Source organism: Platichthys flesus, chromosome 10 (assembly GCF_949316205.1).
Source record: "Platichthys flesus chromosome 10, fPlaFle2.1, whole genome shotgun sequence".
Classification (NCBI taxonomy): Eukaryota; Metazoa; Chordata; class Actinopteri; order Pleuronectiformes; family Pleuronectidae; genus Platichthys; species Platichthys flesus.
Window position 1 is genome coordinate 11,737,796 of NC_084954.1, and position 576,716 is coordinate 12,314,511.

Genomic DNA, 576,716 nt, shown 5'->3' on the forward strand with positions numbered 1-576,716 from the left:
GTTACAGTTATCTTTGACCACTTTCTTATTCATATTTTAATTAGGTCATCCTCAAGTTCAAGTGAGTGTTTGCGCTTGATGTAATGAAATTCCCTATATTTCATTCACAAGAACATGAGCTCCTTGTGACCTTGACCAGCAAAATGTAATCAGTTAATCTTGGATCCAAATGACCATTTGTTCCAAATTTTAAAAGTAACTCTGAGGGTGTTCCCAAGTTATTGTGTTCCCAAGTTAAAAAATGATGTTATGTGAGACCACACAGACCTTGACCACCGAATAAAATCATCTCATCTCTAGGTGCAATTGAATATTTGAACCAAATTTCAAGAAATTCCCTCAAGGCATTATTGAGATTCTTGTACTCGAGAATGGATTGGACAAAATGCCTGTGACCACTGGAATATTTTTACGCAGTCATCAATTATCCTTTTGCTTTGGTTTACAACACTAGTACAATACAGAGGCTACTTTATTTCCAAACTGGTCTTCCAGACATGTCCGCAAATGAAAGCTTTATCTGCTTGTCAAGGTGGTCAAGGTTTGTTTGTAAAGTGCACCAACCACACCAAGGCAATTTCCTGTATGTGCAAATATGCAATAAAAAGAATTCTGATTCTGATTCTGATTGAGAAGATAGAGATCAGAACAGACATGCGCTGCTAAAATAAGCAACGAACTGTTATCACGAAGCTTTTACAATCAATGGATCAGACTTAACAATACATTTTTGCCTTTATTGAAATTATGTAGTTAATGAATTAAATAAAATTCATACATAAACAAAATGACAACAATAACACAGGGAACCTTAACCAGGAAAAATAAAGTAAACCACCAAAGTCAATGCAGGTTTATAAATTAACATACAGGGGTAGAGGACTACATGTTTTGTTTATTCAGTTATGAATCAAGGTTGATTCATGAGGTTTGATGACACGCTGACAAAACAAGTCCTGAAGATCCTGAACATTTCAGTTGAACCGGCCTGAAGAATCTACTGTGATTCAAAGCTGTCACATAATAAAACATTAAAGATCCACAAGGATGAGTGAATAGAGGCAGAGTACAGAAGCCTGAATAATGAGTTTGATACATTTTGACATTATATTCCCTTAAATGAAATATGTGCTTTTAAACATGGATGAATGCTGAGTGCAAAAATAGTTTTCCCATTGGAGGAAAAAAAATAAAAAATAAGATTGTCACCTTGTTCTCATACATTGATCAAACACACACTCTTTGATCGAAACATACACACAGGTTATTTTTAAAGCTTTAGACGCCTTGAAGCACATAGGTAGTAACTTTTAACTGTGATGCACAACAATAGATGTGGCCGTCACCAGTGAGTTTTAGCTTCTAGTTCGGTAACATTTCAACATCTGTATGTAAATAAAACATCTAGACCCTTGTTGACCTTTAACTCACTTAATGACCTGTTACACACTCTGCTCCTTGTAAGTCTCATACCTGTTGGTACATTTATAACAGCACACACGTTCACACTCTGTGCACTATGTACACAAGCCCATATTATAAACACATTACAAACAGTGAATGGGTAAACAGACACAAAGGGTAATAACACACAGGCTGTAACAAACATTAAATAACTGCATGTTCTTTTTCCATAGAAAATGGAGAAATTGGTTTGTATTGCTTTGGCCTGTTCTGTGAGCAGCCTGCTCATGTTCTCCTCCTCAGTCCGCTTGTGTGCAGTAGCATCAGCCACTAAACTGCACCACTGAGAGGACTTGGCAGCAAGGACAAGGATGGGAACCCTTCCTAATGTCCCGTTTTGTTAGTCATCTTCTTTTTAACCACCGTCTTGCCAAGTCTTTCCCTGTTGCTTCCTTTTCTCAGGGGAGGCTTCATATTAGCACCCAAACAAATCTTTTTGTGCAGTGAAGTCTGAGTCGTCTTGGTCCCATTTGCCTGGGGACAGGCACTCTTCAGTGTTGAAGTCCTGAGGGTTTACCCCAATGTCCAGGACCTGGGGGTTAGTGCGAGACTCAGCGAGTCTAGAAGAGCAGAGGGAGAGAGATATTTCATCAGTAACAGTCATGATGAAACCAGGGTACTGTCGCTACATTAGGTTTAAAAGCTTGTGAACACAAAATATGGACATGAACATGAAGTCTGAAAGTGGAATTCCAGTTTTTCATGAAGGACAATCTCAAAAAAAGAAAAAATATTCTCCTTTATGAACTAATAATGAATAGTTAATGAAGTAGATGACACCATGCTTTTACAGCACATACAGAAACCACAACAATTTAATTCATGACATCTATCACTCAGAGACAAATCTGATGAGGGTGAGGCAGACACACAAAACATTTGTGATGAAGACACTGAGGGGAATTTAAGTTCTTCGAAGGAAGCAGGATCCTATGGCTCATTGTTCTTTGTTTTAAGGGGGCGGGGTCACTATGTGTTATGCCTTTAATAATAACCAGGATAACACTGATTTCTATTTGCATGTGTGCACTACATCTAACAGCACTAAATTTGTTTGGCAGGATTACTCAAAATCAACATATCTGATTACCATGACATTTTTAGGAAGGGCGAAGCATGACTCAAGGAAGAACGCATTAGTATTGGAGTGGACGGGGCACATCCAGGGAATCTTTATCCCACTTTTTTTAAACATAGCGAGCTAGGGCAATAGCCTTGTTGGAGGTACGCACTCTCCGAGTGCCAATCTAGTTTCTTAGTTAGCAGGATTTGGCAAAACCTATTAAACGGATTAGAATTAACAAACATGGTGGAAGGATGTGGTATGGGTCAGGGAAGATCCCATTTCATTGTTAGTGTGGATCCGGATCAGATCCAGGAATTATTCACATTGTGAAATAAGGTATTTTTGACATTTTCACAATTTTCCTTGGGAATATTTCATGGATCTTGGTGGGAAAAAGGTTTCAAATGTTTAGGGAACTGACATCTACGAGTTTTTTAATTTTGGTGCAGCTTGACTGTTCGGCCTTGTTAGAGGTATGCGCTCAACTGAATGCTATTTCTCCTGTAATAGGGAGTGATGTGGTTTTAGGGCAGCGAAAGTTGGGTAGAATTTAAAAAAAGGACCTCAAGTACAATGCAACTCAGTCTCCTTCATTCTTACCAAAGAGCAATTGAAAACAAACACCACATCACAAACGGAGGACTAATCAGGTTCTGTGGCAGAGACCCTCGTCTTTCAGGAGTGGATCCAACAATGGAATGAAGTCAAACAAAAGGTCTGAGCTACAGCATGTTAATGGTAAATGGCCTTAAAATGATACTGTGAAAGCACCTGTGTCTCCACTAATCAGGTGGTAAACTGACATTAAGGCAGATGAGAAGACTTGAATGTTGGGTCGACTGATGGGCAATGAGGTGGAAGTCACTAGATCCATATATGATGTGGTTACCTGAGTAGGATTCAAAGCTATCCAGACTGCGGCTGAGGGTGCAGAGGAAACATCACAAGTCAAGGAAATTTTTTACTCAGAATTGTTCTGAACTACCTCTTTAAAATAAAAAAGTCAATGGAGGGTTTGACCTACAGAGGGCGACAACCTTGATTATGAAAAAAGGTATATTTCCTCTGTGCGGGACAGAAAACATGCATAATACTGGTGATCTTTATGATCAACAGGCACGTCAGAGGATTTCACATCTAGAGCTGTGGCCAGTGCTCAGCCAGCAGGTGGCAGTGCAGTCTCACAAAGAAGCAACAAGATGAACAGCATTTGAATTAATCTGCAGTTAACAACAGGAGATACGGGGGTTAGACTGCTCATTTAAGAGAATTAAATGTCACTCATAAAACAATAATAACAGACTCTTTGACTCAAAAGATTCAAAGTAAGGCATTGCAGTGAGCGAGCAGTTGCTTTTGTGATGCTGCGTGTTACAATCTCCAGGCTGTTTACATAGAGGTGATCAAATGTAGGACAGAATAATTTGGGACCAGAAAAAAATTTTGGATGAGGAAAATAGAATTTCCCAATCTCAATGTATACTGTCTGTGATTTACTCGTTTTTCAAGATCAATAGAGATATATAGAATTACACCCTATAGCCACATATCTGCTGTTAATGGTCTTTTTTATCATCTAAAATGATATGGGTGACGACAAGGCCAATTTAGGTTACTCGGCTATAAACAGTAAATTTATCCGAAGCTTAATATGTCATGTTGAAGTGTGTGTGTGTCACACACACCAACCTCAGGTACAGTGATAATACAAACACTGTCATGGTCTCATTCACAGAATCTTTAATTGTCTCCAATTGTCTTGTACCACACCAGCTTCATCTCAAAGACATCGACCAGGCCTGGCTCTCGAGGGGCCCCTGAACTTTCTTCACCTCCATAAATCTGCATGTGGATGAGTCTCTGCTCATGCTGGGAGCATCCTCATTAATCACAGCACAGGAGATTAATGGCATTAAGGTGTAATTAAAGTGTGAGCAGACAAATATCCATCCGATAACCGCCAAAATGGCCTCTTCACACCTGATAACACAGAATGTAGAATTCATCCTTCCTCTTTCGCTAAACAGAAGCATGATAAATAGAAGGCAGAGCCCAAGCAGAGCCGAAGAAAATACATATCTACTAATATAAGGTTGAATCTGTCGACCACAACAGCTTCTCTGAGTGCTGATGATATGCACTAAACGAAAACATTAACCACACTGGACTCCAGCTCCATTCTCGATAGTTTGTTGTTACGTCGGCAGAGTTGAAAAAGAAATTCTGCTCAGACACAGAATATCCCTTCAACCTAAGACATGAAACTTAGAGTTACTCCACTGTGTTTTTGTGGTGTAAATACCAAGCAACGTGTCCCTCTGATAATCACATGCTTCCCGAGCTCATGTGAAATCAGGGTGTTGGTCCGAGACCATGGTAAACGGAGCCCTATACAAAAATCCGCGTGAATCAGGAAGGCTGGTCGGCAGTGCCAGGGCCTGTAAACTGAGCCCGTCTGTCTGTCTGTGGGAGAGCACTGGGCTGAGGCGAGTGCAGGGGAGAGGCAGTGTTTATTATGAGAGCAGGCCAAACCGCAGGTGGCTATTTCCAGAGCAGTGGCTTGTGTGGCAGAGAATGGGCTTTCAGGAAAGAAAAAATAATCTACATCCTGGTTCAATGTGTCTCACCTTGAGAAAGCCTCGTCCAGACCGTCCTCCAACTCCTGCCATAGAGAACACACACAAGCTGGTTAAAGTTTGATTTCTTGAGAGATGATCAGTACACAGTGATTAATAATGTTAAGCTAACACACACACTAACATACTTTTCTCTAAGCTGCAATGATCTCGGGAGGCTACTTGCAGCCCCACACCCACTCCAGCTATGTGACCATTTGATAAGGCCACTTCTCTTCAATAGGCTATCGTCTGACTCTGAGCAGCAGCACTGCAGCTCCCGTGAATACAACAGGTACCCGAACATCACCAGGCACTTAATCAGTGTTTCCTTCATGGTATCCTTCTTTTCCTTTCTTATCAAGCCCGAACAGCTGAAACCGACTGAGCGGTTTCCTCTGTCTTACCCAGACAGTATTGTTGTTCTCCGTTGTGTGGTTATGCTCCATTGAGGAATCCGATTCCGTCTGTTTGGTCCCTGAGTGGACCTGTGCCACGTTGGCTCCCTCAGCCAGGTCCAGAAGTTTCCCTGTGGCCACCTCTGCAACATGAAACAGGCGAAGGAGAAAAACATATAAATAAACCTTTCAAATCTCATATTACTTACCTTACCTCATTTACTTCCCTTCGCAGTTCTAAGAATTCACTAACAGTTGCGGTTATAATAATGACAACTCATTTGCTCCAAATTACATATTGATCGGCTCCTGTGATTATCATACAGTCACGCAGCAGTAAACAGCAGCATGCGTGCACAAAGTATAATGCCATGGTAGTCATTATGGTTTTCTTATTGAGGCTCTAATGGTCTCATTAAAGCAGCCGTGTGTGGATTGTCACTCTGTGATAAGCGAGCCTGGAGTACCCCCTGACTCGCACGTCTCTGTAAGGCCTCATCCGATGATAAATGTGTGTCAATAAGACTTGTCAACACTAATTTCTGTCAACTCTTTAGGCAAATGTTGTCTGCTGGGAACATTAAAACCTTGTTTCCTCTTCTGAGACTTTGTTGTGCACACACTTCAGTCCTGAATCTAATGATCCTTATCTGACCTCCTCAGCCTCTCTGTCAACAGTGGCTCAAGGCATTTATAGTTCTCTGCTTTTATGAAAAAGGTAATATTGTCGGACTGATTGTGGTTCATGGGGGAAAAGAGGGAGGGACGGCTTAAGGTTGGTAAGGCCTAACATACAGCTACAAAGCTCTGCTGTCCCCAATCACTGCTTTAGGGCAGACAGGAGAAAACCTCTGCCAGCAGAGAAATGCTCGGCCCATTTCATAAGGCACTCACATGCTTCTACCGCTCCGTGCATTAATCTGCTGTATTATTGTGCCACTTTGCTGTACAGAAGTCCAGCTAAAATGATCCACAGAATGGTCGTTGGGATAATGGTAAAAAAATAAAATAAAAATGCACACCAAGCCACTCCGTTACCAGAATCTGTTTCCAGCTTTGTTGAGCCTCATCATCCTTAAAGCCTGTGTTGGTCATAAAAAGCTCCACGTCCAGGGCCAGAGCCCCAAATAAAGCATCAGCACAGATTTGCAGAGATCCCTCTCTGGCTGGAAGCCACCTGGCTACCAGACAAAGGAGTAAGCTCCATGCACAGCTGATGTTTGCAGATGTTGTTGGAGACTTTAAAGCCGGTTTCAGACATGAACTCTGGAAAATTGGGTCCAGACAAGTTTCTTTTTCACAAATGAATCATGTGGGAGGAGATTCCCGAAGTCAGATGCTTTCCCAACTACAGGAAAAACAGAACATCCAGCCAAGGGGTGGCATCTGATTACAAGCAGGATATGACTTCCGGCATCGTCTCTTATCACCAAACGATCTTGAATCTCATATTTCCAAGTTGACATCTTTGTCAGCGTCTTCTACCTTGTCATTCGGAGATATTTATATTCAAACCCATCATGTGAAATGTCATCAATGCGCCCATTGCTCCCTCTGAATCTTCTGTACAGTTTGCAGTTTTATTCACCTATTCCAACATGGACTCAGTCTGACATTTTAATAGGTTGGTTTGCCTTCTCATCAAAACCTAAAACAAAAAACAAAGAGGGAAGAGGGAAGCATGATAAGAAATAAGTGAACAGCCTTTGAGCCACTGGTGATAAGATGCCCCTGATCTTCGGCCTCGGACAATATGTGGAGCTAATCATGCCTGAAGGTTTCCTGGCACAGTGGATGCCAGAATCATGTTTAGAAGACATGACCCTTGAACTGATGTCCTGGAAACAAAGGAAATCTGATGGAACAACTGGGTCACAAGAAAATGTGAGCCTCTTTACACTCTGCTTTACACACACGCATCATCGGGCAGAATATGAATGTGCATCCATGGATAGTTCTCTGTTGTCATTAAATGTCATGGGGATCGAAGATTTCTTTTAGAGGAATCCACGACAAGGCGAGGGGGCTTTAATATTTCCAACTTAAAGAGAGCATCATCTTTACGTTTAACATCAGACAAACCACTAAAAAATGTCATTGACAGCTCATTGTGTCGATGTCAGTGAGAAAGAATAACCAATAGAATGCAGATTGTTTTCCGCTGGCCTGCAGCCTTAATATAGGCCAACCTCTGACAAGGGGCTGAATACTCAACTTCAACTCCCCCCCCCCCTGAGGCTGAAGTTGCAGTGACAGATAGGGTGTGAAAGAGAGAGATGTGATGACTCACCTCCTCCCTTCAGGCTGCCCAGGCTGGTCGAGCTCTCTGACTGAGAGTTGCTGGCTCCTTCCCCGTCTGAGCCCAACTTCACTCGTTTCTCTTTCTCTGTGTGCCGAGGATAACGAGAAATAAAAATAGAGAGCAGGCAGTTAAGCAAGTGGTGGTGTGATTAAGGAACTTGTAACCAGTGTTTAAATGCCCTAGCAGTACAACACTGAAGGAAGGGAACCGTTTTCTAGCAACTGAATGTTTCGCTAACCAGGCGTATAATGTGTGCAAACAAATTAGCAGCAGTAAATTGGCAGATAAGGTTAAGGCCATTACTCAAGCCATCTGTCGACTGAAACTCAGAGGGCCTGCCTGGGCTGTAAAGATTGTAACAGACTTCATACTTCACACAGCTTTAAATACAGTGAGAGCAGACTTTAAACGGAGAAGAGAGAGCATCTGGGTCAGACAGATAATTGGCTCAGCTCACTCCAAAACATTTGTACCTGCTAAGAAAGTGGTTTAAACGCCAGTGCAGGTCAGTAAGTGCAAATGAGAACAGCGATTATTGCATTTTAAACTGTAGAGAAGCTACAATGCCTGTGTTTATCAGCAAAACTTGGCCGCATATGAAGGACAGACTGCTTCTCGGTGACTATAAATTGATTTGATTGTAGCCACTGCCACTATATCAACACTGATCAGCACATAATAATTTATACTTTTCTCAAATTGGTTAATTCTTTCTTCACTGCGTTGTGGATTCTTTCATTCAGCCCCTCCTGACTCAGCTTGCTCTACTTCTCTCTCTCTCTCTCTGGCGCGGATACACACAATCATTGTCATAGGACACATCTCTAAACTCAGGCTAGGTAGAAACACAATTTGTTTGTAGCAAACACGAATGACGCATTTGGATATAGAGCGAGGGAGTAAGATCTGATCACAAGTGGTCACAGGAGGATAACGGATGTTAGTAACAGGTGTGAACAGGGCTAGAGTGGGACTAAATTATGAATCATGCTATGCTTATTTTCAGCAAAAACCAGAATGACTTCTAGGACAGAGTGAAACGTCACGCTCAGATCTACAAATCAATCTTACATATTGTGGTATCTGACAGTAAAAATCTGACTGTAAACAAAGCAGTAGCCTTGGAAGTAAATTTACAACAACAGATTATTTGATCATCTGCATGAAAACAAAGGGATAGGAAAAAGGGTAAGGGTGACACGCAAAGAAAAGTCCACAGCCAGAAGTGAGGAGCTGAGGTTACAGTTGTGCAACATCAACGTCCAACAGTGCCACGTCCTGCACTCGTTGCACAGGAACATGTTGCAAGCCCCTGTGTGTATGTTGTGGTACACCACTCCATGAAGAACGTTCAATCTCCTTTTCCACTTTTCAATTCAACTTTCAGCTACACCCCTTTGTTTACTTGCCCCATATGGGAGATATAGTAATTTCTGTAAGGTCACAGTTTGGGGAAATGCACTGTAGCAAAATAAACATACAGTATATTGTCACTGTGCGTCCTCTTCTTTCACGCAAAGCTACATTCCAGCTATGTTGCATGTCATACCATTCTGTCTCTCCTCTTGTTTCCTTTCTGTGTGATCATTGTTTTATGTGTAACTAATAAAACACTTGGCTTTCATTAGTTCAGGGTTTTAAGACCTTTATAAAAATACCTTTTTAAGACCATAATGAATAAAATTCAAGACGTGAATATCCCAGAATTACTTAGACTTTCTCATAACAGAACATGAGATGAAGTAGCCTAGAAAACGCCACGTTATGTCTCATACTACAGACAGAGACAGGAGTTATCCATAGTCTATCCCACAGCTCAGCGGAAGTTACCGAGATAAACAGGCAGGGGTGTTTGTAGACTCAGTTATCAGTTCCTTGTTGGTCGTGTAAGAATTACAACACATGGAGGATTTACAGTAATGCATTAACATTTCTCTTAGATAAAACTCAGCTTAAAAGTGCAACAGGAGAATCATTAATTGAACATTAACCTAATAAAGACCTACCTAATTGTATTTTAGACCTAGTATATATTATTTAAATTTTTGGCAAACCATCCTTTAATAAGATCAATTAACATGTCTCCTCTCAAATTATACATGTCTTGGTCTGAATATCCTGTCCTGGCAATTTTAAACATAATTCCTCTGGAGCGTCAATATCAACAGAGATAAAACTAAATTGATACAATTATTTTACTGGTTGTCCGAAAAGTAAAAAAGACTCTACTCGCGAACATACAAATATTTATTATTGCCTTACCTAAAATATCCCTATGGCCCATTATGTGAAAGTGAAGCAGATGCTCAAACAGATCAAGAAGACACACAGGACCTTCTGCTCTACTGTGATGATCCCTATGAGGCACAGAGATGCTGACGAACTGTAACTCGATGGCTGTAGATCGAATGTCCATTACTGTCTGTCCAAAAGAGACCTTCTCAAAGCAAGGAGGAGTTTATATCTCATCAAAATCCTTGGTGTAACAAAAGAAGGCAGCAAAAGAAAACATCTCATTTCCCCTGAGTACAGGTAGCTTAGTGACAGCAGCGTTATTCCCCAAGAAACAATTTTCTCCCCATGGCCTTTCCAGTGTGAGCTTTCAGTCTGAGTCGAGAAACAAACTCCTGCCAAACATGTAACCGACTTAAAGATATGCAAGTTCAAAGCCCACTGTTGTGTTATCAGTGAATTTTCTATGAACACAGATTTCTGAACAGAGATGTGGAGCTGTAATAATCCCATTCTATAACCCCTTCCAGTGTCGCATCACTTCTCATTCATCAGTAACCTCGTACTGAATCCGGAGAAAGCAGATTTGCTAATTAAAAGACTCGGCTAGAAAATGAAGCCATGCATAGGTGAAGAATAGTAGGAAAAGGGAAAATAACATGGGGTGGGATGAAGTGTGCTCAAAAAATAGTGAGGTTAAAAGACAGTACGCTCTCTTAAGCAGATTTAATATGCAGCTCAAAAAATAACAGCCAAATAAAGAGGCGTGAGGTGGGAGCCTGTGGCCTTGATCCTGGGAAAACTAATCCATCCGCAAATGGAAATGTGCACACATAAAAACATTCTTAAAGAACACAGAAGAAGAAGGTGAAGATGAAGAAAAAGAAGTTGAGAAAGAAGAAGAGGAAAAAGAAGAAGACAGAGCAGTGCAGACGACACGGAAGAGGAGAAAGAATATGATGTTGAAGACAAAGTAGAAGATGATGGCGACAAGGCGACAGAGAAGATAATGAAGACGATAACAAATATAAAGACAAAGAAGATCAAGACAGTGATGAAGACGACAAAAACAACTAAGACCATCACACAGATGACGAAGGCAACGAAGAAGTAGAAGAAGAAGAAGAAGGGGTAGAAATGTGTACTGAATGAAAGAGGCAGTAAGAATGTTCATACAGTGAGCATGTGTCTCTAAAGTCCTGAATTAACCAGCACATGAGACAAGATCAATGGCGCTGACACTGAATCTGACAGGGAGTTGAGCTCGCACTGACACACGTACACAATCATTTTCCTTTCTCTCTGTCTCACACACACACACACACTCGCCATCCCTCCCACCCCCCCCCTCCTTTGATCATCTCCTGCCCTCTCTCACTATCAGAGTCCCCATCCCCCCTTCCTTCTTTCCTTCGCTTGCTACCTCTTCGCTCCTCATAATAAACAGAAGCAAGTGCTGGAATAGGGGGAGGAGAGGAAAGAGAAAATGCCTCAATGGGTGTGGGCCGAGTGGGATTAAGGGTGCCAGGTGCAATAGCGAGACGGACGGCAACAATGGATAATCCAAAAATTCAAAGAGCACCGACAAGTCAACGTGTAGAGGGTTGATGGTGCTGAAACCATATCATGTGGCGAGAACTGCTCATTTACATGGAGTCATACATGCGGTTAATTACATACATGTTCGGCTGAGCTGTGTGTGACACTGTCCTTTACACAGCACTTTGACTGCGTGCTGTTGCCTGCTAATCTCCTCACTGTACACTGCTATTAAGGGCACTCACAATTTCAAAGCGGTTCAATGCTTTATAGCTTGACATTAACAAGAAAATCTAAATATATTATGAGGAAAAAAACAGAGGGAAAATCCTAGCGCTGGTACATCTGAGTCCTGTGATCAAAGCTGATCTTCTCCACTCAGCCCACCTCTGTCCCGGGCTATACCTATATGAGATTTTAACCATGACAGAGTTTTCTGTAATAGAGAGGCGTCTCTGACCAAAGCAGGTCTGTTTGATCTCTGATGATTTAACAACTGGGTTGGGAGCTGGTCCAATCAATGGAAGCGGACAAAAAGTTCTCCATTAGTTGACATGACCCCTCAAAAAGAAGTCAAGGTAAAACAAATGATAAGCGTTTCCAAGCTTTCCGCAAAACCTAAGGACGACTGAATGACTGTGTACAGTAAGAGGAAGAGAATAACAATATATGGGGGTGGAGAGGGAAAACTCATCCATAACGTTCTGGACGTCAGGGGGCGACCATGCGTACCTTCCTTGGCAGCCTGCCAGAATTCAAAAGCCACTCTGAACGCCTGAGCCACTGTGAGGGTTACAGCCTGGGCCTGTTGGTGGGAAGCACAGAGACAAACACGGGTCAGACACTGCAGAAGAATGAAATGAAAGATGAATAATCAGCTTTCTCAACCAAGGGAAGGAAACACTCCAGGAAGTAGACGGAACTGTGACCCCAATAAAAACAGGAACCGAGCACAAACACAAGGAGGACTCCCCTTTCACAGACACTGGAGGAGGAAGATAAACCCGTGCGGCTCCAAGACGAGTTGTTTATGAAAGTGGGAGGATACATGGCCTTCTGGCCAGAACTAAATTAGTGAGGGGAAGGAAGAGGAGGGAGTGGTTCCCTCGTTCCGAAAAACCTCCAGGGATGGAGAGAATGCCAAGAGAAGGATGACAGCCTCCCCCGCCCTACATGTTCTCACCCTGGTCTGTCTCCTGATTTAATGCTTGGACTCAAAGTGGCAATGTCTTTTTTCTTAAGTTCTCTTTTCAAGACATCTGCATTAACTGCTTTGCACAGGAGAAAAGGTGAACGTAAAGACCGTGTCACCTTTCTTTAAACAATACGTTTATTTATACGTCACTAATTGCAGTGAAGGGTTATTTTGACACTTAGCCAATTAGTTGATTTGCTTTCTTGCCGAGAGTTAAATGAGAAGATCAATAGCGCTCTCACGCCAGTAGCCAAATAATTACGATTACCAACAAGGGGAAACAACATTGTATAACAACAGTGTATATTGTTGCACCTGTCCTGGTGCAACAATATACACCTACTAGCATCTCTAAACCTAATTACTCAACACGTTGTTTTTTCTTTCCAAAAACATTAAGTGAAAAAAAAACAGGTCATGGTTTAACATGGGGTATCTGTAAGGGACTGTTTATTGGCTGGGAGCAGGCTAGTTGCCTGGCAACCTCACAATGACAAAAAAAAAGACTTCTTGGAGTCACAGTGACCAAGACTAAATTAGTTATAACGATAGACTATATATAAAGATGGACGACATTTTTTCCACCTCCACTATACAGAAATGAAGGCTGAGATTAAAAAAAATCCAGATACAAAAACACTTTCATCTTGCTCTAATGACATCAGTTGGAGCCAGAGTCTGCGCATTAGCGATTTGGGGATGAACCCGGTCTCAAGGTTACACAGTGTCCAATCAGGAGTCAGTCTAAGCCGTCTATCAATTTCATTGCACCTGCAAGTAAGGTTCTCCAAAAGTAGCTTCACCATCATGTCATCCATCTTCATATGTAGTCTATGGAAATAATACACTAATTACTGAGCTTAAGAGATTTTCAGATAACTGTAAACTACGTTTCCCCGTTTCCACTCTAAGCTAACCAGCTGCTCGACGTAACCTCAAAATAAATGCACAGATATGAGAGTACTGAACTAAATTAATAATATTTCTCAGCACCGTAAAATATTTGTATTTTGCACTGTTCTGCCTGTACAAGACTATCACACTACTTATCTTGTATTTTATTTAACTGTCTCAGGGCTGCTGTATTTTCTTTAAGTGTGAATTTTTATTCTTGCATTTCTTTACTGGTTGCTGCTGTGACAAACACATTCTATAATAAGGTCATCTATTTATATAAGTGTTCAATAATAAAAAAACCAAACAGGAACTGAATTGAGCCATAAAGATAACTAATATTTATATCCTAAGGAAGTTACTGGACTATGTTGGACACACACACATTTGTTGTCTCACTTGACACTCAACAGGAAAAATCTATCTACTCACCGTTTTTTTCTTAGTGCAGAGGAAGGCATGACACTCGAGGGTCTCATTGTGTTGGCTCTGGACAATGTAGGCAAACACTTTGTCGTGCATCTTGTCTGCCGTGCAATATGATATTCTGAAAGGAAAAAAAAAGACTGAGACTTAAGAGATTCTTCACAGATCAAGCGGAGCCATCATGCAACTTCATCTGCATTAAGCCCTTAAGCTCGCCCCAGCAATCAGATTTTTTCTTTCAAACGTGTTACAGGAAAAAAAAAACAGATGCACACACACACTCTCATTGCTCTGCACGTGATCAAACAACCCCCCAGCTGTGTACAGGTACTGAGCCGAACATTGTCATGTGGACATCTGTGCTGTTGCGCTAAACGGATACCATCCCTTTCTGCTTTTTAAACAAGTCACTACACTCCCACTGAGTGCACATGTTAAACAACCTTGACTAACATGCAAGTTTTAAATTATAGCTTGTAGAGTGGGCCTGGTCCTTGTGACATACATGAAAACACCCAAAACAACGCTTCTTGGCTTGTTCTGGTGTCAAAGGTCCCCTGTTGATGTGAGATTTGTCTGTGTCACATATTTATGAGGTATCCATCTCGCTTATCGGTCTCAGGTGCATAGCAGGGTTTTACATTATGCTGTAATGCTTCACAAACAGCTTTGCTCCATGTTTTGATCATGTCCTCTTCACCCTGCTACCAAGGTGATGGGATCAGCGGCCAGCTTGAGAGGGAGACTTCCAATTATGGAGGAAGGTTATAAGAAATGTCTTCCACCTGTCCTTCTTTTCCGACTATGTGCGGCATGTCGCTGTGTCAATTATGAAAGTATGGCAGGAAAAGTTTGAGGAGGTCTTAGAATCACAGCTGCGCCCTGCACAACAAAATCATGATTTAGAGGCGAGCGTTTTGGGTGGGAGCGTCAGGGAAATAGGGTGTCTCTTCAAATCCATTTATTTTATTGGTCATTCGTCTTCTCAGCAGATGTCTGGGGAGGAGAGCTCCAATGGGCTGCAACACCCAACCAGCTGCTTTATGTCTTCACAGCATCCTGAGGTTACAGCTGGACCCACTCACCCAGTCAGCCTTTTAATTACTCCTTTATTTACATACTTTTTATTCATCAAATGAGAGAATCCATTATCAGTGCTGCGTTTAACGGGCATTGCATAAAATGGGGGCTGGACGAATCGGGTAATTTTATACTCAGGCACCACGACAGTGTGCTCCACAAAAAATATGAAATTAGGACTATTATCTTTATATTTCTTATTCGCAAACAATAATAAAAACAATAATCATTAAATTATTTGATGATGGAATTAATAATCCATTGCAGCCTTAATTATCTGTGACTGCATTTAACAGCAACATACACATTTTATCAATTCAATTGAATCCTCTGTTTTATCTATCTTCTTTGAAAGGGTTACTCAAGTTCAAAGCTCAGTGATTTAGATACTAGAGTTTAATATATATATATATTGCTCAGCCAGGAAATTTGATGACAGGTGATGCAAAGATTAGCAGGTGGGAGGACTGAGGCTTTTCTCTGAATTGGCTCAGATTGACCAAGGTCAGCCTGGAAGACAACTTGTTAATAAAATGGTTCTAGGATAACTTCAGAAAACTGTTGTTCAATCGGCCTAGTTTTAGACAAAATTATTCAATATGAGGCTATTCAATCCTAGACAAATGACAGAAAGTCCCAGCTTGCATTGATATGAAGATTCATAAATGTGGGAGTTTAAAAAAAGTGACTCAAGCTTTGAGGTTAGACAGCTTTAATGGACCAGGCGGCAGCCGGCAAGTGAGATCTGTAGATATTTAGTAGAGGACAAGAGAGAAAAAGTGTTTGTGAGTGTGTGTGTGTGTCAGTCAGTCACACCTAAGGTGAAAGCTCAGGCGTACAGCTGTGAGGGAGTCCTGTGGTAGTTGAGATTGATGAGACGTACAGTTTATTGACTGTCTACATTTCTCCCTCTCACACACCAAAGACACCCAGATACAGACACACACACCCAGACAGAGACACAGACGCATACACACCTGCTTTGTAGTACCACACATCCTTATACTCACATTCTTTAAGTGATGGATGAGAACAAGACAGGAAAAACAACTTTTGGTTTTAAATTCAGGGTGAGGGTATTTAATCAGAGCAGCCCAGTTCAATCCAGGACATGGAGTGTGTGAGAAACATTGACAAGGCGCCTGAGGAGTCGGGAAAAAAACTGACCTGTATATGGAGATGTTTTCTATCAGCTGGTTAGAGGCACTGTCGTAAAGGATGATTCCTCGGGGGGAGACCGATAACGTGACTTTCTGAAGTTTTTTTCCACTTGCTTTGGCCTGGAAGATGGGGTGGCGAAGGATGAGAAAGAAAGGGCAGAGGCCACAAGGAGATCATATGTTAAAGAGAGACAAAAAGGAAAAACAATCAAAACCACCTTGAATTTATGTTTACAATTTTGTTTACAGTTTTATTCAAATCACAAACAACAATTCCTACAATCAATTGTCAATCTAATTCTAGAAAACTCTGACTGTCTGTATGTCGATACAATATATTCAATATCTGTAAACTTTGAATAAACAGGTGACCAATTCACTGTAGCAGCTGCTGTAAGGACTAATCACCAAAAACAAACAACCACAGCGCATTCACTAGAACTGCAACTACAAGCGATTCTCCGGTCTGCTTCGAGCTTCTCGGAACTTAAACAGATGAACAGTCAGCAGTCGGTCTCTACTTGCCACGGACCAGTTACAACAGGTCACTTGCACCGCTTCAGAACGAAAGCTGCAACCATCATTGCGAAAGGCCTGGCAAACCGACAATTCCTAACAGACATGTTGAGAACTGGAACTGCACAAGTGTTTCAAACGAAAAATGTATTTTTAAACTGAACTTCTAACTAAGTCCACGAAATGAAAAGTTAAATTCTCTCTGCCTCCCTCCCCATACATCACTGTGTCCCAAGTCCACTATTCTGCCACCACTAACTTTGTTATCCATTGAGCTGCCAGATCCAATAACATTAAGCAATTTCCTGCAATGATAGAGCTGGCTGAGCCATGCAATGAGCGACAATGTTCCAACTAATTGCATTCTCCTCTAAATGTCAATCTGGACCTTGGATGGGATGAGGTTGAGTGGGGGGTGTTGATTTACAAGTGGCTGAGGTGATGATGGGGAGAATATAATACGGCTGCTTCAGAGAAACTGAGTTTTCTTAAACCAGGCATGATGATGAGAAGATTTTAGAAGCTCTGTGTATTAAATCTAATTAAGTTATGACTGTGTGTGAGTGTTTGCGGCTGAAAATGTGTCTCTTACCGTAGCCACTATTCTCTTGACGGCAGCCGCAGACAGCTCCTCTCCTTTGGGCTGCTCGACCATCGTGACCCCCAGATACTTGAGTTGGAACACCATGCCCTCCAGTAGGGTCTCCCTTGTGTCACTCCAGTTCTCCGGAAGCTCTGCGAGAAGAGAGACATGCATGACAGCTCATCAACAACACTGCTGCTCTTATCGTTAAGCAGGCCGAGAGATACTCTGTGTGTCATATGTCAACAAAGCTCAGCGCTATCTCTGTGTGTCCACTAGCAAGATGTTAAACTCAGTTGGATTAGATACGACAGCAGCCGAACTATGTGCTGATGGCTGTGTCTAATTAGCACATGCTGTAGCTATACTTTCTTGAAGTGTGAGGTTAACTCAAGTGTTTTATTAAGTTAATATTTCAATGGCAAAAATAAATTATGTCTAATTTCACAGAAATATAAATATAAGTTATTGGATATTAAAATGAGAGGGCACCACGTTCTTTAAAACCTAAATAAAAAGGTAAATCATCTTCTTTTGGCGGCCAGATCCGAGGTCCTGCCAAATGTGAACTTCATAGGTAAGTGAGTGTTAAGTATCAGAAAAAAGTAGCAGTTCTCCAAAAAGATACCCTGAAATCTCTGAAATACCAAGAAGGTCTCAAAAGATTCTTACAACAATGAAAATAAAAAAGATTTTGGACTCAAACTCAAAATTGTAACCATATTAATAGGATAGGAATATTCTGAAAAAAAAAACTAATAACAAGAAGCAATACTGATATAGACAAACATTACTGTTAATAAACACCTTTTGATGAGCAACTGTAAATTGGGTTTAGTAGCTTCTATCGTGGTTTTGTTATTTTTTTACATTTTCAAAGTTACTTATTTAAGCATCTGTTCTGTACCACTGTAGCTGTGACACTTTTATTACCCTGCATGGGGTCAATAAAGTTTATCTTATCCACTCTGGCCCTGTTAGTACTCTGCACTGTATCCCTCGCATTTATCACACAGACTAATCGAGCATAAATGCAATGAAAACTAAATTAATGTTTAATACGAAATGTCAGTGGTGGTCGCTGGCATCTATATGTTTTCAACTGAGTGCCAAGTACAAGTAATAAAACTGGTTCCTCCTCACTACAATCCTGCCAGCAAAGTATCATTAATAAAGGACCATCTCCTTAAGCTTCTGTGGCATGACTCTGACACACAATATTGTTCTTTTCTTATTTTTTGTTCTCTTTTGGTCGGTTTGTTAAGAAATTTAAAAAAAAATTCAGAGGGAACATGAGTCACGTGCTAAAGGCAACGTATTTTTCTCCATGTTATGTCAGTATCATAACCAAAATAGAAAAATAGATGACAAATCAACCACTTTTTTCCACCATCAAGAAGCCCAAATTTCCTGGATACAAGCGCCGCCATATTGTGCATTGGAGCCAGAGTCTGCCATGAAGCACTCTGAGGATGGAGCCATGGTAGCAAGGTTTAAGTGACAGTTTTTTTGCACTTATATAATTAAAATCAAACTTACTAGAAAAATAAAGAGTTTGATAGGAACAGCCAACGTGAAATAAAACTTCTTTGAGAAAAGATGTTTCACTAACATGGCAAAAAAAAGTACTAATATAGAGGAGCTGGGATTTATGATCTATACTGCACCAAGCCACCCAGTGGTAATTGAGACAATTTGGCTTAACTTTAGTGGAACTGTCCTGTCGACCATCTTTATCTACAGATTATGGTCGCTCTGTAGAGAGCGTGGTTCAAAGAACAAAGGACACAGAGAGAACAAAACCACTTGTGTGACATGACCTTCCTTCCATTTAACACCAAACCATTAAGACCCATATATTCAAATTATGGAGCAGCTTTCAAACTTGCCACACTCAAGTCTTTAATAAACGGAACCAGTTGCAGAAAAAGAGGAAACAATATCTCAGACCGGATGTTCACACGCACAGACAACCAACTAAAAAAGCTCCTTCTGTATTCTGCCATTTGCTCCTGCAATAAACATGCTAACTTCTCCTTGAGGCTCATTAAAGTTTATGGACTTGCCATTATGTGGTGTGATAGTGAGTGGAGGCCATTTGTCTCTTCAAACGTGATCCAGCAAGAAACACAGTGAACAACAACACCCCTCCCACCTTGCAGGTCTCATGTCACTCAGTATCTTCAGGGCAATTTCAGTAGACTCCTGTTGTTGCTGTAACTATGTTTGCGTAGCCATTTACACATCTTTAATACAGATTCAATTGAATTGAGTCAATTGAAGAAAAAAAAAACGTATTGGACGCAATCTTCATAATTGTTTGCTTGATTGAAAACTGAAATAAATCGATTGTTCAAATACTTATCTGTAATAGCAGTGCAAAGCCTATCTTTGGATTTTGGACCATTAGTGAGAAAAAGACAAACTTGGACTCTGAGTAATTGTGATGGACATTTTCATCTTATTCTATTGAGAAAGGAAGATTCACTGATTAACTGAGGAAATAATTGGTGATTAATTGAAATGAAAAATGACTTATCTGATGGTATTCACACAAATCATCTATTCGTTGTCCCCATTGTAGCCTGAGCGCTGTAATTTCCTTCAGCAGCGCATGATTTTTGTGCAGATTTGATTGAAACAGGCTCCGTCTCAGCAGCTTCCTAACATCAGCTGTTTCAGCCTTTCTTGAATGAATACATTTTGGATTTTTAAGCTTTAATGATAAATTGACAATTATTCTTACCAATGATGGAATAAAGTTAAGTTCATTTTAACTAAGCATTTCATTTAAAGTAAATTTACAATTTATTATTTCATTCCACCATTATCCATCTTCTAATTAATGTAACCACAAAAGAGAAGTGAACAATGTATTTAGTATTTTAAAACGTGTGAATGTATTCGTCCGTTGTGAACATTATAAACAGTTTCAGACATGCACTGAACTCTCCACTGAACTGCAGACATTTTCCTGACATTTTCTGAAGGGGCTGACCCAACATCTTACGGAACTTTTCCTGCCATTCCCCTGGTTCAATATATTGGAAATGTCCTAGTAAGCTCCTGTGAGAATGCAGCAGGAAAAATGTCTGGAAACTACACTGCGAGTGTGCGATCAGTTGTGACGATGGTGTTTCTAACGTGAGACATGAAACTGGAAGAATACAGATTTCGCAGGTTGATAAAGACACATGGAAGATGCCTACAAAGAGGTCATCTTGGAAAGACAAATGAGATTCAAGAGCCTTTGGTAAGAAGGGCTGATGCCAGTGTCATTGGGCTACGAACAAAAACACTGTTTTCCGCATCCAAAGTTAAGCCCCATGTCCTCCCTCCTGTTGAAGTTGTAAATGCATCTGATGCAGACAATGTCCTGCTGCATTCCGTATACGTGAAAGACAAACTCCAGGAAATATCTGGACCCAATTTTTCTGACTTATCCCGTGGTTAATCGCTAAAAAATAGCATAAGACTTGTTTTAAGAAACCATATCACATGAAGCATTTAAAAAAAGCTGCAGAGGTTAACATGTAACATTCCTTACCTCTCCACCAAGACCAAGCCAACTATGAGTGGTTATGGAGAATGGTTGGTAATGGTCTAAATGCAGCTCTAACCAAACCCATACTTAAGTAATGGGTGGGTCTTAACAGTGAACACCCACTCTAAGGTCAAGGTCTTTGCGCTCCTAAGTATGGTGAACAGATGAGCCCCCCTCTGCTGGTTCATTAGTCCCTGGATAAGTAGCACTCTCACTGTTATATAATCTGTGGCGAGGAATCACTCGCTGCCATGAGTGACATAAATCAAGTTACCGACTGGTCCAAGTGGACTATAAACGTCCATTACTAGGTGTAGTCACTTGAAACATTTGCAAATAGTTACACAAACACAATTGAATGATTGCCACCGCTGCTGTGACATATCTCCCCTTTAGTGTTTGCTCGCTTATGTAAAGACAACAGTGAACTTTCAGTCCAGAGTTTTTGCGGTTTACAAAAAGGAAGCATTGCCGACCGGTCTACATTTTTCACAGTGTCAGATTTGCTTTGAAAATGGTCAGAGTGATTCAAGGCTTAGGAGAGATGCCATTCACATGATACACACAATTGTCGCAGCAGGATTGTTCAGGTCCAGCAGAGAGGGATCAGATTCAAGCCTGTGCACTTCAACTAATGACTGCAGAAGGCAAGTCTCTAGGGATGATGAGCAGTTCAGCATGAATGCATAGTCTACACAATACTCCATCCCTAGAGATGAGAAGCTACTGTAAGACTAGGGCCATGGCCATACTTAAATTTATTGCACAGGTGGTTTATCTCTGCATCAGTAATAATCTCCATCAATTCGAACACACCTGAAAATATATTTCACGTTCATTTACACTAGGAATGTGCATGCCAGTGTAAACAGGAAGCAGATGGTTAGGTGTAACTATGAACAAGGATCAACAGTGGTGAAAGGTAAGATGAGGGATTTCTTTCGTAGGACTTATGATGAGGTGGAACGGTTACTGACATTGGGTATTAAGGGAATGCGGAAGACTGTCAGTTTCTACACGTATACGTTTTTATCCCATACTACAATGCAGATTGATAAAATTCTAACTAAAATAATCGAAGCAATTCCAATAGGGTCCTCGCACTTTTAATTCTCCGTACTAACAAGGCCAGCAGTTGTTTCAAACTTCTCAGTGGGCGCTCAAAAATAGTCAGCAACCTTTAACATAAGAGCATTTTGTTAAAGGTTGATGATGCATTTTAAAACTTAAATTGAGTAGCAGTTGATGTAGCCTCGACTATATACAGATGATGGGGAATCTGAATCTTGCCTAAAAAGGCAAACAAATGAATAATGAAACAACCTTTCTTAAAAAACAATTGCAGGTCAAATGAGCCGATCGTGATTGGAGGCTATTTTTAGACTGGTGCATAAACCCAGAGTACTGCTACGTATGGAATAATAATCCATTTTCATATTAGTTACATTTGCATTCACACAACCAACACCCCCCACCCCACACAGTATCAGCCCCCACCAAGCCAGCTCTCTGCAGCTGCGGTGCTGATTGAACAAAACTTCAAACGCTTTTCGGCTCCGCTGGAGCTCCGGCTGGTCAGAGAGCAGCACTCGCCTGTACGTATGCCATAGAGAGGGCAGGCATCTGATGTTCGTCTGAGTAGTGGAGAATAGGATCATGGGGGAGACTGCTCCTAACATCAGCAAGCTCAGGAAGTGTGAGGGTTTGATTAGCCAATCATCTTCAAAGAATGACGTGGATAATGAACCAGTGTGGTTCATTCGGTCGTGATCTAGCTCTAGCTTTGCAAGTTTTTACAGGGCCTGGTGCCTGCACCTTGAACTTATGGAATACTGATCACACAAATCTACACACTCACGCAAAATCCCATTAACCATTACATACATATTAAAAAACCTTCAATGAAAATGTTCATGCCACACAAGGGAAATTGTTTTGGTCAGTCAATGTGTGGTAGCAGACATATTCACGTTGCTCTCTGTGATAGAGTAATTCGATGAGAAGACATGCTGTTTGCAAAAGGTACAGGCACCTATGGATCAGGACATAGGGTGAGTCTGAGTGAGATGTAGAGAAGAGAGGCCTTGCCCAGTCAGACTCTGAAATTCCATATCAACAATTGGCAAAATATCCATTATGATAGCATCTGTCCCCATAAACGTAAAAAACTATATATATATATTTCAATCCAAGAAATAAATACATATATATATATCTCCTCATTCATCTCATTTTCATCCGCTTATCCGGGGTCGGGTCGCGGGGGGAGCAGCTCAAGCAGGGGGCCCCAGACTTCCCTTTCCCGGGCCACATTGACCAACTCTGACGGGGGGATCCCGAGGCGTTCCCAGGCCAGTGTTGAGATATAATCTCTCCACCTAGTCCTGGGTCTTCCCCGAGGTCTCCTCCCCACTGGACGTGCCTGAAACACCTCCCAAGGAAGGCGCCCAGTGGGCATCCTTACCAGATGCCCGAACCACCTCAGCTGACTCCTTTCTAAGTGAAGGAGCAGCGGCTCTAATCCGAGTTCCTCACGGATGGCTGAGCTTCTCACCCTATCCCTAAGGGAGACGCCAGCCACCCTTCTGAGAAAACTCATCTCGGCCGCTTGTACCCGTGATCTCGTCCTTTCGGTCATCACCCAGCCCTCATGACCATAGGTGAGGATAGGAACGAAGATCGACCGGTAGATCGAGAGCTTTGCCTTGCGGCTCAGCTCTCTTTTCGTTACAACGGTGCGGTAAAGCGAACGCAATACCGCCCCCGCTGCTCCGATTCTCCGGCCAATCTCACGCTCCATAGTACCCTCACTCGCGAACAAGACCCCAAGGTACTTGAACTCCTTCACTTGGGCTAAGGACTCATTTCCTACCCGGAGTAAGCAATCCATCGGTTTCCTGCTAAGAGTCATGGCCTCAGATTTAGAGGTGCTGATCCTCATCCCAGCCGCTTCACACTCGGCCACCAGCCGATCCAGTGAGTGCTGAAGGTCACAGGCCGATGATCCAATGAGGACCACGTCATCTGCAAAAAGCAGTGACGAGATCCTCAGACCACCGAACTGCAACCCCTCCCCACCCCGACTACGCCTCGATATCCTGTCCATGTATATCACAAACAGGATTGGTGACAAGGCGCAGCCCTGGCGGAGACCAGCATCCACTGAGAACGAAACTGACTGGCTGCCGAGGACGCGAACACAGCTCTCGCTTTGGGAGTACAGGGATTGGATGGCCCTGAGGATAGACCCCCTTACCCCATACTCCCGCAGCACCTCCCACAGTTTCTCCCGGGGGACCCGGTCATACGCCTTCTCCAGATCCACAAAACACATGTAGACCGGATGGGCATACTCCCAGGCCCCCTCCAGGATCCTTGCGAGAGTGAAGAGCTGGTCTGTAGTTCCACGTCCGGGGCGAAAACCGCATTGTTCCTCTTCAATCTGAGGTTCGACGATCGGCCGAACCCTCCTTTCCAGCACCTTGGAGTAGACCTTACCAGGGAGGCTGAGAAGTGTGATGCCCCGGTAATTGGCACACACTCTCTGGTCCCCCTTTTTGAACAGGGGAACCACCACCCCAGTTTGCCACTCCTTTGGCACTGTACCCGACTCCCACGCGATGTTGAATAGGCGTGTCAACCATGACAGCCCCTCAACACCCAGAGCCTTTAGCATTTCTGGCCGGATCTCATCAATCCCTGGGGCCTTGCCACTGCGGAGATGTTTGACCACCTCAGTGACCTCCACCAGGGAAATTGACGATGAAACACCATCAACCTCGAGCTCTGCCTCCAACATAGAGGGCGTGTTATTCGGATTCAGGAGTTCCTCAAAGTGTTCCTTCCAACGTCCGACAACCTCCTCAGTTGAGGTCAACAGAGTCCCATCCTTACTGTACACAGCTTGGATGGTTCCCCGTTTCCCCCTCCTGAGGTGCCGGATAGTCTTCCAGAAACACTTTGGTGCCGACCGAAAGTCCTTCTCCATGACCTCTCCGAACTTCTCCCACACCCGCTGCTTAGCCTCCGACACGGCAGCAGCTGCAGCCCTTCGGGCCTGTCGGTACCCTGCAACCGAGTCAGGAGTCCTCCAGGATATCATATCCCGGAAGGCCTCCTTCTTCAATCGGACGGCTTCCCTGACCACCGGTGTCCACCACGGTGTCCGAGGGTTACCGCCCCTTGAGGAGCCTAAGACCCTGAGGCCACAGCTAGCCGCCGCAGCTTCAGCAATGGAGGCTTTGAACACCGCCCACTCCGGCTCAATGCCCCCAACCTCCACAGGAATGCCAGAAAAACTCCGCCGGAGGTGTGAGTTGAAGATACCTAGGACGGGGGCCTCCTCCAGACGTTCCCAGTTCACCCGCACTACTCGTTTGGGCTTACCAGGTCTATCCGGAAATTTCCCCCACTCCCTGATCCAACTCACAACCAGATGGTGGTCGGTTGACAGTTCCGCCCCTCTCTTTACCCGAGTGTCCAAAACATGCGGCCTCAGATCAGATGACACGATCACAAAATCGATCATTGATCTTCGGCCTAGGGTACTCTGGTACCAGGTACACTTATGAGCACCCTTATGTTCGAACATGGTGTTTGTTATGGACAATCCATGGCTAGCACAGAAGTCCAATAACAAACGACCGCTCGGGTTCAGATCAGGGAGGCCGTTCCTCCCCACCACGCCTCTCCAGGTGTCTCCATCGTTGCCCACGTGGGCGTTGAAGTCACCCAGCAGAACTACGGAGTCCCCTACTGGAGCCCCATACAGGACTCCATTCAGGGTCTCCAAGAAGGCCGAGTACTCTGAACTGCTGTTTGGTGCATACGCACAAACAACAGTCAGAGTTTTCCCCCCTACAACCCTTAGGCGCAGGGAGGCGACCCTCTCGTCTACCGGGGTAAACTCCAACACCGCGGCGCTCAGCCGGGGATTTATGAGTATCCCCACACCCGCCCGACGCCTCACGCCCTTGGCAACTCCGGAGAAGAATAAAGTCCAACCCTTATCCAGGAGTATGGTACCAGAGCTGAGACTGTGCGTGGAGGTAAGCCCCACCAGATCTAACTGATAGCGCTCCACCTCCCTCACAAGCTCCGGTTCCTTTCCCCACAGCGAGGTGACGTTCCACGTCCCCAGAGCCAGCTTCTGCCGCCCGGGTCTGGTCCGTCGAGACCCCCTACCTTCGCTGCCACCCATGTGGCTGCGCACCCGACCCCAACGGGTCTTCCCACAGGTGGTGGGCCCATGAGATGAAAAGAGGGGGGGTGCCACGTAGTTTGTTCGGGCTATGCCCGACCGGGCTCCGTGGCAAACCCGGCCACCAGACGCTCGCCATCGAGCCCTCCGTCTGGGCCTAGCTCCAGACGGGGGCCCCGGGCTTCCTCCGGGCTGGGTCCCATCTCCTCTTTCGTCGATATTCATTGAGGATATATATATATATATATATATCAAAAGAAAGCATCCTGAAACTTTAAATAGTGTCAAATTATTATTTTTCAGCTTGGACATCTAAATTCTACAATGGCACTAAAGCACCAGCCTCCACACTACAGTGCTTCCCATCTCACAATGTTAAAATAGGGCTAAATAAACAGACATCTAGATCTGCCCATTTCTATGAATTGTTCGAATTGTAATTAATTGCTTATTTCATGTGTAATTTGTGATGTGATAACAGTTCATGTGCTAGTGAACTCCTAAACCTCAACTAACACCTTCTAGGAAGCCAGTAACTGAAGAATGATCTGCCTGAAGTCCTCCAGCCAGTTGTCCACTCTGCCCATCAAGATGGAAATTTGCTTCCATCACCTCTGTCTCCTCCTGCTTCAGACAAGTCTCAACACTACACCATACTACTTGGCAAAGAGAAGAGCAATGGAACAAAGAAAAGACACATAACTACTTCCTCACTGAGCACTTCACCTACACCACAGTGTAACACTTCAGATCTTTAAAATATCTATGCGTCACTGTCAGCCGAGTAGCAGATAGGTTTACTGGGACATTAGACTTCTGGATAAACAAACAACCCAAGGTCTCAAAGTCCCGCCGCTGCATAATTATTGCAGCTGCTGATCCAGGATCATGGCAGAGTCACATTAGAGTCCCGGTATCCTTGTATTGTGGTGCATAACCAGGCTGCATGTTCTCTTTCCTCACTCTCCCGCTGATCTGCACTTTAAACGTTAACAATAAACACCAACAACAACCAAAGTTATAAGGACATGTACAGAAAGTAGCTGAAGTTTACTTTGTGTGTTTGATTTGCCCGTTATTTCCCTGACTTCTCTGATATGGAAAGAGATATTCCGTATTAACACTTATTTCTGGTTAAACTGTGTTTTTTACGAAAATGGCCAGTATGATTTCAGGCAGGTTATTGAAGCTGTGGGGTTCAGTGAATATCTCGGCAGGATTCCTAACAGTCTCTCTGTTGTCAGTGTGAGTATACAATCTGCTCTCATCTGCCGACTGTAGTTTTTACACAAGATTGTCTTAGAGGACAACGTACTGAAGAGGTCTTAGCCTCTTTTTTATTTTATTTTTTATTCAAGTATATGCATAAGCTGGGACTTTTCATTAAGTTTTAATGAAGCTAATACTACAGAGGCAGTTGGTCTCTTTTGATGCAACAAGAGATCTAGAGTGGCAAGACAGCACAGAGGTCTCTGGAATTATAATCAAAGGGATTTGAAGGCTTTTTCAGTCTTTCAGCTGTAGAACATGGATGGATGGAGAATGTGGTTGTGGTGGGTACTTGGTCAAAAGCCAATAGAGGATATGAACCAGGCAATTTGGATCAGGGTGGGTCAGAGAGGATCCCTATCACTTTCTCTGTCAACAGCCAGCGTCAGTGACTGAAGATAGTCTCTTCTTTGAAAGAAGGGCAGTTGAAAGACAGCAAGAGGGGACAGCCAAATAAACCTTTGTCATAAATGAAGTACAAGCTGATAAGAGAAAAGGGGAAGTGAGGTATAATCATACACACACATTTCTTCACATAATAAATGTAATGGACAATTAGGGAGATGAAACCGTTTAATCACCGTGGAAACAGAAGGTACGCTCTGCTACTGTGAGTGCAGGCTAAAAAACGTAGTTAATACTCTGGGGATGGTAGAGAGGGATATGCATCCAGCAAGAAGGGGATGAAAACACACTGTTCACAGGGCCGTCCTGACAATTCAATCATTTTATCAGTGCCATCAAGAACGTGCTTCAAGACAACATTTAGAGAGTTTGTCTACAGAGATGAGTTGAACATGAACATTCCCCCTCGTACACATTCAGTGACACATTTCTCAAACGAAAACAAACTCAAGGGTTACTAAGTTGAGCACTTGGCGTGACTGAGCTCGTCCACTGTGACTTCACACCATGATTAACTATCACATCAAATTGTAGGAGTTAATGCTCAAGCTGTATCTGGGAAAATCTTTTAACATCCTTGTTGTTGACATCAAGGATGATTATTCTGAAGTTCTTGAAGGGGGAGCAAAGTGGCAGCTCGGCAGCAAAGTGGCCGAGCTTGGATTGACATACAAACACGAATAAGATCCTTCAGTTCATTAGTCAAAGCCCTGCCACCTCTCCACAGCTCCAGCAGGCTCCACAAGTCCGGCCTGCTGCATCAACATTTTCCCCTTTGTTGAGTTTTGAAAGGAGCTTCAGAGCACCGAGAGCTCTCTGTGTGGTGTATCGTGGGCTTCGGTGAATGAGTAAGAGGAGGGGAGTCCAAGAACATTTATATGGGCCCTTTGGATACTACACTGTGAATGACTTGTTGTTTTGGTACTATCTCCTGAATGAGATTGGTCTCCTCTGAGGATTTTGTGTTTCTAGAACACATTGGTGATTGCACAGTGAATCAAGCACTGATGCCAGGCAAATAACAGGATCCCACGTCTTTCTCTGGTTGAAATCACTCTGGTTAGGGGAAATCATACCCAAGGATGCTATAAAATGATCTCCTCTTTTGGATATGATCCACTTGTTTATTCTTGGGCTGTCAGAGTCCTCCTGTCACTAACGGGCAACAGACGCAAAAATGAAAAAGAAACAAACATCTCCCAGGGAAAAAGCTGACATATTTGTGGGGAGAGTGGTGTCTAGAAATAGACAACGCCAAAGATGTCAAGAGAGTCAATGGTGATAAGAGCCGACACCGAGGTCTGTATGTTGTCGAGAAAAAACCACACGATCTCCACAGCAGTATAAGACACTTCCTGTCTCTGCCTGCTGCATCCGGCTGCTACACCTGCTGCATCCGGCTGCTACACCTCTCCCGAATAATGCGGAGGATTTGATGCACTGGCGAAAACATGTCTGTATAGAAAACATCTGCTGTGCTGTGCATCTGTAAAACGCAGAATGCAGGTGAACTTCGTAGTTAATTCTCTGAATTTTACCCGCAGGTTACGTCTGAAAACAGCGGATGATACAGCCTAAAGTGCAAAAGATGACAAAAGCAGAATTGCTCGTGTCTTCCTGACCTAAGCCTGTAGTGAGATGACCTCCTCTTATCTCCCAACGACAAGACACGTGCAAAAACCAACCTATTCCAGCATTATAAGATTCCAATCAGGACACTTTGGGGTAATTTAGAAACTGCCGACTCAGATGAGGAAAGATGCCTGCGGGGGGGAATGCATAAAGATGAAGAACAAGGCTTGTTAAGTCTTATATAACCTTTCACTGTGCCACAAAAAAATGTTGTCTTAGGTTTCCTTTGCCGACTATTGACAATTGTTCTCATGTGACCATGTTTTGTACTGTACACTGTGTCTGTAAGCTTATATACTCTGTTCAGGCTGTGCAGGTCAGAGACACGCACCATCATCACTAACTCCCAAAAACAGACAGTCATTTTTCGAAAAGGCTGAGACGGAGGATTGTTCAGTGGAGAAGGACTGAGTGTTAGTCAAAGGGATAAAAGTGTGTTAGTACACATGGGACAATAGCCACTGTCTGTGCCATCCTAATCCAGTGCCATTGTTCCCCCTCTTAATTTTAGCTTCAGTGTGAAAAATACAGGAAATGTTTCACATATTAACGATAACCCAGGTCAGAGTCTCTCCGAGTTTGACATACACAAATAACATTGGACAAAAATGGCCATGGACATAAACTACAGGCCTGTTGATGAGAGGAGAAATCAATATTAAGTAAGATGAACATTCAATGGGGATCATTTCTGCTCAGCAGCCTGTGACCCCTTTTATCATCGTCCTTGAGCACCAGGATCCCTCTCTGGTTTCGGCTCCCAACAACAGGCTTACGATATTCTTAAATATCAGAGTTGGAGCATTTTCAAAGACACAGAGGGAGGTTCACATGACTATGCAGCTATCACTGTCTGATTTGATAACCATCCAAAACAAATTCAGTTGGGTGAGGGGAAAGGATTTGCAAAGGATAAGAGTCTTATGGTCATGATTTAAGTCCTGGCATTGAGACACGTGTCTTTCACTATTGGCTAAATCCACTCAAAGAAGGAAAGTGAGGAGAGGGGGAGAGAGGAGAGAAATGACTGGTCATGCCAGTCAGGGATTACAAGCTCATGATCAGCTGAGGCCAGAATGTGCTCTCAGCAAGAATCAGGGTTATGAAACTGATCCTGACGGTGCCCTGTGCACAGCAACGTTTAGCAGAAAGGATAATGTTCAAGTTCAAATAATACTAGTCAGTAGGCTGGCATTTTTATCAAATAGCTGAGTGCAGCTTTGCATCCAAGGGTCCATGTTTGCAATCTCTGTGTTGACCTCGGTGTCTCCTCCAATTTGTTGGGTCTGTATTCGCTTCAAAGGCAAAAAAGGCAAAAATTATAATAAGAACAACTACAAGTTATGTTGCTCAGACAACTGATGATTATTACACACCAGAGAAACCACAAGGTCCCATAAGGACCTCTACACCAAACCAGTGGGAGAGAAACCGCATTAAAAGAAGGATAAATGAGCCATTTGTTTGCTTTGACTGAATTCTTGTTTTAGTCAAATATTGCCCCACAGGCCTGATAAATATTCCTCTTGTTCAGTGTTTGACACACAAAACCACAGATCTGCAAAATGTATCCCTGAGATTGAAAGACAGGCTCCTCCGTAAGGGTCTTCTTTCCATCTTAAAACTGAAGTTTTTTCCTCCTCAGAGACATTTCAAGTTCTTTATTGCTGCACTTGCCGACCCACAGGCGGTGAGGAGAGTGACAAGCCAGCGAGAGGTAGATGAATTCTCCTTTAATGAAAATAATCCCACTTGAATTCCCAGGAGCTTAAAATACAACATGAGTTTACAGGAAAGGGTGTGTCATTGTCATGTAAGGTTTCCTAGGATTTCAATAACAAAACAAAACAGAGATTTTTCCTTCCCAAGAAATACCCGTGGGTATATCTGGACCTTGAAGAAATAAAAGACACATTTTGAAACAAAACAGAGCAGCTCCTTACAACTACCGGGTCAAATAGAGTTCAACTTTGGTGAACTCAGACTGTTGATGTCACAGGCTCAACCAAAAGCAAAAGGTGTGTGGTTGACTCTCCTTGGCCATCATTGTGAACCAGAACAGAATTATGATATTCTTAAATATTTGTGTTGGAGTATCTCCAAAGACACATGGGGAAGAACACATAACTGTATAGCAATCAAGCTCTGATTTGATGACCATCCAAAGAAGATCCAGTTGGGTGAGGGGAGAGGATTTGGAGGGGATAAGAGTCTTATGCTCATGATTTGAGACACATGGAGATGATGTTATCTATAGAAGAGCTGGAATTAGTAGGTGATTACTTGATCACTTGATTTCACCAACACATTTCGGATAATACAAATATTATTCATCTAATATACACACTATACACATATAGTAGATGCCTTCACAGAACCAAATCCCTGGACTTTTGTTTTGAAACAAAAAGTATTGGTTTTAGACCAGGTCCTTCAAACTAGCAGGTCTTACCTGAATTACAAGCTCACAAGAAAGGGGGCAGGGGAGATGTTGCCTTATCTACTACCTGAGTTTCAGTCGTGTTTACGGGTAAAAAAAACAAAAGACATCCCACAAACCTCACAGCCCGAGGGCAGTGTCAAACCCTCACCTCCTGTACACCTCCATTCTCTGCGAGAGAGGTGGCGAATAAAGCTTCCAATGGCAAAGCAAATACGCAACATTGCTTTGTATGGAGTTCAACTCTGACCAGCCATGTCACAGCCTCAACCAAAAGCAATGACATTCGTGTGGTTGATATTACTTGGCCCTCATTGGCTATAATAGGCCCTGATATTAGCTTCTGCCGGATATGGAAATTATGAAGTGTCCGGAAAAAGACAGACTGCCTCTCTGTCAGGAGAACAGCATTGAACATAAGTAAATGGAATGTACAGACGATACAACTAATTTCCTAGTCTGTCACATCCTGCACTGCCAAATTCACCAAGCGACGATATACAAGTTGCATCGGTGCTTATCATTTGCCTACTTTTGCATATGTGACCGTCCCCTGTTAAGTCAAGAGGAAAGGGCACTATGCTAAGCTGAGTTAAATGTCAGTAATGTCTTGCCCAGACTTTGGTTGCTGTGGGCTCATATTCTTATTGTGTCTGTAGGTGCATTTGCAACAATAACCCATTCGCTAGCTGGTTAAAGCTGAGCAAGCCAACAAGCAGCTGATTATACCAAGACAACATTCCAAATATACTTAATTGTGATATTTGGAGGCTTTCTTTTCACTGTCAAAGTCTGATGGCCCATATTTTGTCGCTAAGATCTCCAACTGACAGACCTCTTTACTGTCACACTGACCATATGTACCAGACATATGGCTGGGGGAGATTACATCAATTTCTTAACAGGAAGGCTAGCTGGTTATCCACTGTGCTTGCCAGTTCAACTTCTTCACTATTTTTTCAGAATGAAGTCTTTCTGTACTTTCCAAGCACTGTAGATAAAAAAAAAACTCTGTCTGAATAGAAAATCAAATCTGTTTTAGGCGGGCCTTGTTTTTTTAATTTAGCTTTTAATCTAGTTTCCACCATTAATTGTTTGTTTTTTTATTATAAAAATACATTCTGGAGCAATAGATTTTTTTCTAATCACAGATAAACAAATGCAATATAGCAGAGTGAATAACAGAAGCAAATAAATCAGCTTTTGCTTCACAAATTCAAAAAACTGCAATTTAGAGTCTGTGCCAGTTAGTGGTTAAAAAAAACAATTATGATGTTAAGAGTATCATATTTTTCCTGCTGTGTCTGCACAAACAAGAGGAAGTCAAACATCCATTTCCCCATGGGATAAAAAATTGTCCTCATGGAGAAGTGGCGCCAGAACATGATGGTGCAATCCTTTTCCCACAAACACACATAACTCCACACAGTGACTCCACACGGAAGCAGCTTACAGATACTGAAGATCTAACAGGCCTATAAATCATTGAGGACTTTACAGCTCAATAAAGGATTCCTGTAGGAAGCAATCTCCATTACCGCCTTTGCTTGACTTTGTGTGGGGGACAAAGCACTGTCTGTGGCCAGTGCAGAGCACATTCGCTATGTTGTTGAATGAATGGTTATTTTAACACCTGTTAGTATTATGCATGGCCGTAGCCTGTATATAAATGAAGCAAAAACATTCCCGGATACTGACACTGCCATCTTACCCGACAGTCGGGTATGCACACTCTAAAAAAGGGATGAAGATGTGGGATCAAGGTCCCATCGTAACAAACGCTCAACCAATGGAATAATGTATAAAAAGCTAACAAGTCAGTAGCTGCCCCAACTATTATTAGCCATCTGCATGCGTAAACTCGACTGACACACTTATATGTTGCTATTCCAATATTGATCAGCCCGCATAAGATAGCTCCTTGACAAGGGGCACATTGGAGGGAATTGTCTCTGCACATTGCAGACAGGGATTTTCTATCTCCTACACGTTTCAGAAAAAGAAATAACAAACAGTGCCTTCATAACCTAAAAAGATAGTGGATGTAACATACCAATTCTCTCCCTGTGAGAAATAGCAACTGTAGTACATATTGAGAGGGCAGTGCAGAGTGACATTCTGTCAGCTCAGCAGACTGCCAAAAGACAACTGCGCTAAACCATACAGGAAATGACAGAGCTGACACGTTTGTGCCGGTGTAGAAAAACAAAACTGCGAAAGTAGGGTAACGGGGCACTGCAGGCACAATTGAGAGCATACTCTAAATGTTGACGCGAGGAGATCGTTAAAGTGACGCAGATAGGTCTAGTAAAACAATACTGGAATCTATTATGATTGATCACTGACAGTGGGAGAGGAGGAATGCAGAGCTGATAGATGCCAAAGAAGTGAATAGGCTGCTTTGACAAGACCAAGCCCAGCTCACGGGGCGTGCGAGACAGTCTCACTGTAGACATGTTGCAATACTGCCTCAAATTATGGTCTTAGGCGTTCTCAAAAATTACAACCCATGTCAGATGGCAAACTATCAACAGCGTAAACTACTCAGAAGAGCGAACAGGCCCTTTTAATTCAATCAAACAGCACCAAATTTCACAAACTCATAGATATAAGGTGACTAAATGTGTCTGATCTTTTTTAAAAAGATCTGTTAATTGTTCCTTGGGAAAATGGTGAAAATGTTGAATGTTTAAGAAAGAAAGAAATTCTCGATCCACCTTCTAGTCCAGATCTGCACCAAAATTTACAGGGCTCTTCCTGGCAAATACAGAATCCTTCCACCAAGTTTCGTGGATGTCTGTTCAGTCATTTTGAGTAATCTTGATTATAAACAAATAAAACAAACAAAGCAGCCAACAATTGGAAAGGGATGAAAACATAACCTCCTTGGTGGAGTTAGTTGAAAATGGAAGGAAAAAAAGGCGTGTCCACCTTGTACCAGAAGATTGCCTACTCTGCAAGATGAAACAAGTTGCTGTTCACTGGTGCTGCTGAAACTCAGTTCACTCTGTAATTATCGGAGCAGTCTGGGGCGGGTGGGGGCAAACAGTTAACCCCGGACAATACTATACCCTCTGAATGAGAAAATAATGTAGATGAAGAAATAGTGTGACAGAGATCAGTTCGCCTTCGACAGACAGAGGATGTGACTTTTGCCACAGTCTGAACATGGGCTTGTGGCAAAGTTCAACATCAGTTATTGATCTGCCATTAGTCCTCCGCATGTGGCCCCTGCCTGCAGAGGACTGACCATGCTGCTTATTCTGCATTACCACCCCCCACAGAGGAGTGGACAGAAACAAAGCATCGATTGCACTGGTCCGGCACGTGTGACATCTTGCTGCCAAATGCTCTATCGTCCATGGCCAGGACACCCTCTCCCTCTCGCTCTCTCCCTCTCTTTGTAAATGCAAGCATGAGAAGGGTGGAAAAGCTTCTGAAAGCCAGCCCAGCACAGTGAGTGTGGTCATGCTGGTTGTGGTTGTACACACTGGAGAGACAAGGTGGAAAAACCGATCAAAACCCGAGTTAGAGATTAAATTAAAACCCGTATCGTGTATATAGGCGCCTTGCTGAGGTGGATATTAAAAGGTGACCGACACGGCTCTTCACAACAGCCTCACATTTTGTGTGTTTCCTGTGGTGTATCGCCTAGCAACAGCGCGTTGCTAGGATGGCACAGGCTCGCCGGGAAGACGACCACTCTCCTCCTCGCGCAGCTGTCAGCCGAGTGACGTGGCACACAACCACGGGGTTTCGACGGGAGTCTCAAACTTTTCACCCCCCCCCCCCCCCCCCCCTGTTGTTCTCTGTGTCAGTGAGCGACTCGTCGGACCCGTCAGACGTGTGCACGCAGAAGCATCCCCACCACCGGCGGCACCACGGGCTGCTGAGCTCACACACGCCTCAACAGGAGTCAGTTTACGCGGCGCTGGCTGCTGTCACTCCGAGCGTCAAGTTCACATTTGCGACTGAAGCACACGGACGCGTTCTTTGTGAAAACCTGTTGTTTCAGTGGTTCCTGTGCCCACCACTCTGACAGCTGTTCGATTCCCAGCATCTGTAGCTACCGTCCACACGCGCACACACACACACGCGCACGCACGCACGCACGCACACACGAGTTGTAAAGTAGCGCCAAGTAAACGCTGCTTGTCAATGTTAGCTACTAGCTTGGTTTAGCCAGATTAGCAGTGGCTAACGCCTCCGCAGGAGATGTATCAAACAGACCGAATACTTACTTTTATGTCTCCCCGAACCCCACGACTGTTTGGCGATGCTGGGGCTCCGGATAATTGCCCTTCCGGCGGATTTCAAAGCGTCCATGTCCGTAAACTCCCCCCTAAAAAAGTCTGCTGGGCAAAGAGCTCCGACGAGCGCCCCTGGTTCCTCCGCTGTGGAAACACTCGGCTCGATCTAAAACACCGCGCTCCCGTCCAAACTTTGTTTCGGCGTTTCTTTCCTCCCCTCCTCCTCCACACGGTTCGCTTTCAGGCGACGGCTGCGGATCATGCTCGTCCCCCTGGGCGGTGTCATGTATGTAAATGAGGCGGATAATGTGCGTGACGCCCGTTTGAGGGATCACGCGAGTGGAGAGGAAGAGGGTTGTTGCAGCAGCGGAGGTAGCGGTGCCGCCTCTCCCCATGCAGCTTCTCTGCTTCCTGTTTCGCTCCCCCAACACACACACACACACACACACAATCACACAAACACACACACACACACAAACACACACACACAGCTCTACTAGTGACAGATTGTTTCGGCAGTCGTGTCACTGCCACTGATTGGACCTCATGTTTAATTCCACATGGCCTCTTCTGTTCAAAGCTTCTAAAACCACTGCTCTTTGGAGGTGCGTGTAATGTCACGAGTGGGTTGGAGGACGGGACCAATTCCATTCACCTCCCCAGGTTGATGTAAAGGTGCTAAACTCACATTTATACATATGACCTCTTTACAATGTAAGAAAATTATCCGGAGTATGCCTGAAGGCACGTTTAGTGACATGTAACTCAGCATTATAGTCATTTTGATTTATGTAGTGATTTTGATTTATGTAGATTTATGAAGTTCTTCTGATTGAATCACAGCAGAAGATAAATCTTCATATTATTCACTGCAGTAAATTGAGAAATTCCAACAATGCAGAGCTGTTGTGGCCCACATTCGGCCCCAACATGGAATGGTGTGTCACTTGGGCGGTTTGCTCCTGTTTGCCAGATCTGTGCCACAAGTAAGCCATGGCAATACACACGTGTCAACCAAGGGTGGTCCAAATGCGGTTTGTTCTATTTGGGCCATATTCACCATTTACCACATGGGCCACTTAAGATTCATATCCACATCTCACATTGTTAAGAGCGCTGATTGCCAAAAAGGCTCCAAAACATATACATTCATCAGATATAGAGAACAAATCAAGACCTGCTACAGACAAGAAGACTGTGTCTAGGGTTCTTTTATTATGGATAATAAAACCAGAAACACATTTCTTTTTAAACCTCTCCCAGATCACACAGTTGACCCTTTATGCCTTATAGTTCCTCTAGAGTTGAGTGGAAGGATGTGGTTTCTACTGCCAGACACAAGGTACATCTCAACTGAGCACAGACACACCTCACGATTAATTAAGTACAATAAATCATCTTCTGACCATTTATTTTGGTAGTGTTCGAATTATCTTGTTTTAATTTTATTATATAATTTATTCATACATTTTAATGTATTGAGACCCTACCAAATATTTTTGCAGGCTCCCTTGTCCAAGAATAATTATTTGATGAATTCCAATTAAAAGTTTGTTAAGTCTGTAATCAAACATGTTACCTCACACTTCTATAATTGTGAATACTTTCCTTAAGGCAAAATACTGAAATTCTAACTTAACTCACATTTTATTGTCTCAGCAATGTCCTTTCAATGCACTTTTTCCAATACAATATGATATGGTGCACATACTGAATATAATACCATTATTTTCTGAATAAGCTCTGCGTAACCCTGATGAAACCCTACCCTCCTCATTCCGCCCCTGGCCAATATCATCCAGTAGAACAGCTGGCAGACGCTCTGTATCAGTGAGTCATTGTTCACAATCGAAGACCATAGAGTCAGAGCTGAACATCTGCAGTCGAGGGTTTAGTGTTGATGACCAATCAAAGTGCTCTGCAGTCTAGTTTTCCCATTCACAAATTCACACACACACATTCACACTGTGCATCTCTACCTTCTGGTTAGTGGATGACCTGCTCTCCCTCACAAAGTACCATCTGTTGAGTCTATTTAGTGATTCTTTGATAAGATCATAGTGTTATCACAGTGTTGTTGTTTGGGTGGGGTTGAAAAATGTCAAACGATTCGAAGTAGAGCCCCGTCTGATTTCGATTTTTGGAGGCCAAGGCCGATACCTATACTTTGGAGTAAAACAAAAATTTCTGATACAGATAAATCACCCATTATGTTTTTTCAGTGAACCCTAAGATGTTTTTTTTATGAAACCCTTATTTGACAGTATAAACATTCATTTTATTAGATTTATAACAGTATAAAATGAAAACACAAATAAATGTAAAAAGCAAACATTAACAGTTTTCATATTGTCTGATTTTTAATCGGCCAACTGATTAATCACTTGTGCTCATACGGAGCCGGATTTCTACTCAAAACTTCAATGATCTTCCTCCGTCACACTGGCAGTGAACCATGAGAGAGAATGGCTTTCGAAAAATCCTGCAGCACCGGATTTCACTGGAAGCTCAGAGATACAAGCTCAACAGGCTAATACGTCCCAGGGGACATATTATAGTCAACTCCACCACAAATACAGAATTTAAAGCCCAGGCAGCACTGCTTAAAGTACTGGTTGTACTCTGCACAATAATAATAATAACAATGGATTTTGTTTAGAACGATCATCACATCAATGTGGACCTGTAAACTAAACAACCCCTCAGTGTACAGGCAGGTGCATTCCTTACAAGTCAGTGTCTTTGCCGGCAGCCATGCCTCACTGAAAGGCTTGAGACAAAAGAGTGCACACTCCACTGGTAAATCTGCCCGATACTGAAGTGTGCAAGACATATGTGGGCTTTTAAAGCATCACCATGGGGAAATACAGGTGTGTTTGGCGAGAAAAATCAATGAGTTTCTGCCGATGGGTAGAGAGAAAGAGAGGTGGGGACTGTGAGAAGGTTGCTCAAAATTCAGCAGAGATGATTCTTCTCTCTGAAGGTGAGTATAAAAGACCAAAGACGGGTGATTTATTCTCTAACACAAGTTAGCAGCCTCACAGTGAATATATCTCTACACATCTGTTCACACCTGTGCTGAAAATTCACTATATCTCTCATAATCAGCTGAGAAGACCATTTCAGTTTTAATCTGTTTCAACGTGTTCCTGGTTTTCCGCAGGGATGGGTACAGGGACAGGGGGGATGGAAAGTGTATTTCCACCAAGAAAACTGCTTGCAGACTTTATGTTAATTGAGCAGGTCGAGAGAATCACCTAGGATTGGCTCTTTCTCCTCAAACAGCCTATTTTGCGAAGCCTAAAGGCAAAACTGTGCCAGACATCAGCGGCTAGAAAAGACGCATATAATCTCTTAATTCCACATGCTCCATTCTGCCAAAATAGTCAAATCATGTGGTTCCAAATTGAACCTCAGAGAGCAATATACTGACTGTAAAACAAATGCAGGCCTAACTCTACTGGAGTGAGGAGCATTGCTTACTGCACAGGTTTATCAGGTGTATTTTTGGGAAGACTGGCAGAGCTTCTGACATGTACCAGCATTCTGCGTCCTTTGGCAGACAGATTCTTTATCTCACTCCAAAATACTCTCAGTGCATGAACAGGGTTATCACTCTAAATTCAAATGTGACAGACCAGAATTTAATCTTTTTTATGGCTCCATCGCTGGAATCTCAAGACAAGTCAAGACCCCTGATTGTGATTACAAATTAATTAGAAATATACAATTATCTTTATAGCAGTTTTTCCAATGGTGCACAACCTAATTTACCAGAGAGCCCAATGCTGCTGGATAGCATTTGAAGCACCACTGATTCACATGTTTAGACAAGCTGTGATTAGCCTCTAGCACGAACACATTTCTCATAAATTCCTTTTGTCTGAGCTGAATGGGATTTTCTGGTTTTGAAAAGAGGGATTTAGTGGTTCTTGACAGCCAGTAACCAGAGTGTGTGGACAGAGATTATCTCTTTTAACCTACATTATGCAGAGGGACACTGCATCCTAGTGGTAAAGAGAGGACAATGCATCTTGGTGATCTTCAGACTGGAGTGTGTCAACAAATTATTCTCAAATACTTTTTAAAGCTTATTGGGGGGGAATTTATGTCAGATCTGTCATATTAAAATCTCCACATGTAATATGTAAATTAACTTAAACTTTGAGTATTTAGCAATGCATTTAATTTGAGTGAAGTAATAAAATGATTTAGGAAAGATGACATTAGAATAAAATGAAACTGATGGGCTTACAGTGTTTGATATGTAATACAGGAATGGTTGAGATGGCTCAGAGGTGAACTTAAACATATATACCATTCAATTTAGGGAATCACATGAGAAACATGATTTTTAGTTAGTTTCATTTCCGACAACATCAGTGATATCTTGTATTAGATCACCTTAATAACAAACTATAAATACATAACGATGTTGAGGTGTAAACATCTGTAGTAATACAAACTCTTATTCAAAGCTGAAGAAGTGTTTAAAGTCAAGACACGTGGTTCGAGGGGAGGAGCAACAAACCGATAGAAGTCAATTTGCAAGAAAAAAGAAAAGTTTATTCCTTGCAAACCTCACAGAGCGAGAGCACAGCCAAGGTCAGACCTGGGGAGAAACAGAGCAGTGACTGTGGGCATAGAAAACAAAAAACAAACCAAAACACTTCCTATCAGTTGACCAAACAAGTGATTAAACTGTACTTTTCGCAACTTCTTTTTTTCATCCCAGGAGCTAATGTCAGCATTCTGGGTGAAAAAAGGATTCTCCATATACGATATGCGAAAACCACACGCACAATGGTCATTTCAGATGACAGCGAAACCACATCAGACTTAAGCGATTTTTCTCCCTGCAGGAAAATAACGATAATACCAGAAACGGGAGTAAAGAAAGCTGCTTTAAAACAAAAAAAACAGCCACTTGCCCGACAGTTGCAAATACTGTAACATTCACAAAAGGAAATGTTTGACTTTCTAGTCCCTTACTTTTAACTACATGGTCTACTACAAGCAGGTGACCACTGTTCTCTACCTGCTAAACAGATAATTCCATTAAGTGATATCCAACTGGATAATTGACAGAAAAAAAACAAATGTCAGCCAATTGATTTGCGGTACATTCTTGAACACATTACTAGAAGAAACAAGCATTCCAGTCTTGGCACACAAACGGAAGTGGAAGATTAATAAATAATAATATTTAACTGTTAATATTCAAGTTGGCGTTTTCCGATGCTGTGTGTACATTGCACAATCCATCTTTATAAATTTCCCTTTCAAACAGCTTGTGTTTTCTACAGTGCAACTTTTAGTTGAAACTCAAAAAAAGAAAAGAGGGAGCGATGGCTTCAACTGAGGGAGTTGGGGTTTAACAGCCGTATGGATGAGCTTCTTTAGAGACTTGTGTGCAGTAGACTCTTTGGTAGATAACATCATGCCAATATACTGACAACAGGCAAACAGGAGTACAATGAAATCTATTGGTTTTGGTGCTTAACACTTTATCTGTTAACTGCGATGTCTATAACAAAATGGACAGAGCTGCCCTCCAGGAAATTGGCTGGAAAAAACAAATCGGCTTCTGAAGTTAACTTTGTCCGTCTTGATTGAGCAAGGGCAAATTCTTATCCATTCCACCTTAAGCCAGATGCTTCACAACTAATTTTGGCGGGTCAATGTCGCATTATCTCTCAGTTTATGTCCTCTACTCAAGGCACTGTGATCATGACAACTGGAGAAAGACGATGCAGAGTACTGAGAAGCTGTGAACTTGCAGTCTTCTCTTCCTGCACTTCTTCAACTCAAGAACTCAAGAGCTCCTGGGGTTTGTTTCTTTTCAAAGTCTGTTTCTGTTTCCAACATCAGATATTTTCCAGCTTGTTCAAATCGTCACTTAAAACAGAGAAACAAAAAACAAACAGTTTACCACCAAACCCCAAAGCAGCCGAGGGCCGGTTTAATTTGACGTCTGATTGTGGATTGAAAGAATAAATAAAACATAACAGGGGAGAGAGTCTGTGCCAACTTTGCACTACATTCTTCTGGTTGTACAGATGTTGCCTTACTACCTTGTGAGAAAAAAAAAACTGTCCAAAAAACAGGATACAAGTCAAGCTGTATGACAATGGAGAACTCGCCTTCATGATTGTAGGAAAAAAATAAAATAAATCAACCTAAAACAATAAATAAGAAGCTATTACCCAGGACCAAAGAGCAGGTAACAGGCTGCAGTGTGGGGAAGGGAGAGAAACAACCTTCAGATGAAGGTACATACCCGATTCTGTGAGGTTTCACTAGACACTTAAGAGAAAACATATCTGGGACTACCTAGTTGTCCATTGTAAGTTTTTTTTTGTCTTTTGTTTTAACTACAACAAATACAGTCACACAATACCAACATCCTTCTGACCTGGCGTGGAGAAAACAAAAAACCCCAAGAAAAAACAATGTTCTCAGCCACAGACATGCCGAGCAGATTGGAAGGTGGTGGGCCTGCAGGTGAAATAAAAACTGCAGAGAGTATGGATGAAGGGGAGGAAAGGATGAGGGGCAGGACCAAGCGTTCACTTTTTCATTGGCTGGTAAACAGAGGCGTTGGGGTCGAGGCCAGAAGGATTGGTGTCCATGAACTTGGAGGAGTAGTGGGGGCCCACGGTGTTCATGCTGCTGGTGTCAGCTGTGTAGGAGATGCTGGGCATGACGGCCATCACTTCAGCTATCTTCTGCTTCAGGTCTTTAATCTCCTGGTCCTTTTGCAGGATTTGACCTGGAAGAAGACATTAACAAAAACAAGAACTTAAATATATGATTACAACCCAAATATTAGTTGTACTAGTCCTCACACTCTAAAAGCTGTTTTCAGACATGAACTCCATTCAGTTTCCAAACCTCTCCATCCAGTGCCCATCCAGACTAAAAAGCTGCCCAGCAGTCTACAAACAAAAACAGGGCTAGTAGCCTTTCCAAACTTCTCCCTTCAGTGCTAAAACTCTCTAGTAGTGTGGACGCCAGACGTTTTCATTACAGTGATGATGGATTGTCAAACAAATCATTTGTATGGATGTAGCCTCAGTTGTCTTTCATTAATGAAGAACACAACAGGGAGATTGTCCACATTCACAGCAGGAACATTCAAGCGAGGGTGGGCGTCTATTTGTATTCTTCCAGTGTTCATGTCCATCTAGTGTTCATCGGTACAGCTTCCTGCTGCATCCTCACTTGAGCTCACTCTGACACTTTCCAGACATTTTACTAGGCAGCTGGCAGGGAAAGTTCCAGAAAACATCCATGTCTGAAAGCAGCATCAGTATCATGTGTGAATAAACATTTAGTCAATCAGCCGACCTTGTGCTATCTCCAGTTGTCTCTTGGCATCTCCCAGTGCAGAGAAGAGGTCCAGTTTGATCCTTGTCTCTGCACTCAGGCTGTTCTCCAGGTGCTGGGTCTTGTCCTGCATGGCTGACAGCGCAGACATCAACACCTCTGTGTCTTTTTCATTCTCCTTATATTTATGAAGCTCCTGAGGAAGAGAAGAGAGAAGTCTGGAGGTTATTGTCTGTGACTGGTTAATTTAAAACTGGGCTAGGGTTATGGTAGGCTGGCGACTGAAGGTTGTGTTGTTGGTTTCTTTAGCAGACATGTTGGTAGCACTGTGTAAATACCGTCTGACAAAAAAGGCTGTTAATCATTGACTGACTATTCTTAGAAAGTGTATTGACTGCTTGTTAGGACTCTACTGTGCTGCTTTCTGTGTGAGCACTATTGTTTATTGATAAAACAAAGTTAAAATAGGTTAAGAAGCTTAACATTTTCTCTACATTACCACAAAAAATGTACACCGTTTACTTGACACAGGCTGACACAGGCAGAAAATCTAAAAATAAATCAACTCCCCTTACAAAAAATTACACAAAACCAAAAAATAAAAAAAGATAACTACATGCAAGTAAAACATTTGTTGAGAATGTTAATAATCTTTTACAAGTGCTTTAATTTAAAATTATAAATCCTCACCTGCACCTTCAATTCAAGCTCTCGGATCTGGTCCTCCTTTAGCTTGATATCCAGTGTTACTTTCTTACACTCCGTTTCTAATTCAGTAATTCGTCGCCGCAGCGTGTCTGTGCACTCCCCTCTGTAAAAAAGTATGAAATAAAGTATTGAATTACATTAAAGCTAAAAAACAACACACCTTGAAAGAAAGAAGTGACAAGTTAAGAGTAAAATGGTTGAAAACCTAATTTGTAACATCAGGTGTGCACGAACCTGGATGCTGCTGCTAGTGCTACTGCTCTGGCTGCTGTGGCTTCCTCTAACTTCTTTCGCTTCTTTTCCTCTGCAAGTTGTTTCTCAGCAGTGGCTCGAGCTTCCTGCTCTGCTTTGAGCCTCTTCTCTAGTTGGCCTACAGCCTGTTTGTCCTTTTGCTTTGCCTGGACAGCATTATGAAGCCTGCAAGTGCAGAGGCAAACAAGTACATAGCATGAAAAGTCTTCACCAAACTGTAAGAATCTTCTAGAAGATATTTCCCCAATCAGAAACTCATTTGTGAATTTAAAGCATTTCCACAGTAGATTATGTAATGATTCTTCTGATAAAGACTGCTGTTTTCTTACAGTGACAATGAGCACAACTCACTTGTTCTGAAGCAGCTCATTCTCCTGGCGCAGTTGACCCAGCTCAGTCCGTATGGAGCGCTCTGCGCTGCCCAGTGAGCCAAGCTGGCTGCGCAGATCCTGCTCTACTTGCCGGCTGGCTTGCAGGTCGGCCTTCAACTTTTTAACATCCTGCTCTAATCTGTCAGTGGTGGGAGAGTTAAAAGAGGCAAAGCATTGATGTGCTGCTTACATGACATTAGCATGATCTTAAGAAAATACATAACACTGCTGCTGTAAGCACAGATCAAGTTAAATTCCAAGAAATATTACACTCTAGTATCAATACATGTATATGTATGTAGCCAGGGATACAAGACTCTTCATGTTTTGGTCTGTACAGCCCAACCCTTCGTTGTGCAAAAGTTTAGATCACAGATGAGTCTCTCAAAAGCAAAGCTTTGCCTGAATTATTATTGTTGCCAAGGCCATCTCATATTTAATATAAGCAGATTTATGAATTACATTTAAATTCTTAATTAAAATGTTAATGAGTTAGATACACAGCCTGATACACACTCAAACTAGAATGTGATGCTACAGATATTGTTATATGTGGTATGTTTTTCCTATCTGCTGTCAACTCTGGCAGTCACCAAAAAAAATGCACAAAAATCCACTTTGATTTTTCAAATAAGTAACACTTTAATTCATAAAGCTGTGTCTATGAACTTTCTGTCATAATGTGGAGCCCCAGGAGAAATCCTGCCACATCGGTGTCCAGTTGCACCCTAAAAGATTCTATAAAGCTTTTACCGGATGTCTTTACCCTCTCATGATGTTTGACACAACGTGAAGCAACTGAGCTGTACATATTGTTCAATTATTTATTAGTCACCAAGTACTTGGCATTAAGAACCATCAGTTACAGCCACAAATAGAATCAAATTCTGTGGGAAACACTGATGACCATCTGTTTGCTTTGTGCAGGTTCTCTTACATCATCAATGGCCTCAACTTGGGAGGTCAATCAGAGCAGATTTCCGTATTTTAAATGGATTTGTTTTAGCTGCATAAAAGCAAAATCTATTTCTGAGCCTATGTTTGTCTGCTCCAGGTACACAAGAGGTCAAAATGTAAATGGTGCGGTCAATAAAAACACAGCAGTGACGCATAGAATAAAGAAGCACAAAATAAACAGCAGGCAACAAAAACATTTCAGTCAATTATAAGGGTAATTGACTGACCAAACCAAAGCAATGATGCAGGTTTCCATGTTCATGTATTCATTTGCCAAACTTTAGTATATTGACTAGTAAATTAGTCTTAATGAATTTGTATGCTCTTCTTACCTAACAAGTGCTTCTGGCTTGCTCAGCTGGTTGTTGGGGATACAGTTGTCTGTGGGATCCCTGTGGGGGCCACCCGCCAACCCCTTCCCTACTGATAGCTTGTGCTTCTTCTCGTTCTTCCCTGAGGAAGAAGAAGATGGTGGTGCAGAGGAGGGCACACTGCCGTTGGTAGCACTATGGCCACGGGGCGAGGAGTTGAGCGTTGCGGCATTGCTGCTAGCGTTTTTGTAGTTTTTAGAGGAGGAGGACGAAGAGGAGGAGCAGGAAGAATTGTTGTCCTCTTTAAGCAACAGGTTCTCTGTACTGCCCAGCTCTGTGGCCAGTCTCTTGTTGTTCATATGGTTCTCCATATACTCCATCTCCTGGAGTTTAGAGTCCACTGATGATGGCAGGATGCTGTTGTGCTGCTTTTTAGTCTCCCCGCCGCCCCTTCCCTCTTTCCCTTTTTCTTTATACTCTAGTTCTGGCAGTGGCGCAGATATCTTTTTATTGGCTGGGGCGCCGTTCTGTGATACTGGAGGTGTGTCCACTTCAGATATTCCTTTTGCTGCTGCTGCAAGAAAACAAGAAATGAAAAGGGGACATTTATGAAATAGATATGACAACTGACTTGAGACTTCATCTCCTGGTATATCTGATGTGTGTAAATCTACATCTTTCATATTTTGCAAATGACTTTATATAAGCAGTGAGAGCAAGGGCACCGGATTCACATGTCTGAGATGGACATAGTTACAACAAATGCAAATACTACCACACCGTCACATTTCAGTGATCTTTGCCTTTTACATACTGGTTGTCTAGTCACAACTCATATGCTGGCGACAATTTTCCTACTTACTTCCCAACATATTGTGGTCGATCAATCTATTTTACTTATGAAGGTTCGTAAATGAGCGAATTTACCTGGGAGTATTTAAGTGGCAGCCATAATAAGCACTATTTAAATTATCTAAATGATAAAGAAAGCAGTTTCAATACTTCCTCACCTATCTGTTTTAGTACAGGTTATTCTTTCTTTTAAAGGAAAGGACCTCATTAACACATTGGGCAGCAACAGTTAAAATGATGGGAAATCATGTATGCATGGCAGTTGTGAATCCAGACAGATCCATGTAAAAAAAACTGAATAGCCGTTTTATTCTCCTGACACTAACCAGAACTGATGTAAATCCTCACATGATCATCTGAGCTCCTGATTTCTTCATGACACATTAGTTCAGTCAGGAGTCATTTTGAACAATAAGCTTATTGAAATTTTGGTTGACAGTATCATCATCATGTCAATCCCCCAGTTGTGGAATGCACAAAATGTTTCACTTATCAAATATATAAAAAAGGTAAAAAAGCACTACCAGGAAACTCAATATTGTCTCTGAACATCTTTTACTCTGGTCCCTTGCCAAATTAAAAAAAAATGTTAATTCAATTATTATTACAAGGGCTCAACTTACTTAACTTGTTTATATAATGTCATTTATTATTTCGACATTACAGTCCAGTTTCTTCCTCCAAGTAAATATTGTTAAAATTGTCCCTCTGTATAAATTGAGAATATCGACTATTATGTCATTCGGTTTTAACTTTTTTAAGAATTGTAGATGTAAAGCACAGTTTGTCACTAGGTAATTCCAGTCTGTTTGTAGCTCAATGTAAATTTCTTGACCTATGACGTTTTCCACCTTGGGTCAAGGAAAAGAGACTATTTAGAGAATAGTTTGACTTTTCAACATAAGTGTAGGATTCTTTTCAAATCTTTGCCTGATAACATACAAAGAACAGAGCCTCTTGGGATGAACATGTTTATGTGTACCTGTTAAACTCACAGACTTTGAATAGACTGGGAATTGCTTCACATGCTGCAAGTCTAAGGTGGAGTAATATTGGAGTAACGTCAATAGAGAACTTGAATATGTATAGTTATGATGAATAGTTTGCTTTTAGGGCCCACATTTGTCATCATCCATTAAATCACTCGAGCAGGACCAAAATCTGTCGAGAAGAGCCATTCCCAGAAAAATTTAACTTCACATATATCAAACACTGTTTTTTCTCAACCTTCATGTTGCACAATAGCTGTAAAAACGTTATGACTTTTTTTCTGTAGCATACAATACTGTATATTTTTACAGAATAATGGGGGAATAAAGTACCTGCTATAGATTTTACAACAGTATTCAATGACTGATGCAAAGATAACTGGCAGACCTTACGGCCCGTGGATGAGTCATAACTGACTCCCTGACAGTGAACTCTCCAGGCACCCTACATACCTATTTCACAACATGTCTGTTTTGTGATTTTTTACATGTCTAATAAAACTGTGATTTTATTATCCAGATCTCATTTGAACCTGAACTGTGTGCACACAGTATGAAACGCACATGGGTTTGAAGCCTACCTTCTTCTGCTTCTCGCTCTTGCCTCTGAAGCATCTGTTGCTCTGGAGGCAGAGCCTGCTGCAGGAGCTGCATGTAAAACTCATTCTCCTTCTGCACCTCCTTCTGCTTTCGAAGACGCATCTTATAGCTCACGTAACTCTTGAAGCCGAAGCCAAGCGTGACCACTGGGTATCCAATGCTACAAAAGAAGGTCATAAAAAAAAGACACTTACAATTCGAACCCTTTGATTATAGTTTGAAGAAAAAAAACTGTAGATTCAGTCAAGGAAACCTTTCTGCAGAAATTGACTCATCCTTGGAGTAAAATTATTTAGCCCTCTTAGCCTTATACAATACTGTGTATGAATATCAATGTTCACTGTAGAGTACTCATTTAAGCCTCCTTCAGATCACATGAAAGTGCAGACAGACCAATACCCAGGATACAGCAGTTCCTACTTGCATAATAAATTATGTTTGAGTGCTTAATTCTTTAAGATTTTCAGGAAAAAAAACTTAAGAGGCAAGTAGCCCACAACAATGTGACATCACTGACCTCATGAAGTCAGAAACGAATGAAAGAATCTCTGTGTTTAGATAAAACAGTATTTCCTTCACATCATTCCTCAGCACCATGGTGACAAATTCACAGTCGACGCTACACTCAGACATGCCTTTTCAATCAAAACGGGAACTTCAAGAACAGTGTTCTGCCACCCCTTGTTAAAACAAAACAGTGGCTCACCAGTGTGCAGCAAACGGACGACACAAGTCCACGTGGAAGTTCTTCAGGTCTTTGAATCTGATGGCTGCCTCTATGTACACAAACAGTATCCAAAGAGACACTGTGGGCAGACAGACACCTCTCTCTGAAAAGAAAAGAAGGATGAAAAGGTTAGAACTGGGCATTAAATTGTGTTCATAACAAAGAGCAACAACTAGCAAAGCAGGCACAGAATACCTGGCCATAATAAAAAAATAAAATAATCATAAGACGCTTCCTAAAATCCTAATTTTATAATATTTTAGCTTGAGAAAGGCTTTAATTATATTCTCAGTGACAGTTAAAGAATTTGGCATAAAATATATTGGTTCTTTCATTTAACTGTAGTTTATAACCCATACTAAAACCACAGGTGCAATACTGGTTGTAAAGACACCGATAACTTAAGATGGCCATAAGATTATGTTGCAACCACTTCAACTGTCCCAAGAGACGGTGGCAGGGTCATTCGCCTTGATTAACATTGGTCTGCCTTGGTTTACCTTTTCTTACCCTGCACACTTGCAGATACAGAAAAGGTTAACAACTGGTAAACACTTGATGTGATCGCTTCATTGCAGCATTGCCTCTGACCCCTTATGACAGTGTGGTCACGATAGACATTAACCAATGTCTCCTTTGCTTTAAGACACTCGCACACCTTAACCTCAGGTCTGTGTTAAGGTCAGAAATGTGAATACTTCTATGGTTGTGAATGTGTTGTCAGTTATGTTGAAAGACTCGGAAAGTCACTGGTGACCATTCTGTGTTTCTCCCTCCCCCCAGCTGGCATGAGGATTTCAATCTGACACCTGGCCTTTGGTCAACACAGGGGGTTACCACTAAATCAGAGTGACAACTAATCTGTGGAGTGCAGCTCACTTACACACACCATGCAAAATTCTAAGAAGCAAAATGTGAATGTGAAGCAAACTACTTTTCACACCTGCTTTCCCAAGAAGTATGAAGTAGAAGCTGTAGAAATTACATAGGAGGCTTTATGTTAAATGTCTTTTTGAGAAAATATAACGAAAGCTTGGGTCAACGGAACATCTGTAGACACAAAGGTCAACTTTTGTTCCTTAATTACAAACAAGCCCGCGTAAAGTCAAATTATCACTGGCATTTGACCACTTCTCCTATGCGGCATTAGAATAAAATAACAAATGTCAAGACATCTGAAACGAAAAGGGTCGTACCTGTGTGCCAAACATACTGCACCCACACATAGGTACTGGCAGCGAAGAATAGCCATTGCACTGGGATGAAGAGGAGGCAAATAATGTCCGAGGTAAACGCCACACACACAAAGAATACTGAGAAGGCCTGTAAGTGAGAGGAGAGGTAGTTACAATTAACAAAAAAAATAAGCAGGGAAATGAGATATAGATAGTATCTCTGTTAGTATTTCAAACTAAAAATGACAATGTCAACACATGAAGTACCAAAATTTAAACCAAAAAGAAAATGGTTTCCAGGCTGACAACTAGTGTTTAATTGTTGGACATCGGTTCAATGAATGATCATAGCCCTATCTGTATCATTTGTAATGGGAGTGATCTCTTCCTGGGTGATAACTCCATATTGAAATTATGACCAATTCTACAGTGACTAAAGAAATATTAGGTGTTCTTTTCTCTCCTGCTACATCTATGTGAGACAGACGCACCAACACACGCACAACTACACAATGCATTTCAATGAGAACAAGAAATCCAGCATCTGTAGTGAACCTATAGATAAATAAAGTTATGATATATAAACATTTGTAATTGTTTTTAAAGATTAACAGCGAGAGTAATTAACTGCATGCCTGATCAGATCTATAGATATATCAATATGAATGTCCTGTCAGATGAGGACGATCCAAATAAGCAGCTACAAGGTAAAAACAGTTTGTTGTTTTTGAGATTGTTCATTTCTAGCAATAAACTACTGATATGATCTGATTTGTGACATCATTGTATACCTGCTGCAGCACCTTCTGCCTGCTACATTTCTAGATGCTTTCTCTCACTATTCTGACTTCCAGATTCTCATAAAGTGTCTCCTTCATCTGCTTGGATTTTGGTATGTCAGAATGAATGCTCTGTGTGTTATTCTATGATTATATGATGATTATCATCTGACATTTTACTCCACAAAATCTCTTTTCCTCTTGTAGGATGAGGTAAATCCCTGATAATCTTTACAAGTACATAAGAATTCCGATCATTTGGAGCAGTCAGGTAAGGCATGGATTCACTGCTTTGACTCATAGCAGACACAATTTAAGCTTACTTATAATAACAATATGGCATATTATAGAACCACGTTGTATGCACATTTGATTCATGTGTACAGGCATTTGGACTTATGGTGGAATGATAAGTCATGTTTTATAGCATGTGAGACAATTGTCTACAATGTGATACTGTCTGTCTGTGATTTTAGACATAACACAATGCTGAAAAGGCGGTCCATGTCTAAAGTTGGTATCCTTGTTCAAGCTCCGCATTTCTTAAACTGCTTACAACGACTTAGATATGTAGTCAGACATTTGTTAAAGTGAATAGTGTGCTCCAGTATCTTATTTTGTTTCTGTCTATGAGAATTAGTCCTATTTTTAGCACATTGTTTAATACTAAGACAACCAGCCTCTATTTGCTGAGGGGCTGAAGCACAAAAAATTCCTTCTACACCTTAGCATTAACGTTTGTTTGGAGCTCTGATTCAAACCGGCCTCCTAGCAGGAAATTAATACACCAATAATTTTAGTCGACACTCAGGTACACCATACAGTTTATAGATGAAAGATGTGTGTGCCCTCCACTCTGTGACAAACTTTAATTCATAACATACTTCTTTGCTTTTTTTTTTTTTTTATAAAGATGACAAACGATTCTTGAGAAGGCATAATTTCCGGTCTAACACTTTATACTATACTCACCAGCCCCTGGTATCTAAAGGAGTCGTAGACACTCCGGATGAAGAGCCAGAACGGCCAGAGGTATTCGAACCTGAACTCTAGTACAAAGTCTGCCAATAGCACCAGTGCCCACACCACCAGGAACTTCAAGTACAGGAAGGTACTGAAAAAATGAGCAGAAAACTTGATGACATGAAATGCTTGAAAATGCAAAAACACCACATCCTTCAAAAGTGTGTATTTTCATATTGGCCATGTGATTTGTCCTGATAAAAAGGTGCTCATCTATACCCTCATGAGTCATTAAGTTTATATATAAAGAGATTGCGCTTGATGTGGGTGTGCGTTGAGTAGAGTGTAAGATGCATGTCTCTGGAGCTGCTGTTAGACAGATTAGTTGCTTGTGTGTGCTGCACTTAGTCTAAGCAGCTTATGTTAAAAACTGCAACTGGGTACAAGTATATGGAAATGTAAAAGACTTCTGCAGGAATTCTGTAAGAGGCCCATGTCTTTACTAAGGTATGATCTTTTGTGATGCTGCTTTAAACATTAGGACATGACAATAGTTCAGATACATTATTTATTCATGACTATTTCTTAAGAGTTGTTGAGGTAGCACATGCCCAGAGAGTGATGATGCAAATTGCTGCTGGCTCTTTCCTGGTGTCACAGTTAATACGATAAATTAATTTGATCTCAGTTGACATGTTTCTGTTGGAACAGTAAGACCCAGAAAGTAACACAGTGGGGGTGTTCTTTGAGATCCAACGCATGATGGTTGTGTGATTAAGGGGGTGGGGGGGGCGTCTACTCAATAATGCAAGGACTTCCCTGCAACTCTGAGTCTAGATGACATGTGTAACAAGTGGCTTCTAACGCTTGGTTTATCAGACACATATGAAGTCATAAAGCTGTAGCACCTGTCAGGTGAATATATAAAAGACAGTCAAGCCAGTTTAGTGTCCAGACTGACTAGTTGTAACGCAAGCTCAACAGAAGTCAGTTTAACTGGCTGCAGTCTTATCGTGTTTACGGTTAATAATAACATGGGTTTGAGTATTACTGGGCGAGCAAGGTGTGTGTGGTGAAGTTGGCAATGAGCACAACAAGCTGCTGTGGAGCTAGCCAACAAAAGTTACACTGGCTGACAGGGGGCAGCTAATTCGGACAGAGCTAGCTGATGACAACTGACGACACATGGGAGGCTGTTTGCTGAGTATCATAAAAACCTTATTTCATACAGTAACGCTGCTGTTACAGAGACTGTGTGACAAGGCTCAAACTGTAGTGTGGCCTAACGACGCAGCTAGCTTAACAGCTAACGGTGGCTTCCAAGTGAATGTACAACCATAACATACAGCTAGCATACACTTGGCTAATACTAGCGGCTAACCAGGTTAATAAAGAGTGCTAGCGGCTGCAGTTAATTAACACACGAGTGTTAATGCCAGTAAACCCCACTCTCTACAGAGACCAAGCCGCGGGCATCTCCATTCAGTGGCCCTCGTTTGAGTCGTGAGGAGGACCCTCCGCCAGGCTCCATAGAAGTTACCTGCCGTATATACCCTCGGTGATTCGGTTCCGTTTCAACGGCCGTCGGAGTTTGCTGCAGTCCGCATTGCGCCGCTTCATCCTCCTCCTCTTGGCTTTGGCCTTTGAGCAACCACTGTAGTCTTATCCAGTTTTCTTGCGTACGCGGACAAAAACAAATGTAAAAATTAAGTCGCTATGGTTGTGCGTCGCTGTTGTTATTTTTCTCTCCCTGTTGGAAACAAAGAAATAAATAAAGCACTCTATTCGGGAACCTCCTCTTTTTCTCTCGGCGCAGGCTCAATAAACCTCGAGCCGCCGCGCTGTATTGTACTTTACGTGCAGTTGTCAGACGGCTGGACCGTCCAATTAATGTCTCCGCCGAGGCCGCTCCGTGTGACGGATCCGGGGATGAGCCACTCAGGTCGCACCGCGGCCGCTCGGTCACTTCCTGTCTCCGCCAAATGCAGCGGGACAGAGCGAGGAGCGCAGGGCCGCTCAAAGAGGAGCGTCTCCCCCCTGAACCAATCAGGTGTCTGTTGACCAATCCGGCACCAACGATGGACCAATCACCCGCTTGGGAGGGCGGGCTCAGTCGTAGAGGTTCCTGCTTTTGGTTTATTATTGTGGGCAGGAAAACAATTTTCGTTTCAGGGACAAAATACCCTTTGTGCCAAACAGAAACATTCAAACATTATAACAAACTGGAGTTGATGATATTTGGCCCACGGCCATGTGCGCACTCTGTGTTTTGCAACCAGATTAAAATGTGTATGCATTGTCTCTATAAGCGTGCGTTTGACACAAATCATTAAAATTATAATTTATTTTACCCGTAGATTTACATCATTATAAAACTAAAATATCACTCAGCGAAATTCTGTTGCTGATATTGAACCGATAATTTACTGAATACTTTTCCTCTTGGTTGATCTCTTCAGTGTTACTTTTCAAATAGTTGAGCTGAAATTTGGTTCAGATATTCATTGTGCCAAGGGGACAAATCCTAATAACTTATCCTCAGTTACCAGGTACAGGTAAATGTTTTCACACATGCACTAGTGACTAGTCCATCTAGTGGCAAGAAGCAAAGATCAGTGACGGAGTCAACAAATACAAAAGAATATGGCCTAATAAAACACAAACCAAAATAGCAACACTGGTATCGATACAAAATAAATGTTTGTGAAAGTATTCTGTCCCACTGCACCTTACTTTATTTATGTCTGTGTGTATTCTCTCCATATTATTAGATTCATTTTCTATTGCCGTTTTTATTCATTTGTCTACCTCATTTTGTCTACCTGCTGCTCTAACAAGTGGATTTCCCCACTGTGGGATCAATAAAGTTTGATCTCATCTTATTGTATTTATCATGGCCCAAACTTTCTTTCTAATATATAGTCTTAGTGTTCTTAGTTCAAATAAAAGACAGGTTTCAATGAGCTACAAAATCAAACTTTAATATGCAGGACCAGTCCCTTTTCACTCTGCTTGCCCAGAGCTGATAAAACAGCTGTGTTTAGGGTTGTGCCCTTATTCAGACCCTTCCACTTGCGTCAGTTGGAATAGAGAAGTGTGCAGAGAACATCTCTAATGGCTCCTCGGTACGCGCCAAGTCTGCGCTCCCGTCTGGCTCCTGTGCTGCTCCTACTGCAGCTGAGCTTCATTGTCATTTATGCCTTTTACACTGAGATCCAGTACCATGGAAAGCCACATGGGGACACCTTCAGTAACATCTACCCACGTGAGTAGTGAATTTGGAAGAGAGTAGAATTGTATACACCTCATGATTCATTCAAGAAAAGGGCATTTTAAGCTGCAGCTTGTCACTTCTATAAAAAGCTAAATAAAGTCACATTATATGTCAGGGATCTAGGGAGGGGCTGCAGTTATTGCTGTTGCTTGATGATAAGCTCCTACAGTTACTGGTTGTTTTTGGGGCAGATGATGTGGGTTGTCTCCTGAAAACTTAGCAGAAATATGCTAGAATTGACTGTATTAACACATTTGTTATTCAGATATGTGACAAATGTGTTTAAAAACATGCTATATGTCTCTCTTACTGCAGAGTTCCAGGATGTGAACGTAATGGGGATTTTAGGCTTTGGCTTCTTGGGCACTTTCCTCGTGCGATATGGTTTCAGTGCCTCTGCCTTCAACCTCCTTGTTGCCGTCATGGCCACACAGTGGGCACTCATACTCAACGGTATTGAAGCCTACAGTGGAAAGATACGGCTGGATATGAGGAGGTAGCACATCACATTTCATTTTCAATTATTATGAACAATCTCTTCTAGTTCCTGTACCTCCGTCTTCATCCTTGACAGGCTGAGCCAGCAGAGTTTCAGATTAACCAAAACACAGCAGTCAGACCTTTCACCAAATCCAAGGTCTCCAATTCTAACTTCTCTTCATTGATACATTTGAGAATCAATTTAAACATAATCCTCTCTTAACTCTTCTTCTTCTAAATGTTCCAATTGCTTAAAATTGAATATCAAAATTAAAATGGCTTAATTTTTTTGAATCCGGTGATTGCAAATACCCAAATGTTAAGTGCCTTAATGTGCCAGAGACAACCAACAGAAGAGAAGATGAGTGGTGTGAGGATGCAACAATCCTGAGGGAATTGAGGAGGAAGTGTGCTTTCAATGGATTTTTGGTCTGAATTCACCTTCATGGCTTTGTTTAAACCTTCATTTATTTAAACCAATTTTCTAATAATTCCATAGATGTTTTGTCTTTATTGGTTTTCTCTTTCTCAACCATCACATTTTTATTCTGTTATTTGTCCATTGTTTATTCTCATGTTCTCTAATGCTGTGTGATCTTCAAATTGTTTTTCTATTAAACTCATAAAGCATCTTGTAAACGTGTGTGTTTTGAAAGATTCTATATAAAGAAAGTTTATTGTTAGTATTATCATTTTAGAGTTGTATTGTTTTAATACAGCTTGGTAGAAGCAGAAATGTGCACAGCATCTGTCCTCATTTCGATTGGAGCTGTACTGGGGAAGACCAACCCTGTTCAGCTCATCCTCATCTCCCTGCTGGAGGTGTCAGGGTTCATCTTCAATAAATGGGTCCTGCAGAATCTGCTGAAGGTAAATAATATTTTATCCTGTGTTACAGCCTTCCATCAGATTTTCATACCAGTGTATTGGTTTGTCCTGATTTTGATAGCACTGAATACCGCTGCTTCTGCTCCTGCTGATGTTCCCTTCCTGCAGGTGCGGCTGGTGGACAGCCTCATGATGCTACACAACTTTGGGGCTTTCTTTGGACTCATGCTGACTTGGATCCTGTATCGGAAAGGATCAGAAGAGCCATTTGAAAAAGAGAGATTGCACCACATATCTGGATTATTCTCCATGTTGGGTGTGTAATACTCATAGTATTTTTGGTGTAACTGCTAGGGTTTGTTGTGCAGCAGGTGGGAATGATGTCCTTCAACAGGAGAACAAAATAGAAACCCTGTTCTCTGTTCTGCAGGGACTGTGTTCCTCTGGATGTTTTGGCCCAGTTTTAACTCGGTGCTTGTGGATGATCGTAGTCCCGGGAGGAAGCTCGAAGCCGTGTGCAGCACCTACCTGGCCCTGGCTGTCAGTTCTGTAACAGCAGCTGCCGTGTCTGTGCTCTCCAGTCCCAAGGGAAAACTCAACCTGGTACAATCTGACACCTGATATCTTTAACATGTGGGAAGGTGCCTGCCTTGAGACCAGGAAATCTTCCCTAAAATTAAATCAGTCAATATGCTTGGTGTCGGCATGATCTGATTCTTTATGCCTTCGCTCCTCTGTCAGATCCATATGCAGCGGTGCACTCTTGCTGGTGGTGTCGCTGTTGGTGTCGCCATGTCTGTGGTTCATCAGCCATGGGAGGCCATGATGATTGGATTCACTGCTGCTGTTGTATCAACCATTGGACACAGATACCTCAAGGTTTTTTTTATCAACAATAAAATAATAATTTTAGTCCATAATCAAATAATGTACATCCCGGATTCCTGATAATCTATTATTTTCCAGACTCAGATGCTACTTGCATTTCAATGCCACGACACCTGTGCTGTTCTCAGTACACACGGACTCCCTGGTCTACTGGGATGGACAGCACATCTTGTCCTGCAGATTAAAGACTGTGAAAACCACACAATGTAAGAAGGCATCAGTCATAGGAAAGGCGTCAAAGCACAGACTGCCTCAGAAAAGCTGTGATACCTTGTGTCCTTCATTTGCAGAGCAATCCGGTTTGCTGTGTTTCACATTTGTACTCTCCTCCTCACCGTCACTATAAGTCTTTCCATGGGAATCATCACAGGTAAGTATCCATTTTTAACAGCCTCAAATAACAGAGGACAGAACATTGAATAAGGAGGTTCTCAATAAAATGCGTTAAAGTTATGTTTTCAGTATTTTAATAAAATTCCCTTACAACGCCTCTTTTAGTGTTCTACAATTCAAAGGATGAAAACACCAGCTGTATATCGATTGTGTTTTTATTTTCACCATTCATAAGCTTGTTTTATTAGGGACTTTTCTGTTTCTCTAAGGACTTATACTCAAGTGGGACTTCTGGAGACCAACCCAGGACAAGAAATGTTTCGATGACCAGGCTTTCTGGGAGGTATGTATTCAACATTATATTCCCCTTTCTCCAATGAAAATAACGTTTTCCAGTGACATTCAAAGAATAATTATTTCTATATTTTGCAGTTTCCTAATCTAGCAGTAAAAAAGTGAGCTGGAGAAAGACAGGCCAAGTCTGGAATCCTGGAAGTGAAACATATTTTCACCTCAATGTATATAACAATATGTAAATGTTTTTTGTAAGAATGAAGGTTTAACCAGACAAACATGAATGTAGGTCATTTATTGTTCAGAAGGTTTTTGTTTAATTTTGTCATATTTGTCACGAAATAACCTTGGATGTTACACAAGCAAAATGTATATGAGTAAGTATAGCAGTGAAATAAAACAATAAATTTGGATGATGTTCAGAGCTGACAGTGTTTACAAACAACCCAATATGGTTACATTCGGTATGTGTGTATGTGTACAGTATTTTGAAACATGGCTCTTGATATATTTTGTATCATAATAACTTATGTTATTTCCACTCAATAAACAGTTCTAATTAAATGACATCGTAGCGGTCAGTGTACCCAAAGGAAACATAGACAACTCAGAGCAGTTAATCTTCCAAAACACACATTTTGTTATACACAACTTGTAAACCATTCTAACTAGGCTACATTTAACAATTTGCCACATTTGAAATTACTTAAACTTACAATGATTCTATTACAATTTGTGCTTAGTTATGATTTAGCTATTATACAGCAAATGGTTTAAATTAAACATGTCAATTTTAATGCTAAAAAAGTTTTTGATATATATATAAAGGGAAGCATATTGTCTCATACAATATAGATAGCAACGTGTAGAACGGTTGGCATAAAGACACGCAGTCCATTACTGCCACAGATCCTCTGTGCGTCCAAACTTGAAGACCAAACCCCTGCATGGAGAGACAGGAGGGTGGTATGAGAAAGTGAAGGAAGAGCATGGGTTGAAAGTACGATGCCACTGAGGACTATTGACTTACCCAAAGAAAATGAATGCATTCTGGAAGAAGACGGCAATACCCGGGTACACGACAGGCTTCTCTGCAAAAGACAACAGGTTCAGAGAAGTTATAAAGTGGGTCAGTTTGTACAATTTGGTACAGTATCACACTTAAGTTGGATCATATTTTTTTCCTATGGTATGGATCCTTAGTTACTCCTGTTTATTCAGTCTCTCTTTTGAAAACACAGCTCATTTATGTTGCCTTTATGTATGAAAACCAATATAATGGTTTCAAACAATGTACGTCGCCGCCAACAACTTCCATGCATCATTCATGTTGACATGGTTGTAAAGCGTTACATCCACTAGAGGGCAGGGTGGAGTCAAGAGTTTCTGACGAACACTGGGATCGTGGAGAAAGTCTTAATAACGTAAAGACACAAAAGTGGCCGTGTTGTAAATCCGTTGCGGTCTGTGACTCCATTTGAAAACACGTTGTGGTCAGGGACTCGTGGACGGTAGATCAATTGTTGAAATATCTTGCTCATGTCCTGTTAACACTACCCCCGTTATATCCAGTGGCACTGCTCTGTTCAGTCCTTATCTCCAAGCTTTCACAAAAAGTACACAAATAAGGAGAAAATTAAAGCAATGCACGGACAGGAGGGTCGTCCATTTCCAACTAGTCAGTGTGACTTGCGATGTGCCAAATTGACAAACTTACGAGGCACCACAAATCCTCCAAACAGAATCCACATGGAGGCGATGAGAGAACCAAAAGCCAGCATGAAGCCAATGAAGAGCCACACTCGTGCACCTGCAGACAGAGATATAGGAGGTGGATTAATGTGGGACTCAACCCGGTGCTTCTTTATGGGTGTGTGTTTTACTGCACATGTGTTGCAATGGTTGTAGAAGGAAACAAAACAGAAATTAGGGCAAGGTAAGATAGAAGCTACGTGTGACCTGCAGAATAATTTAATGATAAGAGAGGAAACCCTCAGCACAAACGGGAAATTAACTGTATATGGAGAAATATGCCCATAATATAGAGAGAAAGCTAAGTCATCGTGTATTTTAAACCACACTCACCCGTCTGTCCAATGCAGCCTTCACTGTAGCTGTCTCCTCTCACTTGTCCATTTGAAACGGCATTTATCCTAAATGGGTCAAAGGGGGGAGGACATATCAGAAGCTAATTAATAAGTTACATTTACCAGATTGCTTACATGGATTTATATGCTGTATACATGTCTCCACTTAAGATGGGCTCAGACTAAAGGAATTTCAGGGCCTATTTAACCCTGATTTGATCCTACCCCCAAAAAATTGACCCAGATTGTTTGGTAGTGTGAGGGGTTGCAGAGCGATTCTTACACTATATCATTTTAGAATTTGTTTGATTGATTTAGGATTCAAAATTGGGTTGATTACGTCAGTACTTTCTGAGCAGAACCAGGGCAGAGAGAGACCGGAGCAGCTGATGGTGCACAACAAAAAATTAATTCTGCTTTTGTCTATTACCATTATAGAAAGTTGTCGCTACACGCTTCCCCATGAGGTCACAGGAGACATGAGATGGTTTCTCGCTGCGTCTGGAGCAATAATCATAATAATATCTTGAAGTGCGTGATGTGCCATTACTTTCTTATCTTAAAGTGTGGGTTAGGGTTGGGGTTAGATTCTCCTTATGTTAGTAGTGGAACCAAATTTCAAAATTCGTAAAGTTTGTACAACTCCAGTGTCGTCTGACCCCAGCTTAACTTGGTACTACTGAGGCTTGTGGATGTAGAAGCTGATTTGCCATGGAGATGGTTTAGCCGCTATAACATGTATACCACAGTATGGAATTTCAGTCATGTGATGTCAGCAGCAAGTGGAAAAGAGCTACAGTCACCAACCAGTAGTCAGTAGACTGTAATGGGAAGACTAAGGAAACTAACCCCCCTATCATACGTCCACCTGTTATCTTGTGACCGAAACGCTGTACTTATTTCATGTAATAACAAATGTTCTATTTCAGTTGCAACTTAACAACTCTATCAGCTGAGAGAGAGGCCTCATGATGGGGCCACATCACAATTTTGCCAAACTGAACGTGATTATATTGCCTACGAGAGAAATAGTCCACAAAGCCCAACTTACATGAGGAAAGCCACTGTAGCAATGACTCCACAAGTGTGGTAGGCGTGATGAAACTCTCCTTGATCAGGATATTTCACTGCCGCGTCGATGATGATCCACCAACCAGTGAAGAACTGCAACAACACGATTCATAGTTAGTCAGAGGATTCACTGAGGCTGCTTTTAGACTTGCACTGAAGACCAAACATTTTCCATTTTCCTGAAATGTGAGTATGTGAGAACGCAAATGTCTCAGTCAGATATTGTTTTGCCAGCCCCCTTGTAAAATGTCAGAGTGAGTCCAAGTGAGAATACTGCAGGAAAAATGTGAAAAGCTAGTGGATGTATTGATGCGTATTTCTAAAGCATGACGGACACAATGCAGTTAATTGGAGACTCTAAATTGACTATATGGATGAATGTGAGTGGGAATGGTTGTCTCTAAATGATGGTCCTGCCAAACGCTGGTGACCGTCGTTCAGGATGTACCCCTCACCAAATGTCCGCTGGGATTGGCTCACTCGTTCCTAAAAACAATAAGCGTTATAGATAATGGATGGAGAGAAGTTTCTGTTTACTATTTACAAACAGGAATCCCCAATTTGATTCATTCTGTACAGATTGTTGCACAGGACGACATATTAAACATTATTATAACATAACCTTATTGAAGCTTCTGGAATAAACTGGAACACCGGCGTAGCGAAGCTCACAGTACAGTGTTTCTCGTTTGTGTCGTCTCCTTAGGGTTGTTGCAAATATCACAAGACCACTGAAATTGGCCGGAGGTCTGCTTTTTTATGTGAGACATTCGACAGATTTTCCCTGGTATCCCAGGCGTTTTATAATCATTTTTGTAAACAGAAATTTAGGAGTTGAATTTTGGCAACTGAATTATTGGGAATTAATTTTAGCAGTCCGTTGAAAGTTGAATTTCTTATTCTGGATTTGTGAACAATAAAGTGAAAATTACTTTTTGAAATTTAAAGACTGAAAAAACACATTCAGTGGCTAAAAATACAATTGCATAACTTCAATGTAAAACAAATATCAGTGTTCATACCAGCACTCCAGCTGCTACAGATGCGATGGTGTTCCTCCTCTCGCCCCAGTCCACATTACACTCGCAGTCTCCGCACCGGATTCCGTCCAGAAAACCTGACATGGCTCCAACTGTTGAGTGTGAAAGTGAAAGCAACCTCATTACCTTCAGACCAATACTTTAATCTAAATCGACGACACGATAATCTGTGATCAACAGTGGATTATAAATATATTTATAATATCAGATGGATGTCTGGAAGTGTATGAAATCAACGTGTAGCCTACTTCCGGACGCAGCAGCTGAGCAGTAAAGATGATGCTCAGCTCCCTCAGTCACACACTGAACACCAACAACACAAACTCCATCTGTATCCACTAGACCAGCAGCAGACTAACACATCTTTAACCACCAGTGTGTCGACATATCACGTTAACACGCAGCAGAAGCACGCAGTGTCCACACCGCACACACAAACACGGCCGTGTCGAGGCTTTTGTTCATCGCTTTGATACCAGCGAACATTTCCTTCAAGGTTTCTTCCTCCTGCGTAAGAGGCGGAAAATAACGTCGTAGCTCGAAGGACAGCGTCTGAACCAAGCGACCACCCGCGACTGAATGTCCTCATATCACGCCAAAGTGGTTTAGAGAAGGATTGGTTACCTTTTAGTCGCTGTTATGGTTCGGATCCCCCCGGTTCAACCAGACTCTGCTTCAGAAGAGGCTCGGGTCACGCACATGCGCAGATAGTCCACATCCTGTACCCGAGAGAGACGCTGCGTTCAGGAACCGTGGGACATGACGGGACTTGTTCTCAAAAGTAGATGAACAAACTACGCAACTACTCGATTTGTCGTAAACCTGACAAGTAGGCAGGCACGTGCACAGACATTTTAGGTGGTGCTCAAACCAAGAAAAGGGCACCCATCGTCAAAATTGTTTATGAAATTAAAAATAATAATAATAATAATTAAATAAAAAACACAGTAGGATATTGTCAACTTATATATTTATTTTTGTTAACAAAGTAACTCAAATTATCAATTTGAATAAATAAATGAATGACAGGCAAAAACAAGGCCATATTGCATTACCAAATAATATGTTAATGTTAGGGTTAGCGATGTGATGGGCTCCTCTGGACCAGGTAGGGTTACTGATTCTCCCTCATCTGTTTTATAAGTTTATGGCCTGATCCAAGATAAAATAGAGCTGCTACCCTGAGCACTGCCTGATGATTGTTCGGCGGAATTAAGCAGATTAATAACACTGACAAATTATGACTAAAACTTCAGAGAAAATATTTTCTACTTTACTACATATATTGCCTTACTTAAAAGTTACTTTTATAATTTTGGCTTTTTGATACTGGATGATTTAACATACTTTCAAAACCTATTGTTAGAATAACCCATAGACTGGAATAACCCAGTACTTTTCCAACCTTGTCTTCGTACGCCTTACAAGAATCACAGTCTGCTGTGATGTCCTGAGGCTGCCCCCTGCTGGCTGCTGGGTTCCTCTGCTGCTCTAGATTAGTTTGTGCAGCTTGTGATTTGCCAAAGTTGTCCATTAATCTTTAATATACTTCAAGGACAATTTGATGTACAACCAGCAGTTATAAATTGATGACAGAGAGAGTAATTTTTATTCTTAAATATTGATGAATGAAGAAAAAAATGGGCTCCAGCAGAAGGGCCCTTTTCTCATCCAGGGCAAAAGGGCCAGTGCTTGAGCACCACTAGGGGTCTATCTTTGCACGTGCCTGCAAGTAGGGATAGTAATTTGTTCTGAAACTTATATTTCACTCAATATGAAACACAGTAGAAGAGCATTTTGTAGAGATCCATTGACATTGGCCTTAACTTGTACAACTGCTACTGATAATACTAATAACACTTTGAAAGTTTAATATTTATGATATTATGATGATTGTGAAAGTAAATTTATCAAAATGATAATAATGATGGTGATGATTATAATAATAAAAACAATAAGATGAAGAAGAAGAAGAAAAAGAAAACTTAGAAAAGGTATCTATCTATCTATATAACCCATTTCAAAACATAGCTACAAGGTCCTTCACAAGTTAAAAAAAAGTCTTGTGGGCAGACATTCAAAAAATAAAATGGTGCTCACCTCCGCCAAGGCCCAATAGTCAACAATAACTAAAGTAAAAAATAAATAAATCTTGGAATTTCCAATTTGAAGTAAAATTTAAAACATTTGACTTCATCTAAAATTGTTTGTAGATCTTCAGTCATTCGCTCTATCCCCAACCACATAGGACATTTGTGCATGGTTGGGACATCGTGTGTGAGTCACATGGAGCCGTAATGCCTCCTGCTAACCCCTTCATTAGTCACACTCTCACACTTTGCTTTCAACTGGAAACTTCTTGATGCTATCCTCCTTTCGGTGAGAATTTATTTAATTTTTTTTGCATTAAGGTCAGTCCACATTACGATTTTATTTTCTTGTATTATAGATTAAAGCATCATGAAAGAAAGATATTACCCTAAGAGGAAACTGAAGTGGAATCCACTACAGAATGAACTAAGCTCTTACAAAGGTGCACCTCGTCTTATATCAGTACAATGGAGGGAATAGAGGCAGCTCTCAAAACTAAAATTTGTATAATGTTGGCCTATACAAAGAGCCAGAAGTAGCACTGAACAAACAGGAAGAGAAAGTAGGATAGAAGAAGTAATCTAGAGAAATACACTTTGTGGAGCGAAGTTTTCATTTTGCTCAACAAGATGAACACTTTTGTTCATTCACTTTCACAGATAAAAATATAAATGTCAAAAAATTAATCTGTATTTACTAAGCATATGTCGCAATAAAATGTCCACCTTCTACTATTAGTGCTATTTACCTTCCTACCAATTTGATCAAAGTTGGGTTAAAACCTTTCTTCCATTGATGAAATTCAAGAAAACAGTTGTAAGGAACAGGGTGATTTAATGGATTATAAATTAACTAGAATCTCCATTTCTGCTTTGGCTGGTTGAACAATGACCACAAAAATGTTTTTGCAGAATATGTTGATCTCACAATAAATTGACCCTGTACCTTGTTGCTCCTTGAATGTTCGGCAGATGTAAGAAAGTATGTGATACATAATGTTCACAAGAATCCTCTTTATTGTCAGTGATTACACAAAGCAGACATTCATAACAAATACTGGAAAACAAAGATATCATGCATTGATTTAGAGGTCTATAAAAGTTTGTTTCACGTATATTTTGAAAAAAAAGCATTTTAAGAACTGTAATGTTACTTTATTGTCGATACATTTGAAAATGCTATGTAAACTAATAAAGATGAGCAAACTCATCTGACAGAAGAAAGGACAACCTTAAAAGAGACCGAGCAATTGCAAGGCGACAGATATGGACAGAAAGATGACTCCAAAGTATCCAATGTAACCATAAGCACCATTCATCCTCTTGGATGGATCTGGAATAAAACACGAAAAAAGACAATTCAAATGGTCACTGAAGCAGAATCATAGGAAACACATAACTACTGTTTATCATGAACAATGAAAATACATTTTGAGAGAGTTTTTTCCAGGTGCGATTTTGATACTTTAGAAATTTAGCAAATAGGATATTGAATGACAACTACTTAACCAATTCATTTAAACCATTCACACAATTTAGACCAAATAGATGTACATATGTTTTCGTCGTTAACTATTGCTGATATGTGAGACGCAATATAAAGGCTCAAACAATCACTGTGCTGTCATCTCTGTTACACTCGGACTGCAGCCTTTACACTTGTGAAACTACAATTTTATTTACAGTATTTAATGTAAATTACAAATCCTGGCAGTGAAGTTGAAGAAAAAAATCGATGAGTTTTGATCTTATAGCAAATTATCTACTTTGTGTTTTAATCTTTAAAAGGCCCCTTAACACATAGAGCTCATGTCAACACTGAACACATTATTATTAGTGAAACTTTATCTAAAATATAAGAGGTCAGCCTAGAATTGTGTGTAAAAATTAATTGACAGATGCTAAATAGGATTTATGTGCATTTGTACATTGGCCCATAGGGACGACATTTCCAGAAAACGTTACAACATTTCACAGAACAGATTTTAACTTGTTGTATGTTTATTTCTAGTATAACAAGGTAATGAACAAGAAGTACTGTCACTCCCTTTCTGTGTTCGGCAAGTGTCATTGTGCTTTGACCCTCAGGGACCCGGTACTTTTGACCTTGATGTTACATCCTTTCACAAACCATTACCCTTTAAAGTCATTCTTACCTCCTGTGTAGTAGCCCCAGGCATAGGACAACCTGCTGGTCACCCAAATAGCCCCCAGCACAGATGCTGACAACTGAGATTACAAACAAAGAATAAGAAACAAAGGGAAGACACAAGGGTTAGTTTAATCACAATATGCTTTATCAGAATGACACTGCTTTTTTGCCTTGACTGTTATCTGAAGAATTTATGCCAAAGATCACAAGGAGTGGTGGCACCTCCCACAAACCTGACATAACATGTTACACCAACTTATGGAGCCCATAGTATCCTCCTCTGAGTAGCGATAGCCAAAATGAATATGCATACGATTTTTCCAAAAAGCATACCTATGTTACTTCAATTATGATCACGATTAACTAGAAATGACACATACCGGATAGACAAGAGCCGCGAGGGTCTGGAACACCAGCCACTGGGGGTAAACCTCCAGGGTGTTCTGGTGTGCTCTTTGGATACAGTTGAACACTGGCTCCTTGTCACTGTACATGGTGGGATACTGCAAAGATCATACATGTTAGAAATGCAGCCATGACACATTTAGAACAGGAACTAAATCAAATAAACCACAGCACAGTGGTTCTTCTTCACATTCCACCGTCAAGATAATTATCTTAAAGTCGAACTTCGCCTACCTTGACGCCGTACTTCTTCCTGCCAGCCCCAACCTTGATTGCTAAATACCCCAGCATCACCCAGCTGTACAGGTAGGTAAATATAGCGTAACCAAAGTTGGAGGGTAACACGGTGAGGACGTCCATGCCTGATCGATGTGCTGTTCGGGTTTCAGCTGCAGGAGCACACGGTGCTGTGGAGACTTTAACCGCTCTGGCTCAGAGGAGGGAGTCGCCAAGTAAACAAAACTGCAGTTACGTAAAACATCGCGAGATTTCATGCCCCGCGTATTCACGCTTATATCATTCAAAATCCTGTCTTTGTTGTATCCTGTAAACCAGCTGCTTGCTAGACCCACACATTTGACTTGAATCGCTTTTCCTGCCACAACAAACCTGAGATTATTTGTCATTAATTTATTTGTTTTTATGTATTCAATGATTTTGTTCATATATCACAATTGACTCACTTAATATTTTAGAAAACAACTATACACATTTTCATTGTATATTCTACCCAAAATAGAACACACAACGATTAAAAAAGCCACTAAATTTGTATTAAATCAGTAAAGCCTTAAAATGTGTTGTATATGGAAGCATCATGTGCAAAGTTTTGTCTTGTCGTTATTGATTGAATTGTATACCATATTTTGTTCATAGGGACAGTTTGATATCACATGGTAATTTAGGGGAAGCTTATTATATTACATTACATTTCATTTAGCTGACGCTTTTATCCAAAGCGACCTTAAAATAACTGCATTCAACCATGAGAGTACAAACTCAGAAAAACAAGACTCCAGAAAGTACCATTTCTACAAAGTGCTATAAGTAAGTGTCATTTAGGCTTATATTGTATTATGTTATGTAAGGTTGTATTGTATTCTCTGTGATTCTATTTTGTTATGTTATATTATATCGTATTCGCTATGATTCTATTCTGTCATGTTATGCTGTATTTCTCTATTCTATAATGTTATGTTGTGCTGTACTATATTCTATTTTATTCAGTTCTGTTTTGTTGTATTATATTGTGTTGTATCTGTTATGTTGTGCTTATTGTATTGTAATCTCTTCTATTTAATGATAAGGGCACACATGTAAGTTTAGGAGAGCTCATATCGTTTTAATAAAGAATCACTACTTCCTCCCACAGTGAACGGACTCGCTCTGTTTGCCATGACGACGGTGCGCCGTTCAAAAGGGTCCGACCTTCCCGTGTACCACGTGACTGGAATTTTCCAGAGTCAGTTTAAACTGTGGCCCCGCCTTCTTTACTGCATTGCATGACGACGCCATCAGCTCGAACGTCGACGAAGAGGATCTCCGGAGCCTTTGGACAACATTTCGCTACAACCCAACAAAACAAAGATCAAAACTGCAGATTCCTTCTCGCGGAATTTTTAATCAGTGATTCGTTTATCAAAGCGACGTTCTCTTAACCGTGTTTTTACCGACTACGTCCGAACAAAGGTTTTGATCTTCGACCGGCCTGGTAAGTAGCACTGCGGCAGCTAACGTTAGCATAGCTCTGTTTAACCATTTTAGAGTTATAGTTTAAACTATTTTAATCGCCTATAAAGGAGTTTTTTAAATATAAATGAAAGTTTCATGTAATTAATAATATACAGAGCGACAGATATAAATTACGATGTTATTTGTTTTGCTATAGCAGGCGGTAGCTTGTGCTAGTCGAGGCTATTTTAGCTTGAGTCAGACTGGAAATTTCCAGTCTGTGCAGTCACGTGTCTCTACTTCGCTCGCTAGGGGCAGCATTGAGATATCAGCTGTTATGTAACAGTTATAGCCCCTCCCACACACACACACGCATGCAGGCTGGTATTACTTAAGGATTAAATCTAACTGAAACTGTTATTGTATTTTTTCATACAATGACATTTTTTATGTCTTATTTCAGCTTGTTGCAGAATACAGAACAATGGCGAAGGGAGAAGGCTCACACTCAGAAATGGCCACCGCTCGTCAGAGTGACGGCATCAGTGTCATCTTCGACCACAAAAGCCCTGCTTCGTCTCGTTCACGCTCCCGAAGCAGCGGGGACTCTCCTGGCCACCACAGGGTGCGCAGCAGCCATAAGACACGTCAAAGGTCGTCATCATCTTCTTCAGTGTCATCCTCATCCAGCTGCAAGTTGTCATCCCGCCCCAGGTCCCGCTCTCATCCTCGCTGCCACAGATGTTCCTCCCGCTGTCGCTGCGACAGCCGCCCCAGACATGGCCGTCATAGAGGCTCCCTGCCACGCCACATCAGAGCCGACTCTAAATCTTACAAGCCGTCATCCTCGCAGGACAGGTACTCTAGTAGAAGTAATTACAGGTCCCATTCCAAGTCTACTAGCCACAGGCATAGAAACAGGAAAACTGAGGGCCAGGATAGAAATAAAATTTCCAGATCCCCAGACAGAAGCCACAGGAACCAATCCAGAACTTCAAGACACTCTGTCAGTCAGACTATGGATGGTAAGTTTAGATGGAGAAATTGCCCTTTAAAGTGAAACCATTTTTTTTACTGTCTATTGTTTTCAAGTGATTCAATTCTCTCTCAATACTTCTATGTTGCCCAGATAAGAGGGAACTCAGCACTGAAAAGACCAACACAATGCAGATCCTCGCAGTGGAGAAGGCAGATCTTCCAGAAAGTGTGAAACCAGACCTGTCAGAGCAGTTGGTGGAGTCCGAAGAATCATCAGATTCAGAAACTTGGGTGAGACAACACCCCAAAAAGACTGTGTCCCAGGTGGGTGCCAGAAAGTGAATGTAGTCTTCATAGTGACCACATCACACGCTATAGAAGCAGCATTGTCACAGATTCCAAACAGTTTTACAAATAGTTTCTATCAACTTGGACTGAATGTAAGTACAAATCAAGTGGTCTGGACAATTGAGGGTAGTTAATCATCTTTTAACCACTTGTTCATAATGGTGTAGTGACCACGTATTACATTTTTAGATCTAGACGAGAAAAACATTTTTGCACCATTTTATCAAAGTTGCTACTGACTTGTAGTTGGTCAAACACCGTGTAACATACATGTCTATTGATAATCATTAGTTCTGTGCTGTGTTGAATTCCTGTCTTGTGTTGACCTTTGGACCTGAGGGAACACACATACTCTCTCTGTATTTATTCCTGTCTTCATAGATAACATGACAGTGGTCTCCTTCACTCATCGGCACCTGGGATTAAAAGGCTGTCATGTGACTTGGGTGAAGACTAATTGTGTTTGCCTGAAAGGTTAAATTGATAATTCTTGTGATGTTGGTCTGCAAAGAAACCCACACATATCTGTAAATATGCTCACATTTTGACACAATGCTAATCACACACATTGATACCTGAATGTTTTACACAAACTTCTTGAAATTTTGATGACACTTTAAACACTTCATATAGAAAAGCAATATCAATTCTGACATTACAAATGTATAAATGCTTGCCGTTGAAATGGGTCATTGTTATTTAGCAGACTCCTCCTCTCACTGATGGAGCGCAGGCGCGTGGACTGCGTTATAGTGACTATTCCTGTCAAGAGAGCTAAAACAGAAGAAGAACTCCTCTCCGTATGCCAAAGATAAGTTGGTACACGAGGCGTGTGCTGAGGGGCTGGGAAACCTGCGTCACCATCATTCTGCCACTCTAGTCAGAGAAGACATCCTTTTTACTTGTTCTTTTTGTATGCAATGTTTTAGTTTTTGTCTTTCAAGGTCTGTTATCGAAGCATTCATTCGATGTTTGAGTTTAATCTTTGACAGCAGTTGGGGGGTTGTGCATGATAGCTGCAGTTTGTTGAAGCTAATGCTTATCTATGCGATAGTAGTGCTTTAAAATATAAGTAATATCATTTTTAACCCATCTGTAAATAGACCTCACAAACTGTCAAAGCTCACTCCATTAGATTTGCCTACATCTAACTAGGTGTATCTTTCTTGTCTTTTTGAAACAGAGCAGTGATGAAGAGCCTGATGACATTTCCAACCCAAAGCTGTCCCCTTTAAGAAAAAGCATCTCTTTCAGCATTAATGTAAGTTATAATAATTTTATCTTGTCCATGTTTTTACTGATCTATTATAGATATAGTTCATATTCAAGACCATATTCTGTTAACATCACCCTCAACATATGATGATGTATTGATTTTTTTTTTTCTTTATCTTCTTAAGAATTCTGTGGCCAAACCAACAGCAGCAGCTCTATCCTGTGCTAAGGTGACTCCCAGAGTCGACAGCTATGAAAGCAGGAAGCCCTACGGCCACTGGATTCCAGTCAGAGCGGGCAAATTCACCAAAGCAAGCAAACACAAACTCACTAAGTCGCACTAGTGTGACAAGATTATATGGACCCTGTAAATACTGTAAATGTGTTGTACATACGCTCATTTCATCGTCGACTTTTTTTCAGATGAGTTAAATGGGAAGAAGTGAGGAGTACGGTACAGGTGGGATTATCTTTTGCCCTTTGTCGTGTATTAAGCTGTGAACAGACTTAATAAAGATGTGTATTTGATCATAAAATACTGATTTGTCTTTTTTTTTTATAACCAAAGAGTGTCTGCGTAGAAGTAAGGTTTTATTTTTAACTGGTTCACTGTAGAGGGGTATGTTTTTCAGAAATATTTGTATGATAAAAGTAATTTCAAGGTTAATCATACAGAATATTACTTTTATATGTAACTTGTAAAACGCGGTGCATACAGATGTTTTAGACTGATATTTAAAAATTAGTTGTGGTGGGATATGCCTGTATTAAGTTGAAAATATAAACATGACATGGGTTAGTTATTAGTTTGAGTACACACAAAGAGTTGGTAGTGAGGAACTAGGTGGCACAAATGCCTAATTTCAAAAATATAAAGTAAATTAGCATTCTGTAGGTTTACCCTATTTTATAATTTAAGCGCATTGTATGTTAAGATTGATTATGCAGGATTTGGGTTAATCGGGTGTGGAAAAATAATGCAAGTTAGTTGCATTTCCAATGATGACCACATGGAGTCAGTGTCTGCCCCAGTGTTTCTACTAAAAGGGATGGTGGTACAGTTAATGTTTTAATATATCTAAATATATACATACAGTAATGCCTCCATCTATTCCACAGTTAGCAAGCTCCTACATGATTGGCTGTTCATTTTAATCAGATTTTACGATGAACCCGTTTCACAGACATCAATCGCTGCATCAGTCTCAGGACTCTGGTTCCGAGTGTGATTGTTTCCTGTCATGTGACAACTATGTTCTGTTAACAGAACCATTGTTAATGTTAGTACCACCTGTACTTTCCAACTATGACAAGTGAAAAAAACTCAACAATTAATCAAACATTTTCATGGGAAAACATTTTGTCTCTTTTTGTCTGATGGGATGATCTCCAACCATCCATCAGCGTCACTGATACATGTCTGCTTATGCAGGACTCCAACATGTTCCATCTTGGGTAACCTGATAAAATCTTCTGTTGTGGCTGCTGTGCTTCTTACATTAAAGCTTGTGTGTATTAAGCGTGACAAGTTTTTGGCATTTGTTGGAAACGCTGGTGAATTATTGCAAGAAGGTTACATATCTGTCGGGTTTAGATAACCATCTCCTGAGTAAGTAATACGTTTTCGATGCTTATGAGATTTGAAAGGCTGATATATGGATGCATGTCAAAATCTGTTGTCATAATAAAATCACATTTTTTTGAATATCTTTACTGCCAGACTCCGCGTCTCCTGCTGTAAACCGACCTGTTAATTCTGATTCATTACCGAGATTAGGATGCAAATGCATTTACAGTATATTCAATTGTATTTTTTGAGTTTTACCAAGCGAATAAGACAAGACACGTCTGTCAAATTATTCTTGTATGACTCATGAATATGTAGTTTATGTTTATTTCTTTTTAGATTTTTTGCATGATTTGGTGCCACTCACTTTTGTGCCTGTAGGAAAACTTGCTTATTGGGCCTAAAACAAAGCCCTTTCACTTTAGAGGGAACACTTAACTGGCAGTTGGCCTTGAAAGAATCAAAGGTGTCAGACTATCTGAGACACAGTGGTGAATTAGTGCTCTGCTTTTACTTACAAAATTCCCAGCCAACATCCTCCGGTGAATCAGATAAAAAGGACAAAAATATCCCAACCATAAACCAGAACACTTAATCCAGACCCCCATGCCCCCCCCCCCCCCCCCCCAACAGATCTGGAGCAGAGTCACATGTGAAAAGACCTCCCCGAAACTTTCATCAGCAAAAACAAACTGTGTGTGCCAGGAAACGTCCCATAAATTCACTCTGAGAGGTGACTAATCAAGGTAAAATATAACTATTGGAGTGGAGCCCGGAGTGTTTGATTCATTTCCATGCTAGTTTGACTTTCACTGACACAAACCTGTCACTGTTTGTCCAGTAGAGGGTGCAAAGCCACCATGCTCCGACACTGGCAAACTCGCATGGGAACCTGTTTTCATGTCTTATCTCGTCTCCAGTCACAAGACTTTCCTGCTCATGTCACAGCTTCGGGGCAAGTTGGTTAAACTTGAGATGTGGGTGATAATGAATAAATTGAATTGCTCAATTGTTGCTCCCTATCTTCTGTGCGGGCACCTATACTAAGAAGATTCTTTTGGCTGGCATCTGGCTGCTAAACATGCCCCCAGGGCGCGATGGTAGTTCATTCTCACGCTCAAAATGTCTCTTGTCATGAGACCACACGCATGAGAAACCCACAGTTAAACCAAAAAGTGTGCAAGATAACTGGATAATTGCAAGTGGTTTATTTAAAAACAAGGATAGGAACATGCACATGTGTTGTTTAAACCTCTAATACTGTACAAAGGAACACCAAACATTACATATCATAGCGATGACTGAATTGTCTTCCAGTTTAAAAGATGTTTGAGACAACACGCCGTCTCTTTAGCAAGTACAGAGAAGAAAAAGAAAAAAGGGAACCAGCGAACATCTTCTCAGGTGACTAGACAGCCGTGCCTCTCTCCAAGTTTTGTTTGATCTCCGCTGTGTATTTGCCGTAGAAACGCTCCGCCTTCTTGTTGAACTTGGCGTTCCTCTCGTTGATGTAGTCGATGTCTGCGTCGTCGTTGTACGCCCTGCGCCGGCTGTACTTGGCCCGCTTCTCGATCCTGACAATCACAAATAAAAGTGGCTTAGAGAGGATTTCACAAACCAGTATGACCGCTCACCATGAAACATTCAGTAACATAATTGTCTACAGGCAATAATTTGGCTGTGTGCGTTGAAATTTGGCTGACGAGAGTGGTGATGGAAAACGAAACGCACACACACACACACACACACACTCGAGAGGAAAATACAGTCAATTTGTGAGCTCCCAGACTTGATTCACTGTGTCTTCAAAGCATTGTTGTGCGTCATACTCTGGAAACTCAATCCTTGTCTAATGCCCCACAGTCGCATCTCTAACACAAGCCTTGGACTGTCTCAAATATAGAACAGCTCAGGGAAAGAGCAGGGTAATAAAACGTGAAAGGAAAGTCTGTAGCAAAGACAAAATACTTAACAAAGAACCAGTGGAAGACCTGAATGGTTTGAGGCAACAGATAAATGTGAGGGACACCAGAGGTATGTACGATCTCTGTGTTGGGACTTATGTGGACAACCATAGACCCATGCCCACATTCCAAAATTCTTGTAACTGTGTGCAGATGAGAATTTCAGCTGCATATCATGATCTCAGTCTATAATAACACATCGTATGACCACTAACATGCTGCCTGTGCAGGTGTGAAAAGGAGGCAGATTGTCTAAATGCTGTTGGTTGCAGAAAATACTACAAATTAGGAGCAGCAAGGGCAACCACCTCTCACCATGTGTGTCCTTGCTTGGACTGATGACAAGGTGGAAGTGTTTCTGGGAGCGAGAGCAACTCTTTGCAAACCCAATGAGGAAGAAAATGTGGGCGTCCGCGTCATCGGCTCCAAATGTCTCCCTTTCTGCCCGTCCAGACGAAAAATGCAGCCCCCAGGGTTTTCAAACTAAAACAGAGCCAGGAGCGTTTAATAAAGTTTTTTTTTCAAAAATGCAAAAAAAGATGGTCTTTGAAACTGAGGGATACTATTGTGGACGTAGTTGTCCGTATTCCAACCTGAGGCCACATTCAAGATTCTGAGAATATTTTAAGAAAGCCCCTAACATTAATAACCGTAAAAACAGGGAATTCAATGGGTATAAAAATAGATCTTAGTCACTATTAAGACATGGTGTATTTATAAATAGTCTATTTTATGGAATTGACATCTCTGGTGAATACACAGTGACGAGAAACTCTTAGAAGACAAACTAATTCTAAGAATTTGTTTTCATTATGTCACTAAGACCGACCCTTTGTAGTGGGGAGCTTCATGAATATGGCACCAGGAGAGTGAAACGTTTGAAATGGTCCACCACACTGTTCCGATGATGATAAATGGCCTCCAATCAGCTGCCTGCATCAGGGATTTCTGCAGCTTAATTTGTCTCTGGTTCACACATCACACCACTCTCCTTCCAAATTGGCAAAGACGTCATAAACTCACGCTCTTCACACATAATTGATTACAATTGAGATAGTCTCATATTCCAGCTTCACACTACATTTGTGGTATGACAGTTTCAGAAGAAGGTCTGGCTGATCCAATCCAATCATAATGAGCAAAGTTTCCCAAACCGTTCTCACACACACACTTTTCTTTTATTAAGTAAAGGAAGGAGGAGGGTTTTACATGACTGTTGACCTACCCTTGTGTTCATTACTTTGGCAAAGGTTCCCATTATTAGTCCATGAATGACTTACGACTATATGAAGTATGAAATGGAAAAATCCCAGTTGTTTTCTGTGGAATACCACATGATAAAACTAAATTTGTGATTACAAAAATGTTAGCGTGAATTTTTTTTTTTAAAGATTTTAAAACATAACAAAATCACAAAAGTTAAATCATTTGATATACAAAATATCAGCAGTGCACTGGATCAAATCACATTAATAAAAACTACGGTTGTTTAGATATAATTCCCCCAAATTTTTTAAGATGCAGCTATTTCTGTATTGTACTCTATTCTGTCGTTAGTCACAAGCTGTGCCCTTTCATTGAGAGACAATGATCTCCATGAGTTTCATTTTGAGTGTTAACATTTTTAAATGAAACTGAGGTCATTAGAATACGACCCCATACATATTATAGAAATACATAGAAACTCATTGTTATGGATATAGATTTCTCATCATTCATTTCCTAATAACTAATTTGTACTTGTCTATCTGGCCACTAACGAATTATAGGATTATTAAAGCCTGTATTCTTAATAATGTTTTTGGATGACGATGATGAGATTCATGATGTTTTTGTGAATTCCCTCAGTTCCTGTTTTTGCTCATTGGTTTTTCTTCCCTTAGTTATTAAGCCCTTGATTTGTATGTGTGCTTGCTTGTGTGTGTGTGTGTGTGTGTGAGTTGATTTTATGTGAAGCTCTTTGTATTACTTTTTTTGTATGAAAATTGCAATACAAATAAAGTCTGACTGTTGATAAAATGAGTAATCCCTTATGACCAATGATTTAAAAAAGGGGGGGGGGGACTTGTGCTGTATGTCACACTTTGATTGGTTTTGAATTTTCCAATGGATTTGGATTTATCCTGTGCTTTAGGTGCGGTTTTTATTTTATTTGTCTGTTTAGTAACCCTGTATGTCATTTCTCACTGGTAAAAATTCACATAGGACAGAAATGAAAGAAGTTAGGTGGTACTGAGAAATGTTTTAGGTGGACACAGAGACTAAATGAAATTGGCCAGGAGATGATATGGCAGAATGTGGATTCTACCATCCGTCTGAGTGAGACTTACTGTTTTTCGACATCTTCCACCATGCGCTCAATTCCGTCCTTTGAGGGGACGTGTGTGCCGTGGATCAGGGTGTTGGACGTTGGGTAAAAGTCTGCACCACTGTGAAGCACCAGCAAATAAATTAGAGATCCATTACCACAGTTAATCAACATTTAACATACTTTAGCAGACTTCTCTATTCCATCATTGTGATTATGGCCATTCTAATGAGGGGAAATGCTCTGGCTGCAGGGCAAAATGTGTTGGTGCATCATTCACGGTTCTGCATGTGGCAGCCTTTAAGGGTGGAGAACCTGCAGGCACTGATCTTATCTCTGACCTTAGCATGTGTGCCCTTCCTGAACACTTCTACATCTTAAGACTACTTTGGGTGTGTGCAGATATATCAACAATAACCCCAGGGCAGATGAGTTGGTAACTTATTTAACATATACAAAATGCTTTGTGCACATGTGATGGCTGAATGCTAAGATGATTACGCAAAGCGAATTGTTTCAATTCATTTTACTTGACTAGAAATTTCACAGTTATGGTCTTAATACCAGAGATGTCTTCATGCATCATTGTTATGGCCCTGTTGGGACTGCAAATGAATCTTTTCAGGCCAGAGGGCGTCTCATCCCATGTTGAGGTATGTGTGTATCGGGATGAACTAATAAAAGACACAGATGGAGTACTGTCAAAGTGCAGGAAGAGGGGACAGAGGCTTCACTCACCTCTCAACTCGCTGTTTCTCGTAGCTTTTCATGTCTGGTTTGATCTGCTTGGTGAGCCTCTGGTACTGGCGGAACTGGGCCTCAGCATAACCTGCAGTCCATTGTGTGAGAGGGAGAGAGAACAATTTGACAGAGTTATAATTACCGGAACTAACAGAAAGCAGGCGCAGAGCTCAGCGACAACCTGTGGCTGGTTGAGGAGAGACAAAGAGGCGGTTCTCTTTCCTTCCTCTCTATAAAGACCCTCTTGTGGTATCTTTTCCCCCAGAGGTTTTGATGCAATGCTACATATGGCAGCCATATTCAGGAGACACATTTCTCCTTTCTTTTACAGTAGATTAAATTGGAGGCAATTTCGGAAGATAAATATTCCATGGAATCCTTACAACCTCAGCGAAGGAGGTTAGGTCTTCACCCCATCTCTTGGTTTGAGTGGAGTTCCATGAAAATTGGTGGAAGGATAAGACATGGACTAAAAAGAAACCTATACGTTGGATAAAAAGGTCAAGACAGGAATCCCCCCCCCCCGCCCCCCCATTTCCTTTAACATTGCGAGAGAATGTTCAACATTTAAAATTATAATAAATAAATCTTATGAAAAGATGTATTTAGAGATCTGATATCTATAACTATAAACTCACACATATACATTGCACACGCCAACCAAAACACGGCTCTTTCAAATTCACCAGGGTGACGTCGTGCGTTTGCCGAACTGCAAATTAGTTCTGTAACATCGCGTTGCTCACACACGGCGCACGGCAGAATTTACCAGATCTAAACCTTCCATGTAGCAGCGAAAGCAGCAGCCAATCAAATTATGTTCAAACAAACACGAAAGTGCAGGTGCTCGTCAATCAAATCACAAAATGGTGAAGGCGAAGGCAGCTTGACAACCTGGTGTGTTTTCATCTGGTTGTTGATTTTATTTCGAGTGCATTGTTCTTAGCATTGTATTGCAAGCTAGAATGACACAGTAACTTGGAAGCCGGCTATGTGTGTCCCAGGCATGAAATGCCGGCGCCAAGCTTTGGCAACACCCACACCAAGCGTTAACGCAACGCATACACGCAAGTCCAGTTTTAACCTTGGCGGAGTTATGTACTTTACGGATTGCCATTCTAGTTTGCAACTGATACTACAGATGTGTAGGACTTAATCAGAACCATCTTCATTTTCAACCCTTCTCCGTTTGATAAAACGGTGGAAAACTACAAGACTGCTGATCACATGCAACTGTGGTTCTGTATTTTATCTCACTAATAGAATTCCAAAGTCATTAAGTTACAATATACCGCAGTGTGTTGAACAATGAATGCCAATCATATTTTGTGTGAAAGGGACAGAATTGCATCATTAGCTTAGATTTCCGTTAAATTAGTTTTTCGCCTCTACTTTGGAGCTTTAACTGATTCAAAAAGCTTTGAGGATCTGTTACAATTCAACATCAAATTTCTAGATGTTGTTCAGCTTAAAGATAATATGTTGAGTGTAGAGTATATAAGAAATATGAAACGAAAAACCGCATGGTAAACCAGGATGGGGGGACTTTTAATATCTCCCACAAGCTACTACATAGGTATATTACTGATATTTTAAATTACGTGACCACTAACAAAACTGTTGAGGTATTGACAGCTCAGACAAACTCACCTGAGAATAACATGTGATTTTCTTATAACAAACAGACTAACTGAACGTGGTTCATTACATTACATTTAGTTGACGCTAATCCAGAGCAATTTACAATAAGATCATAATTACCCTACTTGCTAATAATTGTATTTATTTCACTATATGAAGTATTTCATTAGTTATGAAACTAAGGGTCTGCAACAGGTGAACGTTAAACTAAGTCCAAGTCTGTGTCCTCCCTAACCACCAACCTGCAAATCCTGTGTCGGGGTTCTTCTTCTTCTTCTTCCGCTCCCAGCGCTCTGCATCATCAGCAGTGATCTCCAGCAGTTTCACTCGGTGATAGTCCTCCCCATTCTCAGCACATTCCTGAGAGCCATAAAGAATACGAAAAACTCAGAGTAGGACTAAATGTCTATGAACTGAAAAGGAGCATTGAAAATTTATCTAAAATCTTCTGACTAAACTAAATATATATGATATGATAACTCTGGGTCTATAACCTGGCCTTTGGTTCCTATTGTTTTTCAAGATGATCCACATGAAAAAATCCTGAGAGCTTTTTAAACAATGCTTGTCATCTTTCTGAATATCCAGAGCACCATCAACTAGTACATTATACACCCAAATACCTTTTTCTTAAGATCTACAGCGAGCTCCCACTCGTGTCGAGCTTTCTTAGCTTCCCAGTTGGAAGGGAGTTTCTGTCTCTTGTCCTCCTCCACCACCTCCTGATGGTTCAGTTTCCGTGCTTCGTTCTACAGAGGAAAACAACACTTAAAGCACCCGGACATGATTTGTTTATGTCGTCACCTTATTTCTGGAGGTGACACTAAATTACCACCAGCTCTTTAACGACCATACACATGTTAACAACTTACCCGTTTGAAATGCAACTCCCGAAATTTCCGCAGCCTGTCTTCCCTCTTCTGAGTCGCAGGAGTATCGGTCTGTTCCTCTTCGGTAGCTGTGGCGGTTTCCTTAACACAAACAGAGTTACAATTATGTTTGGAAAATAGATTTAATTTGACGTAAAATAATGTTTACCTATTGCAACCGAGGTACTCGAAAATATCAGGCTGAAGTAGCGTTTAACAGCGACAGTAAGGAAAGAGCTGCGACGAGCTAACGAAGCTAACTAGCACTGGCTAAGCTTGGTTAGCTTGGGAGAAGTAAACAACAAGTTTGGCACAGAAACACAACCTCGGCTGGTGGGATTAATTTATCCCGCGCTACAGTGAATTATATTAGTCGGTTAAACTCTGTGACACCATTAAAACAAGGGAGTAATTTGAAATGAAAAGGAAACTACGAACCCCACTGCAGGACGCCATTGCTGTGCTACAGAAGCTAAACGGTAGGAGCTGATGAAGGAAGTGTGACGTCCTGACCGGATATTGTATAGACGGTAAACATTGCCGGTTATATTTTATCGTTCCGTCAGAAAATATTTAAATAAACCTTAATCCCTGTACAGACTAATCGTGTAGAAAAATGTAACTTAAGTATTTGTATTATCTTAAGTATTTGTGAGTTTTAACATAATTTAAATGATGTGACAGTGTTTCTTTCACATTAAATAAATATTTTATTTTCACATGATATAGCGTGATAAGACTGCTGTTTGCTTAGATTACAACATATCTACATTTAATCTTTGTAGAATTATTATGATTATATGTCATTGATCATATATTAATCAAGTCATTTTATACGTAAGGTCTAAAGTCATGAACAGTCTATAGTTCAGAAAGAAAGAACAAAATAAATTTCAAATAACAGTAGTTATATGTCTGATAGACTCAGATGTTATTTGCTTATTTTACATCTTGAAGCTCCAGCTCTTAACCTTTGACATGCCTTGGTGAAGATGATAGAAGTGACAGAGTGAATCATAGATGAATAAAGGTAAGAAAAACTATATTTTTGTAAATGACAAATTAAATAGGAATATTTATCAGCAATGGATGCAGAGGAATGTCGAGTTAAGTGTGTGTCTGTGTGTATGTGTGTGAGAGAGAGGTGAAGCCATTAAATGTGCTAAGGTTCAGTTCACTCAGGTGTTTCCTGAGACATGAAACTAAACCGAGCTGCAGGCGGAGGAGAAGAGACTTACAGAGCACAGGAGTGAGCTCCAAGGCAACAAACACGTATGAACCTTTTTGTTCAGCATTAACACTAGACAATCATTTCCTGACCTACAATTTATCTACACAAATTTAGAACCAATGTACCAAGTGTCGAACCAAGAGGTTTGCAGCAAGACAAAGCCTCAATCTTATAAAGTGTTCTCTTTAAAATTATAAAATTACATTCAAGATTAAGATACTGAACCTCAGAAAGCAAAACATATAATCTTAATAAAAGCATAAACACTTATTAGCCACAAAAAAGGACTTTAAAATAACATAATTCAAACACAAAAACATGACCAAAGCTGCTAAAAACTTGCAGCACTCAACGCTGAATGATAACTGACTCAGTGTAAAATAGATTCCAGTTCCCCGCTTCTAATCAGAGTTCAACCCAAGACTATGTACCAAAAATGCCTTATTCGGCTTCTCAAGAACAAGCAATATGAATGAATTTAATGAAAAATCTCGATCTGGATAAGCAGTAGGCAAAGAGGACGTCATAAAACTGAATGTGTATAAAACTCATTATTCTCTTATTATATATAGTATGTCTATTATATTCTACTATTCTTAACGATATGATGACCTAAAAATACACATTCTGCATGAGGCAGGCAGAGAGTGGAACATTACAATCCTAATTCAAAGGCAACTGAACATCTGAGCATCTGAGAGTGCACAGGAAGTGGTGTTTAAACAATCTAGTCGGAGTTATTTGTTCTGTCACCTGTCTTATATTCAATATAATAACATGACAAACATGGCATAGTACCACAAACAATATTAAATGATTTGCTGTAATCTTGCATCAGTTGTGTGCCTGTTTTTATCATAGCACCGCGGCTAAAGGGATTGCCCAGCCTCTTGTATTTTACAGTTGAGTCTTTGTGTATGATTTTCTACCAAGCCATCTCGCCTTTTGAAGTCTAAATTCATTGAAAAATACTTCTGGACTAATGGAAACTGGCATGACGTACAGAGACAGCAATCATGAAAATGACTGCAGGTCATACGGTGAGAGGCATGAAAGGTCAAGCATAAAGTCATCAGTGAGCCACACAGAGAGTCTGTTTAGAATCCCCTAAACTCAATTGTTATGGTCCTTTCTGCCGTAGAGAAATGGACTCTCATATCTTTTACCAATGCATCATTTACCCACAATAACAAAAACATCAATAAGGGAAAGATATCCTCGCACCTCCAACTAGGATTCTGTGATCCGATCAGGAGTAAATACTGTACGGAGCTGTTCGAGCATGTTTGATTCGTCCTCCCTTTTTGATTGCATAATGCCAATAGAGCTCTTTTGTAGGATGTAATTAAGTGGAGTTTATAGTTGTAGATTAAAGCCTCCTCTAGATCACAGGCGGTGGTAATGGAGTGATACATTTTCACTTGAAACCAGATGGGAACACATCACAACAGAACAAAACATCCCTGGAAACAGTAATGGGCATGGTTTTTCTTTTACCATGCAAAAGAGAAAACATCTTCATGATATATGACTCTCAAATAAGAAAGAGAGAACAACAGCAAAGAACCCCAACATAAGAAATTAAGCAAAATAGCAATGTCTCTGCATTTAATATCAGAATTCAGAACTGCAAAACAACAAGAATAGAGCATGGTATTTTAGCAATATATATCAGAAACAAAACTTTATTGGCCTTGTATGTGTACACTTACTAGGAACTAACTCCGGTTTTACATTACTCTCAGTGTACATACATAGAAATAGACACACAGTCTGGGCATCGACAAAAAATAATCTGAATCAATAATCACAGAATGGTAGAAGAATACTTAAATTATAGTGGTGTATAGTCTGGACGGTAATATAGTAGGGTTAGGGTTAGGAAAGTATGCAGTGTACTGCAAACACAAATTACCTACACCTGAAAGTACATGAGTATGTATACAAGTGAACTGGTTCTGTTTGTTGCAAGTTACGCAAATAAGCAAATAAATGTGCTATTTCTCTCTCTTTCTCTTTCCTTCTCTCTGATCTATCGCTCCATCCACCTATCCCTTCATCCATCTATCTGTATAGAGTATTAACAGCGTGCAGGATATGTACAAGTTATGTACAAGATGTATATACAGAAATTACACCATTCATGTTAGAAAACTGTGCATATGCTGTCGTCCATAGTGGAAGTTAGACGTTTGGTGTCAGAGAGGTATCGACACTGTATGACTTGATTGATGTATTTACTTGTCTATTTTCATGTTGTTCACATGTTCACACACCTTTCAACAGTACTCCTGTTTATCTGGATACATTCAGCTGCTGCTGTGGAGGCTCTAACATGTTTGTTTTGTAGGAATATACAACAAATGCTGGTTGGTAAGAACTTCTAGTCATAATTGTAACCTCATAGTGCTCATGCCATTTACAAAGCCCAGGTCCATGGCCTTAGGTTCCATTATAAGCAAAAGTTGACAAATATTTTGGGACCTTTCACACAGAACCTACATTATAAAAAAATCCGTCAAGAGAATGTTCAATTTGCACGATAGGAACATTGGTAAGTGCGAGTATTACTGCAGGTTCACTGTGGGTACAGACTGTAACAATACTCTAGCTGCAGTGGGGTTAAGGCAAAGGAAAATAAGTCTTTCTACTCATTCCTTTGCCAGTTCTCGTCATGGGCCCTGACAACAGCTTCATAAGTTTCAGAAGAGATCGGTCTGATCTAAATGTGAAATACAAATTGGCTTTGTGACAGGTAATGTGATCTCCGCAACGCTGTCACTGCCATTTAAAGGATACTGTACGTTAGCGCAGTACGACGTGTATCTCACACGCATCGGGGCCACCCAAAAATGCTGAACAGCCACTCCTCAATATTAACTTTTCCAGTCAGGCAAATCGGGCCTGAAATAGAGTAACATTATATCTGCAAATAAATTGCACTTTAGGGGCACCTTTACAAAAACAGCCCGGACCTCATGCTACTTCATAACAGTTTTCCATTAATCAATCTGTACAGGGTATAAGTCCAGTTTTTGACATGCTGTGAATGAGATACTATATGTTTTAGTACATACAGAAATACATTTGAACAGGACTGTTATCTTGCTCTTAATAAGAGTTCCTCCAGATAGCATATGTGGGTGGGGGGGGGGGGGGGGGGGGGGGGCAGGGCCTCTCGCTGCGCAGGCAGCTGCTTCACATCTGGAACTTAATATAAACATCATGGCCAATAAAATCATTCCATTTCCTTAATTACTATTCCTGTCATTTCCGCACTAAATGAAAAGTTATTAATTCAGGGCCAACACAAACATGCTTCTCCAATACAAGGAGCTACTCCTGAAGAGTCGCCACCCTGACTACAGGCCGCTGTCACTGGACTGGAACCACAAGCTCCTGCCTTGCTCTACCAGTGTGTGTTTGGATGTGTGAGTGTGTCTGTATGCATGTATGTACGGGGGGAGCAGAGAGGCCAAGGAGCTGCAGACATGAATGGAACACAAGATGGCGTCTTGTTTTCCATCTCATCCAAATGTTACCACTGGTGCCAGTATAATCATGACAGGCACCGTTTCATCTTCGTCCTGCTCATTTCCTTCCTCCTCCCCTCCACACTCCTCCTCTTGTTCCTCTGCTTTTCTCAGCGTGTTCGACACATGCCCGGCAGCCAGTTTCTCCACCCCATATACACCCCTCTTCCCTTTCATCCATTCTCCATCCATGTTGGCGTTTTAAGCGTATTAGTCTGATGATAAGAGTTTGGAGATGGTCATAGAGGATCCGTCTTTAATGCTGCCACAAATAACTATGAACACTGCAGCTATACACAAGAAAGAAAATGCTATCTCTCACAGGGTCATATGTCATCGAGCTGATTTTCAGCTGAAACATTCCTCACAGCACATCATTATCAGCCGCTCCTAACAGTCAAAATGCTCCCCATTGATTTCCAAGCTGCTGCTGCTGTTCGACATGTCCAAAGGGCATGCATGAATGGAATGAATATAGAGCTATTTGGAGTAGGGGGCTAAGGAAAACGCCCCCACACCCAATGCATCTCTGTGTCAACACAAACGGCAGTGTATGTGGGTCCATATGGAGCTCGACTCACCAATTACCATGCCCCCCCCCCCCCCCCCCCCCCCAAGACATAATAATGCCAAAAATTAAGATTGAGATGAATGTGATTCGACATACTTTGACTCCAGCTGCAGCCAATCACAGACCGATGGAGAGGAAGAGGATTTGGTGAGCGACACATATACTTACACAAAAGACGCATGTATGCACTCAAATACCACCAGTTTTGCAGTCAGTGCTTTTGCTCCACCACACACAATTAAAGTCCCAATTAAAGGCCATTATGGGTTTTCCACTAGAAGCAACCGCAGGGAGAGCAGCTCCACGGCCCGTACATTGCGGGCACACAGATGTCTCCTCTGTTGTCATCCAAAGGAACTCAGACTCATCCGCAAACTTTATGATCATAATTACCGATCAGAATTAAAGTGCAACAACAATATAAAGTCCGAGGACGGCAATAGAAAAGTTTGAGCAATTCCGGTAAGTGAGGACAAGTGGGACTATCAGAAGGGAAGTATTCATCCTGAGCAGAGAAGTGCAATGAGGTGATCGTCAACAGGGACTCGAGAATTTGTTCTCCCACAACTGCACCACAAGGGGGAGGCATTTCCCTGATATTTGCCTCTATGAAATTTGTTTGAGAATATCAAATAAAAAATGCCAAATCTCCATGCTTATCCTTACTTAAGCGAGTTTATCTCTGATTCCCACAGCCACAGTCATCAAAAGATCTGAGTTCTCACCACAGATGAAAGCGCCGGGATCCATATCTGCCGTGAAGCATCCGTTCACCACCATACCCACACACAAGTTCAACATGAGTGTGTTTCCCTTGAGCGGGGCCCAAAATTGTCATGGGTTTCCGCCTCTGAGTTCCCATCCTCTTACCCAGTGACCTTAATGAGAGAGTGAAGTTCTCACTTGGCCAAACAATACACTGCTGTAGAGGGCTGTGATAAGAGGTGGCCAGGTCAACAGCCTCTGGACATGAAGCCGTATATAGATCAACAGTGTTCCCCATCTGTCCCCAGCCTGACACCCGAAATCAGCTGCCAGATCCAATAGCCTCACACGTGTCAGAATGCATGTGGCTATGCACAGTCACACACTCAAGAAAGAGTGAATCCCATTCCCACCCAATATTGTGCTCCGAGAACTAACAATCCGTTTAGTACAAAAAACTGCAGGGCTCCTTTCATCTTGAGTTCAAGGCACAAATGATCTAATTGCAAATCTGATGATGAACAAACCGGTGCCAAGTCTCTAAAAACAAGTGTCAACAACAACACCACTGTGAACTGCTGAGTGATAAATGAGCCCTTTCTTCCTGGTCACTATGGTTTATTCACTGAACTATTTTGGGCTTAAAAAGATCTTTTATATTCATGAACAAACTTTTTTTTGTGAGGCAGAAAATGTTAATTTAGCCTTTTTCAAGGTGGAGAGCATTTTCCCCTGGGAATATCGAAAGCTGAATTTGGGATGTGAGAAAATTTAATAAGATACAGGTCAGGCTTCTGTTTATAGAATATAGGTTATTCATCATTTTTTTTAGTCCATTCATTTTGGATTAAGTAAATTTTTGACCCTGGGAACTGCAGTTGAGCATACAAACTCAGCACAACCTCCATGAATCCCTCTAAATGAAGCATTTGATATGCACAATGAAAGGCATCAGAAGGGGTGATGTATACCCCATGAGTGTATATACACAGGCAGGGTCAACTTTTTAGACTGTAATGCAATTTCACAATGGCATCCTTGGTTCTATAAAAGAAAATACATATGTTAAATCATATGATGCAGAATAATATACTGATAAATATCTACTTCAGATTGTCTCTCTAGGTCTAGTACTCCCAGAGATATCTTGGAAAAGGTATTTCTGGATCATATTTCATTTCAAAAAGTGAATCATCTAGAGATACCCTCCCAGGTAAATTCCCCAGCAAGTCTAGCGACAATCTGACCTTTGTACATACACACACATTTATACATAGACAGGGGTGAGAGGAATATAAACCTGTCAGATTTGCTTGTGTGCAGGGTAATAACACTGATCTGTCAATTTATAGCTGATTAAAGCTGTATCTCCTGACCTCTTGTCAATCATGTTTGAAGTACTGAAAAGTAAGTGCAAATTAAATCCTATACCTGCTCCAGACAAGAAACCATGGTTAGCAGCAAAGAAAATAAACGATAGAAATAGAAGCAAAACAAGAATAACATTGGTGGAATGGCAGAGGTTACTACTGTGTGCATTCAACAATGATAACTCCAACCAGGGGCCAAGAGGATGAAAGACACATGGCATTGACCAAACGATGACAGCCATTTAAAAGTAACGACAAAAGCTATTGTTGATGTTAAAAGACACCGACAAAAGTGTAACAGAGTTTGGTCCATCCAGTTAAAGTGGGCATGTGAGCGTCTTATTATGTCATTAAACCCAGACACACAGGCTGACCTGATAATGTGTTGGTCAGATAGCAGATGGCCACAAATGACCCCGAGTAGCAAGTACCTGAATCTACTGCATGTTTCTCTCCCTGCAATTCCAGTCTATCTACATGTCCTTATTAAATAAAGGCACAAAAACGCCCCGAGCAATACTGGATAAAAACAAACGCGCACATGGGAGTGCTGAACAGGATCACCGGACTGCCTCAGTCAGACAATCTTCAGTGATGTAGGGTTATGTGTGTGAATGAATGAGGTGTTTCCCCTGATGTGGGCTATAATCTGACACTCTAGGGAGCAGCAGACGGAGTGCTGTGGAAAATATCAAGCTCACATTCGGACTGGAGGGCCGTTTTTAATTTTTGTATATGAAGGGGAAAAGAGAATTATTATCGACCGGGAAAAAACTAAAAGACAGTAACGTGGAGAAAGAGTAAAAAGGAGCATTTACAGGAATGGGGAAATGAAAAGGAAAGAAAAGGAGCACATAAGCTGGTACAAGCTTGAGCCATGTGTAAACAGAGCATATAGAAACCAGATAGGGGCCAATCCTAAAGGTAATATACCGCCAGAATGCGTTTAGCAGAGTCCATTAAAGCCAAAAGCCTCTGAGGGAACGTTTCTAGCCAGACATGGGACTCTGATGGAGGTAGCTTAGACACTCTAACTCCAGGTTATCCTCTCACTCTGAGTAATGGACCAGGGTGTTTTCAGACTCCCATCGCCCGAAGGAAGCCCCTCAGTGCCCCTATGATGAAGTTAGAGAGGCAGCAAGAGCGCTATGACCGAGAGAATGAGCTGTGCACGTCTCCTGTTGCTGTTGAATGTAATTTCGGATCGTATTGCAGCGGAAGCACAACTGACAGAGGAGGAATCTATCGAATTCAGCTCAGACATCACAATAATATTGAGTCTTGTTTATAAACACACATTCAGGATGCTGCGGGAGTATCATCCGTTTGAAGGCCCCAGTGCTGAGCACAGAGGGTCAGTGTCACTGAGAGCGAAGCCTGGAACAGGTGTGGGATTATGGAACCTGATAAGGCTTCTGCAAATTTGTATTGAACAAATAAAAACATAACTTAGCTAGAATGAATGTAGTCGATTAGACATTGCAGAATTATGATCTTAAGGATCTGGATGGAGATGTGGGTGTGTCTCGGAATCCAGCTTTCCTATATGAAATGAAAATCAAAGATGACATCAAAGGAGCCGTCTCCTAAATGAATAAGGAAGAATAAGCTATAAAAGAATATAGCAAAGAAACCCCCAGCCATGCATGAAATACCGCATGAAGTGAAAATGGATAATTTTTGACCCATGTTAAAAAGTTATCTGGCTGCACATTTTTAAATTTATTTCAGGGATGGTAATTAATTATGACACAGAATGCCTGCTCTAGAGCATTTTTTGAACTTCATAGGCAAACAACCAGAGCCATGTTTCGTGCTGTAAAAATGTATTCAGTTTAAGCCCAATGCTAATTTCAGATTGCTTACATGCTAATAACAAAGCTTACATTCTGGTATTTGGTATACTGTAACAAATAAATAACAATATATATATATACACATATTGTTGAATACAATTTTTTTCAAAATATTGTATTGTATGTTCCATAGACTGTATTTAAAGATGGACAACACGTCTACATTTCTTCTCATTGTACAAAACATAGCCAAATTATTCCAGATGTGTGTGCCGCCATCTTGCACTTTAAACGTAAATTGGAGCTAATCATATTTCAACGCAATTTTTTTACCATCAGATAACAATGTATAACCAATCTTATGGTAAAAGTAAGCTAATTGTCAGTGTGATAAAAAATACCTTAAATGACAGAGACCATCTTTATTTAACTTAACATCTGCTTGGATGAAGCCAGCCACTAGAGGCAAACATTTGGCTTCACTTTTCAAGAGCTGTTACGTCGTCCATACAATCTATTGTATGTTCACTATCGTTGTTTCTACTTTCACAGTAGACAGTAGACACTGAAGGTGATGGGAATGTCACTGTTTTAGGGCTACATAATTACAAAACTAAAATGCTTGAAAAATGAAGGGATCATAGAATTTATTAATGACAAATGTCTGTACTAAATTTGTTGACAATCCATCCAGCTGTTGTTGAGACATTTCTCCTCAAACCATAACCTCTTGCTGGCATTAGTGGAAAAATATTGGAATCAGAATTAGTATCAATCTGCTGATAACCATAAATGTCTGTGGAAAGTTATGTGCCAATCCATTCTGTAGATGTTTTAGTGAAAAGTTTGACCTTTGAGGATCACTACAGGTAAGGTCAGGACTACATATGTACTAATTGTCATGTCCATCCATGAAATAATATTAGTATATTTCAGAACACTAAAGCTTTGCATACAGACTGACTGACCAACATTTTCATTCATAAAGCCATGTTTTGAGCAGGTCTAAAAAAAGAAGAACTAACTGTCACCTGTCAAATTTTCCCTTTGCTTTCTGTCATTCATTGCGACTCAGCGGTCGAGCGATTCTTGGCTCCTTTCTCCAGTGCGACGGCATCACTATTATAATGCCATCACTCCAGACTGCCAAGCCATAGAGAATGATGTCACTTCCACTCTTGGTCATGGTGGTTTGGTTTTGGCCACTGGTGCATGTGACAATTTGTGCCCTACCAGGAAGCCCTGAAACTTCCAACTTGGCAACCGGCCATGACCCCCACACCCTCCCCCAGTTTCACTGCGAGGCACCCATTGATGCAGCTGAAAGTTTTAAATCACTAGAGAGCTTCTGACAAGGACCCTGATTTATGCTTTTGATGTTTTTAATACTTCCATGTTAAATATCGCCCCCCCCCCCCCCCACTCTGTCTCTCCTTTCTCCATCTTGCTGTGCATATTCTCCACCCCTGTCATTTAGCCTGTGGCTTTGTAGTAATGTTGCCAGGCGTAAAGGAGCAGGGCGAGGCGCGGGCCCAGCCGTGGCTGATGTATGGCTTCTGAAGAGGAAACGAATCACAGGCGATGAGAGAATGTGGAAATGTACGTATGGCACGATGCCCGCTGGGCCCAGCCCACTCTGCACTGTGTTTAGAGGTGGCCTTTCTTCTCATGCCAGGTGGGTAGGGGATGAAAGAGGGCACCGGGGGGCTGGTGGGTGGACAGGCCTGGGATCAAACACCAGAGAGGCACTGGAGGGTGCCGGGGTGGTTGTGGGGGTTGGCAGCTATGTGTTGAGTGCGAGTGGTCAATTGAGGGGACAGTTTTAATTCATATGTGATAAATAATAGCGCAAATTGTGCAAGCATTTATTTGACTGGCTTTATTCCCCCCTAGGTTAATGTTTATGAGGCTTCCCCGTCTGGCTTTGGAATATTTCTGAGGCCATTACTGCCCCTACTCATTAACATACTGTGTTTCATTTCCTTTTCTGATACCACACAAAATGACACACAGCATTAAAGTGAAAATACATCCGGTACTATATTCTATAAAGGAAAGGCTCCATTAAAGGATTAGAACAGTTAATGTGAGGTATTTATAGTTTTCTGTCATGTTTTAAATTGCTACTTCATGTATATTCAATGAGCTACACCACTTTTTCACCATGACCATGTCTGTAATTTGCTACTTAGCAGCGTCACTGTCCAAATTCTGATTCTGCATACTGTATTTGAGGTTGGGAATTTCACATACATACTTGCAATGTGACTAAGAGCAGGGCCGAGGCCTTGTTTGTTGTCCTCATATACAGCGTCTTATTATCTCAGCCCTACCAGGGTTGGTGTGTGGGTTCTCAGGGGGGATCCCCAGCCCGGTGCGGCGAGCGCGGTGGGGACGATGGGACAAACCAACCACTGCTCGTAGGCTCCGGCCGGATGGGGAGGGAGGAAGACGACACTTCATTTGGAGGTTTGGGTCTGATGGCTTCCCCTGGTGAGGGACTTAACTGTCCCCATTGGGAATGTGGTCCCTTTTTACACCCACGCTTAAAGACAGAGGGAGACCTTTGTCTCTGTATTGACACATGACAATGAAAAATGGTGAAATGATGTGGTAACAGTTCAGAAAGGAGCTGAATATTTTGACGTGTATCACTATCAGGGTGCGGATTCAGGATTCTTTTTGCACTTTCTTTAACATTGTGATGTAGGGCATTTTCAATTTTTTGTTGATTTCACATTTAAGAGACATATCTTCTTGAGTGTTTACATTGTGGTACAGATCCCCAAAATCTGGATCTAGTGAATTTAAATGTGGTTTCATAAGGGGACTATTTGCCTTGATGGAAGTATGCTAATAGTTTATCTTAATTTGATTACACTATGTATTTCTATTATACTTTCATGTGATTCCTTGTCTATCTTGCCTGCTGTTGCTGTAACAAGTGAATTTCATGGCGTGCATGGGATCAATAAAGTTTAACTCATGTTATCATATCTTATCTTATGTCTGTACAAAGATACCTACGAATTTTCAAGTCACACTTTTTATAGTCTTTTGTCTCTCTGTTTTCCAGCCTGCGTGTTTACAGTTTTTGGTTTGCCCTCACCTTGTCATGTTTGTGGCCACAGCAGGCGACTGTTAGCCTGCTAAAGAAGCCAGATGTTTGAGTTAGTGTAGACAGACCTGAAAGCAGAGTGACTATTGGACTTATCTTCACCAGGTGGCCAGAAACAAGACTCCAAATGAATCCCAAAGTTACTCAAAGACTAAGGGATGTGTAAAAACAAAACAGCAATATCAACTTAAAAAGGTCATGATACATCGGTGTTGTGTTCACAGCTTGCCTCCACTGCCACAAGTGGCTAGAACTTAGTTATTCCAGATTTAACACATACACGCTCCAAAAACACTCGTGCGAAAGTGGTGATGTGGTAGAAATTACATACTTGCGTGGCAAAAATGTCCGGGTCTGTCACTAATGGAGACCAGACATTGTTTGGGGGATTTTCTGACGATACCTCTGAAATTCAACCATGTTTGAAAGCCGAGTGAATTTCATAGAGCAATCCACGGGTTGGGATTCATAATCAATGTTGCCGTTAGCCGTTCCTGTCCTGAGGCAGCCGGGTGCTCGCCAGTCGTTGTGGTTACTGTAAAAACGAATCATTCAAATTTCCTTGTATCTTATTTCATTCATTTACTTTAATCACGGCCTATGGGAGGCGCCAACGTTTCCCCATGAGTGGCGTCTGCTAAAGGGAGCAGAAATCTAGAGGGGGCCGTTTTCAGCTGGCACTGGGGCATTGACATCCATACTACTGAATTGAATTTACACTTCTTTGAATGATGGCTTAATGATGGCTGAGGAGTTCAAGCGATTAGAGCTCACCTCGGACAAGGCGCACGCCCTTTTGATCTTGGAGTCCTGCAAATGAAGTCAAGGGGAGAGACAGAGACGAATCACATGCGGTTTTGGTGATCGTTTAGAAAGGACTGGTTTTCCAAACTGATAGGGGGTGAAAACTGCTTGATCTTTCTTAGATCTACTGTTTCAGATTCCCTATCTCTCCCCTTCTGCCTGTGTGAGGTAAAATACAAAGAGGCAGAGAGGCTTGGGTTTCCCCTGAAGACTAATAGACATGAATTCTTTCAAATAGAGAAAAAAATGCACTGCCCTGAAACAAGGTACGCTTGAGGCCAGCAGCATGTGGATGATTGTGATCGCTGAACTGCCTGGCACTGTGGAAGTCTCGGGCCAGTGAAGAATTATGACCTTCGTCTGCTCCATTAATTAACAGCCATTCAGACAGGAAACCAGAGCCAGTGCTACAGTCCGCTTTCATGTCTCATCCCATTTGCCTGCAGAAACCTCATTTTTCATTATTTACTGTATCACTTCCAGACTGATGATCATCAATAGTGCGTAAATGAAAGGGAGGGGGGGAAGACATTTCTGTTTTGGGGGGCGGGTAAAGGTTTGAAGTGTGTAATAGCTTGCTGTTGAAATATTGGCCTGTGGTACGTGTTGTTAGTGAAACCCTCAGTGGGCTGTCACAGTGTGACATTTGAAAGGCGGCCTTGTACAGCCACACGTCCAGGCGTAACAATAATGAACCTCGGGGACTTTGAGAGCAGGGGGAAAGTGGACACAAGTGTTTTATGATCTGGCAGCGCCGCGAACAAAGCAAATAATCGCAAGGCACAGAGGAGCAGGTAGTTTCACTTAACCTCTGCTCAGGGCTGAGCGCCAACTTAACTGGAAGCACATGGCTGCAGAGCACATTAGATAAAGTGTGTGTGTGTGTGTGTGTGGGGGGGGGGGGGGGGCAGGGAAGGAGTGATTATTCCCACAGAATGACCTCCAAATGAAATGTCCATCACGGCGCAGGTGTAAGAGAGCGACCAGCCTAATGACGGTGTTATCACACAGTAGCCGGCTCTGTGCTGGTTTACACTGGTTGACCGTAGACAGTTACTCAAGTTATCAATGCAAGCGGTTACACGCAAAAGAAAAAGTCACAACTCTGCTCAGTGCCTCGTCTACCTGAGCGGTGAAGTGGAAGAGAGAGCATACATCTCGTGGACTGTGGTCTGCTGTTTACTGGATGTCTGTGGCCTGTGGCTTTGTCTCCCTCCCATTAGTGTGTTCAGCGTTGTTGGCATGTCGACAGTGGCCCTACAGTAAATGCTCCTTATCGGTCGGCCACTCCTGAGGGCACCGCAGCCGCAGAAACCCCTGAGAGGGTGTAGGATGAATGAGGTGTGTACATGAGGGCAAGTGAGAGTAAAGTGGGAGTCCGCGCTATGACTGTGAGACCTAGGCAGGGTAAGATGACATTAAGCGATGATATTGTGTTGGCTATGTCTGAGGGTAAGCAGCAGTGACCATCCATCTTGCAGGGCCTGGGGCTGCCTGTCGCACTGCCTGGGTTAATGTCTCCTCTGGCCAAGCGTCACTATCAGGTTCCCCCATGTGGTTCCACTTAGACCGCTAGGGGCTCCAGCTCCATTCGGCAGACAGCCTCTCGGGCCACAGGGCAGGACCGCTGCGGGGGAAAGGCCCCTCCGAACTGGCTCGATAACCCACATCGTGGCACACACCTCATCGCTGGCAGCTGGTGCCTCATGGTGCGTTCGGTGCCTGACTGCTCTGAGCTAATGTGTTGCTGTTCACTGATCATCACTGGGCTTCTTTGCTTTCTCGGGATGATAAGACAGGTCAGGTTAGAGGTGACACTGCAAAGTAAAACAATCTGGTCATTTTAAGAGGTAATATATCAATAAATCATCAGAAACTGCTGATTGGCTTATTTAACATTTGTCCTGTACTGTACATTGACTGTAGTGTGGTTATGATCTATGGCACCAACGCACAGTCTGGTGGTGAAAATACACCTTCTAGTGACACACCCTGCTGCATATGAACCCAGCACAGAGCAAAAGCCCGTCCTCTCTCTCCACCCGCCCTGTCCCCCCTCCACCACTTACAGTCTATCACTGTATATTTTTATTGATGAGGCCTGACAGCGCCCCAATTCCAATATAGCCTCTGACATTTGATATGCACACCCCACCCTTAAAGACAGAAAAAAGGGAAGAAAAATGTACCTCGGCCTCCCTCTCTCTGGCCAGAGACTCCGCTCCATAACAGCGGGCCCTAATTTCTCCTTCCAGTCATGGAATATGATAATTTTCTTATTTGCAAGAAATATCAATTGCTCAAGGCGGACACATAATCATTGGGGAGGAAAGAAGAAGCTACCTGTGTAATGTGCTTAACAGGCTAACCCATTTAGCCGCAGGCGCTGTTTGAAAATGAGAAAGTGCTGATGGTCAAAATCAATTTTCCCTGTGTCCAAATTACTCCCTGACCGGCTTAGAATTTCACCTAAATGGCCAAACCTTAAAACACTGATACTAATTCTATCATATTAGAGCCTGGTTTTATAGTTGAAGTTATTGCTAATGTCATTTTGTTGTATTTATTGATGCAGCTAGATGACTCGAAGGCCAGGGATCATAGAGTTCTGTTACTGCCTTTGTGTTTGTGTGTACAGATGCATTCAGCGGAGCTCAGTGTACGCACTGTACATATAGCCACCGGGCTTTAACTACACATTGGATACAGTATATGATGCTAATGGTTTCATAAATGTCCTATATCATCGCAGAGAACATATACAGGGTGTAATTTCAATATGAAAAAACAGTGAAGGCCTTTGATAGAGCAATAACCCAATCTGTCTGTAAACGACAGATAAGCATCTGTATGTTCCGAGTTCCTCTACAGACTATAGCTCTCACTGTAATATCTTTTGAAACTTCCTGGTATAAGGATTTAAGTACAGAGAAGGAACAAAAACTACAACAAGCACATTCTGTTTCTACTAAAGTACCATTTAGAAACACAGACTAGTTTCAAAGAAAGTGGAAGAGTTGTGATCAGAAGAGGTCAGGGGAAGCGACAGCAAGATAACACATCAGGAAATTGTACTGGAAGCGGCGCAATAGTTATTTAGAAGAATAAGACTTGAAACTTAATCTGAAGTGTTAGGTCTCTGCCAAGGAGGCTCTTAGTACCTGCAGGTCGATCTGTGTTGAGACCTTTTACCAGTGGCCATAAGGTTAGATCGTCAAACAAGGAAACTGGTCCTGTCATGTCGTTATAATCTGTACAGTTGAAACACTAACTGCAGGTTTTTAAATTTCATTGTAGAATTTACTCAGAACTGTTGGGGATTGTCTGACATTTTGGGACTTCTTGCTGAGAGTTGGATGAGGACTGATGTGACTCCTGCGTTTGCCTGGTGTGACGTTACAGTCAGCAGCTGGTTAGTTAGGTTCAGAATAAAGACCAGGGCAGCATGGGAAACAGTCCAGCTCCCAAATTAACACCTTTGATCTCATTGGTGCAATCTACTATTCTATCAACACTTTATTGTACTGCAGACGCTGAACCAGTCCCTTACTCTGACACTAAACAGTCACGGGGCAATGCAGCTCAGAAACTGGCACAGTCTTTCTTTAGACTCTGCCCAGCAGTTTGAACTGTATTCAAAAACAGCGTCTGAAAACCAGACTGGCCTGTCGTTCATGTTTCTGCATCTAAAAACTGTCAATCAAAGCATATATCAAACTGTCACTCATTTGCTTTGTTTGTTTTAATGACGTGGCGCTCCCAGGAGAGATGTGCTACACAGTTTAAATGTTTCGTGGGCAACTCAGATTTTCCAATTATAAATCATACTGTCACTTCTTCCCAAGAAAATACTTTAAGACATTAACAGCTTTGTACGAGGCCAATTAAATTGACTCTTCTATTTTTATATAGCTACTATATAATTACTGGACTTTTCCTTAGAAAGATAAATAAACCGGTATGCCTTTACCGACCATGCCGATTGTGCACTTTTCCTCCGTTTACAATAAATATATGATGACAGTTCCAGGAAACTTCTCAGTAAATTACAGGTTACATTTATTAAGAAACAGAACCTGGAAAGTTAATGGCTTTTTAATTTTGTCATGCACAGTGTGAGGTTTGGTATGCATGAGAGATTGTATTCAAGAGATACAGAAGATGGTCCGGTAACCAGAAGATCGGTGGTTCGATCCCCGACTCCTCCAGTCTGCATTCTGACGTGTCCTTGGACCAGACACTGAACCACAGGTTGCCGCTGACGGCTGTGCAGACATGGTGTGTGATAGAAAAAGCAAATAGAAGTGCTGAATGAATGTTTTTGTGAATCGCTGAATACGATGGTCGATACTACTGGAAATGTGCTGTATAAATACAGTACATTTACTTTGCACACACAAAATAATCTGGATTTGCTTGTAGAATAGAAGTCACCACAGTCAGGACACATTATTGAAACCATCTGTGAGAGTAAAGGGTGTAACATCAGTGTCGATGAAGGCTTTTGAGGGACTTGATCTAAACCTTAGAAACTATTCAAAAGAGCTTTACGACCCACATTATGATTTGTGATTCCTTAGGATAAGAATTGTCCTGAACTTGTTTTAAAGGAGCTCATACTTTGCTCGAGACGTTGCTGGAACAGATCTGATTTGTCTCCCCCCCCTTATACTTCAAAAAAACAAAAAAACAAAACAGCTCTGGTCAGGACTATGGATCTGTGGAATCAGGGTTAGGTTGGCTTGTGGCCATGTCCCGTCCACCTGGGCTAGCCACATCATAAACAACAGCTGTGTGTCAGGTCTGCTGCTGTATCAACATCACCACACTGGCCGCGGGCTGGAGCCGCACATAGGTATTATATCCATGAGGCTTCCTGCTGGAGGACAGCGCTCTAAACACCCAGGCCACTGTCCAGGAAGTCAGGTAACGCATCTAAGACCTCAAAGGTTACCTGCAGGAGAAAGAACTATGTCATGTTAAATTGGTTCCAGATGTTGAGGTTGTTTTCACTTGCAGCTTTGAAATAATTAAAGGAGATCAACATGCCCCTGCTCCCTCACACGTACACTCTCTGAGTTCGAGATCACGTATCTGTTACAGCTCTGGTTTATCTCTTTGGACCTGTCCACTGCTCCAAGCGCAGGTCAGCCTAATAACCTTTGTCAGCTATTTAGGCGTGAAGAAGGTATATTGTAACCATTTTGGCAGAAACGGGCCTGCTTTCCCGATATTGACTCAAACACGCAGAGGGGAGAAGGAGGGGAGGCGCGGAATAAAGTGACACTAATGGAACATTGATGACAAAACAAGGCGCGCACAGGGACCACTTTCTAGCGTTTTTAATTCTTAATGTTGCTGCCTCGGGTTTCAGCATGTCTTGGGCCGAGGCAGCTGCTCGCGCCCCGGACGGATCTGGTGCGAGGATTAGGATATCTCTGAGAGGAAATGGTCACGTGATTTACTGTTGCTAGAGGGGCGCTACAGGTGCCAGCGCGTAAGGAGGGACGGATAAGGTGACCAAAAACCCGTCTCTTTGGAACCACACTGCGCTCGTCTCCCTGCTCCGGAATCAGCTCTATCGTGACTGGGCCGTGAGATCCGAGCGTCACCCTATACTTTGAAAACACACTTTGATGGCAATTAAATATTAATATGGGGAATCATAGCCGGAGAGCTGTATCCACATTACATGGAGCATGTAAATCGTTCCAATCAGTGAGCCAACTGAAATAGCATCTGGAGAGCTGTGTAAATAGGACTATGGTTATCTTTAATATCATTAATATGGACTAAACCAACCACGGAGGGATAAAACAATATAAAGCTGGAAAGCAATTGCTGCAATTATTATTATTTTGTTTTAAAATGCACGTGAATATGTGGTGTAAAGTTAAATTCAGCTTGTGTGAGTGTGACACTACATCTGCCACTAACAATGAACAAATAAATTGCTAATTTAATGAGGAAAGATGCCCGCTGTGTTCCTCCTTTGACTCAAATGTCAAATTGAAAGCATTTCAAATGTGTGGAATGCAAAGAGGAAGGGTGTGGAAATCATAAAAATTCTCTCCTCATCTCTGCTCCACACAAACACACAGTCATCTGCCCTTTCTCTTGGTTTCCCTCTCTCCCTCCATAATCACGCCTGGTTTCCTCCCAATAGGAAAACATCCCTCTTTCCTCCTCGCCTGCGTCTGTCAGGGATTCTGTGTGGGCCTGGACTCAACTCAGGCTGTGGCCAAAAATATCCCCCCATGGCTCCTCTGAATGGGACTGGCCACATAGACCACAGGCGCACAGCCCTAAAAATACAACGCAAGCTCAGCCACAGCTCCCCCTCGTTCATTCATTAGCAGTGTCAGCTAACAGAGGGGAGAGCAGGGAGACGACCATGCTCACGAGGTGATGCAATGTCTAAACATCTCTAACAGTAGGATTGGAAAGGACACCTACCTGTCCTTTATGAGACAATTATCTCGTCCATGCCCCGAGAAAAAGCCAATCCTCAGTTAAGTGCCAGGTTCATGCCTTCACATTTCTGCCTGGAGACAAAAACTTTTCTCGGCCATGATTGAGCAGTGGCGGTGGTGGCGTGGGAGGAATTCATTAAAAGTCATGAAGCTATCTCACGAAAATGACTGCCTGCCTTCGGGCCGGCTCTCACAGATAACCATCGTCTCGTCACACAGTGCCACCCATTATCGGCTTGATCTGATGAAAGAGGGCGACGCGCGAGGTGAGAAAGATTGTGTTTAATTACGGCAGCATTGTTTATCAAAGCAAGCTTATTTGTCTGCATTCCTCTCCTGCTGTTTGATCTGTACATTTCGCCGCCGTGTGCGATGCCAGCTCGGGAGTTGGGTGGCTGCTCGAGGTGTGGGCACCGTTACTTACACATTCCGTTCCTCTAACTCGCCAACAGACGGGACAGGCCCGGGCCAAATCACATGATGTGTGTGTTTGTGTACAGAGTGGAAGGGTCTATTTGTGGGCCTACATTTGCTGGAATATGAATATGTTTTCATGGAGGCCGAGTTTATATAGTTGTGTTTTGTTTGTCTGTGTGTGTGGAAGAGAAAGCCTACTGCATATTTGTGTTTTTTGAATAAGTGTGTGTGTCTGTGTATGTGTGTGCATGTGCAAACAGCTGGCAAGCCTGCATGTGGTGCTGTACACACAGAAGTGAAGGTATTCTGGCTGAGGTTACGAGGTGGGTGGGGGGGTATGCTCTGGCTGAATGAGGCATTTAGTGCTGACAGTTAAAAATACCTCGAGAAGGACTAGCGCTGCTGCTGCTGCCGCTAAATGCCGACCTGTGCCACTCCCGCCCCACACACAATCTTCACACTAACCACCTATTTCAGGCCTGGTCTGCGGCCTTGCAAGCCAAACCTGATGTAAGATAATGGTTAACCAGCGGTATGAGCGCAGGCCTGGGAGTCCTACCACACATGAAGGGCGTGTGGGTTCTTTATTGACACAAATCAACTTGTTTGATATTCAAAAGTAAAAACAGTGCCTTATCATGCAGTGTGATAATGGAGCGGTGTTGTGTCTCAGCATTATTAGCAGCAGTCGAGAGATTTATGGGCGCATAGGCAAAGTGGTGATAAAACCCGTGCTCCATAAAGTAGGTCTCATGTCACGTCCCATGACCATGGAGCTGCGATGCTGACAAAATGGTTTGTCAGGTCATCAGACAAGTAAAAAAACAGATTATGTAAAGAAACATTTTGTTCATCTTCTACCAACAAGTTTTCAAATGTTCCTAACATTCCTACATGATAATGAGATGCAGGAACTAGTCCAGTGTGCGGAAAAGGCTTTATATGGCTTGTTATATTCCATCAGGGGTGGATCCATGGGGTGGGCCGGGGGGGGACATCGGCCCTAGCAGAAAGCTGAATGGCCACTGATGTGCCACTGTCCTATCGGTAGTCTTTTAAAAATAGTCACTTACTAGCAATGAAAAAATGAATGACAATTTATATATTTATATATAAATATATATTTTCTAAGCTTTTTTGAAGAACAAAATTTGCTTGAACAAGGAACATTTTTCTAAATATTATTTAATAATGGGTGGCATCGCTAAAAGCTATAGAGCTATTTCCCAGTTTGAGATCAATAAAGTAGACCCATCCACTCCATCTACTCCAGTATTCCTTATATTTTTCCATTGCTAAAATTCCCTGGAGTTGGAGGAATATACTGTCATTTCCCATTGGCTCAGGCTCGGCTGCTTATGTATGGCAACTGAAACAACAACTTAATTTCCCCGATTGAATCTAGCCATTAAATCATTTTAGTCAGAGACAAATGGAGAGCTGTTTGCTATTTATCAGGCTGAAAGGATTCATCTGGCTCATTTATTGATAGCATTACAGTAATATAGGTGTTTACGATAGGTGTGGGGCTTATTTAGAGTTAATAAAACATTCTCTTTCCTATGTAATGAAGGATGCTGTTTGACATAAGTGCTTTTTGTTTGTTCTGTTTGGTCTCAAGTGTGAGGAGAGGACCATTAACTTGAGACAAACATTTTTACCAGTGGTTTGTGAAAGCCCTCTTTGAAATGTACCGGAGAAAAGCCACGGATAAAGAGTTTCTCTCACATCTCAGCTCAACTCAAAACAGAGACTGTAATGATTTTCAATATTAAATCGGATTTCCTGAAAACTGAGGTGATGTTAATATTGAAGTAAAACGTTACAAATAAAGTAGCTTGTGCAAGAATGTGCTAACACAGTAAAGGTCAGGTAATTAAGATGCTATGATTCATCACCATGAAATGCAGCAACACCTTTCCTGGGAATTGCTCAAGATGCTTCAGTAGAAAAAAGGCCCTTGTGCCTTTTAAGCTGGGGTGGGTTAGCAGAGGGGATACGGTTGACAAAATATGAAAGGGAATGTGTGTTTTTGTGTTAAATTTGATAATGTTTCCCTCGGGTTTCCAGGAGCCAGTAGATGGGGCCGAGTGCAGAGCGCACGGCCGAGCTTCAAAAAAGCAGCTATTTAAAAAGTCTCAGTCAACAGGACCCTCCAAACAGCCTAACTGCTTGAAACGTCAGCCAAACAAGATCCACATTGTTCAATGGCATGCCCAAAGTGGCCATAACCCAACGCACGGGCCCATAAACAACTTCAAATTGGTTTAATTATCATATAATTTTAAAAATATGTTTTAATATAGGGTCTATCCTTTTATTTACCCGGAGCGAAGTGGAAATAAGACTTGGGCCCAGTAACAAATTCAATATGTTCATTATGTAAACACCTTAAAGAGCCCGGGGGAGAGCGGGAAAAAGTCAAAATGTAAAGATTAAATAAAAGAAAAGTGGAGTTTTCACTTAAGTGCTGCACACATGTGAAAAAAAACAGAAAAAACAAATGTCTGGTGTTTTGCAAGAAACCCAAATGTAACCCAAACAAGCCCCCTCCTTTTTCTTTGTTGCTGTTTTTCCAAGAGAGCTGACAAATGATGCACATAAGAAAACCACCCAAGTGTTTCACAACAACTATTACCTAGCTGCACAGTGCTGTGTGCGGCAGAGAGGGTTAAGAGAGGAGGAAAGGTCAAAGTTGACGAAGAGGCTTTTCAAGAAAATTGGTCGGCAACGAGGTGTGAGCTGCAGAGTAGAGCAAATAAACCACGTGCACACCTCCACCACCCTTATCAATACTTTATCTCTTGACCCCAACTGTTGAGGGTTGACACGTGGGGGGTGCCACATGCCTCAAACAGTGCCCCAGAATCATGCGAGAACACACTGTACCACAATCACAACACACAGGAATGTTCAGCATGTTTACTTTAAACGCTCGATTACTGTCAGCTTGATGTGTATTGCCACAAATTTCTGCTTGGCGCAACAACAATGAAAAAAATGTAAATGAGATGGCGAAGCCCGTCCCTGGACATGTCTGCTCGTGTCTCACGGGGAGGGAGCTGTGGTTTCAACAGAACACCTATTAAAAAAACACTACACAGTTCAAACTGGAGTTTGTGGCATGTTTTCTATTGAGGAGCTGGAGGGAAGTAAATTTCACCTTTGGAGGGACGTGTTTTCAGATGAACAGGGAATTTATTTAATTGTGTCTGAGCGTATAATTTTTACAACTCCATTAATCATTAAAACTATTTAATACTGGCGGATTCTGTTGTAAAATCAATAGTGCCATACATGTGTTTGACCTTTGCATTCTACTGGATTATATTAATTATATGTAGAACAAATACTACAAAATACTCCTTTACTTTGGCTTTACATTTTCTTTATCTATAATAGACAACAGATATTGAGAAATCATCAGTACTTAAAGGAAACTTGTGTAGGGCCATGTAATCAACACTTTGTGCGTTTATATGCGTATGCACAGAAGCATGTTGTTGATGTAAAACACATTCCTGCTGTTTTATTGCTCCTCCAATGATCGACAATTGGCAGTGGTGGCGGGCCAAGAAATGCAGCTATGTGCCAACACAATGTATATCAATAACTCTGAACCTTTGGCCGAGTTCAGTGAACTCACATGTGGCATTCACAGAATAATGGTAATTTCTAAAAGTAAAAAACAAGCAGTGTGACAATCAAGCCACCAGCAACAGCACTGAGTATTGTATCTGCCATGTTCCTCGCGTGGTCCATGCTCCCTCAAAAACACAATCATCAGAATTTCAGCAGCTGCTTATAAGTGGACATATTTTTTCAGTGCCGCAATGTCTCCTGCAATTAATGTTTTCATTTTCAGAATTTGGCTGTGTGATATGAGTTAGTTATGGGATTCAGTTCATGTGCAAGGTGTCACTGGCTACTGGCTGATGGCATGCATGCTATATGGGTCCAAAAACATGGAGGCAGGAGGAAGCCTTCTCACCCTGTGATTAGCTTTTATAGGCATGAATGCGGCATCACCTTTGAGCAGGGTGTCTAATTCCAATTAATACACCCATGAAACCATCAATCTCACTGATGTCAGTGGTGTAGAATTATGTAAATCTTCAATGTGCTAACACATGCCACCAAAAGCTATAATCATACAAGACTTAAAAAGCTTGTCCGTACTAAGTTCACCAAGGTCTACTTTTATTACCTCCAGGTGAGAGGTTGAGTTGTGTGAGCGTTTGTTTGCTTTTTGTGTGTTCGTCTGTTTCTCAGCAGGATCACTCCAAAACTACAGAACTGATTTTTGTAAAGTTGTGTGGCAGGTTGAGGCTTGACTCAAGATAGATCCCATCAAATCTGCCGCAGATCTGGAAAAATTGGTGGATCCAGGATTTGTTTCAGTGTCTTCAACATGGTGCTCTCCAATTGCCCTTATAGCTCATGGCAATCTCAACTGTTCATGTGTGAGCCAGAAAAAACATGTTACTTCTTTTTTCATATATTAAAGTTTACAGTTTAGTGTTGTTGCAGAATATGTAATTGAGGGAGTTTCCCCACCTGAGAGTCTGGAGCATGGCCAGAAAGGCTCATGTCTCTGCTATACTGTTTACATTGGATTTTTAGTTGTCTGTGTAATATGATTATGGTATTGTTCGATCCTGTGTAAACTCCAGTTCAAACTATCCAAAGAAATGTTCCAACTCCCTTTGATCTGGACTAAGAACCCTTCTTTTGTTCGAACAAAATTTTGGTCTATGGATCCAGACTGTGGAATCAGTCACGTTTCACACAAGACTAATCTGAAAAAGTGCGAAGGTTCGGATTGAACAAGGTAGTCGTGAAAGAACCCTAAAGTATGGAAAATGTAAAGTAAGTGTACTTGTTCTGTATATACTATTTACAAACGACAATCCTCTGAAAGAGAATATTTGACGTTCAGTGTTACACCACTGTGAGACAGTATAGACCAATAACAAGAATAGCAAAGAGATGCTATTGCATCTCCTTTAATACTGAATGTTATCATTCCACATTTGTGGCCTCACAAAATGGACAGCAGTGCCAGAATGAGGGATGAATTGCCTTGAGTCATCGGATTCCTATTAGGGAAAATGTTGGCGGAATGATTGGCAGCGATACCAGAACCGCTTTTAAACGGTCAGTGAAGATGAAGGAGGAAAAAGCAATTGACGCATCGTGGCTGTTCCAAGACTAAATCTGACTGTCAACAATGTTCGCCTGTGATCGGGCCCTCCAGAAGGAAAACCACTGCAGGCCAAGCTTTTAGTTGAGGAAATAAAGTAATAGCAGGAACCTGATAGTGTTTAAACGGTCAATTCAGCCATGCAGCAGATCCAGACATTTTCTGCCTAACTGCTGAGGATGACGACGTTGTTCTTACTCTTTTGTCTTATGCAAGTGACTTGAGGAATGAGGTAGGCATGAAATTCATTTCTTGTGGACAAAAAGACCAGTAGCTTCTGTAAGGTCTTCTAAAGAACAGACACTAGTGTAATGGTGTAAAAAGGACCCTCCTACTCATCTTAAGAGAATTCAACAATTGACATTTTAATATTTTACAGTGACAAACCAAACAAACAGAATTAATGTTTGTGTAGTATAACTGATAGTGACACCTTGGAAGGAACACAAACTGCAGCAGCTTTATTTTGGAAGGCCCTCCACATCCTCTCTGTTTGCTTTGTTTCGGCTGAGCGCCAAAACCTGCATTTCATTTGCAGTTCGGACTTCGAGGATCACATCATAATTTTCAGAACGAGATTACTCCTCATTAGAAGTGAAAAAAGTGATGGAGCGACAGGGGGGCGGAGAGGGAGAAACTGAGGAATAAAGATAAATGGGACATGAAGAAGAGAATGAGAGAAAGCTCAGAATGAAAGAGTGTTTTCGGCTGATGTGAGCCAAATGACAGGCGTCGGGACATGAATGTGAAAACTTAATGGGTCTGGCCTCTGAAGTGGGCCTCCACAGTAAAATGAAAAGCCTGTGGAGCTGGCTCCCGTGATGGATGAAGCGTTGTGCTTCCCGGGCCCTGACAGATTCTGGGAAAGCGCTCGAGTCGTCTCCGGTCCTGATAAAGAAATAAGAGGAGAGCCAGCGCTGCTTGTCTTGCTCCTGAGGTGACAGAGGAGCTTTAAAATGTGGTAGATTTTACCAGCCAGACAGCCATTATCTGCAACCCCGAGCAGCCATAATGCGATTTGCACCCTTCTTTTATGACAAGGGCAGGATCAATACTTTTGTGTGTGGAAATATCAACAATCATAACTAGAAACATATATGGTGCGAGCCTTTGCCTTGATGATGATCTCCCTCTAAGCCTCTGACCCAGTGACTCCGCAGCAGACTCGACACAAAGACTTGGGACGGAGCCAATATGTCCGTGTTCAAGAGGCGTCTTCAGTCATGGTCTCTAATTGGTACCATCTCCTCTCAGGGTGACATCACTGGAGTAATGGCAGAGGTGATGGGGACCAGATGGTGAAGAGATGGTAATGAGCCACTCCTGAACCTCTCGTATCCTCACCTCTCGTCCAAGTACTTTTCATTTTGTCGCAGCTTATCTCATCTGTCAGATCGTCATGGTTCACCCCCCTTATATTTATATATTTTTTTGTTTTCACTATCAAAATTACCTTTAGTTTCCAATACAATTGCAATAGATTAAATCAATGTGAATGGACTTCACTGCACACATCCCTCAAATCTACTGAGATTGATCCTACAGGATCTGTTGCTCCTCCATACTGTAGATAAGATTGATTTGGCCACAAAATGATTGTGCTCTGATTTTCATAAAGTGGCTTGTGGTGGCTGGCTCCTCGTGCAGACCTTCGACCTCTAATTAACACCCCTCCTGTCCTTCTGTTCCTCCCTCCTTCTCTATCACTTCCCAAAAGTGATCCAACACGCTGTCCTGGCGAAGGTCGAACATTTTCAGGCCCTTGCACTCAGATATAAACACACGCAGACAAAGAAACACATTGATCCTGGAGGCTGGTGTTCGTTTCAGATTCCTGTTAGGATCCATAAACCCCATTGATTTCACCATCTCCTCTGATTAGGCAATTGAGGAGAACATAACAGCGCGCCGACGGGCCTGATCAGGAGGACTTGTCCCAGAGGACAGCTGATAACAAGAGGAGGAAAAAGCGTGTAATAGACAGGGACACAAAAAGTGTTGAGGCTGGTATCGACCATTCACTACTATTAATACGTTTACATCAAACATTTTGTTCTTGCCCATACATCCTAAGGTCCTTGATTACTCACCGAAATTTGCTGAAATCACAGTCAAACTGGAAGGGCACTCTGAGAGCCCACATCTCAACCAAGGCTAGTGCCCTATCTCGCAATGTCATAGCAGCGCTTCCCCTCAATTACTTAGATTATGGCGGCCCACCATATCCTTATTTGTCTTTCATAATGAACCACATTTTTCTTTACACTTCATGTAATGACACGATAGATCTCTAACTTGGTGTTTTATTGCGTTGCTGCATTTTATAGCTATGTGATACTAGCTGCTAGTTTGCTTGGGGGCTCGAAATATCATCCAAAAAGTTGTCAGATATCATAGTTTCAGCTGCATTCACCTGTCAGTGGTATTCAATGCAGTTCTCTCCCAGTTTGCATCTAGTCGCACACCTCTGTAGATCTGGTTAGTTAAAATATTATAAATACTGTGCATTGAGGAAAAAATATAATATCGTATACAGATTACACAAAACAGTTTAGCTGAGTAGGTTGCTTGTTTTCATTTTTTATCAAAACAAAAGAAAAGATGGGATTTCAGATGTGTTTGGCACTCGTAATGCTATATGTGGGGGAGAATTGACTGGAGTGTAAACCTACCCAAATCCAATAAACAGCCGGACAGGCCAGCTAACGTTGGCCTTCATGGATGCTCTGTGAGTGTAGGCCAATGGCTTTGAGAGTAGTGAACAATGGAGGAGCCATTTTTCTTCAAACCTGTAAGCCAACAAAGTTACCTAATAATTCTCTCCATGGCCTTGGAAGTAATTTTTTGCAGTTCAGAGTTCGCTTGTCAGTAGGAGTGAATTGATCGACCTGCATTGTTTTAAGGCTGCAGGCAGTTTGTGTGGTCCGTTGGTTGCTTGTTTCCTCCATCAAGTTATGTTCACATCATTTTGCTTCACATCAAGCAACATAATACAAACAGTGTTTGACACTTTTCTAAGAAAATCCAAAAATGTTTACAGTTGACACTGCAGGTCCCCGAATCCCTTATCTAACTGCCAAGTTTGGAGTTGATTGGAAAAGTGGTTGTGGAGAAAACCTAAATAAAGTTTGACAGACGAACAGCAAGAGATTCCTCAATTTATAATAAGATGTTAGGTGCGGCTTATGTTAAAGAGATTGTATGGAAGCACCCTCCGAACATAAGGATGCTGAGTGTCTCTTTTCTTTTAGACCACACCACATCAACATGTAGTTCGAGAGAAAAAGGGTTGGCAGACTTGCCAGTCCTAGTTAAGATTGCTAAACTGTGATTGGACAATGGCTGCTCAGGGGAGAAATTAAGCGAGCAGTAACTGCTTGTGTAGCCTCAGTGGCATCAGTGGGCTTGTGGTGTGTACAAAGCAGTGGAACATGTTCTGCTCAATGATTTCAGACCTACAGGACAGAGAGCAGACACAAAGCTCGTCTGAGCCCATGAGACAGATCTCATGCAATGACCTGGAACTGCGTCTAAACAAACAGGCCAGACCATAGAAGTGGATCTAGTCTCAGCGACAGAGGAAAATGGTCCAGGCATTCTACCCTGTCTGTGTCAACAATGACACACCTCTGCTCCAGTCTGTCCACCTCCCTCCTCCTGCTGCCTTCAAAGCTCTGACAGAGTGAAAGAGAGAAAACAGGCCTGTGTCACACTGAAAAGCCAAAACGCTTACTCCCCAGAATGCTTTTATTCATGGCGCTTCACTGTCTTGTGCAGGACTTAATCCAAGCCTCGCTTGGGCTCTGTGTGTGTCTCTTTCTCTCCGTCTCTCTGGTCCCTCTTGCTCTCCCTCTTCAGAGGGATAAAGCAGCAGTTGAAGAAGTAGCCCACCCTAGGGGTTGAAAGCTTGTATCCAATCCAACCCTGAAAGCTGTTTTCACTCAAAACATTGTCAGCGTGCCCAAACATGTCATAGGAAGTTATTTGTAACAAGGGGGATAGGGAACTATCCTTAGATCTGTCATCGGACTCTGAAGGGGAAGCTCACAGCTCACTGGCCGCACACCTCCGCTGGCCAATCAGAAAGCAAGAAAGAAAAATAAATAGGGGACGCTGGCCCTGAATGGACAGCTCACACTGGTGGTTTCATAATGCTCCTGGCGCGCCGGGTGCAATGGCGACAGTGTTTCTGAGGATGTTTGTGCTTTGTGCTTTTCTTCCTCTTTTCCTCCACTCTCGTCTTTCCCATTTGGGACCTGTTTCAAACATGGTGCATGAAACGTCATTGCGCTGTGGTAAATGGAAATAACAGTGTCTCATATAATTAACAGAATTCAACCAAAAGAGCTTTCACTTAGAAAACCTATATACCTATAAATATTACCTCATCACAACCAGAAGTCCTCTTTATGAATGTGACCTATGACACTGCATAGCATTAGAATAAAAGAAAACATAAATCCAGCTTGTTACAGAGGAATTAATAGCTAGTTATAGTTAAAGCTAGAGTTATAATCATAATAAGATTATTATTAAAGCAATGACAGAATAGCTGTTAAATACCCACTTCTTTTGTAGTTCACACCTCCAGTTTGGAACACATATATATATTCTCTAATTGCAGATATCTCTCTGTCTATGTGGCTAACATATTTCCAGAACGGTTCATCTTATCGACGTCATGCTTTGTGTGTCCTTTAGGGCCTAAGGAAGTACAGTGTTTGTGTGCGATATTGAAACAAGGATCTGTAGCAGCTCGGGCTGGGACTCATCAATGATAGGGATCATGACAACAGCTTGTTTATGTCAATGGCAACAGCAACTGATTATCCAGTTCAGGGCTCTGCTTACCGAGTTGAGCTTGACTGACCATTGAATAAACAGGTGAACAGCTCTTTGTGCAGCAGCGTAGGTGCAGCTCTAGAGTTATGTGGACTGAATTCTGCAGCAGGTCTTTTTGGAAAGAAAGCTACAAGTTGCATTACGAAAGCACTTCACTAGTGTTACGAATTTGAAGCCTCAGGCTCATGCAGAATCAAAATATTGGAAAACTTCTCCAATGCCAAAAAAGACATTAAAAACGTTGGTGCACGCTGAGTGTGAACTGTTAACAGAATTTAGTGTTTGAAGTAAGTTGTCACTTTCGTGTTTTACCATATTTTACCAAAAATACAAGCAGCTCCAGAACAGAACATATAAATGTATTGCTTTGTTTGCCTCAGTTGTACTCTGCCTGTTGTGCTACTTCTGATAAAACTCACACTGTGAGTCACTGAGTCTTACCAGCTCTCTGGGCATAAACCAACTTCACGACAAGATCACAGACACAAAGGCCGACAATAGATTGAGTCATTAATCACAGGTGGAACAGCTGCCATGCCGTGCGTAGCATGGTAGGAGGCTCATTTGGAAAAGTATCACAAAAAATGACTCACAGGCTTTTCCAGATTGGTCGGTGCCATTCCCTCGCATCTCCTCCTCCCTCATCAGGAATGTCACAGCAATCAGAGCCAGTGCCAGTGGCTGATATTGGATCAGCAACAAAGCATTGATTCGAGGATGAACCAGGCAGATGAAAATCTTTTGGCTGAAACACGCAGTGACACACCTGTCGGCACGCATGCAAGCTCAATTCATTAGTGCAGTCATCCAGAAATCAACCGGTACACATGCACACGCTCAATTAAACACACATACAAACACATACAGACACACTCTGCAAGCTGTGCCCAATCAATTGTTGTTCAGCATATGTGTTTAATTTGTCCCTGGCAATTTCCATCATGGCTGGGAGATGTTCTACAGAGAGAGATAGAACAAGGGCGTGGCGCTCACATGACAAGTTCTGACCAAATCAACGCAACCACAAACACACAGGATAAATGTCAGCACTTTGACCGATCCAGCCTCTTGCTCTGCTTCTAACAAGCACAATAAATGTTAGTGAAGATAGTGATTAAGCTATAGCAGTGGAGTAATGACTGTGGCTGAACTTGATGCTGTAACAAATAGACTAGAGGGTTTGCCAGGTAACAAATCTGAAGCGTCTGATGTTGCACTGGACTCATTCAACCAGTTCTGGAGCCTGTGGTTTTCAGAATATAAAGAGAAGAGTCACTACCTCTTCCACACACATTTGTCAGTGCAGGAGGGCAGACTGGCTGCACGTGCAAACACACATGCACACCGGCTCTGTGGGTAATAGTGGCTGCACGGGTGTTAGAGGGGCGCCACTGTGGTCGAACTGGACTGTCTGGGAGCATAAAGTGGCCTTCTCATGGTTCCACATTTGACTGGGTGGTCTGAATCTGGTATTGGTGTGTGTGTGTGTGTGTTTGTGTGTATGTGTGTGTGTGTTTGTGTGTGTGTGCGTGTGTGTGTGTGTGTGTGTATGTGTGTGTATGCGTGCGTGCCTGGTGCGTGCGTGTGTGTGTACGTGCGGACAGGGACGGACATACATTCATCCTGCAAAGGTGAGATGAGTGGCTGTGTGTGGTGGCAAATGGTGGCAAGACAGCCGGGTAGTGCCCACACATGAAGCGCCACAAGTCCCACTGACCATCCTATTAAACACACACTTACCACACACAGACACACACTCACACACACACACACAAACACACACACACACACACCAGCACACACACACACACACACACACACTAACACAACATCATCCACGCGGAACAAATATTTTGACATAGACGGGCAGACGACGGGGCGTCTCCTCTGTGTAGCTGGGTAACTTCCAGTGTCGGGCTGTGCTCAGCACAGGATGGTCTCGGTTTGCCCAAACAGGAGCTGAGGAAACCTCAGCCGCTTTTAGAGTCATCAGCTCTCCGCCAGCCCCCTACCCCGCCCTGACTACTCTGGAGGCAAATGTTAACACAGAGCCATCAGACGGTGGAGCGAGCAGGACAGAAGATTCCTTGGGTTTCTAAGATGTGGTGTGAAGGAAAAAAATGAACTTGACCAATGAGATTTCAACTGGCAGATATATTGCCTGTCGCCTTTCCAGTTACATTGAAAAAAAATGTCATTCCCTGTTGCTCTCTTTCCATCGCGCTCTCTCTCTCTCTCTCATAAGTGCCAGGCTATTTTGGTTTCCGAAAATATTTTCTAAGGTCTGAAGAGCCGCTTTTCTGTCGCCGTTGCTGTTTGAAAGTGAGAATGTGGCTGAAAAGGACCTTTCACTGGCCAGAATCAAAGTGCTCTGACCATGTGAAATGGTCCTCTATTGAGAGGGAAGGCCACCTCAGTGCACACAGCAAATTTATGGATCCACAACATTTAGTGTTCATAACCTGAGACATCAATGTTCGCGTATAAAAGCAGGATATTTGAAAAGCTTTGTGAAGAAGTATAACAAGGCTGCTAGCGCTTTAAACAGCTCTCTGCCCCTCTAACTTTTCTCTCTGAGACTCACTCTGCTTCAATCAGTTATTTCAATTTGTTGCTACTTCATTTTTTTCATTACCCTTCAGAAGAACTGATGGCACTTTTTCATTCCACCACATGTATTTGACATACAAAAGATATGATTAACTTACTGTGTAGATCATATCACATAAAAAGCTCAAACTAGCTTTTTCGACCATTGAAACGTTAAATCCTGCTCCCATATCTACACGTTTGGTGTTACTACTGTACTTAAACTGGCATTCATTATTTTTTTTGGCTGCTTCAATGCAATTTCTGTCCACCTGATGAATGTAAGTCTAACATCCGCTCTTGTTTTAGAGCTGTTTTGCTTTCCATTAACTCTGGCTCTTTAGCAGCAAAACACTGCACAACGTTAGTTAGCCGCTAAATTGTCTGTCACCATTTGGGCCAATGTACAGCAGTACGTCTTAGCTGCTAATCATTTCACCACATAAAGCATCAATTAACTAATTAAAACCAAACACACTAGTTATGTAAGTACCTGATCCTCCCTGAAATGACAGAATTCATTAATTTTCATGTTTGGTCCATGTCCCTTTAGTTTACATGGTGGAGGCAGGATTTATGATGTATACTGCAGCCGGCCACCAGGAGGCGATCAAAACGCCTGGCTCCACTTTTAAGGAACAGTCATGTTGTCCATCTTATACAGTCTATGCGGGGAATCAAAACATTAAAGTGGTGAACCCCCAGGCATCAACACTATTAAAAACTATTTGCCATTTAATACATAATAATTTTAGACATCGTTCACAAATACTGGTTGGTGCAGCTGTGAGTAGGTGATTGATTCCGTGACTATAGTGACAGCTTAAAAAAATGACTGATGCTAGTTTGATTAAAAGCACAGACCATTCAAACAAGTAACTTCACCAGTTTTTGTAAAAACTCTCTCGACAAGACTCTTTGTTGTTTACATGTTGTTTTCTCTGCCTCCTCCGTGCATGCAGGCAGAGTTAAAGGCGCAGCATTCATTATTGATTTTTGCAAATGTCCTTATTGAGTAATAAACAGCCGTACATAGACAGTCGGTGCATTAGTGTCAGCAGTAGCGCCAGGCGGACAGCAAAGGCCTATCAGTCACCATCACTCCCAATGTGACGAGACTGATTATAGGTTATTATTAAGCTGTATTGATTACTGCCAGGGGGAGCTAAGTGTGCTAGAGAGAGAGACTGTTGATCTGTATAGGGGGAGACTTTTACAGCTCCCTGCACTACCGTATGCTGCACTGTAGTAAAGCACACGATTGGACAGTTTAAAGCATTTTGACAATGAGCAGATGCTCCATTTAGCCTTATTCAATAAAACACAGTTTTGCTGAGCATGTTTTCGCCGGGTTATGTTGGGGAAGTCATATACCATCAAATTCCATCAGTGGTTTTGCGCTTTTATCGTCACAATAATTATGGCTGTCCATTTATTGAATAAACTTTTGAGGTGGTAGCACTTTGAGATGCCAGAGCCACCCCAAACACACCACTTTTAGGGGCAGAGGGAACAGCTGACAGGCTTTGGAGACCGTGTGGGTAACCTACCCTGTACCACTGTGTCCACACACATGCTCACAAACACACACATATACACACACCATTCTTTGCTCCAAACCAATCATTATACCCATCCTGCCCACAGCTTGAGAGTCCTCAGGTCCACAGAAAGATACTTAGTTGTGGTTGAAGAAGCACTTACATCCACTCAGCATTCTGCCATTCCCTGCCCAAGATGATGCCGTTCCAGTAGGAAGAGAGAGAGGGGGGGGCTTTTACTTTTTATGAACTTCCTGCGATCATCCATCAGCCCGGCTAAAAAGAAATAGATGGATATGGTGGCCACAGTCTGTAACCTCAAGAAAAGCTTAATGCAGAGAAGGGGGCTTCTCTAGGCCAGCTCCTCGGCCACCGTGGCAGAAGAAGTGATACCATCAATTATTAAAACTCCATTGGGTTTAATATTTAATGCTAGCGACATGTAATTTACACTTACACTCGAGAAATCACGGGGTGCAGACCAAAATAATCAAGTGCATTTGTTCCAGGGAGTGCATGGGGTGTTATATGAATCCCATCCGGTGGGCTCTGATATCACTAATTATCTGCAGAGTAAAGCAGCAACTATGCATTTGATTTGATTCATATTGGAAAAGTTTGGAACCACCAGAAATGAATGCATATTTATCAATGTGAAGCAAATCAATGAAATTAGAAAGAATAAAAAGATTTTCCTTGCAGTAAATTGGAAACCCAAGTGAGAGGAATATTCATCCTGTGTACAATACTGCCTTTGATGAAACCTTTATGCATGCGTTACTATTTTATTACCATATAGCCCAAAGCAAAGTGTACTTCTGGGCTAAAAATATTTTAATATATACAAAATATCAACCGGTGACGTGTGGCATATCACCAAAATAAAGAAACCGACCAGAATTCCCTCACATCTCTACATCCACTGCATCCACATAAAACTGGCCAGCTATTGCATGACTGCATAATACCAAACTTCCCTGTATTGTATATCCAGCTATCCTAAGGTCCTATTTATCCAGTCCAAAGAAAAACAGCTGTCTGTCACAAAGCAGCAGCATCAGCCAACAAGGTTTCAGCGCGCTGCAGAAACTCCAGTCTGCTTCTTTTCTGTTTGCCAGTGACTCAGCTGGACTCAGCCGTGGCAGTATAAGCAGGATTTTAAATGAGGTGGTGAACTTTGAGTTAACACCTTTTAGGGTTGCAATGATGTGAACATGTGCTGTGAATTTGGGGTAAAGGGGGCACTGCATATTGCCATTAGAGCTGTAGATTGACCCCTGACACGTGTAACACCTCCTAATTTGTCCTAAGGAGAAGTTAACGAGACCAACTGGGGAGAAGGTCATTAAAGTATAGCGCAGTGGAAGCCTCGCTGACAGAGACAAGGAGCCTGTGTGTGTGTGTGTGTGTGTGTGTGTGTGTGTGAAGTGAAATTGTAGTTAAGAGTCTTTTTGAAAGAAAGTCATCGGATAATTTATGTTATTTCAAATTCTGGGTAATTCTGTCAGTAAAATGTGACATATGTGGTAGGGGGTGAAAAGGTTCATATAAATCGCGATTTGCTGCGCTGGCTCCTGTGATACTGTGTAATGCAATCCAATACTATACCCATATAATATAATCTCGACATGGAATAGCATGCACTCTGTAGAGCGCACAACTCCACCAAGGCCTAAGAGTCCCATTAATTCTATCAAGCACAAGTACCAAACTGTTCTTACGGTAAGTATGTTGTCCGTTGAGCAAACAAACTTATATACCTTCTCTACCACATTTGGGCTGCATTGTGTAGAAAAAAAAAACAATCACTATAATCATATAATGACAACACCAAAGTGTCAAAGGAAGTGCCACAAAGATAACGTGCCAATTTGTATCCCATTATGCTCAGGGAGTGCCCTCTGCAAATTGAGTCCCAGAAAAGGTCTAGGTTGAGTGTGGCTGTTTGTGGTGACCAAATGCCCTACTTGCCACCTTCTGTCTTATCGTGCAGTTACCTACAAGACACACCCAAGTGTCCTTGATTTTGTTGCCTCTTTAGGAGCTTTTCCAGAATAAAAACTACTTGTCAGGACCAGTAGACCTCATTGGGACCAAGCTTAGTCCCAATATTCATGGTTAAGATTAAGGATAAGGATAGGCTGTCTATAATGAATGGTGTGTGTGTGTGTGTGTGTCTGTCATGTATCACTCTTGTGGTGGGAACCTAAATCTGTTTACACACATTTTAACATGAAGACGCATTTTAGGGTTACAGGTTTAGGTTCATGTTCAGATTAGACAAGTGTTAATTTTGGTTAAGGCTAAAGTAAGTAGGAAATCAATGTAAATAATTGTAATATCCTCTGAAATCACAGAGACACGACTGTGTGTGTGTGTGTGTGTGCATTCATGAGAAATTGTGTGAGTGAAACCCACTTAAAAGGGAGGCGTGGAAATAAAACATTATAAAGTAATTCTTTCTTTCCAAGGATTTGCTCTGATAAAAAGGTTAAAAATGGAGCTAAGCAGCATTTACTACTCGAAACTCACATGTTCAACCATCGGTTAGTTCTTCTGTGATCATACGACTTTTCCTTAAGTTCACCTCTTGTGCACCCAAAGCAGTGAAACCACACCATATGCTTCCAGGGCAGTGTGCTTACCACTGATAAACATTCCTTAGACTGTGGTGGAAACAGATTTTTTTTTTTAAACTGCTGTGTGTGCCTTTGTCAGCCAGGAGCCCTTGACTAAAACCCAGGCGGAATGCATGTAAAGCTGTGCGGCTCCGAAGGGCCCTTTTTCCCCACTGCTAACCACCACTGGAGGGCACTGCCGCTGTCTGCCTTCACACAGGAGGCCCTTTGTTGGGAGATACTGTCTTCAGCAAACACAAAGCACAGTATTATTAGAGCGTTATCACCCCATGGTAAATGGTCTGTATTTATCTGGTGCTTTTCTAGTCTTACATTTCAGTTTTTACCATTCACATACACATTCATAGAGTACATGTGCAGCACTTTCTCTATCATATGTCACTCATATACTGATGGCACAGCCGTTAGGGGCAATTTGGGGTTTAGTGTCTTGCCCAAGGACACTTCGGCACACAGAATGGGAGAGACGAGGATCAAAACGCCAACCCTCTGGTTAGTGGAGGACCCGCTCTATCTCCTGAGCAGAGGCCAATACAGGCTCATCTCTCAAAACTTCATTCTTAATGTGTTTTGAAAGACGTCTACTTTTTATACTGTATACAACAGTATAAACAGTGATCTGGTGATTGTTGATTGTTATCAGTGTTTCAGGTACAGGCTGTTTCTATGGTTTGAAGTACTTTGCTCACCAAAACAAAAAAACAAAAAACACAAATGCCACACAGCATGAAGCCTTCTCAACCGCAGAGCTCGCAGCCATGTTTTTCTATTTCCTATTTTTTTCTCCTCTTTTGGAGCAAACTGCAGGAGGGTTGGCTACATTGGAATGCTACCAGGTTTGAGTTGTTTCAAATGAAATAGTTTGGCCTCAACACCTCCACCCCCTCTAGCCACAATGTCACAAACACTTACATCCTTGATGGTGGAAAAAATAAAAATAAGCACAGTGTGCAACGATGGTTGGCAGTGATAAAGTGCAAAAAGAAAAAAAAAATGGGGCAGCTGCATTGCCAGATCACATCTGCTGACTCAGGGGTTTTGGGCTGCTAGCACTAACGCTACAAGTGCTACTGCAGGATGGGCTTTGTTTGCTGGGAAAAGAATTGTGGAGTGGCTAAGATTGTAAAGAAGCGGTGGCTAATAATTACAGAAAATGACAGGACGGATGTGGAAATCATGTGTTAGAAATGTGCCTAACGTAGGTTGAGAGGCAGTGGGGAAAATTGGAGAAGAGCTGGAGTGAGGGCGGGGGGGGGGGGGGGGGATGAATAAAACGAGAGTACACAAAAAAAGCAAGAGGGAAAGTTGGAAAATCTGTCGGAGACACTGTAGTATTCTGCATGACTGATAGCCCTTAATGAGAGGATATGATACAACGACGAAGCGCCAAACCACCGGCAGCACCGTGCGCGGCGCTGGAACGGACGCCTGCAGAAGCTCTGGCTTTATTGGAGGTGGGCAGACGTTCAAGTTTTCCTTTAACGCTCCACCCCGCAAGCCGCTTTTATGGGGCTGTTTACTAGCACGGGCTTCCAGAGATCTTTATCCCGTGCGCCTTTGATTTGCCAGAGCTCTCATCCCACATCCCATATGCAGCGGCAGAGACATGGGCCTTTCAAGACGCAAAAATAGAAATCTGGCAGTCATTTCACAGTCAGAGCATTTTTTTGGTGTGTGCCCCCCCCCCCCCCTCTTTTCACCCCCTTCATTTTATTCCTTTATACCCCCCCCCCCCCCCCCCCTTCTTTTTCTCCACATCTTCAGATATAATTATGGGGGCTCTCTCTCTCTGCAGATGTGCCTCCTCGTCGCTCGTCTCATCTTCCAGATTTGAGGGGATGAGTTGAAATGTGATGTTGCGCCAACAGAGGGGACAAATGCATTGCTTCTGGACTGTAGCCACAGTGTTAACAAAACACGCTCCTCTCTGATAAACTACAAATGAATAGCAAATAATAAATGGAAACGTCAACAGTCTCAGCGCATGTGTGCAGGCAGCAACAAGCTATGACGGCAGCTACAGCGCGATGTTAATTTCATTTATTTCCTATGACAACTGCTGAATTACAAAGGCTCCAGCAAACACAGAGCAGCTGCAGTGGCTGCCGGGGAGTCTACTGAACGATGTAGGTGGTCACCATCCAACTGTTCCCTCTACAACACACACAAACACTAATGAACGTGTTCTCGATAATTCAGCATTAATGAGAAGTATCTGTGCGCTGTTAAAGTTTTCATAGCAAGTAGAAAACCACTTCTGTCAGGCCACACCAAAACGACAAGCCATCACCAGCCAGTGGAATAGAAGAAAACACACCAAATAAGAAAAACATAGGGTAGAAAAAAGTAAAGTCAATACACATAACTGCATATAGCTGTGGTCCAGGGATGACCATGGGACAGGGTGCAATTATCCTGCGCTGACACAAAAAACACACGAGCCGTAACATTTAGCCATTGTTAACACCAGCCGCAGTGGGCAGTCGAGTAGAGCGAGCGAGTCAAGGCCAAACACAACTCACGCAAAAACAGACCTGACCGGATGAGGCCGCAACCGCCCCGTCACGTGACCAAGGTCATCAGGAAATGTCGGCACGGGAGAAATAACACAGCACTCAGCAGCCGCAGCTCCCCACCGAGTGAGCCTTCCTCTTGTTGTGCCCGAAGCAACTGTTAATGTCCCGGGTTGTTTGACGGGCAATTGTCAGGTGCGCCAACTCCGTTTGTCAATGACAGCTGATTTCAAAGTTGCCAGGTTAGAGCAACAGATTGTAGAAAAACTGAAAATAGAGGCTCTCCAGCTGTAAGTGTGGGAAGCAAGGGAGTGAGTCTGGGCAAGAAGACCTCTCTGTGGAGTAATTCATGAACGGCCACAGGCTGCCTGAGAAGTGTGATTTGGCTCGGGGCAGGTGAGTGGTTCTGCATGGCGGACAGGGGCAGGAAGTTCTGCACGCAGGAGAAAGGGTCAGCAAGTCTATGTAACGGTTTCCGAGAGAGAGGGAGAAGTTTAACTGAAACACAGAGGCCCTCGCTCATAATCCTCCTGTGGTTTCCTTCTTCAGCTCGTTGGCCCCAAACCCCCGTGCAGACAGCCTCCTTTTTTTTAAACTGCCGCACTCAAGACCCCCCCCCCCCCCCCGCCCAGCCCGTCTCCCTCTCTCCTTCAATCTCATTTTCTTTCTTTTTCTTTTGTGGTGTAAAAAAAGATGACGCTTATTCGGGTCTGGCTGTTGCCCTGGCTCTGCTCCATGGGAGGAGATGTGGTTTCCCCAGCTGCTGTGAATCCTGCAATGAAGGTCTGCGTTAGAAGCCATGCTTAATTTGCGTGGTCGAGGCCTCGCTACCCCCCCACCCCCACCACCACTTCACTCCAATATCCATCTCGGTATTCTCTGCAACCTCTCTGGAACAATACTCACTGATGCTGCACACAATTACTGTTGGGTCACAAATTTAGGACAATCTGCTTTTTGTGGATATTACGTTTGAATACTTAAGGGGTCATTTTATGTTCAAGGACTAAACATTTTAATACTCACAACTGCTCTTTTTGCTTGATCTTGAATGTTTTTTTCAAATGTAAAATGTAATATTAATAATTTATTTTAGATGAAATGCATTCATGTGAACATCATTAGTAGATTATGTCACAGATTTTGCTTCACCTTGTTTCAAATGTTAAAAAAAGTTTAGAAATTCATAATTATTATTACAACAATAACAACAACAACAGTGATAATCAAGAGGGTACTTTATCTCTATCACTCTCATTAATACGAAATTAAGCAGATAATAGAAGATCTGGAGTACAGTTGTGAATTTAATAGAGCCAACAGCCAGGTCAACATCGGTAAATAAGACTTGCTTTGTCTAATTGCTAACAAAATATCTTCAACTCTTCAAAGTCACAAATTAACACCTTATCTTTCATTTGATTAACATGAACAATAACTTGAGCATTAAAAGTGAGCATTCCTTTTTACTGAGTGATAATCCTGAATTATCAGAGACTGAGGTGTTTCGTTGGGCAAGTTTCTCCTTAAAGGTGATTTGTTTTACAGGCACAGTTTAAATAAGCCTCTGTCAACTGAAAGTGAATGGAAAATGTCTCAAAGACTCAATATTTCCACGATGAGGAGGTCAAAAGGAGAAACGTGATGAAGAAATGTCTCTCTGATAAACAGAGGGATTTAGCTGCAGTTTTAAAACACTAATGGAAAATGTATCTAATTTCTATTTTACCAGAGAAAGGATTTTATCAGCGATGAGGATTATCTTATCCTTGTGTTAAGGCCTACCTGAATTAAATGACACTAAAATCCCAGGATGCTTTGGTCTCAACTTGTGAGTTAACAACACAGTTGCCCTTGACAGATACGAGTCACATTTACATCTCCCGCACTGAAGGCTGCCGACTGTGCTGATCAAAACATTACATAAGACTGGTGTGGCGGGAGGAGGTTAGGGAGTCTGGCTGGGATCCAGAGGCTTTCTAGAGGCCCTGGCTTCTCTCTGTACATTAGCCAGGATATTAAAGGAAATGCAGGCCACCACAGGCTCCACTGCTGTGGTTTGCCATCAGCCGGAGCAAATCTGTGTGTTCCAGTGGCACACTCTGAGCCCAGCCTTGACATGACGACTGTGTGTGAGTTTGAGTCTGTGTGTGTGTGTGTGTGTGTGTGTGTGTGTGTGCGCACGTGTATGTTGTTGGGGAGTCGGTAGGACAACTGCATGACCACTGTGTTCCATACTGTGTGGCCTGTCAGCAGCCGGTCACTATAGTAATACTCACTCATTACCCATAATAGCCACAGAGACAAAGAGACAGGCAGATGTGAAGGACCCCTACACACAGAAACACACACGCACACACTCACACACACACACACACACACATTGTCATGAACAGACATTCCACATGGGCCCCTGTGTGTGTTCACGGGTCATTAGCATAGCTGTAGTGTTAGCTAATCGGCTGTGGCAGTGTTTTTTGCCGGGGACTGGCTGGGTGGGTGGGACAGGTAACGTTCAATTACAGCCCCGCCTGGTCGGGCCGGGAGAGGATAAAAAAGACAGCGGCTTCCCGCTACCGAGCAAACACACAACACACTTTCTCTGCAGGAGGATGGAGAGTGAGTGAAACTGTGAGGAGCCACCCTTTCCTCTGAGCCTGAACAGAAACGCTTCCCACCTCATCACCACGCTGGTTTATTTCAATGAATACCACCCAGTGTGTGAGCGAGACATGTGCCAGGGAGACGCTCATTCACACATGACTCGATGTATATGCATGTGCATTCATATTTAATAGCTGAATATGTATGTGTGTACCATGTGTGTGTGTGTGTGTGTTTGTGTGTGTTTGTGTGTGTCTGTGGGGGATTGTCTCCTAATATAGTTAAGCTGTGAAAAACCCCAAAGTCTTTGGCGAGGTCTCACACACACTTTTTCTCCTTCCTCCCTCTCACCAGAACCATTTATCAGAGCAGAACAGGGGCAGCTTGCGTGTCATAAGCCTCTTTGGAGCCACAAACAAATCAGGCCGGGCTCTCCATCAAATGAACTCCCCACTCGACTGGCGGTTACATAAAGGTTTACTCACTCGCTGTGTAAGAGCATGTTTCAGTGGGAATGGCTTCTGATTGAATACATCCATACGTACCAGCACAGGGAGGAAAAATGACCGAGACTCGCGGGGGGGGGGCTCGAGGGGTAATTGTCAAACTTTTATTATTTTTGTTGGTATTTAAAGGTTATTCTTTACGATTATGGCTGGGTCTTTTATTTCAGCTCAGGTGTAGGAAACCTGCCAGCTTGAAAATAAAGATGCATATTGACCCTTCGTGGTTGTGATGTTTTAAAGGTGTAATAAATAAAACTCCACATCATGCACTATGCACTTGTTTCACTTCCTCAAATAAATCTGGATGATGCATTAACAGACTTTTATACGGTAAAAGAATGGATGCAAATTTTGATATAATTGTTGAGTAGCTCAGAAGTTCTTTTAGGTGTCAATGATATGTTCTTTGGATACCTCCCTTTTCTTGACTGAGCCATATGTGTGCTAGTGAAAGTTCTGCTAAGTTACAGAGGCCAAAGTCCATAACAAACAGAGTCCATTTCTCCTACAGAATAATATTGCTCCTGAATTGCCTTGTTTTTTCAACGGGAGACGTTTTCCGTCATGGACCATCCTGAAAACTCTGGAAGACTTTTCTTGAAACAGCGGTAGATTGTTTGAGTCAGACGTCAGGAAAGAAAAAAGGTGCAGTGTCTGGACTAACAAAATAGAGAAGTAAAAGAAATGTTCATCCAGGTGTCACGTTTCCATCACTGCCGATCGGAGCTGCAGACGATAAAATCCTGTGTCTACTGCAGAGTCATTTGACCCGGGAGTAAATGCCGACTGAAACCATTCCCATTGCAGACAAAAGCCAGATGCTAGTGGGTGTTAGTGGGTTTTTTGACCAGTGCAAAAAGGGCTTAATAGTTCCACTGATCAATCACTGTCCAGATACAGCGAGGCCTTGGGCTTTAACACAGTCAAGACTGATGTGTTTTTTTCCTTTGAACTAGAAAAATAACTAATCAATACAATCATCATTCACCCTGCTCTCTCCCCACACTGACCCATCTCCTCCCTGCAGCTAACAGGAGAGGTCTTTGTCGTCCCGTGACCTCCTCTCTCTCCAACAGCATGGTCATTGCTGACCGCGACCACAAGGGCCACTAGGAGGGACCATTGACAATCTGGGGTTCCGCAGCCTTGACAAAAGCCCAGGTCGGGGAAAATTGCACAAACAGACGGAGCCCAGGACGAAGCCTTCTGCTCTGTGGTTGAGCTGCAGCTGGGGCAGTCACTCCGGAAACTTGACCTTCACCTCTGAACCTGAACATGGCTTTGGTGGATAAGAGAGGGGGTCGTGCCCTGCCCTGACTCCTGTGACTCTATTGGTAATGGCATTGATTAATGCTCTGTGACACCTTGATTGTGTGTGTATTAGCGCGGGTGTGACTGTGTGTGAGCGTTGCTAATAGGCGAAAACGGACTGATGGCCTTGAATTACAGGGGAGAAAAGATGGGTGTTGTATGGCTCTGTAGAGTATTTTGAATGATTCATGGAGATGACGAACACTTGCTACCTCCAGGCGAAAACGACACAGCATATACAGTCCCTTTGGTCCCTGCACCATCTCCCCTCCAGCTCACACCCCTCCCTTGTGGAGGACAAAGGGGCTTTTAGGACCCTGATGAGGATGCAGTCAGAGTCACGAGGTGAGGAGTTTTCGCTATATCTCAGTAACTGCTGTCATTAGAGGACTCTGAAGAGGAGGTAGCCCAGAGTGACTCTTAAAGCTCACTCAACCAATGGGAATGGAAATGTTTCTCCTGCCACTGAAATATAAAGAGATGCCTCCAAATAAACAAAATAAATGTTGTCATCTCTACACTAATCTCCGTCATCATTAGCTGATACTACGTTCTAACACGAATTGCTCAGGACTCATTGATGTTCATCAACACTGGATGGCGCGACTATAAAGCAGCGATCTATAAGTGTTTGTCTAAACGATAGGCTGTAATTTGAAATGAAGTGTATACTCATACATAGAGGGTCCGGTCTCCTAGGGCCACTAGTGAACATTAGAGAGGCCTGCAACTCACACTACACATGAATATTTAAGGACACACTGGGACTCTTCCATTTAGCATCCCAGAGGGGGGTGAGGGAGGCCCCCCATATCCTCACTCCGGTCTCATTGCACTTTCTCCTAACGCTGACCTGTAACCTTCTTGCACTCTCATTTATCTGCCATCTCTCTCTTTGTTGTTCTTTCTTCCACATCTCCTAGCCGTTTTTAGACATGAACTCCGGAGAATGTCCGCACAGTGGGGTCCGGGCTGCAGCATTGGGCATTCTCCGCTGACACGCGTTCACAACAACACACAGATCTTAGAAGCAGTCAGGTGAGGGATGGTGCAGTATGCAGGAGGCAGGACGTAACACATTAACTCTGCTGCGGAGATCATGGTTTTGATTACAGCTCGACACCGGAATCAGCTCTCGACACCAAAAGCTCTCTTGACACCTACATTGGTGTTTTCTAAGTGTATGGCACCACAGTGAATGGCCGTAGCCTCTCACTCTGACTTTCACGTTCTCACGTACAGAACCACTGGAGAATGTCAGGAGATTATCCGTAGTTCAGTCCATGTCCGAAAGCAGCTTATCAAAGTACTGTTTTTCCCTCTCCACACGTCTAACATTTGCGGACTGTCTCCTCTTTCAGTGGTTCCCCAGAGCTCAGGAGCCACTGGGACAGATGAAGGGATGAGCACTTGTTTCCCCCCCTCTCTCCCTCTGCCCTGCCCAGCCAGCAGGCTGCCAGTGCACGGACGAGATTGAGATGCGGCTGACGACGCAGCAGCTGGTTCTTCTTTGGGCTAATCACTCCCAGAGAGCCGACCGTGGTTTGATTTGGTTTTTTACAGCCTGGCCTTATTTTTCACATCAGCGACGTGAATGGCCCCTCAATTCCTCCCCCCTACACTTTTGATCAAATTTGCACCATATGCCTTTGAAGGGAGATGAACCGACTGGCGGGTGTGCTTCTCTTTAACTCCCCTTTCCTGGTGCAAGTGGTTTGATCAGGCCCCAGCCCTGATGGGGGCAAGCTCTCCAATCCAGAGACAGTATTATGTTCCCAAAATTGCCTGACTGAAGATAATGAAGGCCTATGATTTTTTGGAGCAGCGCTTGCATCCAGAAAGAGGAGGAGACAGGGACTTGACTGAGGACGCGCTCACCAGACCGTTACTACCAAATCAGCTTCCTGAGGTAAAAATAGGCAGATATGGGCATCAAAAGAAAAGACATAATTCACGTAATCACCTCTGGTTTGATGTCTGTCCTCAAACCATTACAGATTTTTTCCCAATGTTGCAGTCAATAGGATTAGAGGACTTTTATTTCACCTTGAATTACCACTCCGTACCATGCAGTGTAATCCATATTGAAGGACTTCTGGGAAGAGTTTGGTCAAATGGGGAAAGGACTGATTGCTGAAATGAATGCCGCGTTGCCCCCATATCTTTGTCCCAATGAAATCCTTCCCTCCTTCAGAAGGAGAGCCAATCAATGCCCTTATCAACTGTCTCATCAGGCCGACTGGCCAAATTAGCCTCTGGCAGTTTCTAGAGTGACGCACAGTTGGTGTAATCAAGGAGAAATCAACATCTAAGAAATGAGAGTATCCACTGGAAAAACTGTGAGTAGAACGGCTAACTAATGGCCAGTGACAGAAACAGATGAGGAAGATGATAAAAGACCCGAAACACAACACATCATTTAAGCAAACATAGGTACTGAAACCCGTCTTTTACCCAAGGTGCCCCTGACATTGATATGAGGAGCAGGAAAACAGAAAGCAGATGCATTTATTAGATGAGCTTGTAAAGGCTGGTAAGACAGAAATAATCCTCCAGCTCATCCAGTTGAGTTTAACTTCATGTCTGGATAATATCAGTTTCACATTGGAAAATTATACTGGGATGCACATTGTGACATTCGTTCGATGATAAATGCTAAATATGTGCGTTTTCACGATTATGACACAGGCCAAAAGAATGATGGGGCAAAGTGAGCATATGGAAGCTACTTCACAAGCATTCACACATTGTAAAAATAATCGTGAAATTGAGTTAGCGTCTGGAGAAAGTCCTGTGTATACGTCACTTCAAGTCAGAGCAACAACTTGGAAAGGCAGCGGAAATTTTGCTGACGTCATCCCCTCAACCAATCACATAATTGTACAATCAGATCTCAAATACTCATGTCAACTTATGAAATGTCACTTTCGTCATTTGCATTTACTTTTACCCATTTCTCACAAGCACCTAACACCAGACTTTTTAACATCCATACATTTTCAAATTATTTATATGTCTGTCTCACCTGATCCTTTATCTTTGAACTTGGTATTTCGGCAAATATTGGTAAGAGGTCTCAAAGAGTTTAAACGCTGGACACACTTGAAAATTACACTTTTTTACATCGTCCATGTTTTTTCTACATTTCAACTTCAAAGCAAAGTATATACACACCAAAGTCAGAACAACAACGTCTCAACTTTGGAAATGGGACCTTCCAACTAGCATGTGAAAGCACAGTTCATTCCAACCATCTGACATTTTTGCTAATGCCAAAAACTGCTTACAAAGGTCAACTGAAATAGCATGTATTTCCTCCTCCTCCTCCTCCTTCTCTTCCTCCTCTCCCTCATTGTCAGTGGCACTCTAGATCTGGTTTCGCTTCTCCACTGGCTGTCACAGAGGTTTCCAAACAGCTGTGGAGATTTAAAGGCTGGAAAACAATAGCTTGTGTCTTTTTCTTCTGCTCACAGGCACAAGCGTATGTTGGCCCGAGTCCCTGCTGGAACCGTAAGTGAAGAGTTAAAGAGACTTGAGGGAAAAATCAGCGCCTAATTACGCAGTCGAACAGCAGCAGCAACATAAACGATGGTAAATAGCTCTGTGAAGTTGTTCTTTCTCATATTCCTCAAGGTGATATCAATAGCTTTGTGTTGTTAGTGTGTTTTGGAATCTGAACATGTCCCATCCTGCCATGTGGAAGTTTACTTAAACTTCAGCTAACATGCTAACTGGCTGCTCTGACTGCTGCAGGACTGGGATTCATTAATGAACAGTAATGAACAGTGCAGAGACATACTGTAACAGATGAGTTTGTGTGTATGCATGTGCACAGAGAGCATCTCCAACATGCTGCATGCAGCACGCCTATCAGCAGGCCATCACTATTGATTTATTAATGCTAGAGAATGCTGCTGCGCTAATTGAATTGAGATCCAGGAAGTCAGTTAATGTAGCTGACAGCGATACAGGAATTTAATCTCCCCAGTGCACAGAATTATGACTCTTCCCTATCTGCGCTGTCAGAGGGATAAATAGTAAATCAATCTTTTCTACGATGGGCTCCACTCAGAGGTTGTGCAGAATGGATTGTAACAACCTCCCTCTTCGTCTTTAACCATCAACAATCACGACTGGTGCTCTTCATTGTCTCATCCCTTAACAAAAGATACATCAAAGCTCTGGAAGAAAACAGTGCAGATGTCGAATTCAGACCCCATAATCATAAAACCTGTCATTAGAAAAAGACAATGTGCTCCCCATCGCCAAATCGCTTGTAACCCAATAGTTTAAAGTCACCTCCATTGTCCGAGTCAAGGCAATCACTCTTATGCTACACACAAAATCCACTTCCTGACGTCTAGCCCGGTCCAGCTGGTACCACGCCATTTACTCCCCACCACCAGTGAGTACCCTTAAAGGTGTCCGCCGACATCAGCATTTCTATGCATAAGACCACCATCATTACAACAACCGCTACAAATTTGTAGAATATCAGACCCGCTGCTGCAGAGGGGCTCCAACATAAAGTCATTAATACAGGCCTGGTTTAATGTATATGTGTTTGTACAGCTGCTATTGAGCTGCTGTGTGGAGGTAGAGGAAAGCTGTAGAGTCAGGTCCCTGACAGCACTGCGAGGCAGACCGTCCAGAGGAGCGAAAATCACAGAGGAGCGAAAGCACAGATGCTGGCAGTCGAGCCAGGCAGGGGCCCGGGGCCAAACCACTACAGTGTACTCAAAGGCCCCACCACCCTGCCGGCCAAGGTGTGTGGGCTTGCTGGCTGGGAAACGATGACCCTGGACAGTTCGGCGTGTAAATGTACACGCACTACATAAACTGTGTGTATGAGTGAAGCAAGTCCACCATTCTGATCATATAGCACATGCATCACAAAAATTCATAACCCAGAGAGGACACAAATAGCCTCCCAATGAGAAGGTGCAATCGAGCAAAGAGAAACAGAGAGGGGACAGAGAGAGATGAGAATGAATATATTATACGTTCATAATATAGACTAACTGGCCAGGCAGGGCTTGAAAAGAAACAATTTTTTTTGCCCTCTCTGTTTCTCCTCTCAGTGGTTAATGGATACATGACTTATATACAGTACTTATTTTAGTCCCTTTAATCATGAGCTTTTATCGCATGTTCTGCCAAGACCTTCCACCAGTTACTGGTCGTGCCTGCCAAGAGAAATGAATGAAAATGTAGAGAAACCAAATATTGTGGAGCCATGGCTCAGAAGTCAAAACCCATCTTTTTTTTCTTCCCTTTGACGAGTGAGAGCCATGAAAGAAACACCTAACTGGGACCAGGTATTGTGTTCGCAGTGTGTCTGGATGAGAGACACTTAAGTCAGGTTCAGTGATATGAGAAGAAAACGTGTGGTTAATATTACCTGGCCAATGCTTGTGCAATATAAGCTTGTATAAGCTATGCAAAGACAAAACAAATGCCTGTGTCAGCATTTTTTACTTACGTGGCTTAAGAACATAAGAAACAACATCATTAATCATTTTAGGACATGCCTTGAGCTGCAAGAAAAACATACAAAAGTATTTCTCGCTCTAGACACAACAACTATGAATCACAGAGCAGCGCTGCTGGGCAAAGTCTTTATAAACTGTTTCAGCATGCAAATAAATATGAAAACACCCAGTTGAAGACAGTAAATATCCCCAGGGATCGAATAATCAGAGGTGTCCACCATTACCCTGGTGTGTCCTTAATGGATGGAATGAGTGGATGAGTGTGTCTGGTCAGGTCAGATCCGTAGGCCGCTGCATTAGATGGGTCCAGGGCTGTGACCACTGGAGCTCTCAGGCCTGGAGAGTATAGTACTTAATGCTCGGGAAGAGTGGAGGACCTTCCTGCCCACAACGTCCTACCCTGTGCCCCCTGGAAAACCACAGCTGACCACCGGGGCACTGGGAAATGAAACCGAGGAAACCACGGGCCAGGCAAGAGCGGCGCGGCAGCCGACACCGAGGCGGAAAAAACAAAAGAGTCCAGGCCTTTTGGCGGCTTGGTGGTTGGCGCTGATGGAGGTATTAAGATATTAATTGCTTTTTGACATGATTTTGTTAAGGGAGGAGGGCAGGCCTGCGGCTTCTCACACAACAGCCATTGTAGTGGTGGAGAGGCCTGACACGGCATAAAAGATCTGGCTTGAGGCTCCGTGCTATGAGGGAGAAACCTTTCAAGACAGACCTGTTTCCATACACATGTATGGCGGTGTGAACAGTATTTAATCAAATTCTCAAAGATGGTTTCTTTCACTTTAAGTAGTTCTTTTATTTAGTTATTTTAAAAAATAAAAACGAGATGAAACATCATGATTGGCAGCTGAGACTGACTCATAATTGGTCGAGCGTGGGTATCCATAAATATCCTCCAATTTGCTTTTGTGTAGACTCTGGCACTTAATATGCAAGATGTCTGTGTTTGTATGCAGGGTACTTTATCTTTGTTTCTGGATACTGGGAGGAAGTGGACATGCATATTTGTATAACCTACAGTCAAGGCATGGTCCCAATAACCTATAGCTCCAGTCCTTATGCAATCTGAGGCACTTATCTCCACTGCTTCATATAAAGCTATGGGAGTATTATCAATTGTATGATCTAGCTGTTGGCAAGAAATCAATTAATCAAAGAAAATGTATAACTACTACAATCAGTTTATTTCATGGCCTACATATCCTGCTTTACAATATAAGTAGAAATACACATTTTGGCTGCTCTCAATGTTAAGATATTAGCCTGCAATGTAACAATGAATGAGCAGACAGTGTTCTGAGGGCCAAAAGCGTCTCCCATTGTTGACTGGGTTAACCCCACTGAGGTGGTAGTGCGTCAGCTGGGGGCGCAGCCTGCGCACATGGCGGCAGACATAAACAGCAGCGCAGCAGCCCTGACGTAAGGGCCCCGGCCTCACACACACTCGGAGAGCAAGGCTAAGGTTGCACAGGGAGAAGTGAATCACCAGCCCTGGTGATTCAGCACACAGAACCTATACTTATGGGCTGCTGTGTTCGTGAAACTGTACTCCGCTGCATGTGTGCATGGGAGTGGCATTGCTGCTGATGCATATATGCGTATATGGTGCCGGCAGCTGCGTGGGGTTGGTATGGGCAGGGAGCATTACCATCAGCATCTCTGTGGATCAAGGAGAAGCCCCCAGTAATCCTGGCTCCTCTCCAGGCTCCCACACACTGCAATTAGGATTAACCCTCCCCTCCTCCCTCCGACCATCATAACAACAGAGAATACTTGTGTGTCTGTGTGTGTGTGTGTTTGTGTGTGTTTGTGTGTGTGTGTATGTGTGTGTGTGGTGTGGCCGTTGGGGGCAATTAGCCAACTTTGTACTTGAGGTGGAGATTCTCCCCCGAAAACCGCCAGACGACCACTGGGCTGTGGGCCTGTGGGATGGCGCACACACGCTCACAACACACACACATGCACTTGAAATATGGAGGGAGGGTAACAAATCGACCAAAGTGGTGGCGATATAAACAACTGTTTGACCAATGGCAGCATCGCCGTCTCCAAAGCTGGAGGTTTCCAAAGTCTGCAGGGCTTTTTCTACACTGCATTGTTCCCTATGTGCAAATACGATATTTTTTCAATGTTTTCGACCCTCAAAAATGTTTCATTGGTACATTGCTCTATTTTCAAATCAATTTTTTTGTAATCCAGTCAGTAACCAGGGATTGCACTCCAGAGCACAAGAGTGTGAAACTTGATGTCTGTGTGTCTGGCCTCTCTCCGAAGGTTAATTATGGTTTTCACTTAGTTTGACAGATTACCAGCAAACAGCTTAGGTGCTGCCGCTGAGTGCAGATTAAACATCTGAAGGGCAAACAACACAACCCGCAGGGTCACTGAACACTGACAGGAAATATGCCCAGGTGTATTTGAGGTAGAGCAGGCAAGAGACTGCACAACCAGTCTTCCAAAATAAATTACAAAGTATGCTGTCCGGCAATCTTCCTGATTTCGGATCTGATGAGAGTTTCAGGAAAAGGTTCATGGTTTGCTGTTGCACTTTAAATTCTGCTCCTCAAAATCACAAAAGGGAAAAATTCTAAATAGAAGATTGTGCAGACATTGACACAAATTTGTATTTCTCATAAGGGTCATGTCATGCAAGCTTTTCAGTCTTGAACCCAATCCAAGTAAACCTTGATGACATGATTCTTCATCCAGAAGCACAGGAGATGCTATATAATTGAGTCCTCCTAGTGATGAGTAAGCTAAACTTAATAAGTTAAACTGGTGACAAGTGAAGAAGGTCAGACTACTTTCTTTTTTTCTTCAACATTGTGAAATTAGAAGTTTTTTCTAGGACAATTTCCGTCAACTTCTCGTCATGGGTGAATCTTGATAAAAAAAATCGGACATATTTAGGAGAGAGATATCTATGCATCTGTTAAATTTGGTGCAGTTTCCTATAATTTTAGAAGACTGTTGGGCCAAGTGAGAATAAAGTTTACTGACACAGTGACACATTTATCGGAGAGAAGTAAAGTAAAAGTCTCTGCTGCAAACGAATTTACCAAAAATGTTGAGACTGTTTTAAAGCCACATACACAATGTGTCATGGAATGTGCAATTAAATAGGTTTAATTATTATCATTTATAAAAACATATGACGATAGTAATGCAATTTTTAAATCGTACATTAAAATAACAGACCATTTTCTTTTAAACAGCATGGGGTTTGTTTCTTAAGATATTAGACACATGGCTTCGATCTGACACAAGCATAATTATTCAGAAAAAACGATGATGTGGAGATCTGCTATATTATCTTTGACCTGTGGTTATCGTTTCTTCAGAGGTGCCAGAAGAGATTTGCCTGCTCAGCTGAATATTGGCAGCAGTCGCGAGGGTCAGTGTGTGTTTTGGTAGAAGTGCCAGCGGGAGATGAGCAGGGTGGGGAGAAGTGTCAGGGTGGAGGGCCTGTAACACAGTAAAACCTCAGAGCTCACGCCTAAACAGCTTCGCAGCTTCCTTAACCGACCACTTCCGCATCATAGGAAGCAAAAACATACATTTCTGCATTATTCGTTTGGATTTTCCCACTACCTGATTATAGCGTCGATTAAGACAAATAAACAGAGCAATATTTCCTTTCCAAGCAGCTGCTGCGTTTACAACGGCACTGCTTACAAGCTTTGCAGTTGTAGAAAAAGAAATCCTTTTGCAATTTACTTCCAAACGATCCTTCCCTCACAACCTATTATAGCATTTCCCTTGTAATAAAAAGTCAGGGAGTGCAAAATGTCCCCAATAGGCAGCTGCACGCTACAACTAAAGCGTCAAAATCACTTCCAGACCGCTCCACTCTGGATCAAGGGGAAGGAGAGGCACGGCTAGAGGAAGCCAAGGCAAAATAAATTAATTGCAAATGTGTCGTAGAGGGGGGCAAAGGGGAAAGATTGGGCCGATTTATCTGCGCTGACGGACAGGGGACGGAACCGGTAAGCTGACAGGGGGAGAATGGGGAACAGCATGAGGCAAGTGAAGAGCAACACAAGTGATGAGGTGCACAGATTCAAGCAAGTGAAAGATGGGCATAGGAAAAATAGAAAGCAGGGAGCAGTGGGGTGTGACACGGGCCGCTACGTTTGAGTGTGTCTGAAAGCTGAGGCAGATCTGTTAATCTTTAAGAGAGAAGCTGGCTGCTGGAGGCTGAGAGACTGGGGTGGGGGGGAGTTTGATTCGGGGCAGTGGTCATGACAGTGATAAACGGCCTGGGGAAATAAGCTATGGAGATCAGTCAAACACCTGCCATGCCCCGCATGAGCTGCACTCAAACTCAAACAAGATGCGGGAGCAGGAAGAGCCGTGTGCCAGCTCAGGAAGGAGGAGGCTGCCCACTGCCACTTTCTCCCTTTGTTCTTCCACAGCCATGAATGCACAGGTTAATCAGCACCTAGAGAGGAGCTGTGTGTTTTAGTGGAACACGCTACATGGTACATCTCTAAGAAAAAACTGACAGAACGTATTAAACTATGGCGTAAAAAACAATATAAAACAGACACACAAAACACCAACGGAGGCCATTATTAATACTTTTAAACTAATAATGTAAAATCACTGTTTAGTTACTGTATGCAAGAGAAGTATAAGTATAATATAAGCTAAAACAAAAAAATATAAAATATGCTTTCTCTTAATAATTATATTCATTAATTCAAAGGCTAATGAAGCTTGATTCTAATAAATATTATATATAATAAACATCTGTAAATATGAATTATATCAAGAATATTGCTTAATTCAAATATGTAATATAAACATATTTGTAACTTAAATATTATATTACTGTTAACTGTGGTGCATCAAGAGAAAATAAATTCTACATTTGTCTTCAGTTCTTTTTTGTTCCATGAAGTCTTATACCCCCCCCCACAATAAAATTAATAATTGATTTTTTTTGCGCAAACAAGAAAATGCTGATCTTTATAAAAAACAATAAATCACCTCCCATGAGTGTGTGTGACACTAATGGTTCTGACATTATGGTTTGTGTGACATTTACACAGATTCCACAGGATTTATATGTCTCAGTGGAGCAAAATGTTTTTGATCAAGTTTGTGTTAGAATAATGAAGAACATGAAGGATACGTTCTTACTGATATGGATGAATAACACTGGTTATACTGATACTCTGTATCTGAACAATAATTGTTTTATCTGTAAGCAGCCGAAAACATTTGAGTAACACAGTGAGTGAAGTGAATCCTGTAAACAAAGATAAGTCCTTCTGGGGCCTACACACCCTCCTTTTTTCCCACTCTGCTGGCATAATTTAATAAAAGCTTGACAGCAAATATTATTCTGTTTTAGAGAAAGTTTCATAAGCTTTAAATGGAATCAGGCCTGATGCACACTGGTTCCTCCCATGGGAAAAAGACAGGAAGAGGAGAAGGGAACATTCACAGTGATGACTTGAGAACAGCAACACTCTTCGCTCTCTGTTTGTTTGCAGTTTTTGTGAGTTGTGATTTGAACAACAACTAAAATTAAATAAAGGAATAATTTAAAAGAAGAGTTTAAAAGCCGTGCATCCCCTGTCCTCCAACATCCTCTGCGGCAAACAGATGCAGCAGACCTGCCATAGTGAATTTACCTAGTAAAGTGAATTACAGGCTGATAAACGATACTTTGGCAGCAAGGTAGTAAACTGCTGAGAGAAGCTAAATACTGATTTGATTTGTCAAGGAGTTTATAGGCTGTAAGTGCTGTGATGAAATGCCCAGCCCCAATGGAAGAGATAAACACGAGGGGAAAGTCTTTGTTTTGCAGCCTGTGCTCCATTGTGGCCGGTAGAGAGGAGCTGGAGTTGTGCACAGCAATGAAGCACAGCGTTCTCTAAAGTATATGTTCAAGTAATGTACTGTACTCTTTAGTTGAGCCAGAACATCTTAAGATAGATACTAGACTGCTGATGTGCGGACTTCTCATGAATAAACATTTTCTGGTTTAACCTCTTCATTTCCATATGGGAGGTCTCTCATAACTCGGGGAAACTAGATCCTAAAAATATCTCCCTAACTTGCCCCAGACTCTACCCGACCTACATGGACGGACGTACAAACACACACCCACACACACACACACACACACTCCCTATCACTGTGGCTCTGCTGTGGGAGGCTGAAGTGGCCTTTGTGGGCACAGCTGAATATCTCCGTCCACTCTGGCAGGGCCTCAGAGTGCCTGCTGCCGCCTGCTGCCTCAGCCTCGGGTACGGGCTGCCAGCCGGCCCGCCGACCAACCTCCCTGAACCCCTGCCAAGCTCCTGACGCCACCCTGGGTGGTCCTGCTTCATGCGGCTCTGGCAGGGCCCTGCTCGAATCACCCCTCCCTCCCTCAACTCCCCCTCGTCTTTGGCTCCATTGGCGGCCGCAAACAACCTCACTGTGTTCCCAACGTGGAGCTCCACTGAGATTCAGTCAATGTTGCAAGTTATATTTTTATCATAAGGGAGGATGTGGATGTACTGTTATTTTGAGGGTTTTGGGAGAAGTGAAAAGTGAAAGAAGAATGTCTGTAGGCAGGGATGAGTATATTTAGTTATTTTTTTTTGTATTTTTTGGGATGAAGGTGTTACTGATGGTTCACAGACAGAAGCAAATAAGTCTTCTTGCTTCATTTAAATCTGCAGACCACAAACTCAGCCTCCTTCTGTTTCTATCTCCAACCTCTATCTCTCCCTCTGTCAACGAACCCTGGCCCAAACCTTGAAATCATCATCAAGGCAGTGAAATCCTCACCAGTCCCCACGCAGGGTTACAGCGATGAGTTGGAAACTGGCTGTCAAATTACACCATGAAGACTGAAGATTCTCCTCTTACAGATGCTGTAGCAGTCAGCCAACAAATCAAGCCCACTTGAGCCAGAATGGCGCTCCCATTCTGCGTCTCCCTGCTTTCGAGTATGGAGTCATGTTCCCGTGGACTCTGGAGGTAATTGTGCCAGGCTCCTACACTCCACATGACCATCCTTCTGTTGCTCCACCGCCCCGCCAAAGAAAACTCTTCTCCCTTTCTGTCTGTCTTGTCTCTCGTCCACAGATTCATGACTCCATGTGCCTGATTGCGACGATTAAAATCATTAGAGGTCGTTAGCGGCAGTCGCTTACCGCTGAGCTCGCTGTGAAGGTTGGGAGAAGAAACAGGGGGGATGCTGCAGGAGCCTGCGGAGGCCGGTGAGGGAGGGGGGTGTCAAAGGAGAGGCGAGCATCCCTCCCTCTCTTCTCTGACCACAACGAAAAGCATTACGAGCTGCCAGACCCCAAGTGCACAAACACGCACAAATATCCATCTGCCACACCCTTCCACCTCTAGCAGTCACACACGCACACACCAAACCCACCCAAGCTGCCATGGATACCATCAGCAAAACTCTCTAAAGAAAAGCACCAATGTGTGTATTAGCCGTGTTTGCAATCACAGGGCCTTTGGGGGCCCTAATGGATTAGTACACTAACACACTGTCAACTCTGGGCCAAGTCGGGCCCACACAAAACTACTAAAGATCGTCAAATGACACAATCACTGTGCAGGAAAAGTCTTAATTGCCCTGTTAGTTATCAACAGAGGACTTCACAATACTCAAATGACTCATTTTTTGTGACCAATGTTTTGAGCCAGTTGATTAGAAAACGGCAACAGTACAAACAGTGTATTTACAAGAAGTGATGATCATCAGCTCTATGAAAATGTACTCCCTGACAGGAGCGTGGAGGACTGCCTCGTATTGAACACAGATGCAAGGCAGATGTGTTTATCTCAGTGAGCTGAAGCGATAACTGCAGTTGGTTAAAAGCAGCCATATATTAACTTGAATGTACTTGTGAACATGTTGCCTTCAGACTGATCCGATCTGTTTGTCAGCGACCAGAGTGGCTGGACAGCTGCTGTAGCCAGTGCGTGCTGTGAGTGGATCGCTGAGGCTGTAAGGCATGAATAATAGATGCTGTTTATGAGTGTATGTTTTCCATCTGACCCCTGGGTCTACAGCGAAAACGGCAGCGGGCCTCTTAAGGGGCTGAAGAAGGAGAAGAAGAGGGAACACGGGAGTGAACGAGAGAGAGAGAGACAGATGAAGCTCACCCGGGGAGGTGATGGGTCATTTGGTGCCCGGGGACCCCCCATCAGCCATCAGTGACACGTCCAATCAGGGCTTATAGTGTTATACACAGAAAACTAAACTTCCCCACTGCTTCGGCTGCTGATACTGAACAGTGAGGGCTGCCTCAACACAGACAGCACTGTAGGGAGACAATGCTGCATCTATGCTACAGTGAGCTGCGTCATGAAAGCAGCCTTATACTTAAAACCATGCAGAGTAGACTCAAGGCTTTACCGCACATAATTAACCTGCGAGATATGTGAGTTATGAAACTCTGAAACATATGGTTTCATATATATATTGTGTTGGTGTAGCTGGAAACACGCTGAGTGATAGAGAGAGAGAGAGAGAGAGAGAGAGAGTGAGAGATTCGGGGCTCTCAACATCCCGACAGCTTGCTCATTAAAAATAATGGTGGGTCACCTCTCTGGTGAGCACGGCAGAATTAGCAGCTGTGAGTCCACTGCGGCCTGACTAATAAAGGTCAGGCATCTGGTGCAGGTTGTGAGGCCCAGACAATGGGGATAACCTGCGTCCCCATACTGTCCACAGTTAACTCAGGTAGTCCAGCGCCGCATAAGAAGCTGCAATGCTACATCCATACTACTACGCTAAGTAGGAAATGTTTGGAAATGGTGCTGGCGACGTTTTAGTTTGAAAATAGGGTTTTCAACATAAAAAAATAGAAAGTTTTGGCTCCGTATCAATTTTAATCCAGATCCACACTAAAAGGCCTGAAACACATACCATGTGATCACTCGTGTACACTGGGCATGTGTATGCCGATGTAAAAAGGAAGGCATGAGTGTCTGCTACACATGTAAACACATGTATCATTGTAAAGTGCAACAGGGACAGCAACGCTTGTTATTGATTATCCATGTTGCAGACAGGGTTCATGTGGAATGAGCCTAACGAATCAGCGAGGTCACAACCAAAAAGTCCAAAGTAGTCTTGACTGTCTGCTTCATACTAAAGCGCAGGCCTGGAGTGTTCAAACTGTGCTTTTTACAAGGGGGGTTATGGTCCGTGAGTCCCAACAGTGTTTTCATATGTGTGAGACGTTTTGTTTTGGGGATCAAGGGCAGAGGAGGAAACAAGCGGGATCGTCACAGCTCTGATTGCTCACGTTGTAAACTTTGCTCAAGCATTGAAACGCCTGCTATCAACTCTGAGGCCTGTCAGAGGACTTTACCTTCATCTATACTGAATGTTGTGCCGTTTGTTAGGGACTTTGTGTGAAGGGTGAGTGTAAGCATATCCCATGATAAGATAGACCTGTGGCTGCAGCACCACTAGATGGCATGGTCACTTTGAACACACATGCACACACACGTGTAGTAAACCACTGAAAAACAATGTGACAAACTGTGACACTTCATCATGTTCATATCTTATGAAAAGGTTTTTCGAAGTGATGACGGCTGACAACATGTTGCTTTCAAAACAGCCTTAGATATGGACACACACTATATTTTAATCATCCCTTTTACATTTGGCTCCAGTCTATATTACCGATACATGGAGAATGAGGATCATACAACTCTTCAGTGTACTCCACTTCTCCACTTCAATTATTAATTGAATGAACATAATTTTACAATCTAGCTTCTAATATGAACTGATGAAATGTCTTTTTACTCGCAAACTGTATGATTCATGTTTCACGTGCATGATTAACGTAAGTACATTTAAAATAATTTATAATCCTGTCCCACCTGATCCCCATGTTTTTATGAATATATTCTAAAGAGCCATCACAGTGTTGTTTAACTGATCTTAACACATTACTACATTTCATTCAAGTAACAGAGTACATGTTGTATTAACATTCCGACTTCAAGGCACATGAACACACAAAAGTCGAAACAACAGCTTGGTAAATGGGACTTTCCGAGGATCATGTGACTGCACAGTGTATCTGCATTTGATGCACTGCGTTGCTTCTACCTGATTGGCTGATTAGATAATTGATGAATGCATGGTTCAGTTTCCAGGTGACACTGATGTGTACACAAGTGCACTCTTGTAAATTCTTTGTGTGCGTGTGTGAGCATGTCTCTGTGTGATCACAGTTTTAGGCTACTGAATCATTCAGTGTCCCCCTGGTGCGAACACTAACACTAACGGAGCGGAGCCATTAAAGATCCATGAGGAGATCATTACAATCCGCCGCCCAGCCTTCTCTCCTGCACAGCCACGCGCACACACACACACACACACACACACACACACACACACACAAACACACACACACAAACACACACACACAAACACACACTTCCCCTCTCTAAACACTGGGGCCTTACCCCTCAACATGAGCTCACTCTCCCGCTTGGAGCTGCTGGAGAGGCTGGGGGTCAGAGGTTAGCCAAGCAAAGGCGTGACCCACGGCACTAATGCACTTGTAACACTTTAAACCCTTTGGTGAGAGTTAAACAGAACACGCTCACAAGGAGGACCACACAGAGGGCCTGCTGGCTACTTTCTCCTTTTTTTTTCTTCCCTTTTCCCCTCACTCACTACTTGGTCTGCTCATGCTGCGTCTTTGGCTGCTACTCAGGCCAGGGCTAGAGGAAAAGTGAGGTGTTCTGTTGCCGTCTTCCTTCCTTCTCTATTCGCTCTGTTTTATTTCCAGTAAAATTACTCTTATTCTGTTTATTTGGTTCCCTTTTCTTGGAATCATACTTCATACAACAGCATATATGATGTAAAATGCTGTTTTCAGAATTAAGCAGGAAATCTAGTGTATCTACACAACTGTACAGCTCTGTGCATAGAAACAACGGAGCATTCAAAACATTAAGCTATTTCTGAGGCCTATCGGTGATAAGCATCATTTCACATGTACACTGCACCCACCGCACCTGGGGCCCCAGGGGACCCCTGACGGTTATAGTGTCATGTGAAACCATCAGAGTGGTCTGAGGGCATCTAGCACACTCCCAATCAACAATTAGCTCCCACTGGAAGTCCCACTGGGTGGAAAATCCATCAGCCAAGAGTTATCACTGGCTGTCCTGTCTGTTCGCAGCATCACACAGGCCGATATTGTACGATGCAACCACGCGCAACAGATTTGATTTGCCTCTGCTTTAATCATGTCGGCTTGACAAGCTGAATTTTCTACAAATTGAGGAATTACTGTATGTCCAGATTTTATTTGCTGCTGTCGTGCAAAGGTCGGCGGTAGTGGTTGGTGGCTAAGGTAACCTCAAATCAACCTTTATTTGGGTGTGAAGAAAACCCAAGAGAAAAAGGTCACGTGTCCCCAGCCTCCTGATTGCCATTTTATTGGAATTCATACGAATTCTGGTGCATTACTTTTAGTAGCATTTCCTACGAAATTGTGATGAGACCAGCCTGATCCTTTTGTGCAGGTAGGTGTGTGTGAGATGCGATAGAGCATAGAGTTTCTTAGCTGATGTAGGGTGTCTTCCGGTTTCTGGTCCGCTTATTTACAAAGTCTCTGTCGTCTCTGTTAACCTTGGTTCAATGGTGAGTGTTACTCAGCGACTTGTGTTGGAGTCGGAGCTGATGTTGAAGAGCAATTACTCTTCTCAAAGAACTGCAACGAAGCAAAGAAAGACATCGTCCGTGTTCGTTCCTTCAACTTAATAAAAAAATGGAGTATGCCAGAGATGTAACGCTACCAAGTGGAACAATCACAGCTCTTGCGGTCTGCGTCGCCTCGGCCTGTAGTTAAACGTTTAGGGAAGTGCACGTCAAGGTACGGCGTGGAGCTCTGTGAAGGGTACACGTCTACGTGAAGGGTACGGCATGGCTTCGAAGGAGAAGCATGAATTTGGCTTTAATGTCTGAAAACGCTTCTGCTTATCTATACTGTACAAGGTCTCATAAATAGGTCAGGCATGGGTCTTTGCTGTACTGATGGTCGGGGTCAGAGGTTCAGCCTAGCCACCAGAGTGGCAACTGTCGTTTGATTGATGACGAGAGTCCCTCCTCCAGCAGGAAGTGGAGGTGTGTTTGCTGTAGGCTGTGGAGTGTGTGGTTAGTTGGCAGGTCAGTGGTGGGCGTAGAGTGGTCTGGCTCCAGCCACCAGGCAGCTCTCAGGCAGCAGTGGCAGCCCAGAGCACTGATAGATAGTGGGCATCATCATTTGTTAAGTGCCCCTTTCGCCTCTGGTCAGGATCACTTAACACTGCCTGTGGTCACTAAATGCTGCTGGACTGCCGGTAGTAAGGTAAAATATTCATTGTCGAGGAGTGGTGGTTTTCCTCTGCAGCAACCCTAAAAGCCTGGCTTGGTTTTGTGTTTTTAACCAGGGCCCTAAAACCAGGCCGCACAGGAGAAGTCTTTTACTGGACAATGTAATGGATCTCAATAGGATCGGTCACCACAAAATCACAGGTATTGAAAAGATTCAGGCGCAATGTGTAAGAAGAATTCTATGTAATATATGAGAAATAAGGAACTGTAGTTAAGAAGTAGCAAAAGTAAGATCTTTCAAAACAAACAGTTTCACTTAATTTAAATCTGCGAGCGTCAGTTAAAGCTAGAGCTGACGACAGGCGTTTGTCTGGTGCAGAACCGTTGCACTTTTCAAGGGAATTTTCAAACTCCAAAAGTCCAAGAAAAAAATTATCGCTTATTTAGGTCAGCAACCTTGGTTTTCCCTTTAAATGCGAATAAGTGAGTCACCTGTAATATATAAGGTTGTAAGTTGTCCCTGCAAGTAACCTTCATGAGCACATTCACATCTCTTACAGAAGGGGACTTTCCAGAAGACCCTGTGCAGCCTGTCCCCCTCTAACCAAACCGCGTGGCATTTACAACTGTGTCAACACATTGAAAGGAAACCGATGAAGTGTACTTTCTCATTGCACACATCTTGTTCCCTGCCTGTTGTGGCCACTGCCTGCAACATTGTTGGACATCAAGTCACACAGAGTGAACAGACCCTCCATGTTGCTTGGTTTTAATGGCGTCGACAGAGGAGCTCCCACCTGTGGTGACTCTGGCATTTAGCAGCCCATAAACCCCCCTCCGGTCTCTCCTTCTCCACTCCTTTCTCTCTTTTGCTCTTGCTCAGCCATGCACACACACACACACCAACACACACACAAACGCACGGCAGTTAGCGTCAGGTGCTTGTTACCACGTGGCCTGTTTCCAGTTTCGTCCTCGTTCCGGCACGGCTCTCAGCCACTAGTGTCTTAGCACCACAGAAAATCGAGTTAGAGGCAAGGGTGGTTTTCCCCCCAGTTGCCTCAAACCGACTGCTTCTTCGGCTCTTTAGGAGGCTGAGGCCTGGGGGGGTGTTAGGGTTAGGGTTAGGGTTATGGGGTTCTGGCTGTGGGGAGCCATGCCTCCAAGTGTGCTTGGTGGCATGCCTGGTCAACCTAGGCACAGTTCACAAGAGGCTTGAGGCCAAGCAGAAGCCAGGCTGTGGCAGGTGTGGCTGTGGGATATGGGAGGAAACAGCAACATGCACAGCCACACTGCCGCTGCAAGTTGCAATGCCTCCTATGCAATGCAAGATAAAACATTGATACAATTACAACATATAAACTGCTTTCAGACATGCACTGAACTGCTGATAATCTCCTGACATTCTCCAGAGGGGCTGTATGTGAGGATGCAAAATGTCCAGGCGAGGGGCTCAGGACTTTCTGCAGAGTGTCTTCTGACAGCCCCCAGGTAAAAACTCTGCAGAATATCCAAATGAGCCCATGTGAGAACACAGCAGGAGATCTTCTGGATGATTCATCGCGAGTGAGTGGGCGTGTTGATGACTTTTCAAATGTGTGAAAGACGGAAAAAAGAATACATATATTTCCAGATGGTTAAGCGTATCCATACATGTAGAAGACACTGACAAAGATGTCAAGACGATAAGAGCCAACGCCGGGATCAATGTGCTGTAAACAAAAACATGTGATCTCTACAGCAGAGTCTGTCTCACCACCCCGCAGAGATGTCTTTGTTGTTGTGAACGTGTCTGAGAGGAGAATCACCTGCTCCAGAAAAAGTCTCCACCAGATTGTTTGGAGTTCTGTCTGAAAACGACTATATAGAAATGGACAGAATGTCGGGATGCTGCTGTTGACTCATGAAATGACATGACAACAAGAGTGGCATTCAACACTCAAAAACTATACCAAGTAGCTTACCTCAGGAGTACAAGACCACAATCTGAAACAGAAAGGGTCTTTAATATCTAAAGAAAAGTGAAACAAGGGAAAATGCAGATCTGGAGATGAATTTTCATCCGTGTTGTAAATTCTTCTGTCACAGTCAAACAGCCAGACAACCATGAGAACTCACAGGAGTTGCCCAATAACTGATAATCATCTGGCATTAGGCAACCTTGTATTGAGCAAGGGAAAGGTGATGGTCAAAACCTCATCGAAGGTCTGAGTAACAGGAGATAAGGAGTCATTGCAGCATGACATAAACCACTCCGGGAGGCCTCTCGGGGAGAGTTAAAGCTTTAGTGGTTGTGAGAGTTTCTTCCTGGCTGAGGAGAGTTCTGTAGAATTCATCAAAGAAACACGACTTCTTCTCAATATGTGTGGTTGTAAACGCCTACCCCTGCAATCCTAACCTCAACACACACACAAAACTACAGGGTGACAACCTGAGAGTAAAAGACAGGGTGATGACGCTGGGTTTTGTTAAGACCAGGTGAGCCCTACGTCACCGTTTCCATGGCGGCAGACGGACACAGTGACGGGAGCGCTGTTGGCTGGATTGCCTAACGTCACGGAGAGCGACGGGGAAAATTTGGTGTCAGGGATAATTTCACACGATGTAGGAAGGCTTAGCAGTTTGCAGCATTAATGTTTTAATGTACGACACAGAGGGAAAACCTCCAGAGATCCATCAAGTATGTCTTTGATGTGAACTGATAAACCTACACTTTAAGCTGATGTCATTTCTGATGCTGATTTCATTTTCTGTCTCACATGCTTGAGGACAATCAGTCAGGCAGACGTCTGGTCATAGGTGTCTTCTCTGTCATAATTAGAAAAAGCCTACATTCCCACGCCGGCTGTCCGTCGGCGCAGCACAAGGGCAGAGTCACAGAATTTCTCATGAAACCGCTGTCATGGCCATTGAAAAACCAATAACTTCCTCAGCGTGCCGGCTCACTTCCGTTTTTCTCTGTGTGGGGACCTGCCGTTGCCATGGCTCTCGGGACGGCGTTTGCGTGCGAGCAACCTAGACAGACGTCTGGGGTTTCACGCACACATAACAGGAAGACGCAGGCCCAATTTTTTTTTTCTTTTCAGCCGTTTCTCACTTCTGCCTTCTCGATTTAGGGAAGGCTGTGGGGAGTCGCGCAGACACAACACACAGACACACACTCACACACAACAAAGCGACCGTGAACAGCAAAAAAAAAAAGGTTAGTCTAGAAAATATGATATTATGCTGATACAGGCCAGTGTGATGTGTAATAGTGACGGTTCACTCCTGACCAAACTGAAACAAACAACTTTCAGTTAACTCAAGACAGGGAACTTTCACAGTTTGAAAAACCCTGTTTCAAACACAATCCAAATATATTAATTTGTAAATTATGTAAATATCATATAAAACAGTATCACATACTTTTGTGATACCACTCAAATTGCTCCTTGTGTGGGTGCAGGGGAGCTTGCTGCTTAGCTTGAAGTGGTTTTGGAAGCAGGTATAAATTCATAGCATAATGGAAACATCCAACAAACGAGTGAGACGTTGTGACAACCACAAGTGATTCATATCTGCTTCTCATCTCCAGGCTGTTGACCATTGGCTTACGTAAGTCCTGACTCAACCAACTATTCCTGTGCTGCCTGAAAGATCCAAACAAAAAAAAAAACATTGGGTCCGATTTCTTTTCGAATCATTTCAAGGGCCACAGGTTCCAAGAGGAGGGAGCTTATATGTTGAATATGAAAAGGGCTCTGCAGGATAAAACCATCTCAAATACTGTTCTACTTTGACCTTGAAGTGTCAAAAGTGGTTGACAAATAGATGAGAGGGCTTCAGCACATTCATGATAAGGGTTCTGCTCCTCGTAAGTGAAGGAGGAAATACAAAGTTGCTACAATACCAGCCAAGGCAGCCAAATGTAAATGTTAAGCAACCATAAAAGTGGCCTTAGCTTCTCAGTGGCTGTGGGAAAGTGCATGGCATGTCTGTCACAAGGTTTAGTCTCTCTCAGAGCACAGAGTTGTCAAGCCACAGAGAAGCAAACTATACTGTAAACTCATACCGGAACCCGTCTGCGGCCTGCGCTGTGCCAAGGCAAGTCTTCCCCATGCCAACCTGTCTCTAATTTCACTCAGCTACAGCCGGCAGGTCGGCACTCTCCACATAACAAACAAACCCAAAACACATTCGCACACACCGAAAACCAAACTTTAAAATCACTTCTGAACAGAAACAATATCCTTCAGCACAATATTTGGGAAGAGGATTCGGGTTTCAAATGATGAATGTCTCCAGTCAAACAGGAACATTTAAATTCAAGAAATCCTTCCAGCCATGATGTCTCCTTATCTAGAAATATCAAGATATGGACACGTATAGCATCTTATCCTTATCCATCATCAATGTGGCAGATAATAATAATTTCTTTTAAAATTACTAAGATACTAGAATGGTGATGCCTACACAGCAGATACCTGTCAGATTGATTCACAATGCAGATTGTGTGCCTCATTTCATTGCCTAAGCTTTGTATTGAACTATTTCATCTTTTACAGGAAACATAACCATTTACCGCATGTGTCTGGTTAACATAACACTTAACTTTTACACACCCTCAAGGTGGCTGTTGCACCAAGTAACATTGGCCAACAGTTAGCTAGACGCTACTTCCAACTCAGGTCGACATGACAACAAAAGGCCTAAATAAGGTTGGAAGTGTAGTTGTTTTTCACGTGAAAGGATTCCGAAATCAGAAAACAATTCTGTGTAGTGGGAACAATAAAAAAAGCTATTCATTTTGTCGAATGTCCTATTGTGCTTTTTTTTGTTCTGGCACCATTAAGACACCAGAAGTTATGGAAAAATATTTTTTTGTTGAATGTTGAAGAAAGTGATACAACAGAAAAAAACTGAACTTTGTCTGTATCTAAATACTTTTTTTTATTATGCTAACAAACAAACAAAAACAAAAACATTGCATCCTTGGCACATGCCTCCTTAGTGGAGGCAAATACTTTTAATTGCATACTAGTAATAATGAGAAGGCGATCTCTTGACTACATTGGCTTTATTTATTAAACTATACTCATTGCTTTACTGGCTAAAGCACAACAACTAAGAAATGATTTATATCTGTCCACAGGCAAGGAAGTCCTGTTTCTTAAAAAAGATCAAACACTGCAGATTTTTTGAAGATAGCTTTAATGTTTATCTTTTCTGTGAAGAACACACGCTGCCAATGGTGCAACAGGGAATGTCATGTCCATGCGCATATGAATCATTACAGCAGCGCCTCAATGAGATATCATGTGATGTCAAACAGGTTGACGCTGCAGTGGAAAAGTGTATATGTGTGGGGGGGTTTGTTGAAGCAGTGGTAGTAATGGTTTTTAACTGAACAGGAAGATGACATTTTCCAATCAACATATGAGCAACTGCGTGAGGTCAAATCAGGACCTTTACAATGGCTAAATCTGTGTATTGAGTGTGTGTGTCTGAGAGAGTGTGCGTGTGTGTTCGTGTGTATATGTGTGTGCAGGTTTTAGGGCTTCATCTCTTTGACTCAGATAGTGCGAGGTGGTTTGTGTGTGGGTGAAGCTGAAGCTTTCAGCTGTGATGAGATGACTCAACTTAGAAGAACCATAGCCAAGAGTTCTGGGTAAAGAGGTTTGGCTAACCAACACCGTGAGAATGTGGGAACTCATGTGGCGACATCAGCCTCGTTCTAGGTCTCTCTCTGTACACAAAGGTGTTACACTGCTGTATAAATAATTTATGAACATATAAGGATCAAAGTTGTTTATGCAAAACTCATATAAAACAAGCCTCGTATTAAATCAAAGGATTCGGGTGAGATGTAATTACATGTTGTCCTGGGTGTGGTCGTGCATCACTCATGAGTAGAAACCCTATATTTACCAAAGGACGAAGAAAGAGGGAAATCCAAATCGGAGGCGGAGCCACTTATCAAACATATGTGACTCAAAGTATTTCCAGATTTGTCAAATCAATATTTTCTAGTGAAGTAAGTTCCACCACATGATAGAAGCAGCTCTTTACCCTTTAGAGCGTGAGTTTGGTTAGCCCAAGTTTTACCATATCACACTCGTGTCATGTGCCCACAGACCTGGGCTGCTGCCTTCAAGCCCTTGAGGCCACAATCACACTAGACCCAGGGCATCATGTGACGCGGTGCAACCATGAGTGCTGAGCCGAGGCTGCGGCGGCGGCAAAGCGCTCTCTACCCCCGCTCCAACCATTGTCTCTCACTACAAAAAGAAAGGACCTTTGATTACGCTAAATGTTACAATGTTGCTGATCTATAACCTGCTGCCAAACCTCCTGCTGCTTCAGTTTAATTTGATAAACTCCCTGAGGAGGGAGACAGATAATGTTGTCTTGTGTCTGTTGTGTTGCATCGGACACATTCACGGTTCAACATGTATCAAAAATATCTACAAACAAAGAGTCACATTAACAAAATTGCAAACACAAAGTGGCAGACTGCACCAAACTAACATGCAGTCAAGTAGCACTGCAGCGGAAACCAAAACCCCCAACGTTGTCACGGATCACTAAATGATACGGAATTCACATTAAGGTTATATTCTCACACATGCACACAGACACACACAGAAATACAAAGAAAGGAGACAGTTCCTTTTCGGTTGTCTGCACAGCAAGCAAGCCACCGACCACAACCACAAAGCCCCAGTATGTCAGCAAGCACCTGGCTATACACCCGCTCCCAGACAGACAGACAGACACGCATGCATGGCAAAAAAAAAATCTATATGTGAGCAGCAAAATATGCACACAGGCTTTTAATGTGTCTTCTGAGGAAGAAGGTGTAAAAAAAAGCATGCATCTTTCAACACTGCGCCATAAGATGTATAAAGAGGGAATAGTGCATGGATTACAGACAGAGTCACATATTTTCTGTGTAGAGTTGTTTTGTGTGTCAGTGTTTGTGTTTGTGTGTGTGTGTATGTGTGTTAATGATGAACGCAACTCTAGACCTATTTTCAGCAACAAGCGTGGGAAACAACTTCAGAAGTGTTGTCTTCCAAACGAAGAGCCTGAACTAAAGCACTACCACGTGTTAGCACTACATGTACTGCATATAAAACACAAACATACATATATATGTGAGTTTATATTTATATATAATCTTTCTCTTGCCATCTTCCTCTATGTATGTCTTAGGATACATTGAGATATGTATACACCTTTAGCCTACATAATGGGGCAGATAGAGATGTGGCGCGCACGTGTGCGTGGGTGTGTGCCATAACAAGTCACAGTAATACATGGTGTTTAATTGTCCAGTAATTTGCCAAATACAAATTACAGTATTAATATATAATTAACATATAATAACAATAACAAAAACTATATATATATATTGAATCTGTTTCGTAGTGTCTAAGTTCTAGATATTAACAGGGACAGTATTTCAAACTTCTGTTTTGTCCTTTAAAGATTAAACTGGCAATATGCAGTATTTGTCAATGAATCCCATGAAAACCAACAACTACTTAGGTAAAACATGGTGTTGCATAATGGGTTGTTTGCACATTTATTCTTGCTACAATAGCGAGTAGCACATGTATATAAAACCCTGATAGTGATTCTACAGGAAAGTTAGAATTAAGACTGAAAACTAAATCATTGTGTCTGCTGATGTCTTTTACAGAAACGAACCAGGGTGTAAATCTGTCAAACAGCCAAGAATTAAGGTCGTCACAGATGAAGTGCTCAAAACTACAGTCTGGAATCTGTCAGAGGAAATAATTCTGACTCCTTCCACATCCTGACAGGAGAGAGTGCAAGTCTGTGACAACATGCATACATTTTTATGTAGTTTTACCGCATTTCATGTTTTACATATGTGAGAGAACGAGCTTCAATGAAGACATTCTTCATTTTAGATAAATATTATCTCAGGGATACTTTCAACAGAACAAGTGCACGTGTGTTTCATGTCCTCAAAAAGTATTTGTCTTAAAAACAGCTGTTGGAAAAAGGGGAAGTTGTCTTGCAATCAAGCTCCTATATATTCTGGCCATACGGTACTTCACAAAAACATCTGGGCCCTCTGCTCATATTATGACTTACTCAAACAGGAGTGAAGTGAATTAGTTTAGGACAATCGTCAGCTGTGGATTAAGAGAGTAAACAGTTAGTTATCTAGAAATAAATTACAGCCGCATTTTCATTGTAATGAAGGAACACTGACGTGTTTTTTTTATCTGCAGCTAAAGAATAAGATATGTAGGATTTTAGCACTAAGAGTATTTTTTGAATTATAAAGAATCATTTAAGCCTGTATTAACATTTGTCAGATGTGTGAATCTCTTAAGTACAGTGACATTCCTTAAAGTGTTATTAGGTGATGTTTCCACATGCCCGGTGTGTAGTGAAGGCAACGGCATAACTTTGGGTTAAACAATGGGGGGGGGATGGCATGGTCTTATAATGTTAGACTTGATATTATGAGTTAACAACACACCCATCCGCCCGGTCTATTTGGCAATTCCATATTTAAAAAATAACTATTTTCTTATATAACTAACCTTTCTTAATATCTTTTGAGAAAGAGTGGACTTGGCCCAGACCTGTCACCATTCAGTCTGCATATCCTTTTATGTTCGATGAAGTCTCTTCCAAATCAAACCTCGGTTTGAGCAGGAGATTCATTGGAGGTGGTCTCAAGGTGCTCATTGACACCCCAGCCACTGTATAGCATAAAGGCTGGTGCATGGTTCTGCAACTGCGGATTTTCCCGCAGTTGTGGCGACGGACTCGTTTTAATTTATGGTTCTCCAAGGGTTGCACGTGTTGCAAAGCAATTCAACGCCAGAACACAAGGTGGAGTAACGTTTTTTGTCGAAGACGATCTTAGAGACGCCTTCTTTGTGTTTGGCAGTCGTCGTCAACTGTTTATTTACATCGCCACTGCTGCTCCTCATAGCCTTTTCTGGCGGACAAATTTGTCCCTGACCTTTCTCCACAGCTCCGTACACTTGTCGACCTGTAAACCGACGTTAGCCGAGATCTCCTTCCAGGAATCGCAGGCCATTTGTGCGTCCTTGTATTCTGTCAATGACGGGTTATAAAAGTGGTCATACTTTCGAACCTCTTCTGCCAAACGCTCTTCTATTTGGTCCATATTCGTCCTCCAAAACTTCCTTGGTTTCCTTGGAACAGAGGTGTGTGAGGGGGCTGAGGAGAGAGGCAAGGTTATCAAGATTATACCTGCTCCTCTGGTCTGCTCCATCGAGCCCCAACAGTCACTGCCAGCCAGTCCGGGGGGCCTGGGATGCATTAGACGCCAGGGGAGAGGCCGCCTGAGTGGCCTTCATTAGGAACCCACGTACACGTACACACACACGCACACACACACAAATGTACACTCTCCAGCCACAAAGGAAACACTGTACGTCTCCCACAGAATAAAAGCCAGCCCTGGATCATAGATCAGACATGTGTAGCGCCTGCTGAGCCTGGTTTTCGACCGAGGAGGGGTGGCCAGAGCTGAGTGATTCTTACACACACATACACACACACACGCACACACACATAGAGCAGAGACAGTGCAGGCATGCGTTGCAATGGATGACAAAGAGCAATGAGCTCTGATATTAAAGCGCACAGAGGATGAACGGGGAGGCAGCGAGAGAGAGGGAGACTTCAGAGCTGTGTGTTTGGAGTTGAGACCGTGTAAGGGGCCTTCAGGAGTGCCCTGTGTCACCATCACCTCATAAAGCATCCTAATGAACGCCGCTCCTATTTGTCAAAGAGGGAGACAAATGAAAGAGAGGCAACACGAGGGACAGGAGAAAGAGAAAGTGAGAACGACATTCTGAAGAAAAATGGTGTGGGCTATTATGTTACTGGTTTTCAAAAGACTATAAAAGGCTTATGCACATATGCCTGCATTTACAGTAACATGGGGACACACACACACTAACACAGCCATGGATTTCCTGAGCCCCCATCACTCATTCTAGGTCAGTAAAACCCACCGAGGTACTGAAATGTGAGAACTGTTATATGAAAGCAGGTCAGACACAGACACACTCACACAGACACACACACACAAACACACAAACACAGAGTGATGCGAGTCAAACGGTTGTGATGCCCTTTTAGATTTTTTTTTTCCATCTGCCATTAATCAAGTGGACAATGTCTTGATGCATCAATTCACTTGTTTACTTCACATGATGGATGTTTATTTTATTAAATTTTTTGAAAGGTAGCAGTGGTTATTTTGCCTTAATGGATTACTGCACACTTGAATTGGATAAAAAATAAATGATCTGTTCCTGTTTATGATGCAGATTAAGTAAAAAATTAGTCTTTGGCTTTTTCTTACAATTTTATCATGTTGCATCATGTCAAGATCGCGTGAACTTTGCCACAAAATAACAAACTTTTCAGTTCACTGTCTGTCGTCTTAAAAATTTACTAGACAGCTCAAACAATACAAACATTGAAGATCATTCGTTTTTTGTTTTGAATGCAAGCAGATGATAAACCTAGTTTAAATGTTTAAATCAGCTGGATTTAGTTGTCTCCCTATTACAAGCACACACACACACACGCACGCACGCACACAAACACACACACACACACACACACACACACAGTCATGTGTTATCATGCTGCTAACACTCACGTTATCTCTTACATGCTAAAGACTAGATAACAAACATCACATAAGATACAAATTATCAAACTCTTTATGATACAGATATTTGAAAAAAATGTTTCTGTGGTTTTACAAATTTTGTAAAGTTGAAAAGATTTGATCAGCTCACATTTAAACCCTATATATTGTTAGGGTTTACATTGTATACAGCTACAACAATAAAATTATGCCTATACATACAACCATCAGTAATAACAATTATATTTAATTATATAAAAAAACTTAAAAATTAAAGTGGTAGTCCTGCCTGCATAATGACAATTTTGTTCTGATACACTGACTAAATTTCTTTTCAAAATAATTTATTTTAGGTGAGATTATATATAAATATGCGTCACTTTTCCAAACACTGTAACTTTTCTTTAACAATGTGTCAGACTGCACTCACTGTTTCACGCAGCAGTGTAGTGACACAAGCTCACACGTACACGGCGTCTAAATAAACCACTCTGCAACTGCTATAGAGTAACATCCTGCCTCACACAAATTAGCATATCTGCAAGCTCGTCTGTCACATCTAAAAAAACAATGTCTGGACCACAGGAAATATGTATGCACATGCATAAACACATGCACAAGTGCAAGCACAGGTAATGATCAGAATAAGCATCGGAATCAGAATACTTTATTGATCACAGGGAGAAATTGTGTTTGTCACGATAGCTCCATGCAAGAACGAGTACGCGTTGACGTACTCGCTGCATCTCTGAGAAGCGAAACCTCGGGCTACGTAGGAGATGCGCATTTCTGTGTGTGTTCTAAAGATCAAATATGACGAAAAGAAAAACCATACAAAAGACTCTACAACATTGCAGCATTCCACCTGTGTTAGCTCAGAAGATCCTGATGATGCACTGAAGTCAATGGGATCTGTTGGTGTTTGTGGCAAGACCATGGTCTGCTCTATTCTGGTCTGGCTGGGGCTGAGCTCTGTGTGTGTGTGTGTGTGTGTTGTGCATTGGGGCATTTGGGGTAACTGAGGTCTCGGGTTTACGGGTGCTTTTATGTGAGGCTGCAGCACTTCAGCCTCCAGCTGCTCTGTTGCCGTGATGTGGTGCCTGTGCGTACCTCAAAGCCGAGTGTAAATTTACCACTCTGGTGAAGACGGGAGGTTCGCAAAACACACAGGCACGACGTGATAAGAATTGTGAACCAAAACAGGATGAAGGCGCTCAGTGGAGTGCTGAGTTTTTTTCAAAGTATAAAAGCCTGTGTTTTAAACTTTGTGTTGTGTTTTGTGTGTGTGTTTTTTTTTTCTTGTCTGTTTTGGGATGAGCTCACTAAGATGAATTTCAATCAGCTTTGTTGCTAAACCTATAAAGAATTGAATTTCTAATCTATGATCGTGATGTGTTTCTTTCAGTGTTTCACTCAGCTATGTCACCCTGACTACTTTAAGATGCAAATATATTGCTTTGTAATAAAACCACATTTAAATCTTTTAGATCGAAATTGTTACGTGGATCTGCAGCAATATGCACACACTCATGGATATCAAGTCCATTAAATATGCCTGACTTCTTTCAATATCAAGATTCATGCATTTTACCCTGGGATATTGGTGAAAACGTAAAAAGGAAAAAGAAAAAAAGGGATACAATTAATTATTCAACATCCTACCACCAAGTTTCATGAAAATCTTTTCAGCTGTTTTACGGGGGTGAAAACATTTTGTTGGACGGTAATGTTGTTGGTAATCATCATAATCAGTTTATATGGTTTTAGTGGGTGACACACTATGGTGGCATATAGAGCCTTGCAAAGCTTCTTCTCTTTTAAAAGGCTTTTAGGAAACTTACTTCTTATGCACCAATGTTATCCCCATTAAAGCTAGGGTTGGTAATCCTGGAGTCCTCCTAAACATTTCTGCTTTGGCTGATGAAGACTTTGGTCTTGAATGTCAGCCAATACTTTCATACACTTCCAATTAAATGTTTGTTCCTGTTTATTCCAGTCTTGCGAGGGCCACACACGATGGCCTTTTTTGTTATTATTATAAACAAAAATTGGAAATTGGATAAAAAAACAAAACGTGTTTCTGAAACAAATGACCACCCTAACCTTTAATGGAGAAATGTTCACAGTATATCCATCAGTGGCGGCTGGTTAATAGTGGGCAGTGGGGCGCCGCCCCCTCCTACATCCTGAGACAAAAAAGCCTGTGTAGAAATGTTTAACCTAACATAATTATATAATAATAGTTTACTCATACAATGCTCCTGGAAGACCATAACACTTGTGACCATTCAATAGAAGTTGTTTTCAAATTGTATTTGGTTCTTTTCTGTCTAAATACATATACCTACTACTGTGGAGCGCGGGCCAAATGGATGTGAATGTGGGTCCTTATACTTTTGTCAACCATGGGACCTCAGGCTGCTCTCTCATAGGTTGTTGCAGATTTCCCAGGGGAGGCAGCTCTAATGTGATAGGTCGACCCCTGACCCCGTCTCAAGTCCAACGTCACTGAGTTACTTCCGCTGTATGGGGACTGGTTTCAGGTGGAACTGTGGTTAATATGGTGATTTCTAACAACGTGGGTGCGAGACCTAAAACATCTCTATGAAAAATGCAAACAGCATGACAGTTTCCGCAATTGCATACACAGTGAGGCTACAGTTTTGCAGCAGGCTGAGCATACCATTAACCTATATATAGCATTGGCCTATTGTGTGTTGTGTTGTTTTTGTTGAGTCTTTCTTTAGTTGGTTTGACACCCAAAATAAAAGAACTTAAAAAAAACTTACAATTTTTTTTTCATCTGCCATATCACTTTCAAAAACCTAATCCAGAAAGCACAGGTTTCAACATCACACTTAACTTCCCTTATTCCTCTTTAATATGAACATGTCAAAATGACCACTGAGGATGTGACGTGACAGTATTTATTTTGTGTTGTATTTCACCAGGTAAACAGGAAGGCAGCAATATATTATAGAATTAGTCTACACCGCTCCCTGCCAGGGGGGTTTTGAATCAACCTGCTGTGAAGGACGCTGGATGCTGGGGTCTTTGTGTTGGCACAGTTTCAGAATAACAGGAAGAGCTGGACTGAAGAGGGGAGGTGGAATGGAGGGTTTACTACCTGTAAACATTCAAACATTAAACTGACAGCGCCGCAGCAGGTGCCACACCAACAAAACTGCACTGAAGGAACACAACTATCTGCATTTCCACAACATGCACAACACCACAGTGACTTTCTCCATAAATATCGAAGTTGCAGCTTTTGCCCTCCCCTTCTGCCATGTCCCATCGTCGACTTTCCATTGTCTAAGTCCTGCCGCAGGTTACTGTATACACGCATCGCTCCCCAGGAACTGTGGGATACGGTCTGCTCGGTGTGTGGCGACACGGCGCCCCCCCCTCCTCACTATCCTGCTTTTTCTGTGGTTACCAGAGTCTCCATGTCTGCTGGAGCCAATAAATAAATAATGGGCCCGGTGATCACTTCCAACCGTGATACTGCACGCTAAAACCACTGCATCTGGGAGTGCCTCTTTTACAATGACAACAACACAAGACGCGCACGTGCAGAGACACACACACGCACACACGCACAGATTAATGCTGAGCTGGTATCGTAACAGTGAACTAATTTCTCATACAACTGCAACTTTCTTAGAACTCTGCTCTCCGTTGCTTCCACTGTTTGGCTGCTGTTGCGCTTTAACAGCAGTTTCTTTAAAATGTGACAATTAAGAACTTTCACACATCTTTTATATTTGGGTTTTTATGCTCTCTTGTGCCACTTTTCCCTCTCTAAAAATACTTTGAATTAGCGTGAGAACTTTCAGAGGAACCTTCTTTGTTAAAAGGTTCCTGCTCTACTTTGTGATACAAATAAAAGAACCATGTAAAGTGGTTGAGGACTCTTTTAATATGTTTGTATATCAAATCTGTGCCGCACATGATATGAATATGCCTAAGGTATTCTGACAGGGATATCGAAAGAAAATGCCCAGTATGGTGTGAATGAGCAGTCAAGACACTGGACCTGTGTATGCAGACCTAAAACGGGCTCCTGTGGCCGATCCCAGGGGAAAGCAGGACCATGGTGTTTGATGCAATGACGGCCACTTCATTATAAAAGCCTCCTCAAGTCCCACGCTGCATTCCACGTTTATGGGGAACATATGGGGAAGCCTGCAATTTTTAGACCACAAAATAAGCCCCTTTGCAGCTGGACGCACGACCGCACTGGGTCCTTTTTGCCTCGCGAGCCACACCCGAGAGGCGTAGGACCACTGACAGTGATTAAACCACCACAGTTTTCTCAGCAAAACAGGAGTTATATTAAGCTTAAATACAGGGGCTTGATAAACAAGGCCTGGGCAGGAGAAAAAAAGAATTGAGTGAAAGACAGCCACAACGATCCTCAGACTATTTTTCCCCTCATGGTCATGGCCAGTGCATAGCCATGAGATAGATTTCAAAACATGAAGCAGATGTTTACCTAGACAAAGAAGAAAAAACACAGTGCGGCCCGAGGACTAAAGAAAAGACTTCTGAGCTTTATTCAAATGTCAAGTTTGGACTGCACTACAATAGAGCCAGTTCCCGCTCTTGCACAATGCAGTGGGACGACTTCTATATTTGTTTTGCTTTTCCTCCATTGCTCATTGAAAATCCAGATGCAATACAAAAATAGGGAAATTGACAATAATGTGAAACAGTCCTCCTTGTGAAAACAAACAGAGGAAAAAATGTATTTCTCACTTAAACGGAAAAAACAAAAATAAGACAACATGAATTATTACCAGCAACATGTCTCACTTGCACAAGTACGCGCACGTAAAATGATTATAAACTGAAACAACCACAAAGCCCTGTGCTATGAAGCCAGTGCTCTGCACTCTTGAGCATCCCCCTTTTTCTAAACAAACACAGATGAGACCAGACACTGCAGAGACTTTCCACCTCAAATGCACCAGACCTGAAGAAAAGCAAGAAAAAACAAAGCTTCAAATGTTAACAGCTTCCTATTTTTTTTCTTAAACTGAAGAATTATTCTTAAGCTGAAGAATTATTCAGCTACCCTGGCTCTGGCCTTGCAGAGAGTGGAGTTTCCCTGTGGGCCTGTACGACAGCAGTACCTCTTGTTCAGCAGCGACACACACAGCTGTAATCTGTCCCTGGGCTGGCAGGCCGGAGCCCGGGCCATGTCGGGAGGCAGCAGAGGTGTTAGAAGAGGAAGCTTTGCTGTGTGTGAGGTTAAGTCAGAGGCCTGCAGTGGCCGCGTGGACGGACTGATAAAAGCCCTTGGGCCGCGGCTGTGGCCTCAGCTTTCGGCCACACTTGCCGACACGCCGTGTTATTTAGCCCGCGCTGCCGCCTAACTCAACGGCAACTGCTCATTTACAGGGCAGTGCGGGCTACCAGGAAGACCGGCAAGCTCTCTCTCTCTCTCTCTCTCTCTCTCTCTCTCTCTCTCTCTCTCTCTCTCTCTCTCTCTCTCTCTCTCTCTCTCTCTCTCTCTCTCTCTCTCTCTCTCTCTCTCTCTCTCTCTCTCTCTCTCTCTCTCTCTCTCTCTCTCTCTCATATAAACATACACACAGGTAACATGGTATTATATACACATACAAACATATATCATGTGGTCCATGCATCAGTTTTCGTCCAACAATTAGCAGAGGACAACATGGGCTTCCACACACAACACACACACACACACACACACACAAACACCCACACACACGCACACAAAGGTCTCCAGGGAAAGCGATGGGGTCACATGAGTGACCAGACGGTGGTTTTGGTCCGTTGTCCCTTGGCCAGACATGGTCAGTGTGTCATCGACACACAGGAGAAAGGAGAGAGGAAGTGTGGATACCACAGGTTTGCAAATGCCAGTGATTTATTCAATCACAGACACACACAAACAGGCAGAAACATGCATGTACACATGAAGTCCTACAAGATTGTCAGGTGGACAGCACCACAGTCTCTCTCTCTGTATGCCAGTTGTCACTCTGCTCTGCACTTCATTTCTGCACTAACTCCAGGCAACATGAATCATTTCCTGTTTTTCACACAACTGCTGCAGCAACTTTAAAATAAACCATAAACAAAAAGAAACATAAAAACTATATTGGATACTGGCCTCAAATCACTTCTGAGGCTGATACTGTACAAATAGCACAGGTGGCCACATCACTGGCAACTTTTCCGTTCTTTAAATCAACCTAGAAAATGAAAAAAGTGTGAAAACCACAATCAGGTTAAAACGCTTCTGCAGTTTCAGAGCAGGAAAGAGGCGACACCGCTCAATGAGCCCACAAACACTCTCTTTTCAGTAGAAACACTCAGTAGAGAGGTGAACTAAAATTACATGCCTTAGTGTTTATGCTCATGTGGCATAATGTAGCATAAAAAAAGAATGAAAAGAAAAACAGATAAGTTGAGTGAGGGATGGATGAGGAAAGATAAGAACCAGTGGAGGACTCGAGCGGAGCCGAGCAACTGGCCGCGCTGCCTCTAATGAGGCTAAGATTATGATACTATCAAGTGGTAAGTGAGGGTGGGGGGTTCGCAGGCCCAAAACCACCGGTTCTTACAAACACAGATGTGCTGTGAGTCAGACAAACATAGAACGAGCACAGAACATACACAGGCAAGAACAAACCGCTCAGTGTTGCTCGTCAGTTACAGACAACACTTTCCTGTCTCCCGTCAGCGGCACAAAGCCACAGCTATCTCTCTTTCTCTTTCTCATCATCTTGTTCGCCCTTTTTCTCTCCTCGTGTGTTTGTTCAGGGGCTTGATACATTAGAGCCTCTGCACTTCTTCTGCAGCGGTTTCAACGCTTTCTCTCTCTCACTAAACAGGGAGCCGCAGTGGCGAAGGGCCGCTGCCTGGTTTGAACTCAAAAGAAATAGAATGTTTCCAAAACTTGGACGACTAATGAAAAGTGAGAGTGAAGACGACGAGTCAGAGAGAAGGAGAAGCATGGAAAGTAAAAAAAAAAAAAAAATTACAGAAACCAGAGAAGAAGCAAAGACGATAGGAGAAGAGAGGAAGGGAGGGTGAGAGGGTGGGAGGGAGGGAGAGAGGCCCGGTGACCTCACGTGACATGTGACGTGGGCTCCACCACTCACGGAGGGGAGTGTGTGTATGTCTCTGTGTGGAGGATGGCGAGGAGGATGCAGAAAGACTGTGGCTTTTAGCCTTTTTTACTAGCGCTGGCGTTCCAGTCAGGCCGCCACCATCGTAGGAGAGGAAAGAGAGAGACAGACCACGATATCAGGCTAGCTGGCTAACCTCAGACCCTCAGCCCCACGGCGTGACACAGGACCACAAACCCAGCCCTCCGCGCCGGCCCACTCCCACCACCCAGGCTTCGTTGGTTGGGCCCCCTCTCATCTCCAGCCCTGGTGAGTCCACCTCCACACCTGGAGCCACAAACTCTCCTGTTGCTTCATTTGTGAAATTATTCATTTCTGCCTTTTCTTCTCTTTCTCCCTCTGACCCTTTTCCTCTCCACTTCTCCCTCAAACATCTCCCGCTGCTGCTCTCTCTGCAGGCTTGTGGCTTGGGATTCCTGCGGTGGTCACAAACCCGAGATTCTTGGTTGCAAACGGGCTCCGAGCTCCAGGAGTTTTGTCTTCTCGTGCTCTCTTCCTTTTGCTCCCACTCCCTCGTTCTCAATCCTCCTTTCTTTGCCCCTGCAAGGCCAGCGGTGATCGACTGAAACGTAGGCTCCGCTCCCTTCCTGGCGTGACTGTCATGGCATCCAACAGCATCTTTGACTCCTTCTCCAACTACAGCAGCAATCTGCTCAGAGGTGAGTGCAGATCCTCCCCCCTCTCTCTCTCCCCCCTTATCCACCTCCCTCCCACCACCAGCATCCCTCTTTCTGTCCAATTGACATAACAGAGTGACAATGTGTTTTTTTAAACAAAAAAAATGTGTTCAAGTGTGATCACCGGGTGCTTCTTGATGTGTGTGAATGCATTTATCTCTCTGTCAACACACACACAAACACACACACACACACACACACACACACACACTCACACACTCTCTGAAGGAGGTTTACAAAGGAGGATCTGATTTGCACAGCAGCCCTCATCCAGTTGACTGATATGGCCCTTAAAGGCCTCTGCCTCTCGACTCCTGTTGTTTTCTGTAGGCTTGATGGAGCGGCGCCATAATGGGATTCTCACCACAGACATTCATTATCAAGTGAAACTCTGCGCTCTCTCTGTGAGAATACGAGCTCAGGGCTCCACGTGATCGGGCCCTTTACTGGAAGACGGCAATACAATAAAAGAGCAAAGCAAAAAAAAAAAAAAAAAAAAAAAGGAAAAAGAAAACATATTAGTCCGTCTTTCACTCTGCTTTACTTCCAGGAGGTACTTTTGGTCTGTGTGGTGAGGTGAGTGCACTATACTTGGAGACGCTAAACGTTAGCCTCAACGAGGAAGCCATTTGTTGCCATGGTGATTCCAATCAGATGGCTTTTACTCGCAAACAGCTCTTGAGAGCACGGGAGGTCGAGGAAGGTGGCAAAGTTTCACCTGATTGGAAATTGAATGTTTATGTTTATCCCTGTGAAGTGATGAGGAAGACAACACAGAGATGAAGGAGTCAGTGTTGACACAGGATTTGTTAAATCGGACAGCCGGGGGGGAAATCAGCTGTTCCCACTGTTCCTCGCACAACTAACCGCTGAGACAGCCACCATAAGGCAGAAAGAGAAGAAAAAAAGGAAAACTAAATCTGCTTCCCAATTAAGGCCTCGTTGCCGTGTTAATTAGAGACAGCCACAGGAGAAGCACTACCAGCTCCTAATTGTTTGCAGAGGATATCTTAAAATCTCTGGAGCCTCTTTCTCTCTCACACACACACACACACACACACACACACACACACACACACACACACACACACACAGACACACACACACACACACACAGACACACACACACACACACACACACGCACAGTAAAACACGAACACGCACACACACACAGTCGCACACAAACATGCTCAGTACATCTGCGTCTCACATGAGAACAGTCCTCTGATATCCCCTGTGGAACCGCAGTGACAGCGGATGATGTTCCAGTGTTCTCACAGCTTCTACAGACACCCAGGCATTTATATTTTCCTTCTGACAAGACTGAGCCCCCCCGCCCCCTCGCCCCTTCTTTCTTCTTCTCCACAACCACTGGATCTACATCCCTTTATCTCCTCGATGTTTACAGATCAGAGTGTCAGCGACCTCAGGTTTCATGCATGCCATCCATTATGCTTTTGAGACTCTAACCTCTAACGTTATGTGATTTCTGGGGTGCCTGATCTTGACTCTGAGCCCAGCAGTGAGGCACTATGTGAGACAGTAGGTCAAAAGGGGAGCATAAAAAAAGGAGACAAGCATTTAAAGCAGTAGTCGTCCATTGGAAATCATTAGTGAAAATGTAATATCCTTTTACAATTCATTCTGTCAGGAGACTGAAAGTTAACTTTGAGAGAACAAAGGCCAACAAGTCATTAAATCCGGTTCAATCCGAAAGCATTTTAAATTGGGACTACCTCATGTAAGCAAAATACCACGGCGGTTCGTTTAACAACTTACGTTACACAGGAAACGCTTTTTGGCCGAAGGTCTCTTTAGAAAAAAAACTCAAATCAAACTGAAATTAAGAGGAACGGCTAGAGAAAATCAAGGAGACTGTTAAATGTCTGGCTTCCCGATCACTGACTTAAATGCTGTGTGACATGCAGCTTATGGAAATAATGTTATCCTCTCCTCATAGGTCAGGAAATGCTGCTGCAACCTCAGTTGTCTGAGACGTGACACAAAGAAAGTACACTCATAACATTTTCTAAATTGAAAAAAAAAAAAAAGTTTTTAATCTTTAATATCTTTTCTTGTCCAAGCATTTGAGATGCAGGATAAAATGGGGCAAAAAACAGCACTATGTATTTTTAGCAAAAACTTGTATAGTTTATGTAGTGTGTAGGTGTTACTTTATAACTCGTATACATGTCTGCCTATCTCACTGTGCAGACTGAGAACACATGTAAGCATGTGATGTGCAACATCAGATGCACTTCGCGTGAGAAGCGAGAGGACGCCTCACCTCAGAAACCTCAGAAACACACACATACACACATACACACACACACACACATACACACACACACACACACACGTAAAACATATGACACATGCACAGCAAGTCACAAAGAGAGTAGACAGACAGAGCGAAGGTCTTCGTCATGGCGACTACCTCAGGACGAGAAAAAGCAGAGAGATGGAGACGGAGAGTTTTCCATCGATGAGGCGTTTATCTGATGCAGACTAGCAGTGCTGCTGCACCTCGCTGATAATAACCACAATGAGGCTACACCTGTTAACCCTCACACAGAAGCGCCACTATTTATTCAGAGAGCACCATTTGTGAAGCGCTTATAAAAAAAACTGAAAGGGTAGCAAGTTAAAAACAGTTTGAAGTTCACTGAGTTTTCCATTCCTGTAATATTGGCAGTGTTGGCGTCAGGTGGGGTACCTGCTTTATTGAGGCTGTTCGGTGGGTCATATCCTCGACTCTCCCTCCAGTGTGTTGCTGTTTTACATGGGGGTCAGTATTTTTTTTCAGAGTGCTACGCTCTTGGGAGCCAGCTCCCTTTGTGGCAGAGAGAAAGGCCCCACTTTATTAGGGTGGGAATGGTTTTATATGTTTGGCTTATTGCACTGCATGAATGGAAGTGAGGGCTTGTGTGTGAGTTAGCGCCATGCCTCTGCACCACAGTTGTAGCGAGGTTATTTTGGAGGATTTTGGGAGGTGGTCTGGTTTGTTCTACAAGTGTTGGGGAGGGGGAAAAAAGCCCAGAGAGACACATGCATGCTGTGAGGGGGAAAAAAGAGACTTTAAATGAATGCAGTGCTAAAATGAATCATTCACAGGGGATAAAACTCAAGATGAACCTCAAGCTCGATACCACTGACAAATAAAACAGGCACTATACGGTAGCTGAAAAAAGAAAAAGACTATAAATTTAATAGAACACATGGCTGGCCTCTGGTGAATTTATTAATAACAAAGTCATATGGCAAAGATTTTTTTCCTCCTCTCTTAAATTAACATGCTTGATTGGAGCTCATTCAAAATCCTGCTCAGTGTGAGGCCCCACAGTGACGCCAAAACATGAAGAAGTGGCTGAGCGGGCTGGAAATCTGTAACCAGATATCAAGAGTTCCAATATTCTAAAGTGAAAGCAAATAATAGAAAACGTATGACAGCCACGGAGCGGTGAAATCCTGTCTCCAATTTAGTTGAGTATAATATCTATTTATAAAACTCTGAGGGCATATTGGATAGAGGGAGAGCTCTGGAGTTGATTAGGGATGTAAACGTTTTTGGGAGGTACTTATTTACTTTTTGGTCCGTCTCGCCGTTTTCACCGTCTGTCAACACGACTTTATGGGGCACACTTTCAGGGGTTGCCAGCGAAACAGCTTCCAGGTAAAGCATGCAAAGGGGCATGCTGATTATGTGGTTGACTAATCCTAAACCTGCATTCGCCCATGCACACTTTTCGGGGTTCAAACCACCGTGCTCTGCACTGCGTTGGTCAAGGTTAAAGTCGCGCTAAGTGTAGTAGTAAATACAATTTTCTGGTGGTCGGCAAGCAACCACAATGGCCATATTCTTTTCAGCCGATCTGATAATATGGATTTATGCCGTAAAGTTTTCTCTGTCGAAGAGGGGGGAAAGGAAAACGTGTTCTGAAAGGCTGAGCAGCTTGTATCAACAAACGTTCCTGGAGGGTTTTTTGTGAAAGTAAACTGGAGATGCGTCGGCTCTGAAGCAGCAGCATCCAGTCTGGAGCATGTGAAGTGGGATCGGTGGCTGGGGGAGGGTCAAGCCAAGCGGGCAGGAGAGAATATACCCGTCTGGTAAGGTTCATCCTGAGTTAGACTTCATGTTAGACTCCGTGATATGATTGTGCACAACAGCTGTGAGAGCAGTGAGCTCATTGGATGCGTGCTGAACACATTCGCTGAGGTCATCCCCACGTGAACATTACTACAATACTATAGTCTTTCATGATTATAAACTGCTGGTGGTCAAAAAGTAATTGGGATGAGAAACACAAATGTCCAGATATGATGTGAAAGGAATTCATTATGTCTAGACCAGCTTCTCTAACCGGCACCATCTGACATGAAGAAGAAATCAAAAACAAGACGTTGGCAGTAAAAAAGGCAGACGGTGAAAATGTAATTGGATAATGAGGTGGAAATGATCACAATATAAAATTCTTTTTTTACTTTGAAATAAAGTAATGCTCATACCGGATGAGGCTCTATGACTCACTTCTGGACCGTTCATTTGCTTCACATACGAGCTGATAATTTTTCATATAAGGCCTTACTTTAAAATGATTAAATCCACATCACTGTTATTAGCCTCTACATGATCTCATGCATCCTGCATGACGGACCATTAAATGAAGGAAAAGCCTGCCTCGCAATTTTCTGTTTCTTAATTTTGTTTTAAGCCTACGCCCTAAACCACAGTCCGGCCCCACAGCTTATTACATGGTGAGGCTGGGATGCTAGAAAGAAAAACACACACAAGTATTATTGGGAGCTAATCTATGTATTATTACGCTACATTGATGCAGCAAAAACACTAAAAATTGGAGTTTGCTTGCAGTTTAAGCCGTAAATGGGATTTGCAGAAATAAAAGTTTGACTTCATCTCGGTTGCTTTCAGTGAGTGTGACCTGACATTGACTCAGATGAAGACGACTTGTTGTTGAGACCCCTCCCTGTATCGTTAAACTGATGTCCTTAACAACATCCTTTCTGTCGTAGCAAGAGAGGGGAGGTAAAAAGCACAACAACAAAAAAAGAACGCCTGTGACTAAGCACATCGTCCATCGCTCTGCCTTGCACTTTTGTTTTTAACATTACAGTTGCATTTCTAAACCACAAATTACTTTAATGGGCGGGCATGGGTCTGGCCGTGCAGCACATAAAACTGACTCAAACTTATGGAGATCCCACATGTCCAGAAACATATCAGCAGGCAAAATCTCTTCTTCTTCATACTTTTCTCTCTTTTTAAACACATGAGATGGAACGCATGAGGAATGGTGGGTTTTATATTATCATGTGTGAAAGTTTAGCGAAGATCTAAGGCCCAGAGGAACTCGTTCTGTCACCATCAAAGCCCTAGAAGGAATGTTTTTCACAGACAGAAAAAAGAATCCGTCCTCCAGACTGAATCTTCACTTCATTATGAGCAACTTTAATCACGCTCAAAACATCCTTATAGTCTGCCCCCTTTTCCCATAAGCAATAAAGAAAAAAACGTAATTACGGTGGAGGAAAAAATGCAGATAATGATAGGATGAGAGAGGCTTTAGGCTATGAAATGTTTTTTTATTCTCTATTTTCCTCTATTTTCCCAGATTTGTTTCCCTTCTCAACTTGTTTACATACAGTTAATTGTTGTTGCTACAATAAAACATGTTTTCGGGTTGCTTCTTTCCTCCCCTCAAACACAACTTTAACCACAGGGAATTGATTTTTGTGGAGGCAGCGTTTTAAAAAAAAGAAATTTTTAGTTTTCTCTTTAGACTATTCATGGGGGGGCACCAATAACTGGCTGTAATGGGCCAACTAATTGTGCTTTTCTGCTCAGCACTGCAGTGAGAGCTCCACGTCATCATCACTAATGTTTTGACTAAAAGAAAAGTGAATGAGGAGTTTTGTCATTGTCTGAGAAATGTGCTCTCTTGCAACAAGATAGAGCCTGTTTCAATGTTTGTGAATTTCTCAAGCGATAATGCAGAGAACTAAAGGAAAAAAATCGGACATTTGAAGATTGCTAATATCTATGAACTGGTTAAATTATGGGAATCAAAGAAGGCGACAGATTTTTATTGTTTTTATTCAACCAACAAACGAATGTCCTGGGGTGAAAACTTAACCTCCCTGGTAGGAGGTAATAAAACATATATTTCTATTAAATTAAATTGATCTATCAACCCTGTAGCGCACCAGGCTTTGCCCTGATGTAAACTTTAATGAGTTCTCTCCACAGCGGCTCACTTCTGTATTGGCTCAGTAGGAAACATAATGCCAGGGATTCCCCCTCAGCTGTGCAGCAGAAGTGTCCCTTCCACCTCTCCTCCGCAGTCTGTCTGCTGTGAGGTCACTCTGTCTGCCTCGAGTACCGTTCTCAGGGTTGCAGATGCTGCCGTCACGAGCGCAAACGCACGGCACAGCTTTATGGTATACACACACTCACTCATACACACACACACACACACACGAATCCGCCGTGTGAGTGTCTCCCCATGCTGAGTCAGAGAGGAGCAGTGCATGTCAACATGATGACCTTGACGTTTCTCCCCTCTAAATGCTGTCTGACCTCACCGTAATAGCCGGTCAGGACTAACATATGGTCTCCGGATGCCTAAGCCCAGCAGAATGATCCACACGGTGACTGAACAGCAGCGAACTTCCCTGAGAAAATATCAATGCCTGCTTTTTAGATCTGTATAAAGTACAACATTTGTATCTGGTGCTTGAAAAAATATTGAACCGACTTCTGTGTACTGTGGATACCCTCATATTGACTGAGCTGAGGTTCTGTCCAGTGAGATACTACGTTGTTGAATTCACTGTCTGACCAAGGAAGGCTCTTTGCGTGACAAGGGAGAGTTATCGCACTAAGAAGCTAAATGGGACCTTTAACTCATAATACATGTATTTGTAGGCAGGAGGGCAACAAGAACTAAAGAGGATCATTAAACATTCTGTCACGTTAAAGAAATCTAGTTCGACCTTAATTAACCTGGGAGTTCCCTCCAGTCACGTTTTACGAGGACAGCTAGCTGTGCCAACACTGCCAACCTGGCACAGATACACTTGTGTCCAAAGTGCCTTAGCAGGACCTTACCCCTTTAATCGGCGTGATGACATAAGAAGCAGACAGCAAGCCAGTCATTCAGTCCGAGCCCAGTTTGATTAACCTCATCGCCAGGCAGCCAGACTCCAGGCTTCTGATTGGGTTTACAAACACACCCTTGTCATCGTGGTGTCATTAGCTCGTTGTTAGCCGCAGCCGCCTTGACGTGGAGCAGCGACGTGCCGCGCCTAAACACAGCAATCTTGGGGATTAGTGTGCAGTTACAGCACAGCCCGGACGCCTCGGGCTTGTGTCGAGGAGGGAAAAGTCCTGCCTCACTATGCGAGCTCCACGTGGCCCCCGGGTGCTAACTGTATACATGGGCAACGCCACTGCTGATTAGCGCTGGAGATGATGAGAGGAAACATTCAGGCACTTTCGGACACGCGGGTGGTTTCCCGGACTCCAATTAAGCCAAGTCCTTGACTCAAGCACTGATTTTGAATGGAGGGACTCCATTGAAAATAAGTTTTAGCCTCCAATTAGGTTTGGTTAATCCAGAGCTGGGACCTGAGCCCAAAGACATCACAGAAACACAGTGACTCTGTGCTGCTGCGGAGAGGCTCGGTGACATTTGGAGATGATTAATTCTCTTTTGATTTCATTTGAAATCAATTGGAATGATTGCACTTATTGAGCAAAACATTTTGATGTATGAGAGATGACAATGTTATGTGTCTAAGTGGTCTCCAGAGCTCCTTGGCTCACGGGGCCGAGAGTCGCCACACCCATGATTCCTTTCAGTGAAAAGGCCCGAGGGCCGGCGGCGGACTTTCCAAGAGTTGTTTCACGTCTGTGGAGGAAAGTGGCACGGACGCTTGTCAGGAAACCAGCACCGGGTTCCTGCTCGAATCTGGTCGGATTTAGCGGTGAGTCAGATGGTGCTCGGGAGGCCGAACCCCTCTGAAGAGGGAAAGAAATGCAAATTATATTATTTGGGGGCTCTTTGAAGTCCATTTGCACTTGAACGAGTGTGACAGAACCTGGAATGACCCCTGTTGGAAGAGTCCCTTAATAGTTATGAAAGAAGTTGAAAGGGACAAGAAATTATGACAATAGTTTAAAAGTCGGAAAGTGTACGTGTGTGTGTGTGTGAGCATACGTGTGTGTTAATTTTAGGCCATGCTTGAATGTGCCGTAGCATCATGCAGACACAAACATATAGAAATTTGAACATGAATCCATAATGCAGCTGAGAACAATACATCTGGCCCGGTGCCCTCTTGGCAGCGTCCTCACTGACTTGTGTTTTGTTGGTTACGTTCATGTCATTCATTTCATACATACCTCACCGTGTTCTTTCGCAGTAACAGGAACCTCGTCTCAAAAAATAAAAACATGTGGCTTTTGTTGCAGGGAGGAATGAACAACAGCATTCCCTATGCAGCCACATCAAAGCTGCCGCACGCCATGGGGCTAAATGAGGGCAGACTGTCCTGCTCGGCCCTCCTGACACGACTGCCACTAATTAACCAGAGATAAAAAAAATAAAAAACTGACACTTCCTCTGCATCACTCATCCTCGCATCGTCACTGGGCTCTCCATGGTTTTGAGACGTGCGGGGGTTCTCTTCGGGGTCCCAGCGAGAGGGGACAGCCACACAACAAGCACAAAGGAGCATTGTCTGCTGGTGAAAATGTGGTTTACAGGCTCTGCTATAATGGCTTGGTGGTTGCTGGAAGCCATGCGCACTTCCTAATATTCGGCTCACATGCGATTTCATTTTGAGAAAAGACTGACTGTGGGGCTTTGCTTTTGTGGGAGAGGGACGCCTCACAACTTCTTTTCTAAAGCCGACGGGCTCCCTCACCCCCCCCCCCTCCCCGCTCCTCACCCACTCTTCCCCTCTCTGGTGGCGCTACTATATTTGTGTGGGATCTCTAGCGATGGCAGAGTACACACAGACTGCGTTGCCAGTCAAATGTGTTCGGGCTGTCAGACTGAACGGCTTCCAGCGCTGCGATCTGTCTCCCCTCCTCGTCAGTGGGAGCTGTTTGATCTGACAGAGAGACTCCATTAGAGACACAGGGAAGTTCAACTGCTGGGAGGTTGGATGGCTTCAGCAGTCAGAGTAGCAGCCCAGAGAGGAAAAGGTTTGGACACACACAGTCTGGTTGCAATCTTGGTGTCTGTGCTGTGTATCTATAAATGTCTCGGAGCATTACTTGTCCTTATTCTAGGTGCGTGTGGTTACACGTTGTCGAGTGTAACGTAAGACCGCCCCTGACTGACGCTGACATGCTTTTGGGGCTCTGTTGAGCACCGGGGTGATGACGCAGTGGGTAATGATATCATAAATGTGCGGCACTGCTGAGCTGCAGTGACAGAGAGAGTGGACCAGTGAGAGTGAGAGAGACCTGGTAAAACATGTGTTTCTTCATCGGTTGCCCTCGGTCGCACCGGTGGTGATGACCTCACAAACCCGCGCCACAGTCCAGCAGAGTTGAGTCAACACTGGGGTCAGAGGGATGAAATAATCGTCGTTGGTTTAATAAATATGCATCAATGGTTCAGCCACAGACTGTCACTACACTCCACCGACATCTCTTGTGCATTCGACCTCCACAGATCTCATTACACTGAGAGAATTTTTAGAGAACATTATTAGAGAATTAGACACGCTCAGGGTAATTTCTTCACCTGTTTGCAATATGTGATATCCGTTCAGAAGAAGCACGGAGAGTGAACTGATGTGGCTCCTGTGAGAGATTCGCCTCCTGATCTGTGTGTGGCAGCTGCGCTTTGGCAGGGCTCTGGCTCCGGGGCTGCGTGGCAGTTAAACTGTCACTGGCAGGAACTGTACATTTTTTTGCCCAGTGTGAATGCAGCGTGACAGCGGCACAGGTGTGTGAGTGAAAGTGTGCACTGCTTAGAGGTCGTAAGGTTTGTCACAATTCACAAGTTTCTCTTTGTCCCTGAGGAGCAGTCTTCAAAATCTGGAAAAGTCAGAGTGAGTCAGGAGGCCGTCTTTGTGTGTGTGTGTGTGTGTGTGTGTGTGTGTGTGTGTGTGTGTGTGTGTGTCTGTAGGGGGTGGGGGTGCTGTCACTTTGGCAATGCAACTGCACATATTGCAGCGATTACCACAGCGGAAAAATGTTTTTCTGCAACATGCAATTACTACAGATTACAGATTGCCGTCCTTGCATCAGAAGCACTCGCCAGAAAAAGAGAAACACTGTGCATTTGTGTGTACGTGGATCTGTGAGTGTGTGTGTGTGTGTGTGTGTCGTTACACACAAATAGACAGTCAGAGACAAAGAAAGATGAGAAATGATTATAGCTCACACTAAAAACCACAACTGAAAAAAATTGGGCAGTTGACGTATTTATGGGACTCATTTAGATTTAAAAGTTATACTGACTTTCAGGGGTAAATAAAGACCCTGGAAAAAAAATACAATCTTTCCTTCAGTGAAACGAAGAAAAGTGGAACAGGGCACATTCTGTGGCCCTTTGTCCATCATCGTCAACGTTATGAAAAACATACACTGACGTCCTCATGAGCCTGAACTCCACAAGTCATTTCAACTTCTGACTTGACGTTTGGTACCAGGTTACAAATCAGCCCGAGTATCAAGCAGCTTCCTTCAGGTCACACTAAACAATATGACCCGGACCGTGGTGCTCCGCAGCAAGGCAGGGCCCTATTTACAATCCCACCAGATCAAAACTCAACCCAAAGTGCTCCTATAATAGCACTGGGTTCCTTTTGGTGAGCTTACCATCCAACGCTACTTTTAGTGGGTTTCCAAAGAATAAACAGGCCCACGAACCACATCACAGGCTGCTGACTGTCATCGTTGGGTAAGTGTACCCGACGGATGATGTGAGGGCGGAGCAACCGTGACACTGGGGTTTACGGCGACTTCCCCCCCACCCTCCCTGCCTGCCTGCCTCGGGTGTGGTGTTTACCATTGGGCTGCCACCGGAGGGACAGGGAGGGGGCCCCGACCACATTCATGCCCCAATCACAGTGAAACCATCGCAGGGTCTCGACTGTGACTTTCCCGACCTTTGGGGTCATGGTTAACTAGACAGAAGTGAGTCAGGATTGTTCTAGGTAACAAAAACTCAGGTATGTTTGGTTGCATTGTGCTCACACAGCCAATCTGATGTGCTGCAACCCCCCCCCCCCCCTGCAGCAATGTTAAGATCCTTCTCTTGAGTAAAAGTACAAATGCCACTGTGTAAAAATACCCCATTAGAATAAAAAGCCCTGCTGTTCAAATTGTACACATAAGCACAAGGTTACTGTCAGCTAAATACATTTAAAGTAAATTTCTAAATGCACAACAGGCAAATGAACAGGATAAAAAAAATATGAAATGTTGTGTAACTAGACAAAAAGAGGAAGGTTAAAGATAACAGCAAAGTTACACAGCAATAATAATCCCCAGGCTACCTCAGGAGATATTTGGCGTCTTCCTTCTAATTTTTTATTTGTATATGGGTGTGCATCTTTGTGTTTAAAAATGTATAAGTTTGTAAGAAATCTCTATTCCTATAATATGTCTATATGGACTGTGCTAACAAAATACTTTCTCACAGCACCTTTAGGAAAAATATGTCTCTTTTGAAACATTAGAATAAAAAAGAAAGCATATGAATTTACTATTCAGCAACATATTGACACATTGTTTGCAAACATTTGCTAAAATTGTTGCAGGAAGCAGTGACATTTTTATGAATTTTGAAAAAAATGTGTAATATAGTCTTTTAGGGGAGAGATTGCTCGTGTCACTAACAAACACAAATCAACCACATGTTATCATTACATTGTCACTACCAATACATCGATGCCCAAGTTGTATCAGCTGTGGCTTTTTGATTTGGAACCAGTTCTAACTGTGTTACAGCGAGTTTAGTCAAGTGGTCCCCAACCTGGTGATCTGTCACCCTCCACAGGGTCACGAGATAAATCTGTGGATTATGAGATAAATAAAAGGCCTAAGAAGAAGGGAAAAGGAAAAGCTGCATTTTGCTTCTGTCTTCATTGTTTTCAACTATTCTGTAATGATCTGTGCTTAAAATATTGGCTCGTTTAAATTATTTTGACCTTGAGTGGTTATCGGCATAAAACCATCTGATAAATTATATTTTAGTTTTATCACATGTATTTTCTAAATGTAACAGCTGGAAAATAACTAGTTGTAATAGTTGTCAAACAAAACGTTGTAGAGAATACAATATTTGCTCAAAAGAGCCACAAAACTCGTTTCAAATTTCCAGTAGAGGAGCTTGCCTGTTTTTTTCGCTGTGTGTCATGTTAATCACAAACGCACCAACAACTGTCTCTGTCCGCTGTCTTGCCAAATTAGCGCATTCACCTGGGTGTCAGGATTCCATTGTTGCTGAGCGGAGCAAGAGCCGAGAAAAAACTTCTTCTACAGCAGATTAATTTATCACGGGAGAGATTGACGATATAATCCATTCTCTTTACAGACAAAAGCCAGATGTCAGTAGGTTTTTGGACAAGTGGAAAAGGGGCTTTAGTTTGTGTTTTTTAGGCGACCTCTTTATTAGAGGGCCGATGGGAGGGTACAAGAAGCATCAGAGGCGTGTTTTCAAAGTGGAGCCTGGCCTTACTCGCTTTTCCAGGATTACCAACCCTGGCTTTAAGTGTAAAGTATCATATAAAGGGAATACTCAAGCAAAGTGCTTTCAGTAGATTGGGAAACATAGTGGCACCATTACCAAACCCACTCCCATAATGTGTTCAGTATGAAATGAAGTGTCTGATAGACAAATACGTGCCTGAAAAATGAATGCAGCCTTTAAGAAGCCCATTTACATTCAGCAGACAGAAATAAAAACATAGAGTCGTCCCCCAGCAGCCATTATGCTGTTCAATTGATTCGTAGGGCTTTAATAAGCCCCTGGCTCCGCTCTGCACCTTTTATAAATGTAAGCAGAGTATTAAAGATGCATGAAATGAATGCTCTCATTGTCTCCTCAGCATGGTGACTGCTGCATTTCAACTCATAGTGCTCACATAGTAATTAGCTGTTGGGTTTGGAGGTGTCACCATCCTCCTAATCACTTTAGTACATACTCTAATTGCCTTCAAGGATCTGAGATTAGGACCTGACCACTGGATACATTAGCAAGCATTATAAAGGGCAAACTATAGAAGTACGGAAATTGAAATACAGTTTGGTAAGGATCAGAAGGAGCTAAAACAAAAAGCTTGATTGCACAAATGAATTCCAGAGATCATTAAAACTAACACAGACAGTCTTGGTGGACAGAAACATAACACAAGAATTGATGTGATCAAAACTGTTCAATGTGTTTCCTATTTTCTTGTCTGAACATCAAAATGGACAAAACTGACCACCGATTGTGATGTGCTGACACATTATGTAATCAAAATTTGAGAGGGAATCAGCCATCAGAGCAGCGAGAGCCCGAAACCCAAACAGTCTGTACCCACTCACTGTTGTTTAAAAAGTTTCTCCATATACTTGTGTATATAAACACTCGCTAGACGCTAGAATATGATTTGGCTTTGAGGGGACTGGCACAAATGGTTTTGGTGACTTACATCATGCTTGAAAGTCTAATCACAGACACTCTTGTCATATCAAGCAGAAAAAGTCCATTTCATAGGGAGCTATGGTTCAAAAAAGAGGGAGGGAACGGTAAACAAGCCTGGCGTTCCACAGCCACCGCAGAATTCATCATTCATACAAAAAAATACCCCAAGCCCCAAAGTAGAGCTAATTTAATCCGAGAGGAATAAAACTCCATTTCATAGAAGTCGTCCATTCAGAACACTCATATTTCCACTGAGCAGAAAACCCCCGGCTGAAATCCGAGCAGACACTTTTCGGAAGGAATGCATTCGGCGGATTGAGGGCCAGCGTTCGCCCTGTAATTTGTGAATGTACAGAAATGTGTGACCGCCACAGCTCCTCTAAAGATAGAAATCTTTGTCTTATGTCATCGCCGAACCTCAAACTATTTCTAATTGCCCCCATGGAGCCCCCATTTCCAAATGAATAGCTACCCATCCGATGGCTTATGTGTGCGCGGCTGAAAATAGCCTGGGAGTTTACACAGGCTAATAGATCATATTCAGCAAAAAAATAGAAAAGAAGGGATCTCCACGTATCTGAGCCTGTGCCCATCTTCAAAGTGACTTTTAAGTGGCACTGAAAGCTGTGTGGGTGGCACTTAGGGGCAGGTATACGTTTACAGAGCCCAGAGGCTTCCACTGGTCCCTCCGCTCATTGGGATCATACTCTTCCTTTTAGTCTTTACAATCTGACTCTTCACACATTAAACCTGAAGTTAATGGGGATTGGTTTTATGCACAAAGATGATTGATCTTTGCACTCTGAGGAACCTTATGATTTATATTCTGAACTCGTTCTGTACATGTATTCAGGTCTCACCAGAGTCCCAGATGACACTATGTTTGACCGTGGTGCTGTAAGACTTCCTGGTTTCTCTCAGTCCTTATTTTTCATGTAGTCAACGATCAGTGAACAACAATGTGATTTCTTGATTTACATCAGAAGGCTCTGTTTTCTTTTCACTCTTGAATGGCATTACAATGGAGTATGGCTGAGGCCTATTTGAGGTGGGTCCAGGTTTCACATATCCTCCAGGAGTTCTGTCTTGATTTCAGGCTCAGCCCACCCCGGATCATTAAAAATCGTTCAAGGCCACGACGGCCTCTGTCCTCAAAGGCTGTGCGGCTGAAACTGTAGAAACTGCATGTTGAAATGCAGAGGTCTAAATGTGACAGGCGCCCGGAGCGCACATTACAGCCGGGCAGGGTATCTAGCCGAGGCATGTGGTCACATATTAATAATGAACTAGGGCAGGAGGACGACTAAAATATCACCGGCATTGTCATTGTCCCAGTCGAGCTTTACCCAAAATAGAGGCCGTATGATAGCTGATCTGATCAGTCATGATTTTTGAATTCAATCTTTTTTTGTAGTTAGGATTGTAAGAAATGTCACTACTGCTGTAACACAGTGATTGGACTGTGAAACAAGGTTCTGTGATTTTTTTAAGAGTTTCCATCAGTTTCCAATCAGAAACCCCAGAACTGACTCACATGAGGTTTTTTCTTTTCCTTGGATTGTAGTGGAGGAAGATCTGTTGTCATCCGCTCTGATGTTGCTCTATGTGATATTGTTCTGTCCATATATGGTCGGGTCATTGAGTGTAGTGTCACCACCTATGTCCATGTCATTTTTCATGTTGAGATTAGCTTTTCCATGCTGTGCCAAACAATAATTCCACCGACTTTTTTGTGATGTCATTGTTAGATGAATCTGATTCTAAACCCACAGGATAATAGTGATGGCCTTCTTTCATGAATTAAATATTTCATACACATCCCATCTTTATTTCTCTAATTTCGAATATTTTAATGCCTTAAATGAAGAAGACGAGAAGAAAAAGAAAAGATCTGTAGAGCTAATATTTATTGGCACTTTTTTCATTTTGTTTTCTACTTGTGTGAATGATTCTCTGAGGATTAGTGGAGCATTCTGACAAAGCACCAGTGACAGTGTGATTTTATTAGGCCAAATTGGATCCCACACTAACAGCTACAGTGAAATAAGGATTTAGAATCCAGATCTTATTTTCACACTTACACAAAATAGGAATTCTCCGTTTTTATGATTTGTGATTATACATTTTCCAACTTCCGAATCTCTCCTCTGAAACTCTCTCTGTCTGGGATCATAACGTTCAAATATGAAGCCACTCCGATGACTCCTCGCGCCACTTAACAGCACCGCATTTATCCTCGTGCGATTAAACGGCATAAAAACCACCGCACGAAGAAATGAAACACGTTGTCCTGTCATTAGGATGAGACGTCGATTGATTGATTGAAGGCGTTTTAAAATGCGCCTGAACGAGAATCCTGATCAATATTTCTTTTATTGTGAATTTCATGTTTGCATTTATTATACTGCATTTATTATACTGAGTCGGATGTAGTTTTATTTTGGTGTTGTGATATAAGTTTATAAACTTATATCTTTCCATTTCCTTTTTTTTTCTAAATAATTTCAAAAAGTGTCATAATCAAACACTATCAGGACTTTCACTGTTTCACAAAACGACTCGTGCATTTATAGTAAAAGAGAGGAATAAATAAATAACATTTCGAAATGTAGAATTTAAATATGAAAATGTAAAGTCTCGTCCTTCACACGGCATCAGTGTGCTGTCAATAAACGAATAACTGTCTTTGAATTTTTAAATAATTTCATTTACCAATAATAATTAACTTGATAATGATTCAGGCAAAAAAAGAACGTCTCCATTTCTCTCAGCGACAAGAGCTGCATCCCTCACATGACTGTCGTTGAATTGACTTTAAGCAGAAATGTATTCGGAGGGTTCGAGCCACAGATGGAAGTTTCCTCCTCTCTCTTTGTGCAGAGGTGAAATTTCTGCCTCACACTCGGAGCTGACAGCGATTGAAAAGGCAAATGCGCCAACTAGTGTCAGGAAGCAGCACGGCGGAGCAGTGCAGGGTGTGCCGTCATTTGACGTAACCCTCAGCACTTCATGGCTCCTGATGAATTCAGACTCTGGCACACGCAGTTTATTAATCCGTTGCGTCGTTTGATGTGGAAAAAATAAAAAGACATTGGCCTGTTTGCTTTAATTATCTTATTTTAACCACTTCAGCCAATTAAAGCGATACCAATCTGTCTCATAAACCCATACTCTCTCCCCTTTATGACATTAACGCATTTACCTGTGGAGATGTGAAACCATCAGATGTATAACAGCTTTTCAAAATGAATTAATGGGAGTGAAACCACACTGCACTGCATGTGCAGTCAAAATCCTGCTTTGGATCAATTGCAATTCATGTTGAAATTACACAGTTAAAGACAGTTTCATGTAAGAAAAACTAGTCAAACTCTCATCAAAGTTGTTGTTCTGAACTAAAGCAATATTATAATTTATTTTTTAACGTGTTAAAGCCATTGCATTTAAAAGCTAACACGTCTATAGTTGCGTTTAATCTCCCCAACAGCGCGTAATGATTATTGGCTACAATGTCAAATCAATTGATATTATTTTCATTCATTATTCAGCAGTTCTTTTAAACCAAACATCCCTCCAACCAAACCCAGTCGTGTAATGTTTCTCTCTATTTATATATAAATCATATATAAAAAGCCAAGTAGATAGAAAGACACAGATATGTATCAACAGCACAGCTCGTGTGTGTGCGTGTGTGTGACAACAGTTGCAGAAGGAACAGCGGGAGGCTCTGATTGGTCCGATGAAAGCCCAGCCCTGCACACTCATTGGCAGAATTCGTCTCCACACTCCCAACCACTAAACACTAAAATGACTCGGGTAAAATAATATCGCAGCACTCTGCACTCCGTTCAGCCTCACGGCTCCTTCTCGCGCCCCACAACCCTGCGATTTAAAAAAAGAAGGATAACCTAAACTTTAAAAAAGGAAATCCAGCTGGAGCCACGGGACACTTCCTTTTCTCCCGAAGAGACTTTTTTTTATTTTTTCTGGGAAGATCCAGCGAGGATAAAAGTTGCGAGAACTTTTACGCACGAAAAGGACCCAGATGTGCTTCAGTCAGATACTTTTAACTATTTGGCTGTTTTATTTTACAAAGTGAAGTTTAGTGAGGGTTGAAGGGCGGTCGCTTTTTTAGTCGCGATCATCTTTCACAGGGAAAAAAACTTTAAAGACGAGAAAGGCAAGTCTTCGCATCACGTCTGGATTATCTGACCTGTGCCAGGAGATCATTGATCGCCAATAATTATTTTATTAGCATCGATTGACTGAGTAAGTTCAGTAGTTTGCGGTGTTGATATATAGTCCACACGCGGCTGGGGTTGTCCATCAAGTGTACGTCAGATACGACCGAAGACAGACTGAGCACTGAGACTTTTAGCGGTTCTTGTTTGTGCGTAATTTTGTCTGAAGTCAGTGAGAGACCGAGCGACCCTGATGTTCCTCAGGCTGACACATCCTATGTACTGCTCACACTGAGGCTCTCTTCACCGACACTTCGTGCGCACTCGCCTCCATCCTCTGCGCTCTCACACAGTGGACTCTGAGACCAGCGGCGTTTGGAGAAAGATATTTTCAATATCCCAAAGTGTCCTGCTCTTCTCAAACAACCCAGTCAGGTGGCACTGACCCAAGCTGTTGTGATGCATATTCCCGTAGAGCCGCCCACCACCAGACGGTTCACGCCGCCCTCCACGTCCTTCCCCTGCAGTAAGATCGTAGACGTCAACGGGGCCATGGCCACCCCGGGGCCCCTCAGGTCACGACCGGACACCAGGAACGTGGTGGACGTCCTGGCGGACCACGCCGGCGAGCTGGTGCGCACCGACAGCCCAAACTTCCTCTGCTCCGTGCTGCCGTCTCACTGGAGGTGCAACAAGACGCTGCCCGTGGCTTTCAAGGCAAGATACATGACTTCTACATATCATTAATTTTATTTCCATTCTAATGACGCACAAAGTGTTTTCTTCTGTATAGTGAGTGCAGGAGAAAAGCCAAAGGAAAGAGGCTGATTTTAAAGATTTAAAATACATTTTACAGATGTCGTTTAATTGAATTTATACATGGGGACTGGAAGTTTAACTTTTTAGTTGATGCAACTTTCAGTTTTATTTCGCGTTAAATTACCATAAAGTATATTCATAATTTGCGTTCATTAGCTTCAAACGGCAAAGTCCAGAATGTCAATATTACCTCAGAAATTGCAGAGCAGAAAAGGGAAATTACAAAATGTCTGAGAGGAAGCTTGATATGAACCCTACTCTTATTAGCGTATTACTATATTTGTATGGAGCCTACTATAAATTATTTTGATAAGATTTGTGGCTTGTATCAAAATAAGTCTTGTTTTGCGTAAATCTTGTCTTTGGATCAAAGAAAAATAATCAGCAGTAACAGGTCAGGTCATGAAACGCATGCCACACACAATGTTTGTAACATTTTGATTTAAATCTGAACCAGCAACCTGGGGGCTGTCAGCTCACAGGGAATATACACAATTCGGTTTATTGTTGACAATGTGGTGAAACTGTACCGATATATTCATGTTTAATATTATGGGAGCCGGATGCGGTTTTTACGCGCGCAGTTGTGTACATTTTGGTTGGGTGACCCGGGGCGACCGTTCACTTCTCACCTCCTCCCGTGTGTGTGCGCGCAGGTCGTCGCTCTCGGGGACGTGCCCGACGGGACGCTGGTCACCGTGATGGCCGGGAACGACGAGAACTACTCGGCCGAGCTGAGGAACGCCTCGGCCGTGATGAAGAACCAGGTGGCACGCTTCAACGACCTTCGCTTCGTGGGCAGGAGCGGACGAGGTGAGCTCAGACGCGCACAAACACACACACACACACAGACGCACACACTTGCACAATATAAGAAAATGACAAAATCGCGCCTAACAACAACAGGGCACATTACTTTATTTTATTCTGGAAGTTCAAATGTTAAATAGATCAACAAACAGTCCTCTATGTGGCACAGACGCACCATCAGTAAAGTGCCATCCATTAGATTCTAAATTATTGTATGTCAGTGGTGTTGGCCTGCTCTCTGTAACAAAGTTAAAACCGCAAATGTGGGATCATTTATGTGCGGGTACGGCGAGTGCCCTCACTGTGCCAACTGACGTCTGCGGGTGTCATCTGAAACATCTGGCGTGCGTCACGGGGCGCTGCAAGTGGCGATGTGACCATAGCGCTTAATATTCCCTAATCCAAGGTATTACAATAATTACCGGCATGATGGTGTAGATCTGAGGGGAAGGAGGAGAAACCATTCACCATCGGACATAATGTCAAAGTCGACATTTTTTCATTGGATATTGTGTAATTTATTTTGGCTAAAATAATAATAGGAAAATTACGCATTGACAGGTCTCTTTGCAGGGTCTTGTATTAAATGGACGGTTCTACATGCTGCGTTTGTTTATGTTGAGGAAATCAAACCTCTCAATTTTTAAGACTAAATAACAAAAGCCTTAAATAAAAAAAAAGAATAATTCAACAGTCATCTTCGTCTATTAGATGTGTTACATTCCCCTCAGGTCCTTCTCTGATCTATTTGATCTCTCTTTAATGTTAAAAATGGCCGTGACTTGATGACTGGAAAATGTGTCTTCTCTTCAAATTAAAAACGGGACCATACCTTTCATTTCTGAAGTCAATCATCCCACCCGAGGATTCTTCTTTTCCTTTCTTTCTTTTCTTTTTTCTTTGCTTCCCACGCAGTCTCTTTTTAACGAGACGTGCCTTTCTCTGAGCTGGAGCACGAGCATCGGAACCTTTGCACAATGCCGCCGCCCTCCTCCTCCTCCCCCTCCTCCTCCTCCTCTTCCTCCTCTGTGCGCGGACTTTGATGCAGATGGGAGCAAGATCCTGTCTTGTTGAACAATAAACGATCGCTGTAAGCCTTCTCTGGAACAATCTGGAACACATTCCCCCAATAATCTAAATCATATACCACAGTCAGGCCATCGAACGAGGTGGTCCACACCCCGGCCCCCTTTAAAATAAAAATAATAATAAAAAGCTCTTGAATTCTAAAGGCCGGAGCGGGACGAAAGAAAATAAAAAGCCGGTGATGATCTGAGGCGGAACAAGCGAAGTATTGTTATATGAACAAGAGGGGAAACTGTTTTTCACATCACTAATTCAAACTGTAATTCCATAAATCTGCCGCAGGGAAGAGCTTCACTCTGACCATCACCGTGTTCACCGGACCCCCGCAAGTGGCCACGTACCACCGCGCCATCAAGGTCACCGTGGATGGACCCCGGGAACCGCGCAGTGAGTACTAGATCAGTGCGCGCTATTACGCACGCACGCACGAACACACACACACACACACACACACGCACGCACACACACAGTCACACACACACACAAACACACACACGACTCTTGCTATTGCTAAAATTCCCTATCTTGTGAAGTGTGCAGAGGAAGATTGGGGGTGTAGTCTTTATTTGTGTTTGTGTGTCTGTTTGTGTGTTCCAAGTATTACTTTATTGTGAGGACTTAAATCTGTTGTCAAGACTTGTCTTCCTGATGGGGAAAATAAGTGAGTCCCCATGAATTAAATAATTAATTATTTTAAGGTGAAGACATGTTTTAAAGTTAAGGTTAAGGTTAAGGTTAAATGTAGGTTAAGTTAAAGTAAAGGTCAAGGTCAGGGTTAGGCAAGTTGTAACTTTGGTTAAGGTTCAAATAGGTCTCCAGGAAATCAATGTAGGTCAATGTTATGTCTTATGACAGTCGTGACAGTGAGGGTGTGTGTGTGTGCTAGATTAATTGTGAGGTTAAGACTTGGTTTTGGGGTTAAGATTAGAATTAAGACTAGGTTAACTCTGGGGTTAGGCACGTTGTGGTTATGGTAAACCTCCAGGGATGAAACACAGCACAGTGCATTGGCCTCACTAGTACAGTTGTGTAGGTTTGTATATGTTTGTCAAGGTGTGTGTGTGCATGTGTGTGTGTTTGTGTATGTGTGTGCAGCATGGGGACTGGGATGGATCATAGTCAGAGGAAACTGTAAAGCATAATTCAGGCATAACCCAAGACCACTAAGAGGAGCTGAGTGAGTCTCCATGCCGCAGGTGGCTCAGCTCAGTGGAACCCCCCCCCCCCTCCCCAACCCCCTACTTTCCCCCAGTGCTGGTCAGAGGGGTCGTACCTGGCGACCACATAAGTGGCTTGTTGATTTAACACAGGGCAGAGTCTGGCCCCTGTTGGCCCTGGCAGGGAGGCCCCGCACGTGAGAGCTGTTAGCGCCACGATCCAGCCGCAGCTACATTCTCATATGGTTTGATGCTGCTGTGGCCTCCGCTGGTGTGAGGGATGGCGAGGGTGCAGTGTTGCGTTACCAGGAGGAGTCAGTTGCTGCAAGGCTGCGGACGTGCATGAGTTTTTCATGAGCGTAGGTGAGATGGACAGGATTTCGTGATCTACCTATGGAGGGATGGTGTTTATGGCCGGCAGGGTTTTTCGAGGTCTCCGAATGAGTGGATAGCTGGTGGTCGGGGGGTGGGGGGGGTCATGGAGGATTTAGCCCAGTCAAAACAGTCCACAGCAGGGGAAGAGAGAGTGGGAACGAGTGCCACATGAGGAGGGATACATGGCTGACAGAGAGGGAGCCAAGGGGCACAGAGGAAGGGGCACAACCCTGCCACCCTCATAGCCAATCTATTTGCAGGGGTAGAAAAGAGTACAGCAAAGGAGTGAGGGACAAGATAATAATAAACACCGTATGTGTGTGCGTGTGTGTGTGTGTTTGTGTGTTTGTGTGTGTGTGGATGGTTTCAATTTGACTGTCCTTTGTTTAAAGAAAAAAAAGGAACATGTGTGCCTGTGCGTAAATGTGTCTCATGTGCATCTGTGAATTTCTCTGCCTAAAATAACTGTATACATTAAGATGGTCTCCTGTCTGTCTGTGAACATGTTACGGCTTCAGCTGAGGCGTCAGAGTGGCCGCGCTACTTTTACACTGGCGCTGGGTGCTATAAAGTGACACTGTTTAATATAGGGCAGGAGGAATTTAGGGCTCCATTAAACTCTATAGCACGGTTCCTGAGGGGGACTTCGTAGAATGACAGAGTATAATCTTTTGCAAAGGCCGATTTGAAAGAATAAGTCTGAATATGATAAAGTGTTGGATATGCAGTTGCTAGAACCTCCAGGAAACAAAGATTGTTTGATATGAGAAAATGTTAAAATGTCTTTAACAGTCAAAGCTTATCTGAAATATGAATAATAAATCCTGTTAGTCTGCAGTGAAAACAGATCCAGCTGATCACAGTGAATTGAATAAGCATTGTGAAATACGGTGTATGTATAATTTATTTTGTTGGTTTGAAGGAGCTGTCAGATCTGAGGCCGAGATGAGTTTCCGGTCAGATTTAGTGTATCGAAGGACTCGTAGCCTCAAAATAGAAATCACTTGTGTGACGAGATAAAGGACCTCTCACATTTTAACAAGAGGCACATTCTGAAGAATAAGAAAGAATAATAATAATATCAGTCAAAGCACAGGAACACACACTACCATTCAGACATTATTAGGACCAGAAAAAAGATTCAGATTCTTCTCTTACCACAAGGCACCCCATTATATCGACTGTACGACGTTTGGAGTCGGAGCAGGGAGGCACGGCTGCCAACGCATAAAACTAACAGCATTTATTCATTAGGAACCTCATTCTCAGAGACATATTTATTCCCATCCTGCTTTGATCCTATTCCATGTTTCACTGACAATGCCACCACACTGCCGCCCGCACGCCGATGCGTTAGCTTTCTTCAAGGTTGAAGCCAGCTCTGGCTGCTGTCTTCACCTGTCTTCACAAGGCTGCAGGGCCCCGGCCTGCCCGGGGGCTTTACCGGCTGTTTTGTGCAGGGCCTGCATTTGCATGGCTGGCAGCCGAGGAGCTGGCACCGAGGGGGTGTGGTGGGGACGGGGGTTATTAATGTTTACTGATCCAGTCGGGAGAACCTGATGGACAGGACTGCAGTGGCAGCCCGCCTTCGGCAATGTAGCAAAGAACAGGGTGCTTTGTGACAACACTTGAGCCATAAACTAGACACAGAGGAGCAAGCATACGCACAATAACGTGTATTTAGACGTCCACACTCACACGCAAGTAAATGTATATAAACACACAAGACAGCGTTCAGTTCCTGAACAGAATTTATTTTTGTCCCCCGCGCTGCTGATTTCCTCATCGCACATCCGGCATTCGTCACCCCACATCCCCACCCCCCGTTCTGTCTTTTCATTCTTTATTATCAAACTTCTGTCAAAGCCAAAACTGGAAACACAACTGTCACAAATGTCGTTGCAACAACAACTCTTACTCCACTTCTACATAAGCCAAAGCTTTGGTAATCCGCAAATAAACAAGAGAGAGCATTAGGAGTTAGAAATGCCAATAAAAAAAAAGCAGGTGACTTAAGTGTTGAGACCCTCGCTGTGTGTTGCTGGTATCAGATGCCTCGCAGCGCCGCTCATACTCCAGGCACCCTGCAGGGTTATTCTCAATTAATCCCACATCTTTATTTATGGTGTCATTCTCACTGCCTCACTTATACATGACATCAGCCACTGTCTATTTACCCACGAGGGAGGGGTCATTTGTATTTCTGCTGCCACATCAGGTTAATATAGTGGAAAATATTTTGTGCTTGTGAAGTACTTTTAGGAAATATGTCACTTTTTTTAGCCAGAATTTTGTATATATTAATAACAAATGTATAAAGAAAAAGTTAATCATTGAATCATTTTCCCTGAAAGTCAGGTTTGTGTAAAAAAGATTTGTACAAAAAGATCAATTATAAATAGATTAGTAGATTAAGAAAGTAATTTATGTTTTAATAACTTCCAAAGTTTGGTATTTTAAGGTATAATTTTGTGAATATCTGCCGACACACTCCAAGCTGTTATCCTTAAATTGAATTATTAACTCAACAAAGTTTAAGGCTACATGTGCTGCGGAAGTTACTGTTCAAGTTAATGAGTGAGTGAGTTAGTGATGAGTGAGAATTCGCCACTATAAACATGATTACACAGCGTTCACCTAATAGCTGCATAGATTCAGATGGAGCCCGCAGACTCTACCACCCACAGGCTCACGCAGCCACTGGAAAGCGCACAAGTGCCTTCGTGTTTTGTTGCCTCTGTTTGTTCGGCTGGGTGTGTTCACACAGCTCGAGGAGGAGAATGGCAGGCGTGGAGGTGGATGTGGTGGGGGTGTTGAGGCTGGGGGGGGGGGGGGGGGGGGGGGTAGTCGCGGCAGTGGGGGGTGCTTGTTGGAGTTGGCGGGTTGATTTTATTTGCATTTGGCACACAGACTGTACAAAGTATGCAAACAGACAAACAATGCCATTTGCTGTGTTATTTTTCCAGTGAAATTGCAGTCTCTCTGCAAAGTAAACAACACAAAAAAAAGATCGCATGCACGTTGTTGTGTGTATATTTGCGTGTGCGGCTGCTCGGCCCATGCACCTGCCAGGTGCGTCCATCTCTTTAAGTTCGACCCCACGGCCCCGCCCGCGCTCCACAAATCACATGAAAGGCTCAGCCGGGATGCGAATTGCTCTCTCAAAGGCAACTTTGATGTTTGAAAATGGAGATGGGCGTCTTTGAAAGAAAGGCCTACAGGTGTATCAGTGCCAGGGGAGGGGAAAACCAGTGGCATGTCTGACACTGGGTGCTTTCTTGAACTGCTAATGGCTCACCATGACTCCTAGATGTATAACCTGGAGACATAGTAGCCTACGCACGTACTCCCCCCCCACCACACACACACATACAAATAGTGGCTAGCCTCAACAATCCAACTCATGACCACCTCATTTCTGATTTGTTAGAGAGGATATTTTGTATTTTCATTACCACTCCCAGACGGATGGGAGCAGATAAAAGGGATATTTATATATTCTTCAGAGAAATGGCCCTCTGGCGTCTGCAGTGACTTGAGGCCGCCGACTGCGGCCCGCCTCCGCCCCGGGGTCAATCCAGACGCGTCATACTTGGCTTCGGTGATTAGAAGAAGAGCAAATATTGGTCAACTGATAAATCCACTGGAATGCAGCAGTGCATATTGAATGGGTTTGGTCTGATTTCCGAGCGGAACCTGTATCAGGACAAAACACATTCAGAGGCTTGTGATTGGTGACAGATGAGGACAGTATCCTACAGCAGTCATGGAGGATGTCTCCACGAGTGATCATTTTAGTTTGACATCTTTTTATCTCAGATATGAGTGATTGCAGGACCGTTGCTGTCAGAGTCATGAAAGTGTGATTGCACAGACATGAAAGCGTCGTTTTTTTTGTCGTGGGAGGGTAAATGAAGATGAGATCGGAGCTCTTTGACCACTGTTGCCACCTTAACCACACCTAGAAGCTTTGAGGCCAACTCCCTTTGAGGGCCACACACCCAGACACACGGCAGCTCTCCTTCCTTTCCCTCAGCGTTGTGAGATACCCCACCTTTTCCTGCAGCATCTCAACGCTTAGAACAACCTGACTGCTGCAAGCACACGCACCCACTAATACACACACAGACTTTGTACTGAAGCTTTCATGTAAAAGCTAGCGTGACAAAATACCTAGATTAAACTGAGATATATAAGAAAATTCCCCTGTTTGTCTCCTTTTTTCTTACTCCTCCCCTCACCCTCTCTGTTTCCTGCTCGTCATCTTGCTGCAACATCAATGCACAAGATGAAGCTAAAAATAGGGAAAAAGAAAAACATTGTCTGACAGTGCAATGCCAACTCCTCGGGCCAGTTGATGACTGTCAGAGACAGACTCACAATTGCCTTGGGGTGAAATGGCCTCTCTTTATCCACTCAGACAAACCCCCCCCCCCCCCCCCCCCCCTTATTTGCTGACGCCAGAAAGAACATCAGCAGGAATCGCCAAATTATTTACAGAGGCCTCAGACAGCGCTTAATTCACTCTGATGATGCAAGTAGAACTCTTTTTTCTCCGACTCGGCAAAGAAGCTCAGCCAGCGTCCCTACACTGGGATTTATCCTGCTATGTCTCTCCATCTGCTTATACCTACCCGCCCCTTAAGTCAGCGGCCAAGCGTCCTTCCTGTTTACCTACCTTTGAACGGAAGTAACATTTTCACTCTGTGTGTGCTCACTCTTCCTTATTTACACGGACCCATACAGGAGGGAGCCATTACGACCTTTCAGACGTAATTCAATAAAAGTTCCGATCTGCATTTAGAAAAAATAAATGGCCCATGAGTGGAGGAATATTTTATCCCCCACTGCATTATGACAATAAACCGTTTTCTGCTTTGGGGCAGCGGGGCCTGGGGGGCGGGGCGGGGGGGGGGGGGGCGATTTGTGGGAAGAAGGCACCTGCTGGTTACTGGAAAAATACGCTATGTACCACCACCCTGCGGTTTGGATATTTATTTCTTCAGTCCTTAATGGTTAGGAACAGTGAGCAAATAATAGGTGTAGCAGGACCTTTCTTTCGCTTCCAGGAGCGGGGAAGGTTGTAATCCTCTGGGTAAACACGGAGGGAAGCCTTGGCTCCTCAAAACAGGCTGGAAAACCTCGCAGAAAAGAGGAGGTTAATCTTTATAACCTCAACACCACGGCAGCAGTCCCATAACAGCATGATAACAGAGAGGGCTGAAAGTAAAAATATGTGCATGCCCTCGCAGTGCAAAATTCAAAAACATTTACTTTGACCCACCTGAATAATAATTTGTCATTCTGTGGAACTGTGTGTGTACGTGTGTGTGTGTGTGTGTGTTTAGGAGTAATTGTTCACTTGTTGCACATTATTGTGTGTAAGCTAGTATGCGTGGAGGTGTGAACGTGAAGCCGTTTGACACATCTGCTGGCGCTGCATTGATGTATGTGACAGCAGCAGCTCGCCTTCCTTTCCCACAGTGTTGTGAGAGCCCCCACCTTTTTCCCCCAGCATCTCGATGCTTAGAACAACCTGACTGCTGCACGCACACGCACCGACATACACACACACACACACACACACACACACAACCCCATTCACCATTAGAGCTAAAATAACACACTCAAAGCAGCTTATTGCTTTAATATGATCGGCCACCGCAGCCAAATAGGCCTTCTGTGCTCGGCGAGGCTAAACCAGCGGCAGCAGTGGCAGCAGCACTGGGAAATCTACGACGTCTGCGGGCAAGCTGCCAAAAAAAGGCCTGAAAACAACCCTGCTCATATCACCCCCAACATGCCTAAACTCCCGAGCTACTCACTCACTCACTCACTCACTCACTCACTCACTCACTCACTCACTCACTCACTCACTCACTCACTCACTCACTCACTCACTCACTCACTCACTCACTCACTCACTCACTCACTCACTCACTCACTCACTCACTCACTCACTCACTCACTCACTCACTCACACACACACACACACACACACACACACACACACACACACACACACACACACACACACACACACACACACACACACACACACACACACACACACACACACACACACACACACACACACACACACACACACACACACACACAAAGTCTACAATGATCGGACAAAAGAGAGATGATTGCTCTCAACGTGCTACGGGCCTTGTAGTATTGTTAGACAATCCGGGTGCATTGGGCCTCATTTTGCCCCCCCCCCCACACACACACAAACACACTCTGCTTGCCTGCCTCAACCTGCCTGGCTTGAGGGCTGCCCTTGTCTGCCACTGCTTCTGTTGCACACACACAAGCACACACACACACACAAACACACACACACTAACACAGAGAAATGCAAAGAGCTTTATCCCCTTATCAGAAAAGGAAGGCTGCGCTCTTTGCTCAAACAGCCTCATGTAGCAACTTCCGCTGTGAGCAGCTTGTTTTCGGGCCTGCGAGAGGGGGATTTTCACACTGCTGATGTCCCCAGAGAGCGGCCGATGCATCAGCCTCAGGGACCAGATGATCCCGCAGCTGTTGCCTCAGAGGGTGAACTGCAGCCACGATCGTGCCAAAAAGCGTTTGCTCAGCTCCTCCTGAACCGCCTGAGTTCAAATAATGTTTCCGTTTAAAAAAAAAAAAAAAAAATTGGCAATGTATATGCGAGTGATGCTATAGAAGTGACAAACACTTTGACTCACACCTACTTTGCATCCAAGAAAAACAAACTGTGCTTCCAATCTGTGGTAATGATATGGTCGTAAAAACTGAACACGCTCATACTGAAAGTGTTACGAGAGTGATATGTAAATTAACTTAAAGTAGTGCGATGTCTGTGTGTGGCTAGCATCGACTCAGTTTGGCGCAGACGAGACAGCCACAATCATCAGCCAAGGGTAAAACCCACATCCTACAGGGTCAGCCTCAAAACAAGAACTCTGATTCGCCCCACTCTAAATATCCAACTGTGTGATTGGTGCCATGGTGCCAAATACACTGCTGCTTTTTGTGATGCTACTTATAGAATTAAAAAAAGGAAGTAACAAAGAGTGTGTTGAAAAGACGCAGGGTGGTAACAAGCACATATAGGGGGGTAGCAGGTCCGCCGGAGAGGAGGAAGGGGAAGACAGGTGTACACGACTTTGCTCAACAGATGTTGCAACGTCCCCAGTGTCTGTTGAGGGTGAACGGAAGCAGCAGGCAAGTAGGCCTCGCTGCAACACATGTTCAACCGTCGCCCCACATCGCTCTGCGGGGACGACAATCTGAACTTCACATCAACACGCTACAGATACAGCATGAGCTTCGCTGACCTAAACAGAAAGTTAAATGCATTTCAAACTGTGGCAGACAGCACAGGAAAAACTCTGAAAGAAAAATATCACAATCAGCTGCCATTTTGTAGACCTCGTGTTAGAATCAGAAATGCTTCATACGATGCCCGGACATTTTTTCGATGTAATCCTATATCATACTTGCATAGACTTAACAGTCAAGACATAGTTTTCAGCGTCGTTCTGTGGTACTGCTCACTCCAAATCAACTCTAGTGTGTTATCAGGGGCCTATCAAGTCCATTTATACGTCAAATACAAATATTTACACTTCAAATATATTCAGAGCAGACTTGAGCTGCAGCCAAAGCACGTATTGCCCTTTGCCATCCAGATAGGGTTTCACTCTGCCCCTGAAAAAAGCACCCGGCCCTTCACTAAAAAGAGCTTGTGTCTAATGTGTCTCCCTTTGGACGGGAACATATGTTTCTTTCTTTCAATGGAGACAGACACACGCAGACACAGAGGAAGGGAAGTGAAGTGGAGTAAAACGTGTGGGATGAAGGAAGGAAACGGGTCATATTGGGTGATCACTTAGCCGCGGCGTCGGTGTTTAGGGCCTGGCCGTCACCTTACTGAACAAACAGCGTCTCTGTGTTGAGCTGATACGGGCTTTGTGGATGGAAGGCTGGGCGAGGCTCGGCGCAGTTTGCCGTCCATGTGCTCTCGTCTCGGCTGCAATCACGTGAAAACAAAAAACTTTTATACTTTTGCACTCCTCAAATCACTTGAGCATATTTGCTTGAAGGCACAGCACCAATGTTTTTTCCGCAGCAGAGATTAAACACAATCGGGAAATAAAATGACTGACGCGCTGACACACACACACACACACACACTCACTCAGAAAACAAAGCGGGGCAGCGAACTACACAACCCATCGCCTTTCATACGTCGTTAATACCAGACATTTTATATCAAGCATTTTATTTGTTCTTCATAGACTTCCATAATGCTTTCAGATGATGCGGTCGCTACTTTGAGAGGAAGCTAGTAAATCTACAACCTTTAGCATCCATTTCGACTCTGGGTGCGTATTGAGCGCTGCTGTTTAGGCCTCATGTGTGCATTGGGCCCCATCTCCCAGCTCTATCTTGTGGTTATGATATCATAGAGAGAAAAAAACAAAGGGCATTCTCTCTCCTAAGTGCACCCTGACATTAAATATTCATCCGACCACAGAAACCCCCTCTGAAATGGGGCTGGTGTGGAGCTCTCGCACTCCTCTGGCCCCTGGCCCTCGTCGAGTGGATAGAAGTCAAATGTTGGCGGTCTGAGCAGACGCGTTGCGGCTACAGTCAGGGTCAACTGGCCAAGGAGAGCGTATTAAGACGAGGTTTAACTGGATGATGCAGGTTCTGGTTCACTGGCAGAGACAAAGGGTTTAGGGTAGATGTTAAATCCTTTTTTTTTTTTACTGTGGATAAAGAAATAAAGTTTAAAGTAGGGATGAGGCCTTTATTTAAAACAACACATTCAGTAAGGTATCGTTCTATGTTAAGGATTTCAGCTTAAAACTAGGATTGGTAATCCTGGGAAAGATAGCAGGAACAGACTCCATTGCAACGGATACATCCCAACCACTTCCATTGGCCCTCTTGTCAAAGCCACGCCCCCATAACTCATGTACGTTCCCCACCTGACCACTGCTGGAAAACAACTTTTCCGTGGGAATAAATAAAGAATAATAAACTTCATCCATCCACTATATCACTTATCAATTGTAGGTAAAGACAAAACCAAACAAGATAGAGGAAATCAGAGTAAGTGCTGCTCTCCTGATTTGCTTATTAGTGTCCAAGGGACAAAGGCAGAGGGGAAAGCAGCAACTGTGGGTCCAGGGATAAGGAGCTCCAGTCTTTGTTCTAATGAGGCCTCCGCTCCCCTTAAAAAAAAGAAATCACCCTCTCACAGCCCACTAAACCCCCTGCTGGACGCTATGAACAGTGTGTCGCCAAAAGGAGTGGGACTTTGCCAGCTGGAACTGGGCCACTGGATCTACAGCTAGGCTCAAGTGTGTGTGTCTGTGTGTGTTTGTGTGTGTGTGTGTGCGTGCAGCTGAATGATCACTTTCATCACTGGAGAGCCAGCCAATTCATTTCGACGACCATTGGCCACAGAAAAACTGACCAATTATCGTTTTTTCCCCCCGACTGTCTGTCTTTTTTTTTTTCCAACCAGAGAGCGATGGGATGTATCATTTCCCTGACCTCAGCCGTTTGAGGTGGTGTAAATCTCCTAATAACTACACAAGGACACATATAGGGGCTATATTTGGAGGGCTGCTTCCCCTGGCCGCCCCAGCCCTGGCCTGGAACAGACAGTAGCCACAGTGTCTATGTGGGTGATGGAGCCTGGACCTGGCGCTGTGTGTGTGTGTGTGTGTGTGTGTGTGAAAGAGAGAGTTAAGAGCAAGAGAAAACCCTGGCCTTCATTCCTTCCATCATGGTTTATAAAGAGGGCGGATTGGCCACATGCATGTGAGCATGAATAAAAAAGATATTACAGAGTGTGTAAGGGGTGTGTGTGTGTGTCCGCCCCAGCCTGTATAAGTTCCGGAGAAACGGTACTGAGCAAACTGTTGGGCCGGAGAGTTGAATCACACACAGACGACCACACCATCCTTTCCCTTGGCATCCCACGTCCTAGCGCTGGGGGAAAACAAACAGCTGGAGAGCAACCGAGCTGCTGCGTCTGCTCAGACAGATTAGTCATGACCGAGTCTCTCACTTTCTCACACAAGTTACGTGCCACGACACTGACGATCAGTGGGTGAATAAAACTAAATATTCTATGCGGCACTTTGACTTTGGACGTCAGGGAGTTGGATCTCAGCGCCTGTCTGTGTTCAGACATCGTGTCTGTGCATCAACGTGTGCCTATGGATGGATGTGTGTGTGTGTGTGCGTGCGTGTGTGTGAGGCTGTGTGTGTCAGGGGGCCGTCAAAGCTAGATATTTCTATATAGTTCGTAAAGAGAGGATGGAGGGGAGGTGGTGGTGGGCACGAACAAATGGACAGAGCGGTAAACGAGAGGAAACTTTACCCATGGGTCAGCCTCTGAGGGAAGATATATTGCCCATGGGTCAGTGGAGAGAAAGGACGGGCAAAATCCATATTGGTCCGTCTGCCTTGCCCCCTTTATATAGTGATAAAATATTCAAATCCAGCCATTACTTCACATTAGGCCACTCTGTAGAGATGCCAGGGAGAAAACCACAGAATGTATACATGCTGGTTCACACACAGTTTTGGTGCATTGATAGTTACATTAAAATCTCTTCCTCCCATTAGAGGCAAAGCCCTCATCCGGACTCACGTCTTGACATTTAAAGGTGTGTTGACATGTGGAACACGCGCACATATGTGTGCGTGTGGAACATGTGTAATTGTACATTTAAGTGTACATGCAAGTGTTTAGATGAAAGGCATGATCAGAGGGGACATCAGAGTGATAAGGGCGCTAAGTGTGTTGGTTTATTTTCCGGGTCGGGATAAAAGAGGTGCAGTAGATGGGCTTCTCTTGCTCGCAGTTAATTCTCACCTCCTGCACACACACACACACACACACACACGCACGCACATACACTCTCACACACTCTCATATCTACAAAAGCTCTTTCAGTCTCTCTCTTTCTGTCTATTATGTTTAAGACTGATGACTATATGGTTTGGTAGCCTTGTCTGGGTGTTTCCTTCTGACTAAGTGCTGTGTCAGTCAGACCTGTGTGTGTGTGTGTGTGTGTGTGTGTGTGTGTCTATGAAAAGGCAAACATCACCTAAATTCATCAGGTCACAGAAATGCCTGTGGTAACAATTCATAGTTCCATTATTTGTTAGACTTCAGGGAAAACAACATTCCTCCTGCAATTATTTTCAACCACTTATGCCGTTGTTATCTGCGGATGACACTGCAGCAGGTGCAGCTTGGGTAACACTTAGTGTCTAGCCAATGTATTTCAAGGTCTGTTAACATCCTAATAATATTTTTGTATTTGGAAGCTAAAAACATGATGACAGCGTCTCGGCCTTTCCCCCTTATATAATTCCATCCTGTGTGAGCTAGGTGAATTACAATGGATATTGATGGTCATCACAGTTTGAGTCAATTTCACATCAATTGCACTTCAGACAGACAAAGAGACGTTGTTTCAGTCGGGACAAACTGCCCCGGCTCCATTAAGAAGGGAGCGGGAAGGAGTTTTCCGAAAAGGACTCTTATTGTTTTTGGAAATACAAAGTGCCATTTTGTGCCGCTCTCACGTAGGTGGTAGATTGGCAAGTCCTTAATTTTCTCTCCTCACTCGGCCCCGTTTCTGTTGCTTTTTCCAGGGCACAGAGTGAAGATGGAAGACCCCCAGAAGATGCAGTTCTCCGACAGGTTGTCAGAGATCGAGCGCTACCAGCGGACTATGCGAATAGGCCCGGTGAACAACAATCCCCGCCCCATGCACCAAACCCACCTCAGCACCACACAAGGTGAGGACCACAGACAACCACATCCAACCAACATCCCTTTAGTCACCACAGCTCTATCACTCTATTAATCGCCATTACTTAGAAATAAATACCTGCTTAAATAAAATACACAGATTTAGTTTTATTTGGCCAGTGGGTTTCCGCACAGCATATCTGCTGCACATCAACACAAGAGAGGCCTTTCACACAGAATTGAACTAAGCCAAGTGCCCCCTCTCACTACCGGGGCTTTTGAGTTTTGTTCCACTAATCTGGGAGCTGTTATACATGCTGGCCAATCCGAGGGGAAGTTCATGTCAAGCTCTGTCCCCGGATGCCCTGCGTTGGTGGGTCCCGGGCCCCACAGTGCGCAGGGTTGAGTCTGTGGCAAGGTGGCGTGGCGGGTGCTGCCAACCGAGCTTGGCCCAGGGCGCTCAGGCTGGCCTCCACACGCCGCACACTACAGCCTCAGGAATGTAACAGCCGCCCGTTACCTTGGCAATCACGTCACTCTCAGACTGGCCGAATGTGCGGGGGCGCGTGTGTGTGTGTGTGTGTGGGGGGGGGGCAAGGCTGAGACTGAGGTGGTGCGACTGAGGGGAGGGGGTTGTTTTCGGGCATGTGTGTGTGTGTGTGTGTGTGTGTGTGTGTGTGTGTGTGCTGTGGACAGCTGCGTGGGTGATGGCAGGAGGGAAGATGAGTGTTCGCTCTTCATCGTATGTCACTGCCTCTGCAACAGGATGCCATGTCAGGGAGCATGCAGACTAAACACACACACAGGAGATAGAGCGAATACACTTCCCTGAAATGCCTACTCTCTAGTTCTCATAGCTAATGAATCTCATTACCTTTGTATCAGCATGTTGCTGTGTACAGGAGGGCTTATTTGGGAGCACTGCGCCATGTGTGGGTGGATCTCTATCAGTGTGTATCGCAGGCGTCCACCAGTGTTTGGCCTTGTGCACAGCTCAGCCAGCACTGAGTCACCAGTGTGGTCCTATCTAACAGCTGACTGTGGAGAACACAGGGTCTTTTACCCCCTGACTCCCCCTTGTCCTTACTTATACTGTTGGTGTTGACTTTGTTGCCCCTCGCACAGTCCGCACCGAGCAGAAAACATGTCGGCCATTTTAGAAACACGGCCGACCGGTTGCGCTGAAAATACAATACAGCCACTGTGATGATAATTTTCTGATGATATAGAGTTTGGCGTGAGCTCTCTACGATGTCTGCCAATAAAAAGCCCCCTGCAGCTAAGCTTTTACTGGGAGCTTTAGGTTTCTGACTTGCATACGGCGGGGGGGGGGGGGGGGGGTGTACAGACTTGGGTCCAGACAGGCAGACGAAGAGCAGCCCTTTGCTCCGCTCTCGTCTGCCTCGCACTGGATTAGAGCAGGAATTAGAGCGTCATTGCCCCGTCAGGCTTCAAAGGGGCCGCGATGTTGCAACGCGCACATGTACAGGACATACACAGCGAGCAGACACAACACATTAACATCAGTCGGAACTGTCAGAGAGTGTAAAGACCTTGGGCTTCACGTTACAGCCGCCAGTGACTTGAGGCCGTCTACAAGAAGTGTGTGTGTGCGCGAGCGAGACAGGAGGGGAAGGGCTGCAAAAAACCGCACACCTTAATGTGTGGTATTACCATCGTGACGGCATACCGCAGGGCAAGAGTGGTAAAATAATTAAATAACAGAGCGGAGGGCCCTTCTCCCTCCCACCTCGTCGATCTGTCGGATGAGCGGCACGGCTGGGGATGTATGTCATCCCGCGGATCACACACAGCGCTCCTGTATGTGTAGGGAACCGGGCACACACAACAGCGCTGCAGTATTACAATCAAAGCTCAAACAATAACACACTCGTAATAAATCCCATTCAGAGACGCAGCGAGATGTTTACATATCAACAACACACACGCCTGTGCCTTTTTGGAAGCCCTGCCAGACGCTGTTGTATTTTGCAGATACTTTAAATCCCGGGGCCTGGGTTTGTTTGAGTATTGCCGGGTGATAGATCGTTATAACACGTTATAATTAAGTGGATTCCCGTCTGGCTGTTACAAAATATGTTTTCCATTATCCAGGGCTGGGACCTTTGCGTTTGCTTCCCTTGAAGACGACTAAATAAGAAAATACAGTGTCATCTCCTCCCAAAGCCTCCTTGCTTAATTTTGTTGTCTGAGCCATGAAATACTGTCTCAGTTTTGTTGTCAACAGGACACGTCTTCAGACATCTGCTCAACGTTACCCTGGATTCTTCACACACACACAAACACACACAGAGCGATGATTGCAACATAGGCACATTGAAAATACAAAACACACACACACACACACACAGTGTACACTGTTCCGTGATAGTGTTGCAAGCTTCCCTGTTAGTGCCCCAGACAGACAGGGTAATTAAGAGCTCATTACAGTGCATGCAGTGACAGGATCCCTGCACGCTGGCAGACGCTGCACTGGCTGCTTGTTTTTGTTCATCGTTGGCCACAGGTAAGCCTGCTAGACATGTGGAATGATTCTCAGAGAGGGCGGAGGCACCGTGTGTTGGTGTGTGTGTGGTTAAAAATGCGTGGCTCAACTTCTGCCGTCGAGCAAATCTGACACTCAGACAATCAAGTACTAAATTGTTATTCTGGTTTTTTCGAAACCTCAAGTGAGGTACCTGTGTATACTTTGTGTGTCTGTGGGTGGCAGCTTCTTCCTTTCATCCCCTTTTCTCAGATACACAATGCAGTTTGTCCCCCAACATCTGGCTGCGGCGTTAAATTGATCATTTATACACATTTCTCTCCAGTCTTCAAAAAACTGCAAACATCCGACAGAGAATCTTTTTTCCAACAGATTCCAATTTTACCTTGTTGAATTTTAAATGCAGACAAAGCTCAACAAGCCCCTGGCACAGCCTCTAACAGAGCGCCGAGACGAAAGCGGCTCTTTCAACTTAAATGTGTTTTAATAGTGAGAGAGACAGCCAGAGAGGGATCGAGGGAGAGAGAGTGGGAAAAGAAAAGTCCTGGCACTTTTGAGGTGGTATCATTTAACATGTTATTTGTTCCAACACCTGCGAGGTCCTCTCTGAAGATGAATATCAGATACTAGCATAACGTTCCGCCATCAAGTCAAGTGCCCAGCGCTTTGATGACGGCCCAAAAGAGTGAGTGTGTAGTTGGAAATGTGTGTGCCTGTCTTTCTGAATGTGTGACCCATGTGGTGATGTTATTCAAAATGACAGTGAAATCTTGCAGAAATAATAAATTACACTTTTCAGTTTTAAATAAACTCAACGTTTATTTAAAAAGGAGAAAAAAAAGTAATGACACTTTGACAAATGCTGGTTCCTCTGGCGTCGTCCTGCACAACTGGCAAACATGTGCTGCAGCTGTGGCCGTCTTGCTCAGCACGTTCAGCCTGTGGCCTTTGGACTGGACTCGAGTAAAAGTCCTGTTTGAGGGAGGAGCAGCCACGATGCAACCGTGCCCCCGCCCGCCTCGTCCACACTGACCACACTGTTGACTCCACATAAACAAGCCGGCCGGCCCCCCAGGTTCGAGGCAGCACTCCGCTACTGGCGCTCGCACAAATTTACACATCCAGAATGACATGATCAGCCAATTAGAAGCGGGAGCGAGACAGGAAATTAGCGCCGTCAGGTAGCTGTGGTATGGACCATTGAGTGTAGCTGTCACACTAGTTGGGTTTCTTGCTGAATTCTGCCAAACCCGAGCAGGAAACTGTTCCTCTGAGGCCAACACAACCAAAAGGAGCAGGAATCTGGACCAGTCCTTTAGACACTCTGTTTTACTTCTACACTCCATTATTTACATAATATGTCAATGACCGCCACGGAGTTTATTTGTTATGGTGCCTGAAAGCTTCACTTGTGGTTACTCGCTTTTTGTGACCCTGAGATGAATAATTCAAACTGAAAATGTTTCTGTTCTCCAACGAAAAAAATACAGAATCTTTGAAGCTGCCTGCTTAGTAGAAAAAAAGGAGGAAAAAAAGAGAAGTGAGAGCAAGTTGTTTTTTAACAGACTCAACTGTTTGTGTAAGTTATAATTTCACATCAGAGTCGGGGCTGAGTTTTACATTTCAGCAATTACAGAAACTACATGTGTGCCATGAACAGTCTCTATTGAGTCTGGGGAGAGGGGAAGGGCAGGAGGACGACGAGCTCTCAAAGAGAACATAGGATTTTTCAGCCCATGTGTTTGTTTTCGCTCATGTTATAAGTGAGGGCTCAAAAGACATATCAAATGTCCCACATAGCTGAGCCAAGGCCGTGTTCCTCCCCTCTCTAACACGCTCTCTTTCTCTCTCCTCTCCCTCGCTGGCGTCTTTCTTTCTCTCTTGCTTGCTCTCTCACATTCTCTCCCCGTTGCGACGCCTTAAGGCCTGAGCGAAGCAGGAAGCCAGCACAAGGACTGGCATTCACTGTGTCTCAATGACACGCTTCATTATGGCAGGCGCATTACATGTCTCAGAGGCGTTGCTGGATCCGGAGTCACGAGGATGGGCGCCATTTTGGCTCAAACATCTTCTCAGCCGTCCCTTTGATCTAAACATGCACTTTAAAAAGCAGCGCGTGTGTTTATTTGTGTCCTCCCAAAACTGACAGTGGCAGCACCCCAAAGCTACTTATTAGTGACGCAGTTGCCACTTCTTCCCATTTCAGCCCCTTCCTTCCCCACTCCTCGGCTCCACCCAGGGGGCTGGTCCTCTTATTAACAGAGGTAATCTGTGCCTCTGGTATTGACGTTGTCTGCCGGCCAATCAAAATATTTGAAGGAAATGTTTATTTTCTTGAGCGAATCGTACCAGCTGCTTGCAAGCCTTTCTGAATAAGGCCATTTATGCGTAAGAATTTGCCATTGTGAGGCATAGTGCAGGACCTCTCGTTGACTGAGTGCTGATTTGGGCATTTGCAAAGGAAGCAAAGGAGCTCCAGGGGAAGCAAAGATCTTACATATGCCGAGCCCCAGTTGGGCTATGCAGCCCAGCACCAGCCCCCTCCCTGCCTCTGGCATCCATCGCGGTCCTAATTGCCTCGACAGGAGGTTAGGAGTTTACTATATTGCGGTGTCTCAACAGCGGTGGGCAGAGTCATAGTGATAACACATGGTCGTCTGCTGCTGCCATTGAAAGTAGAGCACCATGAGAAAAAACTGTGGTGAAAAACTACGTAGGTGTCTGTCTTTATGATGGAAACATGAATACGCATTTGAGGAAAATTCTTAAAACACTTGTTCAAAGGTACGGTGACTAGACTTCAGTACAACCCATGTTCACGGATCTCCGAGCAGCTTGTCTTGTCAAAACTGCACCGTCTCAGACCTAGAGCAAACAGCGCCCTGTTTGCGTCAGGCCTCTTGCGGTGTGGCCGTTGAGTGTGAAGCTGGGTCCCACGCGTTGGGCCAGCAGGTCCGTGACCCTCCTTCGCTTCCTGACAGCTCAACTGGACAGGCGGGCAAGTGTCCTGTGCTTCACAGGTATCCGCTGCCTCTGTGGTGTCTCGACTGAAAGACCCAAAAATATCTCCCATGCACCCATCAGGCATGTTTTCCGACCCTGGTCTCACACTGGTGAGAAATCCACCCCTCCTCTTCCCAGTCTTCACTGCTCAGTCAGCAGAGACCAACCTGTGACAGGAAGACACAGACTCCAAACCTCCAGATGTCAAGACATTTTTGACAAGTCTGTTGTGGAGGGTGTTTTTTGGAACGTGCTTTAGATTTCTATGGCACAGGCAGACATGTCTTCACACCCACACATACACAGCCCATACATTTCTCTTACCGGAACTGCCATATTTAAAGTAGCAGGACACCTCCACTGATGTCATGTTCACCTGCTGTTCATATTGTGTGTTAAAACAGCCCTGTGGCAGGAGCAAATGGACACCCCCGCTCTGAAGACATGCAAGGTGGAGGAGGACCTGAGACCATGGCCAGGTTAGACATGCAATCTTCTTCTAACGTCTCTGTGCAATTTATTTTTGTGGAACTTTACCAAACAAGGGAGACTTGGTTAGTTGTTTAAGGAACACCTTGAATTTTTAATTTGTGGAAATCCCCTTCACATCCGTATAAATAAACTTGTCTGGGGAAATAAACAAAAAAAGGCCAGTGTTTGTGGCCCTCAATGGGCTTTAATAAACACTACCAATCATTTCATTCGGACTGAGAAGCAGAGACGCTAGCCAGAAATTTGTGAGCAGTGGTCAGGCAGGGCACGTTGTTTTTTGGGGGCGCATCTTTGACAAGAGGGTCAATGGGGGGGAAGGGGGGGGGCTTTAAAGCTTTACCCCAGATCTGATGTGAATTTGAGTATTTGCATACCTGTGCATTTGTGTGAGTTAATGAGAAAATAGTTTTCCGAGGGTGGTTGTTAGTTGCCAAGACATATTATCATTATTATTATTATAATCATATTATGAGGCTCAATTAACCAGTAGCAGGAGAGTTGAGGTAACGATACGCAATGGCCTAAATTGCTAAGTATGAGCAAACTGGCCCGGATAAATACAGAGGAGATAATTGGTGCACTTTGGACTGACGGAGACAGTTCACACCTTCCAAATGGTACATCTATAAGAACATCTCAGAACAAACTGAAGATTTCCAAACTAATTAATTTTAATTAGTAGACACTCTAACACCCTTTCAAACAAACAATACAGAAGTGGATCAGCTAGAATGGCAGGCATGGCTCAGGGTGTGTCACTCGTCGTGACAGTTTTGGAGTGCGCTTCGTTTTGCCTGTAGGGCCCTGTTACATCCCAGAACATTCCTAGCACGTCACCACTCTGCCAACCTTCGTCTTCTTCCTCCTCTTCTTCCTCCTCCCCTGACACTCCGGCTGTCATTTGTATCTCTGGTATCAAACAGCACCCTTAGTCTTCAATTCTGCCCCTACCCAGGAATCACCACACCAGACAAGCTGAGTCATAGACTCACTCTGTGGTGAGGACAGACATCTAGACAAAAGAAACCTTAGATTTGCTTGACTGATCTCGCTCTATCTCCTTTTATTCATTAGGTATGATACAATCTCAGAAGCTGGAAACAGAAAGGTGACTTGTTTTCATTGTGAGATCAGGAATTAATTATTTACATGTTACTCTCAGCCTTCCCTCACCAGAGAAAAACGTTTCTGGTGGTGGGATTGTCAATGAAAGTGGTGGTTAGTAAAAGGGTATGTTGGAGATCTTAAAGCCTGAGATGGAAGAAAACACACTACAAAAACAATAACACTGTACAGTCAATAGTCTATAGTTTTTCAGGGAAGGAAGTATATTACCTCCCACAGACACAGATTTACTTAACATATTAATCATGTATACTTGTTTGTTGATGCATTAGGAAAATCTCAGGTTTTTGTAAATCCAACACATCCTTTACCTTTGTTTGTATTGCATGTCACAAGTTGGGGACATGCAAAATCCTCCCGAGCATGATAAAGGGCTGGTGACCATGGTGTCGCAGTACATAGTTGATTATCATTTGCATCCAAAGCCTTGGCACTTAAATAAACACCTGGAGATCGTTTGTGTTCATTTGGATCTCCTGTTCTTTGGCCTGCACAACAGCAGCAGCTCTGCCCCGGCATTATGCTGCTTTGTTATAGCGTATATGCCATGCCATCCATTCGAACTACCCAATCCATTCAGTAAATCAAACAGACATACAATCCATAATACATCGCAGTCGAGTCACTTTAGGGATGGGAGTAGGGAGAGGATTATAGTAAATAATCTCACGGCACAGCGCAGTGTGTCTTTACATGGAGCTGGACCAGCCTGCAGGGGTTTCTAGCCACTTTTTCCTTCCCTCCACTTATTTGCCTGAGACACCATTCCCTGGGCGCTGGCCGTCACAGTTTGCATCAAGCTTGAGTAAACATTTCACAGGTGAGCGCCTGGATTTGCATCTCCCCATTGCCAGCCACCACACTTGGACACACACATACACATTCACATACACAGACACACACACACACATACACACATCTTTGCACATTTACACTTACATGGCCGCCTGTAACTTGCCCTCGTGTTGACAACCAAAATCAGTTTCTCCCATAGGCAAATCAGGCAAACCTCCTGTCATATCTGGGTTACACGCTTGACTGTGGAGTAGTGGACTTCTTGAGCTAGGCAAAAAGGTGGAGAGGGACAGGAGCCTTGGTGCTGCAGGGTTAAGTGTGTGGTGCTGTGCTTCAGAGCCGAAAGAGAAAAGTAAAGGAGAGAGCTTTGGAACACTATGTTCTCTATAAAAATCCTCATTCCTAGCTACCCGCTTCGTAGACTGGGAACATCACAGACGGCAGACTGTGCCAGCTAGCCCTCTGGGGTCCATCCCCTCTCCTGTCCCTGCAATTTAGTCAACACGTTTCAGATGAGCCTAATGGAGATCATGTGTGGTTTTGGGCCGCAGAGGTTACAGGCAGCTACTACTAGGCTCAGCTAGGAAGACCCTCTTTGCCAAAGATACACCGCTGTTACCACAGCCATAACAGTGAGGCCTGTACTTACAGTGGGTGGGGGTGGGTGGGGATGCCGAAAGGTATGCAATACGGTTAAGGGGGAGAAAAAGCAGACTGCAAAACTTTGCTTCTCAATTACCGAACAGTTTGTTTAGCCCTCTCCTCCAGAGGGAGCTACTGTACTGCAGAGAGTTTCGGGTGGCTTCCTCTGGCTCACAGCCAAGAGGCTGGTGCTGCACAAGCCCATTAAGGTGTTGTGATAAGTGTCCAGTCCCGTTTCCGTTGACAGAACACAGGAGTCGATCCCCACCGCAGTTTAGCCAACACGTTTCCACCAACTCCAATTATATGGAGATCCTGAGCAGGGTGGGCCGCAGCAGCCAGAATCATCAAGTCCCCACGCCATACATCCCCTCCCCGGCTTCACCCTGAAGCCTAAATTTAGCACGGACAGAGAGAGATGAAGACACAGAGCCACAGAGAGAAAAAGAGAGAGTGAGACAGAGAGAGGAGGGGGGATAGACTGAGAGCGACTTTTTGGGAGTCCGGTAGGAATTAGTGGGCCGACTCCACTTCACCCGAATCAACAGCAGCTGAAGGCTTGGATTTTCCTCGCGTGAAATCAGATACGGAGCCTGGTAGACTCTGGAAAAAGAAACAGCCCCCCCACCATCAAACTCCCTCGTCCCGAAAAGAAGAGGAAATTCAACTGCAGAAGTGCACTGTTAAAAAAAGAGAGAGTCTAGCAGGGGCCATGGAAATTGCAAAGGAACAGATTTTTTTGTAGCTGAAAATGGACCCAGTTCACCAGACATAGGGAAAAGACATTTCAACAAGACTGTGGCACGCAAGTTTGGCATTCTCCCCCCTCAGGGCTGTGGCGTGCAAGCGCTTGCTATTTTGCAAATACAAGCTCTCTTTTCTCTGCCATCCAAATCCACATTTTACACTTGCAGTCATGTGGGCACATTGGACCCGTGAAAGCCACATGCGGACAAACAAATAAGCACGGATCGAGGTGTGCGTGCGTGTAGCTGTTTGAGTGTGTAGGTGTGTGTCTACAAGTGGCAGGTGTGGATGGATTGTCTGTATGTTGACATCAGGTATGAGGAACTTTTCCTTGTCATTGTGAAGCACAAGCAGGTGAAGGGCGTATTCAGGTTGCAGAATATTTCGGCCTGGCCACCTGACCTTCTTCCAAATTATCTGAGTGCCATGAGCACAAAGACTCAACATGCTCAACTCATCAGCCATGAATCTACCTGAGTATGATAATGGAATGGTTTTGGATTTTTTTGTGGATGCTCGTGTGCATTTTCTATGACTGTAACATTTTTTTGTGTTTGAAAGTTAGTAGGAAAGTAGGAAAGTTAAATACTGTAGAAATCTACTATAGCCATTTTCAGACATGACATCTAGAAAATTGGCTACGGAATTTACAGAGGCTTTGCCTTTCACACATGCACAACACTACGGGAGGTTCTCTGCACAGACACGTTCACAACAGCATCGAATCCTGAAGCAGCCAGGTGCAGCAGACAGAGACAGGAAGTGACGTATTAACTGTGCTTCGTAGAACACGTGATCAGTGTTGCAGCACCCTGACACTGCCAGTGCAACATAGACGGTTTATAAAAAGCACACACCTTCCAGTACACAAACAACAACATTGTCAGTATATTGTAGAACTGTTTGATAAGGACTCACTAATGACAAGGAATAAGTCTGAAGTAGCTCAAGAAAATCAATTCAGTACAGGCAGGTTTAGAAGGTATACTGCAGTAGTATTTGTCACTATGCTATGGTCCAAACTCAAATGCTATGGCAGCATGCAGCGTTCAGAAGTTCTATATGACTTTAGGACTGTGCACAGATTCATATCCGAAGCTCAGGATGTAAGATCAGCCAATAATATTCCTCGGTTAAGTGAGAGGGGCAATATGGTGTTTGACTTAAGGAACTGAGCTGGTGACAGTAGCGGCCCCAAATCTCAGAAAAGCAAGCTGCCAAGTCGAACCCTTGAGCAATACTTCTATTTCCCTTTTGTCAGCTGAATAAATTAGAAGGTGTGTGGTGAAACTGAAGTCCTAACAGCTGGGCTCAGCTGCGCTCGGTTACCTGTGAGATTACACATAGCAGTTAAGTCTGACAGGTCAAGACTGTGATACACATTAAGAGGATATTCACATAGAAACACACCCCCACTTCCTTTCCTTCCCCTCGTTCCTTTCATTTTCCTTTTCCGTCTCTCTGTCTGCCTCAGTGACAGTCCGCCTCTGTCGCCTGAGTATGATTTACGATGAGTTGCACAACAAGCCCTCCGTGTTTATGCAGAGCACCCCTCGCCACTGACAAAACGTCTTTTCATTTCTCCGAGAAAGACAGAACACTGTGCATTGCTCATTTTGTGAGAGTGGTAGGAGGTCTGTGGCGAGGGGGCCTTTTCATAACTTCAGTCTTGTGCATGGGGCTGTGGGATGATGTGCTGTCAGTGCTTGATGACTCTTATTAAGCAAAAAATGTCTCAGTTCATTACTTTGAGCAGACGTTTCCATGGACAGACACATCGTAAAGAAATCTGAGCTCAGGGAGGGGGATATGGGAGAGTTGTTGTCCTGGAGATGTGGGTTGTTTTTTTAAGTAATTAGAAATAGAGAAATCTCTTAATCCCTTATTTCGTAATCACAATATCAGTTTTCATTTGTTGACTAATTCCACCCTTTTGTTTCTTTCTTTCTGCCAACAGGGTCAACAGATATCTTCCAACAGAGGAGCAGCTTCCCTTCTCTCTCGCCGCTGACTGACCCCCGCTTCTCAGACCCTCGGATGCATTACCCTGGGGCCTTCCCCTACTCCGCCAACACCTCCAGCAGCGGCATCAGCGGCCTCAGCATGTCAGCCTCTTCTAGATACCACACCTACCTGCCGCCACCCTACTCGAACAACCAGACCCAAAACTTCCAGTCCAATTCCTACCTGTATTACGGCGCAGGCTCTGGATCCTACCAGTTCTCCATGGTTGCGCCGGGAAACACCGGAGGGGAGCGCTCCCCCACCCGCCTGCTGTCCTGCTCGGGGGCCGGTGGCCCCGGAGGGACCAACAGCCTGATGAATCCCGGCTTGAACAACCAGAGCGAGGGCGTGGAGGCCGACGGCAGCCACAGCAACTCCCCCACGGCCATGAGTGCTTCGGGCCGCCTGGATGAGTCCGTCTGGAGGCCTTACTGACTGACAGACAGCTAGACAATCAAGATGGTGCGGGAGAGAGTGAGGAAGGAAAAGGAAAGACGACGATAAACAAAAAAAAAGAAGAAAAAAAAAAAAAAAATGCTGAACACTGAAAGAAAAGAAAGAAAATCAAACAAAAATATCGGAAAAGCTGCATGTTTGTCTTTAATTTCTCCAGCACTCGCTTTAAAGACTGTGTTTTACAACTCTCCCAAGACTTCCATGTATTTTGTACATTTTGAGTGAACTCCTGCACCGTGCTGAAACATGTATTCCTAAGAGACTATGAAAGCCTTTTAAACGGAGATAATGCTCAGCGGAGACTGTAAGTAGACGTGAGGGTAAGTAAAAGCCATAGTAACGTTTCAGGAAGGTTTTTCTGACATTAAACCAAAGACAAAAGAACAAGAGACAACAGAAGAATAAAATCCATCAGTGCAGTGGATGAACTGAAAAACTGCAGCAGACACTCATCAAGCCGACCGGTCAGACTGATCCAACTTACATGGACACTGGCCAGGAGCAGTCACACTGAACTTTTCCTTCAGGAGTGACTCCGACATCCTTCCACGGCATGGCTGCACTGCTGTAGAGATTGTTTCTTTTAAGGTTTAGTTTCTGCAACATTTAAACATTGCAAAAAACATTGTCAGTTGTGAAAACATCCTCACAAGCGTACAGTGCGTCTATGCAGTGCCTTATCGCCTAATTCATCATCCATACGAACATTAACAGCCATTGGTGCTACAGTTTACCAGTCGGTGGATGTGTCAACACGATCGCTGCATATTTGAGAGAAAAGCATTTTAATGTGTCAGGACTTACACGTTTAAGGACATAAATTCTCCTCTGCTGTGTCATCAGCGCATCACGTTTTCAACAGGACACTGGCTGATATTTAGAGGAATGTAAAAGGCAAAAAAAGCAGAGGAGTCTTTATTGGGTTTCTTTTTCTGCAGGTATATTTATAGTCCTGTTGTGTCTTCTCTTTATTTTATCTTTAAAATGTATTTTCCAATCCCCATTTTCTCGGCAAAGAAAAGTCTGTCTGGTTTTTGCAACCGGATGACACGGTTTACTTTTGATATTTATTTGAGCCAAATTGTGAGGAAATGTGCGCATAAACCCCAACAAATCCTTGAGCATTTCTCGCTACCTTTCCTTTTATACATATATATGAATATAAATGCATACAGTATATATACCGTTTTGTTGTTAAGTATAAATTTGGAATTTGTGTAATATATTGTTAAATTATGAAAAACAAAATCTTTAATGTAATTATTTTGTCTTCCAATGTAGCTTTGATGCACTAAAAACCTTTATTCCTTATGAACCACGCAGATTCAGCGAGTCAGATGGTGTATCCAGAGCCGCAGTCTTTTAAATTTCCAAATTGCCTTCCTCTGCTAAATGAGTCATTTGCATTACTATTGCACTATGTTTGAATTCATTTATCTCATATGGTTTTGCATTTAAAAAGAGGATGCAGGGCTAGACATTCAAAAAAGAGAAATCCCCAAACGTGAATACAATTAAAGTGGCCTTTTTATAAATCCTACATTAAAAAGGATTTCATGATTACACACACACACACAATTCCTCTCCCACAGATGTGTGTGTGCACCCCCCCTCCTTTCCTGAGGCCACTGCAGTTGCTTGTGATCCCTCTATGGCTCGAGGAGGGTGAGGATGAAGGGATAGAAGGAGGCAGTGGGGTCAGAGTGATCTTCTTACCAACACCTAGCACAGTAATGCAAAAAAAAAAAAAAAATCCCTCGTTGTGCACAGGTCCCTTTGTTCTGAATAATCAGTTTGTGCTTTGAAGCCTTTATGGCACCGGTTCTGTCTTTGCTGGTCTAATTTACTGATCATCAGTGCCAGGGGCTCAGCGCTCTGCCAATAATTCATACACCTGCACAGATTATCTCAGTATCACCGAGGCGTTAACGACAGGTGTCAGGTGTCGAACATTCACCCGGAAAGTCCTCCACAAGAAGGAAGATGATTAGCGTGACTCAGTGAGATGGGTATTTGGTTGAGTCACAAGTGAGATTTAATTTCAAAGTGAATACAAAAGCTAGCATTTGCAGCTCAGGTAATAATAAAAGACTCATTATCTGCCTTATTCCTACTTTTTAAAACAATCAGAAACAATGTCTCATTCCTAATTCCTCTGGGGCCTTTATATGGTAGAAGACCTCTTCTTTTTTTTTTACTATGGACAAAAATCATGCAGCTAGAGAAACCACATGGTGTATTTGTGTGGTTCCTTATCAAAAAAACCAAAGATCTTCACAACTGCCTGTAGTCCAATTGGTTGGATATAAATGATGGGAAAGATGTGTGGCGAGTCTTCGTTGACCTCTGATATCATTCTTTATGCAAAACAACTGGATTGTATTTAATTGTATATTGGATTAAAGAGCACAATGTTACATTTTCTTTTACTTCTTTTTAAAAGAACCCCTTTTCGTTTACCAAACTGTTACATCATCCTCCCCCTCTTCATTTCTCTTTTATGCTCAAAGCATGTACATCTGAAACTGATATGTTAATTTAAGAATCTCATTTACGTATGTAATAATATCGTTAATGCTTCCATACCGAGTGCTTGTACAATCTGCGGATAATGTAGTTTTTAATCATTTTAATTAAAAAACATGTGTCTCACCTTTGCCTTCAAACTTGCTTTTCATTTCATAAAAAGGATTGTTTTTATTTTAAATATAAGTTTTTAATTTAAAACTTGAATACCTCTGCCAAGGCCCTACACTCACTTTAAAAAACATTAAATTCACTAGATTCACTGGATTTTAACTTGGATCATCAGCAAATTTTACCCACTCATAAATATCAGTATCCTGTGTCGCTTCTGTGGTACCTGCATCAGATTCTTCTCATCACGATACATGAATTATTCACTGAAAAATCTTTGAAAATGTTAAATTCCTATCTCACATTGTTAAAGATAGTGAATCTGATCCAGATTCCCTGACCCATACCACCAAGAGTTGTGGCAATCCAAGGAGCAGTTTTTGTGTAGTCCTGCTAAAAAACAAACCAGCAAACTAGAAGAGCCCTCAGAGGAGCATATACCACCAACCAAGGTCGAACAATTCTACACATGATGGTGCATTTCTTTCAATAGAAATCTAACCTAATTGATTTAACCCTAACCCTCACATAAATCACACATCGTTGAAAAAAGATCAGCCTCTTGATCTGCTTCCCCACCCAAATGTAATGGCTTTGGCCCTGGCCCCGTCCCTCACAGTCGGTGGACATTGGTTTAGTGGTTATTGAGTAATCTTGCAAACAGTTAAACCAACTATAAGGGAACATGCCTCCCTCAAGGTTAACGCCATATCTCACATTAAAGGTGAAAAAAGGCCAATTAATGAAGATCTGCTTTAAAATATAATGGCTTCTATTGGCGTCACGCTCCAACCATCCACAAAATGTCATGGAAATCGGTTCAGTATTTTCTTGATTCGCAGACGAAAACATATCCTCAGTGGAGGTAATACCTTTCTTTATTATTTCAGCTTAAAAGGTCCCACCTGCTCTGAGGAGAAAATCCCACCCACATTAGATTTAGGTTCAATATTTATGGTCACTCTCTAAAACATTGTTTACTTTACAATAAAAACAGCTCTTTACCATAAGAGCTCCCTCAATTTGTAACTCAATGCTCAAAAGTCTGGATTGTGAAGGTCTTTTATGGGTGAACCGGGGGAGTCGGCGAGAGTGAAAACGTTAAATAAGGAGACGCAGGGTATAATTCATCCTCAGAAACCCAGACACTGTCACATCAGCTGACATACGAGCAGAGGAGGCAAGAAAAAAAAAACAACGTAAATGTTCATGGGACGTAATTTCATGCCAGCAAATTCTCTCTTTAACGTCTCCTTTCATAAAATAAATACCATACATGCCGCCACCTCCATCGCACAATGCTGGCAGTTCATTGGTAGTTCATTCCCTATAACCTGTATAATAATTACACTGCGCTCTCTCATTAGTGAGACTTTCCCTGGCAACAACCCACACCTTTAGAGTTTTTTTTGAATGCCTCAGCTGTCAACACGATGGTACCCAGAGCGTAAATAAGCTCAGGAATCCAGCACCGCCCTGGCAGCCTCTATGTTAGCGCACGTCGGCAAGTTGTCACTTGTTAAAAACAATACAGGAGAAGTTTGGAATGGCGACCCCCTTTCTCATTGGCTACGTTAATTTATCTGGCGCTGATGGCATCTGTTGGGTCCATTTGATGCCGAGCCACAAGATTAAACACTGGAGATGCTACCTTTTGGGGTGGTCTGATTTTAGTTGTCTCATGTGGTTAACCTGAAATACAATACCCCCAATCCCTCACTCTTAAACTAATGCCACCTGTTGATGCACCACGAAAGGGATTTCACTTCTAAAGGCTTTGTTTTTCCTTCCTCAATTTCTTTCTCCCTGTATCTCTGCTCTTTTCTCTTTCATCCTTTCTTCCCATTCATTTCCCTCCTTTCTTTCCATCTGTATGGTTTGTATGTGCTACTGTGCGTGTGTGTGTGTCAAGCCTTCTATGGGGGCAGTGCTGGCAAAACAACAAAGCCTTAGGACACACACACGCAGCCTTGATACACACTGTATTCAATTAACTCTGCACACTCAAAGCATTTCAATGCACGCACAAGAAAGTCATACACACACAAAATCCCCTGCCGACAGATCTCACACCAGCCTCCGCCCCAGACAGCCCGAGCTCCACTTCAGTGTGAGCGTATGACAGATCCGCACCATCTTAAAACATTCCCGACCCTTTCCTCCAGGTCTCATCACAGTGTGGCTCTGCGCTCCGCTCCGCTCCCCCACCGCTCAGGAAGCACAAAGAGAAGATGATAAGCTTTCAATTAGACCCAGCTCAAGGGAATTTTCCAGCTGTCTTCACACACTCTGAGACCCAAATCTCTTGTCCACATGTGGGGAGCAGAGGAGCCCTCGTCGGGCTTCTGCTTTGTCATGGACGTACACGAGACAAACGGCTTTTTTCATCTTCTCTCTGTTCCCGCCGTGATGTTCGCCTGAAAACTTGACATCACTCCGGGTAAAGAGGTGAAGCTTTTCCCCGGATGAGGCCGCTTGTCTGGATGTAATTGTTGTCAAAGACATGATGAATCGGTTTATAAGGGGACAAAGAAGATTGCTTTTAAAGAGGATGAAATACAAAAGACAACTGGAGCCATGGTTGTGTCACAGGAAAGAAAAGAAAAACTAAAACAATGAGAATCACTGTAGAAAAAAAATCATTTCTTCTGATGACCATCACAATGTGTTTTGATTTTTCTTGTAACAAAAGTCAAGCCTTGTCCTTGACACATCTTTATCTTTAATTAACGAGAGAAAGAGGGAGCGAGCTTTATAGTTTCAAAATGAAAGACAGACCGGGAAAGAGATGCAGGGGACCGAGAGAACAACTGGAGCAGGGAAGGGAGAGAGGGAGTGTTTTGGAAAAAGCGCAGAATTGTTAATGCCCTCTCATTTCTCATGAGCGCAGTATCCTGTGTCGCTTCTGTGGTACCTGCATACGAAACCCATTAGGGCCTCTTCTGCAGCCGCTGACCTCTCTTACCCCCGAACCCGTGAGAAGGAGCGGGCTAGAACCGGCTTGGTTTGGGTGCCTGGTGCATGACCAGAAGTCTATTTTCTAACCAGACTGGTGGTGGGAACACAGGCTGCCGTCCAAAATCAGGGTTCCCACAGATTGACCGAGAAACACAGGGGCCAGGGGCTATGAAACCACGAGAGCTGTGATGCAAGCGTTCTCACACTTGATGACTCGGGCTGCTTGGCTAACAGCGAGCGGGATGTGGAGGGAGAGATGGAAGAAAGGAGGAGAGAGTGAGAGAGTGAGAGAGTGGGCTCTCCCAGTTCAGAGGAATCCCAGCGAAGGTAGTTTCTCATCCATGCTGGGTCTACAGAGACCGCTCTGCGTTACGATACACCAGGCAGCTCGCAGTTCCCACAGTGGAGCACCTCTCCATGGAGCTCAGACCCAGAGGGTCACAGAGCGCTCACAAGAGGCACTTTCAGAAAGCGTCTCACTATCAGGTCGATCTGAGAGCTGCCACCATAAGGTCATCGTCACGTCACATGACTGAAACATTCTGTGCTACCACTTAATGATCAGATGTCAGACGGCCATTTCTTGTAAGCAGAGCGGCAAAGAAGAGATACAGAGCTGTCCCATTTCAGTCACAATCACTGATATCCAATGGGTTTTAAATGAAATACATGTGTCAAGAAGTTAGATTTAAAATTAACAATATTTACATCTTCATACAACTGAATGTGACTGTTTATTTAAAGATTGTTTAAAGAGATAATTTAAGTCTGTGAGAACAACTTCTAAAATATGCATCATTCCAGTATTTTTTTTTAAACCCAGCCGGTGCATTGTTCTGCCGATATCAGATACCGATATAAGCATCTCAGAGTCATATCGGTGAGCATCAGCAATAATTGTTAGTCCATCTTGTAGTATTTCTTTCTTGATCGCTGCAATCACAAGAATTTCAGAAGCGCTATGATCATAGTGATAAGAAGAGACAACTCTCAATCTTCCTAGTCTAGCCCTAACCCTCACTCCACTCATGATCGGAGAGCAAGACATTTAAATGAGTCCAAACCAGAAGGCGGCCTTTATGGAAACCCAGCAGACCACTGCATGGTGGACCTGTGGCCCGGACGACGGTTAGAGGGTTTCTGGGGTCTGGTGAGGACCACAGCATCTACCCTTCATTGAGACGTCCTCATGGCTCAGATTTAGACTCTTGTTATTACACAATGACCACATCTCTGTGTCTAACCAATTTGCCCTTAATTTGATCAGTTAGTCAAGGGAAGAAAGTAGAACATATGATATAAGAGGATAATAGCTCCTGGTGTTTTGGGTTATTTTGTTGACTGGAATAATGAGATGACAAGCCTTTCAAAGCTTGATTTAGATATTAAATCTGCACTTTTATCAGTGAACCAATATGTTTTTTTCAAAGAGACTCAGACGGATTCCCAGAAACAATGCTAGTTGTTTCCCATAAAGATTCATGAGAATTGACCATCAATTTTTTTCATGTTTTTTGTTTTTCCTTTCTCACAGAGAAAGTCTGAATAACGATCTGTACATGTGAACAGTGTTTCCTCTATAAAACAGGAAATTAACACACACACACACACACACACACACACACACACACACACACACACACACACACACACACACACACACACACAAGCTCTCTGCCAGGCTCTCCCCCATCACGGTGGGGTCCGTGATGGGGGAGCAGGAGGCGAGAAAGGGAAACTGGGGTCCCTGTGGACCAGGTTTCTGTTCACTTCCTGTTGGAGCAGGGGAACATGCCAAATTGCAGTTCACATACACACTGTCTATCTTTTATATCTCCCTTACTTTTTTCATCCATGTGCGCGTGCAGCAAGTAAAAAGAGTTTGATTGCTCAAGTCTGTTTCGAATCTTGTGGGAACGTGGACGGTCATTAAAATCAACATGCATCCACTCGTCCTTTCTGTTCCCACTATCTGCTTTCTTAGGAAAAGTCAGATGCATTTACATGCTCAATGATTAGAAGGCAATTTCTTTGTCTCCTCCGTGCATCTAAAAGCAGATGTCACTCTGGGACGGAGTGTCTAAGTAGATGACTAATATCCTTTCACCAGTGAGGGTGTGTGTGGCTATGTGAAAAAAGAAGAAATCAGTGAGAACCGCTGGAGTGCGCAGACCTACAGCCTTGTCTGAACCATAAACTGACAGTAAAAACCTCTTCTCCCTCATCCTCTGGAGTGTCACTGAACACAAGAGCTTTAAATAAGTCTGTCGTCATGTCATCACATTGTCCATGACAGCCAGTTTGTTGGTTTTGGCACTTTGAACATCGCACGCTGTCATGAAAACACTGCAGGCTTGGTCTGAATGATTCAAGATAATGTTGACACCCAATAACTTGTTGGCTATTGTTGATGTTCGACAGGTGATGTGGCTAAATGCCTGTGCTTTGTTCTTTTGATCCCACTCTGCTGTGTGTGTGTGTGTGTGTGTGTGTGTGTGTGTGTGTGTGTCAGTGTTACACAACCCTGTGTCTGGCCATAGCTGCCCCTAAGGCCTCTCCTAACCAGTTCCCATGGTTCCACTATAGCGACTGAAGACTTCCTCGGGGGACACCTCCCACACACTAGTTTGTTTTCATCCTTAATGGGAGATCATTTTACACTCTTATGGTGTGTGCACGTGAAGTAAACAGTGTGTGTGTGTCTTTTGGTGTGTGTATGTGTGTGTGTTTGTGTGTTGGCCTGCACATATCAGACACCTTGATTTCCCCTCCCTTTGTTTTTCCCCACGAGGAAGATGAAGGTAGACGAATATATTTTGAGTGTCTGGAGACGTCTGTATGGGAGCATTCATATTTAGGAATAATTGCTTTTAAGCGTCGAGATTTAACAGCCAAATGGGCCGTGGAACAAAGAGGTCTTGTGGGGGGTGGTGGAAAAATGAAGGCCGGGTAATGAGGGGGTTTCCTGAGAGATGACAGCGAGGAGGAGGATCAGAGGGAGAGAGAGGTTAAGACGGAGAGAACACATCGGATCAGGGGGCGGCGATTACAACACTGATCCCAGACAAGCTTTTTGGCTGTAAACATGGCCTCAGACTGTGACACACTCTGGATTGTGCATATATACACACACGCTCTATCCACACCCAGTTTGAAGCCTACAGGTGTTTGTGCTTTAAGAGAGGCCCTGCACTGTCCCTCAGCAGGGGCTGCAGCAGCAGAGGGAGCCGGGGAGGATTTGGTCTCTGGGATGTCTTGGCAGATTCAGCCGTATCGTGAGGTGCGGCCCTCAGGCAGGCCGCTCGCAGCAGGACACAGCCGACCTGAATATGAACAGAGTCAATTCTTTAAGACCATCCATCAAAGGGGTCCAACAGGGAACAAAACCCATCAATCTTATGGACGAATACTGAGAGATGTTATTGAGGACATCGAACAGAGTTTTAGTTGGTAAGGTATGACTGACTCTAAATGTGTTATTTAGATCAAGAAAGAAATCATATTTTTTACATTACATCACACAATAGATTTCTCTTTGTGTTTCCTGTGGAGTGTCATTCCCCTCCTGCTCCACAGTCCCTCTGTATTTTGCCAAAGAGTGGTCCTGCAGTTTTCCTTTTGTGGTTTTTGGAAATGCCCCCGCTTTTCCGGCCCTCCTCCAATTTTCTTTAAATACAACCGTAATTGGCTTGATTTCCTACCTCCGGCCTGGTGGTGAAGGGGGGTTAACAAGTGGTAGTGGGAGCTATAGTGAGGGCCAGGCAAAGGGGACCCAACCCACAGCAGGCGAGCCGCACGCTTGGGTGGCAATACAGTTTGGACTTCAGTGCCAGCGCCGTCATTCACTCGTTTTAAGAGGCTGTTTATGAGCAGATCTTGGAAACCCATCAGTGGAAACCAGGACATAAATTATCACAGAAAACCACACACAATATTAAGAAACTCATGATACCTGAATGTGTCAGAATCATGAAAAAATACACCCACACACACAACACTCCTCTCTGACACGCATCACACCCCTGCCAACAAATCTTGCGACATTATCACAAAGGCATTCCAGCCTCCAAATCAAAACCAGTCTCCTACAAAAAGTCTATTCGTTGTGATTACTCTGGTGGGCAGGCTGACAGAGAGGAGTGCGAGTGTGCCGCCCATCCACGCAGGCCTGAGTAATCAAAAAGGAAATAAGACGTAGCGTCTGGGAGAGGCCAAACGGGCCCCTACTGATCTGCAGCCAGCCCATTGTTCTGGCGCTCTATTGTTTCCTGCTTGGTCGGCAGATCAGAGAGAAGCCAGCCAATGAGAAGCCAGATTAAATTGTCCTCGTCTTGGAGCACCTTTACCTCAGGTGGCTCTGACCGCAAAGGAGTAGTCCTAGAAAATCACTGCAAACAAATGCATCAGTGTAATTAAAGAATATAGATAAATAGATTAGCAGGTATAGAATAGGTTCCAGCTGATGTTGGGTGAAAGGTCCCCAGTGAATCATGTAGACTGATGTTTATTGTCAAACAGCTGCTCACAGTCACATTCATTTTGAGAAGCAGATTAACCTAAAGGGCTTGTCTTGGGACTGTGGGCGGGAGCTGGAGGAAACCCACGCCGATTCAGAGAGAACCCAGAACCTTTTGGCTGTGAAGAGACACTTATAACCACAGTACCCCCCAGCTGCCTTGATGATTTAAATCCGTGCAGAATTTTAAACTAACAAAAGCTAAAGTGGAACTTTTACTTTGTTTTACTTTTATACTCAAATACATTTCGTCTTACAATTTCTACTTTTACCGAAGTGAAAATATTTGAGTTCTTTCTCCACCACAGCTTATTTCCTCATCAGCCTATTAAAGATAAAATGTAATAGTTATATACTTTACATAATTTCTGTACTACTAAGTGGATTTTTACAAAGCAATGTGATATATTTATTGTGTGTTTATGTTTTTCAAATTAATCAACAACAAGGGGGGAATTGATCCCCTCATCTTAACAGAGCGTAACATTTGGCCCCACCTCCTGAAATGGATTCAGAGGATCCGACTATAAAATTCATCTATTTTTGTATTAAACAAAATTTTGACTGGACACATTTGGCAAGTATAGCCCATTTTTTATCTTAATTCTACACATTTAAAAGCATGCTCTTATTAACTTTTACTCAAGAAGAAAAATGTATGTGGGACTTTTATAACATTTTTTGTCAAAGTATTTGTACCTGAGTCAAATGTTGGAGTACTTCCTCTTCTACTGATATGCCACAATATGACATATCAGTAGAATATGATATGTCATATTCTACTGATATAGTAGAATATGCATTATATCTCATAGTATATAATGCAGTAAAAGATGACATTATGTTGACAAATACTTTATCCAGTACAGTAAATTCAGTGTTTAGAATATTCTCAGCCCAGTCGGTAGAACTTGTTGCAGAGTTCAACTGAGTAGAGGGGGGTGCAGAGGCAAGCAGCGTCTTCACGGTAGGTGAAATACTTGAGTGTGAATAAACACAGCATCTTTTCACTTGTCAAAATCTCTATATCTCTAGATATATTGGACTATAGATATATAGTCCAATATATCTATATAATGTTTTAACTCTACAGTTCAAGGTTATCAGAGGTGAGGGAGCATTGAGCAATGTACTCACAGCCCATCTGATGACTGAGCACCAAGCCCGTGTGCGTGGGGGAAACTGGATCCAAACACTGAAAAGTGTCAGTACGGAGTAGAGGAGGTGTTGAGTTTTACTGTAACCAGCAGCAACCCAGAGAAGACCTGTTATGGTGAAGTCTGGAGCCAAACACAGCCTGTTAAAACAGGACGGGGAGACAGAAGAGGAGTTTGTCTTCCTCTCGATGGCTGGAAAAAAAACAGACACTCGTCCAACCAAAGCAGGATTCGGGGGTATGTGGTGCGGCCGCAGAAGAAATGGACCCAGGAGGCTTCCGTAGCTTGAGCGCTGGTGCGGAGAGAACACAGGGACTCTTCCAAAAATGGCACAAAAGTGGAAAGCACGTACACACAATGTGCAGCCTTCCCGGCAAGCGACAGTCGCCTCGGTGGAAAAATACAGTAACCGATGCATTAAAGCCCAGGACTTTGAGGTACTGCAGGGACACAGTGGCATTAGAGACAGACAGACCCGGGGAAACACCTCAAAATATCCAAAAAGCAAAGGAGTGTGGGTAGAATGGGTCAGTGCCGGAGAATACACCCACTGACTGGTTAAGAAGAAATCAAATGAATATGGTTTGGACTCACATGCAATACAATTGAAGAAGTATATGTTTAACTGCTTGTATTACAGTGTGGATACATGTCCACATGAGATACAGTGTGTGCATGCTCTCAGCATATCAAAGACAGAACCACCCAATAATTACAGTGATTTGAAACAGTGTAGGCCACAGCGCCTTTCTCTGCAAAAGAAAGGGACCTTGCTCCTAATAAACAACTTTTATAAAAACAAGATGGCTTTAGAAGCAGAACCAGTAAGCGGCTCGTCAACAGCAAAAGGAAAAAAACTCCCCAAAAACCCAACTGACTCCCAGTAGAGGCCTGCGGTTCTTGTTTCTTCTAGCCCCATTCCTCCTGAGCTCCATCCCCATTATGGAGCCAGAGGTCGCTCCTCGTTATGTGAAATGCAAAATGTTCAACAGTGCTGGCCCCTCTTCACCAGTTTAAACTTCTACCACACACAAGTCCAGGGACACTGTACGAGTTCACGGTTGGAGAGCGTCACAGCTTTCACTGTTCAAATCAAACCAATTCCCCCAAAAAGTGTAAAAGCTGATGCTGCTCAGGGATTAACGGAAACGATGACGCCAAAGAGGTTCTCAATTCGGACATCGGTAAACCAGACGTTTTACTCCATGATCTCGACTTGAGCTTTCCTGATGAGCCGACAGGCCGGTGAAGTAACACTGACTGTCTTATTAAAGCTTAAAGCATTCTTACAAAGCCTTTTGTTACTTACTTAAACCACGCTGCCTGCTACTACCTAATGGAAGTCTAAAAGCCATTAGGCTGTAGAGGGCTTAGCCGACACAATACCACGCATGCAGGCTATGCAGGAGCAACTAAGGGCAATCAATATATCTCCCCTCATTCCTCTCCTCCTGCTACTGCTGCTTTCCTCCTCCAGTGTTAAAGCTTTAAGTGTCACAGCATCCTCCTAGCTGCTGGCGAGTAAAGGAGACACTTTGGTTTAGATCAGAGAGAAAGCAGTGATGGAGAGAGCCGGCACCTGCAGCCCGGGTGGATCAGATACGTCCATTAACGTTGACTGCGAGTTAATAGCCTTTTTGCTCTAGGCCTCTCTGCACTTCAGCTCTGTCTGACAACTGTTACCTCTGTGTGAGGACAGCAGGGACGAAACAAAAGCCAAAATCAAAGCAGACGGAGGCTTCGCTGTCTGTCAAGGGTCAATGGGTGTGTCATCATTTAGCATGGCGAGGAGGACGAGCCCTGCTGGACCATTGCCCTGCTAGGCCTGGTCTCTGCAGAGGTTGGCGTGAAAAGAAAGCCGGAGGGCTGGAGACTGATGGCAGAACCGAAACTTCAAAGGAACCTCATCTCCCTTCCATATATGTGGAACTGAAAGGGAACCTGCTAGTTCACTTTTGGCCAAAGATGTGCACACACACCGTTGTACACACACACACACACCTGCAGCACGCCCGAATATTCCCTGATTCCTTAAAGACATATAGGGACATAAGTGAGGTTGGGTTATGAAGCAAACACACTTGTAGACACAGTATACACAATGGCACAGACACAGCAATAATTCACCACATACCAGACGGATAACTCGCCGCAGGCTTTGACACAATAACGTAACATAAACTGCAAGGTAAACCGGCCTCAGTGCGTCGATAAGGTGAGGGTGTGGCTGCTGACAGTCAAGTCTTTTATGCCTAATAGCTTTTCCTTCACAGACTAAATAAAACAGGCCCCTATTGTAATTCCCTGATGAGACTAAACAACCTGGACAGAGGCTCCTGGAGGCATGAAATACCTGACAGCAGTGTGTGTTTCAAGTACACTCACAGCTGACAGGGACTCGCAGCTCCCAGCTCTTTTTTTAAAGTGCTCACTTTAGGACCCACATCTCTTTTTATCCCCTACTCACACACGTCTCATGCTTCTTGTCAAAAATTGCTGACTATGCAAAGGAGATAAGAACTAAACCCCTGGAGGACAGTGTTTGCCAGCGGCCAGGGCACCCCCTCTTTTAACTTACTGGGAATGACTACCCTCTAGTGGCCATCACCGGGAATGGCACCTCTTCCTACTTATATTTTGTATTCCTGAACCCTCTTTACCAACCAACCAACCAACCAACCGACAGCGGCAGTTAACCACAACCCGGCCACAGGGTGTGACTCCAGGACCCAGATGGGGGTGAGTGGCAAGCAGAGGGAAGGGGGTGAGGCGGCATATTGTTCGACGCCCAAGGGGGTCCCACCACAGTACCCCATTTCCCCACCACAGTAGCCACCGCCGAGCCCCGGAGAGATACAAGCCACCCCACCACATTTTAATGAGAGCTAAAATAAACAATGCAAGCACACAAAAGCCACCCTGACTGGTTGACTGCAGGCACTGGAGCGGAGAAGATAAGCTGGACTGTTAATCGGTGGTCAGGGACTCTACGGGATGGCTGATGCCACAATGAACTCCACTATAAACTCTACCAAAAACTCCTCTAGCATTCATAGTAGCGTTAGTCCCTTACAGTCCTCAAATCAAAATATTGAGTGACAGTGTTCGCCGCCAAGCCACATGTACGGACTTGGAGGACCAGTCTGAGGCCTTCCTTTTAATCTATCGCCATTGAGTGGTCAACTACATTTTAAGGTTGAGTCCATGCAAATTACAAATAAATTCTCATTTCCTGTGAAAGTGGCCACCAGAAACAAAGTCCCTGTTTTCCAAGAAATGTGCTGTCAACAGGTTTCATTGGAACTACTTTTTTAATTGAATAAATTATTGCTATATTCAAGAAATTCACTGGAAGTACAATGTAACTAAAATTAAGTTTCCGCTGTAATTCAGAAGAAAATAAAACAAATTAGTTTGAGAGCTGCAATCACTATCAACTTAAAACACTAATCTCTAACATATCCAATATATCTAACTATCTACCCAATACACTTTTATTTACCTCTCACTGTGAAAATTGGACAATCTAATGATTACAGTTTAAAAGAATTAGTTTTAATGTAATCTGCAAAATGCTGTTTCATGACAGAAGCAAATGTTTTGTAAAATAGGGATGATGTCCAGTGATTGAGTTGAGTTGTTTATGTCTGAAACTTGTAAATTTAAAACTCGATTTATGGACATGTAAAAGCTGTTATCATAAGTCATAAGCTTAAAATTACATTGCAGATGTATACATTTTTTATATTTCTTTGTGCTTTTACATTAGGCGTGTCTTGTAGTCCAAGATTGGATGGGCCAAATGCATTGGCGTGACACAGAAATAAACTAATGTATGCATGGATAGAATTAAAAAAATATGGAAGATTAAACCAAGAATAACAGACTATACATATTAAATCTGCAACTTTATAAAAATGCTACTGACAAATGAAAGTATGGCATAGGGATAATTTTCTAGATTACTATAAATTTGCCACATCTTGCTAATAACAAATAAGTAATTTTATTGTAAAAGTAAATCTTGTATTTGGATTAGTGTGTCTTTGCTATTAGATTGAGTTGAGGTTACTTGTATGGAACAAAGGCCTTTGTCTCTGAGAAGATATTAAGGCGTCTGTGGTTTAAAATAAAAACACATCATTCTTATTTGGGTGGAATGTGACTTTAAAATAGACCTCCTTTCAACATGTTAACCATTTATACCAGATATTTGGCCAAACTATTGATACTCATTGAACCTGATACATGTATTAAACAAACCAAACATATAAGCACATTCTCTGGTTTCAGTGTTTCCTTCAGTGTGCCACTCCTCATCACTGTCACAGTGTTGACATGTTTTCTCAGCGCTATCACAGAACATAGTCCTGTATTCATGAGGAACTGTGTGACACCAGACACACACACAAAAATAAAACCCGGCTATTGAGGCCAGAACTGCCACAGAGCAGATGACGAGTCCAACGAAGGGACGTGAGGGGGTTTGGCAAGAAAAACACACCTTGTTGGGAGGATCACCGCACGCTGGGTGCTGCTGTTTAACCAGTCCCAGGCCCAGAGGAGCTGGTGCCAACTCGCTTCCTGAACGAGGGCCAACGTTTGTGCAGGGGATAAAGAGCAGGGAGGACATGATGGAGGCCGGGACATCCCCTCACATGCGGCAGCGGGTCATGTGGTCTCTGCCAGGCTGTGTTGGCTCGCTTCTGATTGGCTCATAAGCTGATGTTGATTGCTCACACCTGTGGTTGGTTTTCACTGCTAACAGGCCACTCTTCAGTAACCACGTGGTTCGTAAACATGGCGGCAGTTTTAATACCTTTGATTTATCACTGTGTTGCGTTCAGGTGCGTCAGGAATTCCAGCCAATGAGTAGCTGTGTATCAATTTCAGGGGGGCGTTCCCTTCGAAGGACCCGGTCTAAGCAACCGATGTTGGTCACATTCTTTATTGGTTGCATAATCTGCATCAGCTGAACTGATATGACATGTCGTCCTCTTACTGGATGACCTGCTTGGCCAGTTTTTACAGCCGTCGCCTATAAAAAAGCGCCGAACAAAAAAATGGCTACAGTTGATTAAAAAAACGTTGAAAAGAATTTTGTTAGCCGGTTGACTGCTTACATTTTTTTATTATTGTTGTAATGTTTTTGCTTAGCTTTTCGCCGCCATAGAAGATATCCCATGAATCATGGGATATGTTGGCCTGGCAAGAAATTATTATTATTTATAGGAGCATTCGAATAGGGCGTTCTAACCACTGTTACACAAACGGTCTTCAAATTTGTTCTCCGAAGGATGAAGCCCCTAATTGACACACAGCACCTAAGATTACCCATTTCTAAAACTGGCACACCGGAGTGCAGTCATTATTAATGCTATTGGTTCATTTACATGTTTCACAAGAGAACAAGCTTGTACAAGTAGAAGCTTTGTTTCTGATTCCTGTACTGTAGATATATATGTCCTTATGTTTCAGGTGAAAATTAGGAAACATATTGTTGACTGCTTTGCTTCCAAACCCATCTAATCAAAATAACTTTGCATTTTAAGGTTAAAACAAAATGGAGGTGGGGACGGGGGTGGGCAGTAGTGAACTGGGGACATCAGATCACAAGTGTATACTGCTTAGTTTGAAGGAATTACTGGTTAAAGTGGTTAGGAGCTACTGCCTTTTGTGGCCTTCAAGAGCTTTTTGTGTTTTCAGACATGACCTTCAGAGAATGTCAGCACATTTGGGTCCGGAATTTCTCTGGAGTTTCACATATGAACAATGCAGCAAGGGATTCTCTGCTCAGACGCATTCACAACAAATCTCCGGAGCGTTCAGGTGAGGGGTGGGGCAACAGGCAGCTGGAGGGACATATCATAAACAATCCTCCGGATGATCTCCTGCTGTTTTCTTACAATGCTCATTCAGAAATTCTCAGACGTTTTTACCAGGGAGCTGGCAGGAGAAACTCTGAAGAAAGTCTCTAAAGACTCTCACTCTGACATATGCGGTCTCACGTACAGCCCCTCTAAAGAATGTCCGGAGATTATGCGGGGTTCAGTGCATGTCTTAAAGCAGTGTATGTATACTGCTTATACTGTAATGAATAAAATCAGGAGCCATCCCAGGCGACCCTGGGTGAAAAGCGGAGTACACCCATTACTGGTAACCAACATATCGTAGAGCCAATGTAAAGAGACAACATTCAAACCCACAGTCAATTTAAAGTTTAACCTCACCTCAATTTACATGTGTTTGGGCTGCGGGAAGAAGCAGGAGATCACCCACGCAGACACGAGGAGAACAAAAGACCATGGCTGAACTGGGACTCGTACCAAGAACCTTTCCGTGAAGTGGCAGTGCGAATCGATTGCATGAAAATAATATATAATTTGAAAAATAAAGATGAATGCATTTTCACATCTACTTGAAAATAAACTTTGCAGCTTTTCTAAAACCACCAGGCACTGTCTGTAGGCCCCAGTGAACTTTGAACTCTGGCAAACTGGCTACGGAAACAACAATTATCCTTCTTTCAATTTATAACTGTCATGATAATCTGCATCAATAGAATTTCTTTTTCAAATTAAAAATGAAAAGATATTTCACCACATCGATTATTTTCAAAGTGATCTTCTTGCAGCCTTGAGTTTTCTACACGTAGTTCTTTGTGCTGTCAATCACGAGCGTAAATCAAATACGAGGTGACCAATAGCCACATCAAATGTCAGGTGCACAGGGTTCATATGCAAAGAGGGTTTTTCACACATTGTAGCTTTAAACCCCAGTTGGGATATCACTGTGTACCCTTGAGTGAGCTACTTTACCCGTGTAAATATTTAGCCAGCTGGATAAATGGGTGTTGTGTAAAACCTGCAAACTCTTTCACCGGCTCTTTCTCTGCAGAGCCGGAACATAAAAGGCTCCGCGGCTCAACTGCAGTGGAGTGAAAACGCACAGTCGACTGATTTACCTGTTCAGGTAAAAATATTGTAACGGCAAAAAGAAAAACAAAAGGTACATCAAGGAAATCGTGCACTTGCAGGGAACAGGTTTTTGTTCTCATTCTCACAAAGAGAGATCGAAGGCATCAACTACAAGCAAGTGTGTGTTTGTGTGTGTGTGTGTGTGTGTGTGTATGTGTTCAGTGTTTAACATGATATGTTGGCTCCCTCTCATGGTGGGTAATGTATGCCTACACACACACACACACATACACTCTGTCATGTGTCCTTGACTCCAGATATTACAATGACTTGATTTCCTGGAGAGTAACTCAAACTTTAACCACAGTTGCTACTTACCTAACCCTAACCCTAACCCTAACCCTAACCCTAACCTTTACCTAAACCTAACCTGAATCTAACCTCAAAAAAATGTTCACCTCAATATTAAGCATATTATGAGGGCTAGGCTTTTGTTACCATATGGAAGACAAGTCCCCTAATGTGACTACACTGAAGTCACATCACGCTACACAGGTAAAGATTCAGAAGTAATACCTGGACCACACACGCACACACAGAATAGTGCGGCCTGACCAAAACCCTTTACCAAACCTTAACCAGGACCTCAGTAATTAAGTTTGGTTTCATTATGACCAGGCTTTGGTCTCAATGAGGTCTTCTGAGGTAACAAAAGCAAGTACACACACACACACACACACACACACACACACACACACACAGAGACACACACACGCACACACATATTTAAAAAACAACAGTCAGCTCCTCCAGGCCTCACCCTCATTAACCAATGAAGCTAATAGACCCACCCCCGCTTGTAATGAGTGTGTGGTCTGGGTTATAGCCAGCCTTGTTGTGTCTTCTCTTACCACACGCACAGACACAAACACATACATGTGTCTGTCAGTTTGTGTCTGGGTGGATTTCCTCCCTGTGAATTACAAGTGGAGACTGTGTCTCGGTGTTCACTCATGAGGGAGCAGAGAATGTCTGGGGCTGAAATGTGACACTTTAATGATCTGGAGAATATCCAAAAAACTGTACGCCCCCACACCTCTTTTTCCTTCCTTTTTTTCCCTTCTCTTTCAAAACTTTTTCTGCAACCGACTAGCCCTGCAGAATCAACATGTGTGTATATGTGTGTGAGTGTGTGTGTGTGTGTGTGTGTGTGTGTGTGCTGCAGAACAGTAGGCAACAGGCTGAAAAACATCATCAAGACGACTGCAAGAGGTTGTCATCGAGGGGGTGGAGCCCGCAGTGGGTGGACACCCACATGAGACATTCCTTGGAGACAGAGAGATGTAGACAAACAGGCCCAGGGGTTCCCAAACGTTTCTGTACTTCTTTGTCCTCCAGACAGAGTCAGAGTAAAGAAAGAAACTCAATGTGACATGTTTTTAATACGGATTAAACTGTGCAGAAATGAGAAGCTGCCAAAATATCCTCTGCATTTATAATCCTGTTCGAATACAACATTTAAAAAGCAAATAACAGTGAAATGTACCTGTTTTTTTATTCAGCTCGAGAGTTCACAAGGGACATTCAAGGTCCTGGAGCTGCTCTGTAAAATTACAAGCTGCTTTTACACTGCAGTGAAAATATGAGGTCTTTGCTCTTTGGAAGTGACAGAGATCTGTTTGATCCCCTGCATGCGCAATCATCTGAAACAGAATGAGAAACCTTATCTTATGGTTTGGTCATTTTTACCTCCACCCAACAGGTTATGTTTTCAACCTTTTGTTTGTAAACAAGATCAAGCAAAACTATTTTAAAGACACCAAGAAAATTCAAAAACTATCTACAGATTTCCACAAAACTTGGTAGCAGGATGTTGTATAGTTCAGATAAGAACTCACTCACTTTTGAATCCAGGGAAAAACCTTTTTTTAAACCCTTGCCACATCCCTTTGTTGTTGATTTCATAAAGAAACATTCATGGATCGTTATGAAAAAAGATTAAAAACCCATATTTACCCATATATACAAATATTTATGAGGATGTGCAATTAGGTAGAGATCTAATAAAAAATCCAGATCTGCTGAATTTAACTGATTCTAAAGCTTTGACAATGAATCCTCAATTTGAAAATGTTCTGTGTATGTGTGTGTTTTTTCTTTCTTTTTGTTAACAGAAGATGTGAGTGTTTATGAATTATTACAAATAGTAACAAAGGATGGACCACATGCAGTGGCATGGCAAAGACATAGAATAAAAATGAATAGAAATGTTTTAAACGATATTTCTTTAACTTTCATGTCACACTGTGGGACAGCATGTTACATGAAATCGGCCTTTTCCTTTGAGGATATTGGTTCCAGTAGGAAAATGTTAATATCGGAAAAAATAATACAACTAAACTACACAGACAAAGGAAAAACACAACCTTAGGTAAAAAGATAAAAAACAGGGCAGTCAACTGAGTTGCCTTTAAAGCAACTGCAAAGAGATAAGGTCCGAACTCTTGAGGCCTTCCTCAGCTGATGGGGTTATTTAGTTGTTATCACCATGACAACTGCAGACGGGCACAGGATGTGGTTTGAAGTTTTGGGAACAACAAGTTGGGGCCAACTTTGGAAAACTGTTATAACTTCACCCTGAGGCCAAGAAAGAACTTTCAAGTTTCACTGTAAAGGAGATGAGATAAAAGTTTGGATAACGTGTTCATTTTATAAGGAGTCAGGCTTCTTATGTAATGGAGCCGCTTGAAGTGAGTCATGATAAACCTGGTGATGTCACATAATCTGTCAATTTAAAGCTGAAAGGGTGCTTACTCCAATTGGGAACTTATAATAAATTGAACATTTATCTTAAAAGATGAAGATAAATAAAGTTGAGAATTAAAGACAACTCAACCTTCTCTAAACTAGAATTATTGCCATGTATCCAAATTCTAATCAGTTCATCTTGGAGTCCAAGTGAATATTGGTAATAAATGTTTAGAGATTCCACGTAAGTGCTCCTCAGATGTTGCATTCACACGACCAAAAACCGATTTTGCAAGGCCGCAGTGAGTGTGTCATATAAGGAGCACTGCATATCGAAGTGCTGTAAAATGGGTGTATGCCACTTGTAGTGTGAAGCAATTTTTGTGGTTCATAAGTCTGGAAAAGCGCTACACAAAAATGCATCTGCGAGGCAAAAAATTTAGGAAATTCCCTCAAGGTGTGGAGATATCGTGTTCACAAGAATGAGAGAAGGACGGAGAGACAACCCAAAAATACAATGCCTCTGGCCAACTGGCTGTGAGAGACATTTAAATGAAAAGATGTGTGCACAATAACACAAGTCAGAGTGCCAATAAGAAGTTTATTTCAATTCAGTCAATATTGTTAAAAAAAAAAAAAGCCATGACATAACTCGGATGTTTTTCTCTCGTACAACTTCAAACACACGTTGTAATGAAATGATCTCTGAAAGGAAAAAAAAAAACCTTCCTGCAAAACATCGGCAGAGAGAAAACGAGTAAGGCAAAGAGGAGATGGGTTAGGCTGGAATTTAAAAATCCAAGCAGGCGACGTTTTCCATCAAAGTCCAGATGACGTGTATAAAATGTACACGTGGAAATCTGAGCAATCAAAACAAAATTATGTACACATTATTTTCTTTTTCTCTCTATCAAATTTGTTTCATAACAAAAACATGGCAAACGGGAGAAAGCAAAAGAACAAACATGTTTTGCTTTTATTCCGCACTAGAGCACATTTGGAGCTACTGTATGATAACGTACATTTACTACCTGAAGAGATCGATCTACATACTGAAGAGAAAGTGAAAGTCAATCAGATACACAGTATGTCATTGCTACCCTCTCCTTGATTTGTTTTTCTTTTTAAATCATAAATATCTTTAGTGTTGCCTTTCCTGGCACCTGGCCACACATTAGCGTTCTTCACTCTGGTGAAACAGACAGAGAGAGAGGGATTGTGGTTTCTTCTTTCTTTTGACTTCTAGTTTTTCTAGCTGTCATTTTATCCACAGTGATACAGGAATAATGTGCCCGTTTTTGGTCTGCAATGTGTAATACACTCACTTACTGTAGCGGTAAAGGTATTCTAGCGTCACTCTCTATGGCAATGTGGTGATAATAAAAAAAAAAGGCCAGGCTGGACTATCTATACACCTTTGAACAAGTCTGTAAGCTACATAGTTTATATTTTTTTAAACCTCAGGTTGTATTTTTCCTGAGTTGTTTCTGCAGCTGTTACAGGAAACTTCCTACAATTCTACTGAGCCGAGCTACAAGACCTTTGCCCATTTGAGGCAATGAGGAAATCAGAGCATGAAAACCAGGTAGCTTTACCTGCGCTTACAATTATTTATTTTGAAACAAGCTCAACAATAAAATAAAGCATCTCTTCCTTGATATGTCAACCACTCAGGTTTGGATTCCCTTCAACTTAAACCGGTCAAATACTTGAGCAACAAAAACAAACAAAAAAAGCTTCAACACTGTTTACAACGCCTCTTAATAAGCCAAAAGAAAGGAAACAAAAATAAACAGCTTCTCAGTGTTTCATTCTTATACCGAACTTAGAAAAAGAGCATCTTCAATATTAAACAAACAGAAAAACAAACAACAGCTTGTGAACTTTCTCCGTCAACGCAGAGAGAAGGTCAGCTTGAAGGTCACTTATCAGGGAGTGTGTGTGATGAGACTCCCGACATCTTCAAGCACTCATACACATCTGGGCTGCTCTTTTCCGGTGGAAAACATTGGAACAACTCTGACCTTTGCTGTACCGAATAAAGAGATCATCAAAATCTGAGGGGAAGGCAGAGAGGCGGAGAGACAGAGTTGAAGGGTTCATAAACTCGCTATGAATGAAGAAGAGAAGGAAAAGAAGTCCAGAGTTTGTTTTTTTTCTTTCCCGTGAATGAGCACTTCAGTCCCGGTGCTGAGGAGAGACAGAGGTGCAGGGGAGTGTGAAGAGGATGGTGGTTACTGGGCTTTGGAGGGAGGGAGGAGGCGGTCAGGACACACAGGCTCATTTCACCAGCCTCTTGGCTACGTCTCCGTAGGCAATCTCGATCTCCTTGTCGCTGGGACAGGTGTTGGTGAACTCCTCTCGGGTGTAGGCGGTGTTCAGATACTTCCAGATGGCCGTCATCTCTTTGGGAATGTCGAAGCCTCGGTACTTCTGGGCCACCACCTGCAGGGAAAGTAAGGTGTCATGAGCCATGAATACCATAAAGCTCACAAATTAAACTACGTACTCTTTTGTTTTGTTTTTTACTCAGAAGGTGTATATTCAATTCATAAAATTTGATATAATCCTTTTATTTCTTTGCATCAGTTTGGAGCTCTTTTAAAATTCAAATATAATCTGACAAATAATTGCAGTTTTTACCAATTTTTTACTAATGTTTACCCTTGCTTCCCTAGAAATAACAAATTATTTTAAAAACTACAACTAATGTAGGATTATTTGTATTAATTCATGATTAATTTACATTAAAGAGCTGTAGAAATAAGTTTGAAAAGACTAATGACAATAATGGTAATAATAACAGATGCTAACTGCAACTTTCAAATCTCCAACAGTTTCCATTAAACATTTTACCTTTGAGATGTTTAAACAAGATAATTAAATATATTTGCGTTAATTTGAAGGTTACCAATTTAATTGTTGATGTCACTTATAACAAAGAACCTAATAACTCAGTTCAAAAATATTTTCATTAAAAAAAATATCCAAACCTGCTAAACTGAATATCTTAAGATTTTGGATGATATGTCAGGAAAAGGATGACTATATCTTTTATCTCCTGATAATGTTAATCATTTCCTTACATTGTGTTGTAGTGGAGATAACTGGCAGATTAATTAATAATGGGAATCACCGTTAGCACAGATTGGTAGCAGCATCATAAAAATGTTTATTTATAAGTGTATCTCGGGTTCATTGTGAGAATAGCAGAGATTTCACCAAACTAATCTGTTTGACAGGTACATGGGTGTTTTCGCTTATTCTGGCTCATTAGATCTAAAGTTGGGTGGAGCTACTCTGAGACAATTATTCACCAAGTGTTAAAAAACACGAATTCTTTTAAGATCCTGATTATACAGTTAAAAGTGTGTCATCCCTCACCTTCACTATGTGCAGCTTTGGCAGCAGGTTGCAGTCGGCCAGAGTCATTTCATCGCCGTCCAAGAACTTGCGGCTGGAGACCTTGACGTCCTCTATGCTGTTATGGTCAATCTCATCGGGCAGCGGTGATCGGAGGTACTCATCCAGCTTCTGCAGCATCTTCATTACCCCGCGCTCCAGAGCTGCACCACAAAAGATGTTAAGATATTATTTAAAAACCACAATCAACTCATTTTAATCTAATTATATGTTCAGGATGAGCAGATCATCGACTCCTGTCAGCATTGGCTTTTCCTGAGGCATCTTCCCCAGCTGCTTCAGCTATTTGCTGAGCAACCACATAGGGGCAGCATTTGACCACATATTTGAAATGAAGAGACGTGGCTGTAACATCAGCACCTGTTCGATCTGACCCAACCCATTACAACAGCTGTGGAATACAAGAGCACTGTTATAAATACAAACTCTGAGAAGCTTGTTTCTGACCACACAGTTGCATTGGTCTGATTAGACAGATTTTCTGCTTCATCTTATCTATCCATCGATAAATTGATCATTAATACTTTACTCTGCTGTTGAAAAATATGAAATGAATGTAACTCTGCGCTCGATCCAGTTGTCCACAGGCAGACGTGACCTGTTGCTTTATCACTGAAACATGAGATTCGGCCTCCAACTGTTGACATAGCCTTGTCTTTCACGTCCAGCTGCTTGTGGTTCAATATTTTCTCAGGGTGGAGAACAGCCAATGACAACATGATACAAAATCTTGGTGGTTTGTGAAGATTATTCACATCTTTCGCAGGAAGTTATTTCACAAATGGTTTCATGCAGGATCCTCAAAGTCAATAGTGTACATATTTTTCTTATTGTTCCAATAATCTCATCGGTAATTTCATGGTACAGCTTTCCTCTTTGACAGCAGGGAGTGTAAATCAAGAACGGGAGAGATGAGATTGTTAAGAGGTTGCTATGGTCCGTTCTCAGGACAGCTGCTCTGTTGTTTTCTGGAAAGCTCCGACAGGTGAGAGAGAGAGAGCGTGAGGACAGGAGCAGGCAGCAGAACAAAGGCTTTGTGTTACTGAGTGAGGCTCTAATCCACCAATCAGGGCAGGGCTACCATGTCACCTAGCAACCAATAACTCTGTGAACAATGGGAAGGTTCCTGGATCCACTCTGTTTACTCTGCATGTGTGTGTGTGTGTGTGTGTGTGCGCGTGTGTGTGTCTGTGTCACAAACGGATGTAGGCAACTTACCCTCATTTGCATCTGGCTTTGAGTTCTTGATGTAAGCTGAAAACTTGGCAAAGATGTCCATACCAGCTGTGTTCGACTCAGGGTGTCTTGCACTGAGCTTGATGTACCTTCATACAAACACACGGTCAGTACAAGTAAACATACAGGTCCACAAATATATTTTGTCATTATATATATATATATATATATATATATATATATATCTTTGTTTTGTTTTGTCAATAACAGCAGTGCAATTTACTTTTTAAATCAATCCCACGCACATCGAACCTACTGCTGTAGGTATCGAACCTCGAACCTACTGCTGTAGGTATTTACCAAATCCCTAAATGTGGATTAATCCACTTCTGAAAATAGTCCACAACCAATTCAAGTTGTGTGCACCAATCACACTATAAATAAATAATAACTATAATAAGACTTCAAAATCCTTTAACAAAGCTCTGAAAGGTTGGACTAAATGTATTTCTGATGTACTGCTAAGTTAAGAGCCCCCCCTCCGATCGTCTGTGATGAGTCTGTCCCCAGAGTCTATATTGAACATGGAGACAGGGAAATACTTATCTTATCTATATCGATTCCAATTTGTCATATCTGCCTGAGCAAGTACTTTCCTGTTTGCAACTGGCTTTTAATAAATCATATGACGACAACTTTCTTACACTGCACTGTTACTTTCACTCTATTATTTTATTCTCGACATAAAAAATTATTATCATATGTTGCTTTTACAAATTACATAAACCGTTATATTTTGTTTAAAATATTTTGAATAGCCTTGTTGGTGATGTACTGAACAATTATATTGCCTTGTCCATGTCTTCATGAGGAAGAAAAGGCCTTGGGCTGAAAGCTACAGAGGAAACTATCAAAGAATGATGACACAGACAAATTGTTGTTGTTTGTTTTGGTCTTCTCATCTCGTTTGTTGATAAGCTACCACTCACAGGACAGCACTGCACTGTGTGTTTGGAATATAGGTGTGGCAGGCTGTTTACACAGGGATGAGAAAGCACTCACTTGGGTGGACAGAGGACATCCTCCAGGAACTCCTCAATCTTGTTGACGTCAGTTTTGACCTCACCGTTGTAGGTGATGAAGGGCGGGTGTGTGCCGGGGGCCAGATTCTGGAGGTCGGCTGGCTTCCTGGATGACAGAGAAGGGGGCAACGTCAGTGGACTGAAGCTAGCAGAATCAAGCACGCCGTGTAAACAACAAAAATCATCTCCTTAAAAACTGACAGAGTTTGTGATAAAAGGTTGTGTAAATACATGAGAAAAATATGTATTTATTCACTTTTTATGGTTCAAGTAACAGTTGCTCTGTGACAGCCTGCTGCACTTCAAACAACTTTTCCTTGCCCGAATCAGCCCTCCTCTTTATCCATTTACAGCTGCTATGTCTTCAACCGTGCATGTGTGGGTTTGTCTGTCTCCACGAGTGTGATTGTGTGTCCCTTTCACTCTCTGCAGCCTTCGAACCAGCACATTTTGTACCAGATGTCTCTGGCAGGCAGATGACACTGACACACAAACAAAAATTAGCATGTGTTGAGTAGAGTGGTGTGAACACAAATCCACAGAACCCAGATGCTTATAAAGAGAACATAACACGACAGATGGGTGTGCGCCAGCTGACAGTGTGAATACCTTGTTGTTCTCTTATAATTAGCCACAATATCGAGGTCTGTGTTGTGGCAGTGTGTATAATTGTGGGCGTGTTTTGGGACAAGCCATCTGAGGGAAAAATAAAGAAAAGGGAAATGACTTCATGTCTATGGCATGTGAAAGGGGAAGTGGGTCCCCTCCCCCTCTGATATCACTGAGGAGTGGGTAAGAAACTTCCTCGAGGCTTTCATCACAGAGACAAATATTAATACGACAAAAACTCAGGAGATACAAAGAATGTCTCAGTTCAGGGTCATGAAGTGTGACATTCACTGCCTTCTGCAGGTGTGACAACAAGAAGTGTCCTTCATTTCAAACACGCCAATTAAAAGAGTAATAAATACAGCAAACACACGCCTCCTTATGCAACAGTCGTTTTATGTTGACTAAAGACTAAAAAAGCTGAACAACATGTTCAACTTCTTTAGTCTTTATGGGGAAATAAAAAGCAGTTTTTTTTGCCTCTAGAGGGGAATAAAAACAAAGTAGTTAAGTTTTCCTCTTAGCTGAACAAAGGCTTGTTTGAGGCGCAAGGGGTAAACTGACACTGCTAAGTGGGCGGACATCCCCCATTGCCTTGAACAGGATATCAGCACACTCTGTTTCGTGTCACACAGCCACAGGTAAAATAGATGCAAATGTGTCCAAACCTTTGCTCTCATCTTGAACGCACAAGCATGCACTACAACTAAACTAATAAATAAGCATATTAACACTGCTTTTCTCCATTTAGTTTTATAAAGAGGGCACATTTGTCTGGGACATTATTTGTTTATTTTTAGCATACAGTGATCTACATGTGTCACAGGAGGAGCCTCTGGTATAAAATGTCAGAAATATTGATTCTCTGAGTCAAACATACATGAGGAAGAGAAACCATAGAAACCAGACATCCATCTGACCAACAGCCTTGGCTGAACATAATCTGGAACTCGCCCGTCCTGGCTTAGCGTGTGGAAAAACATCGAGGAGCAAATTTAGATGAATCACACAGACAGAACATGGTGGGGTTTATGTTAAGGAACTTTGTTGGGGCTGGAATCCACATATGAAAGCACGTTCCCCAGCAGCTGGGAGGAAAATTGCAGAGGATCACAGGGTTTTCTGGTTCCAGGCATGAAAAATAACATGTTGCCGACCAAAATCTAGGCAGGAAGCGAGTGGAGCGAAGAACCTCAAATAGCCCCTCCAGAGTCTGTGTGTTTGTTTTTCTCTGACTCTCTCCGTCCTGGGAAAGGGTCATGGGAAAACCAAATAAGTAGCCAGGAAGCCGAGCAGCCGAATGTGTCGAGCGGTGGGGCGCGATCAAAGTGTTACGGAGCTGTCGAGCCTTCCATGGAAATGAGGCTATCATACAGAGTAAACTCTAATTTATTTCGGCCTCTACGTATGAAACGACGTATGTTTACAAATGATATAACCTCAATTTCCCCACATACTTCCATGGATCCATTACTTAGGAACGGATTTTAAGCAAAACATCCACTGGACGGCAGCACAGTGTTGAGGGGTTGTGACAACAACAAATATGGCAACCACCTAACGAGGGCATAGTGCAGACAGATAGCTCTGTACGTTTCTGTATACGTATCTAATGTTGAGCATAAATGAACAAGAGGAATAAGATAAGACCAGGAGGAAGAGGGGCATGACTCACCTCTTGAGATCCACTGTGGTGACATTGAAGACGACTCCTTTCAGCCACAGGATCATGAAGAGCCTCTGGGAGAAGGGGCAGTTCCCGATGCTCTCTCCATCACTTCCCGCCTTAAATAAATAGAAACTATCGTTAGACTAGGAGATCAATTGTGAGCAATGTCATAGGTATCATTGTGAATAATCAGTGAGTACACAAACCAAGACGTACTGGGTTTAATGATTACACACATAAAAACACAAGGCAATAGATAAAGATCTTAAAAAACATCTGTAACAAGTTTCGACTGATAGCACTTGGCTCATAACTTGGGCTGAAACTGAAGAAAGGGTCCTGATTATCTGTGATGAAAATCACATCTCTGTTGCACAACCTTTATGGCCCTGGAGGCGTTTTACTGTCTTCACCCAAAGGAGGGCCCATTTCAGACAATCACTCTTTCATACACATCAAGGGCGGCCCCTGAAAACACTTTAGTAGAAGGGAAAAGACTTTATAGGGACCATCCTCTTGTCTCAGCTGCTCCAGCAGACTTCCCCTCCATTAATCTGCCAAACTGACGTCTAATAAGAGTAAGAGGAACCTTCTGGAGTGGCGGAGTGACTAAGATGGCCTCTTGTTTCCTTTTTTGCTTGACTGCACAAAGACAAGAAAGAGTGCCGGTGGTGTTGGGACTGAGAGCCATGGAAGCAGCGTGTGCCCTCCTGATTTATGACCAAAGCCATAAGCAACAGACAGGACTCAGATTTGAGATGAGATTTAAGCATAAAAATCAGAATTGTAACTGAATTATTATTTGGATGGCTGAAATTCTGACAGGATCAGAGCAGCAATGGCAATGATTTATATAGCTCTTTCAAACACACAAACGGCAATAATCAGAAAATCTATGGGAGGATGCTGCAAACTGCGATATCTCCGTCACATCTCACCATCCATCCACCTCTTCTGACATGCACTCTAGCCCTTCTCCATTTCTCCTCATTAGCACTTCTTTTCTCATCTCACAGCCATGTAGGGAGGGAGCGTAGAAAGGGACAAATATGGTTTGGCTTCTACATCAGAGGGCAGAAAAAGCATTTCATTTGATTAACTTAGCTTTGGCCAGTATCTAAATGAGATCTGCCATGATGACTGGCAGAGTTATTTTCCCTTCCAAGACGACCGATTAAATTTTCAGTTAAACCGCATACTGGTCAAATTGAGGGCCATCACTGTGACACTGAAATCAGATATAGTTCTCATTTGCTCCCAGAGTAAAATCGTTTTCCTTTCACTTCTTAAATACTAAAACCAGAGCCTTTACTGAAGATTGGTGTAGAGTTACGTCGCTCTGCGGATAACAAGCCTGTTGAGGTATGTCATTCTCCAGGCACGGCAAGCCTAGAAAGAATGCACCGTATTCATCTATTCACAAGGACATGCTTGGATGTCATTCAAGTATCCACGCTAAGGAATGCACCTCTTCATTCAGCATGATACTGTAGCAGAGCCTTGGTGGGACACCACTGAATATGGTTTCTTTCTCTGCATCTGTGTGTCGTCAATCATTTCAATTCTCACCAGAATATTTCCTGCTATTTTACAACTGCAGAGGTGCAAAGTGTATGTGTAATGCAAGGGACGTACACAAAAACTGTTTTTGCAAATTATTAACAAACACTGTTTTCAGAGATCATCTTGACAGAGTGTGACGTCTGGACACAGCATGTAGGAGGCAGTGTTTTTGCTCTCAGATCTCATCTTACCAAGTTCATGTCTTTTTGTATCTGGTACATGACCCCTCTTTTTCCTCCCCAGCTATATGTAGTGCTACAGTTTCATGTCTGTTGCATGTTAGAAATGTCTTGAGCACAGCCACTCCCTTGCTTCAAATCTTCTGGAACTTTCCCTGCTGTATTCTCACAAGGGCTCACTTGGAGAGTTTAGAGACATTTTACTAGGGTGCTGGCAGGAGAAGGACCGGAGATTGTCCGGTTCAACAGATTTACAAAGATAAGACAAACACACCAGTTTGGGCTTAACAACTATTAATGAAGAATATTTGTTTCCTATTGGAAATGCAGGTTCTGAACTGTCCTCAATAGCAGAGTTGTTTTGGAGCATTGAGGCAGTCTGGCAGCTCCTTGCTAGTGCGGACAGGCCGGCTGCTGTTGTCCCCTGTGTAACACCCAGTGGGATGGCTCTGTTTGATCTGCCTGCTTGCTCCCATTGTACTGCGGCTGTCCTCTACCGCCGCCTCTTCCCCCCCCTGAATTCAATATCTGAAAAGCATGGATTAGATCACTGCCTTTGTTCGGCAAATGAAAGTCCTCCCTTTCACTTTACATGATTCAATTCCAATATAAAGCTTTGGCCGTGAAGTGTTTGGGGGGTATCATGGTTCACGGCCGTCACCACACTAACACTAGTATTAGCTGATCCTTAGGAGACCAGGGACACATCAATGGGATGATTACTCGATTTCCCCCAAAGCGCTGCTCCCAGTGAGAACCATTCAATTCTGGATCTAGGGTGGCAATGCAGCACAGCAACTGTTCCCATGGCAATGGCCAGACACATATGACATGGAGAGGAGAGCACACAGCGTTGAGGGGATTACCAGTTCACAGGTAAACAGTCTGGAGTGAGCCCTCTTTGCAGACAGAAAATTCAAACCACATGATGCAATTATACTTTTAAATCAAAACATATTTACGGAACATGAACAGAAGGAGCTGCTTTGAAGCCGTTATGCATGTTCTGTGTCTCAAGTGTCCAAGAAGAAGAAGAAGGAGGCCACAGCATTTTACACGTTTCTATTTCAATTTTGCGTCTGTTGCGAGATGTCATCAACATGCCCACACTCAGTGAATCCTCCAGATAATCTCCTGCAGTATTCTCTCATGGGTTCACTCCGACATTATCCACAGTTTTTACTAGGAGGCTGGCAGAAAGTCCAGAGCTGTCCTTACAGCAGCGGCATATGAATTGTCCCCCTGATGTTGAACTGCTACAGCTACGTCTGGCCAAAGATGACAACTGCTAACTGACTCGTATGTTTTGTTTAGGCTCAATAGATGGGACGTGAGTCAACAGACACTTGCTTATTTAATACCAAACAAACAGCTGCCCAGCGGCGGCTGTTAATCGGACTCAAGTCAGATGTTATCTCGGAGGCAGTGCAGAGGACAGCGTGGCCCCACAGCAACACAATGAGCCCCAGTCAGACAGGGGGACAGTCTTCTCTTTGAAACACACAATATGTTCCGTAACATGGTGAGATCACTCCTCTTATCACTTCCTCTGACTTAAGAGTAATAAGGATGATGCAAGGCCATAACTAGTATGGCCATGTATGCACTTTAAGGTATGTGTACTTTGAAAAAAGTCACAAGTCCCATAACTCAAGAGCTGTTCAACTACTCTTCCTCTTTTATTCTTCCACTTCTACTCATCTGATGTGAGATCACAGTCACGGCAGCCGGCCTTCAGGGACAATGGATGCTGTTCAGCCAAGGAACGGTCCTCCCAGTCTCTGCTCATGGCTTAATTTTAGTAACATGGACGGGCTGTGCCTTCCCCTCCCCGGCACAGTTCATATTCTAAATTAGGTGGGCTGCTCAGCAGTTTCCAGCCACACTTTGACCGAATAAGGAATTGACTGACGATGCAACGAGCGTTCCTCCTCCTGCTCCGACACACAGCAGGAATGTCTGTTTGAGAGTGGGCAGCCCTAGCAACGTCATGGCAACATTTTTTCTCGCCCTGTTAGCTGGACGAGAAAAAAACGCCGGGCTGAGGTTAGAGCTGTGACTACACTGAGGAGCTGGACCGAAATCTGTCAGTCTGAGACAGGATTATCTTGCTAAACTGAGCCAGGTTGGGGGAATAAAGTAAATTAGGTTCCTGACACCTACACCCTGTGTCATACATCCAATTCCAAAGGGGGGTCAGAGGTCAGGGCCGACAGCAGAGATTAAGGGCAAGTCAGTGGGGTAGGTTCTTGAAAATACAGAGGTTAAAAACACAGGTCATCAGCATGAACCACAGACTGTGTAAAGTCCCATTATTTAAGAGTTCACATAACCACTGCAGACTGCTGAATGGAGTTTTGGCTCTGATCTAGGGCTTAAAACTGTGACTTACGAAACTTGTCGGGGACTGGATAATCTGGATAATATATTTTAGTACTAGGCTTAAGTTAGGTACTAGATTGAGTATTTAAAGTCAAGTGTCTATTATTTACAGTATTTACATGCCTTAAGAAACAAGTATTCATGATATCAGGCTTAAGAAAATCCACCAGGATACGGAAGTTTGAGTATAGCACTGAAACAGAATTTGACTAATCCATTCATGAAATAAATAATTGGAAACGTAATTGCTGGAAAAACATGCAAAGCAAAAACTTCAACCAATCCTCTACTTGCAGCTTCACTATGTTTTTCAATGGACCAACTGAAAAAAAGGGTGCGAGACCTTTAAGTTTATCAAATCATCGACGGAAACTCCGGCTTAATCAGTTTAAACATGTGGTACAGGCCGATTTTGTTGAAGTTTGCCCTCATGTCTGAATGGCTAGTGCTGGAGAGGGGTGGTGATGAGAGCCGAGTCCTGAGAGCGATGAGTGTACAGAGGAGTCAGACTCTGCAGGAACATGGAAACACCATCACATCCTTGGTGTGGCTCTGACTCAGGCTGACATCACCCAGTGGAAACCTGAGGGTCAGTCAGACACAGGGCTACTGTGCTTGAGGCCCAAGCACATGAGTGCCGTCTTAAGCGCCATTGGTTATGTGGAAAAGGGTCTAAAAAAAGGTTTGCTGCATATCCATGCTATGGCAACGATGTAAGTCAAGGCAGTGATGTTAGAACCACTGTATTTGACCTCCCTGTATAAGACAAACTGAGTTAGACACAGGATGAGTTTCCGGTGATGAGTAAAACGGATCCGACATGATGGAAAAACAAACAGACAGCCGTTTAGGAGATCAGCGTGAAACATCAGTCATCCTTGCTTTTTTGTTTCAAGTGTCTCACACAAGCAACAAGCAGCAGACTGAACTCAGCCCCAACTCATTGTAGACCAAAGACTAGGTTATACATATACATAAAACCCATTTTTGTCTTTGGCTACGTTCACACTAATCTCTTAAATTATTTAAATCAACTTCTGTTCAGACCAGTTTTTTAGCACCAATTTACGAAATGTCTGTCCATATTAACATACCTGAGGGCACACATTCACCTGGTCATGTACATGCCAGTGTAAACAAGGGGCAGATTGTCAATTTGCATTTAGTTGACTAATATACAAATGAGTGATAGGTGATAAGAAAGACCAGAAAATCTTGAATTGCGGCTGTGAACCACCCTTGGGCACAAACACAGTGCCAGCATGCCATTATCACCCATGCCAGCAAAGCCTGCACCACAGCCACCAAGCACTGGCCTCATCTGTGATTCTGAGCAGACGCTTTTTCTTGTCTCTCGCAACTCGCTGGTTGAATTCACTCTGACCCACCACTGAGTTGTCTTTCAGTAACAATCTTTTTTTTCACATTGGGAAAATCAAACAAGCAAAGCAGTTGAGGAACAGCTCACGTGCAAACCTGGAAGTCATTTCATCAATAATCCTAGAGTGAAATGATCAATGTTAGCTGTTTGTGTAGTAGTGCTGACTGGAATTGTAACATTAACTATTAAAGAGCTCCATAAGTCGTATCCTCTCAGGGTTGTAATGACAAATTTGATTTGGGCTACCTGTCACTGGGCCTTGATGGAGGGAGAAACCAACCAAGAATCTTCCCCCTGTCACCCTATCCTCCAGGATGAGGTACTGCACTTTGGGTTACATTTATGTCTGTGGGCTCTGCCATGAAGAACGTTGCACGTGAAACACAAGCAGTCTGGATCATGTTAAGACTGATTGAGTTACATGTGTAGTGAGCAGGACAGATTCCTCTTATTTACAGGGGTCTCACGCACACACACCTCTTCTCACAGTGACCCGTGCTGTCATAGTCGCTAACAAGTGAAACACACCAATCAATGAACTGGCAAGTGCCTGTTGGTATTCAATCCTCAATGTCTCAGATCTCTGTTCTTCGGGGTTGACCTCTCTTCCTGTCTTTGAGCTTGTAGGAGAAATTAGTTGTAGGCTTCCTGGTCAGCCAGCACAGATGAAACCAGCTCTTGCTCTAATGGACTGAATTAAGCTTTTCCTCTGGATGCATCGGCACAACATGATATAATAGAGGAGACAGTAAATTAGGCACAACTAGGTTCATGTCCACAAGTGCAGCGATGATCCAGCCTATAATTTTTTAGACATGAACATGAATTATCTTCCATAAATAGGGCAAAGAGTAATTGCACAGCCTCTCCTGGAATTGGTGTAATAACACACTGCCAGACCGATTAGGCCGGTTTCCAGAGAGTCCGTCAATCTCATCGTTACAAAGAAGAAAAGGTGACAGGCAGGGGGCTGCAAAGAGCAAAAACAAAGTAACAGCACAGCAGCAGGCAATTCATTCTTGTCCCCTATCTCATGATGCTGACTGCACACTGCTGTACATGGGGAAAATAAACTGTTCTATTGATTTTACTATGAAAAAAAGAAGTAGCACTCATTTCAGTTGCCAGGAATATAAACAAGGGAGAGAGAAAGGCTTTGTTACTTATATGGCAAAGGAGGTTTTGTCTTTTTGCAGGTTTGTGTAGACAACTGAAATAATTTTAGCAAAACTTGGTGGAAGGGTGGTCAAGGAAGTACTCATTAACGTTTGGATCAGATTTGATACATTTTCATTCTTTAATCTTGCAAAACATGGCTTTCTTGAAAAACATTTGTGAATTTCTCAAAAAATAAAAGAGATCTCTATGAAAAACTGAAGCATCTAGAGAGTGCTAATATCTATAAACAGAAGCAATTTGGTGAGGATCCATATATATCTGATCTCAATACAAGTATGGAGGTGGCCATTTATCCTTGGCAGAGGTATAGACTCTCAGATTGCCCTTCTAGTTATAGCTAGTGCAAACAGTAAAAATATTGTCTCTGTAATCCAAGCCGGTTTAAGACTCAGAATTATTACCATCATCCAGCAAAGGTTGCCTATAGTTTACTGTGCACTAGTAAAACAAGAATGTAACACTTGGCCTTGCACGCCATTTTATGCAACTGCATTTAGCAAAGTTACTGCTGAAAAAGCTCATTGTGTTTCCATAAAAACAGGAGATCACGAGAAGTAACTCTGATTGTCACATGGTGTAACTGACAGAACAATTATACATGAGCAGCTCTTAACTGGGCCTTTTCAGTAAACCTCAGCAGAACAGACTCCTCATGGCTGATATGCATTGATCATTAACCATTGCATAACCTCCGCCAAAGATGTCATGCTGTGGCCCTCGTATGTTTAACAAAATCAATTTAGGTGCGGATCCGGATCAGTAGGCGAATCCAGGATTTTATTTACTCCTCAAGTATTGTGGGATAGAGTATTTCTGACTTTTTTTATTCATTTACATGAGAATAGTTCACGGATTTTGATGAAAAAAAACTAATATTTAGGGGATTGATATCCATGTGTGTGGGCAATATGGTGCAGCTTGACAGAATTTAAGGGGACTGTTGGACTTTGGCAGAGATATGCCCTGTACTCGGTGCCATTGTAGTTTCTAATGTGGCTAGAAAAACAAGGTAAATCTGAGTAAACAGTGCAGTGTGTGTGGACTATAAATTGCTTCCACGGAGGGTGCTCACATTATTCATTCTGATCATCGTCGTGACAGAAGTGCTGCTTTCGTAAGTCCGTCCCTGCTGTTCCTATGGGACTGTACTGAGGGACATACGCAGATGGGCTCTTATGCCGGCCAGACTTAAAAGCACTTCTCCAAAACGTTCACTGGCTGTGCAATCCCTGCTGGCAAAAACATTGAGGCTCGGAAGCAACAAAAGACTTTGCAGGCCACAGCATGACCGGAGCACAGTGGCAGCCAAGAGACGCATTCACAAACAGATAAAGCCAGGCTGTTTCTCGTAACACATGCATATTCAGTTCACTGCCATACGGTCAGATGATGGCGGAAATGACAGCTTTCTTTGCACATGCCCACTTCTTTGTGTAATGGGAAGGTGCCAAAAACAACAACAATGGCAGCTATATACCGTTTTTCTTTGTTTGGTAAGCGATGCTAGGTCTTATTACACCCATTGGCCCTGCATGCCTGCTTTTGTGTTTGTATCTTTTTTTAAAGTAAATTTTTTTTTTTAAAGGTGAGGTGGAGAGAATATACGTTCTAACATCTATCAGTGGTGCAGACAAGGATTTATACACATTTCACACTTCAACACAAGACAGCAAGATAAGTTGGGTCAGAACAGCTTTCAAGAAAAATCACATGAATCAGGATGTGCTATGATCAATGCAGTGAAACAGGGACCTTGGTTTTAGAAGAGATTTCAAAGTGCATCTTACATTATGATGTTTCAACAAAATAATCAACAGCGATGGTTTTATCCTTTTTACGCTTCATGTCAGAGTTGTATGTCTCACAGTTATCACAGTCAAGTCAGAGTTATGGTTTCATATTGGCAAATTAACAATATGATGTTTAGAAGTGCCAAGTAAAACCGACGGGGTGCTCTGATGAGAGATTCACACCAGCTCTCCAACACTGATCACTGCTCGTGTGTAAAGCAATATCTAATCTGCTGTCGTGTGATGTGGTCAAGGGTCGGCCCTCCATTAAACAGTCATTATATTGTGCTCATTTGGAACGAGGCGCAATAAACAGTGGCCATTCAGCGCTTCACCCTACCGCCCACACAGACGAAGACTATGGAAAGCGTTCCCATAGCAGTGCGACAACTGTTGCTGTAAACACAGCGGATGGAAAAGTGCAAAATCATCAGAGTGTCTCTAAACTGCGTCTGTCAGCTTCTGTTGGTAGGTAAACAGGGTCGTCGCTGCCCAATCAATACAGACGGACAGTGAGGCAGCTCATGCACTCAGGAGTATAATTAGTCTACTTGATATGTGGCGGTGCCCTAACAGATCTGACACTGCTGAGCCAGGAGAGCACACACACAGTTCCTTATCAGCTGTTCCCACAGGCCCGGCCCGCTGCAGCGTGCGTATAGCAACCTGCATGCCTGCCATTGTCTGCCATGGCCGTGTTTTACACTGAACAGTAAGAACAACGGCATCAATAATAGATGTGGACATGTCAGACGACGGTGCACAACACAGAGAAGTGCTGGAGGGATAGAAGCGACCAGGCCAGCATGGCACCGACGCAGACACATCGAGAAAACACACAATGGAAGAAACTGCTGTACCCAGCGAGCTTTGCAGTCCAAAGAGGGAGGGTCTCAGGTGTGGGGGGGGGGGGGGTGGCCACATATGTCCAAGCCTTGGGATGATGTAACCTCTCCTGAAGGCTGTGAAATACACTTCTAGAAGTTATGCTGAGAACTTTGTTCCCCTCGCCCTCACAAAACAAAGAATCTCTTCAACTGAGTCAAAGGGAACAATACAAGTAAAGTGGGAGCAATTGGAAAAGTGCAGGATCTCTGTTTGAATCACCAGAACTCAAACTACTGAAGCTCAAGACCACAAATTTGACAATCCAAAGACACATCCCAAGATATATAACAACAGTGGCCAGGTTACAAATGCATGATCAGATTCAAGTTATACTACAATGGCACTCAGCAGAGGGCACACCTCCCCAAGTCCCTTCACTAGATCTGAGGTTTTTAAATTGCATTGTCATAAAACGTCTCTCTGGGTGCTAGCAGCCACCATCACTTGTAGGTGTTTCAGGTCAGTGAGACCCCACTGCAGCACCACCACACGCACGCTCCCCTCAACCATGCAGAACCTCCCACCCCTCCCCCTGCCGGTCCCCCATTCTCCCCCTTTTCTCTCCTCTGCCATTTTCCCGCCCGGCAAGGCATCAGGCTGAAGAAAAGAAATTCACAAGCCTCCCTCACCACCACCACAAACCATCATCATCCTCATGGCTGTCATCACTGGGGCAGAGACAGTGTGATGCATGGGTATAGATGTAGGGGGAGCAGAGGTGTTCATAGAGTGATGATGATGATGATCCCTGATGTGACTACAGATACCAATGGGCTGGATTCCCCAAAGATAGCACAATGCTGCGATAAATATCAGCCAATGTAAGGAATCCCTGTTGACACATGCCTGCAACATGCACGGACAATAGAGCCCCAAGTCTTTGTCTTCAAGGTAATCTGTCTCCCTCAAGGTCGTCACCACACCAGTCCATCCCTCAGAGATCTTTGCTGCCACACTGAGTAATGACCCAAAACACCACACATTCACTCAAATGACCATTAACGAATGTCCGTTTGCACCCCCACCGTAATCCATGTTGCATCATTACACTAAGAGCCAGAACACTACATGTGCAGCAGAGGATCTAGTGTCATGTGGCTGTGTGGGCTGCTGACGACCACTACCGGGCTTTTGTTAACCAGTTAGCGGCCAGCTTTTCGCCTGACGGAGGGATGGGAGACGGAGAAGAAGGAGGAGGCTGCGTCCGCCCTGCGTGTGACACTGCAGGCTCCACACGGCCACGATGGCAGAGAAGGTTCCACAATCTAGAACCTGCTTTTCTCACTGACATCACAGCACATCTGCCCACAGCGTTTCTATTAACATATCAGACCCCCCCTGTGGTTGAGTGGAGAGCTAGCGCACCGCTAGCTCAAGTAGCTTTCAGCCAAACGAACCCCTTGTTTGTAGGGAGAACAGAACAAGCGCGTATCCCCGGTGTCCAAAGCAGAAATAAAGCTGTTACGGTCAAAGTTTAACGACGTTTGGTGAGAAATACAAACTTCTCCTGCGCTCTTACCTTCACGAACAGCTCGATAACGGGCTCGTTGTCCGCCTTCACTCCGTTCTGCGGCACCGACAGAGACATCGTGGATGCTGCTTCTTTTGAAACTTTAGCTGACACAGAAGAGCTTTTCCTTCGCTACCACGCCCGACTCAGCTCGGTCCACTTCTTCTCCAGCTCCCCTCCTCTCTCTCTCTCTCTCTCTCTCTCTCTCTCGCTTCTTTCTGTCTTTCCTCTCCGCACTGAAGTCCCCTGAGGCGCCTTTTCTCTTCCCTCGTGGAGGAGCCGGTGCCGGACGCCCGGGAGAGTCGTTAGCAGAGCGTGATGCGGAGGCAGCGTGTGTCCGTTACAGGGCTGGTGTGGTAGTTGCAGTTAAGACCAGAGGGGCATGGCGGGGAGGCCGGGGAGGAGGCTCTGTGTGCGGGGCTGACTGAGAGGAACTGTGGCTGGAAAAAGAAGCGAAGGGAATATTTAAAGCCGTGATGTCATCCGCAGCGCAAACACAGAAAGAGAGTGGGAGGGTGTGAGGAGGAAGAGACTGGCTGCTGGGAGGAGGGTGAGGAGGAGGAGGACGCCGGGCCAGGGAGCCACTCAGCGGCTGCACTGAAGCAGTGCTCCGGGTGTGTCCTCTGGAAGTTCTGGGACACGTTTGTTCAGATGTTGGGCTATCTACTTATATATTAATAATTATCTAAATATAATGTTCATCAATAGCAACACAATACATAATGGAATCTTCCTCTGATTTGTAAAATGTTTCTTTGTTTATCAGTGTTTAAACCTCAACCTTCTCTCAGGAGCAAAATTCTTTCTAAAATAAATATTATCAGTATTAATTTTGGCTGCTTAGAACTGATATATATAATATAATCGCAATATAATGTTCATCAATATAAATTCAATATATATTGATAATGCATTGTGCAAGCATAGTGAGGTATAACACATTGACATTTTGTAAGTGTGTACCTGCTCAAAGTTTCAAAACACAACCTCAAGCATTAATCCTTCTTTAAAACTAAAATAAATAATGTGACACTTGATATTGACTGATACAAAGGGTTTGCCTTTAACATGTTTGGCCCCAGTCATTTTCATTCCTATTTATAATTACTGTGATGAAGAAACTTGAAGTTTTTTCACAGCATATTTTTTTCTGACATGTTGAATGTTGTTATGCGATTGGATGCAGGGGCGGCTCCTGGTACAGGCGACATAAGCGGTTGCCTAGGGCGCAAAATGCCAAGAGGGCGGCACAAGAGACAGATTTATCATGACGTGACACATGCAATGTAAAACAATACATTGACGTCAAATATTTTTTTAATTTAAATTAAATTAAATATATATTTCTGAATTAAATTAAATTAAATATATATTTCTGAATTAAATTAAATGAAATATAATTAAATATAAAAACAATGAAATTAAATTAAATGACAAAAAAAGGAAAAAATCCTGCGCACAACCGAACTGCGCACATCCTGCGCAGAAGCCTACTTCTTCTTTTTTTTCTGTTTTTAAATTTAATTTATTCAAATTTACATAGTGTATGATATTTTGAAATTAATAGGAGAAATCCTGCCAATTTTAAGAGTTCAGTATACTGCCAACTTGAAGATGGGAAAGAGTGAGGTTTCAACCCGGGCCCTTCTTATTGGAGAACCATCACTCTACCCACTAGACCTCACCGCCTGCTGGCTGCTGTGAGGAACTAAGCACTACAAGTAGATGGACAAATAATCGCATGTGTGATCGTGTGATTCTATGCTGCTTTTGATAAACATTTCAGAGAAAATATTTTCTACTTTACTACATATATTTGACAGCCTTACTTAAAAGTTACTTTTATTTTTTTGGATTTTAGATAGTGGATGTTTTAACATGCTCTAAAAACCTATTGTTAGAGAATAACACAGTAGTTTTCCAACTTTGTCTTCGGACATCTTACAAGAATCACAGTCTTTGTAAGGCGTTCCAGTTGATGTCATGAGGCTGCCCCCTGCTGGCTGCTGGGTTCCTCTGCTGCTCTTGCTTGGTTTGTGCAGCTTGTGATTAACTAAAGTTGTCCATAAAAGAAAATCTTTAATATCCTTCAAGGGAAATTTGATGTACAACCAGCAATCAGTGCACGACAAAAAAAAATGATTTATACAATGTAAATAAAACACTATATAAAAACCCTATAGACTAAGTAGCAGGGGGAAATTAGCTTTTAATAAATGAAATGAAAATTACCCATCAACTATTTAGATATTCTCGAAACATTTCATTCTACTTTTAATTTCCTGTTGTGTTTTTAATAATTATTAATGTTGGTGACATTTCCTTGATAAATGGGTGGAGGTTTTATTAACTCTGCTAAGGAGGTTATGTTTCACCTCTAATTTGTCCGTCAACAGGTTTATATAATAAACTACTGGACCAATAACCACAAAACTTGGAAGAAGGAAGCTGCATGGATCAGAGATGAACCTATATGGCTCTTTTGAGCTCTACTGAGTGCCAGTCTAGTGAATGAATCTGGAATCTTCTCTCAAAAAACATGAGACATTTCGCTGCTGCCTTACACACAGCCGTCATCAACTCCCTCAGGTAGCGAGACAAGCTCATCTGGGATTTATCCATCTCCTTCTGAGAACCGGAGAAAAGAGGTGGAGGAGTAAAAACACAGCATCTGTCAAATTCACAAGAATCAGCTCAGAAGTGATAACACTGAAAAGCAATAGAGAGACATATTTGTTTGTTTGTTTGTTAAAATGTGTGTTATTTGGTTGAGCTTGATTGAATTTAGGGAGACTGTCGGGCCTCGGAGGAAGTACGTGCTCTACTGAGTGCTTCTGGTTTTATATATTATTTATATTACCTGATATTGGTGCAAGTTCAAAGTAGATGTGCAATGAACCTATTTCTGGTCTTAAACTGGAGCTTATGTTTTCATTTGTTTAGTTAGTTTGTCAGCAGGATTCATCAAAAATTACTGAAGGAGTTTCCATGAACGTTTGTGGACCCAGGGAGGAAACCGTCAAGTTTTGGAGCACAGGTGGATCCAGGAATTGTATTGATGAGATCTTACCAACAGTCGTGGACCAACATTAGCTGCAAGGTCCGAAATATAAGTACATTCCGTTACTTTACAACGAGGTGTAACTCAGCCCCACCCTGTCTGCCCTTCAGGATTTGACTGCACTCCAGTAACTCGCAGAGATTGGTTGATGTCACTTTTCGTACCTTCACACAGTTGAAGGTCTCCTTTTCCCTCCAGCAGGAGTCTCTCCATCTGATGTGTCAGTTCCTCTGCAGACAAGCTTCTTTCAGACACAGTCGCCTCAGAGCTGCAGGCGTCTGACTAAAGAGGAGGACAGCATGGAAACAATAAAAAAAACATTAGAAAGTTCATTCATTAGCAAACAAAGATGCATGTTCAAGACTAATACTTTGATTCTTCCCTTTTATAAGGTTTATTCTATGAAATTGAAATGAAAAATCAGTTATCAGTTGACTGGATCTCAGCACCTTTGAATTGTTCATGTGCAGGAACTCCTCGAGGATGGACTTCCTTTTGATCATCTCAGCAGACCGAGCAGGTTTCTCTGTCATCTGGACAACAGGCCAGATACTTTGATTCTTCCCTTTTACAAGGTTTATTCTATGAAATTGAAATGAAAAATCAGTTATCAGTTGACTGGATCTCAGCACCTTTGAATTGTTCATGTGCAGGAACTCCTCGAGGATGGACCTTTTGATCATCTCAGCAGACCGAGCAGGTTTCTCTGTCATCTGGACAACAGGCTCCGGTTTCACTGTCGATGCAAATAAACAATCACAGTCACAACAGTGTGATGAATGGCAGAGAGTGAATGTGTCAGAATCACAGAGACACACTCCTCATGTTTCAAGAAACCTAACACCATCTGAAACCTTAAAATCAGACAGCGTTGTCGTCTCAAACCTTTCCAGAGTTTCCCTGGCGTCAGAGTCTGGTGTCTGAGGAGGAGTGGGAACCTGTGGCCTCATGTCACAAGGCACAGTTTCAGAGGAGGCTTCTCTGTCAGCAGGACTAGAGGCCTGGGGCTGGAGTGCAGCAGGGGGCATGAGAGATGGCTCATGGGCCGCTGTCTCCAGCTCAGTCCGGGACTCCCGGAGTGGGAGATTGATAGGTGTGCTGGGCGTGGAAGGGAGGGGAAGCTCCGGTTCACTTGTGGGAGGAGATGGCTGAGCTTCCAGTCTCTCCACGGGGGCTTCAGGCTGCACAAGCCCAGGTGAGGGAGACTTCTCACCAACTGGCTGCACTTCTGGCGCATCATCTGGTAGCCCAGTCACCTGTGAAGACCTCTGTCTTCAGAGTTCAATCAGCAAAAGGTAATATTTGTATCACAACTACACTTAACAGCTCTTCACATATATATGTAATGTAATAAAAAATATAAATCTGTTTACAAGCTGTGAGATTTTGTGACTGTGACAACTTCAATTTCAACAAGCCTCCTAATTAATGGCGATATGGGCTTTCCAAGTTTATTATTAAGGGGTACTCTGACTTTGACTGGTAATATCTCCTTTAACATGATAAATAAACAACCACAGTCACAACAGTGTGATGAATGGCAGAGAGTGAATGTGTCAGTATTATTGTCCTGTCTGTCCGGTGTTGGGCAGCGAGCTGCGTCTCACCAGGCTCTGGGACCCACCTGAGCTCTGGCTCAGGCTGCACAAGCTCTGGCTCAGGTGGGTCCTGGGTGACACTCTGCAGGGTTGGACTCTCCAGCAGCTCCTCTGAACTGTTTCCCGGACCAGGGAGAGACGATGTCGGCGAAGAGATCCGCGGCTTGTCGCTGCGCTTTCTGCCTTTTCTGCTCTTTCTGCCTGTCCTGCATTGACTGGTGGGGAGGGGAAGCTCTGGTTCACTTGTGGGAAGAGTGGGCTGAGCTTCCGGTCCCTCCACGGGGGCTTTAGGCTGCACAAGCCCAGGTGAGGGAGACTTCTCACCAACTGGCTGCACTTCTGGCGCATCATCTGGAAGAAGGAAAAGTACAGATGAATACATGTCTTCAGAGTTCAATCAGCAAAAGGTAATATTTGTATCACAACTACACTTAACAGTTCTTCACATATAAGTAATGTAATAAAAAAATATAAAAAGGGTTAAAAGCTGTGACATTTTGTGACTGTGACAACTTCAGGTTCAACAAGCCAGACAGGGACTTTTTTCTTTTTACGTCAACATTTTTGTGGAGGTTGCGAGTGTGAAACTGCCGCAGGAAGACCAATAACATAACAGACTAGGAAGGTTCATCCTAAGTTCACGGAGCCCTGCTGACATCACACTTTGTTACACAAGAACAACTGCAAAGGTAGAGCAGCAAACTATGTGGAAAGGGGAAGACGTGGGATTGTACTGGTAACCTGCTGGTCAGAGGACGACCGCTCTAGCCCAAGATATTCGTTTTTTGACAGTCTTAGTGTTTCTCAGTGGATAATTTGTGAAAGTTGATGAAAGGAACGACATCTATGAGTGTGTACAACTTAATGGACTTGATTCTGACCAGGGTTGCAAAGGGGCGGAACATTTCCGGTAAATTTCCAGCAACTTTCCGGAAACTTTCCATGGGAAGTTAAGCTTGGGAATTTTGAAAAAATAAATAGTGCAAATTGAACACTGAGCAATAAAAAACAAATCTATACATTAAAAATGTTTGATATTCAGTATGTAGGTAGTCAGAGAGGTCCTGAACACAGGCATATCAGTTTCTCTCTGAACTTATAGAGCAAAGTGTTTTTATAGTATAGTACCATGTCAAAATGCTATTAGTAAAAATGACACGTGATACGATATATACTTCTTGTGAATATCAATCTCAATCAAATGTTATTTGTATAGCCCATATACACATATTACAATTTGTCTCATAGGGCTTTATCAACTGCGGTCAAGCCAGCCGACACTCGAGTCTCTGTGGTCAACTCAGCCGACACAGAAATTCGACTGCACCCATATGCTGATATTTATGGTAAACGCATCCGAACCGCCCAGAACAGGAACAGGGATATTTCAAAGTACTATAAAAAACAGTTTGCTCAATAATTCCAGAGAGACACTGATATGCCTGTGTTCAGCACCTCTCAGGCTACCCACACACTCAATATCAGACATTTTTACTGTATAGATTAAGAGATTTTTTAAAGTAAAGTCACACATGTGCCCAATCAAATCGGTTAATTTCTGGATATTTCAAAGTACTATAAAAACTGTTTGCCCAATAATTCCACAGTGAGACTGATATGCCTGTGTTCAGAACCTCTCAGGCTACCCACACACTCAATATCAGACATTTTTACTCGATAAATTAAAACATATTTCAAAGTAAATTCCAACATTTCCACTGTGGAATACATCATTTCTGGATAGTTCAAAGTACTATAAAAATACTTTGCCCAATAATTCCAGAGTGAGACTGATATGGCTGTGTTCAGGACCTCTCTGACTACCCACACAATGAATATTAGACATTTTTACTGTATAGATTAAGAGATTTTTTTAACCAAAGTGCAACATTTCTACTGTGTAATAGATAATTTCTGGATATTTCAAAGTACTATAAACATACTTTAATTTAATTTTTTTTAATTAAATTAAATTAAATTAAATTAAATTAAATTAAAAAAAAAAAAAACTGCGCGCGCACACCCTGCGCAGAAGACCATTGCGCACATGTGCCCGCAGTTTTTTTTTTTTTAATTAATTTAATTTAATGTAATTTTCCTTTATTTCTTTTTATATTCTTATATTTAATTAATTTAATATATTACATTAAATCCTGCCAATTTTAAGAATTCATTTTATTGCCGGCAAGAAGATGGGAAGGATTGGGACTTGAACCCGGGGGATCTATATGTCTTGGAAACTGTGTACTTGTAAATCAGAATCACCTCTTAAATCACTAATTTGACACGTGCAGAAGAAAAAATCTTGGTGGGATGAAAGCAGAGACATGAACTGATCTTCGGCTGCACTCATTTAAAAAAAACTGCTGACAAAAAGTTCACATCACATCTTCATCCCTGCAAACAACACATTTCTCTTAATATTTAATTTTGGAAAGGGAAACCAGCCGCATATTATCCTGTAGATTATATTCTAAGCTTTCAATCTGTAGCCCTTCAAACCATTCTAAGACCATTATAAAAGAAATTTAAGATTTATGTCAAATGTACTACCACCAGCTCACCTTGGCCTCATCAAAGTCAAGGTCCTTTCCGATGGTGGTGAGCAGGAGGCACAGACATTCTAAAAACACTTCGTCGTAGTTTGTCAGCATCTTGGCCACGCAGTCATGAATGATGGGCTCATTTAGCATCTTGACCTTGAAGAGTTTGCCGATGAACTTGATGTTGCCAGTGGAACGCCGCAGAGTAATGTCCTGGGCTTCCTGCAGCTCTACCTGAAGTCGGTCACGCTCCGTCGAATGGGACCAAGGATACAAACCTCTTGAACCGAATGGAAACAGAAACTAAAAGACGTTTCGGTAAAGATCCGGCGTCACACTTACCGATGCAGCAGAGTCCAGCTCCTTCAGCTTCGTCTGAAACGCCACATCATCCACCTTGTCCTTCTCAAACTCTGACAGCGGCTTAGCAGCAGCTCGCGAAAGTTGATTGTGTTGTTGGGTTCTTCATTGGTGGGGACTTTGAGCTGCAGATGAACAGTAAGTTGAATGAATTCAGTAGAGAACATAAGCATTCAAATAAAATAAGTAATGAGCTAACCCTGAGATGTGACATTTATCGTGATAATTCTTGATATATCACCCAGCCCTTGGACAATGTTTAGAATTCAAAATTGTCAATAAGTGACAAACACAACAGGTTTAACACAAGACTTCCTGCTTGAGTGAATACACTGACTCAGGGCTAGTTAGTCTTGCTCTCTTGATGGAAGGAAACCAATCAATATTAAGTGTAAATAAACATAGAATATTGGAAAATATCATATTTGGATACTTCTTACTAGGCTTGTTGCTTTGGGAGATTTTGCACAAAAGGTTTTAATGTGTAACTACCCATCTTAACGTAGACTACACTGATCGAACTATATGAGATTTACATTACAATCAAATTTATAAATTATAACATATCAAATATCTACATCCAGCACAGAAACCCTCCATTACGGACAAAGTCCCAATTCTCAACAACGGTAATCATAACAATCACAACAGCTGACGGCTCTGAGGTGGGTAAGCTGTAAATGAAGCACCGGAGGGACACTCACCGGGCGACTCTGTGGCTGTGCATTTATTGGCTGTGTCTGGAGAGAGTACACTAGAGAGGGGGAGCCAGCATTTTGTCCAGGGTTGTATGGAATCTGTGAAGAGAAGAGATGGACAGAGGGAGACGACTTGTTAAACACAAACCAGGAGCTGTGAAACATTTAATAACTATAAAGTAACTTTGTGGAAGTTTTTCTTGGCTGTTCTTGGGGCCCCAAGCACAATCTCCCAGGGGGGCCCCTCAAACAGCAATAGCCTACTCAATGTTATGTTGTGAAAAAGCTTGATTAGGAAGTGGTTTTAAATTCAAATGTTTCACCTACCTGATACATTTAAATAAAGAACATTAAAATCTTCCAATTTTCAAAATGTAAAGAACAAGAAAAGCCTTAAAGGTGTCAACCTCAGCAGACATTAGCTGGCACAATATAAATCTATAAAACGTCATAAATAACTTGAAATAAAAGCTAAACTTGCGTACTGTCTGTACTGCCGTGTTTGTTTATTTTTCCTCATCATCTAGTTTTCTCTTTCTCTCATAAAGGATATTATTTAAGCAGGGATGACGAAGTGGAAATTCGTCCACATTTGATTTCTTTAGGCAAATGAAACAACCCAAACACACTACAGTGATATTTATCATGTTTATGAGAAGGATGTTTTGCTTTGCTTTCGCGACTGTTACAGAGCTGCGGGCAGGGAGAGTGAGAGGAGAGGACAGACTGAAGAGAGAATCCTGGGTGAGTATCAGGCCGTCTCTTTCTCTGTCATCTCTACTTACAGTTACATGAAGTCGCCATAAAATCCTCTATCTGTAATAAAGAGCTGGAAGTCCTTCTACTCACACTTTAGTTGGGTTTACAAAAATAAATACAGATATAAACTAATTTCGATGATGCTTTTGCCTTTTTGCAGGTTTCTGGAGCATCCTTGTGCTGTCAGTAGTCGTTGGATGCATCTGCTGCGTCTTCTTGTGGACTCTCACCTACCTGGATTGATTCATACTAGCCGGGCAAGGGGTTCCTTTCACCGCTGTCACTGGCCCAACTCAGGTAACATGGTGATGGAAGAGTGTGTAGTGTGGTCCCTTGTGCTTGAACTCACTGGTAAACAGCAAAGGATGATGTCTTGTTAAAGACTTCCTTGCCTCTCTGTGTTTCCTCATAGAGATGAACCTGGCCATCGATTTCAAGTGGGTTATGGTGCTGTCGTCCTCAACGGCATCATGGCCATGCTCACCGTTTTCTGGATCCTCTCCTGCCACAGGCACACACACATTCTGTTTCTTTTGTTGGTGTTTCTGTTAGTCTGCGGGATTACACAAAACTACTGGACTCATTGAAACAACATTTTGAAAAAAGGATGCAGTATGGGTCACGACATAAATATTTGGGTGCACATCACATGATGAATCCGCACGGAGCTGTGTGAGTTTTTTGTAAGGTCAATTTCGGAAATTGGTTTCTCCTTTCATGTTTGTTTGCCCACGTAACAACGCTCTGAGCTTTGGGGGATTCCATTTGGCGAGGTCTGCAGAAATGTTCCTGTGTTTCACGGTGGGACAGACCTGAGCTGTATTTATTGGATGTATTTAGGTATGGAGGACGGTAACTGCCAATATTTTAAGCAGAGGATCACAGGCCTTAATGACTACAGACCAGTCGCCCTGACCTCTGTAGTAATGAAGACCTTCGAGCGCCTCGTGCCAACCCACCTCAAGACCATAACCAACCACCTCCTTGACCCACTGCAGTTTGCCTACAGAGCCAACAGGTCCGTAGACGACGCAGTCAACATGGGACTCCACTTCATCCTCCAGCACCTCGACTCCCCCGGCACCTACGCCAGGATCCTGTTTGTGGACTTCGACTCCGCATTCAACACCATCGCCCCAGCTCTTCTCCAGGACAAGCTTTTTGTTAAAAAAATCTAAGAAAAAACTTTGAATCTGTAGACTTCTGCCTAATAGTGTTATTATTGCCATTTGATGGCAATTGCTTATATACTGTAAGCCTAAATAAGTATATTTATTATTTTGAACAAAGGTTAAATGTTATTTCACAAGTTTCAAAAAGTGCCCCCAATTATTTTCAAAAAATTGCCCCCTAAATAAAATGTTAATGTTCTACCCTGTGTTGTACTTTAACTAAACTACACATTTAGATGCGAACCTGATTGTTTGCATTATTGTTGTCAGTAGTAGTAGTAGATGTTAGAAATATTCTTTATTTTTATTTTATTGTATTTGATGTATTAACAGGTGATGACCCTCCTCCTCCTCCTCGGGTGCCATTACAGTACATGTAGTGCTTGTTGTTACCTCCAGGGGTGCTATCTTCATCCGGCTCTCCATACACACGTCTTTCTCAGCGGAGCTTGTTATTCATTTTCTCCGATAATGGACGCGGGATTCTTCCGCGTAAGATCTTTAACTTTATTCCTTTGCTTTCGGTGTCTTGTGTGTTAAGCTGCTTTGCCTTGTGTTGCTTGTTTAGTCCACCGATGTGCCACATGTGTTCAGGTGCAGAGCCGTACAGTCAGAAACGTTACGGTCAAGGCTTCGTCTATCAACTGGTTTCGGTCTTGGCTTTCGCCAGTTGTCGTAGTTTTGCTGGGAAACTCCCATAATTGAATGCGCGTTTCAACAACAATTAATGTTTAGCAACATTCGCCCTTCTGCAACGTTGCTCTGTGTACACGCCTTAACTTTACCAGGTTAATGCGCAGTAGGTCACAATTGCAGGAAATAGACGAGCCAACCTTTGCTAGCTAGCTACTGCTAATTTGGCTGCCTTGGTTAAAGATGGCGCCCGGGCGGTACATCGTTTCTGTTTCTATGGGCTCGTCATGACCACTGCTTCCCTTGCATTATAAAGTATATATGGCATTAAATGTATATTAAACAACACCGATCTGGTTTTTAATATCATCTCCTTGTGTTTGGCTCAAGTAACCACCAGACTTTGGCTAACGTTAGCCTGTCTGTGGCTAATGCTAGCCTGGATTTGAGGATTAAGTGGGCTAACTGCTAGCTTAGCTAACATTAGCTTACTGGTGTAAATCCCATCTGACATGAGTTTAATCACCTGCTCCAACATTGGCTGGTAGTTTAATTATCGATATCAAATAATGTATCAGAACAAGCATTCCAGTGTTTGATAGCCTATGTTCAACCATGTGCTGTTTGGTTTCCAATTTAGCCTTTTGATAGACTGTGGTTGCATGTTTGAAGCATGCGTTAAAATGTGCGTAGATATGATATTCTTGAACAAGATAAATTAAGATTTGTTGTTTGTTCCTCAGGGCACAAGTGCGGAGCAAGACAACCGTTTCAGCAACAAGCACAAGAAACTCCTGAAGCAGCTGAAATTTGCAGAATGTCTGGACAAGAAGGTACAAGATCATCCATGTGTTATGTTCAATTCTTTTGCAAATGTATTAGCTCCTCCAGATGAGAACTTGATGCCATACGATGTGTGATTAGCCAGACAACATCGCCTTTAGACCTGTGTTTTAGATTGAATCAAACTGTAAAGCACTCGGCTCCCAGAAGACCTTGGAGCATCAGGTAATTTAGTCATTGATTGTCTTCACTAACTTTAGTAGGGCCCGAGCACAGCTAGTGCCAGTGGTAATAGATTCCTTAGATGTTGCAAAGGTGAAGATTTATATGATTTGAAGAGAAACAAGTGTTTTTGGCCTGAACGGATCTATTATCCTGTATGTAATGATGGGACCACCTACTGGCAACATGAAAGCAAGCCTTGTTTAATAACTTAAATTCGATTTACGTAAAATGTTCTTCATGTGGTCTGCACTTGTTGGTGTGGACCGTAATGCGACATTAGTGGTCAGGGTTCGGCTCTGCGTGACGGACACAGGCAGTGAAGCGGTTGTCCTTCCCGCGGTGCGCTAAACGCACGCAACGCTGAGCCGTTTAGCCCGATCCCTGAACGCCCTCCCCACAGCCACATAGGTCCTGTGTTCGCAAGCGCTCGGGCCTGCTTAGTGCTGCTTCGTGGCCCCAGTTCATTTTGTTTTATTGTGTCGGTCTAAGGTGGACATGACCAAAGTGAACCTGGAGGTCATCAAACCCTGGATTACACAACGAGTGACAGAGATTCTGGGGTTCGAGGATGACGTCGTCATAGAGTTCATATTTAACCAGCTTGATGAAAAGGTAATATCTACAATTGTGTGTGTATTTGTTTGTTTCAAAACTATCATAGCTTTGAAGGCATTGTTTACTCTATAAGAAGGGATATAATCAAATAATTGCCATCCTAGTCAAATTGAAAGTGAATGGTACAGTAACAATTGGTATCAAACTCATATTTGATGACATAACCATGTTTTGCTGTTATGTGACAAGTGCCTTTATTTAGCAGTCTTCTAATGATGATGTGATTTATGATTTAAAAGGCCTGAACCAATATGGATGTTATACCTTGCACCAACACCTAATTAGCTCTCTCCTGAGCCCAAAGTCACTGAGCCCAACTCTCCCTTCATGATGCAGTGTTTGGTTTGAGGTGAGTTATATGCAGGGGTCACCTATATCATGTCAGTGAAAGACATACCTGAACAATGCCATGATCATATTATCCGTAGTTATTTGTAATGCATCATTTAACCCGATTAGTGTAAACGTCACAATCATTTTATACTGGAATCAGGAATGGTTTAACAATGTGCCATATCCAATTGTTAAGAGTAATGGCTCTACTTTATGTTCTTACAGAATAACTTAAACATATCTTATCACCAAGCTGAAATGTATTGTTGTAAGTGAACATTTCAAATTTTTGGCACCTCTGTTTGAGGTGGTGTGAAGTGTCCTGTTGCATTCTTAACCACACATACGTGATGTGAAGATATTATAAATATATATCCCTGTATCCAGCTGAGAACGGACAACCACTGGACATCGGCAAAAACAAGATGTTCAGTAGATTAAGTAATTCTTTAAAAAGGCAATCAAACCCTCTAACAATAGGCAACATCTCATTTGCATTTGATCAAATGTGTAACAGACTTAAAATCTTCAGCTATAACAAACAGTACTTTCCATCTTGGTGTTAAGCTACATTCAGTTTTTTGACGTTGTAAAAATCCTTTTGTCAGTCGAGCTGTATTGCTGAGGCTCACTGATGTTATGTATTTCTTTTTGAAGTAAGTATGTTTATATCCTATAGTCATATTGCTACTTTAATTAATAGAGATACATTATGTTGAATAGTTTACTTTTTTAATCATACTGCCCCACTGAGGCTTTTAAATAATTTGGGATGGGTAATGGGTAATTTCCATTGCACATAGTTGAAAATATTGGGGGGGGGGGGTTAATGGAGACAGAACCCACGTGATTTACACATATTATCCTCAATTGATTGATATTATCAGGCTTGGGTCCCATAATATATTTGTGAATAACTATAATTCTCTTGAAGTTAAAACATTTGTACAAAAAAATATTATGCTTTCTATGACTTTTTGGGGTTGGGTGAACTGTTGAAGCTAAGTTTAAAGGGAACTCTTGTATAGTAATAATAATTTCATAATTGAATTTGAGATAAGCGTATTTCTCAGTTATTCATAATTAGTTGTTGAAATAAAACTTCGTTTTTGTGTGACTGTGTACTCATTATTGCTTGTTCGTCTCTTGCAATTTAGATAAATGATATAACATTAAGCTCAAGGTGGTTGAGTCTCAAGCAGTAGGGAGGCGGAAGCAAGCCAAGGGAGCTCCGTGCCCACTGATCCCATGGGACTCACTGAAGACACCGGAACTGTACTTGCAGTGTTGGGTTTTAATGCACTCTGTATTGTGGCTATTTGTTTAACTCCTGAAGGGAATACTGTGGGGAGACTGGAATATAGTGGGTGGGTAGGGACACAAGAATGTAAAGTAGTGGGCATAGCATTGAGGAAACCCAATATCTAAGTATTTTTTTATGATATGGCATTTTGTTGTTATAGTTAATGTATCTGGGGAACAAAGTCAGAACTATGCATAACAGCAGTCTTGCATGCAATTGTTAAATCATTAGATATATATCTCCTCAGCCAGCTCACATTCTCAGTTTGAGTTTGTGAGTATTATTTAAATCAGTTTTATTTTGATAGTCCAGTATTGGATCCAAGGACATTAAATATCTCATCAGTACCATAACATGTTTTGAGTATGTTAAACTACATAGTAACAGGTTTACTTTAGTGAGGACTATAAGGTAGGAAGCTCCATATGGTGGGTCCTACCTCCCCCTGATTGCCGCCTTCCATCGTTTCAATGCCTATATGGCTTCTTTCCCCCTTTTGTGTGTGTGTTGCAGCACCCAGATAGTAAGATGATGCAGATCAACCTGACAGGCTTCCTGAATGGGAAGAACGCCCGGGAGTTCATGAGGGACTTGTGGCCCCTGCTGTTGAGTGCCCAGGACAACATCGCTGGCATACCCTCTGCTTTCCTGGAACAGAAGAAAGAGGAAATTAAACAGAGACAGGTAAGCTTCTCCTTGAGATAAATCCTGGCAAAATATATTTGTACGATGTAGAAAGGTCAAGTAACCCAGACAGGTAAAGAAGGTGCTGTAAATGAGTCCGACTTTGGAGAAAGGTTTTTGAAGAATATAGAATAATGTCTTAAACGGAGACAATAAAACTGAATATAATGTTGACTCCACATGTGATTATGTTTGAATACTGCTGAATGTCGTTTCTGAAAGTGTTGATGTGTACAATCTCTTTTACTTCTGTTTTTGATAGATTGAACAGGAGAAGTTGGCGTCTCTTAAGAAGGTGGATGATGATAAGAAGGAAAAGGAGAAAGAAAACCGAGAGAGGGCTCAGTCGAAGAGTCCAAGAAGGTTAGAAAACGTTTTTTTATATTGGGATTGGTGTAAAGAAGTTGGATTTGTGTATTTATGACAGAAATGGAAATCTTTTCCTGGTTTGCCTCCTTTCTATCCAGGCGGAAGACAAGGTCACCATCACCACGACGAAGATCGCCAGTGAAGCGTGACAGAAAACCTAGCCCCTCACGCTCCCCACGTCGCAAATCCAGCCCAGTTGGTGGCACTTCACCCCCGCCACCCCTAATGCAGCTGCCCACGAAACCTTTAGAGCAGCTTGTGGAACCAGATACATCAGGAAGGTCCATGCCAGAACCAGTGGTCCAAGAAGCTTCATCCACCTGGTTCGTACATTATTCCCTTTGCTGCAATTATCAAGTCTTGTCTTAATGTTGGTCTTTTTCCATTTTTGTTTAATTATTGCTTAAGGCAAATTTCTATGTACTGTAGTTCGGACAGAGCAGATTTGTATTTGGGGTAACAGTAATGATCTAACAGGGGAAATTTGGAATGTAAACTTTTCTGTTTCTGGTTTATAGTGACACAGTTTTGGAGGTGGTTAAAGCGGACTCGGTGATGGAAGTCAAAGAGCCCTCCCCTGAGAAAATTCTGAAGAAAGAGGAAAGACTGCGGTCTCGGGAAAGGGACAAGGAAACCAGACGGGAAAGGCCTCATCACCGCTCCCGCTCTCATTCACGCTCTCACAGACGACGCTCCCGTTCCAGGTAATTTCAGAAATGTATGGTAAACCATATGTTGTGTTATAGTATTGTCTCTGAATGAGAACTTCAGAGTTCGAAAACGTTATGAATTTGCCCTCTCTAACCTTTCAGATCTTTTTCCCCTCGCCGAAGGCCAAGTCCTAGGAGGAGAATTTCTCCTCGTCGAAGGAGTCCTCCCCGACGTGGTCCCCCCAACTCCCGACACAGACACAGGCGCTCCCCAGTCCGTAGGTCAGTGTGAAAGCCTTAATGCCGGTTTGAACCCTTACACGTTTTATTTTAGTAGCATATATTAATACGAGGTGCTATTGTTTATATTATATCCTGACCATGCAAAAGACTCAGGATATTAGCAACACATTGGAAAGAAAAATATGTTTGTTTCCTGCAGGAGGCGGTCTCGCTCTGCTTCATCCTCCGGCAGCAGCTCTGCACACTCTGGCTCTCCTAAAAAAGTGATGAAAAGAATATCTAACACACCACCTCGAAAACAGCTGCAACATCGTGACAAATCCATTAGTCCTGCAGGGAAGGAAAGACGCTCACCATCTCCTAGGGGGAGAAGAGGACGGGGTTCAGCTTCTCCACCCAGATCATCTGGTAAAATATTCAAAATCCTCATTGTTTTCCACATTGGTTCTTAGAAATTTTGTATAATTTTGTAAGTCTCGATAAATTTTCTTTGTACTGTTCTTTTAAAAGGTAAGGAGTTAGAACTAGCTCATTATATGAAATGCCTTAATTATTATAATAAGAGAAGTATTATTATGTACCAATTTTCTTGGTGTCTTGTTTTTAAGGTTTAAAGCGAAAACCAGGAGGAAGGGGTGATTCTCCGCCTGATAATGCCAAGGCCAGACATTCTGATGGTTCTGAGTCCGGTAAGAGATACTTTATTTTGAAAAACTAGTTAAATTACTATTCAACTCCTATTATTAAAACTAGTAAAGGCCTTTCACCTCATCGTTCCCAAACTGAGGTGACTAGTCATAATGGAGACCCCAGCTAATTTAGTTTGACAGTACACTTTTTTGTTCCTTGGCTTATAATCATGAGGGGTTTAATATGGATGTTTACCTTAAAGTGTCATTGCAACTACAATGTAATTAAAATATTAATGGATTGTTTACTTTCCATACTTCGTGTATTCAGTCTTATTTTAAAATACATACTTTTAAATCTTAATTCCAACAATCTGGAAATGATGCAACAAGAGCACTAAATGTGTTCTCTCTGTGCAGAAAACACAAGTTGACATTTCCACAGGCTTGAATCTCATCTAAACGTTACTAACTAATTTCAATCGACTGCCTTAAAAAGTAGTTTAATAACCTCATTACTGTGCTTCTATTAAACATGCTCAGATAGTTTTGTGATAATGATGTTTGATCCAGATAGTTTATCACTACAATCTGATAAAACGATATACACCAACACAGGGGACACAGGTAGCATAAATACACGGTCACGTTGCACTATGCAATGTTGTAACCTAAAGAAAACGTAAATAAATAAATACAACTTATTTTTTCTTTTATCATTTGTATCCATGGTAGTCTGTAACACTGGGTTTGTAAAAACTGATGGGACACTCAATGCTCTACATTTCAGAGGAGGATAAAAATGACAAAGGGGCAACAACAGATCCGGTGCAGCAGCAGCGACGTCAGTATCGCAGGCAGAATCGACAGTCCTCTTCAGGTTAAAAGCGTTTTTATCTCTGTACTTTCCTTTCCTATACTCAACCCCTCTATCTCTCTCTAACCAAGTCTTTGTCTGTCATCTTGTTACTTATTGTCTCATGGACTTTTGAAGCTGTGTCCTCACACCCCAACCTTGGTGTCTTCTCCTCACAGCATACAGCTGAGGCTACATTAGAACGGTTGCTGATGCTCTTCATCTCTGTGTTTTCAGATACCGGGTCTTCCTCCTCCGCAGATGAAGGGCCAAAAAGGCCAACAGCAGGGCCAGCTGCCAGAAACGGTGATGTCCGGAGGAGACGTACACCTTCTCCAAGGAGGCGACACAGGGATCCATCTCCAAGGTCAGATACTAAGCAGAGAGTTTGCGCTGAATGGTTAAACTTCTAAAATCCAAATTGGGTAGTATCTGCATATGTTGGTCTTATAAAGTATTTTTTGTTTTCCTTCCAGGAAAAGACGTTCTCCATCTCCTGCACGGAGACGTCGCTCCCCTTCTCCCCCACGACGCCGAAGATCTCCCTCTCCTCCTAGACGCAGGTATAAGCATAAGCATGTGCTGTCATTTTGATATTAATAATTGACCAGTCAGTTATTTTTTTGATAATTAAAATGTGATGCTTCTTAGGTCTCCTTCTCCACCTCCTCGCCGCCGATCTCCATCCCCTCGACGTTATTCTCCCCCTATCCAGCGCCGCTACAGCCCCTCACCTTTGCCTCCACAGAAGAGGAAGATGTCTAGCTCTCCTGCAAAGCGCTCTTCCCCAGGAGGCAAGCGACGTGTCTCCAGGTCTCCCAAGCGCAGAAATTCTCCTGCTCCAAGGAGACGCACACCTCCACCCTCCTCACCACCCAGACACAGGAGGAGCCCTATGTTGCCTTCTGGCTGGCAAAACAGAGATGCACGATCCCCTCCTGCAGCAGCAAACCGCCTGTCCCCATCCCCAGTAAAGCGCGGTCGCGTTGTCAGAGATTCCACTAGCCCCCATGGATGCTTCAAAACCTCCAGCTCATCTCCATCTAACCAGCGGAGACAACAGTCCCCTTCACACAGCGGCAAACCCATCCGCAGAGTGTCCCGCACCCCAGAGCCGCGCACCAATCAGAGGTAAACAAGGAGCAAGCTTTGTAAAAAGTCAGAATTGGTTTATATTTTTGTGTATGCAACATTACTCTTTGAATGTCTTCTAATGGCAACCATATCCACTTAACAGACCCTCTCCAGGCCCCCAGCCTATGAGGAGAGCATCTTCCAGATCGAGATCTGGTTCCCCTCAACCAGCAGCTCAGAAACGTCCAGCCCCAGCATCTGCCTCCCCCTCACCGTCACGCTCTGCCAGTGGCTCCCCACCACCAGCCAAAAAGGCCAGCAGTGGATCCGGCAGTCAGTCCCCAAGCAAGGTTCAGTATTGTATTTAGTTGACCTTTGGTTGTCTTAGAAGTATTATCATCTTCATGTTTATAATTTAAACCTTCGATATTATCTGTACTTTGAATAACCTTGGTTTAATGGATGTTATCAAAACAATGATTTTTTTTTTTTTTTGGCTGATAAGGCTGATAATTATGCAGCGACATTTTTTTATTATAGGATGATCATCTTGGCCATCTAGTTATCCGATGTCAAGTCAATACTTTCTTCATTGTGTTAAATACTAGTAAATACTACTAATTATTAAATATGGTCGTTATGACCTTAATCAGATCAAGTTTAATTGGCCAAGTAAGTTGTACAAACAGGAATTTGACATGGTGAAGTGGCTCTTAATGTCCTTACAAAGAATACACATAACAAAACAAACAATGTGATGGTCTAAGAAATCTATCTTGACACATCAAAACAAGTTTACTTAATGGATGAACATTTCCTAGAGCTGTTGAGCGAGAGCCCTGCTGAGGCATAATCCCCCTTTGGCACAGGAACGCTTACAATGTCGTTCTTGTTATGCTGGTTTTAAAAAGCATCTTGCTTAGTCCTAACGATGTCCATTTTATTGCAGAACTCTGACATTGATGGCAGCTTAAAGAAAAAGAAGAAGAAGAAGGAGAAAAAACACAAAAAGGACAAGAAACACAAGAAGCACAAGAAGCACAAGAAGGAGAAGAGCGGTGCCCCTGGTGCTGGAGAAGGACAAGAAAACCAGGGTGGGGAGGAGGATGGAGATTCAAGGAAGGTACAAATTAGTTTCAGTGATTTTTAGAAACCGAGGGCCTCGTATTCCTGTTCAGAAAATGTGAAAAATAATCTGGATATTTTGTTTGCAGGGCACCTTCATGTTATCTGAGCTGCAAGTAGAGTGATGTATTTCATGGTTGTTCATTTAGGAATCGGAGAGTGAAGTAGACGACAGCCTTGACGACCTGGAGAAGCACCTAAGAGAGAAGGCCTTGCGCTCCATGAGGGAGAAGGGGAAGACCCAGATCTCTCCATCACAAATGTCCTGAAACCAAGGAGCTTCATCAGTTTTGAATTTTCCTCTTTCTCTTGACGTTTGTCATCAACCTTGTTCAGCTTTAGAATGTACAAATTGATAATTCTCGAGTCTTCTTTTTTTTTTTTCTTCTTTTTACTGGTTTGGTACATTCTGAAGAGTGTGTTGCATAAAGAGCTTGATTTGTCAGTTGGTGTATTATCTAACGTGTAAAGAAGCTTGTGTTGTCCTTTTTAAATTGTCGAGCAGGGAAATGGACGAATCTCAGAGGTTAGAGTTGGGCAGGTTTCAGATATTTTCCACAGCCTACACTAGATTTCATTGAGAAATGATTGCATGTGCAGTGATTGTCTCTGATGTGCATGAACCACTTTCATTACTGAGTGTGAGGAACCATCGTACAGTAACCTCCTGTTACTACTGCCTTTCAGTAGTGGAACCAGTGGCATCGCTGTTACAGGCTCTAACAGAATGTCATGTCCCACATTGTAACTTAATGTTTGGCATTGTCTAACCTGCTGTTTATTTCTCACTTTGAAATTTTCTTGTTTTAATTTCCAGTCTGAAATTAAATTTGAGTATGCTTTCATTTCCCAAATTAATAGATATGCAATTTTACGTTGTCACTCTTGCACCAAGCTAATCTCTGTGGGACTGCTCTATGATTTGTATTTAGTAACCCTGGCTCTTGTCATCTGGTCATCCTTTTGAAATTAAAACCTTTTTATAGGATATGTGTAGCTTCTTTAATTTGTGATCTTCTCTGTCTGTCGTTTAGCATAATATAGATTTAGATTAATAAGGGGAAAACATGAAAGGGGAGACATGGACTTAACTAGATATCCGTTTACTTCTCAGGAACACATTCAAATGAGGTATGTGTGCACTAAATCAAAACATCAAATGGCACAACAACATTCAACATGGCAGAAAAAGATATCCTACAAAAAACTGCTAGTTTCTTCATCACAGTAAAAATATTGAAGTTAACCCCTTACTGATTTCTTTAACTGAATTGTTTTAATTACTATTGGTGCTCGGGTCACCAGTGCTACCATGTAACCCAAGTTATAGTTGTGTTTTGAATGTAGTGCTGTTAAAAAAAAAAAGGTTATTGTTGGAAATGTAGGGGGCAGGGGGGGACTGGCCCCAGCTGAAACCTGATTGGCCACTGTACTGTCAATATTTTTTTTTTTTTTTTTTCAATTTATTTTTAAACTAAACTTTTTCACTTACACAACTAAAAATTATTTGTAATGTAATCAAGTACTAGTCAAGTATCCGATACCTTAAAATGTAAATCCTCATGTTATAGTCATTGTACCCAGTAACCATCTTAATATATATTTTTGTATATTTTACATTCTCTTGAATACATGACCTTGAGCCATATATAATGATCACTGCTATTTAGGTAAATTACATTTTTTATTATTCAAAGTCTGATTCAAACAACACTGCATTTTAGACCGTTTTCCAAAAGTAATCTACAGTCAATAAGGCTTGTTATTGTTGCATATTCATAATCAAAATCACACTGCTGGCCAGAAGACAGTAAACTAAAGGCTTCCTGCTCGATGCCAAAGCAAGGGTAGTGGGTTTGTGTCCAGTGTGTGATTTTCACTTGATATTACGAAACAGCCAGAATACATGATGTGTCATTTCAGTCCAGAGCTAACTGAGCCAGCCATTCCAGATAATTGTGGAATCAAAGTATACAACAGCTTTGATACTTTCAATCTGCGACTGGTCCATATTGTATTAGACATTGTAACAGACATTTAACAGACTGGTGAGTCCATGCAAGTGATTGTATGATATTTGGAAATCTCTGAAGCTTACGAAACAAATGATTTTCTTTTGCATCTGAGAGATGCTGGTACCACCATCACGATTAGAAAACAACAAAGATGGAGAGAAGGTTTGACAGCATATTATTCCCTGAAAAAGACTGAGATGTGTGTCATTGTGTGCATGCGTGTGGAATCTCACTATCCACTGTATTCTGAGGGCTTCTAACTATGAATTACACCTAACAGACACTGGCTCATTGCTGTAATGTTCCAGAGAAACACTTTCGGAAAAGTGAAGTGAGAGATAGTGTATTGTTCGTGTAGGGGTAGGGCATTGGTCAGTCTCTGTGGAGCAGGGTTTGCTAGCTGACTGGCAAACCCTTATTGGTCCTCTTGGCTCGAATGAAGTGCAACATGTCGGACACCAGCTCTTCCAGCCCGAAGGCTGGTGCCCAGCCCCAGTCTCTGCGAGCGTTGGTGTCATCAAACCTGACCGGCCAGCTGTCCGCTGCAAAGTAACAAACATCACCACATTAAAACCATTCTTAGTAGTTTGCGTGAAGATGATGATATAAACCGCACAATTAATTCAAAGACATAAATAGGATAAAAAACGGAAAACACAGGGAGGCCACAGATCTAGGGGCGGGGCCAGGGGGGCACTGGCCCCAGCTGAAACCTGATTGGTACCTGAAATGCCACTGTAATGTCAATATATTTTTTTTTTTAACTTAAACTTTTTCACTTAAACAACTAAGAATAATTTGCTAAAGCTTTTGTATATTATTATATAAATCCTATATCCGCCCCTGCATGAGCCCTCAAAATCTTATAGAATAAATTCTTACCAGTAATGTTGCTGTTTTTATCATGAAAGTTTGAATTTTTGACTTTTAATTACAAACATGCCGTTTTGATTCTTCAATACCAAAGTTCATTTTTTATAAATATAACCAAAACAGGACATGTCACTTATTAACATCCCTTAATATATTTACATGTATGTGTAATTGGTTTCATTCCAGTTTGACATTACCCCAGTCTATATATGCTGCACAACTTTGTCATCCCATCAAGGTTTTGTGTTAAGGTGTGTGTACCACACGCTTTAAGTCGTACCGATGTTCTGGCGGACAGAATCGGGGTTGTAGGTGACCTTGAGATGGGGGAGATGCTTGCGTATTTCTTGGGCCAATTCTTCCGGAGTGAAACTCATGGCAGCTATGTTGTAGGTACGCAGGGACATTTGGCACTCCTGCGCCTGCATGAACTCCACTGTGGCACGGTGGCAGTCAGAGACGTGCATCATGGGTAGACGAGTGTCAGGTCGCAAGTAGCACTCGTGGTGACCCGTGCTGAGAGCATCGTGGAAGATTTGAACAGCGTAGTCTGTGAAGAAAAAGGTCAGGGCTGCTTAGTCCATAACATCGAGCTGGTTTTGCTGTACACACACATATATATATATATATAATTTTTTTTTCTCAGATTGTGGTATATGCAGATTTTAAGTTGAGCAATACCTGTGGTTCCTCCTCCAGGAGAACTGTTGACTGATATCACACCTGGGTAACGTAGGCAGCGGAAGTCCAGGCCATATTTATGATGGAGATACTGAAGAATGATTAACATGAATATGAGATCGGAAAAATCTATAAATACAATCACGGCATCCTAAGTGTCTTTGTGTGTTTATTATAAATAATTTCACCTCTCCCATCAGCTCCCCATGCACTTTGGACACGCCGTAAATGGTTCGAGGTCTTTGGATACAGAGGTCTGGGGCCGGGTCCCGTGGAGAAGTGGGGCCAAACGCTCCGATGGTGCTGGGGACAAAGAGGCGCAGGCAGTTCTCCAGTGCCAAGTCCAGCACGTTATGAAGGCCTGGAAGATGCAGAGTGGAGTCAAAACACGACAGTCTCTCTGAAAATGCGGTACCTCTAAATATGGTGTGCAATCCAGTGGACCTGTGATGTTGATCTTGCGTGCCAAAGCCAAATTAGCCTCGCCAACAGCACTGAGCAAAGCGCTGTAGTGGACGAGCCAAGTGATTCGATTATTTACAATAATTTCTCTAAGGTGCTTGTAGTCCAACACATCAGCGTATACGAATGGACCTGATGGGAAAAAAGAGGGAAGAGCATTTAAAAGTATTAACAAAGGAAAACAGGACATAAAAGGCCATAAAACTCATTTATATTTTGCATACCACTGGTGAAAACATGAGGCGGAGGCTTCTTGATGTCTGACAGGATGACGTTCTCTCGTCCATACAATTTTCTGCACATTAATAAAGAGAGGTCAAATTTCAGACTTTCACAAACTTCCATATCTCAGGAATTTCTAAATATCTCACCTCAGTGATTGTGCAAGCCCCACACCTAACTGCCCAAGGCCACCTGTACACAGAGACACATTGAATGTATCGACTTTGCAAAAGAAACAAAACATGCCTGGAGCTCAGTATGAACGTGATATCAATGTTTTTGGCGCACCATGCTTAAGCTGGTGAAAAAAAAAAGCATTCATTTGTTCCAAAGCTTTATCATGGGACAAAAAGTGGCAGCAGTCTATTATTCTCACCCAGTGCCACTCATTGGCTCTTTTATGTGACTAGCACTGTCTGCATGCACTCTATTGTGATGAGTCAAAATGGGGTCCTGGTGCTGGTGCACAGTGAAAACAACTCGAACAGACAGAATGGACAGCATGTGTCCGTAGTATTCCACTCATGTCACTGAATCATATGAAACCTTCACTCCAGTACTTCAACGTAACCTGTTGTTTGATGCTTAGTATGTGCCTGGTGCTGTTCTCGGCTCCCCGGAGATGACAGCTCTGTTGCCGATAGAAGCCAAACAGTGGCTGCACAGTGAAAGTGGTAGAAAACAATGGCCGTTACATGCTCAGAACAGACAGATGTGGATTTGTTTAACCTGTGATGAGGACACGAGGGTGTTCCTGAGAAGGTAGCGGGCCGCTGGTCTCCACACTGTTCCACCTGCTCATTCGCTTGTGCAAAGTGCTGAAGCTGCGACGGGGCAAACTCTGCACCCTGCTCAGGCAACCCCTGCAAAACATGCCCAGCAGGGCCACAGTGGGCACACAGACCCGAATGCCCGGATTCATGGCCAGCAGCAGCTCTTTAGAAAAGTCAAACAGAACCTCATGAGACCGTATTGATCACTGATACACATCTTAAGAAAAAAGTATAGACAAGATCATGTTAAATAGTATTATATATGGATCATGTGTAAAAATTCATTACCTGTGTGCTGAAAAATTAGAAATCCCACAAAGATGATTCTTGATCCAACACCAGCAGTTGCAGTCAATCCAAAACTATTCCACTTAACTAAATCACAAGATAAATGCTGATAAAGAGTTTTTGAGGCATTTAAATGTTAGGGTGAAGAGATCACCAACCCATCCGATTGGTCAGCGTTTCAGTTCGCCCAGTGACCACTGGATACATAGGCAGGTGTGGAGAGTCATGCTGGGCTACGTGGTTCTTGTCCTCTTGTTGTAATCACCCGGGCCGGTGGCTCTTGACTGAACGGGACTACAGTCTCCAGCCTGCAAAGCTCAGAGCGTGCAAACATGCTGACTTGCTGTGCACAGGGATTTGTATTGTGAAGAGTGTTTAGCTGAGCTTAACAGGACTGGGGGGGTGTGTCCGTTATGTAGCACCCCTCTATTGATATTATTTAATGGTGAATATATGTCAGAAAATATGTACCTCACTGGAATTATGCAAAACGTATGTTAAATTCAAGGTTTGTCAAGCATTAAACACATAACATTTTTTTTCTTCCAAAACAGTTTTATGAAAGAGTAAACAAACTACCAAAACAATTACATTAAAATGATTGTTAAGAATTCTGAAAAATATTTTCACAGTCCACTGGCATTGTACATTGTAACACTCGGGCTTATTCAGGGGGTTTGTCAGGTGAGCACCAGCTTCCCCCACTCGTTGACCATGTTTCTTATTTCCTCCTGAGCCTCTTGCAGGTGCCGAGTCTGTAGGGTCCACCTCAGGAAAAAGCCTAAGGATCAGACGTGAGCTTGAGTCAGCATCAAGACTCCTCAAAGTTGGCAACACGTGACAATTCAACACCAGGGAACTCACTGAGATTAAATGAGATGCTACAATATTGAATGAATATAACTGATTAAGCTAACACACAAGTTTGAGAGCAGGAAAATGGCATGCTTGCACTGAGATATTTTGTTGCTTGGACAGATTTCCTGCGCTTCAGCTTCCAGTAGAAGGTCACGTGTTGTGTTGACATATTAAATTGTCCTGCCATTGCTTTGGGTGTGTTAGATGAGTGTGTAAATAATGCCACGGAGGGCAGCAGTGCACGGACCACCCATACAAGACTCTTAAAGAAGTGAATCTTTAGACAGAAGTAAAGATAATAAGTAATAATACGAGCAGAGAGGAGAAATCCGAAAGCAGACACAGAAGACACAGGAGCAGTGTGAGCATGAGGGGAAGAAGAGCTGGAGCCCACAAGATCTGTCCAAGCAACAATAAACTGAGTGCAAGCACACAGTCTGAGCACAAGCAGAGGAGTCCTGCTCTCAAACTGAGAGACCACACCCTTTAATAAAGATAGGATTTATTACGTCTGTCAATCAAAGCTCACCTCTCCAGAGCTGCAGGGACTGAGGGTGGACCGAGGGCCAGATGGCCAGCTCAGTGTGCTCGTACAGGGGGTTAGAGTAGGGCTCTCTCTCCTTGGGCCTCAGCAGGGCCTGGAACAAACAGTGAGTCTTCTCCTTCACCTCTAGAGAACACCTGCGGAAAGCAGACATCGGAATCAGGGGTAACATGAAGCGTGTGAGGATAGGGGTTACTATGACACAGCAGGTTTTGTGTCAGAATATGTGGAGAAGAACTGCCGACCTCTCCTGGTCGCTGTTACACAGGAAGGTGCCGTAGTCTGAGGCGTAGGCCTCGGTCGCCAGCCTGAGGAGCAGCGCCTCTGAGAAGCCCAGCGCCAGAGGAAACTGATGCCACAGCTGCCAAACACTGTCCAGCAGCAGCAGGAAGAGCGGGGACTCCTGCTGGAGGCGGGCGTGGGAGAAGGCCGAGTGGGCACATCGCTGCTGGAACGGGTGTCCCGCCTGAGACAGGAAACACACACAGTACATACAGGGCACAGACAAACACACTCATTTCTGCAGTTCACAGGTCACTTTTCGGGTTATAAATGTTTAGCTTTTTTCAACATAGAATCAAGGGATATTCTCCATCTTGTCCTATTTTTCCGATTGATTGTTTAGGACCTCATTTGAGCAGTTAGTGCAAGAGTCACCCTTTTACCCTTTAGCCAGGGTCTCATGTTTACCTTGGGGCACAGAATAAAAAATGTGTAATTTGGACCACTTATCTTAGAGGGCAACTTGTACACCTGCATTGGTTTATTTCAACACTGCAACTGTCTTTTTTCATCCTTGAGTAATTGCAGCTCCTTTGTTCCATCTCCATAAGGCCAACAAAAACCACCAAATATGTCAGGTGCTACTTAGATGTCTCACGCGCGCGCACACACACACACACAGAGAGACACACAGAGACACACACCTGCACCCACTCCCTCTCCAACAGAGTCAGGAAGCCCTCCAGAGTGCGGCAGCTTGGGTCCATGATGAGCTGTGCCAGAGTGCTGATGAGCAAAGTGGAATCTGTCCCTTCAGAGCCGTGAACCAGAACTGAATGACCGTCCCTGGACAAAACCGACAGACACACCAGAGTCCAGAAAATCTTCATGAATATCTTATTTTCTATATAATAATGTTTATTGTACCACCCCCCCTGCAAATTTGTATTCGAGAGAAAAAGGTCCTTAATGGAAATGAATATACAGGTCTGGAAACAGGATATGAATATACACATTAATCCCAGTGTAAACACAGCAGAGGTGTAAGATCATACCTCTCCACACACTCTGCCAGCAGACCAGCCGTTGAAAGAGCAGTCTGGACATGTGACAGCCATTTGGAATTCTCCAGCTTACTCAGCCAGCGGTCCATATTGTGGGACCCGTCACCACAGGCCTCCACCAGCTTGATGAGGCTCTCCTGGAGGGCTTTACCCCTGTTTAAAAGGGACAGAGGTTCACTTGATGGGAAAGATCAAAGTCTTAACATGGTGAAAAGCTTCTGCAGTGCACACACACACACACACACACACACACACACACACTGAGACCTTTCCATCTGCTTGTGCAGTCTCTTCCAGCCGCTGTAGCACGATTTGGACTCAAACCCCCCGCCCATCATCCGGGCCTGCTGAGCCTGCTGACTAGAGCGGGTGTCAATAATGTAACCTTTGTCCGAGTTGTCAATCACAACCTGGAGGAGGAGCTCGTCTTCCCTGCAGCGCTTCCTATTGGCTCCTGTCAGCGGCTGACTGCTGCGCATGATTACCTGAGAAGTTTTGATTTCGGTTGGACTTATTTGGCACGATGTGTTTGCATGTTCAGACCAGAGGAGAAACACACAAACGTCTCACCATGCCGTTCTTCCTGTGGTAGTAGCAGAGCACAGGGAAGCGTCCTCCCTGTCTGAATTTGGCCACTTTTAGCAGCATGTCATCGGTTATCTCTTTAGGAACGATGACAGCTGGGGGGTAGGTGGGACACACTGAGTATCCTCTGTTCACAGTGCTCAGTCTCCACCTATCATGCTGCGAACAGAGGAGAGAGAAGGTTGACGAACACCAATCACAAATAGCTGCGCTTAGTGGTACTTGGTTGTAAAAACTCATTATATATCACATCCCTCTGCACATGCTAGCTGCTGACGCATTCAAGGGAGAGTGTTTCACTTCTGACATTTGACCTGACAATTTATACGAAATAGAAGTTGCACAACTCTAAACCTGATCCAAAATCTTTAGCTAAAATTACATTAAATACATCATGGTGACTTTGTATGTAAAGCTCATAAATTTTCCATTACAAATTAAGATGTAGATATAAAAAAGACTTTTCAAGGTCCTGTTTAAACCTTCTGAGACCCAAGCACCACACATCTTACAGATGCGAACACCTTTAAGAAGTAAAATTAACAAATTCTATAATCTATTCTATAGTTCTATAAAGGCAACTTATAAAAGCAAGATACAAGATAATTATCTTTTTCCCACTAAATAATAACCTTCTCCTTAAAAAAAAAAAAAGCTAAAACAGAAGTCCCAAAAGATGATCGATGAACAAGATGAATAAAAAAACATCTTTGGACTTCAGTTTAACTATTGTAAAAACTCGCCCAACTCCCATGTTTTGGGAACAGTGTGCCTATAAAATACATCAACCAAGCTGCCCTCATGGTCCACTAAGGGAGTTGACCATGAGGATTATTTCACCATCGCAACGTGCTGTTCCCAGAGGAAGATGTCTCTCTGTTAAACACATTCAGGAGTTAGGGGGAAACAAATGAAAACTTAGCGAAGAGGATATCCTGAATGTTGACCTCCTATTTTCATTCATTCAATTTCCCTGGCATTTTCCTGTCATGTGGGTGTCGGACTATTGTTGGGAGAGGTTTCCTGTGAGACCCTGGTGGGTGATAATATATATTTTATGCATGTGGTATTACATTTCTACACAGCAGCAGCATTTTTACAAGTACGCGTAGTTCTATTATGTTGGTTACCAGCTCCTTCATTTGACTGTAGTGGCTTTCAGGGGATGAGAGACCCCACTGGTCCTGCAGGCTGAGATCAGGAGGTCTGTAGAAGAAAGGATACATCTCCGACACACAGTCCAGACAGGACAGGGTCTACAGAGAGTTGGAGAGAAACAGATCATTGCAGGACGTCAAAATAGATGATCAGATTCAAAGCGAAAAAGTGCAAAGAGGAAATGTTTGAGGTTTCATTATGATTATATGATGACTTGTGACACCTCGATAGAGCGTGCAATGTTGAGACACTGCTCCATGCCTGGGATGTCCAGCTGGAGCACTTGCACATCTTTGCACTTGATGGTTATCGTCCCTGAGGATCCAGCTGTCCTACAAACACAAATACACACTTATGAGTCCTGGACACAAAAATGTCCACACTCAACACTCAACAGCAGTTCGGGAAGTCTTTCTTGAAGCAGGAAAGGAAGGCAAACCTGTGTGTGGAAGGAGAGCTTTAGCCTGCTGCCAAAGGACTTCCCTTTGTACTCTCTGTTACTGACCAAAGAATATTGCAAGCAGTAACAGCGAAGCTTTCATGAGGTTTAACGTCAACAGAATGTTAAAAGCAAGCGACCCACAGTGTGAGTGTGTGTCTGACAAGAGAGTTGCTGTAATGCTGTTGGCACATTTCCTTCTGCAGCACTTGTGAGCAGTTAGGGCAGAAACAGGGAAGACACACTGGAACACAAATGTCCAACCTTTCACTGCGGCCTGCGTTAGAGAAGAGGCCGGAATAGCCAAAAAGATTTTCCACACTGGTTAAAAAAAAAAAAAGATTTGAGGGATAACATGAATTAGATGTTGGATGATTCACTGGCACAAAAACTTGTTGTTGGTTAGTTATTGTTGTTATTTATCTTTGAAGATTCTCAGTCATACAGTTCATGGTATCATTGGGAGTTTGTACAAATGGACTTGATTGTGTTTCACATCTCATCAAAAAGCCACTTTTTGGAAATGTCTTCAAGAAACACAAGCACCGCCAATGTACAAATCCTGAAGTTAGTTATTGTTGAATGTGAGCATGCACAAGTTTGTAACCATCCTCAGAATGAAGTTGTCCTAAAACATCCACAAAGCACTTACTAAGAGACTCAGTTAAGTTCATTCTACGTATATCTAGGGCATTTTTCCAGCGTGGAACCCGATGACCATCTTGTTTTACATCCTCCACGTTGATAAGATGCAGTGAGCTCACCTTTTCTCAGTGGCATCGATGTTCCTGAGGAGCAGTAGAACCTGCCGCGATGAGCCTCCCTCCTCCTCTCTGACCGAGAAGAGCAGGTGGTGGCCGGTGATGCACAGGGTGCCTCGGCTCAACGGGTGCAGGGGCTGCCGAAGCACTACATCCTCCACATTGGCGGTCTTGATGTGCTCAGAAAACTCCATCAGCCCCCCCCCCCCCAAAAAAACGAGAAATCCAAAGAGCCAAACCTCTGAAAGCAGGTGGAGCCCTCCAACTTCAAATCACCTCCTCGCCTTTACGGTCCTGAGAGAATGAAAGCAAAAGCATTCTCCTCCTCTGTGCGCAACGCTGGCTGGAGAACACTGCAGCTCCTGCACTGTTTGCTTGACGATAAGGAGGCTATGAATAGATTCATGTTTACTCGAACATACTCAACCACATAATCTATCTGCACCTTTTCAGACTCAGGGGGCTGCAGAGCTATACACTGATCTGGTAATGTGGGGGGAAAGAAACTAAAGAGTTGCTTGGGCTGAGTAAAAACGGAAGTGCACGTTTCCTGAGAGGCAGCAGCAGCACTGATGTGTCACACACACACACACACACACCACACACACACACACACACACACACACACACACACGCACACAGAAACACACAGAGACACACACACACACACACACAGAGGGAGAAACACACAGACCCACAAGCTGGTAAAAAGTTTTGAACACTGTGGGGGGAGCAGAGAGGGATGGGAGCAGCACTGATCGGCTTGCATTATGGTGAATGACCACTAGATGGCAGCAGACGCACATATAGAAAGCTGGTTTTAAACCTTAAATCACGGAAGCAGAACTAGAAAAAACAAACCTTGTAAAAGATTCTTAAAGAAAGGTTCTGCATTCAGAAGTTAATCCGAATTGTTTAAGGGTCCAGTAAGATTGGATGGTATGATTTAGGTGGAAGGGATCTATTGGCAAGAACTGAATATAAAAAAAATGCTAGTTATGTTTTTTACTAGTGTGTTTCATCTAAATTGTAGGACAAGGTTTCTGCCTGGTCAATAATTTCTAAATACAAATGCCTATAAAGGTAATATATTGATATATATAAAAGATATAAGAAGAAAAATACAAAAATGATGCACATTCAGGAGAAATAAATACAAACTGATGAAGACAGTTATAACAGTGGTTAAAGGGAATGTGCAAACTCAACTGTGCAAATAGTTGGGCCTCCATATTGTAGTAATTTGCTTGCAAAAGTTCAATTAGATATGCATTATATACAAATAATTATAAAGTGCAACTCTTTCTTAGATTAAACTACAGATGAATGTAATCTAGCTCAAAACAAAGCCAGGTCATCGACCAGGGCATCAAAATCCTTCTAACACACATCAACACAGCAATAATGTAGGACTCAGAACAGTACTTTCTTTGCTCTTCAGTCGTTTTACGAATGATACTTTTATATTCTAGCAAAAGTATTATTAATTGTACTTGTGATATTAATTATAATAATAATAGCCTAATACACTTTATCTATATAGCACCTTTAAAAGCACAGTTAAGGCACTGTACATGTTAAAGGTTACGACTTGTGTGAAGACAATAGAAAACCATATAAATATTTTTTGGGAAACAAAAGGATTGTAAGGTATAAAGTAACATAATACTTACTTCAAAATGCAACTGAAAAATATTGTGTACTAAGATCATTTGCAACACTCAAATTGTCATCACAGGTATACAAAAGGTAACCAAACAGATGTTGTGGAATCAGGGAATTCGACAGTTTTTATGAACATGTTGACTCAAACATCCCGACATGATATTATTTGCTTGAATTTATGAATTCATTCAGCATTTTCAGTAAATCTGTGACAAAGAGACACGCAGTCTTTGCTGCCAGGTCAAAGGGCTCTGGCTTCCTTCCAAGAGAAGCCTATAAATGCTGCAGCCTGCGCGTCCTGCGGGATGGGCGGTCACTCCCTATAAAGGAGGTGAGGAGGACCTGTTGCGCTCGTATCGCCTAGCTGAGGACTCAGAGAGTGAACTCAACCTGAACTCGACGTGGATTCCCGTGACTTGTGATCGTGTCACTGTCTGACACGATGGAATTTAAAGAGTTTGGAGAGGAGTCCAGCGAGGGACGCGCGGAGGATCTGGACAGCGTGAAGGCGCTGACGGAGAAGCTGAAGTTACAGACGCGCAGACCGTCCTATGTGGAGTGGCAGGAGCGCGTCGAGAGCCGACCGTGGAAGGAGAGCGTCCCGGCGGACACGGACACTGGTAGTGCGGTCTCTGCCGGGGGACAGGCCGTCTCCGTGCCTGTGCTTTTACGCAATGAGAACTCAGAACTGGTCGTGCGCAACATATGTGGCTTTGAGACTATTGATGATGCTTTGGAGTTTCTGAGAAAAGAGCTGGTGAGTGATCACTGAACCTGACGCTTTTATTTGTCACTTTTCTCCTTTTCACTTTTCTCTGGCTGTTAAGTTCCTTTTTCCTATATCTGTGAAATAGTTATATAGTGATGTCCTCTCCATGGATGTCATACCTTAATTCAAGGCAAAGCATGAGTGACTTCATGCAGTCCTACTAGCCTAAACAAATAGTTTTCAGAGAATTGGATGTCTGTTCTCCCAAGGCCCCAGGCAGCAACCCCCATACTACACACCCCAGTGATTAACACCCTTACATAAGCAGATAAAATTAGATTAAAGTATAAATAATCCAAATTTCCCCATTCTTGCGGGTCTTTAATTTCTCCTCAAATCCCTGCCCCCCCCCCCTCATAATCTCCAACTGCTTCCCTCCTTCATTCATTCATTCACCTCTGCTCCCTCTTCCTCCTCCTCCTCCTCCTCCTCCTCCTCCTCCTCCTCCTCCTCCTCCTCCTCCTCCTCCTCAGAGAGAGATGCAAGTCCAGGACAACAGGTTGGCCCGCCAGCTCATCCGCCTGCGTGGGGAGATCCACCGGCTGAAGGTGGAGCAGGTGTGCGACCGCCACAAGGAGATGCTGGACGACGCCACGTACGAGCTGGAGGAGTGCGAAGAGGAGTCGGACCTGCTGTGTGACATCCCCATGAAGGCCGCCTTCGCCCTGTCCACCCCGCTGAAGCACCTGGGCCTCACCAAGATGAACATCAACTCCAGGCGGTTCTCCCTGTGTTGAAAGCTTCATTAATGTTGCTGAGAATCTTCCAGTCCACTCCTCTGACTCCTCTGAGCTTGTGTAGACACATTATTATCATTGTTATTATTATTCTGGCTGACTCCTCTGAAGGTGTTCTGGTGCCAGAGTGGAGAGAGGCTGCCAGCTACTGCAGGGCGGAAATGAAAAGGACTCATTTGATGTGCACAATGGCTTGATGTGCATGGGTAAGCCTCTGTGGACAGACCTGCAGGGGCAAAGTTCCTTAATACGGACACACCTTCCTGCTGGATGGAGCCTGAGCTGCTCCATTGACTGTGGTTTGCGCAATGCTACATGAACCAAAATAAATAAATAAAACCTAGGAGCTGGTCTGAAATGTAAAGGTTATAAAAAACAAGCCATACTGTGATACAGTTTAGATCACTAGTGATATTTTTGACTGAAATAAAAGGTATGAAGGTGGCATTTCAGCTCCAATCTGGTCTTGGCACAGTTAAAAAAAAACGCTCTCCTGCAGCAGTTTTCACTCTAAGCAGCAAGTTCCAGCTGCTGATCCGTCAGTGCACTGTCCGTTTACCAGTATTCTCAGAGGAGGCGGGAGGTCCCACTCCAATATATTTACACCCATTCTTCACACACACTAAAAATATTCCCTATACACTCACCACTGCAGTGACACAACCCAGGAGGCCACATGTGATGTATTTTGTTTTCCATTACAACGGCCAGATGCTGCAGAGCACAGATTGTAAGCTACGAATGGCTGAACAGTGACCAAATATAGTCCTCATTGAGTTACGCAGTGGACAAATTCAATAGTTTTTTATATAACAAGTAAGACAAATAAAATTGTTATTCTTGAGAGATATTTTACTTGTTTACAGTTTTTTTAAGGTAGAAAAACATACTGAAGTTATCTTATTGATGTTGTGGAATCATGCTACTGTAAAATGAATTTATATATGAGACAAAGTAGAATAAAAGGAAAATGCCTTAAAATGTAAACTGCCACTCTCTTGCAAATGCAATACTATATTAAACACACTTTACTATGTCTGTCTGTTGTATCCGTGCAATTGTATTATATTGACATACACTGAAGTTTAAAGCAGCACAATGTAACATTTACTTAAGAACAGCGCCCCCTGCAGCCACACGTGGTGACTATTCCTGTTAAGGTCCATTCAACAATTCTCCATTAAAATATCTAAAAACATCTGGACCTATCCCATATATTTTGTTGACTTGTGTAATGTACAATGTTTCCAACAATACTCAAACTCAAAGAAATCACAATTTTTATTCAAGGTACCAGGATATTTCATTTTGGTTGCCTTTTAATTTATTTCATATATTCTTTACCAATTGCTTTCTTGTTCTTGTTCTTGTTCTTGTTCTTGTTCTTGTCACCATCATCAGTTGTTATTACCACAAACTATCTTGACATCTTCACCTGTGTCTTCTGCGTGTGTGTCACTGCATTTTCTTTTTTTAATGTGACAGATACGTGTGACGCATCTGTCACACGTTATATGCATCATCAACCCCCAACTTGTTTGTGGTGAAATCGGTTGGGGATCCCCTGCTGTGTTCACACATCGACTTCTCCTGGATTTTTACGGGCTTTACGGGGAGGACAGGGGGATAAATCCTTAGAAACTGCGGAGCGTCTCACACTGACATTTGCTTTCACATATGCACCTCCTCCAGAGAGAATACGGTGGATCTACAGAGTCTGAAAGCAGCTTTATAGAATCACAATTATTTGTTCCGTATTCTGTCGTCATCTCCCAGTAAAGTGCAAAAGCACAAGCGCACCAAGAAGATTGTGGGACAAGAAATGGGGATGACAACATTCCCATGATTCTACGCTGCTCATGACATCATCACCCTAGGTTTTTTGTGGTTGTTTTGATTGAGAGACCCCTTGAGGTCAAAGTTAGATATTGTATACGATTCAGGGATTAACCTGTATGTAAAAAACAACGCGTATCACTCTGTTGACAGACGCTCGGACTGTTTAGTCCCACCCACTGAACTGAAACACAACTGAGCGGTGGATATCCTTCATGATCCCCGGCTTCCTGAACCAGAAGAGCTGCTGCCGTAACAAATACTACAACCTTTGTATTTAATGACAGTCTTTTTAACTGATCTACAGATCGGCAATATTCTTGAAATGGCTGGACCTGATTTTGACAATTTAACCTGTGACTATCATTCAGTTCTGTGTTGATCGGTCTCTGCTCACCAAAGTTACATGGAGCAACAACAGACGTTCAGGGAGAAAGCTCCACCATTTTCCCTAAGAAAACCATCAAACTAATATGAAATCTGTTATGGTAAAAGATTGCATCATCTTTCTTTAAGATATATGTCATTACATGGTTGAAAAGTGCCAGTTGGGACAGAGTCTGTGCATCTGACTGAGCACATTCTACTATGAATCTTATCTTGGCCAAATATCTCCAGATGCTCCATCAGGTCCTCCTCATGTCATCCAACCTGGGTCCCAGAGCTACCAAGGCACAATGGACTCTTCTTTCCCTCCACGAGACTTTCATGACCTGGTGTAATATCCACACATATGAATGGGGCCCTGGAGGGATGTGCAGAGCCACAGACATTGTTGAGTGATAATTGGTTGAACAAGAAACCAAATATGCCTTGGCAAGAGTGTGGTCTTTGTGCGAAATGAGAGCACGAGTGGGACTGTTGATATGATCATAATAAGGCAGACTTCAGGACAAGGGTGACCTCATGTGTGACGTTAGACCGTGATAGTGGGAATGAGTATAATATGGAGAACGCATAGGCAGAGGTATGACACCTTAAGGCTTTATCCATAGTGAAGGCTGTTACAATAAACAGTGTGGACTAATGTCTCATCTCTGCCCTGCAGATAGTTTCCCTCGACCCTTTCCCAACAAATACCACATTCCGTTATATGAGCAGATACTGATATCAGAGTGCAAATAAAGCACATTTATCCATCTGATTATTGGGAAACTGTTTGAAGTTGGTAAAGATTGTTTTTAAGTGTATAAGCATCAGCTGCTTACTCGCTCACATAAAAGAGGCCAGCACCTGCATCGTGAAGCAGGAGGTGGGAGGGCTGGAAAACCTACTGCATATCGATCTTATCTCGTTTTGACTGCGTAACAGAACGTGATTTCCAGCCACATTTGGAAGTTGTGACGCTTGTGCTTGAGAAGCAAAGTAGGAATACCCTTAAAGGCTCAAAGAGACACTCACAAACTGAGGTCCATAGAGGGTGTAGGTATGTGGTGCACCTTTATTTCATCATGCAACTCGGTGTGTCAGCTTTGCTTCTTGTTTTCTTGTCCCTCAGCTCAGTCAAAAGCTCAGTAACAGAACTTCTTGTCGATGTCGAAAAGTGAAACTACTTCACCTGTCCTTGTGTGTTTATACCGTGCGGGCTCAGGTGGTTTCATTGCAAGTGAGCCTTTTTATGGTCGTCGTCTGAGCACACATTTCTGTGCGCTTCCTGTGCTGTTGGGACTGATTTCCTGCCAGTGCATGCTCCGTGGCAGCAGCAGCAGCAGCAGCCACTCACCACAAGAGAAGAGATGCGGTCAACAGCTCAGAGTCGTCTCGGAGTTAGAAAAGGCAACAGCTCAGCCAATCTGCGATGCTTATTATTTGACCTTATTATTAGTTTGGCCTCCATTAGACAGGAAGCTTGGTCAAAACAACGATATGTAAAGTCATCCACCCATTGACATTTGGTCAATGGTTTTGTGACTGATTCTTTTTTTTCACTTTTGCTTAAAAAGTGAAAAAATAGGTCAAAGTCTATTTTGAAATGCTTCACTGACCACACAGATGATACAAACCACAAGTCTGAGAGATGGAAATAGCCTCTGTAGCTTTGTTGTTTTGACTATAAAGCGGAAACTTGAGACAAGAATATTAACTAGACCTAAATTATATATGATTATAATACTGTTAAGATTAGTTTGGTGTTATTTGAACTCCTCTGTCTTATCAATCTAAACAAATACTCAAATCATTATACAGAGGCCCTGAGAGTTTAACACATGAAAACATGTGCAAATAGACTCCACGTGTGATGTAAGTTATAGTGTATTGACCTCTCAGGGCCACCGTACCATATGATCTTTGGAACCCCCCCGTGGACCCACGACCTCAGGCCCACGTCGATGGTGTTCCACAGCTTGAAGATCACTGACTCACAAATGTTCTAGACACGAGCAAACACAAAAAAACGCACAGCATTCCATTGCCTCCTTTCTTAACTGTATTGGAACATTAACGTTGTGGCTCCCACTTTAGTAAAGGTGCTGTCCTGACCCCCTTTCACCATGGAGCCTCTAACGTTCCTTCTCTGCTCACACAGCTGCAAGGTAAGCACCTGTCAGAAGAGTGCAGAGCAACCCTCAACCCGCCAACGACAGGAAACACACATCTCTTGAGTGTGTGTGTACAGACACCACATCAGTGTGTCTGGCTTTGGGTGAGTTAGAATACTAGAAGCTGGTGATGACATCCTCACACCCCAGGCTCCCGTGCTGAGGAGTACACTCGATGCTAAAAAAGCTCCTTCAAATGAACAACTATTGAATAAAGAAGATCTCTATGGCAGCAAATCTGACTTTACTGGACGTTTGAAGAAACAGCTCATATTTCGAGAGGTGAGTATCAAACTTCTGATTCTGTTACAGGAGTTTAGAGATCAGATAAGGAAATAAATAGATGGCCAAAAATCCATTTCCTTGTCATTATATGTGTTAGAGCAAATATTCGTCGTCCATCAGAGAGATGGTTTTGATCTGTTGATTTTTGTATGAAACACATTGTATTTTAAAAAACGTTGTGTAATAAGGAATAACATCCACACCCAGGAATAATGGCCACATGTTACCTAGAGCCATTCTTTGCTTATGTTTGCGTTGATGGTTTAACAAAAAAAGTTGAAAGCATCATATATTCACATACTGGGCGGCTGTGGCTGAGGGGTAGAGTGGTCGTCCTCCAATCTGAAGGTTGGCAGTTCGATCCCCAGTCTCAACCATCTGCATGCCGAAGTGTCCTTGGGCAAGATGCTGAACCCCAAATGGCCCCCCCATAGAATAACGAAAGTGCTGCAAGAAGATGCACTGTATGAATGTGTGTGTGAATGTGAAACTATAATGTAAAAGCGCTTTGAGTGGTCATCAAGACTAGAAAAGCGCTAAATAAATACAAATCCATTCCATTTATTGTCTCTGCTGATCAAACTCAATATAACAAAAACAACAGGACCACATGATACAAATATTATGCTTTCTCATTGTAATAAATGAAAGCCTGTATCTTACTAGTCCAATTTAACGTTTAAGCTGATAATTTAAACAGATGAGAGTTTTCATGGACATACAGGCTTGTATATTCATACATACGGTGTATTAATGCTAGATAATATGGGTAAAGTCAATTAGGTGTAAAATACAAACGTGATTTTGAACGTAAAACACAAAACTGTTCGTGTGATGTTGATGCGACATCAAGAAAATTAAGATGAAATGTATTTTTTCTATAAAAAAATCACATAATCAATCAATTTATCAGTCCACAAGCTTCACTGATAACAGACAACGAGTTATCTATGCATGATATACGACATTTTAGTTTCTCCCTGTCTCTTCCTGGTGCCATCAATATGAATAGATATATGTAAAGATATATAAACATATATATAGAAATCGAAACTGAATGCACACATATACATACAACCATATGTCCGGTCGTGTAGCCCCTCAGTGGAAAATGCTGACTTTGTTTCCATGATTCCCTGAGTGTAGGCCAGCAGGCGTAGGAGTGCCGATAATAACAATAATAATAATGATACAAAAAGACTTCTTCCTAACTCTGTGGTTCCTGTCTTTAGCTCTCAGTACAGTTGCTTGGTTGTTATTCCAGGGTCAGGCCTCCTCCGATTTTTCTCACGGCTCGGAGCCTTTTGGGACAGAAGGCCGCTGCGATTAGCCCACTGACCCTGTTCCACGAGGGCTCCAACTGGAGCCAAGTGAGCTTGAGAAAGCCATTTTGTGCAGAGCGCCACAGAGCAGAGCACGTGAAGACATTAGATTACACAAGATTAGCATTTTTACAGTTTTATAGAGCCTATTATTCAAGTCTGAATCAGATTTAGAGCATGTAAAGGCCGGTGATTTGCAGTAATGCAAGTGGTCACATTTATTTGTGGGGTGTGGGGTGCAACTACATACAAAGTCAAAATAGTATCTAAAATGATAACTTAGAGTTGTTTGTTTCTTAGTTTAGATCATTATTTACCACTGAGCCTCCATTTTGAGACGATGCCCTCAGTCACAGCCAATAAGAGCAGTTTAGGGTTTTATTGTCATTCAAAGTTCAATATGTAAAATCATTCATTTTCACACACATATTAACTTAGAATATTGGAGATATTTTGGAGATTTTTTTTCATTTGTAATTATACATATTATTACTATCAATACTTGAACTTCTAAATTGCAGAAAAGATGGGATGTAACTGCAGTTCGGATTATTCAGACACAGACTGGATTGAGAACTTGGATGAAATCTGTGAACACTGCAACTGTCCCATACCTCCCCAGTCAGGCAATCCAGTAAGTCATGTTATTTTTATGTTTATTTGTATGCACATGTATTTATGTTTGCACACAGTACAAACTGAGTGCTTGTGCAAGCTCCACATGAGTTGGTTTGGGTTATTTGGGCCGATAACTCAAATTGATAACTGTGAATAACCACACAAGAGAAATTATTTGTGTCAAATAACCAAGATAATTATGAAATACAACCTGCTATTGTATGTTACGGTCCAGATGAGTTTTTATAACTTACATAACTGTGACGGAAGTTGTGTCCTGCCTGTATAATTAAATGGCAGCGAAATTACTCCCCTAATGTTGTTTGTTTCCTCGCTGCGAGTTAGATGTTTCATTAGATTAGGAATAAAGGAGAAAACCAGCTGCATGTTCCACAGTACAGAGACATTTTGTCTGGAAGAAAAAAAATATAACCGCAAATAAGATATGTCGAGATCTGCGTTAGTTTGTGCTTATTTAGCAAATGTGAACATTTTATTATATCTGTTGTTATCACCTAAATCTTTTATTGCAATTTGTAAAGCTACAAGTTTTATCTTGTTTTCCTTTCGCCAGTACACAGATCAGCTGATTCCTTGCCATTCACAACATTCACCCCCTACATCACCGTTACCAGGTAATAACATAAAGTGCGTTTTTCTGTGTCTGTCTCTGAGTCTGGTGTGCTTGTCGATATTGTTACTAATATGTAATATGATGAAAAAGCCAAACTAAATCAACTTTTATTATATAGTCTATGATCAGAAATCACAGATGTACTTTACAATATGTGAACAACATACAAAACCTATTATTGGTATCAGGTAAACTTCACAATAAAACCCTTTGATATGGGCAAACAGAAATGGAGGTGCATCAGACGAGGAATCGCTTCACCTGGTTGGACATGAGCTGTCCTACTTACAGAGAAACATTAATAAAGCACAGACTTCAAATACATACTGAGTGTAATATGTTCAGCTGTTTCAGTGTAATGTATTATTTGAAGATGAATTTAATGCACAATGAGATAATACAGTTCATACAATGACTAAAGATCATTTTAAAAAGAAAATGTTCCTTTACTTTCATAGGCTCAAGTACAATATCCTAGTTTTGGATTATTTGTTCGCAAGGTCTTATGATTTCTGCGGGGTCAAAACCAGGACCCACATTTCCTTTGGGCATTGGTGGAACTTTATTTTCACTTTAAATTGTGTAAGTGTTAACTAGCATATTACCTCCCCCCCCCCACACACACCCCCACCCTTCCGCATATCATCTTCCTGTTCTTGCAGTATTCTTTTTCTGCTACGTAGTATAAAAACCAAATCACGGTGAGTCAATATTCTATAGGAAACAAAATAATATGATTCCAGTGTTCAAGGAAACAATTCACTGCTCATAAACAAAATAAATGTCTGAACGCCTTCATTGTGAAAAATCTTATATTAAGCTAACTGGAAAAATTTGACTTTAGTGGAAAATGTATTATTGAGTTAAGATTCTGTAGATATGCCAAATTGTCAATAATAGGCAATCATCACACATTTAACACTGCACATGGGATGGAGCAAGAACAGCGACCATTTGTCAATATCATAGTAAGTTAAACACAACATAAAACTTTATTTAAGAAACATTCCTGAATCAAACAGTCCCCGTTGTACTTCACCTTAACTAATACCCAACATCGCTTTTGCAGACAACCTTGTGGAGGCCATATACAGCTATGAACCCAACCACGATGGCGACCTGGGCTTTGAGAAGGGAGACAAACTCAAGATCATCAACAAGTAAGCTGCCGATATATACAAATATAGAAAAGCTGCAGGAAACCAGGTTTCAGCTCCAGACAACTGTTCAGTCCCCTTCAACAATCCTTCTAAATGTGTCGAAACGTGCATGCAGCATGATGAGCCATGTGCATCCTGACCAGCGATACCTTCATTTACAGCTTCAAAAATAAACCTGGGTCATCACAGAGGGGCACAGAGTGTATTCACAAGGCCCCTGGTTTGTTGTCTGACAGGAGACTTGGTTGCATTTCAGTCGAGCGAATGTTCAGCCAACGTTTCTTTTCTCTCTATACTGACACAAAAAAAACTCCAATGGAAAAAAGTTCAAATGAACCACATGATTACATCATGAGCTTGAAAAAGAAACGTCGTAAGGCCAGGAAACCTGCAATCAAAGAAGAGAGGTGTAAATGTCAGGCTTACAGACCTGTAGTGCTTTTACTTTTTTGGAACATTAAAAGATCGCTTTATGTATATGAAAAAAAGGTTTAATTGCCTTTATGATCCGGCCTGCATCCATTCAGCAAACTGTTATTAAGTGTAAACCAACATATACCTGACAAAACTTAGGTTCTGTCCTCAGTATAAAATTGTTTTTATAAAAATGCAAAGATTGCACACATACAACATTCATTTGATCTTTTAAGGCTAAACATAACATTTTAGAATCTGCTAAATCTGAATGATGAACAAACATATATGTAATAAAATAGATATCTAACAGTACAAATATATATATATATATAACCTGGGGCCAGGTTATAATTTAAAAACATACAGTTGAACAGATACAGTAAAAGATTAATTAGAATGTAGTACTGATAAAATTATGCAGAGTTGGCTTGTCAACAGTTTCATAGCTGGGGGGGGGGGGGGGGGGGGTTCCTGAGGAGAACTAGGACCTGTGTTTCCAAAATCCTTGCTACGGCCCTGACAGAGGTAACTATTAAAAAAATATATTTATACTAGCTATTCCAACCAGTCCACCGACAGATTCCAAAGGTTTAACCATCTGTACCCACTGTAGTTAAAGAATAAAACTAACTATTGAAGGTTTTTCATTTCTCAATGGTCTCCTCTGTCTCTTGTGCTGATATGTAAGGACAAACATTTGCCTGCCAACAAAGTGTAACCTGGTTCATTTCAGGCAGTGATCATTTATGTCGCATAAAACACTTTATGCCTGTGGGAACCATTTTGAAGCTGCTTTCTGGTTTTGTAGCTTTCCATCCCCCATAAGGTCTAGACTGCTGTGAGGCATCGCAGGCCTGTAACTTACTCATGGTATCATTACTGTCTCCTCTGACATCCAGGGATGATCCGGAGTGGTATCTGGCGGAGTCACTCACAACAGGCCAGCAGGGCTTCATCCCACACAACTTTATTGCTATGACCAACGTGGAGACTCAACCGTACGTCACACAGGAAACATAATGATACTGTTCTCATCTCGTATGGTGCATGCTGTGTCCCTGGAGGAAGGGAAGTGGTTAGCTAAAAAAAAAAAGCTTCACACATATTGTGTGTGCTTTTGCTGCAGGTGGTTCTTCAAGAGCATTTCTCGAAACGAAGCCATGAGGCTCCTCCTCGCTCCTGGGAATACGCAAGGCTCCTTCCTGATACGAGAGAGCGAAACAATCCAAGGTGAGCTGAGGGTTTTTTTCATCAGAGCGATGACTCACATGTTATCGACACAAAACCAAATTTCCATTTTGCAAGATGGTTTCACTGCCGGAAATGTGAATATGTTCTTCCACTGTGGCATTTGCTGAAAGATGCTAAAAGTAGCATTTTATACACAAAACAATCTATGATGGTGTAAGTGCCAGTGAGATCATGCTCCTCGAAATGTCTTGTCTTGTTTTCACTGGCAGGGTTTCAAAAATAGGCGAACTGATTTCCCACAACACTCCTTCCTTTCTCCAGACTTAATTTATCTGTTTAGCTGTGAGAAAAGAAAATGGAAGAACATTCATCTACATTCATGTCATCCCCCCATATAATTTAGAAATGCGGCATGAACAGAGGAATGATGACCTCCATGTATGTTCCATAAAAGACCACTATGAATTGTCTGTCCTTACCCATCTCTTAGGACTCTACCATGCTTATCTTAGTCAGTGAAATGGTAAACATTAAACCCTTGGTTTTTGGGGTTAGGAGCCAATTCCATCGATCCCTGGGAACCATCATGTCGTCACAAACACTTCATGAAGACATCATTATCTCTTTGAATGTCCAGAAAAGCAAAGCAATCTATTTTCCATACATTTTTAAAGAACCCATTTTTTTATATTTTCTTTCACTCTTGTAGCTCTTACTACATCCATTGATACACTGCAAACAGCAAGGGCTTATCGCTGATTTAGTGTAATATAAATAATGTTAATTTGCCAAACTGTAAAAAAAAAAGGCTAACAACATGCAATGTGGTTGCCAACAGTAAACTAAGATCATGATTATCTCCGGAATCAAGTTGGGACCATTAATTATAATAACAGTGCCAAACAATCCATCAACCTTTTTCCTTTTTGCACGATAATTTAGTTCCAGTTTCATCTGTCAGTGAAACATGCACACTCGTTCACATAAGATTGTGCCTTTCTTTGCCATAGGGTCTTACTCGTTATCCATCCGGGACTTGGACCACAACACAGGTGAAGGAGTCAAGCACTACAGGATCCGCAACATGGACAACGGGGGCTTCTACATTACAGCCAAGATCTCCTTTAGCTCGCTGAGGGAGCTTGTCCAACATCACACGCGTGCGTACAGCCTCTTGAGGAAGGACTTACTAGATTACGAGACATTGTGTAGGGTCTCCATCTGAATTCATTTTAACCATGTTTCCTCTCTCTGGCATCCAGGCGAGACAGACGGACTGTGCACAAAGCTGGGGAAGCCTTGTCAGTCAAGGGCACCGCAGAAGCCTTGGTGGCAGGATGAGTGGGAGATACCCAGAGAGTCCCTGAAGCTGGTGCGCAGGCTTGGAGCAGGACAGTTTGGAGAAGTGTGGATGGGTGAGTATCAGAGATGAGGAAAGATGGCGGAGGGAGACTAAAGGGCTGGTGGTGGGTTAAGGAATAGAATATGTAGGTATGATTGTGTATTTGTCCTATCATGCCAATCATTTTGCACAGATTCAGCTCATGTGCGAAGCCTGTTTGCTTAATCAATTGTGGGCCAGAAAGTTTTTTTTTGTAACACAGTTAGTTACTGGTTAGCACGGGAATGGCGTGACATCCCTCAAACTACATTCCTCTACCTTCTCCGGGACCCTTTTGGGAGGAATTGTCTCTCGAACAATACTTGCCTATTGTTATTGTGGAGTATAGAGTCAACCCCCTTATTAGTCATTTGCAGGGGTATTTTCTGGTTAACGTCTCAAACAAACCACTGTGTTGGAGCTAAACATTGCCAGCCATGGAACTCGTCCCTGACACTTTCTATTTACAGGATCTTCTTGCATGTAGACCTGGCACTGTGTTTGTTTCACTGTTCTCATCCAAACATTGGTCTGTGGACATATTTGAACAATGGGACCATAGTTGACATGAAGATATGTGATAACCATCCTTTATAGTTTCCACTGCTGATAAAAATGATGGAGCACAATGGAATATGATTTTATTCCTAGTATTGCTACAGGTAATGATAAGATGTTCAGTGTAAACATGGTGTTTACAGTGATTCAGTGATAGAATGATGTCAGTAATGTTCAGTAAAGATAACTGCTATAAATCTATATGTTATTGTTGCTATGTGTCAGCATTTATCTCAAAGCACCTCTTTGTCGAGGACCTGCAGAGCTGCTATCATGGGTGTAAGTGTAGTTTTAATTGTTTAAATTGAATTTGTGCTTACAGGACAACACAATAATGACAGGGAAGTGGCAATTAAGAAGCTGAAGATTGGCACAATGTCGGTGGAGGCCTTCTTGGCCGAGGCCAACATGATGAAGAACTTGCAACATCCTCGCCTCGTCCGCCTCTTTGCTGTGGTTACCCAGGAGCCAATTCTTATTGTGACGGAGTTCATGGAGAATGGTATGTCAAATATCTTTATACAGTGGAGCAGTATATACAGCATCTGTTGTCGCCGGGAATGTTACACTTAATTGATAATACCAAAAGTAAAGAGAGGTTTTCCCGATCACTGAAAGCCTCAAAAGCAATGGAGAACCTGGCACCCGGGTATTTCCAAGAAGTGATTCCTCATTTGAAATTAAAAAGAAATCCCTCTGTAATCATCCCAGCTTACTGCCAATTCAGTTTAGGCAAGGAAAATATGTCTAAGCATGTCTGGAAAAACAATTTCCTTCACATCCAACCCTGTTTTCTTGAACACGAGAGAGTGTCGTCCGGGTGAGTTCTGTGCCTGGAGTGAAGACAAATAGTGTGTTATAGTCTCTCAGGATCAAACATGTCGATCTGTTATCGGACGCTGGGTGGGAGAACATGTTTGAACAAAAACTGGGCTGCCCCATTTCCTTCTCAACCTATTCTTCAGTCCAGTGACTCATGTTGAATGAGCTGAATGTCTTTTGATCACACAACCACAGCTGCCTTGCAATTTATCTAAGTTTGATATCCGATGTGAGATAAGATGCACATTACTGCAACTGCACAGTATACTCATCACCCAAGAGTGGACATGAATGCAGCTGCAGTATCAAACCTAAATAAGGGAGCAACCAAGCGCGCTGCTCTCCTGAAGTGGCCCGGCTTCTGATAGGCTATTTTCAGCTTCTCCTCATGACCCTCCCGTATTCGCTACTCTGTGCTGCAATGTTTTTTAAACGCAAACATGAACTCTCACTTCTTTTTCGGACCTTTCCAAACTGTTCACTGGTGTTTACTCACCAAGGGGAAGTCTCTCCTGGCCAGTCTGAGATCAGGGGTGTTAAAAATGGAGAGGGTGATTCACCGTGTTATTGTTCAACGAGACCCCTGATGAGAACTGGCCGCTGTCCAGAGTCTCTATTAAGGCACATGCACAGACACATGCACACAAGTCTTGGAACACTATAAAGCATTCTAAACAATGACAAAGGCAGTTTGATCAGGATCTTGCCACTGAATCCTCCTCTCTTTCTCTTTCTTCTTAGGCTACGCAGAATAAAACTAAATCAGAAATATAATTGTACAAAAACAGGGAAAAATAGGTAACACATGAACAATTGTGTTAACTTTCTAATCTGTTACCGATAACAATTTTCTTTTTCCAGTGTAAGTATAAAATCTATTTCCGTTTAACCTGATTAGTCTTTTTAATTCTTCTTCTCTGGGAGTAACAATGATGAAACGCATAGAGAAACGTTGTCACAAGCACCACATCAGCCTTACAGCTGCAGAGAATGGCGTTCCTTTGTATGGTCTTGTATGGGCAGCCTGTAAACCACCAGCAGTGGTTCTACATGAGGCTGCCTCTTTGTCTGGCATCCACGTGTGGATGGGACACAGTCGTGGCCTCTGTTGTCAGGAGAATGGATTGCTCGGAGTTCCCATCTTTTCGGTTTCTTTTTTATCAGAGACAACAAAGATGGGAAAAAAACAGGCGTGCCGTCCCAGCTTCCCTTTGTGACCTTGACAAAGAGTGCTCCTCTTGCTCTCAGACTTCAAAAAGCAGTCTTCCGGACTTATGCCTCCTCTTTCCTGGCACAGTCATTCCTCTAAAAGTATTTCCTTTGGTTGGCCTTTGGTAAGCCGGTGTGGAAAGGTATTGTCCTGTCCTTATCAAGCTCAACACAGAGTTCACTGTCACCGACGATGCATCAGCCTTGAGTGATGCTTTGCGTACTTCCTCACCGTGTTATGTTCCCTGATTTGAGTTGCTATTCTGGTCTGTCTATTTATGTCTGTGGGGAATCGCGATGTTTTTGACATGGGGACATGTCTATAGTCTTCCGAACAAAGCAAGACTTCACTTTTGTTTCCCAGTTGATAAAACTGAACCTTTTGCTATAGTCAGGGAGTACTAAATGACTTCTGAGGAGATAAAGCTTGTATATGATGTCTTACAGGGAGCCTCGTGGATTTCCTGAAAACAACGGAGGGTAGCAGTTTGCCCATGAACACCCTGATAGACATGGCATCTCAGGCAAGACATCTCTCATCTTACTATCAATGTTCTCCATACGCTACACTGCATTTACCGGATAGACCAGTTATTCTTCACTTTCCATTCTCCCAGCATGAACCTCCCAGACAGGAAACTGGCCTCTGCTTTAATGAAGCTTACATTCAACACGAATCTTGTGACAGCAACACAGCTGTGTGTGTATTATGATTTATGTCAGTCTGGACACTGTGGCAGAAATGAAACTGTGCTATTGCTAAACAGTCCTAATAAAGGACAAATGAAACAATGTCTTCGACAACACTACATTTTTGAGTTATTCACTAACGTTCCGACTTTTTTGTGATGCAGATTTTCCAATCAGTTTTTCTGAATTTATATTGTTTTCTTTTATCGTGATACAATAAGATGCTTTTCAAACGCTCTATCTAACAGTAGGTAGCACCCAACAGTCCGATTATAAGACCTCATTTAAATTCAGTGCATCCAGCTTTTTATTTTGGATGTGCAGCCAATCGCACACATTCATAAATATATATATATTTTTCTATCAAGATCCATGAATTATCCCTGAATTGTTCCTAGATTTAAAAAAAACTATCAATGGTAAAGAAAGTGAAAATAACATGTCCTGGATCCACAGGAAAATCTAAAGGGTTAAATTTTGCTCACCCCCTGCTCAAAATTTCATGGAAATTGGTTTAGCATTTTTGTACAATCCTGCTAACTAACCAACATAGGCAGACTAAATTAGAATCTCCTTGGTGGAGTAATAGGGTGCCCTGTGATAACTCTGCCAAGAGTGACAACTATTGAGAATCTCCTCCCAGTGAGAGTTAATGTTATGAACATACCATATACGTTCTGAAAAAATAAAATGTTGTCGGTTATGTCAAATGTTTTGAGATGGACGCAGATTGCAAGTTAAAGTTATAGTGATGTAACACAGCCAGGCTCCACAAAGTCACTCTTGGCCATTAAACTCTGGTAAACCCACAGTTTGGTGTATTTACAGTTGTTGGTACGGTGGACTTTTCGAACTAGCTTCTTCCCAGTGTTTTCAGTCTTAATGATGTGTGGTTTCAATTTACTTCTCCGACTCTTGCAACAAAACAAATGAGCAAAAACTGGTCTATCTTTAATGTCTACTGCCTATGATGGTTCATCAAGAATCATGTTCCGCACTAACGTTTACCTCTTCAAATGTTACATGTCAGTAAAGGAACTGTGACTTAAGGTGTGGGAACGGAAAACACAACCACAGGAAGACAGACTGAAGTTACAGAGTCTAGCAAGACAAAGGTTTCTTCATTCAGTGTAGACCAATTCGGTGACGCCTCAGAGCTTGGAGAAGAGAGGTAGAGTTCCTGTAGATCTTTGTGGTTATAGAAAGATGCATTCACGCCGCCCGACCTGCACTGTAGACATTTGTGGTGAAAGCTCAACGCAAGCAACTTTAACCGTCATGTGATTGGACCATAAAAATTCAAGTGATTAATAACCGTTCCTCTGCTGCATTATTGGAAACTGTGTCTGCACAGATTCCGGTAAAAATCAAATGAATGGAACTGATAGTAAAGATTTGTCAAGATGTCTGAGTCACAACGACTGTGGGAGTTTGTGAAATACCGTGCAGAAACAAACGTAGATCTCAGCTTTCTGACAAGACCCTCAGGACCAATCACACCTATGTGATAGATTCTTATGACTGAACTTTACACACCAAGACTTTCATATTTGGACAACGAAACCCGGATATAACAACACAGACAGGTGTGGGTGGTTTAGACACGAGACAGACAAGTTTACAGATTCAATAGACAGCTTGTGAGGTCAGCCTCTGTGAAATGGTTGTGCAGTTTTGAAATGAGTCTGTGGTGAGGTAGAGGCAGGATGACATTAAAAAACAGAGGAGGACAGGTTTTAGTATCAGGAAGTGGAGAAGGCACAGCTGTGTACCTGGGTGGAGTATGTAGGCAGAGCACGAAGGTAGAAAGGGTAAATGAAAGTGACCTGAGGAAATGGTAGACTCCCAGGTTTGGAAATATTTCTGTTCATCTGTCCAACTTTACACAACGCTAAAACACACAGGTCCCTTACAGCCAGGTTTCGAAGCTTTAACACACACAAACACACACACACACACACACACACACACACACACACACACATTGATGGCTTATCTGATAATGTGCTGTCCCCTGCAGGTGGCAGATGGCATGGCTTTTATTGAGCAGGAAAACTACATCCATCGAGACCTGAGAGCTGCCAACATCCTCGTGTCCCATGAACACATCTGTAAGATTGCAGACTTTGGACTCGCAAGACTCATTGAGGACAACGAGTACACAGCTAGAGAAGGTAACAGTAACTCACAGGACAAAGGATCACTTAAATCAAACTATTACCCCTTTGTCCAAGCTGTACATTCTTGTTCGTTATATTGAAAGGTTATACTAAGGATACGTTAGATATCTGTGCAGCGGCTCCACCTAGTGTCTTTTCTCCTGTGTTCATAGGTGCAAAGTTTCCCATCAAGTGGACTGCCCCAGAAGCTATTAACTATGGGACCTTCTCCATAAAATCAGATGTGTGGTCCTTTGGGATCCTCCTCACTGAAATAGTGACATATGGACGTATACCTTACCCTGGTAAACACATTTACTGTATTCTTTCAAGTCCATCACAAAATAATTTTCAGTCTAGTCTAGCTTGTCTCTAGGTTATAATTTCGATACACATTATATCAAATGCTTACCCATTGTGCAGGTATGTCCAACCCTGAGGTGATCCAGAACCTGGAGCGGGCCTACAGGATGCCAAAGCCAGAGCACTGTCCGGAGGGGCTTTATAACATCATGGGCATGTGCTGGAGGGAAACCCCCGATGACAGGCCCACCTTTGAGTACCTGAGGAGCGTTCTGGAGGATTTCCTCACTGCCACAGAGAAGCAGTACCAGGAAGAGCCCTGCATGAGCAGAAAGACATAGAGACAACTGCAGTCTTGAGGATGGATGCTGGAGCTTGATACCTTTAATATGATAGAATACGAACTGAGATTTAATGAATAAAGGTACTTTATTTCTGCATCAACTTATCTGAAGTGCCCGAGTGAGGAGGGGAGGAGGGATCTCCATGAAGAAAGTGACGACTGGCTGATGCTCTCCTTCGTGCTCCTTTTATATATCAACATGTATATACTGTCCATCGGCTGGAGCTGTGTTTTACATTTTCAGTTTAATAAATGTTTTCAAATTCAACTTTTCATGGACGCTGTTTATTGTTTGATTATAACAATAGAAAAATGCACACAATTTAAATTCAGCACAGTCTATCGGAGTGCAAAGAGGAGGAGATAGATAGATAGATAGATAGATAGATAGATAGATAGATAGATAGATAGATAGATAGATAGATAGATAGATAGATAGATAGATAGATAGATAGATAGGTATAAAGGATGAAAATTACATAATGATATGGATATAATTAAATAAAAACATTATGCCCTCCATAGATTGAGGCCATGGACTGAGTCGGACAGAGTGAGTCTGTCGCCCCCTGTTGACAGTACAAGACACCGGGTTAATAAGACCCATACAAAGTGTCCGCCTTCTCGTCGCTGCTGTTGTCTCCTGGTGTGTGAGTGTGTGAGCGAGTGAGCGGCGAAACGCAGCCTAAAAGACCAAAATGGCGCTCACTTCCCAGGGAACAAAGAAAAAAGTTTGCTACTACTATGACGGTGAGTGTCCGGGATGTTCTGCTGTGGCACAGCCGGTGCACAGGTCGGAGAATCCGCCGCTCTGCGCCGACAAAAGGTCGCAGCTTTACTTCTCCTTATGCTAACCTGGCACGTTAGCTAGCACGGTTAGCTTGAGCATCGGGCGGCTCTCATCAGTCTGAAACGGAGCGCGCACGCCCCGTTAACGAGCTAATTACATTAACCCCGTTTCCCCTAAATGCTCTGTTTAATACCCGGTGTGTTATTTAGACGTGTATCTACCAGACCATAACACTTAAACCGGGTTAGTTATCGTGTCTAGCTAGCGTGCTAACAATGGGGACGCGAGTACTTCATTGTCGCCGCAATTAACGTGAACCCTAAGCTAACATTAAAATGGCTCGTGTCGCTGCCTTCACACACCAGGTAGTTCCGCGGAAAATAGCCGCTCGTTCTCTTCTGTTTGTGCACGTTAATGTAGCGTCAGTCTGTCCGTGAGCGTGAGCAATACGGGGAGTTTCATGGAAGAGATTTGATTTCAGTGTTTTATCTGAGAGGTCTGATCGTGGCATCATAGCGATATTAGAATATTGATTGATACCTCCACTTATCTTTTCAGTGCATCGTCATGTGATGCATGTGAAAACGCGACTCCTGTTTACTTGCATCTGTTCAGTTGTTTTGGAGGCAAAAATAATTCATTATCGTGTGTTTTCTTTATTTTCTCATTTCAGGCGATGTTGGAAATTATTACTATGGTCAGGGCCATCCCATGAAGCCCCACCGCATCCGCATGACACACAACCTGTTGCTCAACTATGGCCTCTACAGAAAGATGGAGATATATGTATGTTAAATAACACAAACATTTTGCACAGCCAAAGCACTCATTAGTGCAGATACCTCTGTCAATGGCCAATATCCAGCTTAAATCTGATCAAGCTGCACACACTTAAATAGTCCCCTTAACATGCCTGCTTTTTTTTCTTCGAGGTCCTTAAGCTATTGGTGAAAGTGTGAAAAATCGCCTTGTGGAGTCACACCTAAATTTAATGGCCTCTTTCCTGACCATTATGACATTCCTCCACCAGGTATTGTGGTCTGTCCAGTAGTTTAATGCGTAGTCTTCCTTACAAACAAACTAACCAACAAACATGCATACAAGGGTAAAAAAAACATAATCTCCTTGGTGGAGGAAATCGCTTGACCGGCTTTTTCCATGTTTTTACCCTAGATCTTCATTTTGCCCTTGTGTTTCAGCGTCCGCACAAAGCCAGCGGAGAGGAGATGACCAAGTATCACAGCGACGACTACATCAAATTCCTGCGTTCAATCCGACCTGACAACATGTCTGAGTACAGCAAACAAATGCAGAGATGTAAGTTTGCTACCGATGTAGACCATGTAGATAAAGTTAATCAAAATGTGTAACAATATTCTTAGTGCATAAATTTGGGCGTTTCCTTTGCAGTTAATGTTGGGGAGGACTGTCCGGTGTTCGACGGTTTATTTGAGTTCTGCCAGCTCTCAGGGGGGGGCTCTGTCGGTAAGTTAATTCTGCCCAGACAAACATGCTGTGCTGGACAGTAGTCATGCCGTCACTGCCCTACTAATCTGTTAAGTTTAGTATTTTAATCACCCTGTTAATGCTTGTCCTCTCGCTCTGGTGCAGCTGGTGCTGTAAAGTTGAACAAACAGCAGACGGACATCGCCATCAACTGGGCTGGGGGCCTGCATCACGCCAAAAAGTCTGAAGCTTCTGGGTTTTGTTATGTCAACGACATTGTCCTGGCTATTTTGGAATTACTGAAGTAAGAGCAAAAGCCCTATAACTTGAGTACATGTTTCCCATGAGTAGATAGTACTTGACATGGTTGTTCTAAAGAAAATCCTCATGGGTCAAAAGCAGAAGAACAAAAACAATATTTCCTCTCTTTCCCAGGTACCACCAGAGAGTTCTGTACATAGATATTGACATCCATCATGGCGACGGTGTGGAGGAGGCCTTCTACACCACAGACCGTGTAATGACCGTTTCCTTCCATAAGTATGGCGAGTACTTCCCGGGCACAGGAGATCTGAGGGTAAGCTTTGAATTCTTTTTTTGTTTTGCACATATGAGCCATATTGTCACAGTTTTACTAAAGTTGATGTTTTTCTGCAGGACATCGGAGCCGGAAAGGGTAAATACTACGCTGTGAATTACCCACTGAGGGACGGAATTGATGATGAGTCTTATGAAGCCATATTCAGACCTGTAAGCAGATACAGATTATCATTTTGTATCAAATATTTTGGAAGTTTATAGATCTATGAAGGGTCATGCACATTGAAAGTGGATGATGTTGTTTGGGTAGATCATGGCCAAGGTGATGGAGATGTACCAGCCCAGTGCTGTGGTTCTGCAGTGTGGAGCCGATTCCTTGTCAGGAGACAGACTCGGCTGCTTCAACCTCACCATTAAAGGTGAGTTAATTGAAAAGGTCTCCTCATGCAACAGAAGTCTGTAGTTGTCGTGGTTAAATTTCAACTGAGAAACGGATGTGTTTTCTAAAAGATTTAATTTTCTTCATTCCATGATGTGTTTTCAGGCCATGCTAAGTGTGTGGAGTACATGAAAAGCTTCAACCTGCCCCTGTTGATGTTGGGAGGGGGAGGCTACACCATCCGTAACGTGGCACGCTGCTGGACGTATGAAACTGCTGTAGCCCTTGATTCCTCCATCCCCAATGGTGAGTTTGACAGATTCTCCTGTGGTGGTAATGGTTCTTTGAAGGCTGTGTTGTAGTGCTGTCATATGCATAATTCATTCTTAAATATGATATGATTTGTATATAATGACAAAAATTTATGACAAACTTACTAATCAGCCAAACAAAAATACACTTTATGTTAAAACAGCATTTAAAATGAGGTGATTGGCTTCACCTCTTGGATTATTTTCGACCTTTAAAAAATACTATAACGTCTATGTTCAGACGTCTGTCACTGTGCTTATGTCATGACAATTCTTGGTTGACATTTTATAGAGGATCATATCTAGACCAGGAATAAGAATATCTTACAGCTCTGTAATCAAACTACTCGACAGTTGTTGTTTTTTTTGTCAGAAGCATAAAAATACTTTTTAACAGCCTCTTATGAACATTACCATTATCTCAATGAAAACATAACCTTTTTACTAGAGCTGATACACAATTTGAAAACACCTACGCTCCACTCCACAGAGCTCCCATACAACGACTACTTTGAGTACTTTGGGCCAGACTTCAAGCTGCACATCAGCCCCTCCAACATGACCAACCAGAACACCACCGACTACCTGGAGAAGATCAAGTGAGTCCATGATGGTGCCATTCAAATTATTCATGCATAATGCCTATTTCACAGCATAATCTGATAAAGTCCTCACCAGTTACAGTTTCCATGTTTAATTGTGATTGACGCATGACAAGTAAAGGTTAAAACACTCTATCTTCCAGGCAGCGCTTGTTTGAGAACTTGCGAATGCTGCCTCACGCCCCAGGAGTCCAGATGCAGGCCATCCCAGAGGACGCTGTACACGAGGATAGTGAAAACGAGGAGGAAGAAGACCCCAACAAACGTATCTCCAGTAAGCACCGTTGTCAACATAATTTTTTCCACTATCATGCAGTCCTCGCTTCATGTCCTGATTTGAACTCTGTCCTCTGATAACCCACAGTCCGCGCTCATGACAAGAGGATAGCATGTGAGGAGGAGTTCTCTGACTCTGAGGATGAAGGCGAAGGAGGCCGCAGAAACGCCGCCAGCTTCAAGAAAGCCAAGCGAGCCAAGACAGAGGGGGAGAAAGAGGGAGAAGAAAAGGAGAAGAAAGCTGAAGAGGAAACAAAAGGTATCTATTCATTTTTATTAAATTTCATATCACAATTATTTTAATATGAGATCAATGTCACTCTTATGAACTCTGTACTTTTTTGATCCTATTTAAAAATCTTTGATTCTTTTATTCTATAGAAGTGAAAACAGAGGAGAAAGTGCCGGAGGAGGAGAAAATGGATACATCAAAGTAAGTTTTAAAAAACCAGCATACATTTATTGACCATTGTTTCCAGGGAGTGGATGGTGAGGACTCTAAATAATTTTCCTGTTTGGTCCTTTAGGCCCAAAGAGGAATCCAAGACCCCTTGAGGTGTACAGCCCCGAAAGATGCCAGTGCAGCTGATCAGAACGGATCCCACGTTTTTTTCAGATCAAACATCATTCCAGGCTGCGGCTATGGAAATCAGTGAAGGACTAAACCTTTGTATTGAAACATCTTCTCCTTCTGAATAGGAGGAGGCTCTTATCATGTTTTTCTAGGACAACTTTTCAACTTTGCTGTTTATGGACTGGCGGTTTTGAGTCTTGTTTTGTCTTTTGTATGCTTTCTCATTTCTGTTGTCAATCTTTTGAAGCGGTGACACTTCTTCCTCCTTTTGTGAAGCAACTCTGTAAAAAATTGCTTAGTTACATGTGTGCTTTTATATATCTGACTGGTTTAATTTATTTAAATCATAGATATTTTTGGCTATTCTGTTTTACTATGTCCTTCAACCCCCACTTTAGCCCTGTGCCTTTTTGAATATGTAGTTTAAGCATGTTTGTAAAATAGATCTTTTTCTGCATTACATTTGTGTCACTGGTCTTGCCTGTTAAGGTCACCAAGAATGGTTAAGAGGGTCATCTAAACCTATATACCTCTTACATGTCATTTACATTCTTATATTTTAGGTGATGATAGGACGTCTCCTATGTCACATTCACTTTTTCTTTGTTAAATTTATGACCCAGAATATTAAAAATGTTTTGGGTTCAGTATTAGGCTGAGGACTTGAATGTCCAATATACTGTGTAGTACTGTCGGAGTACTATACAGTATATTATACCATCCAGCAGTACTGTTTAGTACCCAGTGTACAAGATGAGACACATGCCAGAATTCATTCATTTGTTGTATATATTTATATTCTGATAAACAAAAAGTGTTCCACATAAGATTGCAAATGTCATTTAAATGTGACTGACTCTGGTGTGTGTTTTTTTTAAACAATAAATACTGCCCTACAAATATGTAAGTGTTATTTTTTTATTAGGTATTAAAATGTAATGTCTCATTTGTTGTCTGCATTTGAATAAAAAAAACATTTAAAGTCAAAATACAGACGACATTTATTTTTAAATCAATACAAACAAAGTTACATAATTTCAACAGTATTTGATCAGATAAACAAACTGATGTAGAGGGAAATACAAGTCCTTGTTGCCTGGAAAAATGTCCTTTTCAGACATTCAGTGTGTAACAGACGTAAAATACAAAATCTTCACAGATGAACCCAGCAGTTTACAACCTATGTCATTAGGTTAACACTGTTCAGAGCCACTCGCTCTGCACGACTCCAGTGCTGCCGTCCAGCAGTTCGTCCTGCTCCACTGGCTCCTCTTCAGCATCACTCTCATTATCAGCTTCAACGTCTCTCTTTGGGTCTGGTGCTGGCGTCGGGGAATCGATTCCCCTTTGGTTTAGCACCTGAATCAGACAAGGAATGTGATGTCACAGAGAAGCCAATTAAGTTCATGACCTCAGCCTAGCTAATGTACTATGCTTGTAACATGTCCTTAACCTAACATGGGGAATAGAATAAATGTATTAAAGTTGAGATTTAATTCAAGATTGCTGTTCACATGTTCAGTCTCGGGGAGGACAAAAAGACTGGCTGACGATATCCATGGGCTGATAAGAAATGTGAACTCTTGAACTATAATTCAATTATCAGAATTGTAGGCATTAAACATGTTTTGTATGTGTAAAATATCATGTACTGGGTCTGGAATACATTTAGGTAGGTCTTAAATATGTTAACGTAAATTTAAAGCCACTTCCCTAAAGGTTCATTGTGTGGAATTAAGTGACATCTAGTCAAGTTGCATGTTGCAGCTGAATATCTCTCACCTCACAAACATGAGAAAGAACCTGTGGTAGCCCTCGGTTGTCATAAAATCTCAAAGGCTGTTTAATTTGTCCAGTTTGATCTAATGTAAGAAGAATATGGCGGCCTTTGTACAAAGGATCCGCTCCATATGTAAATATACCGTATTTAAATATAAAAGGCAAGGCCTAGAGTAAAGAAAATTGACATCCAAGTATATTGGCGTCTCCATGTGTTGTTCTTTCTCAATGATATGTATAATAGCGCTGTAATAAAATTACAAAAAAGATCAGAGTGGAACTGAGACCTACAGTTATTCTATGGTTATTCTCTACTCTCTCAATCATCTCTTAAACTATTGGGAAGTATAAATAATTCTGGGAGTCTGATATTTCTTCATGTTGGACGTGGGTCCATAATTTATAATATGGTTTTTAAAGGGTCTTAATTTTAAGCTTTTGAAACCTGCCGAAACCCACTTAAATAAACAACACCACGTACAATGTGTTACCCGTAATGATTCATGTACAATTTTTTATTTTAGAGAATATTTGATGTTTTAGGTTAAATAGTGGTTTACAAACCGTGGGGTGGCCTGGGTAACATTTACGGACATTATAACACTCCAGATAACAGTGTAAGTGGTTTCCTAGACTGTGACCATTTTTTAAATAATATATTTGGTCATATTAACCAATTAACACTAAATGAGCACACAGGACATTTTACATATATTTGTGAGGACTGGGATTAAAAGGAACAATGATGTTGAATAAATGCAGCCACTGTTCATGATGGTGGTGCTTGAATTTCCACCCATGTGACGATAAGACAACATGAGATCAGGGACCCAGCTACCACACTGTCCTCCTCAGGTTTGTCTCATCAGCAGATCTAAACCACTATCTGTATTGAAGTCAATGTCACATTGATATTTATTTACAGTCTGAGTATTGGATGGGCAACTGCTGATGTTATTAGTAAAAATTGGTGCTGTTTCTATCACAGTGACAGAACAACCATCAGGCAGTTTAGGGCTCAGTGCCTTTCCAAAACACCCTTCAGCGTTGGGGCTTGAAAAGCCAAGTATCGAACCACCAACCTTCTGGTAAGTGAACAACCCACTCTTCCTCCTGAGCAGCCCACTATAATGTGGCACAGGAAACACAACACACTCTGTGCTCTCACACAACACAAACACACATGCAGCCGGTCTATCCAACCCTAACACTGTGGACAGAGTCGGTGCTCTGACGGTGACTTACCCTTCTCGCCTGGACCGGCCTCTTCCTGCATGGACACAGGTAGAGGAATGAGGTGCAGGCAGCGAAGCAGCGGAAGGAGAACACCGTCTCCACCACTGACATAAAGATCAGAGGCACCCACAGAATGATTGTTGTCGCCTGATGAAATTATCACAAAAAAAATTCAATGTTTCTACAGCAATTCAGGTAATTGTAGAAATATTCAATAGGTAAATATTTGTGGTAAACTTACATATATACGAGTGGGGTCAAAGGGGCATTCGTATGTGATGCTGGAAGAGTCAACGTCTTTAACAGAAAACTTGCAGTGAGTTAAAAGCCCCTTGCCTTTGTCAATTATGGCTTTTACAATAGAAACAGACAAGGCCAGGGTGGAGGCAACCGCCAGGAGGCCGGCCAGGAGGCCGAAGACCAACAGGACCCACATCTGAGAACACAACAACATGACAATATCTTCTTTAAGTGTGTTAAATAAAAACATATTGTCCCCTGTAAAAGATAATGAGTTAGTCATTCTTGAGTAGAGCAGGGGCGGATCCAGGGGGGGGGGGGGGCACTGGACAGAGCTGCAATCTGATCAGCCCTGATGAACAATGGAGCGAACAGTAAACAAGCAATGGCTTGAATGTGCATCTCACTGAATCAGGAATTGGGCATGGATGTTGGATATATAATTGTCCCCTCAGTGTAAATTGTGGATTTATATCAACCAACGTGTAAAAGGAAAGTAGGAGCGTGAAGCTGATACCACATGTATGCAAATTCCTTCCATTCATTTAAATAAAGCACACTATGCGTTCAGTGCAACACAAAGGGCAAGTCCCGACAAGAGCCAGTAAATGACAGATGGAGGAGGGAGAAGCTGTGTCACTGAGAGGTAGACAGTTGTTTACCAGGATCCTGTTCCTCTTGTTTTTGGACAACACAATGGCCGTTATCCCTCCTATGATTCCCTGAGAGAAACAAGACGTCACAGGTTAAGTAATCACAGACCGCTCATAAATTACATGATAGATAATACATGATACAATAATACCACTCACAATGGTTCAAGTTATAGATTAAATATATAATACATACAGTATAACCTGCTTATACTATCTTAAACAAGTGTTTACAACTATTTTAATAGATTATCCACTAATATATTTCATTTCTAAAAACCATAATCTGCATATAAAGATGGACGACATGACAGCAGCCAAAAAGTGAAGCCAAAGCGTCTTGTTAGCCATCTGGTGGTTGGCTGCTGTATAGGCCATATTGTGTCTACCTCCATGTTAGTGGAGGGGGACATTTCAAAAACATTTTCAAAGATGGTTTCTGTCACTTTAGGTAGTTCTTTTTACACTAATGTCTGTTCAATTGTTTATTTTTCCATTCAGTTTAGTTTTAGTGCGTTATGTCATCCTCCGCTCAACCTATCCCAGGATTAGGCTGAAGCCCCTGAATTGAGAAACAGCTTCTGGCTCCTAGTAACCAAGATGGCGGCGTTTGTATCCAGGATCTTACCACTGTATTTCTGGACAGTGGGAGGAAGTTGTAGCTCATAGTCCATCTTTACGTAAAGTCATTGGCTAAGCCTTAAACCATAAAAGTAATACCAAATACCTTTTAAGTTCTTCTGTGCTACCACTTACCATCAGCCCTGCCACAATGGCAATGATGTTAGAGGTGGCGTAGACCATGGTGCGAGCCTGAGAGTGTACGGTAATGTGCCTGAGCACAGCGCCGTGCACCAGTGCTCCCAGAAGGAAATTGACGTGGCCCACCAGCACCAGCCCCAGCCCCATCTTCATCAGGGCTTTGTTGTCCTTGAGGCTGGCACAGCATACTCCTACAGGAAGAAGAAATATGTAATTTTGACCTCATAAACTCAACTCTGTTATAATATGTAACGTTCAAACGACCAAATAGTGATTGCATTATAGGGTGTTCAGCAGCCTGTATGGTCAGAGTGAAGCATCAGGCTATAATGTAAACACTTGACAGGATGCCGACTGAGTAAACAAGGTGAAATAAGAGCATGCCCATAAGTTTATTAAACCTCATCTGTTATATAGAACAAGCTGTAACTGCACTGGCAACTTGGGAGCTGACTTGATGTTGTGGTCGCAGTAGAGCGAACAGGAAGCTAACCAGCGGTTAAGGCCACCATAGCAACAGTTGCGTAAATAAATATGTATCCCGCACCCCTGCAGAGACAACTGATGATGTCATCCACCATACAGCTGCTGCAGCTATGGTGACAATTCAGAGAGGAAAGAGTAGGGTCTGGGGGGGGGGGGGGACATGTGAGCCACCCTCCCACCCTCAAAGTCCACGTCATGTCCCCTCCTCCCTGAACCCAACAGGACAAAGGTTTGGGCGGGCTGTTCAAACATTCACCGCCACAGTCAGCTGGCCTGGGGGAGGTCAGGTATGGACATACACTGGATTCCAGCTCGGTCTCATTTAGTCCTATAGTTGGGTGCTGTGGAAACACCAGCTGTGTTTGTGGTCATAATATTGATGTGTTATGTTTGCTCCCATTTAAGTGAAAAGTATCCCATAAGAAAAAAGAGAAAAAAAATGAATGAATGGCCTGAGGAAATAAGAGTGTCTGACTGAGATAGTGTCTTCTTTAAGTCATAGCTAAAAATGTTTATTTCAAAGGAATATTTCAGAATTGAATTTTGTTGCCGGGTTATTATTGTTCTGTTATTTCTTTATTATACTTATTATTACCATTATTCGTTAGGTACTCCCTTCTGTATTTTAACCATCTGTTTCGTTGAAACATTTTCTATGAATAGTTATTATTTTTCATATCCTGATATGTGTATTCATAAAACGTAGTACCTGTTCTATGGGATGTCTTGTTTTCTGATAGTTACAGTGGGTCAGCGTTTTTCTTTCCTTCTGTTTTAGAGATATTTGATACTTTTTACCTTATTTAGTTTGTTTTGTAAATACAGGACATATAGCACAAAGTACAGTACAATGCCTGTACTTTGTTATGGACCTGACCCATCAATAGCCCATCATCAATAATCCTATGCAACAGATACCCAAACGGTTTACATGTATTTAGGTGAAACTTGGAATAAAAGAGTACACACACACACATGCACGAACGCACAAACACGCACACACGCATACACGCGGGCGCACACACAGACACACAGAGGGAACATGTAGAACAACTATGTCTCTTCTCTGAGCTCCGTTTACAACTGAACAGACCACGCCTAAAACTTCTGGCAAACAGGACTCAGAGTCACCACCCACACACGCACACACACTACATGTCGCATTTCAGTAAAACTAACCAAATCAAAGCGAACTTACCTAAATAAACCATGGTGGGTTTACGTCCTATCCGCTCACATCAGTGTAAAGGTTGTATTAAAGTCATCTCTGGCAGCTTTTTGACTGGGTGCAGCTGTTGGTGCTTCCCTGTCTTCCTCGACTGACGCTCACCTGCACACGCACACGCACACACACACTCGTGCGCATGCTCCTACCACCTACCTGTACACAAGCTCCGCCCCTTTACCTTTAGTAACGAAACCGGTTTTATGTTTACTACTTTGTATCTTATATGTTTCAAATGCAAAGATCTTCTTCTGATGTTTCATGTCTTTACAGTTACTCATACTAACAACTTATTAAAGTGTTAAATCGGTCTATACATGATTTATATGTACAACCCAACCCCCCCCCCACCAGGCTACAGACTGTGGGTTGCTTCACCCAAGTGTTGGGACATCATCCTGGCACAGTCTGTTCAGCTGGTTTATCCTCACCACATGTGCTACACTGTCAACCCGTGGTCCTGTCTTCTTTTCAAGGAGATTAAATCTAAGGAATTAAGAATTAAAAGGGGATTTATTTTCCCTTTTCTTTAATTGACACATTAATTCATCACTATTTCTGAAGTTCATCAATTCAATTAGATTCAAATACCTTCATTTATCCATTTTATTTATCCTATTAGATACATCATTTTATTTATTTATAGAGTTATTAATGATCTCTTTTTAAATAAAGATAAATGGCACGTTGCAAAGTCAAGTTATTTAAGTTTTTCAGCAGGTTGCAAAGTCCAATTTATTCGTGACATGAACATCTGTTGACACTATTAAGATATGAATTCACATTATTTATCTTAGACTTATCAGTATAATATGTGTTATTTGTATATCCTAATGTTACATTTGACCCGAGGTAACCCAGACTATCAGGTGATCTGGAACATTTTAATTCTGGTGTTTCAGGACTTAAATGTGAATTTTCTGTTTGGGTTGTAAAATTAAAAGTCACACAATTTTACAGTAGACACATACAACTAGTTTGCATAGCAATTTTGATGCACTGACTCTGAGAGGCATGACTAATTTAGCAGCTATCTCCCTGGTTCCTTCTACTTTATAGAGTAGTATTTGATATATTTGAAGTCAGGAATGACAAGAAAAAGCCTTGTCCTTGGATTTGTTTTTATTTTTAAAATTGTGAATTACTTTTGTATGATAATAATATACAGAAAAAAGTATGAAGCATTCCAGGCTGAACTGGTGTGGAGATTTCAGATTCACATGAATGCAGCACATCAGCCTCATCAGTGTGATTGGCAGCAGCTTCTCCTCACGACTGCTCTCATTTAGGTCCCACATGTGGCTGTGGACTCACACAGCTTGGTCCACTCTGAGCTTTGAAATGGGGCTGGTCGGGACCTTCTTTTGCATTTTTGTTGGACATCTTGTCTCTGTTCACTCAATGATCATAAATAGGCCTGATGCCACACTCTCCTGGGATTTTCCAGGATTACCTGATGACCTCGAGCCTTTGTCATTTGAGAGAAACTTTGATTTCTCTCCGTTCAACACCATCTTCAGCTCCTGGCAAACCCGCGGCCCTGACTTCCACATGCTCGCTGACCTTCCTCCTATCCTGAACGTTCCCAGAGTACAGGTGTTCTGTGATCAATCTCAGCTCACTGTGCTGGTGGATAAGAGGTCCTACGGTGCCATGTTGACTGTAGAGGAGATTCAGTTGGGTGATGGCTGCCTTAGCAATAGAGAGCGACCAAACCAATTTGTCTTTATTTACAGCGTAGACAAGTGCGGAACCACACTTGCAGTGAGTTGACCAGATTCTCCTCTCACTTAGCACCTCTTTTTGAGGCTCTTTCTGAACCCTCCCTCTTGTCTTGCAGATGCATAATGGTTTGGTGATGTTCACCAACGCCATCCATGTTAATCTCAAGAAACCACTCGCCCCCTGGTGGCAAACTCCTTCCACGGTGCACGTCTCCTGCATCCCAAACAGGTGAGCATTCAGAGCCATCTGATGGTGATTGCTAAAAAACGCATACTAAAGATAACTTCATGTCTTTACAGGTCTTATGTTCGTCCAAGCTTGTCAGACTCAGTGGTCCCTTCTGAGAACGGCAGGCGATTCAATCTCAAAGTTGTGACATGTGAGTAATGACTCATTGGGCACATACCTCTGCCAAGGCCAAAACGTCCCCTTATCTAATTACATTTCAACCATGGAATCAAGATCCAGTGATTAATTCTCTCATTCTCCACTAAACCTCTCACATCATAATATTCAACACTTAACATCTATATTTATATCATGGTCACTTAAAATGGTTACATTGCAATATATTATGTTCACTTACTTTCTAATTATTTTTAATTATTTTCGGTATCATGGTCACTACTGTTTCATATTTTTCTATTTTCATTACAATAACACTTAACATCATTCCACTTTATCCCCAGCACCTGCTTTTTGTACAGTGTCTGTTTTTGCAGGTTGTTTGTTTTCATACTCCTATTGTATTCCTATGTGTAGTTTTAGAAGTGTACTTTTTTTTTTTTTACAGTGCTTCGACACTGTTACTTTAATTCTGTTTTTCTATTACTGCTGTAACAAGTGAATTTCCCCATTGTGTGGATAAATAAAGAAATCTAATTTAATCCCTGATGAATCGGGGAACAAGTTAACACCCTTTCACAATGTTAAAGAAAATGGGGGTGCCCTCTGATGTTGATCCGCACCAAATTTGAATGGGTTCTTCCTTGTGTAGTGCTCCACCCCTCCACAATTTTTTCATAAATATCATCAGGTCAGTAGATTTAGTGTAATCCTGCTAATGGACAAAACAACACAAACAGGCAGATGCAAACATAACCTGTTGTGGTGCTGTTACATTGGGGACTTCAGTAGCAAACAGAGTTTTTACTGTTTCCTGTAGCTTCCTGGAGCAGTGTCACAGAGTCAAACGTCTATGAAAGAGGCCAAGTTATCAACCTGCAGGTTTCTGCCCAAACTAAACCTGATCAGCAGCTTTTCGTTCAGTCCTGCTTCGTCTCTGCGTCCCCGGAGCCTCAGAGTAAACCCCGGCATGCAGTCATAATGAACAAAGGGTGAGCATCCAGCTAGTCAGGTCAGCGTTACTCCACTGTTGTGTCTAAATTTCTATATCTGTGACAGGTGCACAGCCCCACTGGGTTCTCCTCATCCTGTTGTACAGTTTGTGGCCTCCAGCAGAAGGGATGTGGTCAATTTTGCTCTGAACACATCATATCTCATTTCTGAGGTGAGTCCTTTTTTTTTATATATTTTTTTTTTACCTGTGTGATGGTGTTGCTGGAGACAGTATTTTCACATGTGTGAGAATAAAATGACTAAAGTTATTGCAAGGTGTCACCGGAAAAAATTAAAGGATGGTATGTCTAGCTTTTGGAGATGATGGGTCAAAGATTAAGGTAACAAAGAATATAGTCAGACTGAACTATTTCTTTAAATAATCCGACTAAAGAGAAAATCGAAACCTTATATTGACCAGAAAGTCATCCCACTACGCACCAGCATAAAAAGGTGACTTATAGGATGCCCCATCTACAGAGGCTTCAGGGGTCCACAGTGAATGCAGGTTTGCTTCTGATCCGACCATTTGCTGCATGGGCTTCCCCAGTAATGGCTTTAAAACGATTTTTCCCGCTCTTATATCCTGTGATTTCCTTCCTATGAAAATGGCATCATGCACACTTGAAAATGCATATTTCAAGGCATTTCTTCCTCCTATAGTTGTATAGATGCAACCGACAGCATTATTAAGTGATACTATTATGTCCACTAAGGAGGTTGTTTTGTCTAATACGATTATACAATAATTAATAGATTACAATGAAACTGGGTGAAGGATATGTCAGGGAAAAATGCATTAATTCATATCGGGGAGAGGATCAAGGAATATATATATATAAAAAAAAATGTTTAAACTGTTTTTTTTAAATTGTATAATTTAAACCTCAAACATTTAGGGGGTTGCTATCAATGAGGGTGTGCGACTCAAATAAAAATCTGGAATTGTGTGTAGACTATATAGGCACACTATTCTGTAGGTTAGACATGTATTGTGTGGCCCTATAGCTCAAGGCTTTTAATTTAAGGGAACAGTTGGGCCTTGGTCGAGGTATACATTATAATAAGTGCCTTTCTAGTTATATCATTTCCCTGACAGGCCTTAGCTTTCTGCTGTTCAACTGAGTGACCTTATTAACTATTTATTTTAATTTTCCCCACCTTGAAGCTTTATGTTCACTGCAGCGTGATCATCTCACAACAGGGTGTCACTCGTGACTCTAAATCCTGCAACTACAACTTAATCCAGTCTAGGTACAATACTCATCCACTAAAAAACTTGTATATACATACACAGTTGTATTCTGTTGCTTTACCGTGACTTCTAAAATGTTCTTGTGTCAGGTGGGAAGACCTCGGTGGAGACGTTGAAGTGTGCGAGTGCTGCAGCTCCAAGTGTAAAGCCCTGTCAGTGAGGCACCATCCTGAAGGTCAGTGCAATTTTTAATATACAATAATGAATATTTGGGGGTATTTCTTAATAACTTGGGGCCTCATGTCATTTCAGGTCAGATCAGGGCGACACTCAGCACTGGTCCATTAGTTATTGTGGACAAGGATATTGAGATGAGCTCAGAACATGAGGTCTCTGAGCCACAAAAAAAGCCCTCTGCCCCCATTACCAACTCCATGCAGTCTGACGCTGCAGTGACAGGAGCCGCAATCATTTCTGGTGCTTCTCGCTCAAGAAGCAAGGTCTCATCTCCTCCACAGGGTGTCATCATGGTGAGTGAGGACCCAGCAGCCAGACTGACCCTTTGGCTGCCTGGACAGCTGCAGCAGACTGAAGGCGGTTTGACAAATCGGTTAAAGGCAAGCGACACATCTTCAAATGACCATCCTGCACCACAACCTTCAAATCTCCCCATAAACCAGATCGAAGGTCAAAATCTCAATGGACTAAAAAGTGACTCTTCATTACGGGATCTGAAGCTTCCTGTAATGGTTGACAGATGGTTGATCCCAGCCTTCGCAGAGGATTCTCCAAGACAAACGTGGTCTGGAAGCTCTACAGTGTTTGGCCCAGACGTTCCACAAGTCGACATCCTTCTGCTGGCTGAGGCGACTGTAAATGACCTTAACCGGGTTCATTTTGACCAAGTGGAAGATGAGCCGGCTCAAATGCAGGCGGATGCAGCTGTGACGCCCGAAAAACAAACATATTATGTCAAACCAATAATTCGCTCAAAACTTGCGTTCTCCAAAGGCACAGATGGGACACAGACGCTGAGTTATGAGGAAGAGGCGGTGGAGCACGAAGAGGGAAAAGGTGGAACTAGAGGATGTGGGATGGATGGGTCTAAAAGAAAACAGGAGCCCGGACAGAAGGGGCTGCGCTCGGCCTTCCTAGATCTGCTGAGGTATGTAAACATGGAAATATTGTATATTTTTGTAATGTCGTTGTAGAAGCTACTAATTTATATTCTCTACTCCTCAGGACGATGGACAAAGCTGAATAATTGCATCTATTTTATAATTTTGGTTTAATGTAATAAACTGTTGAGCAAAATTCTGGACTTTCTTTATTAAGTGTCATTCCAAACTTGTGGTTTTGAACAGACTGGATATGAAGATGGATGATGCAGCTCCTTTTCCTCTCACTATTCATGAATTAAACTTGGAAATCCAAATTACAAACGTTGCCATCTTGCACATTGGACTGCGAGTCTGCAGCATTTGGGGCGGACAGAGTTGCAGTATTGAGGTCCGGTCCCTCCACAGCTCAAGTCACTTTAGCTGTGAGCCCATGACGTTTTTAAAACATTTACTGGGAATGGCAGCTATAACCTCCAAAGGTCCCCTTAAATCCAATAAGAAAACATTCCCACACTAATATAATTCAGTCCTTTACAAATGCCAAATTTTTCCTTTTACATTAATTATTCCCTGGGAAATCAATGAAAATGCCCCAAAAACGGCTACTATTGCAATGTTAAAATCTGCACCAGGACTCAATGGGTTACTTACGGACCCACACTGCATCCTTCCAAGTTCTGTGGTTTTCCATCCTGTCAGGCTTTTTTTTTTTTTTTTTTTTTGCGTAACCCTGACTGATGAAAATATAACCCCCTTTGCCTAGGTAATTAAAACCCAACACGCTACAGAAAAATGTCTTAAAGCGACATCAGCGTGATTAGACATTATACCCAAAATGGCGGAGGCCGTCTCTGAGAACTTTGACTTTTTATTCTGGTCCATTCCCATCCTGTAACATGAAGGAGCAGGTCTATGTATGGACTAAACTGCAGCCAGCCTACAGGTAGCGATAAAGATGCTTTGGCTTCACTTATAGTTTTCACTTAATCAATCTTTATTTTATTTAACAATATTCAAATGTACATCAGGTACAATTGTATGGACATAAAGCTAAATATTGTAAAGCTTAAAGAAATTATATTATAATGAAGCTTATTTTCTAAACCATATCATATAAAACACATTGCCCATTCTTGTTTAAGGTCGTATGTATATAGTTTTAACAAACAAATCAGAAAAAAATAGCTTGAAGTGACAGTATTTATTTCATTATTTAACAGTTCTTCCACTGTTGAGTCGTCCTGTCAAAGCATGAATAAGCACTTTTCAGGGTGCATTTCGTCCCAGATGTCGCTGTGGGGAGCAGGGCTGAGTAGTTGAGACGGTGCAGTGTGCTCTCTCCCTTTTTCAACGTGTGTGTGTGTGTGTGTGAGACCCCGGCCACTGTTTCCTCCGCACCTCTCTCTCCCTGTATAAAGTGCCCACGCTTCCCTCCCGCAGTCTCTTTCACCGACCACATAACAACCGTGAGTGTCTAACTCACCGTGCTAGAAAAAAAAACTTTAAAATATAAAAAAAATACAAAATACAAAACCTACAAAATCTAAACAAAAACAAGAACCAGAAATACTTGAAACAAACGCTTTAAAAAAAAATCGTAAAAATTGTAATTTAAAAAAATATCGTAAACAAGAGGCCTCGGGTTTATCCCAACGTTGGCGTCTTTAAAAAAACAAAAAAACAAGGAGGAATCGGAGCAGTAAGGGATTTTTTTTCTTTTTCAATTCAGATTTTTCTTTTATTTAAAGTTGTCTTCATCGGGCTGGATCAGACAGCCACAGACCTCCCAGTCTTTATTCTGACGAGTGAACCGCAGTCTGGAGTCCTTTATAACGGCTTTTTTTTGAATGATCATTTTCTGTTCGAGAGAAGCTTCATTTTAACTGAGTCAAGTCCGAGGAATGAACACAGCGACCGGGAGTTATCCGATGGCTTCTCTCTACGTGGGCGACCTGCACCCGGACATCACGGAGGCGATGCTGTACGAGAAGTTCAGCCCCGCCGGACCGGTGCTCTCTATCCGGGTCTGTCGAGACATGATCACCCGGCGATCCCTGGGGTACGCTTATGTCAACTTCTCCCAGCCTGCAGACGGTAAGAGGACATGTCCTGTCCCCGTGTGTGTGTGTGTGTGTGTGTGTGTGTGTGTGTGTGTGTGTGTGGCAGCAGCACACACCTGTATAGAAAAAGGTAGAGAAGTATGCACCCCTCCAATGTTGACAATGTCACCCTATTCTTTCAATGTCAAGCCTCAAACTGTCAACATATAACAGCATGCAACAATAATGACAGATTAGATTTATCTATCAAAATATGTTTGCACACACAATAATAACTGGATAGATCGATCGAAAATACTGTATAGTCTGAATCGCACATTTACCTCATCCAAATGTATAGCCTACTACAGTCCAAATAAATAGGCTGTACCTACACATGATTGCACATTACCTTTCTGCTCTCTAACACAATTGCATAACCCAATATCACAAGATTTATATATATTTTTTTCTTCCACTCTATTCTTCAACAAATTCTCTTCATCCTCAATGAATCAACAACCACAAATGGAGTTTTTTGCAAATTAGCTCAGTCTCTTGCAGTTCTTGTGCCTGGTTGTCCCACTTCTTATGTACTCCTGGAAATATCCTAGAGCCCCGACCCAATGTGGTGTTTGACCTATGCTTTAAACTCAACAGTAAAGCCATGTTGTGCTTATCAGTTCTGAAAATAGACGTTTATCCCGGTTGATCTTTTGCATTCAGCCCAAACTGACCCATTTCTGCTTCTATTTTAAGACCCGGAGAGTGACCCTAATTCCCACTGCACGCCGCTGCCATATTTCCACTGAGTGAGAGAAAACGGGACGAGCACAGCTGATTAATAACCTCCTGTATGGTCTGATTGATAAACCAGTTTGTTCTACTCCCAGGTTAATTTTCAAACTGGTTGGTGATCAGTTAAATCTTAATCCAGGCTAGTTCTTTATCTATAAGGACCTGATGCCACATGTACCAAGGGCCTTTATTCGGAGAGTTGTCCATGAACAACCAGTGGTATTGAACGTTGAGCAGTTGTAGCAGGTGGTTGTGTTGCCGTCAGAAGCCTGGTGATAATGTTGACTTTGTCTGGACCCTTTTTTTCCTTCAGTGGTCGTGTATCAACACCTGTGACTACTTCTCTGTGCGCACGTCAGTTCCCAACAGCTGGAGTAATGATGGTTTACTACCGGCTCACTCCCAGAGAGGTGGTCTCACTCACTGGGAGAGACCTTGAGTGAAAATACACCATTTGTTCTTGGGAGGTTTAGATCTGAAGTGGGGGGAGGGGGCTTCTGGGTATTTAGATGGTGTCCAAACCATGCACGTGTCTGTGGGCGTTTAAACACAAATAATGATGACATGGTTGGTGACTGGTCACTACAGATGATTTCATGCAGCCAATTGTCTTCATTTAATTCTTTACATATAAGTGTGAACACTCCAGAGACTTGGTGTTGCACATCTGAGAATTCCTGTTGAATATGTCTCTTTGCGATCAATGGTACAGAGTGGTGCTCCCTCACACTCCTCGCCAGCACATACCTCTCAGGACCCCTCTCTAAATATAGAGCTTCTATCTGAGCAGCCGAAAACCTGCCTGCCCATAATACTTTACCTATTAAATGACAGAAAGAAACATTTTACAACACTGACAGCATTCATCTTTCTAAATGGCATCATGTAATCCAAAAACATCATCTTGTATTCCATAGAGGAACCTTCCACGTTTGACAGTGATGCACACACGCGCTCGAACTGACACACACACACAACTTTTCTGAGCACATGGGTTGTAAAGTACAATTGCGAGCCAAACTGCTGATGCCAGCAGACGCAAGGCAGCTCCGTTTTGTTTACCAGACACTTTCAGCTGGATAGCCCGGCCTGCGTTTGTGTGTGTGTGTGTTACTGTGGAGTAACTGAACAAAAGGGTGTTTGGTATTTGTGCCAACGTGGACATTAAGAGCCTGTGTGATAATTAAAGCAGTAGACAGTGAAAAGCTATAAAGACAAACCTGAAACACACTATTTCTGATGCTGTTGTCTGAGGTTCTTCCACTGTAACAGGCGAATAGGTGGGATGTGGTGAGTCAGAGAACAGGGGCCAAGTGCTTGCTGACTGCAGCTGCTCGCCACCACATGTCCCAGCTGCTCACAGACAACTTGTCAGCCTCATAGACGACTGCAGTATCTGTGCGTGCTCTGTAAACGGGCTGGCAGCAGGGATCCTCCATTGTGACACACACAGCACTGGGGGACAAACTATTTTATTAGTTGCCTACTGTTACCTCTCCAGGAGTTTTCTTATTTTGGGGCTGTTGTTATTAGCGTAAAGCACATGGCTGCATTCTAGTCACTGTTGCACAATGGGACTGTCAGAATAGAGATTTATTTTTACTACGCACGATGAAGCATGATATGTTGCGTCATATCAGAAACTGATATGTTTTCAGACTAATGTCTCTGTGTAAACAATCCCCCATTACTTTTCCCCCCGCCCCTCTGACCCTCCTCCCTAGCCGAGAGAGCCCTGGACACCATGAACTTTGACGTTGTGAAAGGGAAGCCCATCAGAATCATGTGGTCCCAGAGAGACCCCTCCCTCAGGAAGTCTGGAGTGGGCAACGTGTTCATCAAGAATCTCGACAAGACCATTGACAACAAGGCCCTGTACGACACCTTCTCCGCCTTTGGCAACATCCTCTCCTGCAAGGTAGAAGTTTCCCCTAAGCGTCAACGGGGGTCTTTAGATAAGGGGAATGATCCCACTTTCCTATCCTGGTTAAAAGCTGTTAGCTTAGCATAAAGACAGGAAACAGGAGAACAAGGGTAACCCGTCTCCATCCATATTGTTGTTTAAATGGGGTTATGGTTGTAGTTTAACTCCCACTCTCTCACATATCATTCTATAATTTACATTATTTACTAAATTTCAGTATGGACTCAAAACAAACTAAACATAATTAGACATTCTGATGGGTTCTGTTACCTTCAGGCAGAGCCAGGCAAGTTGTTTGCTATTGAGGACCAAAACTGCCACAATTACAAATTAAGAAAGAACTAAATGACTCAATAATATACAAAACACATCCAGAAATAAATATTGAATGTATAAAAAATATAATAGATTAATGAATAAATAATAACAAAAACTGTGGTTTTTGTTATGTGGTAAGGTCACTTATTTATTTATTTATTTATTTATTTATACATACTAAACAGCTAGCCCAATTGAATGACTTGATAATATATAAATAAAATAAAGGGCAAAAATAAATGATTTAATACATAAGAAATACATTTATATTCCAGTGTGTCTTTCCTTTCTCCAGGTGGTGTGTGATGAAAATGGGTCCAAGGGCTATGCCTTCGTCCATTTCGAGACCCAGGATGCTGCTGACCGCGCCATTGAGAAGATGAACGGGATGCTTCTGAATGACCGCAAGGTGTGAGTGTCCGATCATCTAGGAGCACATCTTAATGCCTAATTAATATTAGGCGATAGCGACAGCTTATTGGGATCAGACTGATATTAGCCTGTGATACATTTTGTTACTCTTCTATAAATCTGACGTGTGTGTTCCTGCACTTGTGTTGCGTGAACTGACTTGTCTTGTCGATTTTCAGCTGGAGAGTTTGTGTGTGAATAATTTGACTAATAACTCATTACTGCCAGTAGGAAGAAAACCTCTAAACTGATACAAAAACAACAGAAAATACTAAAATCTTTAACTAATCTTTCCCACCAGATGCATTTTTTTGTTACTTCCATTTGTCCACCTGCTGGTCAGCCGTCTTGGAGTGTTTGTGTGTGTGTGTATGACCACGCTTGTATGTTTTAGTGATGGATCGAATGCAGGAATGCAATACTGGATGGCAGAAGGGGAGAGGTCGTCGTAGCAAGGTATATAAGATCATTTGGTCGTCCTCAGCTTTCCTTTGTACTGTGAGACTCTGTTTCTCCATCCTTCTCCATCCACCTCCTCATCCAGTTTGGACCAAGAGTTAGTCAGTGTGTAGCATGCCAACATATCTGCCTGCCTCTGGTGATGTTAACAGAAGCTTGTTGTGGTTGTTTTTCAATGTTTACTCCAGGAATGATGATGAAATGTAGATGTGATGTTGTAAATGTCGTCCGTGATTGTTGTCAAAGGAACCTTTACTTATAGTGCTTGTGTGGTCAGGTCTGTGCTGGACACCTGGATGACCAGTGTTTTTTTTAGATCGGAACAAGAGATGGAGCCTGGTTTGCTTTTCAAGTTTCTCAGGACTGTTTTACGAGAGTGTGTTTTGCTGCTCTCCCTCCATTTTCAGGTTTGTGGGTCGTTTCAAATCGCGCAAAGAACGGGAGGCTGAACTCGGTGCCAGAGCCAAAGAGTTTACCAATGTCTACATCAAGAACTTTGGGGACGATATGGACGATGAGCGGCTGAAGGTGTTTTTTGACAAATATGGTAAACAGATTTTTAGATATTCACTGGTGTCTCGGGGTATTGATATCCGTCATGGTGAAAACATTCAAATAACTCGTTAGCAAGTTGTCTATAAAGTAAAAGCATGTGTTGGTTTTGTTCCTGAAATGCTTTAGAATAATGAATTACAAAGCTTGTGAACTTGGGACTGAAGATTGTGTCGATTGTTTAACAGATATAGTCGACATGCAATGTATGGAAAATAACACCCAACACAGTCAATCCTTCAAATATATTTTATTTTATTTTATGAAAAGCAATGACTATGAAATAATTCCAGATAAACCAGGTAGGATGAACACAAAGTTTTCACAAACGATAAAAAGTGACAGTACATTGTAGAACTGTTTGAGGAGGACACATAAATGGCAAGGAATAATTCTGATGTAGCTCTGAAGCATTAACACATACCAAGAGAAAAGCCCATTCCAAACTGGCAGGTTTAGAACGTGCACTGCACCCGTTACATACAAATCCTAATCTAGTTTCTTCTTGTCTTTCGGCTACGTTTTTTGGCCTGTGCAGGTAAAACCCTCAGCGTAAAAGTGATGACAGACCCCACTGGCAAATCCAGAGGCTTTGGATTTGTTAGTTACGAGAAACACGAGGATGCCAACAAGGTACTTTGGCCCCATGGAAATGTGAAATGTGTATTTTAATGTCCTAGAAAGTTCCTCTGATAACTCTGTCTTCATCCAAAGGCAGTAGAGGACATGAACGGCACAGACCTCAATGGCAAGACCGTGTTTGTGGGGCGGGCGCAGAAGAAGATGGAGCGGCAGAACGAGCTAAAGAGGAAGTTTGAGATGCTGAAACAAGAAAGGATCAGTCGTTACCAGGTCAGCAGGAACATAAACGTTAGATACAGTCACTATTATATATTTTTATTCGATCGTATGTTTTTTTCAACGAAACTTAATGGTTGATTGTTGTCCTTTCAGGGTGTAAATCTGTACATTAAGAACCTGGACGACACCATCGATGATGAGAAACTGCGTAAGGAGTTCTCTCCATTCGGATCCATCACAAGTGCCAAGGTAAATAAAATCAGTATAATCCTGCGGTGCATCACCACTACAAAATAAAACACTTATACTGTACAAAATGGGTGGATTGATGGGTAGATGAGAAGATAGATGGGTGAGTGGATGGATGGATGGATGGAAAAAGACTAAAAAAGTCGGAGAAGAGAGAAATTCACTGAAAGAAAAAGGGAAATTCTTATAAACAAACAAATTGCACCAGCCATTATATGTAGATAAGTCATTGCAGTGTTCAGAATACATATGGCCATGAGGTTGAAACTGTTTTAAAGGGGTTCATTTTTAAGACCTGAAGCCTTTCCCAGAGGGCAGCAGCTTTAAAAGATGATGTCCAGGATGGGATGTGTCTTTAACTTTGTTGGCAGTGGGAGGGTAGTGGTCAGCATTGAAACAATGTGTATGTTTGAATTTACTCAGACACTCTCCCTCTTCATTTCAGGTGATGCTGGAGGAGGGCCGCTCCAAAGGCTTCGGCTTTGTCTGCTTCTCCTCCCCTGAAGAAGCCACCAAGGCTGTGACCGAGATGAATGGCCGGATCGTTGGCTCCAAACCGCTCTACGTGGCTCTGGCTCAGCGCAAAGAGGAGCGCAAGGCCCACCTCACCAATCAGTACATGCAGCGCATCGCAGGCATGAGAGCCATGCCCGCTAATGCCATCATCAATCAGTTCCAGCCCACCAGCGGATACTTCATGCCAGCAGTGCCACAGGTGTGACCAAGTTGACCAGAATCATAGATACATAAAAATCATAAAATTGTTTATGGCTGTCGCCACATTCAAACTCACCACTCTGGGAGCCAGAGCCTTCAGATGCTCTGGACCAGGACTCTGGAGGTCTCTCCCACCTCACATCAGACAACTGGACTCTATCAAACTGCTTGAATCTCAACTCAAGACACATCTGACTAGATCAGTCTGCCATACATAGCATCTATCCCATAATGGATTATTTATGATATATTGTCGGATGTCATTTGCTTTCTAGAAAGATAATGTCAAAAAAATGCATTATTAATATTGTTAATCGCTGTGGTTTTGGATTCGACAGGGAGATTCTCTTAGATACAATAGATTCCAAATATGCTGACATACTTTATTTTAATTCAGAATTCAAATGACACTGTTAGTTGACCTCGTTCTTTCTTATGTCCAGCAGGCCCAGAATAGGACTACATACTATGCACCCAATCAGCTGGCCCAAATGCGGCCCAACCCCCGGTGGCAGCAACAAGGTGGTAGAGGTCAAGGTGAGTGTTTGGCTTTATTTGACGATGCATCTATCACCACTTTCAGCCCTGGTATTAACATCCGTCCTGTGAGATCAAACGACAAAGTTCAGGTCTGAACGCACTCGGAGCATCTTCAATGCATCCTGAGATCTGATCACTCAGATCTCACACCTGTAAACTCAGACTGGGTAAAAACAAACTTTGGCCTCAGGAACATAAAAGTCCTGTTTGTTAATTGGCATGGAAAGCCGGAAAGTGAGATCACAATTGGTGTGAACAGACAAACTTAGAACTGTCCACTTGGGATGGTATCTTTCAGGAAGGATGTTAATACCAGGTCTGTCCAGGTCGTATCAGTTACTTAGTTTACTCAAACTTCATTGTTCATTTTAAAACCTGCGTGCGGTTACACATGGAGACCATTAATGCTTCTGTCACTCAGGTGGTTTCCAGGGGATCCCCAACTCACTGCGTCAGCCAGGACCTCGGGCCAACCTGAGACACATGACTCCTAATAACAACACACAGGGACCACGAGGTGTGTTCCCTAGCAAGCGGGCAGACAGATCCCCATACACCACCATACTGTAAAAGTTGTCAAGAATCTGTGTAAATCTTGCCCCATTTCTTCTATTCGCCACTAGGTGCTGGCCAGTCCATGGCTCCTCGTCCCTCCATGGGTGTCCCAGGCCCCCGAGCCATGCCACCTTACAAATACGCCACTGGCGTCCGCAACCCCAACCCTCAGGTGGTGCAGCCGATTGCCTTACAGCAGGTGTGTGCAAAAAATCAGTCAAAACATCCTCTCTTTCAGAAAATAATTAGATTTTTTTTGTACTTATTAACTTCTTTATGTGTTATTTCAGGCTCAGCCAGCTGTGCACGTTCAGGGCCAGGAGCCCCTCACAGCATCCATGCTGGCTGCAGCACCCCCTCAGGAGCAGAAACAGATGCTGGGTAAGACGTCTATTCACAATGAATTTATTTAAATGATTTTACATTTTTCAACAAGCTGATTTATTCTCCTTCACTTTTTTTTTCCGATTAGGGGAGCGTCTTTTCCCTCTGATTCAGGCCATGCATGCCAACCTGGCGGGAAAGATCACTGGCATGCTGCTGGAGATCGACAACTCTGAGCTGCTTCACATGCTGGAGTCTCATGAATCTCTGCGCTCAAAGGTACGTGGCCACCTCTGTCCTGATCACACTGAAGGGGCTGACATCCAATTAGCACACTGCACACTGTGACCTGATACTTTACGATCTCTTTGTACAGGTGGAAGAAGCTGTCGCCGTGCTTCAGGCCCATCAGGCAAAGAAAGACGCCACTCAAAAAGTGGGCACCATGGCTACTACTGCTGCTGCTGCCACATCCTGAAGACTGTGTGTTGTAATGGAGTGGTATGATCATACACTAACAGAAAACCAATTCATGATCATGCATATTAGATATTTTGTGGCACTAATGAAAAGTGTGTTTGTTTCAGGGCGAAGAAAAAGCCAATGGGAAGAGAAACACTACGCTGACTCCAAACACCAGAGCCTTCTGAAGTATTATGCAAAAATGTAAAACCAAGAAAAAAAAGGAAAAATGGAATTTTGAAGAATACTTGAACATTTAAAAAACATTTCAGTTAATAATTTTTTAGATCTGTAATACGTTTTAAATGAATTTTGAACGAAGGTCCTTCAATCACTGGCGAAAGAGATACACGTTTTCTAGAAGGAAAATGAGCCTCGTTCTTTTTCTTTGCTTGACATTTGATACTTGATTTGAAATGAAGGACTCATCCGATCATGTTTTCATGGGTGTGTGGTATTCTCAATAAAGGGCTGATACATCAAGGTCACCACTCTTGTGTTATTTAATCCTTGAACGTAACCTGTTGTGATCAGTTTCATTATAGTGTGTTTATCTGGGAAACAGTCATTAGTGTTACAGGGTAATGGGCAGAATTGTCAGGCCATAAATTATATAAATTTAAATATCATACAGTATTTTTATTTTGGCTGAGCAGGAGTCCTTCGAACTAATGGTTGATAAAAGTGACATTAAGGGGGAAAGATAGTATTTAAGTTTACCTCTTAAAAGGGTATTTTCGCATTCAAGACAGATTGATAGGTCAATATAAAATTCTTTTAGAAAATTGTCACTGATCCTTAAATTAGAAACATCAAGGTAATAATCATAACCAGGATTTCAAGGTCTGCCTTTTAAACGTTTTTAAATTGAGCTCTTAAATTCTTAATCTTTAATTGCATCTAATTTTGTATTTAAGTCTACGATGTTGTCATGGATAAATATCTGTCAACTTGAATGTGTTGCTTAAACTGTCATTTTTAAATTTATAGCTTTTATAAATTATAGATCTCGTCATTCCTTATTGTTCCTTGGTCAAATTACATTCAACTAAAAGTGTTGCAGCGGAGAAGATCAGAGGGCAGAAGCTCATTGATAAGGAGGATGATGTAGAGCTGGTTGATGGTAATACATGTCTTGTAGGATAATACAGAGTCCAACACTTTAACCTGTAGCGCAAAGTAAAGGGATTATTAGCATGCTTAATCATAAGCAAACAAAGCATGATGACACTTTCATATGAGGAATATTTTTTAAACTGTTAATGAAGCTGGTCAAACAAGAATTTGTGTACATTCGTTACAAGTAGTTAAAATAAATATGTGGTTGCCAGGTTTTTTTAATCCCTTCCCTCTGGTTATCATGTCAACAATAACGATATCTAAAATAGCCAGTTTTAATCCATATTCTCCACAGGTTTTTAGAAAGGTCAGAGGTCAAACAGCTCATTGGACACGATGAACTTAAGAGCCTTAAAAGCCTTATTTATTTCTAGCAGGGAATGTTCACCAGCTACAAAAAGTTTTAGAAAAGATTCATAATTTATTAAATTAATAACGCTGTTGCTTCTCCTATCACGAGACACTTCCCTAAATTTATTATGAGTTGTTTGTTTATTCTAATTATATATTAGAATTTGTAACTGTAAAAAATAATACTGTATAACTATTATATTATTATTATCATTATTGTTATCATCATTATTATCCTTATTATTATTATCATGAAAAAGCTAGATGACATTCTGTCCAGTTATCTAATGACCATCATCAGCAGAGATAATAGAGCACCACATTTCATCCAAGTGCATAATTTTGTTTCAGTCAAACTGAGATCAAGCATATAAAAGCATAAACGTTATTATCATTATAATGACATTGCTCTTTAGTTTGATAAATACAAAACTGTTCCACACATTTTAAGTTGAAGTTCAGGTTTCCCCTGACAGGGGGCGGTACAGCTCACCAGACCAAGGGGCGGGCTTTAGTGACCCTCCACCAATCACAACCTCCCGGGGTTAGGGTTGAAGGGTCAGATCCAATATGGCGTCTACCAAACGAGTGCTGTATGTCGGTGAGTTCTTATTATTTCTCATTAAAACTTGCAGAAGTAACGTTTTTTTCAGTGTGCGCAGTTAATTCGGTTGTGTTGTTGCTTCGATGGTGTAAAACACAAACATGTGTAAAGTGGATATAACGTGAATTACTGCGCGGGGAGAAGCAGCCGGTGCAATGTGGTTCAACAGTGAAATAATACAACACTACACATAAGGTGAAAGGTCCAGGATCTTGAATACAACACGTAAACCTGCCTCGTTTTCCTCTCGTTAAAATGCGCATAACATCGACTATACACAGGAGTAGATGCACTTCCATGAATAGGCGGATTTGTTGCCTGTTGTCGAGCTCAGTTGTGTGTTTGTGTTCAGGTGGTCTGGCGGAGGAGGTGGACGAGAAGGTTTTACACGCAGCGTTTATCCCGTTTGGAGACATCACAGACATCCAGATACCGTTAGACTATGAAACAGGTGAGAGCTGGAACTGTACAGTGACTGCACTGCGTCGGGGATTTCAATGATTTCTGATGTGAAGCTGCATTCATCTGTTTTCTATTCTGTTTTCAGAGAAGCACCGAGGATTTGCCTTCATTGAGTTTGAAATGGCTGAGGTATGTAGGAGTTATAGTGCTAAAGTAAACTGGCTGCAATTACAGCTGTATATTGCAATTAAACAATATCAATCACCAAAATGTAACCGTTATCAATAGCAATACAATACATATTGATCCAACATTCATACTGCTCTTAAAGAACATTCTATAAACCTCAACCTTCACTCACGAGCATATATCAGCCTTTAAAGATAACAGAAATAATTATGTGATATTTATCTTGATAATTAACTATAACAACTGATGATGAAGTTTTATCTTGTAGTAGTTTTCTAGTCATAACGCCCAACCCTAGCTGCAGTATTCTGATATCAACTAATTCATGACAGTATGGTCAATGAGAAAATAGCTGAATACTTATAATTATACTGTTAATTAAATTACATATAAATGTCCTGGATCCAGGTTTTTCGCAGCAATGAATTATAAGAGCACACAGTGTTTATAAAACAGGAATAATATAAAAGAACGAATGGGTCTGAGGTTAATTCAGGAGATAGTTTAAAATATTGTCAGTAATGGGCAATCTTCAGTTATTACTGTGGTGATGCTATAGTGTGTAAAGAATGGAGTAAATTGTTCAGCATCGTTGAAGGATCATGTTGTCTTATTCTGAAGAAGGTTAATGGTAGACTGACAGGTGAATGATTTGTTATCATAGTTAGCTATTGCACCGGGAAGATCTTTCAGGGTTAACCCTTTTTATCTTTCTCTTCTGTAGGATGCAGCCGCAGCGATCGATAACATGGTAAGTGGATCACATTCCTGCATACACATTCCAGTGATCAATGAAAGCGACGACAACATTTAAATATTAAATATATAACTTAATTTGCACGACTAAAACTAGATAAAAAGCAAATTTTGAAATGAAAACTAATGTAAGGACAGTATCATTTTTTCTTCAGCATGCACAAATACAAAAAGCATGTGAAACTTGACGACAGACTAGTTTTGATTCGAGGTCATATTCAACAACCTGCATCTGTAGGAGCACACGTTGTAGTTCCTGCGCAGTAAAATAGTTTCCTTCGGAGCCATTGAATTGGGTCACCATTTAAACGCAACCCAGAGAGTGAATCAAAATCTCCCTCTGTTGATATGAATGTTTTTGTTTATTTCAACAGAACGAGTCTGAGCTTTTCGGTCGCACTGTCCGAGTCAACATCGCCAAACCCATGAGAATCAAAGAAGGCTCATCCCGACCAGGTGATTTATTGGAAACCTATTGACTGATGACTTCCCCTCTGCTGTGATTTTTAAATCCACCGGTTTGATTTTAACTGTGCTCTCCCTCAGTGTGGTCGGACGATGACTGGCTGAAGAAGTTCTCGGGGAAGACCTCGGAGGAGGCTGATGCTGAGGCAGCGGGTGGAGAAACAACCACCACGGCAACACAGGAGGTGACAGTTCAATCTACCTGGAGCTGGTGTTACTGACTCTAACCCAATTAAGATGGTTAATGAAGATCTTTTTTTTGTAGGCTGAGCCTCCTGCTAAAAAGGGCAGAGTTAATCCTCAGGTATATATGGACATCAAGATCGGCAACAAGATGGCAGGCAGACTACGCTTCCTCCTGCGGGCGGACATCGTTCCCATGACAGCAGGTGTGTATGCAGTGTCCTGAGTGGATCTAACTGACCAGTCACATGTACTATTTATTTTGGGGTTTAATGGGGGATGTGCCTGATGCTTGGTGCTTGCGCAGTTGCAACCAATCAGTTTCCAGTTCAGGACAAACAATATAGCTGCCTTTTGGTGTTAACGTGACTTTCTTCCTGTCCATGCAATGCTGAAGAAATGTACCATGCAGCAAACTCCACAACCAGATGAACACACACCAGGTTCACACACTGACTCTACCTCATCTCTCCAGGATTATTTTAGGAAGTTTTCTGTCAGGCAAGATTTGTATTTGCATGAAATTGATTTGATTGGCCAGTGTTTGTTCTTTCGTATTTGTTTTAACATGATATAATTGGCCACTTCCTATATGTGTGAACCCTCGATAACATCCCATCTTAAAAAATACATAGTGAAACTTCAAATGCTTAGGTTTCTTGCATAAAGAAGTTCATTAATCTGTGCACCTCCTATAAAAAAAGAAAGAAAATTAACTCCAACTTAAAAACAAACAATAACCCAAATATCTATTCTCACATCTTGTGTAGAAAACTTCCGCTGCCTGTGCACACATGACAAAGGCTTTGGCTTCAAGGGCAGCAGCTTCCACCGCATCATCCCTCAGTTCATGTGCCAAGGAGGCGACTTCACCAACCACAACGGCACCGGTGGCAAATCCATCTACGGCCGCAAGTTTGATGACGAAAACTTTATCCTGAAACACACTGAACCAGGTGAGTCGTTTTGTAAGCAGTGCTTAGTGTGTGGGGACGTCTGTGGGTGAGGCCGGTGGTTTGTGTTTACTAGTAGATCCTGAGGGTGACTGGTTAAATCCATGTCTCTTGTGCTCACAGGGCAGCTCTCCATGGCCAACTCGGGCACCAACACGAATGGCTCTCAGTTCTTCATCACCACTGACAAGACAGACTGGCTGGATGACAAACACGTGGTGTTCGGCGAGCTGGTGGAGGGGATGGACGTGCTCCGTGCGATGGAGGTAAAACATAAAGGGCTTAACTTTACCAAAACTAATAAAAGGCTATATGAGAGGAATCAAGCTAGGTCACTAAGTAAAGCATATACCTCCGTCTGAGATCCATGAAATCAAAAAAAAAATGTAAAGAAATCTGTCTCACAATGTTTTCAAAAGTGAACAAATCCTGGATCTGCCCCCTGATTAGCTTTGTAGTTTTTGTATCATTAAACTAACCAAATAACTAACAAACAAACAAATGCAGATGAAAACATAAGGTTTGAGCTAAATATACTCATTCCCAGCTTGTAATTAATAAAATGCTCTAATTGTTGGTTCAGTCTGTTTCATTACTTAGTGTAGTAGATAAATATTGATAAAGATAAAGTTTTAAACAATGAGACACTGTTTGGAACATATAAGTGAATTAGTGCCCATAACTGCAGTACACTGTCAGGGGGGCAGCAGGTCTTTATGAACTCTTTAATTACATTTTACAAATAGAAGACCTTAAAAGAATGAAACTTTCTTAAATTCGCATTGGCTGGGTCTTCATCTTTGTGATACGACACCATCGAAGCTCATCTTGAAAATGTCTCTGCTCGGCCAGACCAAATACAGATACAGATTCCCCTATGTGCTGCTTAGTGTCTGTTTCTGTTTGAGTTTGTGAGTAAACTAATGCCTCTCTAGTCAGGCTGCTAGCTAGTTTATCAACATGGGGAAATGCAAGTTGAACAAAAAGTGCCCTGAGAATGTTGAGCACTCGTGGTGAATAAACCCAGAGGCTGGAAGTTCTTATGAAGCAAACTGCACAGTGTCAAAAGGTCATCAACATTTTAAATCTGAACAAATATATGTTTGGTATTTATTTGCATCACTGGTTAGGTGTTAAATTTAAATTCAAATGGTATCAAAAAGGTTTTAACCTGTTTATAGCTATAAACACTTGTGTTACAGTGACTAAAGTCTGTTATATTGTGATAAAGATTTATAGATTTAAACATGCTTTCAAGTCGTTTGAAATGATCTTCTCTCTTCAGGCTCAGGGGAACAAAGATGGGAAGCCGAAGCAGAAAGTGATAATCTCGGACTGTGGCGAATACGAGTGAACGCATCAGAGGCACACGCTTGATGTTTTTTGTATGTGTATGTAGAGGCAGTGAAAGTGTGAGAGCATGTGTGTGTTCATGGTCTTTGAAGCCACATCTTCTGTCATGTAAATATTTCAATGAACACTGTTTTCTACAGCTTGACTGTCATATTTTTACTTATTAAAAGTTGCATTTTGATAACGACTTATTGGTTTACTCCTTCATTGTTATATAGCTATAAATATATTTATTAAACACACTTTGTTCACATAGTATCTTTTTCAGATATGTTTAGCTATTACAAAGAAAGTTGTTGAACCACCTGACCACTTTTTTTAAAGCAAATGATGTACTTAAAGTGATTTTTCTTAGTTCAGTCAGTATTTTACCAGTTAAAACTGCTTATTTTCATGTTCTACTGGTTTCATTCAAACAAACTAAGCAAATAAACAAATAAAAACAACCACACTTATATTAGTGATTTCATTTAAATAGTTACTAATTATTTTGTTCTTTCAGTAATTTGTATGTAGTGCTATTCTCTTAAAAACACTTTCAAGTGTCAACATTTCATAGTTTCATATATCAGTCATTATTTCTTATTTCTTATGAACAGCTATTCCAAAGTTTCAAATTATAAAATTTATAATTATATTAGTATTATTGAATGAATAAACTATATTATAATGAATAAATGATACGTTATTAATACATGATTTGTACTATACATTTTCTAGAGCAAATGACAGACATGAGTCTAAATCATTCCGATCTGGCTACAGGACGTCAACTGTATTTCAACAAACCGTATAAAACCTTGGGGGTTCTCTTTATGTACCTGGAGGAGGGAGGGAGAGTTGGAGCAGCCACACCTGGCCAGGGGAGACGACACAGCAGCACAACAGCTCCACCCACCGCCTCTTTCACTCACCCACTCACTCTCCGCTGTGCTGTTGAGAAATCTGCTGGATGTCTGAGCGCAGAGCTTCATCCTGATCCCGTTCCTCCGCTTCATCCGCGACCAGAGGTTAAACTGTGAGTATTCACGTGCTATTCTTATTAACTCAGTATAAAAGTCACGCGAACTTGTTTGGATTCACTCGTTTGTGAACGTGGGCATTTTGGATACGCGTAATTGCGCACGATGGTAGAAACTTGAGAGCGGCAGTGAGGATGTGGTGTGGTTTGAGAAAGAGTTGTGTGATTGTCTCGGTACAGCGACGAACTACGACCGTCTTGTTCACTTAAATGTAAGTTATTGAGATTTTTTAAACCACCTAAATCTCTTTTATGCGCATTTTACTCTTGTTTTTCTCCTTTCCGTCTTTTTTTTGTGAACACATGAGTTCCTGTGTTAATGAACCAGTTCCGTCTCAGTTTCCCTTCTTCTCTTGTTTATTCTCCTCTACAACATGTCCGGTCTCTCTACTTGTTCCAGGCTGGTACATTTCTGAACATGTCTCCTGTCTTCCATCAGCAGGAAGAGAGGACAGACCGTGAAAAGACCTCGTCATGAACTGGGCATTCCTCCAGGGTCTCCTCAGTGGAGTGAACAAGTACTCCACCGCCTTCGGTCGAGTCTGGCTCTCGATCGTCTTCCTTTTCCGGGTCATGGTGTTTGTGGTGGCGGCGGAGAAGGTGTGGGGTGACGAGCAGAAGGACTTCAAGTGCAACACGGCCCAGCCCGGCTGCCACAACGTCTGCTACGACCACTTCTTCCCCGTCTCCCACGTCCGGCTGTGGGCGCTGCAGCTCATCTTCGTCACCTGCCCCTCGATGCTGGTGGTGATGCACGTCGCCTACAGGGAGGACAGGGAACGCAAGAACAAACTCAGGTACGGCGAGAACTGCCGACGCCTCTACATGAACACCGGCAAGAAGCGCGGTGGCCTGTGGTGGACCTACGTCCTCACTTTAGTCTTCAAAATAGGCGTGGACGCCACCTTCGTCTACCTCGTCTATCACATCTACGAGGGCTACGACTTCCCACTGCTCATCAAGTGCGAGCAGAAGCCGTGTCCCAACAAGGTGGACTGCTTCATCTCCCGGCCCACCGAGAAGAAGATCTTCACCCTCTTCATGGTGGTCAGCAGCCTGGTCTGCATCCTGCTCTCCATTATTGAAATCCTCTACCTGATTGGCAAACGCTTACGGGAATGTATCAGCAAGGTCCATCACTCTCACCACGTACCGGCCGACAACATGTCCATCCGTAGCACCTTGACGGACCAGAGCACTCTAAAATTGGGAAGGGAAAAGACCCCAGTAACCCCGGCACCCTCGTACAGAGTCGCCATATCTTGAGATACTGAGTAGAGACTTGTAGAAAAAAACAAACAAGCAGAGGCACAAGAAAGGAAAGCTGTTTGTCCTCGCTCCACAGGCGCTTCCTTAAAAGACTTGGCAGCTGACGTTTGTCTGCTCACAGACTGAACCACGATGGCGTTAGTTCCTGACTGTTCCTGGGTCCAGGGTCAGAGGAGACCACAAGTCCAATGTGTCACTGATCTGGAATGTGATCTCTGCTGTTTGATTTGATTCGATTTGATTTTTTAAACACATTCAAGCTCTACACTACAGTCCCTGAAAAGAAAAAAAAGATAATTTGTTTTATCCAGCCAATGAGTCACCCTCTGGTTTGGAGAGTACACATGTGGTTCTCTGTGTAAGATTTTCCCTCTGCTTGTGCCCAGCCTCAGAGCCTTCAATGTACTGTGTCTTACCCCTTCTCTTGCATGTTGAAGTCTTGTTGTAAATATTGTACTTTATGTAATTTATCAAAAGTCTTGAGAGATTGTGTTGTTGTGTAGAGAACAATGAAGTCGAAATTCAGCTTTTGCTGTTGTTGACATCAGGGTTTTTTTTTTTTTCATTCTTCAGACTTCATGGCTACAGAGTTGTTCACATACTTTTCATTAAAGATTTTTGTGTTTTGGAAAATGTGTTGTTTTCTTCATGTGGTCCCCACAGAGTAGTTGAGGCAGAATTTAATTCAGAACAGGTTGTTACTAATACACAGAAGAATCTTGGCACAGACCAACGTGAAGTGGCTGCCTCCCTGGAGAAGAGCATGTTGATCCTGCTACTGTATGGTGTGACTTCCGTCTCATACTTTCTTTCTGCCTCCCCTTTTTCCATGTGTTTCACAAAAAAAATACCTCCCTCCCTCCCTCCCCACTGGCCACACCAGAACGCCCTGTTGCTATGAGCGGCGGCCTCATTGTTTGGCATGATTGATACTTAGAGGAGGGCAGAGGAGGAGTCTCCCACTCCTCTGATTCATCTGCCCTGACGCGTGGAACCACCCAGCACAGGAATTTAACCGCCCGGGCACCGTCTGGATGGATGAATCCAGTATTTACACTGCAACGTGCCAGGGAAGGGTAAAAAGATGGCTTGTGTACTTACGGTGGATGTTTTTCAATTGTATCCACAGGGGGGGTGGGAGATTTCATCTTCTGAAACCTCGAACTAGATCATCAGCGTAGTGAAAGTGAATACATTATTGACTTGATGTCTATAAATATCATCGTTTAGAAACTCTATCTGGATAAAGACTTTCCACAAACAATGGTACAACGTTTCTCACTGGCACCGCTAACATCTGTTTCAGTTCAGTACTACCAATGAAACCTGTGAACAGATGAGGCCTGTGGATTAATACAGTAACTAGTTGTTACAGAAATCAACTTGTGTACCTATAGTGTTTTGGAGTGGCAGCTGAAACTTCACAGTCTCTACAGATGAAACCGACAATACTGGAAAGACGAGATACCACAAGGTGTAGATGAGAACAAAAATCTGTGTGTGTGTGTGTGTGTGTGTGGATGTGAGTCACATTTTTTCCACACTGACCTCTGCACTACCACAGGAAATATTGTCCAAACGGCCTCTTGGCCTTGGACATGAGTAGTTAATTAAACAAAAATAAATTATGTAATGTAAAGAGGCCCTAGTGTGTGCAGCTCTTGTTTATCACTCCCATTATGCGACCACTCCCATCTCTTCCTGAGTATTATCTGTCTTCCTTTCTTTGCTGCTGGTGCGTTTCTTTCCTTTCGCAGCTGCAGCAGCACTGGTCGAAAAGCGAGGTGTTTATTTCGCTCGGCGCTTCTCCTTCCTGTTAAGACTTGTCGCCTGATAGAGGTTGAGTCATGGGGTGCATTCCTGCAGGTGTGTCCCGGCAGACTGCCTGGACCAGTTGCTCATCTCAAGCCAAAAAAAGTCTCCCCCTCCCCCCGCGTCCCATTCGAGTCCTCCTCTCGTCTTCGAGGCGGCTCTAGATGTGGCACGTACAGATGTTGTGTTCAGATCACAGAGGACAACCGGCGGCTGATATTTCTTACGTTGTTCTGAGAGTTGTAGCTCATAGCTGCCAGAGTTAGAGACAAGGTGTCAGCAGTCTGTTTTTTAGAGGTATTTTACCCAGTTTGAATCACATCCATTCTGCCTTTTATATTTATACACATTTATGCACAATTTTTCAGTCTGATAAAATACATTTGCTCCATTATATCCATCCAGAATTCTCCTTTTTCTCCCTCTCCATCACATTGGTTTCTCATATACATGTCACTTCCTTCCCCGGAGTCCTTGAGCTTTATCGTTGCAGCCACATCGTGAATTAGGATTATGGATTGTTGTAGAAAATTATCTCGGATTATGATACCACTAGTTTGCTTAGATATACAATGGGCCTCCTCACATACATTAGTATTGCTGGCCATACCTGTGTCATTACAATTGCCATTGCTGCTGCATTCATCTATGTCAGAGTTTTCCTTCTGTACAAATACTGTAAACATAGATGCTCCGCTCCATTTATGTTAGACACTGCCTTTTAAATGTGTTATTTTGTTGATGTGCTCTGTTACACTTCTGTGGCGAGGTGTTTTTAAGTTCTACTCAACCTAGCTGGGGGTTAAGGGCAGAGGAGGTTGCACCTTAAAGTTAAATTGTGATTTCTGAATATGGGCTATGCAAATAAAGTTCAACTGATTGGTTTATTATCTTGTTCTTATATTATTATTATTGTCGTTCTTAACTGCATCTCCTTTATTTACTACTTACTAAAGTTGCTTGTCCTCGCTCCACAGGCGCTTCCTTAGAAGACTTGGCAGCTGAGGTTTATCTGCTCACAGACTGAACTACAAACTTTGTTTAACTTGTTTATTACATAAAGTGAGACAAAGACACATTTTGAACTTTCAATCTATGTCTCAACGTCAAATCGGAAGTCATCTTGATCATCAGGTTACTCGGCAATATAATGCATGTGGCACCTACTGTTATATGACGTGAATGTGGAAAGTTTGAACTTTAGGGCTCGGCCGTGATCATAAAAGACTCCCATTGAGATGTCACTGCTCTGAGAAATACAAATACACTTGACTGGACTTGAGGCCCGTGATATGTGAACATGTCTTTACCATTGTGTAAACACGGAAATCAATAGGTCTGAATGCAGAGACATTTCTGCAGGAACACGCAGGTAGTGGCACAGAGAGGTGATATTTGATAATCCTCACAGCATCATGGGGGCTTACGAACTTCTACAGACACTCCTGATAATAGGCTGCTCATTCTACAAGACTGGCACATGGGTGGAACTGTGAGTTCATGAATGGTGTTATTTGAGTTGAGCCTTCTCTTATAAAGAATGAAGGAAACACAATACAGCTTTTGGGCTCCCCTGAGGGCGTGGGGCGAAAGAGGAATTGAGGAAATAAATCTGGGTAAAGGAGAAAAAACTTCTCCCTGTTTACCCCCTCACAACAAATCAGGAAACAAGTCTTGCCTAGCACTCCTCATACACACGCAACGTAAAAATGTATTAAGTTCAGGGTGTGTCGGCCTCTTACGTATGGTACATACTGCTAAACAAGTTGAGACAATGAAAATGGGTTGTGTTTCTGGAAACATGGCTCAGGAATACAGTGATGCGATGTAATCACTAAAACATATTTCTAGTCACATTAGACAGTCACATTGATGTTAAATGCTTAATTTAACCAATTATAAAGAGACATATATGCTATCAGATGAACCTTGGTATAGAATTCTATTCATCTGAAACATATGAATGTAGATGATGAACACATGTCCCTTTGAAATATATATTGTACTTTGAAATAAAACTAAAATGTTCCTCAGGGCACTGCATTGGATCCCCTGGTGGTTCCCATTTTACCCACCACAGCTCTGAACCATGTGTGGGCTCGAAACCACAACGGCTGTGATTGGGTATCTTGCCCCTGAAACATTATCCTCCACGTGTAGACCTCCTCTCCACCTCCTGTTCCAGGTACCTGGAGATGTTTGTGCGCATTTTAACTTGAGGACATGTGCCTATTCATATTGGAATAGTCCCTGAACCCTGGCGTGTGCGGAATGAAGGGAGAGCGAGACAGAGGCAGAGAAGCAGAGGGAGGGGAGTAGAGAAAGAAAAAAGGGGCGATCTTCTGAAGCAGCTCCAGTCTTTCTTCTTTAACCCCACCCACGGACGCATTTCTCAACACTGGCGCTCGCTACCTGGCGCAGGGGACTCTCATCTGCGCGTTAAAGGACTAAAAGGACTTTCAAACAGGAACAAATCAGTGGAAATACATGGAATCACGCGTCTTTGAACTCATCATGGAGTAGAGCCTCTGTTGGTAAGTGGAAACAACTCTTCATGACGAACTTTTTGATGTGTCTGAGATGAGTGGCTCTTCGAGAGTTTCTCAGGTCGCCTCTCAGCCAGTTGGAAACGAGAGTTTTCAGATTGGGTTGATTCGTTGTCTTTAACGAAGCGGCCACGTTAGCAGCCTCTGTGATTTAATTGTGTGATGTTTAGAGACCATTTGTACATAATGAGTCAAACTTTCAGCGGGACAATCCTAATGACTCATAGGAAATAAATATTGACAGAGAAGATTTAAAGTTGTATTTTACTCCAAACACACTGAGTAATTTTACTAACGTTGTTCCAACGTGTTTTCTTAACGACGGGTTTGGCTCCAGGCCTCCTATTCCCTGTGTGTTATTGTGGTGACTTCATTTAAGGTGGAGCTGAGAAATCGGTTCTGTGAGGGATGTTTTCACTTTAGATCAAATTTGGAAGACAAGGTAATGATTTGAAAAAGTCCGAATTAAAAGTTCTGTGTTATTAAAAAGGATAGAGGCAGCGCTAACACTGATGTTCACTGAGTAGAAAATGAAGCAGACAGTGAGAACATGCTGACTCATTTTTCATTTTGTTATTTCCAGGTTTGAGGATAAACTACTACTAGAGAAGAATTCCACAGAAGAACGATTTGACTTTCGTCCGAGGACATGGACTGGAAGAACTTCCAAGCCCTCCTCAGTGGGGTGAACAAATACTCCACAGCTTTCGGGAGAATATGGCTGTCTGTGGTGTTCGTGTTCAGGGTGATGGTGTATGTGGTGGCGGCGGAGCGAGTGTGGGGCGACGAGCAGAAAGACTTTGACTGCAACACCAAGCAGCCCGGCTGCGCCAACGTCTGCTACGACCACTACTTCCCCATCTCCCACATCCGCCTGTGGGCCCTGCAGCTCATCTTCGTCACGTGCCCCTCGTTCATGGTGGTCATGCATGTGGCCTACCGCGAAGACCGTGATCGCAAGCACCAGGCCAAGTACCATGACAACGTCAAGAAGTACTCTAACCCGGGTAGAAAACATGGCGGCTTGTGGTGGACTTACCTGACCAGCCTCCTTGTGAAAACGGTCATCGAGGTCGCCTTCCTCTACATCCTCCACTGGGTCTACGACAGCTTCTACCTGCCAAGGCTGGTCAAGTGCGAGGTCTGGCCCTGCCCCAACAAGGTGGACTGCTACATCGGCCACCCCACTGAGAAGAAGGTCTTTACCTACTTCATGGTCGGCGCCTCGGCCCTCTGTATCGTCCTGAACATCTGCGAGATGGTCTACCTCATCTCCAAGCGCATCGCGGAGTGCACGAAGAATATGAAGAGGCGCAGCCGCAACATAACCGTGCAACATGACGAATACAGCGACGACCCCTTCAACAACTGCAGCCAGCCGATGTCGAGGGCGGACAGGAAGGACAACCCTCCGTCCTTCAAGACTGCGCTCAAGTCTTCACGTATTCCTTCCATGTTGAAAATGGAAGAGAAGATACGGGCGTCTGCTCCCAACCTCTCCATCGCTTCTTAATCCTGAATCAGGACAAGCTAGGTGGTGTTTGGGGACGAGAACCTAATGAAAAACCTCCCAAAAAAATGTAAAGACTCAGAGCTACGAGCGAAACTACAGTACGAGTCAGACTCTGGAAGCTGAGTCATCACAACTGGATTGATCCTGTGGGCCCCTGTGTCCACATCTAGAGACTCTTTAAGAGCATGAACTTTGGTTTCCAAGTCAACATCCACAATATTTACAGGTCATTTAGAGCCAAATGTATGTGTTTACGATACGTGAGGTTACTTTTTGAAAACAATAAAGGACCTTTCCAGCTTCACCGTTTCACCCTCTATCAGAACTAATTTCAGTTTGTCTTGGGATGGGAGTTTTGACACAGGAAGGAAAGAAGCCATCGGCCTGTGCGAGCAGCTGATGGACATACCTGGCCGAGGTATTCACCCACCATTGTCCACAGTGGTGTCTCAGGGTGCTCTGTTGTCACTGGCATATTCCGGTTATCTCTCTTATTTTATTAAAACTCAGATCATGGCTTAAAATGACAGGTTCCGTATTGTGATGATGTCAGGTGCAGAGTCCTACAGTTATGGCTGAGTAATACTGGAAGATTTGCAAAAAATGATGCATTAAATCTCTCGGACCAGATTAATGACAGCAACAAAATCGAAATATCTTTATCTGTGTCTTTACATCCTCTGCAGACATAAGCTCACAGCTCTCAGGTTTATGCAGCGACAGCCACACGTTGCTGAGCCTGCTGATATCCTTGTGCACAACCTGGCCTCATGAGACCACTGTTGATTTAAATGAGGTGAAAGGAATGCTGCTGTTTAACTCTGTTGCTGGAGCTGGAACACAGTGGAGTCAACAGTCGTCAAAATCTGTGCACATCAGCTGGAAATGTACTTCATGCACTTATTACCAATGTTGTTGTTTTTTATGAAATTGAATAAATTAAGTTTAAATGTAATGAATGTGTCTTTCTGTTTTGAGCTACACCAGTTAGTGGTGCTTTTATGGATTTGTATGTCAAAAATATTTGCTTTTATTCAAATTGTTTCAGATTTATAAACACATCAGAAAACAGCTGGATTTCTAGAGAACTTAACATTCTATCTTAACACATTAACATAACACAAATTCACTTTTACTCCCCTGATTCTATCAGATCAGGACTAAGGAGCTGAATGTTTCCATTGCTTTTGACTCATGACTAAATTCCTTGCCACACCAATTAGCCTTTGATCATTTCAAATTGCTGTGAATCATCGTGAGAAGTTACTTCTCCGTCTCTCCTCCGTGTACAGAGGCCAGGAGGAAGAACTTCACTCCGCCTGTCAGACCCGTCAGTCAAGTTCCTCTGAGGTGCGGCAAAGAAAAGTTTTGTGTTTACTTTGAATCAATTCCATAACACACTATCAAATCACTATGGAATCTGGAAAAGACCTAAGGGCCTTATATGGTCAACAATGGCTTTGACTCCATTTTAACCTCAGCAAAGGTGGTTATGTTTTCCCCCGTCCATTTTTTTTTGTGAGTTGTTCGTAAATAAGGCTACCCGGAAATACAAAGGACAGACTTCCATTAAACTAAGTGGAAGGTGTCAGGGGGAAAACCCATAACTTTTTCTTGCGGATCCAGGAACTTATTAACATTGCGAGATAAGGCTTTTTCAACATCTTCGTATTTTTTCTCGAGGATAATTCATGGATCTTGATGGGAAAAAAATCCGGCACATTTAGGAAACTGATTTCGGGCCCTGGCGAAGGTACCAAACATCGGCCTTCATCATATCCACTGAGAATGTGTAGATTAAAACATTTTGAAAATATTACATCAGTGACAAGTTAATGAAATATGTTTATTTTTAAAACTCACAATCTAGTTGCATATGTACAGGCTTTTCAAAATAAATACTTAAACACATTAAAGTAAAACTAGTGATCCTGCATATGTAAAACAAAACAAAGAGTGGAGTAGTGCACAGTTCCATTTTTTCACAAATCAACACAATGCCCAGATTCATTAGGACAGATGTTTCCACAGATTCTCCTGAGATCGATCATTAATCTGATGATGGTCACAGCAGATACAGAATGATCAAAAATCAAAACCACACTTCTGTCTTTTCTGACGCCAACAGTGAGTTTATCCATTAATGGGAAACATTTCCTGTTTGTTATATTATTATCCTTATTTCACTTTATCTAACCCACTGCTCCATTGTTGTAAGCAAACTATTTAATAACATAAAGAAAAAAAGACGTGGCTTTTGAAAGGAAGCTTGTGTATGATTAGACTTTACATAAGGCACTGTTCCATCGATGCTTTCATGTAGCGATTATCTAATCAAGTATTTCCTTTTGAAACGGAGAGTGGGGTCAGTTACATTCAAACATCGAAAGAATATCTTCACACAAACCAAACTTAAAGAGGAGAGAAGGGAACGTATCGAGGACGACAGCTCCAGGCCACATGGTCAGAGGTTTGTGCAGTTTGTGTAAGAGAGCGTGGTCGGGCTGTCGTCTACAGTTTGCACGTGGCCTGTGCCACTTTGGAGCTGGTCTTTCTGTTGAGGCTTCGACAGATGAAAGCTCCGGCCGATATCACCTTGGAGAGGTCCACGCCCTGAGGTGAGGACAGAAAGTCAGACAAGATCAAGATTCAAGCATTTATGGAGGTTTCAGCTCATGTTGAACACAATAAATATAAATGTTAAATAAATTATGATGAAACAAAAACCCAAGAGCTGCTGTTACATCTGTAATCTTCACTACACAGGAACAAAAGGACAGTGGGAGCTAAAGGTCATGTTCACAAGTGGTATTAACATCCTTCCAGAGAAATCGGATGCAAATGCACAGCTAAAAGTTCGTCAGTTTACACCTCGAATTAAAAGGTGTCCTGTGATCGGATCTTGCTTCGCTCTATATACAAACAAATAAATGCCTTTTTTGAAGAACAATTGTAATTTTTACCCAAAAAAATGTGTCTGTTGTCACTGTGTTTGTGTTGGCGAAGTTAAAAGAATGGAACCATGTGGGTCCCAGACCATCTCCAAATATAAGCTGGGTGATCGGATCTCAAGACACATTGTGGGCCCATTTGGGTGCGTTCACACCTGTCCTTTACACTGAGCGCTCAGGACAGATCTGAACAGGGTCAAAGAGAAAACAAAAAGTGGCGTTTTACTGTTTGAATCCCAAGTCCATGCAGCATATAGACGACATCTTCAGTAGCAACATTCCCAGAAGCCCCCTGGGCATAGGGACAGCCGCCAAGTCCAGCTACTGATGAGTCGACCACACTGATTCCCATCTGCAAAACAGAGACAATATTTACTCAATCTACTAACTAATCATCACCTTCAAATCATGACATCCACTTCGTTCATAAAATCTTCTGGCGTGAATTATCAGAAACACTTCTGACCTGTAGTGCTACAAGGATGTTAGCCAGGGCCTGGCCATAGGTATCGTGGCAGTGGACGGCCAGGGCGCTGACTGGCACCTCTTTTGTTACTGCTGTTAACATCTGAGTCATGCTACCTGGAGTCCCCACTCCAATGGTGTCGCCCAGGGAGATCTCATAGCAGCCCATGGCATACAGACGCTTCGCTACCTGCAAGACGGAGAAGCTTGAGTTATGTGGTTATTATATTTGGGTTCTTGTCAAAACGTAATAAAAAAAGATTTGACATAATGTGAACATATATTAAGTGAGAACTCACATGTGCAACTTTTTCAGGTGCCACTTTGCCCTCATACGGGCATCCAAGAACACACGACACGTATCTGTGAAGACCAGAAAAACGTGGACGAGACTTGTGTGAGAATTAAACTGAGATCACAATGATTTAATGGGTTGTTAACAACTAAGCGCAAGTCTGCGCGCCTACCCTCGAACTGGCACACCAGCCTCTTTAGCTGCTTTCATAACCTCGTCAAAGCGGTGTAAACTCTCCTCCACGGTGCAGTTTATGTTCTTCTTGCTGAAAAGCTCGGATGCCGCGCCAAATATGGCGACCTCTGCAGCTCCTGCCTTCACCTGTGGTATGTGAGAGTAAGGAAAAGGGAAGATTGAGGGAAAGGTTACCTCAGTTGTGAGCTTATAGATTTTGTTCCCAACAGTATAAGAAGTAGGATATAATCTGTTCCTCTGTAACTTTAGCCCCTAACACCAACCAACATCTGGGTTTAGTCTGCAATGGGAAGGGATACAATCAGCGTTAAATCCAATGTGACGTGATAGAAACGTGACACCTGAGTGACTGTGTTATTTTCTTCTTCTTTAGTTAGATGCTGATACTGCACCTTGTATGCATGAAGTAATGACGTGCATTGAACTTCCAGGTGTTGGCGCATATTAACCCATGAACATATTGTTTGTTACATCTTGGGAACAACATGATCGGGACATCATGACTCACTGAGGGGAAAAAAGACCATTTGTACATAAGGAGCCAAACTTTCCACAGAAACATCCTAATGACGGATAGAAAAAATAAATATTGACATAGAAGATGTAAACTAAGGTAGTATTTACTCCAAACAAACTGAGTTATGTTAAAAACGTTGTTCAAACGTGTTTTCGGTACGACGGGTTTGGCTCCAGGTAGGGCTGGCCTATAACACAATATCGATTATTATCACTGTTTCAGGACAGACGCTCATTTAAGGTCCAGTCGTCCTGTGTCAGAGTCTCATGTTGGAGCTTCCTCATCACTCCCCCTCTGACCTGCGCTCACTTTAACAATAAACACAATCACTGATCAACAAACCTGATCCGGTCCGTTTCACCTTCTATCAGAACAAATCAGTAAAGAACGTGCCATTGGCCTGTGTGTAGGGTTGCAGCACACACCTGGCTGAGGTATTCACCCTCCCTGCCATTGTCGTCAGCATTGCGTCAGGGTGCTCTGTTTCACTGGCATATACCGGTGATATATTTTATTATATTAAAACTCTCGGTTTCTGGCACATTTGGGTCATCAAACATGACCCACAGAGAAAAAAATCATAAAGACAATCGCCTTTTTTTAGGGATTTTGGTGTAAAAGAAGCACATTAGAGAAGTGTGTTGACAAGTTTCAGTTGACACTCACAGCAGCATGGAAGCCCTTGAGGTTGGGGGTAAGGACTGGATACGAAACCCCAGGTTTCCTAACAATCCCCTTCATCACCTCCACCTGATCTGCCATCTGCCATTAAAACACAGACACCAATTAGCACAGAGATCAGACGCCCCATTCACTGCCTAAAGCTGGAGTTCCTGCCCTGCCTTCTTTGGGTGGGGCACTTTGCATGTGGATCGCTCTGGGACACCAGTCTCACCTGTGGCACCCACTTTGGGGACACAAAGCTGGTGGCCTCGATGACCGGCAGCCCGGACTCGGACAACAAGTCAATCAGGTGGATTTTGGTCTCTGTTGGCACGATGGTCTGAGAGTGGGAACAGTGGTACAACAACAATTAGGAACACCGGAGCATGCACAGGTCACGTTGCACAACACGTGACCTGTGCAACTGGTTTACCTCAGCGCAACAGGAAGAGGCTGCGTTGAGTCATTACCAAGCTCAGTCAATAATATTGTTTAGAATGTTACCTTCTCATTCTGAAGACCGTCCCTGGGTCCCACCTCCACTATTTTCACCTTCTCTGGAAGACCTTGACACGCTTTAGCACCAGCCTACACACACACACAACAGACACACACACAAACCAACACAAAGACAGTATTTATATATATATATATATATATATATATATATATTAGCCAGTTAGCACCAGCCCGTGTTAGCTAAGTGAACCGCAGTTGTCACTACTAGCAGCAGGATGAATAGACACACCAGCACCTGCCGGGTAAAGTAAAACACTGCGGCACTCTCTGACCTTCGCTGCGGAGCTGAACGTCAGGTACTGTTGTCCCATCGCCGTACCAATCTTGCTTCTGTTGATGAGCCGCAGAACGGTCGCCATGTTGGTCCAGCCTCCAGAGGACGTCACCTCTTCCTCAGCGGAGCCTCTCAGTCCTCCCGCGGCTCACACAAGGGCGACCTCTATTGGCCGGTTATGAAAACTGCTTTTTGAACTAGAGTGACACCCGCTAGAATACATTGCTCTACTAACTGTGTCCTTAGAAACAACATTAAAATCAACTAGATCCAGATATTTATCTTTATTTAATACACACACTCATAAATATTGTAAGATTTTCTTAATTGAGCTCCGTTAATTATTCTCTTATGTGGAAAGATGTCCGGTCTCACAATGTTAGAGAACGAGAAAAATATATCCTGGATCTGTCCCCTGATCCCAATCCGTATTGAAATTGAATAGATTCTTTCTTGGATTGTACCACTGCACACATTTTTAACAGATCAGTTCAGTAATTTTTGCGTAAGCCTGCACACTCACACACAGACGAAAATAGGTATTTTGGTATTGTTTACAACTTATGTAAAGCAAATCAGACCTCAGAAATGTAAATAATGTAATTTTGTATTAAGTCAGTATTTATTATTTAGTATTTACCATTATTTTATTCCCAGTAAAAAATGACAGTGAGCTAGCAGGTACGATCCCAGGACCCTGAAACTGAAGCAGCTACATGCAAATCAGACTGTTAATTTTTTCATCCATCATTTCTTATTGGGACCTTTTTAAATGTCTGCTGTGAAAAAGGGTCACAGCTGCCATGACTACAGCCACCTGGGAGCAGATACATACTCTGTAATTACAAAGAGATGCTGCATCAAGGTGTGGTTCCTTAAAGGTGTGGTTTCTAAACCCCAGCACTTTGAAAGCCAGACAGGATGGGATGTAAAAGAACAAGTTACAATAGCCTCGCCTGGACTTTGCTAGAAAGAATGTTTAGGTGGTGGAAGGTAGAGGAAACAGGTTTTGAAGTCAATTCCAATAATGATGCAAATGTATGATCTCAACATGCATAAATTTGTGTAATCTTATCCATTGCACCATAGAAGGGTAAAAAAATAATGAGCTGTAAAGGGTCAGCATCAACATACAGCTACTTTTATCACCAATTAAATGAGAGTACAAAATAGTTTGTACTGTATTTATTAAAAACAGTACTAAAACGTAACTCAGGTGTTGATAGCTCTGATATAATTTACCTTTGTGCCATGTAATCATATGCCTAACATTCATTTCAGTATTTATCTTATTATTAATGGCAAATGCAAAGCAACAGGTTATTTGACCTGGCAGCATTTCTCTTACTCATGAAGATGAACAAACCAAATGCAAAAATGTATAAAAATATCTTTAATGTGTCAAAAAGTAAAAAACAAACATAAAATAAATAAGTTATAATTGGCGTTATATCATAGTGTATATAATAATCAAACATAATCATAAAAACTACTGCAATCGTGAGACATGGAAAAGAAACTTTCCCCTCAGGCAGTAGAGAAATAATAGAGTCACTGTTCAGTCACTTTGTTTCGCTTAAACACCACATATCAAAACGTTCAGTCCCAGAAAAGTACAAAGGTGTTTGTTCTTCCATGCATTTGACAAAAAAACTTGTCTTTGAAATAGTTATACAAATATAACTGACGCACAGGACACACCAATATGCATGCTTTGGATAGTGCATATCTTTATGAAGCTTCACAAAAAGCATTCCATTTTGTCACAAAGGTCCACAATCCCATTCAAAGTAAAGATTAACCAGCTTCATTCAACCATAGGCTGCAAATAAAGACGTAGGACGTGTCTACACTTCCTCGGTCTATCCAGAATCAAAGCCAAAATATTCTGGATAGATGCGCTGCCATCTTGCGCATGTGGAATCTGAATCAGAATCTCCACAGTTGCAACGACGGGATGGATCCACGGTTTCTCCAAAACACCAAAACAAATCTTATCAGTATTATAATAACTAACTAAAATGTCAGAAACCATCTTTGAGAAAAAAAAACTTGACTTTTTTGTCTTGCCCACGTCCGCTCCATTAACAGGAGGGGTTTATGACCTATTCTGCAGCCAGCCACCAGGAGGCAATCAAAATCACTTTTGGCCTCGTCTCATCCATTTATAGATACCGTCTATGTATTCAACTAATAGACAAAGAATACATCATAAATGTGTGTATTTACAGCAGTGGATCACTTCTTTTATGCATAAATTCTATTGCATGGATTTCACACACCCACACACACACACACACATACACACACACACACACACACATGAATACACACACACTTTGGTCCCATTTCACTGCAGCTCCTCATCACTGTCGTCCACCTGCTGGATGATGAGGTCGGCCCCCGAGTCCTCAGCCAGGTCGTCATCGTCGTCGTCTGTTACCATCCAGCTCCGCTTGCTGTCCCCCTCCTCCTCCCCGTCCACGCCCAGCAGCAGGGCCGGCTCGTCGTCGGCCTCCTCCAGACCGTCCATGGGGATGTTGTCACAGCCCACTTCCTCGATGCACGCGGAGCACATGCGGTAGCGTCGCGAGCCCTCGCACACCACATGTCCCGTCTCCTCCGTGACCTGACACTTGCACTTCCTGCACACCAGCTTCCTGGCTTGATGGATCTGTGGAGAACAATGTGTTTAAAGCAGATGTGTTACATTACAGCTTGTGTTACTGTAGCTCTGTGCAGGGGCTTCACTTCCTGGTTGTACTTGCACCCACCGTCTCGAAATGGCTGCGGAGGTGCTCCAGGCGGGTGAAGCGTTTATTGCAGGCCTGACAGGGGTACGGCCTCTCCCCAGTGTGACAACGCAAGTGGCGCTTCAGGTCGGCCTTCCTCTTCACAGTGTGGGTGCAAAAGGGGCATTTGAAGCGCATCATGTGGTTGGAGTCTGCAATGAGGAAGTGAAGCTGTTCACACAACTGTTATTTGTTCCCATATGAATCACTGTCTACAGGAGTGGTTTTCTTTTCAGGGTCACACTCGTGCATTTCTGCTACTGATGTAATTCTGGAAAAGGTAAAAACATGACTGATTCTCCATTTTATTGACCGATTGCACAACTCACCTTTATTAAAGTGTCCAATAACACTGACAATCTGTGGTAGAGTTGCGTAAAGCTCCTCGGCCTTTTCAGCCTTTTTTGTCCTAGCCTCCTCAAGGTCTAACTCTTCGTGTTGATGAGCGCGGTTGCTGTTGGGCACCCTCCTCTTGGTTCCTCCTTTACCTCTCCGGCGCTCTGATCTGGGCAATGTGTACAGAGGGTCCTGCGGGTCCTGTAGGTCCTCAGCCTCCACACTGAGCTCATTAGCAGGGCTGCTTGGGTTTGTCTTTATAGCTGAGGCTGAAGAGTCTAGGTCTGGATCCTTCCCAATGAAGCTGGACTGGGATCTGGAGTTGTCCCTGGTCCAAAGTGCAGGTGGTGGACTGACAGAGCAGGGGCCCTGCTGCTGCTGTTCGGGGGTCTCTTCTCCTGCCCCACTGGTAAAGCTGCAGGTCTCAGACAAGCTGAGGCAGCGGTCACTGTCTTCATCTTTCATGCTGATGTCCAGGGACGACTTGATGAAGTTCTTGCAGTAGCTGATGACCTTGTTCATCTGCAAGTAGCTGGCTGCGGACATCACCTCGATCACGTTGTGACTAGAGAGATCCAGCTGGCCGGAGTAGATGAAATCTAGGATTACAGTGAAGGTCTCGGGGCTGAAGACGTCGAAGGTGGCGCTGATGACGGGGTCCGACAGCCCGTCGGGCCCCTGGGACAGCAACATGCGGAAGTAGCCGCTGCTGGCGAACAGGACGTTGCGGTGGGCTCTGAAGAGCTGGCCCTCCACCAGCACGCTGCAGTCGCAGAACAGCTCCTGACGCCGCTGCTGGTTGAGCTGCTTCAGCAGGTTGCTTTGGTGAGCCACTGTGATGTCGGCGGTGTTGAACCACCTCTGAGGCTGCCTGCAGGAAACAACATGACAGCACTCTCACTGGCTGTGTGCATCAGGCACTGAACTGTTCTGCTTGAAAATAATAAACCTTGTGTCCCTCATTATTTAGACTGAGACACTTACATCTTGATTTTGAACTTCCAAGAATATAATTTGAATAATTTGCATTTTACATTAAAAAAACAATAAACACCCATTGATTTATGTAGTGGTTCTTAAACTCTTGCACTTCAAGGATCCTTTAAAGGGGACATAATATGAAAATTCCACTTTTGTAGTGCTTCTACACTTTAATTTGGTATCTGGCATGTCTGCCGTTCCAAAAGCTCTGGAAAAATCAACTCCCGCGATTTGTTGTGGTTCCTCTATGTCAGAAACGATACGCTAGAGTGCGTCGAATGGGATTACGACCGGAAAATAAACATCATAGTCACACCATGCCCCTGTAGGGAGTCTCGCTACATGGCCTTGGAGGAGCGAGCTAACCGGGCCGGTGGAGCCCGGCTAGCGTTAGCTCGCTGCTGCTACCCTTCAGACAGGCTCCCACTGCGGGGCTGCACTGGGGAGCTGGGGCTCTCGCAGCCAGGCTCACCAGGGGTGAGGGGGGCGGGGCACTCAAAACAGGTCAATCTGAGGAGGGCTGTTTTAGACAGGGTAAAATGTGCTGTTTTAAATTAACCTTGTAATTACCTCGTATTTTGACCAAAATATGTTACAGACATTTCATTAAGACCCCAAGGAACCATATCAACTGTGGTAAAATGGCCATTATATGTCCCCTTTAACTGACACAAACTATACAGACCTCATTTAATAAATGTTTTGCTTTTTGATGTTATATTAGAGGAAATGCATGAAATTCAGGACCAAATTTAAACATTCTTTCAGTGTGTTGCAATTGGATGAAAACATGGCAAAAATAAATGATTCCCCTGCGACCCCTCAAGGTCCCTTGGGGGGCCCCGGACCCCACTTTGAGGACCCCAGGATGAATCTATCAATTATCGTGTGCCTTTGTCCCTGAACTGGCTCAGCCCCAGCTCCCGCCCACAGGAGATCATGCGCTGTGATTGGCTCGAGGAGCCTTCATACAAAAAACCTCCTCTAATGGGGCTACACCATAGGGCTACACCCGACTCCAGTCAGGGAGCATCGGGTGACAAAACCCAACAACCACACCTGAGGAGGGGGCAAGAGACCCCCGCTGTCTGCAGCATCACCGATGTGTGTTATCGATCACCGATCAATAACACACCATAATGATAAATATACCACAACCTAATGTTGCTGAATACTTCTTCTCCTTCAATAGTATTCTACTCATCCGTCCTCCTGAACTACACGCTTTCATTTTTAATTATGCGATGTTTGCTGACGAGGCTCCGCAGCAGCAGCGCCCGATTTACAACCCACGATGCAACGCCCGGCCGCCGGAGACTCTTCCCCGCTGCTCCCCCTGTCACACGGACCAGAAATGTGTCATATCTTTACCTGAGAAATCCTCCGCTACACACGCACACGCACACGCACACACACGTCGACCTAAAAAAGCCACAGTGCTGCAGTCCTCCGAGAGGGAAAAGCGGGCAGCGGAGCACCGGAGCAGCCCAGTCTGTCCTGGAGCGACGCCCACTTCAGGCTCCAGCCACCGCACACAATAGGGCAAAAAAATGGATATAAGAATAGCCACAAACCTCCAGCAAGTGATCATGCTGCGAGCTGATAACAAATGTGTATGTGCAGCGCGGACAGGGGCGGGATGAGACGCGCTAATACGCCCGTTTTTAGCACCGCCACCCCGCACTCCTCGCCGGAGGTCCGGTCGGAGCGCAGCGAGCAGCGGGGAGGATTCGCCTCGGCCGCCCAAACCCAGAGACTCCTTCCCAGGCGTGAGGTGTCGGCAGGACCCGCTTACGCCCCACGCCGTGGTAACCACCCTCCCGCCAGACAAAATCCATCGATACTCACTGGTGACTCGATTCACCCGGCGCCCGATAGAGTCTACTCGCCCCCAAGTCTGCCACCATATCCATGGTTTTTAAAATGTATTCCCTGCGCCTCTTTTTTTGCTCGTCCAGGGTCCAGTCTGCCACTTCCTGCTCAGCCCTAAAGACCGAAACCCGGTTAGAGCGAATGGAGCTCTGTGCTGACGTGGGTGTTTATTAACTGGGTGCCCGAGGGTTCAAGGAGCCATTTAAAGCCCCAGTGCCCCGTTTGAATCAGACCACTGTATGTACACTGTGTTAATGCTGAATAATCCACTGTTATAATATAAGGGTTATTCTAATACAACAGACCCGCAGGCATGCTTTTTAATGGTGATACTGAATCACAACTAATCTAGTCATTCTGCTAGATTTATTCATTGTCCTGTGACTTCCCTAAAGGTGGTGTTATGGTGGCCCTGAAGTGCAAATCACAACACACCGAGGCGAATAATATGCAATGGCAAGTATAAGAAAACGCAACAGAAAATAGGAAAAAATAAACAGCACAAGTAGAAGATGCAACAGAATAGGTATAAGAGAATGGGAGAAAATTTAACAAAGATAAATCACAACAGCCAACGACAACAGCAAATGAGAAATTGCAACTGCAAGGATAAGAAAAACCAACGGCAAAGAGTAAAACACAACAGTCAATAATACAAAAAAAACCTGCAAATAATTAATCCCATTGGCAAGTACAAGACTACGTCGTGGCAAGTATTAAAAAAAACATAGCACCAAATCAGAAAACACATCATAAGATTAGAAAATTTGCACTTCAGGGCCACCGTACCTTACAGCTGTTATGTGCTATGTAAAGATGAGAGAGCCTCTTATACCAGAACATTCTCATGGTTTGGTTGTGTCACACTGAATCATCGTGGTTTAATCTCAATGTGGTAAAACGCTGTCAATCAACATTAATTAAAACTCACCTAACAATCATTTGCATCAGTTTCATATAGAGAGGAATGATAAGCTTCTGTGTCTCCAATAAGAAATTGTATTTAATCTGTCATTGTTATGGCTTCAAGATCAATACATTTATAGAGAAAATATCCATCGTTGATCCGATGAAAACGACAAAGAAAAAACTGAAAGCCCTTTGTAAACAATCATTTTAAAATCTGATAACTGTCAATTAAGAGTGGAGAGGAAATAACATGTAACGACAGTCTGCGCAGTCGTATCAAGACGCTGGGGCTTTGGAAAATCCTGTGGGGTTCATGGACTGCCAGCGCCACAGATCCTCACCTGTAGGGACACATCACAGCAAAATGTGGGATTTTCTTCAACAAGATAAATCAATAACAACACGTCATTTTTAAGAGGAGGAGGATCAGATGAAATTAAAAAGTTAATTTACACATTCGTTCCAGGTCAAATTCGGCCTTCCAGCCGAGCTCCTTCTCAGCCAGACTAGGGTCAGCGTAGCAGGATGCAATGTCTCCCTCCCTACGAGGGGCGATCTCGTATGAGATCTACAGAGAGGACATATTGTACATTGACAAATAAATTAAAAACAGAGTGGTTTAGCCTAAATAGAAGGAAACATTAATGGATAAGAGGCCAACCTCATAGTCAAATCACTCACCTCTCTCCCGGAGGCTTTCTCCATGGCTTTCACCATCTGGAGCACAGAGTAGCCCCTTCCTGTTCCGAGGTTGTAAACCTACAGACACATACACAATGATGCACAAATGCCAGCGCGTCAATAAATACCTCAAGGGTGTACCCACAGGCAGAAAGTGTGTGTTTCTTATTACCTGGCAGCCGCAGTCCTTTTTCAGCTTCTTCAAAGCTGCCATGTGTCCCTTTGCCAGATCTACGACGTGAATGTAATCTCTCACACCTACAGAGAGGGATAAACAACTTCCTTAAATGATTCTGAATGTTAGTGAAACCAATGCAATTATAGTTTTCTTGTTATTAAAGATAGGGTTGGTATTCCTTCTTGCAAGAAGGTAGCAAGAGCAGGATACAAAAATGCAACCCATACACCACACCCCCTTCCCTCCGACCGCTCGTCACAGCTAATTCCCCGCTTCTTGACATACAGGCTCACCAGCCCATCATTTCATTTAACTGAATGAAATGATGGGCTGTCGTGTTCACTACAGTCCTACGAGGGCCACAGGCACCCTTATTTAAATTTCTTTCCCCAGGCGGCTTTCTATTTATTGCTGGCTATCAGGATTTAAAGAAAAAGGTCAAATAGTGTTTCAGAAACATCTAACCCACCCTATCTCTAAGTGCCCTCTGCCCAAAACAATATTTCAAGGCACAATTGAATCTGTGCACAATCTTTTTCGTCACCTGTCCCATCGACTGTGTCATAGTCGTTCCCAAATACGTTGAGGCACTTCCTTCTCCCAATGGCAACCTTTGAGGAGGAGAATAGAGGTAATTCAAACCGGTCAAATCATTCAGCAGATCCAAGTAGAACACATGGTGCAGAACACAAGTCCCTCAGATGTAGCCGTGTATTTCATCTACCTGAGCAACATATGGCAGCAGGTTGTTGGGCATACCCTGAGGGTCCTCTCCTATCACGCCGGAGGGATGAGCTCCAATTGGGTTGAAATAACGCAGCAGCACTGCATTCCAGTCCTGCACACACAGAGGCAACAATGAGACAGCTCGAATGTGTGTGTGTGTGTGTGTGTCTGTGTGTCGGTGTGTGTGTGTGTGTGTGCGTGTGTGTATATTTCCGTGAATACATTTCCACTTTCTGGATCCGTACCTTCTCCGCCTTACAGTGGTCCTTGATGATCTCCTCGATGAAGTACTTGGTCTTGCCGTAGGGGTTGGTGCAGCCGCCCACAGGGTGCTGCTCGTCGATGGGCAGGTGCTGGGGGTCCCCGTACACCGTGGCCGAGCTGCTGAAGACCAGGTTGCGGACCCCGTGAGCTTGCATAACCTGGGTAACATGCAGATGCACACAAACACAGCACACGCGTACAGTCAGCAGCTGATAAGTGTAATATGCACATTCAACTCAGGAGATCCACACAGAGTGATGAAGGGTGCAGGGTTCAAATTATCCAGCTCAAACGCAAAAGCCCCCCCCCCCACACACACACACACACACACATACTGTCATGCACTCGCCATTCAAAGACAATGATTAGTGAATGATCATCTCAGAGTGAGGATTGACATTGAGGCAATAGAACTGACCTCCAGCAGGTTGATGGAGGCGGTGAGGTTGACTCTGTAGTAACGCAGCGGCTGCTCCACTGACTCCCCGACGGCCTTCAGGCCAGCAAAGTGCATCACAGCAATGAAAGCATGCTGAAACCAACAAACATGTGAGGGCTGTGGAGCGACTCTACGGGTCATATGCAAATAAGAAAATGTCCTGGGTCCTATTTTAAAGGCTATTTGAGAAAGTACGGTGGCCATCAGGGACATCAATCAGTAACTAAAGTTAAAAGGAAAGTATGACATTAACTAGCTAAGTATCTAACTGCAGTGTATAAAAAGCATGGAGCTATGTTCAATTATTTCATTGTCCTATCAGCTGCATTTATTCAATAACATAAATTTAAGAGCTGATTTAAAATAAATTGTATCTTAATAGAGGTTAACGGATTTAACTTTAATAAATTGTAAGTATTTTCCAATTGTTTTCAAGATTCAAAACTTTGTTACAAATAATGCAGGCATTGATGAAATTTATCTTTCACTGACGTACGGCACACGAAAATAATACAAGTCAGTAAATAAGGGCAATAACATTACGAAGAATAAAATCTGAAAAACACATAACACTGTGTAGTAAAAGGAGTACACATTTTAAATTAAGTAAAAGTTGACCTGGGGCCATTAAAAACTAAATAGTAACTATGATATATTAAGTGCTTTTTCTCTGCTCAACTCAGTGAGTCCTTAAGTTTAATTATCCATTCATCTGCCAAATATTTGTTTATAAGTTAATCTGATTAAAAATCTAAACTTGCAAACGTCTGTCAACGACTAAAGTAAATGTTTATTATTTTAATTACTGTAAAATTGTACTAAAACAACTGTAAGTAATGCATGTAGTTATTGGTTTACCTCTAATAAAATGAATTTATCAGCTTTGTGGACATTCTCACCTTTTTGAAGAGTCGCTCCAAACCAGGACGATCCAGAAGGTCGAGTTCATGAAACTCAATGCTTGTGCCCAGCAGCTTCTCTATCTTGTGTATGCTCTCTGGCACATCCCCTTCTCCTCCATTCAGAACAGGATGTAGAACACACACACACACACGCCAAATATGAGTATCACTGCACTCAACAAACACACTGGGATCACTTATCAAGTTTATGACATCAAACGCAGGGCGCTTACCTCTGACTGCGTTACTGAAGTTGTCCACTACGACCGGCTGGAAGCCAGCGTGAATCAGCTCCACCACGCAGTGACTGCCGATGTAGCCCGCTCCCCCTGTGACCAGCACCTTCTCTGCCATCCTCTGCAGAAATACAAATCGCTTTCTTCATTTACTGAGATATTTAGAACAAACTTACACCTGCAGGACAACAATACTGCCTTTTTTTAACCAGCTTAAAGTTTAAGTTGTTAAAACAAATATACACAAAGACATTCTTCACTTAATGCAATTCAAACCAAATATTTTGTTAAGAAAATACTACAGATTTAACGGATATCATCTTTGCAACGTTCAACATTACTCCTCATCTTTTTGTCCCCACATTCGGGATGATTTGGCATAAGAATATTTGTTAATATAATATTTGTGTATACAAAGTGGCTTGTGCATTTTGAAAGGAAAATAAATCTATGTTTAGCTTCCACAGCTTATACAGCATAAAATACACAAACCCATTCCTCCACTTAGGACCCTGCTGTGCTTACATGCTGTGGTTGTTAACTCATGACGACGCAGGAGCACTTGAGGCCAAACTCCTAAACCTGCTCTGTAAATATCCTATTGTCTGAGTCCCAGTGACCAAAGCTGAATATGTGACCCACCCATGGCTGTTGCACGTCAGCAGGTTCAGCCCTTAACTCGTCTGACAACATAAAACCAATAGCACACTCTCTGTAACTACTCCTATTTATTGTAGGATGGTATTATCATTAAAAGAGATTTTTTTCGATGTGCTCTCTCCTTGTTCTGACCTCATGTCTTGAGGGCAGATAATATGAAACAATTAAAAAGCAAGATAAGCAAAACAATAACAAACTAAAATGAATGATCATAAAATTATTGTTTTTGTTTTGCTTATCTTGCTTTTTAATTGTTTCATATTATCTGCCTTTAATTGTTTTCTTCTTACTTGTAACACACCTTGTAACTGCGTTTAATTATTATTATTACCTTAAATGGAGCACACACTGTGGTATTTCCGGACTCCAGATAATCATCAACTTGTTTTTTCTTATTCTATTCAAACTGGTGCCAGTAATAAAGCACAGCCTGCTGCTGACTGCTGACTGGAGGAAACCCTAAGGAGCCTGTCTGTGGTTCAAGTCACAGACATCCCACTTTACTGACATATCCCATCGCTCAGTTCTACTCTGTGCCTTTCAGACAAACTGTGGCCGAATAACAAATCAAAGCTGTTTGGAACATTACTGTGATAATGTGCACACACTGCATCCTTGTCATTTCTACAACAAGCCAAAACAGCCTGATCGTGGACTCTCACTCCGGAAGAACAGATGTGACTTCTGTCATCAGCTTGAGATCAAGAAATACTTACAAAGTGTAAATGGTAGTTGCCGGGACCGTGTCCAGTTAAACCCAGGGAGGAGGATGAAGGTGTGTGTGTGTGGGGGGTGGGTCAGCTCATGAAGGTTCTCCTCTCTGTCTCTGACATTTCTCTACTTCCTGTTCGACATGGAACGGCCTCGAGGAAATCATTAAATCCATCACTTCCTGTGAGAGCTCTTTCAAAGTAAGAGTCCAGGTTGCTAAATTCCTACAAAACAACATCAAATTCAAATTGGTAATGATCATGAGATAGCAAAATCAGTTAGATATAAGACACAATGCCAGGTATCCAAAAAGTCAGAAATCTTGTGTTGATGTTGGTATGGTTAAATTCTTAGGTTTTATTTTGATGTTTGAAACGGATTCACAATAAGCCCTAGTTTCATGGCTTTGTAAAGTCTGTGACGTGCTACATGATTGCTTCACGAGCCACGACGTCAGGCGACGCTGTTGTGAAGCCACGCCCCTCACACAGAGAGAGGATTGTACAAAGTCCTCCTCTGTGTGTGTGTGCGTGTGTGTGTGTGTGTGTGTGTGTGTGTGTCTGTTTGGGTGTTTGGGTGCGTGGGTGCGTGCGTGCGTGCGTGTTTCATCTGAGACACACAGGCTGCTAGGGAAAAGTGCCACGTTGCTGTAAAAGACATGGACGAGAAATCCCCCTGTGTTTGTCTGTGTGTGTGTGTGTGTGTGTGTGTGTATGTGTGTGTGTTACCATTATGATTTTTTTCGTTCCCTTATCCTTCCTATACTTACAAAATCAACATGTAATTGATAGTTACAATAATACAGTAATCTAACCTGAACCTAAACCTAAACCTGAAAGTTAACCTAGCCTTAACTTAGACCTAAACCTAACCTTTACCTATACCTAACTTTAAACTCAACCTAAACCTAAACTTAACCTAAACTTATGTGTTTTGTTCCAATAAGAAAGACAAGCCTCCACAGTGTGACTGTAAATATGGACCAAACCCACAAACACACACAGCCTTGGCTCCATGACTTCAAAGAACATTACATTGACCTAGTGATTAACTCTAACCTTAACTTAAGTTAATATGAGCCTAACCCTTACCTAACATTATCCTAAACCTTAAACTAAACCTACTATGAGGAAGGCTCTAATATGTAAATCTATTAGAATTATAACAGTAAAAAAAGTATCCATGTGATGACTGGTGTATGATGACTTAGAGAATGCTTACATTGTGTGATGGAAACACACACACACACATACACACACACACACACACACACACACACACAGACACACACACACACTACCACAATCACTGTGTTCACATTTAGTTAAGTGTTCCATTTGTATGAAGATGCAGACTGAGCAGGATTCTTTTATATCCTGTGCCATTTCTAGGGTCCTAGTGCCAGTCCTGCCCTCCCCCACAGACACTGGCACAGGAACAGAGGCAGAATTGGGAGGAAAGAAAGATGAGACAGACTCAGATACCTGAGAGAGGAAATGTGCTCGCTCCATTCACTGCTAATGCTGCCTCTTTGTTAGAAAGGACTTGGAGCTGATGAAGAAATCTCAAGGAGGAAGAAAACATGGCAAAATAATCCGCCGAGGGGTGCTCGGTCATAATAAGGAAAAACAATCCAAGCATTCAGGAGAGGAGAGAGGAGAAGGGGGGGGGGGGGGGGGGGGGAGAAGGAAACATTTAAAACTCAGAGGAGGCAAATCATGTACTGTTTGAGAGAGAACAGCAGGACACCAGGGCGGCCATCTCTAGTTATGAATCTGAAACCATTTTATGGTTCATTGTGAGTCAGCCGTGTCCCATCAGGTTGTTACTTCACTGCCTCGGACTTCTGATGCACGTCAGCAGCATGGCACTGCTTTGCCTGTGTGTGTGTATATGTGCCCTATTTGGCACTTCCCTCGGACTGCCACCCCAGCACCTAGGGTGGCAGCGGCTGTGGGAGGAGGGTGAGGGCTGCAGGGAGTGCGACCGGCACCTCTGCCCCCCAGTGCCTGCAGGCTGCCCCGCAGGCAGGGTGCAGGACGACTGTGGGTGCTGTGAGCAGTGTGCCAACGCAGAGGGGCAGCAGTGTGACCCGGACGAGGCTCAGAAGTTCTATGGCCGCTGTGGAGAGGGCCTCGTCTGCCAGAGGAAAACACCAGAAAGAGAACACAGGGCTGAGCCAGAGCCGACATGTGTGTGCCGGGATAAGGGATCTGTGTGTGGCTCAGATGGGTGGACCTATCCAAATATTTGCCAGATGAGAGAAGCTGCCAGTCGCCAAAGCTCAAATCTGAAGCTCACTGGGAGAGGACCCTGCTTCTCTGGTTACCACAATCTCTTCTTACATATGTTGTTTGTCCAGGAAACGTAGTATATTTTTTAAATGTTCAAAGCATGTGTATAGTCTTCTTCTCTGCTTCTTTGGTGTAAGTCCATCCTTTTGCTGCAGCTCCTCGTATCCTTCAAGGCCCCAGAAACATGTCTGCCTACACGGGGAGGGACGTTATTTTGGGCTGTGAGGTCTCAGCCTTCCCTCTTCCAAACCTGAGCTGGAAGAAGAAGGGGAGCGACAACTTCCTGCCAGGAGATGATCCTCACATCTCTGTCCAGGTTAGAAAATAACTTGGGTTGTTGATCGTCACTGAGCTGTTCATTTAGCACATGTGCTTTGATTGAAATGTGTCCTGTTTGCTCTTGAGTGTTTAGTAACTTGTTCAATGGATGAAGATGCCATTAAACTAATTTATATGACCACTAATGATAATAAACTTTTTTATTGCATGTTTCATAGCATACAATGCAGCTCAAGGTGCTTTACATGAAAAATTAGATTAAACCGAACACAGCCTCAAACAAAAAACTATAAAGAATGTTACAACAGTAATAATTTAGAACAGATATGGTAAGTTAAAAAATCCCAACCTAACAATGTTAAAGAAAGTGATAATTAAAATCCTGGATCCACACAGAAATTTAAAGGGCTGTTCCCTGACCTGTTCCACCATGTTTTGTGATAATCTGCTCAGTCGTTTTTCCATAATCGTGCTAACTAACAAACAAACAGACTCACAGACAGACAGGAGGAAAACATAATCTCCTTGCTGGAAGTGAAAAAGGGGTTGGAGAGTTAGGACATGGTTGAAATTAAGAGTTTGTTCAAAGTCTTTGGCGCATAAAGTATTTTTGTCACAAGGAGCTACTCAGTAAAAACAGTTGTCTCATGTTCTTTAATGCTTTCATGTCATTTAAATCACTGCACAGGATCCAGGGTTTTTAGCACTGGTCTCAAAAACTTAAAGTTAGATCATGCTGCTTTCTGACCTTTTAATCTTGACTATGCTGTTTTTTGGTCTTTCTTGAGCGACTCCCTGGAAAAAAACACACTCAGAAGACCAATCATTTATTGAAACAAGTGAGAGGAGAAGAACTGAGGTGAAACAGTGGTAACATTTTGTTAACCACACATAACAAATGTGTTTGTGTGTCCTCCTTCACTGTTAAACACAAGGCTTAAAGGTTTTGTATATTGATAATATTACTGATGCCTGTCATAGAGCCATGATTTGTATCAGTGTATTGCTCTGTCGGTCCACCCATGCTGCTGACAGAAGTCTAATACATTTCTCTCATGTGTAAAGGCTTATGTCAGATGTAACCCCTGTCCTGTTCCAGGCACGAGGAGGCCCCCAGCGCTACGCCGTCTCCACCTGGCTGCAGATACAGGGCCTCCACCTCTCTGATGCAGGGGTCTATTCATGCGTCTCCCACAATGCCTTGGGAGAAAAGTCTGCCTCTGCACAGCTCTCCGTGATGAGACGGGGTGAGTCACAAAGTGTCTTTACTCTTAACTTGTCTGAGCTTCATTGTTTCTTTCTAATTCCTTATCTTAAAAGGTAAATGGTCACTCATGTAAGCGACCAGCCCTTCACACAACAAGATGAGATGACCTGACCTGCTCTCCAGCACCAAAATATTGTTTGTACATAAAGTTTTTGCAACCAATGCACGATTCAGTGTTAGATAATGATCGACTCACCTAGAGGGTTTAAATCACTGATGCTCCTTCTTTCTTTTGCTGATTTTCCCATCTTGTAAATCGTTGTGAGTCCACCTGGAGATGCTGAATTAAATATAAGAAAGACCATCTTTAACTTTGCTCTTTATTCAACGGAAACGGCACCATCTCATTATTTGGACTGTTTTCGCTTAGTTGATTTGTTTTTAATCTACTCTGCAGGGGCGAAGGTGACGCAGGGCCATGTGGAGGCAGAGGATGGATACGTGGACTATCTGGATGGAGGCAGTGGTGATGGACAGTTGATGTCTGGAGATTAGCTGTTGTTAAATTAAGTCGGTTTATAAAAGCAGAGTACAAGTCGTCCTCTGGGGGAAAGGTCTCTGGACAAAGACCACAGACCAGCAGATATAATATTCCAGTGTGATGTTTGACAGTCTCTTCACCTTATAAGCCTCATGTCTGCTTATAAACATCCTTTAACACAAATAAATGGCTCCTGTTATTTGCTGTGTGGCATTTTTCATGATCATAATCAAATGAAAGAGTTAGTATTGAAATGTTTATCTGCCCATTTAAATCTGTCAAAAAAGTGTAAAAAAGATATGAAGGTTGTTTCAAATTTCAAAACCAGTGGGTGCCATAAGTTCAACCACGATACAAACAGCTGACTCGTCTTCATCACATTCAATTTGATGATGAGAAACTGTCGCTAAGGTGAACACGAGGCCCCCCCCTACAGTCCTATCCACCCAGCAAACACAGGTACATTATATTCATTCACTGAGGGGAAAAGAGAGTGATGGAAGGAGAGAGAGAGTGAGAGAGAAGGTGTGACCATCCGCAGGGTCTCTTCATCTCTCTCCACCTGAGTGCCGGTTAATCCTCCCCTCATCCCCCCGACTCCCAGCTGGCTGCTCCTTCTGAATGGCGAGCTGCATTAGGGCCGAGGAACTTCCCCCCGCTGTCTGTTAGTCAAAGCTGATTGGAGATTACAGGCCTGTGGTGAAAACACAGACCCCTCCATCCCATCATCAAATCAATTTCCACCTTTTTCTCTCTGCTCTTTCTCGTCTAGTTCTTTATCTACCTAATCCCAACTGTCCTCCTTGTCAATGTCATCAACTTTCACTTGCCACGACACCGCTGGCCCTTTTCAGTGCTCTTTTTTTTTTTTTGGACCGCCTAATGACAAGAGAGATGAATAGGAGTATGAAAAAGGAGGGGAGGGCTTCCTCCTGAGTGGAGCCAGAATGATGTCATGGGGGCATTTGTCCTCCTGGTGTGGAGGCTTCCCTTCCTCTGCTAATTACCTTGTACAAACTTGAATCTGATATGGCGGATATGAGGCCCAAATACAATTATTGTGGGCTAACAAAGAGATATTGAGATTCGGGGAATGAGGGAGAGGCTGCAAGTGAGATAGAAGGGGAGGGCACGCGCACTGCAGTGCACGCACACACACATGCAGCAGCCATGCACTCTCTCATAACCACCCACACACACACACAAACACAACCACTTGTCCTTCCTCTCCATTCCCTCAGATAGGCTAATGTTATTACTGGGATAATTATCCTCATTAGAGCCAGCAGCTGTAGAAAGCCCATTGCTCTCTGTTCTAACTCCACCCCAAACCCTTCAGTCTTCACATCCCTTTTGTTTCCTCTACAACTCATTTAGACCTCGGCTCCATCCTTTGCATGTTAGGGGAAGGCAATTATAAAAATTAAAAAAAATAGAGGCCATCAAATATCTAATAAGTCAGACTAACCCCTTTTTTCTGACCTGTTGAAGCCTTTTCAAGATGTGTTGAGGACTGGCCAGTGTGCAAAATAAGGAAACAGGAATATATCAATACTTAGAATAATAAATTGTACATTTCTGCCAGCTCTTCTTATATAAGAGAATAACACAAACTTTTCATTTTTCTGTAAATTGCAAGATACTTGTCATCACCCCATCTGTCATTTGCAGATTCTCGGTTCTCAGATTTGAACACAAGATGGCACTGTTTAGTCAAATTACAACCTCGTTGTCCACTTCACTGACTGTGCTTTTACAGTTTGATGATCCCCTAACATCACTGTCTGCTCTCATCTGTTGATTTTTTCCCTTTTAGATCCCTTTTAAAAACAAGCCGTTCTCCCCGAAGGGAATGAAGCTCTTATTTCCCAGTCACACCTTCCGCACTATGAAAGATGGAGATTAAGAGCGTCTGCATATCCAAAGGTGCTGCCTGTCCAACTGCTTGACGTTTATGTGAAAATTATTCCCTTCATGCCTTTTAACTTTGCACTCCGTCTTCTTCCCAACACACAACTGAGAGGCAGGTTTCATACACAGCATCCCCCCCCCCCCCCCCCCCCCCCCACAGCTCTTTCAGATTGCCTTTTGTTTTATTGCCAAGGGCTGGAGAGGACAGTAGGCAACCTGTATACCACTAAGCCTCTCGTCAGGAGCTAAATGTCATGCATAGCCTGTTTTTATTGGCTGCTTTGGCCTGTTGTGCCCTTCTCCTTCTCCTGGAAGCCATTGTTAAAGACCTGGCTGTTAATGCTGCTGACCAGATGGGCTCCATCTCCACGCAAGTCTGACTGAGGGTGTTTACCATGCACTGGGATGTGGATAACAGGTGAGACTGCTGCTGGCTTGTCAGCCAATCAGAGAGCAGCAGATGGCTGGCCTCTGCCTGTAAACCTTTACGTGGCATTTGGCGTCGGATGGACGAGGGTTTGATAATAAGAATCAAAGTGAATTCTGGTTTATATGTTTTTTTTATACATGGGATTAATATGTGAGAGGGTCTTGAAATGCAGCCATATTGATATATACTGAATATATTTTTTAAATATAGCTGAAGTAGTGTTTTGTGTATCTATATTAAATGTCTCCCCCCCTCTGTGACAAAATGCTTCCAGCATAAGCCGGGCAAACAGAGAACATTCCTTTCCATTTCCAATGCGGGCCATCTTGAATTACTGCAATTTGGTATCATGGCAACAGAAAAAAGGTACGGCCGGGTCTGGGATTGTTGATGAGTTGTCTTTTAAAGCTCTGAATCAATCGGCCTCGCTGGATGACCTGTGTCTAGTGTGCATGTATGGATTAGTTTGGCCAGAGCACCTGTCTCTGCTCTGTCAACAGCAGATCGGGTTACAGGCTGCACACCCACCTGGCGTCCTGTGACTGACAATCCATCAGCTCTTCTTCCCTGATGACCTCGAAATATTAAGGCTGAATTTACCTGAAAACTCCTACTTTTATAACAAGGCAAAAACAGACACGTGTTTGTAAAATATGGAGCATATCTATATATAAATTATGTGTGAAGGAACTTTAAGATCAATATGATATGCAATAAAAAACAGAGCTGTAATTATTCATAACAGGTCATGTTTCCACAAAATCTGCCTGATGAGTTAAGCTGCCAGCATGGCCCAGTGAAGCGAGACTAGGGCGAAACTTAACATCCGGCCATGGACATCTTCTATCGAAATTCAGCCCCGAACTGGGAGACAAAGCTCAGTGAAGAGTGGGAACAATCATTTCCATTGAGAGTTAAAGATGATAGTATTTTTAAGTATTTCCCTCTGATTTCCATGTGGATATTGTGAAGCATGTGTATCTGTGGGGTCTGGGACTGTTATTTTGAAGAGAACTGCTGCTAGGACTTCAAGCATATCCATTCTTACTCTTACTGATTAGGCTAATAACTCCCTTTGGATTCACGGATGCTTCATTCAGAATTAAATATTGAGGAGGCCGATCATTCCTAAGCCTTCAGCTGGTACATCATGTGGAAACATTTACTTTACCGTCAGCTTAGAGGTCCAGGGAGGGAAATACACACTTCTTTAATTCTGCTGTAATAAAGTCCACTCACCGGGCTTCTCCTAGTGAGGCCTGACTGCTGCGCTCTATTCCCCGTCATCTCCAATATGCCCCTGATGATGAAACAATTAGCTAGCAACCTTTGCACAAACCAAACAAGCTTGACGGGTGATGGATGGGCTGAGTGATAGACTCAGGCAGTTGGTTGGGGAGGCTTTGTCCTGGATCTGTGACACCTTCTATCTTGTGATCCACACAGCCCCCCCTATCGCCTCCATCCATCCCCCAGACCCACCCCTGTTACCCCCACCAGCTGCTTCTGACCCCTCATCATAGCCCTGCCTCTGCTTGCCATGTGCTGGGAGTCAAAGGGTTCCCACCTATCGCTCATCAAAATGGAACCCCACCATCTCCTGCCCCACGCACTAAATCACAATCAATCGCTTGGCAGACAGAGATGGATTGGGACATTCACGACCCTGTACCTTTCAGGGGGGCGCCTGCCCTCCAAAGAGCTGCTGTCACTGGCGAATAATGGCAGCGATTCTTGGGGGAGTGAGCAGGTCAAGTCTGCCGCCCCTGGAAGGAAGTTATCACAAAGCAATGGAGGGGAATTCTTTTCTCTTTAGGAACAACAGTCACAATGTCTAACAGCATGTCTAAAAGAAGGAAGTATGGTAGGAAAAAAAGTTTTTGCTTTGATGCTAAAAATGACCTTATAATAAAATCTAAATGTATCTAGGTTTGATTCAGTGCACGTTAGTGTACTGAATCAGGCTGAACTGGGCTGAACTGGTGATGCTACTCATCTAAAAATATATGGGTCTTATCCCCAATACTACAATAAGGTCAATATAGGATTTGTACAGAAAACAGAATTGTTTAATGTTTATTGGCTACTGAAGAGGAGATGCAGAGCTATGACCGTAAGCCGTGGGCAATTATCACATTTCAGATAACTCTTGTAGCTGCACATATGCTATCAAGCATATGTGCATCTCCTTCACTGATACAGTCTGTGTAAACGTGAGTATTTCAGGGTAAGATACAGGCATGAATAAAATCACACTCAAATGTTTCAGCTCGATTCATTTAACTTAATTCTGTCCCACACGCCAACAATTATCAAGCTAGCGAGTTAGCCTTAACATTGATGGTCAACAGAACTGCTCCTTTTAATGTTAAATTAAATAAACTAGGTGAGTTTCAAGAGGATTAGCATTCAAAGTCTTGTAGAAATAGTCTGACAAGTTTTATTTCTTTAAATATTTAAAAATTGTGTTTTAATTGAAACTAAAACGTAGCTGCTTACTAACCCTTACCATACGTGTGAAGCTGGATGTTCATGCATGCCTCATTTTCACTGATGTTATATATATTGTCCTACTCAAGGTTGTTAAAGGCGTATAGCCATAACACAACTTACAAATTAACTCGAAATGAAATTATAAACCAGAAGAAGAAATATAAATGAATTAACCCTTATGACCCTTTTTAACTGCTATATAACTTTTTTAATCTATTTAATGTCACTCTGTCAGGATTGTCTCGTCTGCAGCAAGATCACACAAACACAAATAAAATTTTCCCATTAAAAGAGTGCATCCAGATTCTCTCTTCTCACTTTCTCCAACATTGTGTGATAATTTCCCTGTTCTCCCCAAGAATAAATCAGGGATCTTGATGAGAAAATTCAGGCAGATTTAGGAAACAGGCTGATCAGTCAATTGTGAAGCATTTTGAGCTGCACTAACCTGCATGAAAGATGCCATACAAACAAGGTTTGATAGATCGTTGTATCCGAAGATATAAAACCTAAAATGAATGCTTTATCATTAATCTGCCACAAAGTCTGACTGCTGTCCCTTCTCCTCAACTCCAAATAATACAGTGTTGACATTCTGCCACACATCATCAGCGTATTTCAAGAGTTGCTGTCTAGTGCTTCCTGATTTACTTCACAACGAACTCGAGTGATTGCATCATTCACATGAGCACTGACCACAAACATCATTCAGATATGTAAAAGTCTCCACAATGCCATAACGCTATGATTGGTAGAGAAAGACCTTATTGGGCATTCAAAGCCAAAGGCTCAAGGAGGATCATTCACATGTAGATGTGTCCTTCTGGAAGTGGCCTGGCTATACAATTTCCATTTAGATAAGGTGTATACACAAATAAAGAAAGGACATTGGGTTCTTCATTTGATTAACTAATCACAGTCTTTGTAATTCCACTCTGAGACCTTGAAGGGCAGTGGCAGGCTGTGCACCCTGATTAGCCTATTGCTGCTGCTGCTATGGCAAATCAGTTCAAGTAACTCGGCTCCATACTCTACACACTGGCTGTGATTAAACAAGCGATTAAGACATAGAGAGTTTATGTCTGTTTAATCCCTTTTCCCATTGTCTAAATAGATAGCCACGGTATATTCCCTGATCAACAATAACAGAACACCACAAGAATTGGAGTGGGAGGTGATTAGGGTCTTAAAGCTCCCTGGAGTGAGGCTGCAGGTTGTTTGTGATTAGCTCAAATTTAAAGCTACATTCTCTTCTTATTGCCTCTTGCCGGAGCAGGGAATTCATTATCTGATGTTAGAGGGGAAAAAAAGAAAAAAAGACTCACAGCCTCAGGACCGATGGACTATCTTTAAGTGAGAAGGGAATTATACACATTTGTGGCACAAAAACATGCCGATCGAGAGAGCTGCAGGTTCACGTGTGGACAGCAAAGCACTCCTTGGCTCACGACTCGAGCCTCGAAGTGCTGTAACCCTTTTGCCACTCTTCTGCTACAGCCCTCTTCCTGCCGTGCAGTGGTGTGTGCGCATCATCTGAGGGCTTCATAGAAACTCTACAGCCCTTCTCCATGACCGATCCCTTTTGATAGAGCTCATTATGCAAACTGCTCCCAACTCCCGCTGTATAATTAGTGCTTAATTAATTTGAGTGAAATCTTTCATCTGTCTATGTCCAGCCAGCTCCTTCTTTCCATTTACAACATTATATTAATTTCAGAGGGGGGGAATGGTAGCCCAGCTGATGAAAAGGCTGATACCATTAATCAAGCACTGTATCTTTTTCCTTGTTTTTTTTTTGCAGGAATAATAATAAGTGTGACGAGCAGAGTCTGATTAACCCTATTATGCTCTCTAATTAGGGTGATCATTTAATAATCAAGGAAGCAGCACAATTACAAGAGAATGCTAATCACGCCACCTAATGAAGAGTGTGCCAATTCTGGGAATTCTTTGTTTGGAAAATGTGACATTCCAAAATTAAAGGTCAAGAAACACTTCCTGTTTTAATGTTCATGTTTTAAGGATGTACTTACATAGTTGCGCCCAAAATGCTTCCAATGCTTTATACATGTCTTACGTGTTTGTGAGTTTCTATGGAGAACAGACACAACAGCAGGAGAAAAAATGGAAAAATTGAAATGATAGAAATGTACCATGAAATAGAATATGCAGTAGTAGTCACAGACTGAAATTAGTCTGAAATAAAAAGGAACAGTCTGGTCCAGACGCAGGTCTAACAAACAACGACCGTTTAAGGTTATGAAAGGATTTTGGCTAATTTCTATCAGCAGTTATATCTGTATATGAATACAGATCAATTAAAAAGCAGATGTGTTCCACCTCTTTTGTCTATCTGCAGGAAGCTAAAGCCTGCTCAAACCTGACACCCTCATCTGCTAATGCTGCATATTCCCATCTATGACATGTTTGTACAGATTAGTGAATAGTGAATATGAGCAGTCAGCTCCACAATCAGCACCTTGAAAGCTCAAATTCCAACAAGTGTTTTATTTCATGACATCTTGAAACCACAAAGGGATATCTTTATAATTTCGCTTTGATATACAATGACATAAGAATTTGTCTGTAACAATACCAGGCATTAGCAATACTTTAAAGTAATAGTTAAATAATTCAACATAGTGTTATGTTCAGGGTTATATTATCACTCATCTGAGAATAGGACCCACAGAAACACAGTGGATGGGCATTAAATAGGTTCTCATTATATCAGGAGCTCAAAGCTGAGCAGGCACTAACTTATTTCCCAGTGGCCCTGTGTGTTTTATAGAGCCTGAAGCAGCTGCCACTGTAAACACGAGGGCAGACGTTCAGCACCATGGACAGCGACCAGTCTTCTCTGTAGAGACTGGGTGCTGGGAACGAACTCGGTGGACACAGATCTATCGCTTCAGATGTAACATTGTGAAACCTAATTATAAAACAGGACAGTTATATATTTAACATGTATTTTAATGCATTTCTGTATGAATAAGTGAGATAAGCTCACTAATAGTTGGGGGCTGTGACAAAGATGACCAGAGTGTGGCTCCATATGTCAATAGATAAAGGATATGGCCCATTAGGTTTGCCAGAGTCCATCCCTCATGCTCATAGATGATACAACGGCTGTCTGCAATTTCATCAAGATAATGGTGACCTCATAGATGGAGTCTGTGAGCAATGGCCCTGATTTCATTTTTCTTATACGGAGTCATTATCAGTATCATTACAATCTTTAGGGAGCCAATGAGGAGAAGGGGACAGACCCTTTTTGGTTGTCTACTTGTGTGAGAAATTTCCTGAATACTGAGCCAAATGCTTGTCAGTAAGATCCTTTCTATGCTCGCGCTGCGTGCGTGTGTGTGTGTGTCTGTGTGTGTGCGACCGCCACTTCTTTGTATCTGCGAGGTGTGTGCATATACGCGCAAGTCCACATGAATGTACCTCAATATAATCCCCTTCACCCCCATGGTGCAGCTGTGCCTCCGAGAACTCTTGTGAAGTAATTGAATGAGCCGGGGCAGGAGGGGAAACCTGTGGCAGTGAGTGTGGTGCCTGCTGGCCTTATTATCTGTAATACGCCGGCCGCTCTGCCTGCGCCTTCTCATCCACTCATGAATATAGAAATGAATGTGACGGGCGTCAGAGGTGAACGCACAGGGGGAAAACAGGCCACAGCCCGTTTTAATCAGCGCCCAGATAGAACAATCGCTTCATCCACCTCTGCAGCTCAGAGGTGGATTAGTGTTTAACATTCCAGGGCATGCTTTCTGACGAGGGGGGGGGGGGACTCCACCCCAACAACCAACGGACTGCAGAGATCATTGAGAGACACTCTGATGCTTTTGATGAGTGAATTAGAGCTAAACATGCCCCTGAGACTCCAGCTACTGATATGGCTGATATGCAGGAAGACCTCTTTTAAATACAAGTCTCTATACAAGTAAAGAAAATCATATGTGGTTAGATAGATAGATAGATAGATAGATAGATAGATAGATAGATAGATAGATAGATAGATAGATAGATAGATAGATAGATAGATAGATAGATAGATAGATAGATAGATAGATAGAAAGATAGATCGATAGAAAGATAGATAGATAGATCTAACATAATATCGTAAAAGCCCTAAACAGCCCTGTCCTTGTCCTCACAGTCACCATCATCATTGTCAAAAGTAAAGATAACATCAGGGACGTTCTCCATCAACACTGAGGTCCATTAGTCTAAAGCTCCGAGCCGCACCACTTTACAGTAACCTGGTCTCGTGGGCATCCTTCTAAAGTACACTTTAAAGTCTAGACACAGACCACTGGGCTCCTCTCATGGCCAAACAGGCAATGTCCCCATTGATCCCGCTGGTACTATAAGTCCCACTGCTTTTCCAGAATTGCTTGCTGCAAAACAATTTCCTATTGTTGCTCTCTCCTTGTGCAGTTTGGCTGCTGTCACGTGGTGACACACATGTTGACTTTCCCTGAGAACACACACACACGTGGTTTTTCCAGGATTGCTCATGAGAAATCAGCCATTAGGACTCATGTATGTGTGACCCACAGTTACCTTTAGTGTAAATGTTGAAAATGGAGTATTAAGATATCATCTGGACAAAGTCGGTTGATTTAGACTCAAATAAGGATTCACTGAATGCTTCTGTGACAAGTATGTCAAAAAATACTAAATTCATTAATTTATGTGAAAATTGAGATCTAAAAAGCCTCAACAGAAGATTGTAACTTAGCTTAATTGGTTCAGACTGACTTTTGTAAACAGGTCTCATAGCCAGTGTGCTACAGGCTTTACTGTTTTCCCTGTTTTAGTGGAGTGAAGCTTTTCTTCTTTTTGAGAAATTGAATTAAAGGACCATCGTTGTCCTGAAACCGCAGGTCAACATTAGCGACAGGGCTTTGTTCTATCAAAGGCAAACAAACACATGTGCTCTTGGGCCAAATACTAAGCTTCTCTTCAAAAACAGCATAAACAAATGTATAATATATAAGTGTTATAACTCAAAATATGTGAGTGGAAAGCTTCTACATACGGAAGAGAACTGAGCCTGGATGGCATAGTTTAGAGGTGTTTCCCCATAGATACAGTTTAAATGAGTCTGTCCAGAACTGTATTTAAAAACCAATCACTTCATGAAACTCTGGCACTTTTGTTTCCCCTGTGTCATTGTTCTCTTGTTGCTGCAGCCCGCTCTCAGTTTTCGGGGGGGACAAAGGCTGAAGCTGGAACTGTGCTGTGTCCACGGCCGTCCTGATTAAATCTGGGTCCCTCGCTGGCTCTCTCCATGGTGCTGAAAGAGCCCCTCTATCAGATTACAGCTGGCCAGAATAGGACCTCGGCTAATCAATTACATTAACTGATTGACAATGCATTGGAGGTGGCCGTGTAGTGAGCACCAATTACAGTCATGTCCCATTGCACTTTCAAATTGGCTCGGGTTGGCGCAGCACACGGAGCCAATCATTCATGGGGGGGGGGGGGGGGGGGACACGACCCTATATGTGTATGGTGAGAATAAAGGGAATGTAATCATTGTAAAATAAAGCAAACTGGTCCACAGCGCTATCAGTGAATGTGGTTAATGTTTGATGGAAGCGGTGTGGTGTCTGCAAAGAGGCCCGAGGCCACTGGTTTACACCTTCGGGTCCTTCATCCTGTAGGTGGTGCAGTGAAGTAAGAGCTGGCTCAGGAGGCTGATGGTGAAACATGTGCTATGTCTTTTTAACCCAAACCACTGGTTCAACACTTTGGGGTTAAAAAACTATTTGAGTATGATTTGTAAAGTTTTTTTTCTTTTTTAAATGTGGACAAAGACAGAAAAACAGTAAATATTTTTTTATAAAATACCTATTCTAATATGTTCGACTTTTATCTTTAATCAACAACAGTTGATTAGACAACAACAGGCGGCAGGGGAATAAAGGAGAGCAACATTTAAAGTCCCATATCTGCATGTGGTACGTTTTTTTTTTTAGGGGGGGGGGGGGGTTCTGCATTAAGGCTGCAGCTGTATGCTAATCAGCCGCCTATGCCGCCCTGCTCCGCGCAGGGCAGCACGCGCCGCTGAGCAAACACGCGCATGCGCATCTCAACAGGCCAAGGCCCAGCCAGCACGGCGGCAGCCCACGCACGCACGCGCCCCGCGCCGCAATGATCACGGGGCAAAGAGGAACTCGTTAAAATGCCATCAAAGCTTGCTCTCCCAACAAACCACGACTAATAGAAGCTCAGGGTGAGAGAACGAGTTTAGGGACAGACACATGGAGGTAAACACAACATCTCCTGAAGTTAAACAAGGTTTAAAGAAGATTCATCACATTTTTCCTGAGAAAGAAAATATTTAAAAACACAGAAGATTAGAAGTGTGGAAAATGCCACATTTAATTCTTAAATAAAACATTCAGTATGTTTCCATTTGGTTAAACTCTCCTAACCACAATTAAAAACTTTATTCAGTTTTTTACTTCTTTTTTTTATCAAATGTGTCAATTACACCTCTCAAAGCCAAACCAGCGCTGTGTGTTTAGAGGCAGGTGAGAAGGCACCGGTCCGGCACACAGGCCTGTAAAGAAAAGCAGCCGCGGGCCTGCGCCTCAGCTCCGATTGTGTAATTATTTGACTTGGTCATACTGCAGCTTTATGCAAATGAGGGGAACAATGCACGACGATGGAGATTAATTCCTCCCCGGTCTGCCGAGTGAAAGGAAAGAAGAATGCACTCTGTGCCAAGTGGCGCACTGCAGCCTGCATTTGGTCTTTTTACAAGGAAAAAAGAGACACACACACACCATGTGAAGTGCATGCACAGAAACTGTAGGGGAGCTGGTAAAGTTCTTTGTTGTGTTCAGAGGAGGCTGCAGAATGAGAGAAATTAAAGTTTTAAGAATTTTAGAAACTATTACACAGGATGAACTTAGTTCACTTTTTTATCCAACACAATGTAGACTTAAATCATGAAACACATTTGTGTGTTTTAAGTAGAGCTGCTTTTATTCAACAATTATTTCCGCGAAAATATCCCCTAAACAACTATTCCAGATTGGAACCAGCCGCAGCTTCGTTCTTATCTTTGAATATCTGTGCAGCTTCTTTTTTTTTTTGCAACACAAGCCTCCATCGGCTGCGGCCTTCTTTGTCTGCAGCTCAGATTCCGCCCAGCACGCGTCTCGCTGTGGGCCAGATTGGCCGTGCGTCCCGTTTCACAGTTAAGAGGTCAATTTGCCTTTCAAACGAAAAAAAAAAAAGACAGGGATATTCAAGCACGGGCAGACGTGGCTATTGTGCACAAAGACCAGAGGGCCTTCTTATTACTTATGTATGCAGCGAGATGTCTGATGTATATGTCGAGTTAAACTACCGAGACAGACACGTGCCCCAAAAATAAAGAAGCACTCCCTCCATGGTGTTTATTTAAGACATAATAAAACTAAGGTCTATAAAAAACTGTACGGGCTGTATAGTTTGCTGGCACGGCCTGCGTAGCGCGCGTAAAGGTCGCGCGTAAAGAAGTACGGATAGAGGGAATAAACAGCTGTGAAGCGTGTGCAGGTGGAATTTTGAGAAAACCTGGACAACATGGCAGGACTTTACAGTTTCTTCTCTCTTTTGAACATCAAAGCAGAGAAAGGGCCAAACTGAGCTGTTGGTTTGTATTTAACCAAGCTCGTCTCATCTCCGTCTTAATTCTAAACTGTGATGGTAGTGGCATTGACGGACATTTCCTCTTAGCAGCTCTGGGCCCCCCAGAGGAGAGCCACAAAGCCGTGGCACGTGTGCATTTGTATAAGGGCCCATCAGACCGTAAAAGGAGGAGGGTCCCGGCGTGTGCCTCTGTCGGGGAGGGGCACACATTAATGTAATAAACCGCCAGTACATCTGCTGAGCTATCTGCACATCCTCCAACGAAATCCACCAAACCCAGACTCTGAGCCCTCCCACAATCAAATCCACTGGGGTCCTGGTTTCCTCCGATTGGTCGGGGAGGCTGCAACAGGGGGGGCGAGAACAATAGCATCATTCCGGCATAAAAAGAGTGGAGCTATGCCTTGGAGACGAAAACATTTCAGCAACAGAAGGATCAATAGACCGGGGCAGATAAAGTCCCACAAGCCTCTGGTGTTGCCATATTTTGAACAAACCTGGATTCTCGAGTATTCGCCCACCTCCCCGAAGTGCCTTTCCGCCGCCAGTCGCCAAGATGCCCAAAGGATTCCTGGTAAAAAGAAACAGGAAATCTGCACATGTTTCCTACAGGACTCGGTCGGACGAAGATGACCTCCAGGAGCTACCCACCCCAGCTGCCTACCCGAGCCACACGAACCCCTCCCCGGCGTTTTGCACGGCTTCCAGTCCGGACCGCGCCGCAGCGATCCCGTTTTTCATGGCAGCTGCGGCGCCGGTGCCAAGACTGGAGAAGCCGGCACAGTTCGGCAACCCAGAGGCGGCGTGCCAAGCCCTTTACAGCCCCACCCGGCCCATCAGCAAGGAGCACGACAGGGGATATTTCGAGCGAAGTTTCAATCTGGGCTCGCCTATTTCTGCCGAGTCATTCCCGACACCCGCCTCCCTCTCCGGCTTGGACCATCTCCTGTACGCCCCGGTCGACCTGAAAATCGGCACCAGCAACAGCAGCCGCCGCGGCACCACCAGCAGCAGCCTCCCGGCACCGAGCAACCGGGCCGGCACCAAAAGAACCGCCGACGGCACAGAGCGCAAATCTAAACCCGCCACAAAGAAACCAAAAGCCATCAGAAAACTGAACTTTGAAGACGAGATGACGACTTCTCCTGTGCTCGGGCTCAAAATCAAAGAGGGGCCGGTGGAGGGGAAGCCGAGGGCGCCTGCCTCTGGAGGGAACCAGCCTCTGGGGGAGTTTGTGTGTCAGCTGTGCAAAGAGGCGTACGCGGATCCCTTCTCCCTGGCTCAGCACAAGTGCTCCCGCATCGTCAGGGTCGAGTACCGGTGTCCCGAGTGCGACAAGATGTTCAGCTGCCCCGCCAACCTCGCCTCCCACCGCCGCTGGCACAAGCCCCGGACCACCGGCGCACAGGCGATGCCCCCCGCGCAGGGCACGAAAGCTGAAACGGCCAAAATCCCACCGCTCGGCGTCAAGTCAGCAGCCGACGAAGCCAAAGACATGAGTGACAGAGACACCCCGAGTCCCGGTCTGTCCGAGTCGGGCTCAGAGGACGGCTCGTATGACTGCCAGTACTGCGGGAAGAGGTTTAAGCGCCAGGCATACCTAAGGAAGCATATCATGGGACACCAGGCCTTGCAAAAGAAAGTGATGGAGGAGCACGGGTTTCTAACCGGCGAGCGCGCTGCAGAGCCGGCTCCGGTGCCACTTTCCTCCTCTATTGCTCCACCACCACCACCACCACCCTCCTCCTCATCCTCCTCCTCCTCCTCATCCTCCTCCTGCTCAGAAGAAGCCTCAAACCAAAGCCCCCTCAACCTGAGCCCGGTGGACTGCCTGCTGTGCCCGGTGTGCGGGGAGAGTTTCACCAGCAGGGCCGGCCAGGAGCGACACCTGCGCCTCATGCACTCCTCCCAGATCTACCCGTGCAAATACTGCCCCGCCACCCTGTACAGCTCGCCGGGCCTCACCAGGCACATAAACAAGTGCCACCCGTCGGAGAACAGGCAGGTGATCCTGCTCCAGATGCCGGTGCGCCCAGCCTGCTGAGGAAAAAGAGAGACAACACTCTACACGTGCCTTTGATGTGGTGAATAAAAAAAAAAACAACAAGAAAAAGTGGCTATGATGTTGGAAAAAAAAAAAGAGTTGGTGATGCTCGCTGCCATAACTTTAGGCCAATGAGAGGCAGGGCTGGTTTGATGTTTCAGTGGTGTTTCATGAGGTATCTTTTTTTCTCCATAATGCCAATCAGTGATTGTTGAATGCTTCTCTATATTTGAATAGGCCTATTTTGAGACTTTCTCTCTCAAATTAGTTTATCAAGAAAAAAAAAGAATACAAAGCGTTAGTTTGACTGTTATGAGGTATTTTTCTAGGACAGCACATGTGCTCGACGATAGCTTCTAGACCTAAGAAATGTCTTTAAATTCCCAGAGTTCCCTCTTTTCGCACCCCCATCCAAGCCTTTTTGGATTCACCGACAGTGATTGCCCCATCACCGTAGCTTTACGCTATTTGTTTGTGAATGACAAAACTTCTCAACTTTTGTCCAGGTGGGAAGAAAAATCCTTAAAGTGTGACTGAAGCATTCCCTGTTTAAGTAGAACCACAAATGCCTTTAGTAAAAAAAAGCCTAGTGTGAAATAGTCTACATCCAAATCCCGCTGTACAACTGCCTTAAAGTCAACATAGATTGTTTTAATTTTGAATCCTGGCACATATTTTATAATTATTATCAAAGATTGTTGCAATATTTTTCATCACGATGTTTATTTATTTATTTATTGGAATTATTTTATGTAACTTATTGTTGTGTTTGTTGTGGTTTTTTGCCTGTGAATCGTTCTGGCAGTTTACATGTCGTATAGCCAAAATGTTTTTTAAGTTTTTAATTTAAACAATGTTCCTTTCTTTCTTTTATCAAGTTTTATGAGTTGTGACGCTTTTTTTGGTTCGTGGGTCGGTTTCTAATCTTCAATCTCCACAGCTCTTCTAAAACAGAAAGTAAAAAAACAAAACGTAAAGCTCTTACCTTAGATGCAATCTTTTTTAAGGACAAGTTATTTTTCTTAAATGTTGGCTTTTATAGCGCTTTGATTGTACGTGTATATTGTTGTTGTCTATCGAAATAAAAAAAAATATTTTCAAAAGGACCTGTGGTGTGGAGGTGCTCTAACTTTTCTTCACGCGTGAGAAGCAGCGACTGAACTTTATTGCTTAACGCAAGTAACCGTCATATTTCTTGTGTGAGTTCTATTTTTGCTGAAACTCGATCAAATTTAGAGCTAATTCCCTTGTTGATCATTGTTTTATTGAAAAAGTTAGAGTTTAGGAAAAGTTTCTGTAATGTTTTGCATTTGGAGAAACTTGTGGCTGATATTAATGTCCTATCAAACGCATTATAAAAAAACAAAGATATTATCATTTAAATATTGTAATTTAAATTATCTCACGAAAGAATACATGAAGGGTTGATTTATTAATACATATAGATGTTGCATAAAGGCCTCATCAGGGGCTCAATTAGATCCTGGGCGTAAAACTAACCTCAGAAATCGTTCACAAATTACCTCAATTTAAAAGTACACATTCGAACTTGCTTCAAAGTTTTGAGTGGATTTCGGGGTCTGGAAATATGGAGTCACATTTTGGTTTATATCACCGAGACTTTCTCATTTTGAAAAGACAACAAGTGCAGTTTAATTTCAGCTCTTGGGGCCGATCCGGTTTTAAAGCTGGTTCCCACACTGCGGTCCGCCGGCCTCCACAAATACGGCAAAACAAGGAACTGATGAGAAACAAGTTTATTTCACACGACTTCAGTTTTAACCGGGTCAGTCTATAGACTCCTCCGTCTCCTTCACGTCTGGTCACACGACGAACCCAGTGCGCACCTCTTGTCCTCAGGACGCGCAAACCTCAACCGCCCTCTCTCTGCCACTCGCCTTCGCCTCCCCCCGTTTATCAGCCTCGCTCCGCAGTAAATCATCGCTGCTGCGGCTCGATAGTCCCCGTTTCCCTGCCACAGAAGAGAGGCACTTAGGGCCTAATCATAAATCCCCTGCCTAATACCACGTCAGGACGTGACAGGAGGACAAGGAGGTGGTGGATCAGAGCTCACCTCTGCAGCAGTAAAACATCTGTCTGCTCTGCGGGACTCACTCGGCTCGAGTTTCTGTGCGGTCTCTTGCGGATTTGGGACACGTCAGGGCTTCATGTCTGACCCCCACAGCCTCGAAAGCAGCGAGTTGGTTGTTATTCAGCTGTGCACAGCCACACACTGACCAGGACTTCACCCGTGGAGCATCTACTCTGATGCTAAAACCTTAAAGTCTTCAGTTATATTGAGTAATTAGTGAACACAAGTCACCTTTACACTGACTTCAGCTCCTGATTCTCTTCTTTTGCTGCTGCTCACTAACTCTCTGCATCTGCCCAAAGCCGGAAAGCACAAAAACTACTTTTTAAATAAATGTCACTGCTCCTCACAGCATCAGAGACAACACATTAAGGCCGAGTTATTTTAAAGTGTGAAAATACACTGCAGCCATCAGTGTGACACATGTAATATATGACTGAAGTATGTGGTAAAAATCACTGAGACACCCAGCTCCTGCATGTTCTTCTCTAAACAGGGACTCACAGACTCTGTGCTGGATGGAAATGAGGCGACATTAGGCTCCTTCTCACCCTTCTTTTTCACACAAACTGTTTTAGGGACTTCAATTAGAGTCAAGTGCTTCTCTTGCGCCTTTATGTGGACCAGGCAAGGCGAGGGCACCCGTAGGTGCAGCAACCATTGCACCTGTACCTCCTGGTGAGGATCCATTATGCTCGCCTCCCCTAAGCCGGGCTGAGCAGCAGGGGAGACAGATGGAAGGAGGGTCAGGTTACCCCTGCTGCCGCCACCGCTGCTGCTATAGCACAGACCAGGGTCAGGAAGCCCATGGTAACAGCACTATCATGTCAGCGCATACACACACACACACTAACCCACAAAATCTGCGGTTACACAAGATGGGCTGTGGAGAGAAAAAAACGCAACAAAGTAAGATCAGATCAAATTGATTTAATGAAATGTTTCAATTTTTCACATTTCTAATAAAGATAGCAGGACTTCGGTCGTTAAAAACAGTTTGATATGTTGACAAGTAATGATGAAATCTTCAAGCTTTTTTTCCTCCTCTCTCTTATACAAAGATTATATTACAGGCATTCATATATTTATATCAGAGGACGCTGACGCCCTCAAATTTGACACAATGTACAAGGATTTTTCGAAAAACGAGAAGAAAAGAGGCGACATACTAGGAACTAAGACTAGCTCGTTTTTCTTCACGTATATATAAGACACACAATCCTCATCTTGGTCCGAACAAACATCTCCAGTGTCTAAGCCACCAAAAAGAGATTTGGGGGGGGGGGGGGGCAACAGACATCATCTATAACCTACAATCTTTAGATCAGCATCCAGGGTGGTTCCTTCCAATGGCTTTGGGGGAAAAATAAAAAACCATAGATGTGATCCAGGCCTATGTATTTATACATTCTTCACAAAAAACAAACAAAGGAACGACAATGGACGCTCTCCACCTTCACACTCCTGCTGTTTTCTGCTCAGGGAGTTAAACAAAAGAAGGGAAGACGTGGGAGAGGGGAGTGAAAGGACAGGTGAAGCAGGGGGAGAGTAAGGCATAGTAGAGCAACAGATGGGGATAGTGTTGCAGCTTGGGTGGAGCCCTCAGAGGGTGCGAGCATATAGTGTGTGTGTGTGTGGAAAACACCTGGCTACCATGACAACTTGAGCAGGGCAGCTTGCAGGAGTGAGAACCGGCCTGGCTGTTGCCAGGAGGGCTGTTAGAGCTCAGCTCTGGCATGCCACATGAACACCCCCACCACCTCACGTCCCCATGCACCCAGCCTCCCATGGACCTAGGAGGCGACATGGGAAGAGGATCATGGGAAAAAGGAGGAGCCAGTGCCACTTAATTCACAGATAAAGACAGAGCAATGCAAAGAGTGAAAAAAACAGAGGTGCCCACAACTCCAAATCCATCTGCTGTTGTTTTTGTTGTTGTGGGAAGCACAAGACGCTGAGCTATAGAGACACAGAGGAGTGTCTTTTCAGACAGAGAGGACAGAGCGGTGATGCAGGGCAGCCATGGTTTGTCTCACACGACAAAGAGGAGGAACTAAAATCTGATTATTGTTAGCAGAGGTGGTTTGGGACAGACGTTACACAGGCACTGTGAGAAGCTCCCCCGGACACGAAACCCACGCTCACACACACACGCATATGGACACACACAGTTCATGCACACCAGTGCATGGAGTTAAGATTCACCTGAGGCTCTGGTGCATTTTTCCACTAAACAGCAAATGACTACATAAAACAACACAACAGCAAAATAATTTCATCAAATACTCCTCTCTATATATACATCTAGCAAACACACATCAGCAAATAAAATTTAAAGCAATGTACATCCAGGAACACAGAGAAACATTCTACATAATCAATGACAGCGAGTGCAAAAACGTTGTTTGGGGAACGCTGGAATGTCGATGTCTTAGCCTCACAGAGGGAAACTGATCGCAGAGGAAAGAGACAGGGAACTTATTTAATTACAGGACATGAGCCTAGGTTAACAACATCAGAAAACAATTACAAACGCACTCTTTTCTCATTCCAGTGGAGTCGCATGAATCAAATGGTGACACAATCCATCGGAATTCATTTAAAAAAGAAAATTAGGAGATAAAAAAAGAAAAGAATCCAGCTCAAGTTAGAAAGATGTCACTGATTGTCCGCTCTGGGTTCATAACAATTAAAAAGCCCCTGACTGCACATCCAGGAAGTCTGTAGCAGTGAAGTGAGTACCAATTATTCCGGGGAGGGTTTCTCCCATGCATCAGTCCTTCATCCTTCTTCTGCTGTAGGAAGACGATCCACAAACATGATCCAAACTGGTGCAGCCAGGATGCGTTCAGTGACTCCAGCGGTAGCCTCGACACAGGAAGGTTGTGGCAGGTGCACACAGAAGTAGAAAGGCAGACACATTTATAAACGGATTACAATCTGTTGTGCAGTTTTAGCATGGTGCCATTTACAACTGTGTCATTCAGTGCTTAGTTACATTAAGAGTTGAGCTAGATGAGATACAGACACAGGGTAAAGCAGTCTCCCATTCCCTTACTATAGTAAAGAACCTTGCGTTTCTCTAGTGCGTTAGGCCTGCACAAGAAAATGAGATAAAAGTGACTTTTCTTGTCACCACAGGCTGATTTAAGACTTCCTATGTTGCTGATTCTTAAGCTGAAACCATCAGGGACGAACATAAATAGCTTAGTCTCACGTCCATTGGAATTAATGGATTCAAACACCACAATGAAGGGAAATGTATACGTGAAATCAATGATTGCCACTCAAAATTAAAAAAATTGCAATATGCTCCAGTTACATTTTATAATAAAACAAAGAAAAAAAACACGGGCGGAAAAAAAAACAAACAACAGGACACTTCTTGCAGTCACGGCTCAGTGTGTGAGGTTCTTTGAGGAGAAATATTAAAGGCTGCACTCGAGGGGAGGGGGGGGGAGAGAGATCAGGGGAAGGAGAAGAGCTCAGTTGGAAGATTTGCTTATAGCGCTGGCAGACCGGCGGAGCTTTCCAGAGACCCGGTTCTTTGTGGCACGGGGCATGGGGGGAGAGACCTGGTCGACAGGGTCCGTCGCCGCTGCTGCTGCTGCTGCTGCTTGAGCACTGGCCTCGGTGCTCGTGCTGCCGGTGAAGGAACCTGGGAGAGAGAGAGAGAGAGAGAGAGAGATGCAGAGTTGGTAGACACACACAAACGATCAAACTGTCAAAACAAGACGACGATGGAGAGACAGAGCTGGTTAGAGTTCATTGGGCTTTTGCGTGATTGTTGCATATCCCAGCATGCTTTGTCATGCGTGTGGCCGCTCCCCCAAACCAAGATCATCCAGTTGATAGGATTGTCACCAACATTGACAAACTCACTATACAAGCTGTAAAAAAAAGGACACGGGTTAGGATTTGAGTTTGTGCGACGAAGGAAAGAGAATGAAAATATTGGAGGAATCCCATGCCTTTTCCACATGCCCTCTAGACGAGTTTCGAGCTGCTTATATGATGTAAAGGTGACCTGTGTAAATAAAAATGACACATTACACCCTTGTTGTGAACATGTTGAGCCTTCCCACTGTTGATCGTTGTCCTTTTTCAAGATTCTTTTTTATGTCTATGATTACGGGATGGCAAACAGCAAAATGCTGGGAGGTGGGCATGAAATGCTTGTGAGGACAATGCAGTATTGTGAACGACGCCCTGACTCTCTCAGTGTGCCCCCTGACCAACCCCCTACCCCCACACTCACCCACCCCTGCCCCATGCCTCGAGTATAAACAACTTTTCTGCTTTGTCGAGGTGGCCTCGGGTTGCCTATTTTCTTTCCTATCCTTTTATTTCCTGCCATTTTTTCCTTCTCCGAAGCATCTCAAGTTGCAGCGGCTAAAAGGGACGGCAGATGGCTGGAGTAACAGACACTCAGCAGCACTGTGGACACTGGCAGCATCCAGGCCTGCTGATCACTGGGAGAGAGGAGGGCTGGGCTGTGGATGAAACATTGGTGTGCGTGTTTATTGTGAATGGCTAGAGGGGAGGTGGGTGTGTGTGTGTGTGCGTGCATTCTCAAATCTGCATATGAATATAAAAAGGGGACGGGCTTGGCTAAAAATGTGGGCCGGCCTTATGGACACAACAAATCCTGCATTCCCGTATTCTGCTCATTCCTACAGTAAACTCTTTGTCTCACAGACCTAAACTTTAGTGTTAAGTAAATGATACACAGGAGGAAGGCAACCACCTATTTAAGCTAATACAATATTGTAGTTCAGCACCCACTCACCAGACTTCCCCTTTTCGTTTGGCAGCCATTAAAATGTACTGCTCTAAACAGTCCTCGCTGCCACTGTAGCACTTACTGACCACGGCTGCACCTCTTTTTCTAAATGCTGTTCTCCTTAGTGCAGCCTTATGCAACTGTTAATTATCATAGTACGCTAGAGAGTGAGAAAAATAACCCAGATCCAGAAGAGGCTAATGTGTCGTCATTATCGCCATTACAACCCAGCATTTCCGCTCCCTTGCTCGGCCCAAACTGCCGTACGCCGAGGTTAATTTGACGTGTAAAGAAGAAGGTCGAGACCCAGGGAAAGAGAGGGAAAAGGAAGGCAAAAAAACACATGAGTTTAAATGGCCCTGCAATCCCATTGGTCCCCCTCTGTGGCAGTTCAAACAAGGCTTCGGATGACAAAGACGTCTTCCAGTGCGGCAGGTGTTAGTCTCAGAGTCTGCCCCAGGCAAACAGGCACACTCCAACAGGAGGAAATGAGGAGGGACTGAGAGGGAGGGGAGGGGGGGCAAAAAAAAAAAAAAAAGGAAAGAAAGAAAAGAGAAAAAGTGTTTGCTGGGGGATCTGATAAAGGCGTGCCACATGCAGAAAGCGAGGGCCAGAAGTGTAGCTGTATTGTTCATGCTGCTACTTAGTCAGGTGCTAATTGTCCCCACTGTGCATCGCTCTCAATTACCAGCCTGGTCTAAACAGGAGGACACCCCCCTCCCCTCAAATAAACAGCCTGGTTTCTCTGTCCTCTTCCATTTGTCAGTGCGCTCAGTAAATAAAGCTTGGTTAGTATTGAATTAAAAAAAGAGGAAGGGGTGGGGGAAAGACAGCCAGGATGAGTGAACAAGCAAAGTGTAGGTATAGGCCGCGGGACGGAAACAAGCCTCCGGTCCGACTTGGGGCTTACCTTCGCCATTTACATTTGGACCTTTAAGATATTTTTAATCTAAAAGGGAAGAACAGAGTAGAGCAACATTTGAGAGAGCAGTGGAAAAACACCAAAACCAAACGGCAGCTCAACACAACACAACGCCACTGGGAAGTCCGGAGTGGAGGGACCCGTTCAGGCAGCGTGTGTGGTGTCGTGGTTAGTTTCTCACTGGAGGGTTACATAAAAGACGATTTGATGTAAGGATGAGATCAACCGGTGTTTCTGGAGACACCTGGAAGGACACCGTGTCTGGTGGTACCTGAGGAAGCTGCCCAGTTCACAGATTTCAACTCAAATGAAATCCAGAGCACAGATGGTGGGCAGATCACATGGCAACAACAGTCACAGTCAGAGGAACATCTACCAGTAGTGTTAACAAGTAGAGAGGGTTAGGGAGAGAGTACACGATGCTGGGGTCATGAGAACGTTTGGGTTGTTTTATCCCTTAGACAGAAGCATCACTTTTCTCATGTGCAGTTATTTTTGAGAGAATGGACGCAAAATAACAAACACTTAAAGCTGTGACAGTCACGGCAAGACACTGAGGATGGAGACTCATGTGACACGAAGGACTACTTCATGCAGGAAGCTGTGGTAGACTGAGGCTACATCCAAACATTTCAAACTCAAACAACCTCTGTCCACACGAGCGCTTTTGCTCCGGATCAGTTTTAATCGTGTCTATACTAACAACCTGTGGCCCAGTGTATACAGGCATCGCTCGAATAATAGCTGGTCTCCTCCACATGGGAGTGGTTGAATCATAGTAAAATGCTGAATTTTACTGTAAGCAAAGACAACAGCTTGTGTTTGTTTATGCATGTTGTTTCACCTGTAGCTGAGGCTAATGCCAGTTGTTTCGTCCATAAGAGGGTCATGTGATAAGAGCCTGATGAATCAGTGAAGGCTAAGTTATGACCGAAAATACCCAATCAACAAGCGTTCATGAGTGTCTACGTCAATGTTTTCAAATGTCTCAGTTTCTGCACGTCCAGAATTAAACGCAGCTCACAAACGTCGGAGTAGTGTGGCTGTCAGGCATGTTTTCCAGCTAACACTTAGTAGTAAGGATGTAGCCCGAGGTTGCATTGAGGGATCATGGAGGATGAAGCTGTGGAGGACACTGATGAGGTATTGTTGACTGACAGGAAGGGGCAGAGGTTAAGTCTTTGTAGAGAAAACATGCATTCAGGATCTGAACTAATAACTGAGACCTGCTTTGCTTTGACAAAGCAGGTAAATGAAGTGCAAACCCAGAGTTATTCACAGGGACCTAAATGAATGAATAAATGTTGATGGGCTGTGGCGGGGCGGCATGCCTATAGAGTGGAGGAAGCAGGCAGAGTCTTACAGTCCAATTTGGCCCAGGGGTACTCCATGTCCCAAACCATCCCCGGCCAACGCCTGCACGCTGTCATGGAGCATGGATGACATGTTAGTGGCAGCAATGGGAGCCAGAGCAGGGTGGATGGATGAACTTGCATACGACCGTACACACACTCTCACACACTCATACAGGACACAAACATCAAGGGCAGAAGCACAATTGAGAAGGGGGAGAATGAGGAGCAGTGTCAGCCAGCCTTCACTGTCTCAATGAAGCTGTATGGGACACAGAGGATCAGGTATGAAAGACAATGATAAAAATGTATCCAGATGCAATATAACTGTAGCAAAAAGTATTAGATATGTCATGTTTATGATTTGGGAAAAAAAGTTTTTTCTTGGCCACAACTTAAAAATGTACAATGATATATCAAAACATTAACACTGTATAAAGATAGACGATGAATCTCCACTTCCTCCTACTCTCCAGAAATTAAGCTAAAATATTCCTGATGACGTCATTTGTGCCGAGGCCAGAGCAGCGGTATAGGGAGGCACTTGACTAGTCGTGAGTCAGTCTCATCAGTCAGTCACGATGCTTCACCCCCTTTTTCATAGCATCAAAAAACGAATTAAAATCAAACTTTTGCGAAGATTTGTCTGATGTGTACTGACTCTAATTCTGGACCACGTCCCATCTGCCCACATGGAGGAGGAAGGGAATTATATTGCAGCACGACACCTGGGGGCTTCACATTTTGTAGTTTTCACGATGTCCATCTTTATAAATGATATCGCTCAAAATGAATTATCGATTAATCAATTAATGATTAAATGGGACTTGGCTGAGGTTTATGCTCTCATTCTTATGAATGCTATTCTAGTAAGTTGCTGGGATTGTTCCTTGCATGATTAACTTACTAAATATATTCTCACATTGGCTTTGGCTGACCCTAACAATGCATTTTGACATAGTGGATTATGTTTATTATGTTCCCTCTCACCAAACCAGTAACTGCTCTACAGAATCCTATGAGGCAAGCAAGCGCTGGATAAAATATGAATGGCCAGACACGCACATGCACACACCCTCATATTAATCTATTAATCTATTTACATGCGCAGATTCCGGAGAAATACAAATTACCATTCAGAACGAGTTTCCGCAACAGTGAGGGGCGACACAACAGCCTCGCAGACTTCATTATGTTACAGCGTCTCACATTAGCCACAGCGATATGTGTCCCATGCTGTGAAAAATTATTTCCAAGCCTGGCTAACCTCTCTAAACTTTCCCTCTCCAGCCACAGTGGAAGCTAAAGGTTAAAATGGTCCATAACACAAGCCAACTGACTAGATGGAACAAGACCGTTTTCTTTCCTCTATTTTCAACTGTATCAGTATTTATTTTCTCCTTCAGTCTCTGGTTTCAAGATGAGAGGTGGTAGCAAGAGGTCAGTGTGGGAACATTTTACACCTCTGCAGGAGAGTATGGAAATGTGGCAGACAACCTCCTGGCTGCCTGAATATTGCACCTGGCATCTGACAATCTGAAGTCCTACACACACAGACACACACACACACACACAAAGACACACTAACTAGGACTCTAGGAAACACACAAACCAGCTTACAGGATAAAAACGTTGCATAAACTTAAAGATCTCTATAAAACATACAAGCACTGACAGGTCTGACAATGACGAGACACTATGGTGTGGTATTGTTGAGTGCTTTCCTTGTCAAAACAGAACGTGTGTGGGGATCCAATAGAGTGGGAAAGTGCTATTCTGTATTGATTTCAGTGGCGCAGCAGATCGATCAGAGCTGCTACGAGTAGGAAGAACAAGATAAGACGGGTTTGCCATTCTATTCATCATGGACTGATAAGAGTGCTGTGCTGACATCCGCGAGCTGCTGTTTGGATCTCCGAAGTGTTGGCGAATGAGCTATCTTTCACACGCGCACATGCACGCACACATTGCAATTGTCATTTAACATGGCTGCTTATATTCATAGGACAGTAACTGCACAGAAAAGGTGCACACACAAGAAGAGATGAACAAGGTAGTGTAGAGTGGGGCTAGAGGAAGTGGAGAACACGGGAGTGTTTGAAGTCAGTTGGATGGCGTCGAGAGCCGGGGCCCGCCGTTTGATATTCATCAGTGAGCGTAGGCGTGGAAGAAGAGGAGACAGGATGAGCAGGGTGAAGGGGGATGCGAGGGAAAAAACAGGTGTGATGTGGAGGAGGAGGACAGATTAATATGGATAAAGAGGAAAGAAAAGAGATGAGGAAGAAGGGGTGAAAACGCCATGAGAGGACACAACAGAGACATGATGAAGAAGTAGTGAGATGTAGGGACAGAAAAAGATGGAGTGCAAAGAACATAGAGGACAAGAGAGAAGCGGTCGGTTCATTTCTTACCTGTCCCACTCATTGGGTAGCCAGGAGAGGGGGAGAAAACCTGCGAGGCAAAGTCTTCAAAGGTCATGACCTCTCTGTGGTTCTGAACAATGGCCTCCAAGTAGAGTGCCCGCTCCTCATAGCTGATTAACTCTTGTTAAGGCACAAAACATAATGACATGTTGGAGAGAAGATGAAAAATAAAGGCTAAAAGGTAAAGTAAAATTATCTTAACATTCAATTTAAATAATCACATCTCAGAATAGAGTTAAAACATCCACATGTGTTTTGCACAGATCATCAGTACAAACAAATCGAATAAAAAAAATCAGAGCAATGGTAGCAAATTGAATATATTTCAGTGCTGCACTGCAGGTGTACTCTGCACTGTGAGGGCGAGCTGCGAGAGTGAGAGGCAGCGTTGCTGGGCAGGGCGGCTCCGCCATCAGCGACCCAGCCAGAAGCAGAGATGGAACAATCAGCCATGCCACACAGCCCCAAATGAGACAGCAGTCTCCAAAATAATCATAAAAAAAGAAAGAAAGAATACATCACTACTGGCGTGATGCTCCGAACCTCTCCTCTACCCCTCTTCTCTCTAATAGAACCCCTGCTGCAGGCAGCATGTCTAGGACCACCCTCCCCGATGGGCTGCCTGCCACTTCTCCGTGCCATCAGGGGGAAAATTGGAGCCATTTGAAATTCAGAGTGACAAGCAGTGACTGGAGCCTGGGCAGCCAGCATGCAGGATGGATAGTTGGATTTGAAATGGGAAAGCTCAAATAAATAAATAAATAAATAAAATGAGCCGGCAACATGGTGGCCGGGTGAGGGTGGAAAACATTCTGATGGCCATTATCATATCATTATCATAGATATATCAAGCTTAGTCTGCTGTGGAATGGAGGCAAGTGCTGGATGAAATATGGTGCGGGTAACTATTGGGGCGGAAATGTCTATCTGATGGCGTAATGACGGTGAAGCAGTCTGAGATTTAACAGTGTTTGCACATGTTTGACAATGAGTCTGATTATGCTCACGGCTGTCAGTGGTAGACATCTTTCCTTGATTGACGACACCTAACAAATTGCTCGACAAAAACAGGCACTCTCACTCTCACACACTTACAGCTCTAGTCACTGAGCACTGACTCTTCCTCTCCCCATCCCCCTCATTATGACTGCCAGGGTGGAGTGGCACTGGGCTGCCGCTGACGCCAAGGCTGAACCAGGCTGAGCTGAGATACGCTGGACTGGGCTGAGAGGCACCGGTCTGGGTTAGATAGATACGACGAGACAGTGCCTGGGAAGGGGGCCTGCTGTGGGCACATGCCACCACAGCGAGGGCCAAGGTAGCCATGACCAATGGCTTTGAGGGGAACCGTGGCGAAGTGGGGGTGACGGGCACCTGAGCCGGGACACACCAGAGGGTGCGATGGCCAAGCTGCTCACAGGGACAGACAGGGATGGACAGAGGGCAGAGTACCACAAAAGATTGACTAAAAGAGAACTGGGATAGCACTCATTGGAGTGCATACCTCCCACAAGGCCCAACATTCCCCTTAAATTCAGCCAAGCTTCAACACACACACACACACACCCCCCCCCCCCTTGGGCCTGTTTAAAAACAAACGAAAAAGATGATATTAAAGATGAATGATTTCTTCCCTCACTCATTCACCATCCTCCCACCAAGTTTCATGGCAATCAAGCCAACCAACAATCCGACAGGGCGGAAAACCCAAACTGCTTGGTAGAGGTAAAAATAGGCAGTAGGGTGGGTTTGGATACCCAAGTAAATGGTGGTGATGTTTATTTATGATCGTCCAGTATTTTTTTATTAATAATTTAAATCGAGAAAAGCAACATTTTAACATGGAAGGCAAACAAAAAAATCAGCAGACCGTTCTGCTATTATTCTGTGTGTGGTTGACCATTCTTTACGGGGCCAACACCTTCACTTTGGAGATATAGAGCAGTGTGACTTTTAACACATAAAAGTATTTCCCCTATCAGGTCTATATCCGTCTCGTAGTCAAAGCCAGACACGCAACATCACCGTTTTCTTGCTGGAAACAGTGTTGGACAAAGAGCGAGCATCCCGGGCTCTGCTGCCATGGTAACGTGGGTCACAGCTCTGTGTGGTGGGTCATATCCAGGGTTTTATGGATAACAGAAACAGAGAGGATGTTTGTCAAAAAAAAACAAAAAAAACAAAATGTGCGCCGATATGTGATGAGTGGAAAACAAAATATGGGACAACGGAGCAACTTGATGAGAAGAAATGAGAGAAGTTAAGAGGGAAGCCGATAAGTGAAAGACTAGGAAGGACAGAGGGAGAGAAAGAGACCCTCTGCACAGCGTGGGTCAACAGAGCCATATGGCTGTCCATTATCAACGATGCAGATGACTGGAGGCCTGTTATTGAGATTCTTTAAACAAATATTGACTCCAGCTGGAGCAGACGTTCTCTCTGACTCCGACACACGCCTCTCCTCCACTACTTCCTTCCGCTGCCGTCCGTCCAAGTTAGACGAATGGATTATCGTGGGTGAGGAGGGGAAAAAAAACTTCAAAAGAATAAAATAAAGGAAGATAGAGTGGAATTATCAAGAGATGAGGGGACAATATATGGCAGGCAGTGGGGGAGAGGGACAGGCGGTGAGGGAGGGAGGGAGACTAATAAAAGGCCTTTTGGAGATTGAGTGAAAGCGAGAGACATAATCAGCTCATTTAAGTAAATGCACGATGCTATCTGTGGGCAAAAAAAATTGCTGCACAGAAATCAGAGCCGATGCAGGGTGAGGCGTAATCTTGCCTTCTCTCTCTCTCCCCTGCGCTCCCTCATCTTTCTGCTCGTCTCTAATTGCTAAGCCATGGGCACAGCTTGTTCTCCTGCATATGCACAGATGCTGCTGCCTCCATGCAGTAACTTAATCAAGGGACACGTCCAGAACAGTGACGCATGTCCATGTCATGGACACTTAACCTGCCAACACTGACCTAGTTTTGGGGAAAAGAAAAAACATAAGCAATGGCTATTGACGAGCGAGAGCTTCATGTTTGCGACAAACTAACAAAATACAAACTGTTATACAAAATAAAAATGTCATGAGTTATGAAAGCCTTCATGATGAACTCTATTACTGTTTTTGAAAAAAGCTAGTCTCTATTTTAGGTTATAAAAAAACTTGCATAAAGCCAGGGGTGAGATATGAAAAGGAAAATGGAGACAGGTCCACATTTCCACAGATGGACTGCAATTCAAGTCACCCGTGACATAACTGTCATTTTCAACCGAACTGGGTGGACAAGCAAGACAAGCCAGTGTGGGAGGAGTGTGTTGCAGCACTTTGGGAATTTCCATGGAAGCTCTATGTTCCAAGCGACTGCATTCCTATTAGAGAGAAGAGAGGGAGACCAATGTAATGTCTACGGAGCGTGGCAACAGTAACGACAGAAAGAAATCCTCCATGCAGGTCTGAGTTTATGTGAAACAACTTCAGTTAAGAAACTGATATCTGGAGATGTGTCGGCTGGGGTTAGAGAGTTTAGAGGTTGAGGAGGGAGCAAAAGCTATTAAAAAAATGTATCCAATCCATTATTAACAACAGTAAAATCATTATTAACAACATTAAAAAAAGAATGTGTTTTGGTGGATAACTGACTTCTCTGTCCTCTGCTTGCGCACGCACGCACGCACACACGCACAGGCACACACACGCACACACACACACACACACACACACACATATTATGCACAAACACACAAAATGCCACTTAACAGGTCAAAAAACCTAACTGAACACAGTCTTAAAAGATTGTACCTGTGCCGGCACATAATGTGCATGTGCATATGGGTCAGCTTACATGTACATACATATGTATCTGTGGGTGTGTGCATGTATGTATACATATGCATGCCTGCTGGCCAGATGGCAGGGGGGTGGCTCTGGGGGAATGGTGGGGGTCAGGCATCTTTGTGGATCAAAGCCAAGGTCAGGGCAGCTGCAGTGGCCCATGTTCAAGGTGAATGGAGGCCTCAGATGGCTCTTCATTAGCAGGCTGCTCCATCCCTGCTGGACCCCATCGGCCAAACCACCACCGACCCTCCTCATCTCTCTCTCCTTTTCTATTCTCGCTCCACAGGGACCTGTCCTAAAAAGTGCTGGTCCACTGGGATACTTTTTGTGCAGTGTGCAGCCCCACCCGTAGCACGCAGACACGTACACATGCTCACACACAGACATTTGTGCATAAGTAGGCTCGCAGGCTCAACACACACCCCACACACACACACACACACCGCCCAAAAGAGCCAATGGTGACCTTTGAACTGGGGTCTCTCTGGAGAGTAGCATCTTGACCGTCTTTGTGTTTCTCAGTCCTCTTGCTGACAAAAGGCCTCACGCCATCACTGGCCCATGACACACACTCGAACATCTTTTAAACACACACACAGCCAGCAGGGACATTGATGCCCCACGGCCTCAGCTGGTGCTCCATTACTAAATGTAAACAGCTAATATCCATTTCTCACCACTGGCCACAATAATCTTTAAAACCGCAACAAATCTCAATGCATAATCACGATAAGCTGTAAATCATTGGAAGGCATGAAACCATAAGCAGGAATGTTGAAGATTATTAATTTACATCCTTGTGTTGGTGCAGGAACGGCACGAAATGCAATCCACACAGGAAACCGCAAAACCCAACTGATATGCCAAAACATTTGATTTACCTATCATTGTTATGGGGCTACTTTTACTTTTACGATTATATGGAAATTAATTTCAGAAAAAGGCCCCACAGTTCCAAAGATTGAAAACTAAATCACGAAATGCAAAGCAGAATTATAGACCAGATCTTTGTTGAGACACAGATTCTGAAAAAGTGTGAATGAAACAATTTAAGAAATGTCTAGAATGACACTCAGTAAAGCCCATACGTCTGCCAAGCTTCAACAGTCCCCAGAAATTCAATCAAGCGGAATAAGCCTGAATTGATTCATGAATTATTCCTTGGGAAAACGGTAACAATTTTAAGAAAAGCATAAAAAAATATTTCCTGAATGCCCCATCCTAGGGGTTCCGCATCAAATTTGCGTGGGTACTCCACTGACCCATTCCACATTCTTCCCCCAAGTGTCATGATAATCCATCCAGTAGTTTTTTGCCTTATCTTGCTTGTGAACCAACAAACCAACAAACAAATCAACAGGGGTAAAAATACCAATCAAGGGGTTCCATCACAGCGAAATGCAATGTGGTAGGAACCATGAAGACTGTGTTGAGGTTACCATGTGGCCTAAATCAGTTAGTGTTATAAGAGTATGGGTCAGAAAATGACCAAGAACCCCCTGTCAGTCAGCCTATCTGGCAGTTCAATGATTCTGAGAGCATGATGGGATAAACAATAAACAATCTAAACTCCCCGGACATAGCAACTGAGAGAGACAGAGATAGAGACTCACTCTAACAGTTAATCTGTTGATAAGGCCGGGCAGGGGGTGAAGGTCCAGATTAGGGAAAGGAGCATTAGAAGAGGTCTTAGATGCCCCCTACTGACATTTCACTATTTAAGCCCCATTTCTATCCACTTTCTAGTCACAGAAGCCGGATCACGGGTGCAGAGAGAGCGGTTGCCCACTGATCTTTTTTTTTTTGGTCCAAGATTCCCCACTGCTAAAAGCTGACAACCCTCTTTGCTTAATTTGAGAGTTGTCATAGTAAAAAAAGGAAAAAGAAAGAAGGTGTTGAAAGCAAAGTTAAAGGTCAATTGAGAAATTAAGCTTGTTTTTTGTTTTTGCAGCCATCAGGATCACAGAACAGTTCAGTAGCCCTTCTCTCAAAAATATTAAAAAGAAAAAAATCTGCAAAGGAATGCTGCTGGTACAGATTTTTATAATGCTTAAGTAAATATATACCAAAAAGCACAATAAAGACAAACTGTAGGTTTTATAATACCTGAAGAGATGACACATGGCTGACCATCACGCCAAATGATTCTGGTTGTTTTATCTAATGAACGTCTAAAAACAAACTTAACCTTTTAAAATTATATATCTTTGCCCTGCATGGGGAGAAACAATCCCTACACTTCTCGGGCATCTACAGCAGCAGCCAAGGTTAATCCTGTTTGTACGTGCGCTGGTAGTAAAAAGGGGGCTCTTATAGTGAAGAGGGACATTTTAGAAATGAGGTGGAGGGTGTCTATGTGCTTGACCCCTCCTCTCTTAGCTCCACATCTGCCCATTAACCTGGGCCCGTCCGCTTGACCTTGGTGAGGAGAGGAGCTCAGGAGTAGCTCACAGTGCCATTGACTCCCCACAGTCACATAATTGGCCTGTTAAGAGGAAGGGATTGGGGAGTGCTTTGGTTGTACCAGAGTGCCAGTGGAGGCAGCATTAAAAAAATAAAAGCAGATGTGGTCATTATTTTTTTGGCAACAGGCACCGTGCCACACCTCTTCATGCTGCATGCAGACTTGAAGCGGTATTGCTGGATATCACACACAAATTGTCATACAGACATGAACTAAACTCCAGGATAATGTCCAGGAATCAAATGTAGGGGCTGTACGTGAGAACCCAAATGTTCATGTATGAAAATGATTTATCATATAAGTTTGGGAACTGAGCAGAAAAAGGTGTCAAAATTGAAAAATGACTGGTGGCAAAGCAAAACTACACAAACCTTTGAATGATATTCATGGCTTGTGTCACTCACCATTACACTGAGTACAAGAAGAGACAATGAAAGCAGACTGGTGTAACAGGCACATATTTAAATCAATAGAGGATCACAGTGCCATCTCCAGGAGGCATTGGTAGGGAGAAATGAATTAGTACATATGGATGAACTGTTATTCACTCTGCAAAAGGAGATAAGAGGCAGAGAGGCTGTGTACACAAGAAAAGGCACACAGGGATTGGAAGAGACACAAAAACGAGGGATAGAAATATGGGGGAAGAAGGTGAAGATGGGTGGAGAGGCAGGGAGGGGGCAAATGGAGAAGAGAAAGGGAAGAAAGAGGGATAAAGCCGCTCAGGTGTTGATTAGAGAGAGGCCGGGCCGTGAGGACCAGCGGTACCTGTTGTTACAGCGAGGGCTGAGGTGTGAAGCTCGTCTCAGCAGAGGCCCTCAGAGGTGTGAGGTGATTATGGGAAAAACGGGACAGAAGACAGAGACATTTAGACGGAGAGACATGGGAAGAAAGAAAGATGGAGACCGGGAGAGTGAATGTGGCAATAAAGCTGGCTGCAGGAATAATGGGGAGAGTGGGAAGGAACAACAGATTCAGACAGATAAAGTGAGAGTGGGTATGACAGATACTAGCCAGTAGGGTGATGGTATAGTGTGACTTCGACTGCGTGTGTGTGTGTGTGCATGTCCCACTCCCGCTTTATATGGCAGCTACTCAAACCTTGGTGTCTCATTAAACAGCTTTTTTCTGTAGACAGAGGCAGACAGAAAATGTCTGAATGTGTCACACATGCATTATGATGAGTGGAGGTGTTTGTGTGTCCATTTTCAGGCCGAGCATCGACACACACAACATCAGAGGCTCTGGAGGAATAGCTGGTACCAGAGAGTTTTAACAAGTGGCCTAATTAGCAGCAGGTCCAGGAAACTGGAAGTTGTGAGCCCCAGAGGAGTTGGGTCAACCTGTAAGCCCAGGTTAATGACACCTCCTGAGGGGAGAGCTTCCCACAGCGAGAGCCTCTCTAAGCTCCAACCTCCACACCTCTCCACCGTCCATCTGGCCTTCAGACAGCGGGATGGGAAGTTATGGCTGTGACATCACTCCTAACCTATGACATCATCACTGCCCATCAGTGATTTCACACAGGTTTGCCACAGCTGCAGACAAAATCTGATGTCTACTGGCTGGCATGAGCAGGTTATTTATGAGCCAACTGCAAGAAGTAGTCACCCATTGTCTTAAGTCTCTGGCAGCCCACCATCCCTCTGGGGGGCACTAAAAATCGATTTCTGGACCGTAACAAATCATAACAGCAGCACCTAACCCCAAAGTCAGCGTTGACCCCTAAACTATGCTAGAACACACTGATTGTTGAGGGGTTCGCAGAATATAAATGATAAAGCAACAAGTCATCCTCACACACCAGAGGAAACAGGACAGTCACAAGACACCGGTGACATCATAATTTGTTGTAGCATGGTTTGTTCATCACAACATTAACTGCTATCAAAGCCCACTGTGTCTATGTATTCGGATGAGGTGAGCCTGCATCCAATCTCATTTTCAAAAGGACCCTGGTCTCTATTGATGAGTCCTAACACAGCAGCCTTAGATGTGAAACACAATGGATGGACATGATTAATCAAACACAGGCCCATTACAGCCAGACAGTCACACAGGCCTCCACCGTGCATTAACAGAAAGTCATAATAAGATGAGCCACAAAAGGCTGATAGGGATGAAGATTAACAGATACAGGTCTTTGACTGGGTAAGAGTTCCCTCTGAAGGTCCCTTTTGTCCTGTGATGATGACCACAGCGACATGAATGCTGCAGGCTTCTGGAAACATTATTAGGTCAGGACAAAGGTGGGCATCTTATGAGCTATCTGAGGTGAATATACGTCATATTTCCCCCCCCCTCCAGTTTCTGCTATTTGAATAGTTCAGAATTGAGACAGGGAACAACAGGATCTATCTGATCTCAAATTGAACTTTTAATAAAAAGTCAAATGATGAAACCGAGAAGGGCACGCTGGAGCCAGACTTTGATTGGAATCCATCTGATTACCTGCACGCAGTTTCACCTCTTCTCCCTTCAGACTCTCATGAAGTTTACAGTGTGATAAATATTAACAAGCTGATGACACAGCTTCTGTCCACCTGTAGCCAACTCAAAGCATAACAGCAATCAAAGCACACTGATGTTCCACAAACTGTTTGATACGATTAGGAAACCAGCCTGACACATAAATTGCAAGACAAGTGTGGCAACTCCGGGTCATGCCAAACAGCTTTGATCTTTACCCTATGACGACGCTATTCAGTCAAGCACTGATGAAATATTAAAACAAAATGAACAGAGGCTTTTGCAATTTTAATGATGCTCGTGGCATGTGCAAAAGAATAACTGTGATGCATTAAAGCCCACTGTCTCCTTCTGCTTCCCCCTGCCAAGACGCGCCGCAAACGAAGCCTCTTGTTCCTCCAATGGCCCCTCTATGAAAGGTTCATCGGGCCAATTAGGCTGCCGGGCCTTATGCAAAATGCCAGGCATTTTGCGGGAATGATAATGATTAGCGCCAGGTTACATATGATCACAGCTGTGGTGAATGCAGCGAGTGGAGAGGGTTAGCTGCTGGGGACAAGAGTGGAATCTCATTTGCCCTCATATTGGGATTTTTGACATATTTCAATTAATGCCATGTGATGACAAAGAGATTAAGTCTTCACAAAAAACTACATGTGCCGACACCGGGCTGTGAGGCCAAGTTGTTCATACGGTTATAATGATGATGACTTAATAATGTAGTTGTTGAGGATATGATGACATTTTTTTTTTTTGTTGGAAGGCACTTTTATTTTGGAAAGTTTAAAGTGCGTCCTTATAATGAGCACCCAGCCCAAAATAAGTCTGTACATACGTGTGTGTGTGTGTGTGTGTGTGTGTGTGTGTACATATACGTATACATGCACACACAGAAAGAAACTCAAACACAAAACCTTGGGCAAAAAAGAAAATGGACTTCTGTGCTGGCAACAGCTTTTTCCTAATCCTCGCCCCTAGGCTATATTGTGCAGTCAAGCAGGCTATTACATGGCAACAATTAGGGGGGCTGGAGCCCAACACCTGGTCGTCTCCTATTCTGGCCCTTCAGTGGCAGCTGACTGTACAGTCTCACAGCCAGGTGGCCCTCCTTCAATGACATTAGCTAGTCACTCCAGGGTTAATCACGAGCCTGCCATCATCCAGTGGGCATGCATTGAGCTCCATTCAAACTGGAAGCTTTTATGGGGGAAAGGGGATGATGGAGGCGATGTTGTTATAAAAACTTGTTCAGCTGAAGATCCCAGACAGAGAGCCCACATAATCAAAATGAACTTGGGGGAGGGGACAGAGGCTCTTGCATTTGTGGCCCAAGTTAGGTACACCGCCTTGATTGGCTCAAGCGGCGCTCGCAAGATGTCAACTGTGCATCCTGCAGATTATAATGGACCTTTTTATGGGTGGACAAAAACAGATGGAGGAGCGGGAAGTGCTATACATCCAAGCAGACGGGTGATGGTGCGGGGGGGGAGGGAAATACAAAAACAAGATACAAAACAAGTGGGTGTAGCTAGAGCGGGCCCGGCTATGTCTGCCTGCACAAAGCCCCATTCCAAAGCCCCCTGGCTTGGAGATCTGAGGGTAAATAACGCTCATTAGAATAACAAAAGCTATAGATTTGTACCCCAATCAGCTAGTCTCATCAATAGTAATTAGAGGCTATACATAACTAATGAAGATGTGTACACTACATTAAACAAAGGTGCTGAGAGCTGTTGTGTATCTACACAGACTGTTGGATAAGTGGATGTCTGCAGCACAAAGCCTTTCATACATTTCAACCAAAACAATAGGAATAAGCAGTTGAAATTATGAAAACACAGAAAGGATAATTGTGTGTCGTATGAGTGCTCATTCTAATAACAAAGACGCTCAAGTTTCTGTGATAAGATGATCACACTACTGGGATTTGGAATATGCTGTGCCTGTTTCTACAACAAACAATACTTCCTCTTGGTTCAAAATTAAACTCGATATTATAACAACATGTTGCAACGGAGACGGAGGAAGATTTCACCAATATTTCTCCCTGCTCATCTTTCAGAGACAACCACTTGACAATGAAACACAGACTATCAGTATTAACACATCAAAGGCTGCTTTATGGAAGAAAGGCCGCCAATGCACAGCGATACATACTTAAATGTTTTGTTTTTGTTATTGCTTTGTTTGCCTTGCCTTTTTTGTTAATGCAGAAAATTCCATTTAGTGCAAAAATGCAAATGCTGTGAGGCACAATGACATCCTCTAAAAGAGAACAATGGCCACAGGACATCGGTGGAGCAGACACTGCCTTTGAACCATTTAAAGAGGCATTAATGTGCAACTTATAAATAATCAACTTAAAACAGCCAATTAAGTCTGTGACATTAAAAGCAACGAAGCCTTATTAAAAAAAAGGAGGAAATAAAAGAGCGGTCTTTGAACAAAAAAATAAAGAGAATTGCAAATATAATGGACATTTAGGAACAAAGAATAATGTCACAAGGTGTCCTCACAAGAGTCCACAAAAACACACACGGCCACATCAGAGACCGAGAGATTCCAGTGGAGAGCGATGAGTGACATTTCAGTGACATTTCCCAGCAGCGTTCAGTGAGCGGCAGTATCAAGACAGCGTCAGAAATATCTATGGATATGCTTGAATGTGAACAGGCGTTAAGGGATGCGGGCTCTTTCAGGGGACGGCCTCAGCTCTGGGGCCGGTGATGAGGAGCCTGGACCCGGCGAGATTGAATGGTAATCACTGGAGCACAGATAATGGATGATTGAAGGCTCTTTCTACGCTGCTGTTGGATTTCAATATCAGAGAGGCCCTAGAATTGGGATTCTTATCAGGGGCGGTGTGTCAAACAAAGGAGAGCCGAGCGTGAAATATGGGGTCCAACTCAGGCACACGACCATAGCGATTAGCACAAGGATAAAAAAGGCCGCGCAAACAAAAGGGGGCAGCTTTAGCTGGACAAAGGGCTGTCCACTGCCTTGTAACCAGAGACACGGAAGGAAGAGGGGGCATAAAGGAAGAGAGAGAGTACGTGGTGGTAAAACGGAGGACAGGACAAGAGTTTCGCTGAGATGGCTGGAAGATGAATAGGGACAGAGCCAACTGTTAAAGAGTGTTCCAGATTCTCTTCCTCTGAAGAGGAATAATGGACCAGCAGGGATGAAATGCAATATACCCCCGCCTCAAAGCCATTCATACACATCCAAACAAACACATATTATGAATCACGTACACACATGCGCAGACAAACACATGGTGGCACAAGGCCTCACTTCTCTGCCAAGTCCATCACAAAACAACAAACAAAAAAAACAACACAAAACAACAAAATTATTCCCATTTATCCCCGGATTCCAAGCGCTGCAGCTTGCCAGGAAAGCTCATTAACCCTCCCTTCAAGAACCCTGAGACAAAAGAGCGGAAAACAAAACATAACTAATCAATGAGAACGCATCCATTGGAAGGGGGGGGGGGGCAAGAACACGCATCCATTTGGATAACCTGAGCAGGCTAACAGCTTTCTGCTTTAGTGTTGTGCTGGCTGGCTACTGGTCGAAGAAAGAAAGTTCATTAATTAAACAGGGCTAGGGGAACAGATGGAATGGCTAGCTGGATTCTAATCACTTAAAGCAGACAGACCGGTATTACACCCAAGCTACAAATAGTGCCACCACTGCACATCAATCACCAGGAACTTGTCCTCTCAACGGCAGTGCAGTCAGTACAAGTCCAGCAGCGACACCGGGGCCAGGGTATTCGGAATGATTGACAGAAACCTACGACCTATTAGTGTGATGGTCATTTAGTTTTTGTTGCTGTATGGCAAAATAGGTAAATGATGTATTCTTGGATCCGTCTTTCCAAGGCTACAACTTTGATGGCTATCCAACACATTCATTCCTTCACACATTAGCAGCCAATCTGCGGCCATTACTCACCATAAGGCCTACATGTTCAAGTGTATGCATAATATGATGGAAACATACTTTTGTTGACATGTAAATGATAAAACTAAATCTTCATTTTGTAAAAAATTCTTCAACAATAAGTATAAGTAATGAGTGGTATTAAAATGTTAATACATACAGATCCAGAAAAAACAGTTGTGCCCTTGTACTAGCCGGGAAATGAAATGGGAAGAAAAAATTAAAATAGTGTTTCATATATGTATATTTATATATACACCTTTGACATTTCAAAATGCATGCTACTCTTTTGAGTTAGATAATATAAAATTAAATTATAGGATTATATTAAAGATATTAATAATATAATCTTGGTATGAGTCCAGCAGGTGTCAAAACTATAATGCACTAGAGTCGGTCTTGTTTATGTCGTTTTACCTCATACACTAAGTCTGAGTTTGGAGATGGGAACGTTAAGATTATTCCACACAACACAACACTGGCAGTGTTGCTGGCTTTCACTTTGCCGCTCACAAACAGACAGATGTCAGACATGAATGCATAACAGACGGAGAGAGAGGAGGGGAGGGGCCTGAGGGTGGTGGTGGGGAGGGGGGGTTCAAGTTTAAAAATACACAGAGCATTACATTCTTTGGGTTACACCATGCTATGTGGTTTATATTAATGTTAGCTGAACTCAAGGGTTTCTTATTAGATCATATTCTGTGTAAAAACTGGGTTAGTGTAGTGAATGAAAACAACTTAATAGAATATTATTAAATGTAGATAATCAAATGTAAGAAAAGAAATCAAAAAACTGAAATTACACCAAAAGGAAGCAATGGAATACCTTTGGCAACAAACAACAGCCGAAACCAAACAGAGACAATACTTGTTTGTCTGATAGGTGGCAGTGAGACAAAAAAAGGAAGCACTGTGCGCACACACACAAACAAGAACCCACCCGAAAGCACTTAAAGCACAGTAATTTTGCAACACCAGAGGCACTACAAAATAAAAGCACTTCCTGTTGTACACATGCAACACAAACACACAAACTGGCACAACAGTTTGACACCAGCAGTGTGTGTGTACGCTACCCCTGGCGGGGCTCTGGGTCCCTGCTGTTGACCGTCTGGTTCCATGCCTGCTCTACCTGTGTTTAAAAAAGGGGGCAGCCCCGCCGTGAAGCTCAGACCTCGGAGCGCAGACTGGGCTGAGCTAGGCCCCCAGGGCTTTCAGGGTGTGGGTGCCTCGCAGCACCTTTTGTTACAGGCTGGGTGGCAAGAGGAGGAGGAACTGATGTGTGGAGGGGTGGTGGGGGGGGGGGGGGGGTTAAAGGGAAAAAAATGAGTAATGCTATGAGTCATTCTGCATTAGCAGCAGGGGAGGGAGACGGAGGGGGATAGGAGGGGGCGCAAAGGGAGGGAATACTTTTGCATGTTGTATGAAGCTAGACACCATATGCCATCCGAGCAGGGTTGCCTCCTGAGTCAGGGCTCCTGGTTTGACAGGCCTGTGCTTGCCCCCTCCGCACCCCCAAAGCTACCCCCTTTCTCCTCCAACTAACACCCTCCTCCCTATTGGCCCTCCAAGGCTCCAGCTAAGGGCTATAGGCAAATGCTTTGGTTGTGCACGGACTATGCTCTATGTATGTGTATGTGTAGGTGTGTGTATGTGTGTGTGTATGTGTATGTGTATGTGTGTGTGTGTATTGGTAGGGAGGGGGGTACTCAGTGATCTGAACACATTGGACATTGTCGTGAGTCCCGGCAGGAACAGCTGGTCAACTGGAGAGAGGGGCGGGGAGGGGGGATAAGGAGGGGGGAAGAGATGGGAGGCAGTGCGGTACACTGATAATGGGATTAGGTTAAAACATTCAGTGGGGGAGAGAGACCCCTCCTCTCTCTGCAGCCTCCCAAATACTGCGTAAACTCTCAACCGCTCGATCTAAACCAGTGCCCAAACCATCCTGGCCAAGTCCAGGCAGGAAACCCTCAGAACGGGTCCTTCACCCAACTCCCAAATACCCCGCCCTCCCAAAAACAATATAGTCAACTGCCTCCAACAGATGGGTTTGTGTTACACGACAAGATTCTTATATCACACATTGTGCGAGAAAATCTAAACCTCCCTTTAAGAACTTTACTGTAAGTGACAAAATATGAGGGGGGATTCTTATCAGCCGATTTACTTGGTCGTCCCTGTTTTCCATAAACAGGAAGTTGGCTAGTCATACTCACATCAGTTCAGGTCAGCATCTAATGATGAGCTTGGCGTCTCACTGTGCCCAGTCAAGCCCTGTGTTTCAGAGTGATATAGACTGCTGAGTATTATCCATGAGACTGCCGACAGTTATGGCACAACAGCTGGCAAATTAGACCTATCAGCCATGCTAAATAATTCATGTGAGACAACACTAACGTGGCAGATCCTATTCATGGCACCCCATCATGCGTGCAGACGCACTTTCATCTCTGCTAGGTGAGGAATCTTACAGTATACAAAGGAAAGTGTTTGCCGTCGGACAAAGACACAGCACGAGCGGGACAATGACTTGCTCAGAAGCGGTGTGAGAATATGTCATTGTCAATGCAGTGACTATAATAATTATGTTGGCATCTGGAGGGTGCAGTGGAAGCACACAAAAGCAGTGCAGGCAGGATATCTCATCCATTATGTTTCCAGTATACATCCATTATCATTATGTACATTGTTTGTGAAGCTGGGGGACAGTAGATATGCTCACATGAGCCTGTGAGGAACACATGAAAGACCTCAGCAGCTTTTTGGGTTCCAATGAAAGGATCAAGCCTCCCTCTCTTCTGGTTGCTACTGCACATACATACACACACACACACACACACACACACACACACACACACACACACACACACATCACCTAAAAGCCTGGCTCGCATGACTGGCGATGGGCAGAAACAGATTATGGTTATTGATCGCTGCCTGGAGAGGGATCTGTGCGTATGCGCGTGTGTGTTTACGTGTGTGTCAGAGCAGAGGATGGGGGACTAAGGGCACTGGGCAAAAGCTATTGATTCTGTCCAGTAGGATGGCTATGTCTCTGAATCAAGGTCATTTCCGCATTGTCTCACCTATTAGAAACTTGCTGTCTCGCACACACACACAAACACATACACACGCGCACAAACACAGAGACAATTTTAACCCTCAACAATAGCCCCATCACAAAGAATGATTGATGGCCCGTCAAACTCAAGTGCTTGTTGAAGAGAGAAATGAATCCCAGTTTCGGGATAAAGACATTATTCCACAGTGACAGTATGAAGGATGCTCATCATCGCGTATATGACAGTAGATAGCAAGGCCATGGGGGGGGGGGGGGGGGGGTTCAGGTGACACAAACATACTCACAGACTTTGTGCATGCTGTGATAAGCTCCACTAGTAGAAGTATAAAATGACTCTAACCGAGGCCACTTTGTTGCAAATAAAAACACTAAAAACAACTGTGGTTTGATGAAAAACTGAGGTTGTTTAGATTGAACATTTTGTGGTCCTGTGGTATTGAATTGCAGCTGTGTAGTGTGGACAAGTTGCAGACAATATACTTAGAACACACAAAGCCAGACCAGCTGCATTTTCCATCAGGCATATAAATAATAGATGATACATTATGAGTTGTCTGTGAGAGGCCTGTGATACGATGTCTACGAGGCCTTGGTTTGCGCCTTGACAGGAGAAACTGACGAATTCTAAGTGACAGTGAAATCTGGCAAAGAAAAGAAAAACAATGCAACGACACAGATTTCACAAATCTCAACAAAACCGAGCTGGAGAGACAAAGGGCGCGTTGGGGAAAAAGACAGCGAGACAGCAAGAGGATGTATCCATGTGAAAAACACTCATTGAGCTTATCTTTGTGTGTATTTTCTGACAATGTTGCTTGAGGTCATTTTTCAATATCAAATCCTATTAGCCCGAGAGATCCTCTGAGCGCTGCATTTGACTGCTGGAGTCCTCTCCAGCCTTGTGACGGAGCGGGAGAGGGGGCTGCAGCACCACACTGGCCTTTTATCTGGACACACGGGGGTCATATAGCTTCTCTTTGAAGAAATATTCAACTAATTACCTTGGAGAGTGGCCTCACAGGCTGAGAGCAGCCTGCGGATTGTTAAGGCATTGTAAAGGGGTAAACTAAGGATGAGGATTTTCCATCTTGCGCAAAAAAACACATCCGAGATGAAGTTATTGTTCCAGCCGGAGAAAGATAAAGAGCCACATATCCTGAGAAGATGGAAGAATGACAAGTGAAGAGGGGGAAAAGTGCAAAAGGGCAGCTATAATACAAACGACAAATCCCATGATGAAATGAGTAGCTGCACCTGCCACGCTACGCTGTTGTGTTCATACCATTGCTGGAAATTGTGTCAGTCAGGCAGATGTGGCAAGTAATCGAAGTACAAATACTTTGTTAATGTACTGAAGTAAATTTGATCTATATTTTACTTGAATAAATATTTTCAGATTAGTTTTACTTTAACTTTCTATAACAGGCTTGTTATTTTAATCCTAATGCATTTGTGGGGGGGGGGGTTATGGACAGATTTCGGCCTAAATGGACACTATCACAGAAGAGGTGATGAGACTTCAGCATGGAGAGGAGCGCATTTGTCAATTACAATGACTAACAACTTGGAAGAAAGAGAAGTATCTGCAAAAATCGCTGACAACGTCCACGACAAAGCAGAGAAACAAAATATTCCACATCCCTGGCTTTATTTAAATGAAGAATACCTCATTCGATATATTGTACAAATTTCATCCTGAAAAATGTTTCATACTCACAAATCTTTCCTTCCTTCAACCCAGTTTTGAGTATATTGTTTTTCATGTTATTCTAGGCATGGCCTTCAGAGGGGAACCTTTTTACTTGTATACTATGAGTACATTTCAGGGCCTGTACTTGAATCGGTCCTTTTTATATATAAGTACATTTAGCCACCTCTGCAGGAAGGATAGACATTCTGCCATAGGAGCTCTTTAAAAATCGAGAAACTAGATCATCACATTCATGTAGAAAATATGGATCTCAGCATTGTGGACATTTGTTAGTTTGTGTATTGACTCTGTCCTCACAGGCCCCTCGAGCTAGGCAGACAAACAGCAGACAGACAGGATGTCACACACGCAGATACTTATGCTGGCACTGTGCTTTGCCTGGCACATTCATTCATCCCCTCTCTTGGAGTGCATGAGTCCTGGCGACCAATCAGTGCCAGAACTCCAGAGGCAGCGCTTATCTCCTCTCATAGATCACGCCTTTCTGCTGTCTGCTACTCTGCTAAGGAATGCCAGGTAAGGCTTTGTGGCCCAGCGCAGGCCTGGTACTGTCTCCCACCCACCCCACTAACACCACCACCACCCCCTAGACCCTGAGGCGGGCGGGCCTGTGGCTGCTCCCCGCCCCCCCTCCTCTGGCACTGAGAGTCACACTGGGCTAATTCACTTGGCGTCGGGTAACAGACATCTGTCACTCAGGATGCCCCCGGGGACACACAGACAAGGCCTGATATAGGGGTGGGTGGGGGGGCCTGGGGATGTGATGCACTGTGGAACACATACAGACAGGCACATACTTACACATGCCCAACTGTAAACAACGTACACAGGGTGTGGTGTAGAATAATTAAGCAGCAAAATCCTTTGTGGTAAGAAACCTCTTATAGAAGAACTTGATAATAAAAGCGGCAACTTGAAAAAATTTTAAAACAATAGATTCTTGTCTTCCACCTAAATGGGACCTCCTTGGGGGGCGTTTCTATAGCAACCACCAGAGGGGCAGCGTGGTTCTGGTGAGGCGGTGCTGTACATGCTGTCCGAGGAGTAGCAGGGCGTTAGGGGAGATCAGGTTCCCCCCCCCCTCAGGGCCCATTCCGGCTCTGCCCACCCCCAGCTCATCCCCCCCACACCGTGCTGCTGGCATTCACATGCTAATTCATCTCCATCGGTGATTACACTGCCTTTAAACCAACTGACAACTACAGCTGGAGTCAGGCTCTTAACGGCACACTGTTGGACGGATGGGTGGAGGTACGAGAGTGTGCGTGTGCGTCTGTAAGCACTTGTATGCATTTGTTCATGGTTGCTCTTAGTTTGGCTCTCCTCGTTCTCCATAAAACGGTAGTGATAGATGATGACACATTATCTGCGCTCCTACCCAAAACAGCAGCACGCAGCCTCCCATGCTGCTCCAGGCTGTGAAACAGTCCCGCTCTAATAGCTGTATGTAAATCAGCCAGCCCATAAAAATCAGTGTCAGCATTCAGCTGTGTACGTTGGCTGACATGACAAGCACGCCACATGTCTCAATGAATTTACCCAAATGGGCGGCTGGTGGTGCTGAAAATGTATGCTAAGTGGTGTTATGCATCTAATGAAATCATCATAAAAATATTGCTAAATGTATGCTCGTAACTTTAATGGTCTCAGCTGTATGGGTAATAAAGGGTTGATCTTTTGAAATTGTTGCACTCCTCCGATGAGCCATCCCTGTATGGAATAGTGAACAGTGAAGCAGAAGGCGCGGGGAGCAAAGGATACAAGCTCTGGTAGAGAGTCAGACGGGACTTGACAGCTCTGCTGGCGTTGATACAGGTGGCCCGCACCAAGCTTGGCAGCAGTGTCCCAGTGATTATGGCGCCATTAAACAGAGGCCCAAAGAAAGGAACCTGAGAAAGTTAAGAGAGAAGAAAAGACAGAAAAGGTAAATAAGTCATGAAAAACATCCACAATACTCACCAATTAATCTGTTGAGTTTCATACCCTTTATAAACAAATTTGTAAAAATACAAATGCATATTTTTGGCTACTAACCGTTTCTCCATCTGTTTGGGGCAAGGTTCAAGTTGAAATTGGATTTTTCCTAACTTTGCATGACAACCATACATATCTAATGTGAATCAATGTTAGGTAAATGAAATTAAAATGACAATCAATACTGAACAATGCCCTCATATTGAGCTACCGAACAAACACAAAAGGGCCAATATCCATTTTAGCGACAGCTTTAGAGTGTGTGTGGGTACACGCGTCTGTTCATGCATATTGGAAGGGGGCCCTTAATCACTGAAGCTCAATGGTCGTTGACCTGGAAGTTGACGTGAATGTCAAAGTCTCTCCAAAAAGGTCCTGCTGTCTTTAACTTGGCAGTTCAGCGAGTATAATAACCAGTCAAATTAAACAATGACTGGATTTTAACTGGGAATGATACAGACCAATTAACTTAGTAATCATGTTAGAGAACTGAAGTGACTCTGTGGAAACAAGCATCAGAAACCAGAGTAGATAACTTTACATTCATGTGAAAAGGTAAGTACTCCTTATGCAAATTGTTGAATTCTGAATATGTTTGAAAAACCAAACTTTCGATCCTGTTTGAAAGAATAAAGGTGACCTACTCAAACAAATGACACAGAAAAGTTACATTTTGTAGTAAAAACCAGAAAAAAAAAGAAGAAAAAATGAAAAAAGTCTGGAAACCCCGACATCTAGCTTACCTTCAGATTCATTAAATTCTGACCCGAGCTTCAAGTTTAGAGGCCAATTATAAGAGCTTCCATAGAGTCGGCAGGTGGAATCTATCTCATTCAAAACTCTTCCATCTAGGGTCTGGTGTTCTCTTTTCTTTTGAATTGATTGTCATTGTGTAAAGCTCTAAAGAACTCTCTTAGGCCTTCGGAGAAAAGGTTGGGGATGCATATGATTCTGACAATTTATTTTAAAACATCTCCTATTTATATGAAATTTATCAATTCACTGTATGATGCAAAAAAAGTCTCAAAGAAACCCACAACTTCACAAGATCTTGCAGGTAATCCTTGAAACTTCACCAATGTGCATGTGTCTACAATCAGAAATAGATTGCACACATTAAGCCTGTGTGGGAAGTGTGCCAGGAAAAAGCATTTGCTGTCCAAAAAGAACAAAGACCAATGCCATATAGGCAAAGACCAGACCTCTAGGAATAATCTGCTCTGGACAGCAGATCAAAGATAGAGTTGTTTGGGCCAAGTAAGAGTAGCAGAAGAAGTTTGGAACAGACCAAAGAGCTTTTCAGCAGAAGAACCTCATGGTAGCTGTGAAGCCTGGTGGTGGAAATGTTATGGTTTGCTTTGCCCCCTCAGGACAGGGATGGAGCAGCTTGCAGTTATTGATTCAACCATGAGTCCTACTTCATATCAAAAAGTGCCTGAAGATAAAGTGAGGCCATCTGTCGTTAAAGTTTTAGCTGTGGACCATTCAACAGCATAATGATCCTGAGCAAGATAAAGAAGACATTGATGGTTGTGGTTACATTAAATATGTAAAAGGATCAAATATTTCCTTCTTAAAATGTTTGTGCTGAAGCTTGAATTTGTGTGTTCACCAATTATTGACCCATCTGCAGCCACTGAAGTATTTATGTGTAAACTATTTATTAAAGCAGCAAAGACAAGGTCATATTTTACTTTGTTATACAAAAAGTGGATATAGTGCATTAACAATCAAAAGTCTCTCACAGGGTCTTATTAAACTCATTTAGTTTCAGAGTAATAATGACAAAATGAGACCACTAATTCTGATCCCAACAGAGAAGAAAAATAACCTGGTACTAATAAACTCTTTTAACGTTTCTAGAAGAGTATCACTAATAAATGTATAAGGAGGAAATGCTGCAATGCAGGTTGAACAACAACATGGGAATCACTAAAAGATCGCTCCAGACATTTCTTCTGAGAGCTCTGAGAGCTTCTGAGAGCTGGGCCTCTGGGGTCTGTAGTTGCCATTGCTTGAACCATACTTCTAAAGCAAGCTGAGACACTATTGTCTCTATCATTGTGTACTCTCTGGAAAATAACAATTTATATAGATAATTAATGCCTTAAAAGGGTGGAATGCAAACAGATTATATCACAGGATGATTTTTTGGAATTTTCTAAGAAATGTCACTGCCTTCACTAAGTGCACAGTGTGTGCAGTAGCATGGAGTATCCAAGATGGAAGCCAGCCGAGAAAGGCTAGTAACCATCGCTGAAAGCACATACCCACAGTGTGGGTAATAATGCACCACTGGAGTAAGAGCCTTCAGACTAAAACCACAGCAGGAGAAACATCCTATAAAATCTACAGCAAAGTATGAGCAGAGAGGAAACAGGGGTACTGCTTTAACTCACAAACAGATACTGGAAATTAGTGCAGCGCTGAAAATAGCCTGTGCCTGGAAAATAATACAAGTTGTCATCCTGGCGCAAAAGAAAAAGCAGCCAACTAAAAGATTTTTTTTAATGACGAGCATTTAAAGTAACTTCCCACTTCCAGTGTGCAGTGTTACCAATGGTGTTAATTAAACTCTCAGATGCCTGTGCTTTTACCTGTGGCTTCTTCATGATCTGGATGAAGTACATGTGGTTCTTCATTGGGTAGATGATGAGCAGCACGTCTCCAAAGTCAGTCGGGATGATGCCACGTCGGTAGTCCCTAGTGTGCTCTGACCACACGATGTGTACCTCATCGTTTCCCAGGTGACGCAGCTGTCAAACAAACAAAATTCATCTAATCAAGTGCCTGGTAAGTGCAGGTAATTTTCATCCCTGCGGTGATAATGACAAGAACACAAATTCGGTGAGATTAGGGCTCGTCACTGCAGTTTCCACCTCAGAAACCTAGGACCTACAGAGGGCTCAAGAGTGGGCTGAGGGGAGGAATGATTGTAAAATATTATTAACTGTTGGCAGGTCAGGAAGGCTCAATAAGTAATCTGCCATAAAAGGGATTTATCACTCTGTATAGCAATATACTATTTAATGATTTATTTTATAAAACATAAATGCAGCAGGTGCAAGAGCATGGTGACTGCTCATGGCTAAATTCAAAACAATGGTTTAAACAAGGGGTCTGGGCCCCTGTTTGGACTCTATTTTTAGCTTTTTTTCATTTCAAAATTCTAATTGCAAACACAAAATGCACAAAATTGAGCATTTTAAAACCAAATAATTCAAATCCAATTAACTTTCTCCATCAGAGATTAAATTGCTTCCCGTTTCCAGTCTATTCACAAACACAAATGAAACAGGGCAGGACAAGAAAAGACAATTTAATAACGGGAAATTGACTGATGCTAGTTTTGAAATAGGTAAACTGCTTCCCCTCACTTTTCCTAAAGTAAAACATTATATTCTCTGGCTGACTGCTGATCACTTATTAACAATTGGGTGAGTGATGTTGAATCAAGCTGTCCTCCCCCCCTTCCTGTGGGGTATCATGGACAATGAAAAGTGAGCCTCCACTCAGAAGAAAACATCTGCCAATGTACTGTGGGCCAAATGAGCTATTAAGAAACATGCCCTCGCCACCAAAAATGTAATTAGCACATTCTATTATAAGCCCTTAATTATGGTAATAGGCTAATCTTAAACAAATCCACGGCATGCTGATTACTGGAGCTCGCCAGTTCAGTCTGTCTGTCCAAGGATCAGCAGGTACAAACCAGGTCAGTCACTGGGACAATTTCAGAGAAAATTTGGAATATGCATTTTCAGGAGACAATCGAGGCTGGGATGTTAATTTGGGTTAAGATATTAACATGTGGATGAGCTGAATCACAACTTTAATGAGGATGCTTATGCTCGAGTCAATCATCTTCTGCGCCACTCTATTTATTCCCCTGTTAATCACATCCAAATGTTTGAGACTTCTTTAATAAAAATGTGATTCGAGTCAAAGGCTCTTGTCCAATTAGCCCTCTTTGACCCCCCCACCCAGCCAATGGGCTTCACACACATGGTGACGGCAGAGCAGAGGAGCGCAGAACACAAGAGGCTCCTTATAAAAACAACCTGCAGCAGGCAGTCCAGTTAAGCTGCAGAGCCTGGGGGTGAGAGTGATAACTAAAGAACGTCCATCTTTCTCCTCCTCTTTTTCTCTCTATCTCTCTCTCTCACACACACACGCATATATACAGACATAGTACATGGCCTGACCCCGACCCTGCAGGTCATTTCTGTAACCACATTACTGAAGCCAGCTGCTACTGCTGCAGCCGGCACTGCCTGAAAAACCCACAATTGGATTGAGGAATTCATGGTTTTCCCTCTTTTCTTCTTGGTTTAGCCGTTTTCCCCCCACCCCATCGTCTTCAAACAGGCAATCTGTCCAGTGAGAGCTCTCCCCGCAGTATGTCTGTCCGGTCAGAGGCAGCAAAGTGGGTGACTGTTGGACTAAAAGTGTTATTTTTAAATTGACAGGGAAACATCCTACTTGAACACAGACAAAGCCTGTCTCTCATTCCAATTCTTCCTCCCCATTTCTCTCCACTCTGTCCCCACCTGCCCTCCTCTCTGAAGCATCCGTGCATGCAGCCAGCCTGCCAATTTTGGCTGGGCTTGTGGCCGGTATGGAGACCCATGCAAGGTGAGCCCGAGCAATTACAGAAGTTCGCTGAGTGAAATAAGTGGAGTTGAAGTGGCAGCACACTCCGCTCTGTGCACGGCCACCCCACCAGCGCCTCACTCTGGCCGGCCAAAGACAACATTTTCCCTCAGTGTTGCATATTTTTTGTACTTATTAAGCACAGGTCCAGGATGGGTTTGGAAATGAGTAGGTGGTTATTTGTCAAAAAGAGAGAGCGTAGGTCGTGGAGGACTAAATGCAGGTTGGATTTGAGAGGAGCCTGATGAATTTCTCTTCTCAGCGGGGTACTGTATGAGAAGATTGGCAGCACGGGCAGGGGCCTTGCGGCTCATTTCTTCATGCTAACTGCTACTGCTGCACCACAGCTCAGAATCCCACTGCAGAACCCAATCGATCGCTCCTGTGGCGGCAGCAGGAATTGGATAAAAGGATCCTGCCGGCATCCGGCCGGCGCCTGCCCTAGCAGGGAGAGCTAATGGCTGAATCCAGGCCCTGGTCACAGCACACAGGGAGGGGGGCAGGGGCTAGCTGAATCACAGTCATTACCACAGCGGCACATGCCCTCTCTTCACTCATGCGCCTGTTACTCTCTACTCCTCAGGCCTGCTTGGCCAGGGTCACTAATCAATGCCCGCACTCTGGAGTCACACCTCCTGATCACAGCTTAACACAGAGCTGAAGGCTACAACAACATACTGCTATGGGCAAAGAGGACTGCATAGCCATTTCACTGCATCCAACAGGCAAAGTGGTATTTCCTCATATTTCTTAACATACTGTTCAATTAACACAATAGAAATTGCGATAATCTAAATGTTGTACATATGCAGCAATTGGGAAAAATCTTTAGAAGCACAGCTTTAAAACAAAACTGTTTTACCTTTTTGGTGAGGCTGTCATCAGAATCAGATGGCATTCGCGTGGAGACGTGGAAGATGGCTTCCACAGTGGAGGTAGCATAGTAAGGAGCTGTTAGACCTGTGCTGCCGTTCCTTTGGAGGCCACCCATAAAGCCACAGTGTGTGGCTAGGTCCACCTGGTGAATAAAAATACAATTCAATGTTCTGAGTTTATCTGGACATTTGCATATTCAGGCTTTATCTGGTAAGTTGACTTGACCGTGTGGTTGTGTGTACCTCCCATCCCAGTCCAGACACAAAGTCTTCATAGGCCTGGCTGCCTGCGCTGTTGGACAAGATTGAGCACTTGTCTTCTTGTCCCTCTCCAATGTAGAACACAGCAATCTTGTGCGTTTCTCGACTACAGAACAAAATATATAGGATCCAATATTGAAAGAAGCAACGTCTAGGAAGCTGATTTGACAAATGGAGAACTTGAAAAGCTTTTCACTACTACAGGCACTTCAGAAAAAAATGCTCTGAAATGTGAATTCCATGACTCAAAGAACTACAGAATCGGCAAAACAGAAAGTAAAAAAAGATGGAAACAAAGCCTCCTTATCCACTTCCTCTCTCCACTCCTTGCTGGGGTTGACTTAACATGCTTATGGACAGGTCGTTATTGCCCGACCGTGTCTGGCCATCTGGGAGTATGAGTTCCATCCTGGGGGGCGTTATTTAATAAGCTCCTTTCATTAACAATGTGTGGAATACTTACTGATTGGACAAAACGAGACACAGTAAAAAAAAAAGAACAGAGAGAGCTCTAATCAGCAGGAAGTGGAACAAATTAGGTAAATCAAGGGGGAGGAAGAGAGTGAAGCTGCTTTGAGCAATGTATGACTGTAATCAGAGTATATTTACTAAAGGGCTGAAGTGGCACATGAACGATGGAAAATAAAATATTAACAATTACATGTGTTCATTGATAACCCGTTTCTAACTTAAAAGAAGCATTACCACTGCCTGGAATCCAGGTTCTTCAGTTCTCTTAAGAGCTTTGAATTCTTCTTCAGCAAGTGGAAACTTTTCCTGTTGGAAAAAACACAGTCTTGATAAGTGCAATATTTTCAGTTCTGCCGTTTCAAAAATGTGGTATCATTTTCAAGCAAAAAAACAACTGTTTTTAGTTTAAGCTTTGTATTGCCCTCAAGAATACTGAAAACAAAAAGGCACAGGTGCAAACAGCAATCTCCTACTAGCTGTGTGCATGTTGCACAATCACTGTTACGAGGTGTAAGCTTTTAATTTGCAGGGAAGCACTGCAACGATGTGGCTCTGTAAGGTACGTTAGTGAAAACAGCTGGACACTTTTAACCTGTGGAGATGAGATTAAGACGCTGCAGTGAGCTTTTATCTTTGCTCTTTCTCTCTTAAGAGTATCGAGACAACAGCTCAGTTACTCTGAGTCTACATTCATACTACAGCATTTCCGTTTGAAAACGCATTAACTCTGTTACTAATCAACCAGTGTGCATACTACTCTGGAATTTCGCTGCTGGCCTAATTTTAGTCGGACAACTCCCGGGCTGTTTTTTATTCTGAACGGGTAGAAACAATTACGTAGACACTCACAACCGCTTGCTGATTGGCTCATTTGGGTCACGGTATAGACTGCGCTGATTCGACAGGCTCCTACCACAGAAGCCCCTTCCAGAAGAAAACAAGTGGCATTCGTCTCGACTTCCAGTGTAAAATGCAACATAGATAAATAATTTGATCTATGTTTAAGGGGACATATTATGCCCATTTTACCACAAGTTGATATGGTTCCTTGGGATCTTAATGAAATGTCTAACATATTTTGGTCAAAATACCACAAGGATAATTTAAAACAGCACCTTTTTACCATGTCTATAACAGCCCTCCTCAGATTGACCAGTTTTGAGTGCCCCGCACCCCCTCCCGCCTTCACGAGATACAAGCACCCAGATTTTTAGCTATCCATTACCTCTGTAGAAATATGGCTACTGGAGAGGAAGATACAATCTTGCAACCATTTCGTTTTGAACCAGTGTCAGGTGGGCCGAAGCCTGGCTGCGAGAGCAGTGGGAGCAGTGGGAGCAGTGGGAGCATCCTTCCACACTGTTGAGTCAACGTTTAGAGGTGTCCCGGGGGTCCCCTGTTTATGCGGCCACTTAAATGTCTGACTGGTAACAGCAGCGAGCTAACGCTAGCCTGGCTCTACCGGCCTGGTTAGCTCGCGAGCTCGTCCAAGGCCATGTAGCGAGACTCCCTACCTGGGCATGGTGTAACTATGACGTTTATTTCTGTCGTAATCCCATTCGATGCACTCTTGCGTATCGTTTCTGACATAGAGGAACCACAACAAATCGCGGGAGTTGTTTTTTTCCAGAGTTTTTGGGAAGGTAGACATGCCAGATACACAAATTAACGTGTAGAAGCACTACAAAGGTGGAGTTTTCATAATATGTCCCCTTTAAATGTTGATGACCCTGTTGTCTTGCCTAACAGCTGCTGTGCAGTAAAATTCTTCATTTTACAGCACTAAAACTGCTTACAGGGGTAGGAGACAAGCTATTATTCGGGTAATTCCAGTGTATACTGGCATGCACAGTGTTCGTGATATGCGTTTTCAGGCATTAGTATGGAAGGGAGATTATTTATCTTGTAAATGCTAAAGAGATACTTCTGAGAAAAATGAAGATTCACTCATTATGAACTAATCTGGTTAGCAGCCGAATCCGATACAATTAAAGTAAATCACGATCGCTTCTTTAAACATAATAAAACAACATAAAAAAACACAACATGCCTCCATACATGTTAAGTTTTCGCAAGCCCCGGCTCCCGCCCTCTGATAGCCTCCTCGGAGCCGCATTCACGTAAGCAATGGCACACAGTAAACACACATATACTCTTTTTCAGTCGAATATCAATTTCTTGGCTTGCAGACACTTGGAGGACACCACATGAGCAGTACTGAGGCATGTTTTTCTGTTGTTTTATTACGTCTGAAGAAGAGTTCACAATTGACTTCAATTATATTGGATTCTGCCATTTACTGAGCCTCCAGATGGGTTTTGTGGATTCAAACACTTCACCCATCCCTCCATAGGCATAGTGGTGAGTGGATAATGAGTAAATTTCCATTTTCGGTTAACTATCCCTTTAAGATGCTTTTCAAAGACTGAACGATAAAAAGCTACGGTGAGCAACACAACCCTGCATAATTTCGACTACGGCCCCAATACTATTTACCTCATATCTGACATATAATTGCAGCAGAATGAAGCTTGCAGTTTACCTGCGGTCCCAAGAGTTCATGCCAAGGTCATTGAGCAGCAGCCGACAGAAGTAGAAAGGAGCTTTTGGGTCCTCATGGGAGGGTTCCCCCTGGCAGGCAGCCCGACAGCTTACATCAGCGTCCCATCTCCTCACTTGCTCCTCCTCCTCCTGGGTCTGACGGAGGATGGCCTCCCGGATGGCGCTCTCCTGCTCTATGTTCATGCCATGGGGCGAGGAGGCTGGCTGATTGAGTTGGAGTTGTGGCTGAGTCAGGCATTCTGAGCTGCTGTGGCCAAGGTCCTCCATCAGCTTATCCAGAACATCTACCTCTTCCTCCTCACAACAGTCGGAGAGGGAGTCAGAGACTGAGAAATTTGTTTTGTGCGGCCCCTTTGTCGGAGACTGGGGCTGGTTTCTGCTGTGAGCAATAGTGGTGGTAGAAAGCGGGCGGTCTACAGCAGAAAAAACTCCCATGTCCACAGAGTCTTCTGGGGTGGTGCAGTAGAGGATTGCGCCATCCCAGGAGTATTTGCCCGAGATGTCCCGCACGATGACTCGCACCTGTGAAGAGGTGTTTGGGGGCTGGCCAATGGAGGGCGTCTCAGTGGGGATCTGAAGGTAGGACACCAGCGTGCTGTCGTTGAAGACAAACAGCTGCAGATTTGGGCTTTTGAAGACCTCGGAGGACAGCTCGGACGACTCCACAAATGGGTTGTCGTGATTTTCGCTCACTAGGCTGTGGAGGAGGGCGGGGCCACCGCTTAATGGATGATGGCCCAGGTGGTTCACTAGGTGGGTCATGACCATGCGTGCTGTCAGAGGTATCAGCTCCATGTGCCGACGTCGCTTTTCTGGAGGAAGAATCAGGGCAGGAAGATTAAATCACAGACCACATAATAATACACGTGAGAAATATGAAACGTGAGGAGTGGTAAGTTTGGTTGAGAATAAAGTCGGAAATTTTTAATGCATATGCAACACAGACTTCGTTATCCCTACTACAAACGCCTCCTATTTGTGTGTAGACATGCTATCATCCCTGTTAGCTCTTATTACACAAGGCCAAATCTCATTAATGAATACTAACAGGAGAACTGCATTCATTTCTCACAATAGCTTGGCCAGCACACCTCTAAGTAGGTAGCATCTAATCATGAGAGACAACTTTGAAGAGCCCATTGAGTCTTTTACAATGAACAAGCATCAGACTAGCCGAGTGTTAATAAGAACCACCGTCTTTACAGGCTGCTGAAAAGAAATCTACTTAGTGAATTGCATTTATGTAAATGCAGAGGTTTTTACTCCCAAGTGTAAGGCATGTCATGTTTTATTCTGCAGGGATGTGGGGAAAACAAGAAGATGCACTCTTGCATTGTGGCGATGCTATCAATACCATCATCCCTCCATCAAAAGGAGAAAGCTCTTTAGAAAGCGGGCCAAGCTGCATTAGAGATGCGCTGGCCCTTTGATGTGACTTGATCAATATGAGGTGCGGGCATGAATATAACTAGGCCATCACTCTTTGGTTTGCCCCTTTAATAGTGTTTTGTTATTTCTACTAAGACTCTGTGCAGCTGTGCGACAAAAGGAGAGGTGTGGTGAAATTTATCAGCCACATGCGAAAAAATCGTACATTGTTTCAGTAGACATGTGCTCGGTGTGTTTGGGGCTCTGAGGACTTTTCAGAATTTGAGGACATGAGAGAGGGAGAGAGAGGAATACATTGCCTAATGGAATAACAAGGTCACAAAAAAGATGAAAAAAAAAAAAAAATCACATTTTTATCAAAACCCCATAATGGGTCTTCTCTCTAGGGCTGAGCACTAATGCGAACATTCCATTCCCTGTGATGGTTGATTTCCTTTTCATATTTTTAATAAGATATTGACATTTAATGGACAGGCTCCAAATGGATGGTCTACTAAGAGTTTGCTTTCCCTTTAATCTCTTTCTGATTCTTTATGTGGGGGAATATATGCCTCTGTGGTCAAAGAAGTGAAGTATGGAGCTGAAAAGAAGTAGTGTGCTCAGACATATGCCGTGACGGCGACGGCTAAAAGTTTTAAGAGCCACTTTTTACTCTCTCATGCATGTATACTTATGCACACAGGCCTTTGCACACCCTATATACACTATCAATCAAGCATGGTTAAATCCACCAGTCAAGAGCTATCTTACACAGAGCAGGTGGGAAAAGGGAGCATCAGGATGACTCCAGTTGTCCCTTATGGATGCAGTGTTGGCATATCTATGTGGCCTTTCCAGCGTTTCCCACAGAATTTGTTCAATCTATATCGGTAGCAGGAGTGGTGCACATGCATGAATGTTGATCTCACACACAACAGATTTCGAGTGGCAGGTACAAAGACAAAAAAGTGAAATAGAGAACTTGCCACTTCCAGGTGCTCACACCACGTCAGCTATGAGGCCTGACTGTCTGCCTGGACAGTAAAAACTTTATGGACAAATTATAATATGGCAGGCTGCCACAGTCTAAATAATTATTGGGAAACACTGCTTACCTTCAGCTACTGTGAGCAGGTTGCCAAAATCAGTAGTGGTTGACTGGGAGGGCGGTGGCTCAAAGCTCTTAACCTGACCCAACATGAGGTCATAGTCATTGGACAAGTCTGACAGGCTGAGGAGGTAGTGGCTCTGTTGGGTGTGCAGGGTGGAGCCGGACACGCAGCAGTGCAGCACCTGAGGAACAGGAGAACAAATTGGGAGGAATTGGTGATTATTTCCACATAAAAGCCCCGTCTGGCCACTGATTCTACAGCATGACAGTGAGATGTACTTTGAAGGCTAATCTGCGACTCTGATGTGTCAAGACACCGTCATGTTAGATATGATGCTGCCTGGCGAGACGATGAACAGTGACACTCCTGCGGGCCTGTTTCAGACTGACATGATCCAGGAGCAAAGGCAAGGGGGCATGTATGGTCCATTTACATCATAAGGCAGTGGTGGAAAGGAGGGAGAGAAAGAAAGAAAAGAGGGTCTTTATTGCCACTAATCCATTTCTCCTGTGATGTGTGAGTGTATCGATCTACATAACAGATGGCAGAGCATCCGTTGGCAGGGCTAGATAAGGCGCACTGGGGCAGTTGATTACAGCCATTGGACAGGTTTACACTGTTTGATTTAATTAAGACTTTATCCTTGTGCTCAGCTCCCACCGCAGAAATGCATGCTGGGCTGCACATACACAAGTGCACTAATACAAACACACCTGTACACTGTATAATCTGTGCGGAGGTAGGGCGCTGCATCCGAGGGGGGTAAAACATATGCCTAATGTATGTAAATGAGATGGGGCCCCTTATTCAGAGTGGAGCAACTTGGGTAAAGCCATGCAAAAGCTAATCCCATTCAGTACACACATACGCTCACACTTGGCTGAGAGAATGCTCAGAGCGGCAGGCTGGGCCCTGCCATCTGAAACAGTATTGTGTTCGGCAATGTAGACAGTATGTGGATGATTCCACTGAGCAGACCTCTGGGCGCACAGGGGGAGGGATTGGACGCTTGATGCTGAAAAGACCTGAACCAAACAGCTGCTACACCAAAGCCCCAAAGAGCTTCCTCTGTGGAGAGAGAGCGGTGGAGAGACGGGGAGGGAGGGGAAAAACCCGCGGCTGTGCTTGACAACTAAGTGACTGCAATTCGCATAGCAACAGTTCCTGGAAGGAAACACACGGTGAAACAAGCGTACTGTAGTTAGAGGGGCACATATTGTATGGATACAAGAGTATGCCTATGTACACACATAAATCAAATAATACAAACGCAAACAGAGGCGTACAGGTGCGCACACACATTCACATAAACACACAAACACAAATACGTACACACACACACACACAGGGGGTGGTGCAGCTGGCTGCAGAGGCAGGCAGAGAGAGCAGATGGAAAAGCTTGAGAACAACTCCAGTGAACAAATGAGGTCTAGTGCAGTGTTAGGTTTTAATGGAGATCTGCAGACTGTTAGTCACAAGAAACAACTTTCTTTCACATTCTCTTGAGGACCGTGACTACCTTATCATTGAATGTGTAAATGTTATGTGCATGTGAGTTATGTGCATGTGGCTTAGAAGAGAACAGATTTGAGGTGTTATTTAAAAATATGAAACTGTAATTAAAAGAAGGTGAAGCATGGGAAATTAAAAGTGGCTGAGGAACCTTGTCAGTTATCAGAGATGGAATGAAATGAGGGATTTTTGAATAAGGGAAGCTTGGTATAGAGAATAATTAAAAGCTTATGTTTTTGGAAATATATAGATTTTGGTTATGATATTGCGTTAATAATGTCATACCTTGTGATGCCTGGCCTCATTTTTGTTTCAAATGAAACCCACAGGGCCCTGCCTTTTGTGTGCTGATAGACAACCAATCACGCCTAATTGTCTTTGCCTTTATAGCAGCTGCAGTTGCTCTCATATTAAGACATATTCCATTCAAATCTCCAGGACAAGCGTTTATAGCCTGAGCTTATCAAGTGGACAAAGGGTCCTGTTTGAATAATTGGACCATTTCTTATCAGGGGTGACATCCTTACAAAGATCTGCCGTTGACCGCATCTGCCCAGACAGGAGGGAATGAATAATACCTCATTCATTTGTGCCTTAAGCTTGGCCCTCATCCTCAGGGTCAGGCCATAAAATAAAGGGTTGGGAGACGAATAGAGAGAAATAGATTCAGTATTGAATATTTTGCCTGTTTAAAACAAATGGAGTACACCCTACTACATAGCAAGTTGTGAGAGGATTTCCTGCATGGGTTGGTGGACGCTTCCATGCTGTTGGGCCACTATAATGTTAAATGAGGCATAGTCATGAGGTCACAGTGGAGATGAGTCTTATTAACGTGGCGAACTCATTGTGGTGGGGTGGGGGTGGAGATGAAGCTGAAGTTGTTATGTCTGCAGGCAACAGCCGATGTACAGTATAATTCAGTGGATATGAGACGGCAGTCATTACACAGCGGGTTAGGGTTAGGGTTTGTTTGTTAGTTATTTCTGCCACAGAGAATATGTTTCCCCCCCTGTCTGTTTGTTTGTGAACAAGATTACAAAAAATCTACAGGATGGATTACCATGGAACTTGGTGGAAGGATATGGTATGGGTGAGGAACCTTTTAAGCGTTGGTGTGGATCCAGATCAGTGAGCAGATCCAGATATCGTTTTATCAATTTCTCTGACATTGCAGTAAAGGGATTTTTAAATAAATATCTTCACTAATTTCACAGGGGAAAAATGCAATATTTCATGGATATTGATAAAAGAGATCAGACATATTTAGGGGATTGATTTCTATAATTGGTGCAGTTTGGTGCAGCTTGATTGAATTTAAGGGAACTTCTACTCAGCTGTTATATGGTGTTTTTTAAAACACGGGTAAACAATAAAAAAGGCAATTGAAATATTTCAAGTTGCCAGCAGAGGAGTTTGAGTTTGAGTTTTTTTCCTGTTGCATCATGTTCAACGTAATGATTAAACTGAAAACTAAGAAGCTCACTCACCTTGTTGTCTTGACAAATAAGCGCATTCACTCAGGTGTCATGTTTCCATCACTGCCGTTCGAGCGTACGTAAGAGATGATAAAAAACCTGTGTCTACAGCAGAAACATTTGACCCGGGAATGAGTGACGATTGTATCCATCCCCATTGCACAGTAAAGCCAAATGTTAGTGGGTGTTAGTTGGTTTTCTGACCAGCTGAAAAGGGGACTTATTGGGCCTTGACAGAGGGATGTGCTCGACTGAGTGCAATTCTAGTTGGCACTGAAACTCTCAGCTGCCAGCGAGGCTACCCACCCTGTAGATGTAGTCCAGCAGTGGGGCCTTGTGGGAAGTGCGTTCATCCACTGAAGGCATGGTGATGGGCTCCAGCAGGAGACTCAAGGGCACAGCCATGCACCAGTCCAACAGGCAAAGCAGCAGCGAAACCATCAACTGAGGAAGTAAGGAAGTAGATCGGTCAACTTACATCAAAACGAAAATTTTATATTAATATAGCTAAAAAAGAGAGGGACTGTTTCAGAGAGGCAACAGGTAACGGATGAGAGCAGCAGAGAAAATGCGGGGATGGAGAGAGTTAAAGTGGAAAAAAGGAGAGAACAAAGCACTTCAGTAGATACATTCCTCTGCAAATGCACCATTCCAACATGATAGATCAAGGGCCTTTAGATCTCAGCCATTTCATGTCCCCTCCTTTCCAACATGTACCTTTTTGTCTGCTTCCAGTGTTGAGTGCTCTGCGCTCGGCAACAAAAAGGCTATTGTGGCCACAAAGATCTGTGTTGGGAGAAAACAAGGAGAAAGATAATTGGATGACACACTCCTATTCATCAGCCGAGTCAGGGCTGTGTGCTAAAATGGATGTGATGCCACGGGATGAAGAGTGTGCATATACGAAGAACGTATTTCAAAGTTTAAGTGACTTGACATGAATTTCTCATCTTGCTTACGATGCCTTCTCAAAGGCCACTAATGGGTAGTGGAAGCGAAACTGTATGTGCAGGTGTGATTGAGCGAAGGTTACCTCAATGATTTTCTTCGGCAGATTGGACTCAAACCTCTTGAGTTGTTCCCAGTGAGAAATGAGCAGGTGAAACACGTCGCAGGCTACCTGAGCCACGGCCTTGTTCCCAAACTGGACAAACAACAAGTAAACAGGACGTGGACTGGTTAACAGTGAGGAATAGGCTCCTTGAACAGTAAGTTTTTTCTATAATATATTTAAATTTTTTAGGCATTTTACTGGGAAAACAACAGTCAACTGGAAATCCTGTTACGATTGCATACTGAGGGAAGATTACCATAACTAAACTTGTGATCACTGGCCACAATCATTGCTTTTTTGTCAAAGTATAAGTCAAATACATTTTTCTCAAAGATGGTTTCTCTCATATTAGGTTTTCATAAGTGCAAATTGTTCTGACTGTTAACACTTAATTTAAAAATGATTTAAAACTGAGAATGATTTAAAAACTGTATTAGCGAACTCTGACTACCACGCTCCAAATAATGCCATAACGGCACAATGCCATGTCCGTATCTGGGATGTTTTGGCTTCATTTCTGTATATGGGAGGGTATGGAGATGTGTTGTCCTTGCTTAAATTCAGTCTATGGGAAAAACCAAAACCCAGATATTCGAAAAAATCTAAATGCCCATATAGATATTGAGATCTGCTCTTGCCGATTCCAAAATCAAACAACAAACATAAGAAGAAAATCTATTCATTTTGATCTGTTGGTTTCAATGAAACCACATCCCTGCTTGTAGGCCAACCATTTATACCCATACTTCACATAACCCATAAACAAGTGCAAAATATCATAACAAAGCATGACAAAATACATGAAATGCTTGTCTCCAACTTGATAACTGCATAAATTCACACAAAATAAATAATATAGAAGGCTCTTGCACTGGGAACAATCTGTCAGCTCAGATTCTAAACAGACACTGGAACCTTGAAACTTGAATACGCTCAAAAGGCTTAATTGTGATCAATTATCAGCTAATTAACAAATTCAGATACAAATTAATTAAAGATAAATGTAACAATATGTATAAAATTGATACTTATACTGAGGTATGTTTGTTGTGCTGACTCCCCACTAAAACAAATGAAACAAATGAATGACTAATGTGGATGCTGGCAGGCAGGACAAATCAACAAGCATGTTCCAAAGTGGACACAAATGACATGAATACAAAGTGCCTGACTTGTGTGATGTGTTCACGAAACAGACAATTTATTATTCTTAATTCCCAGAAATCAAAGTAATTACCTTTATCTTTTCACACATGCACAAGAGTAACTTTGGAGGATCTTTTATTCAAGATTTTCGAATTTCCCCCCCGTGAATTTAGGTCACCCTAATACCTAAATCCTAAAAAGCGAGAGGGAAATTGCTGGTCGAGATGGGGAGGAAAGGTTTAAGCGTAGACTGTGATGAAATTCTGGGTAATTTACTTTAAATTTAGCTTTTCACTTACTGTGTAGATAATCAGCATAATTTCATTTCCACTTCAAACCATGCCTCATTTTCTTCAGACTCATCGGAGTAAAGAATTGAGGTAGTGACAATTTTCTTTCAAATGTTGATTTCTTCAGTGATTTGAAATTCTTTGTGGGGAAATAGAATTTTCCATTTCTTCCAGCTGAATGCCTCTCAACATGTAACAAGGGCAGACAATGTGGGGAGTGCAGAAATGGCCAAACACAAAAAGGGGCCCTGAGAGTTCAGCACCTGCTTTTAGAAAAGAGACTCTCAGTGCCACTCTTCCCCCTAGATCCCCCACCCAGCATATACCCTCTATTTTGGAGCTGGCTGTGTCTGTGTGTCAAGTTGTACAGGGGAGTGATTACTGCTCCATTAGAGGAAGGGGGGTGCTGCTCGAGCAGGAAGCTGGGAGATGTAGCTGCTTAAATTGGCCCACATCTACTGAGAGCAAGCCGCCTGGAAATTACGCCACCACCCCAAAACCTTTTCCATGAGAAAAAGATATAAAAAAAACAAAACACTGTTTTTTGCCACTGGTTCTCTGCATCTCTTCACTCAGGGAGAAAGTCAAACACTTTGGGGCTTTCAATGGTGAAACAAAAAAAGACTGATAACATCAAGCGTAGCTAACTCTACTATTTAAAGATGGTCAACACAACCCATGATGCAAGTATTATACAACATGTTCCTATCCTACTGTACACATAAGGTATCAAACTGTACATTATATGATGGGAGGAAGCTTCCTTGCCACAGACGGTCACTGACCTTTAGTGTTACTGCCAAGACGTTGATGGCGTCTTTAACTTGCTGGTGGATGTTCTTTTGCATCAGCTCTTCACAAACCCACAGGCCCAGACTGCACACAGCGATGCACCTGAACGACAGAAGCGGTGTTGATGTAAATTTAAGTGGTTTATGGTACAGAAATATGAACAACAGATATTGCTATATCGTACCTGGCCCCTTCACAGTGTTCCTTTGTTGCTGTTTCCAGCAGGATGTTGACCAGGTAATCCTAAAACGACAACGATAAAGACAACGTGACCAAAACCATCAATGTAACAACGGATGAAATAGTTTGCGGTATCATGGTACACAGTGGTTAAGGTCCTTGAGGTTAGTTGTAACGTTTCAATCTTTAATTACCATCATTACTGTGGTGATTTGGTTGCCATTGTACTAGCATAAGGTGCTAGTGCTCTGGCCATTGTTAGAAACTGCTAGCATCCAATGGCGTCAAATTGCAGATTTTTTTGTCATCAAAAAACAAATTGGATTTGTTTACATATGATTGTAATGCATTTACATACTGATACTTTGTTCAGATTAGTTGTGTTGTTTTTATGTGCACATTTAATTCACTTCTTTGAACCTGCATTAGCGTATATTTTCATTGTAAAACAAAAATTGTCTTTAGCAAGATAAACTTCTTCAATGTTAATTTTGCACATTTAATATGGTGTTATGTGGTGCTGGATATTTTTTTGGGATTATACATAAATTATTTAAATATCAAACTTGGTGAATTTATATGATAATTTTCAGCACATCTTTTCAATACCATGGTAATAATGATAACTGTTATCATTTTCGTCTCCATAAGAGTGATACAAAATGTCTTAGTGTAACACATGTTTAGACTCTGTAACAATGCAGTGTGCAGATGGTAGCACATGGCAACCTTTACCTTGATATCCTCATTGCCTACAAGGATTTCTTCAGAGCCAGGCACATGTTGCAGCACAGGAATCTGCAGGTACAGGTTGGGGAAACACACCAGAGAGCCCAGGACTGTTTGAGCCTCCATCCTTGGAGCCTGGTAGAAAGGAGAGAAGAAAAAGAAAACACACAATCAGTTATTCCCTAAAGCTGCATGAAAACAACCCACTTCCAGGCAACAGAAAGCACGCCGTCCAGGGAAAAAGGATTGGAAGGATCCAGCAGGAATACATTTTTCTTTATTCATGATTCTGCAGATGTTGTGCAGAATCTCTTGACATATGGAAGGCGGTGGACAACAAAATGATTAATTAAATGCACGATGGATGCGGCTCAGACCAGATTGTACACGGTGTTGCATCTGATGAGTTGCTATACAGATAATGAGTCCATACTGGGAGATATGGAAATATCTGGCAACCAAAACATATAGAAATGTACTTGTAATGTACAAGTAATTTTTGTTAAAATGCCTATAGACAGTCAACATGAATCTGCCCATGTTTAGGTTTTAACTGTGTGTTAAAACAGTTGTTCTTATTGGTGCCAGCATGATCTCTCCTCGTTGGTACAAATAAATACAACATTTAAAAAATAATTTAAATACCATAATAACTCCAATCATGTTGGCTAATTAACCACAACTACGAGTTTTTTTCAAAACTTAACATATTTAACATTTACTATTAAGACTAAATAATCACATCCATTTGTTTATTCTGCAAACAACTTTTCTTTACGGCTGCACAATTTCGGTTCAAATATTTAGTGAAATAAACATATTTAGCTAGCAAATATACTTTACATTTTCTTTGTAAAGTCTTAGTACAGATAAGACAGCTAGAAAAGATTTTCCACACTTACAAAAATTGCACAAGTACTTCAACTACTTTTTTAGAGTGGACAGTTTGATTCACTTATTAAGTGCAAGTGTAAAGAGTGTGTTAGTACCTCTGGGGAAACTGAGCTGAGAACGCAGGCGGCAGCAGTGATGAAATCTCCAATTAGCATGGTGAAGCCCGGTAGGCCGAGGTAAAAGAATCGAGGGGAGCAGGAGCAGATGATGGTGTTCAAAACATCCTGATGACAAACACACACAGACCCACAAGCCATTCAAGTTTACTGTCTGACTTATCTTGATAAAAAGGAATAAACCAAGACCTACCATTCTCAAAAACGGAATATCTTAGCACTTCTCCAGTACCTTTATGGCTACATGGGTTTTTGTTGCATTTAAGCATGGGAGCGTAGGAAGAGAAATAAAACATTAAAGGACCAGCAGGTGAGAGACATGGCAGGGAGAAAGCTTTTTTTCCCCCAACAACAGGTAAGCTGAGTATGTTAAGTGTGTTGAGGAGGTTGAGGCACTCAACATTACATGTCCCCAAAGTACGGAAAATAAACGGAGCGGGGAAGAAAGACAGGAGAGAGGGACAGCGAGAGAGGCAGCAGATGGATAAGAGGGGGAACAAAAGACCTCAACTTTCATGAGTCACATGTAAATACACACACGAGCAAACCTGTAATTAAAGCCAGAGACGAGGTATTGTTTCGCCGAGGTACAGGCGGCTCAGTGGCAGATGGGTGCTCTTTCAACATTGACATATGCTGTACTGCAGAGGGCTTCGCACAAACTGCTCAAGTATGTACACTGTAATACCATGCTAGGCGAGAGCGTAAAAGGCTTTTAACAGTTTTTCCATTCTATATTTAGATAGTACCGCTGCAGCAAAGAGGTTAATTTGACAAACAAACACATACAGGTATGAGAATTTATCATTCGGCCAGGCTGAGAGATTGATCTCTCTCTTATCGGAGACATACGTGTGCATATTTGTGTACAGAGGCAAGGTCCAGACTAGAAACACCTGCCTTCTTGGCCATAAACCTGTGTAAATCGGACAGTTCAAACATCAGCCTGTTTCTGGCTGAACTGAAAGGGCACCTTAGCAAACATGCAAGCATACGTTTTTCTCTCCTGGTCGCACACTCGCACAGTACCCCCCGTCTATCTGTGACATTACTCACCAGAGGCTTTGGTAAATTGGAAACTCAGGTGAACAAAAGAGAAGCAGAATAAACACGCAGAGGCAATAAACAGGAAGTCTAACCAACAGTACGCACCGCATGAGGAAAATTGGCGGGGAGAGCTTTAGGATTGAGGGCCCATTTTACCCTCATTTTCTGGTAATTGACCTCTGAAGCATAATGCGCGGTGCAGTCAGAAGTAATTAGCATGTACCAAACTGTTGCGTGATTGCCTGAAAATGGCATTTTAGCGAAATCAAATGTAGAATGCAAAGTGTTTTCTTTTTTCCTAGTGTATGTGTGTGTGTGAGTGTGTGTATAGAAATGGGTATTCAGCTCTGCATGTGGCTATGTGTTGGCAGCAGCATGGTCCCCACGTCAACAAAAGTTGCATAAATTCAACTATGAACAGAGCCACCTCAGGCCTTTTCATTTGGCCTAATCTCCACCTGACGGACCGTGGGGTGACGGGGGTTCACGTTGGCTTTATGTCACTCCACACTGAAGTTCCTGAAGGTCACTGTCACTGTGATAAAGAGGGGGGGTTTCCCTTCACAAGCTGTTAGGAAGGTGCATAACTATAAGGCTGCAAAGGTTTAATCAGCAGCATGTGTGTGGCTCCGGGGTCATCTGTCACATTTTAATCTGGCTCTGGTTTTACGGTGCCAACACAAAGTAGGTCAAGAAGCAGGTAGATCGGTCGAACAGGTGTTGTTAAAATCGACCTCGCACTTAAAGCTTTTCATTCAAGATTCAGACACAATTTACCCACCCTACCTTAAATGCTGTTTGCGAGATTAAAAATGATTTGTGTATATGAACGAGTGATGCACTCTTTAACAGACGCAAAATAAAGGTGCAATTAAAGCTATGTGGGTTTATACTTCACAAATTTTGCTGTTGACCTCTGAAGTCCAGAGTGTGGACCTATTAGATAGATTACTGCTATTGTGTTACGCCATGCCTTCATGAGACCAGTGACCAGAGAATGACAAACAATCAGGACAATAGCCCTGACCTTGGCACTCTGTCAGTTGAAAGGAGAATTCTGTCATTTGCTGTGGAGCTGAGTTGATTATAATGGTGAGGATATAGAATGGGATTACCAAGTACAGAACCCAAACCTGTATGCTTAGAGTATTTTGGGATACTCTAATTAATAAAGAAAATAATTTATTTCATACGATTTGATCTGAGATTAGATATCCCCCTTGGCAAACCCAATATTTCAAAATACACCACTAACCTGTAAAATAATAATATAACTGGGTAGTTTCATGGAAAAATAATTTGAAATAAACTATTATAAGCAGAGGGATAGATGGACATATTGATCAATATAACCCCCCTCAATTTATGCAGGGGGGGGCAGAACTAAACCCCCCCAAAATAATATCACATTATATAATTTGCAGACCAGTCAATGACAAGTTTAATTGTAAGATGATTGGAAAAATAGTGTATAAAAAAGCGATTTAAGGAATATGCGGCATTTGAAAAAGTGCATGTTTTTTCCTTTTTTGGAGGTGGGGGTTGCGGGGGCAGGCAGAGAGGAAGGAGGAGGGGTGTAGTAAGAGCCACTTTCTTATGGTAAGCAGGCGTGCGGCTGTCCTCTATTGTGTGGCGTGAGGACTCTTTTCTCCGGCCAATTTGAGCATGCTTCAGTGGCCAGCCTGGCTCTGGCCCCCTGACGCATTATACAGAGCCACAACAAAAGCTGGAGAATGTTGCTACGTCCCTCCGTGTGCTCCCCCCCTCATTGCTTTACTCTACACTACGTTCCCCAGCCTCCCCTCCCGCTCCTTCACACACACGCAGACGCACACACTCACACTCACTCTCAAACACACACAGGCAGGCCAGCCCAGCCCACTCTGGGCCCCTGGCCGACATGTCAGTCTAACGGAGCGCGACAGACGTCAATCCTTAATTAATCACGTATACTCGGCAGGGGCTCCAAACATTATTTAACGACATGGAAAACATTCTAACAAGCTTGTCGCACTGCCAAGGTGCAATAGAAACCCAATCAGGGGGCACGCACACACACACACACACACACACACACTTTTATCCATGTCCTTTGTTTTGGGGTACTCCATTCATCTCCACTGAGCTCCGTTTGAAAGGAATGGAGCAAGGCCAGATTTAAATATGAGGAAAGGTGTGGCTAGAGGAGGTGGAAGATGCCAAAACAATGAAGAATTCTTCATCACCACTGATTGGCAGCCAGTTTTCAAAACAGCTTCAATAATCAAGGACTGCAAAACAACTACATGACCCTGAGTTGAGTCCCGAAATACCTCTGATTGAGCCACCTCAGGCCTTTTCATTTGGCCTAATCTCCACCTGACCGACCGTGGGGTGACGGTGTTCACGTTGGCTTTATGTCACTCCACACTGAAGTAACTGAAGGTCACTGTCACTGTGATAAAAAGGGGGGTTTCCCCTCACAAGCTGTTAGGAAGGTGCATAACTATAAGGGTGCAAAGGTTTAATCAGCAGCATGTGTGTGGCTCCGGGAACAACTACATGACCCTGAGTTGAGTCCCGAAATACCTCTGACTGGGTATAGATACTTATTGATAAATCAAGTGGTTGCCTGAGTCATAATAACACAACACATCACATAGTAATAAATGAATAGCAAATTAGCAACTACAAATATCCATTTTCCCATTTTCATATATGGCCTGTGTACAGGTGTAGAGTGTGTTGGACTGGTGCGCCATCTAGTGCTGAAAAGAAGAACAACAGGATGCTTTACTGAGGTGCCACCTGATGTCTGTACCTGGTCGTCGCTGGAGAAGCCCTTGTGTATGATGTAGTAGAGGTGCACCAAGAAATCACTGTTGGGGAGCACATCCTGGTGTCTGGTCATCATCTCACAGATCAGCTTGTAGGCCTGCAGCTTGCCTGCCTTGTATTCTGCAGGTAGCATGGTGGCCTGTGGAGGAGAGAGAGATACAAAGGTTGTTTTTATTATGAGGAGTTGAAAACTTCGACTACTGGATGCTAATATATTTTATCTATTCTTTTACACTGTTTGGAAACTAGTGCAAACAATGAGGGCTCAGGGGGCAGATCCAGCAATTTCTTTCATGCTTACAATTCAAGATGTTTACCAACATTTTCGTTAATTGAGATAAATTCCAAGATGTATTTTGGGAGACTGATGAAATAATTATAATTAGAAAACATAATTCAAATGTAGTTGGATGTGGGAACTCTTATTGTTGACTGTTGGTGGAGGAATGCCCTCGACTGAGTGTTATTATATTTGTATTTATTGTTTTGCTGGAATATGATGATTAGATATCGCTATTTCCTTTGCCTGTGGGACAGTTTCTGTTACTGCTGCTCATACCCTGAAGAGCCATGAGGCAAGCATTCGCAGAGGAGGGATGAAGGCAGGTTGGGGTGGAGAAGACTGGTTGTCCACACTGATGCCAAGGTTGTCCCGGATCTGTAAGAACAAATTTAACTTCAGTCAGTGAACACAACCTTTCTATACAAGGAAATAAAGGATTGATTTATTATCACGTGTATGTGTGAGTATGACATGTATGTCATTTATAGTTATTCCCTTTCTGTTATTTTGGGAAGCCTGTGTCTTTGAACATTGTTAAAAGTGCTATAAAATGTATGATTATTAGACTTTTCATGGAGGCCTCGGACGATGGCAACAGCATCTTTTTAAGGGTAAGTAGTTTACCCCGAACTGAGATTAATTGCTTCATATCTAGGTGATTTCCTCTCCACATTACCTTGGCCAGCTTGTGCCAGAGCTCATAGAGATATGAGAAGACCTTGGCGTGGATTTTTGGGCAGCGGATACTGTTGACATCTCCCAGGATGCCCAATATCCTCCTCCAAAGGACGAAGGCTGAATCAGCATGCCAACCAGTCAGGGTCCCACCCGCGATGATGCTGACGTCATCAGCCAGACACTCACTGCTGTCTGCAGGGTCGGAGAGAGTGTTGAGGTGGTTTGAGTTGCAAAATAAATTGTTCTTTAAAACCCATATGTGTAGCTGCCAGAACCTAATACAAAGTGAAGCAATTTCATTTTATTGTGGATATAGGCTTTAGTCAACAAATGCAGCACATATTTAAAATGTTGAGACTTGTTTGCAACACATAAAATATGAATTAAATCTCAGAGCCATACTGTTTCTGTAAGAGCAGTTGTTGACCAAATCCATATTTATTTTTTCCCAAATGCATCCCAGTACTACAATCTTTGTTAGAGCACTGAAACACTTTTGGGAAACAGGCAAAAGTCACATGCATCAGCCCAAAATACTTTGTAGGAGGACAGTGCCACCTAGTGGGAAGAAGAAAGATGGGGAGGACAGGGAGTGAAGGCCTGAGGAGGACACATATAAATGGAAAGTGTATGAGGCAGAACACTTGTGGTTTTTGCTCTTCCAGCAGAACATTAACACTAAAATTTGAGGGAATTCATGAATAATTCCAAGGGAAAAAGTCATTCAATATACTTAATTAAGTGACTGTGATCTGCGAAATGAGAGGATGGATAAAAGAAAATATGGAAAAGGAAGAAAAGGATAGGCTGAAGAAAATATATGGAACATGGAAAATCAATGGAAAATGAGGTCTATATAGTCTATCTGATGAGTAGCAGCTGGGGAGCAGTACCCAAGTGGTGTGGCATGTGTAAGACAGACTGATGCATGGTGTCTTCCAGAGGGCAGTCCCGAGGGCACTCTGTGTGCACCAGCAGGGCTGGAGAGGCGGGGGGGTTCTGAGGGTAGTGGTAGTGGTTGTGGTGGTGGTAGGACGGGGGTGCGGAGTGGGAAGGGAGGGCACACTCAGGACCTAAAAAAAACGACAAGGGAGAAGGGGTAAAATCGGCTTTTGAGGAAAGGAGCACAGGGACAAAGGAGGAGTGACGACTCCATGATGGTCACAGTGTGGGACAACACAAACAAAAGGTCACATACAAGGGTGTGAGGGGCAGAGGGATACATGAGCAGGAATCAGGAATGATGTAGGAGAGAGAGAGGGGGTAAACTCAAACCTGTAGTTTTTCAAATAAAAATATCGAAAACTACCAACATAAAAATTCCTGCTGGGTTTAATCAATCTCTATACCACATGTTCCTTCCCCGTTGATAAAAATTCAAACACAAGCTGTCAGCAGCTTTAAAAAATGGAACGTCTGAAAGAGGCACTGAAGCACACACTGACAAGCAAGTGGAGATTCCTTACAGAGTCGCTTTGAGGGATATTGGAGGTAGCACAACCTCAGATGGATGTGCTAAACGTGTAGATAGGAGTGCACTGTGAAAAGCAGCGCTTTTCTAAAGATGGCAATCTGTCCTCAATGGATAAAATCCTTTACCGGCCACTGAAAACCAAATCGACTTGGCCAGAGTTTGCACCCTGAAAGGAGTCTGAAGATCTTATTCAGCATTTACATAATTATATATTCACATCAGGGTTACATATAGGGAAGTAAAATCTGGTTTCGCTGCTTGTTTCATTACCTGCTAGAGCCTCATTGTGGCTGAGCAGCAGGCTCCCCTGGCTCTGGGGGTCAGTCGTCACATCCATGTGGGCGGACTGTGTGGACTGAGTGTCAGCCTCTTCGTCGAAGGCCTGCCAGGTAACCTCAGCTTCATTGAGGTAGCCGTTGGACGTCTCGCTGCTTATACTCTCACCTAGGGAGGGTGAGTGAAGGAAAGGGATAAAGGACACAAAAGATTAATACAGAGAATTAGATGGCTGGGTGAGGAAAACTTAGTCAAAGAAGTAGGCTTTGATTGATATGTTTGATTTTAATGATTTACTTCAAATATTAACAGCCCACACAGTTATACAGATATCCCAAAGAATGATTTTTAAGACATAATTGTTGATGTAATCTCTAACTTTTCTCTCTGAGCTTGGGCAATGTGTAGTTAGTCTGGCCATCAGCATTGCACTCTGTCTCAGCCGTACTGCTGCTCTGTCGGATGAGGATCTAGGAGCACAGAAATATGTATAAATGAGATTATATATTGTATGGATTAAAATCTTTTGTTCATTTAAAATAATAATCTTTTAGAAAATGATTCTTCTCACCATTGGTGGCTCACTGTTTTCTTTCCTGCCCTCAGACGTCATGCTATCTGAGCCACAGGAAGTCGGGGAGTACTCTCTCTTCTGGGCTGAAATGCAACATGAGATGTTGTTAATACGCAAAGGGAAAATATTCAAATCATCCTAAATAACAATTAATTTCTAGGCTTTACATCTTTAAAAGTATGGACAGGCAACAATTACTTTTTAAGGTTTCATTCTTAACATTTCTTCAGGGACAACATTTACAAATTAGGGCTCTATTCTAATGATCTAAGCATTCAGCGCAAACGCATTCAGAAACTGTTGAAATCCATCATTGCCAGTTGATAAAGAAGATGTTCTGCCACTCACACAGTTAAAAGGCAAGTTCTTTATAAATTTTTTGTGCAGAGCATGCAATAAACCAATCAGAGGGCTATCTGCAGTCCCTTTAAACGCCAGGTGCACGATACCTGATTGCCATTATAAGGGGAGATATTCCAGGTAGTAAGATATTTCTGCATAAAAAACTGCTTCACTTCATGACAATCTGTGTGTGTAACAAGCAGTGTATGTCTGCTTTCACATGTTACCTCAGATTGCACCCTTCAAATTAAAAGAGACCACTGGGTTGGTCAAAAGTAAAAGAATGTAGAATGCCAAGAATGACCACATCTAATTTTAAGACCAGCATGGCCATGTGCACTGAGATGGGCGCAGGGGCATTTCTTTTCCGTCACACTTATGAAAAAGTTTTTCTAATCATTATATCTTATTTTATAATTTAAAATGCAGGGCTTCTTATCCATCAAAGGATTGCCTCAGATTGCCTTAGTTTGCCTCAGATTCCATCACACCTGACTATGGCCTGGACACCTGTAATATCTGACTCAATGTCTACAAAAAGTTTCCATAACGGGTTAAATATAGACTGATTTATTGCTATTTCATTGGATTGCATCTCATCAAAATAGTCTTATTAATAAACGGTCAACTCAACTGGCAAATTAGTTTTTTCCTATTCACTGTTACCTGATGGATTACAAGTAGTTCAGATAAATCATCTTAATACAGGCCTGCTGATTGGCATTTCTTTCCAGATGATTCACCTGGTAGAGTTTCCGACAGCTGCTGGGTGATGTCGGAGGTGCTGCTGCTACGTGGCAGAGGGCTTTCCCTGCCTCCCAGCTCCTCCTCTCCCCCACATTCAGACAGCTGACATTCCTCCACATCTGGATCAGGAAAAAAAGGACACACGGATAAACCAGTGCCACAAGACCATGAACACAAAAACTGAAATCTTAACATGGATTTGCAGTCACTGTACAGACGAAGATTTGATGCATTCATGAAGATATGAGGTAGAATCTTCAGCATGCACACATGCAGTGGTGATGTAGACATGTAAACTGTATTTCCACACAAACCAGGACGGCCCCTAGGCACAGTTACATTGTAAAATATGTTCAATTAACAAGACTGCTGTTAAAAACAATAACCCGCTGCTCTAGATACAGTCACAACAGACAGACGGACAAACTGGCAAATGATGACAGACAGTGACAGGTGAATGGAGAGACACACACAGACACACACACACATGCAGCTCTCACAATGCACTTTACCTGAGAGTCTGTGAGAACAAGCAGAGTTACCAGAAGAGATACCAGGCAAGAAAGAGCTCACAGTGTGGAGCAGCATAGGGACACTTTTAGTAGTGGGAATAGCCTCGCATAGATGAACACAGTTGCTGATGGACTGGCTTCGCTTAGCTTCCATCAGGGGAAGAGACAAGCGGAGAAAAGGAGAGACAGTGGAAATAGAAAAGAGGTAGAAAGGAGAAGAGAGAGTTCAGTGACAGCTTAAGGTACAGAATGCTACAAAGCTGCTTCCATTGATAAATACATGTATGAGCAGGAGAGCAGAGTAAAATAAAGCACTGAAGAGCCAGGTAATGACATCAATACATCAGTGAAATCTGAATATATAACAGAAATTCCACAAGATAATTACAACTATAATGTGATTTTGTTTTAAATCCCAGATAAGATCTACAGCAAGGGGAGAAGAGACTGATGCCAAGCTCAGATTGAAGCAACAGAATTTAGTTTCATACTGACACTTTTTCTGAAATATGAATAATATAAACAATAGATATTCAGATGTTTAACCATAACATCAACTGGCATACTTGAAAATTATTCATTAAATTTACACACAATATACAATAAGTGGGACATTTGCCAGCTGAAAACAAAACTTGATAGCATTGTCTTGTTCGCTACATTTAGGAGACACTTCTCCTAAATGAATTAAAACATTCACATTCCTGTTGACACAGCCATAATGTAATGTTCGGGGACATACAGGCCAATATCAAACTTATATTGTAAAAGTATAGATACTCCCAAAAATACCATAATACAAATAAATAAATAAAAAAGATAAATAGTGAGGTATGATATCAGCCAAGATTAGCTTATTGCAAATATTGAATTGGTGATTGGTTCCCGAAAATAAAATTCAATACAGAAACGTAAAAGTTGGTTTTAGTAACTACACCACTATGGAGTTTGTTCACCAGAAAGGCCTAAGGACAGTTTTTTAACTGTAAACTTGTGTGCAGTTTAGTCACCATTCAACTAGGGATCCTTGTGAACAATATTTGTTTGTTGTTTGTGTTTATGTCAACAAATTCTATAGGTCAATAGCCAGTAAGATTTACCTTCTGCCTCAGTGCACCCTCAGGTTCAGCTTTTAACGTTTTTATGATTAAAAGGCTGAAACCCCTGATGAGGCCAAGGTACAATTAAAGATTATTATTATTATTATTTTCATTTTTACCCCAGAGTTGGTTCAACTGGATCTCTGGGGTTATAGAAGATGATTTAGTCCCATCATGAAATACCAGCCTTTTCTCAATTATCAAGAAAAGATCTCAGCACAATCTTAGTTTGGATTTGCATGAATAAGTATATCCAAGTTTTCACAGTTGTCAATGCGGAGGCATTGTCATTGTGTCTGGATGGCACTTCAGGGTTAATCTCAAAGAGAGCAATGGAAAAGGGCAGTTCTATTCTCTGCTTTCAGCACACTTTAATTATGCCCTTTAGTGAGAGAGAGAGATACATCGTCTCTGCTACAGCCTGCACTGCTTCCCATTTATGCATATTAATGAGCATTAATTACACTCTTAATGAAACTATCAAAAACTGCCATGCAATTGATGGGTGGGCCTTCTCTTGAGGAGTGAGGAGGAGGGCTGTCGGCCCTTTGAAGATCAATGTTGGTGAAATCCAATTAGGCCAAAGAAAGGGAGGGAAATTGAAGGCCTAGTGTTTAATGTGCGTCTTTGTTTGTTAGATGCATATAAACAGAGTAACAAAAGGTGCATAAACACGCACATGAGACACATAATAGATGTGTCAGTGCATGTGTGTGTGTGTATGTGAGGGAGAGCGAGAGACACACAAAATCCCTACTAAGACTTCATCCTTCAGGCACAAATACATCTCCTCCTCACTCAACAAGCGCGTCATTTCAGGACGTTGGTGGTAATTGGAGAGGCGGAAGGGGAAGGAAAAGAAAAGGGATCGTCTCTGTCTTTTATCCTCCGCATTAAGATTCTGTCGAGACAAAATTAAGACAACCAGAACAAGCACCGAAGCCAGTTACTGCTCTCCAGCTCAACTTATAATCAGCCTGCCACGTTCTCATCAGATAAGGGCTGTCTGCAGGCTCTGCAGTGAGCTAAGGACAATATGTGTCCAAAGAGGGCTGGTGACATGCCGTGGAAGAATCGAACTGACATGGAAACATGTTGACGTTGGCCAGTGACATATGAAGGAAACAATGGGGGCCATCTGCTGGTCTCTTTGTCCCCGGTGTTGGGCCTTTCAACGACACCTGGGCTTGTGCACACATGGACGTGTCCGAAGGCTTTCACACACCGTAATACGTTTGATAAACCCTGTGGTCAGATGTATTGCTCCAGAAGGTTATCAGTATTGTGTTGTTAGCCCGCACAAAGCGAGAAGATTAGCATAGCATGGACACAGAATAGTATATGCATTTTGAAGATTATATAAAATCAACCCCCTTTGTCATTGACTTCTGCCTGCTTTGATGGATTAGTAATATACAGCCCAATGCAACAACACTGTTATCAATAGTGTTACAAGAACCTACCAGAGGCTTTCTGACGGACGTTGTTTCGGGCATTCTCCACGCCAGGAGCTCCTGACGTAGTGGCAGACCGAATCCTCATGGGCTCTTGAACCGCAGGCCCGCCCTGCTCCCCCTGGTTTCTCCAGCTCAGTGAGAAGGAGCGTGCCACTACTGCGCCCTTCTGGGAGTCATGGATCACTCCTGACGTGCAAAGAACAATATATGTTGAGTACTGAGTGTATATCTTCTATTAATAAGCTTATGTATATTTGGATTTAGCACTATCAAATTCTACTAACATGTGAGACAGTCCTCTGTGGCTTTAACCATCACCCACATTATAATAACATGTTCAACATTATCTAGCATGTAGTGTGGTTATTGAACTAGCATAAGCATGAGCTGGAAGGGAGTTTGGCAGTAAATATGTCACAGCTAAAAAAAATTGACGTAACTTACTAGGAAAAACTAATACTCAGCATTGCTACCTCCAACACAGAAGTTATGTTTACATGTGTTTGTCTCTTATTTAGCAGGATTACAGACAGAAACGTCAGGACCACATAATCCATGTGCTCTGCTAAGTGTCATTCTAGTTTAATGATTAAAGACAGAACGAATCGATGAGTCAAGGATCAAATTGAATCCTGTAAAGAAGTAACACCAAGTATAGGTTTTGGTTACACTTCATAAATGTTATTCTGAATAACAGCTTTGTGACACGTAGAACTTCTAACTAATTTCCCCTTTTGCATGTTTTTATTGTTTTCAAACACTGAGTCAATGATCAGTTTTGAAGTTTAAGTAAAACAATCAAATACATCCAACTATCGTAAAGTTAAATTCAGAAAACTGGTAAGGTAACCAGATTAAGCTTTCAAACTGTTGAACACGTTTTCTCCCAAATTCCCCCACCACTCCCCCCCCCCCTCACCACGTCCTCTCTGCTTTTTCTCCTTCTGTTCACTGAGTTTGTCCAGAGGCAGGCTGCCCATGTCCAGGCCGTAGACGGTGCGTGCCAGCACAGCCGTCAGCGAGTCCATGATGCTGGCCCACTCTGTCACCAGCTCCTCCCAGCAGGTAAGAGAGGACAGCACTGCCAGCAGCTCGTCCCATAGCTCCCGGGAGATAAATACGCACAGGTTGGCTCGCACCCATGCCACGATGATGGTCTGAATGCAAGATGAGTTAGTATAAACAGAAACACAAACAGATACAGTAAATAAACAGTTGGTTCCCGAGAAAAAAGTTTTCCTCAAAAAGGAAAATACATACCGTAATTACAGTGTATTATAAAATGTATAGATATAAATAAAATACCCTGTGTGTGACTTAATGTAAAACAAAGCACATGCAGACATACCCTAAAGAGTATCGATGCTAAACTTTCAGCAAAACTATCTTTTCTTTGGTTTTCCTGGGGCCTCTTCATCACCGCCTCAGTGATCCTCAGTAGTACCTGCAGCATCTGCTCCCTGCACGACACAGACAATTAAATCAAATGAAATATCATGATAGAGTCTTTAGGAAATAAGGCCTCCATGTATATTTGAATATCTCACTGACCATGTCTGTGTGTTCATCGTGTGCTCCATGATCATGTGACGATAGATGCTAAGAACCCCCTTGCACACCTCAACCTGGTTTTCCAAGAGTTTGGGTACATCCTGGCACGGCTCCAACAGGAACACGTTGGACGAGTTGGTCAGGAACACCTACACGCATGAGTGCATGAAGGATGAGCACACGATACAACAAATAGAGCATGTAGTTGACAATTGCTAATTATAATCACAACATGCTGCGCTCTCAGGATAACACACAGCCCTGCACACAGAGACAGACCTGTAGTGTAGGCTGGATGCCAGCCTTGATGTCCCGGTTTTGCTGCTCAGTGAGGAAGCCCCGATTGATGGCGCTGCTGAAGGAGTACGTCCTCCCCCAGCTCGATGACCTTCTGTGACCATGAACCTCCGTCTTGTAGAAGACAAGGTAAGACAGTCAGGTGGGAACATAAACTGAGATACTGATGTAGATGCTATTCAGAAACGAGCCTCAAAGTTTGTTGAGAAAAAACATTCCATGCTGTAATATTGTATATATCAGCTCTTTGGTTCTGTCTAATAAATGGAGGCACCTAAAGCTTTGTTTGGACCTTTTGTGATGCAGGCACATGATGATTCTCAGGTTCCTCAAACTATTTTATCTACAATAAATATTTACTTTTTTTAAATATCTAGTTAACAGCGCACTCAGTTTTGTTCTTCTGCAATTTACGATATGTATATTCTTAATTCGATCAGATAAGGTGGTACAGTTTAACTACTGCTAAGGCTAACCAATTAGATCACTTGCTTTTGTATTTTGCATTTCATTTAGTAGTAACATCTGACAACATATGTGCTCTACTAAAAGGTCTCAAAATTCTCTACGACACTACCAGACCTTTAAATCTAAAACTATTATAAGTGTATATATTGAGAGTATATATATATATATTTATATATATAAAAGTTGATATATATTAGTTTTCCTTTCACCTGTACATGAATGTGGTTTGTCTCAGTGTTGAGAATCTGCTCAGAGCTGTCATCCACTTCATCTTCTTGTGTTGTTTTCTCCGGCTCGGTCATGAAGCCGGGCTTGTCCTGCAGAATCCACGTCCTGTACACTTTGATCACCTTCCTGGTAGCTGACGCCTCGCAGGAGGGCAGCAGGAAAGCCTTTAGAGGGAGAAGCTTTAACTTATTCAGTGTTATGAATCGTTTTGAAGTGTGGCCTGAAGGATTTTCAAGTTATGTGAACAAACGGCCAGCAGAGGGCAACATAGTACATGTTATCACAGTGTTGCCATCACAACGATGAACCTATATGAGGATCTGACATTAAGTTTCACAACATCAAATGAAGAAACATGTCTTAGGGACCACACTGTACCTGGTGGAAGACCTCGTTGACAAAATTCACGTTGTCCCGGGTGGACAGCAGGATGGCGTGCACCATGTCATAGACATAGCGGTGCTCCTCCTCAATGCTACACAAACTGGAATCACTGGGCCGCCGATCCGACAGCGTGCTGCTGTTGGAGTGGCTCTTCTCAGGCTCCCCCGCTGGTCCATTCGCATCCCCGTCCGATATCTTATCCTCCTTCTTCTCCTGGCTGCTACTGCCTGCAGTGACAGTCTGGACACCACAGTGAGACATAGATAAGTGAGAATTATTCTGTATGCTGCTACAGGGCTTCCTACTCCGAGTTAAATAAATGATCATGAGAGTCTCAATGACAAAGACTTTCCATAGTTGCATTTTTTGGTCATTTTTAAGCTGCTGCACGAATCAAAATGTAATCATAATAACATTAATTTCACATTTTATTCATGTCTGTCTCTTCTCATGATTCCTGTCACTTGATTTACTGTTATATTAAGGCACATTCATGGCTGTGCTGTGAGAATGGGTGATGCAAGTAGAGGGAGATATATGGAGAGGCTGTGGGAGACATCTTCAGACTTGGGGTTGACAATTGCTCTTGTAACTCTGTTAGTCTTGTTATACTGTTTCATCTTCTGGTCTCCTTGATGCATCCAGTCTGAATTAAAATCTTCTGCATTAAGACATCAGCTGCTGCCCAAGTTCTCCTTTCACCAGCTTCCAGAAAACGTCCATAACAATTACCATGACAAATTGATGGAAGGATGTGGTATGGATCAGGAATGAACCCATGTGTTCCATTGTGTTCAACATTGTGAGATTGGATGTTTTTGCAACATTTTCGTTGAAATTCTCAGACACTCATTTATGGATCTTGCTTTTAAAAAATCAGGCATGATTAGGTGACAGGTCGAAATGAAAATCGGCATAAGTGAATTTAAATGTGGTTTCATAAGGGGACTGTTGGTCCTTGGCGGAGAAAAATGACAGCTGTAAGAATCAACGGAAGGGTACTGTCGCAATCACCTGGATGAGTTTGGGTATGACTTCGGTGCCATTCTTGGCGCCCTGCGCTGCAGCAGCACTGCTGACATACTTCTTCTCCAGGAAGAAGGTGACCAGCCAGGTGATGAAGGCCACACGGGGCGCCAGATACTGGTCCCTGGTGCAGAAGGTGCTCTCATTGTTCCGCGTCACTGGCACATACAAGGGTTTTGGTCTGTGGTGCGGGAGGTCTGATTGTGGAGGATTGGAGAAGTGAATGAGGAACAGCAGAAGGTAACAGAGCACAAGGAGTAGAAGCAAGAGAGATCAAACATCTCAAAGGGTCTGGTAGCTGAATCAAACAGTTCACCTCATTTTCTGTTTACAACGCTATATTTTTGAAACATTTCTCTTCACAACACATCAAACATCCGTCTTTGTAAATAAAAATAAACTCTTTAGTTGTACTCAAGCGCACAAGCACACACTTACTCTTTAACTTATTAAATGCTTAGCTACTTTTTAATGAACTCATTAGTTTCTCTTACTTATTGTTTAAGTAGTGCAATTGTATTAAACTGAATCATATTGAAAAGGATTCTGCAGGAAGGCCGAGATAGAAACACAGCATATGTCCTCTTACCTAATAAAGGCTTGTAGAGGTTTGTGAGCTTGGTGAAGGAGGGAAATAAATGTGGAAGGTAGTACTTCTTGAAAAGGCTGAAGAGAAACCTGAAGCCTGTGTTCTGGTTCTCTTTGTTCCTCCATTCTAAACTGGAAGCCTGGCAGACAGACGGCACAAAGGCAGACAAGGTCAGGAGACAGGGAGAGGAGATGTTTCCAGCACACTGACAGTATATTGTTTCAAACACAATAGTCTGAAGGTTCCTCTAAGAAACAGTGCACAGAGGGAAAAGGGTTTGGGCTAAGTAAACAAGTCCAACTAGTCCAACTTGACACACTTAACAACTCATATTGTATCTTGTTTTCTATCTTATTGTCCCCAACATGACCTTAGCAACATATACAAGGTGAAACAAACATACATTGAGGTAGAATTCACAATTGATGTATTTTTCTCCAACCTGGCTACTATATAATGTAAACAGAGATAACAAAATGTGGGTTAAATTGTTTCAAATTTTCCAACAATTGTTTCTGCATCTCACATTTAACATTGCAATACAATATAAGCCATGTCAATTTGAAACACCTCATGCTAACAAGGCATCCCCACCAAATTCTGAGATTCAGCTATAGCTTCACTATAGCAAGTGATTGTATATAGGTGTGAAGTATTTTTGCAGCCTGATTAGTTGTTACCTGTATGACCATGTACTTGAGCAGGGTTTCGAGGATGAAACAGGTCTGGTCCTCTGCAACTTTTTCCCCAGCCAAAGCTGGAACGAGCGGGGTGATCTCCTCAGGCACCACTTTAGCTGCTCAGAGTGACAGATACAAAGACGTGAATTCACCACAGAAAAACAAGAGTCATTAACTAAAAACACATGACCTCAGGGATCGCCCTCAACGCATAAGGCAGCACAACAGAATGCAAGTTCCTGTCTCACCATCGGGGGGATTGGAGAAGGGGTTGTAAATGATGGTGTCAAGGGTGCAGGGCCCTCTGGTGGAGGGCACAGCAGGGAACCCTGGCACCAGACATGCAAAGATAAGAAACTGCTCCTCAGCACAGTTGTCCCTCAGGGCCTGCAGCCACAGCAGGAACAGACGGATCCCCTCACATCGAATCTAGATGGAAGGATATATTAATATACACAACAAAAGCTCATTTCAACAATGTACATAAACACACATGTCTGGAATTCATCTTTAAAACTAAGGTCCAATCTTTGAATTACAAAACTAAGGTCCTGTTTAAACCTGGTAATAACATCCACACTGTGAGATTCGCTGAAATAAAAGAGATCACTAATTATTATGTGGGCACAGACTGATATTATGCCAGTGGCCGCACACAAATCAATGTGAGGTCAGAGACATTCGCTGAGCAGGAGGTCCTTCATATGCGGCCCAGGATGTATTTCCCTTCACACAGCGAAAAGAGTGTGGTCACATGCATCCCAGAATCCCTCTGAATGTGGTCTGTGTGATCAGATCATTGGATGCAACGAGGACACACATGAACTCTTGTGATCGTGTCACTCACTCAGGATGGATGTTTATACCAGGTCTGATCAGGGTGTAAATGCAGCATACTGGGTAGCTACATTATTTTTAAATTAACACTTACATTAGTGTTATGGTTCATAATGTGTCCTGGAAATACATTTTTTATCTTGTAGTAATGAAAAAAGTACCTTGAATGAATTTCCAGTGTGTAGAAGCTTTTTCAGAATAGAACCTGGAAGAAGGTAAAAAAAGGCACAGTAGTCAAAGTTTAGCAATGCAGATTTTCACGAGACGTCCCTTACACAACAAGTAGTCCCCCAACAAACAGCACAAATGTGAAAGGAGGGACCTGCTAATTAACCTTGATGGGTGGTGCTGACAATCTAGAGGCTTCGATTCAAATTATCATCAGTTGGCAGCGACATGCATTAGTGAAAGATATCTGGTCCCAATCTGGTGCATGTACACTTTTTTATCCCGGTTTCCACTGAGGACATCCGGCACAGGAGCGACTTCAGCCAGGTGCTGTAGCATAAACACAAACCATGGTGGCAACGAAAGAATCTCCCATCTCATTAAGTTGGTTCAACTGTGATGAACAGCTACTAAAAGGATGCCCTACTCATAGGAACATGTTCTGTCCATTTCACAATGACTTGACTCTACAGCCATGGCAGTGGATCTTCATCCACTGCGGCCTAGTTCTGTGCATTGGCAGTGACAGCCCCACACCGGCCGAAGAGGCCATGTTTAATATTTGCTGTGGCTCTCATCTCCCATTGTTGGCAATAAGGTAAAGTCAAGTCAGCAACGCGAGGTTGGCCTTTAATAGGCAAAGTGGCCTCATTTTCAAAAGCCAGCAGACAGGAATCAAAATATTTGGTAGACTATGTTGTTGTAACCATGGTACAAAAATACATCAAAGGGGCCTTCATTAAGAGTTAAGTAACCAGGATACTATCCTTCATTATGTAAACAGGGATATGAATAACCACATCTCTCAATAGTCCAATGTTAACACCATATCCGGAATATGATTAAAACCGGGATAAAACTCATAACTGGGATACTGGAGGGCATGTATACGCATTCATATTTAAGTGGTAGCCTCGGAGACTCGGCTGAGTTCTTCTATAAGAACTACAAAGTTTGCATATGAGTTTGTGTGTGTTGGAGTCGAGCTATTCTCAATCTTCTCTCACTGGGTCAAACCAATAATATCTCTCTGCTGCTCACATAAAGGTGAACAGGAATCCTTTCATAGGTCTTGGGCTCGGGACAAAAGGAATCGTACGACATTAAACAAGTCAGTGGGTTTTAATGTGGTGGCTGATTGGTGTAAGTCAGCAGATAGAGGAGGATAAAAGGTTTGAGGGTTTTCTTCACCTCTTAATGGTCTGAGTTAAATGTCTGAAACCTCGCAAATCCTGAGCTACAAGGACAGAAACACTCAAAGTCATTAGAGCCGTTCCTGATCCAAACAACCCGGCACAAAGAATCTATAATGAGAACACAAATGCTTTCAGCAACTGCTACTGTACAATGTGGAGGGAAAAAAAAATGATGTGAAAGAGAAAAGTTATCTTAGGAATTCAATTAAAACTCAGGTATGGCGAGAAGCTATCCAGCCACCACATTTTTTCAGAGCCAAAGTACATAGTGACAACACAGCTTCTTGACCAATGACACGTGAACTGATGAGCAGCAAAGAAAACTGAGTAAGTTCAGAAAAGGGCCAAGAGGCAGCTTTAAACCTGCAGTGATTTGTCGTCTAATGATAGAGAGAAAAATGGAAATTGTCCAGGCCATCCACCCATCCCGAGATGAGTCTAGATATTTGGAATGACGAGCCTGAGGGGGAAGGCCAATCTACAACCGATCTAGACCCGGACGGTTTAGCGGCCAGCGGCTGACAAACAACTGTTAAAATTGAGGTTATCGTTTTTGTGCAAGGGTTTTCCTATTTTTCGTGTGTGGGACTGAAATCATGCCAGCATAATTCAATTACTTATTTGCATTTCAAATGACGAGCTCATTTGCATTTCCCATTTACATCCCCCTCTAAGACAAATTATTTTCTCTTCATTATGGAAGCTCGAGGTGGTGGTGGAGGAGATATTTTCGCCACCACTATATCTTGAAGGTCACAGAAGCATAAGAAGGACAGACACAGGGACAGCACATAACTAGACCTCATGGTAGTGGCAGGTATTTCACATTGAGTCGTCAGAACGTACCTATACTGTGAAATTGCCATCGGTTGTAGACTTTCTCTGGCAGAAGTTGTAGAATTTTCTGAAGGAAAAAAGGGAAAGAGAATTAAAGGATTAGGTTCAGTCCGGCATCAATTATTAGCTATCAGAGCTTTGTTTGAGTAATAGCATTATCATTAGAGCTGCATTAGTTTGCATAGCAGGGCCTTTCTTCTTCACTATATGTTGCTTGCAGAGAGCTTGAGCGGTTGTTGCATTTACAACGCAAGCGATGAGCTACACCCTCTGAGCAGTGCTACTTGTTCTGCACAGGATGCTACAGAAACTCCCAATCAGAAAGTGATGAGACAGGCAAAACCAGTACACGTTTCTTCTAGACTGGTTTGTTCTGGAGCTGTGAATTCTATCGTTGGCTATGTACAACACAATTTGATGTGTTTTTTATTTAGAGGTGAAACTGTTGAAAGATCAGTGGCTCCAGCTTCGAAAGTATGAACAAGCCTTATGATTGTCTTAGTCTTGGTATCTTTGGATTTTGGACTGGTTGTCTGACAGTGTTCTTCTCCCCATCTTTATTCAAGAGCGAGGTCCTTTAGTTTAATCAATCAAATTTGATTTGTATAGCCCATGTTTACAAATCACAATTTGTCTAATAGGGCTTTAACCAGGTTAAAAATGTGCCCTTGCACTAAGGATATTGTGTTGCTGGATTGCCTGTGCTCCAGCTTCAGCTCTTTTCTTTGTGCTCACGTTGCTTCTGTGCAAGCATGCCACGTCTGCTCTTGGATTTCTCTGATGCTCTTGGATTTTGTTGAGCAACCAGTTGAGTACAGGCGAACAGTTTGAGCACATCCGAGCAAACCCAAGCACCAGTAGGAATTATTGTAGGGTTCTGAGTGAGATATTTGCAAAATCTGAACATAAAATCAATCAGTTCTGATTTCAAACTTAAAGACCACTTTCTTGAATAAAGACAGGAGAAAAAAGCCACATATGACAAAACATGATGTCTGGAAAAAATCTGCAGATAAAGAGATAATGAACAACACTTTTACTTTAATTCGGTAAGTGTCATTATGTGACCAAAGAAGTAAACACTTAAAGAATTTTGCAGCCTTGCCCCTTTTCTCCACTTGGCCTCACATGTCTGCAGATCTCCGTGACACAGGGCAGCACTGAGAAATGTCACCACCTTGTCGAGAACCGCTTTACAACTCAATTAGAGCTTTCTAACCTTTCAGCAGCCTATCATTATTCTTGAATGCAGCCACAGGTTAACTGGGTCCCTCTGGAGAAATGAAAAGAGGCCGGGGGGAGGGCAGATGTGTGTGTGCGTGCATGAGTGGTAGGTTAATAGTCAGTGCGCTGTGAGCAATTGATACGCCAGTGGCTCACTCCTCATCAAACCCTTATCACTGAACCAATAAGACTTCATGATTACAATGTAGAGGTCGAGTCTGTCCTTTTGCCGTGTGACATGTGAAGCTCTCACGACCACACACCCATCTCTGGTCGGAATGATAAAAAAGTACAAATTTTAAATAAAATTGAAAAACTCAGGGAAGATGGCTACAGAGAATTTTCAAAAACAATGTGCATGACCAAAGTACAAATATGTTTTCTCCCACCATAGATGCAAAGTGCTATGCAGTATGAAGTTAGAGAGAACTAACTTGAAAACTATAAAGGAGGATTTAAAATTTGGGAACGCACTAGAGACTATAGAGGAATAATTTAGTGAAAGCTTTTTTTAATGTCAAAGATTTCTTTCTTGTTCATATAGCAATCAGGCTTGTGAGAATTGTTTGATAAGTGAAATTAAATTAAGGTAAATGAGTGACGGAAATCACATTGGGTATGTTAACATTTTTATTAAATATTTTAATAATACACTAAAAATACTATTTATTTGTTCCAGTATAATGTCTTTGCATGTTTCTATTGTAATAGAACAACTTATCGTATTCTGGTGTAAAATGTCATGTTACCAAAACTATATTAAAGTCTAACAGATATAGATTTTTGGAGGGTGAAGCCAATTCTAATATTAGGAAGTAAAACATTTTCAATACCAATTAGGCATATAAATATATATATATATATATATATATATATATATATATATATATATATATATATATGTATCGTAAAAAAAATGGAAATGCCTCCTAGACTGTTGCTATCAAACGCATTCAATTGTATTTAATAGTGTAACCATAAACCTTGTTATAAATCATTATAAATAAAGAAGCCAAATACAACCAAATTAATATAGAATTTTAAACGTAACATAAACATAACTGCAGATCTTTTCTGCAAAATAAAAGTTTTTATATCAGGCCACATTGCCAAACATAAACGTCAAAAGGCTCATCAGCGAATAAATCAGTCATGCATTAAATATCACAAAGAAGGTTGGAATATGATGATGACATTCTATCGTCCAATGCTTTGCCACATGATACTGGGACTTGTGGTGCATGGTCCGGAAGTCATCTCATGCTTTGAGTGTTTCAGCTTGTCGACAACCTCCCTCTTTCCATGTCATCCTCCATCTTTAACTTTCCCTTCTTGTCCTCTGAGACTAAATCCCCGTCATTACCATTGACACTGGAGATAGTGAAAGACATATATGGCTTTAAGGGGGTGCTGGATGATTATCTGTGCTGCTCAACTTCTCTCTGATCCACAGGCGTGATGATATTCATGTACAAGCGTGTGGCTGCACCTTGTTATTGATCCCACATGGGATTACTCCATGTCTATTCAGGCTCTGCACCGGCCTCATCCACTCTGTCTCTTTGCCGCAGCAGACACATTATGCTCGGCGGTAACACAGCAGGGTAGGCAGCTTAAGCCTTTGCCAGTGTGTGTGTGTGTGCAGACACAATAACACCATCTTTCTCTCTCCTCACAGGACATCAGCAAGGGAGAGTGGGAATGAGATGGAGAAGGTAGCTCAGAAAGACTCCCTGTGGAGCTGGAATGGCGGCCGCAACAATGTGGAATTTACTGGCTGATATGAGGCGAATGCGGAGTCTGCTGGACTAGAGGTTGGTGGAGTTACTCTAATCTGCAGCCATACTCCAGCATAAAGATGGGGGCATTACCGTGGTAGGACAGCAGCCTTAACACATTTACATGATCCGCACTTAGGTTTCCAGCAGCAGGGCCCGAACATGACACCGAATAAACTTCTCCCAGAGGTGGTCTACAAGGGCTTTTAGAAGGCAGCAACAGACATTGAGGACTCTCAGATGAAATGAAGTCATTAACATATTGTTTAGCTTTTTTACGAGTTGAGTGTACAATCTATGCACTATGAAAAATCTCCTAAGAGACAAAGACAAAGGAGACAGAAAGCAGTATGCTGCTAACACAATGTACATGTGTAATCAGAAAACAACAACGGTCTAAATCCCTAAGAATGGAGCTTATAGAGTGCATCCCTGCGGCCAAGGCCCAACAGTTCCCTATATATAATTAAGCAGCACAAAATGACATACCCAGATATCTGTTCCATAAACATGGCAGGTTTTTTCATCGAGATCTGTAGATTATTCTCTGGGAAATCTGTGAAATTTTTTTGAAAAATGCAATCTAAAAATCCAGGATCTACTTCTTGGCGGAAGTAAACATAATGATATAAATAAAAAACACAGTAAATAATGAAGAATGTCAAGTAGGATATTGTTTATTATTTAGTATTTTTAAGTCTAAAAATAAAATGAGTCCTTGATGCTACAGTCACTCCTGCACAATGTGAGAAAAGATGTCAGACGAACGGACACCTGGTTTGTCTACAATGCTCTTTAAGGAAAATCCACACAGTGTAGACCAAACCAGACTGCTTATTTACATGCAAACCAAATGTCTTGGCTTGCCCTCATTATTTTCTGGTGAAGGTCTGGGCAGATAGGGGGCGGTGTGGCCTTGGGGGTAAAGGGGTCGTACTCCTACAGGAAGGTTGCCGGTTCAAACCCCACTCTTCCCCATCTGCATGCCGAAGTATCCTTGGCAAGATACTGAACCCCTTAATGGCCCCTCATAAATGTTGAGTGTACTAATTGTAAAACGCTTTGGACAAAAGCGTCAGCTAAATGACATGTAATGTAATGAAATGCCAACAGGTGAAGCATATGTCATGTTAAGCAACTACAAAATATAATAACATCTAAAGCGTTTTTGACTTTTATTTTTGAAATATTAACAAAAATACCCTCAACTATGAACACAATGAATAAGATATGTTTTTATTATTTCTCATGTTATCATTCTCCTATGCAGCCAGTAGGTGGCAGCAGCAGAATGCAATCAAAATCCTCTTGTAAGATCAGCCTGGAGGCTCAGGTTCCTTCAGCAGGCTCAGACCATCCAGGGATGTTTTTCAGCACTTTCTGCACAGTTTCAGACAAATCAATCATGTCAACAAAGCACTACATCTATAAAAAAATATGCATCTTGACATGCACCGCTTATGAATCTTTGTCTTTGCATGTGACAAAAATAGTATTTTGTAAACTTGTGGCTGACTCCAGCAGTTCAGGTTCAGAGGTCAAAGACAAGGTTATAAAAAGGCCTGAGACATCAAGATCATATCCATGTGAAACCAAGCTGTACTTGGTATCCAACTGGTGAGCTGTCATTCATTACTGGGATTTAGCTAAATGACTCTGGGTTAAATTCTCAGACACGTGTTAGACAACATAGCTTCAGTTGATGTGCATCAAGAGGAATAAGAATACATTACGATAGACAGCAGAAAATCAGGACTGTCCATAATACACAATGATGCTGTTACTAATTACACACACACACACACACACACACACACACACACACACACACACACACACACACACACACACACACACACACACACACACACACACACACACACACACACACACACACACACACACACACACACACACACACACACACACACACACACACACACACACACACACACACAGAGACAGAGAGAGAGAGAGAGAGTCAGCGGTGCATCGTGAGCAGGATGTAAATGAACATTAGGCACAATCAATCCTTTGAATGAACTGCCAGGTGGAAATCAAAATACCTCCTCCCTCCTTACTACAGTTTTCCTTTTTGTGGTTTCTCACTTAAACTGACACATATGATGGTTATATATATAGTTTAGTAAAATGCATCTTCTTTTCTTCCCTTTTCCCCATTTGTTGGTTCAGTTTTGATATATATATGTTATAGATCTCCTGAAATATTAATCTCAAGTGACTACCTTGGGTAAATAAAACATAAACCAGTCTCAAATCTCAAATTTTCTGTTGCGTTCTAAAAGACGACCAAACTCCCATCCCCTCTTAACTAGGTTAATCCCACAGCTATCTATCAAAAATGAGGTAAGATGATTTAATAGGCAGATTTACCCACATAAAGTAAACTGAACAGGTCAAGTCTCAAATAAAAAATAGGAGGGGGGATACAAACAGGATGGCAAGGGAAACTCAGAATGCTGACTCAGGTCCGGATGACAGACGAGTCATGCTAAGGTCATATCCTGGAGTGAAAGTGGATAAACACACACTTCCCTTTGAATTGTGTTGGCCCCAGAGCTGTCCCTTAACCTGTCCCACAACCTCAGATCAGACTCACCATGACCTGCCGTCTACAGTCATGGGAGCAAACGCACTGGAGTCCCCCGAGGATCTTTACCAAGAAGCTCAATCTGGTCTTGTGACTAATAACCAGTCTCCATTAAGACAGAACATTATTTGATTTTGTTTCTCTCAAAGAAACACAGAAACTTACTGTGAAATCTGTGTTAGTCTACAGCAGATTTTCAGTACCTTTCTTACTATGCCCTCATATTTACTCTTGTGTAGGTTTACAGCAGAAAGAGGTGATATAACGGTGGTCAGAAAGAACACAATCCAACTCTTATAGGATATAGAATCATCTGCCCAAGGGAGACACAGAACCCAACTGTCAAGAACGTTAACTTGAACACTGTCCAAGTATTGATTTGGATTAGTCTGTCGGTTTGGCCTTTGCTAATGCTGTTTCCAACTTTCGTTGTGTTATTTGAGTTGCAGCAAGTAAAGACCGTCTGCAGGACTCCGCCCAAAGAATCCTGAAGCCTCCGCTGCTGCTGAACAAAGAGCTGTTCACCTGTTTAGTCAAAGTTCGGTGAAGCTTGACTCAGTACGCAGAACCACGAACTGGAGAATCAGTTGGCATTGCCGCTACTGACGCCACTACACAGCGTTGGACGACTGATTTTTCAAAGCTTATCGACATTGAACAACATGTCTGAATGCGCCAATCGACAGTGTTCTTCCTCGGGTCCAAAAACAATAAGCACGCAAAGTGAGAAGCGTACAAGAGGAACGGCTCTTGAGATATGCTAGTCACATACAGACAGACAGATTTATTGAACTAGCAGATAGATGGGGAAAAAACCCTTGATTGGCCTCGTTCAACATGAATCCACTGGTGAGATACAAGTCACAATGTTCTCACACTTTTCACAGGCCTTTTTGTTCCTTTGTCCTCATGAGATATTTGTTGCCAGGAAATTGACTATACCACACTTCTATACACAAATCTATTTAGCTAAAATCACTTGTTTCACCTCGAATACAATCGAATCCCATGTTAGGCATTTTAAAGGCCAGTGATTATTTAGGTGAGTCATGTTTAACAGGGTAAAGAATTGGCAATGCAGAATTGTTGCATTTGGATAATAGTGCGAGAACTCCATAGTAAAGAACAGACCTTTGGAGAAAAGGAACTGATTAATACTTCAGATGTAAAGGCAGTGAATAAATCTGTTGCATATATATGTTTGTACGAGGGTTGCTGCATTCTCACAGAGATCAGGTCTCTGCTCTGTCAATCCTGGTGCAGCATCACAAACTGTCATGGATGCCTCTGAGGCAGCAGACACAAAGAAATCCTAGAAGGCAATGGCGATGGCTGGTGGTGGTGGCGGTGGGGGTTGGGTGTTCCGGCTGAGTTTAGGGGGAGGGACAAAAGCTTACCCCCTTCTAGATATCCATTTCTGAAACAGGCTCAGCGTGGGGACCGTACTCCCCCACACAGCAACCCACGGAAAAGGGGGTCACATACCTCATCATGACAGTGAAGTAATCCGCACATAGCCCGCTCGGAGCAAACACACACGCATACACTGGAGACTTGTACTGTATGTCAGCCAGATTTGAATTCAAGGAGGGACTCAGGTGGATGGATGGATATTGAGGGGAGGGGGTGCAAACTCCCATCTGCCCGGAGAGATGAGAACATAACTGTGGCTTTGTGACTGAGAGGGGGCAGCGATGTTGATCTTTGTTGTTCGTCTTAACCTTTCATACATAGTGTATCGCAAAGCACAGAGTTTCAAAACGGCTTTTGTCCCCGCAGCAGCTGTTAGCCAGTAGCTACTTTCACAACACCACTCAGAGGCTTGTTGGACAAAGGCTGCAGAGGCTAATGTTCTAGTCCGCTGTCTTCTGTGAATGACACATATTTCTAAAAAAGCATTTAGCTTCAGTTCAGCTTGTAAAATGACTGTATCGCTGCTTCAGAAAAAGGAAATGATTACGAATTCCCTTGTATGAAAATAATCCAATTTGTTCATCTTTGAGGCATTTGTCAGGTCCCTGTTTTGCCGTACACTAAGATAACATTACACATGTTAGTAATGCATGTTTGTGAGCACAAACTCATCCATTGATAACCATATTCGTGACCGCATAGGGTATGATCTGATTGCTGATCTAATGTGGCATAAAAGTCACATACGCACACAAAGTCAGTTCAGTTCTCGGGATAAAAGCGACCCTGTATCTGTCCTGTACACACCACTCAACGTGAGCTTATCTTCTCAGTGCATGGGTAAAAGCACACGTTGTCACAGGCAGGGGCTAAAAGGGGACAAACGAGGGTTAAGCTGCTTTCAATATTAGTTCTTTCTGAAAAGATGACTCCATAAATATGCAGCAGGAATGAATCCAGGCCTTATTTACAGGTCAGATGACTGGATGTGAACTGGCAGGGAGGCTATCTACGTGAGGAGTGGAGAAAACCGGAGCGCGATCTCGTTAGTCAGTTTTCTTTGTTAAGGGATGGGAAGGACCATTCTTGGTGAATTAATTTAGCTAGTAATTAAGCTTTCAACCGGCAGGCCCGAGAAAGCCAGAAAAAAGACGTCATTATAAAGTCAGAACTCTAAAAAAGGATGCCAACCTGTCACCAACTATCAGCAAATAAACAGATAGGATATAATGCACACTTGAATTGTGCTTCTTGACATAATGCATCAAGCAGACGGGAACAATAACTACAGGACAAAAAGATAACAGATGCCATGTGTTACATATTCCTGACAAACAAATTAGGAATCCATAGCAAAAATGTCCTGAAAATAAGGTTTGGACATTTTCCATACTTTGCCTTTCACATATGAATAATATATAATACTAATATAATATATTTGATAATAAAGTGTCCAGAACATGCAGGTGAGGGGTGGCACCTGTGTAGAGCAGCAGGAGGTTACATATAAATTAAACTGTGGGAATCACATGTTATTGTTTACATCGACAAAACCTCTTGAATCTGGTTGTCTTTCCAAGTTGGCATCTTCGTCTGTGTTCTTCATGTCTTTTTAATCCTGAGATACTTATCAGCTCACTCATTTTTCTCTGGGGAGCTGGCAGGAAAATCTACGGCAAATGTCCACAGCAACAGACTCAGACATTCCCGTTCTCATATACAGCTCCTCTGGACATTTTCGGAAAATGTCCAGAGTACTTGTCTGAAAGCAGTGAAGCAGTGAAGTGGGCCTGAATCCCATTTTTATCATCTGCTGTGATGTCTTCATTTTCATGAGAAGAACTTACTCTTTGCTGGACATGGTGCAAGGAACACACCCACACACTGGTCCCAGGTGATCAGAAAAACTAGGACAACACATACTGCACAAAGAGGGACAAACAGACTGTCCCAGATATTTTTTTCTTGTTTTGATTTGCTGCCATCCACACAGCCCTGCCCTGTGCAAATGTAACTGGAGAGCTGACTGTTTGTATTGGAAACTGGAGCCGCCTCTGCTGTCAGGTGGGAAAACAGGGTAAGGGACTTTAACCCGCATGTGCAACAAATGAGTGTTCAGAAAAACAGAGGGAGGGGCTACAGAGCCAGGGATACCCTACAACATGCAGACACAAGGTTTTAAAAACAGAACAGGAATAAATTAATTTTTTTTTCATCTGCACAATCTCCAATTAATTTCCAGGCCACTTGAGGCAAATTCAGGAAGTAACTAGGTTATACAGAATGGCACCATGGAAACTGCGTTCCCACCCCCGAGTTCAGCAGTAAACAGGTTGAGCGGAAATCACAGATGGATACGGAAAAAAACATTAGAAAATTACTTACTTCAAAAATAAAGAGGATAGAGTCCAGCTCCTCCCTTTGAGATTTGTTCCCTGAAACACAAGGAAATAACACAGCTCTTTAAATACATAGCCTGGAGCTGTACTGCATTAGCTTCATCAATAATGTAACAATAACACGGGTTCACTTTGTGAACATTCATTCGAAGGAGCTGCTGTTACCACGAAAGCATACTCCCAGTGGAAATGCAGCCCCTACACATGTCAGGGTTATACTGGTTATGCTGGACATTTGTTTTTCTATGGGCTTGGGCTCATTTCTCTATAGCTAAGGGGCAGAGGGAAATACACCCCCGCTGTAAGACACACCACCGAGAGGGTTAATTATTGAACCACTATTGAGGGTGGTGGTCAACCAAACAGTTGAAACCAAACAGACCAAGTCAAACACTCCTGTATGACTAACTGTGTATGGTCAATGTGCTAAATTAAGTCTAGTCTAGTCTAGTGTCAGCTGGTCTCAGCCCTTTATTTGTTTTTACATCAGCTCAATTGGATTTTACGCAGACTTTGCTCTCGGGAGCTTGCAGGTTTAAGTCTGTCTAAAATTTGTTTCAACTGATTCTGACATTTGTGTTCACAAATGCAGCTCCTCAGGGTAAACTCTTGAAAGGTTCAGGGTTTCTCACACAGTGCACAGCGACGTCTGCCGCTATTACACTCACTGAACAGGGTAGGCAGTGCAGAGAGGTGTGTCTCTCACTGGCAGGGCAGGGCTGTTTTCTATTAATGGTACAGTACCTAAGGTTTGTCAAAAAGGTCGCTACATATATTTTACTCGAAAATGTAGGTAAAGGGGTTCGATTAAAGAAATGCCAACTCATTTAGAAAGAGCAATGGCCAAAAGAGAAACTTGGGCAGCAATGGTGTAACTTCAGTCTTTCAGGCGGTACTCGACAGACTGATCACCGACTTGCTCACGAACATAGAGACATTCAGCATCCAGCCGAAAAAAGGTTTGAACTCACCTTTTTGTTTTAAGTTGCTTTCCAGTGTAATGAAACTTTCATAGAAGATAAAATAAATCTGAGAACAGTTGCTCTCGAAGAATGCCTTCAGTTCACTCTTGTCGATGATATCTATGGGAGAAAAGGGAAATGCTGTCAGTGACATGCTGAAAAAAGAAACCTGCATTTGTTAGGAGAGATGGCTTTCATCCCACTTGGGATGGCGCAGCTCTCTTATCTAGGAATATTACTCTATTAGATTACAACCCATAGTTGGGACCAGGAAGCAGAGCTGCAGTGCTAAACACTTCTCTGCGCTCCCTCTGGATCAGTCACACAACCCCATAGAGATTGTGTCTGTCCACCATCCAATTAAATTATTGAAATTAAACAATAACAGAGCGAGAACTCCACACAAAAATCTAATACAAATTAAAACAACCTCTGAAACAAAACAGGAAACTAAGACTTTTAAATGTGGTCTTTTAAACATTAGATCACTGTCAACTTAGGCTAATTTAGTTAATGAACTAGTCTCCGATTACAACATAGACTTATTGTCCCTCATCCTGATGAATATGTCAGTCTAAATGAATCTACTCCCCCCAGTCATATAAATTCACAGGTTCCCAGAGAAATTGGGCGAGGAGGTGGAGTTGCTGCTATTTTTATCTCCAGTCCATCAATTAATCCTAAACCTAAACTCTGCTATAACTCATTTGAATGTCTTGTTCTTAGTCTTCCATGCCAATCCAGGAAACACCAACAGCCAATCATATTTGCTGTAGTTTACCGTGCTCCGTGGGCTTATACCGAATTTTTAACGGAATTCTCTGAGTTTTTATCAAACCTAGTCCTAAAGACCAATAAAATTATTATTGTTGGTGACTTTTAAATTCATGTTGACAATAATAAAGATAGCCTTAGCATAGCATTTATTTCAATACTAGACTCAATTGGTTTCAGTCAGTGTGTACACCAACCTACTCATTGTTGTAACCACACACTTGACCTTGTATTATTGTACGATGTCAGAATTGAACATTTTACAGTACTTCCGTGCAATCCAGTTCTATCAGACCATAATTTAATAACCTTCAATTTGTCAATAACTGAATATATGCCACTTATAAAAAACTCATTTTCTAGATGTCTACCTGATAGTGTTATAGCTAAATTTAAGGAATTTAAGGAAATAATTCCAATTACATTTAAACCCGTATTATCCGTAGACATAAACAACAAATTCTTTAAAAACCCGAGCTCTATTGAGATCGACCACCTCGTCGATAGCTCTGCAGACTCATTACGATTAACATTAGACTCGATAGCGCCTCTAAAACACAAAAATGGCTGCATTGCAGTTAATAATACAATATGATTCCACAAACTCATTTAAGGAAACAATAAATATTCTGGTTTGGTCAGAACATCAACGGCATCAATGACCTCTTCAGAATATCTTTTAAATAAATTGCTGACCCCAACAGCTGAAAACACAGTCACTGTTAATTGATAAAGGCCAATATTTGATTGTCAGTATCACTAGCACCTATGAAAGTCTTTGACTCATTTATTTTTGGGTTGTTTATTGTTTCGAGTTACGTTATGAGTGTCTTTCTTAAACTGAGAGATAATAGCCCCGACCCTTTGCTGTCTCTTTAATTAAAAACTGTCAGTGGTAAAATCACTCTTGCATACTTTTACTTCTTCCCCATTTCACAGACTACATCTGTTTTACATCGAGGCAAATTGCTTCACTTCCTGGTCCCGCATTATTTCAACCACCTGTAATCACGAGAGGGATGATAACAGGTTTTATGGAGATGTTGAAAATCAACTTCACCACCCAATAGGATCATTTCACAATTCTTATTTCCAAAACATCCCTCTTCTGCTGATGATGCAATACAGCCTGATCTAAGACTTCACATACAAGGACACACGTGTTGAGCCACTGGCCGACCACTCGTGTTTTGAGGGTATCTGTCTCACTGCTGCTGACCAACACGCTGCTCCACAGTATGTTGGATAATGTTTCATTCCCAGGGTTTTCTGCTGTTTTATCGAGAGTCAAGCATTTCTGAAAGTGCACTCAGTAAATAAGTGCTGGCGTGACATACTGAAGGATAATTCATTTTCCTAAAATAGGTATTTAGTTGCTATTTAGGATGTTATATTCTCATCACAGCTTAGTGAGTTTGGGGATTATTTAGCATGATTTTTTTATTATTATGAAAAAGTCTGGCCTGGATAGAGGCCAAGCCGAGGTCCGATGACGTGCAACACACTGGCAGAGACAAAAACCTAAACTCATGTAACGAATCCCGCTCGTTTGACATACTTAAAGAATAGTGGTAATAAAAAGGCCTGGACTGAATCATCAAATATAGGCCAGGAGGAGCCCTGCCCCAATAACGGCAATTAAAGTTCACCTTCTGTTGCCATTTCCCCCTCTACCACATGGCAAACTCGAGGATGCCCCGAAGCAGTCCAGCTCATCTACAGAGTGTAACTTCAGATAAAGTAGTTGGTTTTCTTTCAGTTTAATTTGCAGCACAACCAAAGAATGACCATTTTCACCTACAATTTATTGTGGCTACTAACACTAGTTGCTACTATCTGGCAAGTAATACAAACAAATGGTGATCACTTTTAAAGGTGTATAACGCGAACACATCCAATGCTCCAACACCATTTCTCAAAGAAAGCAACATTTCAGTAAATGCTCCTTTGCTCCTGGCCTGAAGTTAAGCACATCTGCTAAATTCACAATTCACCTTCAGGCACAAACACTGACACACATGAGTGCTCACCCTCCCAAACACCATGGACTTAGAGGAACACTTTAATAGCACATGTAATGATTGGCCAAGCAATGACCCCGTCTCACAGCCAGTGATAGTTACCTGCCAGTGACTGTTCTGGTACGGACTGCAACACTAGAAGCTGTGGCAGTAATACTTCTGTTGTGGCTACTGTTTTATCTGCAGCGTCCATTTATCTCTACAGAAACAATAAAGACGCTGGTAAGTTTGAGTTTATCTCTGGGCTGGCAGCATCAGCTAATCCAGAAAGCTGGTTGTCACTATAGGTAGCTGGATGATGAACCGCTCTGCCGTACAAAAACAACACTCCTGTCTTAAAATCCCATGGGCCTTCAACAAGAGGATATATGCAGTCAAGTGTGGAGAATGGACTCTTACACCAGACAAACACGTCTCAAAAACATCACTTTATTGTGAAATGTGGCTGCAAATGATCTGAATGTCACTTTAAGGGTACAAATAGATTTTATTTTGGTTTGTTTTTAGAAAATGTATTGTCACTGTTCTTTGGCAGAAGAAAAATGCTTTTAAGTTGTGCTGCTGTTAAAGAGCAGAAATGTGACAACGACATGTTTCAGTTTTTACCACTGTTTATTCTGTTGGGAGGATTTCAAATAAAAACTCAGGTAAACCAGGGAGCTAAGAAGAGCATAGCACAGCAGAGTGTGTGTGTTGAAAAGGTATGAGCATGTTTATCAAAGCATTTTGAGTTGGGCTGTTCAGGTAGGACAGGTTAAAGCCACAACCAACTAATTTGCTTAAAATTTTCATATTCACCTAATTTATTCCGACAACTGGCCTGTGTTCTACAAGAACATGACTCAAGATCAGTTTAAGATCGGTTTCAAAGAAAAATATTGTTGCCTAACATCAAGCAAGATTCAAGATTCAAACACGTCTTATCAAACATCAATTAAGAGAACATCCTGATATCAAAAAAGTCTGATCTGCAAATACTACACCTGGGTATATAAGAATGACAGAAAAAAGATGGGGAGGATTTTTATAATAATGATTCTAATTTGAATATTGTTGAGGTGTTTCACATGTCATGTCACCGATTCATCACAGATCACAGCTCTGCAGGCTACAGACTCCCTGCTCTCCATCTGCTCAGATGCCTCTAACAAGCCGCCAGAGCATGACGGATGGTGGGAGGGGCCTCAAGGGGGGGGAAGAAAACATTTCAAAAGAAGGATCACAGGGATTCTGACACTGAGCAGGAATCTCAGGTGGACACTAACCCTCTTGGAAAAGGCTGACAAGACACTGATCTGCCTGCCAGTAGTCAAATTCAGACAGCCAGCCTAGCTCTTTTTACTCAAATTGTCTGCAGAGTTACTGCCTACCCTTCATATAGCTCAATCCACAACAGCAATGATGCTTAGGAGTTCTCCTTTTTCAAGCGGTCTGGTTAAGGTCTTCTGTTTTTGTTTAAAAAAGGAAACGTTTGAATGGAAGGATGAAGTTGGACAATGGCTGTAAGCATTGTGAGCGCTGATATCCAGTGAGACCCTTCACTCAATGGCTTCACTGTAGTCTCAGGTAACAGTATGTGGACAGAAAGAGGCAGAACCTGTTTTCCGAGCCCTAGGATTGCAGGGGATGACACTGTATCCTCTGAGGCCGACAAGATAACTGTGTCCTTCAATTGACATCCCTCCGTCTGCAGGACTCCCAAGTCAAACACAGGAAAACGCTGGTGAAAGAAGAGCAGCTACAGAGAAGCGGGGTCGCACACACAGCTGTTATCAAGGGGAGAAAACCGTAGCCGTTTTTCAGACATGACCTGGAGGTAAAATTCGGAGAATTGACTACGGAGTTTACCCCGAGTTAGACTTTCACTCATGCACAACACAGCGGGAGGTTTTCGGCTGAGATGCATTCACAACAGCATCAAATCAAGTCTGTGTTATACAGGCAAACGTTGAGCAGCCGGGTGCAGCGGACAGAGGCAGGAAGTGACATATTAACTCTGCTGCGGTGATCAGCACTTTTTCACCAGGAGATTTTTGTTTGTTTTTTCAACACTTTTCTTGTTGATGAATGTTAACGAGTTAATGAAAAGGGAAAAGAGAGAACCCAGCCAAGTTTACGTAAGGTAACAAACCAGAAGAGAATGCTCCAAATACCTTCCAAGTAATTCTACCTCGTACTGAATTAAGCTAAATTCAGCCTCCTTAACTCTTCTCAACTGTTCTGCCAAGGGATCATTAAGTCAGTGTTGTCGTTAATTGACGAATGAACTGAATAAACCACAGTCTGCATACTGCTGACAGTGATGACTTAATGATGCGCAGACCTGCAATCTTCTAAAGTGGAATTAATAAACGCAGCCAAATAGAGGCAGGTTTGGGTTGGACAACGACGTTCCCCCGTTGTGAAACGTTTCCTGTGCTGAACTGTCTGGGAAGAACAGATGTTCCACCCCCGTGTCAGAGGACCGACCGGAAAATAATAACATGAGGTCAGGGCTGAAGGATAATGTAATATATTGGAAGGCAGAAAAACAAAAGCATCTTCTCAAATTCGGTTCTGTGAAAACAGATATTATCAGCTCACTGTCATTCCAGCAAAAACCATCACAAAAAATTATCCCAAGCAAAATGTTATTGTTTTCCAACGTCTGTCTGGATAAATATAAATACATTTGTTTATACTAAATGTATTTAAATAAAAGGTGTGAAACTATGAAGCTGAATTGAAAAGCATATAATACAATTTACAGTTTTAATAGGTTGTTTTCAAAAAGAGCTATAGAAAAATACCAAAGACTTGATAAATGATAATTTGATAAATATTAAATTAATTATTGTAGAATTGGGTTTGGCTTTATGCACTAGTAATGCTTACTAGTGTGTTAGCAGTCACATCATGAGGTAGAGTTTTATGTGTGATATGGGTAGGCGCTATAAGCTTGTCTTCAGTCTCAGCTTTTTGTTGTTATCATTGTAAAATAATTGTAGATATAAAAAAATTGAAATTAATAGAAACGTTTGTGTTCGTTTTGCATTGTTCATTCTGTGACATACATTTTTTCATATCTGAGCATATGGGCAAACACAAACAAGGGCAATATTAAGTGATTTCATCACGTCACTGAGGGTCTCATGGAAATGCTGAAAGCCTCAAAGCATTATCCTTTGATATGTAACAACTTCAGTAAGTTAACTATTGAAAGAAGGATGCCACCCAACTGGTCGCTCTGTTGCTTGCTATTCAAATGAAGTGATGTTAAAGCGGGTTTTCCCAGCATGCACTAAGAGAGTGCACACAGCAGAGTGCACACTGGGCTTGTTAGCGAAAGTGGGTGAAGGTCATCTACTCAGCTGAAGCGCATGCATATTTACACAATCAAAAACCAAACGTCAGGCTTCTCTGCCCACTGCTCCCTGTTCAAACTTAATCCTCATACAATGCATGCGATAATAAGAGCCCACATTTAATGCTCAAAGGCTTGTGTCAAACCACAGTTTGACCCTCTGGGCAACTTACAATGTATGTCGTTTAGACCATCTGAAGTCATTAATATGCAATGTTATACTCAGAAAGCAGTCTAATCTGCCCTTTGATCACACACATGCCCTCATTTGCAAAAGCTCTGGGCAGGCTAACACTGCAGGTGCACTATATTCATGCCAGGGAGGAGACGGGCAGAGAGAAAAGAGTGATACGTTTCATTGGCAATTTGCTCAGATTTGACACAGAGGGCTCTTTAAGAGCCCAAGCAGAGGGATGCCTGGAGGGCGCCGATACACAGAAGAGATATGGGGGTGTTAGCTAAAGTGGAAGCTGATGGATGCAGCAGAGAAGGCACTTCCTTGCCTAAATGGTCTACAAACAAAAGAGGAACCGAGAGAAAATCAAAGAAACTGGAGGAGATTTAAATAAAAGCAACATATGAGGGGTTCCCAAAAATATATTTATATCAAACATCGCAATTCTATGATAAAGGCGATGTTAATATTAGAAAATCTTTTTTTATTTTATTTGCCACACCCCTTTTACTATATTTTGCTGCATATTTTTAAGTTCTCTAGTCTGTTTCAAGGTTGTATCACATCTAAAAGTTCAGATATGAACTGCAAAATTGTTATTTTTAATAAGTTATATATATTGTATTCTATATGTTGTATATTGTCACATTTTAAAAAACAATGGCCACCGCACAGATAAAAGAAAAATGACGTGCACAAAAAAAACTAGATCAGCTGTAAACGGTTGCTATGTAATTCATAGCTGGGTGAGGAGGTTGATATTTGACCACAGTGAATGGAGGTTAATAATAAATCTGTAGCAACCAGCTGAGGAGAGCGAGTCTGTCACATGATGCAATTTACAGTTACAATAACAATAGGTAGGAGGCTGTCCGAGCCTCATTGGGCGGCTTGATAACACACAACTGCCTCTATTGCTGTTGAATGTGCACAGAGCTGTGCCAATACTTTCCCTCTTCCTCTTTTCTCTGTAGTGACAAGAGACTCGTCTTCTTTACGTTGTTTATAAAGCTTTCAGTTTGCAGAATATTGTGATTGTGGAGAGTGGGGTAGACAATTTGGAGCTGCCATTGCTAGTCGTGAGAAAATATGAACAATTGGCTGGGCCATGCCATACATCATCCTTTATGAGAAATACATTCACTGAGAATGATTAACTGAAGCAATGGAGCAATGCTTCTCTCTCTGAGATGAGCTGCATTTTATAAAGGCTTTGTCCGTCTGTGCTAACTGAACCTTTAAAAGGTCAACAGCCTTGTAACGCCTCTGAAATAATAGGGAGCTCATTGTAAATACAGCAGCAGTGTAATCAAATCCTTATTATGATTATTAAGTGGGTTATTATTAATTTTATTTCATATGGTGTTATGTTTCAGAGCTCAGTACAAAATAAAGCTACCATAAAATAAATCTCAAGAAATGTAATTATTATGAAGGGCTTTTCCTGCAACACTTTTGATGCATGTAATTTCATTATGATGCCAATGTGCCAAACACTGCATGAATGCCTCTTGACTCGCAGTCAGTGTCTGGCTGTGTAACAGATTGGGGCCAATGAATCTAAACAGAGCACAGTGTGAAACATCCATGGTAGAAAATTGGGACGCCTGACCCAACCCCAGTCCAAGCACACACACATTAGAGAGTGGCTTATCTCTACAGCTTAGCACTAAAGAGCTGATAAACTGGCAACTTTCATTTTTCTTCTTCACGTAGATATAACTTTTTTATCTTTATCAACATATTGATATTCGTATTAATTTCCCTGGAACATGACTGAAACTGTTTTGAAAGACAAAGAAGCTCAAATTAAGGATAGATGCAATCTAAAAGCAATATGTTCCTATATCAATAATTTTCTCCCCTTCCAGCAAAAGTACAACATGCGGCAATTCATGTCAAGAAACTCTTGTGTTTGAAACTAAAAGGAAAAGTTAGACTTCAGCAGGTTGTAGTAAAAAAGCCTTAAGATTGTATTATTTTCCTCAAAGACCTTATGAGATCTTTTTTTTCTCAAGAAAGGTCTAACAGTATTTTTTCTTACATGAGCCTCCACCCTTAGTGCCTTAAATACACTTCAAATGAAAACAAAATGTTTTAGCAACAGGTCCTTTCATTGGTAGTAAATAATTGAACATAAATATTCAGTAATGGGTTCAGATGAATAGGTTATCTCGATGTACTAGCCAGCGACTATTATCTGTGTAATAGTGGAGAGAACTGGTCTGGGCACAAGTTCATGTTGGTGCATGTATGCGAGTCGCTCCCTGTGAAACCGTTGGCCCTTCCTACACTTATGAAGTGACATGGCTCCAGCTCCAATCAGCACTGATGTAAACATAACACCCAGGAGGAAATGTAAATCCCCTCACCCCCTTTCCATCCTGTGACTAACACTGTAAACACACCTGCCACCACAGAGATGTAAAATCAGAAACACCACGGCTCATCCATATCATTTTATACAGTTTATGGCTACACTCAGCATGGCACAGGCATGCTAAAGGTTCTAGCCATGTTAACTGGCTGCTTGGTGCCATAGAGTGGTTTGTTTTCTCTTTCCTCCTCCTTATTTTGAACCGTCAGAGCATTTCGACCAAGGATAAATTGATTCGGAGCGTTAATCCAAAACCTGCTTTGGAACCAAACCAAAGCAGGTTTTCAGTTGAAGACCATGATGATGTCATTGGGTGTGTCATATTGTACAGGTTGGAAAGGTCTATTATGCATAAACAACCATCAATAATGCAGCCACCAGTGAGCACAGCACTGAAATGAGTTTAGAAAAAACATGTTTATCAACCAAAGCATGTCACACAGAGGCTATGACACAGTCAGGAGCACCAATCTGCTGTAAAGACACAACGGATCAATTTTTCCAGTCTGCAGGGCTAGTTAGCTGATTTAACTTTTTGTCGGCTCTACACTGGCGCTAGTGCGTTAATCATAGTTTACATTAACTTCAAAGTCAATTGAAAAAGTGTAAGCTTTAAATAAAAAAAAAAAACTTGTTTCCCTTTTCTACATTAGTTTATCGTCCAGGACCAGTCTCAACTCAAAATATGGTCTTAACACACTGTGCTGCACTGCAGCCCTGTGCTAACACTATAAGCCAAAGTTAAGTGTTTATTTTTCCTTTGGCGTTAAAGCTGGAAATCCAAAGCAGATAAGTGAGAGCTTGAGCAACATAAAATGTAAAATCCACTTTGAGATCATATCTTGTTAACATATGCTTCCCAACTTAAACCACATGTGTTGGGCTAGGTTCTTCAATTATAAAAAGGAGGACAGGTACACGATGTAACAAGACAAACTGGTTTTTCATTGACTATGTAAAATTTCCAGAGATATTATCACCTAGAACACTGGGCCCTGGTGTTTTCATATCTTTATCTCTCCAGCAGGCCAGCAGGCCAGCAGCGAAATGAAAAGAGCCTTTCATTCAGCAACATGTGATTTATATCATATTTGAAATTTGGGTTTTAAGGAAGCTGCAGAGACACATGACAGTAAACACAAATACTGAAAAGAGAAAAAGCAAGAATATTGCCAAGCTTTCATAGATCATGAACACATCGTGGGGGTTAATCACATCTTTACAGAATCTTTAGCAGCTTGCTAGAAATAAAGAAATACTGCTTAATCAGTGAAATGTACTTGATTGCAAAAAGCGTAAAAAAATTGTTAATTTCTCTATATTTTAAGTGCAAATGAGGACACAAACAAGAAACTCATATAATACATATTTGTGAGCATTTTTAGTCTAATTTCTCACCATAATTATAGGACCTGTATTTAGTTTTTTCCCCAAAACAAAACATTAACCACAGTAGCTTAATTGGCGTTTCAAATCGACTTGTGACTCTGGTTTAAGTGATGAGGGAAAGGGAATCTCACTCCGAAGCTCAACACCCAAAGGGGGTCACTTGACTGGGACTGTAACATTATGCAACAAAAACTGGACTATTGGAGCAGGGGCTGGTGAATTGTTATCCGTATCAGTGCACAGCCTTAACTTCAGACAACTTCAGAGTGTGAAAGCTTAGTGAAAGTTGATAAAACCCCATTTATAACTTTTTCACTGTTGCAGTTGAACCACACTCGGAGAAAACCCCTTAAGTGCTGGTATCATGTCGACATGGTGTAGGATGGTAGATGACAAGAGGCTGAAGTTGTTCAGAAGTCTAATCTGAGGGTTCCACAAAGGAGGAGAATCAGAAGTCGAGTGATCTCAGCTTTTACTTCAGCCACACGGAGGACCTTCTTAAGAGCACTTCCCGAGGTGCGCTCATTGTTTCCTCTGGTGCTTCACCTTGTGATTTCCTTTTATACCAGCAGTGCTTTCAGTTGACCCTGACCTCGGCAACACTTAGAGCCTGAACACGGAGATAGGTAGGGTGCGATAACATTACATTTCTTCTGAATGCAGGGCTTCTTTAAAAACCGCCTTACCTTTGGCTGCAAACTCAAACACCTCCACCCACAAACAAACATACCAGACTGTTATCACTGACAACACATTGTCTGTTGCTCCCATACAGTTCAGAAACAGGTTCAAGTTTAGCTTGTTTACCTTCTTGGGGGAGAACAAAAGGAGAGAAAAACATCTACTTTGCGTTTTCTATTGAGTTGATTAGGTCATGTAGTTACTTATCCTTCAACCACTGAGCTCATGCCCAAGTCCTCATGATAGTGGCACATCATATTTGAGCTTGCCACTGAATGACTACTATTTCCAGCAGCACTTACTGCTCCACAGCAAACCTGGCAGGACGGCACTCTGACCTCCCTGCCGAGGGTGCAAGTGAAAAGAAAAATATCTCAGTTGGGACTCAAGATGTTATTACCCCAGAAAAACTCATGTAGACAAAATTTGACTATGTTTGCATGGACACTAATATTCCAACTATTGACTTCATTCAGAATACGATTTTTTTTCCAACTATCGTGTTTACATGAGTAGCTAATATAATATTCCATTCGTACATGTCACAGAGCATAACATGATTACGATTCACATCATTACATCAACCAATGTAACAGTTTTCAAACCTCAACCTGAAATAGTTAAACATACAATGCTACCTAATAACATTTTGTATGTCGATGTTGCAAAAATGCTGTGAAAACTTCCATAGGACATCATAATGCGATTAAGCATATGCACTAAGATAAAAATACTACACGTCTTAATTCAATAATTGCTTTATAGCTTTATGGGGTTTGAAATATTGGTGTCCATGTCAACAGTCAGTGATGGATCTCCTACTGTTTGCCTTTTGACCACTAACTTCATGCTTATTTTGGGACTTATTTGAGTAGCTGTTTGTGCAGCAGCGGATGCAGAGTGAGTTGGGCCAGGGCACGACACTGGAGGAGAAGAGGAGTAGCAGTTTGTGCCTCCACTGAGAGAAGCAGTGGGTGATCAGGTGGTTTGCCGTGCTCCTGTAATTAACAACCCTCAGCCACATCAATCCAGGCATGACCAGTGAATTAACATGCAGCAGCTTTCACACTCCATCCCACAGCTCAGTGAGCAGAAAACCAATACAGAGCCTCTCTGAAAATAGCCCCGACCACAGATTGTCCGCTCAGCCACAATGTGCTGCCGATACTATGACTGGCTTCAACAAGCTCGCTTAACAAATTTCTGGCGTCGGTGGTAAAAATGCCATAGAGACAATGACACACAACTTATGTAATATTGAAATCAGACATCTTGAAGCCAAATAGGCAATGAATTCAGGGAAGTTAACAGGCTGCTAGTAACTTTTACTTGTTCAACTTCTTAACATCAACTTCACCTTGAACACATTAGATTGTGGTAAATAAATTAGTAAAACAAATTTGACAACCGAGTGTTGTTAACATAAAAACTCTGAAAACTGTGTGGGGGCAGCAGTATTCTTCCGTCACTGTCCTGTTCTCGTCCTTCATCAATGCGTCCTGTCCACACAGGAACCAGCAGCACCAGGAGGAAATCCTTCCTGAAAAATCTGCACCGCTGGCGGACAGTGACACGTAGGCTACCATCAGCTGCTGGCCAAACCAACCTTATCTTTAACGGCACATGAGGGAAAGAAAAACAGAGGGCGTGCAGAGTTCCATGTTGATTTCCTCTATGGTTGGGCTAGTCTTCACATTGAAGGTGTGCTGTGACAGCAGCAAGCTCTTGCCATAAGCTTCTAAACACGATTGGCTGTCAGTTGCCCCACTGTGCAAAAAAATCTATAAAACAGCAACGATGCCACTATGAAAAGGTTACGGGCAACACATGCACCAGTCAAACAAATGGTTGAAACCTTTAACATCTCAACAGCACCTTGTTCCCAAAGATGCTTATTCCCACTTACTGGTTGCTAGTGCAGACATAGAAGGAAAGTGATATTCACACCCTGCTATGGTGACACTATCCCTCCTGTAAGGACATGTGGTTTTAATGTACTAGTGCTTCACAGTTTTCATGCCTCAATGAACTAAGGTTGAATGGCACCAGAATCAGTCACACATCTGAAATTATTGGATTTATATATATATATATACAGCCTTGGCCAAAAGTTTTGAGAATGACACAAATATACATTTTCACCAAGTCTGCTGCCTCAGTTTTTGTAAAAAGGTAATTTGTATATACTCCAGAATGTTATGAAGAGAGATCAGATGAATTGCAATTAATTGCAAAGTCCCTCTTTGCCAAGAAAGTTAACTTAATCCCCCAAAAAACATTCCCACTGCATTTCAGCCCTGTCACAGAAGGACTAGCTGACATCATGTCAGTGATTCTCTTGGTAACACAGGAGAGTGTTGACAGGGACACATCTGGAGATCATTCTGTCAACTGATAAAGACAGAATAGCAGACTGGAATCTTTAAAACGAGGGTGGAGCTTGAAATCATTATTTTTCCTCTGTTAACCATGGTTACCTGCTAGGAAACACGTGCAGTCATCATTATTTTGCACACAAAGGGCTTCACAGGCCAGGACATCGCTACTAGTAAAATTGCACCTAAATCTACCATTTATCTGATCATCAAGAACTTCAAGGAGAGCGGTTCAATTGTTGTGAAGAAGGCTTCAGGGCGCCCAAGAAACTCCAGCAAGCGATAGGACCGTCTCCTAAAGTTGACTCAGCTGCAGGATCGGGGCACCACCAGTGCAGAGGTTGCTCAGGAATTGCAGCAGGCAGGTGTGAGTGCATCTGCACGCACAGTGTGGCGAAGACTTTTGGAGGATGGCCTGGTGTCAAGAAGGGCTGCAAAGAAGCCACTTCTCTCCAGGAAAAACATCAGGGACACACTGATATTCTGCCAACGGTACATGGATTTGACTGCTGAGGACTAGGGTAAAGTCATATTCTCTGATGAATCCCCTTGCCAATTGTTTAGGGCATCTGGAAAAAAGCTTGTCTGGAGAAGAAAAGGTGAGCGCTACCATCAGTCCTGTGTCATGCCAATAGTAAAGCATCCTGGGACCTTTCATCTGTGGGATTGCTTTCTCCGCCAAGGGAATGGGCTCACTAACAATTTTGCCTGAGAACACAACCATGAATAAAGAAAAGTACCAAAACATCCTCTAAGAGCAACTTCTCCCAACCATCCAAGAACAGTCTGGTGCCGAACAATGCCTTTTCCAGCATGATGGAGCACCTTGCCATTAGGCAAAAGTGACAACTAAGTGGCTCGGAGAACAAAACATCGAAATTTTGGGTCCATGGCCAGGAAAATCCCCAGACCTTAATCCCATTGAGAAAGTGTGGTCTATCCTCAAGAGGAGGGTCGACAAACAAAGACCCACACATTCTGATAAAGTCCAAGCATTGATTATGCAAGAATGAGAGCTGCCATCAGTCAGGATGTGGCCCAGAAGTTAATTGACAGCATGCCAGGGTGAATTGAAGAGGTCTTGAAAAGGAAGGGTCAAACACTGCAAATATTGACTCTTTGCATAAACTTAATGTAATTGTCAATAAAATCCATTGACATTTATGAAATGCTTGTAATTATTCTTCAGTATACCATAGTAACATCTGATTAAACTATCTAGAAACACTGAAGCAACACACTTTGTGAAAACCAATACTTGTGTCATTCTCAAAACCTTCGGCCACAGCTGTACACATATAGAAATGTAACTTTGAACCATATGTCACAGCATAGCAGACTGGAAGCTGCTATGCTGTGTGCAGCCACAGCTGTACACATATAGAAATGTAACTTTGAACCATATGTTATGATATTTTGGTAAATATCTATAATGATGAATCTAATTACCACAATAATACTAATCTTGATTGCACAGCCTGACCAGGGATGTTCTGCTATTCATGTCCTATTTAAAACAGATCCTGTTTTGAGCTATTCTGGAGTTACAATCCAACTTAATTGTGTAACTATGAATACATATAGAAGCTGATAAGCCTAGATATTAATATGCATCTCTCGATGTCCGTCTCTACGAAATCAGACACTAAATGGTATAAGGAGCATGTTTCCTACAAGCCCCACTGTTCCCTCTTGACCATCTTCTTCCTCTCCACCTACTAACCCTGTTTTATTTGTGATGTGCTGAGAGTAGAATACATGTTATATACTGTACACTACATTACCCAATGTTATGAAGCTCATCTAACAAAATGTGAGTATTCTGGTGGAACGAAATTGAAAAAATTGTCAATGCGCACATCTCAAATAAAGGAGGAGAGTACTGAGTATTGTTTAGTGTGCGCCTGCTCATAAAAGTATGTGGACTTTGGTTCAGTAAAACGAAACAGGATGGCCGTTAAACTATTAAGCCGCCCTGTCATGTGTCTCGTACGTCAATGTTTTGCATAGTGGAACTTGCTTTTAGACATTTACATGAGCAATGAAATACACACATTACAATTTTCTTCTCTTTACAATTCAATTATAGCTGATCAAGACACATAAAACCTTTAAAGTGGATTGGAAATATGTCCAATTACGTGTAATACAGTGCTCTACATCTACTCCAGATCAAATTTAAACACCTTCTGATGATCATCCTTAAAATACATGGTCTACACTGTATTTTCAGTTTGACTATGACTATGAAAGCAGGGCTGGAACACCAGCTGAGCCTCGGTGTTGTGACACAAACACTGCACTTCCTTGATCAATGAGAGACACTTGATGGCAACTGAACCAGACAACCAGTCTGCCACAGTTCACCTTTAAGGGCTCAACCAGCGACCCACAGTGTGTCTGTGCGCCCCAGCGTTGAGCTGCATACGTGCTGATCACATTATTACGTTTTTAAAGCAGCGAGGATGTCCCAGGAACAATGACAACAAAGGCTGAGGGAAGTATCTGCTGCTCGGCGACGGATGCTCTGACCAGGCAGCATCAGCTAGCATCGGCTGGCTAGTTAGCAACAAGGAGAGGTAGCTCCCAGAGGCTAGCATCCATGCCTGATGACAGCGGCACTTGTCTGTTTTTAGCAAGTCAGAAAATATGAACAAACACAGGCCGTGAGTGGCAAACACTTCAAAGTGCAATTCCAAATTTTTGGGGCCATTTTCTGACTGTATATTAGGTGCCAGTTCAGCTCAGTCGCCGCAGTGACAGCCAGCCGGCTAACCGTCGCCTTGACGTTAGCCAGTTAGCCTAGCTTAGCCTCGGCGGTGCAGCAGCAGCAGCAGCACCAGAAGCCCCGGTGACATTTCTCTCACCTAACAGCGAGCGTAGGTGCTTGAGCCGGGTCAGCACATCCTTCTTTGGGTCCAGAACTTTCTGTGTAGATTTCTTGACGTCTCCATGGCCCCTGCGAGTGAACATTCCGCTGGGAGTTGCGACCGTGGAAGCTGAAATCACCTGAGTCTCACCATGCACCAGGGCTCCAGTGTGGCCGTCACTTTCCGCTCCAGCCCTCTATGCTTGCTCGGTAAACATTCAGCTGACGGCCGCTGGAGTCCTGCTTCGTTTTTTTTTTTTGTGGGTGTGTAAACACGGAAGCGCAGGCTGACAGAAGAGGAGGGGTCACCGGAGATGAACACGCCTCCTTGTTTATAACCATTCCACCTTGCACCTCCATTTGTCCTCGTCGTGCATTTGATTCTGAAGTGTTTCCCCTTTGACTCTATGTTTCTGGTGCAAGGAGAAGATTTTGCATTGAGCAAACTCCTTCTCCGTCGAGGACAGAATAGCTTTAGTGCACTATACTGCTTTAGATTGTAAACTAACATTTAGTTTCAGTGTGCAGACAAATAGAAATTCCATATTAGAATATTTCTCCTAAGGTGATTCACCAAAATTAAAGGGTTGTCCACTTTGGATTTTCTTCATGACAAATTTCCTTCAGGTCATAGATCTAATCTGGATCCTAACAAGTGGGCCCTCTGTGTCTGAAACAACAGAACATATCTTTTATGAATCAGAAGATCTGCATCACTTGTTATATCCTAAGTTTGAAAACTCTGGCTCTATGAGCAATTTTCGGTGTGTGCTTTTGAAAAGAATGTTACTCAAGACTTGTTTTGTATTCGAAGAGCTTCCTAAAAACTGTGTCATTTCTTATTCGTCTATAGTTAGACTCCACGGAGAGGCAACAAAAGACGAACCTGGATTGATATTGTCCAAAAATCCAAGAGTCTCCCTACCCTGTCTAGTGCCCCTGAGCAAGGCACCTTACTCCCCCAACATCTGCTCCCCGAGCGCCCTACATGGTCGCTCACTGCTCTGTGTGTCCTGCACCAGATGGGTCAAAAGCAGATATTAAATTTCCCTACCTGCATGAGTGTGCCTTTGCATGTCTGTGCATGTGTTTGGGACTAATAAATGCATCTTAATCTTAATCTTAATCGTATCACTGAAATTAATGTAGAGGAAGAATTCAGTGAAACTCCATAACTTAATAGAAGAACTGGAGGCTGCTGAAAACCACTGTTTTCTGTCATATCTTTTAAAGGTACTACATTATACCTTTTTGCTCCTAAATATCCGCTTCAAAGCCTTGTGAGGAAATGCTTGTCCGATGTCTTAAGACCTTCTCACTGCTCAATGCCGTATTTGATTTGTGATGTTTGTTTGTACACAATAAAGTGGTTTGAAACCATTTAAGGAGAGATTCCACTTCCTTTCATTGAAGGGTTTGATAACAGGTTGGGATCTGGTTGTCGTAATAGCTCCCCAGCGCCCTCTAGTGTTTAAGCAGCAGCTGTTCCTCCTAAAGTTTAGAAATTGCAGATTTTTACTATCAATGACATGAATATGTATCGACAAATGTGTTTTTAGTTTTAACATACACTCAAGTGAAAATAATATCCCTGAAAAATGCAAGACTCACTTCAAACCAAAATCCCAGGACCACTTTTATTTAACTAGCAGAGGTCAATTTTGAATAAGATTGAGAGGGGAGCCAAATTATGGAATGGCTTTTCACAGAGGAGGGGGGGAGGGAGGGGTAGTCTTATTAACAGTGCCCTAGTTGTCTTTACTCCTTACAGTGAAGGTGTTAAGCAACCGCTTAGAGTGTGTTCAAGTTGTGTTGTACACTATGGCTTTACATGTGACTCTCAAACAGTGTTGTCATAAGGGTCTTAGTTAAGTCAAGACTGAGTGGAACAAGCAACTCATCCTATATTTGGCATTGAAACAAAAGTCTGTGTGTTTTAATCCCTGTGGACTTAAAAAGTGCTCTATTATTGTTGTGCTGTATTTTGTGTTTTACTTATTTTACATTACATGTCATTTAGCTGACGCATTTATCCAAAGCGACTTACATTTTTAGACCACTCATCATTTTATGAGGGGCCATCTAGGGGTTCAGTATCTTGCCAAGGACACTTAGGCATGCAGATGGGATAGAGTGGGATTCGAACCGGCAACCTTCTTGTTGCAGAGCACCCGCTCTATCCCCTAGGCCACGCTCTCCCCTCCCCTCCCCTCCGCTCTCCCCTATTTAGCTTCTACTGTGATATGGACGTGATATGGACAACCAATAGGAGTTGCAGGGGCTTTAGGGCTTTAAGTACTCTACATGCTGACTCACTGATATCGTTTACCAGGAGACTTGTGTTGATTTTTGTGTGTAATTGAGGGATAAAGTGTCCACTATAAAACTATTTTTTACTAAAGGCAGGTTTAGTGTTCTAGCTCGAATAACAATGTTGTCCTGAAATAATATATTAATAATAATTTGATATAATATACAGTTAATATTTCTCAATCTCCGTGCTAGCGCTCTACCTTAGAGCGGTGCACTGCAGCTCAGGAACACTGTAGTCAGGGTCTATATCAACATTGCAGTGCATCTAATTCTTTTTTGTAGATGTACCTATTGGCACGATGTAGTTATGAATGAACTTCCTGATATTTACACCCTGCTATGGTGACACATGGAAAAAGGGCGATGACAGCTCTCCCCCTCATTCAAGCCGCTGCTACTTGACATTTTAAACTGCAAGTTTTTATGGATGAATTGTAGGAAACCAAGGGAATCTTTTAAGTGGAGGAGCTCTCCTGCAGGTAACGTTAAATTAGAACAGAGTTCAGTGTGCAAAGGACATGAATGGATTTTCAAAATTATGTTTTCTCCTTGGTTGTGTAGACAGCATATTTCATCTTGATAGAGAAACAGCTTTTATCTTCTGATATGAATCTTAAGTTTGACAAGATTGCATGTATGTATTAATCCACTCTTAAATTTTCATTCTTTATTTGCAACATCACACTTGTCTGAAGTTATCTGTCTTCTTTTGGATGGTATTAACATTGGGGCTAATTTGGGGTTAAATTACTATGTTTATAAATTGTAGACATAACTCATTGAAGGCATCAGAGTTAAGATGGAAAATCTAAAAATCAAGTCTGACTAGGATAATGTCTGCTTTTATAAAGCAATGTATTACTATCTGAGCCTATGTCCACCAGCATTATATGTTACATGATCTAATGATGTATTTTTAAGACTAAGTGTTATGAGATAATATAAATAAACAGGTTTATTGGCTCTTTATCGTGGTCAAAACCTTAGTGGACTTTACCAGGAGATGGCGCCTAAACGCAATGTTTTGCCATCTAAATAAAACATACTAGCACAGGCTACAAATATTGTGAGTGTTACCATTAAAATAGAGGGATTCATGCCCCGTGCATGGCATTCAAATGTGAAGATATCAGTGCTTAAAAAAATGAAAAGAAAGAGTTGATATAACATCAAGCGCTAAAAACTATACACAAAAGAAAATACAAATATTTTCAAAAAGCTGTGTTTTGTTTGACTGAATCAAATCTTAAAATTAAAGCACCCACAAGAGATCCAGAGCTCAGGAGTCAACTGTGAAGGATTCTATACTCTCAGTAAACAAGATGCGATTGTCCTCTATTTCATCCACCACCCCCACATGTTGAGCACTGGCGATGCTGTGAAAGCGCTTGTCTCTTCTTTCTCAAGGTTCTCCATAGTGAACGTCTTGAATGATACGAGAAGGAACAGAGGGTGGTGAGAGCGGAGGCCAGAGAGGAGGAGTAAAAAAAGAGAGGAGTAAAATCAGCCTTTGCCCTGCAGTTTGGTATGACACTCATTATCTGAAGTGGGCCATTCTGAGAAAGGAGGAGGTTGCCTGTCACAACAGATGTTGATTACACAAAACAGGGTAGTTTGGAGGGATGCGTGAATAAAATACAAGGACACACACACACACAAACAGACACACACACACACGTATACACACACACAAACAGACATAGACCCACAGGGTTATTGTTGGTGCTTTGTCATCAGTCTTAATTGATTGTAATCACTGTTCATCCTTGGCAAACCTCCCCTGTTCTAAAAGGGTAGGTTATTGTTCATAACCCTCGAAGGCATGTACCTATGATGATCTATCAACAACAATAGTGAGACTGAATGTTCTCTCCCCTTTCTAATCGTGCACCTGGAAGTATTTTGCCATTTGTCTCTCTTTCTTTTTTAAATGATTTACATGTAGTCTAAGACGATTCCGCATTATAGTCTGCTGCAGAGTCCCCACCCTGCATTCTCTAAGAGAGTCCAGTGCCGAATAAGACGATTACAGTGCCAACAGGGGCATTCATTTTGAAGGAGATCATTTATTTAAAAATGGGATTTCCAGGGAATAAACCATCATAATTTATACCTTTTCATGCAGCCTTGGATTGTCAAGTGCCAGGGCCCTGGCAGTGACATGAAGGCCCCGTCCTGACCAAATGGTGGCACTGTAGCCTTACAAATGCAAGCCACCCCTTCTCACGGCCAGGCAGTCGGACTGATTCCAATCCAAAGGTTTGAAAAGCACTTGTCTGCTCTAAATTGTTCTTATAAAGAGCTTGGAAATACTTGACTTTTCTCCTTATGTGGTTATGGATTTCCTTTTTGTACAATTAAGTGCCATTAAAAGCTAATGTATCCTGTTAAACCACATTAAGGTGTTGAGGTGGACAGTGGGACAGTTATCCCGCCGCATAGGCCTACTGTGAATAGGAGCCAACACTGGGTGCATTTAAAAAAAAAAAAAAAAAAAAAAAATCTATATCGGACCATTCAAGAATTCAGGATGAAAAGGATCAAAAGGGAAGATGTCTGCAGGGTTGCTGATGTTCAGGCTGCGAGACCACCCACAGCTGCTTGACACAGATGAGCCATGGAGAAATGAAATAATGAGACAAACCCTATCAAGCAGGCTCATGGATTCACAGCATCTCATACGTACACATTTTGGATTTTATTTTTTGGTATTATTCTATTATTCTGTATCTGAAGTGAGAGCCCGTTTAGAAGGAAAATCATTAAAAGAATTACTTGAATAAAATATCTTGGATGCATCTCATCAGAAAATATACTGTAGACCCACTGTTTTATTATAGTAGGACCTAAATAAGTATTTCCATTTGTTAACTGCAGGTTTTACAAACAAAACAAAGGCGAGCGCATTGTGGCTCCCACCAGGGGTCGTCATGGTGCCCTCAGCCATCAAGGTTATCTCGCCATTAACAAGTTCAAAGCAGTACATCCATTATTCTGCTCTCTTTTATTGTGAAAAAAAAAAAAAAAAATTCTACACTTTCCTTTAACAGCACAACCAGAAACGGTTCATCTTCATGCTTTGAATTATTCACAACCTATTTTTATCTAGGCGGAATGATGAAGTTATGTATATGGATATAAGCAATTTCCGAGTCTAGTGTTTGTAAGGCACACTGTACTTTGGAGCACATCTCCATAGAGGTTAATGAGGGGGACACTCTGAAGTAATTAAAACAAGAGCATTATAAGGCAGCAGTTTCACATAAGGCACTCACGGCAACATACCCCCTACTTAATTAAAACTCTTTGCCGACAACATTTTGTATCTTCTCAGGTAATCTGCTGTGAAATTAATAAGGAGGGAGAATTAAATGACTAATGCCGGCGAAGGAAGGCTATTTCTCTCCCCCGCCGTATGCATGACAGGGGTGTCTATCTGGATGGCGTGATCCTCATTGCACTGGAAAACACTTCTTCGGGGGTTCTCGCCATAATCTGATTCCAATTTCAACTTGTGGTGTGACACTGCAGCGACAAGCCGAGGGGACGTTTAATTGAAACGTCCGTGCTTTTTAATTGGATTCTGTTAAGATGGGAAATTACCTCCTGAATTACAGCCGTGTACCTTTAAACGCTGATACAGACTGGTTTCCAGCGGGGGATCAGTTAAAGAGCTGCAATAACGTTGGGATGTAAAGGCAAACTGTTCAATCTGGGGCCTTGCATTTCAAAGACAGACATTTATATAGTGGAATGAATTGTGGTCTCGAGCAGGGTGGTGCTTGAGAGACAATGCAATACTTAAGCATGCTCTCGCACTACCAAGCATGGGTTTCAAGGCAATTCTTTATCAATTTCTATATCACTTCTACACTTTACACTCTATAATAACTTGTGTGTTTGGACCCACAAATGTGTGTTGACAATGATACAATGGCTGCGGGATATCCATTGCAAGGCGAAGAACCATGATATCATAGTCAATCTTGAGGGTGTTAGCATCCGACTGAGACGTGTTGAGGTGATGTGTGGGTGGCAGGCAGCAAAGCTTCCTTCGCTGCCCGGGTTGTGCTCTCCCAACCTCCCGCATTGAGACTCGTGCCTTCTCCTATTCTAGGGCCCGTGCCACCCTGCTGTGGCGGCGCAAAGCATCCCTGCTCTCCCACTACTGCCTCCTCCACCTACATCCGTGACCCCTTCGGATAAGCTTGGACTTCAGCCCTTTCACTGATTGGTTTGCTGGCAGATTGAAAGCCCGCGTCTGCCACCCTGTGTCACCCAGTCTGGCGCTACCTGCGTGTGGTTGGAGCAGCAGGTGGCTGGCACACTGGCCAGCATGATACTGAGACCATTATTTATACATAGTACTCCTCTGGGTGCAAAGCAAAGCCGTGTTTGCCTCCTCAGACTGAGAAAAGTGTGTGTGTGTGTGTGTGTGTGTGAGGGGGGGGGTGAAGGAGATAGGTGGCATCCTTGGCTATTTTCTAATTCTGGAAATATAGATGACACCTCTTTTTTATGCTAGAAATGTACTGCATTGGAATAACTTGCAAAAAATCTAGGATTCATAGTCTGTGTGAGTGAGGATCCTGAAAATCCTTGGTCATTAGTAAGTTTACAGGCGCCTCTTTAGTATACTGTGTGCGTACAGTATATGTGTGTGTGTGTGTGTGTGTGTGTGTGCTGTTTGCGTGAATTCACGTGTTTGGTCTGTTTACTGTGCCACCGCTGGCCCAAGTTGGAGCCACAGGAGTGTGAAATAACAAGCACAAGAGGGATTTCACGCCTTTACAGAGCTGAAAAGAGAATATATATATATATATATATATTTATTTATTTTTGGCAAAAAACTCAGCCCTTTTCTCATCCCCCAACAAACTTTGTTTACTTCCCACTTCTCACAGCCTACCTATTTCCTAATCCCCAAACCCCCACCACCTATCCCAACAATTAAACGCCATCATTATATATGGGTTCCCACGGGTATGGTGTGTCCAGGTTTGCTGATGCTACGTCCCCCCCGGCCTGTTTTATCGCCGTTATCAATGGCACACGGTGCATCATTAGGAAAAGACAAACAGCCCTGTTTTCATTCTGGGGAGTGGGGGGGGTGCAGACGAACGCTGACACATAATCAATGCTCGGTTTCCCATGAGCACCTAATTAGTGTGGACACTTGTGCACTGTTGAAACGCAGGCCGGATCTCTTTGTCTGCCGAGTCGATCAGGTGAGATGCATGAGGGGACACCTTCAGAGCTGATAAAGTGTCAGAGAGGTGAGGAGTAAACACATAAGTGACACTCATGGTCTGGCACGGCATCACACGCCCTCCGTGCACTACGGCGGATGCGATGTGAGCTTTTTTGTCTGTGAAGCGCCTCACATACTCACCTTTCTTATCTAATTAATAATTTATAATATATGTGTTAATATATGAAATTATGTTGCTTTGAAATTAATATTTTTAAGGCTGAGCATTCCTTCAGTTGGCTATCAAACAGGGTCAGGAAACAAGTGCTGAATGTGGAGTGCCATGCCGACGCCAGCTTTTCAAAAAATGACTCTAAGTGAAGTATTCTATGAAAAAAAGAAAAACGGTAGCGGCGGGTAAAAAAAAAATAATCTAAATGTCCAATCCTATTCTATAACCTGTTAGAGTGACACTTGCGAATTTCCTCTGTGGACAAGGTGGCAGTACAAACACAGATAGACGCCGAGGTATAAAAGGGTCTTCTTGTGACAAACTTTCTGGAAATGTCAGCCTTTCATGCTGTTGAGAAGACCTATTTCATATCTATTACAGCAGGCATTCTGTGTCCGATATTTCAGATTTCAGTCCTCCCCGCGCAGCAAATCCTCTGCCAATCTTCCGCCCTTAAGAATCTCTGCCAGGCCCTGATGCATTATTCCCCCTACCTCGTCTCTCCCTCTTTTGATGTGACAGAACAAACCGCGACCTATTAGGATTAAGGCTTTGAAAAGATCTTTGAAGCCGCTCAAGGTTCCTTTAAACTGGGGAATGACAATATGAGCTGTGTGGCAGCAGATGCTGAATGGAGTGATTGCTAGTCCTCCTTGGCGAGGTCTGCTCTGCTGTCACACAACGCGCGGGCATGCAAACATGCACACGCTCATCTATACACACACACACACACACACACACACACATCTTGCAGCATCCACCCTTTACCCAAAGCACTGCAGCTGTCTTTTTACAGCACATGTATTGTGCTCCCAAATGCTGATTTGCTTCAGCACTTTCCCTTCTTCTTCTTCTTCTTCTTTTTTTTTTTTTGCAGTGTTTTCCTGTGGATTGTCAGGGCTGTGTTTGGCTCTGAGCCTCCACTACTAAATCTGAACTGCTGCCCAGGATGAAAACAAACAAACATCACAATACTTCACATTTTCACCCTTAATGATGTATTTCTCTTCAGCACACAGTCGAAAAGCGTTGTGAGAAGCAGGATGCTGCAATGCGATGGACAGATGGACAGACGGGGACTGCTGGGAAGTCGATGTCTGTATGACTGGGTGCGAATGAGAGTTAGGTGCCTTCCTAAAATATAACGCTGTTTAGTGGGAGCAAAATGTTTGCCTGAAAATTATCCGAGTTCAAGGTGTCTCGTTTTTTTATGAGGGGGTTTTCTTTTTTTTTTTCGTGCAGTGCCTGAGCACCGACAGAGCATCTGATGATGCTGGCATGATGGAATGCTACGGTGATGCGGAGGAGAGCAAATTAAGTAAAAAGTGACATCCTGAATGTCGCCTATACACTTTACTTCAGTCATACAGACATGGCAGAGTGCAAATACCATTGCCATGCATCCCCCTCAATCAAAAAAGAATTTGGCTTTTCTTTTATCTAATCACTCCTCTGACTCTCTCTTATCGTACCTGCCTCGCCCCCTGAGCTAGCAAAGGACAGATATCAAATATTCAAGCCGGGCGATTCCCGGAGAGATTTACTGTGGCAAATTTCACAGGCGATCCCATTTAGATATTCACCGTCTGTTTTGCGTGGTGTCGGGGGTTAAACATGCCCTGGTGTGAAATGTCAGCGAGGAGACAGTCACTACAGATACGGCTGGTCGGCGGTGGAAATGAAGCCATGGGGCGCGCAGGGTGACAGGGTTCTCGGTGCACAGTCAGAGAGACAAGTTCTCAGGGAGCTGCCACCATAGAGCACACATTGATCTGCCATTGCATCTTATCTGTGTGACTCTAGATTAAATGCTCAACATTGGCGCCCCCTCTGACTCTCTCTCTCTTTGCCAGGCTGAAGGTCTTTTCTATATCCCTGAGTGGAGGAGCTCTAATCTCCCCATGAAGTAGTGGGAGCCTATCACTGGCAGGAGGATGCACAGTTCCTCGTTGCAGGAAAAAAGAGTGAATAGTAATCAGGTTCGATCCTCGGCTGTTTCCTCTCATTACCGAACGTTTTTTGGGCTGTGGAGATTTGTCCTTTTTTTTCCCTCTTTCTTCTTCTTCAGGCTCTGTTATCATATCCAAACAATTGGCTTTTGTAACTGTATGTGTCTCTCTTGTGGGAAATGGCAGCGAACTACAACCTCCTGGGTGTTGTTTAAAGCCTTGTCCAAATGAGCAGGGAAGAGTTGAGGCTCTGACAGAAACCGGGCAGGAATAAAAGGGGAGAAAGCCTGTGCAGACAGACGGAAGAGCCCCGGGCTCCAGGGCTTTGACTTTGGCCAGACAAACGTTTGTTTTTCAAAGTGTTTTTATAGTCGGATGGATTAAGGAGGTTGTGGACCAAAGCAGCCCCCCCCCCCTCCCATACACAACAACCCCTGTCCATCCGTGGTCTTGTCAAACGGTGCATTGAAAAGAAGGGTTGCACCTGTTAGGGCAGCCCAGAGGAGCAGGACCAGGATGATATTGAGTAGGGCTTTGTGGGTATCAGAGTCAAAACAAAGCTGTCAGCCAGGGCTCATTCATCTTTGATGTTCATTGATGAGGAAACTGGTGGGCCTCAACAGGGCATTGTTTCCTCTAAGTGGTGCCCATTGATAGCCAGAAAGCCACGTTTGTTTTTAGTCTCTGACGGGTGGAGCTAATTTTAAAAGGCTTAATGGCGCATTTAACCGGTCCAAAACACTGTGCTCTGGATCCCTCCTCCACCATTGGCTCGGCACTGTCTTCCTGCTTCCTAAATGGCCTATAAACAATAATAAAATGCTAATCATGTGTGAATGGCCAACACCGGTGGGCATGCATGGATTGTCAAAATCCCCGGCTCTTCTGAATGCTTGCCGTGACAAATCTAGATCCAGAAAACAAGGGGGCTATTGGCCTGCCATCTTGTCTGCTTCCTGGCCCGTTCTCCACCTCTCCACTCTCTCTTTGTCATAAAAACCTGGATAGCCTTCATAAAGTGCATTTCTCATGCTATTGTTCCGCTAATCATATCCTCTCCAACAATTTCAGGATGTGACAAGATAAGATAGGGAATATTAATGCCCATATCGCCTCATCTAAAATTATGAAAATGCATGGGCGGTGGGGAGGGCATCTCGGGAGGAAATAGGAAATCAATTTGAAGAACTTCCATTTTTGTATATTGCCTTGAAAAGAAAACAGTCTTGTTATCTACCTAAAATCCAATTAGAATCAGGTTAATTCAGTGCCAACAATTTCAAAACTTTATCGTATTGTCCTATCAGCTGGTGTCTTTGAGTGCTCTCTGTTTGTAAGGTGTAACTGTTCAAATTTAATCATGTCAGACACCATATCTGACTGATGCATGATCTTGGATATCACTCGCACACTGGTGAATGCAGGAGCAGCACATTAATTAAATCCTCAATTATAATAAGCCTACAGTGGGGTCCACCTTTGAGTACACAGATAGGTACTGCTCTGCAGATCCTTCTTCTGTAAAATGACGAGCTAGTTACCATTCAACTCTCAGCTTAACCTGATTTCCCTTGTTCTTATCTCCACACATCTCCATTCTACGTCTTTTCCCGGAGGCGCAACTTTCAATCAAATCTAATACAAAATAGAGATCCTCTTGTTCATAGTGAATACTCTAGAAATATTTTTTTTAGAAACTAATTCTTAGTAATTCCCGTTCTGGACCTGGTCTGTGTTAATGCTCCGGGGCTACTTCAGAATATAAAGCATATATTGCACCAACAAAACCAAAGTTGTGCTTTTAATTTGAAAAATGTTGGTACCAGAACATTGGCAGAGATAGGCAGCCCTGGTGCCCATGAATCAAATTATCAAAATGAGCTGGCGGAAGAGATAGTATTCGTAGCAGGCCAGTTTTAACCAGTGAGCTGCAAGGACATAGATGTAACAAGTTCAACTTGATCCACAGCTTCCACCAACCTGCCCCACCCCCATTGACTGTAAGATGCTGGTCACGTGTTTATTTACATTTTATTAATATAGAACGTATCACGCGTTCAACTAGTAATAACTTGACACTGCACTACAGCAGGCTCTTAATAACACACATGCCAAGTGTGAAGCCGCTAAGATGATATATGCTTTTCACATACTGACAGAAAGACATTTGTTTAATTAGTAGGTATATAGCATGAATACAGTGCATGATCTTTATGGTTTTCGCGTTTCAAATGTTCCTCTGCAGGTATATGTTCATAATTTTTCAATATTGATCCTTAATGCATGAATATGACTGTGTCTCCTCAAGAGCTGGCCCAATATTGTTGTGCAAAGTCAAGGACCCTCGCCTTGGCTCAGCACAGGGGTGTATCGAGGCTGCACGGCCACATCTTATCTTAAATAAGAGTCTCTGTTTACACCTTCAAAGCTGCTGGAGGAAGACGCTCTCACTGAGTCCTGTCCCCCCCCCACCCCCCCCCCTCCTGATTGTTTGCAAGCTTGATTCGCCCGGATTCTTAAATGATAGGCTCATACAGAGTCCCAGACTTTGTTTACGTGGCGTGGTGGCGTATTGCTTCGGCTGCCTCCTTAAGCGTGAGGAGATATGCAAGAGCAATCAAATATTTCTATGGCTTGTATAAATGATGGTGGATGGGAGAGAAAGTTTTGAATTTTTCACTCCTCATTTGTGGTTCAATTGCCAGCGTGTGTATTGCCTGTTTTTCCGGAAAGAAAATAGATGGCTTTGTCACTCAGTATGCATAAACTGTTGTGCGTTTGTTGTACACTGTCAACGGAAATGATAGCAATTCTATTTGTCTTTCGAGGAAGACATTGTTACAAAGTCTGAATGGGATTTTTCATGATAGGGATTGTTCATTGTGAAGTTATTTCCCCCCAAGACATTATATGACATATCTACATGAAACCTTTCAAAAAGCTGGGACCCCTGTCACGGTGTGATATGTTAAGAGGAGAAGCAGAAGAGAAAGAAACTTTTAACATTTAATGTGAGCACATATACACCTATGTTATTATTGACTGTAACACCTTATCCTGTATCCTGACACTGTGCACACTTCAGGGGCAGTCTCAAGCAAAAGCTTGATACAAGTGCAGGAAAATGATGTGATACTCATCCAACACTAATACTACACCTTGAAAATACAATTTGTGTGACTGTCGCACATGCAGCCCGTTCAGATCCACCTTGCAGTCTTGTATCATGCAGCACTTCAACCAAACATATATATTTCTACCGAGGCGCGGAAGGATTGCGTCCTGTGTTTGGCGCAGAGGAGGTGTGTCCCCTTCTGTGTTCACGAGAGAGGGCGAGAGAAGGGGTGGCGGCGGCAGCGGTGGCGGGGGTACCTCTCTTTTGTTCACTCCCCTCTCTAACTGGTAGTGTTTGACTTCCCCCAGCCAGGAGTGGGTAATTCTGGAGCCCTGTGTGAGGTTGTTAGATCACTGAGGCCCAAGACAGCACCATTCTTTGCAGACCCTTGACAGCAAATATGTGGTAATGATATTGTCTCCTGCTGGGTAATAACACACAATTCAGACTGCCACATACTGCAGTCGCCGGGGAAAAAAATGAAGGGGAGAGGAGAGGGAAAAAAAAGAATTACACTGAAGTACTGGAGGAAAATGACAGGAGAAATGTCTTCAACCTGAAGTGCTATATTGAAGAAATTCACTCCTGCAGGACACTGCAGTGGGAAGAACTGTTTTATTCTGCACCACTCAGAATGATTTTGGCCCAGACGACAACGACCACCACTACCTGCAATTGGAACAAGGTGGTTTCTTCATGCAAACAATTTCTGAGCAATTCTTTTCCTTTATCCTGGATTTATTTATTTATTTTCAAAAGACGATTATTGTGTTGTCACTTGTTGGCACACGGACACAATAGCCTGGCCCCTAAATTCTAAACACTGGGATTAGCAACCCTGCCTGTGTAACCAAAACCATGGCTTCAAATGACCAAAAGAGTCCTTTGTGTGCATATTAACACACTGCATAGTTAGTGTTTAGCATAAACAGCATTTTCTTACCATGGAGACCTTCCATTGTTAACCAGACCACACTGGCAGCTTCAACCTTGACCTTTGTGTTGCTCCACTTGGTACTTGGCTTGTAACTGTCAACACCATCCATCACCGGCCAATCAGGTCCTGGGAGAGGGCCGGTCCCCCTGCTGTACTGTGAAATTGTGGCATGTGATCCTTAATGTGCGTGAAGTAGACAAGGCCTTGACACAATGCATCAGTCGTCAAGGGGGGGCTCCTCGGGGCTAGTCTATTAGCCTCCCACTGTGCCCCTGGCTGCCTGGATTTATTCCTATAGGGATAAGTTGGAATAATGGTGTTATGTCTGCATCCCTCCGAGACGCCGACCTCAGCCCTGCTCAGGCCTCGAGGCGGCTGTCAATCAGAGTTCATGACCAGTTCGACAGGATGAAGCTAGCATACTGTATCTGCCCAGTCCAGCACACCCCTTATACACTAAACATATTTGTTGTCTCCTTTTAAAAAAAAAAAAAATAGCAAGTGGCAGCCATGGAGGCTATTTGGGCATCCCGCAGCTCCAAATGAACCCTCTTTTCACTTCGTCAAAAAAATGTATCTTCTCTGGTCGCCACGGCTAGTGTCCATGATCTTAGAGACAGACATTGCCCCTCGGCGAAAGAGAGAGCGCGAGAGTGACTCCCTCCCCTTATTCATACATTTGACTGCCAGAGCAGCATTGTGCAATGGGCTAAAATAAATGAGAGCACTGTGAAAAAAAGGTAGCCTTGATACAGCACTACTGGGTGAAAAAGGGAGGCATATTGAAATGGAAGAATTCATCTTTTCTATCAGACCCTCGCGCTCACAAGTTGAACCAGGTATTCAAATGGGTTCAATCTCCGCCGTTCAGATTTGCATAGCACAGACAGATGAACTCAAGTGATTGAATTGGGCGAGCTGGAGTGAGAGAAAAAAAAATGAATTTCCAAGTGAATTAGGAAATGATGAAAAAAGGCAGAGGATATATTACTTATTTTTCACACTGAAATAATTGCAGAATTAACCTTTCTTTCCACCGGGACTGCCCTCTAAACCCTCTTTATCACATTGAATTTGATGCTCTGGACTTGGGGGAAAAAAACTTGACTTTTCGACAAATAAATCAGCGGTACATATCATCGGCACAGTGGGCGATTTTCTCTCGTCGCCAAAACCAGCGTCTGTATCACCATTGACCTTCTCTGGTCAGCTGATCTGCACCGATCGGCTATAAGCTCCTCTGGGTTTTGTTGTGTATCGGTGATGTTACACTAATGCCCCGTGCACCCTCCTCCGTAACTGGCAGTGACCACTATAGAGTGACAACACTGCAGGAGGGGAAAAAGCAATTTCATGGTTCACTTTGTGGTTAATGTGCTGCCGTAATCTTCAGAGTGGCCTGTCCTTTTTATGTTTAAGTTTCACCGAATAAAGGGTTGGACTACCGCAAATTCAGGCCAATTAATCATTGGGTTAAACAGTGGCAGGAAGCCATCTACTGGGAATGGGCCATGGTGAAAGTGTGTGTCTGTTTGAGTGTATGTGTGTGTTTGGTGAGTTATTTAAAATGGACACAGTGTTTCATTTTATTGGTGCTCGTGCTGACATAAGCTGGTGCATATGTATTGACCTGAGTGTGCAGTATGTGCTTTTTAAAAGGGGGTGGGTCCCTTTTGTGTATGTGTGTTTGCCATGGTCACACACTCAGGTAAACCTCTCTAATTGCTGCGAGGTGCATTAGCAGTCAGCCACCTCTCTCCCTCTCCCTCCCTCCCTCCCTCCCTCCCTCGCCATGTCTTTGTTTTTCCTCTCAGTGCCAGACTGCAGGCCAGAAGACAATCAGACCAGAAGGGTCATTTTCTGCAAGAGCTCACCTCCCCTCTCCGAGCATGCACCGCTGACAGGCTCACGCTCGGCAGGAGCCCCAAATTAACACTTGACGTGCGCAAGGCTCAGCCCTGATGAGGCCGCGGAGAGACAAAATGTCACCAAACAAACACTCCATCATTTTTGCTTCATTTCCTTCGCCCGTTTGGAGAAACACACTCACCTGGAGGGCTGGAGAGCGACTGTGGTGACATTCAACCCCCAACCTCATCCCTCCCCATCTCTTGTCGTGGTTCACCCCCGGTGCCTATTGGCCAAGGAGAGAGGCTGAGAGCGAATAGAAACGGAGGGATCTGGTGAATAGGTCATCATTATCAAGACGAAACTGGAAGCAGAGGTGAACTTTTGGCCAAACCTTGGTATTGGATTAACTAGCAGAGCTCCTTAAACTAATTTCTAAAAACATCATTGTAGAAACTGGATCAGGTCTTTTAAATATGGCTGGGATTGTTTGGGTTTTGTGCTAAATCAAGACTTTTAGGCTAAATCCAAAATGCTACATTTTAACACTATGCATCAACTCTGCCGGAGTTACTGTGGAGTCGCCGAAACAGAGAAGTTTGAACACAGGCTTTGTTTTCGTATGGACGAGCAAACATTTATTCAAAAAAATGACGTGGACACTCATAACCGCTTTCTGATTGGTTATTTTTGGTCACAACCGTAGCCTTCGCTGTCAGGCCAATATCACATGGATAATCAATTACAAGCATTGCTGAACTTGTTGATCCACTGATACAATTGGTTATATGTGTAGGGCACGAGCTATTATTTGAAAGTATGCTTTTCCGTTGTGTTGGTATGAACAGGGATTAAAACTGATACATGGATAGAGATCGTTTAAGTTAGAAACGTTGATTTCAATGGTTTTAAGTATACTTCACTTAAATATACAAATAAGTGTAAAAGTCTTTCGGCATTTGTGTGCTTTCAAACATTTCCTGTGGGCCGGCAGGTGCTTCATTAAGTTTGTCATGCTCCTCCCTTCTCACAGAATTGTTATCAAACATTTGTTCACGTTGTGAACCGGTGTGAATTCTCACCTTGTGAAACACAGCTTACTTTCGATTCTTTAGCTTCAGGTACCTACTAGCAAACTGTCGGCTGCTACGCGCTGCCAGAGCCACGTGGAGAGTGTGTTGCCACCAGAGTTAAGTGTAATGTTCTTTGGACACAAGCTGTGATGTTTATGTTGCCTGTAAGCAAGCCAGCACCGAAATGAAGCATTTAAATCTGCATTGTGATTTAGTCCAGTTAGCACCAACCGTGCAGGAACCTATTTCAAAAACCCTAGCTTCCCTGCAGTGATCAAAGTATTATTTATTTATTTATTTGTGTTAGAAAATTTTAATTCTTTTTTTTCCGCATCCATTGCATTAATCTCTCTGCCATGGCAAAGTAAACGAATTGTTTTTCTCTGAGCACTTCGACAACAGCCCTCACTGAGGATGTGCACAACACGGGGACTCAACGCTGTAGAGTAGCATGATACTATTTGAAGCCTACTTCAAATACAGTGCCCCCAGCGAGTTCCGATAGCGCCAGTGTCTATTTTATTATTTACTTTATCTCTTTGTTGCGTGAGAGTTTATTTGTTTACATGAGAGGGGATTGGAGGTTTGGTGATCTGAGCAAATTGCTGCAGAAAGTACTTCAGATGGGAATGACTGTAATTAGCATGCTCTTAAATGTGGAACGCTCTCCTGATGTTTTTGTTGACGCGGGGCAGCTGATCTGTGACTCTGTGCGGGGGCGGACCACAGGCAGGTTAAAATCACTTGTCGTGCCAGAGATCATCATTATGAGCTTAGAATTGGTCAGTGTTGAGGAACAATCGATGCGGCGCCAGGTAGACACTCTACGCCCGGCCTATGCGGCGGGATTTTGTGTGTAATTATGTATTTATACTTATGTTTTCCAGAGGGGATAATTTGAAAACACGAGTGCATTTATGTGGGTATGTTTGCATGCGGTCATGGTCGTATGTTTTGGCTCCCCCCCCCCCTGTTTTGTTTATACTGAACTGTCTTTCCCTAGTCTCTGCATCTGCACCCAATCATATGCTCCATGACAATCATTAAGAGTCAATTAAGAGTGTGCTGGTGTGCCCAGTTATTCAGTGAGTGATTATATTTCACTGGAGGATAATATCCAGGTAAATTAAGATTTCCATTTATTTCAGCCCCGGTTTGTCGCCGCATCTCCATTTCACATCATGGAACAATTGAGATCTTATCACGGATTAAAGTGGGGGATATTACACCTAATTTAAAATATGCACATCTATGACTGCATCCACAGCTTAAGCAGCTGCCGTGAAAAAAAAGGAAAGAAGAAGAAGAGCGAAACAATTAAGAGCCTCACCCACAAAACTCAAAAGTCTGTGAGATACAATTCTGCAAATTGGCAGAGGAACTCAGGGTGGAAACGCCGCCTTAAAGAGTTCTCAAGAGAGATGAAGAGCGGCAGCTGAAGAGAAGGAGACGCGACGACAGGAAGTTGGGAGTCGCTGTAAAGGGGGTGCTGTGGCAGTCAGGTGACAGTGTGACAAAGTTACGCTTGTTCAAAAATGGAAATCTTCCCAGACTTCCTCCCTCTCTTGCCCTTGCTCCCTCCCTCAGCGCCTGTAGGACCCACTGCAAACGCTAAGCTCCAGCATCTGAAGTGGCAACACTTGAGATGGTGAAAGTGACAACATCTTAACATAAGCTGAGGGGGCTAAAGTGAAAGTCAGTGAGAACCCCCCCAACCAACCTCTCATTCCACCCTCATCCTTCACTCCCTGCACTGTCATCCCTCCTCACACGTCCCCGCCCTCAACCCACGCCTGGGCCAATCCGTGACCACGCTGAGGCTGCTAGGGCAAAAAGTTACAGGTGTAGAGCAGGAAGGTGACAGGGCAGGATTTCAAAATTGAGACTAAAAGCTGAAAGGTTGAGAAGAAAGAAGGGATCTCTCTCTCTCTCTATCTCTCTCTCTCTCTCTCTCTCTAACTCCTCTCTTTCTATGTTTCACTGTCATCGTTGGTCCTCCCTTCCACTTCCAGTCACAGGTGCCTCCAAACAGAACTGGAAGCATGTAATCCGCCCAAATCCAGCCTCTTCCGAGGAGTGTAAAACCAGGAATGTTCTGTGGGGGTCACTGGATTAGACAGAATTCATGGTGGTAGCTTGGCTTGAGAGGCGGAATTAGAGGAGTCGGGGGGGGGGGGAGGAGTCTGAACTGGTTTTGTATTAAAATGAGCTTACCAGGTGGTCTCCCTCCCAAAAGTGGACACAGTGTGTCAAGTAATCTGAAAAGCCCCCGGGTGTTTGTTGCTCATTGGCCAGAGGCCTGGTAAAAAGAGAGAGCGAGGGACTGAGAGAAAGCGAGAGAAAGAAGAGTTGGGGTGGGGGCTGGCTAGGGAGGTGGCACTGATGTGGCCATTGAGGCCTCAGTGAAATGTCTGTCAGGCTTGGTTTACCACAATCACAGCAGTGATTAGGCCTCTTTTGATGACAGGTTTAGTTTTCTGTCCATTGGCAAGAAAGTGAGAATGGACAAGAGAGGAGGGGAGGGGGTGCTGGCGGTTTGGGTTGCATTGGGAGACTTTAGGGGTGGGCGTTTACGCACTGGTGCAGGAAAACGGGAGGGGTGGAGAAGAAGGGTGGTGGTGGGGTGTATATTAATGTCTTGCACCGGGGAGCTCCTACGTAATTTCCCAGCGGGTCGCGGGGTCAGGTTTGTATTTAGTTAGTGGTAATGATCTTGTTAGGGATCTGAATGGACCACCATCTAAGCCCATTGAGGACAGCGAGTGTGCCTCCCCATCCCCCACCTCTGGCTGCCTTGTGTGGGCTTACACAGCCCGTGAACTGTGATTAATGGACTTCCAGGGCTTAATAACTTGCAAAACAGTATTAAACAAGGGAGGCCCCGGGACAATCGGAGGGGCTACCCCGGCGGAGTAGGAGGTGGCTGTAAACAGTGCCCGGCAACAATTGCAATGCATGGAATTAACTGAGATGGGCCACTCACAATGCTACAGCTGGCTGGTGGCAGGGAGCCAGGCCCTGGGAGAGAAAGCTCCACTGGTGCTTCCAGGTGGCCCAGACCAGGCCGGGCCTTTTCAGTTTTGTAAGTGTTAAAAAATAGAAGGGGGAGAAAAGGCTACGTTTGTGATGGGGAGACAGTGAGAGGAAGCCATTGAGCAGAGACAAGAAAGAGATTAAAGAGCACAGAGAGTGATAAGCAGATAATGGGGGACACATTCAATGGAACAAGTAATCCTTGACACGCAAGCGCAAATATGAAGCCCTTTGTCTCTTGTGGGTAATTCAGGCCAGAACGCGTAAAGTGGCCGAGCAAGAATGGAGATCCACATAAACAAGCACACAGGGACAGATAAAACACACTCATCTGAGTGCACACACACAAACATACACATTTCGTCAGCGACTCCCACACCGCACACAGCTCCGTGCTCCTCTTGTATTCCCCCCTTTTCCCACCCTTGCGCCCTCTTATCTGGAAACAAATGATCCCAGCATGGAGTCAGGAGTACTGATGTGTTCAGACCACCCTCCACTCTGTCACAGAGCTCGTCTTTTCTCCCCAGCATCCGTGTGTGCATTTTATGCCTCTATAATGTATCTCGAACGTGTAAATATAAGCAACGGGGAACACTTGTGCCCGGAGGGGGAAAAGCACTTTTCAAAGGACGCGACATCAACTCTGGTCTGCTGAACGGATGATGTGCACATGGATTAAATTAAATCAATCAAATTAAAACTTGAAAATGAAAAGTAGTGAGTTATACTTTCACACGTTTTTTAAATACAATTTACACGGTGAGTTTTGTTTCTGATTGCCATTGTTGAGGCAAACACAAGGCCTGTGTAATTTTAACAACTGCAGAGACTAAATACTGGCATAAACCTGCAAAACTGCCCAGTGTGCGTTCAATTATATGTAATTATAAAACAATTTGGAAAGCATTTGTTTAGAACATGAACAGGTAGTTTCTACCATCCGGAGGCATGTGAGTCACTATTGTTTTTATCCCTTAATCACTCTATTACTTATATTAAACTGGAGCGGAAATGTTTACATCAAATGTAATTAAAACTAATTTGAAAACGTTTTCCCATATTTTGTCTTGAATTATCAACAAAAATCGAAATGACCCACATTGAGAAAAAATAGAATAATTGCCTTTAAGCAAAAGCGGCACACAGATGAGGCTTATCTCTCGCCGCTGTTTGACATTCTCTCCAGTGTGTTTGGTTTTCCTCGACAATGACTCATCTCCAAATGGGTGACACCGGGGTCATCCTAATCTGCTTTTCTCGCAGATCTGAGCCGAGTCGCACAAAAGCTCACTTTTCCCTTCGCTCCGTCGCAGAAGTCCAGTATGTGATCAAAATATTTGCCCAAACCCTTAATACTTAATCAGCAGCTGAGAGGTTTTTCAGCAACACAGTCTGATGCAGGTCAAAAACACTTGAGCAGACACTGACTTTGAAATCACGAGGTGATCAGTTGATTTAAGTTATTATACGTCTACTTAGTAATATTACAAATGTATCTCAAATCAAACTAAATTATGATGTTTAATGTGAGTGTGCGGGGGAATACATACTATTGCATTACCTCTCTATATCCCTCTGTCACCTCACAGCTGTCGCCCGCCCCACCCCTCCCCGCTCGCCCTCTCCTGCACCAGGGTGTGGGTGCAGTGGGGGCCTTGGCCCTGACGAGGCCGAGGAGGGGATCCACTGCTGCGCTAAGCCTCTGGCTCCCTGCACCCTCCGTCCCCACCTCCTCGCATCATGAATAATGGAACAGAGAAATAAATGTATCTTTTGATAGCCCCCGGCCCCCTGGCTGAGACCGTAGTTCGGGTCTGGCCCAAAACCACCACAGCACAGAGGCTGAGGTTTCTGACCAACCCCAAGCCCCCCCGCCCTTCCCTGTGCCGCTCCACCCGTGATTGTCTCTGCTCCTTTTGATGTCGGGCGCTTCTTAGTGTCCTAGAGATGGGTAATCAGGCTTGATTTTGGAAGGGTCAGGCCATCTTTTGAAGGGGCGGTTGCCGGCCCCCCCCCCCCCCCAAGTTCGACCGAGGACGGCAGTGTTCGTGGTCTGGGCAAGAATTACTGTAGTTGCATTAGACGTGTTCACTGCCTAGATTTGAATTGAACAGAGTCAAACGGGAAAAGATGAACAGAACAACTTTGTCATGCTTGGAATATTGTAGGAGGATAGGTAAGTAGAGAGTAAAGCACCAGCTGGAGGGTAATTGTAAGGTGGAAATTTAATGTTTACTTGTGTACAAGTTTAATGGCACTGAAATGGGAAGCCTTGAGATAATAAAATTTCATAAAATTAAATTCTCCAGGATTGGATTAAGAAAATGTATGTGTACCTCTTCTCTCCGTTTTTCATAATGTAAATAGCCCTCGTTCGAATGGTCAACCTGCCTTTGCATATATATTCCAAAAACTTAATAAACTATTATTATACAAAATTACCAATAAAAAAATACATTGAGGTGCTTCACAATAAACTAATATGGTGTATTTAATGGTTGTTGATGCTAAAACTAGAAATTTGCATCAGATAGCGACACTGTGCGTTTCGGTTTTGTCGCGCTACTTCTAATAAGACACCGCGATTTTTAAATCAAGCCCTTAATGCTCTGCGTACCGGTGCACCATAATGTGGGAATAACAGCGTCTCCCTCTGTTTAACTAGGATCAGGGGGATTTCAGTTACACATGTGTATGTGTGCAGGGCTCTGGGGAAGGAAAAGTGTAGCTGGATACCTTAACCCTCTGTTTGTCTACGCTGATTCAGGGCTCACACAGCCCTCGCTGCGACACCTGCAGCAAACACAGACAGGGGAGGGACTGAATCCGCCTGCAGTGGCTTTCAGAGTCATTTGTTCCACTCTGCTGTTGGTTTATGAAACAATTATTCACACAATAATCAGTAATTGGTGTGTTAGGTTGCTGTGAGTTTGACTACCTGCTGCAGAATTAACTGTATTTCATAAATTGTGGGGTTTTTTGATATTGCAGGGAAGCATTTCACTCACCCTCTGAAGAATATCTTTAATCAAATTGTATTTTTATAACAGTAGTGATTATTTAATTTGATGCAAACAGGTACAAATAACAGAACTCACAAATCCCAAAAATGTAATTTATTGTTTTGTTTAATTTATTAATTCAATAATTCAGATTAATTAACATTTTTTTATTTTTAATAGTTTATTTGATAATTTTCTTATCTTTATATTTTTGCGTGCATTAATGTGAATGTAAATACTAGTATTTATGTATTGTATCTCACCATGCCTTTTTTGCTTTTCATCTTGCAACATTTTTTTATAAAATTCACTTTTTGGATCTGTTTATTAATGACGAAAATGAATAAGAGTCAACAATATCAAAGTGTCTTTCATTTTTTCAGATATTTTATGACACTGACTTGTAATCAGATTATCTCATAACTTTGAGGGGAAAAAAATACTTAGGGAACAAAACACACTCGAGAAACACTGAAGCGGACATCACTTTTTTTTAAGCCAACAATAACAAGTTCAAGCACACACTTCTTCCCAACATGCCCCCTCCTCCCCCTCAGACACACGCACACACACACACACAAAAACACACACAGAAACCTAAATCTCTTTTCTCCGTATCCACACACACCGAACCCCTCTTACCCACCACTCCCCTGTGCCCAAAGCCTTCAAGCAGCCACGGGCTTGTGTAGTCATGCGTCAGTTGCCCGGTGCCGGGGATGAGGCCTTGCTAGCCGCGGCTGGAGCTGGGTCCTAGCCAGCAACTCCTCAGCTCCCTGCTCTGCTCCATGGAAGGCAGAGAAGCTGAAAGCGCCATTTATCATCACTTGTGTGGGCAGCATCACCACGGCAACGCTCAGGCTGGCAAATGCCACTGCTGTGAATACTAATGAGGCTCTTGGCAGGCCTGTGTCGGCGTCAATGGGGCCAGGGCTGTGCTCTACGTGTGTGTGTGTGTGTTTGTGTGTTCCTGCGCGGGTGCTGGGCTCTAGGAGGGCTACAGTGGAGGTAAACAGTCCAAAGGAAATCAATTAAGTGTTTCCACAGTGTTTGGCAAGCGCTCTAATCTTCAGCACCACATTTTAAAATACGGACGAAATCTGCCTTTAATACCTCCTCTGCCTTTTGCATAACAATAAACAAGCAGGCAACAAGAAACAGCCGAGCAAAGCCGAGCTTGACTTAGTCCTCCGCTCGCTACTTTGACAACACACAAGTGATGTCATTACTGCAGAGTTCCTCGGCTTTCTTCCACATGTCTGTTCTCATGTCTGAACTTTGAATCACGAAACTAAATAACTATTGTTCCTTCCGTGTGTCATATTTTTGTATAAACGCAGAGTCTATTAGTCAGAGGATTTGAATGGACGACGGGGAAGTGAATCCCTGGATAGAGGCCGGAAGTCATTGGAGCTAATGTGATGAAGTAGCAGCAGTGCTCGGCCATGAACTGGGGCACACCTGCCATTCTGCCATCAACACTGGCTTTTGGTTTCAGCAGGACGCTCACCTGTCAGCGATGATCTCTCCCTCCCTCCCTCCCTCCCTCCCTCTCTCTCTCTGTCTCTCTCTCTCTATCCCCCTCTCTCTCTCTGTTCCTCTGTGACTCTCACGTTAGTTTGATGCTGTGAATAAATTGAGTTGGAGCATCCCTTGCTCTACGCTTTATTGATTCGGGCACTTTGATTGAGCAGGGATCTAATCAATTCTTCAGTGGTAGTGAGTCAAATTATTCTCAGGCAAACCCTTCAAACGACTTGTCATTAATTTGCCTCTTTACTGGCACTTGTTTGCTGGGAACGAGATGTGTTTTGGACTTCCTCTATCTATTAGTGGGGCTGTGCTCCTGGGATTTCCATGGGCTGCTAAGCTGGGGGGGGGGGGGGGGGGAGGTAAAGAATGTGCGTGTTTGCGTTTTGTGCACAAATCTGTTTATGCCTATGTGAACCAGGGGGTGATTGGGCAGACTATGCTTGCTCATCCTTACAAAGTGACTTATTAGCGCTAATTGGGAAGGACAGTTCAAACAAGCACAGAGGAGTGGTTGTCACACAAGCGTGACATGAGTGCAGAGAGGCAGGCAGTGCCGGGCACTCTTCCCGGCTTTAGCCCTCCCTTTTCCCCCAAACCCAGCCCACCCTGTGTCACCTCCTCCCTGGACCCCCCCACCCCAGCCTCCTGGTTGTCCCTGGCCTCCGGCCTGGCCCCGCAGAGTGGCCACAGAGTGGGTTCTTTGTGTGGACACGGCCATTAGCAGTCAGCGGACTTCAGAAATGTGAGCAGGACAAGGCAGTGGACAGAGGCGCAGACAGAAACACGGCTGTCTGAGACACTTAGGAAGTCAACAGCTGACGGAAGGGCCAGCACAAAGGAAGAGCTGCTGAAGCATGGGGAGCGTGATCTGCATAGAATATAGACCTCCCTCAAGCATGCACACATGCAAACATCTACATTATGCACACAAACACACCACACACCCCATTAGCTGGTGTAGAAGATGCACTGACACCACAACGTGACAGCCATTGCCTCTGCCCCTGAACCCTCGAGTTAATAATGAATCAACCGGTGGTGCATCGACACTGACACCTTGTCCTGGATAATGCCCCGTACTTCTATTTAGCATGTTTTTTTAACCAAAAGATGCTAATTCCAATGATTATTTAGAACCATAATAGCCGCAATTATATTCTGCGCAAACTGATATAAGGTATAAGCACCAATTAGTAACTGGTCATTATCTTAAGCATTGGGTGCAGGGAGAGTGAAGTAATAGGCAACCATTCAGTAACCCCTGCTCTGAAAAATGACAGCATAGTGCTTCAGTAATTAGTGGAGCTTGTTTGCCTTTAGTCTTGAAAGTGGGTTGTATATCCACTAACCTGCGTTGCTGCTTATTTCCCGCAGTCACATTTCCCAATTGTTGAGACAGGCTTGCTTTTAATGGGCAGCATGAGGACAGTGACATCTTTTAATCATTTGTATTTGCTTATGACAAGAGGGAGCTTTCAGTGAAGAGGTCTTTTCTCGGGGAATACTTTTCATGCATCTGAACAGGTGCTATGTAACACCTCTTTTCTTTCTAGTTATCTCAGATATGGACACAAGCGATGACAAATAAATGCTTGTGCCAAAACAGCCAAATTTCCATACAAACACACACCAGGCTGAAAGAGGTGATATCATGACAATGGCGATGGAAGATTCCTGGAATATATAAACGAGCTGTGTTCAAATGGTGAATAATGGCGACGGCCAAGGCTGTGTGCTGTGTGTGTGCCTTCTCAGAGCCACGTCAGCCAGGATCACAAGAGCCGTATCAAAGCGCTCGGCCACCACACGAAATGTCTTCTCTCAGCAGGGGGTAGTGGGATTGTTGTCAGCATCCCGACTCTCTTTGAATGTCAGCCTCACTAACAGGGCAGTTGGACTGCATGGCACTGCTGACAACACAGCAACACTTGCAACATTTTTTCTTTAATTCCCCCCCCCCCCCCCCCCTCCTTTTTCTTTTTTCTTCTGAACCCAGCACAGCGCCTCTCAGTGGCAAAGAAGATGACAGGCACATGGACCATTCAGGGACACATTCGCTCCATCCTTGTGGAGGACACACCGAATGTGGACATGTGTTGCAACGCCGGGTCAGTGGGCGTTATTCAAGGCGGTGTACGGCAAGGGTTTTCTTTTTGTTCACGGTGACACAAACAGGACTTAAAGAACATGTAGCCCAATACGCTGCCGAGCGCCGAGACAGCTGAGCACAACAGCTTTGCGCATAAATCAAGCGCACCCCAACACACTGGGCCTGCCTAATAGATGTTTAACTAAACCCCCTCGTTTCAAACAGTTTGACCCCAGTTCGCTAAAACACAATGTGAGAACTCCCCGAGGATTAGGCCCTGACCTCGCAGGGGAATGGAGGGAATGGCCCACACTGGCTATAAAGGAGCCTGCCATTGTGCTGTCCAGGCATGGGGGAGGACAGTGTGAGGGAGATACATGCCAGTGGGTGGAGATAGCGTTGTTGTAACGACATCTTGATGGAGCATCTTTCCCACCCACCAGAGCAGCACTGGCTCTGTATGTATTTTAATGAGGCTTTGTGTCTGCCCACATACAGCCCCTCCACTGACAGGGAACGTGTTAGCAACATGCTCACCCTTTGTCACGGCACCCAATCACATAATCGACTGGTCGGCTAGATTTATTCTCTTGACTCCGTGTGTGTGGGTCCATATGTGCAGGGACGTAAATAGTAAGAGTGACCTTTTACAGACACTGCACTGCATAGTTGGCATGGGTTATAAAGCTGCTGGGGTGAACTACAAAACTCAGGGCTTTTTGTGGCTGCCTTTGTGCGTGTGTGTGTGTGTGTGTGTTTGTGCGTGCAATGTGCATGAGCATTGTGGAACCTAAACATAAAAACGTAAAACTTTAACAAAACCAGTCACGGCGATAGAAGTACTTTGCAACATGCTTGTCCTGAAGATGAATTTGCCTTTCATATTGCGACATCAAAATAATCAATTTTTACTTTTGAAGAATAGTCTTTTCATTGCAAAGTGCCTCTATTGAGAACACGGTGAATGCGTTCATCGTGTTGGGGGGAAGCAGGGAGCGAGGGAGTGGGTTGGGTGATTTTATTTTCTTAAGCGGGGATATGGCAGGGCTGGAGGATCCAATTGTGTGCCAGGACGCAATTCAGATTTGATTTTCTTAGTTGCTGACCTTGATCGGGGGAACTGCAGGGTCAGAGCCTCTTCAGTCTCTATTGTGGGCTCGAATAGAATGTTAATGAAGTGGTGCACTGAATATTAAAATGCAGAACTGCTTTCAACACCCTAGTCAGACTACCGTGGCATGTTGAGTGTTTTTGGCGGCTAGACATGCAGAGTTGTGTCTTGCTCTGTGTCTGCCGCAGTCTGGAGAATAGGATGGGTGGGGGATTGTGAGGCCATTCCACCTATTTGTGGCAGGGTGAGTCTTTTCTTCTTCTCGACGAGATGACAACCAAAGTCTCAGCCACCAGGGGGAGGGAAGCAGCGGATGAATAAAGGGGCAGGGTTGGGCTGGGTCAAGGTAAATGTGTGATTTGTAGTTATGGGTTTGGGGTGTCACACGCGGCCCACAATTGGGTGCTGTGTGATCCTGAGGGTTTTCTCTCTGGGAGAGTACATTGGTCTATTTAGGGTGCACCCGGAGCCCCGGTCCTCCTCGCTGGCCCCCGGAAGTGCTTCATTTTGTTCGGAGGACAGCTGCACTGCTCTGTCTGTCTTCCCCCTGCCTTTTGATTGGCCTGGCATGCTTGAGAGGGGCACGAGAACTGATTGTTTTCGAACCTGGCCCACTATCAGCTGGGAGGATTGTTTATTGGGGGGGGGGGGACAAAGTCAAAGTCAACAAAGAGAGCCACGGCAGCCAACAGTGGATTTTTGGGAATGTGCAGAGAAAGTCTTCAAAGGAAACACAAAGGAAGCTGCTCTAAAGCTACGTTTTCATTTGAAGGGGCATCAACTCTGCTACGGATACCCCTGGAGTTTGGAAACGCTGCTGGTTCCATTTTAGTTTGAAAACTGGAGATGTTTGGAAACCAACCAGGTGTTGATTGGTCCTTTAGCACAAGATGTATCTTGGGCTGATTCGTTAGACTCTTATCACATGACTCCTTCCAGAAGAAAACAACTAGCATTATTCACTTCTACCAGTGTAGAGCACATGCTGCTTCTCAATTGTAGCCTAGCTTTTTATGAAAACTAAGAACCAAATGCTTCCTGTTAACACCAGCACATTCGTGCCCAGTATATGTGAGCAGTCACATGATATGTGTTTGCAGGCCTGTTAGTATGGACAGGGATTAAAACTGATGCAAAGCCAAAATGAGATGTTGAAAGAGACTTTTTCGGTTTGAAAATGTCATTTTCAAATGAAAACGTAGAAGTATGGATGTTCCAGCACAGTATAGCACCACCTCCATCCATGGCTTTTGTCTGTGTTCACCACACTGAGCCAGATTGGGCTCCATAGCATCAGCGGCCATCGCAGGATGGATCGCAGGTCGAGAAGCATGAATATTAATTATCACACAAACAGAGCAAGTCAGTCGGTGGTAATGGAGCGCTGTATGACTTCCGTCTCGACAAGTGCTCGCCGTGTTCTCAACGCGCTCTTGAGGCTGTTTGTGCACTGTACTGTGATCCATATTTAAATCTCAACAGCAAATTGAATGCAGCTGATCGAGGGAAAAAAATGGATGTTTTCCAACTATTTATTTATCGAGGGCATTTACCGGCAGCTTCACCCACAGATAAAGATAGAAAGGAAAAAGTTCCACCTAAGCAAAAAAACGGGTAAGAAAAGAATAAATAAGGTAAAAATAGAAAGCATGTGAAGAATGGTGAGCCGGCTCAGTTTAAAACCAGAAACATGCGAACGCAAGCCAGGATTTGAATAAATCTATTTATTGTTTGGCAGCTGTAGTTATCTCTGCGCCTATCGAAGGAAGCCGCACGTTTAACGTCACCTCATCGACAAACTGAGCTGAGTTTCACCTTGCATTTGGTCTCTAAGTGGAAAAAAAGGGGGGTTATCCTTTTTTGAGATGGGCTGAATAGCACAAATCCCAGAATTCATTTAGCCATTCCTATTTCTCTTTCATGGCCCTGCACCGAGTCGGCCTATACAAGGATGAGTGAGTTGTGGCCTCGCACTAGCCTCCATCTCCCTGAAAGAGGGGAGGGAGAAAAGGCAGCAAATAAACAAACACGCGTCTTGGAGTTGCGTTTCCTTGCCTCTCCATCCCACTCGTTTTGAAGCAGCTGCGCAAAGAATGTCAAAAATTCAGAGTGTCCTCTTTTCATATACCTTTCTGTCAAGTATTTCTTTTTTCCCTCAGGTTCAGATAGAAACCAATGTCTGATGACACATCTGAGGTACTCTAGAACGACCCGGAGAGAAAGGAAGAGAAAGAGAGAGAAGAAGAAAAAAAGGGAGGAAGAAGATGGGCGTGTGTATATGTGCGTGCATGCGTGTGAAGACGGTGCAGATGTCCGTGCCGTGGCGGGTCTCGCACACGCGGCTCGACGTGCCTCAAAAAGAAGGGATTTTCCCCTCTTTGTTTCAAATTTCACACGTCGTCCAAATGGGCACAGACATGCTCGCAAAAATAAATAAATAAATGGATGTATCAGTGGCCAACATCTGCAGATTATGATTAGCATTTGGAAATTGCGTCCTTGAATGAGATTTGGATGTCGACTGTCAGTCTTCTTTTATGAGTGCGACTCCCATTCTGGGGGAAGTAGAGGGTACCGCTTTGTCCCTAAATTGGCTACAATTTGGAGAGAGAAAGAAATCCTCTCCTCTGTCTTCTCCTCTGCCCGTTATGATGTGCCGTCTGAACAAGAAAGAGACACTATTAATTGTGCTGAATATGAATAGCGGCATTTGGTTAACCAGTTTCAAAGGGAGCTGGCCCAAAGGAACTTCTTTCCCTCTTTCCCCCTATGTCTGTCCCTGTTTTTTCTTCTTCCTTTATCAAGATTTTTTTTTTTTTCTCCCCTCTCTAATTTTACACTGAGTGAGCTGGCTGCTTTAGTGAGGCTGCATTATCTTATGTATTCAGCTTTCAGCTCCTCTCCCTCTCCCGATGAGGCGAGGCTTAATTGGGCTCTGGCTTTAAAGTCTGTAGAGCTCTCCACTCGCTCATAGAAACACATTCAGGGGCTGCTCATTCACTTCGAGTATGTGTTAGATGTACAAATATTATTTACTTTTATACTCCAAATCAAAAGGCACACACTTCCTGCCTCTCCACACACAGTCCGTGCAGGAGAATTCACAGTTCAATTCACTTCAGGGTGTTTTTTCCCTCTTTTTTCCTTCCTCCGTCAACCTCTTTACAAGAATGTGCTGCTGCTGCTCCACAACAAAAGTATTATTTAAAAGGACTGCTTCATTACAATGTAGTGCTGCTGTTGATAAGGAAATATTAACAACCCTTTTAAAGGGTAGTAATTATTACATTGCCATGCGAGAAGCAACCATATTTTTTATTATAAATAAGAAAGGGGCTATTTTTACCTCTACTCAGCTGATTTATTTGAATTGTTTGTAGTGGCTGGTCATTTAATGAGACCTTTGTAAACAGTAATTAATGTTAGTGTATTTTTTGTGATTGAAAAACCCCCCACAAAATTAACAGTGAAATTGAAACAAATGTAATTTAATCAAATCAATAGGATATACCTTTATTATTTTCTATTTTCTATTCTATTTGTTTCTCTGTGTGGAACAAAAATAAAACACTCATTGCACATAAAAAAATAAAATAAACACAGGTGACAGAGGTAGAAAATTAAGGTTTCACCTTTGGAGATCAGATAAAGGGAAGAGCTTCTTACACACGCACACGCACACACACACACACACGCACACACACACACACACACACACACAGACACAGACACACAGACACACACACACAAACACACATACACACACACAGGCACACACACCCACACTGAAATTCCTCACAACTAAACAACCTGAGCAATTAGCTGCACCATTAGAGCCTGGAGAAGGGAAAAGGAGCTGTTGAGAGAAAGATGCTGGAGAGAGGAGGTGAGAGAGAAAGAGAGAGAGAGAGTGAGAGAGAGGGAGAAAGAGAGAGAGAGAGAGAGAGAGGGGGAGAAACTTGGGGTCTCTTGTTCCACAGTGATCCACGGCACTGTTATGTGGAGTGTCTCCACGCCGCATGCCGACGACGCCGAGGCCATTTCAGGCGGGAGCTGATGAACTGCAGATGAACAATTTCGCACTTCCCTCAGACCTGCACTCGCACAAACAAACTCCTCCTCATTAGCTTTTTCTTCGTCACTCGGCTCGGGTGCCAGACACAGGAATAAATGAGACCACTATCAGCTGCCGCCTTGATAAGCCGCCTTATCTCATTAGGTTCCACATCAAAGTTAATCAGAGATGGGAATAGTAATTGGCCGACTAGACAATGCCACAGATCATGGGGGCTTCTGTAGTGTATGTCATCTCCAAAACATCAGCGGGCTGGGGCCGCAAGATAGGGTGCATCTGTTGGAGAGAGAAGGGGAAGAGGAGGGTGTGTGTGTGTGGGGGGGGAGGTAGTGAGAGCTGGGAGTGAGTGTGCATGATGAGGAGCAGGGTGTTAGAGAGACCCAGAGAGAGAGAGAGAGAGTCAGGGGATGAGAGGGGAAAGGAGTAATGGCAGAGGCATAACAAGCAAGCTGCTCAGAATTAATGAGCTTACTCAATAAGAAAAGAATAACCAATCAGTGTGTGTTGGGCAAATATAATTTGGGAATAATTGCTTGATTGCTTTTCCATAGTAGGCTGATTTGACCACACACAAGAACCGAGAATTAAGATGTCAAGACAAGAATTAATTTGGCAAGCGAGGGCTCACAAATGTTCCGCTCGCTCCCCACTCAGACGGCTGGGGAGGCACCGGAGCCGCGAGTTGGAGCGCACTAATGATGAAAACACAGTGGTAGATTGCGTATTCATTTCCCTGTCTCTATTTTACATAAAGAGAGCCACGGCTAATGCCACAGATGTTGGGATATCATACAAAAAATAAAACTCTGCGTATGCTAACACATTTAATGGACATTTTTGCATATTCCACTCCATTGTTGATGGCTAGTTGCAGCTGATTGTTCAGTTTGTGTCCTCATTGATTTCCGTGTGTGTGTGTTTTTTGGAGGGGTAACTGTCTGGGGATGGTAATTGGTGCATTTTGACGCTCGCCATCCCCAAACAGTGCTTATTTCTGAAGTCGTCTCTCCTCTCTCGATTGCCAATTCGCGGAGGCTTAGAGTGTGTCTTTCATTACTCGCTACCTGCTTTGAGAAATCAGACTCGACCTCACTCACACACACTTGTGCGAGAGGCAATGAGGAAATGTTTTTGTCCTCTACCAAAGTGGCCGTGGTCAACAGCGACACGTCGGAGAATAACCCGCCAGGAGAGCAGCAAAACAACACCCACCCTTGGACACTAATGGCCAGCTGCACCCTGCTAATGATACACACACATGAACACGTGCACACACATGTGCACACACACACCACCACCCTGGTGCTCCATTTCCATTACAGGGCACTGTATATGGTCTGCGATGTACACATGGCAGGAGCTTATTAATAGTAATCATGGGGCAGGATGCAGGATAGAATCCACCATTAGTGCTACATTTGGAATGGATTCAGCCGACCCCCGTTCAATTTAGATTTGAATAAGAAATATATCCTAACCTGACCACATGCATATGAATCACCACATATATTTGCTCCCATATGTGTCTGGTACTTAGTTCCAATTAGGTTGAAAACACTGCTGCTGTGATGGAGGCTGCTCACACCGTCTCAGTTATCACTTCTCTGCAGGTTCCATGGCTAAGGCTATTCATTTTCAAATGTGTGTGTGTGCGTGTGTGTGCATGTGTGTGTGTATGTCATCATGTCAGGGTGTGTATGTCCGTGCGCATTGACATTATTTGAGCAGTGAGTAAGTAAAGGGAATAAATAAGCAGGCAGAGGTCCTGTCATGATGATGTTATTGCCGCCCAGGGTTTGCTTGCGGCATTATGAGGACAGGCACACTGCCATGTACACACACACACACACACACACACACACACACACACACACACAAAAATCCAAACAAACACACACACACACAGCTGCGTGCTGGGGATCTAGCGCGCATCCTCTAGATAAATTTACTTTGATCTGCATTGCGCCTAATTGAGACACAGGCAGTGTCTCTATTCCCACATCAAGGAATTTGAAAATGTTAGATTATTTCGCTCAGGGATTAAACCAAATTTTTTTGTGCTACGTTTTAACCTATTAGGCTGCTTCATCTGCATTGCTAATGCCCCGGTGCAGACAGCTGTCACTGCCCCGGAAGGAAAAAAAAACATGATCGTGCAATCCTTGAATGAGTGATCCCTTTACCGATTAGTGGCAGTGAACTTCGCTGAGCCCAAGTGATAAGGCTGCAAAATTCCCAAGTTGCCAATAGCTCCGAAAATTATCAGACTCTAGGCAAAGGAGAAATTGTGCCTTCCGGCTCAGGGGCTTCAATCCAGGGTATGCCCAGATTGACATTATTTAAAGCTATGGAAATGGGCTCTGGCTATCTGGAGGATTGCTAAAATAAGAATTTTTTCCAACAACATTTATGAATACGCTGACAGGAGAGGATAGGGGCAAACAGAAAAAAATAACATATATCTATATATGCTATGTGCATTCTCGAAAAAGCAATTTTAGGGTAATTTCCCGATTTTATGATCTAATCTAGGTAAATAAGTAAACAGATATGTGTGGAGGGAAAACCCATAGGGCTGTAATTTTCCTTAAAGGACCTCAGCAATCTTAACTGAGAAGGTACTTTAGCTGGAATCACTGTGTACTGTTGACCAAGTGCATTGTTTTCGAACCTGATGCAGCAGAAATGGAAACAAAATCCCTTCAATCACCTCCTGTTGTTTAGCCAGGACGAATTGGCAATGCAACAATTGTGCAACCTTTTGAATGTGGGCTACATGGAGATTGTATATTATTTGTTGGTATATTAAAATGAATTCTTACTAGATTCAGCTTTGGTGCATGGTTTCTAATGTCACTGCAGTGATGGCTCCATAGTGGACACACACACACACACACACACACACACACACTGCTAACTCATCAGCCTTTTTTAGCGTTGCACAAGCACAAATGACTTGTGTGTGCGCACAAAGCATTTGCATGCGATATAAGATGTGCATTGTGCATTTGTGCACAGGAACACAACAGTATATGTATCTTCAAGTGCGGGTGAAAAAGTGCACGTGAATGCACGAGTGTGTGACTCGGCCCCTGGGCACTTATTCAGATGAACACAAACATCAATTGCTGGTCGGGCCCCCTCGTGCTTCCAGCCTCGGAGGGCACCGCTGTAGTAGTCAGGCACACGCGCCACCCAGCATGCATCTGTGGCATTTTTTTAATGACAAGCAGAAAATTAATCCTATTTATTGTGTTTGATTTTTTTTAATGATCCGTATTCACTTTTGTTCAAATGCTATGCAAATGAGGTGTACGGCGCGTGTGTGTGCGTGTTTGTCTCGGGGCTGTGTGGATGCGGTACTGGACACTTCAGCACGCCTAATGGATACAACTTCATTGGATATGGTCATTATGGATGTTCAAGAGCCAAGTGACCTCACATTATCACAATAGATCCCCTGCTATTCTCATCCACTGTCTAATTATGTATGGGTGTTGGGAACAGTGCAGTATACCCACAGTATCCACTTTGCCAAGCCTGAATTGATTTCATCATAGCTGGCTGACTGTTTTTTATCTATTGAGTAAAAATCCATAACTTTGCATTAAATATTTGCCCTAAAGACTTTTGCTCATGTTAAACACGTCGACTTTGTTTATTATTTCCATACTTACAAGTACGACTAAGCCTAAAATTTAGATTCTAGCCAGTATAACATCTACTGCTACCTTTAGTCATCGCCTATTGGTAACCCAGCGGCTGCAGCCTGAATGTTGGGAGTTGCAAAGGCACAAAGGCTAATCACTGTCAGGGTGGAAGCAGAGAATCCCCTGGCCCACCCTATTTGACTTAACTGCTCCGTTTGTGCTCCTACTGATCCTGTGGTCTTTGTGTACATTGTAATGAGTGCTGACATAATCCTGCGGATTTTCCTGGAGGCCAAACCTTTGCCACCCCCATCAGGCCCGGGGTCTCTCCTGCGATCAGGAGGGCTGCCCGAGGGGGGAAAGGCAGAACCACAATGCCCCCCGACCCCCATGAGATACTTACATTTAGGGATGGTTTGAAGCTCTCTGTGATTGAGCTGGTAACCCATTTTAATCCTATTAACACTAGCCAACAAAAGCTAAATCTGCTGCAGGACAGGCAGCGCTGGGGCATGGAGGCTAGGCTGGGGATAGAAACTGGGGGGTTGGACCAGAGGGAGATACTGTGGAAGTATGAAAATTGTGTGGCAAAGGGAAATAAAAAAAAAGATGTGAATTGCAAAGCCTGCCCTTAAGGGTGCTTCTTTTTTTAGAATAGGAGATGAGGAAGCAGGAAACAAAGGACAGCAAGAAGAACACACGGAAAAAGACACCGAAAAATCATGAACAAAAAGCCCCTTTGTGCCAAGTCAGCCTCAAAGAGGTGGACCACCAGTAGCCACTGTCAAATGTACACAAGGTTAACTCATTCAGCAAACATCCATCTCGGAGCTTGAAGGACTTGTTATTGGCAGATCAGGGTAATAAATGTACAGCAAAGAGCTGCACAGGAAGCGAGTCCAGTGCTTTGTGGGTGTCGGTACCTCGAGGTCGAGGAACAAAAAACGGGGGGGACTCTCAATGCACTTTTGTTTTGGTTGCATCACGGGGCAGAGGGGCCAAGTATGCTGGTGGTCCTTGCCCCAGCCCCATCAGAGAGGGAAGGGTTTTACACATCTAGTGTGGCAGCTTAAACCTCCCCATTGTAGGAAACAAGAGGGGAGTGACAGGGCCCATACAGACAGAAAGTGTTCTTTAGCCAAACAGGGCAGGATATGACTCTTTAAGGGGCAAGGGGGTGAATGAACAATAACTTGCGTGAAGAATGAAACCCTGTGTAAGGAACACTGATACTGCAATTCCTCACTAGGTGTCTTCAGTCATCCCTCGGTGCTGTGCTCCGTGCTCAGACACATTCCCCCGCTCTTGCCTCCCCCTTTCAGCTCCTTCTTCCACTTCCACATCTCTCATCCCCACATCAATTTGTCATAGCTGTGGCCTGACCCGGCAGGAAAAGCCACATATATATGATTATAATTGTCAGTGTGGGGTCTAAGTGATGAGGTATGATATGTCATTACATCTGTGCGAGGTAGTCTTTGACATGGGTCATTAGACGCAGGAGCTTTAACCAGAGATGCGACAGGCCATGAACTAAAACTCCAAGGGGAATACAGCGGGCACCCGTGCTCATGGCTCCGGCATCATTATTTAGCGGCCACGTATAAAACCCTTGCTTCTTCGTCCCCTTTTCCCTGTGGAGTATCTCCGGTGCGGTCTGGGAAGGGTGCATAATCAGCGAAGTGCGACACAGGATTGGCTGACTGGTTGAGACAGAGTAGCCAGCTCCTGTGAACCTCCTGTGAGGTCTGCCCTTCTCCCTTCCCCGGGGCGAGCTCCTTTAAGTATCCTGAGATCCTCCTCTGAGACGGGCCACGCTCGCGGTGCAGCCATGGTATACATTTATGTATGGGTCTGACCTTTGCTATAATGAGTTCACGTCATAACCATTGACCTAAAACAAATTCACAAATGTTCTCCACCGTCGAGGTGCAGTTGCAAGTAGGAGAAAGAAAGCAGGAGGGAGAGGAGAGATCTGTGAGCGTGACAAACGTTGCACGTGTGTAAAGTCTCATTTTACAGGCGTGTTAGCTGGGAGCTAATTAGATAACAGCCCATCTCTGCATCGTGATGCTGAAACGAGTGCGTGATAAAGATCCTGCTACTGACTTGTAATGTTTACTGAGCAGAAATAAACAGACGACAAAAAGCTGGTTCTCTGTTGTCGAAATGTCAAGTTTTATAAGGTTTCTGATGTTTTACACTATGCACATTATATTGAGGATAGCGATTCAGAATAAAATAAAGAATAAAATCTTGGAAAATTACAATTACCACTCACCTAAAAAATTATTCTCATAGAAAATGTGAAAGGTAATTCAGGTTTTTTCCTAGGAGGTATCACTTAGTTTAGTAACATAACAATTATTTTGAAAAAATAAACAAGTTCACATGCATGCACAGAAAAACTATAGAGGAAAAATGATCACGTAGCAATGAGTGAAATGCGCTATTACATTAAACACTCTGAATATATTATTGTATTTTATTTTGCCTAATCTACCTATTATCACATTTTTAAACAAAGGAACAAAAAATCAAGCTGGACGAAATCTTTGGTTGGACAAATTCTGTCAGGACTAATGTAGGTAATATTAATAGAGTCCACAACAGAAAATAATAGTGTAATAATACTGCATGATATCAAATTCTTATATCTGAAAATGATTCCAGTAAACAAGAAGGGTGTGTGTGTGTGTGTGTGTGTGTGTGTGCGTGTGTGTGCGTGTGTGTGTGCGTGCATGCGTGTGTGCATGTGTGTGTGAGAGAGCGAGAGTGAGAGAGAGATTGGGAGAGAGAATAAATAGCTTGTGTGGGACAGAGTGAATGTGGGCCTCTGAGAGAATACCTTGACAGCCCAGTGTGTGCCCTGTTCACAATGGAAGGGACCACCCCACCAGTTAAGATTGCAAATTCAACCAGGGAAAGTTTTTTTGGAATTGCTTGGCTATATTGGATTTGACCTCCTGGCTACAGGTACATGATAAGCACTTATCTGTTTGCACTAAGGGAGCACATGCATTCAGAGGCTTCCTTCTCTTCCTCCCTCCTTCCTGCTGGAGGATTTCTCCCATGCATGCACCATCCAACATATATGTGCGAGCAAACACGCACAAATGCAGCGCGCGTGTTTACATCCCAGAAATAATATCCACACACAATGGAAAGAAAGGCGGCAAAATAAGTAGCTGCCCACCCTGCTCCTCACCCCGGCTCATCCTTCTCATAATTAGCTCTCTTGTGCCGTTGTGCGCCGCACACAGCCTCCACAAAACAAGTGCTTCATGGGAGGAGGTATTTATCAACATTTCCATTTACTGTGTACAAAAAGGACATAAGCAGCACATTCTCCTCAGTTCATGGACAAACTCTTTTAATTCAGCGAGGAAGGGAGCGGGTTTTCACAGCGGACGAGGCGAGACAAGCATATCACAAATAGTGCCAGGCAGGCACATAGGGGCTCATAACAAGAGATCATCAGTAATTTTCAAAAGTAAGTGAGTTCCGCCGCGAACGGCGTTCAGCGGGTCAGAAAGTGTACTTGACAGGAAATATGCATACTGAGTGGATCCTACTCCCCTGCTTTTCATTTGCATTGTGTATTGATTTTTTTGGTCCCATTTAATACAATATTATGTGTGGGTCCACGGCAGCTTTTAGGTGTCTCTGGAGTGGACCGGTTCCATCGGCGGCTTAATGATAATTGCAGCTGGTAGAGGCAAGCTCAGGCAGATTTCATTGCAGGGCCATCAAAGCCCTCTCGCCCACCTCTACTTCCATTCCCATACCCCCTCCTTATGTTACACACATACACATACTAACACACACACACACACACACACACACACACAATCAACGTAGAAACAGCAGTGATAGAAGGAATGTAGTGGGAGAGGAAAAGACAATGCTGATTACCAGCCCTCTTAAACCGAACAGGACCACAATGGCATTGTAAAGCTTGAGGAAGGTCCTGCTTCTATTTTCCTACGAATAACCTTCTCTGTAGTGCACATGGAGAGTCCACAGTGCACACAAAGCTACATGTATTACCAGAGAGCCGTCAGCTGCTGCAATGCAAATCGCCTTCCTCCTCCTCCCATGAGACCCCTGATTAATGCCATTATTGTAATACAATTGGCCACAATGTGGCTTCCTTTGAGGCAAAAAAATAAAGTCAAATATGTAACTCCGTAATAACATGATACTTATCACCAGGCTGGCTTATAAAACTGTTAAACCGTGACATCAAAATACACAAATCATATTAAGGTCCCGGTCACGCTCCCCCAGCTCCCTCTTACACACACACACCCACACCGAGGTTAGAGATTATTAAGCTGTCACAGACAGTGGGAGTGATAAGCGGCTATTTGGTCTACAAATTAGGCATAATTAAGGAGACATGTTGCCAAACAGAGCTGGGATATCTTCATCATGGCCCAAAATATGACAGCAACCCGAAATCCCATGCCCGGAGACACAGAGGGGGAGGAACTCAGGTGCTGGGGAGCAGATAGTAATGCCTGTGTGCTTTAAGTCTTTCAGTGGCTCTGCTGTTTGAAGGAAGGCGACCAAAGTTTTATATCTAGGGAGGAGAACGATGGTTGATGGTTGATGACAGCCATCTTTTTTTGGTCTTTTTCTAAGAGCTTAATGCTCATCCCTTGTTTACTGTATATCTACAGCCACCAACAGACATGCACAAACATCCGTGAGATAAAGAGGAGGCGCTGTGCAATATTTATTAGGCTCGACAAACACTTCTGGGCTTTAGTGTACTGGGAGCGGCGCTCTCTCCAGGGGCCGGTGTTGGCACGGGCTGCCCAGGCAGATGTCTTGAATTGCCAAGAGGATCTGCCTGCCTGCGTGCCACCCTCAAGATTGCTGCTCCACTTCTCCACACAACTTTGAAACACACTTGATGTGTGTGGATGTGTGTTCGCTAACATCCCTATACGTGCTCAGCGCAAATCCCCCTCCCTCCTCCCGGCGTCTCTTCATTTCCACAAGTTACCGCCTCTCAAATTTTTTATTTTCTCCGTGACCGCTCTTATAACTTAAAAATGCAAATGTGTGGATCGTTGTGATCATTATTGTGGACCTCTCTGTATTGTGTGTTAACCTCCATTAGGCAGGATTACAGGGACAGAGGCAACACTGGCATTTGGTCAGTGTCACAGTGACAGCACTTGCTGCTGGAATGCCCGGCTGTGACAGTCGGCTTTATCACTGTTTTTTCTCTCCTCCGAGTGTGGACTAATAAGCCTAGAAATTACAATTGCCTCCCTGCTGAATCCCTGATAGGCGGAAATAATGATATCAGTGCCCTGCTAATCTTCTTGGCTTGCCGCTTGGCATCAGCCTATTGAGGCACCTGTCATACTTACGTCTGATGAGATGAATTTAATCTCTCGGTCCGTAATGACAATAGGGGCCATTTTAATGTTATGGATGATATTTGTCAAGGTTCTGTCTTGGTCTTTCTTTTTTTTTCTTTCCTCTCAACCCTCCTCTGTTTTCCGGCACGTAGCCTATTTGAGAGATTCTGTCGAGGTATCAGGACACTTGGACATTAGCTAAAGCAGCCACAGATAGAGACTTTGTTTATTTCCTCATTTAATAGAGAAAATAAAATCAAGTTGTAGCAGCGTGGCCGCAGCTTGCTGGTTTGTGAATTTAAACAGATATTGCACCGAACGTCCCCCAAAGTAATGGGATGTTCAAAGTGCTCAGAGAGCCACGCAGATGCAGCCGGACTTCTGTCGGGGAAATGTTCTAATATCTCAAATGTGCTGCCAGGTCATTCAGTGCTCCACAGTGTCTTTCAACTCATTAAAATCCAAAATACATTTGACAGTGTTCAGCATTCTAGCAATGGCAATGCATTTCATTATGAGGGATGTATATCCTAACAAAGGTGTGTCGGCTTCAACTGGCAGTCATTAATTTACTGTAGGGGAAGAGGAAATAAGTCAGGGGGTGGGGGTGGGGGCTGGAAGGCCACTAAGGGAAAGGAAAAATTAAAAGTGGCATCCAAGGACACCTTTTCAGGAAGACTCCAGACTATCCTCTGACAGTTATCCACTTACCGAAAACCACGCTGCCATTGTTGTGACACGTCAAGGTCACGTGACAGCCAACAACACCCAAACAGTGAGAAGGGCTTTTGGGGGGAGTTCAAGACTGGAGTGGACGTCGAACAGCATTTATCTGATATTAGTGTATTCCAGCATATTCTCTCTCCAGCAGCACATCACAAAACACAGCCTTCCAAAAGTGCCAAACAAACTTACATTTTGTTCATTTTTGTTACTCATTATCTTCGCCAAGGAGGTTTTGTTATGTCTGTGTTTGTCTGTAAGCAGGACTAAGCAAAAACTACTGAATGGGTAACCACGGAAAGTGGGGGAAGAGTGTGGAATGGGTCAGGGAAGAACCCATTCAAGTTTGGTAGGGATTCAGATCAGGGGCCAGATCCAGGAATTGTGATTATGTTGCATTTTTTTTGCATTTTTTTTAAGTAGACTGACATTTATAATTGTGTGAAAATCCATTAAAAAAAATCTGGATCCAGTGAATTTCAATGTGGTTACTTAAGAGGTATTTTAGAGCGACCTCAGCCATGACTGAAAAATAGACAAAGCTCAAAATGTCCTACTGCAAGGGCAATTACCTACTGCAGTCCTAATGAGGAAATATGAGGACTTATAATGATAATAACTCAAGTTTTCATAATTTCTAGGAATACTAAACGTATTATCGTTGAACGAGGCAGCTATTACTTTTGAGAGCAATATAAAAATGATTCTGCACATTTGTCAGAATAATAGATCAGATATGATTTTAGAAATGTAAGGATTCTATTAGGAAAAACATATATTCACCTGATTCTCCACAGGGATTCTTTAAACAGGCGACCTGTTTGGAAAAAAATGTGGATATTTGACAATGTTTTCAAAGTGATTGTTTTATTTCTTCAGTTGAATAAAAGCAGCTAGTGTTAATGTCCCTCAGTGAATGCAGACACTCTGGAATAGTTCTGAACAATAAAACAAGATCACAGATAACCAGGTAGAATTCACTGGTTAAATCCAGACCGGATGAGGTATAGTGAAGGAAAACACAACAAACAGTGGCATTGTTAGGGTTTTAAAAGTTATTACCCTTGGTTTCATTATAAAAGTTTCAAATTAATGTGATTATATGTGAGACTACAGAATGCAGAACGCGGTTATGAAAGTTATACCTTTATAGACAAAGCTGAACATCACCACAGAGCATCTCTGTCCCCTGTTACTGACTGTGGTTTAGTGTGTTCAACAGACACACACACACACACACACACACACACACACACACACACACACACACACACACACACACACACACAATCCTGGCTGCAGGAGGAATCGATTGTTGTCATAGAAACTCTGTCATTAGATAAATGACTGCTTCCCCCGAGCTGTCAGATTAACTTTGACAGAACAATCAACACTATGTTATTTATGCCTGGCTGACAAAGAATCGTTTTTAGCTTTGGCGAGAACTGAACAATCCCACTGTGTCCCTAGTTGTCCTATTCAGGGAAGTGAGCGCCATGACAGGGCTTGAGTTATGGAACACTGGACTTGGATTTACTGTCTTGTTAATGGGCCGACGTTTGAACTCCTCTCCCATGTAATGGAAATTAGGCCTTCGTTATTCATGGGCAACTTGTTGAGATGGACTTCCTGTCAAGCCATGAGCCCTAAGTGTATTTTTAAATTGTGCAATAAAGAAAAAAATGCTGTTACATCTTTACAAAATGAGACCCAACTCCTACTTTCCTCTTCTTACCATATGGTGCCAATTATTTCATCAGGAAAAGCCGAACAGATGTATATTTATGTATGCAGATGATGTTTAGAAGTGAAGAACAGTAGAGGAACAGTAATTAACATTAGGAGTGTGTGTATTTGGCATCAACTACAAGTACATCATGCTGATAGTAAGTGGCTGCAGGATGTTACAGTAAATGATGGCATGTCTTTCATGAGTTAACTGTGATTAAAAATTACAAAAGTCGCAGTTTACACCAAGAACCAAGACAAAAATGCTTAGTTACTTTAGTTACTTTAAACCAATACTAGTCTAAACAAGTCCCAGTGTGTGTGAGAGTCACCACACTGTCTGCTTTGTTTCCATCTTCAGTGTTTTTCCAAACTGATTGCCTCTCTCCGCTTTATGCTCTAATTTGAAATCTGTTAGGCTTTTTCCTGGAGGAGAGTATTGTTCGTTCCTGCACTGTGCCGTTAATGAGTATGGTTAAGAACATCATTATTTTTTAAGTATCATTCGGGCGTTCACAGTGGGTGATCTCAACAATAATCTGTTTTCCTCGTTTCATATCCAGAGTGACAGCAGTGGGTGCCTCTTTAATACCCAGAAAAAACCATTAGCACTGAGAATCTTTGGTATGCTGGAGAGAGAGAGAGGGGAAGACAGAGAGAGAGAGAGAGAGAGAGAGAGAGAGAGAGAGAGAGAAACTGTAATGAAGACGTATTAACTACGGGTAATTTGGTTGTTCTTCAGCTCGAGTTTCCCTCTGCTAGTTGGTTTTATTTGCATTGATGTCTCCTCAGAAGTAGTTTGCTTCTTGAACAAAGGGGCTGGCGTATGTGAAGTGCTTTTGAAAATCACAAGCGTTCCAGCCACGAGGGCTGGGCCTGATGAAAGGGTGTGAAATTCAATGTGGAAATCGATTTCACTATCTTCTCATTTGGCCTTGCCGCGGTGCAGTTTTATGTCAAAGCGGCCGACACGGGGCCGCTGCCGTGTGCATGTGCGTACATTTAACACACTTCACACAATAGAGGCCTGAAAAAACAGGGGCCTGGCTTAAAGCCTGATGGATTCATGCAAATTCCAGTCGCACTATGGACAGAATACATTAAAGCTGTTTAGTCTCGATATGAAGGCTTAACAATTACGGACAAATTTAGAGAGGAACGGAGGCATGAAAGGACGCTACTGCACCATCAGTGTAAGGCCCCCGTAACTAAGACTAAGCCACTTGTAAGATACAAAGGTCAAATACTTGATTTTCATTTCCTCAACAACATACACAATCGTGTTACAGTTACACTAATGTCAATGCTGTCATTCAAAAAGAACGATGGGTGGAAAAAGGAACAGGAAGTAGGGCGGGGGGGGTGGGGGCTTGGTCCCTAGATAGTGTATGCACGTCATTATGCTCGCTGCAATCTGTCAGCGCTGAACCGAGCCACTATCATCAATTTCTTTCCATTTCCAGAAAAACTGCGGTTTGTGTTTCCAAATAGCCGCGTTGTTGCCATGACTCGGGTCATCCGTCCGTCCGACCATCCATCCATCCCCAGTGCATGTGTCTATTGAATGTAAATGACAGCTCAATGTCTATACTGTCACAAAAGGGCCACAGTAAAGTGGAGGGGCGGTGGAACAACAGTGTGAGGGCTCCTCTGTGGAGGGCTGGCAGTGCCATCTGTGGGGATGGGTAAACAGGAAGCAAACACAATGATATTATAAGGCGTTCGCTCTCTCTCTTTCTCTCTCTCCTCGCTTTTGTGATTAATGGCAAGGAAATCCGTCAAGCCGTTTCACCATATTTAACACTGTTACAGCAGTTTGCAGCTGTTGAGTGAGAGCACGAGCGAGGACGTAAAGGGAGAGCGCCACAGTCCAAACGCAGAATAATCACAGCTGAATATTATTTTAGCACATTGTTAACACACAGCGTAACGCATACAGACAATTAAGTGCACCCAATCGGGGCCGTTTGACACAAAACCAAATCGAACAAAAAGAATCGCATCGCTCCACGCTAACCCCGTGAGACGAGGCCTCTTATTGGTTGGGTGGGATCAGTGGAAGTCCAGGTCAGGCAATGAGCTCGGGGAGTCAATTAAAGGAGCTCCTTCTTAATAGGGCTGTGATGTGGAATCATCACAGTGTTACCTTGGCTCTCGCTCCAGGTGGCCAGATCTCTTTTGTGACATGAGCCAAGTAAATAAATAGCCAAATGAGGGCACACAAAAGCGGCGGCAATATCCCAGGGCACCTATTATGCAAGGGGTAGGGGAAAATTATGCCCACAACAAATTACTAATGATGAGCCAGTGATGTCTTGTTAAGCGACATTGTTTTCCCTTAGATCCCTTTGTGTCTGTGCCACGTTCTCCATTTAACGAGACACACAAAAACACAGCCGAGCGGCTCGGCGAAACTTTCCCTTTTCTTCTCTCCCCTTCTTCTCTTTTTCCGCCATTCGCTTGTGGCTTCTTCCTCCTCCTCCTCTCGGTCTCCCCTTTGCAGTTAACTTGTGTCTGTGCCTCTGTTTTCCCTTCCCCTCACATCCACTGCCACTCAGAGGTCCTGATTTGGCGCATGAGAACATGCTAGAGTGGGGCTGCTCAGCAGGGAAGGGCCTTTTGATGCAGACCCCCCTGGGATCCATCCACTGAACCAGCAGTACGTATCACAGATGTGACAGCTTTCATCTAACAGTTAACTTTTCCTAATTAAAGTCCCAAGTCTAATTACACACCAGCCTAGCGGATATTTCGGAGGTGGTCTGACCAGTTTTGGGGGCAGAGCCCATCAAAGATCTGAACGCTGGTGATTGGAGGGGTGGGTGTGTTTTTTGTGTCTTGTTTTTTTTTGGAAGGAAACGGAGCCTCGCGTGTGCCCTGTGTGGGCTGTGGGCTCACCTGGGTGTGGGGGGGGGGTCCGTGAATGCCAAATGGCACGGCCTCATCTCATTTGCAAAGATGCTGCCCCTGAATGTGAATGTGCAATTATGAACGAGGGAAGGGAAAAAACAGCTAAAAGAAAAAAAACATTCCATAATTAGCAAGGCAACTCCAAGCACAAGCAATGGAAATTAGTCCTGGTGTAATAAATTAGCCTGTGCATACATTACATGAGACGAACACCCTTGGGGCCTCGTATTAGCAGTTTTGGCCGCACACGCCTGTGTATTTGAATAAAGCAGTCGCTCCTCCATCACGGGCCCCAGCCGCAGACATTTCTCTTCAAAACCTCCAGTTTTTTTTACAACTCGTCCTCCCAGTGTCAGCTGGGTGTGGTCTCTTTGTCTCCATGAAACCACACGGGCTACCGCATGCTGCAGCCTTGTTTCTCTGCCAGGCTTCATGGGTTTGTAATCACTGGATATTTTCTATTTTACATTGATTAGAGTTACCCATTTCTCCCTCGCTATTTTCTCCAGCTCTGATAAACAAATGTGAAATTAGAACCAGCGGAGATGAGCTGGGGGAAAGAAATTTGCATCAAAATAATACAGTGTGCGGCTAACGGACCAAAATCAGATAGCAGCAACAAAAGCTGGCAAATTGCGAATTAAAAGGCATGATGTAAATGGTATTTTGTCATTAAGCTCCAGCAGCCATTTTGAGGGCGGCGGGGTTGGATGTAGTGTCGGTGGAGAGGGTGGGGGAGAGGGGGGCACGCCGCCGGTTGTGATGAGTCTTATCCAGACTTGATTATTCATACTTGTCCTTCTGCTTGAATTAAAGCAAGAGTGCTGGAGCCAGTTAAAGCCAAATACTTGAATGGCTAGTGAACTCTCACCTCCGCGCACATCCATTTAGCTCACAAATGAAAGCCAAGTACAGTCGGTGGGAAAGCCATAATGGGCCTTTCTTCCTGCAGAGTGTGGCCATTACATACTAATTTCTTCTGGAGGCTCTTCAGGAATTTAAACACTTGGCTGGAGCTGCCGGGTCTTGTGCTGAGACGAGCGGAACCCGACGATGCCAGCGCGCAAGGTGTTAGCGCCGGTCGCGCGCCCGGTCGACTGACCACAATTGTGCTAAATTGGACGGCTGCAGCATGTTGTTGTTTTGGATGACGACCTGTATCTTTTACATTGTTTAACCTTTTGATGACTTCTTTATTCGTAGCTTTGAATTTGCGTCCGTGAAGAGTTGGTGGGGTCAAACTGTCACACTGAAAATAGTCACATCAAAACATTAACGTCTAAAAATGCTTGTATTAATATAATTAAAAATATATGAGTGAAACTATTTAATACTTCACTCCGACAACAGTTTAAACATCAATACAGATTTTCAATCTATATAACATCCGTGTGACACATAGTAGTACAACTGCAGGAAGCCATTGTCAACACATACATCCTTCTCCATTCTGACAATAAAGAAACTCTCCTCCCCGACATTTGCTCCAGTGTCAGCTGGTTCAAATCCGCATGGTGTAAAAACCTGACATCAACCCATTGTATATTTATAAAGCAAAGATGTCCATGGTGAGTTGCTGTGAACCTACCCATCCATTACCATTATCAACCAGCCCACATTGTTGATGAATGGTATTTTTGCGCCAGATTACCCACTGCACATCAGTAGCACCCAGGAGGCAGTGATTTAATTATGCAATTAGTGTGGTGGATGATTAAATGGCTTAATTAATAGAGGCAGATTGGAAATTTGGCGAGAGTCGTCAATATTTAGCCAGCTCACGAGTTTGTGTGGATCTTTCAATAATTAGTCTTTAGCCCTTTTGTTCATTGTAATGCATTGGTGTGATGAGTGTGGTGATGGTGAATACAGCCACTGAAAGACTTCAATGCACGACAACAGTTGCATTCATTTGGCCATTGTGAATTTCAAGTGACATTCTTTTCAACATGGCTTTCCCCTATAATGGCCGAAATATTTCTGCTAGCGACTTGTTAACTCGCTAATGACTCCACTCAGTGAATCAATAAATATGATTATCCATCATTGCGACAAATGTCACTGACTTGCCTCTCGTGCGGGCTCAGCTGTTCCGAGGGAGAGAGTAGGATTTCACACTTCACGGCTGCTTTGGAGTCATTAGATTTCTATGTTCCCGGCTTTTCTCCTGTGGTTTGAGACTGGATCTTCTGACAGGATTTTCCACAGGTCGGGGGCTTTTGTTGTATTTACTGGATTAGTTCAGCTCTGAGCTCTCCAACACAGCGTAGTGTACACTTGCCCGTTTGATTGACGGCCGGCGGGGACCGGGCGAGCCAGTTATTTACTGTTTGTTTGCTCGCGCACAGAGATATAAGGAGATACCGGATGGTGAGGTGAAGTCAGTGGTGAGTTACACGGTTTGCCAATCACAAATAGTTGTGGCAAAGGCACAATCATCGGAGCATGTCGTCTCCTGACTCGAGCAGTGCTTGCCGTGAGTGCATATTGTTTGCAGCACTTGACACCAGAGCGCGAGGCTGAGAGAAGCTGCTCACCGGCCCTCAGAAGCATGATGTTGTCTTGTATGTGGAGAAAGACGGCCCCGTCCACCAGGATGCTACTCAACATAATTGCCACCAGTGTATGGCAATTGGCGTTATTTCTGCCTCTGACATTGTGGCATGAGTTTGGCTCGATCTAGTTGTTTTTTGCTCCGGTCTGGAGTGCTACTTTAATGCTTCTTGTTTACACAATCTGAAAAGAAACACTGGGACAGAAGTGAATAGATGCACTGTGAAGTTTGAGCTGCGCGGGATAAATCCTTTTTATGGATCAATTTAGCAAATGAGAACTTTCTATTAATTTACCACAGTATATGACTATTGTGCCCTGCCAATCAAACTGCCAATATGGTCTATCAGTCGTCAGGTACTTCTGTCCTTTTCAGAGAGTGAATGCAATACAGAAGATATAATTGCACTATTTTAATCACACATACTCAGCAGTCATAATCAAATGGACAATTACTAAGTGTGCAATTTTCCATTTGTCTATACAAAATTGCACTTATAGAGGCGTTAAAGATGGATATAATTATTTGGTTCTCATTTTGCACGGTTTGCGTTACGCTCTCTAATTTGAGTCGTCTACCTCTGTACTGAAGCTCAGTCACATCACACTGTGGTCACTGCTGCAAATATATAATATATAAACAATTAAAACCACAGGTCACTATGTGTTTGTTTATTTATTCATGATTTAAATAGAATTAAAAAAAAATATGTCTATTAAGAAACAATGAAATTAAAATATCAGGCAAAATACCAATTGTTGTTCTTGAAGAATGCAAAGCACTGATAATATATTCTGCACAAAATCAATAATCCAGGACTTCCAATTCTATAAATATCTATAAATTCAATTTTTTTTTAAAAATATGAATATGTCAATGAAACAAATTGTGGGTCGACCACCGCAGAAGTGCAAATCTTAAACCGCTTTGACTGAAATAATAAAATATAGAAGTGAATAACAAAATGAATGTATCATTTTGAATTGCGGTCTCAAAGATCCACAGATAATAATCGGACTATTGATGTCAGAAGAAGAGGAAGCAAGTGCACTCATACAGACTCCGATAAGATTATTTCAAACTGGTATTGTTACAGTATAAAACATAAACATTTTTTTTTTATGTCTGGATCAGAGAGAGCACACATGCTGCGAGCGCCCTGTGCGAACTCGGAGCAGATTCCCCCGTGCTGCTGCCACTGTCAGCCGCCTGTCTGTCAGCCTGCCATGCTGTGATTGAGACATCAACCTAATCCATGTTTACACTGTCCTGCCCGTGTCACGCCTAGCTGTTAACCACACAGAATTAGGCCGTGTTTGACACCTCCTGCAACCTGCTACTTGAACCCACCATCGACGTCGGGCTCAAGGAGCAGCTTTTTCGGTGTGCTCTGTAAGTATTGTCGAGGGCAGAGAAAGCGAAAAGAAATAAATAAAGCAGGAGGCTATAAGGGAGGGGTCCTGGGTGGGGGGGGGGGGGGGCGTGGAGGGTGTTGGGGAGGTGGAAGGCAGAGGGAGAAACGATGGATGGCCACGGGTAAGTGCCACTCCTTGACTATCCTCACTCCGGCTCCCTTCCCACTCCTGCCTCTCTCCCTCCGTCCTTCACTCTCCTCATGTCTCTCCTCCTCCCATCTCTCTGTCTCCCCCATTCTCTCCATCTTCCGCTGCTTCCCTCTCCCTGTTGCTTACTCTGAGAAGCTGCCAGTGTTTGCTTCTCCTTATCCAGGTTTCTAATCCGCCGCCAGTGAAAAGAGTCCACTAAATAGGTGCCTTCGGAAAAGGGGAGGGGGGGAGCGAGGGGACAGGCAGAACCATTAGAGGAGAGTTTATCAGAGTCGCTCAATCTGTTATCACTCCTGTCCCTCTGTCCCTCCCGCCAGCCACCACCTCCCTTCCTTGTCACGGAGCTACTGATTATAGCCCCCACCAGTCCACACACACACACACACACACACACACACACAGCCCACCTCGGACTGTGTTTGCGCATGTCTGCTCAACAGCTTTGTTGGTGTGCCTTGCCACAAGTGAGTGCGTATGTTATTGTGTAGCGAGGGCCCCATCAATTTCCTCACCACCTGAAAATGGCTGCAGCCAGGAATAAATAAAAGCCCCCCCCCCCATCCTTCTTTTCATCAAGGGCGTACTCTCAGTTAACTTCTTGTACCTGATCACAAAGGGCCCGAGAAATAACATCCAATGTGGAGTATTTCACTGGAAGCCGGAGAGGAGACACCGAGTGTCTCTGAGGGCACTTTTGAGGAGTGAAGCGGATGCTCTAAAATATGCCGGCGCCGTTTTGTTGGCACGGGTGCCACTGGGACTGAGAGGGGAGCGCTAGAGTTTACCTAAGGGATAAATGTCAGAGGATCAGCTAAATTAGATCCTGCCTGTATTAAGACATCAACGGCTGCTGAAGTGTGTATAGTGGATGTGTGTGTGTGTGTGTGCTCCCTCTCTCTCTCTCTGTGTGTGTGTGTGTGTGTGTGCTCTGGTGTGTGGACCCCTGCTCTCAGCTAGACTGCAGTCCAGGCTAAAATGGAGCTCAAAACTGAAGTGGCAGAATAAGCTGTTTCCTAGAGTTCTGTCTAGTGCAGAACAAACCAGTGAAGAGGGATGGTCCTCCTCTCTTATGTCACACTGCGCCACTCCTCGTCAACGGCTAAATGAACTGCACCGTGAATGACGCTGTCTAATAAGAGATAATTGCCGTTTTAGTAATAATCTTTCGGATAGTAACAGTGCAGAAAGGGAGCTGCTTGTGTTAGCATTTGCTGCAATAAACTGACATTTGAAGTCGGTAAGCTATAGGACTCTTCAGTCCAGTGATAGAAGGTGCAGCAGAGCTCCTTGACCACTATAGCTGCAGGCAGCAACAGGCCTATCTTTATTTGTCACTACGGTTATATAGGTGGACAGGTGTAAGTAGTGCTGTGGCCCCATCGCATGAGACAGGGAATATGTACCCCAGGCCCTAAGTGTAGAATGTTGACTATAGTCTCTGGAGCCCCTTTTCCACTGGCCAAAACACCCGCTAGCCTCTGGCTGTTGGCATCTGGCTGAGATGACTCTGCAGTGGACTGGTTTTTAACGGCTCCAGCTCTGAAGGGATTGCAGCGATGGACACATGACACCGGGGCGAACACACTAATCTCTTCTTTATTCTCGGCAGTCTAGACGCTGAAGCTGCACTCTTTCTGCACGGCGTCATGACGTGCAAGGTTTCCCATTATTAATAGTTTCACAAAGAACCCAAAAGTTTTCTACACTTCTCACACTACTGCTATGGTATCGCATGTTCACGCTGTGGTCCATAACATTTTTTAATGTCCACATAGACAGTCAGACCTCATCATTTCAGCTGCAGTCGCACTTCTTTCACTCACGCAAGAACCTATCTTTCACTCTTTATTCTGTGTACTCGGCACTTGTTGCATATGAGAGTGACCTTCCTTTACGTACACCCCTGTTACCGCATTGCACCTCCGAGCGTTGGCCATGAAAGTGTGTGTACTAGTAAAGAAAGTGCAACACCGATTTTTGTCTTTGTATCGTGCAAAATGCAACACTGGCAAGACAACAAGATCCTATAGCTTCTTAGTTTTCAGGTTATATTTAGTGGATTCACCCATGTTGAACAACCTGTATATACTTGTTAATTTTGGTGAAAAGAGAGTACAGCTGGATACGCTGCAGCAGCATACTTACTGTTCTTACATGTGAGGCTCTGTACAAAACATGCTGGCTATGAATTTAATATGAAAATGCAGACGGGAAATGACTGCTGGTGGATACAGTTCATGTGGGTAATTCGCTGCAATAATATTACCACATTCAGGGCTTTATTCAATTTTTTTTACAATTTTTTGATGTCTCCATCTTGGTCTATGGGGAAGCACAGCAGAGCACAAGGCAACAACAGGAAAATGGCTGGTTCAGGGTGACATTTCTGCCACTTCGTCCATGTTCCGTCATTTAGAGGTAATGGCCGTGACCACTGCCTCCATGTTTACATAGCAGTGGGCTCCCAGCACCCAGCCTGTGACAAATTATAAAAGCCGGGCCTCTGTAGCCGGGCTGCATTTCATTAAACTTTAACTTCCCTTATCTGCAGCAACAGAGGACGGAATAATAAAGGCTGACAGGTATCTAAAGATGTATGTTTAGACTAGGGGACAGGAACAGCATGAGAGCCTCAGCCAGCTTTGTCACCAAAGATGGGACATATGTTGTGGGCTATAAAAACTGAAGGCAGATGTTGCCGTTTTACTGAAGCTGGGAAAGGCTGTACACACTGATGGTGCTTTGCACATATGTCCACCATGAATAGCTGTCTGTTTCACTAACAATGCTCCCTGCTGCATGTGACAGGAAGAAAAAGAGGAAAATATAGGTGTTATTTGTCATCTAATTCAATACAGTGAAAACACAATAATCCCAAAACACCTTTATCTTTTATGCAGCACATCACGTGTACATTTACCAGGTTGTTTCCCTCGTAAAACAGTTGATATTCTTCACGTGTAGGTGGTCTTATATGAAATACTACATTTAACAAAAAGCTAAAGATTCCATTGATTAGTTGCCATCAAAGAAGAAGACATTTGATAGTCATGGCCCTATACAACACTCCTATTATTTGTTGTGAAAAATTGAACATACATTAAAGATGAATGATTTAAAGAGGTTACTGACGGCGCTGAATAGATGTGTCATGAATAATACTTGAGGTATGCTGTCGTTCATTATTAGCGACAACAATATGCCTCAGCCTTGCTTGTCTGTCTCTGGTTGTGCCCCCCCCCCCACACTGAGGCCTCTCTGAAATCCACTCTACACAAAAAGACCTCTCAGAAAAGAAACTTGGATCTCAGGCGTGAGTTGGATGAGGTTTATATCTCAGAAGGACAATGTGGCAAGGCCAACATTAACCCATGTTAAGATCTTCTGAGAGAAGCAGTTGATTGATTCCATAGAACCTTGTTCATCAAGGCCACCAGGTCTGAACCAAAGATATTTGGAATGTGAGGAAGAAAGAGGTAGTTACGGCAACAAAAAGCAGCTGAAGCAGCCTTTGTGAGCATGTGAAAGGGCCTAGCTACAGCGTGCTAGGCTCTCCCGTTGAGCCGACGAAAGACTACCAAGTAAATAAAAGCCAAGGGTGAGCTCGCAACTTTGCCTGCATGAATAAAAATGGCCACAATAACATTACAGATGCATCCACAAATAAAGCCAGCCATTCGTTTTTCTTGTAATATTCAGCCGGCCATTTCACTTTAGTCTGCGCCGCAAAAGTAAATGTTTTTCCTATGCGGTAAGATTCAAAGGGCAAAAATAAATCCCTGGACCTAGGTGTGATTTTGTTCCTTGTGGTCACCGTTAGCACTAATTTTGTGAGACTGGTGACCATTTCCTCACCCTGTAATATCCAGTGTCAAGTCTGCCTCGGCCTCGTTCACTTTTTTGTAATTTCCTTCCTACTCTCTCCGTAAAAAGGTTGTTTTCTGGGGCTCCATTGGCGCGTGTTGATCGACAGCTGCGCACATGCCGAGATAAGGTCAGATATGGCCTTCCCCGTGGGTGGTGCTGGTTGCGGTGGAGGGTATCGGCCAGCCCGAGGAGTGGACTAGGTGGCTGAGATAGCCTCCTCCTGCAGGCGAGTGGGTCTGGAGTGCTGCTGCTCTCTCCCCCCCGCAGCAGCCATGTCCTATTGGAGTGAGCCCCTTCACCAAAGCTTTGTCTGAGAAGAGAGTAGCCGAAAGGGCCCTCTGACACACTGGACAAGACCCTTCAATATACAAACGCCTTCCCCCATGGCCTCATAACCAACCTCAACTAGGCGCACACACACACACACGCACATTCTGCATACACTCATATGTGGCACCACACGAGTGCCAATGTTGTTTTATCTACTGTTTTTGTGTGTGTGTGTGATTTTAGAGTTTGAACAGAGTGCTAAGCTCAAACACAAACACTGGGAGCTGGAGGCGAGAGCACAGCGCCATCTGCCCCATTCAGGGCCTATCAGGCTTTCACTGTCCATTCCCAACGAGAAAACCTTTGCATTCATTGCAAACCAGGGGAGAGAAAAGAAGCAAGATAGAGTTGTACACCGCCTGAGTAACTTTTAAATAGTTCTTTATCTACAGGGGGCTCTTTTTTTTTTTGGACTGCATTTCCGGAAGGAGAAAAAGAGATATAATCAATAATGAACAACCTTGAAAATTGCTGTAAGCAGGTGGCCTATTGAAAATAGACACACTTTCACCTTTTTGTGCGCACCCCAATGATTTTGGCGTTCTCTAATTTCCAATCAGAAAAAGAAGTTTGCTCCGCCGCCGTGCCTCTGACTGCATCTGTTCCTAAAAGGAGATTGCAAATCTCCCAGTCAATAGCAGCACACGATTGTCTTTCCTGTTATCATAAATAATAACCCACCTTTGCTGGTTTCTCAGCAGACGTCTCCTGAGTCTCCACGTAGATAACCCTCACCATGTGTCACAAGGCGTGACAAAGCCCGCAGTGTGACATATCTGGAGAGAGAACTCAGAACACGGCAAGGGAGAGAAAGAAGTAGAACGGTGGGGGAAGGAGTGTTAAAGAGGAATGTAGTATAATGTATAGTGGCTTTGTCCTGGAAACTGCTCAAATGCGGCTGTGACACATTTGAAATTGGCCCTGGCCTGCCCACAAAGCGGGACAGAGCCGCTGCGAGCACTAGCCAATCCATACTCTCCAGACACCTGGAGAATCCTCAGATATTGACCTTCAATTCAGCTGGCATTCAGAGCTGATGAAAAGAGATAAGCACTCTAATCTGTCCGTCGTTTCCGTGCTCCCATTTATTGACTAACTGACACAGACTTATTTTAGCTCTGGCGGTGTGTGCCGTCGCCACCCGGATACATACACCTAATAGATGTTTATTTGAAAGGGGCTAATATGAAAATTGCCACTAAAGACACATGAATCAATTTTCAAAAGCAAACATAATTGGATATTCCGGGACGCTCATTAAATGTGAATTGGCCCCGGTCTTCTTGTCTGTCTGCTTCTCTCCCCCCCTCTCTCTTTGCTATGTTTCCTTGTGTGACATGTTATTATGCTCCGTTTCCCTCTGTCAGTCGTTGCCATTTAACAGATTGGCTGCCATGGAGAAACTGCTCTAAAAAATCTCAATGGAGGAGCGTGTGTGTGTGTGTGTGAGAAAATGAAAATGTCTGTATCCGACAACGTGCTTTTATGTGCATGTGCAGAGATGCATTTACACGTTATGCACAGGTAGGTCCATTCCTCAGCCCTCCCACCGAGGTCCTATATTTTCAGTTGTAGGCTGGTTGTTAGAAGGCACTTGACGACGGGTAGGGGAGTAGGAGGAAGTGCTTACCGGGAGCGATGGCTACATACTGTCTGTGTTGGGGAAAGATGCCGCAAGGGTGGACCATGTGGACAGACCCCCCCCCCCACACACACACAGAAAATCAAACAAGCCTCAACAGACAGATTATCGCAGAGATTCACACACACCCAACCACGCATGGTCACGTATCGGAAATGCCATCCGGTCATTTTCATATTCATATTTACATGAATATGAGAGGCGGCGCATCCCAGGAATACAGATCTATTTAAATTTAGACGGAATCAGTAAAAAGCCAGGTCCGGAAGAGCCCGAAGAGGAGGGGGAGAGAGAAAGAGGCCAATATATTTTATTTGAGTGACATTGTCTAAATTGAAGTTTGACACTCTTCACCACTCTAACCTTTATGCAAATGGGAAAACATCTACATGTGATGGACAGAATTCAATTAACTGAGATGACAGAAAATAATCTAGTGAACTGAATACATCATGCAGTTGAAAGGTAACATAATCATCCCGGTAGGAAAGGGTTGGTGGCGGTGGGGGGGGGGGGGGGCGGTGGCAGAGAGAGAGAGAGAAGGCGAGAAAGAAGAGGAGAGAGAGGAGGTGGAGGAGGAATGGGAGGGAGGGCACGGAGGAAGGAGAAGATAGAGCCCATTTCTCCGCCGTCTTATCGAATGGCACAAGCTCTATTTCTCCAAAGCGGAGTCTTCAGTCCACTAAACTCTTGATCTCAAATGAGAGACCCTGGAACACTGTTGCTAAGCAATTAGGTGGCGGTGGTGGTGTAGGTGGTGGGGGGGTGCTTATTGAGCAGCTGATTCCTCCAGCTCCGTGTCCATCATTACAATTTTTTCCTCACCTCACAGACTTCCGAGGCTGATGAGCAGCAGCAGCCAGCGCCCACTGACCACAGCCAGAAAAAAATGGGCTCCTCCGGCTCGGCAAAGCTGCAAATTACACCGCAGCACACACCGCCACCCTTATTCAAACCCACAAGGGCGAGACTGCCCCAAAACAACTGTTGCTGTGTGGATGCTGAAGGTGTGTGTGTGTGTGTGACAGGGAGAGGGACCAGTGGGTAAATATCCTTAAAATTGTGTTGCAAAAATCCTACACAACTGTTGTTTTTTGTACGTCTTAAGTCCACATTATGACTAAACAAATAAATACCACATCTAAATTGTTTAAAATCAGCTGATTTCAGAGCAGAGTTAGCATATTTCATATAAACAATCCGTACTATTATGTGGCGGCGAGGCTTCATAATAGGATTCGGTGCAGAGAGTGAGTGGAGGGGTAGAGGAGCAAGCAAAGGAGCAACCAAACCGCCTCCCACCGCCTGTGAGCACAGGAGTGAGCGGTTGGCCAGATGGGGGCACCCTTAACCAAGATATGAGAAACCGTGCTATCAGCATGGGCAGCTTTTCACAATGGAACCAGGATGTGTGCAGGACTGGGAATGACTGATGTTATAGTTGAAACTATGCAAAAGTTCAAATACCTCTGTACTTTTTACGGCGCTCCTCAACTACACTGCAACCAAATCCATCTATATATTGAATTACCAGGGATCTTCTGCATGTCGCCCAAGCTACGCTGAGATCAACCTCGGATGGATTTTATGATACATGGGAGCAAATATATGTTCTCGACAGTGTGTTTTCAGGCCCAGCACTGACGGCAGTGCAGTGTGTGAAGCCACCAGGGGAGTCTACAGTGTGTTAGATACAAACACTAGGTGGCTCTGTCAACTGTTAGTCATTCTGAAGAGCCACATTTTACAGGGATGGGTCCTGTGTGTACATATATTCTACATCTCTGTCCTCATCTCAACATTCAAAAATAACATATTAGTAGTAGTTAAATCATTATCATAGATCATGGCCAGGCATGTAATGCAGTTTTAAAAAATACAGATTGCTCAACTGTTATGACACAAATTACGGAAATGGTAATTATCAATGAAATCTACCTTTAGTTATTTGCTAAATTCACACAGGCCATCTTGGCTAAATTGTATTAGAATGCTGATTCAATCCGGGTCATTTACATGTGGCTGGAAAACAGAGGAGCGGAGCTGAAACAGCCGCCGTAATGGACAGTTAAGTGACTCCTCACCAGATCTCTTACATATAATATAAGTTCCATTAGCCCCGCAATGGCTACTGTATGGCATTTAATTAAATATAGCCTTTTCAAAAGAAACCCATGGCGAGCAATTTAGAGTGTGGTTACATTTGAAGCTTGTGTGAGGTTACTAGAGCTTTTAACTGCTGCATCCACTGCATAGACTGTTAATTAACATATTTAGAATGAAGTAGATTTGCCATGTACTAATCATTCTCTAATTCACTAAGAACTGCAGCCTTTCAAATGCCGGACAGTAATCAACGCGCCGCGACCCAAACATTACGTAACGGGTAATTATGTTTCGCTGAAGGAAACGGGAGAAATATATAAATAAGTGCACATGAATTAACAAAGGCCATTGATGTGATTGGTTAATGGATGCCTTTACGTGACGGGAGGGCTCGGTCTATTTGCCATATACACGCTGACACACTCACTATGTGACCTACAACAGCATGTTAGAGAGAAACGCGTATGTCTTCTCAAGTGCTCTTAATAAGTTTAAAAGCTGTCACCCGATTTCAAACATAATACGTCTTCCTGCTCTCAAGAATTATTTCTCGACTGAAATCAAAACATCAGAATATTCCCCATTACTACAATGGACGTGTAAGCGATAGGCTTCTCCTAGTGGGTGCCAGTGCACCATGGGTAATGTTTTGTCTCCTCAGGTGTAATGAGGGAGCAGGGGCTCGGTCGCTGAGAGCGAGAGTGGCAGCACTCCAGCCCTGACCCCCCCCCCCCCCCCCCCCCCCCTCCCTCCTAATCCTGGGAAACATCCCGGGCGGACTCCTACCTCACTCTGCAGCTTTAGGGTTGAGGAGACACTGCTGCTGCTCCGTCTCTGATAGGACCAGGAGACTCCCTGTACCTGAGCCAATCAACAGGCTAAACATCGGACTCACTCTTAAACTACACTCCTTCCGCTCTCATTCTCTTGGCTCCTTTACGGCTCTTATAGGATCACCTCTATACACACAGAATGAGACTGACTGCAGAGACATAAGTACTGGAGAATAAGTGAGATCTTGGCAAATGCAATTTAATATTACTCAAGGCAGCGTCAGTTTGCATGTTCTCCCCACGTTCTCTCCACGGCTTTCTCCCACAGTCCAAAGACATGCAGATTCAGGGTCAATGTGATGGTGAATGGCTGCTTGTCTCTGTATGACCCGACCAGTGTGTACCCCGCCTCTCGCCCAATGTCAGCTGGGATTGGCTCCAGCTCCCCCCGTGACAATCCCCCTCAAAAATAGGATCAGCGATATGGAAAACAGAATACACAGCTGCATGAAAAAATAAACTCTCTCTAACTTTGATTCATTTTCTCACTGAGGTCAAAGGGAAAACAAACCATGCAAATTAGGTTTGTGGCAGGAAGATGTCCGCTGGGCGACGTCCCACTTGTGTCCAGGGGAGAAAGCAGGTAAAGCAAACCTGCTGTGACCAAACCGTTTGGTTTTATTAATGACTCGTGCAAAATAAGTCCCTTTTTACCATTTGTGTGTTTGCATCACATTTCGCCAATGAGAAGCTCAAACGTGCAAATATTCTGATTGAAAGAGGACTAATAAACAGTAGCCTCACCAGGGGTTTAGATATATCATTGCACGACTTCATCCTAGAGACCTGCAGTTCAGGCACACACACACACACACACACACACACACACACACACACACACACACACACACAGATTAGGAGAAGATCACACAGCGGGCAGGCGGGCCTCCGCTGCACTGGCTCGTTGTCAGGTGACTCTCTCTATGGCTTCGACTGCGGCAGATCCCAGCAGGGGTTGTTGCTGATTGCTGACCACGCACACAACAATGACGCCTGTGAACCCACAACTTTATGGCTGCCCCGGCTTTGATGCCACACCTAATTGGCCGAGATGAACTGTTGCTCCAGCAGCTTGGGGCCCGGCTCCGCTGTACGCCTGTGCACACAGTCACTGTCTGCATTTAATTAGGTCCCCTCTGCCTCGTGTGTGGATGTGTGTATACTGTATTTATGTGTGTGCATATAAATATATATATATATATATAAATATGAACATCTGCCTCTATGTTTGCAAGCAATTCTGCATATCTATGTTCGCACAGGTTAACTATGTGCCTGATTTTTTTTTTTTAAATATATTTATTTTAGTTGAAGCAAAGACAAAGGGTTTAATGATAATTCGAAATGAGCAAAGAAGAAAAAAGGGTCTGTACTTAAACCTGTGATATGATGAGCTGTATGGTAGGATTAAGATGGAGAGGTTTGTGGTCCTGTAGCCTGGTGGTTTGTTTTCTCAGTTTCTTAGCGTGGCTCGAGGCACCAGTGATTGGCTCGGATGATGACAGGGTGCAGTCAAGTAGAAGAAAAGAGTGAAGGGTGTCGTGGCGGTTTGTTTTCGTAGGCCCTTCACTTCTCAGCGTTTGGCTATGGGTCTGGAGCCTGTTGTCGTCACGGAGGGGCTGCGCGTGAGTGGCGCTTTGTTTAACTTCCTCTCAGTGCTGGAGGAACCAGCAGGGCCCAGTAATGAGTCTGCAAACAGGACTCACGAGGAAGAGAACCGCGTCGCTCATGACTAATTGCAGAGAGTGGCTGCGATGTGTTGCCTTGTGTTTTCACTGGCGGTTCAGTTGAAAAGAATGAGGTGATATAATCCGACAAATTCTAAATACGCAGCTCATGTAAACGGACACTAGAGCGTGGATAATACATAAATTACTCACGCATAATAGCTTCATGAAAGTTGCGTTGGCCGTTACATGCCAATGCACGTTTTCATGCTAGAAATGAGGGGCAATTTCGAAAGCCGCGCTGCTTTGTTTATTTGCATAAAATTGAAGAAACAGCACAAAGTATCATGTGTCTCAGCTTGTGCTGAACTCACCAGTGCACAATGACTGATTATAGCAAATTACTATCCCCCGTACGAGCCGCCGAGAATCCGCTCTCGTGGTGTATGCAGCCCCGAAGCAGGGGAAGAGAAATTGTTCCGCCCAAGTACCATAAAAACAGATTGGAAGCTCGGCACTGTGAATTAGCTGCACAGGAAGCCCCCTAAACCCCCTGTTTTATTCATGAGCATGAAGGCTATCGGAGTCTAAGAAACCCCTGTGGTCTCGCCCGCTACATCAAGGTTGCATGCCGCGTCTATGGAAGGCTGCATTTTCTTTTTCCACATGCCACATTAAAAAGCATCAGAGATTAACTGCTGCCATCGTTTGAGATAAATAAACAAATTCTTAACCCTAATGCGGCGTGAGAGATCAATCCAGCAGCCGTGTTGGAGGATTTTTTTAATGAGAAAACTGTCATTCGACTCATGGAATCCGGCTCGAAATGTCCACAAGTTACATTTTGTGGTTTGGGGCTTTGTTTGGGCGACCAGGGGAAGAGTCGGCGTGTAGGAGGGGAGCCGAGGAACTTTGCACAACTGTTGAGAAAAATGCATTGTTACTGATAATCCTTTGGAAATTGAAATAGGGAGAGGGCAGTGGCTCCTATGGGAGAGGGATGATGTGGACACACACACACTCACAAACACACACACGCACACGCACACGCACGCACGCACACACACACGGTATTGCAGAGCCTGAGAAGTTGGTAGTCGCCGCAGGGGGTGCAATGTGAGGGGCCAAGTGAGAGGAAGGTGAAGAGGCCACATCTGTCCAAATCGGAGAAGGAGTGTTCGAGAAAATTTGCTTTCAAATAACCAATGTGTACTGTGACACTTGTTACTGCTGTTCCTATAACAACTTCTACATAGTTGGGCATCTGCCGTCATGACAATACATGAATAACTGCAGTCATTTTAAATTATATTTTATTTTGTAGGTAAAATATAACCGGGTGTTGGAATTGGCACTAAACATAAAAAATGTGGTCATGTACACAGATTTTGTCCTTGAGCAAAGAGAGAAGTGATTTAAAAAACACATTTCTCTTCAGATGAGTTCTGTTGAAGTAGAAAAACACGGTTCTAAATACAAACTGCAAAGCATGCAAAACGTGCGTTTAAAATGTGGCGTTCCACTTTAATAAGCATAGAATCAAACATGGACAACTTACTTTACCAATGAGAGGGGGGATTAATTGGGCTATTTCCCTTTATGCTAATAAATATGCAATAATAACAAAGTTGCCACTGCGAGAAGAATTACCCAGTGGGACAGCATTTATTGCTTTTCCATTTTTAACGCCCATTGAAAGCTATCAGATGCATCAGACCATATCGAGCCACAATATACGTAGATTTCTGAGCCATGTGTCCTTGTTTACTTGATTTGTCTGGGTGCCAGCGTTTTCCTAATTGTCCTCTCTGAATTTAGCAACTTGGTCTCTCCTCATTACGGTGCCACTGAAGTCCTAATGAGTGGAATTGTTATCTGAAAGATGGCCCCCTTTTTTCCCTGCTGCGAAAGCGCATTAGATCCAGACAGCTCATTTCCATTCCCCCTGTCATCTCTATAGAAATGACGTGCAGTGCTTGAAACTGTTTATTTCCAAATTCAGACCTCCTCCGCCGCAGCCATCGGCTTCAATTACCAGTTTTTCCTGAGCGGAGCCATCAGGCAGCCTGACACTGAGGTCCAACCTAATTCCCACCTTCTCCAAAGTCAAGAGCATAATGTGCAGATAAAAAAGGTGGAAAATAGCCTGCCGCTCATTAGCATGCAGCGCCTGCCTGTTCATTTGCCTGCCGCGAATGAAAGTTCTGACACTCAGCGCCTTGTGCAATACGAGAATAGTCCTCTTCAGACTGCCTTGTGTCCTTACTGCCACGGAAAGGTCATCGGCAGAGGTGTGCGCTCACCAACCTGCCTTGCCGCTCTCCACTGGCCCACCTGAGAGAGGGGTTAGCCAGGGGTAGGGACGCAGGGAGAACCTCATTACCTGCTGAATCAACATATTATTGCCATGCTTCACCCAGCCGAATTGTTTACAAGTGTCTTTAGCGCGGGCAAAAGCCTGCTCTGGTGGGCCACGACCGCATTCATTAGTCCCTGACCCTGGTGATTATGTGTTATCTGATACGCTGCTATCTGGCTTGGCTGCATGAGCAGGGGCCACTGGCCTGCATTGGCCTTGGCCCATTACAACCCCTCTCTTTCTCCTCTCTCCGTTTTTCTCTCCCTCTATCCCCTCGATCCCTCTACCCCTCTGTCTGAGCTCCCTATGAATGTATCCATTAGCCTGGCGATGTGTAAATTGTTTTCACCTGCACTGCAGGCAGATGGGGAGCAGTGTCTCTGTCGTGATTTCCTATGCATGAGCTTTCTAATCAGTCAGAGAGTAACATGATTCCCTTGCTCCCTGCTAGAATAATGTGAGCCCGTGCGAGCATGCACACATACATTACATGCACACATACATGCACACATGTTCTCACAATCACAGGCTGCAATCAATATGCACGCCGTGTTGTGGGGATACTGGTGCAGTGGCGGCGGTGACAGGGTTCATTACATGAGCTTGCCTTACAACACGGTGATGGCTTAATACAGAGGAGAGGGCCGGACCGGAGCTGATCCTTGCTTCTGCTTTTCCCAATTTGAACTGAAATTGAAGGATGATTTGACCGAGAACACAAAACCCACATAAGCACAATGACATCCAGTGAAAGTGTCAATCGAGTGTGAACCATGGAAGAGACAGGTGAGGATGCCCCTCATGCAAACACATAACGTATTCCCTAAAGCCTTAATGTGGATGGTGAACGTGCCCTGGGGGCCTCTCCTGTTGGACTGGGTCAAATGGGCCTTCCAGGACTGGATTAGCTCTTTTGGTTTCCCTATAATACCAGATGCTCAAATACTGAAAGGTGACAGATCTTGGTGGCTCACTTTTATAAACCAAGACACTATGCAGTAACTGGATAATCCCTTGTCTTTACCGTAGTCTTGAACACGCTATTAACGAATGAGCATCACTTACTCCCTTTTTCCTGTGGTCAAAAAACACATTTACACCCATAGACATCTGGATTTTGTCGGCAAAGGGTATGGAAACAATTGGCATTCACTCCCAGGTCAAATAACTCTGCAGTAGACACAGGTCTTATCCGGCTCCAGCACTGATGGAAATGAGACATCCAGGTGAACACGCTACTTTGGCAAGACATCAAGTTGAGAGAGCACAACAATTTTTGGGTGGGTTTGTAAAATCGGAGGTCGAGGTCTTGACCGTAGCACTTAAAGCGCCTTGAGATAATGTGTGTTTTTTATTCGGGGCTAATAAATTGAATTTAATGGGAAAGGAGGCAATCGCCACTTTAGAAGGTTTATCCGTCGTAAAGAACTGTGTAAACTCTCTAATTTCTATAATATAAAAGAGGTATTACATTGATGAGTCCCAGCCACACCTGTTTATTATATTTTTAATATTTATCAATATTGATTATATTGTGAGTTTAAATAGCACAAAATTCAACAGCGCATTTCTTTAGGCTCTTTACGATACACATGCCAAATTTGAAGCTGATAAGGTTCCTAAGATATGTGTCACATACACACAGACAGAGATTCCTGGAATTATTCATCATTCCCACTGCTACGAAAAGAAAGGCATGTGTGCCATATATCAAAACACAACGTAAGCTACCGACTGGCTTCAGCCTTGCTATTTTCATCTCAGTGCAAGTCATCCGCTGCACGGCAGTCACTTCCTCACCACCGAGCCTGAGCTGGTAAAGATCACGGTGGGTGAGCTTCATCTTAACAACACCAGGGATCAGTGGAACCAACCAGGCCCGAAACAGGAGCAAGCTTCACGTCCTGGTTGTCAGACATCTGACCCAAGCAGCCCAGCCTACATGAATCTCATCATCTGACAAACACACACACGCTGCCCTTTCCCCGGCACTGTGTTCCACGCCACCCTGGTTATCAGCTGTCAGTCAAACACCAGACACCACAGACTCTTGTCAAACTGAGAGATGATCCTCTCCTTCCTGTCTCTCTAGCCCACAGACACCATCTGCCAGTGGAGCACGACAGTGTGAAAACTACTGGATGACACGGGCTGCAGATGCCCGAAAGAAAGAATATAAAAGGAAAAAAAGGGAAAGTGTAGAATGAATCGACTCTAACGAACGAAAACATCACGAGGCGTGCGTGCACTGACAACAGGCCACTGTCGTTGGACCTGGGATTCTTTTGTTGAAGCCACACTGATGCATTGTGCTCTCAGACGGCACTCCAGACTGCCCTAATGTTTATTCCAATAACCAACAAGTGCAGCATCATGGTGAATCTGATCTCCTCACTCGCCCTCAGCGATACAAGAGACAACATCAACAGAAAAACAAACTGTACGCAGCGTTAAGGATATACATGTGGAAAAAAGGGAAATTACACAATGTTTTTAAACAGCTTAGCTCTTCAGCCTCTTGGCGTTCAATTTCTTCTTAAGTCACGACTGAAAAGGCAAGCATCGGAAATAGCTCCCCTGCATCCCATTCTATTTTGTCAGCTTCTTTTCCCATGAAATTATAAAGAGGATTTGTTGCAGCTTTTCATTCACTTGATAGCACTTAACTAATTGCTTTCCTCTCATAGACAAAAACGTACTCACAACAGACACACAAATAAACAGTATGCAGGCATGTGGGCACGCACACACATAGAGATGAACATTTTATATTTCACATTTTTAAATGTTAATCAACACTGGTTTTGAACGGATACAATTAATATCATCATCTAGACACTTTTGATATATAAATATAAATTTGTGAAAATACCTGTGCCAACTACAAGTGTCCACCTTTTGAAACAATTATAAAAGCTGGGTCAAATCTCTTGCGCTGGTGCCAGCAGCCAATTATAGAAAGAAGTGACCATTGAATTAACAAATGAAACTTGAAAGCTTTTGCACTCTGATGTAGAATGCACTCTGGGAAAAAAAATATGTCAGACCTTATTTAGCAAATTCACATGGAGTCACCTGAATCTGAGGCAAACAATAGGCTTCAGCTGAATGGGAGCAAAATGACATTGTGAATGTTCAAAATGTCAGAGTTCTTTTTCGAAACATTTTCCGCAAATGCTATTCAGACGGAGCTGTGAATGAATAACACATGTTATTAAGTTCATTTTAAACTTGCCACAATAGGCGACGCCTATACACTTTTTTTTCCTCCATGGATGAGAACTGAGGATTTCAGTATCTAAGTGATATAGTGAAAACCAGGAAGAACAAGCCACAAAAGACAGATAAAGCCCTAACGCCACAGAGAGGTGAGCCAACTGTTCCAAGTCTTGCACAAGGGGAGGAAGGGGGGAAAAAGGAGTGGGAGTGAGGGGGAGTGGTGGTGGAGAAGATAATTTAGCATTTGTGTAAGCTGTTTATCAAATTATTAACTGCACAGATGTTCCTGACTAGCTAGGGGCTGAACATGGGCTCTGCCAGGCAGGCGAACAAAGGTCTAAATAAGGATTCAACGGAGATGTGCACTGAATATCAATTTAATTTACTAGCTGTTAATTCTCATGCAAATTGTGACCCCTGTTAGGGCATATCAATGGCCGTGGACGTTGTGTGTCTTCAGAGGAGCAGTGGGGAGAATCGGTGCAGGAACACTATATAAAACTACAAACAGGGGAAATCATATTGTCTGTGCAGCCATTCATGTCCGATTTGAGAAATGTATGCATGGCACTTTTAGGGTTTTTTGGCCGATAAACACTTTGAAAGATTATTCCTACTGTATCATAAAAGAAGGGTTTTATTTTGCCCCATTTAAGCCAAATAGGTATTTTCCCCTAAATATGCAGGAACTATACCGTAGATAATTCATAGCAGAGTTAAAATGAATATTGTTTAGGAGATATGTAAGTTAGAACACACATCATTCTGTGGATTTGCTATGCATTGCTCTATGCAGAGTAACTGACATGAATCACCGACCTGAATTAGTTAGGTCACAAGTTGAATCGAGGAATTTCACCTTGACTGAGGTATCTTTACTTTTTATGCAGTCCCTTTCACGGTGCCAGTGCATAGCCTGCGTGATGAGTTTTCTGTCTGACACACAAAATAGGGGGAGAGCAACAGCAGCATATTAAGTAGCGGTTGTGAATGTTTTTCTATATTGTGAACCGTAATCTGCAGAAAAGAAGAGATCCTGAATGCACGACATGACACCCAACGAAGACCGATCACCGGCATCAGCTGAACTCAGCTGGAACAGCAAATGTGCAAGTCTCATTTTCTTCATCACCTCCAAAGTGCCGCCTTTCAGCTCTCCAAACCACAAACAGAAAAAAGCCTGGCAGAAAAATATCAATTATACATGCAGGAGGCAAACAAGGGGGATTTATTTCACAACAAATAGCCTCATAGAGAGATACTGAATAGGGCAGATTAGCATTAGAAAGGGACAACAAAACTCCCTGGTTCAACAGCTAAAGAGCAATTTGATGGGGCTGGAATTGGGGGAAATTGCTTGATGAGGGTGTGCGTTTGGAGGGGCTGTCAATTTCGCAATCCCACCAAGGCTACGTAGTGCTGTCGCTTTGACAAAAAAAGACACATTTTAAAAAGACGTGCTGCTGCAGTCAAAACATTACATTATTAGAACTGAGAACTGTCAGTGGTGAACTTTGGGAATGCAAGACAAGATCGGAAGCCAATGGAGCAAATGAGACATCTATCTGTATCAGATAGAGAGAGGGGGAGTGGAAGCTTATCAAGTGTGTGCTTTTTAAAATAGTTTCCATTTGTTTGCCTTCATTTTCCATTTTTTTTAAAAACTTGAATAGCACCTTGTTTTGAAATCTGCTATATCAATTATTCTTTTCTGCACCGTGGTGTTCCCTGTAACCTTTTTAATTCATGCTTTGGTAAGTTTTCTTCTATTTGACGTAAAATGAAATCACCCAAATAAAGAAGAAATTACATTTACACTATACAGTGACTGCAGCTTAGAGCTGGTATTCTGCTTGACTTAAAAAACAGTTGGTAGCTCTGTATGTTTATATTTATTTATATTTAGTTGTTGGTTAAAAAACAACAACAACACACTTGCACTCACCTCCCCCTGCAAAAGAGAATCACTGATGAGAGCCCGCGCGCACACCACGTGCTCTCTGTGTTTACCCGCGGGGCTTTCTGGGAAGCGGTGCTCATGGTTACCAACGTAAACAACAGTCTCCCTCCTTTTCTTCCTCCTCCTCCTCCTCCTTCTCCTTCTTCTTCTCGGTGCTGCTGCAGCGTCAAAGCGGGTGAAACATGTCCAGCCCGTCTCGCCGTGAGGACCGGTACTATGAGAAGATAACGTCCATCCAGCAGAGCATGCACCAGAGGTGAGGTCCCACCGGCTGTTTGGCTTCACGCGGCCTGGTGGAGACCGCGGGCTCGAGTTGAGGTCTCTGCCCGCCCGAGAGCGTCCCGCTGCCGCTTGCCTCAGTGACGTGGTGCTAGCTGCAAAGTCCGTATAGCTAGCTAGCTCATTAGCCTGTTGATCTCGGACGCTACCCGAAGCTAACAGCGGTCATGTTTTGGTGGTTCTTGCATGTAAATGGATGGGTTAGGGTTAGGGTTAGGAAAGCTAACCTGTATGAGCGGGATGCTAGTTTCTATGCGGCTAATGATTTTAAATGTAGCTAATGTCAACATTGGCATCTGTGTTAAATGTTAGCCATCAATTAGCCTATAGCTAACCACGGAGCCGCAGCAGGGGTGTGAGTGAGTGACAGTGTGTGACGGGTTGCTCTCACGTGTGTGTGTTTGTGTGTGTGTGCAGGGAGAAACGGAGACTGGAACTTGAGAGGGAACTGTTTGTTTACTCCAGATCAGATACAAGAATGTAAGTATCCATTGTTGTTGACAGATGATATATTTATATTGTGTGTATATAGTTTACTGCCTCAATCTCTTATTTTTCCTTCATTTTCACATTAACTGAAAACTTAAATATATGGGATTCTAGGTAGGAAGTCTTCTTTGCATACAAGTTCATTTTAATTATTAAATTAGGTTTGAAATTTACCATGTAGTGCATGTGATTTTGTTCAGTAAACTATTTGTTGTAAATCGCATAAATGCATAGCGATGGTAATCATTTACTCTAAATTATTTATACATAATATTTAACAGTGTTGTGTTCAAATGTGTTACTGGTACCTCTTTGGATACGCACAACAATTTTGTTTTCATTGCAAATTGATTGTCCTGAATGTTAGCATGCCAGGCCAAAGCAGCAAAAGCTTGTGTTTGAGTGCTGAGCATTACCTTTTAAATTTAAAACACATTGTGCTTAACCTTCTCTTGTGAAAAGTCAAGCTCTTATTTTTTGACTAAGCTCTTAGATAATATTTCTTGTGAATAATAGTTCTCCATTGCCTTCAGCCTGCAGATAAAGTGTTCCAAACTGCGCAGCTATCTCAAGGAAATCTCAAACAGGGAAGATCGAGCGAAAATGAGAAACCTTGAGCTTCTGAGAGATGTGGAGTGCATAGAAATTAGCATTAAGGAATATAGTCCTGACCATGGCCCCCTGGAACAACAAAAGGTACACGCACAATTTCATTTATCCACAGGAGTAGTTTTTCTCATTGTGGATTAGTAGAAAAAAACACGCACTGAGATTGATCCAGGTTTAATAATCATTAATACATTCATTACTTTTTAGAAAAACACAACAGGTTTCCAATTGTACTGTAGCACAACAACAAACTCACAGATCTACAATATCATAGATTATTTTACTAGGTTATGTGTATTTATTTATGAAGCGTGTTCACGTGTATCTGCCTTAATGCTATGTTTTTATTTGAGCTGAGTCAAAATATTTGCCTGGAATTGCTTGATGTGACACTAGTAAACACCCAAAATGTGCAATTTATCACGACAAGCAAATGAACGAGGGGGAAAACAATGAGCCAGTCAGATTATCACTTAAAACACAACGACAGTGCTTGACAGCTTAATTTGAAATTAACAAAATTGGCTAATTATGACTCGCTGAGTTAATTGCCCAATATAGAGACTCTGAAGTGCTCCAGAGGTTTAGTCATTCTCTCCCCTCAAGCAGTTGGTTTATTTCCTCTTGATGCTCTATGAGTCCTACATGTTTGTTGTTATTTGGTCTTCCCACTGCCCCTTTGTTTTTGTTGTTTTCTAAGTCCCTCTGTATTTTTCTGGTTTAGCATTGATGTTTTCAGCAATATAAAAAAAACACACAAATCCACAGATTGACAAATAGCAAAGTGAAGTTGCACACACACATACTGAGGTGCATACATTTATATAACAATTATATTTTTAAGCCTTGTTTGTACTGGTTGTGCAAGATTTTCAAAGCCAGAACTGAAGGCTCTTGTAGTAGCTCTGCTTCGGTAAACTGCTGTTTAGAGGTACGGCATGTCTGAGCTAATCCAAGTGCCCGTAACCAGACCATTAGTTTTTTTTAAATTGGAACTGGATTTAGGCAGTTAATCTGGCCAGTCAGATAAAATGTTACGGGTGGTCAGTCACACCGAGGACCCCCGCTTGGGAGAACGCGCTGTGATTGACTGATGCTTGACAATGTCACTTTTGCTGTCAATCCATCTGCTTTCAGACCATATTCAGATAATATCCAACAGCACTATCACAGCATTGTAGCAAACAGCACCCAGTGTTGTCATTCTGTGTCAGTTTACCTTTCACAAATATTGTGACTCTTGTTTTTCTGTGATCATTTTTTGTAGATTATTAATCAAGCAGCTGATCTGCCTACCACTGTTTTTGTGATATTCTGTATTTTCTTGATACAGGCTGACTTTTTCAAAAAGATTTCGAAATGTATGGCAGAAAGGAAGAAAATGGAGAAAGGGCTTGAAGCAGCAAAGGTAACGGTGATATGTGGAACATAAAATGCAAACCACTAGTAGTAATAACAATAGAGTGTATTTTTTTGTATCTTATACTGTTACACATTTTGTTGAAGAGCGGAACAATTTTACTTTTTTTTTTTTTTCTTTATTTGGGCTCCTTTTTTTAAATGTTTACAAGGTTTATGCAAATCTCAGTTCTATCAAGCTGTGTTTTCAGGTCTAGAACAACAAAGGGAAGTAGACATTATGCCTGGTAAGTCTGTAGAGGAGTCAACATTTAAATTTTGTATCTGTAATAGCACAGGTGTCTAATCCGAGCTGCTGCATCTGTACAAGCGATGTAGTTCAAGCCCATAGCTGCTTTCTCCCTTCACTTAAAGCAGTTAAAGCTCTTTTAGATGAAATGTCTAAGACATCTCATAATAACTTGGAGCATGCTGTCTAGAGCAGTCACTTGTAACTGTGTGCAAAACCCCCTCAGCCTGTCGATATTGTAATGAGCAAAATGGTACCGTCACTCCATTATGCATACAAGCCATTGGCTTGCAGTGTGCATGTCCCTCAGGCAGCAGCATTCATTAAGGGAAGCTTACCGGGCTGAAAGCTGGAGACAGATGATAACGGGATATGATTTTCATATTTAATACATTCCTTGGAAGAGCACACGCGTGCCGCAGATTGATAGAAGAATCAATTGCTACTTTAGTGAAACACTTTCTACTTTGCCCTGCAGCTACCGATGGAATCACTCAGCCAAGAAATTAACTTTTCCCCTTTTTTTTACCTACTTTGTGGATCTGCTGGGCAGGCTGCATGGTTTACAGTGAATGTTATTAAGCAGCTAACTGTTTGGTATTTAAGACGCTTATCAGAAAAGAAACAGAAGCCATGCTTTTTGTTATTATGTTTGGAGGGAGGCTTTTTTGCTCTTCCCCCAACCGCCCCTTGGTGACATTGCAGACATGAATCAAAACTTGTCTAAAGGATTTCTAATAAGATTAAAAGTTAAAACATTGATCCTGAGACATTCTTCTGAAATAGGTTGTGAAAAGAATTCTGACCTTGGCCCACATAAGATATACTTATTCAGAAATGTAAAGTGGAATGTTAATATACTCGACTTGAATTTCTATCATAGCAGACTTATTTAAACCGAGTAAGACATTTTTGAAAAAAATGCATAAGAATTTCACTTATGTCTCGGGGGGATTAATTCCTAGAAATAATGTTTTTTTTTCACATTTACAGATCAAAGCTGTGCAAAGACATCATGTGGACGACTCCCTCTCTCATCAAGCTAAAAATTCTACAACAATCATTTTTATGGACCAACAGACCTCCAGAGCGTCTGATGCCGGCACCACGAGTGTACACTCACCCCAAGCAATGTGTCGCTCACCCAATCGCAGTGTGCACTCCCGCGAACGTCTACCAAGTGGCCTTTTGAAGGACTTCAGAGTTGGCGAAGAGGAAGCCACCAGCAACCGAACACGTTTATCAGATAACATTTCAGGCTCAAACGATTCCCCTGATGGTTGTAATTTGAGTGACAAACATGAAAGAAAGATGGCGGTGCTCCCGTCTGTGTCTGCCTTAACAGGAGCATCTGGCAATGCGCCTTTTGAAAGTGATGATGAACAAGAACCTTTACATCGGGTGAATTTGACTGGGCCTCAGAGGAATCCATCTCCCGGCAGCAGAGTCCCAATGACGGCTAAAGATTCCCCTGCAGAAGACACTAAATCCCTAAAGATGGCTCATCAGCCACCTATAATGGAGGCTGGAGGGAGAAGTCTCAGCCTTTTGATGCCTGAACACACTTCTGGAAAAGGAGCTCAAGAATCACCAGGTTTGAAATGCAATTTCTTGTGTATTACCTATTTAATTACATTTCCTGACATCCTCAGTTTAAAAACACTTTATTTTGTCCTTTTGAAGATTCGAAAATAAGCCAAGTGATACGTGTCAGCACGCCGGGTTCTGACGTGGAGTTGTCCGAGAGCAGTGCTAGTGACCTGTCCGTTTCTCTGACCCAATCTGAGCTATCAGATGATGTGGAATCCGAGAGGAACGCCACTTCTGGAGGAAGTGATGCTCTCAATCAACACAGCCTAGAATCACCCATCCACTCTGATGGGTCCAAGAAGACAGCTGTGACCTTGGAAAGGTGCAGTATGTCTATCTTTGTTTTTACTTTGTCATCAGGAATTTTAAAGGCAACTCCGTAAAGCAAAAAACATTTAGATTGTTTCACGGCACATAGTTGTGTTAAAATGTTCACAATGCAGTCAGCCCCCCCCCCCCCCCCCCCCCCCACACATTTTACAGCTAAGCAAGCCAAGAAAGGAAAATGTTCTGCCCGGCCATGCTGAAACACAGAGGGCTGTTAATGATAGGAGCAGGGCTGCAGAAGCCGCGCAATCCTCCTCGCCACCATCACATCTGAGGCTGACAGAGAGGATTGTGGGAGTCACGGTCCACGCCACTTCGCTCCCTCTAGCTCTGCGGCAGCTGCGGCGGTGGCAGTGATGCATCTTATAGGGAAGAGCTCAGGACCTGTCACCAACAATATTGCCATAATCCAAGATAATGCTGTAACAGAGCAATTTTCTGCTTGAGAGACCTCAGGAAGTCCCCAGTGGAGGAGGAAATTTGTGGCACCATAGAGTGTTCTGGAGGGTGGGCATGTGGACAGCACTTACAGCCACAAATCCTTAGCGTGATGATGGCCTCTGAGTTGAAGGATCATTTTGGATGGGGTTAGAGCCACAGAAAATCCCATGTGAATGTTTGCTCCCTGAGCTTCTGCACCTTCCCTGCAATACACAGTTTATTATGACCAGCACCTCGTTTGCTCTTGAAAAACGTAGAAGAAAACTTTACTTTTATTGTGTATTCTTTTTCTTTCCCATAGTCTCATATACAGCCCATATTGTTGAAACATTTGGTTATATTTTCCCCATTATGCTTGTATATTATTATATATTTATTTTTTTTAGATTGCACACTCAGTTGCACACGTGGCCACAACAATGATATTCAGTGCAAACGCATCATTTTCTGTAACCACAAACACATAGAGCTTTTCAGACCATTATCCAGAGTCAAATGCTTTATTTTAGAAATGTGTATGACCTCTATACGTATATCAAAAGCAGTGTGAGGGTTTTTATCCTCCCTCTGATAGTGTAGCATGTTTGTTTGTGCATGTCTGTGCGGTCGACTATACTGTTTACATTGTGAGCTCAAGAAGAGCCGCAGCTAGCCTGTGCTGGGGGAGACAACCGCGGGGGCTGCAGCTCTCGTTCTTAGCACAGAGAGCTACTGTGTACGAGGAGAAAACCAGAGGCTTTGATTTAAAGATCCAAGAGCATCCAGTGTCTATCCTCTCTCTCTCTCTCTCCCTCTTCCTTAAGGTTAGAGTTTATATCGCTCCGTTCATTCAGCTCACAGTCAGGAAAAACAAGTCTGGGCAATTCATTAGATTATCCCATTATATTTCCTCCTCCTAGGGTGAGTTAGAGCATACGCCGGAAATATCCTTCAGGTTTCTTCCTCGAGGAGCATCATAATGGCCTCCCTGTGTCCTACTCTTAAATATGTCGTCCCTGAACTGCATGATGGCTTTGCTCGATTAGGGACAGCATGTCACCCAATTAACGTTGGGTTTGTGAAAAAAATCCACTGCCAGTCTTACATTGCACTCAGTGTGTTGGTGTTACAATTTGTTCATTCCTTCGTGTGCTACATTAGCCGTCTTTGCCAGCACGGTGAGATTCCCCTGACACCAGTCGCTTGACGGTGAGGGCATTCCTTGTGGTAAATCACCCCGGAGCCTGTACTGTACGCTGTGGAGGCTGACCCCTTCTTCCCAGCTAACAATGTGTTTCTGATGATGTTGACACACGGACAACAGCAGCATCTTAAGTGAGGTTGGGGACCTTGACATGAAAGCTGGCAACAATACAACGAGAGAGAGAGAAAGGGGTTTGCAGGAAAACACAACTAATTCACTTTCTCCCTCTCTAAAGGTCTCTCTTTGAAGAGCATTTACAAAAAAAAGTGGAAAGAGAAAGATGACTATTTCAAGGCCCGCACTGACGATAAGGGAGAGGGAAAAAAAGACAGTTTTTGCCTATGCTACTTCAGCCACACTGAAGAGGACTTAGCACAGACGAATGGCACACTACAGAATGTCATGGATATAATTCAAGCTGCTAGCTTAATCAGGATGTTACCAGGAAACAACCTGCAAAAAAGAGGGAGCAATTGTTTGCTGACCCCTAACCCAGAAGCCCATTACAGATTGTCATAAATTCTTTTTTGCCCCTTTTATGTAGGGGGCTCAGGATCCCTCTCGGCTCGGGGTTTCTGGGGAATATTCAAAGAGGGCCACCCAGAGCTTAATGCTCATGGAAGAGATGGATTCCCAATATCCACATGCATTACACATCCATTTTTCATTTTTGCAGCCACACACAGGCCCAGATTAAGGTATAAATCTAGAAATCTAGAGGCCCCTTCCTTTTTATGGAAGCTTTTATCTTACACGTCGTCATTTTACAAAGAAACATGTTTACTTTTTTGTAATAATACTGTATATTTATGAAATGTATTTTCTCCATTTAGTTGATATCAGGTATTACTCCAGCATTTGAACGCTAATTCTGCGATCTCTAGTTTTGAGTGGCAGGTTTCTCAAGCTTCTGTCATACAACCTGTCGTTACATGTGGCACCGTTAGCAGACAAGGCTTTTTGAATTGCTTAAGACCTGTACAGTGGGGCCAGCACTTCAATGATCAAATTCCTTCAGGAGTCCTTGTGTGTGACAAGGAAATTGCCTGGAAAAATGTTTTTCAAATAATGGGTCTATCGATCCTGTGACCTCCTCCTTTCACAAAATCAATGGGTTATGTTTTTTTGTTAGTCTCTCCCAGGAAGGAATCTTTAATCTGCTAGACAGCATCGAAGGACGACTCCACGGTGAATGGACCCGCTTGTATGGGGATTCTTCAATTGATGGAAGACAACTCAATAGACTTATCGGGTACACCTTCGCTGTCTTTCTTCAGACTTTACAATCTTATCTCTCCCTGTCAAAATTAAAATGCTGTGTATATTTATTTAATGACCATGGAGCCGTTTGTGCAGATGAGGAAAACATATTCTCCTTCTGCCAAGGGCTCTCAGTTTAGATGAAGTGTCATCACAGACATGCGCACGTCTTTATTTCTGAGGGGTTTTCGAACACACGGGATTGTTGTAGTAACCACCCTGATGAATTGTTATTGGGCGTCGAGGAGATTGAGAATGGAGAATTTGTTTCATTAGACCGGGCTTATTTTTCATAAGCCTTTTATATTTCATAGCATGATTAATTTACCATAATTGAGTTCTTGTTGTAAAGTGCGCATAAATGTCTCACAAGGGAAAGCCGTCCTTCTCTTTTCAAACCCAGTACATCCTTATGCCCCAATGTGAGTGTTTGAAATGATGTCAACAACATATTCAATAGTGAAGAGAGTGGCTGTATTGTGTCGTGACCCTCAGTGTAATGTTTAGTCTTGCTGTGATATTATGTAAGCAAGTGATGTGTGTGATTATACTTGTATAGTGTGTGTGTGTGTGTGTGTGAAGTGCTAGCAGCTGCTGGATGTTCTCCCATGTACTCCTGACCTGTTGGCTGAGCCCTCGACTCCGTGGCGGTAGCTGACTGCTCTCTCTATATATTTGGCAGCCTTTGCAACGTCGGAGCGGGCTTGAATGACGAGGACCTTGGAGCATGTGGAGCCGTTGTCCTTCACGAACTTCAGAGGTTGTCATGGAGCACGGCAAAGGGCTGCCTGCTCTCACAGGAGCTAGTGAGTTCCCACCAGTCAAGCTCTGATCCTAAAGAAATAAGGTAAGTCTCTGGGTTTCTCGAAATTATCCGACAACCAAAGATTAGTGTGTCTTTTTCCAAAGTTGTCTTTAGTTATGCTATGTTCAGCTGAATGAGACTTGTGATTGTGGGATTTTAAGAAGTTTGTATAAAGTTCCACTGCTTATGTAATGTTTCTTTTAACCTCTTCTCATAATTTAAATATATATATATATATATATATATATATATACATATTTGTATATATGTATGTGTTTGTTTAAATATCTAGTAAAATATTGTTTGTGATAAAGTGATGGGTTGTGTAACATAGTGTGTGTTTTTGTGCACTGTCAACTATTTTGCTATATAAGTATAATGCACAATTATCAATGCTCTGAAAGCGACAGAGCTCAATAGGCCTTTCTCTTCATCTCATAAAGAAAGTGAAAATATGTACAGTAAAGGTGAATTCCACTTTTCAGACAAAAACTGAAGAGCTGCCTGTCCATTTCAACAGTGGCTGAGATATTGCACGCTTCCATTCGATACAGCCTCCCTTGTCCACAAATATAAAGGTCATCTTTGGTGTCACCCAGTGTGGTGACAGTGCATCGGTGAATGTCATGAGTAAATTAAAATGCCCTATCTGTGACTTCCAGTCCTTTGGATAATGAGGAGTTGTACTCTGAGCCAAATCCGTGCTCTGCTTCACTACTCTATTGATTTCAATGAGACATTTCCTCCTATATACTCAGTCCAAAGAAACACACCAGTGTGCCTTTCCACTGGAGATCCCTTTTGGCTTTTTGACCTTTCCTCCAGTTTTCAACTAGGAGATGCCTCTAAATTCCAGTCTCTCGTTTTTCTCTATTAACTGGAATTTATTAACGATACGTATTTTGTGCTAAAAGTGCTAAAAGATGGCAAATGAAGTAATCTTTTGACAATGGGGGAAGAAATGTGCTAAAATATATTATATTTAAATTTCTTCAGATTATGTACATTAGTAAAACGTGTCCTCCGTGTTTTTGATAATGTAAAACTATTCCATTAAAAGGAAGTATGAACAAATAAAAATAAATAGTATAATAATGACTGGTATTCAGATGTCTCACTGAGCATTCTACAAGAAAGCCTCCTCTTTCTCTCCCACCCCCACCCTTCACTGCAGCGCCAGCCTCCCTCCTGATGCCGCTCGGCTGTGGGATCGCTGGTTCAAGCACGCCCTTCTGCTCAAGGAGCGCCGTGTCCTCAACACTGAACGCTTGGTCCAGCTGTTCACGCCGCTGCTGCTGGAGCGCCATGCCTCCTACAGCCACCAGGTAGCGTCGGAGGCACATACACTGCCGTTACACACAGACACATACACACAAATAGGAGGTCAGACACTTGCAAAGGCAGACACCCATTCCCCAAAAGTAAGCAGGCGTTAACACACACACAGATGACTACAGGAAAGAAATGTGTTCTTTTTCTTCTACTTTCCAAAAAGACTAGTGTTTTTCTTTCTTTTGTTGTTGCCTTGCATGTTTTTTAAAGGGAGCTTTAGTCCGTACTGAGAGCCCTCTTTGTGTTTGGCGTTTGAAACCAAGCCCTGCTTGGTGTGCCTGCTCATCAGATTGCTTCACACGTTGACCCAGACAGAAGGGAGATCCTGACCCATGCGCTAATCACAAATCACAGCCTCTGCTTGGTTTTCTTTCATCTCATGTGGTGAATTCCTCTGAGAAACACTTGCTTTTAATTTGATATTAGCCCAAAGTATAACCGTCAGCTGGGTCCGACTAAATGAGGGGAACCATTTAAAAATTCTTTACAACAGAGGATTGTTTTAAATTTCCCAGCTCATTGACCTTGTGCCGATCATGTTTAATAATCAAAAAAAAGCATGAAAAGTCCCACTTAGAGCCCAAAGATTACAATAGGAAGGAGATTTCACCAAGAATCCCAAAAAATATATAAGTCTTATGTACAGGAATGATCATATATATACAAGCAGGGTTTGTGTTAATTTTGTGAATTCATCTTATCGGGGGTTCTTGTGGCTCTGAGGTCTTGCTCCAGATACAATGAGAGAAGCAAAGAGGGAGACTGTAGAGCCTCTTGAAAATATGAACTGACAAAAGGAGGAGAGGTACTGCCATCTCCATCATTGTGTCCAAGTGCATCAAGAAAAGCCTGATTGAAAATTTTTCTCTCTCCCTCCATCTCCTCCATCTATATCCTCCTCACTCCCTCTATTCCATCGTCTCTCACTTTATTTCTCTCTCCCTCCCTTGGTCCTCTCGCACAACAGCTTACTCTCCACACACAAGAGAAAACTGAAATTTCCATTCACGTCTTGCCACACAGCCCGGCTACTCCCAACAAATGGGAGCATGCAGCTCGCATGCACACACTCAAAGAGGCCCTTTGAATATTCAAGTGCTAACAGTTGCATTCATTGATATTTAAAATGCTGTGGGTCCGCGAGAGCCCTCAACTCGCCGTACATTTGACTAAATCTAAAAAACGAACAAAGAGGGATATCGGGGATAAGGATCAAGACAGTTTTATTCTGTGCAGCATCATCAAATACCAACGGGCAGCTCAGACTGGCATGTGTTTGTGTCTCTTCCCCTCTCAGAAACTAAAAGGGTGTACATTGTCAATCTTCACTGCGACCTACTGATAAGAACTTACAATGCACTTAAAGTTTGTCACTGTCAAAATCCTCCTGATCATCCGCTCCATATTAGTGCTCATTAAAAGTTGCAAATGGCCGTCTGAGGCTGAGAGGCAGTCTTTGATCACAAAGAGAGATGATGATGGCAGAATTTGATACATGGAGGGAGGGTAAAAAGGGAGAGGAAGGGAATCGGTGTGTGGCATCTCCCCGCTCCTCATCTCCCGGAACAGCTCCTCTTAATTGTGTATCCTCATCTCCCCAGAGATGAAAATGAGCTGGAGAGGGAGGAAGAGAGCAGTTGTCTCAATCCTTTCAGCCAAGAGGGGAGATATCTGGAACGTGTTGCACATTAATGCCAGGGTGATTGCATTCTTTAGGCGCTTCTCTAATCTCATGGATGAGAAGAGAGGCAGGGCAAAAATGAAAAAAAATTGTGAGTGAGAGGGCGAGTGGAAGCGAAAGTGTGCGAAATTATCTTTTTTTAGTTAAACGAGTGAGAGAACTTGAAGTTATTTTCTCTTGGCGTTTGAATGTGCACCACGGCTGCACCTCTGTGCGAGCAGCCGTGGCCGAGTAAATGACTTGCTTAATCAGCGAGAGTTCAATTTGACACTTCCTTCACTAAATGGGAACAATTAAGAATGTGGTTTTAATTTGTGCTGCTCGCAGGCCAAAGTGCTGCTGAGGACACTTCTGTCCCGGTCCAGTGAGGAGTGCCCCTCAGCTGAGGACGAGAGCGACTTGTCTTCCTCGTGTGATCCTTCTTCCCTCCTGGTTGACAGACATGTGAAACCCGCCAGGTCAGCACAACAGCAACAGATTCAAGGTAACTGGAAATTATCAGTATCTGTATGGCACAATAGAAACAATTCTAGTTATTATTATTTGAATACAGGGGTTTGGTAAATTTTTTACGGGTGAATGGCTTTTCCCAACAATTAAAATCTCTCCTTTCAGAAAGTGGTTTAGTTTCATTACAGTTGCCTGTAGTTTCTCTCAAACAGAGTTAAGTCTGTCTTTGCACAATAATATGTAACAAGGGCATTTATGGGAACAAGTGTAGACTTCTGCTATTTTTGATGTGCCACCTCTGCAGAGAACTAAAACTTCCCTTTTATGAAAGAAATCAATTTCTCCATAGAGCTTTTTTATGAATCTCTCACAGGCCAGTTTTCATGCAGCCGTCTATTCAGAGGTGAAGAAAGACCCCCCCAATCCCATTTCTATCCCCGAGACTCCCTTCCTCCCTGCGTCTGCTTCTCACTATGTGCTTCCCTTTCTTACAGAACTACAAAGTGCTGAAGAGGACAGCCAGGACGAAAGCCCTGTGGAAAGTGTTCCTATTAGAGGTAAAAAGGCATTGCTGGTGCCCCAGCATTCACACTGTCCTTATGTTGTGGTTTGTTTTCTTCCCACTGCAGTGAATAATGGGCTCTTTTAAGCCATGGCTGAGGCAGGATGATCAAGGTGAATCCAGGGTCAAAGTCCCACCTGAAGAGCAGTGCTAGTTCTCTCTAATTATCTCCGAGAAAACACTAGCTGTGTTTTTCAGCCCTAGTCTGGGGCATTGTGGCAAAATTGATAATTCACAGTCCCCGGCATAATGCGGTCGCTGTAATTGTCAGGATGCCTGGGTGGAAAGCGCAAGAGATCTGTCATCGCCTCTCATTATCTTCTAAACAATGCTCCGGCAAGGCTGGACTTGAAGACGACTAGATGTGAAGGCATCCTGGAAGCAGTTGGTGTGCCCATCCCTCGGCTGCACCTCTGAAATGTAAAGCAATCCTGCATTACCCTTGGCTGTCAGATTTCCTACTGGGTGTTTGGTGTCCGCATTCCCTAAGGTGCACAGCCAGCAAAATGAGTCCAGTTTTCAATCGCTACTCTTAATCAAAAGAGCCATAACCAGATAAAAAAAAAGCATGACTAAAGATGTTGCCACTAAAGGATTTTGCTGTGCTGAGGGACATTCATGTTACAATCAAATACCTTGACCTTGGAACCGCTAGTAATTGCCAAGACATGATCATCTGTATACCTAGTGGGTATTTTTAGAATAGATGTAAAAGCTGTGGCTGTATAAAGTGCAGTGGCTGGAATAACACTGGAGATAGTTGTACACTGTAAATGTCGTATGGTTTCTGAAAATGGTTAAAAGTAGCATTTTTGTTACATTGCGAAACCAAGTCAGAAATGTCAGGACATGTAGCTCCCTCCTTATGATTTGCTCTGTGTGTTTTAGCCACACCATTGAGATAACAGCCCATTTATTATGTACTTCTGCTCTGCTGATTTTTGCCAGTGCAGTCTGTGCTCCTCTCAAATATGATACCTACTTTACTGTGCCGGAAAGTAATTATGAGTGTTTTTAAAACAGAAAATCAATCATTGCCTTCCTGCCAGGGGGACGCTGAGATAATGTGAGATGCTGATTGCTGTCTCATGGAAACTGTTGCTACATACTGTAGGCTTGAATCAACAGCTTAGCTGATTGAGCGCAGTGTTTTTTACCCACTCTGTACGGCAGTAAGACCAAAAGACTCAGCTACTGGAGCGTGTTGTCTCAACAAACACAGAAACCTCTGAAAGTTGGAAACCTGGCTTTTAAGCAAATATTTAACAGCGACTGTCTGTGTGTGTGTGCGTGTGTCCTTGAACAGAGACCAAAGCATATCAGTTACTTAAACAATCAGCCATGCAGGAAAGGCAGCAGAGCTCTGAAGAGGAGGAGGAGGAGGAGGAGGTGGATGGCCTCTCAGGTAAGAGATGCAGTCCACTCTACCCGGCAAGTAGCAAGCAATCGGAGCCTAACCATTGGTCAACACTGGCATATGTTCTCGCAACACGTAAGGGCACCACAGAAAGCCCACATGCTGCACGCCAAATAATTGTCAACCAATTTTTGGCTCAAAATCACATTTTCCGTTTCCTATATTCTCAGGTATTCCTTGTGCATTCAAAGAGTTCACACTCCCATAATCCTTGCCATAAAGTCCACATGGAAATATGCATTGTTAATTAGCTTGTGATGAGATGTCCATACCTAATGGTTTCATCTGGCCTTGTTTTCTCTCTTAAGGAATAAATCACGGCCATGAAGAGGACCTGGGGAGGGCCAAACGCTCCTCACATCAAGACCCTTACCCCGGGTAAGAACATTGTTATTATTCAACGGGCCACAGGAAATGGGCCACCAGACACCAAAGTGGTTGATGTACATTTGCATGGCTGCTCTCATAATTCCCTGTTCATTTCCATAAGATCAATTGGGCGCCACCCATTAACTCGCTTACAAAGACAAAAGGCCCCTGGAGCCCCTCTCGCTCACTGTTTGCTCGGTCGGGACAGGTTTTTTGAGAAATGAAAAGCAGAACAGGCATCACAACAAATAAATTGGAGTCATAATCTCAGTGTCTTCAGCCTTATCGTCAGAATGCAAACAGACCATGTCAAGAAGAGAATCAGGGACAACTGTTTTGGAAGAAGGGGACTTGAGTGTTGACAAGGACAAATGTCCTTTGATTTTTCACCCTTGAAACACATTTCAGCTTCTCAAATCAGAGCCGTAAGTGGGTTGGAAAAGAACATCTAATGATAAATAGCCTTGTGGAAGCTAACACCATCACAGTTACATTTGAATATCAACACGACTTCATCAAATCTGCAATTGCATGTCGGGTCCTCAGAGCACCTCTTCACTGCGAACCCATTTGGGCAGTCGTAATGGCTGGGTAAACGTTATGAGGAATAATCTTCTCTGATTTCATGTGATTACTGGGCACCACGCTGACACAAGGGCTCAAGTCTGTACCTCCCTGGCCTGGCAAGCAGGCACTCCCAGTCTGCCTATTAGCCCAGGGAAGGGCCTAATGGGCTAGCTCTATTGTGGTCCTCATAGCTGCTGATGTCTGCCACTGCCAGCCCTCGTGACCAAGCTCTTTAATAAACATGAGCCAATTTCGGGCCCAGATCCTCTCAGATGGTGCCTTCGGCCCTGTCATTAACGTGCAAGGGAAGCACGCAATATATGTAATTAAACAGAACCTGCTGGAAAAAAGCTCGACAGAAGCAGAGAGCAGTGATGAGACCTCAAGTTGTGTACATACGTAAAATTGAACAAATGTGTCGTTGTGCGTGGATGACACTCTAATCCCACTAGGCTTTGACTGGAAACGGCGTGAAGAGCTGCACGTCACCATGACCATCATCTTCTTCCCTTTCAGTCATACAGCGATTTCTGCTCTTTTCTTCTGCTTGGATTTATGCATTCCACTTAGCACAAGTCACTTGTTGTTACTTTATTGCCACCACTAGTGGTGTGGAAGCCCTGTAAGAAGAAGCATAACGCCGCAGCAAGCTGCCTCTCCTCTCTCTCTCCCCCCCCCGCCTCTCCTACCCAACAAAAACAAACTTGTTAATTATTTGCTTTATTTTGTCAGAGAGCTGATGAGTGACATCAAAAGGAGGATGGAACTGGACTCAAAATACAAAAATGGCTTCTTTCTCTGTTGTCTTAGACAATAATTATGATTTGCCAGTTAAGCCTGGAGTACAGCAGAGGGATTGTAGTTTAAAGCAGAGGCTTTGGTGCAAAAAATGCATTTATAGCCCTTTGTGAGGCTCCTCATTATGTGTGGGCCCGATTCATTAAGTAATTGGTTTGCAGTTGTTTACATGAGTATTAAGGCCTTCTATTCAGGGCCTTTGAGAGATACATTGTGCAAATGTTGCATGTTATGAATGCAGAATGAGAGGCGGGGGGCCAGTCCTATTGGCTAAACACTGCACTCGGCTGAAAAGCGAGAGAAAAGCACTGGGTGCTGCTTTGCATAGCAATGACTAGGGCCTTAATAAGCTTTACAGATTAAATACATGCAGTCTATACAAGATGCAAAGAGATACTCTTAACACATTTATATGTGCTCATTTCACTATTATGGCGTTCGAGAGAATTGAGGTCTTTCATATTCTTTTTTTTCTTTTTTTCTCCCTCACTCTCTTCCTTGCTCTCTCCCACACAGTGTTTTTCAGTCAGACACTTTTATAGAATGTGCTGTTTATTGTATTATAAGTCGTGGGGAAGCGACTGATCTGCAACATTTATTAAGGATTTGTCCATTAGAAATCTTTTGCTGTCTTTGTGCGTGGCAAAGTAAAATCACTTTGTGGTTGAGTGGGGATGAAAGGAATAATGCACGAAGGAGTGAGTCTTAATAAGCAGCTGCACTCCATGTAAAGACCACTTGTTCCCCATTGTACGCGAGTGCATGCCACTGCTTCCTCTCGTGCAAAGCGTCATTGTGCTCCTTTCTACTGTAGGCATTTCAGATGCCACTCCTTTCTTATTTTTTATTAAGGTTTTTTTTAATACCTTTTTATTCCGCCCGTGGTTTTGATCCTAAAAAAATGCTCTAACACATGTGCACACACACACTCGTGCACAAACTAAAATCCTCCATTCAGCCATCAGCCGGTGCGATGATTGTTGTGCCTAGTGCCTGCTTGACAAAAACCTTGACTCAACAATTAGTGGTTTACAGCTTTGCCTTGGACAACAGGATGTGCTCAAGCATTCGACCTCAAATCACTCAAAATCAGAATCTCTCTCTCTCTCTCTCTCTCTCCCTCCCTCTCTCGCTCTCTCTCATTGGGAGGCGATGTTTTTGGATCCCTGACAGTTCACAGGGAGGAGGGATGGAGGGGCAAGAGGGACATGAGCTGAGAGGAGAAAAAAAAGTGGAGGGAAGGGGATGTGGAAAGAAGGTGACAGGCGAGATAGAGGGAGACAGAGAAATAGAAATCTATAAAGAGGGAGTGAAAGATGAAGTTGCCCTTTGCTAAAATCCAACAATGAGTCAAGGAAAACACACGTAAACACGTCATCTGACAATATAATACTTAAAGCTTTGTGATTCTTAGGAACTGCACCACCAGGCACATGGCAGCATTAAATCTAAATCTCCTATTATGTTATGCCTCTTAAACAGTAGATAGTCAACCTCGGATCTGACTTGTTTTTCTTACCTGATCTTCCCACACTCAGAGAATCATACCAAAACCAGTACAAAACCATAACCAGGACAAAACATGACAAACAAGTCCGTGACTAAGGGGGGAGACAGCATTTAGAGGCTCTAACCAGAGGAGGTCACTGTCCTACACTGACTGTCTGAAACCAGGAAAGTAAACCTGATTTCCCTATAAAACTACTTAGTTGGCTTTCAGACACTTTCTCTGCTTTATTTCTGTTCATTTTTTGTCGTTAATTTAGCTTCAAGATTTACATGCAGGTCTATCGAGCAAAAGTCCTGATCCCTTGCCCCTGGCTCTCTCCTCCTGACTGCCACCAGTCAAGAGGTTGAAATCATTGGCCCAGCGCCTCCTCCTCCTCCTCCTCTCTGAGCTGCAGTTCTTTCTCATTGCCAGCAGAGAGCACTCAAATGTTAGACAGCACCAACTCACCAGTGTACTCATGGTTGCCTCTCACTGTTTGCCCCCACTGAGGGCTATATCCTGCTACCATTCAGGCCCCAGTAGAGTACATCTAAACGGAGCCTAAACAATGTTTCGGCGGGGTCATCGCTGGGATGGGAGTAGGAGTTGATGGGAATGATGAGGTGATGGGTCTCCCTTTACCTTTAGACAAGCACCGCTGCACAAAAGTGCTATTGTGCTATTAGCATTTGTGCGTGGGTGGCAGGAGCTTAAAAAAGGCCAGGGTAAATAAAAGCAGTTTTTCAGCTATCAGTGTGTGCAAGCCAGTCTTAACTGCTTGGTAAGCATTATTTCCTCACATTCTCTAATGTGTTTATACCGTAGGATTAGAAGTGAAATCGGTCTTCCTCGACTCACAGACCAATATCTTACTTTGGCCATTGGCCCTTACTTTAACCTATTTAACCTGCGGTTTAAGAGGACAGTATGTACTGCACGACCAGTGTTTTCGTCCATGCACTAATGTAACACTACGACACTAGACACATTATTGTAATATATACGATATGCTTTGCTTTTTATCCGTAGTACATGAAACTACTCTAGACAGCATTAAGTTTCAGCGGTAAATGTCTTTTAAGCCACAGGTTAACAGAGTATTGGCATCTTACCCAGCAAAGAGGTTTAGGTGTAGTCGCAGAACAGATCACTGGAGTTGTATCACTCAGTTAAACAGAAAATCAATCAATCAATCTTTTCTAATCCCATATTCACAAATCACAATTTGCGTAATAGGCTAAACAAAGTGTGACATCCTCTGCTCTTAACCCTCGACCAGAGTGAGGACAAACAAGAATAGTCTCAAAAGGAGTTTAACAGGATAGCAGAGTGGCTTGGGTTTCAGTGAGCGTGTTTGTGTAGCCACTTTTTCCTGTCTTCCAAACCATCAGTACTATATCTGGAAAAATAAATATATATAAATATATATATATGTGTGTGTATATGTGTGCATTCAATGTGCCTGAGATATAAAATTGTCGATATATCAATTATTATAATAGAATTATTATATATCTTCAAAGATATAATTAACAATATCTGTAAATCAGATTACATTATTAGATTACATGCCATTATTTTCTGAGGTGCAGTTGTGTATTGTGAAAATACAGTAACAGAACTAAATACAATTTTGAAGGTGGCTGTAGATTTGACTCAAAAACTGTTCAAACACGAGATAAACAACAATATGAAACAACTGCAAAGGCCAGAGAAAGAGATCGAACGAGGTATTTGAGAGGGAAAAAAATGATGTTACAATAGCTGTAATTTGCATCATTTTACACATTACATTCACCTCTGTCTACCAGAGCCTGTAAAACAGTGGCCAGCCCAGTCTTACACATTCAGATTATTGCCTCAATTAAGGGAAACTCAGCAGAAGATGAACTGGCATAATGTTTGTGGAAACGGGATATTAGATTGGCGGGGTCAGAACCAGACTGGGCTCTCTATGGTAATAGCCCCGTCTTGAAATCAGTTCTGTCCCTCACTCAAGTAGAACAGCTGATAGACCATTCCCATCCCCCGGGGAAGTTGGAGAAAAGAAAAAGCCCAATTTACTCTCACTAGCAGCTATTATTGTGGCAAAGGAGAGGAAGTAATCGTGTAGACTATTGCTGTATTTTTTGCTGCTGCTGCAGAGTCTAGTCAAGATCTGTTGCCTAGCAGTTTTAAATGGATGCACTAAACCCAGCAGTTTTGCTTCAGCAGGTTTTTTATCTCTCATTCAGTTTAAAAAGCTCAATGTGCCTAACAGGTAGATTTCCTTGTTATATTTTCCTCATCACGGTTTCCACTGTTGGTCTTGTACCAAAAGTCTATCATGATTTAAATCTTTAAATGTGTATACTATTTTGTTTGTTATATTAGCTTTATATACATATATATAATATACATAAACACTAAGCACCCTAAATACCAGCATGGATGGTCAAATTACAATAACTAGTAAATGACTATATTGTATTATTTCTTTTAATAACCTATAATAAGGCTATGCAGTACCCTGAATTCACCTAAATCTACGGTTTTTTACAAGGTTTGATTATAAATTGAATAAAATTCACACAACCTTTGTGTCAACACCTTGTATCATTGGGGGGGGGGGGAATTGCTTTTTTTTTTTCAAAACTATTTTACTTATTCAGACCCTGCTTTGGCTTATTAGCATTTTAAGTAGCAGAGGTTCAGCCGGCTGCCTGACAAGATGCTGGAATCATCCAAACGTCATGTAGGAAGTACCGTTGGCATATATGACTGTGAAGGTTATATTCTAATGGTTATACTGGCTCTATGGTATATTGCGTATAGCCCAGAGCAATCTGCTCACAGTTTGCAATGGGTGATGTGCATCTCTTTTCTCTCATTCTGTCTTGAGTGGTGCAAAGCAGCAATGTATAGTTTAGAAGATAGCAGTGGGAATGCAGCCAGAGTAATTTGGTCCTTATCCTCAATGTACAGTCACGTGTGCCAAGACTTAGCTGAGGCAGAGATGAGGAGATGAGGGTGATTGAGAGGATGACAATCACAGGGTCATGGGTTGGAATTGATGCAGATGGAGGAACACACCCCACAACTGTTTTGTTTTTTTGTTCCCATCTCATCTGCTTAAAACTGTGCATCTTTCTTTTTTTTCCTCTTCTCCACCGGGGAAAGCGTCTGCGCTGCTCCGATACAGAAGGTCCACACAAATAAGCCATATGTATATGTATGCTAACCTGGGAGATGATGAGGATATATTGTTGGGTTTCTGAATGGGCTCTGTGATGATGTAAATTAAAGAGGAGGCCTTTAAAATTGGAACAGGGGCCTTATTACATATGCATTGAGGTAGATCAAAGCCTTTTCTGAGGGCATGCATTTACATAGCGATATCACCCGAGCTATGGGAACCTGGCAACCCTGTCGTTGGACTATTTTTGAATAAAGAGGGCCTTGTGGAAGTCCTTTGGCACAATTAGAACAGGAGTCAAGCAAGTTCCCCCGGCTGTACTGTCTGAGCTTACCCAGCAAATACACCCCAATCCCATCCAACCCCTGTCCCAGTGATTTTCATGAGTCAATTTATGTCATATAGATGTAGTTCTTGATAGATTCTTAGTTGGATTACCTCTTCTGTTATGTTTTTCATTTGTATTGGTTACATTCAATGTGGTCTGTGTGGTTTTACATTTACTGTAGGTGCTGCCTTTTTTCCCTATTAGCCATTTTCGCTCCAAAGTAGCGGCTCATTTTTCAAAGAAAGTGGTAACTTAACAACGCTATTAACTGTCTCTGTGTTTCCAGGACAGAAAAGACTAACTCAAAGGCTCGTTCTGCTTTAAAGTCAAAAGGTGAGTATAGACAGTCATTTCCAATTTCGCATAGAGACACCCTGTGGAAAAAAAGGTTAATTGCACTGAAACATAGAGAGGGTTCATGCATTCCCGAGTACGAAATTATTTTAAATTTCTGAACTTCATAAGTGAATCACCTGTGTGAAGATTTTTAGTTTTTCTGTAAAAACAGCTATGCCTTTTGAGCATGTGTTTATGAAAAACCTTGAAGCCAAACCTGAAAGCTTCGATTTATGTTGTCGGCGAGCGCAACCTCTGATAAATATCCACAGTAACCTGCTCTTGCATTAAGGATCAAACCTCGAACAATAACCAAAGGATGTCTTTGGCAATTTATCAACTGCTAAAGATAAAACCATGAAAGAGAATTACTGATTCTAATGATTTCTGTATCCAGATAGAATCGGTTGGTCCCTAGATGCAGCTGAAATATAACAACTGTTGCAGTGATGGCTATAATCAGAATCCATTACCATTCCTCTGCAACAGCACCTTAAGATACAGTAGACACAGTTTGAAGTGAATATTAACACATAGATATTTAGACCTGAGCTGCTGCACATACAAAATAAATAGTACACATCTCTGAATGGGGCTCGAGCAAGTGGACCCCACTTTATGTACTTATAAGGTGACACAATGACACATACATTTACATTTTAACAGCCGCAATCAGATCCCGCACGATGTACTTCACTGCTATGAATGAAGACAACATATAGGACAGTATAAAAGGTGGACTGTTCAAAGAGAAGATAGAATTGGCTGCATAAAGAAAGCATGCAGAGGATGTAAAGCGCTACACTGGTTTTTATTGTTGTTTTCCTGTGTACCTTTTCTGTTCAGCTCTCTGGGGGGAATCCGACGACAGCTACTCAGAGATTGAAGCAGCCTTACGCCCTCAACCTTTCAACACAAACAACGATGACATTGATGACTTCTATGATTGACGTTGCCCCAGAGATATTTTTTTAAATGCACTACAAAATCCCTAGCAGTTTGGCTCCCAGTAATTCACCCCCTGACCACCATTTTAGCGGTCGGCATTGTAAATCATATGCGTACTGTATCGTAAAAACAAATAATAAAGTTGACAGCTCTCACGCTGGGTAAAGTACGTGAAGAGTTGTCCAACACTCTGATGTTAACCCTGCTTCAGTCTCTTTATCTGAACAACTCTCCCGGCTCATAATAACAGCTCGAAATAGATTAAACTGATCTTTTAAAGCGATTTGTTTGCACTAGGCTGGAAATCATGCATTTTGAATGCCGCAAGCATCTCCGAGTGCTCTACCTCCGGCATGCTCGAGTGTAGTGTTGTGAGTCACCTGTGAAATGACAAAGCACAATGGCCACTCTGCACGCTGCCGTGCGACCTGTGAACCCGCTGAAGAGGCCCATCTCCCGGGGCACAAAGTGTTGCACCGCCAACAAACTCAGAATATTTTGTCCCTCCAGCAAGCGCTATGCATGTATCTCCACCGCGGCCTCTTTAACACTCACGGTAAAGAAACACAAAGATCCATTGCCTCTGTATTGTGCAAACGATCACGGGTTGCAGGATTGTTGCTGAAGCCACACAGCGGAGTCTTCTGCAATTTATCGTTTTTTTGCAGCACACATGAACATCCTGTGTCTATTAATAACTCTGAGCTGCTGTGTGGGAGGCTACATTCCCAAGTTTACATTTATACTTCATTATGTCTGTAGTGTAAATTTCACAAATTGCCATTCTGGGATGTGGTAAAAGCCCCTGTCATTCGGTGTCAGCAGGATTCCATTAGTCAGCTTTAGGTGACTTTACATCCCTGAACCTTTCAAAGTAGGACTCCACAGTCATTACCAATAATGGCTTCAGACAGCCCTGACCCACCACAGAAAAGGGACTGTGGCAGAATAATTTGGAGTTTGCTAAAAGGCTCCCTAACATAATATCCATGTTAAGGAGCATGTCAACAGATACTTGTGTGCGACAGATCACGGTGATCACGGTGGAAGCGGAGTAATATTGTACTAATCTGTACTAACACAATAACATTTTTGAAAGGAACTTTTTCCTGATTCAATGCTGGAGTGACAATGCTGATGATGAGGATATTCAGCTCATTCTCTTTTTAAAGCGCGTGTAGTCAGACTGATAGGCTTGATTCTGCAGTTAACAGGTGTCGGCCACATAGGGACTGACTCGCATTGCAGTGTTACTTGATCTGTCATGTTCAGGGTGACATGAGCTCCACTCTTCCAGCGGTGGTTTACGTTTTGTGTTGATGGAACGGATGTCACCAGATAAAGAGCGATGGGAAATAAATCACATTCTTGGTGGCGGTTCCACAAGACGATGCTTTCTAATTCTAAAAATAGCAAATGCTGATACAGATAGAAATTTAACCCGAGATTTTATTTATTGTGTAAATCCACATGGATTTTTGGGGGCAATGATCCCAATTCTGTTCAGGGTGTAAATATTTTTTTCAATACTGATATACCGGACAATATCTAAATATAAAAAATTGCCAATGATTCCTAAGCTGTGTTATCAAACCCTTATGACAATGAAATATAATTGAGGCTTGTCTATTTAGACAGTTAAAGCATTAACCTTATCAATAACTATAAAGTGGCAGCGTATAGCTCAGCTGGTATGGCCCAACCAGGCAGTGGGTCAGCCCACAGCTACCTGGGTTCAGTTCTGACCTGTGGCCATTTCTCAAATGTCCTCCCCCACTCTATCTCTCTCTGTCCCCCTTTCACAGCTTGCTCTCCTTATCAATAAAAGGCAATGAAAGCCCCAAAAATATACTTAAAAAAATTAAGAATAATGTGAACTATAAAGAAAAAGTACAAATACAACCAAATAAATAATCAATATTTCTGTTAAAGAGTCATGTGCCGATATTATCAGCCAACTAATATATGGGTCAGGCTCTGCTGAGAATAATTTGGTCATTCATTTGAAGTTGATGTTCAAATAAACAACATGTTCAACAAAGTCTGTGTTTCAGGGTATTTTCATTTTGTAGCTGACAAATTATGGCTGCATTTCAAATAATGACTAATATATTCTTTTGTAGCACGGCTGTAATAAAGGGATATTTGTGTAAAGGTTGACATGGCTGACATTGGAATAGGTGAATAAATGCTGTGTATTGGGTGTGGACTGTTAGCTTCTTGTGCATTTCTCTAAAATGAGAAACTCAAGGCTTTGTCGCCTTATTGAATGTGAAGGTATCACAAATACAGACTCCGCTGTCCTTGATCACAATAATAACATGTCAGGTGAAGTGTAATATTAAAATGACTCCCACTGGTTCATTGTCAAACCAAAGGGCAGAGAGACGGCTTGACTGCAAAATCATTCCCTTTCAGATGGAAATAAAAAGTGCACAAGGAAACTTAACAGAACATCTGTGTTGAGCAATGTCAGGCTTACAGAATGACTCAATTCATATTCTATAGCACAAGTTGATTCTTTTTCCTTGAGGAACTTGGTTGAATTCACTACACATTAACTGTCACTCGGGCACCGAGAGAGAAACTCTTCTCTTCATCATTGGCTTGAAAATGGAAATCAGTCACTATTGAGGCCACTGTTTTGGATCCGATTCACTTACAGGCAAAATGTGAAGCTTAAAAAGTGTTTAATGTGATTATCTGTAACTATAGCTCACTGGCAATTGAGAAATGCATTTTATTGAAGTAAGTGAGCATAACAAAAAGATGCACATCAACCTTCTCCTTCTAATATTGTGTGAATAAGAGTTTATGGAATGCTGTGAGTTTGTGATTCAGCTCATCAATTCCCACATCTATAGCAAAGGTAAATTTAAAAATACATCGTCTGTGAATGTAACTTAAGTGTGTGTGTGTGTGTGTGTCAGCTAAACAAATGTTTCAGCATAATTGAATTAATTAAACTATTGTATGTAAGATGCACGACTTAACATTGTAAATGGAACAGAGGATAACTGAAAAAAACACGTATGGTTGGGTAGAACCTTTATCTAGAAAATGAAAAGAGGTTATGATGTACAGTACTTCACACGAGCAATGTGTATCTGTATTGAGCATGTGGATGTTAAAGGGATAGTTCACTGAAAGTCGAAAACTCACTCATTATCTACTAATCACTATGCTGATGGAGGAGTGGGTGAAGTGTTTGAGTCCACAAAACACTTCTGGAGTCTCAGACGTAAACTTTGTAGCACCCGAATCCGATACAATTGAAGTAACTGGTGACCGAGACGAACATAACATTCCTCCATTCTGCTCGTGAGGTGTCATCCAAGTGTCCACAAGCCACGACGTTCATATTCCACTTGAAACGACATAATTTACAACATGTTTGGATCATATATGTCAACTGATATCTTCCTACGAGGTTCATTCACCGACCCTCGGACACACCATCATGAAGCTAAGTCCGCTAGCTTAGCCACTTCTGGTAGAGGCATGTTATGTTCGTCTCGGTCACCAGTTACTTCAAATGTACCTTTCAGAAGTTAATAGGTGCAAACACTTTCTATCATGCCATTGGGTTGTTGGCAACTAAGCAAATCAGTACTAAGTGCAAAGGGCTTATTATCACATATGCTGTACTGTACAATGACATTCTTTCTTTGCCTTCATCTCTGTAAACTGTGCCTTTAAGATTTATATTTAAAATAAATCAAGGTAAAATATAAAAACATACGTTATGTACAATAGAATAGAATAATCAGTCAATACATTCATGGACTTTTCAGACCCCTTCAGCAATTTGTGTTACTTTCAAAATACCACTTAGCTTCGTTAAATTGTTAAATTGTTGCCCCACAAATGCATCTACTGCATCTGCCTTTCATACAGCGACCCTTGTTTCAATGTTGAAACAATGCTGCAGATTAGAAAATGCTAAGACGACTGCTGGGTAACACGTTATCTTAATGGACTGTGTTTCAGTCGCTATATTTCCTACCTCCTTTGTTGGACGGCAGAAACAAACATGAACATGAGACAAGCTTTATTGAGGAGTTGTATTATAACACTATGTGGGCGCACAGAGTACGAGAGAAGCAAAGATAAACGACTGAAACTGGCTGACATTAGAGCGCCTGCAAATACAACGCAATGACATAAAGTTCCTAATTGGCGCATTGCAGCTCCTGAACAGTTTTCGACTTTTGTCCTCAATTTTGCACATTGTCCATAAACGGTACAATCATATGTAGGGATTGGGGCCAAAATCCAGTGTCCTGTTAACATTACGCTTAACTTTGGTGGCAACACTCCTCCTACATGGCTTCTGCAGCATGTAACATTAGCCTACAGTTAGCTAGTATCTTCTTTACAAAGTGACTATACGGTCAAGAAAGGATTCCGACACCGTGACCCTTCAGCAAGTGATGGAGATCAAAACAAACGGCGGTTGGGAGACAATTGATGACAGATTTGGAACTGGAGTATTTTGCTGTAATGAAACAGTTATTTGGTCCATTCTTGTACTTTTCATTTATTCAGTGATTTTGTCACGTTATTAAGAGTTTTGCAATTATTTGTATATTTAAGGTAAGTATACTTTCAACTCTTAACAGTTGACGTGTTACATTTCATTTGCCTTAGCAATACAAAAAGCAGTTTTTATTGTCAACTGTCCTTTTGTGCTTTTTTAGGAAAACGGTTTTGGCACCGTTTAGTCATCGGTGCTGCTTTGATATAACGGATTTTGCACCAGTATCAGAAAACACCCAATGATACAGACCCTTAGTCATTTACTATGTTTTGACCAAGTCTTGTTGTGTTGGACATAAAAAGTTAAGGTTTTCACGATACCAAAATAACACAAATATATTTTAGAACAAGACATAGAGTATGAAAGCCTGATCCTTTTAGTCTGGCATGTTATCAAGTACCCGAGTTTAAAGCCATTGATGTTCAGTCCACATCAGTTCAACCTTTTCTCTGAGTGTCTGGAAAGTTGAGAGGAGGGTCTCGCTCCCTCACAAGCCAGAGTGACCTGCTTTTTGTCCAGACAACAGTGAGAAGGGTCACAGCGCTCTCTCTCTCATCGGTGTCTTGCATTCGAGTCTCATGCATGTGTCGAAGTAGTTCCCTCAATGCACTCGTGGCAGCGGTGTCAGGAATATTGGATTTCCCCCTCCCTGTTGGTTTTTCATGTGCACTATTCATGAACATCATTGGCTTCTAGCAAATCCTCTCATTGTAGATTTGTGTGTGTGGATGAGAATTTAATGTTAACACTAAGGGGTTGGACATGTTAATAAAAGCAAGTGGCCAAGTTAAAGACATCCATCAACAGCTCTATGGCTTTGCTCTCACATGTTTGGGTAATATATTCCTGTTTGCTGGACAAACCGAGGCTCTCGAGCATGCGCCTTCCATTCTCCCCTTCCCCTACTTTTATTTTTGTCAGTGAATAATCATTAAAAGCGAGGTCATTTTGATCTTCTGCCTCAATAGGCCTCAATTAAATATTCATTCATTCTGATGTGGCCTCTTCAGCAGCTTCTTTGGTATGTGTGTTAAACAGACAAAAGGCTGTGCTTTTGATTACACAAGCTTGGGCTTTTTCAAAGAGATCGGGCGCCATTATACAGAGTTAAACAATCTTTTCCACCAATCAACCGAGTTGTTGGTTAATTTTTTTACTTTGGTTAGGATTAGTGATTTTGTCCTTGAACATTGAAACAAAAACAATTAATTCAGTTTGCAGAGCTTAATCGAGCTGCGTCTCCGAGGCTTGTATTTCATGTTTCCTGCTGCGCCGCTTCATCTCGAATCGAGCTGCAGCTACTCCCCATTTAGTTCCCCCCTAACAAGAATGTAACCTGTGTTTATTCAATCTAACACGGTAACATTCAATTACATGTACAAGCAGCAAGATATTTGAGGAACTTGCCATGTGCATGATTGATGGATCATTGCCACCTTTGGGCCAAGTTAGCAATGTGGCAATCAGTGTCATTTATTATTTTGAACCAAAGCTTTAGTGAAAGGATTGACTCGAACTTTGGTTCAAATATTCATTGTCCACAGAAGATGAATCCTGACGACTTTGTATATCCCTGACTTTTATATCTATCACCACCAGCGGGTCAAATTTCTACAGTTCTTCATGAATACATCTAAAGCTAATTACTGAATTCCATCAGCCAGCCTCAACACAGTTTCCTAAAATTGCCACTGTACAAGAGCTACAACTATTTTAATGTTGGTAACTTTATTTTCAAAAAGCCTCAGTTTCTGTCCCCCGAGACTTTAATGAAACACTAGAGTTTTCAATCTAAAACGGGCCCAAAAATTCAGTTTTGAGGCTCAAGTAGAATGGACATCGGCTGTTAACGTAGAAAAATTGTTACTTTAAAACTATATCTTATTAGTGTGGATGTGGCCTTTAACATGTCCTAGTTGGAAGATCAGGGTTGTGACATTCACAGTGGCTCTGTTCTGTCAACATGACTCACATATGACTCATACTTGCACCATGTAACCTCCACTATATAATTTGTCCAAAGTCTGAGAGTGAAATTTATGTTGTGCTTTTTTTTGTGGTCATTTTTCATAAAAATTCTCTAAAATATAGATATTTCTGTATGTTTCATTTGTGTGAAGCACTTTTTAACCTCATGTACATAAGAGCTATACAAATAAAGGGTTTTATTACATATTTAGTTTATATGTCCTGTAGTAATAATACAAACCTATGTCCATTTAAATAAAACATTGAATTATCCCAGTTTCTCAAAATATGATACATGTTCTTTGAATTCGGAGTGTTCAGCTAGACTGTATGAAGACACATTACTTTAGAATTAGTCACCATGGACCCAAATAGAAATGCATCTTGATTTTTGATGATGTCAGAATGTTTTTTTTTTAGAGCAGAGCTGTTTTCTCTGAAATGTGGGGTCTAAATCTTATCAAATAATCAAATGAGAAAAAAAAAAAGACTCAAAAACTAAAAAAAATACACAGTGACTGTTGATCTAACTAGTTGCATTAATTGTTCCCCCTCCCCTTGAACAAATGTGAATCCTCTGCTAAGTCTTATTATTCCTTTTCACTTTATGGAACATATCTCCCGCGCCTGCGTTACATTTATCACTTGATTCAGCAAGTATCTGAAAGCGTTGTGGCTGAACAATGGCTCCAGGGATGATTTGCACATGAATGATGTCTGTGAATGAGAGTGGGTTACAGAGGAAGGCTGTCTCTCCACAGTCGGGGCCGGAAGGTTTGCTCCCCTCTGCCCCCACTCCAAAGACCAGGTGAGATTCTCCGACACAAAGGGCCAAGTGAAAATCTGTTCAGCACGGACACCTAAAACCCTTATTATGGTGATGCGTGAGGGAGGATTTCACCGGGTGTGTATAAAAGCAGAGTTAGTCCCGTCTACAGCTGGATACCATGTCTTTATGGATTGATGCACATGTTCCACATGCTTTGATCCCTTGATAACAAGGCTATATTTGTGTCTTATAGAGTCGAACAATGTGTTTTCCCTTCTGTGTGGAACGAGGATAAAGCTTACAGCGTCTGTACTAAGGCCGCTCACAATGGGTGGTGTCTTATCTTCCTGAATCTTTCTCGCAGTGCAAAAACAGCAACAAATTTACCCCATAGTCTGAAACATGTACTTTATGTTTTCAACTTAGAGTATGTAGCATTTTTTATGATGAGGATCAGATATATGTATTTGTCACAATAAGTATTCTGGCAACAAAATATATAGGAGTGGTCTAGAAATAAAACAAATGACAGTCTTGCCGTTTTCTAATGCTGCTACCTTTGTAGCTCTTTGTTTTATTTGGGTTCTGTCAGTTGACAGTGACGTATCGGTGTTATAGGTGTGCTATCAGGAAATTTAACTTGAGGACAGAAGGTAGAAGGATACAGGTAACGGGTCATTAGCTTTAGCTCTAGACCCAGAGGATTTGTTATCACATTTTCATATATTTCTCAGAAAATCAGGTGTGATTCAGACAGGGGGTTAGTATCGATGAGCGTTTGCAATTTCATGGGTATTCCAATCAAAAATCTGGATCTATCTATTAAATGTGGTTTATTTTTTTTAAACCAACCGCTGTATGCTACTACCACCAACTGAGAAACGTGTGTGCCTAGCCGGAGCTATTACTGCTAAGTGCCGGTAACTAAAGCTGTGTTGACGTACAAAGAATGCCTCCAAAGTTTAGTAGATTGGAGTAAAACTAATATAAAGTGGTTTTCCTAACGCTGTGCTAATTTTACCACTGATTATAAATAAAATATCATATTTTGCAGAACCTTGTGCATTTACCAACCAAATTTTGATTTATTCAGTTCACACTTATTGTAAAACATGCATCCTGGCATATATAGAAGTGCAGTCCAGGCAGATGACTGTGCAGAGAGGTCGGCTCACCTCATGCACACATACAGGGACAGGGCAGCCAGTGTTACAGGGTTCGTTCTGGAGAACCAGAGCAGTTGTGACAGAGAAGGTGTTGATTGCACAACACTGATGCAGTTTATTTGCTGCTCTCACTTCTGCTCATCATTTGTTCACAGCTTAATTGGTTTGTTTTGTTTGTGAAGTTTCTCATTTACAGAAAACCGAGTTCTCTTTGCAAGAAAAGTTAAAATCGGGAACCTACAATATTCTGCATTGTAACTGGGCTGAGACATTGTCACTAAGCGGTTGATACTTTGAAAGTTACAATAGGAGTGATATATTTCCTCAGTACTGCACATTTGATATGATTATTGTCAGTTACAATGAATATTTGAATAGTCTGTCAGCTAAGTCAGCTAAAGAATAGTCTGAATACCTATTCAGGCAGACAAAGCCAATTCCATGTTGGGCTGCGATTATATTGTTGTTAGTTTTTCCTTTGTTCTTTTTATTTTTTATTTTTTAAATATGTGATTTACTGCATTAACTCCGGTTTAAAAGGCATCAGTCTTACCTGCTCAAAGGGAAAAAACGAATGGAGTACTAGTTCATGACAATCTGCTCCAAGCATGACCAGTGTGTCCTAGTTTAGCTCCTGCATCCTGTCCATTTATGTGATCCTCAGAATGGGCGGGGGGGGGGGGCAATGAGGGCCACCAATGCTGAGCCATAATGAAGAGACCCAAACTGGAGATGTGGTCATAGAGCTCCAAATCTAGATTGCCAGATTCCTGCCCGAGAACTTTCATATCACATTATAATTAACCACATTTAGGATGGAGAGCGGAGAGCTATTCCCATGATTCTCTCTCTCTCTCTCTCCTTCTTTCTGTCACAAACTCTTCCTCCATCTCTCGCCATCTCTATTTTTCAGCCGGGGTAATTAGTATGGGAAGATGGAAAGGCATCATATTCTACAAATTCCTATGAGATTGGCTTGCAAAAGCTGTTAAAGCCAAGTAGGCAAATTAGTATTCATGCAGGTTTTTCCAGTTGCAAGTCATTTTTCCCTGTGGGACCAAGTAGTAGATTGGGTAGACAGGCTATGCTCGTCCTTGATTATGTGAGCAGAATGCCACCACAGAGCCAGAGCCCAGCAGGAGAGAGAGAAAAAAACACATTCCTGAGACAGTAAATCAATTTCTGTGACCTGCTAAATGTAATCGACTACACTGTAATTCTTTAACCCGGTGTATGAGGCAGAAAACACATCCTGAGGTGGAATGATTACCGGCTATTATACAAATCCATGGTTTCTCTATCAGTTAATAACCATTTACAGCAAAATTATACATACGCCATGATTCAGTGGCAATAAACAATTGCTTTAATGCACTAGTCATGTCTTTATTTAGTCAATCAACTGGATCTCAGAAAATCACCCATTATTCAAAATGGGAAAATGGCTTTTTAAGGTTTTTATTTTTTTTTTGCTTTTAGATGCATGGACATTTGTATGTAAATTGGGATGTTAATATTTCAGCTTGCGCTGAATACTGGATATGGCCTTTAATGTTATGGTTCATACACCATAGGATTTACTGAGAACATTTGATGCTGTTACACCACATAAAATGCAGTGGTGATTATGGATCCACATTACTGTGGCTGCAGACCATTTGCACAGCATAACAAAGGTTATAGATATATGATTAAATATTCATGTAATGACTTTGTTTGAAGGGAGATTATGCACCGTTCTGTTGTTGTTTATTGATTGAAAAGCACATACTACATACCGTACGCACAACAATAATCTCCCGAACATGCGGACACAACATTGTATATCATTTCTTGAACGAGTCCGTACTTTGGTTTGCACAGTGTTTGAAACGCGACATCATTGGACAGCACATGTGCCCCTATGGCCACATCCTGACCCGTTGCCAGCAGACCCAGAACATGGGCTCTGACTTTGTCCAGATTAATTAGCAGTCCGTCCTCTTCAGTCCATTCCCCAGTTCCTATTAGACCCAGCTCAGCAATCTGGTGGAAGGTAATTTGGTGCTCCATGCACACAGGGCGCAGCATTGACACCTTATGCTTCATGATTGAAGGCAATCTCCTGGGGACAGCGCTCAATTTATTCATGGTGCGCTCTCCCACAGCCACTAGAGACGTGTCTGTGCCCGCCTGCCACACATCCACAGATTTCCTGCTCTGCATCTTTCCCCCGAATGCACAAATAATACTAAATGATCTGAGGGAGTTGCCGCTGTGTCTTGTCTTCCTATCCACGCGGGGACCCGGTGATCTCTTGGTTGCCTCTGTACCACACATCAGGCTCTGAAATGAAGACAATGCATTATGTCAGGCCGCTGGATGTTATTGCATTTACAAATCTCACCCTCGCAAACCCCTTCCCTTCTACCTTTATCCCAGGGGAGAACACATGTTAGCAAACTTACCCACACACACACACACACACAGCTGTGCGCGGTGCGTCTGGGTCACAGGAAGTGGCATTAATGTAATTCCTTGTTGATGGCTGAAATCTGTTGATAATAGAGATGTTAGCAAAGGTGATCAAAGCAGATTAGCCCAAGACACAGCGGGGGGATTGTTTGGACTCCCCGTCATTAACACAGGCTGTTATCTGGGAGTCGGCACGCTCACGAGTCCTCGCTGGGGGAATACAGGGTCAGCCATTAGCATGGAGTAGAAATGCTAATGCTCGACTTGAATCAACAGACCCCTGACTGCCTGCCGCCCATCATTTACCGCTGAGGATTCAAAGCTGTTATTAGCCAGCGACACAAACAGGTGATCTGCGGCTCCACTGAGCTCTCTGGGTATTTTTTGGACAATCGACTTAAAACATCACCATGGAATGACCAAATGTCATGAGGCACGTAACGCTGTGAAACAGGTGCACGGCTGAGGCATAACAACGCATGTACGACCTTGTGTTCCATGCGACACACTGCAATCTGAATCATCGGAGACATGATGTGCTGCATGAGAGGCAGGCAGGTAAAAAACGCAGATCCCAGTGTCGCATTCCTATCTCTGAGAGCTTTAGTGTGAGCTGCAGGAACACACGCATGAGAGCCATCACTCCTGAGGCTGCAAACTTGTTTAGAGTTATTGTATCATCAGAGCGGAAGAGGCAGAACAAGTGCCCTCAAGTCCTGCACTGCTCGAGCGGGAAGAGGTATTTTGACAATTAGCCCTATGAATTTGGCTCCCTCGGCATCAAAACACGAGTGCTGTCAATATTTGCTGCACAATACACACACATGCAGAGATGTAGCAGATCTCAGCACTGGCTATGAGCACAGGGATGAAGGAAGACTATGGCATCATTGATCTCTGTGTGCGTCTGTGTACATGGTCCTTGGAACAGGTGATTTGTTTACCAGAAGCCATATATCTAGGGAAAAGCGGATTTTTACCAACAAGTGTGGAATTTGCAAAACAACAGATAGTGTATATAATTACAAATGAAATATAACGTTAATGATAAAAATGAACAAAAAAAACATTTAAAGAATGGAAATTTACCAGATTATGAAAACAATATGCTCTCTGAGACTCCAAAAAGCGATTTACTGGAGGGTTGAGCTATCTTTATTATTTGTATTCATACTTTTTTTCGTCATTTATATTCTCCAAACATTACAAAATATGTAATGTACAATTGTATAAGTTCCTAAAACTCTAAAAAAAAGTGTACGTCTTAAAAATAGAGGAAAGTGAAACATAGCACAAAATTCATGAAACAATGTTGATTAAACAGAGCACCTCTATACTTCTATGGCATGAAAGTTATGAATATCATGGTGAGCTTCCATGTAACTCTCTGATCAGTAAGGAATGTAAATAAGTCCAACACTCAGGAAACGTGCACAACGAACTTTAAAAGCCCTTTGTCTAAAATATGAATGATGCCCGTCCAATGAGCTTCTTCTTAGGTTGAACCTTGTTGTACTGATTTCCAGTCGTCTGCACTCCTCTGCCCATATCTGAAAAACATGTCAGAAAAAACAAATCATTGTTCCTCTGTGGTAAACGTAATGGAAATACCACCCGATCGTAGCTCACAGATGTCCGTAGTTGTCGTAAACATTTCCATGGTAACAGCGAGCTCCTCCAATTAGAGAGGTTGCTGTTACACCTGAGGATTGTGGGTAGTGTAGTACTTCTCCTTGACATTTGTATAATGCAGTTGACATCTTACAGACTTGTGGCTCCATCAGGAGCATCTAACATCGTTTTGCGATCACATAGCTTTCGGCAGGTCTACCTTGGATTGTTATAGTATTATGGCTGATTATCTAAATCTCTATTCAGATATTGATTTGGATTTTTTCCTTTCAGAACCACAGTGTTGAGCTATATTGTCCAACATTAACAGTAATAGTCCCTGTCATTTACTCTCACAAACACACCCACACACACACAAACACCCACACACACATACACACACACACACACACACACTGTAAAAAGAGATTAGCTGAATGAGTAAAACAGCAGCAATCAGTGGAGATACAAAACCAAAGCAACCTTGACCCAGAGGAAAATAAATCCTAGCCATGGATAAAGTATATACAAGGTAGGGATTTAACATACCTGTAATAATATATGAATATAAGTGTCCAAGGCATGAAGTGAACCTTGGGGGGGACCAAAATCTCACAACTCCTTATTAACACACGTGATACATTTTGATGCATGTAGTTATCTAAGATTATGGTTAGTACTGTATTGTGAGTCTAACGCGGGCTTTGCAATATCAACATGTTTATGTGCATTTTATATATCTTTATTTATTCCTTTTTCATATAAAAAAATGCAATTACATAAGTTCATCAAATTATATAAATTAAACATAAATATCTTTAAATTAGTATGTATAGATAAGACTTAAGACAATGAACAGAAATATGTGCATTGCTATAGACCTATGAAGACAAGTACAGTTTAGCAAATTGGTTTTGATCGATCCGACACTAATGTTCTCTTAAGTCATCTTTTCTCCTTGTCTCCTCTCCTCTCTCCTCTCCTCTCCTCTCCAGACATCTCTCCTCTCCTCTCCTCTCCTCTCCTCTCCTCTCCTCTCCTCTCCTCTCCTCTCCTCTCCTCTCCTCTCCTCTCCTCTCATCTCCTCTCCTCTCCTCTCCAGACATATCTCCTCTCTTCTCTCCTCTCCTGTCATCTCCTCCCCATCTGTCATCTGTTTTGCTTGTCGCAATAGCATAAATAGGAACTACTGCCCTATCTGTGTCCCTGTTTTGAGATGAATGCTGTGTAGAGAATTGTAAATGAAAAATTTGAAGGAAATTGAATACCTAGAATAGCTCTTAGTTTAAGGCATACCTTTCACAAAATTTTTTGAATTGTCAAGAAGATAAGTAAAAAATCTGGATATGCCTCTTTAACCAGGTCTATAACACAATTCAAAGGGTTCTTCTCTGTAGCCCACAACGTTTTGTGCAGATGGGTTCAGTATTCTATATTTTGTTCAGCGTAATTGTGCTGAAAGAAGGAAAACACGAGTAACAACCGAACCTACTCGCTGGAGGAATGAAGATTAGAAGATTAGTACAAATTTATATTCATATTAAAAACTTCTCTTGTGCCAGCATCTAAATGCAGTCTAAAGCAAAATGGGTTGCTGCAACACAGCCAGCCGGGCAGAGGGAAATGAGTGTAGCTCTTTGTATACAAACATTGATATGAAGACAGCGATGTTTGCCATTCAGGTAGTTCCCTTTTCAAACCCTACGTACTCTGCAAAGGAAGGCCAAGCCATAGGCCTATTCATTAGCCCCATGCTTCGTTGTGTGCCTGCTCAATACTGTATGGAGATAATGCCCTTCAAAAATCTTCCATGAGCAAACATGGTTTTTTCTTCTTCTATTTAGTTCATCAGTCAGTAGGAATAAAAGCAGCCCACATTCCTGTGATCAACAAACTATTCACTCTTCTTGACCAAACACCACTGAAACAAACTTTGGAGACGTTGACTTGCAGAAATAATGCTACATTCTTCATTTGCAGCTTTTATATTGGTTTGGTTTTGCTTATTCACATATCAAGATACTGCATTTGTCTTAAACTGAAAGTATTGAGCCACTCGTCGCCACTTTTGTTTTAATGTAGCCTTGATTTAACATTTCTCATCATGTAAATGTAAAACTCAAAGAATGATTGGGATACAATGGAAGATTCCCTCGGTAGAAAAAGAAGCTTCGCCATGAAGTTTAAATAATTGAATGCTCTGAAGCAACACATTTCCACCAGATCATGATATACACCAGCAGCTTGGTAGTGATCACTGCCAAAGACCCCTTCATCAGACAACCTCTGGTAATGTGACGTATAAATAGAAGATTCATCATTAAATACCGATGAATTCACTCAAAGTCATATACATCATGTTAAGAGGGACACTGTGGATTCTTTTAATGCCTTTGAAAATGTGGTTTGAAATGTCATCTTCATTCCCATGGAATTAGCATGAAGGGAAGTCTGTATGAATCTTCTGGATTTAACAAAATCAGGCCTCAGGGACTTTCTGTAAAGGAGCAATTCATGGTTTCATTCCTCTGATGGGGTGAATTATGTGTGGAGTGTAAAAAACATGAG

The 576,716-nt window shown here is 42.9% G+C and overlaps 28 protein-coding genes and 1 long non-coding RNA gene across 50 annotated transcripts; 16 read left to right on the forward strand and 13 right to left on the reverse strand.

Annotated features, from left to right (window-relative positions):
• Positions 1-716: 716 nt before the first annotated feature.
• Positions 717-36,532, reverse strand: ldlrap1b (low density lipoprotein receptor adaptor protein 1b). Its single transcript, XM_062397163.1, has 9 exons — positions 36,202-36,532; positions 17,480-17,622; positions 16,379-16,491; positions 14,138-14,252; positions 12,349-12,421; positions 7,834-7,929; positions 5,553-5,686; positions 5,158-5,192; positions 717-2,024 (listed from the first exon to the last, which is right to left on the reverse strand). Exons 1-9 carry the CDS (start codon positions 36,284-36,286, stop codon positions 1,880-1,882), a joined length of 939 nt encoding a protein of 312 aa, XP_062253147.1. The 5' UTR covers positions 36,287-36,532; the 3' UTR covers positions 717-1,879.
• Positions 36,533-40,750: 4,218 nt separating this feature from the next.
• Positions 40,751-54,135, reverse strand: maco1b (macoilin 1b). 3 transcript variants are annotated; one of them, XM_062397259.1, is made up of 11 exons: positions 53,764-54,135; positions 52,233-52,374; positions 50,503-50,629; positions 49,286-49,409; positions 48,561-48,739; positions 46,160-46,712; positions 44,851-45,009; positions 44,482-44,664; positions 44,236-44,350; positions 43,561-43,735; positions 40,751-42,982 (listed from the first exon to the last, which is right to left on the reverse strand). In XM_062397259.1, exons 1-11 carry the CDS (start codon positions 53,841-53,843, stop codon positions 42,780-42,782), a joined length of 2,040 nt encoding a protein of 679 aa, XP_062253243.1. In that variant the 5' UTR covers positions 53,844-54,135; the 3' UTR covers positions 40,751-42,779. The 3 variants fall into 3 exon arrangements, with proteins under 3 accessions (XP_062253243.1, XP_062253242.1, XP_062253241.1); XM_062397258.1 differs by having other exon boundaries at positions 44,230-44,350; positions 46,160-46,709; positions 53,764-54,134; XM_062397257.1 differs by having other exon boundaries at positions 44,230-44,350; positions 53,764-54,132.
• Positions 54,136-55,281: 1,146 nt separating this feature from the next.
• On the forward strand, positions 55,282-58,598 carry rhd (Rh blood group, D antigen). 2 transcript variants are annotated; one of them, XR_009922039.1, is made up of 10 exons: positions 55,282-55,488; positions 55,813-55,993; positions 56,697-56,847; positions 56,974-57,121; positions 57,236-57,408; positions 57,547-57,684; positions 57,772-57,899; positions 57,984-58,063; positions 58,275-58,369; positions 58,459-58,598. XR_009922039.1 is itself a non-coding variant. In XM_062397114.1 (10 exons), the coding sequence occupies exons 1-10, from the start codon at positions 55,338-55,340 to the stop codon at positions 58,483-58,485; spliced, it is 1,251 nt and encodes a 416-aa protein (XP_062253098.1). In that variant the 5' UTR covers positions 55,284-55,337; the 3' UTR covers positions 58,486-58,598. The 2 variants fall into 2 exon arrangements, 1 of the variants encoding a protein (XP_062253098.1); XM_062397114.1 differs by having other exon boundaries at positions 55,284-55,488; positions 58,296-58,369.
• Position 58,599: 1 nt separating this feature from the next.
• tmem50a (transmembrane protein 50A) lies at positions 58,600-63,284 on the reverse strand. Its single transcript, XM_062397115.1, has 7 exons — positions 63,143-63,284; positions 62,501-62,610; positions 61,459-61,571; positions 60,406-60,473; positions 60,038-60,130; positions 59,351-59,411; positions 58,600-59,263 (listed from the first exon to the last, which is right to left on the reverse strand). The coding sequence occupies exons 2-7, from the start codon at positions 62,600-62,602 to the stop codon at positions 59,218-59,220; spliced, it is 483 nt and encodes a 160-aa protein (XP_062253099.1). The 5' UTR covers positions 62,603-62,610; positions 63,143-63,284; the 3' UTR covers positions 58,600-59,217.
• Positions 63,285-65,607: 2,323 nt separating this feature from the next.
• Positions 65,608-67,608, reverse strand: mgst3b (microsomal glutathione S-transferase 3b). Its single transcript, XM_062397116.1, has 4 exons — positions 67,400-67,608; positions 67,141-67,263; positions 66,765-66,837; positions 65,608-65,941 (listed from the first exon to the last, which is right to left on the reverse strand). Exons 1-4 carry the CDS (start codon positions 67,523-67,525, stop codon positions 65,841-65,843), a joined length of 423 nt encoding a protein of 140 aa, XP_062253100.1. The 5' UTR covers positions 67,526-67,608; the 3' UTR covers positions 65,608-65,840.
• A 1,043-nt stretch (positions 67,609-68,651) lies between these two features.
• On the forward strand, positions 68,652-71,913 carry rsrp1 (arginine/serine-rich protein 1). 2 transcript variants are annotated; one of them, XM_062396875.1, is made up of 5 exons: positions 68,652-68,876; positions 69,300-69,861; positions 69,966-70,138; positions 71,346-71,423; positions 71,563-71,913. In XM_062396875.1, the coding sequence occupies exons 2-5, from the start codon at positions 69,321-69,323 to the stop codon at positions 71,719-71,721; spliced, it is 951 nt and encodes a 316-aa protein (XP_062252859.1). In that variant the 5' UTR covers positions 68,652-68,876; positions 69,300-69,320; the 3' UTR covers positions 71,722-71,913. The 2 variants fall into 2 exon arrangements, with proteins under 2 accessions (XP_062252859.1, XP_062252860.1); XM_062396876.1 differs by having other exon boundaries at positions 69,966-70,105.
• On the forward strand, positions 70,145-71,198 carry LOC133961634 (uncharacterized). The gene is made up of 2 exons (XR_009922032.1): positions 70,145-70,636; positions 70,866-71,198. It is a non-coding gene; the product is annotated as an uncharacterized LOC133961634 (long non-coding RNA).
• Positions 71,914-74,137: 2,224 nt separating the features above from the next.
• Positions 74,138-80,993, reverse strand: syf2 (SYF2 pre-mRNA-splicing factor). Its single transcript, XM_062397618.1, has 7 exons — positions 80,906-80,993; positions 80,471-80,569; positions 80,222-80,347; positions 79,841-79,958; positions 77,955-78,045; positions 77,239-77,337; positions 74,138-74,518 (listed from the first exon to the last, which is right to left on the reverse strand). Exons 1-7 carry the CDS (start codon positions 80,921-80,923, stop codon positions 74,353-74,355), a joined length of 717 nt encoding a protein of 238 aa, XP_062253602.1. The 5' UTR covers positions 80,924-80,993; the 3' UTR covers positions 74,138-74,352.
• Positions 80,994-159,957: 78,964 nt separating this feature from the next.
• runx3 (RUNX family transcription factor 3) lies at positions 159,958-208,862 on the forward strand. 4 transcript variants are annotated; one of them, XM_062397380.1, is made up of 8 exons: positions 159,959-160,134; positions 160,433-160,544; positions 178,893-179,134; positions 179,893-180,049; positions 181,415-181,519; positions 194,341-194,487; positions 200,354-200,428; positions 205,708-208,862. In XM_062397380.1, exons 2-8 carry the CDS (start codon positions 160,487-160,489, stop codon positions 206,187-206,189), a joined length of 1,266 nt encoding a protein of 421 aa, XP_062253364.1. In that variant the 5' UTR covers positions 159,959-160,134; positions 160,433-160,486; the 3' UTR covers positions 206,190-208,862. The 4 variants fall into 4 exon arrangements, with proteins under 4 accessions (XP_062253366.1, XP_062253367.1, XP_062253364.1 ...); XM_062397382.1 differs by lacking the exon at positions 200,354-200,428 and having other exon boundaries at positions 159,958-160,134; XM_062397383.1 differs by lacking the exon at positions 194,341-194,487 and having other exon boundaries at positions 159,958-160,134.
• Positions 208,863-227,724: 18,862 nt separating this feature from the next.
• Positions 227,725-246,432, reverse strand: clic4 (chloride intracellular channel 4). The gene is made up of 6 exons (XM_062397455.1): positions 245,984-246,432; positions 235,109-235,218; positions 232,805-232,930; positions 231,785-231,891; positions 230,528-230,709; positions 227,725-229,588 (listed from the first exon to the last, which is right to left on the reverse strand). The coding sequence occupies exons 1-6, from the start codon at positions 246,050-246,052 to the stop codon at positions 229,424-229,426; spliced, it is 759 nt and encodes a 252-aa protein (XP_062253439.1). The 5' UTR covers positions 246,053-246,432; the 3' UTR covers positions 227,725-229,423.
• Positions 246,433-256,564: 10,132 nt separating this feature from the next.
• On the forward strand, positions 256,565-266,675 carry srrm1 (serine/arginine repetitive matrix 1). Of its 4 annotated transcripts, none has more exons than XM_062396553.1 (17): positions 256,565-256,657; positions 257,542-257,631; positions 258,296-258,418; positions 260,571-260,741; positions 261,004-261,104; positions 261,209-261,433; positions 261,629-261,814; positions 261,923-262,042; positions 262,203-262,411; positions 262,612-262,692; positions 263,423-263,512; positions 263,726-263,855; positions 263,965-264,051; positions 264,140-264,619; positions 264,726-264,912; positions 265,512-265,685; positions 265,837-266,675. In XM_062396553.1, the coding sequence occupies exons 1-17, from the start codon at positions 256,637-256,639 to the stop codon at positions 265,954-265,956; spliced, it is 2,595 nt and encodes an 864-aa protein (XP_062252537.1). In that variant the 5' UTR covers positions 256,565-256,636; the 3' UTR covers positions 265,957-266,675. The 4 variants fall into 4 exon arrangements, with proteins under 4 accessions (XP_062252537.1, XP_062252538.1, XP_062252540.1 ...); XM_062396554.1 differs by having other exon boundaries at positions 261,944-262,042; XM_062396556.1 differs by lacking the exons at positions 256,565-256,657; positions 257,542-257,631; positions 258,296-258,418 and adding an exon at positions 258,656-258,770.
• Positions 266,676-266,792: 117 nt separating this feature from the next.
• On the reverse strand, positions 266,793-271,374 carry tdh2 (L-threonine dehydrogenase 2). Of its 2 annotated transcripts, XM_062396559.1 has the most exons (9): positions 271,002-271,374; positions 270,670-270,876; positions 270,090-270,132; positions 269,943-270,013; positions 269,701-269,850; positions 269,445-269,617; positions 269,257-269,347; positions 268,856-269,125; positions 266,793-268,244 (listed from the first exon to the last, which is right to left on the reverse strand). In XM_062396559.1, exons 2-9 carry the CDS (start codon positions 270,860-270,862, stop codon positions 268,099-268,101), a joined length of 1,137 nt encoding a protein of 378 aa, XP_062252543.1. In that variant the 5' UTR covers positions 270,863-270,876; positions 271,002-271,374; the 3' UTR covers positions 266,793-268,098. The 2 variants fall into 2 exon arrangements, with proteins under 2 accessions (XP_062252543.1, XP_062252544.1); XM_062396560.1 differs by having other exon boundaries at positions 270,670-271,374.
• A 167-nt stretch (positions 271,375-271,541) lies between these two features.
• On the reverse strand, positions 271,542-276,826 carry zgc:154055 (uncharacterized protein LOC556036 homolog). Of its 2 annotated transcripts, XM_062396557.1 has the most exons (11): positions 276,636-276,826; positions 276,136-276,192; positions 275,656-275,764; positions 275,405-275,530; positions 274,260-274,433; positions 273,957-274,174; positions 273,681-273,842; positions 273,330-273,471; positions 272,649-272,869; positions 272,389-272,540; positions 271,542-271,782 (listed from the first exon to the last, which is right to left on the reverse strand). In XM_062396557.1, the coding sequence occupies exons 1-11, from the start codon at positions 276,824-276,826 to the stop codon at positions 271,682-271,684; spliced, it is 1,653 nt and encodes a 550-aa protein (XP_062252541.1). In that variant the 3' UTR covers positions 271,542-271,681. The 2 variants fall into 2 exon arrangements, with proteins under 2 accessions (XP_062252541.1, XP_062252542.1); XM_062396558.1 differs by lacking the exon at positions 276,136-276,192.
• A 1,762-nt stretch (positions 276,827-278,588) lies between these two features.
• Positions 278,589-281,001, forward strand: fam167b (family with sequence similarity 167 member B). Its single transcript, XM_062397777.1, has 2 exons — positions 278,589-279,054; positions 279,540-281,001. Exons 1-2 carry the CDS (start codon positions 278,740-278,742, stop codon positions 279,801-279,803), a joined length of 579 nt encoding a protein of 192 aa, XP_062253761.1. The 5' UTR covers positions 278,589-278,739; the 3' UTR covers positions 279,804-281,001.
• Positions 281,002-284,275: 3,274 nt separating this feature from the next.
• lck (LCK proto-oncogene, Src family tyrosine kinase) lies at positions 284,276-297,539 on the forward strand. Its single transcript, XM_062397820.1, has 13 exons — positions 284,276-284,461; positions 286,308-286,420; positions 286,979-287,039; positions 288,108-288,198; positions 289,515-289,613; positions 289,742-289,845; positions 290,817-290,966; positions 291,069-291,221; positions 292,068-292,247; positions 294,224-294,300; positions 296,487-296,640; positions 296,799-296,930; positions 297,049-297,539. Exons 2-13 carry the CDS (start codon positions 286,313-286,315, stop codon positions 297,267-297,269), a joined length of 1,530 nt encoding a protein of 509 aa, XP_062253804.1. The 5' UTR covers positions 284,276-284,461; positions 286,308-286,312; the 3' UTR covers positions 297,270-297,539.
• Positions 297,540-297,874: 335 nt separating this feature from the next.
• LOC133961862 (probable histone deacetylase 1-B) lies at positions 297,875-303,091 on the forward strand. The gene is made up of 14 exons (XM_062397229.1): positions 297,875-298,021; positions 298,735-298,847; positions 299,261-299,378; positions 299,472-299,546; positions 299,673-299,811; positions 299,943-300,084; positions 300,165-300,257; positions 300,358-300,466; positions 300,592-300,732; positions 301,228-301,336; positions 301,483-301,613; positions 301,704-301,874; positions 301,997-302,048; positions 302,143-303,091. Exons 1-14 carry the CDS (start codon positions 297,970-297,972, stop codon positions 302,168-302,170), a joined length of 1,473 nt encoding a protein of 490 aa, XP_062253213.1. The 5' UTR covers positions 297,875-297,969; the 3' UTR covers positions 302,171-303,091.
• Positions 303,092-303,165: 74 nt separating this feature from the next.
• On the reverse strand, positions 303,166-308,695 carry tmem54a (transmembrane protein 54a). The gene is made up of 6 exons (XM_062397230.1): positions 308,544-308,695; positions 306,854-307,050; positions 306,107-306,166; positions 305,446-305,640; positions 305,214-305,351; positions 303,166-303,548 (listed from the first exon to the last, which is right to left on the reverse strand). Exons 1-6 carry the CDS (start codon positions 308,554-308,556, stop codon positions 303,393-303,395), a joined length of 759 nt encoding a protein of 252 aa, XP_062253214.1. The 5' UTR covers positions 308,557-308,695; the 3' UTR covers positions 303,166-303,392.
• A 1,169-nt stretch (positions 308,696-309,864) lies between these two features.
• Positions 309,865-314,142, forward strand: zpcx (zona pellucida protein C). The gene is made up of 9 exons (XM_062397677.1): positions 309,865-310,334; positions 310,411-310,523; positions 310,595-310,674; positions 311,461-311,632; positions 311,700-311,805; positions 312,802-312,887; positions 312,978-313,063; positions 313,141-313,993; positions 314,071-314,142. The coding sequence occupies exons 1-9, from the start codon at positions 309,867-309,869 to the stop codon at positions 314,090-314,092; spliced, it is 1,986 nt and encodes a 661-aa protein (XP_062253661.1). The 5' UTR covers positions 309,865-309,866; the 3' UTR covers positions 314,093-314,142.
• A 1,260-nt stretch (positions 314,143-315,402) lies between these two features.
• pabpc4 (poly(A) binding protein, cytoplasmic 4 (inducible form)) lies at positions 315,403-324,586 on the forward strand. 2 transcript variants are annotated; one of them, XM_062397842.1, is made up of 15 exons: positions 315,403-316,043; positions 318,511-318,704; positions 319,324-319,439; positions 320,306-320,445; positions 320,989-321,083; positions 321,165-321,302; positions 321,405-321,500; positions 321,946-322,215; positions 322,661-322,754; positions 323,179-323,274; positions 323,381-323,511; positions 323,603-323,693; positions 323,785-323,915; positions 324,013-324,137; positions 324,224-324,586. In XM_062397842.1, the coding sequence occupies exons 1-14, from the start codon at positions 315,851-315,853 to the stop codon at positions 324,112-324,114; spliced, it is 1,887 nt and encodes a 628-aa protein (XP_062253826.1). In that variant the 5' UTR covers positions 315,403-315,850; the 3' UTR covers positions 324,115-324,137; positions 324,224-324,586. The 2 variants fall into 2 exon arrangements, with proteins under 2 accessions (XP_062253826.1, XP_062253827.1); XM_062397843.1 differs by having other exon boundaries at positions 322,664-322,754.
• Positions 324,587-326,112: 1,526 nt separating this feature from the next.
• Positions 326,113-330,660, forward strand: ppie (peptidylprolyl isomerase E (cyclophilin E)). Its single transcript, XM_062397942.1, has 10 exons — positions 326,113-326,169; positions 326,525-326,623; positions 326,720-326,763; positions 327,488-327,514; positions 327,894-327,975; positions 328,066-328,169; positions 328,250-328,373; positions 328,938-329,123; positions 329,244-329,386; positions 330,406-330,660. The coding sequence occupies exons 1-10, from the start codon at positions 326,139-326,141 to the stop codon at positions 330,472-330,474; spliced, it is 909 nt and encodes a 302-aa protein (XP_062253926.1). The 5' UTR covers positions 326,113-326,138; the 3' UTR covers positions 330,475-330,660.
• A 738-nt stretch (positions 330,661-331,398) lies between these two features.
• Positions 331,399-333,390, forward strand: gjb10 (gap junction protein beta 10). Of its 3 annotated transcripts, none has more exons than XM_062398178.1 (2): positions 331,399-331,491; positions 331,934-333,390. In XM_062398178.1, the coding sequence occupies exon 2, from the start codon at positions 331,969-331,971 to the stop codon at positions 332,758-332,760; it is 792 nt and encodes a 263-aa protein (XP_062254162.1). In that variant the 5' UTR covers positions 331,399-331,491; positions 331,934-331,968; the 3' UTR covers positions 332,761-333,390. The 3 variants fall into 3 exon arrangements, with proteins under 3 accessions (XP_062254162.1, XP_062254163.1, XP_062254164.1); XM_062398179.1 differs by having other exon boundaries at positions 331,416-331,491; positions 331,937-333,390; XM_062398180.1 differs by lacking the exon at positions 331,399-331,491 and adding an exon at positions 331,515-331,706.
• A 3,571-nt stretch (positions 333,391-336,961) lies between these two features.
• Positions 336,962-339,589, forward strand: gjb3 (gap junction protein beta 3). The gene is made up of 2 exons (XM_062398166.1): positions 336,962-337,109; positions 337,705-339,589. The coding sequence occupies exon 2, from the start codon at positions 337,771-337,773 to the stop codon at positions 338,632-338,634; it is 864 nt and encodes a 287-aa protein (XP_062254150.1). The 5' UTR covers positions 336,962-337,109; positions 337,705-337,770; the 3' UTR covers positions 338,635-339,589.
• An 870-nt stretch (positions 339,590-340,459) lies between these two features.
• hmgcl (3-hydroxy-3-methylglutaryl-CoA lyase) lies at positions 340,460-344,656 on the reverse strand. Its single transcript, XM_062397807.1, has 9 exons — positions 344,512-344,656; positions 344,225-344,308; positions 343,953-344,060; positions 343,724-343,819; positions 342,518-342,666; positions 342,350-342,413; positions 342,052-342,240; positions 341,812-341,937; positions 340,460-341,247 (listed from the first exon to the last, which is right to left on the reverse strand). The coding sequence occupies exons 1-9, from the start codon at positions 344,596-344,598 to the stop codon at positions 341,146-341,148; spliced, it is 1,005 nt and encodes a 334-aa protein (XP_062253791.1). The 5' UTR covers positions 344,599-344,656; the 3' UTR covers positions 340,460-341,145.
• A 1,232-nt stretch (positions 344,657-345,888) lies between these two features.
• On the reverse strand, positions 345,889-351,345 carry zbtb8a (zinc finger and BTB domain containing 8A). Its single transcript, XM_062397265.1, has 4 exons — positions 350,471-351,345; positions 347,635-348,512; positions 347,288-347,457; positions 345,889-347,187 (listed from the first exon to the last, which is right to left on the reverse strand). The coding sequence occupies exons 1-4, from the start codon at positions 350,533-350,535 to the stop codon at positions 346,864-346,866; spliced, it is 1,437 nt and encodes a 478-aa protein (XP_062253249.1). The 5' UTR covers positions 350,536-351,345; the 3' UTR covers positions 345,889-346,863.
• Positions 351,346-351,479: 134 nt separating this feature from the next.
• Positions 351,480-356,355, reverse strand: gale (UDP-galactose-4-epimerase). 2 transcript variants are annotated; one of them, XM_062397267.1, is made up of 11 exons: positions 356,206-356,355; positions 354,827-354,950; positions 354,591-354,703; positions 353,671-353,784; positions 353,234-353,410; positions 352,987-353,100; positions 352,807-352,873; positions 352,257-352,342; positions 352,085-352,162; positions 351,857-351,971; positions 351,480-351,744 (listed from the first exon to the last, which is right to left on the reverse strand). In XM_062397267.1, the coding sequence occupies exons 2-11, from the start codon at positions 354,945-354,947 to the stop codon at positions 351,680-351,682; spliced, it is 1,050 nt and encodes a 349-aa protein (XP_062253251.1). In that variant the 5' UTR covers positions 354,948-354,950; positions 356,206-356,355; the 3' UTR covers positions 351,480-351,679. The 2 variants fall into 2 exon arrangements, with proteins under 2 accessions (XP_062253251.1, XP_062253250.1); XM_062397266.1 differs by having other exon boundaries at positions 354,591-354,706.
• Positions 356,356-358,064: 1,709 nt separating this feature from the next.
• On the forward strand, positions 358,065-360,706 carry LOC133962052 (kazal-type serine protease inhibitor domain-containing protein 1-like). The gene is made up of 4 exons (XM_062397487.1): positions 358,065-358,524; positions 358,650-358,810; positions 359,873-360,020; positions 360,438-360,706. The coding sequence occupies exons 1-4, from the start codon at positions 358,065-358,067 to the stop codon at positions 360,533-360,535; spliced, it is 867 nt and encodes a 288-aa protein (XP_062253471.1). The 3' UTR covers positions 360,536-360,706.
• Positions 360,707-373,451: 12,745 nt separating this feature from the next.
• On the forward strand, positions 373,452-376,150 carry insm1b (insulinoma-associated 1b). The gene has a single exon (XM_062397983.1). It carries the CDS (start codon positions 373,568-373,570, stop codon positions 375,053-375,055), a length of 1,488 nt encoding a protein of 495 aa, XP_062253967.1. The 5' UTR covers positions 373,452-373,567; the 3' UTR covers positions 375,056-376,150.
• A 1,912-nt stretch (positions 376,151-378,062) lies between these two features.
• ralgapa2 (Ral GTPase activating protein catalytic subunit alpha 2) lies at positions 378,063-471,797 on the reverse strand. 5 transcript variants are annotated; one of them, XM_062397989.1, is made up of 41 exons: positions 471,561-471,797; positions 455,568-455,678; positions 454,583-454,632; positions 445,181-445,238; positions 443,132-443,175; positions 442,382-442,562; positions 442,134-442,249; positions 441,454-441,592; positions 440,853-441,061; positions 439,833-440,078; positions 439,436-439,618; positions 438,741-438,872; positions 438,462-438,610; positions 438,259-438,370; positions 437,830-438,067; positions 436,917-437,096; positions 434,354-434,500; positions 433,838-433,960; positions 432,750-432,835; positions 432,558-432,648; positions 432,173-432,346; positions 431,322-431,501; positions 430,427-430,620; positions 430,027-430,125; positions 429,451-429,606; positions 425,583-425,711; positions 424,600-424,728; positions 423,869-423,927; positions 423,678-423,786; positions 421,436-421,546; positions 421,120-421,188; positions 420,709-420,846; positions 417,416-417,593; positions 414,913-415,744; positions 412,605-412,676; positions 411,882-412,005; positions 411,626-411,781; positions 408,708-408,866; positions 405,898-406,025; positions 386,616-386,737; positions 378,063-380,805 (listed from the first exon to the last, which is right to left on the reverse strand). In XM_062397989.1, the coding sequence occupies exons 1-41, from the start codon at positions 471,664-471,666 to the stop codon at positions 380,633-380,635; spliced, it is 6,192 nt and encodes a 2,063-aa protein (XP_062253973.1). In that variant the 5' UTR covers positions 471,667-471,797; the 3' UTR covers positions 378,063-380,632. The 5 variants fall into 5 exon arrangements, with proteins under 5 accessions (XP_062253973.1, XP_062253968.1, XP_062253972.1 ...); XM_062397987.1 differs by lacking the exon at positions 434,354-434,500 and adding an exon at positions 382,841-382,879 and having other exon boundaries at positions 380,666-380,805; positions 471,561-471,796; XM_062397984.1 differs by lacking the exon at positions 434,354-434,500 and having other exon boundaries at positions 471,561-471,796.
• Positions 471,798-539,628: 67,831 nt separating this feature from the next.
• On the forward strand, positions 539,629-561,840 carry kiz (kizuna centrosomal protein). Of its 2 annotated transcripts, none has more exons than XM_062397979.1 (15): positions 539,629-539,813; positions 540,254-540,316; positions 540,859-541,021; positions 542,268-542,342; positions 543,576-544,176; positions 544,266-544,494; positions 547,256-547,375; positions 548,066-548,230; positions 549,363-549,513; positions 551,529-551,685; positions 552,146-552,208; positions 553,520-553,618; positions 553,939-554,008; positions 560,643-560,689; positions 561,539-561,840. In XM_062397979.1, the coding sequence occupies exons 1-15, from the start codon at positions 539,740-539,742 to the stop codon at positions 561,640-561,642; spliced, it is 2,181 nt and encodes a 726-aa protein (XP_062253963.1). In that variant the 5' UTR covers positions 539,629-539,739; the 3' UTR covers positions 561,643-561,840. The 2 variants fall into 2 exon arrangements, with proteins under 2 accessions (XP_062253963.1, XP_062253964.1); XM_062397980.1 differs by having other exon boundaries at positions 543,663-544,176.
• The last annotated feature ends 14,876 nt before the right edge of the window (positions 561,841-576,716 follow it).

Excerpts from the sequence above, each read along its gene's own strand:
- LOC133961862 (XM_062397229.1), top strand. The coding sequence starts at position 297,970 with ATGGCGCTCACTTCCCAGGGAACAAAGAAAAAAGTTTGCTACTACTAT. Across the intron at positions 300,733-301,227 it reads TGATTCCTCCATCCCCAATG|AGCTCCCATACAACGACTAC; the intron begins GTGAGTTTGACA and ends TCCACTCCACAG. Across the intron at positions 301,875-301,996 it reads AGCTGAAGAGGAAACAAAAG|AAGTGAAAACAGAGGAGAAA; the intron begins GTATCTATTCAT and ends TTTATTCTATAG.
- rhd (XM_062397114.1), top strand. The coding sequence starts at position 55,338 with ATGGCTCCTCGGTACGCGCCAAGTCTGCGCTCCCGTCTGGCTCCTGTG. Across the intron at positions 55,489-55,812 it reads CTTCAGTAACATCTACCCAC|AGTTCCAGGATGTGAACGTA; the intron begins GTGAGTAGTGAA and ends CTCTTACTGCAG. Across the intron at positions 58,370-58,458 it reads ATGACCAGGCTTTCTGGGAG|TTTCCTAATCTAGCAGTAAA; the intron begins GTATGTATTCAA and ends TATATTTTGCAG.
- rsrp1 (XM_062396875.1), top strand. The coding sequence starts at position 69,321 with ATGGCGAAGGGAGAAGGCTCACACTCAGAAATGGCCACCGCTCGTCAG. Across the intron at positions 69,862-69,965 it reads TGTCAGTCAGACTATGGATG|ATAAGAGGGAACTCAGCACT; the intron begins GTAAGTTTAGAT and ends TATGTTGCCCAG. Across the intron at positions 71,424-71,562 it reads GCATCTCTTTCAGCATTAAT|AATTCTGTGGCCAAACCAAC; the intron begins GTAAGTTATAAT and ends TATCTTCTTAAG.
- syf2 (XM_062397618.1), bottom strand. Across the intron at positions 78,046-79,840 it reads CCCCGACACAGGATTTGCAG|GTTATGCTGAGGCCCAGTTC; the intron begins GTTGGTGGTTAG and ends AATGGACTGCAG. Across the intron at positions 77,338-77,954 it reads GAGAAACAGCGAGTTGAGAG|TGGTGCAGACTTTTACCCAA; the intron begins GTGAGTGAAGCC and ends GGTGCTTCACAG.
- gjb10 (XM_062398178.1), top strand. The coding sequence starts at position 331,969 with ATGAACTGGGCATTCCTCCAGGGTCTCCTCAGTGGAGTGAACAAGTAC.
- srrm1 (XM_062396553.1), top strand. The coding sequence starts at position 256,637 with ATGGACGCGGGATTCTTCCGC. Across the intron at positions 257,632-258,295 it reads CAGAATGTCTGGACAAGAAG|GTGGACATGACCAAAGTGAA; the intron begins GTACAAGATCAT and ends TGTCGGTCTAAG. Across the intron at positions 261,105-261,208 it reads CAGTCGAAGAGTCCAAGAAG|GCGGAAGACAAGGTCACCAT; the intron begins GTTAGAAAACGT and ends CTTTCTATCCAG.
- tmem50a (XM_062397115.1), bottom strand. The coding sequence starts at position 62,602 with ATGTCAGGTTTTCTGGACGGAATCCGGTGCGGAGACTGCGAGTGTAAT. Across the intron at positions 61,572-62,500 it reads CTGTAGCAGCTGGAGTGCTG|TTCTTCACTGGTTGGTGGAT; the intron begins GTATGAACACTG and ends GTGTTGTTGCAG. Across the intron at positions 59,264-59,350 it reads AATGCATTCATTTTCTTTGG|GGGTTTGGTCTTCAAGTTTG; the intron begins GTAAGTCAATAG and ends CTCTCCATGCAG.
- ppie (XM_062397942.1), top strand. The coding sequence starts at position 326,139 with ATGGCGTCTACCAAACGAGTGCTGTATGTCG. Across the intron at positions 326,764-327,487 it reads TTGAGTTTGAAATGGCTGAG|GATGCAGCCGCAGCGATCGA; the intron begins GTATGTAGGAGT and ends TCTCTTCTGTAG. Across the intron at positions 327,515-327,893 it reads CCGCAGCGATCGATAACATG|AACGAGTCTGAGCTTTTCGG; the intron begins GTAAGTGGATCA and ends TTATTTCAACAG.
- kiz (XM_062397979.1), top strand. The coding sequence starts at position 539,740 with ATGTCCAGCCCGTCTCGCCGTGAGGACCGGTACTATGAGAAGATAACG. Across the intron at positions 539,814-540,253 it reads CAGCAGAGCATGCACCAGAG|GGAGAAACGGAGACTGGAAC; the intron begins GTGAGGTCCCAC and ends GTGTGTGTGCAG. Across the intron at positions 544,495-547,255 it reads ACAGCTGTGACCTTGGAAAG|TCTCTCCCAGGAAGGAATCT; the intron begins GTGCAGTATGTC and ends TTTTTTTGTTAG.
- ldlrap1b (XM_062397163.1), bottom strand. The coding sequence starts at position 36,286 with ATGGACGCTTTGAAATCCGCCGGAAGGGCAATTATCCGGAGCCCCAGC. Across the intron at positions 5,193-5,552 it reads AGAACAACAATACTGTCTGG|GAGTTGGAGGACGGTCTGGA; the intron begins GTAAGACAGAGG and ends TCTCTATGGCAG. Across the intron at positions 2,025-5,157 it reads CTGGACGAGGCTTTCTCAAG|ACTCGCTGAGTCTCGCACTA; the intron begins GTGAGACACATT and ends CTGCTCTTCTAG.
- clic4 (XM_062397455.1), bottom strand. The coding sequence starts at position 246,052 with ATGTCTCTGTCGGTGCCGCAGAACGGAGTGAAGGCGGACAACGAGCCC. Across the intron at positions 235,219-245,983 it reads TTATCGAGCTGTTCGTGAAG|GCGGGAAGTGATGGAGAGAG; the intron begins GTAAGAGCGCAG and ends TATTTATTTAAG. Across the intron at positions 232,931-235,108 it reads ACCACAGTGGATCTCAAGAG|GAAGCCAGCCGACCTCCAGA; the intron begins GTGAGTCATGCC and ends TCTGTCATCCAG.
- LOC133962052 (XM_062397487.1), top strand. The coding sequence starts at position 358,065 with ATGGCACTGCTTTGCCTGTGTGTGTGTATATGTGCCCTATTTGGCACT. Across the intron at positions 358,525-358,649 it reads GAGAGGACCCTGCTTCTCTG|CTCCTCGTATCCTTCAAGGC; the intron begins GTTACCACAATC and ends CTTTTGCTGCAG. Across the intron at positions 358,811-359,872 it reads ATCCTCACATCTCTGTCCAG|GCACGAGGAGGCCCCCAGCG; the intron begins GTTAGAAAATAA and ends GTCCTGTTCCAG.
- fam167b (XM_062397777.1), top strand. The coding sequence starts at position 278,740 with ATGGAATTTAAAGAGTTTGGAGAGGAGTCCAGCGAGGGACGCGCGGAG. Across the intron at positions 279,055-279,539 it reads AGTTTCTGAGAAAAGAGCTG|AGAGAGATGCAAGTCCAGGA; the intron begins GTGAGTGATCAC and ends CCTCCTCCTCAG.
- insm1b (XM_062397983.1), top strand. The coding sequence starts at position 373,568 with ATGCCCAAAGGATTCCTGGTAAAAAGAAACAGGAAATCTGCACATGTT.
- gjb3 (XM_062398166.1), top strand. The coding sequence starts at position 337,771 with ATGGACTGGAAGAACTTCCAAGCCCTCCTCAGTGGGGTGAACAAATAC.
- mgst3b (XM_062397116.1), bottom strand. The coding sequence starts at position 67,525 with ATGGACGTCCTCACCGTGTTACCCTCCAACTTTGGTTACGCTATATTT. Across the intron at positions 67,264-67,399 it reads GGAAGAAGTACGGCGTCAAG|TATCCCACCATGTACAGTGA; the intron begins GTAGGCGAAGTT and ends TGATCTTTGCAG. Across the intron at positions 66,838-67,140 it reads TCGCGGCTCTTGTCTATCCG|TTGTCAGCATCTGTGCTGGG; the intron begins GTATGTGTCATT and ends TTGTAATCTCAG.
- pabpc4 (XM_062397842.1), top strand. The coding sequence starts at position 315,851 with ATGAACACAGCGACCGGGAGTTATCCGATGGCTTCTCTCTACGTGGGC. Across the intron at positions 319,440-320,305 it reads CTTCTGAATGACCGCAAGGT|GTTTGTGGGTCGTTTCAAAT; the intron begins GTGAGTGTCCGA and ends CTCCATTTTCAG. Across the intron at positions 323,512-323,602 it reads AGCCGATTGCCTTACAGCAG|GCTCAGCCAGCTGTGCACGT; the intron begins GTGTGTGCAAAA and ends GTGTTATTTCAG.
- tdh2 (XM_062396559.1), bottom strand. The coding sequence starts at position 270,862 with ATGAATCCGGGCATTCGGGTCTGTGTGCCCACTGTGGCCCTGCTGGGC. Across the intron at positions 270,014-270,089 it reads GGGCTTGCACAATCACTGAG|AAAATTGTATGGACGAGAGA; the intron begins GTGAGATATTTA and ends ATTAATGTGCAG. Across the intron at positions 269,851-269,942 it reads GCCTCATGTTTTCACCAGTG|GTCCATTCGTATACGCTGAT; the intron begins GTATGCAAAATA and ends TTTTCCCATCAG.
- ralgapa2 (XM_062397989.1), bottom strand. The coding sequence starts at position 471,666 with ATGTTCACTCGCAGGGGCCATGGAGACGTCAAGAAATCTACACAGAAA. Across the intron at positions 430,126-430,426 it reads TCTGGCACAAGCTGGCCAAG|ATCCGGGACAACCTTGGCAT; the intron begins GTAATGTGGAGA and ends TTGTTCTTACAG. Across the intron at positions 417,594-420,708 it reads TGCTGGACTACATCTACAGG|GTGCTGCACTGCTGCGTGTC; the intron begins GTGGGTAGCCTC and ends CCTGTTCCTCAG.
- maco1b (XM_062397257.1), bottom strand. The coding sequence starts at position 53,843 with ATGAAGCGGCGCAATGCGGACTGCAGCAAACTCCGACGGCCGTTGAAA. Across the intron at positions 48,740-49,285 it reads CGTCCGTTTGCTGCACACTG|CATTGGATACCCAGTGGTCA; the intron begins GTGAGCCACTGT and ends CTTCTTTTGTAG. Across the intron at positions 44,665-44,850 it reads AATGAGCTGCTTCAGAACAA|GCTTCATAATGCTGTCCAGG; the intron begins GTGAGTTGTGCT and ends CTGCACTTGCAG.
- runx3 (XM_062397380.1), top strand. The coding sequence starts at position 160,487 with ATGGCATCCAACAGCATCTTTGACTCCTTCTCCAACTACAGCAGCAAT. Across the intron at positions 180,050-181,414 it reads CGTGGGCAGGAGCGGACGAG|GGAAGAGCTTCACTCTGACC; the intron begins GTGAGCTCAGAC and ends AATCTGCCGCAG. Across the intron at positions 181,520-194,340 it reads TGGACCCCGGGAACCGCGCA|GGCACAGAGTGAAGATGGAA; the intron begins GTGAGTACTAGA and ends TGCTTTTTCCAG.
- hmgcl (XM_062397807.1), bottom strand. The coding sequence starts at position 344,598 with ATGGCGACCGTTCTGCGGCTCATCAACAGAAGCAAGATTGGTACGGCG. Across the intron at positions 344,309-344,511 it reads CGTTCAGCTCCGCAGCGAAG|GCTGGTGCTAAAGCGTGTCA; the intron begins GTCAGAGAGTGC and ends GTGTGTGTGTAG. Across the intron at positions 341,938-342,051 it reads ACATCCTTGTAGCACTACAG|ATGGGAATCAGTGTGGTCGA; the intron begins GTCAGAAGTGTT and ends TCTGTTTTGCAG.
- zgc:154055 (XM_062396557.1), bottom strand. The coding sequence starts at position 276,826 with ATGGAGTTTTCTGAGCACATCAAGACCGCCAATGTGGAGGATGTAGTG. Across the intron at positions 276,193-276,635 it reads ATCGATGCCACTGAGAAAAG|TGTGGAAAATCTTTTTGGCT; the intron begins GTGAGCTCACTG and ends TTTTTTAACCAG. Across the intron at positions 272,870-273,329 it reads TGGAGAGGGAGTGGGTGCAG|GCGGGACACCCGTTCCAGCA; the intron begins GTGTGTGTCTCT and ends TTCCTGTCTCAG.
- gale (XM_062397266.1), bottom strand. The coding sequence starts at position 354,947 with ATGGCAGAGAAGGTGCTGGTCACAGGGGGAGCGGGCTACATCGGCAGT. Across the intron at positions 353,411-353,670 it reads CCTCCATCAACCTGCTGGAG|GTTATGCAAGCTCACGGGGT; the intron begins GTCAGTTCTATT and ends CATGTTACCCAG. Across the intron at positions 352,874-352,986 it reads TGCTGCCATATGTTGCTCAG|GTTGCCATTGGGAGAAGGAA; the intron begins GTAGATGAAATA and ends TCCTCCTCAAAG.
- lck (XM_062397820.1), top strand. The coding sequence starts at position 286,313 with ATGGGATGTAACTGCAGTTCGGATTATTCAGACACAGACTGGATTGAG. Across the intron at positions 289,614-289,741 it reads ACCAACGTGGAGACTCAACC|GTGGTTCTTCAAGAGCATTT; the intron begins GTACGTCACACA and ends CTTTTGCTGCAG. Across the intron at positions 290,967-291,068 it reads GCTTGTCCAACATCACACGC|GCGAGACAGACGGACTGTGC; the intron begins GTGCGTACAGCC and ends TCTGGCATCCAG.
- zpcx (XM_062397677.1), top strand. The coding sequence starts at position 309,867 with ATGTGGCTGTGGACTCACACAGCTTGGTCCACTCTGAGCTTTGAAATG. Across the intron at positions 310,335-310,410 it reads AGTGCGGAACCACACTTGCA|ATGCATAATGGTTTGGTGAT; the intron begins GTGAGTTGACCA and ends CTTGTCTTGCAG. Across the intron at positions 310,524-310,594 it reads GTCTCCTGCATCCCAAACAG|GTCTTATGTTCGTCCAAGCT; the intron begins GTGAGCATTCAG and ends ATGTCTTTACAG.
- zbtb8a (XM_062397265.1), bottom strand. The coding sequence starts at position 350,535 with ATGGATATGGTGGCAGACTTGGGGGCGAGTAGACTCTATCGGGCGCCG. Across the intron at positions 347,458-347,634 it reads TATTGGACACTTTAATAAAG|ACTCCAACCACATGATGCGC; the intron begins GTGAGTTGTGCA and ends TCCTCATTGCAG. Across the intron at positions 347,188-347,287 it reads TCCGCAGCCATTTCGAGACG|ATCCATCAAGCCAGGAAGCT; the intron begins GTGGGTGCAAGT and ends TGTTCTCCACAG.
- tmem54a (XM_062397230.1), bottom strand. Across the intron at positions 306,167-306,853 it reads CCATTGTGGCAGGGCTGATG|GGAATCATAGGAGGGATAAC; the intron begins GTAAGTGGTAGC and ends TGTTTCTCTCAG. Across the intron at positions 305,641-306,106 it reads ACAAGAGGAACAGGATCCTG|ATGTGGGTCCTGTTGGTCTT; the intron begins GTAAACAACTGT and ends TTGTGTTCTCAG.